The 511,351-nt window shown below is 43.4% G+C and overlaps 8 protein-coding genes across 14 annotated transcripts; 6 read left to right on the top strand and 2 right to left on the bottom strand.

Annotated features, from left to right (window-relative positions):
• Positions 1-27,252: 27,252 nt before the first annotated feature.
• TTC9 (tetratricopeptide repeat domain 9) lies at positions 27,253-54,817 on the bottom strand. Its single transcript, XM_052693669.1, has 3 exons — positions 54,460-54,817; positions 32,534-32,716; positions 27,253-28,398 (listed from the first exon to the last, which is right to left on the bottom strand). Exons 1-3 carry the CDS (start codon positions 54,815-54,817, stop codon positions 28,319-28,321), a joined length of 621 nt encoding a protein of 206 aa, XP_052549629.1. The 3' UTR covers positions 27,253-28,318.
• A 17,968-nt stretch (positions 54,818-72,785) lies between these two features.
• MED6 (mediator complex subunit 6) lies at positions 72,786-81,196 on the top strand. The gene is made up of 8 exons (XM_052693668.1): positions 72,786-72,919; positions 74,469-74,628; positions 75,702-75,793; positions 77,855-77,937; positions 78,625-78,733; positions 79,166-79,281; positions 80,050-80,077; positions 80,673-81,196. The coding sequence occupies exons 1-8, from the start codon at positions 72,898-72,900 to the stop codon at positions 80,801-80,803; spliced, it is 741 nt and encodes a 246-aa protein (XP_052549628.1). The 5' UTR covers positions 72,786-72,897; the 3' UTR covers positions 80,804-81,196.
• Positions 81,197-81,319: 123 nt separating this feature from the next.
• LOC128085791 (disintegrin and metalloproteinase domain-containing protein 21-like) lies at positions 81,320-87,997 on the top strand. 3 transcript variants are annotated; one of them, XM_052693657.1, is made up of 3 exons: positions 81,320-83,324; positions 84,540-84,819; positions 85,171-87,997. In XM_052693657.1, exon 3 carries the CDS (start codon positions 85,567-85,569, stop codon positions 87,757-87,759), a length of 2,193 nt encoding a protein of 730 aa, XP_052549617.1. In that variant the 5' UTR covers positions 81,320-83,324; positions 84,540-84,819; positions 85,171-85,566; the 3' UTR covers positions 87,760-87,997. The 3 variants fall into 3 exon arrangements, with proteins under 3 accessions (XP_052549617.1, XP_052549618.1, XP_052549616.1); XM_052693658.1 differs by having other exon boundaries at positions 85,298-87,997; XM_052693656.1 differs by having other exon boundaries at positions 84,540-87,997.
• A 732-nt stretch (positions 87,998-88,729) lies between these two features.
• Positions 88,730-96,915, top strand: SYNJ2BP (synaptojanin 2 binding protein). The gene is made up of 4 exons (XM_052693671.1): positions 88,730-88,946; positions 92,805-92,941; positions 94,439-94,534; positions 95,402-96,915. The coding sequence occupies exons 1-4, from the start codon at positions 88,880-88,882 to the stop codon at positions 95,540-95,542; spliced, it is 441 nt and encodes a 146-aa protein (XP_052549631.1). The 5' UTR covers positions 88,730-88,879; the 3' UTR covers positions 95,543-96,915.
• A 28,524-nt stretch (positions 96,916-125,439) lies between these two features.
• LOC128085797 (deubiquitinase DESI2-like) lies at positions 125,440-181,477 on the top strand. The gene is made up of 5 exons (XM_052693670.1): positions 125,440-125,871; positions 158,725-158,797; positions 160,028-160,121; positions 161,132-161,273; positions 177,842-181,477. The coding sequence occupies exons 1-5, from the start codon at positions 125,833-125,835 to the stop codon at positions 178,082-178,084; spliced, it is 591 nt and encodes a 196-aa protein (XP_052549630.1). The 5' UTR covers positions 125,440-125,832; the 3' UTR covers positions 178,085-181,477.
• Positions 181,478-182,541: 1,064 nt separating this feature from the next.
• Positions 182,542-219,592, top strand: LOC128085799 (cytochrome c oxidase assembly protein COX16 homolog, mitochondrial). Its single transcript, XM_052693672.1, has 4 exons — positions 182,542-182,708; positions 190,569-190,646; positions 206,851-206,913; positions 219,212-219,592. The coding sequence occupies exons 1-4, from the start codon at positions 182,649-182,651 to the stop codon at positions 219,326-219,328; spliced, it is 318 nt and encodes a 105-aa protein (XP_052549632.1). The 5' UTR covers positions 182,542-182,648; the 3' UTR covers positions 219,329-219,592.
• Positions 219,593-220,457: 865 nt separating this feature from the next.
• SLC8A3 (solute carrier family 8 member A3) lies at positions 220,458-346,760 on the top strand. 2 transcript variants are annotated; one of them, XM_052693653.1, is made up of 9 exons: positions 220,458-225,899; positions 246,686-246,896; positions 264,941-266,752; positions 330,547-330,650; positions 337,749-337,766; positions 344,270-344,394; positions 344,888-344,987; positions 345,644-345,919; positions 346,074-346,760. In XM_052693653.1, exons 3-9 carry the CDS (start codon positions 264,987-264,989, stop codon positions 346,448-346,450), a joined length of 2,766 nt encoding a protein of 921 aa, XP_052549613.1. In that variant the 5' UTR covers positions 220,458-225,899; positions 246,686-246,896; positions 264,941-264,986; the 3' UTR covers positions 346,451-346,760. The 2 variants fall into 2 exon arrangements, with proteins under 2 accessions (XP_052549613.1, XP_052549615.1); XM_052693655.1 differs by lacking the exon at positions 337,749-337,766.
• A 7,878-nt stretch (positions 346,761-354,638) lies between these two features.
• Positions 354,639-478,852, bottom strand: SMOC1 (SPARC related modular calcium binding 1). Of its 4 annotated transcripts, none has more exons than XM_052693662.1 (13): positions 478,716-478,852; positions 437,579-437,750; positions 431,125-431,237; positions 421,847-421,946; positions 419,627-419,674; positions 399,755-399,811; positions 395,336-395,416; positions 378,161-378,353; positions 377,198-377,280; positions 373,765-373,870; positions 364,259-364,506; positions 359,640-359,690; positions 354,639-358,025 (listed from the first exon to the last, which is right to left on the bottom strand). In XM_052693662.1, exons 1-13 carry the CDS (start codon positions 478,818-478,820, stop codon positions 358,009-358,011), a joined length of 1,374 nt encoding a protein of 457 aa, XP_052549622.1. In that variant the 5' UTR covers positions 478,821-478,852; the 3' UTR covers positions 354,639-358,008. The 4 variants fall into 4 exon arrangements, with proteins under 4 accessions (XP_052549622.1, XP_052549620.1, XP_052549621.1 ...); XM_052693660.1 differs by having other exon boundaries at positions 399,755-399,844; XM_052693661.1 differs by having other exon boundaries at positions 354,639-358,022; positions 364,259-364,509; positions 399,755-399,844.
• Between the last annotated feature and the right edge of the window lie 32,499 nt (positions 478,853-511,351).

Here is a 511,351-nt window from a genome sequence, read left to right on the forward strand (position 1 = left end):
TGGTGAGAGCACCAAGGAAAACACTTGTGTTTGGCTCTTTGACATTCAAATTCCTTATGGAAAAATAAAACCAGCTGTTCATTTCCAAAAATTAAGGTTATTCTTTTATTATGTAACTCTCCAAAATAAACAATTACAAGGCACAAAGTATATTTCCTGATGGTTTTTGACCTGTGGAAGAGCTAAATTTCCAATCTAAAAGGTGATTATTTCATACTGGTCACTGCTGCTTTTAAAGGTAAAAGTATGTTTTTTGAGAACTTTTTTTTTTTTTCTAAATAATCTCATTTACTCTTTAAGTGAGCCTATATGCACTCTTGTTTCCCTTGTATTTACTGTAGTTTTCCTAGTATTGTAGAATCCTTAGATGTTGCAAGGGACTCTGAAGGCCATCTAGTCCAAATCTCCTGCAGTGAACAGGGACATCCACAGCTAGATCAGGTTGCCTGGGGAATATATTTGATTCTAATGCAGCTCTTGTATCTGAGTGCTAATGGTGTGTGGATAGTCAACTGTAGCTCATTTTAAGAAACAATGACACATTTTTACTGTGTAACATAGTGGATTTTTCTGCTCAACTTGAAGTGGGCTACTGTTAGGTCTGTAGCTGATGGGGTCAGATAGATGTGTATCTAGCAAATGTGGACCTAGAACAGATCTGCAGGAGGAATGCCAAAGTTGCATTTGCTTAGAGAAGGATAATTGAAAGATAATAATGGTGGGGGAAAATGTCCCTCCACTATTCAGAAGTAATCCTCTAGGATCTTGACCGTGCTTGAATTTTAGCTTCCATACAGTGAGAGCTCATGGATTTTAATAAAAAATTTTTTTGACTGAAGCCCTGGCATAAGACCAAGACGTTTACGTTATTTACGTTATTTAGGAGTGATTGACACTGTCTCCTTGTCCTACCTTGATTGTTCCAGTTTAGCATTTTCTCAAGAACAGATGCTGAGTAAAACTATCCTTCTTGCCTTGAAGCAGGAGGAGAGAGGTGTGAGTCCGAGAAAGAAGAATCATTGCTATAGCTGTGTCCTAATGCATTTCCTTATCACTCGGCCAGCAGCAGAGGTTATAGTGGAGCAGGAAGACATACCAGTGTTTTTCCAAGCTTTATTGGTGAGAATGCTGCTAAAATAAGATTTTAGTATATAAACAAGCAAGTTTGGGAAGCCTTATATTTAACTACTTGTTATTAAGTTTCAAAACAAATGTGTCCTCTGATTATTATCTGGCATTGCTCAATTGCACACTTATTGAGTTTAACTACAGCTGGAGAAGAGCTGAACTCTTTCCTTGAGTTCTTGGGGATGCAGCTACTTTTGATTATTTTGGGGGGTAAAGTAATGTTTTCTCCTAGTCCCACTTTGCATTGCAAAACGAGTTGTCTCTCCTGACTAATTGTCCAGATATTTGTAGTAAGCTTCTATTTCTGCCTTGCATGCTTTGGTGAGTGGCTCTTAAAATGTCATCATGGTTAGCATTTGTGTCTGAATAGGGCAGCTAGTACCTCTGAGCTGATTTTTCACACTGCATCTCAAACAGATTTATTACATTAGTTCTGCCATTGCTCTATTTTCAAGGTTATCTTGGCAACCATAACATCCAGAAATCCTAGACTATATAAAAAGTAAAGCAGCAGAAAAAAAAAAAGAAAATATACCAATGCTTACCAATTGAACAGCTGAGTTGTGCCAGTGGTCTTTGCAGAGAGTAAAAAACATTCTTCTGCAGCGTAGGTCTCTGCGAGACAGCTGAATTCCAAGTGGAGAATGTACCTGTATCTGCTTAATGTCAACAGGCACCAGTGCCTCTCCTATTTGGCAGTTTTTATATTAAATCGTGTAAAGCCAAAAACATATAGTAGTAAAAGTTTATATGTAGGGTACTGTCTTGTAACTAGGAGGGGAAGAGGTCTCAATTCAAGAAAGCATACTTAAACATCACCGAAATCAATGGAATGTATCTATGGGGCTAAATGCACAAAACCTCAAGTCAGCAAAGCTGTTATGATCTGATCTGGGGGGTTGTCTTGTAGAGATTAATGGTGAAGGACCAGTCTCCATATTTTGTCAGAGGGAGTTCCTTCACAAGCCTTTGGGTAAATGCAGGCTCGATTTGCTCTGACTTACGTGGCCTTTCCATGCCTGCATTTTCCATCCTATTTGATTGCTAGTTCTTACCATAAACAGGGAAAGCTTTGAGAATATTTTCTGACACAGGAGAGATCAATAACTTCTGCACTAGCAGACTGCTGGCTTCAGAGGGGGCAGTAAATGGTGTGTGGAGGCTGTGTGTACAAATTTTGATTTAACCTGAAGTACTTTCTCAGGTTTTTTCATTTCAGAAATGCAGCCTTCCAGGTTAGTGTACAGATTTGACAAATGTGGAAGTGATCAGTGTCTACTGTTATTGTTAGGGTTCTTGGACTCTTGCTTGCCAGCTGTTGGCCCAGCACTTCATGCTGGTATATATGACTTCTTTGTCATAAATTCAGAACAAACTGGGAATATCGGAGATATTTTGCCTGACTTCAGTTGAGAGGCTTATATGGAGTGGGGAGGGGCAGTAGTGGTGGAAAAATCAGGGAAACTACCTGTGATTTTAACAGTATCTCTTCTGTGGCTTTGAAAGTCTGAATTTCACAGCCAGAGAATGTATTTCCTCCCTCTTTTTATAAGCTACATCTTTCTTTTGCCTTATTAATTGTGGATCTGTTCCTGCTTCTGTTTAAAGCCAGTTGCAAAAAACAGTGACCTGAATTTCCTAGGTACAGTGTTGTCAAATCTGAAGAACCAGGTGAGTAGTTGACTCCAGTATAAGATCGTATGCCCATGTCCATTTTTTTTTGAGGTATGGGATAGTTCCTGCTTGTGTTGAAATCCCTGTGTGAAAAGTGTTAGGTACTTTGTAAGGAGCTCCAATCTCTGCAGGACTGGGATTCATCTGATGACTGAAGTATTTCCAGTCCATTTTTGGAGACCTCTGTGTGTCTTCTGTTCATGATGTTCAAAAGTCTTTTACTATGGAAGTAGCACCTGAAGGTGTGTTTTTGCCCAAATAACCTGCAATGAAGCAGTTGCGTTAGCAAATGGTAACGTACCCCAGAGTTGAGTAAAATAACAGAGGCCACCAAGGTTATTCTTGTTTGTGTGATGAAATGTTGTCAAATGAAGTGATTTGTTGGAGCCTTCCTGTAACCTCTGTACAGCAGTAAGCTTAGGGGAAAATAAGATTGCATTATTTTTTAAAAAGCTTTATTTGTGACCTGGCTTTGTTGCCTCTGACCCTAACTTAAATAGTTAAATTATATTAATGTCCAGTTTGTTTCACTGTAGGTAACACATCAACTGAATACTCTTGTGCATAATCTACTGTATCTTTCCTCTGTTCTGTGTCAATGTATTACGTGTATTTGGATTACGGTTCTTTTTTATTGTATTAAATTATTTTATGTTATAGAACAATATTTAAGCAAAGCAAAGAGCTGATGAAAGTTGTTGGCGTTTTGGGATTTTTTTTCTCTTTGCTTTTTTTTTGGATGTACTGTAAATTGTAAACCAAGGATGCCAAGCAGGCTTGGTTCAATGGCTAAAATTATTGTATTACAGTGTAATGCTGATCTAGGCCTTGTCTCAACACTAGAGCACACAGACTTGAATAAAACTGTTATAAAAGTGATTGTCTTTAGGTCCTGAGTTCTTAGCTTTGTACTTTAGATAATTTGAACAGATGTTTAGAACAGCAGTATCATTGCCTTGCTCTGAGGAGCATGTATTTTCTTCCCAGTGCCACGACAGGTTTGGTTTTTTTTATTAGTCATCTTGGTGTTCTGATAACTGTTCCAGTCCTGGGCTTTTCTGGAGTTTTGAAATCTGTCCGAAATCCACAGTCTGATATCAGTCTTGGCATACAGTATCTGTGCTAACATCTAGCTCTGAACAGGGTATTTAATTGCTTTTATTAAGGTTAATATTTCTGTTCTGCTAGCTTAAGATTTTTGTGCTCTTTATTTAGCATCCTAGCCAGATGATGAGTCTGAATGCCTAGATCTGTAGCAAATGCAGTAACACGTTTTGTGCATGATGACATTTAGCAGATGGTTTAGATTCACTTCTGTTGCTATGCCTTTGTCCTTGCCACCTTATTAAGATACCATTGCTTGAACCAGTTTTCAAACTCTCTTTCACGTGCTGCCAGACTGAAAGATGACATGGTTTTGATTCCTGTGGGTTTGAGTCGTGGCTTATGACTTTGCTGTTGTCTGACATGATTACTTATGTAGGTCGCTCTGAAAGTAATGCCTACTATTTATTTCCATGGAAACTACAACAGATACAAAGAGCGTAATAACACAATTTGGTAGAGCAAATTCTCAGCTACAAAACAATGTTTTTCAACATAGTCAGCAGCAATGCATTTTTGCTAGCAGTGGACAAGAGCCTGCATGCCTCACTTGCATTAAAAAAAAAAATAATAATAAAAATCTGCACCATTGGAGATGACCACTGCCACCACTACTTAAATGCACCACCCACCACCTTACTGTGCTCGCATCCACTGCTTGGTCTCATTAAACATTCAGCAAATATGAATGAGTGTTAGTGGGTGTAATTTTTTCTGCAGGGAGGAATTCATTGACACACCTTTGTTTCATATGCCCTTCCATGTCAAACACCATTCTGTCAGACTGTCCCTCTGCTGCCAGCACAGCAACAAAATGTAATGGAATCTTGATGGAAGGTTCAGCCTTTACTGTCTCTGACATCATGGGCCAACATAATACAATAGGAGGCATTACTTTTGGAATTTTGTAATTTTTGTAACTTGTAATTTTAAAGAATAACTGTGTGCTACAAGTTTCATAATTTCCTTTGAGAAATGACTTTTCTCTAGTCACCTTCCCTCCAGATTTTGAATGCCTTGGGCTTAAACAATTTCTACCTTCTGTAATAGCTGCTATAATATGGTTCTATTCTAAAAAAATCTGATGTTCTAGCTGGATTTGTTCTCGTGTCACAACTGTGAGGTTACCATGACATTCAGGCTGACCTCATCAGGAACAAAAATCTGGATGCGTTATGGCAGATAAGTTTCTGCTTGTGAATACAGCTCCTGTAGAAAATGGCAGGATCACAACGCGCTACATGAGAATGTAAACCTAGAATTTTCTTAAGCAGAGGTATCTAACTACTATCAGCAAAAGAGGGTCCTAAATAAAAGTTGCCAGGATCTCTGTGGGCACAAAATAAACATCAGTGGGTGTTTTGGGATGAGTAACATTAGTTTTTATTTTCTTGATGTGTAGATAGGGATTGGTAATACAAATTCCAGAACAAATCTTTTAGCCTTTATGTATATGTATGTTATGTATGTGTGAGGGAGGAAATAATCACATATTACATTGTTACAATACTAGATGACAGGTACTGGAATAGTATGAAGAAGTGGTGCATTCAGAGCTCACCGCATACCTTGATACTACTTCTAGGAGCATTCTAAGACCAAGCAGATGAATGGGAGTGAGCCTAATCTTTCATATGTGATAGGAGTGAGCTTTCCTATGTGAGCTGCATATCGTATAAAGGTAGCATTGTTCTGCTGTTTTTAATTAACTTTTGACATGCTTGGCCATTGTTACACAGGGGAGAAGCTGTCCCACTAAAGTTAGTCTTAGCAAGAACCTAATGAATTGTTACCATGAAAAGTTTGCAGGTAGGTTGGTATCCAAACTTAAGGAGACTTCAGGCTTTAGAAAAAATGCTGAGTGAGCATGGTAATAAGAAACATCACTGTCTTAATAAGACTTATCCTCATGCTTGGACTTCTGGCTCTTTACTACTTAATGAGAAATCTTATTAAATGTCTTGTGACTTACCATTAAGGCCTTGTTAATTTAACAACAAATCCCAGTGTAGTGGGAAGAGTTTGGATCAACTGATATTGCTCTATCATAAAGTAGAGCAGAACTATGATTGTGCTATTTATATAGGCAAAGCCTACTTCACTGTAGCTCATAATTGTCTTGGTTTGTGTTGGTCTAGTTCTGTAGTTCATTGCTGTAATAAGATGCAACCAGAGCCAAGGAGGAGTATTAGGAGGAACAGGACCCAGGAGGCTTTCATGGCTGCTTGGGGATTCAGAACCTCAGCTTTTGCTGTGTGTGGAGAAAGAAGCCACTCCTGCACCTTCCATACACAGTGTTTCTACTACAGACAAATGAGACCCAAAACCATTAATGATTGGGTTTCTTCTCTTCAATGCAGTTTTCAGTCTTTGTTTTCCTTGAATCAGAATGCTTTCTCTGGAGCAGTTGGTCATAATGATGTTTGCCAACTAATTTCTTGCAGCCCTGATATTAGGACTACACTGTTCTTGCAGACCACTGTTCTAGTTCAGCCCGAAGTATTTTTTCTTTCACAAATTGCACGCAAGATGGGACAGCCACTTTTCTCCTTCATTTATGTACATCTTTGAGCAATGCAATTTCAGGCAATATCCCTCATTCTCCTCCTGTCTAGAGATATGGGTGAGGAGTCCAGTGTTGTCTTCTTAACTCTGAAATGTCCTCAAGTAACTTAGTTTTCAGCATTTTTCAACAGCCATTACAGCATCTGTTGTCTGCTGCTTGATCACAGATTCTTTCTCTTAAAACTAAAACGTGGAATTGATCTTAAAACAAAAAAAGAAGTGGCAGGCTCAAAACTGAAAGCAGTGTCTAGAAAACCTAGGAATTTGGTGTAATAGTTGCTACTTATGCAAAACTTTCCTGGCTTTATATCTATGTTGTCTTCAAGATGTAAGTGCCATTAATATCTATTCAGTATGAGAAGAGTTGAGGAGTTTCAGGACCAGAAGGAGGTGAGACAAGCTACCGTGACAGCCTTTGGGCACCAATAATATGTTGTGTGTCTTACCAATAGGAGTGTTAGAACAGCTTTTGCTTTGCCCAGCTCCCTCTGTGTGGCTGGAGTACTCTGCCTGGACCTGAGATCTCATCAGAAAAGCTGAGAAGTAACTCGGGCTGGCACTTGGGTCTGTGCAGAGGGCTGGCTGCCTGGTCACAGATGAATCAAATCTACGTGTTCCACTTGGTCTCCTTCCCTGTGTCAGTCTGACACTTGGTATCCCTTACAGATCATCTCTGTGCACAATCTCAGGTGTGTCCCTGCCTTTGGCTTTCAGTACAGCTTGGTGATGGTGCCACTAATTTGTCCTGCGCAAGGAAGAACAAGGGATTCATCTGCATCTCGGCATCACGCTGCTGTCACAGGTATGTGCATTAAGTATTGTTTTTTTCTTTTTTCTTTTTTTTCTTTTTTTTCTTTAGCAAAAAGGATAGGCAAAATACATTGATTTGAACATACAAGGTATGTAGGATTCATCAGCTGTGATAAAGCCTGGATTAATTTCACGCCAATGACACTAATTCTCTCTGAAAGTCACCATCCTGCTTGCATAGTTTTCTTCCTTTCTAGAAGAAAGGCTTTTGGTTAACATAATGCTGTTACATCTGGGAACAAGGCTTAAAATAACACCAACGTTCAGCTTGGCAGCCTCTGGCGACTGCACAGTGGATTCCCAGGAAAAAACTGTTTCCATGCTCAAACTGTATGGGAACATTCCTACCAGTGCAGAGATATTGTTAATCACATTGTCCTGCACCAGGCTGTTAAGGAGGTGGATTTTCCATAAAAAGACAACCCAGGTTATAGACAACAGGTATGTGCTGCGGTGATGATGGGTGATTCAGGCTGTGATGGACTGTGTCCTAAGAACTTGAAGAAAAAAAATTTCTACAATGACTGCTTCATTTTTTCACTTTAATGCTGGAGAAAATTTACCACATCCACATTTGAATGCTATGCTCTATCAGTGACAGACCAAAAATAAACGATAAATACATCATGTATTTTAATGCATGTATACTAGACGGCATGGAAAAGAAGCCTTGCTCAGACAGGTCCATGGCTTTAATTTGCTTCAGGCCATCTGATAACCAGCCACTGTGCTTAGGCACCAAGTGCGGCGTGGCTGGTTTGTGTGCTACACAGATGTGGTTTCAGCACATATCCCAGTCAGTCACACAGAAGCTGCCACCCCATGCAAGGGAAATTGTTAGTCTTACCTGGGCATTACAAGGGGTTTAGTGCACAGCTCTGCTCCCAGCCCTGCTGCACAACTGCTTACCCCTGTTGAGCTAGGTAAGTCCCATAGGCTTCTATTTTCCTCCCTGCAAAAAGCAAACAAAAAAAACCCACAAACCAAAACACAAGCCTACTGCTTCCTATCTAAAGATGCGTGAGGATAATGCAGAGTCATGTCCCCTTACTGGAAGGTGTGATGGTGGAGTTTAAGTATAGCACACTGCTTGCTCATTATTCTGGTAGGCTTCTTGCTCCTGAAGCACACCGCCTGGGCAGGACTAAAGACATCTATCCCACAGCTGACAGCACATTATCTCCAGGGCCATGCATTACCTCTGGACATCCACAGGAAGTGGATGTGAATACCACGTTGCATAACCTCCATGGAGCTTGTCTCAGAAGACCCTGAAAATGTGTTGGTTTTTTTTTTTTCCCCGTGTTATGTTTTTTGCTACATTCTTGTCCTAGTCCTTCATCTTTCAGAGTACTCAGCCTTCATTTAAAAATAGATTAAGAGTTTCATGTGCGATTATTAGCAATGCTAAGAAGCAGCTTCTGATGTGGCTCCCTTGGTGCTAACGCAGTGCACCTGAAGTAAGCAGGAGGACCAGTAGTAGCAGGGGTAAGAAGCACGGGCCCCATGGGCGCGTCTGACAGTCTGACAGTCCTTGTCACTCACTGTGGATGGCTGGTGGGACAGCAGAACTGTCCCCAGGTGCTGAGCGAGGCAGGGATTGCAGCGATCTGAGCAGTTCTGGGCTATATGTCATTGGGAGGGAGGTTGGAGGGGGGGGGGGGGGGGTTGTTCCTCAGCAGGGGAGCTGCTCGGGCTCATTAGATGTTCACTTAGCAGCTTACGGACAGATAAGGGCAGGAAGCAGGAGTGAGGCTTACATATGGCTGTGTCTTGATGGCTGTCACTGGTAAAGACTTGCTGATCGTTTTCCTGTCATCATCCTCATGCCTCTTTTAGCAGCTGAGAGGTAAAAGGGCTTCTGTATATTGGAAGGAAAAAAAAACAGAGCTTCCATCTGGGACCTGCAGCCTGCATAATGCTAGAGGTGGATGTCATAAAAGATCCTCAGAAGGAATTGACTCACCTGTAGCCTGTGTCACTGCGGTAGGTGGTCAGGAAAGGAGCATGTCCCCCTCTGTAGTGGAACTCAATACCTTGCTTTCCTCTCATCATCAGGCTGGCAACTTGTGCGGGAATTGCATTTCACTGAGGAGTTGGGGTTTTTACAGTAGACATTTGGCAACTTGCCACCACACAGCTCTTCTGCCTGCGAAGAGCTGCAAACTGCCAGTTTTGCCAGTGCCACTGAGTGTTAGGTTCTTCCTGTTCTTGCAGCCAGAGAAGCATTATGCATGGGTCAGGAGGGATCGGTCCCATCCTAGCCTTGTGACAGCACGCTATGAAGCCCTGCATCCCATCACTAGCTCTGGGAGCAGTGAGTTCTCATGTGTCCTGTGTGCATTTGCAGGATATCATTTGTTATCAGTCAGTTTTGCACCTTGTATAGCAGTGCATCTTCTTTTATTTCCTAGGTAGGAGAAGGAAGTGGTTAAAATGGCCATTTTAGAACAGAAGTTTTGTGATCACGGGGCATAGAAAGTGCAGGCCTACTTGTGTGTGTGTGTGTGTACATGTATACTTGCCCTTATTATCCTTGTCTCCAGGATCTTTGCAAACTCAATTTAGTATTCCAAGTAAGCCTCTTACATGGGTCATTCTACAATTCACAAACGAAGGCAGTAGGAAGTTAAAAACCTTTTTGAAGGTGCAAGCTTTAAACAAGGCTGAAAGAAGAGTGTTGGAGCACTGCCTCTTAATTCTCTTCTCTGACCACAGCTCTCTCATAGATCTTCCTCAAGTGTTCTTCTGCTTTAGGTATGCGTTAGTCTGCTCTCTTTCACGATTAGAGTTGTTTGCAAGGATAATAACATCAAAACAAAATGGCTGGGTATCTCTAGAGGCCTATAGGGAAGCGTATGATGCTCCAGTAAGAACAGTGCTACCAGGAAAGCGATGAATGCTACAACTAGGTACTGAGTAATATAGCGTAAAAATCTGCCATTTAATGATACATTAAGAAGAAAAATGATACAAAAGTTGAGGCTACTTTTCTTTTCTGATAAGTTTCCTAGGAAAATGTTGCATTCTACTCAGAGGTTTGGTCAAGTGTTTTGTTGTGACTTGCATGGACTTCAGCTAATAAAGCAGAGGCATCTTCTTCAGCATTTTATGTGGCTGTAATCAGAGCTGCATAAAGGTCACAGCTGGGTAATGCCAACATTTCAGGGTGAGAAAAATACTGATAGAAAATCTGTGAGCTGCAGGAAAGATAAAGGATCAATAATGTGAGGTTTGGTGAAACAAATACAGTATGGTTGAATGTTTTCACTCTGTACTATATTTATCTCTTGCAGAAGTTTGTCCCAGATACAGGACGTGGTCTGGAGTTATTCACAGGGATTTGAGGATGCAGTTTCTGTGAAATATGCCATCCTAAATAAAGCTGTATTGATTCAAAGGAAGTAGGGAAGTGGTGGTTGAGAAGCAGAACCTCAGGAAAGAATCTGAGCCGAGAAGTAGAGTTGCTTCTGGATTAACAAATAAAACCAACACAAAAGTGAAAAGAGCAAAATACCATTTTGTGGAGAAAGGAGCACCTGAGGAAGAAAATCCCATTCTGCTCTATAGCTCCTCACCCTTTAAAGCCCAACACAGCAGCAAGAGGAGGTGAATGATGAGGGAGGACTAAAGCCTTGGGCTGTAGCTGTAAATTAGTGTGTCTGCTGCTGTTGGAGCATGGGCAAGGGGACAGAAGTGCAGGGAACAGTGATTTGTCTTTGTGCCCTGGAACTTTGTACCCTGGAACTGCCCTTAGCCTGGAATCCTTAGCCTTAGCCACTGAGATCATCTAGTCTAACCATCATCCCATCACCACCATGCTCGCTAAACCACATCCTTCAGTACTACATCTGCACACTTCTTGAATGCCTCCAGGGCTGGTGACTCCACCTCTTCCCTCAGCAGCCTGTTCCAATTCTTCACTGCTCTATCAGAGAAGAAATTTTTCCTAATATCCAACCTTCCATACTCAGGCTTTTAGTTGTGCTAACTTCAGCAAAGGGCAGGGAAAGTAAAATAATTTCTCACCTCCCCTGGCAGGCAGATAGATGGTTGTTGTGCTGGGTAACATCCTTTTTGTAGCTGTGGATGGGAAAGGGAGAGGCAAGTAAAGAGCATGGCACAACTAAGGGGGAGAGGAGAAACAACTCATTTTGAATAGCAAGGGGAGTAAGAGATCCCATTTTCTATAGCATGCCCTTCTCTCCCTCTTTCCTTGCCTTCTCTTCCCTATATGCCTTCAGTAAAGATTTCTCTGAGGAGATAGATGATATTCTGGGTGTCACTCTGATAAAGAACCACAGGCTTATAGCAGAGAACAGCAAAATGCGCAAGTATGAGCACTTGAGCAATAGTGCCTGGAGTAAGAGTGAGGGCAGGGCGGGAGTGTCTAAGCAGCTGAGAACTGGCCAAGTAGAGAGTCCCTGCTCTGGGATGTGCACTGTTCACTGCAGCTTCCAGGAGGGATGTGCAGCCAGTGCCACAGCAGCAGCCTAGAGGCACTGTAGTATGCCTCTCACGCACATCAAAACATGATGAATTAAAAGCAAAACAAAATACCTCTTTCAAATAGTATTAGCAGTTTTAGTAGCACTAGCTTATTATAGAGTATAATTCCAAAAAGGCTCTTTACTTTTGCTGATTTTTTTTCTACACCTCTAGGGAATGTCTGTTTTCAGGCCGTAAGACTTCATTTATATTAAGTGTGATGACAAATGGGGGAAAAAAAAAAGACAGCAGAAATGAAGCATTTAACAGCTTTCTGGATCATACTTTGAGAGTTTACTTTCATAAATTGGTGGGCCTTCCTGCAGCTCAGTTGTGCAGTGCAAAGGCTGTACCCATGAAGATGGAGTCATCCACTCCTGTGAAGTCATCATAGAGTGGCATAGGTTGCAGGGACTTCAAAGATGATTCAGTTCCAACCCCAAAGTCAGTAGGGTTCAGAGTAAATGCTAGTAGCCAAAAATACCATTTTTTTTTTTTCAATTTTAACTGACTGTGGATGTAAGGCGGTGTAGCAGATGGGGAGGGAGTTACAAGCCTGGTAGGAAACTTCAGGCAGAGCATTTAAGAAGGGCTGTGGCACCATGAGCAAAATGTGAAAGAGGGACAAAAGCACTTCTGTGTGAACACAGGATGCTCTAAGGAGGAAGCTGCAATGCTTTGTGTCTTTATAGCTGTGGGCTGCAGCTTTTGGCAAGCACAGCTCCAGCATGATTGGACAAGCTCTCTTAATTGTAACAGAAGACAAGACAGTCTTTCAGCAGACATTCATTTATTGGGTGAAATAGGTGGCTGAGCATAAGATAAAATTGCTCTTCGCTTGGGACTTCTGCAGTCACAAAATGCATTTGCAGCAGCTGGATCCTCTTGTCTTTAAGCTTTCTGGATCTACATCAGACTCAGACGTACAGGCTTCTTAAAATCGGATGTGCTGGACTCTAATGTCAGACTGAAGTTATGTAACAGAATTTCAAGTGGTGTGGTGTAGTCAGTGGCAAGTGGTGTCCTTCAGGGGTCTGTACTGGAACCAATGCTCTTTAACATCTTCATCAGTGATGTTGACAGTGGGATTGAATGCATCCTCAGCATGTTTGCAGATGACTCCAAGCTGTGGGGTGCATTTGACCTGCCTGATGGATGGGATGGCATCTAAAGAAACCTAGACAGGCACGAGCAGTGGGCCCAGGAGAACCTCATGAGATTGAAAAAAGCCAAGGACAAGGTCTTGCACCTGGGTTGTGACAATCCCTGCTATCAGTACAAGCTGGAGAGTGTAAGGATAGAGCACAGCCCTCCCGAAAAGGACTTGGGAGTACTGGTGAATGGCAAGGTGGACATGAGCCAGTAATGTGCTCTCACAGCCCAGAAAGCCAACCATATCCTGGTTTGCATCCAAAAAAGTGTGTCCAGAAGGTAGAGAGGGATAATCTTGCCCTTCTGCTCTGTGCTTGTTGAGGCCTCACCTGTAGTACCATGTCCAGATAGGACTGATACAATTGATAGATTGTAGACCAGTTGGAGTGCATCCAGAGAAGGGCCACAGAAATTATCTGAGGGATGGAACGCCTCTCCTGTGAGGACAGGCTGAGAGAGTTGGGACAGTTCAGCCTGGAGAAGAGAAGGCCCTGGGGAGACCTGAAAGCAGCCTTTCAGTATCTAAAGGGGGGCTGTAATAAAGACTCCTTAGCAAGGTCTGTAGTGATAGAACAAGGGGAAATGCTTTCAAAATAAAAGGGGAGATTAGACTGGACATAAGGAAGATTTTTGCAGTAAGATTGGTGAGGCACTGGCATAGGATGCCCAGAGAGCTGGATGCCCTGTCCCTGGTGACATTCAAGGTCAGGCTGGATGGGGCTCTGAGCACTTCTGAACTTGCTGTGGGTTTCCCTGCTCGTTGCAGAGGAATTGGACTAGATGGCCTTTAACGGTCCCTTCCAACGCAAATGATTCTATGATTCTATGTAATATGCTACAGCAAAAGTAAACGATAAATAGCACTTTTCCAATGCTGTCACCTTCTTAATGGGATCAGTAAAGAAAGTGTTCCTTTTCTGCTAAATATGTCATCCTTCATTGACAGTTGGGTGAAATCCACCACTTGTACAGGGAGAGTTTGCACTGCTGTTGTCTGTCTTCCTTTCCTCACATATCAAGGACATCCCAAATCTCCAGGCCCAGGTGACATGCCATCTCATCACCTCTGCAGATCTGCGTGGACAACGACAAACTCATCTTGAGGTGAATGCAGGTCAGGATGATAAAAACAGTGGCACAGCTGATCAGGATAGATCAAAATCCAAGACAGCAAGCTGTCCACCAGCTTCTTGTGTTACACAGTGAGCAGTTTTAAGTCAGAAGTTCCCAGAAATGAGTAAATAGAAGAATACTGATGAGAAACCTTTCCAGTAACTGGAAATCCAGAGATTCCTGGATTGCCTTGGTTGTTGCTGGGATTCAGTAGTAGACACTGATGCAGAAGTTTAGAGTATAGTGTTTGCATGGCGTTGGACTGGCTGCTTAAGGTGTCTCCCACAAGTCAAACTAGAATGGATTATTTGTTAAGCCTATGGATGTGCACACCTACCGCAGAAGATACTCAGAATTTCTGAGATGTTAACAAAAACATTTTCACCGTAAAGTCACTGTGCTCAGCCTACAACGTTTTGCTTGCTCCTGCTGGAGCCAACTTGTACTGCCTCCCCAGTGCTCCAGACCTGTGCTATGCCAGCACAGCCTTGAAAGTGCCAGGTACAGAGTCAGCCATGTCCTGTGTGCTCCTCAAAGACAGAGCAGGGAATAATGGAGATGAAATTGTCTCAGCATTTCTTAAAAAGGCACTATGGGCCACGAGCACATTTTCTGTTGCTTCAGGTGTGACTGTAAAACTGCCATCAGGGGGGTTCCTTGTTTATTCTATCTCAGTGCTTTTTGCCAGTCAGATATGTTCAGCTTGCAAGTACACATCACTTGGTTTCTTAGGAGAAAGGCAACTCGGAAGGTGAAAACTTGTTCAATCGGCCTCTGACTGTAATCTGCAATAAAATTTCTAGTGTTCAAGCTTAGGTAACCAGATTATAGAGCTAAATCAGGATGCTGAAAAGCTAAGAGCAGGTTTGCTGCATTGCTGTCTAGCTCTGTTTATTGCTGCTGAGGCAGAATCTCATGGAGAGTTGTTTGGAATCTTTCCCTTTTAAAGGCGTATATGGCTGAGAGTATATGGATGGATTTTCATCCTGCAGAGGTGCCTGCTGAAGGCCTTTGCTTTCTCTGATATCTAATCCTTTCCTTTGGCAAAGTAAGTAATGAGACACTACTGCAAATCTGATTAAGCTCCCAGTCCCTTTTTAAATGACAAAAGATCAATACTATTACTAAATCCATTAAATGGTTTTTCACACTCCAGTTGTGCTTCCTCTATGATATATGAGAAAGAACAGAGGGATATTTTGGCTATTATAGAGAAAATGCATCATGGAGCCTCTTCTCGTGTTCCACTTTCTCTTTCTGGCTCTAAGCCATTCATACCTTCCAGGCCAGAATTCATAGGGATGCAGGAAGGACTTTTACATTTCCATCCCCCAAGTCAGGCTTGAATCCATTAGTGATATTTGGAAAGTCTGTCTTCCAGGTATTTTGAGGTGACTAGTGAGCTAAACTGGGTCTCAGTTTGTTTTAATTTTTGTTTTGATTTCTGTTTTCTGGTGGTACACTGATAATTTCCACAATCCTCACATGAGAATCAGGGTACCACAGCTCTGTATCCATACATGACTGTACAGTCATGCAGCAGTTTTTGAGGCCTTATATCCATTTCAAGGCTAGTGACCAACCATACATGAAGAACGTACATAGCATTAGGTACATAAATGGGTTTTCTTCCCAAGCCAAGGCAGAGGGAGACTTTTTGTGTGATGTGATGAAGAAGAAGCTTACAAGAAAAGCCAAAAGTACTTTGGGTGCCTTACAAAGTGCCCTGAAGGCTGGGGAATGCTGAATCCCCCTCTTTTACCTGAATTGGTGCCTCCAAGCCTGTGGTTGTAAGATATGGAGAAGAAAAGTGAAGGAGCCGAGTGTGTAACAATGTCCTGAAAGCAGTGAGGAGGGAGGGTGAGCCTGGAGCAGAAGCCGGAGAGTCTGGACTCGAGGTTTTGTCTCCATGCTGTGATTCACTCTGCCACTGTGGGCATTAGGTTTTGGACCTTAACTTCGTTCATCTGTAAAACAGAACTAGAAACCTACAAGAGCGTTGTAGTTTGTAACCGGTCTGTTATGTGCTTTGAGATCTCTGAAGTTAAAGGCAAAATGCTACAACAGTTCTGAACATGAGGTAGGCACCCCAGCGCGAGTTCATTCTTGGCTGCAGCACGCTGCTGCCAGCCAACCTGAGAGCTCCAGCTGCATCCCGTTCCCCAGAAGCACTTTGCAATTATGTGTCATTGTACGGCCTTTTTGTTCTACAACTCACTGGCTTTTCTCGCATCAAATGAATTATTCAGCAGCAGATTGTGTTCTTGTTTTTAACAACAGCAGCAACAATACTTCATGCTCAGAGAGTCCATTCAGAAGTGTGCTTGAAACATTACTTGCTAAATTCTTCCATAACCAGCGATGTGAGAAGGGGTTTGTTCAGTGCTTGGAAAAACGAGGCTCAGCACTGCTCTGTAATTGGGCCAGGCAATACGGGGAACAGATCTAGGAGAAGTCCAGCTTGTACTACTCTACGCAACATTTCTTCCCTTCTGAGCTGATTTTTAGCAATGTAGCCCCAAGCCAAATCCGCAACTGCTTAAATCAGCATTATTCTCTTAAACACCATGGGGAGATGCCGACATTTATCTGGATCTGGACCACATTTTCAGGCTAAATTCTCTCGGGTTTTCCACAGATTCCTGATATTTTTTAGATGCCTTTGGCTCACTGCTCCCATCAAGAGTGGTAAGTTGGAAGTATTTAATCTCTGGGCACATGCAAGACGCTGTACAACGAAATGAATGCTACATGCTTGTTCATGGCTGCTTCACCCACTCTTCAGAGGGACTCTCGCTTGAAGATCTCGCACAGCAGCATACATTGCTTTATAGCATTCCTGAAAGCCCTGAAAAGGCAGAGATTTACTTCTACAAGCAGTAATTTTGTTTCAGTAGTTAATGCTTTTAAACATGAACCCAGTCATGGAGTCTGCAATGATTAAGGGATTTGATGAGTGTTCTTCAGCACAGTTCAGTGTAACCAAGTGGCTGCAGATTTGAGTCTGGTCTTGTCATGGGTCTTCCAGTCAGATCCAGTTCAAGGCTGGCTTTTCCACTGGCTGAAGATATTCAGTGATGTTAGATAAAATCTTTGGGCTGCACTGCCTGTGATCCTTGCCTAGAAGCTCTCTGAAAGAAATGACTCTCTTTTGACTGTGGGATGATAGGAAAATAACTTACTGGGTATGAAGAAAAACATGATAGGTCTGAATTTTAGTGCCGTTGTTCTTAAATGCTCACATCTTGCTCAGGCATTATTAATCTTGCTTGCTGTGGATGATCTGAATGTGCTTGACTCTGTAGGGTGATCTAAAAGAACAGAAGGAGTTGCTTTTGAGTGATGTTCCCAACAGGCTGTGACTCTCAGCTGTAAAGTAGTGTTTTTCTTAAATGGTAAAGGACTGCAAAGCCCTGAAGATCTTGTTAGCAACACTACAAAAATGAAACACTTATACTGATTTCCCCCTGCCTCAAAGCTGGTGATTTATGTCTTAAAATTTGACTATGCATGTCCTTTCAAGACCAGAGAGATGCAGATCTGTTCATTGTGTGGGTAAAGAACCATGATTCCTCATTCCATGAAATGTAATTGTTTCTCAAACAGGATGCAACTCAGTAAGGAGTGTTGAATGAGAAATTAAAGCTGGAATGAGCAGAGCAGTCTGGGATGAGACTTGAATGTGAGTCAAAATTTTCTTGATACTGCAAGGAATGCAAAACTTGTTATTAGAATCAATAAGTAGACCTGTTGTACATAGGACATCTGAAATAATGTTTCCACTCCCTCTTGTGCTGGGAACCTAGAGGACTGTCCTGTTCCCAGCACTGCACTCAAATGCAGATGGAAACCACCTGGAAGTAATGCGAAGGTAAGCCAGGGGAACAGAGAGAGCCACTCAGCTGAAGAAATGTTGGTAAAAGCTGAAAGATCAGTTCTAGAGAAGAGGCTTTTGCAAAGATTAGAGATTTCTGCGAAGAGAAAGAATAAATTTGTCACGTCTGCTGTAAATTGATTGGTTGAAATCACTGCAAAGGAGACTTAGTTTAAGCTTTAATAAAAAGTCTCTTACCTTTCCATTTATGTAGGCTGTGGTATTCTGCTATAGGAGGCCTTTAAGAACAGGTTAGACAAACACCTCTTGGCAGCAGTTTAACTTAGTCTGACCTAATTGCCTTAAGGCAATGGGGTGATGTAGGTGCTCTCTTGAGGATCTTTTCCAGACCTATTTTCAGAGTTAGTATTGCTTCAGCTTTATGGTATGAGATGATATACCTTGACTTGCTCATCATTAGTAGAGCTCTGACATTCCTGAAGGGAATCTGTATTTACACTGGTGATGAGTGAGAGATTCCATCTTTTATTAGACAGCTCTCCTTTATTAACTAATTCCATCTAATGTTGGATCACAGAGATGTAAAAATCTCCTAGCTCCACATCAGTCTTTGAACAAATAACAGTTGGAGTAGAAAACTGCTGTCCCAGACCACTGCAAGGAAGAGAGATCTCTTAAGGACAGCATGTGTATTAGAAGATCTGTTTCTTGAGAAGAAAATTATTGTCAGAAATAAAACCTAGCTCATTTTATAATGAGAATCCTTGCTAACAGCACTGTAGGCCTCCTTATTTTTCTGTTGATTTGAATTCTGACTCTGTTTGCTATAAATTGGAGGATTATAGTCAAGCTGCACAGTTACCTGTAATCTGCAGATGCAGACCCTCTTACCATGTACAGCTTTTCCTTTTCTTCTCTCATATGGCAGTTATTTTCCAGAAGCCAATAAGGTGAAGTGGAGCTCGATTCGTGTGCCATAGTGGCCCAACATAACAAACAAAGACAACAAAGATAAACTGTTACTTTTATTCCTTGAGCAAATGGATACAATCTCTTACTCATTTTGCCTATTGAGATGATGGTAGACTTTGTGGAGTGGCTGTTAGCTCCTCCACATTGCCAAACTGATGCTGGGAGACTGACTTTAAGTTTGCTGAAGAGCAAATTAAACTCTACAGGTTGAGGTGAAAGTTTGGGGTGCTGCTGGGACATGTTGGTTTGGCTGTATCCAAGGCAGGTTTCTGTCTTTCTCAGCCCTTCCATCTTGTTGGGCTGGGGACAAGCATAGGGAGTCACTGACTAGGTAACTGTTTTTCTATACTTACACAAAAGCCCAGGCCTGTGTGACACATGAGCAGACAGCACTGCCTGACACAAATATTAAGAAATGATGAAGTGAGTCCTCCTGCATCACAATAGCTTAGAACAAGCCACAGCTTTTTACGGTTTGTTTGGTATGTTTGTAGCCCTTATTGCTTGGGTTTTAAGGAGCACCTAGGAACAGGAGCATACTCCCAGAATGATCGTGCAGCCTCAGCATCAAAGCACTGCGGGCTGAAAGAGGTGCAGCTAAGAGCCAGCAATGGGGATGTGCCAATCTGGGCCACACTGTCTCCTCCAGCCTGCAAAGCTGGTGTCAGGGTCCAGCCTCCTGATGACCCCATTTGTTCTGTTCAGGCACTGCCTATGCCTGCATTTTGGTGAGCATCCTGGTAGGGCAGCCAGATTTCACCAGAGATTTGAAGGGTCCTTTGAAACATTGTGCATATTGGCTTGTAGGGCTTATTTCAGGAACGGGCTTATGTGTCCATGCTCAGGGCTTGCCAGCAGGCAGCCAAGCCTCAGAGACAACCTACTGAAGTCAGCAAGCTGTTGCTTGGATCTAATTCAGTCCTAGCAAAATGCAGGAGAACAGCTCTGACTGAGGGAATATGCCATTTACATGTGGCCATTTTTATAAGCAGAAGTTTGTAGGAGGCAATATGAGACAGCTGGCTTTTATCTGATGCCAGAAGATTTGCTGTAGCCCAGCATTGCTCCTGTGTGAAGAGGAAGAATTCTGCAGAGCTCTGTCAGCCCTTGTCAGGGAAGTGCTGCCACAGTCTCTTCAGCCTGAGCCTGTTCTTGATGCACTAGGCTGCTTCTCTGTGTTGTCATCACTGACCAAGAATGCCCCTCGTAGTCAGGCTAGTTACAAACAACCCACTATTGTTTAAAGGAAGCAAAAATCCTTGTGTCCCCAACTGTAAATCCTCCAGCTGTCTTTGCTAACCAAAATCAAACGAGTGCTTTGTCCATCTGTTTCATTCTGGGTAATCTGAATATGTACTTTTCCTAGTGGTCAATGAGATATATTTTAATTTAGTATCACAAGCACAGCAGCAGTTTCTGTCTAGAAGGAGAGTTGAAGATGCTGCTGAAGGAGAGGGACAAGGGGAGACTGCATTTGAGTTTGAGTCACTGCTGAAACAGAAGCACTTACAGCTAAACAATTCCTCTAACAAATTGGAACAGCAGCCTGCTTATGGACAGTTTTGCAAAAGGATTGCAATCTGAAGTCATCAAGGAAGTCACACTCCCTGTGTGACTTAAAAAACACTATTTGTTTTGGGTCCCAAAACGAGTCTGTTACCAAAGCAAATAATGAAGGTGGGTTACCACTTCCAGACAACACAGATTTTAAAACAACAACCTTATGTGTGTCCCCCTGCCCCAGTACAATTTAAAAAACATTAAGGCAAGGCAAGTTGGTCTGTCTCTTGGTCTGCCATATGGAAAGCAATATAAAGGCAGAAGAAAAGGATCAGCATTTAGAGGTCTGGCAAATGGCCTCTGCTTGAGGCTTCCTACACGTGTCTTCAGGAGGATGTCTGTCTCATTTTTCTCCCTCTATCTTAAGCTGTGGTGGGATCTCATTACACAGATGCCCAAGTCTTACTTGCCATGGCTGGGAAGTCTTGCTACCTGCTCAATATTTCATTTTCCTACCATATTCTACTTCCCTATTTTCTCATTTTCTTCTGTTTTACTCCCTGTTGTGTCTTACATTTCAGAAATCCCTCCTCTACCCTGGAGTCAGAGCTCCTGCCAGCTCCTTCTTTCAGAGTGCAGGTTAGGGGTATCTGTGTCACTTTCTCCTCTGTTCCTTTTCCAAACTTCCTTTATAGATGCTGTCAATGAAACTCTTTTCTAGGTTCCTTAGTTCTTTACAGGTCTCTGCTTCTGTCTTTCTTCTCTCGCATCCAAGCAGGGTCTCAGGATCTTCTTTGACTGATTTGTTGTAAGACTTTTCATTCAACCTATTTTTCCCACTCACAGAAGCTCTCCTTTTCCTTTCCATTTCCATTACTGTGGGGAAATGTCAGTGTCTGGATATTAACTTCTTACAAAGACCCCCCACAGAAAAGGCTTTCAAAACCCAGAACTTTCTGCTCTTCAACACTTTACCATGCTAGCTTTTCAGCTCAAGATTTTTTCTGTTTCTCCAGTTACCTGAAAAATACTGCTTTTATTTTAAAAAGTAACCTTATGTGGCTGCAGCAACTGCTTGGCTTAGACTTCTCTGCAGTGTGGATTTTATTCTCCCCAGTAAGAAATCAAAAAAGCCTGGAATCGAAGGAGCTGAGATGGGGTGGGAGTCTCACTGGTGCAAAATGGGGAGAGTCTTCTCAAAGGCTTTAGGGTCTGTGGAGCTGCCACCCCTCATCAAGAGATGTCCTCTGTTCAGTGCTTGTAAGACAAGATGTTTAGGAGTTACAGAAGAGGCAAAGCCACATTTCTGGCTGTCACGCTGGTTCAGCTTGGACAGGGGAGACCTAACCAACACTAAGCATGGTGGGATGGGATGGATAGCCGCACAAGGTCTGGTCCAGCTCTGCCTGCACTGCTCTGCCCTCGAGACTGCAGCCTATGGCCACTTTGTGACCCTGCATGTGCACACTCATACACAAATAGACTGGGGAACGCCTTCAGAAATGATGGAAGAGATACAGTTGGTCAGATGACTTTGTCTTAAATCTAGCTTCAGTTACAAGCAACCAGGTTTTCTCCTTTTACTTTAAAAGTTTTTTGGGGGGGAGCAGAGTTCTTTATACGAAGCTTCTCTGCCATCTTCAGTGCTCAGAGCCTGCATGTTGGATGTCAGCATTTCACTGCAGTCAGCGCCAAGCCTTTACAGCACTGAACTAAGCTGAGTCTAATACAGAAAATGTACAGTTTCACATGAATCACAGTTTTGATTTGTCGATCTGACAATAGAGAAGAGAACATATGCTCAGATGCTTCTGTCAGCCCAGCTCTAAGGAGAAAACAGTGTAACAGAGCACAGTGGTGATTCACCACACTTCCTCTGAGCTTATCTGCCGTGGCTTTTGTATGCTGCGGTGGGCAACAGGGAGCTCTCATGAGGGCCATATGTGACAGGAGACTAAGCACAGGCAGTCAGGGGAGATCAGGTGGCACAATTCTTATGAGGATTATATTGGCTCCACAGCCCCAGCCAAGTTCACCTTCTCCTTCCTTAATTCTCTCCCCAGTTCCAGCTGGCTCTGCTGTGTATTATTTCCTCACCAGCAATGGGCTGTTGCCAGAGGCAGCTACCAGCTGGCAGAGGCTCACACGCCCCAGCAGACAAAAGGAGCGGAGGGGAGCCCTCTGGAAGGAGGAAAAAAGTTGTATAAGTTAGTTATTGTGGAGCCACAGCTATTTATAAAACTGGGCTGGCAATGAAGGAAGGAGAAAAGCTGTGGGTAGGGCCTGTGACGCCAGGCTGGCAAGGCAGCTTTGTTCTCCCCTGCTACAGCTGGATAGTGCAGCACATTGGCCTTGCAGCTACAGCTACAGCATTTTCCCCACCTAACATGACCAGTCATTCTGCCAAAATCTATCTGCTCTCAGGCTTGTACTATGATGTAGCTATGGTGAACAGGGAAGACTGGAGGCCAGAGGGCTGACAAGAGGTTGTGGAGAAAGCTGGAGGCGATGGTGCAGGCAGGAGGCTGTGGGGCAGGAGAACCAATGCCCGGCAGAGGTAGCCCAGGCACATGCTGCTCACTGCAGAGCAGAGGGGAATATTTGGAAGGGCAGTCTCCTGTTCCCCCTTTCTGTGAATAGGTCAACTTGTTAAACCCATTCCTACATCAGTCTATTGGAGTCCATTCAGTGTATTTGCTGCTATACAGTTTTGCTAGGAAAACTGAGAGAGGTGTATTGTGTTTCTTTCCATCCTGCCTTATTTCCTCTCCTCCCTCTTGTCCTCTTATCTGTCCTTGTAGCACAACAGATGTTTTCCATAGGATAATGAGTGAGCACGAAGCTGGGGTAACAAGACAGTTTCCTGGGCAGTACCAAATCTATTCATTTCCTGATTCTCCATCATAACTACTGCTGGAAGCAGTTGCTGTAGGCACAGCTTCCTAGGCTGAATGATTTTGAGCTGGCCCTTTGTTATGACAAAGGAAAATGTGTCTCTGGGAAACAAAAAGGAATCTTATCCTCTCCCTACCTCCCAGAGACCACTTACACCCCTTTCCACCTAACAGGCTGCTAACTGCTTCAAAGTCATAAGTTGACACAGGTTTCCTCTTATGTTCTTATCTAGTATCTATGAATTTACCTTCCCTAAGCTGTAGCTGAGGGAGGTGTCTTGTCTTTTCATCACCTACAGAGGCAGCAAGGAGGCTGCTGGTGTGGTAGCATAGCCTGCAGCAGTTAGCACCTGAAGATCCTATAAGAACTACTCAGAACAACCTCTGGAAATCTCATACCAGCTGCAGCAATACAAAGTCCTGTTAATTGTTTATGCAAATCCATGAATAGAATTAAGGAACCTGTTCATTAACTGCACCCTCCTAAGCGTCCCATCTGGGTGGCATACCACTGTGGTTCCTTATTTAAATAGCCCCTGTCCAAACCTCTCAACTGCTTTGCGGAGCATGAAGCTCAGGAGGAACACCAGTGTGCTTCAGGGTGCATAAGCAAAAGTGAGCAAACAAGCAGAGAAGAGGAGTATACATGTTCTGTGTGTATTTGGTGTGGTTTTCCCTTTGCCACACCAAATACCCTTCCATTTCTCCTTCCTCTAAAATAGAAAAGGCAGGGTACAATCAAGGGTTTGAACATAAAGGAAGGATAAAGAAAACAAGGCAGACCAAGCCCCTGAAGATCCCACATGAACCACACAAAGAACGCAGCTACTTGTTAGTCTGCTGGGCTGAATTCTAGGGAAAACATTCACACAGATGAAATTATTGGAAAGTGAAATGGAGATGCACTGCTAAAGGGGTTGCTCTGTGCTCAATGTCATCTTCAATTTCCGGGCTCCTGATTTTCCAGCAAGCACGAATAGCCAGATCTTTGCCTACCCATCAATTCTGAAAACTGATCATTCTTAAACAAAGACTTTTGTCCTGTCCATGTCACTTTTTCCAGCTGCAGGGATTGACATGTATTTGGAAAAAGTCTGCAGCCAGCATGTGTTTGTCATCTCCTCACACTTTCATAAATGATTGTGCTGGAGGAAGGAAGCCCGCCTCTCTGTTGCCCCCTCCAGCTGGAAAATCAAGTCTAATCTGTCTGTCCTTTTTCCTGTTGTGCATCTTGCCAATTAAAACTAAGTCTTGTTATTACCTTCAAATAGCATGGCTAAGCCTTTGGTCACTTTTTTCCTGCTTTAATTCTCATTCTGCCCATGAACCTGTATTTGGCTTCTAGTTTGCATCTCATAATTGGCTCAGCCCTCTCTCGTTTCAACCCCAGTTCTTGCTTGCTCTCAGCCTTCCTCCTGCTCTGCCAGATATCTGCCATGTCATTTTGTTCCGGCTGTTTTCATATGTGATGGGTGAATGGACTTCCAATTACACTGGAGACAATTTAACTGTGCTGGATACTTGGATGGGCCTGTGTTCATTCTTCTGTATACTGTACATTGAGGCCCTGCCTATACCACCCAGATGAACGTTGTTTGCTTATTTTGGCTTTCAAGATTTGTATTCTCACATTGCTGTTTGACTGCTCAGTATAAAAACACTACTGACCTGTAGTGGACACGAACAGCTCCAACAGAGATTGTCTTTTCATGGTGTAACCAATTGCTGAAAGCAGTGAGTGGGTAATGGGGGTGGGATTTGGATTTGCAGATATCTCAGCAGCTGGCAAGTACTGCTTGTTGTAAAAAAAAGTAACTATGGGCTCTGAAGATTTTGTTGGACACATGGAGCCCTCTGTTTTGGGGGCTTAATAGCAGCTTCTTCCCTTAACATCCAATTTTTATTTCACTCTTTCATTTCCTGATGAACAGCTCTTGGACAAAACCACAACTTTCTCCTTGGATATTCTTAAGTTCAGCAGTTGCCAGAAGCAACTTAGTATTTTATGGCCTTGCTCCTCTAGAGCTGAAGAACCTCTTAGTGTGCTGGAACTCCAATATGTCTTCTCTCTCTGCAGAAGACAAAGCCTCTTAGGAATTCTTCAAGGCTCTTCCCCACTCCCCTGACACATGCAGACATAGGTAGAGGTAGTGATGTATCTGCACATCTTTCCAGTTAGACTGTAAACTGTACTGGATTGTTTGATATCGCAAGGCAGAGCACGTGGCTGTGGGAAGAGCTGTGTGGCTTTGGGGGCATTGCTGCTCTCTTTCTTTCCTGTGTTCAGAACTTCCACATGGACTTCTGTGCATCTTGCTCCTGGGCTTTGTGTTACAGTAGAAACACAGATGCTACTTATCTGCGAAACAGTCTCCGGCTCTCTTTTCTCTCTGGTATTTTCCTTCTTTTAGCTTCTCGTGTGATGGAGGTACCCTGAGTGCCAAGGTATGTAAGAACAACTCTTTTCTGAAGAAAGTAACTTGTTAAGTAGTGTCTGGAGGCTCTTAGAGATCTTTTTCATATGCACATTCACAAACTTCCCACTTTCCCCCATAGTTCACCGTGCACCTGGAGAGAAAGATGTTGAGCACTAAGGGCTATGCTCCTTTTATACAGCTCTGGTAACGTTGGTTACTGGAAGCCGTTGCAAGGGCTAAAACTATTACTAGACAAAGTAACAGGGCCGTGGGCCTACATCTCCAATGAGTGGAAAATGGCTTTCCTTTTTTATTAAGGTCATGAGAGAGAAGCCTGCTTCTGCTTGCCTGCACTCTCCTGGGGCAGAGGCTGGTAGGTGGTGTCCTCTCCTTGCGCGTGGCCTACAGGGTGAATCCTTGTTTCAATTCTAGTAAAGGGCAACATGCAGCTGTGGTGTGAATTGTTAAGAGCAAAATGAAGTACAGGGAAGTCACCTCTATTTTCACTTGCTGTACATCATAATGTGTACAGGATATGGAGAACTGCATGCATCTTTTTATCTATTTCACACAGTACCATGTAAAACAGGCACCCAAGCACAGTTCTGCCTAAACTTCTTTTTCTAGTTAACAACAATTTACAGAATGCCTCTCATTTGTCCTCTGCCTTTAAACCCATGGTTGTCCTAGCAGCAGCTGCTTAGACATGGGTAGTGGTGGGCAGAGGCGCTTGCTATTTCTGGCAGAGATGTATGAGCCGTAGGCTATCTAAAGAGAGTGATGATGCTGTCCCAAGTACACAGCACTTTCCTTCACAGTTGCTGCACACAGCATTCCTGATTTTGGGAAGGAGCTGCTTTCCACCACCCACTTGAGAAACATGAACTTCTGGTGCCATCCAAAGTATTAAGTTTCACACAACTGACGTAGGTCCATCAGAGGCTTATATGTCATTCTAAGACAGTCTCTTCCTCACCCGCAGTGTGGGCTGGATGTATCCCTGATCTAAAGAACATAGCTTTGTTTTTTTCAGAGACAGTGGTACAGATTTGCCTTTTCCCTTGATGTTTCTCTAGTAACTCTTCCAAGTTTTGGCTGGAAAAAAACTGTCGCAAGATACTGCTGCTGGAATGTGAGATATAGCCCACTGTTTGCAAATACCACATCCAATGGGACCAGAGCACGCAGCACTCAACAAAACTTGGTGTGTTCAGATTTCTGCTTTCTGTGTTTCAGTTTGTACACTTCATCTAAATGCTGAGCGGGCTATCTTGGGGCACACACACTGCACTGACCACCACTGGATGAGACCACATGTTCACACTGTAGCTGGGAGTGATTCCCCATGGCCCAGTGTGGTGGGGCAGCCCCATTGGAGATGTGTGTGTGGCACTTACTGATCCCATTACTGGCAGTTCCAGGAAAGAACCCTTGAGTCAGGGAGCCTGAAATCACAGAAGTGATCAGACTGCCGCAGTAGGTCTGAAAGACCCTTTGGGCTGCTGAAATGGCTTCCAAAGCTGTTGGTCGTGCCCTGTTTGTTGGCACCATGTTCTGCTAAAAAAGAAAAAAAGAGGACACAGGAAGCACCAACACAAGGTGGGAGAGTCAAGACCTCAATCCAATGTACTAGTAACACTTAGCACTGTACATCACTATACTTACAAACATGAACTAGTAAATCCTCACAACACCCCTGCGAGGTAGGGAAGTATTATTATCCCCAGTGTACAGATGGGGAAACTGAGGCACAGAGAGGCTAAGTGACTTGCCCAAGACCACACAGCAAGGCATTGGCAGAGCTGGTACACGAATGGAGACGTCCCTGTCCCCCACCCTACACAAACCCCACCAGATGATGTTGCCTGTCTGGATACGGGAAACCCACAAGTCCCTTCTAAAAGGAATGCCTGGACTTGTTGCCTATTAATAATTTTTATTTGCCTTTAATGAATTATTTCACAGTTTTTCCCTCATACTGTACACCACACTTTGACAGTCTGTTCAGCCTTCTGTGGTACCCCACAACCTTCTCCTCTGGCACTGGGACAGCTTTGGGGGTATTGTAGGGTGCTCTGTGCTTTCATTAAGAGGATGTCTAGAAACAGTTTCACTGGAATTGGATTGGGAGCACGTGAGCTCTCAATGGAGACTGATAGCACACACTGGAGAAGCAGGCAGGGGGAGCTGATGGTAAAAAGGCATTTGCTGTCCCCTGTGAAATCACCAGTGGTCTCTTGGTTTCTTAGCTCTTCTAAGCTCCATCGATCACTTGAGTAGAAACTGTTTTTCTCCAGCTTGTCTGGTCAGGAAGGAGTTGTCTGGGGGTTGCTTCCCTACAGGTAGTAGCAGTCAGCTTGGGACCAGGGAGGTCCCCTCACGTGGCCTCCTCCAGGTGTGTGACACTGTCTTGGAACAAGGCTGGCTGTAGCCATTGTGCTCTCCTGCCATGGGGAAGGGGTATTACTGTGGTTGGCAATGGTAATTGCTGCAGCCATACCCAGCATCTGAGTCTCTTTTTTCAAAACCAAGATTGAATGAAGAGCAAGGGAGAGTGGGTGGATGAGGAGATGGGGATGAGGCAGAGCAAACAAGAAAATCCACCAAATGGGCTTCTGGGAAGGAAATGTTCCCCTTTGGGCACTTCAGCTGAAGCGGCTTCATTTTCACAAGGCTTCTTTCTCTCTCTGGGAACATCTGCTGAGCTTCATCTCTGTCAGCTGGATATATCGTATGACATTGGTATCTGCAGGGAAAGAGCACACACATACATGCAGAGAGGTTACAACTTCCTGTGAAAGACAAACACACCACACCTCTCATCTGTGGTGCAGCTCCTGTTCCTGGGCTCCGGCACTGCCTGCAGGAAGAGCTCCAGTGGGAAGGGGCTCTGAACCAAATCCTCAAACCAAACAGGCATAGAAACATTGTTTTGTCTGTGTAGAGAGCTGTGAGATCCCTGTGCAAGTGGTAAGTTATCTTTTTCCTTGCAGTATTTCGTTGCACAAGCACAGTGCATACAACACACAAGTTTTGCCATTCACTCAAGGCACAGGTTAATTTGCACAAACATGTCTCCAAAAACACTTCATGCTTCTGCAGCCAAGGTCACTCCTATCTCCAATCACATTGATTTACTATCACAAGAGCCTGGCATCCACATAGGAGCAAATGGTGTGTGACATCAGAAGCAAGCAAGCATAAAAAATAACTGCTTTCACTTATGTATTAATTTAAAAATGCTCTTTGCTCACAGCTATACTCAGAGGGCCAACCAGGGCCAGCTTTGTCCATTTTAAGTTATTGCAGCTTCAGAAATCAATCTGAAGCACAGTGCATCTGCTCTGCCCACAGTGAGAGAGCGATCTCATCTCTTCCTCATCCAAACAGCAACATGCCCCACACCAGCTGGGAAAGGAGAAGTGCTTGAGCTTCCAAAGAGATGAGCACATTACTGGTATTGTGCCAGTTGCTAGCAAGTGCAGGTATTGCACCCACTGAAGGAGTTGTGGGTGCAAAATTTCCTTTAAAATTGAGAGGCAGACCCCTCTATTGTGCCCCTCAGCTCAAGTGGAAGCCATGGGAGGTGGTTCAGTCCCTCTTTACACAGAGCTCTCCGCATGCTGCAGCAATGCTGTTGTGACTTTCCAAGCCACCTCTGGTGAGGTGGGGCTGTGGGCTAAGCCTTCTGCAGGCTTAGCAGCATCACCCAAGTCAGTTCAGGGGATAGAATTCAGTGATTTAGCTACCTGTCCTATTCAGGGAACCTTAGTGAAGCAAGGAGTTCTGCTGTCACTTGTGTTAGACAAGGAGCAGCAGCACTCCATACCAGCCTAATCAATTTTAAAGCAGCCTTTTAAAAAGAGCAGAATTAATTTCAGTTGCACAGCTTCCAGAAGTGGAGCAGTTCAGCTGAGGGGGTAGTCCTGAGTATTTGGCCTCCTTTTACTCTGCCTGCTCTTCCCTTCTAGCACCTGATAGCTTATCACAAAGGTAACCATCCTCTTTGTTGGGCTGCACAGAGGCCAGCACAGCTTCACTCACCCAGAAGATTGCAACAGGCATAGAGAGCCATGGGCAAAATAAGGTGCAGCTGACAGGGGGCAGGAGAAAGTCTAATTGCAAGATAGCTAAAAAAAAAATCTGCTGGCAGGTGGAGATGTGTTTTGTTTTTCCTTTGAGAGCTGTTGCTTTGCTAGAGAGGAGTAATGAGTAGCGCTTTGCTTGTGGGAAAAAATGGAGCCTTGTCTTTTCCTTTAAATAATACTGTGCTACTCTAGCTCCATATGCAGTCTTTCAAAACTAAAAGTTAATGAGCAGAGGGTTTTGGTGCTTCTCAGTGAGGAAGTACTGATGTGTAAGTAACAGGTAAGGGCAGTCTGGGACTGGTCAGGCCATGCTGAAAGATGGTGATGGAGGAGGAGTTTATCTCATGACTCTCAGGCTGTTCCTATGGCTTTTTTGCTTTGTTGCTTCTCCCTGTAGCTTTGGGGCTGGTCACGTGCCACCGGGGCAGGTGCTGTGGCCTAGACCTTTGCTCCCAGGATCGGAGTCCTGAGCATTAAAGCCAATTCCTGTATAGCATGGGAAGCTGGTCTGATGTACAGGCCCTCTGGCCAGAGCACTGTGTCTGGTGTTCTCAGGCCAACCCATGGTCCCTTTGCATTCCTGGCCAGTGGTCACCTTGATGGTGTGACCAGATGGAAGGGAAGAAGTTGAACACAGCTTGAAGATAAGGTGTATGCGAAGTCTGTTACATCAAAGTTCAGCTTTGTGATGTACAGTTTCTGGGCACCGGTTTATGGAAGGGTGTTCTGCACAGCTTAGCAGTGGCTTTCTTCTCTCTTTCCAAGCAGTTTCTTAGTAAGAATTGTTATACAGTAATCTTGTACTATTTCATTCTGCTTTTGTATGTTTTTCTTTTTGTTTGGAGGTAGCATAAGAAATCAGAACCAACCCAGCTCTCGCTATTGGTGGACAATAAACAGCTATAAGGGATCTACTATGCTGACAGACCTGTAAAACCATCTACTAATTCTTCTTTGCCATTTAAAATTGCCCCCACTGCAGAGACTGACTGTTATTTCTGCCAAAAACAGTCCTATTAGAGAGAGAAGGGGGAAAAAAAAAAAGGCAGAACATGACTGTAATGAGTCATGTGCTTTACCAGCAAGCTTGGTGAAACCTCAGACAAAAGAAATGATCACATTTTGCAGATGGAGACACTGAAAGTGGAGACTCTGATTTACTCCAGGTCACGTAGTAACACTTCTTGATAGCATCACCTGGTTCCTACTGCTGTAACAGCCACATCCATTCTTACTTAAAGAAGTATTCATTTCTTTCCCTCGAATACCCTGCAAGTTCTCAATAATCATAAATAAAACAGTGCAACAATGACCTCAGATAGTCTGACAGTAAAAGGGAAGAGTCTGATGCTGAAAGCCAGAACTGTTTTTTTGTATACGTTAAGGGTCTTTGGGGACAGTTTCTGTTATGCCTCTGCAGCAGGTAGTGGTATTTGAAGCTGTTGCTGTTGAATACATTAGTTTTTCATTCAGGAATGGATACCAAATAAATAGTATTCCTGAGAGGGGAAAAAAAAGAACAACAATACAGATTTTAAAAAGTGTTTCAGCTAGAAAGGCTTTTTCACATCTGAGCCTATCTTAACCTTGAGGTTCTGATAAACTTCTTATTTTCCTCTGTTTTTCTTTAAACAGGCTTCCCTATTTGCTGGTTCTGGCATGGGCTGAAAGCAGAAGGGCACACTGTAAATAGGCTAAACTGAGCTTTTAAGCACATTTGCTCAGCAGTGCGGGGTGCGCAGCTGTGCTGTCAGACTGCCCAGAGCCTGGGGCCAAGCACGGCAGATGGGACTGGGTGCCTGTACAGGAGGTGGAAGGGGAGTGGGATCCCAGTGCTCCTCCAGGACACTGTTGCTGCAGGAGCCCAGCAGGACCAGGACAATGCACGCAGTCAGCTCTGACTACCTCTGTTGCCTCCTCTAGCTCAAGGCACACCAGCACCACTGTACTCACTCCTATTCCACACCCAGCTTTCACTCTGTGCTCACAGGTGTGGGAGGGAGCTGCTGTCTGGGGTTTTCCTTCCACGTGGCTTCTGTTTGACTTTCTTGTGGTCCTTTAATTTTCCTCCAAGTCTTGCAAAATTTATTTCTTTTCACCAAAATGGTTTGAACAACTGTGTTTTTTATCTCAGTATCAGGTGGTCTTTGAAAAATAAAAGCACTATCTCTGCACTGTGGCCCTCTGCCTCCTTCTGATTTCAGGTAGGTAGACATACAGATGGCTGGGCTGACTAGCTTAGGCTGCTTGGGTATATAATCACTTTGCTTCCCAAATTAATTATTTTGGTTTCGGATGTGTGGATGACAGATACTTGAACAAATATGAGACTGATTTCACAGCACAAGTTGAAGCATCCCAATGAATGCTTTTAGAGTTAATGTCTGTCTGAGCAGAGAAAAATACTGCTCCTCTATAGAGGAGCTGGGAGGCATAGTTGTTGGGACTGCAAATAGTCTTCTGGTTTTGCTAAACTGAAAAAGTTTGTTCTCATATTCATAAAACGTTTTGGTTGGGATGAATTCTTCCCTATCCTGCTTCTGCACAAAGATGGCATTCCAGCAGCACTGGTACCTTCCAGCCTGTGCTGTAGCCTCTGCAGTAGCCCACAGCTAATGTCTTTAGACACTCAATGCAAACTTGCTGCCCAAGGGGAGAATCCTTGAAGTAAGGCTAAGGATAAAGTGAGTTGTGTCCATCCCTGTGGAAATCAATAAAATCAGATAGGGGCTTAGTCTTGTGAAAAGAAATGCAAAGGAACTCGATGTAAAGTCACTTTCCTCCTTCCCATACCTGTTGGCTGGCGGGATCTTGCCTCTTTCAAGTAGTAGAGTGCCTTGTTGTAGTCACCCAGGTGGTAAAATGCAACTCCCGACCGGTAGAGTGCCTTGAAGTTCTCGCCTTCTTTCTGCAGCACCTTCAGGCAGTACTCCTTGACACGCTCATAGTTCACCAGCTCGGCCTGGAGCAGGCAGGCTGCAGGGCAAGGGGAGAGAGCAAGAGAGAGCAGGAAGTGTTACTGCTGCATTTCTGCTCCTGCAATCTGCACAGGCAAAAAGAGTAGCCTAGGTGAGGGCAGTGACTCAGACTCGTGATTCAGAAAGGGTGCAGTCATACACATTGTTTGCCAAATCCAATTGTTCGCCATTTAAATACCAATGCTTCTATTTTTGCAATTTCAGACCGATTAAATTGTTTGTTCTGGGGTTTCAGGGGGAGAGCAAGAACATAAACGTCCCCCTGGAGCCAGAGCTCCACGTGATCTTGTGGTAGTGACTGACTTAGCCTGGAGTAGAATCATTTCTCATTTGAGGAATGGGGCTTGGAACAGTACAGAAAAGGAGGTCAAAAAATAATTATCTGACAAGAGGGAGAAAAAGGAACTAAATTAGATTAGGTATTGGTCTTAGCGGTTCAAGGATGCTGAATTTATAATGTATTGTCTTTTATGCAGGAGGTCTTATATAGTGTTTTTCTGTAGGAATCAATGAGGGGCCCTGCTCTGTTGGAGTGTGCTGTTAGTAAAGCTATACACCTGGAGCTATAATGCAGGGAAAAAATGTGCTAGGCTGCGTGCTTTTTGCTAAGTACTGCAACAGAGGTTCAGCACAAGAGGTCAGTTCTCCTGACTTCCTAAAGGAAAGGCAAACAATGGTGAGGAAACAGCCTGCTGAGAGCTCAGTGCTGAAGGGCAATTGCTGCAGAAATCTCAAGGAGCCGAGGAAAATCCCCACAGTGAGTTTCCCACAACTAGGGGGTGATCCCAGGGACATGCTTTACAGATGGCATGCTGATTGCCACTCTGGGCTTACTCTAGCGCTCACTCTGGGCTCAGCTTCTTTTGGCTTACTGGGCATTAAGATGGTCTCAGGGAACACCAATGAGAGCAGGACACACTGAAGCCACACATCTACAGGAAATGAAGAAAGTTATGTCCACAAGCTCTTCTGGTGCTATAACCCAAGGCAAGTTTGGGAATGACACAATCTGTGGAGGAAGAGAAGGGGAGGGAAGGCAGGATGCTGCTGCAAGGATCAGTTCAGAGGCTGGCAATGTCAAGTGCCAGGCCATGGGGAGAAATTTCCCCTAACAGGTGGTGTTACTCAGTGCCTCTCTGGCAAGGAGAGGCACCGCTCCTGGAAATCCAAGTCATCACTGTTCACAGTCACCAACAAACAGCCAGACTTCATTTTTTGCATAGTAACTGTGGCTGAAATAATTCAATGTTAGATCAGAAAAATGACACAGTTCTCCCTTCTGCTGCACCCCTTAAGTAAGCCCTGCACCTTCTCTGTAACTCACTTTATATTCCATGGACAGGAGAGTGCCTAGATGATTTCCAGAGATTCATTCCGGCCTTGATTAGTCTGAGCCTATCATCAGTTAATGTGGATGGAATGCACTCCTAACCCAAGTATACATTTGAGGTTTAAATAGCTTGAGGTTTAAATAGCTAACTGGAAATGATTATAAACAACCTTTTACCTGTAGAGAGTCTATGGTACAGATGCACTGAGCAAGAAGTGCTAAACTTGCCCCACTGCTGGTCTGTTTGGCCAAGTGGCACATTATTTACTAGTTAGATCTCTGACCCATTTGCTTTCGTGATGGACTTTCAATGTCCTTTAGAAGTTCCTGACACTGAAGTGCATAGGTATTACAAAAGCATCTGACTGCTTGCTAATGATTGCCAGTTTAAAAAAAAACAAACAAGCATACCTTTCTAAAAGCTTGGTAGCATTTCCTTATCTGGAATTTGTCCCTTCCTATTTGTCAAACATTGATTTTTCTCACTCTATTTCTAATGGAGCTTGAAATGACTGTGCTTTATTCTCCTTTATTTTTTTTGAAGCTATTAAAAAAAAAAAAAGACATTGTAAATTTACTGCTGGCTTCACAGCCCTGGAAACTGGATTGCTTTGTTTGTCTGCTGCCCAGTGGCATGAGCAGCAGTGGCAGCAGCTTTCTGCTCACTGCCAATCCAGTCTTTCACGTCCTGGGAAACTGCCTTGTAGAGCAACTAGATAGGGGATTTCAGTCTGTTTGTTTACTACTTGGTATTTCCAGCTATCATCATAGAAGTTACTCTGAAGATGACAGGCAGATGGACAATGCACATTAACTCAGTAATTCTGTATTGGACTTGCTGCATGGATTAGTTCAAAAGAAAACTACCCCAAATCCTGCTAATTGATAAGCTGAAATGTGCTTCCAGAGATCTAGCTGGGTTCTTTCTGTGGCTCGTGTTCACAGTAAAGATTCTGCAAGGCAGTGTTAGTAACTGTGCATATGGCTGGGAAAAGTCATTACCACATGGCTAGCAGGAGAGATGCGTGTTTATCGGAACAAAATGAGCAGATGGGTGTGCAGGAAACTGTTATGCTGGAGGAGATGGCCATTTGGAGCACCAACGTTGGAAGTGGCTGTTGTAAATGAACCTGGAGGGAGAACCTCACTTATAAATATTTAGAGGTGCGTGCTTTTAGCTCTTGTGCACTGAAATGACCTTAATGGATTGTGATTCAATGCAAATATTGAGTCTGTTAGTAGTTCGGCTTTCAAAAATGGAAGACACATGGCACCCTTGTATTCCTGCATAATTCAGTCAGGGGAAAATTGTTTTGAAAATGTCCTTTTCCTAAACAGACGTGCATTTCTGGCTAGAAGTGTTTGTTTACCACATAAAACACATCTTCACTCTCCTTCCCTGTTCTTAATAGGCCCCCCAGTGAATCCTTCTGAGGAACAGAGCTCACTTACAGACTGCATCAAGAAAGGTTTATCTGGCTCCTTCTGCTTTCTTGAAAGTGAACGGGCTTGGTCCCACACAGCACCGTCTCTGGTAGCAATTTGGCAATTAGAAAGGTGCCCTTCACGGGCAGATGCAAACCCCCAGGTGTAGTCACTCAGTTTCTGTGGGTCTCACCACTGTAAAGCAGCATCAGTTGAGCTCACAGCTCAGAAGTTAGGCTACTAGAAATTATGTTTCACTTCCCCTCTGTATGATTAGTTCATCATACTTGATATAATTCTCAATTTGGTACCTGATTTATCAAGTCAGCTTGATCAACAGTTAACTCCTAATTTCTAAAACTATGTGAACCTAAGGAGATTTAATAAAACCAGTTGCAGTGTGTTTTACTTTGGGCTGGTGCAATCCCATGTGTGTGTGCAGACTGGGAGCAGCCTTGTGGAGAAGGACTTAGGGATTCTGATAGATGAAAAGCTTGATGCAAGCCAGCAGTATGCACTTGCAGCCCAGAAGGCCAACAGTATTGTCAGATGCATCAAAAGAAGGGTTGTTTATAGGGTGAGGGAGGGAGTTGTCCCCCTCTGTTCTACCTTTTTGAGGCCCCAGCTGGAGTACTACGTCCAGGTGTGGGGACCCCAACACAAAAGAGATGCGCAGCTGTTGGAGTGAGTCCAGAGGAGGGCCACAAATATGGTCAAGGAGCACCTCTCCTACAAAGACAGGCTGAGGCAGTTGGAATTGTTCAGCCTGGAGAAGAAAAGGCTGCAGGGAGACCTCGTCATGATATTCCAGTACTTGAAGAGAATCACAGAATCCTAGAAGAGAGCTTGTAAGTGGGAGGGAGGCTGACCTGTACATTGACTGATAGTGACAGGACAAGGAGAAACTGTTTTAAACTAAAATAAGGGAGTTTTAGGATGAGATATTATGAGGAATTTTTTTTCCTCAGTGTGGTGAGGCACTGGAACAGGTTGCTCAGAGAAGCTGTGGTGCCCCATCCCTGAAGGTGTTCAAGGCCAGGTTGGATGGGAGCCTGGGCAGCCTGAGCTGGTGGGTGACAGCCCTGTCCATGGCAGGGGGTTCTTTAGCTTCAACTCCTAACCACTGACTTTTGTTATACCTTTGTCTGCTACACTGTACAGCTTGTGTTTTCTACTTGCATCAGTACACAGAAACTGATAAATTCACTCCATCTTCTCTTTGATAGCCTGCATAAAGAACAGTCTGGAGCTGCTTGCTAAAGCAAAACCAAACAAAGCTTTTCTCAGCTTATCACTGTTCTCTGAGCCTTCAAAGTGAAGTTCAAGTGAAAATGCTCCTGGTTAGCATGTCATCAGAGAAACCTCTTCTACTTGCAAACCTCTGCAGGTTATGCAGGTAGTTTTGTTTAACCCAAACTTCTGAGTTCTAATTTTGGCTGAGCCAAGAACTAGGTCTGCAAGTGAGATATATGGGTTTTAACGTGGAGATTTTGAACAACAATATGAAAAGCCTTGTGTACCTGGAAAGTTTTGCCAAAGGGTATATCCGCATGCCAGAACATTCCTCCAGCCAGTTTTATCCCAGTGGCCAAATTCCTGCTGCAATAAGGCTCAAGACCTATCCATGTTACAGAAAAGTAAGCCAAATGACTGTGCAGTGTTAGCGTATCCCTACCCTGTGGCATGCTCCTTCAGTTCAGTGCATTGTGTTACTCAAAACAGGAATTCCATTCACAGCTTTTCCAGGGAATGAAAATGATTTGGCCCTTCAGGAATGTCTCGGCTTTCATTTCATATTTCACAAAGTCCAGCCCTGTCTGCAGTTTGCTGGTACCACTGCCTTGGATTGATTGCTTCCATTGTAGATGAGAATCACCTACAACTTTGTTGCTCTTGTAGGTTTTTGTACTAAAATATTCCGTATGTAATGTCTGCTTTTGGGAAATGTCAGCCAAAACTGTTTAGGTATTTTTGAAAAGCAGATTAGGGTAACACATCTTATTTTTCCCTTGTTAAAGGTCTCTGGTGACTGTCTCTTTGGATTTGTCTCATGTCCTCTCATCATTTGGCTTTGCAATCTGAAATCTGGCAGATATCATTTGTGTCAAGCAGATGCCTTCTGTTATGCCTGGGGTATCATGGAGCTGGCCAACCAATAACTTTCTGAAAATAAAACCAAAAGAGTATGGCTTTATTGTACTCAGAGGTGCCTTAGATTTTGGTACCCAAATTTTTTAATATTTTGTCTACCTTGGACACAATCCAGTCTAGGAAAAAGTAGGGATTTGGCAACTTAGAGAGCAGGAAACATTATCAGTGAGCCAATAAGAGAAGAAAGAATTGCAGAAACTGGAAACTAAACAGAGATAAACTGTCTTACTTAGGACAAAGACAGAAAGACTGATGCTGGTGAGGCAAGGAGGCAGGGGCTGAGGGCTGTGAGGGGCCGGAGGAAAAACTGCTGGGGTGGAGAAAGGGGTGTACGGGTAGGTAAGTGAACTCTGCTGAGGAGGAAAAGGCTGGGCACAGAAATGGAGGTAAGTTTGGGACAAGGTGCTGAGGATATAAAGGCACAGGACAAGATAGCCTGGGTACCAGGAGCAGCATTAACATCGCTGCAATTCAGGCACAGGTGATTAGTCTCCCTGCATGACAGCACCTCCTCTAGCACACAAATTACGCACCTGTGCATTCTTGCTCTGAATCATCTTTTTCTGTTCTCTGTCCTCACTGAGGGAAACTATTCTGCAATGCCTGAACTCTGGCCTTTGCAAATATCCCCTGGAGACAAGAGCAGGTGTCCTATGGCAGAGCTAATAGTCAGTTCTGTGGATGAACCACTATCAGACACCCACACGAGAAATCTGAATCCAAATGACTTGTTTTCCTCTCCTTAGACTAAAAATCTAGGGAAACTGAGATCTGACTTCTGAAAAACAAACAAAACCAAACAAAAAAAAACACTGACAGTGTATTTCGTTCACTCTGGTGAGTGTACAATGAAGCAAGCAGGACAAATGACTACTCTACAACATTCACTGATTCAAAACAAACTAACAAAAAAACCAAACCAGCAAGTATCAATTGGGCTGGCTGCAGAGCAGAGAGAAGTAGCTAATTGACCCATTACTGCTCGAGCCTGACATGGACATTTCTTCTTTACTGCATTTATTCTTGATTTTACCACTGGAGTTTAACAGCCTAAGCGTGGATTATTACGTCTTAGCAAGTGCTAGGTATTGCAACCACTACAAACTCTATGTGTATTTCACAAACTCACAGTGTCGTTCCCAGCAAAATACTTTACTTTCTGACATGATCTCACCCTAAGTATAGCAGCCAACAGCTCACTTAAAATCTGTTTAAATCACAGAGAGATGGAACATATTCTTGTTCTATTTTAGAAAACAAGCGATTGATGCTTCAATATAACCACTTCAGGGTTGTGTTCTGACATATGATTAAGACCTTGATGTATCATTGAGCAGGTTTTGTCTTCCTATCGTGTAGAGAACTTGAATAGGGAAGACTATGAGAGTCTCATAGTACTTCCCTTACTTCAAAAGGCTCCGCATCTTGGCGATGCTCTTCCTCAGAAAAACATGACAGTGATAAGCCTTGGTTTGATTTGTGTTTAAGAAGAAAAAATATTGGAATATAACTAGAGAAAAAAAAAAAAAAGAACAGATTAAAAAAACAGATTAAAAAAAGAAACAAATATGTTTTGTAGCAGACAGCAATCTTCTAACTGTGCCACTGATGGATGTATCCATCTTTGTGTGTGGCAGTCTGTGTAACCATTGTTCATAGAAGTACATGGCTGTATCGTGTCCACTGGAGGAATTAAAGAGGATACTGTTACTAAATAACACTGAAAATTGCAGCCATGTGTTAGTAATTTATATTATAATTACATTCTAACATTGGGTAACGTCTTTCATAAGGTGATGTATTGTAAAGGGTTAAATGTAAAGGGTTATCTGAGATTGATGGTAACCTTGGAATTAAGCTACTGTAATTTCAGAGTGCAGCCCAATAAGATCTTGACTGATCTAGATTGCTGGACTATTTTGATCCAGACTTCTCTGAAATTTAAGTAAGTGATCTTGAAGGTGAAGCTGCACAAGCAACGTGGATGGCACAGCCCCAATCTCTAACCTGTGTAAAACTTCTGATCCTGACTGGCATGAAAGATGTATGATGTATGAAAGCTATGCTGAGAGAACAGAGCAGGCTGTTAGGCATCCATATTTGCACCAAGCCCGTGTGAGCTTTGCCATTCAAGAATGCAACCCAGTGTTCCTCCAAAGAGGATATTTAGCGGCATCTTTTTCAGAGAAATGTTGCATACAGTTTCACGACAGGGCTGAGATGCTAATTAGAATCCACAGTTTCCAGACAATCTCTTCCATTAAATATTTCTCTTTTCTCTATAGTCCAAGCTTGCAAACAAAGAGGATTTTCTGGCTTCTCACCAATAAGAAACTAATTATAGACAGCTTGATAATGTCTGGCAGTAATCTGATCAGCTGACTCCTAGTTCCTGAACACCCTTCATGGCGTGAGAAGGGAATACAAGAATGACAGTACAACTTTACAGCTTATGGTTCTCATTTATTCATCTCCAGGTACCACAAAGCCCTAAATATACCCGAATGTTTCTTCTTGTAGAGAAATGTGTGGATAATTAAAATCCAAACCGTATGACAGGCTGTTTCTCTCTGTAGGGAGGGATTCATGCTAAATGATCGACAAATGCTTGGAGAGCCCAAAGAGTCACCTCTTCCAAGCTGCCTTCCTCTTCTTAGCCTGACTCTCAACTCATAGACAGGTGACAATTGTTCCTTCCCTTTCTGCTTTCTTGACCATGCTTTCCTTTCAACACAGAGCCTGGTTTTCTTCAGTTCTCTGCTGCTCCGGAGTACTTCCTATCTCTTCCAGGAGAAGGACCAGTATAAGAGTATATCCAGAATAGAGACCTTTGTGACTAAAGAATGTTTCCACCATCATACACGCTAATAGGCATCTAGCAGCTCTCAAAGGAGCTGCTAAGTCTGGTGCATCAGGATTTTTGTGGCTAGCAGCCCACCCTAGGCCTCTGCCTACCGCCATCCCTTCTAAGGGCTTGGAAAGCACAGAGCTGACAACTAGGAGATAAGTAACAGCTAATGTGAGCTGTCAGAACAAATCAGTTTAATTTCAGTCTGCGATAGGGTGATCAATCTTGAAGATAAAGGAGAAACAGTGGATGTTACACATCTTGGCTTTTACACTAGTCAAATGGCAAATTCTAATGACATTTTCTTAAGCAAAGTGAAGGAGAGCCATCTAAATGAATACACTTAATTTTGTTACTGTTTTTGTTACATATATAAATGACAGACTGCAGAATGCCTTGTGAATTTTCAGATAACACCAAGATTTGAGAAGATGCTGGGGTGTATTGGAAGGCAGGGCTAGAAGTCCAAAGCCTCCCTACAGACTGGAGCAATGTCAGAATAAAAACAAGATACAATCTGGAAGGGGCTGGTGAAAGGTGATAAAATTAGGCAGAAAACAAAACACCCCACATTGGGATGGGGGAAAGCAACTGTTTGAAGGACAGTTCCGCAGAAACTGATCTGGGGGGTGACCCACATCACATCAGTCAACAAGGCAATACCATTAATGAAAAAAAATGCACACCAGCATGTGTAAGAAGTCTGCAAGAAAAATGAGTAACGTATTTAATTCTCTGTAACAGTCTTGCAAGAAAATGTGGATATGAACTGCGGTAGGACACCGGTAATAATAACTGGTACAGAAGAGACAGAGTACAAGACATAAAGAAGACAGTGAAGGAAAGCAGTCTTAGAATGTTCGCATGTATAAGAAGAAAAAAGCCCTGTCATGTGAAGCAGGTTGTAACCAGGATACAATCAGTTCTTCTTGTATTCAAGAAGAAGAGGGCTTACATTTTAGCAGGAAAGATTCTTTCTGGGAAGAATTTCCAATACTGAAAAGATAAACATTTTAATAGACTGCTCAGAGAAGTTGTGGAGGATCTTAGCTTTGGAAGTGTTTAAGAACAGTTTGTATAAAAGTTACCTGCAATATGCATTACCTGTACCCTTCCACCATGCTTGAGCATGGATTTCTGTCCAGTTCTGCAATCAGGTTACTGATTGTGCTGTCACACTTGGAGCACAAACTTGCTTCTCCCAATGGCCATCATGTAGCCCACTCATTCAGAAGGTTCTATGGAAGGAGGTTGCTGTGACACCTTCCAAGCTAGACTTTTGAATACATAAGCACTTCGTAACAGCAGGCATTAATGACTTCTGCCTTTGATGTGTTTTGGGTTAAAGTTCCTATATCTGACTTTTTGAATTTTCAAGAAAGCTTCAGAAATGTTCATTACTTCAAAATGATTCTTAGGTTACTTCTGAAATACTTCTGAAATTTGTGGTAATTTATGTGGGGGGTTTTTTTGTTTGTTTTTTGGGGTTTTTTTTGTCACAGATCCAGCAGTACAATACAGAAGTTCTCCTCCAAAGGGCCAAGCCTTTGGGAAGCAAAGGATTTCTGACAACTTTTCATCTGGTCCTCATAGCTTCTTTTTTTTGAAAAGAGTATTTTGACCTACCTGTTCCTGTAGTTACTAGTCCTTCAAATTAACACCACTGATTTCCTGAAAATTCCTAGCTGGTAGTAGTTAAAACTAGATGTCAAGCAAACAAGGAGTGTTTTCTGAAGCCAAAATCTATGCCCAGTTGTGAATCAGCAAATCCTTATTCAACCAAAACAGAGATCATCTTCATATCGCATCTTCTAATCTCCTTGCCTTTGATTTTCCCAGCCAGGAGATGTAGGAGCAAGATCCTAGAGGACCATTGGTGGGACAAGAACTTTCAGCTTTTGATGCCTAGACAAGAGCTTCAGTCAGCTTTTAACGCCTGGATCACTTTATTCTATGATCTCTGTAAGTACTTCTTTCTCCTGCAGCCACATGAGGAGAGATGGGAATCCCTTGTTTGTTTTTGCCAGGGCTGTTATTGTTGATCTGCCCAGCTAAATTGCCTGGAGGTTCCCTTCACTCTGACTTTATATTTATCTAGTAATCCTTGACCTGTCTCTGTTTTTTAGAATCAGGACTCATCTAGTCCGGTTTAGTCCAGTCAACATGACTTTAGATATGTCTGACCTTCAGTTCTGCTGTTCGAGTTGCTGTTTATTTCATCACTCCTTCCTTGTTTGTTTTTCCATGTATTTCACCTTGCATTGCTTTACTCTCTCCCTGCTGTGTGGTCTTTATATCCTTTCTTCCTTTGGCCTTCTGTTGATATTGCCACCCACTGGAGGAATCTGGTCTCTTGGGTGTTTTCACAAGGGAAAAGTAAACACGATTTTATCAGGTATCAGCAATATCAGACAATGACAACCATCTGATGAGTGCCTGCAGTTCAACAGCTGTCCGGCTCTAACATGTGCAATCAGATGTTTTACAACTGTTAAGAGTAAACTATAAGAACTACTACGTAATGAAATTAAGACCTTAGGAGAAAGATCTTCTGTCAAGCCCACTGAGGCAAGGAGGATATTTCTTTAAGTAGGGAGAATCTATGGAGGGACTGATAGATCTTGAGACACCTCTGCTGCAGGGCAAAGCTTCCATTGCTAGGTGTGGTTTGCTGAATAAACAGCTGACAGCAGGGGTGTGAAATGCAGCTGGTGCAGCTTGAAGGATCTCAAATGAGGTTGCTGACAATTGCACATGCCACAGCTGCCTCAGGCTCAGCTTACTGTGGCACAATTAATTTGGGCTGAGAGCTAATGTTCCATCCGTGCCATAGCAGGGCTGGGAGATGTGGCTGCACAACAACTGTGTGCTGTGCCCTGTGGTGCTGAGCCACAGCTTACCTTACCTCCCAGGACATGGAGAAACAGACAATTGCAGAATCTGCTAAGGAAGGGCTGGGAAGCAGGCTGTCTGAGGCCACTACCTTTTTGTCTCCAGACCATTTATGCAGGCCACTCTGGAAGTAATGACTCCTATTTATTTCCAAGGAAGCTACAACAAATACAGAGAGCACAATAACACTGTTTGTTAAAGTGAATTCTATGAAATAGAATATGCTATGAAACACTATTTTTCAACGTAGTCACTACTTTTACCTATGAATTTTTGCCACTGATGGACAAGAACCTGCATGCTGTGCTCATAAAAACTTCCATCACTGGAATGACCCACTGTTTTACAGCTGGTATGATGGCATCACAGCTAGGAAAATGTTTCTGTTCCCATGTGAGCATATGTGGGACCCACCTGGTGCAACCCTTGAGATATTCCAATGCTGTCAGCATCATTTCCAATGCATTGAAGCAGATATTCAGCTCTGTACACAGTTCGCTAACCATAATCTGCCAATTCATGTAGATGAGCTGATTGAGACACTCTATATTTCATGGTGTGACAGCTGTGAATGGCCATCCGGAACGTGTCTTATCTTTTGCTGTCACCACTTCTGAAATGCACCAGTGCTCACATTCACAGTTTGGTCTCCATAAATGTTCAGGAAGCATCAATGAATGTCAGTGGGTGCCATTTTTTCCACATGGAGGAACTCAATGACACACCTTTGCTTCATCCGCACTTCCATGTCAGTTGCTATTTTGTCAGACTGCCCCTCTGCTGCCATCTGTCACACGGCAACAACATGTCATGGAATACTGGAGGGAGGCTTCAACCTCTACTGCCATACCACCAACATCCACTTCTGACATCATAGGCCAACATAATAAAATAGAAGGCATTACTTCTGGAGCAGCCTTCATACAATTGATAGAGACGGAACATTTCTATTTTTTATTTTTAATTTTATCCCTCCTGAGCTCTCCCTAGCTGAGAAAACTTACTGGCAAGAAGGAGAGGTTGAAGGGAGAGGAACATTTCCTTCATTAAAATAATAACCCAATTACGTGTGTAGCCCAAAGCCTTTGCATTTTAGTGAGGTTCCGAAACAGAAAGCAGTCTTTATGGCCTCTGAGGGAGGGATGGAGAGAACAAGAACAGATACAATAAGAGGCAGAGGATGCCCAAGTCAGCTGTTTTCTAACTAAGTGAAGAGTGAGAGGTAAAAATCAAAGCTCTGAAAACTTTATTTTCCTTAAAATTGCACTGAACAAATATACAAAAAAAAGTGTTTGTGAGCACAGCTGGCTCTGTCAGGTCTGTGCCACCTGGCTGGGCTCTGCCTGCCAATGCAAGCTGAGGTTAAGCTTCACCTTTCTGTGTGGTTGGGCCTCTAGTGTCCTCATCTCCTCCTTGCCCTCTGTTTATACTGTATGTAAACGTACTACATTTGAGATAACTGCCACTCCATCAAAGCCAGCTAGGTGACAGGTTGGAAAGTTACTAAGGTCAACCACAGCAAACGTGCTTGCTTATGACTCATTTCCTTTGGAAATCAGGCTGAAAATGAATAAACTAAAGAGTAGAGTGATGATTCAGTGCATTATTTGCTTGAGAAAGCCAGGGTTTGAACTGTGCAGGAGCACTGGCTGGTGTTCTAATCAGATGTCTGCTCTTTAATATAAGTTGTAGCAAAGTGCTTCAGATAAAGATCCCAGATTGTTCCCAAACTTGTCATAATCCATGCCTGAGCAATGCACTGCTGGCAGTGAAAGAATGAGGTAGAGTGTGTCTGGTCAGAAGTGTATGCAGGGCAACTTCCACCCCAAGTAAGGGGCTTGTTTTCAGACACCACATCACTGTACTAAGCCAGGCCAGTAATCCACTTCTCTGTCCTGACCGTGTACCGTTTTGATTTTGCTAGGAGATATGAGGATATACTGAGAACTATATGATGGCTAACCAAGTTGATGTGGGTTCTGCTGACATGCATATAGGTCTGTTAATAGAGGTCACTAGTGGAATGCCTTTGTGCTTTTGTGGGAGTGCTCTGCTGACACTGTGAAGTCGGAAGGTATTGTAAAAAGGATGATGATTTCGTATAAAAAGACCCACGTGACCTGGTGGATGGTGTTAAGTTTATTTGGGATGGAGATTGGTAATACAAAACTTAAAATCATGCTGTTTGGACTTCAGGCAAGAATTTCTGCTTGAATCTGTGAGCTCATGAGGTGGAAACAGCTGAAGAGGAAAAGGATGTGAATATGCTCCCTGGTCACAGGATGACTGAGTCATTTACGTGACACGGACATAGAAAGGGAAATTAAAATCTCAGGAGTTTATTCACAAATCCAAACCATTTAGCACTGGTTGTCAAGCATGAAAATGTAATATTTGCTTTACAGTTTTTAGCCTATCTAATATAGCATCGCATGTTCTGATTAGTTCTGTGTCTAAGCCTTCTTTTCTAACCCTATTCGGTTCTTTAGCTCCACGATAACTTCTGGCACTGTGCTTCAAGTTAATCAGCCTTGAGTTTAAAAATTTATTCCGTATTCATCTATTAAATTAATTTACCCTCCACCCCACGAGCAAAAATTCTGATCTGCCACAGTCTGAGCCCTACCACAATAGACAGAGGTCATATTAAGGAAAGTGAGTGTATTTTCTTTGTGCTTCCAGTATAGGTGAGGATCTTACGCTGCTCTGGTTTCTTTGCAACACGAATGCACTACTGCATCTTGAGCAATTAATCACTGCAAATCATTCAAGAGGCCAGTAATCTGGGATTTGAGTTATGCTAGCATTAAAAAAATATGGTGACTGAAGAAGAAGTTGAGGCTTAACTCTGCACTGTGCTGTTTGATGAGAGAATCATCGCTAGAGGCATGGGATGGAGGATCTCATTTGTTCATCTGGAAATAAGAGGCCGAAAAAAAAAAAAGGAGCTGTGGCAGAGCAATAGGTATAGCTAGTGCTGACTTATGGCAATTATTCTACAATAAGAGACTCCCTTTTCTCACAGTTCTGCTTTTGCAAGATTAACTGATGGCCTCCCCAAGGAGTTCACTTTTGGGAGAGGCTACAGTTTTTGCAAGGAGTCCACCTATTACCTAAAAGAATGGAAGAAACACAGGTCTTCCTGTTGACTGCCTCCCTGGGAGCAGGAGGAGGAATGCTAATTTTCACAGCTTCTTCTCTGCAGTTTGCTGAAAGATTGTTCTGTATATCATGAAGATGTTTTTCCTGTCAGGGTGAATTAGTGGGTTAGATGGTGACTGTAGGGATAGCACAACACACTGGAGGTAGAAGTTGGTTAGTCACGCCAGCTCAGAAATAGCCAAAGGAAGTGCTAAGGGTCTAACATAAATTTTCAAGTCCAGACACCTCCTCTGTCTTGAATTTGCTTTCAGGAGTAAATTTCTTCTCCCACACACCGCACTGGGGAGTGTGCAGAACAAGGATATACAGGCACTTACTTTCTGCTCTCCCCTCCATCTGCTTCAGGTAGCAGCAAACAGTTCTGCTGCCTGGAGTAAAAAGCAAAGTCTTTCAATCTGGACCTAAGATAAATGTATCAAGCTGAGCTAAGCTAAGTCTATGCATGTCAAGCTGAACTTTACAGATATATGAGGCAGGTAGTAAATCTCCACCGCCGTGTGATCAGGTTCTACCAAGTGGGCCTTCATCCCTCTTACTTTACAGAGCAAAATGACTTCTGGCAAGGTAGATACCTCACTTGAGTTTCCTCAAGTAGGAAATGAGCCATTTAAACCCTGATGTGGCCAGGTCAGCGTAACACTAGGGGCATGAAGACTGACAGTTGTAATCAGGGCATTACAGGAGCTTCAGAATCAAAATCTGATGAAAACTAGTTTGGTGGCTCTTCGCTGGCTGCTCCTTTCCAGCAGCTCCTAGGAAACTAGATCGACGGCTTGATTAGCAGAGTTTTGCTGCTGCCACTCCAATATGAAAGGAGGTGCTGCTGCCGTTGATGCAGAACAATCTTCATGACAGCCCCCTAAACTGGCAGCAAGGAAACGCGACAGTGCTCCTGTTAAAGTAAGAAAGAGAATGCAGAGCAGTGGTGAGAAAAGTACTTGCTTTAGTAAGGCTGAGGTTTTACCTGTCAAAAATGGATGTACTGGAGAAGGTCTCACAGCAGAGATGGGATTTAAAGGGAGCCAGGAAAGGAGAAAAGGTCTGGCCTGAACTAATATACCACAGGTAAAATCAGCTTTGAGGAATCAAGTGCATCAAGATGCTGTGGGGCAGAATCTGTGAACACAAAGGGCAAGAGTCTCACTGGCAAGATGGGGACAGGGCCTGGAAAGGGACACAACTTTGTCTGTGGGATCAAAAAGTGTGTTGTAACCAGGAGGGCGAGCAGAAGGACACAAGTGGGAAGGGCACCGACTGCGTGAGCAGCCCCGACTCCGGAGCTGAGAAACGTGATGGGAGAACTGGGTACACGGGACAAAGCCAAGGAGAAGCAGATGGTGCTATCCAGTCTGTAAGCCTCAGGGTGATGGTGTGTCAAGAATTTCACAGTGAGGAGAATAGAGTGTATTTTGAAGTAAAGATCATGACATTAGCTGTTGCCTATGGATAATAACAGATGAGCTCTGGCACATCAAGCTATGACAGATAAAATCATCGCTCCCAGCTGTCCCTTCTGCCATGGGTTATTGTAGAGAGAAAACGTGACTGTGCCTAATTCCCTTCATGAATTGTCTCAGGATTATTTCCAGCATGGTCCTGATCTCAGAATGGTTATGCTGAGGTAGGACCTCTCTGCTCCAGCCCCACCTTCCAAAGCTGCCAAGCACAACACAGCTGCATGGGCAGGTGTACAGGAGCAGGGCCAGCCATATGCCTTCCTCCCTCCTCCCCACCTCATGTGAGCCTGCCCCAGCTGAAGCTACCTCCGGCAATTCCAGCGATGCTTCCAGAAACTGCACTGACTCCAATGTCTTTGTTAAAGAAAAAAGGAATAGAAATGCTCCACGCCACCACAAGAAGATTTACCTGCATTCATCTATCAATGTCTTATGTTTACTGTTTTCCATCCAAGATGCGGTACAGAAATGAACAAAAGGAGACAGATTCCAGAGCAGCCCTGTGACAAGTTCTTAGTTAATGATAGTTAATATCGACTCTTCTTCAAAACATTTTTAACCCTCAGTTTCAGTCACTGGTATGGTTATTGGAGTAAGCTGAAATCAAGATTAATAAACAGATATATATATTCTATAATATACAGATACATTTCTTCTATATCACAATTTCTCACCTGCAAAGTAAGAGAACATAGAAGAAAATAAATAGCCAATAAATTTTCTTAAAACCTTGTTATGTAGTTCCTCTTTCTTAAATTTTGTTTCCTCAGTTTCACACAGTTTTGCATGCTATTTTCTATACAATGGCACAGAGTCAGGAAGAAAGTGGGACCTGGCAACACTTAGACCTCCAATTTTATTTATACCCTTTTCTTTTGCTATTTCTTTCCTTAAAGCAGTCTCTTTTATTGGGTGTTAGAGCTCATCTTAAAATCCTAATATGAAATCTTCTGATGACCCTCCATACTTGGAGCATCAGTCATTCTGCTCACAGAACACCAATGGGGATGTGCTGCTGAACTGATAAGCATTTCTAGAAGAATGACTGAAGAAGCAAGTCTGGAGTTGTTAGAAATTTCTGGGTCTCAGCTCAACTGAACAGGAGGAAAAGAAGGATGCTCTACCTGCTGAACCATGGAAAGGTGGCCCAGCTCCCAGGAAAGAAGGTAACCATGGAGCTCACGGATGTATCTAGCAATAGTTTGGGAACCAGCTTTGGTTTTCACATGAGGCTTTATTGAATCACCTGAACCATCTCCAGAGCATCACTGATAGAAATGTGGCAAGGAGGAAGAGGCTGTGACTCACGGCAGCTCACCGTGGGACTCTTGAAGAAGGAAACTCCAGGACAGCATTTCAGAAGAGAATGGAGTAAAACTGGGAAGAGGTGCTACTACACACTTCACAGAAAGCATACCAACACACACCTCAAGGAGAAGAGCAATTGGTAGTCTTTAGATACACAAATTAACCACTGCTCTGTGTTCCAGAAAAAGCTCTGTGGTTCTTCGATGCCTCCTGCTTCACCTCCTGCGATGAGCTGCAATTAACCTTGGACCCGTCTCAGCTCACCAGAACTGCAGCTCCTCAGGGCAGTCTAGCATAGGGCTCTGTACTTTAACAACACCTTGCTTCAGGCAATCAGGTGATGAGATCAGATGAGATGGGACAAGGCAACTGGGCATCTGGTAGAAGCAGCTGCAAAAACACCTGCCACCACCACAGCCTCAAGTTTTGAAAAGGCTTGGGAAGAAGAGTGACGTATAGAGAGTAAAATGCGTCTCCTGACAGAGAGGTGCTGTCAGACATATTCAGATTTGAGAGTAGTTCCCATCCCTCAATCAATTCATCTCTCAATGAACACAAAACTCTTCCCTGAGCAGGGAGAATTTTGTTCTCCAAAATAAAAGGGAATAGGTAAATACAGAGGATTTGTACAGACTAATTCATGGCAGTGGCTTCAAATCTCACTTATTTAAATACATGTTGGGGCTTAGGCCTATCACTAAAATGCCTCACAGTCACTTGTATTCATTCTCTGCTTTGACTGCACCTATGTGGAACAAGGAATGTGCCAGGCCTGTACAACAGACGTTCCCATCGCTTTGGTTGGGCAGATGCATCTAAACTAAAAGTATCAGGAAACTCCCACCTCAGTGAAAATGCAACCACATCCTCTCACATTTGCTGTTCTCTCTTTTTCCTACTGCATGGCATCCTTACCAAGCGGTTGGGTTTTTTATTTTGTTTTGTTTTGTTGATGCAGCATGTAAAAAAACTTCACATCCAGCAATGTGCCCTGGTAGAGTCTGTACTTGTTAGCTGCTATATACTGGAGTGGGATTTTAGTAGAGGTTCCTTTTGAGGAGTCTTAGTGGGTGGTCAGCGTGGACAAGTTTTAGCATCTTTTCTCATACACAGTTCTATTTTCACTTGGATTAAGGCCTCTTGTCTCAGAGACTACACTCTGAAGGCCGTACTTGCTGTCCAGGCTGAGACCCAACCTGGATGGCTATGCTTTGTAATACTCTGCAGCTACGTGTGCTCTCTTGACTGGACTCCTGTACTAAAATAAGCGTACTTCAATGCAGATTTAATTGACATTCATGTAATTAACAAAGCCTTCCAGCACTCCCAAGAGGTCATCAATGCAGACGTATACACTGAGGTTCAAAGAATGAAAGTTTGGTGAAGCTAATACAACTGGTCAGCACAGAGAGGCGGAATGGAACGTTCACATCTCCCAGCATCACTCCTCGTCCTTCATTCTGTCTCTGGTTCTGCTTTTCCTGCCAAGATTAGCTCCAGTATTTCTGCATGCTTGGGAAAACCAACAAAGGTTTCCTTATCACACTGCAGAGTTCCCTCACAACAAAGCTTAAAACTATGCTTACTCTGTGCATTTTGCTGCTTTGGAAGAACAGGGACTTACACCTCTCTGCAGAGATCCTTTTGGGCAGATCCTCTGAAGCCTTCGGGCTGTAACGCTGGAATGAATTATTGCTGCATTTAATGGAGATAGTGGTTGCATTTGTAGCAGGTAGATGCTCTCTACCTACTTGTGGTTCAAAAGGCATTTTAGCTTCAACTACGCACAAGATGTTATATGAGTGGAAAGGAGACTGGGACATGAGTGGTATTTGGCCAGCTTGTTTTTCTGCAGGCATTGTTCCTACATTCATTTTTATTTTCAAAGAATACAAACCACTGACTTGGGAAAACTCGGTTGAATGCACCACCAGGACTGGATCATGGTTCCTGTTCTTTATTTTTCAAATGGGCTGAGAGAAGCAAAAAGAGGTCAACTGACTTCCTCAAGGTCAGAGACCATCACTGAGTCATAAAGAAATGACTGTTTGCCTCACAGCCCTGCATTCATTCTGCAAGGCTGTGCACTGTTAGTAGGATTTTTCTTTGCCTACCATAGTGATTTCTGGGAGCTCTGACCATGCTGCTGCCCTTCTATCTGGTAACATTTATCAGACAGACATAGGGCAAAATGAAGGGCTCTCAGCTGGGTTGTGCAAATGAGGGGTGAGTCTCTTTCAGGTGAAACTCCTGGGGCTAGCCATGTGGCCCAGCTCATAGCTTTGTGAAGGAAATGTGAGCAGTACTACTGATGGCTAGCAGTGAAAAGGCCAGCAATTTACATAAATCACAGGAATTTACAAACCAGCAGGTTTTGGAATCCTGTGTGATGGGCTTAAATAGCTTAGTTTTGGGGGTGTCACATAGCTTCGCAAGCAGAAACTTGAGAAAATACACCAAATATTTTGGGGCTTTGATTAAAGGCAAGAATGAGCTGCCCTGCCCTGCAATATGGGAACTGCCTGTTGAAGGTGCTCTACGTGAATCTGTGACTTCACATTCTGCAAAGCAATAAATGCACTGTCAACAGTTTACTGTTGGCCCACATAAAATACAAACCAACCCCGATTGTACTCTTTGTGGGCACAACCTTCACCCATCCAATTCTCCCAAATCCCCTCAGGGTGTGTATTTCTCAACCACTTACTTGGCTAAGTGGCTAAGTGCATTATAACCATAGCTAATGTGTTCTTCTGTCTGGCTCTAAGTAAGCAATTAGGTGTGCACATCTATATTTACCATGCAAAACATCCCTGACAGGTGAATGTGTGCTGGGCCGTGTGCAAACAACAGCGCAAAACCAAAGTGGGCTTCCTAACTGCTGAGCTTGGAGAGCGAGTGGAGGTGCTGAAGAAACTAGATAATAAGGACATTCAGATGACAGCTGCTAATGCTATCGGGTACAAATCAGAGCTAAGTGAAAAACTGCCTTCTCTAGAATTAACATGCATGGCTGTTATGCTCTCTGCACTATGCAATGCAGATTTATTTATTTTAAAAACAGCTCGAGGCACCCAGTCAGTGCTCAGAAGCAGAACGCCCTGCGTCTCCTCTCTTCCCCACATCCAATAACCCCAACTGCTGCTCCAACAGGCACTGGAGCTCACTGTGCAGCGGATCCGCTGGCTCCTGCTGCACCACTCCCTTACAGAATACAGCCCCGCTGCCGCACCTCGTGAGGTTTCTATTAGGAAGGTGTACAACTGTTATGACAGTTCTGGAGGAGCTCCCTCCCACCCCTCTCCTTCTCTTCAGACACTGATTCACAGATCCCCCTGCTAAGTGGGAGCTCAGGGGCTGTGCTGGGAGGAGCAGCACTGCATTTTGTTCAGCTGCACGCTCTCCTCTCCAACAAGAGCACTTCCTTCAGGCAGTGCAGCACACCCTGCTCAGCGTTTCCAGGACAAATTCTCCCTCTCTGCTCTCTGCTGTCCGTCTACCGAAAACAAATAATGCTGTGAGCAAAAGGGCACCTTGACCTGCTGCCATGTTACCCCAGGGAAAACACTGCCTGCACCTCCAGGGTTAACTGTTGTCATCTCTTCTTGTGTTCACACCAGTTAAATTTAGGTGAAATCTGTTCTAAATCTCGGCTAAAGATGGAGCAGGTTTCTCACGTCAGAATGCTACCACTGACAGAATCAAATACAATCAGCACTGAAAAAAATTCCCTGCAGAAACCAGAAACAGCAAATAAATGGACAACGACCATCCTGCAGGAGGACCCCGCAGGCACTGTGCACACCTCCAGCGAGCAGAACTTGTGCGTGCAGCAAAGTGCCGCTGGGGTAAGCCCAGCCCTTCTGCCGTGTCCCCGCTGTGCCTCGGCACTGACAGCAGGCAGAGGTGTTCCTGGGAGGACATCTGCAAACCCACAAACACTCCGTGCGGAATTGTTCGTAGTACGATGGGCTCTGGATAACTAACTCCACTCATCTCAACAAGCCCTGCCACATACAATGGGTTTTAATAAGCCGGTGAACAGAAATTCTGTGAGGCAAAATTACAGCTGTGCAATTACGCTATCACTCTGGAATCTCACCTGCCTCTCCCTCCTCGCGATTTCAACAGGCTTTTGAAGGAAGAATATCTGGAAATGTGATAAATGGGGGCTAAATTGTGCCCCACTGCTACATTCCAAAACGCACACTGAGCATAACAGATTGGCATGGATTAGACAGGAGAAGGTTCTGGCTTGATGTTTCAAACACGGTTTGCTTTATTCTGCCTCTTTTTTTAGCCCTGGACAACAGGAACCAAAGCTCGCCAAGTGTCTAGAAAGCCAGGAGCCAGGCGGCGGTGACAGCTGACACACCAGTGTCCTGATTTCGCCATTTTTTCCCCAAGGATATAAAGGGTAGTGAGTGACCCTTCATCCTTCTGAAAACAGCACAGCTTTATCAGTTTTGTCATTTTGCGCACCTCACCCAGGTTACAAACCTTCCCTACCCTCCATGTATGTAGCTACAAGTTTTTGTTTTAGGGATGCTTTCGGGCTTGGAAAGAAAGCATCCATGTGTTTCCTGGGAGCAGAAACGGGTGCAGCTCCTCAGCGGGGACTTCAGAACCAGAGCTCAAAGTGCGCCGATCCCTGGCCCTCCCCTCCATCTTCCCGCAGCACCTCTCCCGAGCAGATGGGAGGGATGAGCCCACGTCTGCTGGCCGCAGCTGCGACTGGCGCCTAGCGAAAAGCCAGCGCTATATTTGCTTTCAACTTTTATAGCTAAGGGGCCAGAAAACGCCTTTGGTACCCAGCGCTATTCGGAGCTACTGCAGCAGCACCCGATGCCTTCCCCTGCTTTGCCTCGGTCGCGGTGAGGGAGGCTCCCCGCCGTGCCGCCGCTTACAGGACCGGCTTTGCGCTGCGGCGGGGGGACCGGACCGGAGGACGCCCGCTGCTGCGGGGCAGCGGCGCACCGCCTCGGCTCGGTTCCGCGCTCCGGGCGCCACTCTCCCAGCGCCGGGGCCTGCGGCAGCCCGGGGAGGGCCGGGGGAGCCGTGAGCAGCGCCCAGCTGCCGAACTCGCGCTGAAAGCGCGGCGGGGCCGGGGCACGACGCGGAGGAAGGGACGCGCGGCCGGGGGTCCCGGTGCCCCGCTCCCCGCTGACCTGCCAGGCTGTTGTAGCAGTCGATCTCGATGGCCTCCACCGCCTGCCGCTGCTCCTCGCTCAGCCCGCCCGCGGCGGCGTTGGCAGGGCGCTGCCCGCCCGGCTCCTGGCTCAGCAGCAGCGCCTTGAGCTCCAGCAGGGCGCGGTGGTACTTGCCGATGGCCTCCCGGAATTTCTTGTCCTTGTAGCACTGCGCCCCTTCGCTCTTGAAATCCAGCGCCCGCCCGATCAGCTCGCCCGGCTCCGCGCCGCCCGCCGCCGCCGCCCGCGGCTGGCTGCCCCCCGCGGGGCCGTGCCCATCGCCCGCCCCGCGGCCGCCGGCGTTCAGCTTCCCCGCCGCCGGGCTCGCCCTCTCCATGGCCGCGGCGCAGCCGCCTCCCGCGCCGCCCTACGCGGGCGATGCCGCGGCGCCCGCCGCCGCCGCCGCGCCGCCGCCGCCCGTGCCCCCGCGCGGCTGCCCGGCTCCGCCGCTCGCTCCCATCCTCCGGCGGCCGCCGCTCCTCCTCCTCCTCTCCGCGCCCGCGGGGCGCCCGCCTCCGCCCGCCCCCACCTCCGGCCGCCCTCAGCGGGCGCCGCCGCCCCCCCCAGGAGAGTCCTGCGCGGCGTGGGGCCGCCCGACGACCCCGGATCCCTTCGCCTCTGCGCCCCTTCTCAGCCCGGGAGCCGCCTCGTCCTCCCGTCCCCTCCTCATCCTCATCCCCATCCCCACCGCTCTCGCCGTTCCCGTCCCGCCGCCCTTAGGGCGTGAGCCCTCACTTCTCTGGGGGCACCGGGCAGAAGGCGGCTGCGTCCTCTTCGTGAAGGCGCTGAAGTCTTGTCCGGGCGGCTTCCCAGCCCCCGGCACCCCCCCCCCCCCGGGGGGGCTTAAATTTTCCTGAATCGGATTTTACCCATTTTTTGACAAGTGGGTGGAGGCCCACCGATAAGCAGGACATTGCCAGGTTTGGGGGATCTGTGGGAGCGCTCCCCACACACACAGTGAGCGCATGGCCATCAGCACCAGGCACGTACGGCACAGGTGGGCTGAGCGCCGTGCAGCTCCGTGTCCTCTGGGTGCAGCGTGGCTCCAGGGTGCTTTGCTGGTCACACCTCATGCTGTAAAAGCTGAAGATGGTTGAAAACACGGAGAGGCGTTTTCATCACCCATGTAACCCTCCCACGTTGGAGGCGCAGGTGTAGGGCAGTGTGTTCAAGCTCTGCAACCACAAGGAAGCTTCAAAATGGAGGCAGGATTCTCGCAGTGAGATTCATGCAGCGTCGTGGCACAGCGCTGGTGGACAGGTCCGTGCTGGAGGTGGGTGCGGGTGTGCAGCCCGTGGCTGGGCGATTCCTGCTTAGCGGGCAGTGCTTTGGGCATGGCACTCTGGGGCGGCTGCCAGGCTTCTGGGCCTCACCACAGTCATGGCTTCAGCCGTGAGTGCAGACATCTCGGGGAGTGTCACAGAGAAAAGGGTAGCACCGTAGCTGTGGTAAAAGCATAATTTTGAAAATTAGAGCTGAGATACTCAGCCACGATTAGCTGATTTCATGCGCTCTGATTTCCAGGTGCCCTGGCAGACCTGTCTCCATAAAGCCTCACATCCTGCAAACAGATGCTCAGTGTTCTCGGGTACCCCGTGCCAATCACAAGATAAGAGAGACACTTGTACTCCAAGTGTGCATGGTCTGGAAGTTGGGAAGTCCAGTGAGGCAAGGAAGGCAGTAACAGAATAGAATTGATGTGTAGGATCTAAAAATCAAGGAAGGAATGTTCCTGCTGGACAATGCTTTGTCCTCCTGCTCGTCACATTGCTCAAGGTAAGTTCACAGAATTCCAGAGGTTTCATCTTACCGATATTGACTGCTGCTCAGGAGAATCAAAAGGACACTGTGAGTCACCTGTGACACTGCCGGGGGAAAGAGGGAATGTCACAGGCACTGCGTCCCTTGGGTCTGAGCGGTGCAGAAGTGGGGAGGGAGCAAGTTGTTAGCAGGGTGCAGCAACATGGCTGAGATCTGGGGTTGGTTTGCCTGAGCCCATGAACATGCACAGTCTCAGGGCTGTGAAACAGAGGGGACCTTGCCTTCTCTTCCTTCCTGTGCATTAGTCTTTAAGGAAATCTTTGAGATTTCTTCCTTCGTTAACTGCTCTTCAGCTAGTGGCTAAGGCAGGCTGTGCAAAGCTGAAGTTTCTCCTACATAAAAGTCTGGCAGTGCTCACTGCACTGTGGGTGCTGGTGGGGATTGAAGAGGTCACAGAATAACGGGAAGAACAAGTTCTCCTCTTGGTGTGGACTGTACTGGTGTGCTGTGCTGAGGCTTAGTCCTGAGTGCCGCTTCAGCACCCAGATGAGTTTTCCATCCTGTCATTCTTCCAGAAATGTCCAACCTGTCTTTCTGCCAGATTGCAGTGATTGTGAAGAGGGATGTCACAAGTGCATAAATCCCAAAATAGATGGTAGTAGCAGTGTTCGGTTGTTTGCTGTTTGTCGTCCAACTGGATCTCCCACGCAGATGACATAAAGCTGCAGTCAGGTTTGTGTAGGTCAGGCAGCAAAGGTCAGAGTAGCCCATCAGCTCTGTCCTCCTGAAGAGGAGCTGAGCAATGCACTGGTTGCACCAAGATGCTTGAGGAACATTGCAGCACCACACTGGTTGCTCTTGGGGATGATCAGCACCTCTATTGACACCCAGCTTGAAAACTTGACAGCACCAGAAAGAGCAGGTCTGTGTACCACATCAGTGCACCGTGCTGAGAGGTGAGGCATGCATTCAGATAAATGAAACAAGGCCGGTTCGTAGCCCTCAGCTGTGTGCCATGGAATGAGGTCACAGTGTTGGTCAGTGTCAGCTCCCGTGCCTGCTGGTGAGGTTTTGTCCGCAGCAGCACTTATCTGTCTTGTTGTGTGTTGGTTGGGGTGTGCTGATTGTCTGTCTGTGTGTCTGTCTGCTTGTCCCTAGGTGCAGCAGAGCTGGCAGGTGCCTGGGTGTGCCTGTCTCTCCTCCTCCACACATGGAGAATTTCCTCACGCATTCCAAATGTGTACGCTTACATTGCTTTATTATTGTTATTATTCTGCAGCAGCCACGTGCCTCATAGTGGTATTTTAGGATCTGTGACTCACTAAACCATAATTTCCTGCTCATAGCCTACCTGAAAAGAACTGTCTTGGTGGTGTCCCATTTGCAGGAGGGAGATGCGCTGCTGGGTGAAACCGTAAATATGGAGAAAGATGCTGGGCACAGAGCCATGAGATCCTCCGACCTTCTCCTGGCTGCAGTGGTTTGTCTCTGCCCAAGTGGTGATTAATTGACAGGCAGACATAGGGCAGATTCCTCACATTTCCGGACAGTGCTGTAAAGAACAGAGTGTGAGCTGAGCAGGCAGAGCACCTGTCTTTATGGCTGCACTGTTCTAGCTGGGTGTGAATTTGCTGTATCATTTCTGGTGTTGGTTAGATTTTTACCAATTACAACTTTTACAGCCACTATGAGGTCTTAAATCTGAATAGCAAAATCATAGAATGGAATCATAGAATCATTTGAGTTGGAAGGGACTCTTAAAGGCCATCTAGACTTTAGTGAACAGGACACTTCTTGTCCATGCACTGACTTTGACAGAACTGGTGGTGGTGGGAGAGTCATCCCACCAAGTCCTTATGGACAGCTGGAGAGGCAAACCAGAAGTCTTGCAACTCCCCAGATGAACCTAAACCAGGTTGTGATGAAAATGGTGCCGAGTCCCTGTGAATGGGAGAAGAGATTCCTGCCTGCCGCCATTCAGCTGGAAAGAGAATACCCATGCTGCCCTCAGCCTCCAGCACGCACAGCTGCTGCTGCTAAAGTCTGTCACCAGCTTAGTCAATCATCCATTATTTATTTCCAAATCATATGTAAAGCTCTGCACCACAGCCTTTAGTCTACTTATGGGGAAAAGAAGAGATGAAGCTTCTGAAAGACCTGGGAAAACAAAGGCAGAGAAGCCTCTGAAATTCTTTGCTTGGGAGATTGTCACATGTAGTTACATCTAAAAAAGAGAGGAAAGGGAAATAAAATCGTATGCAAGAAGGGGTTGCCACCTGGGTGCATATTCCTTTGATCTCTCCGTGTTGTTTGTTGCAGTTGATTTCTTTTAGCACTGGAGCTCCTTTGTTTACAAGTGTTCCTAAGATGCAAAGCGCTTCGCTCATGGCATCCCTCATGCATGTTTCCCTGCAGCCTGGGCCATCTGTGCGGCTGGTCACCAGTCCCTGCTGCCTGCCTGCTGGAGAGAGGCCTCCTGGCACCAAGGAAGAGCAGTCAACAGAGATGTTTGCAGGCAAACAAGAGCATCTTTGTGACAAGCCATTCGTTAGGCGTGTGGATGAGCAGCGTCTTTGTCACAGAAATATTTGCTAGTGAAAAACAGTAAGAGGTAGACGGTAAAACAGCTGCTCAGAGTGAGGATGAGTGTTCCAGACTGCTTTTGACGTACTGGATTCCTTCATTTTCATAAAGATGATGGCAGGGTGCTGCCTGAGAGCCTTGGCTCTGGAGGCCAGATCAAACCCATGTCATCATTCTGAGTGGTTTTCTTTGCGTTTTAATTGAGTTCTCTGATCCGTAGAACTGTTTGGTTGCTCCAGAAGGGAAGAGAATGTTGCCATGAAATTTGAGAAACCCTTTTAATCTCTTAGCATCTATGGTGACAGGCCACCTGCAGGCTGCAGTCACAGTCTGTTGGACCATCCCCGGAGCTCTGGGAGAGCTCCTGCACTGTGCTCAGACCGAACTGGAGGGCAGTGAGGTTTTCCTCGGTTGTGTGCAAAAAGAGTAGATTCGTGGAAAAAAAATACATCTTCCTTAGTAGGCAGGTACTGTGAATTACAAAGCAAAGCCTGTGTCTTTCGCCTCTCGTTTTTCCTTTACCTTATCTACCAGCATCCAAGACTGTCCTAGTTCCAAAGGTACATCTACACCATACAAAAGAGCACAGTGAGGGGTTTTTGAATTAGCAGTGACCTAGATCTGAGCTCAGAACAAAGGTTTCCTGAGACCCTATGGAAGGAAGCAGACACTCCCTCTGCTAGCCCAGCTGTTGCAGCCCTGGGAAGATGCAGGACCGCTCCATGTTATACCACAGCATCAAGGACTGTGTCTCTGTGCATCAGCCTCCTGGTGTCGCTAGCAGGGCACCTGCTCAGGCCCTTCCTGAAGGTGAAGTCTCGTTCCCAGACTGCTGAAGCACTGGGCTTACTTTGCACGTATGGCTGTAACTTTCATTCAGCTGCATTCTTCCACAATAACAGGTAGGCATGATCAAGTATGCATCCAACTACACCTAGGCTTAAAGAAACGTCCCTCTCAGCTCGATGGTTCAACCTTATCACTGTTTATGAGATTAAAAATGAAGAGTGGGATCAAATGGGGACATTCGTGCTTCTAATCGCTTACAGCTTACCCACCTTATAGCTGAACTGCAGGAGGAATGCTGTGAGCGCTCATTTCACAGAGCAAGCAGACCTGCCAGGAGAGCAGCTGCCTCTCTGAGACCCATCCCAGCAACATGTGAAGGAGTTAAGATCTCTCAACAAGCACAGGTGTCTGGAAAGTTTCTGGTTTGGCTAAGCCTTTGAAAACCAGGGCTTCTGTGAGTTGTCTCCGTGTGGCATCTAGTTTTATTGCTCTCTGTCAAGGTGGAGGTACAGTAGTTGGCCACTTTGTCGTGCCTGACTGTGAACAGAATGCTTTTCTCTGTACAGGACATCAGTGTACTGAGCACAGCTGGCCAGAGTGATGGCAGCAGGAAGGGCTGTGTGGTTTTCCTGCCCATTCTCACATGCCTCTGCAAATCGTGGTGGTGACCAGGCGGGCGGCCCCGAGGAAGCACAGGCTGACTCAGGGAGTGTGGTCAGTGATGCAGTAAATGCTGCTCTCTGCTAAGTGAGCACTTAGCCGCTCCACTGGTGCATCGGGAGGCCTGTTGGCTGTGCTATCTTTGGAAGAGGTGAGATGAAGGTGTTTCACTCTCCTGACCTTTAATGCTCTTGCGCAGTTGCTGACTTTGGAATGTCGGCTGCAGGTCTTGGGTCAAATTTCGGTGCAAATGCATTCCCATTCACTTTTCCAGTTGGATGTATTTAGTCTGCTTGCTATTCTCTCTGTCCGAACGTGCAGAGGGTGCTGCAGTACACAGCTGAGCAGATGGATCCTTTTGTCCCAGAGACAGATCCATGGCTGAGCACAGGGATTCTTATGTCTACAGAAGTGCTTGAGTGCAAGCTGCGGTGTAAACTGGAGATCTTGGCCGTTTTGCACATGGATGGCTGATCTGCTCACAAGAAAGCAGAAATAGGGAGATAGGCTCTAAAAAAAGGAATGCTTCTTGCTGTATCCCCAACATTCATCATCCTTTAGCAGCATGTGAGGTTTTCCTGAGGACACACAATCCCAGATTTGCTAGAAATAAATTTGTGAGCTCTGGTGAGCGCAAAGCCCCAGACAGCATGGTTGCAGGCTTACCATCTGTGCGTTACTCTAGGCCTGCAGTTCACATTGTGGGGTTCTCAGCTTTGTTCTTTTGTTGCAAAAATGGTTCTGTTCCCACCGAGGCAGCTTTTCAGGCTAGATCCATCTCCCAGGACGCTGCAGTGATGGAAGGTAGCCAGTACAGTGTGGTATCAGTATAATCCTGTGTGCAGTGCAGTGGTAGCTTAAATGAGCCTTAAGTGAAGAAACATAATTGATTCATCCTGCAGAGAGGAGAGAAGTTCTAGTAGCCTGGGTCCAGGCAATGCTTTCAGGCTCATTCAGAGGAGCCATGTGAGGCTGCAAATATGAGGTCCCAAGAGTAGAAATGTAGAGATTAGCACCATCACTGCTTAATCGAAGCTCACTGAGGATTTCACTGCTGAAAGTTAGCATTTATATGGTGACATATGCTACATGGTGAGCTACACTGCTTTGCATTGTGATACTGATTTTAAAGGTATTTATTTTCCTGTAAGCTGTTGAGCACAGTTGATATTAGCTGTATCACTGTGAGTAGAGTCTGAAGAGCAGCCTTTATGGCCCTGCTTGTCTGAGCCCAGCTGTCACTATAACGTCTTAGCCTGGAGCAGCAATGTCCTGGCAGCTCAGGAAAAGGCAGCTTTCTTTTGATGAGGAGATTTTGGCTGCTCTCTCGGCTTTTGAATTTTCTCTCATGTTTTGAGATTTGTCCTTGTTCCTGCCTGTCCTGTGCCTATTGGTCAGAATAAGCCAGGTAAAACAAGGTGGTTTCAATGCAGCAGTTCCAAATTTCTCAAGAAAAAGAGGACAGTTTTAAGCTACATTTGTGATCCTCTTTTCTTACTCTACACTCGCCTTGGAGGATCAGAGTATAAAAGTCATTACATAGTACAGCACATGCTGTCAGAGAGACGTGGGAAGTTTCTGCTATAAGTATCTCAAGCTGGAAATTCCTTTGTCTTGGACTGCAGCTATGAGCTTCCTGTCTTCATGCATCAATAACATCTACTCCTTCGTAATGTCATATGTAAAAATTCTACTATATACGACTCCTACTAAAACCAGAGATATAGTCCTGATGTATGTTGGAAGTGGAAGATGAAAGTAGATTTTTTCTCCAGTCCAACATTTATTTAAAATACTGCATGGTATCAAGACAAGCAGCAGTTAAATTCTAGTTAGGAAAAGGAGCAAATTTATTTTCTGCAAGAATTTTGAAAACAGAAAATCAATGGTGTCAAGAGTAGCAGATGCCCCAGAGAAGGAACTCTGAAATCAGAGGCAGTGAGAATAAGAAAGAACAAAAATAGTGTGGAAAAAGGAAAAGATGAAGGAAAGAGGTGTCTTGGATGAGGAAGTAAAAGGAAAATGCTACAGTAAAAACAGTACTTTTGCAGTTCAGGGAGGAAGCAATGGATGGCTGAAGATGGAGCTGGTGCAACTTCTTGAAAGCTGAACTGATGGCTGGAACCTGTGTGAAAAACATTTCTAAAGCAGGGCCACGGCAGCACAGGTGTGAGGAAGCAAACCTGAGTGGCAGTGACAGTGAAAAATCCTTGCTGAGTTGTAAAGAGGCAAAGTGTGTAAAAACTTTTGATCAAAGGTAGCATTTGGTAACCAGACAACTGTTCTCTGGAGATGCCAATTTAATGCTAAATTAATGAATTAAAAAAAAATAGCCCCAACCTTTTTTTGCAGTAATTCCTCTGGTAGGAATAGTGAGCAGGATTTTTGAGACCTGACTCACTGTGTTCTTCAGATAAATCTGCGAACTTAAATGAGCTGATTGTTTTCCAGTCTGTACCAGAGGTGGATTGTAGTCAGGAGTACAAAGGCACGGATCATCACATACTATTCCCAGATGAGTAGCCAAATGTGCCAAGATGGGCACAGTGGAGGTTGGAGGTGGTTAAGGAGAAAACCAGTTTTCTAAATGGGCACAAATAGTGTTAGAGTCTGAAAGAAACTTTGATTGCCTTTTTGGAAAAGCATGAATACATGCAAGCTGAAGTACAGAATACCTAATCTTATCTATTGCATTTGTTCTGCAGTAGCAGAATAACAAAAGCACAGTAATAGCAGTCCTTTAGTTCCACCACATCTGGTACTGAACCCATGCAGAGAATAGAGTAGTGTGCAGCTTGATTGTTCATTACTGTGGCTTCATCTGCTCCAGCTAAAGTCAGGAAGACGCAACTTCCATAAAGATGGACTTGCAAAATCCTTCTTGCATAAATTCAGAGGACTGTGCACATAACAGTGAAGTATGTGGCCATATGGGACAGATTTTCTTAGCGCTTGTCAGCAAATCTGCCAAGTCTGCAGCTTTCTAGGTTTTCATCGTGCTGAGGTCAGATGCAGGGTATGAGGAATTCATCTGAAACCAGAAGGTAAGCCAAGAACGGGCCTGACATCAAAATGTGACCTTGTCTTTTTCTCATTATTCCCATAATTTATATTAGCCAAATATATATTGACTGAACAGAGAGAAAATCAATACTTTTCCTCCAAAATGAAAATATCTACATTAATGAAGGTTATAAAGTTGTTCATACGACCTCCTTAATATTTATAATGCAGATTTGTAGGGCTGTTTTGGCAAATCAAAAGATCAAAAGGTAAACAGTGTCACAAAAAACCCCAACGAGCCGATGATAAGCAATGGGTGTTTTGGATTTGTCATTTTTCAGCACACAACTGGAACTTTGTTTGCAAGCAGTAGTATTGCTTAATGTACTCCATGTTCACAGTTTTGAAAGCCAGAATGAGCTATTGCACTCATCTGTTCTAATCTCCTCTGTAAAACAGATAATGTAATCTTAACTGGTGGTCTGTGATTACAGTTTCTTATTTTCATTTGAGCTCTGAAACTTATTTATGAAGACATTGGGTCCTGACTTAAAATCTTCCAGGGTTTTTGATGGTTTACTCCAGGGGCTGATTACCGTCATTATTTTGTCTTACCGAGTCTGTCTTCTTTCAGCTTCTGATCATCAGATCTTGATGTATTTTTTTCTTCTGTTAGATTGCACAGGCAGCTACTGTAACAAAAAAAAATCTTTTGTCTTGACAGCTATTTGTCGATTTATTGTGGTCTGTTCTTGGTGAAGCTGAATAGACCGAGTTACACTAATCCTTGGCTGAAAACAGAGGTTTTCTAAACTACTCATCAGTTCTATGGCTCTTTTCTGAACTCTTTCTTAAATACCTCAAAAATGCAGACACTGGAACTAAACTCTGTCGTCAGCTGTAATTTCTTTATTCCCCAGCTCTGCCCAATAAGCCTAGCTTCAAAATCAGGTGTTATACTCACTTTTTAAAACATAACCGAATCATTCATTTATTTCCTTCTACGCTTTCTAAAATTTCCATGGCATCTTGAGTTTTTCCAGGGCAACACATTTCTGTGGAGGTGAACTTCACTGACTAAATAGCAGATTATAGAAGGACAATATTAGAATGTCCTCCGTGTGAAGACTCTGTCATCTACTGTCATTTTTTGCATTTGGTAAACAAAACATTTCTTTTGTTTCACCAGACCTGGATAGTGCTGATTTTTGCATTCTGATTTTTTTCAAGTTAGAATTTCAGAAAGGACAAACACGAATGCCATGCCATATACACGTGGTAAATACGACTGATCTCAGCCCATCTCTCAGCCAATTTTGCCTGGTAAGATTTATTTTGTAACAAACCAAGCTACCTGGTATTGACCATGCCTCTGCTTCTCTGATTGCATCTGCTGTTGATGAACTCTTCACTCTGGTGGGATCAGGGTCAATCTAACTAGTCTGGAGTCACTTTGGTATTCATGTCAGCCCTTTTTAACAATAGGCAAAAGACTGTTTTTCAGCATCCAGACACTGGAAATTGTAGAAGGTCTCAAAAAAAAAGATCAATACTAGAAGCCCTGGTAGCTCTTAAGTCTACTCCTGTAATAATCTCTTTTGATACCCTGGAGAGTAATGAAATCAGACAGGAATCAACACAGGCTTATACCATAAAATACTTGTTAGGACTTGTCACTGTGGCAATGAGTCAAGATACTATTTTCAAAGGTATGACCTGGACATTTACACTCATTTTTGATTCTCAGACTGGTGCTGCCTACTGAAATGATCTGATTTCTACAGTTCCAACCATTTGTGTGTGTTTCAGCTACATGGTACCAAAGCTTTAAAATGAAAAGTCATTTCAGTGACTTCAGAGAGTTTCTGCAATATGTGGAAATATGTATTATTTAGGTGCATAGGATGCATAGGATGGGCAGAGTCTGTATGAGTAATAACTTCAGTGTGCAGATTTCATTTAATTCATAATCCACTGGTTTTCAATCAAGGACTGTTTGCATGTGAGAATCAGGCAAGAAAAGTCTCTTGTTGGGCCGCTGTCTCTCTTTTGGAAACTGTAGAATTATTTAAGTGTTGCCATCACAATTGAGAAACACCAGTACTGAAAATTGTAGAGCAGTTAGAAGAATAAACTATGCTTGACCTTATTAGTAGTATCACTTATTTTGTACTGTGAGGCTTTGGGGGTGGTGGGAATTGAGCCAGTCTGCTGGGAGCCGTGGGATATGGTGCAACTGTCTTCTGGTTGTTTACTTGCTAACTCATTTAATTAGTTTAGTTTCTTGACTATTTTTCTTTCTGCTTAAGTGCTGTTGTTGAAGGAACTCGTATATATGTGTGTATATATACATATACTGGGGAATGCAATCTAGGTTGGGTAACAGAGGCACAAGGTTGAAGCCCGGCCTCTTATCAACACCTCTATGGATCTCAACCAAATTAATTTCTCCTCCTCCCTCCCCTGAGTCACAGTTTTCCCAACAGACCCAACCCCTCTTACATATCCCGTAGCACCACCTACTGGGATGAGGATTCTCAGATGAATCCGGTACAGGACACTGGGAATACAGTCCAAAACCAATGTATAAAGCTACCTTATAAATGTGTAATGTGTTTTTAGCATTTTTCTAATGAGTGAGGGAATGAAGAGATGACAGGCATGGGTAAACTTGCCTCTATTTACCGTATGCATTAAGAGGGTTTAGAAGTTATGATGGATGCTGAAATGAGATATTTGAGCTGCATTAAGGATACAGAAATTGATACAATCACTTAGTGTTCTGCTCACATTACAAATGGGATCGTTATGACACACAGTCTTCTATAGATTGAAAGAGAGCAGGTCACTTCTATATCACAATAAGAATTTTATGAAATAGTTGACTTGTGTAGACTGGCTGAATAAGCTGCAATGTCTTTGCAGCTTCACAGATGATTTTAAATTGTATTTGGGAGATGATATTCTGATGTAGCCTTGGGCTAATAAATCCAGGGCTTATCTGCCCAACCAGCTGAGGTCTCAGGGTTACAGAAATAAGGAAGGCAGCTCCTGGAAAGGACTAGATTCTGCATGTCAGTGAGACAAAAGGCAAGCATTGAAATTGGTATGGGAGATGATATGGTTAGTATTTAGAAAACAAGTGCCCCCTGTAGTCACTTCCACTCCATCAGTGGTGAAAGGTAGTCAGGCTTCAGAAAAATAGTATTCACAAATGCAAAAGTCAATGTGTCCTGATTTGAGAGGCCTGTGATCTTTGGAGTGTAAAGCAAGAATTTACAGCATTTAATATATTCTGTAGATGGACTGAAAGAGATTTTAAAATATACTGATAAACCTGATAAGTAATGACTATGGAGGATAGGCAGACATATGAATTTTAACAAATAAGGATCATACAGACAGAGAAATGTGTGATGATTACAGCTCTCCATGTCCTCTTTTGTAAATGTTTTCAAAGACACAGGAGACATTTGATCTGCCATAAAAGCCACTGTGGATGGGAAAGTAGAAACCCACGAGCAATACAGAAAATCAGGCTACAGCTTCTGTATCCTTGATACTTGTCTGAGATACAGAAAGAAAAAAATGTTTTTTCTGCCCAGAATGAAATCCAAATTTCCTCTCAAATGCTAGTAAGTTATAAGCTATACAATGTTTCACTCTACTTACCTTCTCCTTTTAGGAAAGAATGATCATACTGAGCTGTACAGCTGGATAATGTGCATAGAAAAGATATTCCAGCCAACACAGAGCTTGAGTTTGAAGGACATTTCTTTCACCACAGCTCTGATAAGGGTATACAAAGAGAAGGCTACTCATTTAGCTGAACCTCCCTTAAATCCAAATCCTGTTCTAACTTGGAAACAGAAAAGTCATTTAACATGATTGAGAGATCTGAGAAACAGACGGACAAGAGTTAACAGTATATTATGGGGCTGGGTGAAGGCAGTAGAGATTGGTAAGGCTCATGATGAGTACAGAGCTCAGGCTGACTATGCTGGGAATAGGCTCCACTGTGCTGTTAGATGCAATGCCCGATACGTGAACAAGACACATTGCTACAAATCTGTTCTGCACTGGGGAAAGCTGTCCTGGAGAAACAGCCCTATTGATGGAGGTATTCATTGCCCTGCTTTACCTTCTGTTTCTTCAGATGACAGTCTACGCTTCATGGCACTGAATCAAGCTATGAAGGTCAGTCATGTGCTGTATTTCTGCTGGTAAATGTTAATTTTGGACAGATTTGTAGGACATTTAACAGGTCTGCATTCATCTCCTGATGTTCCTATTATCATTATTTATCACTGGATCATGATAGCTTTAGTGTCCCAGCAGAGCCCCAGTGTACTAAGCACTACAGGAACGCATGCCCAGCTTTGCTTTTTTGGCTTCACTCCAGTAGATCAGCTATATTTGTGCGTCTCCTGCTCTGTCATCCTGACTTTTTCTTCTTCAGCAAAGGAGATATTTAAAACACTGGAGAAAGAGGAGCAGAGGAGATGATCGCTTAAGATCTATTGCTTGTTAATCTGTAAACATTCCTGCTCCATTTTCCATTGCACTGACAGAAAAACACGACCAATTCTTTGCTAATGCACAGCTATCGCAGTGTATTGTCTAAGCTGCCACATCCCTACAGATTTTGCAGGGTGCAAAGCAGAGAGGTGCTCTGGTATTTTCGGTTATACAGATTAAGCTTTGGTATAAGAGAAGGTTTCTGTTTGCTGAATCTCTGTGCTGTGGTGAATCTCTGTGCAGTGAGCTTAGTTAATTAATTAAACCTACCCTTTCCTACTGAAGTCTTATGCCATGTACCCATTGACACACCACACTTGGCTGATGTGGTTGAGTGAATATTCCCCGATGAAAGTTTCTCTTATGTGCAGAGTATCATCTTGCCAAACAAGAGCACTTCCAGCATTGTATGTCATGAGGGCAGGGTCACACCTTCTGGCTCTGTGATGTGGCACAGCAAGACTAGCATTCTCTGATAGTGGAAAATGCAGCACCAATACCAAAGAGATTGACCTTGCCTCTTTGGGATACATTGAAGCCAAATATGAGATTATCTATATTTGAAAAGGAAAATTCACCACTTTTTTAAATGCAGCCAATGATGGAGGGTATGTTACTCCTGCAACAGAAGTGATGGATGCTCCTGAGAATGAGATTTCTCTGTAAATTGCATTCCAGAACTATTTGAACAGACTTCTTGTACACCCGTAGTTGTTCCAAGAGCCCACACAAAGCACAGATGTACCAGTAGTTCCCTATCCCACAGAGGACTTCATAACTCAGAGCTCACAGGGCAACAAAAGGAAGCCTACAGTGATGCTCTCTGCGGCAGCTTCTTTATGGAAAGGACTAGGAACCCACACCCTCTCAGACACATTCTAGTGACCAGGTAAATCTGCTCTCTGAAACTCTCAGCTGAGCAGCCAGAGGTGCTGTTTAGCTGTTAAGTTACAAGGCTCCAGTAAACTCCAACCCTATTCTGCCACCAGTATACTGACCTGGAAGTTTGCTCTGCAAAGCAGAATCCAGTTATCTGGCAAGGAAATCCTCTATAGTGCAGTATTACCTGAAAGAAGAGGAATATGTTGTTATAGCTCATACAATTCTTTTTTTTTTTTTTTTTTCCACAGGCCTAGCAAAAATATGAGTTTCCCGCCTTCCATTAGCTCAGCCGTTAGCATGAACTCATTCAGTCTGGGCCCAGGGATGAGCAGTCTCTGCCACGCTGAGATGCTGAGCTGAACATTTTTTTGTTTTCTCCAGGTCTTAGAATCAGTGTATGATGTAACCCCTGCTTCACGCCCTTGTGCTGTGCTGCCCAGCCCCACAGCAAACTCAGTGCCTTCCTGTGTGGGTCTGGAGATCTCATGCCAGGGATTTGGAGCCAAGTGGGCCTGAGGGGATGCAAGCAAGTAAAGTCAACTGCTCAACCTGTTCATCCAAACAGAAAAGATTGTTAGCAGTGGTTCTAGCCCTATGAAGTTCAAAAAACCCAACAACAAAGCCTGAGATCAATATTTGAGTGACTTGTCTGTCTTCAGTGTTGGGTAGTGTGAAAGCACAGGTGAAGAAGCAACACACCAGTCAGGACAGAAATAATGTTTTTTATTGCGACCTGCAGGGGGAAGCATGTAAAATTACAGGGAAGGAAGCACAGGTGTTAGGGTTACCAAGCAACCACAGTATTAAAAATAATGTGACAGGAAAGCAGGGAAAAAGGGATCCAACCAGAGAGCTGCCTGCCCAATTAGATGCCTGTGTCAGTGATGAAGTGAGCACATTAGGATTTCATGGCAGGTGAAGAAATCTGAGGTAGACAGAAGCTGAAGAGAAAAAAATGTATGTCACTAAATGGACAGAGCGGAGATGAGAATTATTATCGCTGGAATAAAACCCTCTTCTTAATTATTATAAAGCTTGGAGTTGTACAAGCAGAAAGATGATGAGAAGTTCCATTTGTGATCTGCCTCTGATATTTCTGGTTTGATTTTTCAGCTCTTTCAAAACAATGAAATTAAGCTTTTCTTTTGCACTTCCTGATCTGGTCAGCCTGCCCTGCTCTGCTTCCTCCCACTGGGCTGCACTGAACGCTGCCACTGTGCAGCACAGGGCTCGCTGCCAACCAAGCCCTGGTTTTGACAGAGAGTACAGTTAACCAGGAAAGCACATCCCGATTTTGTTCTTCACAGTGGAGACATTTGTTTTTCTCAAACCTTCTTTCAGATCAGCCAGATGCCTGGCTAAAGACATAAAAAGGATGATTTGGCCACATTTATAAATTTATAAAGCACTGCAAAACAATGGCATTCAAGGCCTACTGAAAGATATTCTGAAATTGCTATGTAGTGTGGTGCAGAGACTGTGGCTATTTCCAGCACGTGCAGTACAGAGGCTCCACGGGTGGGCGATTGCTTTGCCTTCCTTCCCCCCACTGCCCTTGGCTCAGTGGCTTTGAGCAGGGTCAGGATTCTGCTCCCGGGCTCGGATCTGCTTCGTGGAAATGGGGTATCAATGAAATACCAGCTGGCTGCAAAGCCAATGAATGGATCCAGTTGGAGGCTGAGCAGCAGTTACTTGATAGATCATCCTGCTTCTCTGTGGACACCTCTGTTTGTCTCCAAATGTGTGCATCTAAGAGGACGTAGGACAACTTCTGGATCATGCATGTGTCCCATTTGCTCCAAGGAGGTGATCCCACACCTGCAGATTGTACTTGTTGCCTTCTTCTCTAGTGAGCTTCAGTGCTGACAATGTCAATCCAATTATAAATGTCTGCAGAAACAAAAAGGCCAGCATCCTGACTTTCAGTGATGCATTAATAAGAGATCACGTGCCAGATGACATAGCTGGTGCTTCTTTGCTTGAGATCTCATTTCCTCTCCTGCCTGCAGTCGTAGCAGCTTTGTGGCATCCTGACATTTCTTCTTTATTAACTTCTTGATAGATAGCCTTTTGGGGTTTATTAGGAGATTAATAGTTTTCAAGAAGCTTTTAGGATATTACCAAGGTTTTATCTTTTTTTTTTTTTTCTTCTTTTTTTTTCCCCTGTACCTTTAAACATGTGACTCAGTAGAGCAATGTGAGATGCTCTGAGGATGCTGGAAGTAGTGCTCTTCTCAATAGGCTCAGGCTCCTGCTGCTTCCAGCAGTGAGCTGATAGCAACAAGGGGAACCCACTTCTGAAGAGGGCACCAGCTGCAGCCATCGTGGCAGCCACTTCAGTTAGATCTTCCCTGTGGCATTTTTCCAGTAGGAAAAAAAAAGATCACACAAGCCTGGCTTTTTTTTTTCTATAGTCAGTGCATGTGATTAGCAGCATTTATAAAAACTGTGCATAAAACAGTATCTCAGGAAGGAAAAGTACAGGCAGATGCACTGAACAAAAGGAGAAATTAACGACTTTGAAGTCAGCAGAAGTGCCTGATTAAGGATATGAAGAACAGAATTCTGCAATCTGTCCATTTTATAGGTTTCTAAAGCATCATTCCACAATGAATTTTGAGGCCTACAGAAAGCTATGGTATAAATGACTACATATGTGGTATAGCTAAAGATACCATTGAAATTTTCATTATTTTCCAGATGGAAACAAGGAAATCTCACCAGCAAAATGATAATACAAATTAAGGGACACGTATTCATAGTAGCCCAATTAAACCTCCCATTTAAAGATGTTGTGGATGTTGTGGTTTTAGCATTTTCCTTGCACTGCTTATAATTTTCTAGCACTACTTGGTTCTTACAAAAAGAAACATTTTCCCATTCCTATTTAATATAGAACTGGTAGCAACTCACTCATTTCATATGCAGTTCAAGCCCTGCAATTTTGTGTTAGGACAGGAACTTAAATTTCCCTTGCAATTCAGATGAAAGCTAGAGTTGCACAGAACAGTCAATGGGACTTGGAGCTTGTTACTGTTACAGTTCACTCATAGGTTGGCAGAATCCAAAGCTCTGTGATGATCTCCTTGTTCTGAAGACTCTGATATGTTTTGGAAACTACCCAGGGTATAATGACAAGTATACAGAGACAATGCTTTTTACCTGATGACATACAGCTACATTATTATTTCTGCCTTTGTGGTCTGTGGAGATGTGCACAAAGACTACCATTAGTAGACAGAGTCCTCTCAATTTAGTTCTGTTTATGTGAGACCATAAAGGGAGTCCTTGCTAACGTCCCCTCCGTACCCATAATGCGATCGGAGCCAATCCCACATCCACTGCGGATAAAGAAGATTGTAAATTAGGAGCAGTCTCTGTTATTCTGTGTGTCATACATACAGTGCCTAGCACAGAGGGTCATAGCAGGGCAATATTCCTCATTAGCTCTGATAGCAGAAATACATAAAATTAATTCCACTTGACATCAAAACACTAGGGCATGAAAAGGTACCTATTTTTATCCATGTGTTTTATGCATTTTTAAAACACACGAATGCTTTGTGAATAGGTCTGACTGTCCATTCCTGCAGGTGCCTTTCTCTGACACTGAAGGCAACTGGCATAAATTCCTCATTTTACCTGCAGAATTGATCAGATCCCCACCTGTAACCCACACCTCTGCTACAAAAGGCAGCGCAGCAGCACTGTTTAGGTCTCTGCTTCAGAGAAAGCTAAGGGAAAAAAAACCAGACTTTCATCCTGCAGTAAAGGTGAGAATGCTACCAAATGAACCGTTCTTCCCAGCAGTGCCTCAGCTGGTCTTGCCGTATAATTAGAGATATGGTATAAACCATCGTCTGCAGTGTGCACATATCGGAATTGAATGGGGAAAAGCATGTTCACACAGTACGATCTCAGTAACAAAAACAAGGGCTCAGAAATGACAGCGCTGGAAAATTAAGGTGAGCTTTGATTTTTGACGTTCCGTGCCATTAAAGACTGACAGCATTAAAGAGCCGCCCCTCAGCACAAAGCCCCTCCTAAGGCCCGAGCCCGGGCAGGCAGAGGCCCGGCCCTGCCGCTGGGGGGCGCTCTCCCGGACTGCCGGCGCTGCGCGGCGCCGTGCCGTCCCGCCGTGGCGGCGTTCGACTTCCGGCTGGCGTGCCGGCGCCGCTCTGCCCCACTTCCGGTGCTCGGCGGGCTGGCGGCGCCGGGACCATGGCGGCGGTGGACGTGCGAGGTGCGGGGCGGAGGGGCTGGGGCGGGAGCTGGGTCTGCAGGCGGGATGCTTGGGCGCGGGGCGGGCTCGGGCTGCGCTCCTCGGCTCTGTCTCCCCCCGGTTTATCGGTGATTGTGAATACCGTCAGTGTGTATATTTACAGAGCGGGCAGCGTTACCTTCTTAGCAGCTGCTCCGAGGAGCAGTTGATTAGGTGTGAGCTGTTGTTTCGGAATGTGTCTGTCCGACCCTGGGCATGCAGAGCTGTCACTGAACTACAATACAATGCAGCGGAGTGCTGAGTGTGCTTTCGGGAGGGGTATATTAGTGCATGGAAGTAGAAGAGTGATTCCTGTGAGAAGGGAATTTCAGCTCAGTGTTCAGAGACGTCTCATCACTTACGTGGTGCTGGTGGTGCTTTTTCAGGGCACCCCATGGATCTTCAGTGGTAGCGGATTTGTTGTCTGTAGAACCAATTGCTGCCGGTGGTTTCTTTGGTCAGACTGTAACTTTGGCTGTTCGAGTGCTTCACGAATGTAATTGTGCTACAGCACGGTAATAAAATGCCAAGGACGTACATTTAAATGTTCCCACATCTGGAGGGATGTACCTGGTGTGGAATGATTTGCATATAATAGAGCATATGTCATTTTTAAAAGCTCTTTTTGAGTGTATGTAATTGTGAACATTTGCATAGACGGATTTCTGTAAAACCCACTGAGGTATGCAGTAAGTAATTTGCCACAAGCAATTTGGCAAATTACTGTAGGATCTCTTGTTCGTGACAGCTGAGAAACACGTACCCAAAATAGCATCTTTCTTTCCATTTCTGGGGGGGTTTGTTTACTACAGATTTCACCTGTATCTTTGAAACACATTGGTATCAGCTGCTGTGATATCAGAGAGACTTACTGTAATAACAGCAACTTAGAAATGTTACCAGTGCTGCTGTTCTGTTTCACTCAGTAATTTATTCACTGGCTTTATCAGAAGAAAACTCTTTGCTTTAATTAATAGGGCTCTCTAACTTTTTGTCTTGTTTTCAGTCCTGTCGTTTAGGACTTCAAAACTATTTTTTGTCAGAAATAAACAGTTTAAAACATGACCAGGCTCAGATTTAGTGCAAGGTTAATAACTTCTTTTTTTTTTTTCAGCAATAGATTCTAACGTAGTAACATAAATTCAACTTGCCTGACTTCTGTGTTTTGAAAGGAACTATGCCTTTCATGTGCTCTCTACTCAGCTAGTACTCTTGTTCATAAAATAAGCCTTATATAATACTATTAATTAGGCTTATATGAGTATAATTAGGCTGTTATGCAATATCACGATTACTGACTCCCATCTTGAGCCGTTAAAGGTATACCAACAGCTAGGAGTCAAGGAAAGAAAAGCACCATAGTTAAGATGTATTTCTGCTGTGTACCTACGACAGAACTCTATAAAATGTGTTTATAATTAGAATTGGTTTGCACAGGACTGTGTTGCACCTGCTGTAATCATTAGCTGGTGGCAGCTTACTGTTGATGGTGGTTGTAGCCTTGGTACTCAACGTAGGTTTCTCTTCCCAGACAACCTCTTGGGAATTTCCTGGGTTGACAGTGCCTGGATTCCAATACTAAACAATGGCAGTGTGTTGGACTACTTCTCGGAGCGCAGTAACCCGTTCTATGACCGAACTTGTAATAATGAAGTTGTCAAAATGCAGCGGATGACCCTGGACCACTTGAAGTAAGTTGCAGTTCGCTTCCTATTAGTACACTGTGTCCCTCCATCTTTGATGACTGAATGTAAGCATGCTGGAAACCTTCTGCTTCTCTCTCCCGAGCTTTGTAGTCCCACCACTTGCCTGGGAGCCCAGCTTTCTTTCCCTTTTTTAATTTTTACTTTTTTATATTTAGTTGCTTTCTACTTCCTTCAACACTATCTCAAGGAGTGTTGATTCTGAAGCATTCTAGCTACATGCAGAGATTCTTGTAAATCACCTTTTAGATGTTTCTAATTAGAAAAGCTGCTGACTTTCGTCTTCCCAGCTCAACAGAAGCTCGGTGATGGTAATGGCTTTAAATGGTTTTTTTCCTACAGTCAGTAGGGTTTATGTTAGGGGATACTTTTGTGTTCGTAAGTAGTCCGTGATTCTAAATCACGCTGGCTGCATGCCATAATTAGTACATAACTCCTCTTAGGAGCTGGCTTTTTAGTGTGGAAGATGAAATTATGGGATGTTGTAAATAAACTGGTCACAGATGGTTGTGTAATGAGATGGCAGCATGTGCAGGTTAACTTTCTCTGCAGTTTCCCATCTGCTGCACTGAGCACAAGTGAGGTGTTAGAGGACTATTTGAAGACTCTACAGTATAATAAGGAATGTGCAAACTGAGCTGAGTGTTCATTGGTAAAGCCACTTGTGTTTGGATGTGGTTGTAGAGGGGCTTTCAAATGAGATATGCAGATAGTCACATCATACACTGATCCTTTTTCTGTGTTTAAATGGCATCTTTATGCTAATAGATTGTGTTGTTTCCCTTGCTGTTTGACCGCTAGTGTGTCCAGTTTAGATGTGCCAGATTGTTGCAGTGTCATTTGTATATGCAGGTATAGGTTACATGCAGGTACATGTGTGGGTTTTGACAGCTAGATCAGGAAGTGCTATGAAATTCTATGTTTTTATTTAGAAATAGCTTGAGAAATGATTATAGAAAGCTTGAGAACATTATTGCTATAGTGCTAGGCCCTTGATATCTCTTCACATCCCACAGATTCTGCTTTGAGAAAGATAATTATTCAGATTGTTTCTGTTTCAGCCAGATGGTTGGAGTGGAGTACATCCTCCTTCACGCTCAAGAGCCCATTCTCTTCATTATCCGAAAGCAGCAAAGGCAATCTCCAACACAAGGTGAGGCCATTTAGTTCTTGCCGCTGTTGAGAAGGCCGACCGGTTGATCTCTTTTCTGTATTCCTCATTTGCTTGAATACTTCTGACTCCCCTTTTCTGCCTTCATCCTAAATTTAGGTGGAAGGTTATGAGGCTTTGTATTGGATGTGTGGTGGGGGTATTTTGTCACTAGTGACCTCTGGTGAGCTCATAGCCGGGGCTGCCATCTCGTGGTGAAGTGTGATGAGTGCAGTGAGAAAGTACTGCCCTGCGGTGTATTCTGAAAGTGGTGGTAGCATTCATGCAATATCTTATATGTTTGGCTCTCTAGGACTTTTCATTTTAATTATTTAAATGTAAGGCTAATTATATCTTTGCTTGGAGCTGATGAGCTTGGTTTAATTACAGGTAATCATCTGAAGTGGCTAGTATGCAATTGGGAGTGAGCTGTGATTTCCATTGATTAGGGAGAGAGCTCGTTCATGGTTCTTTTTCTGTCATTTTTTAATTCTGTGCTGTTTCCACCTTCAGCTGTGGTTTGAGTAGACTGAGTAGCATCTTGTCAGTAAGGGAAGAAGACCTATCTGAAAAATGACCATGAGGTGATACAGATCTTATTTTCCTTGTTCTTTTCAGACCAGAGTACTGTGAAATCATTGAAATCATTAGATCTTTACAAGTTCTAAGTGAAATACCTTTGGATTTTCTTCCCTTTGCGTGCAACCTGATTCAACCTTTTTAACCTCGAATTTGTTGTGCATGTGTGATTAATTAAAAAAGAAAAAAAAAAAAAAAGCAATCACATTTCAGTAGTTTTATTCTGTATACATACAAAATATTTTAGGTTATTTCAGAATAAGCAGAAAAGGAGAGCATGATAATGCTAGTTACTTTTTAACTTTATGTTTACTAACTCAGACTCTGCACGTGCATTTTGCTGTTGCACAGGACTTTGACTTACCCAGCAATGCTTTTTATTTGCTTGGATCAGATATTGGCTCTTAATATTGTAGTTTTGTACTGAAAAAGAGCACATGTAATTCCACCTTTAATGGATTTTCCAGTTGTTTCTTGGTTAAAGGTTTCATGTCTAGCGTATCGAAATCTTGTGCTTAGACACCTTTTAAGTCAAGAGTAGAATTTGGCTTCCGCATTACTTGTGTTAAGCTGTGAGGCAGCAGTGCTGCTGTTCTGTCTTTTTGTGCTTCTAGGGAAATCTGAGAAGGAACTCCTCGTTCTTTTTACTGGCTGTGATGTGTCCCCAGTTGTCTTGGCCTGTTAATTTAGGCTGGTGTCCAAGCTTCATAAAATGCAAATACAGGAGGCATTGGGCCCTGTCAGTTAAAAGGTTGAGACAAAATGAGTTAAAGCAGATGGAGGAACCAGAGCAAATGAGTGCACAGACCAGAGTCTTGGGAATGTGAAGCTGACAGCATTGTTAGTTTCCAAACTGAAGCCCATTCCGTAGAATGTTATGGAGACAATTGTGATGTTTTTCTGCACTGCAGGCCGAACAAACAGGTATTTTCGATCAGTTATTAGAAGTTGTTCCCAAACCTGATTTAACAAATGGCTTTGGAAGGTGGTTTTTTTTTTTTTTTTTTTTTTTTTTTTTTCAGAATGTTATGAATTTAGGAAAGCGTGCTTTGTACATGCTCACTGCCATTGGGCTTGGGAAATTTGGCTAAGGTTGGAGAGAACAGACTACAGAAAAATGATCTTTTGATTACTGATAGCAGGAACAACTGATGGAACTACTTCCACTTGCAGTTCACTTGATTTCTCCTGCATAGCTCTGAAAATGCCAACTCTGCTAGGATCAGTTATTTGCTTGAAATAGAGAAAGACCTAAGTCTGATGCTTTCCTCTCTGTAAAGCAGACCTTGAGGCTTTTCCCCTTAGAGTACAAATAAAACACCTGTAAGGAAAGACATAAAAAGACACAGCTTGTTGATCAGAAGGATTGCAGTTTCTATTTTTACTACAGAAATTCAGCAGCAAATATGGAGTCTTTAGCCAGAACTTTAAATTGATCATGCCTATCTTTCTTTTTTTTTTTTTTTTTTCTTTTCCTCCCCACAGTTATTCCTTTGGCTGACTACTATATTATTGCTGGAGTGATTTATCAGGCACCCGACTTAGGGTCTGTCATTAACTCCAGAGTTGTAAGTGTTCTGAACATTTTATATATGTGTAAACAGTTTGTATCTGCTTTTATTTTCTGTAGTTCCTCAGGCTTTTCAAACTTTTTTTCACTGTAGTAGTATGCTATGTGTATGATAGCATGCACGGGCTTAATATAAATGCTACCAGTTACTATGGTCTGTGTTCCACATGGAAATGGAAGATCCTGGCAGAGTGCAGCATGGCCCAAGGAGTAGGATGCATACCTCAAGAATTAAGGGATCAGAATAACTGAAGGTTGACAACTGTCAGAACACGAGGTTCAAATAATCAAAAGAGAAATTAAGTGATAAATATATATGAAACAGTAATTAAACATTCAGCTTTGAAATGTTCATACTATGGTAATGTGGTATTTCTTTTAATGAAACTTCTCTTTTTAAATTAATATAGATTTCTCTTTAAATTGAACTCCTGAGTTTTTTGTTTCTACTGATCTTATAAACTGCTTTTATGCAAGCTTTTCCGCTGTCAATGTAGGAAAAGAAAATACCTTGGTTTTATGAGATCCTTTGCAAGAAATTACATTCTTAGTCCAAAACTAGCTGTCCCAGGTCTCTTTCATAGCATAAATGAATATAGAACGCTAATCTTAAAATCATTGCTTACAAAAACTTGTACTTTCTCCTTAAATTCTGAACACTGACTTATGTTACTTTGTTCTAAAGCTCACTGCTGTACATGGAATTCAGTCTGCTTTTGAAGAAGCTATGTCCTATTGTCGCTATCACCCATCAAAAGGCTATTGGTGGCATTTCAAAGACCAGGAAGAACGAGGTATGATTCTTAGTTGCTCCTTGCCTCTTGAGAGAAAGAGAAGATAGTATAGGCAGGGTGGGAGGTAAAAGCTTGAGGCAGCACACAGTGATGGTGTGGAGATGTTCTGTCTGAGGAGTAAGTTGGTGCTCTCTGCCAGTGGAAAGAATCTTGCTGATGGGGATAGACAGTGAGACATGGATAGGAAATAAAATGGTAAGCTATGTGTCAACACAATGGACCCAACTTCAACCTACTGGTGACCAAAGTACACTTTGTTTTGAGGTATACAATTATTCTTAACCTGTCTTCCACAAAAAAAACCCCAACAAGCCAAAGAGAAAATGGAGCTGAGGTTAAGAGGAGAGTTGCATTCCAACTTTGTGTACATCGGAAAGCTGCTGAGAGAACAAAACTTTTCATTAGCTTCCTCTTACATTTTTGTACTTGCAGAGAAAGCTAAGCCAAAAGCGAAGAAGAAAGAAGAACCAAGTTCTATTTTCCAAAGACATCGAGTAGATGCTTTGCTTCTAGACCTAAGACAAAAGTTTCCACCCAAATTTGTTCAGGTATGACAGTTATAAGCCACAGTATTATTGTAACTTAGTCAGAACTTAAGGCAGTCATAAACAGCTGAAACTCACAGTGGGAATCTTCTGTGCTTTCTACAATGATAATACAAGTAATAAGTTTGAAATGGAAAGCTTTGGTTTGAGTGTGGGAATCCCCTCAGTAATTGCAGGAGTTAAGACCTTGGCAAAATGATGAGGGCAAATTGCATTGCACCAGTTCCTTATCTATTTGTAGAGGATCTGTAAATGTCAGCTATCTGACTTTGCTGGTGCTTACAGTTTCCTGTTTTGTGAGCTGAATCAGATCACCACAACTATTGTGTTCTAGTTACCCCATTGTTCTGGGTGCTCATTAATTAGCGTGGAAATTCTCAGCATTCTGTGAGATTGTTGTGATTACCTCTGATAATCTGTAATAGTTCTTTGTACCATTGTGTCTTCTGGTTGAGAGTAATGAAAATAATTTCTACAGCAACTCAGGAAACTGCTCCTCAGATATTGAGAAGGACGGCTGAGCATTTTTTCACTTAGTCCTTTTCAGCTGTCTGAGGAAAGACTGAATGTTAAAAAAATTAAAGCTTGATGTTTAAAAGTTGGATTTTGCTTTAAGTGTATTTAGTGATCTGTTCAACAGCCTTCCCTTCTTCCTTCAACTCATGCGTGTAACAGCACTGCTTGGTGTGCATTCTTAAGTGAATAATAGTAGAAAGGGTCAAGAATTAAGACTTCATTTCCACTGATGTGTTGTTTTTTCCTCCCCCACAGCAAAAGCCTGGAGAAAAGCCCATTCCAGGTAAATCTCTAATATTATCACAAGATCTAAAAAAAATGTGATGTGTAGTAAAGTCTTCCTGTTGCCCTATGAGCTTCTCACTGTTGCCACTGAGGTGGTTAGGGATTCTGGCATTGTTGAATTGTGCAAATACAAGAGTACAGAAGATAGCAAGAAAGAAATAGGAAAAATGCGTATTCTGCTCCCTGTCTGGAAGATGTCTTGCCCTTTCCATCTGTAAAAGCTATGTTATCTGAATGTCCAAATGCAAGAAATAGTCTTTGAAAGCAGCAGACGGGGAAAAGGTAAAAGAGGAAAGGAATAATTTGGTCAGTCCAGCATCCTAGTGATTTTGGCAAGTTGCTCAGGAAAGCACGTGAAGGCCTTTACTTGATTTGAAGCAATTTCAAAACAGGAAAAGCATAAACTAGATCTTTTCATCCACTCCATTTTTTTTTTTTTAAAAAAAACTTGTATAGGCATGAATTTATTCCTTAGTTCTTAAACCTTTGAAACTGAATTTATCCTTTTGAAATCAATATTTTCTAAACACTCTGAAGAATATTTTGGGAATGAAAATAGGAGGTTTAACCCTGTTTTGCTGTTACTTCTTAAGTGGATCAAATAAAGAAGGAGCCAGAACCAGCCCCTGAAGCTGTCAAGACAGAGGAGAAAGAGACTGTAAAGAATGCTCAGCAGAGTGCTGCTGCTAAAGGACCACCTGAAAAACGGATGAGACTGCAGTGAAGGGTGAAGTGATGCATGTCTGGATTAGTCAGTGCCTGGAGAACAGCAGATTCCAACTCCCGTCCTTCATATTTACGCTCTTCAGCCGAGGCTGTGACATTTCAGGAATTCAAGTCCCTGTAACAGCTTTTTCTGTAGAAATCTGTTACGAAAATGTTAATGGCAGGATGTGAGCTGCCTTAAGTAAGGTGTTTTCAGTTTTCATCTTATTTTGAATATTGGCTTCTGGGAATGATTTTTACAGAGATGTATTTTGCAGCCTCCTGAAATCTACAAACCCTTGCATTCCTTGTGTCTTGGTTTGCTATGTAAACAAACAAAAAAACCCCTTTAATACAACAATAACAAACAATTCACCTTGTGTCTAAGTTAATAAAATCCTGATTGCTAGAATGCTTTTCTTCTTTATTAGCAATTAATACCATAGGTGCAAGCAGCAATTTTGTTTTGTTTGGATGTTGAGATATGTTATGGGCTATTTTGAGGAAGGCAGGTTTGCCTAAAGAGTTTAGGCTGTTTGCTGTAAATTGCCATGCCTTTAGTATGCTTGGGATACGCATCAGAAATTTGATAACTAAAGACTCAAATCCACATAATTAGGTGTCAAACTGTTCTCAGTCTGTAGGGGTTCTTGGATGTTTCTTTTACTTAATGGTTTAGCTTTTAATCTTTTATGATTAAAAAGTTAGTGTTGAGGGGGATTTCTTGTTGCATAAAGCAAGCTAGAATGTCCTAATGTTGCACTACTGGAGTGAAGCTGTTTATGTTTCTCCTTTCTTTCCTTGCTGTCTCCCAAGTATATCAGTTATACATCTCTTCCTCTGTGCTTCTAGCACCTTTTTGCTGCATTTTACCACCTTGATTAGTCATGTGCCTTTTAGACCTGAGGAGGTAGAGCAGTTGAACATTGCATAGAGCACTTTATTTAGCCATGCTGTTTACACAACTTTTTTTTTTTTTTTTGCCTTGCAGAAAAAGATAAGAAGCCACCCATTGCAAAGAAATGACCATTGGGTTGTTTTTTTGCTGTTGTCAAAGTAACGAAACAAAGTAGCTTGTTTTCTTTTCTCAACTGTTGTCATCTTTCTTGAGGTAAACTCTAGGATGTGACAAAAAGAGCTGTACGTAGGATATAGAACGTAGATAGGAAGGAAGACAAAGATACACTTAAATCTGAGGAAACGATAGATTTTGAAGTTGTAAGAGAAGCCTTCTTTTCTGATTTAGTAACTAATGAAGAGTTCTGATGGGACAGCTATTGAACAGTGGAAAGAATTTTTGCCCTTTAATCCAAAACTGTAAAAGCAAATACAGATAAACCAAGAGCTGTTTGCTGTTGATACATCAGTGTACTTAAGTGTGTATTACCTTCATTTTATATAATGTGGGTGGCATTTGAACTGCTATTTCTTGAAATGTTGATGGAAACAGGTAATAAGGTAGTGTGAACTATTAACTATAGAGAGAGCAGTTATTCTGGAATGCTTAAAACAAGCTGGAGCTAATTGTTTAACCTTGAATAATTACAAGGAAGCATGAATATCCTTAGAATAAAAGTTTTGCTTCTTTCTCCTATTAAAGAAATTCCTTTGAAAGGAAGGAGCTTGAGAAGTGCCAAAACCATCATCTTGCTCACCTGTATGGTAGAAAGGAGGCATGAGTGGTGAGGAGCCTCAAGATTCCCCACTGAATTTCTGATATTCAGATGAAGTTCTTGAAAAGGGGCTGTTAAGGCAGCTTAACTCTATGCAGTGATTCATATCACTAGAACCTATAAGCTACTTGGAAAAGCTTAGTTAAGAAAGATGACTAGATTGCACTGCAATGAAGATCTAGGGTTTTATTTCAGTTTGGGAGACTAATTAAATATTTGTGTATCAAAGAAAGATTTTAAATTACTAGCATAGGAAGGATACCATGTCTACTGTTGAAAGCATGTAAAAATGGTCAATGTGGATGCTAGTATAAGCACAAAATCTGTCATTAAGTGGGCTACCCCTACAGTACAGTGTGTTGTACAGCACAAATACTGGAACAATTTTGCCTAAGAAAAGAATTTGAAGATTGGCGATAACATGAGTAAGATGAAAAAAATCTCTTATGAAGCCATTGGTAAGACCAAGACTTTCCTGGGAAAGAAAAGAAAAATATTGGCCCTTTATAAAATTGAGTGCTGTGAAGCAAATACGATACCTTGTTCTGTCTTGCATTGTAAGAATACATGGACAAGTTAACGAAGCTGAATGGAGTTACATTTAAAATGAATCACTGCACTTCATGCTCAGAATTTGACCTGATTTAGAGATGAGAGTAAAACTTAGGGGGGCAGACTGTCCTTGTGTTTGCCTCTCTTAACAATGTTTTTGCTTTCTGCAGATGCATCTGGTTTTGGTCAGTGTCAGACTGAGGACATTAAAAAGGATCGTCTTCTGCTCTGATCCAGCTTGAGTTAATGCCAGCATATAAGCTATTGAAAGGATAGAAAATAGTTTCCACGCATGAAAATGTGAAGTAGAATGCAGTAAGCCTTTTTATTTTTTTATTTTTTATTTTTTTTCCCAAAGAAGAATGATCTCTTCTGCAAAAAATATCAAGAGCTGTAGGAAGCACAAATTATATTACAGAGCAATGGGAGATGTTATCGATGAATGTGTTGATTTCTTAGTAGCCATCTTTCAATGCTGAAGGCTTACTGCATGAGGGAGTGAGGAATTGGAATCTTGTCTGATCCTATTATTTGCTGACAAGATATTCTAAAACAACTTTACTGGTTAAATGAGCTTTGATATTTACTTGCTCAAGTGTAATTATATCAGTTATTACTGCTAAAATCAAAGTTGCTGCTAAAATGCTATCTTTTAGTCAGTTATGTTTCTTGGTGTATGAAAATCTGAGACTTTTTTCCCTCTGGTATTTATACGGTATCTCTTAGTCTGATCCTGAGCACTGAAGTCCAAAGTCCTTCAGAGGACATTCCGTATTTGTAAAGCTTATAGATGAAAGGGAAATAAGCAGTTCCAAAATGTTTACTGTCACTTCGTTTTGGAGGTATTTGGTTGTACAAAGGAAATACATTTTTCTTTACTTTTGCTCTTAGATAATAACTGTTCAGACTTTAAAAGGGTTTTTCTTAGTCCAGATCAGAGAGATGAAGGAATTGAAGATGACCTAAAAATCTAATAAAAACATTCTCCTGATAGCCTGAAGATGCACATGTCTGCATACATATCCGTATGAACAGATATGTATGTATGCATATGCACTGCAAAAATCTGGCCAGATTACAGGAAGAGAGGGAGCCTTGCTATCTCCCTTCACCATTTAAAGTTAACAGTATCTGAAATGTGTCACAAACACAGTCTTTTCTGCTCTTTACCAAGTAAGATGTGACCATGCGTTATGCTTACTCATTTCTCTTTGCCACCTGCACCCATACTTTGTATTTCGATAACCTTTCCCTAATTTAAAAAAAAAAAAAAAATTACATGGCATTTGAACAATCAGTGCATGTTTGCCTTGTTTTCTTGGAGAGATATGTAAATTTTGGATCAAGTGTTCTTTTAGTCCTGTATTCATATACAGGACAAACAAATGATCAGTTATTTGATGAATGTCCTTCTGCAGCATAATGTGGATTATGGATGGCTGGGCAGTAACAGGAGATCTTCCCAGTGAAATGAGGTATGACGTAGTACTATTCATCTCAACAATCAGAAATTTCATTTCTTTCTGTTAGGACAGTGGATTTCAACCTGTGGTCCTCAAGACTGCTGTGAGTTTGTGATGCGTTCATAAAGACTCACAGCAGGTAAGTGAGAAAAGCAAATCTCTTGCTAAGATTCAGTTTCATAAGAGCTTGTACCTCCATTGAAAATTTTAGTGGATGACTGCATGAAAAAAAAATTTTGAAAGCACTGCTGCATACAAAGAAGGCCAGTTGCAGCTGCCAAACAAATGTTTCTGCTGCTGAAGTAGCTATGGATTGATGCAAGCTTTCTTCTCTGCTCTTTTAGTCAGTCTTTTTTTTTTTTTCTTCCAACCTGTTCATTGTCATACAATGGGAATCCACCTCCCTCTCATTTATTCTTAATCAGAGTACAAAGTGCAGTGTTAGTCGGAACAAAGTGTCATCTCTCTTTATGAAATCTTGCTGCCAGAGGGCTTGCTTGAGATGTTCAACACAATGAGAAACGGTTTACATGTTCCACCCCCACCCAAATAACCTGCAGTGAGTTTAATACCTGACTGTATAGTGATACATATACTAAACGATAAGAAAATAGTTTGCCTGCTTATCTGCAGCAGTTTGAAATGTTAAGATTTGTTTTTCCGGTGGTCTAACTGTATGATCTGTTCACTCAACGCAGACGTGGATGACTAGGAGCATGAAACTTAGCTGGGGCCCCTCCTCACACAGAGTTCTTCTGTCTATGCAGGATAAATGAGGATTGTAGAAAGCTGTGAGTTTGCTTGTTTTGGAGTAATTCTGTTTAGTCTTCCGCAAGAGCCTACGCCTGTACTCATAGAGCAGGGGATGGCTGTCTTGAGGTGCCTTTGTGGCCGTCCAAGATATACCTCTAGGCAGTGGGGTGTCATTTCCTGATGGAGCAGGCAAAGGAGGCTGCCATGTTGCTGATCTTCCCTGGTACCTCCCAAGGGAGGGGCAGGCACTTAAGGTGCAGTTCTAGACCTGAAGGTGGCTCCTCCATTCCGAGCTCCGGCCCCTCACAAACAGAGCGTGGGGCAACGGCTGTGCAGTTACCATGGAGACGCTGCTGGTGCTGGTGGTGCTGCTGGGCCTGGTGGGGTGCTCCACTACCCCTGATGATGAGCCTGAGCCGCTTCGTGTCACCGGTGTGTGGGTGACAGTGCCACGACAGCTGAGCCCCCGGGCTGATACCAACCCCCTGACTGTCTCCTACTGGCTGGAGGTGCAGGGGAAGCCACAGGTTCTGCGCCTGCGGCCCAGGAAAGGCCTGGCCTCCCAGCCTTTCACTTTGGTCACCTATGGTGAGGATGGGGCACGTCGGGAGGAGCATGTCTACGTTCAGGACAATTGCTTCTATCAAGGTGAGGTGCAGGGAAGTCCCGGCTCCCTGGTGGCCCTCGGCACCTGCGGCAGGGGCCTCCGTGGAGTGCTTTGGATGGAAGGCAGTACCTATGAGATCGAGCCCATCCCTGATGATCCAGCCTTTCAGCACATGCTCTACCGCATGGAGGCAGACAGCGACCCTACGGGCCCCACGTGCGGGCTGACCCCCACAGAGCTGCAGTACCAAAAGACTGTGCTGCCCTGGCTTCAGGCTCCACGAACAGAGGAGAAGTACATGCTGAAGGACTGGTGGACACATACCAGGTATGTGAAGTTAGTAGTAGTTGTGGACAACGTGCGGTTTGTGAGGTCAGACAGGAATGAATCCAAAGTCTTGAGGCAAGTCCTCGAAGTTGTCAATATTGGAGATTCTCTGTATGACCAGCTTTCTGTTCAACTGTTCCTTGTGGGACTGGAGATTTGGACCAAAGGCAATCTTATAAACATTACTAACTCTGTAAACAAGGCACTTTCAGACTTTAACAAATGGCGAAAAACAGACCTATATCCACGGATGCGCCATGATGTTGCTCACTTATTTGCATTTCAGGGCTTTGGAAAAAGCCTGGGATTGGCATATCTGGGGTCCATATGTGACAGGCAGTGGTCATCAGCAGTCGATTCCTTCACCAACAGGAGGCTGTCCTCATTTATTGTCACATTTGTCCATGAGCTGGGCCATAATCTTGGGATGCGTCATGATGAACGGCACTGTAAATGCAGGCGGAAGAGGTGCATTATGTACGAAAGTGAATCTGACACCGACGCATTCAGTGACTGCAGTTACAAAGACTACTTTGACCTGCTTGGGAGTGGTGGTAGCTGCCTGCGTCAGTCACCAGCACTTGGCAGCTACTACACTCTGAAGCGTGAATACTGTGGGAATAAGATAGTAGAAAGCGGAGAGCAGTGCGACTGTGGTTCAAAATCAGACTGCAGAAACGATCCTTGTTGTCACCCTAACTGCACGTTGACTGAAGGTTCAGTTTGTGCTTCTGGAAAATGTTGCAAGGGCTGTCAGATCCTTCCAGCAGGAACACTCTGCAGAGCACGTACCGGTAACTGCGACCTGCCGGAGTACTGCAATGGGACCTCGCCTTGGTGCAACCCAGACCTGTATGTACAAGATGGAGCCCCTTGCGAAGATGGTGCCTATTGCTACAAAGGAAAATGTTCTTCCCACAGTAAACAATGCAAGCATCTTTTTGGCAAACAAGCCAGGCCCGCTCCTTTAGATTGCTTCAAAGAAGTGAATAGTCGAGGTGACCGTTTTGGAAATTGTGGTATTCGGAACGGTATTCATTTTACTAAGTGCAGCGTTGAGGATGCCTTATGTGGTAGGCTACAGTGTGAAAACATACCCAAGTTGCCCTCTTTGCAGAACCACATAACAGTCATCCAAACCCCTGCCAGAGGTAAAAAGTGTTGGGGTCTTGACTATCACATAGGGATGCCTGTAGCTGACTTGGGGGCTGTAGAAGATGGCACGACGTGTGGCAGCAACAAGATTTGTATTGACAGGACGTGTACCGATATTTCAGTGCTGAATTATGATTGTAACATAACAAAGTGCCATAACAGAGGAGTGTGTAACAATCTTAGGAACTGTCACTGCGAGTATGGTTGGGCTCCTCCATATTGTGAGCGGGAAGGATTTGGAGGAAGCATCGACAGCGGGCCCCCTCCATCCAAGCAGATTTTTCGGAGGTCAAGAATAGGAGTAGTTGGCCTTGTTTTTCCTGTTGTTCTCGGAGTTATTCTTGTCATATATTATAAAAAGGAAATAGGGGAATGGTTTATGAGGATAAGGCCTGATTTCACAGAAGGAGTTAGTGGTTGGTTCAAATACTGCAAATGCCAGTAGTTGCTATTTAACACCTACTGCTGAGACAAAATCTACTACCGTGCACTTCGCAAAGACCAACAAAGTTCTGGCTTTGGATGCTCCTAAGAAAATCTCCTGAGGAAGTCAGCAGAGCCCGCTGATACCTTATTGAAATAATTCAACACCTTCTGAGTTGTTATAATCCAATACAGCATTGTGAAACAGATTAAATGTTATCTCTGTTTATTTGAAGTTAATAAATGCAGGCAATAAGGTATGCTGCTCTCGGTTTGTACCTTGGGTTCTTAAAAATGAAGCGCTCAGTGAGCGGTGAGTACGCAGTGTCTGTACTGCTGGGTCCTCCAGAGAAGCGCTGTGGATTTTACTGCTGCAAGAACAAGCAATCTATGAGGCTGCACAAGTTCAGTGCACTTCTAAAATAGTTAGGGCTGTTCTGCAGCTCTCCCACCCTCACAACTCCTGTGCTCTTTGACAGATGCTTTATATCTGCCTACCTCGGTGCCTTTCTCTTGTTTTACTCTGTGATTGCTTTGGGGACTGTTAGCAAATATGCTGCCAAAGCTCTACAACATGTCGCACAGAAGCATTTCTTTTAATAAGATGTAAAACGTGTCATTTATGAGAAAGCATGAGGGATCTGGGAACACCGTTCAGTGCTTTATTATGTGCATTAAAGCAATGTCTAGAACTCTCCTCTAGCGCAGCAGAAAGAAGAAGCTGTATTTTAACAGTGAGAATGTTATTCTGAAGGAGGGGCATTTCTGTAGGAAAGGCTGTAAAACAATCCACTTGTCTGCTAGCTGAACAATCGTTGCTGTTGCTGATTGTCAGCAAACCGTTAACTGCCTTTTTTTAACGCTTTAACCGGACGCGGGCAGAGCTAACCGCCACCGCCAGCCCGCCCGCCCCGGGGCCGTCCAGCCGCGGCAGCTCGCGCGCCCTCAGCGAGCCCCACGGCGGGCGCGAGGCACTGCCGGCAGCGGGCCGCTCGCGGGCTGCGGCGGCCGCCGGGCCCGGCCCGTCCCTTCCCTTCCCGGGCGGACTACAACTCCCAGCGCTCCGCGGCGCGGCCCTGCGCCGGCGGCCGAGGAAACGAAAGCGGTTGCCTCGCCAGCCGACTTCACCTTCAGGCTGCAGCATGAACGGCAGCGTGGCGGGCGGCGGCGTTTCCGAGGAGGTGATCCGGCTCACCCGGGGACCCTCAGGTGAGGCCGGGGCGGCCGCGCTCCGCGTGGGGCCGCGCCGAGGCGGGGGGGGAGGGGAGGGAGAGCGGGCCGGCACCTCGGCCGCCCCTTCCGTGGATGGGGAGGGGGGGAAGGGGGACACGGCCCGGCGTCGGAGGTGCCGCCGAGGGGCGGGGGGGGGGAGCCTCGAGCCCTGCGGGAGCGGCGTCCGGCCGGGCAGCGCGGCGCCGGGGCTGTGCCGGCGGCGCCGTGCCGAGCACGTTGCTCCGGAAGGGGACTGCGAGCTGTGTGAGCGGGAGGCGACGCCGTCGGACTTGGTCTTCCGCGATAACAGAGCGGAGAAACGCCGTCGGCTTCTTGGCTGGAAGCGAGGCGGCTTTCAGGAGGTCTGCGCGGCTGCTCGTGCTGTCCAGTGAAGCGACAGGTGTGCTGCCCTGCAGCGCTGCTGGGCGCCCAGAACCAGGGGCGTTCCTACGGCTTGTGGGCTGCGGTACCTCGTAAAGGCAGCTCGCGGAGGCCGAAACGAAGCTCTGAGTTCGGCTGGGGTGGTGCTGAGCTTTCTGTGAGGGAAGGGGGATGGGGAAGGCTGGGAGGTGTTGTTTGGCTTTGCTTTTCCCTGTGTCGGTCCCGTGGCGGTGGCCAGGCCTTTAGACGCTTGCTGGCTCAGTTACAGCACTAAAGCAGCATTGTCAGTGGTGCAGAAAGTTAGGGGCAAACGCCCCGAACTGAAGCGAAATCCTGGATCTGAAGCGTCGCAAACTCTGGGGAACTTCTGAAGGCAGAGCTTTGATGTATGAGGCCTTTAATTAAAACAGGGGTGAATGAAACCAGCCCGGCTGCAGCACATGGCCATGGGCCAGCTTTGCCTTGTTGTGCCTCACCGTGAGCTGCAGCACTGACATCTTCACAGCTAGAGCCATTCTGACTGACCCTGGGGAGGTAGATGGCCTCCCCTGCTCATCCCGTGGTCATAACATAACAGATATTGTGGTTTCCCCCATCCTCCTGCCTCAGAGAACTTCTGGCAGACTGGTCTGAGCAATGGGGTTGGATACCTGCAGGCAGTTAGGATCATGGCAGACTCTTTGCAAGAGGAACTCCACTTCTGTGCTGCTTCTGGTCTCCTGGTAGTGATCTGCAGGATCAGACTTGGCCCCACCACGAGCAGGCACCCTGTGCCTTGTGGCTGTAGGAGGAGTGACTGCTCTGAGACCTGTGCAGCTGTGCTGGTGTGGTTGTGAGCCTCAACCAACAAAAACGAAGTTCTGTCTTGAAGTTCCTTCCATGCGTTTGGAAACATTTCACTTAAAATCTTGAGGAGCAGGAAAAGGGTGTTGAAGGACAGAGTTGAGAGGTCTTCACCATGGCTACTGGAATGTAGATCTGATTCCTGTGAGCAGCACCTGTGCAGTCAGTAGGATGAGCCGTCTGTTTTTTATGCAGCCCCTTGTGATCTTGTATCACTTGTCATTCATTTCTGTTGAAGCAACAAACCTGTGAAGCAGAGCGTAATCCTACAATCTCTCTAATCTGAGTTTTGAGCGTCTAGTTTTCTAGAATATAACTGATGATAAACATCTCTGGCAGAAGTTTCTGAGGGGCTGAACATATTTATAGAAGCAAAACTGTTTGTATAAGTCTCTTTCATATTTCCTTCTGATTTATTAAGCTGAAGGGAGGAGGAAAAGTCTGGTTTAATGAAAAACTAAATAACTTTGCAGATTCAATTTGTAGTTCGTATTCTTCAGTATCTAAAGATCCTATAAATCATGGGTTGTTTTTGAATATTGTTAGAGGGAATTTTTATGTTTTTAGGGGGTAAAGGAGGCATGGAAAGTTCAGAAGGTACACCCACGTCTTCTGTTAAAGCTTGATCATTGCATTTCTTGCCTCTTGTAGGTGAGGAGCTTAATGCCGCATGCTCTCTTCTTCCCCTTCCTCTCTTTCTCCTGGTTATACTCAGTCTCTTAATACATAAGCTGGAAGGAGGAGAACAGCAAAAAAGCTGAAGGGAAGGCAAAGAAGGTATTTTTAGCCAGGCTGGAAGTTTAAGTGCAGGGGAGAAAAAGCCCTGCAGTGAGTCCTGCGGGTCTTTAACTCAGTGACACGCATTGCTGCCTCACAGAACTCCTTTCTTTGTCTTCTCCCTGCTGATGCAAACAATGGCTTTAGGTTGTTTTGGTAACCATGGGTGAAAACTTGTAAAATATATTTTTGCTCATATTGTGTTGTTTTTTAAATATATATACACAGACATATCAAAACAGAGAGAGAATCATTATTCTCTGAAAGCTAGATTCCTTCTTTCTGTTTTTTTAGTAAACATTGATTAAAACTCATATTTTCTATAGTATTGATTTCCCTGAAGCTTCATGGCAAATCATTGTGGATGTTTTTACTTTTTTTTTTTTTAATTCCCATTGAAGAGTGTGCAGTTGTGCTCAAGTGCTCCTTGTAATAAATATTACTCCAGCTGAAAAGTCAGTGTTTCGTCACTCTATTGTTCCTCCCATCTTCTTCCTCATTTGTCTGAAGCTGCCAGGAATAGGAGGGAGCAAAACAAAACAGCACAGGTGTCAAGGTCACTGTTAATATTTCTCTGCTTCCTAGCTGTGGATGCACGCTTACGCCGTGACTCATGTCATGCAACCTTTGGTCCCTCGTGACTAATTAAAAATACTGTTTCCCAGCAGGCATGATGTGTTTTTTCCCTTTCACTTTCTACTCTGCTTCCCAGTATTTCAAGTCCCAACTTTGGGAGAACAAGAGAGAGAAAGGAAAAACAAACCAGCCTGGCTGAATGTGGAAAGAATTTGCCTTCAGCTGTCCTTGACAGTAGGGTTTGGATGACTGCGTTATATCAGAGAAATAAAGTGGTTTTTTGTTTGTTTATTTGTTTTGTTTTTTCCTCAATTCACTTTGATATACTGTATTTCTTTTTTTTTCCCCACAAGTCTCCTTTTAGGAATCTTACCCATCCCTTAACGTATTTTACTCTTGAAAGGGAAGCCCAGCTGCATGTGCAGTACAGAATGTGGTTTTCCAGATGCTGAATTCAGTTTGTTCTTCTGGATTTTGAGGAAACCAGAAGACGTAGTCTTTAATTGTGCTTGAATCCAGCTGTTGGGTCCAGCCAGTTTTCTGTATACAAGGCTTGTTTTAAAGAACCACACAAAACAAAAGTGTGGACATCAGTTCTACATAATGTATGTGTATTTCTTTTTGTTTTACTTTAATTCCTGGAACTTTTGTTTCCTGTCATGTTTTGAACTCCTGAAACAGAACAAAATGAATACATAAAATCTGAACAAGCTGTGTCTGACCTGCTGTGACTCTTGGAGGGAAAGGCTGCCAGTCCCAGCCCTGTAGGTGCAGATGGGAGCTGTTGAGCTGTCCTCAGGCTGGCAGCATGGCTCCTCGTGCCCATTTCCTCATCTGTAGACAGGGACTGGTGCTCCTTGCCTTCCCTGACTCTGACTCTCAACTCCTGAAACTTGTGAGGCGTGATTCCTTTTTGCTCCAAGGTTTTGCTGCAGCCTCCTGTGAAATGCAGAATGCTTCTGTTTCCTTTCATTCTGCGCTGAAGAGGTGAATTCCTGCTGAGGGCCGAGCTGACATCCTAGAAGTGAAGATGTGCTCTGCAGTATTTCTCAGCTGACGCTTTGCGGAATGAAGCACTCAGAGTCTCTCCTCTGCTTTGAAGAACTAATTGTCTTCTTTAGACAAAGATGGTTGGGAAGGACGGTACTGATCTGTGTGCTGTGAATTTCAGTGTGGTGGAGCTAACAGGCAGTGTGGGTGGGCACACTTCCCAACAGCAGCAAGAATGCCTGGAGCTTAGAGTGTTTTCTTACCAGCTTTCTCTCTGGCTTACCTTAGGGCTGGGCTTCAACATTGTTGGTGGTACAGATCAGCAGGTCATTTCTAATGACAGCAGCATCTATGTCAGCCGGATCAAAAAGGATGGGCCAGCTCACCTCGATGGCCGATTACAAGAAGGAGATAAAATTCTGGCGGTAAGCCCTTTCTTCTGTCCTGCGTGATCTTGAGGTACTGTGTTCAGTGATGGGATAGGACATGCAGGTTTGCCACCAGAGGAGGAAGGATGTGATGAATGCAGTTGATGCAGAGCTGTGGAGAAATCATTGTGGGGATGTGGGAGAGCCTGAGCACCAGGGAGATGAGTGCCTCTATGCGTGGGTCCATCTCTTCAGCCCTCCCGATTTGTTCTCAGAGATGCTTCTTGGTGCTGCATTTCTATTTCCTCTGTAACTTGCCTCCCTGACATTTTAGACTTCGTCATGCCTTCTGATGCTCACAGAGGATCATTGTTTACACACATATAAATAAAAGAATTGGTCTTCCACCTCTACATTTTTTTTCACTAGTATTCTGTGACTACCAATCCTTCTGCTCAGGAGGATTTTTAGGTCATAACGCTTCTAGTCCGTAGAACTCCACTGCAACTCATCAGGAGTAATACAGACTGTTCCTCCTTTCAGATGAATGCTTTAAAGTATCTGACTTTGAGTCCCCCCAGTTCTTGGAACTATTCTCAGTCATACAATACGCTTTCAAAAGCGATGAGTGAAGCTTCTCCTAGTGTGATATATGATCTTTGAGTGCTCTTTAGTTTTATTTTATACTTAATTATGTTCCATATGTGAACTTTTTAGTCTCTGTAAATGAATTGAATGCCTTGTACTAGTTAGAGCCTGTTACTGATCCAGAAACTGACATTAAATTAAACCACAGGATACCATCTGTTATTTTCTTGACAGTTTAATATTTTTGTACGTGTGTTTGGGGAGTCTGGGTGTCAAGAGGGAGAAGGAATTGGGTGTGATCTCAAGGGATGCAATTAGAGGTAATGGTGATGAAACAGCAAGGAAAAAATGGGTTGAGTATCATTATTTAGTGAATGAAATAAAACAGGCTATAAAACCTTCTGCTGTGAGAAATTATTTAGAGAATTCCTAGCATTTCAAAGGAGATGCCAACATGTGTGTCTTTTATTTTTTAACATCATTATGCTTTTAAATTTATGTTTTCATCAGTCTTCCAAAGAAAACATTTCAAAAACATACCAGTAGAGGATCCAATGTGGGAAGGATGCTCTCTTAACAGTAATAATAATTTTGCTGTCACTGCTCTTTTATTTTCATTAGCTATCACAGTTACACCTTTGATTTATTTTCAGTAAAGCTACAACATAAGAAGCTGCTATTGACACAGCTGTTGTCTTTTGGCCTGTTTTTTTTACTAGGCAGTATTTTTTTCAACACCTCAATTTTTTGTCTTGAAGTTTCTCATGTTATCTCCCAACCTTAAAATGCATTTGTAATATGAATGGATGAATATTGGTGTTGGTATCTGTTGTGTTTCATGCCCTCAGTGGCAGAATTATGTGGAAGAGGAAGATTTTTATCTCCTATCTCCTATCCGTACCCTTTAGCAGTTGGTTCTCCTTTTCTTTTCTTTTTTTTTTCTTTTTTTTTTTTTTTTTTTGCTAGATCAATGGCAGAGACTTGAAGAATTTGCGACACATGGATGCTGTGGAACTGTTCAAAAATGCAGGCTATGATGTGTCTCTGAAAATTCAGCACAGGGTATGTTTAACCTGCTTCCTAGGCTTGTTTCTGGCTCAATTTAGACTGGTTTCTCTGCTTGTTACTTCTCCCTTTTATGAAGCAGAAAAATGCAGTGTCCAGGTGCCCAGTGTAAGTTATGCATATAAAGAATTTGTCTGACCAGTGGCCTCCCTTAGTCAATGAGTGCTGTGTCCATGCCATGGATTACTTGTTTATCAGTGTATTAGTGAAGTGCTGAGGTGTGAGGAGTCCCTGGGTCTTTCTTTTTGCTGCACTATGCTGTGTTTTCTTGCAGATCTCCTTTCTCAGAGGCCAAGGTTTGCCTGTGAAGGCAGAATCTCAGGTTCTCCAGTTTGCTTTCAGAAGCCAAAATCTAACTGGAGACAAAACTTCCCTGTTTTAGAGTTCATGTTAGTGGTGAGGTGTGTGTGTACCCAGCACAAAGGAACGTTTGCTGCAGTACTGTAAATGTATTGGCACTGTTTTGGACATAAAAAGGGAGGAATCCTTAATCTGCTGCTGCCACTTGAATATCCCTGGCAAGCATTGAAGTTGATGAAGAAGATACTGGCCAGCTTGAAGCATGCTGATGGGAGGTGGTGGGATGAGACCCCTTTCCTACTCCCTTAATGAAGGAGTAAATATTCTGGAACTTTGTATCTGGCAGATGGGAAAAGCAGAAGAAACTACTGAAGGAAGAGGTGCCTGCTAATGTCTGGGTACTGTAGTAAAGCTCAGTCCACCTGAAGCTGTTCTAACCCTCCCGTGTGAGCTCAGGCAGCTGGGGAAGCCGTCTTGCATGTCCTTACAGAGCCAGCTGGTCCTGACACAGAAGCGCAGGCTGCAGTGTGCTCTCTGACACAAATGCTTTGTTCTTCCTTGTAGTTGAAGCCAGAAAATGGCCCAGCGGGTCATCGAGGTGGTGGAGACTCAGGTGGGCTTCCCCTAGCAGCCATTCTTGTTCCAGGCCTGGCACTCGCTGCAGCAGCAGTCTGGATCTTGTTGAGGTATCGACACCGGATGTGAAGAGTACACGCTTTGGAGATCACTGCGTATTTTACAGCTATGATGTAATTTAAAGATAGAGATTAACGATCTTATCTCAGACTGATGTCAAAGAGGATCATTGTCTACCGTAAAGTTGCTGCTGGTGTTCTTTATATATTGATTTATTGCAGAGTAAGCAGAAAGGAGCAGGGGAAAGGAGATGACTGTGTTCATGTATTTAGTGGGATGGCTGTTGTGTTGTCTTTAACTCATCTGAGAAGTTTTTAGCCATCTCCTTCCATTTGCACCATGAACTTTCAAACACACATCTATTCCATGTTTTAGGATGTGATTCTTTATAAAGAGGTTGGGAGGGTGGGTGGGACGGGTTTAAATCAAATACTCTTACTAGAGGCTTTGCTTCGTTCCCACTGAATTTCTCTTGGAACTAATGATCCATACCTGAACCATGAATAAAGAGAAATAATGCAGAGGCTATCTTATTTTTTTCTGTTGGCTTTTGTTCTTGTTGTTGTACTAAATAAATGCCTTAAGAAATATGTATGAAGTCTGATCTACAGTTTTACAGGTAAAATCCTCGGTATAACTGCTGATTTAACACTAATGTACAGAACTGGTGAGGTATTCTACCAGTTCTGGAAATACAGAAGACGGTCCACTGCTAGAGAAAGACTTTTGTTGTCAGAATACTGTCCATTTTTGAATCCAAGTTGTAAGAGGATGCTTTCCACAAATTGCTAGTGTAGCAGAGAGAGATGTGCGGACAATTGAAACACAAGAATAAGTAATGGCAAGAGATATGATCATGCTGAAGCTGCAGAAGTCTTTCAAGTAGTAATGAAGCAGTAGCACCTCCATCCTTCAAGCTGATTGAAATCTGCATCTTTTGGGTGAAAAGTTTCTGTTGTGAGTTTGTTGGTTTGTTTTTTTTTTTCTGTAAGGGGAATACTGCTTTTCTGTAGCAGCTAACTTGCTTTCTGCAGTCAGAAAATCTTACAGTGATTGAAAGAGGGAAAGCTGAGAGCAGTCTGGGATCGTCCTGGCTATGACTTGCTGTGAAGACTGATGTGATCCTCAGGCTCAGGAGATAGGGTGGTGAGTGTGAGACAGGGTAAGGTTTAGCAAATACAGCTGAGGGGCAGGTTCTTTCTCTGGAAAATATGTTACTGAGTTTACCTGCAGAGACTCATCTTCTCACTGTGATTGGAATAGTTTTAAATGCCCCAGCTGACCTGGACTCTGTAGAGTAAGACCTGTTTCTCTTGTCTCCAAGAAAGAATGTTTTTTTCTTGTTGTTATTTTTGTAAAAGAAAAGCACACTGCATGATCTGGTCTGTATGATAATCAAAGAAAAATCATATATGCAATATATATATTCAAACAAAGAAAAACTGGTGTCTCAGTGCTTTACTTTTCTCTCTTCTTCGTTATTTTAGCAGGACATTGACGATGCATTTGGAATTGTTGTGTGTTTGCACAAAGCTGTAGTCTTGCCATCCACAAGAAGTAAAAGCGGTGTGTTGTTATGCATGATGTTCCTCAATCACCACAGAGGTTCAGATCAGTCGGGCCGTGTGAAATCTTAGCCTGGCATGTAAACTGCTCTCGTGTAAAGAGAGGAGAAAGCAGGAGGAATTTTCCCTGTGTTCTTGGTGAACCTTATGAACAGACTTGATACATGGTAGTTTGATGGGCCGATGCATGCAGTTGGCCTGCGCACCAGCTATGTTGGACTGTGTGAGGGATGGATTTTTGCAGATGCAGCAAGAAGCATTGTGCCTGTGTGACCTGCTCTGAATGTTTGGCTGTGGTGTCCGTGTAGAGCCTGCATGTATTAAAGAGGGCAACTGCATCTTGATGCTGTTTATTCCAACTGTGAAAATAAAGGTGCAGAGAGCAAGAGAAAGTCTTGGAGACAAACTTTCTCTTAGCCCTGGAGTGAGTCTCATCTCTCTGTAAGACAGGAGTGTGGAGCAAGCTGAGGAAAATGAGGAGTTAAGGAGGAGGTTATTTGCTCTTTTACCATTGAAGTCAGCAGATAAAACACAGCCTTTTTTATTTTTATTGTTTTGTGCTCTTCAGGCATGATTGCCATCTGTTCTGCAGGCAGTTTATTAAATTATGTGGGGGGGCTTGGGGGCTTATCTCTTGTGCCCAAATAATTCACGTGGCTTACTGAGCAGCTGAAAGCCTTTTGGTGCATGCTATTCCTTTGAATTCCTTTTCCACAATTATTTGAATTATTTTAATACCGTGGCATTAACTTGGTGGCTTTTCCAGAAGTAGCCTTTTCCAGAATAGTGGCTTTTATTTAACCAATCTAACCCTCAGGACTAACTTTCTCTGCCTTCTTCAAAAATGTATGTGGGTACCACCAAACGATCCGCATTCCAATCCCTAACCACATCATGTCCCATTTATTGAAAAGAACACCTTAATCTCAAAACAGCCCTGTGAGCTGTGGCACGTATTTCTGTACCTCCGCATCTAGGCTGTACCACCTAAACTTTCTGTGCTTTCCACAGTTTCTTTCTCCTCTCAGTTCCTGTAGTCTTGAGTTTTGTCTCTATTCTGAACACTGTGTATAAAATTTTCTGTCATGACTGAAGAAATGAATTAAATGAAAAGAAAAAAGCTAATGATGAAAAGAAAAAAGCTAAAAATGCAAAAAATGAGAGAGAATGCTAAGGAGAACACTTAGAACAGCTGAAACTCTTCAATCCTTGTTTCTTTCTCATTTTCTTCAATTCCCTCCCTTACTGTGAACTTATTGACCTGCTGAGACGTGAGTTTTCATATACATAGCGTAAAGCTAATCCACTTAATTTAATTGGCTTCCTGTATATTCCAGGCATTTATGTCTCACCAGGTTTCCTGAACTATATACACTAGTGACGTATATTTGACTTAGGCATAACAGTGAGAAAGAGAAGCCAGGCTTGATTTGAAGATAGGAAGATGCGCTGCTTCTGGCACTTCTTAACTAAACAAACCGAAAGGGAGCATATGAGAGGAAAAGATATCTTACTTCAGTTTGCCTTCAGATTCCAGCAACTGGCTTGTTAGGTGTTATGAAAGAGCCCTCTAATAACTGATGTTTTTTTCCCTGTGAGAGGGCTTGTGTTTTGTAATTGTTTTACTTTTCACATATCACTTCTAAGAAATTAAGCCGATGGAATCCATTAGGATTTTCAGCCAACTTATAAGAACTGGTTTGTATGAAATAACTTTTACAAATCTCTTAGAAATGATAGACTCTTTTCCCCGTATTCTTTTGTTTTCTGAAGTGCAGTGCAGAACCTGTAGATCACAGTACAAATGCCATTGCCACATAGAGAAATTCACTTCTTTTCATTTTATATACCAGAAAAGCAGTGCTGTTTGATCATTGTGTGACACTAGAAATTTGTGTTAATTGCCATTTGAGTTTTGACTTCTAAATCCACCACTGTGCCCAGATGTGACCTACATGGTGTGAGTAAGAGTATCAGTATTTGTGTTTTGTTGAATTCATGCATATCTTATATGAATTGGTTGTGCTTAGTAACAGATATAGATTACAAGATATTTGTCTGTCTTGTCTGTGGTATAATTTGCTCAGCCCAATATCTGTAGTGATACTGATTTTTGTCTCCTGCCAGACCACTGGTGAAAATACTGAATGGAATTTGATACAGAGGCAGTGTCCCAACATGGTTATGATTTTATTTTTTTTTTAAATAACTGTTGGCATCTTCTAATTATTGGATTCTTTGTATATTTAACAGACACGTTTTGATGGTTGAGCACTGGCACAAGATACCCGGAGGCTGTGGAGTGTCTTTCTTGGAAGTATTCAAAAGCTGCCTGGACATGGCCTGGGCACCCCACTCTGGGTGCCCCTGCTGGAGCAGCGGTTGGGTCAGATGGACCCTGATATTCCTGCCAGCCCCAGTCACTCTTTGGCACCATATAGCATCCTTTTTCAATAAACCATGTATCAGCATGCTGCACAGTGCTAAGTAGATTCCATCCGAGTGGTTGTTAAACGTCATCAGCTTTCTTCCTGGAAGAAGAAGATACAAGGATAGTAGTATATTACCATTGTAATTTAATTAGGTGAGTTTATTAGTCTCACTCTCCTCCTCTTTCCCAACTTGTTGACATCGCTTTATGGGACTGTGTCCCACAGCTGTGGTCCCAAGAGAACATTTCTATGGAGAAGTCTGAAGGAGAGTCTTAGCTTTCCTTGTGACTAGCTTTAGGTAGACTGATGCTTCATCTGTGCTGCCTTCTCAAAATGCTTCCTTTTAAGAGCTCTGGCTGTTACCTTGCATGCAGCTGAGGGATACTCCATGCCATTCAAGCTTTCTCGAAAAAGGATCTGTGGGAGTGTGCACTGACTCAAATGAAGAGCAGTGCTGTGCGGACTTGAACCATGGCTTTCCTTGTCATTCTGGAGAGCTTTTGTTTTTGCTGCTGCACCTGTAACTGATTCTGGCAAATTTCACTATAGGCAGAGCTGTGTGTCTCTCATTTGACTGCTAAACCCAGCTTTCCAGGAATAGTGCTCTTATTAAGGGAGGCTAACTGTGCTAAGTATGCAGGATAATTACTCAAATTGCCTTGTGTTGATTGGCAGTTATTTGCCAAGCTTTTGTGCTTGTGTGCAACGTAAAACCTCTGTCAGTAGGCACTGTTTCTGCTTTCTCACTCACTGGGCATGTCTTCCAGCCAAGTATTGCTTTGGTAAGGTTCTCTTCCCTCTCATCCCTCTTCACTAACTCTCAGCAGCCTAACATTTGGGCCTGGCTTGCATTTTTTGCAATGACACAAAAGCAATTATTCTTAGAAAACTGCTGCTTTTGCCTTGTATCAGCAAATACTGATATTTGTTAATTCAGCGATGTCCCTTTAGGTGGTTAGAAGTTATGTCAGATTTTGACTTATGCACTGAACCAACTGTTGGACTTGCTGTTACTTAGTCCTTTTCTTTCCTTTTTGGAAACAGACATTGGCAGCTGTGTGACAGCCCTCTTTCTGACTGGTGCTCCTGGTGTAGGACATATGACTGGAACACCAAGTGTGAGCCTTTTCTCATCTGATGTGGCTGAGGCTGTTCAGTTTGACAGCCTCAAGCTCTGATCAGCTCCAAACTTAGCCCAGAGATGTCCTAGAATCAATGCTCTGAGTATCAGTATGTTAAGCAGGATGCTACACTCTTTATAGCAGTCTTGTCTGGCCTCCAGCCTGGGGCATGTCTTTGAAGACTCCCTGGTGCAGTCATGATAACTCAGAGCTCCACATCTGTCCATTGTGATGTGTCTGTGCCTCACCTTCCCAGTTTCCTGATCATGGGTGGTGGTGAGAGAAAAGAGGCTTCCAGCTGTTAGAGAGCATCAGTCCACATTACGTCTGTACCCGTCTCCTGCTATGAGTTGGATGGGAGGGATAAACAGATCTTGGCTGGAGATCACCAGCCAGATGACAGTGCATCCAGTACTTGGGAAAGTTCAGCTGAATGCAGGTCATGCTAACTAAGCCTGTCATGATTCCGCTGGATCATGATCTTCCCAAAGAAAACAAGCAAAAAGCAAGCTAGTTTTGCAGAGGCAGGCAGAGTTTTAGAAAGATAGCTGTACTTGTCTCTATATCAGTGGCTAGCAACATACTTGGAAAAAAAAGATTGGGAAAGGCTTTGAGCAGGCTGAGAAAAGAAGTGCTGGAGAAACCTGTTTGTTCTTATTCATAGCATTTGTGTAAGTATTCTTCTAAAGAAATGCAAGTGAGATTTAAAGGAAACAATGTCTGAACTCTGTTCAAGAACACTCCTTGGGGTGGGGGAATTTGGGCAACAGTCAGGACTGGTTGAGAGATGGTTTTCAAGGTATATTACTAACATCAGTTGAACATCAAGCTTCCAAGTTAATTTGGAAGTAGTCTACATTAGATGATGCAGTGGTTATTTTCCACTAGTTAGTGTAGGAGAACACTTTTTAAAATTATTATTTTTATATTTTTTAATTTAGAACAATTGAAATAGTGGCAGTCTGATACTAAAAGTTGTTAGCATGAGGATTCTTGGGTGCGGAACTGCAGTCTGAAAGAAATTGCTTGGTTAACAGGCAAAATATTTAGTAAGTGTTTCATTTAAGTACCTAGGCTATATACGAGTCCAAATACAACACCATGAAATGGAGGGTTCACAGTTACCCTTAAGGGTCTTTTGCATTCATTTCTTCTCAGCCTGCTTCAGTAAAGGTCTAAACGATTAATATGATAAAATAACAAAGGAACAGGGATAAAAGTTGTAATGCTTATGATTTCTTTCACTTCTTTTTTCTTTCTAAATAGCAAGCATAATACAGAATTTGAGTATATAGTTCAGAGATTTAATTGTGGAAGGTGAGTCGTAATCCATGATTATGTGGATATATTCCTGCTTTTATTGTGTAAATAACCAGAATGGTTTATAGTGAATGTAGAAAACAGGTCATGCAGCTGTGCTTACGCTTCACCTCAGGCTGTTGTGAGCTGATACACAAAAGGCACGCAGGTCACACACTATGTTGGTAAAGACAGTACCATAGGCGGAAAAGGGGAAGTATTACAGAGGGGCAGTATTCCCTACTGTTGGCTCTGCTGTGTTTGGGGAGCACGGACAGGGTGAGAAATGAGTAGAAATGCCAGAAGGCCCAAAAGTCTCACAGAAGCAGAGACTTCATCCAAGTCCCTGCAATGCTGTGGGGCTTCTGGGTCCCAACTGAGCTGTCACATTGCTTAATTGCAGTAAGAGTGCCACAGAACTCAGCTTGTCTGCCAGCCAGCCACTGAAAGAAAACAGTTCTGCAAAGAAATTTAAGTCGAGTGCTTTTTTCATGTGATATTTTTTTTCCCTAGCAATCATACCAGCTTTGCCAGTCCCATTTCATGTTCAAGTTCTCCTTGCTTGGCAAGCCTTAATTAACCTCTCCTTGAAGTGCTGCTGTGCCATGTTTTTGTTACTGAATTGCTTGTAGTGTATAAATACTTCTAAGAATCCTATATGGGGGATGTAAAAGTGCTGATCAGCTGAATAAGGGCACAGAGTTATGGCAGGAAGCTGAAAATAAAACAAATGCAGTCCAGCACAGGGGCTTCTGTGGCTGTGTTTTGTTTTTTGTTTTTGTTTAAAAAGCAATCAAAATTCTCCCCTCGGGGAAACCACTTACCACTTTTCTTTGGTACTGCTCTAAGTGCTAGCTTAAATGCTGGCATCAGAACACGTACCATTGTTCAAGGTGAATGCTGCAGTATGAAGATGTGGACTGGATTTGAAAGGCACCAAAGATACATGATGGCTGGAGAGAGAGAGAAAGGTGCTGAAACCATGAAGACTCAGCTGCTGTTGCACAGTTTGCTCGTGGCTCACTCAGTATCCTGTATCTTTCTATGCTGATTCTTTGCAAAGCAGGTCCTGCTTTCCCAACTTGCAGGTTTATTTTTTCCATAAAGTCAATGTGCCCTTGATTTTGAAGTGGTTAAAGTTAAAGGGATTTACTCTCAGCTACTTGATCTGACTGAAATTTGTTCTGACAGTAGTGATACTGAGCATTTTAGAGGTGAGATTGTAGGCTTCTCTTTAATAGGGGTAGCCATTTCTGATGCAGAGCTTAAAAATGAGATGCTTTGTCAAAAGAAAAAGAATAGTAGGTCTCTGTTTCTCCGTACCTGCCACATTTTCTTTTGGACTTGGAGTTAGTGGTGGGAGGAGGATGGCAGAGTTGTGTCCCCTCCTTGTCAAATGTAGATTTATTTAAGAAGCAACAAAGTGGAAACTGTTCTCCAAAGCTTTGCTTTGCTGTGGCCTTCTAGTGTTGGTTTTTTTTTTTTTCTTTTCAGTGCCTAAAATACATTTTTTTTCCTTTTTTTTTTTTTTAATTTAATTTTATTTTCTGGGTCTTTGGCAAAGCGGATGTCACATTTTTCCATTTAATTCTGAAAGTTTTTCTGCCTATCACCAGTTCCTCCATACACTGAAGAGATGTAAAAAATGTTTCATGTCTGAATTAGAAGCTTGAGGCTAAATACAGGCTGATGCATTTTCTCTGAATTTAACTTTGTTGTATTAACCAGTTAGACAACTTGAGAGAAAAGTGGTTTTTCTCTATGGAGAAGAGATCTCTGCTTGCCCTTGCTGGTAGGCAGAGAGGTCATTACCATCTGTGGGACGGGGATGGGTTAGCAGGGGAAAATCCTGGTGTGCCTCAAAGCTGTTGTCTTGAGACTCTGATTGAGAGAGGAATTGGAATTTCTTGACTTGCCTTTTAAAGGTATTCCATACTTCTCCCTTACGGATTAATTCTCAGGTATGGAGAACAGGAAGATGTTTTTGTGAAACCAGCATTAATGGTGTGTTTCTGTCACTTAAACATTGCCTTTGTGAATTCTTTCAGATATGAAGTATAGCCCATGTAGTTTTCATGAGGACACTTGATGTGCCTTCTTTATCTGAATCTGTTTATAAGTGTGTAGTACACTAGGACGGAAGAACTGATTTAATACTGTATACACACAGAAGTTATCCATCATTACAATCTCTGCCTGCTTGCTAAAGATCTATAATCAGTCAAAGTTAGTGATTCACTAGAAGTTCTTATTTTCTTGGTTCCCAATGTGGCAATATCAAATCATTTCCTGTTTATGAACAGTGACCAGTCCAAATATATTTTGATAGTTTTGTTTTGTTTTAATTAGCAAAGGTCAAAAATGTTCTTATGAGTTGGTATGCATGAATGCTAGGAAGATTGTGAAGCAAGGAAAAATGAGGAATTCATGCCAATGGAATGTTGTCACAGATGGTGAAAGAGATGAGTCAGACTGGGATGTGCTAATAGCTGTTAATGATGAAGGAACTCCTTCTCAAGCAGTTGTTAGTATGGTTTAAGCTTATCATTTGCAGACCTGTGTGTTCATCCACAGACTTTAACAACAGACTCTTCAAGAGCTCAGGGCTCATAGCCATAGCTCACAGTTGCTTGCACACATAGCTAATTGGAGAGGGTCTCCAGCAAGATGATTTATGCCAGAATTGGTGACTGGCTGCATTGTTTGTCCCTGGCTAAGAGAACATGTTGATTATTTAAATAGCCCAAAAGAGCAGGAAGAGGGTAGAAGAATGGAGAGCTTTAATGTTTTACCAGCACATCTTAGTTTTGCAATCCTGCTTATTGGGCACATTGAAAGTGTCCAATTGTACGTAGTAGGAGGAAACTCTGCCTGTCAGTGGAATAATCTCTATTGAAGAGAGGGGATGTTCTTAATTGTGCTTCTTTCAGGATAGTAATAATGAGCTTTGCCATTGGAGGAACAATATTGAACAAGGAACTAGGTCCAAATGTCATACAAATTCCAGTAAACATAGTTGGATCAAGTGTTTGTTCAGACTGATGACTTTGAAAAACTTATCTAAGTGGGCAGTGTCATAGCTGTCTAATCAATTGTTTGTAGACACCAGCTATATATGCTAAGGCTCTGGTCTTTATTCAACTCTGTGCTGCTGACTATCAAAGCTTCTGTTGAACCCCACCCTGCTCTTGCACTGACGGCACCTTCATGGAGGTAGCTTTGCCTCTGGTCAGCTGTTGAAGAAGGTACCTCACATACTCAATGGTAGCTCAGGGAAGGGAGCAGCTGTCCCACAGTGATGAACATCTATCCTCCAGACAAAGGACAGATGTTCACTGAAAGAGTCACCCATGTCAAGCAGGTGCTCTTTTGCCCGTTGGTAGCGCACACTCTGAAAACCAGCCTCGAAAATCTAGAGCTTTAGGTGTTTCCTGCAGCTAAATTCCTACTTTGAAGACAAGACAAACCATCGTAGTTGCCCCTTTTATAAAACTCTTCTTTTTTTATGACCTTAAAAGAGTAAATATTTGTCTGAAATGGAAACAAAGCATGACTACTAGGGGGATCTTTGAAAAGCTGCAGGAAGAATACTTTCAGCTTTGTAAATGGTTCTTTATTGTAACCCTTGCTATTATCAGCACAAAGCTGCTTTTTGTGCTCTGCAGGTTAACAGGGAAGTTTTGAACAGTTTCCTAACAGGAAGACCTAGTGACTGAGCTAAGTGATACTTTCTACTAGATGAGAGGCTTAGCAAAGGGAAAATGAAGCCATTAACTAGAAAACCTGCTAAATGATTTTTATATCTTAACCTTGCATGCAGTATGAGCTGAGTGTATTTTTAAGTCTCAATTATCACTTCTTGCTGTGCTTTTCAGTACTGAACTTAAAGTTGACTGGATGCTTAATAAAGAAGTGAACGGAATTACTGAGCTGTAGGAATTCATCTTGGGGTGAGATATATCAGCATAGAATTTGTTTTTCTACTCAGGGATGAATTCCTATTTTGAATCCTAAAAGCTACTTCTGATACTGCCAAAGAAAATGTGGTAGTCAAGGCTCTTGGATTAAATCATCTTATAAAGTAATATTGAAAGCCTGTGTGAGAAGTCAGCAATCATATGAGTGCACATCCATGCAAGTAATGGGAGCAGAGTGGCTGCTGCTCTGAGTTGCGTTAGAGATCTTTCAAATTCGAGGATGATTGTGGTTCTTGTCTGTGTCTGGGACCAGTACTGGCTATTTGTGATAGACTCCATGGGAGGTGCTAAGAAGATGCAAGGAGAATTATAGAACTGTGGGGTCATTAGCTTACATTGGGTTTCCTCTGATAATCCTATTCCTAAATACTGATGGTGTTTGTATACTGTTATAACCTGTATCCTTTAATTTAATCAGCTAGTAGAATTGTGAACAGACAGGTGGATCTCAGGAGTTAGCATGGATGCTTGCTAACACTTCTGCCTGTTTCATCTATTAATCAAATAAAAGGTCTCAGCTCCCTGTATAAAGTTTTCTTTTCTGTTAGTGGTATCATTTGAAACATTGCTATCATATCACTTGTCTTTTTTATCAGTTGACTAGCGTGTATTTTAAGCGGAGAAAAGTCTGAGTTTTGAAAGGTGATATATTGTGCTGTCAGCCTTCTGTTACTGAGGAGAATTATTTGTTTATTCTCATTTTTCTGCCCTCAATCACAGGCCAGAATGGTCAAATTGTGATTCCTTCAGCTTAAACAACAGTTATTTATTACTTCATTATGAGGAGCCTTCTAAAAAGTGGAAGTTGGTCACTAGTTCTTTGCGTTGTAATCCTGTAGGAATATCTTTGGAATTCTGCTTTCCAGCAGCTATTCAACTGATTTATTAAGAAGACGAGCAAGGTTTAACTTGCTCAGATTACTGTCTGAGCCTTTTAAAATTAAGAAAAACAAACATGTTTTCCAGTTCATTGAAAGAGAAGCTGGTCTTAATGAGGCTGCATGTTTTTCCTCTGTATCTCCTCGCTTAGAAGTTCAATGTACAGACCTCATCCTTTGATGCTTGCAGTCCATACCCCTTTGGATTGCTTATACTAATGATCTCAGTGGAAGAATGAGGAATCTTTAATGTTACCTTCCCATTTACAAAAAATATTCAAGGGTGGTTTTTTTTCCCTACTACTGCAGCAAGTAGTGACTGTGTTCTTTGTCTCTTTCAAGGAGTTGCCCCTTGATGGTCCCTTACTGCCCCAAATGTCCCTTACTGAATTGTTCTTTGGAGTTTTTTGCTTTCTTCTCTAACTGTGCTCGTTCCCATTTTATTTATCCTGACTCCTGTCACTCTTCTGCAACTGCATACATCCCACCTTCTAACAAAAGCAGTGTGCCTTATCTGCTTTTCTAGAGTCTCTGAGCAGAGACTTTTGGGGATGCAGAGGGCAGACAGTGATGTATTTTCATGTTTAGGGTAGAGGCCGCTAAACTTTTTCAGATAGCTGTCTTAAATAGTAAGTCCTAGTTTTTCTTTTAGTTTCAGTATGTATATGTAATACGTACATATGATGATAATAGGCTCGTACTTCTGCTGTTAAGCTTCAAGACATCTAAACTTCCTATGAGCTTCAGCATCTGAAGATACTTCCAGGCATATCAGTACCTGAAGATGTGTTATTGAATGCAGAAGTTGTTCTAAAGTGAGAGTTCTGGTCTACCATCTGCAGGGGAGCTCTAGGCAGGGACTTTTAGCTGCTCCACTCTTCAGTGAACTTCATTTTTTCTTCTTTTCTCATCACTCAAATTAATATGGGGGATCTGCATTGTTTACTGTTCTCTAGACATCTTCCTGTGGCTCTTCAGAACATAATAGTATGTTTTCTGCGCTCCTGTCCTCTAGAACAAAAGCTGACCTTAAGAGAGAATGTGATTTTTGGTTGAGTTATCAAAGAAAAGCTGCAATTTTTGCTGACGTTTTGCGGGTCAGAAGAGTGCTAATCCAAAAGATTCCCTGTGGAAGGCATTATGTTCCTTTTTAAGGGACTCTTCTGAGCAGCTGTCAGTGCTCAGTTTGTCCTGAACTCACTGATGGGGCTTTTGTGAATCTCCCAAGCTCTGGAATTGTATAGCAGTCAAAGCCAACCTTTTACAGATGGCCAAAATGATTCAAGAATTGGTAACATTTCTGTGAAAAAAGTGGAAGAGCCCCCAAAATAGCAGTTAGTGCTTTGCCTTTGTGAACAATTTCATAAAGCTATTACAACCCTGTAGTGTTAGTGAAATAATACATGCATCCCTTAGAGGTAATTACTTGTTTCTGTGCAGAACTGAGCAACTGAGGTTGTTTTAACAGCTCCTTTCCACTCCTGTATCTTGTTCAGAGTTGGAGATCTCTTAAGAATACTGGTGGATTTTTAGTGCAAAATGTACTCTCTTTTCCTTGTCTTTATCTTTCCCTCTTTCAAATATCAACAGTTATGGCAACAGGAAGGCTGGAAGCAAATAAGCAGCTGACAGTCTTCCTAATGGGCAGAAACACACGCTTGGAGTCTCTCCTGAATTCAGTGGCACAGTGGTAGAATCACAGCAGAATTGCTAGTAGTGACGTAGATTGTATTTTGAGCTCTCAGGGTAGCTGGATTTAATGAGGTGAGATACTACTCATGCAAAACCTTCTACCAGAACTGATCGGCACGATGTACACAAATGCAGAAAATATCGTCTAAGGTCTTAAAATGCCTTTCCTATTTATGTATTTATTTCTGTACCCATTACAAAATGAAGTTTTGTTTGACCTTCACTCTACTTATATTGTGCTTCAGTGCATTCTATCTTTATCTACTGAGTTTCCATAGCCCATGCTGTTTGTAGATACAGGACAAAAAAGGTGTTTTACAGTCAATCATCCAGGAAAGTAAAAAACAGTTGGTAACTTTAGCCCCAGATTTAGATAATGCAGAAAGGGTTTACCAGGTCTTGTGTGTCAAATTCGTTTTTTGTCTGTTTGAAAGGCACTTAATGGCTGAATATGTCCTTGGTATCTTTGAACAAGGGTTAATACTCCAAAATTCAGATCTCAGTCTATTCTTTCTCTTGAACTTCAAAGATATTTTATTGGAATTTCAATCTTGGCTTTATCTGCATATTGATTTGAGAGTAATATTGAATTGAAACACTCTCCAGACTTCAGGAAAGTTCAGATTTGAATTTCAAGAATGAGTTGGATTGAGAGGAAGAGAGAAGGAGAGCCTAATTACTATTAATGCTTTAATTAAGTGTAACAGAGCTGCTTGAACGTGAGAATCTGATTTTCTCTTTAGAATATTTTTATCTACTCAGAAATACCCATACTGGAAGTGTATCCTTCCCATAGTATCACACCTGCGTGAGAGCCATTTTATCCTGTCACTTTCAATGAAAGTTAAACCAGGAGTATTTGAAGTCTGTCACTTTTGGCTGACAACTACTTCATGTCCATTTTCATGCATTCAGCTTTGTGTGTATAAGCTTCCCCTGCAAGAGTACAGCTTAAATATATGGAATTCGGCATGCCTGTACTCTACATGGACTAACTGCAAGACCCATTTGACTGAAAACTATTCAAAATCAGTATTTAGATATGCAAAATATGAGCATGTGTGTTTGTATCTATGTTCAGTGACAGGAATCAGTGCAAGAGTACCCTCCAAACTGAAGCTGTAAGCAGCTTCAGCTACTGTCAGCAGTAGTGGGTAAGGCCAGCTCAGCATATGTCAAACTGTGTGGAGGTATGTGTCAACAAAACAGCTCTTCTACCACTTGCAGTCACTGTTCTTAGTGCTGGGGCATCCTGCAGTACTGCAGCTGCTGCTGTCTGCGTTGTGGTGTTCAGGCCTTCATTTTGCTCCCTGTTAGCTTCTCCTCATGGCTCTCTTATTCTTTCCCTGTGATGGAGTGGCCATGAAATGCCAGTCCTGCAGATGGCACCCAGTCCCCCTGGGTTTTGGTGCCCGCCCGTCTAGAAGCAGAGCAGAAGCAATCAGAGCCCTTACAGCATTCTGGGGTTCAAGAGCAGAGGAAGAGAGATTGGGGCTGTGAAATTTTATTGAAGGCTGTTTCTTCTGTGCTCAGAGCAAGTTGTCACAGTGCTCCAGCTTTTCAAAACACGAAAAAAAATTAATCTTTACAAGTTCATCCAAAAAGTGCAGTAATGCTTGCAGCCTCTGAGTTGAAGCTACAGGCTGTTCCTTGCAGGAAACCTGTTAATATTTTGGGGGATCAGAACGGGCACCAGCAAGGATCAGCTCTATGCAGCAGTGCATGTTGATGAACGCTTGTTGCTCAAGTGGGACTTGTTCTGTCTCACCACCCACGATCATGGTCACATCCAGCCTTTGCCACTTGTACACAAACAGCATGAGAGTTCTGCCAAGCTGACTGGGTACTGCTGGAGAAAACAACAAGAAATCCCAGTAGTAGGGAAAATAGGGGTATTCTCGCTTCTTCTGTGTAAAAGAGAATCTTCTCTGATAGGAGGCACTTGCAGTTCTCTTTTAAGATCGTTGTGTTTCAGTGGAATTTAGGCTTCAGCTACCAGAAATTTTAGCACTGGGAGGATGTTCTGATCACTCTGCACTGCAGCTCTTCACCCATTCTGGACTGGTGCATGGTCTCTTCCTTTTCTTTCCTAGACCTTGTGCTGCTCTCTGAGTGTGGTAAACAATTCCTCTTTCCCCTGTGCCACGATTCCTATAGGAAATTTTTGCTGTTTTTTATCAGTGAAACCCATCCTGTTCCATGTGTCTTTTGCATCTGCTCTTGCTTGCTGAAGTCAGAGTTGCTTCTATCTGTAGTTTCAATATATTAGAAAAATGATATTGCTTTTAAAGCAAGTAGTAGGATTTCTATAAAGAAAAATGCTTTTAGGGTCTAATTTATTTTATGAAAAAGTGTTTTATAAGCTGAATATAAAATAAACAAAAAAAAATCCTAAAAAAGTCTTAGACTGCTCAAAGCAAAACAAACTTGGCCCATTAAATAATGTGTTAATAATAAGCATCTATAAAATAGATAGTGGTTTCAATCTGATATGACATTTATTTGTCAGTCCTGTGCAGACAGCTGATGAATCATACATAGTTATGGCACTTGTGAACCATAGGTATCCTCATGACTGAAGGTAAATGTCAAAGATAGCATGTGTTAAAACAAGGTATCCTGCTTGGCAGGTATGGCTTATTCAGGACAGAGACTTCTGTTTCATACACATTCTCTTTACGTTGCTCAAGTGAGTGTATTGGTTCCTTGAGCACCATCCTACAGCTGTCTTATGTATTTGAATACCTCCTCCCCTTTAGCTAAATAACATTTTCTTTGGTAGTGGAGAATGAAGAGCGTATGATCAGTGAATTCTTTCTCTTTGGCTCTGTTGCGGTAAGCATCTGTCACCTGTGCAGATCAGAGGTGCAGCATGAGCTGGGTTAGGACTCTGCTGTGGCTGACATTGATATCCTACCTGAGTAGGACTAGGTTTCTTCTGTCAGTACTCAGAGCTCCATCCTGGCCTTTTTCTAGCAAACATGATATCAGACATTCAGACAGAGCAAAGGACATTTGATGAAAAGCTTTTGTCACCTGGCCTTCCAGGGCTTTTCTGAAAGCTTTCCTAGAGGACTTGGATCTGATAAAGTTTCCTAAAGAGTTTCCACATCTCCTGCTGGTCTCTTTTAGCTTCTCACTAATATCACCACAGAGCTTGTTCCTAGGATAAGTCAACGAACCCAGGTCCTCAACAAACTCTAAAGGTGGGCCCATGTGAACCTAATGAAGTTCAGCATAGCAAAGAGCAAGGTTTTGCACTTGGGTCTGAGTAATCCCAGATACTGAGAAAGTAACTTGAGAGTAGCCCTGTGGAGAAGGACCTGGGGGTCCTGGTGGGTGAAAAACTGAACATGAGCCAGCAGTGTGCTCTTGCAGCTCAGAAAGCAAATGGTATCTTGGACTCCATCAGAAGAGGGGTGGCCAGCAGGGACAGGGAGGGCTCTGCCCTCGTGAAGCCCCATTTGGAGTACTGTGTCCAGATCTGGGGCCCCCAATACAGGAACGATGTGGAACTGTAGGAGAAGGTCCAGAGGAGGGTCATGAAGATGGTCAGAGGGCTGGAGCACCTCCCCTGCAAAGACAGGCTGAGGTAGCTGGGCTTGTTCAGCCTGGAGAAGAGAAGACTGCTAGGAGACCTCATTGCAGCCTTCCAGTATTTAAAAGGGATTATAAACAGGAAGGGAGTCAAGTTTTTGCAAAGGTGGACAGTGATAGGACAAGGGGGAATTCTTTTAAGCTCAAGGAGGGGAAGTTTAGATTGGATGTCAGGGGGAAGTTCTTTACGGAGAGTGGTGAGGTGTGGTATTTTGTCTGTGTAAATGTCCTTGTGTGAAGGACACGTCAAGGAAAAGAGTGGAGCTTTGTATGGGAGCTGCTGAGCCACGGCCTGAACCACTGATTGAGCACCTGGGGAAAGGACCCGGTCAGCCCTGGGAGCACAGGTGAAGGCAATTCAGCTGTGACCAGAAGGGGTGAAGCCTGGCTGCACCTCTTAGTCCCCATTTAAGGGCTGACTGCCTGGGGAAGGATTTCTTTCTGGAGATCTCTCCTTTGTGGTTTGTTTTTTGTTTTGTTTTGTTTTGTTTTGTTTTGTTTTGTTTTTTTTCTTCCCCCCCCCCCCCCCCATGGGCCTGGATCTTTGGAGATAGGAGAGCAATCCTTTTTTCCTTCCCTCTGAACACCTTTCTATTGTGTTGGTCTCTCTGTCATTACATCTCTTGTGTCACCAATCTATCGTGTTGATCTCTCTGATTGTTACAAGCTTCAAGTTGTGACAGGAATCTGCACAAAGGTGTGTCCCCGGTAGTCTGGAGTGGATGGAAATGTCACTGTCTGTACTGTGTAAGACTGGTCTTCATGCATGCATGAAACATGTTTCTGTTGTGGATTCTTCAGTGCTTATGTGAATCATTGATCTGCTCTTCCATTGTAGTCCCAGGGGAAATGTTCTGCTCTTTTGCCAGTGGTGAGTAATGGAGCAGTTATAAGGAGTGATGGGAATGTAGATCTGATGAAGACCTTGTTGGAATGGGAGGTAGAGTTAATCCTGTGCTGGTGCACACCTTATGAATATCTAAAAGAGCCTCAGACGTGAATGACTTTTTAGTGCCAGCAGTGAGTTTCATAGCTGCAAAATTCTGACTGTTCTGAATTGTTATGTGTAGCTGAACTGATGCGAAAGATATTGTTGTCTGTCCCTCAGCTGCTGGGAGTAGGTTTTCAGGACTGAATAAGACAGGAGGTACCGCTAAACAGATTTTAAGAAATTTCCCTCAAATCAATATTTCCATGATCTAGCATCTGAATCTCTCTTTTCGTACTATTTTCAAGAGATAGGATTAGCAAAGGGATTTGCTTCGAAAGAGTCCAGCGGAGGGCCACAAAGATGGTGAAGGGCCTGGAGCATCTCTCTTATGAAGAAAGGCTGAGTGAACTGGGTCTGTTTAGCCTTGAGAAAAGAAGACTGAGAGGGGACCTGATCCAGGTCTATAAATATCTAAGGTGTGGGGGGCAGAATGGCGAGGCCGGACTCTTTTCAGTGGTGAGTGGAGACAGGACAAGGGGAAACGGCTGGAAACTGCAGCACAGGAAGTTCCGCACAAACATGCGCAAGAACTTCTTTACAGTGAGGTGACGGAGCACTGGAACAGGCTGCCCAGGGAGGTGGTGGAGTCTCCTTCTCTGGAGATGTTCAAGACCTGCCTGGACGCCTACCTGTGCGACCTGCTGTAGGGAACCTGCTTTGGCAGGGGGGTTGGACTCGATGATCTCTGGAGGTCCCTTCCAACCCCTACAATTCTGTGATTTCAAAAGCAGTGTAGTTCAAGATAATGGAAAACTCCTGACCTGAATCTGATTCCATTTGGGATCTCAGTAACAGCTGCAAATGAGGCCAAGCTGAATTCTATCAGCAGAGCAAAATCTCAAGAGCACCTTTGGAGTATGCCTGGAATACAAAACGCAGCTAACTCCCTTGCATTTATTAGCATGCCAGTTCTCTGAGAGGAGAGATAGGATGTGTATGTGTACGACTTGATGGCTAAGGTGAAATTGTGCTGCTTAAATCTGTAAGGATGAATTTGTGGAATCCTTGCTTGTTGATGAGATTGGGATGCTTTTAAGCTGGTAGAGGGGAAAGGTTGAGCACCTGCTGAGATTCCATTTTGTCAAGCAGTTTCTTTCTTGATAATGATGGGAGTTGTTCTGCTGTGCAGTGTTTTTAGTAAGAGCTATCTTTTTCATCTCAAAGGCTGTTTTGTTTTTTAATTCTTTGGGTGTTTTTTTTTTTTTTTTTCCTTTGGGAAATATTGATTTCCCATACAGTCTCAGTGGGGTTGACTGAAAGAAACAAATTCCTTTCTCCATTCTCTCTGAAGAGGCTTTTGGGGTGTGGAGTACGGGGATTTTTGCAGAAGTGAATAATGGAAAGAAAGATAATGCACATTATCTTTCTTTAAATAAAGCTCTAAATTCTCTAAATAAAGCTCTTGCCAAAAATTAGTTTATTTATATGTATGTGAATCTGTATGTACATATGAATATATGCACCTCCCCTGTATTTAATATTACATTTATATATGTGTAAGTATATCATGAAATTCTGAACTTCTTTGTGGAAAAATCACTATGCCAGTATTTTCAGTTTCATCAGATATCCCTTTTCAGGACCAGCTCTAATAACTCTTATTCCTTTATGGATGGTCAAAATGCACACCTGTGACTTTACTCTTCAGTTGACTTCAGGCTTTGTATTGGAACAAATGCTGTTCGTAGTCTAGCCCTTCTTTCCCTAATTCTTCAATCAAGTGTTAGGCTTATAACCTCTGCATTCTATGGTGCTAAAATTGGTAATGTTCTGCATCTTAGAAGGGCATCCAGGGCTTTACAGATGGTCATTCCAAACTAGACTGGAGAGGCAACGAGAATTTAAACCATGTGCTTTTCCATCCACACAGTTCAGCACAGCATGTCTTCCCATTGTACTTTTTTCCTGCCTGCTCGGGCTGTACCCTTGGTTTGCTCTATAAGATTTTGCTCTGTGTGACTTTATGTTACAGTAGAGCCTTTCATGGGTGAGTTCAGGTGGTTTGGTGCTGGGAAGAAGTGTCTTTACTTTCTCATCCAGCTAGCAACGTTTTTCCTTTGTGTAAATGTGTTAATTGTTAATTAACATGCATTAATTGTTTATTGTTTCCCACTAAAGGAGGTGTGTCCCAGCACTATCAGGCTGGTGTGTCTGCAAGCCCAAGCTCTTTGCTGGTAGTGCTAAGGCAGCATAGTTATCATCTGTCACTTCGGCACTTTCACAGCAAAGAGTTTGTAGTGGTGTGTTACTGCCTGCCAGGTTGTCATCTGTCTTATTTAGTGGTGAATAGCAAATGATACAGGACATACCACTTAGATCTATGTATTCCACTAGGCTTTATTTTCATGAGGAATACAGGCAGTGATGCTGTGGTGCAATAATTGAAGTTTTTAGCTATTGCAGAGGAAAGCTAGAAGCGGTTGCCATTTCCATCAATACTTTGACAAGTTTTGGTTTCTAGATCAGTAAGGATTGCCCATTCAACTCAGTCGAAATTCAAACAGTTAATGTCCTTTTTTTGTCACACCTAAAAATAAAAAGGAATTGTACCATTGACAGGATTGGTTCCCTGCCCTTCATCAAATAATAGATAACAAGAACTAAAAGGAGTTCTTAATGGAAATCAACAGAGATGTTAGGAACAGACTAGAAGCTAATCCTGATGTCTACTCTTTCTGAAAATCTGAGACTTAAGTGTGCCAGGACTCTGGTAGGATACTCTAAATGTGAAAGTCCAAACTCTTGGAATCGAAAAAGGTCAGTTTTCAGCTTTTGCCTCATTTTTCCCCTCCCATTCTCCTCTTGTTGTCAACATCTCTACAAATAATCTCCCTCTTATAGGTGTTACAGGGTCACAGAAGCAGTGGAGGTGTTCCTCTGTCCTTGCAGAGGAGCTGTTGAGAACTGTTCCATGCTAACATGAGCTCTCTGGCCAGGATTTCCTCTTGAATCCAGAGATGACTTTTATAGCAAGAGGAATCTAGGAAGAGAATGAATAAGACCATAGAAGAGAAGGCACAGAGGATATGTTCTTGGTCTGTTGTTGAGAAAAGCAGTGGTATTGGTTGGGGGTTGGAGGAGGCATATAGAAACTGTTTCTTCCTAAACTAGCAGGCACTTCTTACCCCAGGGCTGTTAGCAGACCCCATAGGAGACACATCAGCCACATTCTACTATGCCAGATCTGTCCAGGAGGAGGGCTTTACTTTTACTCATCATCTTTTTTCCTGTCACGGCACTGTGACTTTGCTCTGCCATTCCTTATGTCTGATGAGTGAGATTAGGAGTTAGAAAGGAGTGCTGAAATAGGAATTCACAGCTCCTTGGTAGGAGAAAGGGAGGGGAATGAAGGGGATTGAGACCGTTCTGATCCAGCAAATCCATGTCCATCTGAAGAACATCAGTGCACTCTGAGTGTAGCTGGAATCCTTGGGGTCCTAGCATAAAAGTGAAGATACTAAGGTTTTGCTATATGTAAAGTGCTGATGTCACTGCAATGGAAGTGCATTTGAAACTGGGGAAGCATATGTGGCATGCTCTAAGAACCACAGTGTTATCCTTCTGGAGAAGATAAAAGAATAGATGATTGCTTAATTAAAGTACATAATTTCTTTAGATCAGTTCTATTGCAGACAGAATCGTTCTATCCTCATATTATTGTATGGCATGCCATAATCTTAGATTCATGTGACAAAATGGAAATCATAAAGCTTAGAAAAGTTACACAATACAAATAGGCATGTCACATTTGAGAAGCTGAAGAGAGCAAAATCATCCATCTATTGTTTCCTTCCCGAATGCTGTCTTGTACTTCCCCTACCTCAGTTGGAATACCATTAAGGCTGCACATTTGCTTTTCAGTAAGGCCTAATTTTCCAAGAAATGATCACACAGTAGCTTTAATGCTAGGAAGTCCTGTCCTTCAAAATAACACCTCCACCCCAGTTCAGAGCAACAGTTCCTTGCGTTTGTTTTTACATGAGTTATTGTCATGGATGGTGGCTGTGATTACTGCTGTGCAAGGGTACAAGTAAGGGCAAAACAAGCACCATGTATTCTTCTTTCAAGACGCATGAAAAGATAAATGAAGCCTCTGTGTCAAGCAGTGCACTCTGAGTCGAGTCTGAGCAAGAGTAAAGCCTGATGTCTGGGAGTGTTTGGAAATGCAGATAAACCAGAGGAGAGTGGAGGGGGTGGTTGTTGGTGGGCTGTGTGTAGGCTACCCTGAAGAGCCAGGTGGAACGTGTTTGGAGTGACACAGAGAGCAAGGCACAGAGTCACAGAGTTCCTTGGGAAGAGTAAGCCTGCTATGGGCTTTGTGTTTGTTGGCAGAAATACGACTTTGCGTCCATTTCTGTGGGCCAGCAGAACTGCACCTGCAGAAGTCCTTTGCTGATATAATCATGTCTCCTAATAGGAACATAGATAGGCCTCTGATACTAGCAAACTGCTTAGCTGGAATGTGCAACAGGAAGAAGAAATATGCTATTTTATTTATCTATTTATTTTAGTTTAGTTTCAAGGCTTTTACCAGAAACAAGCTGATATTGCTGTCTTGGGTTGGTTATGGCTGTACTTGTGGATGAGTGTGCTTTAGTGTTCATGGCACTAACAGTTGGGAACAATCAAACTCTGGTATTTGTTTGAAGCAATGCTGCCATTTTTGCATACTGAATTTCTTCAAGCTCAGTTATGAGGACAATCAGTTGTTAGAACAAGTGAGCTATTTGTGCCTTGCAAAATTATATGCTTAGGCTTGTTGCTTTGAGTTTTTCAGTGATTCAGGGCTGGAGAAAACTATGTTAACATTGGAGCTTGTTGATAAGGATGCCAATTTCACTTCATTAATTCCTATATTATAGGAAGCTAGTCCATTAGCCTGCAGTGCCACCTAGCCTTCTCATCCTTTGGAGAGCAGAAAGTATGGTGTGACTATTTAAGAAGTTAAAAATAAATAGGAAAACATCTATGTAATGAACCTTTTCCTCCTTTGTTTAAAGATGTAATTCAGTCTCATCAGAAGATTTTCACCAGCATTCTGAAAATCATTATGCCAGTGTTGGGGAAAAAGCAGTGGAGAAATAGACAGTTTTTTTCAGAATGTTAGTTCTTTGCACAGTGCAAGTATTACTCATAACTTGTAAGGTCTGAGCTTGATGAGGAAGCAGCCAAGCTGGTGCGCGACTATTAAATATTTTAACAGTCTGATTCATCCCCAAGTGATTCAGAGAGTATTGATAGTTGCCCTGTCAGGAGTTACCTTCTCTGTGGTAAGTTGCAGTGATTAGTGACATACCACTAGAGCTCTGTTTAGTGTAGGGTCATGCTCCTGGAATTGGAAGAAAAGGTTGAGACATAAGTACAGAACCAGGTTGGGAGCAACAGCCCCCGCTCAGGTTGGATGCAGGAGGTTAATGAAAGATAAAAAAAACACATCTTTACACCTATGAGCTCTGTCAGCTTCTGGCACAGCTCTGTGCTTCCATCAGTCTCTCTATCCTGTGAGTTGACTCTTCTCCCTCACTGTTAAAAGGCAGAATTGTATTTTCCTCGCTCTTTTGGTGGTTAGGTTCACATTATTTACTTGCTCTTCAAGTGTTGATCTGACTTGCGTGTTGTTAGTAGGTGAGAGGAAAAATAAAATCATCATTTTGACCAGTACACTTCCAGGGCATCTGTGACAGCTTCTGCTTTTCTAAATAACAAATGCAGTTAATCTGAACTTTTGATTGTGTGGCTCTGTGGAAAAAAAATGCGCAGCTTTTTGCTTTGGCACCATTAGCCTGAATCACTATGCATTTAGAGCTGAAAGAGATTAGAACATCAGGTTCTTTGTGAAAGACAACAAATGGTGAGTAAAACTCTGGCCACACTAAAAATGTAAAGAATAGGCAAAAAATGGAAAATGTGCATTGCCACAGGCTGCTTTAGTGCTGGGGATTCTTTCAACTAGTTTGTGATTGCCAAGTAAAACCTCAAACCAAGCCCAATGAATATGGATAGGATGGGACATCATTACTGTGTTTCTGTGATATGGTTTTCAGCTTATATTATAGCAGTATTCAAAAGAATTGGTAGCCAGATTTGTCACATGTACCACAGCAGGCTGCTTCAGATTTGTGGGTGGGAGGAGTGAGAAACAAATCTATTTCGTTCCATCTCCAAATCCTGCTCTATTTTCCTCTGAATCTGTAAATCTTCCTTAGTATTTGATCTTATTAGATGTGAACAGTTTTGTTTGAGAAGGTACTGCAGTGGATTTGGGCTTGATTAAATAAAGAATCAGCTGAGCAGTGCATGCATATCTGATGGTTAGCCATGGCCTGTTTGTACAGATGATGTGCGAAAGCATATTAGAGTTCCCAGAGTGTATCTTTGCATTAAACAAAGCCCATTGCTGAGTCTTGTAGAATTGTAAAATGCTATCCATAGCAGCTTACAAGTTGCATTTTACTCTGCACACCTTTCAATATTTTTATGATTTCTTCACTTTTTATATTCAGGTGCTGATCAGACTGCAAAGAGAATAGATATAGAGAAGGGAACACTTAAATTCTGTGAGTAAGGTATGATGCTTACATGCATCTTTTTATTGGTATCCTATACCCTTGATAACTTTTCTGGAATGCAGCTATGATTTGACTGCAGAATATGATACTCAGCCAGACAGAAAAAGAGACCTAATACCCATGTATCTGATACCTGCACACTAATCAGTAGGTGGTTTGAAGGTGCTGGACCAGCCCAGCTTAGCATCTAGTGAGCATGAACATGTCTTGAGCCAGTTGACCAAGCGTGCCAGAAAGGGTATAAAATGCCATAATTTGAAGTTTTTGGGTGCTGTATTTGTTGGAGTGTGCTTTAAATCTACAGGAGTAAGAGTCCACTGCTCCTTGTAATGTTACTGCCAGGTTATTGTATGGAAAGCAGGCAGTGATCCCAGCAGGGTGTGGACTCTGCATTTAACTGGTTATGTGGAGATGGAGGGACTGGTGCACATCAGGCAAACCTGTTTGCTGGGTCTCTGCTCTGAAGTGAAGACCTCCCCCCCCCCTTCCCCTGGCCTGCCTAAAAGTCCTCTAGCCAGTGGAGTTTAGGGCGTACACAGCAGAGGGATAGATATAGTCCTAGTCCAGGAAAGAGACAGCTTACACACACTGAGGGCTAAGTTGCAGCTAGCTTTTTGGATCTTATCCTCATCTTCACAAGTATAGCATTGCACATCAGTTCAGTTATCCTTGATCCTGACTGTATGCACTGCAAGTTTTCTATTCAGCTAGATTTTGGTCACTTTGTTTCTGTGTACCTCTGTGATGGGGAGCTGGTGACATATCTTTTCCCTTGCTGTTTATCCCTGCCATCTCTTTAAATTATTGTACTGTCTTTTGGTGTGTTTGTATGGTATGTAATAACATGAGTCACTGCTCCACTGCACGCTGTTACTGTATCATGGTGTAAGTAAATAGTCTTAAGATGTGACTGGAAAGCTCTTTGAAACTAAACCTGTTTATCTCCTCGGGTATATAGAAAGTTACTGTTACTGATATTGCTCTTGTCTGCATGCAGTGGCTGATCTTGAGCTATGACTTAGTGCCATTAATTTGTTAATAACATTCGTAACTACTTGTCTAACCTTTACCATCAGAATGAACATGGATGTTCAGCATTTCCACCCTAGTTTCCCTCTTGTATATTGATTGCCTATCAGCTGACAATGTTGCTTCATGTAAACAGAGTCCAAACTGCCAGGGACCTGAGGGCACAAGTGGCCCCTAATGGCCTTGCCCGTTCTACACTGAGCCTCTCCCAGCCCTATCCATGGCCCAGCAGCCCCATTTCAATCCAGCCCAGGACTGTCAGCCTCTGCCCCAGCTATGCCTGCCTTGGTAGGATGTTGGACTCCAGCCGTGCCCTGCTGGGCTGGACCTGTGCATTGGTGTCTCAGCTTGACATTGGACCTTCATCCCTGTGAGCCTGCCTGACGTTTGGCTGAACGGGGCTGTCATCTCCAGGCCTGCCCTGTGCACCTTGTTCATGAACTATGGGATGGGGCCATGGATAATGAAGGTTCTGCCGTGCCAGTCATGTTACTGCATTCAACAATCCATCCCTGTAGGAGCAGCCAGCCTTCAGTGCTCCCTGACGAATAACCTAATATTTAAAAGTTGGGAATTGTTGCTGCAATGAGAAAGGAGACAAAATGCGAAACTGAATGGAGTTGAATGCAAATATTAATTTTGCTACCTTGAGCTACTGACACGTACCTAGCTTTCAGCTATGGCTCCCCACAGTCTTGCTAAATCTTTTAAATGCCTAATTTGACAATTTTTCTTCCCCTTTTTGGTACAATCTGAAGGTAACTGCTTCACCTATTGCATTAACACAGAGCAAAGCATAGGCCCTCTGGCATTGCTGGCATCCTCTGCTGATTTCATCTCTCTGTTTTTTTTCCATATCCCACACTCAATAACTAGAGTGGAATCAGTCATCTCAATGTTATGTGCTAAGTCTCAAGTGGAAGTGAGATAAAACTCCTTCAATCAAAATGCTTCTTGTGACGTTCCTGGAACAAAGCTGCAAAGCTCCAGCACCCACCCAAGAGGTGATTTGTTAATATAGATGGAGGTAGAGCAGCAACTCTCTTTATATCCTAGCATATCCTTCACAATCCTTAGGGATCTGATAAAATACCATCTACTTTCTAAAATACTATTTTTTACTTCCTTTAAAAAGGGTAGTCTTGGCTAATGCACACAGAAGAGGGTAAGAATGACAACTTGATGTGGGCAAAAGCACTGTATACAATCCAAAATAACCAGTTGTTAATATAATGGATAGCCAGGGATGGTGCACCTGATTTGGAGATAAAGCCACTATGTGTCTTGGTGTTTAAACTCGGCAGCCCAGCTGTGAAACATACTTGAAATCTCCACTGTCTACTGGGTTTCTAAGGAGCTTTGGAAAGTGTGTGAGAATGAATTAAGGAAAGCTGTTAATTTAAGCTGGAATTCCTGACTAGTAATGCAAGTAGACAGACCCTCAGGTGCCGCCATGAACTCTAATGCTTCCATTAATTCTTTCTTGCACTTCTGTTTTCCTTTTGTTCTTGTCCCCAGTGGAATATTGCAATGCTATTTAGACTGTCCAGCAGTGCCACTTTCCTGAATGGGAACGTGGAGGAGGTGGCTGAAGTGCTCTCAGTTATGACCTTGATACTATGTAATTACTGAAGCTAATACCTGCTTGGTGGTTTTCTTTTTCATGTTGGTTGGTAACATTACTGTCTACTTTTAACCCTTTCACTGTGCTTTTTTCTTAACCTAAGAATGTCTTATTACAGGCAGTGATTCTGGAAGGCACGCAGTTTTATGTTACAAGTAGTAAGTTTGTGAATAACCAAAATTGAACGTAAATGAACACCTTCTAAGTGGTTGCCAAGGATGTGGAGAAACTTGGGAAACTAGTCTTCTAAGAGGCTGTTTAAAAGTGAGCTTTAGACATAAATCTGGAGAAATGTTTGTTTTTGTGATGTCCTGAAAGTAGCCTTGGGATGCGCTTTGATCCTGAAGCTACTTTCAGGACACAGAAGAAACAAACAGCTTTGGGATCAAAACAGATCCCGAGTAAGGAGAATCTTTCTTTCCCTTTGTATTTGCAATTAATTTGAATGCTTTTTAATGCTTAGACTATGATGCCTGTTAGCAGTGTGACTGTCAGCAGCATTGTACTCACACCTCTGAAATAGAATAGTTTGGTTTCATGTGTGATATCAGCCTGAGCTTTTGGTGAAACATTTTAACACAGTCCAAAGCAAACCATGCCTTGTAAACAATTTACATGACTAAGTAGCTTATATGAATGTTAGGACACTTGTATTCAGGCCGATCCCTTCTATCAGGAGTTATAGTAAGTTTGCTACAATAGAATGAGGTAAAAAAGGGTCCCTCAAATACTGGACACTGTGTGGAACAGCTTCTTTCCATGAACACTAGAGAGCCTAGAGCAGGTACATTCATGATATTGCTCTTGCAGTTATATTTCAAGTTAGGTGGAGTGAGTCTTGGTCTTCTTGTGTGAGTGACATTTACTCTCTCTCCTATAGCAGAAGTCCTTTAAATAACAAAAGCACATTTAGACTGGTTTTGATCACCTGAATTTAAAATCAAGCTCTTAAACTTTTTTTTTTTTTTTCCTTCTTCTGTCTCTAAAATTGTAAGTGGGTTTCTGGTCTTTTTTTTTTTTTTTTTTTCCTCTATAGGTGATTATTTTAGAAATGTTTTTAGGATAGAGCATGTAAGATTGTGACTGTCTGTCACGTTCTGAACTACTGAATATTTATAGGTGTCTGTCACTGGAATATGGGCCTGGTTAAGTCTCTTCATTTATTTTTAGTGAACTTTGGGCACTGCAGACACTAGAGTTAATTTAGCAAGTAAGCAAGTGGGCAAATGTGGAAAGAGATTGTGTGCTGCTCATCTTTTCCAATTACATCAGCTATTCTCTCTCATATTTTTAAAACATCATTGCCAGAACAGCAGAGAGAGCCAAAAGTAACAATCTCAGGATATCTTTGACAGTTTAGCAGGAGCCCTGTGGGATTCAGTAGGAGGTTTGCTTTACAAGTGATGGCACAAGTGAAGGAGCTTAGCTCCTTTCAGTGGGAGCCTTTTATTGCTTAGCAGCCTTTAGAATGATGCCTGGGGTTCAGTCTGTCCTCTAAGCAATATCTGGACGTTGTGTTGTAAGGGAGTAGGAGGCACCCACTCCCACCTGCACAAACTGTTCCTGCAAGCCTCAGACTGCTACAACCAGATGGTTAAAGGTGCCTAAACAGGGTAACTGGGGGGTGATGGGTTGGAGAGCTGGGGTGCTAGCCCCAGCATCATGTGTTTGAAACTGCTTAGCCCACTCATGGAGTAACCAGCCTGGGTGAAATTGCTGTGCTGGAGTCCCTGCCACACTGCATGCTCAGACCAAGCTGTGGTATTCCCCTTTCAAAATACAAATGTATATGGTTAGACCTAGAACTACTTCGCCCTCCTTTGGCACCAGCTGGGGGATAATTTTCATGGCTGACTCTCTGGAGCTGGCAGTTAGCTATGCAGGATGCGAATGCACTCTCTTTTCAGGCTTGCCTGCCTCCAACACAAATCCTCTTGCAGACTGTGTAACAAGTCGTTTACAAAAATGCAGCTCTATGGTCTTTTCCTTCTGCTCCTGACAAAGAGAAGTGAGCCCTTCTCTCAGACGGGATGGTTCCCGTGTGACTCAAGACAGTGTCGGGATGGGCTGGGGCATGCTGGGCTTTGCTGATGTAACAGGCTCCCTGCAATTTTCATTCAGATCTGGTTGGCTGAGAGCTGGCAGAAAGCCTCAGATACGCCTCCAACGCAGATGAGGTCATCTCTGCTTTTTTTTTTTTTTTTTTCTTTTTTTCAAAGCTGCTCCAGAAAGTCTGCGGTGTCTGAACATTTAAGGTCATCATGCCAATTTGCACACCACCTTGTATCTCTGCATGCGGGAGCCCATTTCTCCATCTACTACACCCCTTCCCAGCACTATCACAGACCCCTCTCTCCCTTTAGAGGGAGAGGAGGAGCAAAGGGAAGATGAAATTACCGCAGTGGATTTTATAATTGACTCTTGCATCCTGATCAGAGGAAAGCATTTGCTGGAAAGATGTTGCAGGACTGCCCAGATCTAACACGAGTGTGAAGTAGCTCCAGGACAGAAGAAACTCCAGACCTTGCCACTAACAGAAGTGAAACTACTCGCCGTGCCCGGTCGCTTCATCCCTTCCCCGCCCTCCCACCGTGTGCCGCGCAGAGATGCATCCAGCCAGCAGAGGAAGGGGTAGGTCTCCCCGGCTGTCAGTCAGCAAGGGCTGCCCGGCCCGGGACGAGCTGATCCCGAAATAAGGACTCGCCCTGGCGGACAGCAGAGCGCTGGGAAGCGCCCGGAACCGCACCGTGCCGGGAAGCGTCGCCCGCTCGGCATCCTCTTCTCTCTGGAGCCGCTGATCCCACGCTACCTCCTTCAGAGAACTGCCTGTTAACTTCGGCGCCGAGGCCGGGTCTGCCCGCCCGGCTGCGGGCAGGATGGCGGCTATACCATCCCCACTCTGCCCTGGGGGCAGCCAGCCCCTTCCTCTTTTTCGTTCCACCGCCGAACCCCGCGCTGGAGCCACTGTGGTACCGTCGCTTCTCCGCATCCTGCCGGGGACGGAGAGCCCGCTCCGGAGCGTTTGAGCGCGGGCCGAGCCCCAGCACCGCGGACAGCTCCCAGCGGACCGGTGCGCCCGGCTCCGTGCCTCGCAGCCGCCGCTCGTTGCGTTCTACAGCCGCGTTGTAGCAGCGCGCTGTTCTGCCGAGGACGCCGAGGCCCCCCCCCCCCCCCAGTCACGGTGCTGCCCACGGCGGTAGAAGAAGGCTTATCTCCGGGCTCGGAGGCTGTCTTCTGTAGATTGGGATTTACGAGCCTGACTGCTGCTTGGTTACACAAGTCTATGGACTCCAAGGTGTGCTACTGAGTTAGAAAGAAATCTGGGATCTGTCACGCTGTGGAAGGGTAAAAGCAACCCTGTAGAGCCAGCAAAACAAGCCCAAACCTTCCTACCTCCCTACAACCAACTTTACCCCCCACCTGCTGACCGTAAGCATTTCTCCTCCTTTCATTCTCCTTCCTTTGGAGGCTGTAGGATGAGGCATTTCCCTCTGTCTGTCTCGGGGTAAAAGGATACCCTAGGGGCAGCAACACACATCTGGCAGGGATTGAAAGGTTTAAATCCAGCCTCCACGGCAATCAACAATGGCCAATGAACCAGTGATTCTGAATGTGTATGATATGGTGAGTACCAAACAGTTTTGATTATGGGGAGCAGTGGGGCTGGGTGGGAGCTTATGCTTGGAGGCAGACATTCTATGAAGAGGAGCCCAGCACAGTTCCTCAGGGAGGATGATATCCACCCTCCTTCAGCAATCTCTTCATCTAGGCATGTCATGTTCTGGCTGTCAGAGATGATGCTGACCATGGCATTTTTCTTTGCAACGTTTAGCATATTGTGCCAAACTACAAGTAAAACTGTACTGGATTTTCTGCAGAATTTTTCAGGAGCAGTAGTGGGTGAGGGGAGGACTTTTTAATTTCCAGTGTCCCAGTTAAGGAAGGACATATGATCACCTCTCTCTTTTTGCAGGAGCCACTTGTCATTTAATTGTGAGAGATCGTGCACTACCAGGCTGTGGAAAGAGGGTTGGGATGTCATCCAGGGATGAGAAACATCTGTGGAATTGTAGTAGGGATGTTGTTTCCAGGTTAATAGTAATCTGAATCAATCCCTTATGCATGAGATCATAGTTAATCATAGTCTCTGAAGGTTAATTGCAGCAGAAGGAGTAAAAAAAAAAAAAAAAAAGTCAGAACTGGTGAAGTTTCAGCATAGGGAGGAGCATAGGGACATGCTCCTTGGAAATATTTTTTGGAAGTTCATAGTGTAGCAAGTTGATTCTCTTGCTCTGTTCTTGTATAGATTGTAATTGGAAACTACCTGTGCTAAAAAATCAGAAAATCTAAATCCTATCCTTGGCACAAAGACCTAAAGAGAAGATGGCTTGGCTCAACCTGTTTTTCTCTCTGACTTAGCACAGGCTTAGGATAAGCATGTTCGGATAAGGAACATTTTGATAGTGATTTACTTCCTCCCTGCATTTGTTAGTGAGCTGAAAGACAATAAATACTTTTCCAGAGAGTAGCCACCAAAGAGCAAAGAGTAGGCTCTGGTAAATGCCAAGCATCTTTTTATTGCAAAAATTAAGTAGTCTTTTGTTGGCTAGAAAAGCTGAGTTATTTCCTCATGGAAGGAGGGTGTGGTAAGGACTGTTTGGGTAGGATTGTGTCTGTAAAAGACAGTCTGAAAAGCACAACTAGAATAACTTGAAGCTGCCTCTACCAGAGCTACTGTAGGCAAAATTGAGCAAGTTGGTGTAAAGTCTTTCCTTAAGACTTTGGTTTTGAATGCTTAATGGTCTATGATTCTATTCTACAGATGCTTGGCAGCTTAAACTGTGAACTTTCCTAAGCTGTTCTTCAAGCAAGGGCTGGTAACCCAAGCATCTGGTGGCAAGTTCTTGGTAATCAGAGGCCAATATTGCAAATGTCAAAGTGTTCCTAGCTAATAATTTGAAGAAGGTAAAGGGGTTGTGTTGCTCTTCTGTTTATGCACTATCTTCCATTTTTTTTTTACTTTGTTCTGCTGCAGGCTGTGGTCTAAAGTTTCTCAGCCACTATTGAGCTGTTCCAAACCAGTGATATTTTTCTACTGAGCTGAAAAAATGTGAATGCTGGACAAACTTTGTCTTTGCGTTTGTTTTTTAATGCCACTGACACTTAAGATGAAGCCCTTAGGAAGCTGGGGAAGAAGAAACTTGCTATTTATGGTCACTGTGTTCTGAGATGGAAACCCAGGCACAGTGAACTGAATTGAGATCATCGGTTTAATTCACAATGACTTTTACTTCCTGGTAAGCCACAAAAACCTTCATGTGTCAGTACTAACTCCATAGGGTTAAGCACAACTTAATACTCTGTACATAGGGACCATTCTATTTTCATGTTGCATCTGTTTGACTACCACTGAGTCACCTCCAGTTCAAATTCTGCATCATGATTATTGAGGCTACATGCTTTTCTATTGCTGCTATGATTTTAACACCATGGAGTTTGGAATGTAGCCATGCAAAATCTGCACTTTGTTACACTGTGGTGGGGAATTGCGGGGGAACTGGGAAATGAGCACATTTGTTTGAATGGCTGTTGGAAAACTAGTCTTGAAGAAAAAAAGACAGCTGGGGTAACAATTAACTGGATGTAAAGCTCCGCTTTCCTGACAAGCATCATGACCCCTGTATGGCATCTGGAAGCACTTACACTGCAGGAAAGCTTACCCTTAGGGCAGAAGTTCAATTATGGGCTTTGTGCAGCCATGAAATACTCACTCCGTGTAGTCTCATGTATTCAAAGATTATAGCCATTTATCCTTTTACCCATTGGATAGTACTAGGCTTGAGAGAGAGGGGGGAAAAAAAAAAAAAATCACAAAACCTTGCACTTAATAAGGTGCTTTGCAGAAATTACTGAAGCAGGTAAATCTATTTATTAGACTTGTTTTTTTTTCAGCATCGAAGAACTGAGCAAAAATCACTGGGTATCCCAAGTGTTCAGAATATCTATACCAAAAGCAATTTCTTAATCCCCCAGTGTCCAGGGTGATTATATCTTATTTACGTGTTGCTAAAGAACTTCTACACGCCTGTACATGCTTGCAAAAAGAGAGGAAGGGAGAGCTTTGCAGGAGTATTTTAAAGAGTATACAGGATGCTGAAGTCTAATTTAAGTGTGCGTGTGAATGCAGAATAATACAGATCAGGGGTTTGGTCATGGATAGATCTCTTTCCCAGTTAGAATCTATCTCTCACATGGACTTAACATAGGCCAGCAGCTGTTTGGAAACCTACCAGAAATAACTGGGTCTGTAAGATCTGTGGCAGTTTGCTCTGATCAGCCCCTTATCACTTTACCTTTGGAAGTATAAATCACCAATTTTCTCTTGATAACTTGCAGCTCCCTTCCCTCCAACTCCCCCTGATAAGCTATTTATTGTAGATTATCTTACTTGGATCACAGGACTGATTTCCTTCAACAAGAATCTCACCCTTTTTTTTTCTGTCTTACTTTGAAATAGTTGACTAAATCATTGTAATATTAATAAATGTCACTTCTTTAAATCAGACACAAGAATGACTGCAGATATTGCCTGGGTTTAAATCTTAAAGCAAACTAGCTAAACATGTTCAACAAAAAATAATCCATTTGGCAGAGATTCAAGCTGGGGGCTCTTGTGATGTTTTCAACTTACTGCACAGCACAGTCATGCTACCAAATTTGAAGAAAATGTATTTATATCACTGCTGTCCTTCTTTTATTGCAGGTATAGTTGTTCTGAATTTCCACTGTCTTTGCAGCTGATAACACACAAAGCTTTCTCTTTGATCTGCTGGCATTTTTGCTTATGCTTTATGCCAGTGAAAATGAGACCCTGAGCTGTTTTGCAGAGAAAAATGGGAGCCCTGGTCAATCGGCAGTGTTGATGTAGCAACTGTTTGGATGAGAAAGATGAGTCTTTTTCTCTTCCTTGTCCCACTTTTATCCCATTGACATTGCTTATCATTCTTAGGTAAATAGCATTCAGGTTATAGTAGGCACAGTAGCTCTGAGATTTCTTCTTGTGACTTCTGACTTTAGAGAAGTACCAAAAAATGTAATGATTTATAATGGCCTTCCCAAAGTCTTCCAGTCCTTTATATCCTATACATCATTTGCTACCTGAAGGGCTGATGGCTGTTAGCAAAGAGCAGCCCTGCAGAAGAGTAAATGGGGTTTCTCTTGCTTCACTGATCAATGGGTGACAGTGTTGTCGTTTTGATTTCTCTATCACACCACTGAATGGACGAGCTGAGTAGCCCTGACAGAAAGACCTCAGGATACCACTGGCCTTCTTGGCCAAAGTGCACATTTTCGGCTCACGGTCAGCCTGTTATCCATCAGGACACCTAGGTCCGTCTCTGCAGAGCTCCTTTCTGTCAGGTCAGTCCCTAACTGATGAATGCAGTTATTCCTTCCCAGGTGTAGAACTTCCTCTTGTTAAGCCTCACAAGGTTTCCCTCTGCCCAACTCTCCAGCCTGTCTGGCGTGTCAGCCAAACTTCCCAGCTTTGTAGTATCAGCAAACTTGCTGAGAGTGCAGTCTATCCCTTCATCCAGGTCACTGGTGAAGATGTTATGTAAGACTGGACCCAGTGTTCCCCCTTGAGAACATTGCTAGCTACAGGCCTCCAGCTAGATTGGCTGCTGATCACAACCCTCTGAGCTCTGCTAGTCAGATATCTCGCTGTCCTCTCATTTGTTCCACACTTCCTAAGTTTATCTATGAGGATGTTGTGGGAGACAGTGTCAATAGCCTTGCTGAAGTCGAGGAATTCTCCTTAGCCAAGGGAAAATTACATTCCGTTCACTGTGACAGTAGAGTAGGCTCTTAGTATTAGCTAAATGGACTGATATCCTATCTGCAAAGTGAGGGCTGAGGAAACACTGTGGAGGTACCAAAATAGCTCCTCACTCTGTGCGAATACAGGTGGATGAGCTGTGATGCTAGATAGTGACAGTACAGTTACTTGGGTACAAGTCCTAGCCTGTACTTCTTGTACCCTCTGTCCTATTGCCAGGGAGTGTGTGTGTCAAGGCAGAGGCTTTGCAAGTGGGTGCCTTCACTACAGAGAGAATGATGGGGGCAGAAGGTGGGGGGCTGACCTAGACTGTCCTTTCTCTGTTAGTGGTATTGCAACGTTTCAGTAGTAGGTAGTAGGTAGTACTCACCTAAGTAGGTAGTAATAGTCTATCATTCTCCTTGGAAGAAGTGAAGTAGTTCTAGCTGTACCACTGGGGAACATGGATCATGCTCTGTATAGCCAGTCAGCTTCTGATCTCCCAGCAGAAGCTGATCAGAAATTGATCGCAGCCTGTGAGCAGATCAGGTGAGGAGAAAAGCTTTGAAGAGGTTGCTTATTTCTGACTTTATAAATGCCTTTCAGCTTTCCTAGGGAGCAAGGCTTGGCAGGATGGTGCTGTATCAGGAAGAGGAAGCAGTTTGGCTCTCTTAATTCCAGGAGGGAGGTAGGGAGGGGATTCTCAGACAAGCAGCTTGTGGTGGGGAAGGCTGCATGTGGTGGTGTTCTACAGCAGACGCTGAGATAGCGTGAGAGTTGGATTTTGTATAATTTATGTGCTCTGAAAAGAGAGGACAGGCCAGTGATCTGTGAGGAAAGGCTTAAAGCTAGAGGGTCTGTATGGCCACTCTGCAAATGCAGAATGCTTTAGTGCTTTAAGCTACTTTCATATAGAACAGTATGAGAAAACAGGAGATGGGAGCTCCTTTGCTGCTTGTTCTTTGCAGCTGAAAAGCATTTTTCTTTAACATGTACTGCTTGCATCTGATTTGGAGGTAGTGACCTGTGTATATGATTAAAAACCAACGCAATCTTGCTATCCTAGCATTGCTTTTTGTTTTTCTGCACGAGTGTGTGAGACTCTGGCCACTACAGTTACCTGCTTTGGGATGAAAGGAATTAGAGGCTCCTTGTATTTCTAGCTTCAGTACACAAGGAGTCTTTGAATCTATTTTAAAAGCAGCAGCATGATTGCAAGCAGAACACTTCATTCTGTGGTGTGAATGTTTTAAGCACTGACTAGATCACAGAACATTTTATTATCTCTCTGTTTGGAGGAAAGACTAAGTCTCATTCCTCAGATAAATGTCAACACGTTTGTGATTACTGTAAGTAGAGGTCTGTGATGCTTTTTAGCTCACTTAGTCAGAAGGGAGAGAAATCCTCTTGTGGGTGGTGGCCCTGCTTCTTGCACTATTCGCTAGTTGTTTGTGAGCAGCTGTGTAGAGAAATACAGCCTCACCTGACTATTTCTAAGAAAACAAATAGAAAATGGATTTTTTTTCATCAAATAGCTTGATAGCTGTAGTGTTTCTTGATATGATGAGCTAAAGAGATGCTCTAAGTTAATACAGCAACTTGTGGTCTTGAAAGATGAAGTGATATAGAGTCAGTGGGATCTTTCCTTTCTCTTTCCTCTTTCATATATTGGCCAGTTAATTTATCAAACAGAACAGAATGCTAAATATTGCCTCTGGGAGATTTTAATTAAATTCTGGCAACTCCAAATATATTAAAAAAATTGTTCTGAAACAAAACCTCCACTTCTTAAAACACACTAAATGAAATGTTTTGACTCTTTTAAAAAATGTTTGCCAATCATCTCCAGCCAAAACTGTTTGCCAAATCTGAATTACTTCCATTCTCAGAAACACAATGTTCACTGGTTTGCCATATTCTTAGAAAAGCTTGGTAGGGGTACGATATCCTTATTTATTCTGTGACCACTCTCAAAGCTCATAGAAATTCCCTCTTCCACAAATAAGCTCTGGCTTAGGAAGCTCTGTGTTGTCTTATCTTCTTCACAGGCTTCTTATGGAGTAAGTTTAAAGGTAAATCTTTTAAATTTCTGAATGATGAAGGAAAAGTTATGGTCTTGGGATTTTATTGCTGACTTCATTTATACAGAGCCTTGATCTTCTGTCTTCAAATCATATCACATACAGCATGCTGTGTAGCAAGACAGAATGGTGAGATAACAGTTGTCTGGTGTCTAGCAGTAGGTTTCCCCACAGTGCTGTAATATGCCCTACATAAATGCTAAACTGTTTTTGTTTCTTCAAGTAATTGAACTTGCCACTAGCAGCATTGGGAGGGGAGGACCAGGTGCACCTCAGATGCTTGTTTTTCCTTTTCTTCCTGGGGCTTTCATTGGCCTTTTGTGCTAGCTCCTTTATGGGACTGGGTTTAGACTGTTGAACTGTGCTTGTGCTGCATAATAGGTCTTGGGTTCACAGTAAGTCAGGTGAATTATCCCCTGCAAAAATCTGTAATGGCAATAATCATACTGAGATACTTGTTGTTATGTGCCCAGCAAAATCTCTGGGAAGACTCTTGGTTAGAAACCAGAGACTGGATAGATCAACACTGTGGGTGAGGGAAGGCAGATAGTAGAGAGTTGCTCTAACTAGATGTGAGCAGAATCCTTAGCCCAAGGTGTGAGAGACTACTTCACCTCTCTTGGATGCAACATTTCCTGGTGCAAGTGTCTGGCTTCGTAAGTGCATAAATTTGGTGTTATGGCAAATCTGCTGGCAGTACATTCAAATCTTCAAATAAGTCAAAGCTCTAGCTGAGTAGCCTGGCAGTGTGTGCAGGTGGGGGGAAAAATAAGGCTTTGTTCTGCTTTTCTACCAGACTGCATCAATTCGATTAGAGTGATGACAGGCTGACCGCAGGCAGGCCAGGCACAGACTGGGATTTCTGCCTTGCTCTGCCTGAGCATGGGAAAAGGAGAAGGAAGGCAGTCCGATGGTGCAGATCACCGATGTAGTCAGTGCTTGATTCAAGCATGTGAGGAAAATGACGTGGAAGTAGACATCCATTCTCTCTTGCATCTTTGGAGAGAGGAAGTTAATTGGGAGATGAAAAGATGCAGCAGCTTACACACTGATCTGCAGCTGAGTTCAGCAGTTCAAGAAGAAGGACTCAATGCAACATCTTCTAAAGCAATTCAGAAGCTGCAGAGTAAGTGGCATGGCCTGAGTTAATAAGTCCAGTGATGAAGTGTGCCCATTTATGCATAATAAACAGGGTTTTGTTGTCTTAGCAACAGCCTGAAGATGCTATCTGAACAGCCTGTTTTGATGTTGTCAGGGTGACAGGCTGTCTGCCTGTCCATGTTGTTGCTGCGTTTCTCCAGCACTGCAGTCCTTAGGCTGACTCCAGCTACAGCATTCACCCCATCAGCAGCTCATTGAACCTGTCGCCCCATGAACTTACTTGAATTGGTTCAATGAGGATAACGTGAGAATTCTCACTTCTTTTAGTTCTATATGCACTAGGGAAAACTGCTGTACAACACTCTCTCCTTTACCTCAGCATTGCAAATATAAGAAACCTTGATGAGAACAGTGAGCTTAGGAAAGGGTAACACAGTATGAAAAATGCATGAGTTCTTCTGGAGCAAAACCTCACAGGTCCTCTTGTAAGGCTGGCTCTCATGACAGTGCTGTTAATGCAGATCCTGCAGGTTCCAGTCTGACTTAGTATCTCTAAAGTCATTTCAGGTGCCTGAAGAGGAAGGATTTGGCTTGCCTATGGGCAAGATTTCAGGTGTAAGGTCAGTTGTAACTTGGAGATACAAATTTTTTTTTTGCTGCTGCGATTTGTTCTTTAGGCTCATCTATGGGCAATGTCACAATCTGCTAACCTGTCTCTCTGAGCATGGCTCTGGGCCATTCTGAGAAAAATGATTGCTTGCTTTTGTGAAATTGTGAAAGCTGGTGACTATTGAATTTTCTCTGCTGCTTTTTGTGTTTTCACCAAACATTAAGGCAGGCTCCTGTTAGAACACAACACTTCTGGCAGCAAGGTTTAGCCTCTGGCTGTTTACACTGTCAAGTTGTTAATGTCCCTCAGATATATATATTTTTAATTTTTAAAGAAATCATAGTATTGTTAAAAGTTGATGGGTTGACAGTACTGGAGACTGTCATTCTTAACCAAAAAGACCTGCTCTGTCTGGTGCAAAGCAGACCTTTCTGCCTCGTGTGCTTCTTCTGTTTTGAGGTTTGAGGCACTCTGGTGCCAGGGCTCAGCTGGCCATCTAGCTTCCCGTTGGGACAGCCCCTGGGGATCAATTATACATGCAGAGGGGGCTTCTGCTGCAAAGAGCTGAGCACCAGTGACAGAAACAGAGCCACTAAGTTGGAACAGCTGTCAGATCTGTTTCGAAGGGTGGTGGTGGTGGGCAGCTAGATATATATTTGTGCATTAGTGAGATGGACTGAATCTATACGGGTGTTCTAAGACTCCAAGCCACTTTATTGACTTGGGTTGTGCTTATTTGATTCTTTATTTTGATTTCTCTTGCTCCTGTTGTTATGCCAAGATGATGTAGCTGAAACTGGGGAGGGGAGGCAGAAATCAATCAGTATGTTACATCTATATTTCTGCTGGGAACTAAGAAAAGCAAAACTCACAAGTCTGACTGTTTTCACAAAGTGACTCAAATTCTTTAGTGGGATGGAGGGAGGAAATTTGATGTCGTTCTGTGTAAACAATGGATGTTCTTGAGAGTGAATGGTCTAGAGGAGTGAAAACGTCCCATTGCTTCCGAGCTTTATCTGATAATCAGTGAGATTTCTCAGGGCAAAATATGAGGTTACGTCCTAAGAGTGGAAAATTCGTCTTAATCAGTAAATAATTTTTTCAGCGTTGAATATTAAGATGTATGAAAAAGCAGTGATAAGGGGAAGAGAAATGCTTTTGTCTGCGATTGATTTTTGTTAGGCAGGGATGCTTATTTACATAAGGGATTGCTGGATGCTAGAAAACGCTGAAAGCATTTCAGCCTGTTTAGTAAGTGCCTTCATCATGTGGGTCAACACATAGGTCATCTGCCGAGTGGATGCTGATGGGTTCACGTATCTGGGAGATGGAGGAACTGGCACCATGAAAGCTCTGTTGGTGACATGCTTTGTTTAAACTTCAGCCCTGGATCTGTTACTGTGCTTCACCTCTAGTCTTACTTAAATCAACAGCGAACTCCTCAATATCTTCTACTAGTGATTTATGCTGTATGTTAATGTAAGAAAAGGTTCCTAGGGTACTGATTGCTGCCTGGGGGTTAGAGTGCCTGAGGACCTCAACGGTGAGTTATAGGTGGCCTTTTCTATAGGTTAGCTTTCCCTAGGTGCATGATGCAGGAAACCTTGAGTATTTCTAGACATCTGTGCTTGGCCTACCTGTGTGTCCTACTTTTTTTGAGGCTACTTGAAGCAGATGACCTTATATTTGCTGTATATTCATCTTCTCCCAGCTCTGGATTTGCCTGATGAATGTTGGATATAGCAGAAAGAGAAGATCAAGAGGTTAAGCATGGGGGACTAGTGTGAGATGTCATTCTCTCTATCATTAATATATACTCTTGGTGGTTTGTAGGACCTCAGCACAATTCTAGTTGAATGAAATCTGGGCTGTAGGTTAGATGCTTTCTTAGCAAAACATTTACATGAAAAATGAAGGGCTCTGTCTACCTGCCTAAGCACAGGCATTGGGGGCCAGCTCAGGATATCAACCCGATGTCCGGTTTCCCCTCTATGAAGGTCCAGGTCTCTTCTCTCATGGATCCTGTTCCACAACTATCAACCTTGTAGACATGTTTGGAGTATTCTGAAGCATGATATGTTGAGAGGTTCTGACACAACTGTTAGATGTGTGCTGGGGGAGGATCAGTGGTATTTCTGCATTTGACCATTACCATCTAGCATGCTGATTCATCTAGAGTGACAGAGACCTGGTTAAAGTCCCTGAGGGAGTCAAACTGTCCCTTCATGCAGGTCTGCCACAGAAGCAGACAGCAGGATACTCAGGATCTGGTCATTCTGGGCCTGTTGTGTCAAAACACATAATATTTGTTTGAAATATTCCTTTAGTGAAGAGTGGATGATTCCAGTGGGAGCTAGCTGCTCCAGGAGGGCGTCTAGGCTGGAACCATGCTGTGGCATTATTCATACTTGTTCTCTGGTCTAGTGAATGTGTATTTTATATAAGAAGGGATCTTTCCTTTGCTTCATGTGAAAGGGAACTACTTTACCATGAAGTGCTGAGAAGTCTTGACTGCAGACACACCATGAGAGTATGGCCAAGTTGCTTCCTTCTGAATCCCTTCTACCAGGCTAAGGAGATTTGGAATTTGGTCCGTGTCCTCCTGAACTAGTGCTTGTACTCATTGTTACTGGGTACAAACAGAAAGCACTTGCTATTCCTTGTAAATAGAGGCCATCTGTACTCCTATTGCTTTGTTTCCTCTTAAGACATTTCCAGATAGAAGTCAGTCTTTGTTTGCCATGATTCCTTAGTTGACTATGCAACCTGAAAGATAATGCAGCCTCTCTTCTGAGTCTATCCTAGCATTAAGGATAGGCAGGCTAATGCATCATCTTAAACTACCCTGTGATGATGGCATTATTGAAAGGTGGGAAGGCAGTGTTGGGTGCTTTAGAATCTGCAGAGGCCGGAGCAAAAAGTGCATGTTCTGAGCTGAAATCCTCCCGCTGGCTTTGGCTGATCTGTCCACAGTTCTAGTGCTCATTGTTCTTGATTGCAGTGTCATTTGCTGTGCCTTTGTTCACTCTAATTTTTATGGCTGCTTGTTATCCAAGGCAGCTGGCTATCTTCTTTTTGGAGATGTTGGAATGTTGCATGGACCAACTCCACTTCCTGCTGCTGAAGCACTGTGCTTCATGGACTTGCTACTGTGTGGATACTGAGGTCAAATGTTTGAGGAATGGTTTGTACCAAACTAAAACAGAACAGAATAATTCTGGTGTGAGCCAAATAGAAACAGATCAAAGAGAGGCAAACTGAATCATTCCATTTCAAGCTCAAATCTTGGGACTAAAAGAAAAGTACTACAACATGTTATTTTTTTTCCTTAAGCTTCATAAGCAAAAGGTGGCTTCTCTAGAGCAAAAGCTTTCTGAAGGATAAACAAATGCAAACCATATGAACCCATGCAAATTTTGCTTCTTTTTCTGTCTGTGGACACTTCTGGCTCTTCCCTTGGGTAGTGTGCTGCTGGCAGGAGACAGAGGCCATGGTAGCCAGAGGACTTGACAGAGCCAGGCAAGCAGGCAGGATGCTCCTTGGTGGGAAAGGGAGGACAAAAAGTCATCTGTCCCACACCTTGTTAACTGGGTTAGTCCTTCCAGCCTTGCAGCACTTCTAAGTGATTTTTTTTTCTGTCCCTTGTGTCCAGGCACAGCTAATGAGAGGGGCCATTTCTTCTGGGTGTTGAATCAAAAGGCAAGAGAAAAGGAGGATGTGAGGGAGATGCTTGTACTTCAGTCCCTCACAGTATTTCTTCTTCAGTCTGATGGTAACCAATCAGAATTTGAACTTTTTAGCATCCTTTAAAATTCACCCTCTTTCTGAGAGGACAGTAAGGAGCAAGATACAAGTGGCAATAAAACTGACCTCTTCAAAATCCTTTACCACAGTGAAGTTATTCTAGGAAGCTAATGCATCCATCTGCGGCCTTAAGTGCTGTTTGCTACATGGCACGTTATTGAAATGCTCCAAGGATTCCCTTTGTAGCGTGTAATTACTTTGAGATATGCAGCTCAGTTCCTGTTGCAGCTGTTGTTTTGGATAATTTTGATACAGTTAAAGCTCTTGCTGGATCAAACAAATATGCAAATGGAAATTTTTAAAGTTTATGTGAAGAACAAATTAATATTCTCTAACATATCAGGTACTTAAAAATCCTGTACTTGGTGCATTTGAACTTGGATTTTACTTCTCACACTCACGGGACTTTGAAGCATGTTTCCAGCTGTCTGTTACCTCTCCAGAGGTCTCAGAGGTGTCTCATTAAAGCTGATGTTAAAGCCTATTAAATACATGAAGGTAGCTTCTAAGGATGCATCTCATTTAGCAGAGTTGTCACTAGGAATTGGCTGAGATCGTTCTGCTCTGATCCCCCAGTGACTGGCGTAGTGAAATTACCTTGAGAAGAGCAGAATAATACCTTCTGTGTGCTGGGAGATGAAAAGCAAAGTGTCTGGAAAAGGCTGCTGACTTACTAGGGGCGTGCCAACCTTGTCACCTTCTCTCCCTACCAGCTCCCCACCCTCCTCCTTGAAAGTGCAGCCTCAGCTTGCAGAGCTTGCAGATGGGAGGCATCTGTCCTTGAGCTCTGTGTCTCCAGACAGTTAATTATTAATCATCGCAATATCCCTTATGTCAAGCATCTGAACTGCTCACGAGGCATGGAGAACTGTTTTATCAGTCAAGTCAGTAAGGTTTCGGTGCCCTACTGCTCATTATTTGTGATATTGTTGTTCTCTCAAAGAGCTGAAGTACTTGAGGACAGACAAAAACACCCAGAAGTAATGGTAATCTCATCTGAGCCCCACATTTGATGACCTAGTATTCCTAGAAACATTCTGTATGTCCAGAAACAGGGGGCAATATGTGTAGGAACAGGGAAAACAGAACAGAAAGTTAAGCTTGCATCATGGATCCTGCAGTACTGGTGCTATACCACTGGGTGTGTTTGGAATGTAATGCTACTGCTGTGTAGGTATTGTTGTCCTTTATGAGTAAAAATCTCCCTTGAAAGGCACCTAAAAACATTTAGATCCTGTGGATTCAACTAGATACCTGTCTGTGAGATGCAGTTTACTACTGCTCGAGGAACAGTGGGACGTGAGCTTGTGTGAGGCACCTGCAGTTTGTGTTCAAGTAGTAGGCTAGGTAGGGGGGGCTTAACAGAGACAGACCAAAGGGCGGGCATGAAAGAAGTCACTCAGCTTGTGTCAACATGTAGGTTGTTTTTGAATGTTGGGAGTATTCAGATATGAGAACCTGACTTCCAAATCCTTCTAGCTGGAACTATCCTAGTAGGAAGGGAACAGTGCCAGCACTTTATTTCAGTTTTACTTGTGCTTACATACATTGACACGGATCTGGAAAGAAATCAAAATCCCAACTCCTTTTCATTTATCCACTGGACGGTTTTTATAAGGAGTAAATTTGTTTCCTTCCTCCTGTCTGCAGAAAAAGCGTTTTGAATAATGTCATAGTGCGAGGGTCACCCAAACAAAAAGAAAGATGCAGAGCAGTGTGGCACAGGATGCCTTTACTAAATACCTTGGAGTCTGCAGCTGTTGCTAGACACAGTGGTAGTTCTCACTAAACATCAGGCATCTGAGCTCTTTTCAAAAGTGTTCTGGGTAATCTGAAATCTCTCAATAGCAAGAGCATTTTTCTAATAAGTTGCTTGAGCTGACAAGCAAAAGCAATGTTATGCCTTCCTGCCTCCATTTAAAACCTTACTGTGTGAATTCTTAGGTATGCAAGTGAATGAACCATTAAAACAGGATCATGCATGTGACTTAGCGTGCTCTTTTCTTCCACTGTGGTACAATTAATGCTAAGCTTTGCTAGGGCTTCCAATTCTCTTCCACCCTTCTGTCTTTCCCAGGATGCCTTTATGCAGAGTGAAATAAGCGATGGTGAATCTCACAGGATGCTTTTTTTTCTCAGTGAATCAATGATGGATTGTCACTGATCAGCATAGCTAAGGTTGACTTTACTCATATTTCATTCTATCCTAAGATATCATAATTGCAGACAAACTTGAATTTGTGTGTAATAATAGAAGGGGAGAGATGTTCTTTTTCTTTCTTCAGTTCAAACATAACATCATGTTCAATGACACCACTGTGTTTTTGTGAAAAGTACAAGTGCTTTGAACATGTGGGAATCAAAACCTCTAAATAGATTGTGTAATGCTGCCAACGAAGCATGTCCTTGGACCCTAGCCGAGAACAGACAAACCTTCATTTTGACTAAAGCACTGGATTTTTGAGAAAGACCAAAACTATAGTCCTAGTTTCATCACACTCAACACCCTCTCCCCCCCATCATATTCACAGCAAGGTGCTTAAATCTCTTTGCTTTGGTTTGCCTCACCTGTGGGAAGGGAAAGAGTGCTCCTGTTGGGGTGGGTAGAGATGACTGTGGGATGCCAAAGGAGTTAAACGCAAACAGCTGCTTGGAATCTGAGATGTAACTGCTTGGCCTGGGTTGGAGGAAGGGCAACCAGCAGCAGGGTTTCTGGGAGGTGAACTGGGGGCCTGCTGATGGGATCTGCCTGACCCATGCCCATGGTGAGTGGGCTTCCAGCCCAGCTCTTGCCATCTCACTGGCTGCCTCTGACTTCTATGTGCATGGGATGATCTCCCCTGTTCTTGCCCCCTACCTGGGGATGTTTTTTAATCGATCAGCCCATGCACCTGCTCCTGGCCTTTGCTTTTACTGGCCTTTGATTGCATAGGGCAGATGAAGTGTTTAGAGGCAGCTGCTGTTTCTGTCATTAGCGCCCAGGCTTCCTAGGAGAATGCTGCTGGCTTTGTGACAGGCTGAAATCTGAATCAGAGGGAGAGTTTTGCTTTAGCATGTACAGAAGGAATGGGAGAGCAAAGTAAGGAGGAGGGGAAGATGTCATTCAATTTGTTATTCATTTAATTATGCTAGGAAAGCACAGGCAATCTGAAATGATGGTGTGCAAATTGCAGATGTGCATGTTGCAACACACTGGTATTGTTGCAGATGTGCAGTGAGTGAGTAAGAAAATAATGTAGAGCAGAGGTCCATGTACACTGCCTTGCTAGGATACATTAGTTCCCTGTGAGCAGTTCTGTGCTCTCGGGTTGCTGCCGATACTTTCCAGTTTAAAGCAGTTTTCAGTATCTGCGTTGTGCTGCTGTTGCAGGTGCTGTAGTAGGAGGGTGCCCAGGAGATCTGTGTAGTCTTTTCAGCCCTGGCATATGGTCCTTTCTGTCTTCTCTACTGTACTTCCCAGTGCTTCCCTGGAGAAGGAAAAAGCTGTTATCCTCATCCCACAACTGAGGAGCTAGCATGCAGAGAGAATGGCTTGTCTAATGCTTTGGTGTCTCGCTGTTGTGCTGTCTCTTGGGATTTGATTCAGCGTTATGTCTGTGAGACTGTTCTTCCTTTTGTCCAGCTTTGGCTGCTGAAAGTACTCTGATTTCTTTTTAAGGATTATGACGAACGTCTCCGTGCTAAGCATTTTATTGAAGCTTCCCAGTTTACCTGTGCTTTCCTTTGAGGGATTTCAGATAGTTTCCAGCAGTGGAGAGGATAGTGGGTCAGAAGCACTCTTCCACAGCTCATTTTTCTTAAAATGAAACCGCAGGCTCTGTATTGCTATCGTGATTCCAATTTGAAAGAAAACTCCTAGGACTTCATGTTGTACTGTTGACACCAACAGGATCAAAGATGGTTCTTTCCACACCAATTAACTTACAGAACAGCTCTGGTAATATAATTCAAGAGGTTTTTCTGAGAAGATGTCACTTAATATACAGGGGTAGATGAGCCAGAGCTAGAAGAATTAATGCCCTACTTATTTCCCATGACCCTGTATAAGCCTTGGACTGAAATAGAAAGAGATGAGGAGAAACAGTCAGTCCTAGTTTTGCCCAATGGCTAGGCAACAGGATTTGCATGTATGTTAATCTACCCAAACTCATCTTCTGCTTTAGAAGCAAAAAAATTGCTTTTGGTCAGCCTGAAGTCATTGTGCTGGCCAGTTTATACAGATTATCTTTTAATTTGATGGCTACTAGATTTGAAAGTGGTTTTGTGTTTCATCTGAGACTTGTCAAAATAGAAAGCAACCTAGGATTTGGGGGATTGGGATACAGTGGCATTACACACTGGGGTTACTGGAGATGGTGTGTTTAAATACTGCATGCACATCTATGCTCTGTGGATGGCTTGACAGACTGTAGGCTTTAGGAAAGAACTAGTCTAGCAAAGAAGGGGAGAGAGCATCTGTCAGTAAATAGGTGGATAAAGATGCTCTGTGCTGCTTTTAAGAAGCACCAATCATCTTTATAACTTTGACAGGTGGCACAGGGGCAGGGAGGGGAGGAAGAGATTCAGTGAATCGTGTGGGTGGTGGAGAAATTAATCCTAATGAAATGGAAGAGCAAATCCACAGTGAGCAGAAAGCTTTGGATTTCTGCCTTGCTGGATATGGATAAATGCAAGAGAATCCCTTTTGCATGCAAGAGCTAATTGGGCAATTACCATGTAATCTCAAAACCATTGCTTAAACTGTATCCCAACTATCAGAGAGACTCTCTTCCAGCAGTTCTCTGAATCCTCAGATAGGAGTTTGAAATAGGTCTCCACTGTATCTTTCTCTCTCTTCTGGGAAATAAAATTTTGTTCCTTTTTAAAATTACTGTTATAATATGAGAACTCACTTTCAAGAGGTTTGCTTTTCTTTTTTTTTTTTTTTTTTTTTTTTTATGTTTTCATTATTCTTTACGCAGAAGAGAACACACGAACACATGAATGGCCAAACTGGCTCGGGACAAGGGTTCATCTACTCCAAGACTGTTGTTCTTCCCATTGCTGGAGACAGAGCAGAACAAGCATATAACATTTCTGGCTAACTCAGAGTTTATGACCCACGGCTCTTTCTTCCTTTTGGTTCTCTTGAGCAGATGCATAAACCCTCCTTTACAAGGAAGTTGGCAGGTCTGCTCTCTATTGTGAAAAGCCCCCCTACCAACTACCCTGCACTGAAATGTCTGCCACTGGCTTCTTTTGATGGATCTTGTAGCTGACAGTGACTCGTCAGTTTCTATCTCTGTTTTTCATGCCACCTGCAGAATCCTATTCTATTCCTTTGTCTCTTGACTAGCTATATGAAGAATGTCATAACATTTTTTTTAGAAATGGCAGTTAGCCATGTCAGTAAGATCACTGCTTTCTTGATATTCACTGACTTTTCCAAAGAATATCGCAAAGTGGATTTCATGGAGCTCTCCTTACAGAAATTATGTCGACCCTTACTCAAACAATCATTTGTATTGATCTGTTAATTATATCCTTTATTATAGCTTCTGTTAGTTCATCTGAACTAGATGTCCAGTTCACAGATGTGTTGTTCACTGGTTCTCAACCTGTCCTCAGTTTAAAGATTGGTACTACAGTTGCTGTCTTCTAGTGTTTGATTCCAAAGACGCTTTACACAAGAGAGGGTGCCCACGATAATTACTAGTGTCCTTGTTTTACTCTTCTGTCTTCATAGTTCCTCTGAAACCTTTGCACGTGCGTTGTTCTGTCCCTGGAATTCTTCAGGGCTGATTTTTGTCTGTTCATATTGTATACTCATCTGTGTCAACCTTAAACAAAGCCTCTTCTGGTTTCCTCACTCTTCCTACTCTTTCTGCAAAAAATAAAAGTGGGAGGTTCAGGCAGGGGAATATCACAGTTTTATTTTAGTGGAAACAAGAAAGCTCTGATGCAAAGATTTTATTTAGTTTCTTTGCAATAAGTATGTCAGTTTTAAGCTCTCTGTTTTACAGCTTTGCTATTGCTTGGCCCTGCAGGCTTTTCTGATGTGTCGAAGGAAGGATTGATGGAATAGCTAAATGTTACTGGAGAGGCTATCCTTACCTTCTTCAGGTCTGTCTAAAAGCTGTAAGTGACAATGTCTTTATTTGCTGTTAAAAGACCCCCAAACTGAGGCAATTTGAGTGAGGCAATTTGGATCAGTAAAAGAGCTCTGCATATTTAGAAGTTTTCTAACCCCCTAATGTATGAGTTCATGTTATCTAAATATTTTGCGTGGCTGGATTTGAACTGAAACTTCAGTGTTATGATGGTGAATGATTCTATGCTCCAAAGAACTTGTCTGAAGTCTCCTCTGAGCAACGGTATTAAAGATCAATACTGAATTAAAACTTTAAAACTCAGTACTGATTCCTGTTTACTTCAGACATCTTCCCAATGCTTGCTTATGATGTGAAGCATGTTGTTTTCCATCTCACCTTTCTGTTGAATGTAGTTGGTATTCTTTTTCTCTGAGGGAGAATTTCTTCTTTAGAATTGGCACCAACACAGTGATTCAGCATTGAACTGGTCTTGCTCTTGTCCGTTATCTTTGACCATCTCATCTGACAAATGTAGAGTCTGTGCCTTGCTAACACTGAGTTGGAAAGGAAAGCCAAGAAGATACCTGCAAACACAACTGCTCAAACCCCACTGGCATTAGTGTTGGAGTGAGATAACAACCAGGGCTACAAGACACAGATGACTGCACTTTTTTTTTTTTTTTTTTTTTTTTTTTGCTAAGAGACAAAGATGCATTGGTGGCCTGTATTTATACATCTAGCACTGTTTTCATGCTTGGTTACTTGGAAGTTACTGCTGTTGAAGGATAGAAAACCAAGCTGTGTACTTATTCTTATGGCTCACAGTGTACAAATATACCTTTGAGGATATTGCAAGCTGGGAGAAAGTTGAGAAAAGTGCTTTGTGTGTATTTTCATTGCTGAAAGATGCTGGCCTCTAAGCAGGCTAACCATTGACACAGCACAAGCATTTCTAGAGATTCAGCAGCACTCCTGTGCAAGTGACTGCACTGTGGAGGAGGTATGGTTAGGAGAAAATTGTTTCCTTAAGGAGACTTGCCACGGACAATTATATAGTGCTGCACCTTTGGTGCAATACTGAATGTGATTCTAGATTTTATTACTAAAATGTATGTGAGAGGAGGTTGATTGTCAGTCTAGCTGTGGCTGACTTTGAACTCTGGGCGTGTTTTCTTACTGTTAGCTGCTGTTCTCTAATCCTTTACTTTTCTGGTGCAATTCTATGTGTGTTTGTACACGTGAACAAATACATACCATTTCTTGTGCAAGTTTTAACTATATTCTTCACTTGGATGAGTCAACACTCTCCTGCTGACTGCTGGTATCTGCCTTCGCCTGCTGTTAATAAATTATTTGACAGTAACTATGAGACCCAGCTATGAGCTGGATTTTCACTGTATTTCATGAAGACACTGTAGAAAGTGGAACAAGAAAGTTCTTGCTCCAAAGAGATCACAAGCTACTTTTTAACTAGATTTGATAGGATGCATGCAAACGGGGATTGGTTTATTAGCTTGAGTAGGCTTAACTGTTTGAAAGAAGAAAACTTCCACAGATTCAAACATTCCTTTGGTTGTAGTGTCCAGTCAGTTACACCTTTGTTCCCTCTCTGAAGTTTTATATGGATTACTTTTTTAAAATTTTTTGGATCTTTTTCACTGGCAGAGAAGCTGAGGAATATTCCGAAGTATGAAGGGGAAAAAACAGTAAAAGGAATTATATAAATGATACCAAGCTTACATTTCATAGCGCAAAAAAAGGTTTACCATAAGATGAAATACAGTATCTGGGTTGCTGATCTTATTTGTTTGACAAATATGTTTACCTCTTATATGCATTTATCTAACTCGGGAGAAGGCAGATAAATGGAGTGGGAACTGAATGGTCTCAAATCTATCCACTCGTCACTTCAGTGACTTTCATTCCTTCAGTGTCCAGATATTTCCTTCTTATATAGGATTAAAAATCTTCATTTTTCTTTTGGTCTCCAAGATAACTAACTTACAGATTTAGTGAAAGAAATGAGATCCACATCTGCTGCACAATCTCCTTCATCTTTTGTGAGAGTTGTGTCCATATCTCGGTGGGATCCTGTTGCGTGGAGTTCTGCTTGTGTTCTCCTGCCTTACTGTCTGAACATTGCATAGAGCCAGTGGATTGCTTTAGAAAGAGTGGTAATTTCTCAGGTCTCTGCCTGTCAGGGCCGCATTTTTGAGCATTCACAGAACTTGTCTATTGAGTTTAGTGACCTATTATTGCATGGGTTTTTATTTTCAGTACTAATCAAAATGGGAGTGTTCTGCTTCACTCCTAGAAATGAGTTAGTTTGCTTTTGAGAGCTATGGATCCTTGCCAGCTGAGACAGAGTAACGCCTTGGTTTTTCTGTCATAGGTATCTGAGCATCTAGACGGTTCTCGAAAGAAGTAAATCATAGGGAGAGTTTAATCTGAGAGCAGATGTCTTTGATACTAGAAGATGTTGTGAGCTAGATGAGGCATTTACAGTGTTTACCCTGTTCTCCTGTGTTGGCCTGGCCACACTTCAGATTAGCTGTCTACTCTGCATGCAGGAAAATTTTTTGGCAGACCTCTGTGGAATCTGACAGATGGTACCATTTGCCTGCTGTGGTACAGATATTCAATCATTTCCCTTTTAACTAAAATAAATAGAAGCCAAAATGCCATTGTAGTATCTAATGGACTTTGATAGAGAAATAAAACTGGGAGAGTGAGGTGGGATATTACTGGTGAAATTTATTACATAAGGTAAACTATTCTCCTTGATCTTCCTGATCTGTTTCCTTATCCTGCCTTTCCCCATCAATCCTTGATCTCACTATTTGTTTTTCAGATGTACAGGTATTATGAGATGCATGTCCATGGAAAAACCAGCCTGCTGGATCGCATGGTCGTTTCAGGTTTTCTTCTAGGCATATGCACAGTGGACTAGCATAGAAGTTATGTTTTAGCATTAGTCTAAAGTTTTTACCATACCCAGTAGATGGAATTACTTAAAGCAGCCTGAGTGATATTTCAGCACTGGTCTCACAAATGCTGTGGTTTTTGGAGGGAAGAGTGAAGACAGGTTTAGTGTTTTCCATAGAAGCTGCACATGTGGCGTGGTTGTGCCTGTCCCTGTGGTGGGGGTGTGACTCTTGTGAGAAACAATCACAGAGGCTGTCCCACTGGAGAGCCATGCAGATGGCCATGTTTCAACCTGAAATTACATGATTTTCACCCAAAACAGTGTCTTCATAGTAATAAATGCTGAATATTTGTTGCTAAGCTCTGGAACTATTTGCCATTCCCATCTTTTGATAATGGATCACCATTAAATGGCATTAGAGCCATACATCCAGTGCTGCTTATTAAATAAAGACAGTGGGAATCCTTGAAGAAAAATAAATCCCCTGTAGCCCTCAAGCAAACCAGAGTACAGCATATTGCATGACAGTCATTAAGAAACTCCCACAGCTTTTTAATTTTTTCCCAACCATCATGTCATGCTGCATGTATTAATCACTCTCTTGCATCTTCATATGGGGGATAAAGTATCCTCAAAGCTGTTCGTCAGCATCCAAAGCTGAGTGTCACCATTTAGAAATGATTACTCAGACTTCCTACAGTATTAGTGGCTAGTGTTGTTTTCAGTCATTCTAAATAGTGCTAAAATTACCCAGTGTGGAAGCCATTTGGTCATGAGTTATAGAGGAGTCACTATCTGCACTTCTGTGCTTGCTGTTTTGCTGTCAGTTTTGTGCTTTGTAGTAGACAGGTACTCCAAAAACCAGTGTGACATTAGACTAGATTACATGGCAACCCATTTTTTTAGACAGTGACCTTCATAAGGAAATGTTCTTTGCTCTGCTCTTGTATAGTCCTCTTCAAAGCAGTGGGAACTGGCCTTTTGGGGAAGGTGTATTTGAATTCCCATGGCACAGCGACGTTTCATCACTGCTATGGCTGAGTTCCTTGGCTTCCGCTTTGTCCCTTAAATTTTAATATAGAAGCATCACTGCATTGCACTTCTTCAGTAATTGTGATGCAGACAGAAGACTTTATGATTATGGAACAAATGTACCCATATCCTTTCTCTCGTAGGAAAAGACAATGCAGAGAGATGAGGCACAGTTTAGAACTGGCACAGTATTTGAAGAGTTTTATCCAAGACAGGACAAAGCAGCATAGGAAAAAAGGACAAGGCTTGCTGAGGAAGGCTGTGTTTCCCTGTATTTTCCTAAGCTAAGCTGGTTAGAAACACTGCCAGCTAGGCATGGCCCCTGGAACCTCTCCAGGAAAAATCTCAGCTTGCACAGTTAAAGGGTTTCCCCCATGCATGCTGGAGAACACATTCCCTTCTTAGAAGCTTAGAGATAAATATTGATTTTTGCATTAGCAAATTAATGTTAATGGCACCCGGCCAATTTCTATCATGGGCGTAGTGAGATATTTTGAAAGTGTTCCACCAAAGCCAGCAGGGATTATGGCTTCCTTGGGTGCAAGCACCCCACACCCCTGTCTTCTGACAGCTGCTGCTGACTCAAGGGCACAATTGCTGCTGGCAAGTGGGTGAGAAGGTCAGAATGAGAATTTACAGGTCTGTATGGCATGTAAACACTGAACTTGATTTATGGCCTTACACAGCACTTGTATGGGCAGGAGATCTAGAGAATGTATTGTTGGTTTTGTTTTTTGTTTTGTTTTGTTTGTTTTTAATGGTTACTTTATTGCCCAAGGGGATCGATGTTCACCAGCAGTAGGTGTAACTCCTGGCTGTAAGGTGCTGCTGTTGCCATTAGGAACTCAAAGGTGAAGTCTATGTCCACGGACTTACAGCAGAATATGAATCTCATGTCCTTTTTTGACATTCTATCTATGGGATTGTCCATACAGTCTTTCGGTGTTTTGTGTATGGATGTATGAACGCACTTTGGTCTCCTATTTGAAGCTAAGATAGTTTTCTTTTGGACAATAATTTTCTTTACTTTAAAGTTGATGTACATTTTCTTATTAACGCCTTACTGCTGAAGAAGTCAGTGTTTGTCTAACAAATCCTAGCCTGCCAGCCAGCAGATTCCTTTGAAGTTGTCCGCTGCCTCCTTTGAGATTCTGCAAAACAGGTAGAAAGTAGTATGCTGTTCTGTTTTTTATGAAAGGAATGGAACAAAAGGTCTGCTTATTTCACTGCCTGAGGTGTTCCTGGCTCTTTGGTGACATTATGAAGAGACTTCGTGTCCCTTTGTGATGGCTGTAATTTACAAGGACCTTGTTACCTCAACCTTCTCTGAGTAGTTATCCATATAAGAACTTAGCAGAAGTCAGAAGTTGCTTTAACTACTTTCTTAGTGTAAAGAGAGCAGATGTCGCTGCTTTTTGTATCTAGGAGATACATGTTGTCCTTGGTGAAATTATTAATGGAGTAAGCTATAATGCAGAAATGATGGTAGTCTTGTAAATAAGCAAGGCTGTTGATATGAAATGAAGATTAAGTATATTTGGATGATTTGGCTGTCTAGGTAAGTGTCAGAATAACTGAAAGAATCATCGTTTGTGCAGAAGGGCTCCAAGAGGCTCTGATGGCTGTACCCATGAACTGGATCCTGCTGAACAGTAGTTCATTCTTGAATTACTAACGGATGGAGAGTGTATAAGAAAAGAAGATTCAAGAAAATCTGCCCTACTTGGTCAGACATGGGCAGTTGGCGTTCCAACACAACTATATGTGTTCTGGCTAGGCAGAAGCAGCCTTAGGGAGAACAAGACAGAGCAGAAGAATCAGTGTTATATGAATACTTAGCCACTAAAGGAGAGAAATTCAGGTACCTGAGTAGGGTGAGAGCCTCTGGCAGAGAATCCTTAACTGCCTGTTTATATGGTGGCATGGATCTCTTTCTCTCCTGATGGGCCTGTTTACGTGCACATACATCACATTGGTGGAGAAGCTATAGTTAATGATTATGGTGTTCATCTTGGATGTGACAGGCTGAAGTTCAAATTCCTGCTACAAATCTGCCAGAGCAGAGAGAATCACTGTGCATTTGAGCACCTCAGAGCCAAGCTGCAGATGTCTGACAATTAGCTGCTCTATGGAGAGCTCAGGGTGCGTGTTCCCTATGGCCTGGTTTTCCCAACAAAGGCAAATATTTGGTTCTAAGCAAACTTGATACATAGACTGGAAACCACATTTTCAAAGGATACACTAAATGTCACTTTTCCTTCTGTACTACTGCCTGTCAAGACAGGACTAGCTTCTGGACAGAGGTGGTGAAGAACCACAGAGTTGGGCAGCCTCTTGAGTGTGCCAGCTCTTGAGGAAAGCTGTTGAATGGAAAGGTGAAGCACAGAGCCCTGAGGCCATGCTGCTGGCTCTAGTTTGGCCATGACTTGCCTAATAATTCTACAGTCTGCACTCACACTTCAGAGGCCCTGTGGTAAACTGGACTGTAGGTTATTAATCTCCCTGTGGTTTTGCATGAGTCAGCTAATATGGTCTTTGGGAAACCTGCTTCCTGACATGCCCAATGGACTGCGCTGAGGGCTTCCAATGCACATGGGTACACAGGATCCAAAATATGCTCAGCTGAGAATGTTAATAGCTTCCTAGATACTACCAGTGTAAAATGTTTCAGGCCATTCAATACTTCGCCATGCACAGGTACACTAACACTTTCTTGATATAGTTTTCAGTCATATAAATCTTTCCTTGTGCTTTCTTACTGCCAGAAAACTCAATAGTTAGCTTAAGTCTCGCTTCATTTTAAACTGTGTACGATACTCCTACTTGAATTCTTTTGTACCATTCTTCAAAAGTCTTCTTGCATAATTCATGTCAAATGTTTGCAAATTTCTCATATGTAGTCATTGCCTTGCCAAGCTATTAACTCTTTTGTATTAATTCTCTTAAGTCAGTCTGTGATCACTTAGCTGTTCTTTCTGAAAACTTCTCAATTTGTCATTGTGAATGCATCTCAGGGAAAGGTACTGGCACTTAGCTGAGTTCATAGCATACACAAGTTCTCCAGGTGTATTTCTTGCCTTTTTCCTTCTTCTAACCTCACTTTCTTTTGTCCAAGTGGAAAATGACTAATATGTGTGAGTCATACAGCAACTAATTCAGTCCTGCAACATGAGAATAATTCTACTGCATGTGAACAAATACTTTGTACAACTTACCTACATCGTCTGACTTTTTCAAGAGAGTTCAATTCCCTTTATGCTGTGAACTTGGTTTGTATGCAGACAGCAAATGAGGTACATCTGTGAAGCAGAGGATTCACTGTGCATAAGAGCTTTATCAGAAAATATGTTAAAAAATATGGCTGCCCTAAGACTGAGAATGGACCTAATTCCAACCGTATAGACTGTATCACTTGAAGCAGTGACTTTACTGACACTCAGTGGTATACTGCAAGAGGGGCAGAGTTTTAAGGCTAACCCAGGAGTTAAAACACTTCAGTATAATCCTACAAATGGACACATCTTTTTCCTTCTAGCTTCATATTCTTGAGATTGATTGTACAGGGATTTTCTCAGAACTAAGGAGATGGAGCATGTGAAGTGGTGTGCAATAGCAGGGAAAGCCTTTCTGCAAGGGTTATTGAGTTTACCCATCTCTAGCAACAACCTTTCAGTGCTTCCATCAGATGCTTGCAAACCCACCCTGGCCTCCTTCAGGTGTACTCAAAACTGAGGTTAAGGGAAGCAGGTAGAGGTTGGGAAAAGGGCATATTGCTTCTCATATGGCACAAATAATTTACTACAAACATTGTGTTATGAACACAGATGCCCATACTGAGCTATTGGTGTCATGACTGCTGTGACAAACCCTTGATCTTGTGAGTTGACTCCTGCTAGCTTCTGTGTGAACCTGCAAGTAGCAGAAGACGCAGAGATGTTCATTCTGCAGGGACAGAAAACAGTTGCTTGATCTAGCCAGCTAGCTGATCTCTCCCTCCACTGGAAAGGCAGGTCCCCGATCAAGTTCCAAAACACTGGTTGGATGAATGTTCAGTATGTCCAGCAGGAGTTGGCTGCAATGAATGCAGATTTTGCCAGATTGGCCAGAGCAGCAGGTTACAATTGTGTGCAACTTGAGGGAAAGGTTACCCAGGGGTGAGCTTTCTCCCTGGTATGGCTGCAGGAAAGAAGCTCTGTTCAGGATGATGCATGCCATCAGTGCAATAGGTTGGAAAGTGGAGTGGCAACGGAGAAAGTCAATGATTGTAAGAGTCGTCAAGTGATGTTACTATGCTGAGCCAGGACTATGCCTGCCCTTTTGTAGGATGAAGTAGTAAGTGAAAACACTGAAGCTAATTTTTTTTTCATAATTTTAAGTGTGTAACGTTCAGAATATACCCAGAAGTTAACAGCTGAAATGCATGTTATTTCCTTTCTGCTGCATGATTAATGTTATTCTGTCCTGCTGTTCTTCCAGTAAAATCACATTATGTCACAACATTGAAGCATAAGTAGATTTCCAACTCTCCCTCAGCAGCAACATCAGTTTTTAATCCACATGTGGAATTCAGAAGCCACAGAAATAAGCCCTTTATGTTTCATGATTGCTAAGATTTTAGCACTGGTTCATCCATCGGGCAATTCAGAAATGTATCATGATGTCTGAAAAACCACAGCAAGCTTCAAAGAAATTCCTCCTGAAGAAACAGCTAAAGAATGTATTTAAACTAGCTTGAGAGGAAGAGAATCCTGAGCAGAGCCTGGCTGAAAAATATAAGAGCTGCTTATGACAGTTGGCTCTCACAGTCCTGTAGGTGTCTAGCCTGTCTTACCTCCCCAGAGTGCAGGTGATTCTGTGCTGGCAAAAGGCCACTCTGATGTGTTGTGTTGCTTTGTCTCTTCTCTTAGCTTAGCATTTTATGGGGTTGTAGGAGGAATACATTTAGCATCATAAACTGTAAATTCAGGCTGTAATTGTCTGGAAGATTCCCTGTTTACTAAGATGTATTACCAAGAAGAGTGAGAAACTGCCCTCAACAGAAGCTGAGAAGGGCCAGGCTAGGAAGTTTAAAGCCCTCTCAACCAAAATGCACTGAAGCGGTCAGCTGCACAAAGAGGTGCCTTGCGTCTTTCTTTCTGTGGTGTGACCCTGCTCCCGAGTTCTTCCAAAAAGTCTTAATGTCCAAATCTGAAGTGGAGTCTTCTCATGTATGGCCTTCCATCTAAGTGCCACATCAAGCTCTCCGATTGCACTGAGGCTGCAGCCTTCTCTGCACTCGGTTGCTCTCCAGGAAACCCTGGAGTTTCCCAGGCTTTGATCAGTTCTGCCGCTGGTTGTTCACAAAGGTGCCAGTGACTGCTCTCTATGAATTGTTTTTCTTGAGACTTGCCTGCTGTTACCTATCACAACTGGAGACTGATCTGTGGGTTTGGTTTGTAAGAGAACTGCTTACTGCAGTATTGTGTTTCTTTAACATTGTCTGGCATTTAAGTGAAGTTAGCATACCTGAGTAAAACAGAGGCTTTTGGCTAATAGGATTTAGAGCGATCTGATAGCTGATGCAGCACGAGACTTGCAGACTGATCCCTTTTGCCAGCAACAAAGAGAGCACGGCATAGAAGGTGATCTTCCAACTGAGAAGAGTCATATTCTGTGAGTTCTACAGGGTGAGCACCTATCCAGACAGCTTTTCCTAGGTATAAACTACCAAAGACAGGCCTCTGCCATCACTCTTCTTCTCAATATCGTGTTAAGCTTCTTTTTCAGTTGCTGTTCTGCGTGCATGCATTTAAATCCTTTTATGCTTAATCTGTATTCACCGTGTATTAGGGAAATAGCATTTTAGATTTGGTTAATATAAAAACCTTGACCCTCTGGGGAAATGAGTGTAAAAGAGACACAGGTCACACTGAAATGAGCTTGGGTCTCATCCAATTGCCAAAGAAAACTTACAACAGCCATGCTATATAATTGTCATTCCACATGATGATGATGATGATGATGATTTTTTATTACTAGAGCTCTGGGCCAGAAGGAATGAACAGCAGAAGGATGTGGACATATTAGCAGAGCTGTGTGCATGCTTGGGGCTGTGGGACGCAAGTGAATACTGCCATAATATGACTAAAATGCCTTGACAAAGATTACAGGAAGCCTGCTGTATATAGTTGAGATAATGCTTCCTTCACTACTGCAACCATTATTCAGAGAATATTCTGTGAGCTGTTTTAGGCTCTTTCCTTCCACCTCTGCAGGCCCAACATTATAGATTTTGGTTTGGTTTGGTTTGTAGAAAAATTCACAGGGGGAAACTGAAACTCTTTTGAAGTTGCTGAGCATTTGTATCTGGCCTTAGAGGGCTCAGATTTCACTCAAGGATTTCCTGAAATGATGTTCTCTAGTTTCTTCTGTAGCTTTGTTGTTTGTGCTCTCATCTCTCAGATCTGGATCAATACATGTCAGAAAATAGTGCCAAGGTACCACTTTATTGCTCTCTGGCAGGTCTCCTGCATCAATCAGATGTTCTGTTTAATACTGGCTTTTGGCTTAAACAGCACAGATGAATTTTTCTGGTGTTTGATATATGACTGACCAGTACATTTATGACCATTCACACTTTGTTGCATGTTTTCCTGAAGTTGCCTAGGTAAGGTAATGGCAGGACCAAGCACTACAATACCAGGAAAAGGCTGCATGGTGTATCTAATAAATGCAGAGGAAAGAAGAAATGCTTCTTGTTGGTCAGACTCCTTTCATGGAGCATACCAATAACAGCTAGAGCCCTGGGTGTCCTGCAGTGGGATCTGACAAGCCAAGGCTCTCTACTGCAGTGAGCCAGCTGCCCTGCCCTATGGACAGTCTTGTCTCTAGTCTCAAGGGAGCTAGTTAGGTTGGACTGCTTGGTACAGGAATGCTGGGAAGAATCTGATGATTCCACAGAAAATAATGGTCTGAAATAGGGCAGATAAAGAAAAAACTTGTGATAAAAACTTTGATGTTATAGTATGGCATCAACCGAAGATTGAATTGAAATATAGATGGATCTCTCTTTCTGGAAACCTATGTTTTCAGTAGCAGTTCTTAAAAACTCATGCTCTGGAAAGTCAAAGGGTGGCATTATCTGCAAGTGCTGCACTATCTGCTTCTTTGTATCAAACTAACAGAGGCATAATGAAGCTCTTTAGTTTCTTATCTACAAATATGAGATATGGTTTCCCGTCCCAATAAGACTTTCACTTCTATTTCCGAGGAGTAAAGATGAGTAAAATAGATAACATAACAACTGACTCAGAGCGTCTCCTGAATCTAAGCTGTCTCACCAGACGTTTAGAACACTGAAGCAAACTGACCATGAAATCAGGGATGGCTTGAATTAAAACTGGAAAATTCCAAATTCTACATCATCAGGGACCTGCATTATAAGATCTTAACTGATACACTGCAAAATGCAAATGGGAAGAGGTTCCTCTCTGGTCTGAATTTGATTCCTGGGCTGTCTCCTGCTTTTCTGAAGCAGCTGCAGTCTGTTTTGCCTTCACCCTTGCCTCTCTTCCCTTCTGAGCTGTTGTTTGTCTTGGTTTGTGATGGAAACAAGACAGAATGGTCTAAGTCCTTCTGTATAGGCTTTACAGCGTGATTTTGCAGGCAGCATGCAATGCAGATATGAATCACAAGTCCCTCTAAGATCTTGCTGAATTCAATCCCCCAGCTCTTTCATCTGGCTCAGAACAGGCTGCAGATTTTTTTTATTTTTTTTTTTAATCTAAGCAGTAGCCAATTTACTCAAGAGATGAGTATTTGCTGACTGTTGCTGCTATTCATATGCTCAGAACTGCAAAGCCTTTGGAAAACGAGGCTGGCTCGTGCTTATGTCTACAAACTGGATTTCAAATCTGGCTTGGATTCTTTTTTCCAGCTCTGCAAGTGACTGACATGTTCACTTCAGCGTAGTTTCCTCCTGAGACAAGCCGTGGGCTGTGCCCCAGTGCCAGGCAGTGGTTGCTGCATGTTCAGTCGTACACTGAAGGCACATTCTGCAGTACCCTGGAGATAGGGGTAAGCTGAGGACAGCAGCAATGATTCAGAGCTGCTTTGCATTTTGGTCTTGATAATAGTTGACTGCAAATAAAAATCTTCAGTATTATCTAAGATGCAAATCAGATCACACTTCAATAACACCCCTGTGTTATTAAGGTTATTTGAAAGAAAACACTAAAAAGTGTTTTTGCTTGGTTGAAATTTAAGTATGGCTGAGGTTGTCAGAGTTCTGTCCATAATTGTTCAATAAAAGGTTTCATACTAAAGAACACATCATTTAAATACAGAAAAGTCTGTGTTATGGCTGTAATCCTTCAGCACCTGGCATAGCAGGTGCTATGAGCATACTTCTGTTTCTCTCCCTTCCCCTTTGGTGGAGCCTCCTCACTAGCTGTCCTGCTGTCTGCAGCCTGTCTCAGCTCCCTTGGTTGGGCAGGGGTTGTTCTGGGGCTATGGCTATGCTGGGAACAAGAATGGTGCAGGCAGGTGGAGGACAGGATGGGCTTGTGTCATGGCAGTGCTCTGCTTATTTGAGGCGGTTGTATTTAGTGCATTATTTTTCTTCTTTGTTTGCTTATTTGTTTGGATGCAACATGGACTTTAACAAGGAAGAAGGGAAAACTGTATTTGAAAGTGGATTTCAATTTAAATTCTTTGAAATACAGAAGCCAGATGCAGCATGGCCTCTGCGGATAGCCTGACTAGCTAATATGCAAGAACATTTCTGATTTGAAAAGATCTTATTAGTTACTCCTGTAAGCAAAGCAGCTGGTGCGACCCAGGTATGTTGCACTTGTATTATTGCTGTGAGCCAATAGCTCAGCCTGGGGGAGAAGGTAACCTACTTACCTTACCCTCTGGAAGCAGTTACTGTGGGACTGCAGAAATTAGTATTTCTGTGACTCTTACTGATGCTATCTGAGAGCCTGAGGTATTAACCCACGGGACTGGGAGATGAAAGAACTGAACTGAGGACATGCCCTCACTGCCCATGTGAGATGGTCTTGGGCTCCTTAGCAGTTGTGGCTGGTATCATATGGATTCTTCCCATATGCATCTCCTTCCACCATAGGAGCAGGGGTATCCCTCCTGCAGTGGGCAGGGAGACAGAGGTCTGTGGAGAAAGGCAGCAGAAAACAAGGGGGCATCCATCCCCAAACACCGGTGCGCTGCTCGAGAAGAGGATGTGCTGCTCATGTCTCATCTCAGCTGGCGGATATTGAGGGCTGCTTGGTCTAGCTCTGGTTTAGTGCTCTGGTGTGTCCAGACCAGAGAGTTTGCATAATTCAGTGATGAGTTAAATAGAGGTTCTACAAAAATTGAAGAGAGCAGTGGGAAGGGGTCTAGGTTGGGTCAGGTATCCTGCACTAATAAATGATCTATGATACCAAAACTCAAAGAACAAGAAGTATTACAGGGCTTGCTGGAAGGAAAGGAAGCTGCTGTACTGCCAGAAGCAAGAATTTTGGGGAGCACAGTGTAAGGTATCAATACTGACCAACCCCACATCAAGTCAGGCTGGGGGCAGCACTTTTCACATCAAAGCTACTGTGTTCTTCCAGAGTAGCAATGGTCATGCAGAAAGCATTTCCAGGTGATTTACAGAGTTACTGCATTCAAGGCAGTCATCAAAAATACATAAGAAAGCAGAGTGCAGGAGGTAGATGGAGTGTGCCAAACCTCTGGCTGCCTGCGAGCAGAGGGTTCTGTTCATTATGTGGAACTCCATGTCACCAGGCACCAGAGATGCTGCAGATCATTGTGGCTTCTCCAGAAGCTGTTACCTGACCCATAAGAGAATTTTCACTTAATGAACCTATCTCGTCATCATACAGAGAGACAAGTGAACGCCGCTCTCTTCCCTTGCAGTGCTTGATTACAATAGGAATTGCATTGCTGAGATTTACTAGAGATGCGTTTTCACTGCATGCTAACTGTAAGTGAACTGTAAATACACCAGGCGCTGGCAATTTCCACTCATTGCCTGAAAATATCATTTCTGCAGCAGCACAGCTCTGCAGCTAACCTAATAAATACTTGTGCTGAGCAGGGCTCGTTATCTCCAGTGCAGCACTGCCCTGGCATAGCTGCACAGCTCCCCACTCCAAACAAGCCCCAGCTAAGCTAATTCTGGATGTCTGCACTGTCCTTCACGGTGTGGTGGAAACAGGCCCTGAGCAGTGCTGGCAGAGGAGTGGTGCATGCGTGCTGTGGTGCTCCTCTGCTCTATACTTAATGAGGAAGAGCTGGACTCCAAAGCAGCAGTTGCTTAACAGCTCCTCTTGAAAATTTGTCTCGGAGTTGGGTAATGTTGTGGTTGCCTCACTCCTGATTTTGGAGCAGCCAGACTTCAGTCTCTTCTGAAACAGCTTAATAACGTGATGTGCCTCTGAGCAAAATGTTGACTGGTATGTTCAGAACTCCTTTTTTCCTAAAAAGCAATTACTGATGATGTAGGTAACTACTAAATGGTGCTCCTCTGACACACAAGAGAAATGGATTTGTCTCCAAAATCTGGTTGCCCAAATAAACCTGCCTAAAACTTGCAGAAGATGTTGGGAAGTGAAGTAAAATAGCGTGCAGAAAATATCTGGGAATGCTTTAACTCAAGCTCTTCAAGATCTGGAAGATAAAGAGAAGTGAATCTGAAAAAATAGAGAAAGATATTTAAATGAGGAGAAAGATGAATGTCCATGTCCTGTCAGAGCCAGGTTTATGAAGGTTCAGGTCTGTTTGTATCTTAATATAGGAAAATGCTTTATATGGCAAGGACTAGATGAGCCTGTTTTGGAGAAGTAATCCCAGTCAGCTGTGCTGACAAGGTGCCCACTGCTGTCACTCTATAAAGAGTCACAATTTGTCTCACAAAAATTACAAAAATATTTCTTGTCCTTAAGAGAAGTTGCCTTGAGGAAAGGAGATGGAGGGATGCGTTAGGGCAAGGCTGCATGTTTCTTTCCTGCTAATAATTCCAAATGTGACTTTTTTTCTTACTGTAGTACTGGATAAATGAATACACCTCCACCTTGGGCATTGGTGTCTTCCATTCTGGCATTGAGATCTACGGCAGAGGTATGAAGTATTTCCTTTTCATTATCTTCAGTACATGGGGAAAAAAAACCAGCGTGGCTGGTCTGATCTGGAAAAAAATCCAAAATTTATAGTTTTTGGCAAGAATGTTTTGAGCAGTGAAAAACTCGACCAGTTCTGTTTTAATTTGTTGGGTAGTCCAGCTAGAACTTCTGCAGTTCTGCCATGAACCAAGTAGCCCTTCTGATCTTTAGTGTGTAATTGCAGACTCTATAGCTTGTGCAGGCATGTAGCAGAATAGCAGGAAGGACCAGCAGTGTAGGAAAGTCTGGGGTGGGGGAAGAGAGATGGATCAGTAGCTGTATTGAAACCAATATAAGGAAAGTTTGTGCTAATTCTGTGTCAGAGTAAACCAGCTTTGTGTTAGTTTTATCAGCGTCTATGGTCTGTAAGTTTTGAAATAACCAAGTGGTTTGAAGCTGAGTAGAGCATCCAAGGGATGTGGTCAAGGTGTCTGTGAGAAGAGATGCAGCAAAGTGAAGCTAAAGGACAGGACAGCATCACGGACTTTCCGTTTCCCCCTTCAAACAGCGTTAAATGGGACTGACTGAAATTATCTTACTCATGGTATTTTTAGCTAGTGCCATGTAGCAGATAAAATGCCGGGGGTGCTGTGCTCTGTCTCAAGCACAGTAGCTTTCATAGGCCATGTGAGATGGCCCATATAACATGGAGGGGCCTCCAGGCTCAACCCACATGCTAAGGCAGCAGAATGTAATTAGCTTGGGTTTTTTTTCCAGCAAAGAATTCCTCATAGCTGCCTGCAAATCCCTCTGGAAGAAGAGGACAGATTTCTTTCTACCTAGGAAAGGCTTCTCCCAGCTCAGTATCACTGCTGACAGCCTCTCATAGTATTTCCAGATGCCTCTGCCACTCAACTTTGTACTGACAGGAAGCCATGTGGACAGGCACAAAGAGGTGGACCCAGCGATCTTTTCTGGCACTGAGAAGTAGATTAGCAGTGCTAGGTACTAATTAGCAGTGCAACCAGCAGTATTAGCACTGATGGAACCTGTTCTGGATCTGAGGCTTTGAGGGTATCCTCAGGCTGCTAGGTAACTGGGCAGAGAAAATGTCTTTCAGAGGCTGACTGAAGCTGATTTTGGCAATGGCCCAGCTGCTGGTGCTGATGCTGAGCTTTAAAGACTGCTGCCATCCTGACACAGAGTTCATTCGATTACTCACAGTCTGTCTGTTTTCTTTCCTTGTCAGAGTTTGCCTATGGAGGGCATCCCTACCCTTTCAGTGGGATTTTCGAGATCACACCTGGCAGTGTGGTAGAGCTTGGCGAGACCTTTAAATTCAAGTAAGGGCCCTTTTCTACATTTTCTTTCCCTGCTAGTAGCTGTCTCTGTAGGGAGAGCAGGGAGTCCTTTCCCCCTTCTCTCTCATTAGCACTCTCACTGCCTCCTTTACACAAACCTTGTTCAAATGGAGCTCTGCAGGGGTTCTTGATGGCTGATAAAACTTACACCAAATGAGGAGTGGTGCTGAAGTGTGTTTAGAAGGGTTTAAAAGTATAGTTATAAATCAGTGTAGTTCTCTCTTCCCATTTTCTTTGCTTTCCGTGCTCCTGGTTTTACCTATCAGCAAGAATGGAAATAACTGTGTGATACAGAGCCAGTGCATGGGGAAATAAAAAACTACTCTTTTTATGAGCATCACCTTGTTATGAATATTGCAGAAGTCATCTCTTGTGTTTATACTTACGCTGTCACAAAAGACAGGCCAGCTTACTAGAGGAGTCTGAGAGGATACTTCATTAAGGGGTTGTTCAAGGTGCTCAGGCTTTGGGGCTGTGGTTCAAGGAACTGCCCTCAGAAGATGGGACTTGACTTTCACAGGCTATGGGTTTACACTGGTGGTGCTGCAGACTTTAGAAGAACAAGCACTATTGAGTGAATACTGAGAGAAGCAATATGTTCCCACATAAAGCTCTGTCTGCTCCTTTGTGGCCCATACCATGGAAAACGTCTCTATGACGGGAAAACTGTCTCCACTGTCCTACTGTGATTTTCTACTGAGCAGCTATGGATTTAGGGGGAAACAAGCAGACCCCAAGAACTGAGATGTCCCTGGTGGTGAGCAGAAGGCTCTGGGGACTGCTTCTGTGCTGTAATCTGCTTTACGGATAAACTTGAGGATATTAGCATGCCATTTTTTAAAGTAAGAATCTGTCTGATAGCCCCAGATATGCATGTTGATGACTTACACCTGGCCTTCTTGCCATTGCCTTATCGTTTCCTTTTTCCTGGTGACATATCACTCTCTTCATTCAAGCTTTCCATGTTTCCTGTTGTGCTTTGCTTTTACTAGAGAATCCATCGCACTAGGCACCACAGACTTCACAGAAGAGGATGTGGATAAAATTATGGAAGAGCTGGGCAAAGAATACAAAGGCAACGCATACCACCTGATGCACAAGAACTGTAATCATTTCTCTGCTGCTTTGGCTGAGGTGGGCACAGCTGTTTTCTTTCTCTCTCTTTTTTGTTTTTTGCTGTTTCAGATCTGTAGTAGTGCTTACAGAAGGGGAAACAGAACCAGACCATCCTGCCAAGTCAGAGCCAAGAGTCAAATCTCTTGTCTCAGCCCTTAATGTTTTTGACAGCCTGTTGATGTTCAAAAAGAAAGGGTTAGGAGGTAGAGATGCAGCAGGTTTATTACTGGTTTGGTTTAAACTTCCTGTAAGACTTGGACTTCCTGCATCGAAGCTCATTGAATAGGCTGCAGAGCAGAAATTGCAAAGACAAACCTGGCCAGCACTCAAACTTCTAACATTTTAATAGCAAGAGCATAAACAACCCTCCGTGATCTGAAAATGAATAAACATGGCTTAAGTGTTCTGCTAACAAAATATTGCAGTATTCAAGAAGCGAGTGTTCTATTTTTTCTTTAGCGTGCACTATTTAGAATGATTTTTTTTTTAAGTATTGACTTTTTTCTCATACTTCTTTGATGATTATACATTTCCACTTTGCCAAAAATACTGAATTGTAGGAGAGCTGTTATTTCTGCTCAGAGAGAACTGAAGCATGGAAAAGTGCAAATTTATCCTGAATTTCTGTTAATTTGGGATATTCCATTTTTCAATTGACCAAGATCCTACAATTCTGAGGGAAAGTTGCATTTCCTCCATTCCCCGCTGAGATGTTCAAAGTTGATGTTTCATTAAGGCTTCAGCACTTGTGTAAATCTGAATTCCGGATCTTGACCTGTGCCAGAAAAGAAATAAGAAACAGAAAGTGCAATTGACCTTCTATCTAAAACCAAGACCATGTTTCTGTGTTTTCTGCAGGAATTGTATGGCAAATACAAGGATAGAAACATTTTTAATGAGTTCAACTACTTTAACTGCAAAACTTTCACTTCATTTTCTGGTGTCCCCATCCTCAGTCACTGCAAATCTTTCACCCTTCCTCATTATACAGAACAAGAGTCCAATAGTTTCTTTTGCTACAAGTGACCATTTCCAAACAAGGCCCACCATGGATCCTAAGTGAGATGAGTCTGTAAAAGAAAAAAAGCCACCACCATCAACAACAAAACATGCATGATTTTTTTTTTGTTTTGTTTTGAAGAAAACCTCTAATGAATCTGAGAACCAGCAATTAATTTGTGAGGGACTTGCATACACTCTTAGGAAAACTAGTTCTTAATTGATTTCACCTTTGCTAATTATTGGAAGGGAAAATGACATGAGCCCATTCAGTAAATGCTGTCATGTTAAAATAAGCAAGGAGAAAATGTCTCGGTACAGAATGAGTTTCAAGCAGTAGAGTGTCTGAACTACTGTTTTGGAATCAAATCATTAAATTACCACAGAAAGCTTACAGATTATTAAAACAAAATGCAAACTTAAATATTTTGAAGGAAACCTAACAGAAAGCTGTACGATTATTAGTGAAAGCTAAAGAAAGCTTTACTTGCAGCAGTGAAATAAGGCCATTGCTTATTATATACTTTGACATGTAAAAACTCTGTCTCATGTCCAAGCCATAAGCTCAAAGCCCTTTTGCCTTGATTCTGCTGGAACACATCAGCAAACTTTTTACTGCCCTTTCCTTACCCAACCTTTGAAATGTAAGTCAAACAAGACAGAGGTTAATAGAAAACTAATAGTATATTTTAAGTTTAAGATTTGTAGTAAAGGTGAAGTAAACCTTCAGTGAACACCTTATCAGGAATGGAATGTAGGGTTAGGTTGTCCTACATTCACTTTCTTAACAGATTAAGCAGACCCATATGCATGGACTTGTTGCTGCTCCTTAACACACCCGGATAATAAAATAAAAGCCTAAATAGCTACTTCTGACACTTCTGCTCTCATCCTCTTCATTACTCATATGGGTAAATCAAGGTGGGAAATCCATCTAAAATATTAACAGCATGATCTAACCACCACAGAACTCAAAAGGTCAATTTAATAAATCCTTCAGAGCCAAGCAGGATTATTTTGCTGCTCTTCACATAAGATTGTGCTCATTACCCTTGTCTAAACTATTAAAAATGCAAAAATAGAGGAGGTATACTTCAGGTCGAGGAGTAGGAGGCCCTGGATGGTCTCTAGCGTCAAGATAAAGAAAAAGGGGCCTAAAAATCTTAAATAGCCAGTGGTAAGACAATAAGAAGTCAAAGCCATTCAATGTGTCTCAGTCAGCAAAACTAGAACTACATGTGACTACCTTATGACAGATGTCTCCATCCTTTTTTGTAAGTGCACTAATTTGACAATTACTCTGTTTTAGAGCTAGGTGTGAGAGAAGTAGCATAGCTTAGTTTGGGACAGTTCTGACCACATGGTTGAAGACTGCTTGAAATCTGATGAGGCAGAACCTCTCTAACTAAAAGCAAGTTTCTATTCTCATTTCTCAACAGATGAATGCTAGCTTTACTTTGCAGCCTTAGTGCTTTCTTTTGTTTTTGTAGTACCATTAAAAAAAACTGCACAACAAAACAAAAAACCAACCAGCTACATGTAGAGTTCCAAGGCAGAACCTTCAGCTGGTAAAGGTGAGCAGAATGCATTAACTGCGCGACACGTGGCTCTCAAGACTATGGAAATATGTCATCACAAAATGTAGAAAAGAGAACTGAGATCTGTGCTCTAAACCAATGCTGAGACTAGTCTTGGTGTTCGTATTGTCCTTTCATGCTCTCCTTCTGTGCAGGAGTAATAATAATACTAATTAGCATTTATTTATGCACAGTTACATTAAGCGGCAGTTAAAAGCAGAAAATGGGAACAAGTATTCAGAGAATTAAAAGAAAGGCTTTGTTTGGCAGAATAAATGTGCCTTGGGCATAAGCAGTGTGGTGAGTTCAGGAGAAGATTGTTCTGAGCCTCCTGCCTAATGCCAGGCAAGTCACATCCTTGCTTTGTGCATGAGTATCCTATCTTGTATGCTGGATTACTTCCTTCCTTTGAAAAGAACTTTGAAATCTTTTGATGAAAGCTGCCTTATCTGCCATGGTGAATTAGCTGGCTTGTGGCTTGTACTGCTCTGTATCAGCAAGCGAAGTGGGAGCTGGGACTCGATAGCTGTGTGGTGATCACAGAGTTAGAGAATTGCTCAGGTTGGAAAAGATCATAAAGATAATTGAGTCCAATCACGACTTCACTGTACTACCCTACGTCTAGCAACCCTCTGCTAAATCATGTCCCTGAGCACCACATCCAAATGGTTTTTAAACACCTCCAGGGATGGTGTCTCAACCACCTCCCTGAGCAGCCTATTCCAGTGCTTAACAACCCTTTTTGTAAAGAAGTGGTTTTTGATATTTAACCTAATCCTGATGTGTGAGTTAATGAGTTCACACAGATATATCCGGCAGGCCTTAGGACTTGGCTGTATGGCTATGTACTTGATGGCCATGTTTGGTCTTCCTGATGTCCTCACTTGGCTGTGGACTTGCTAATTAGTATCCATACAGACCTTGCCCTGGTGGCTGGTCTGCAGACTGGGAGGATCCCATCTGGTTACCTGGACTGAAGGAGCTGCAGCTGAAGCCTTGATTCTGCAGAAAAGATGGAAGGGAAGGCATAATGCTGCATTTTCTGGCAGCTTTCATGGAGAGTGAATAACTGAACATGTATGACCAGGGTTCTTCTCCTGTGGATTTTTTGAGAAACGCTTAATCATTAGGGAATTTTAGGGTATTTGAGAAATAAAGAACTGCCTGATAGATGTAAATCTCTGCCTATTAAGTGCTGCAGACTGTCTTCAGTTCTGAATGAAGTTCTGCTGTAATGCAGTGCAGAACTTCTTAGTGAGCAGCAGGCAGTCATGTAGGAGAAACTAGAAGCACTTCCTGAGCGCATGCCCCACTTCAATTTCAGGCACCTGACACACCATCACTGGATACCATTTTGTGGTTTTCCTTCATCCTCACAATCTGTCAGCGAGGGAAGGTGAGGGAGCTCGATCTAATTAGTGAAAGTCTAGTTAGTGTTGTCTCAGCCACTCTGACTGCTATATGGTCTTGTGGTACCTGTTTTTATAAAACCACTTAAGCAAATTAGTTGTGGGTTACAGTAAAGAGGTTCATCAAACTGGGATTAGGAATTTGTGTACAAGGAACTGGTTCATTTCAAGCTGCTTGTGTTGACAGTGACCAAAATCAAATAGTATCAGCATCATGCTATCTGAGAAACTCATCAGGAGGACGGGCAATCCTGGGGGGCTTATGCCTGCAGTTTCTTCAGAGGAAAATCACTTGTACCACCAGTATCAGAGCCCAAGATTCCTGCATTGTTCTGAGCTTCCATGCCTTGCTGTCTGTTGGTGTTGCAGGTGCTTCAGGGAGGGGATGCTGCAGGCACGCAGCAAAGATTTTAGCATGCTGATAATGTTGTGTATGTGGATTAAGTCAGGACGACTTCAATATTGGGTAAAGTCCTTCTGTTTGATCATCTGCTGGTAAGTCACTGTGTTTCTGACAATCCCAACTGTACATGCAAATGGCCCTCCAAGGAACAGCAAAATATTTATATTCTTTATGAGTTGCCCTGCCTGACGAAAGAGGTTATTAAAACTCTCACAGATGGAAAAAAAAAAAAAAAAAAAAAGACTACTAAATATTAGAAAAACCCTTTAAAATAAAAAAGACAAAAATAATTAGATCTTTCCATAACACGATTTATTGAATTTCCTGGTTTTCAGAACAAGGACATGATATAGCAAAAGGATAGAAGTTGTAAATTGCTGTAAAGCAAACATAAAGGAAGAAGAAGGCCTGTCAGCCTGATCTCAGTACCAGGGAAGGTTATGGAGCAAATCATCTTGGATGAGATTGCACAGCATGTACGCAGTGTCCAGGGGATCAGGCCCAGCCAGCACGGGTTCGTGAAAGGCCGGTCGTGCTTGACCAACCTCATCTCTTTCTACGACTGGGTGACTAGTCTGATAGATGAGGGGAAGGGCTGTTGATGTAGTCTTCCTAGACTTCAGCAAAGCCTTTGACACAGTCCCTCACAGGCTTCTTCTGGGGAAACTGGCTGCCTATGGTCTGAACAGATATACCCTTCTTTGGGTAAGGAACAGGCTACAAGGCCGTGCCCAGCGGGTCGTGGTTGAATGGAGTGAAGTCCAGCTGGCGACCCGTTTCAAGTGGTGTCCCCCGGGGGTTGGTACTGGGGCCCATCTTGTTTAATATCTTTATTGATGACCTGGATGAGGGCATTGAGTGCACCCTCAGCAAGTTTGCAGATGATACCAAGCTGGGAGGTGGTGTGGATCTGCCTGAGGGAAGGGCGGCCCTTCAGAGGGATTTAGACAGGCTGAACCGCTGGGCTGAGGTGAATGGGATGAGGTTCAACAAGGCCAAGTGTCGAGTTCTGCACTTTGGGCACAACAACCCAGCAGCGTTATAGGCTTGGGGATGAGTGGCTGGATGAGTGTGAAGAAGAGAAGGACCTGGGGGTGTTGGTTGATGCTTGGCTGAACATGAGCCGACAGTGTGCTCAGGTGGCCAAGAGGGCCAACGGCATCCTGGCCTGCATTGGAAATGGTGTGGCCAGCAGGAGCAGGGAGGTGATCATCCCCCTCTACTCAGCACTGGTGAGGCCACACCTCGAGTACTATGTTCAGTTTTGGGCTCCTCACTACAGGAAAGATGTTGAGGTCCTGGGGCGTGTCCAGAGAAGGGCAACGAAACTGGTGAGGGGTCTGGAGCACAAACCTTATGAGGAGCGGCTGAGGGAGCTGGGATTGTTCAGTCTGGAGAAGAGGAGGCTCAGGGGAGACCTCATTGCACTCTACAACTTCCTGAAGGGAGGTTGTGGTGAAGAGGGATTTGGCCTCTTCTCCCAGGCAATGAGCAGGACACAGGGCAATGGCCGCAAGTTGTATCAGAGGAGGTTCAGGTTGGACATAAGGAAGAACTTCTCTCAGAGAGTGGTCAGGCACTGGAATGGCTGCCCAGCAAGGTGGTGGAGTCGCCGTCCCTGGCAGTGTTCAAGAGGCGTCTGGATGACGTGCTGTGTGATATGGTTTAGTGCTAGTGGTGGCAATGGTGATGAGGAGACGGTTGGACTGGATGATCTTATAGGTCGTTTCCAACCTTGTGATTCTATGATGCTATGATTCTAAGAATACATCTGTCCTTTCAGCAAAAAGCCAGTTAAAGTAATTGCTGGCTGTAAGCTCCACTGCAAGAATCCACAGGTCTGAGGTCCTAGCCATACCACTGCTGTGCAGAAGCACTTGTCATTGCATCTTGGGGAAACAAGGAAGTTCACTATGAACAGTGTGCTTGGGGTGCTGAGAAAGAGGTGCAATTATGCCATCACCAAGCCTATTCTTTGAGTATATATAAGGGTAGATGCACACAGATATAGGGAACTGTGAAACTGCTGTCAGAGAGCTCTTTTCAGTGCAAGAACATGGTTCGTGATTACTCTGCAACTCTTCAGTACAATTTAGACTTGTGGAAGGCAAATGCATCGGTGGCACAGCTTATACCTCCAGACACGTGTAGAAAGGTTGACTGCCAGTAGGCAAACTGGGGGCAGGTAAGCACAAGCCCTATTCATTAGTAGGCACATGGTGAGTGCACAGTGCCTGAGGACAGCTGCCTGAGAACACAGCAGTAACTGAAAGACCAGAGAGGGGATGAGTGCTTTCTCCTTCCAGGTTCTTTAGTCTGGTGATATTCCTCAGTACTGAGTAAGGACATTGTGTCGCTGCAAGTTAAAAGATTCTGAAAAAGCTCCTACTGCTTAACCCATTCACAAACAGGATGACTCATTTCACTTCCCACCAGCAATTTCCCGTGCTTCTGAAGCTTCCTGTCTTAGATAAGCTATGGAGCTCTGTTCTTACCAGTGACAACAGTTGGTACAGCCTGTCTCAGAAAAGGGCAAACCAACATGGGAAGGGAGAAAAACACTTTTGAATCAGTACCAGAACTGGCAGATAAGTGGAATGACTCAAGGAAATCTCTCCTCCTCCCTTCATCAATGTTATTACTGCCAAGAAACTGGAACAGTTGCTATTTAAATAAATTGTTTAGCACCTTGCAATAGGCCACATGGCAAAAAATTATCAGAGAAGCGAGGCTTTTGTGAGGAGCAGGGAAAATAACCCCTTTTATTTCCCAGGAGCCAATGGTGGGACAGCAATAAAGTCTGTGAGTCTTCTGAGCTCTTTTGGCAAGATCTGAAGTTGATGCTTATCAAAAGAAATGAATTGAAAGACACTGATTTGATTGACCTTAAAGATTGTTGATGTTGAAAAACTTTGCCTGAGGGCAGCAGAGACAGAAAGTTTTATTCTTTTATCATGTCTTCTCTCACTCTTCTTGAAAGAGGAATAATTTCTTGTGATTTATATGTATGCAGAACAAATCAAAACACTGTATTCTGTAGCAGATTCCTGGCCTGAAATTATTTATCTGTCTTGCAAATGCTCTAAAGGTTTTGTTTTGTTTGTTTTGTTTTGTTTTGTTTTTTGAAACAAACAAAAACTTAGGAGAAAGTTGGGTCTATTAGTAGGACCAGTTTGGATTTCTAGGAGCATTTTCAGAGAATCATAAACATGGGATAAATTTGGCTCAGAAATACTTGAATGAGCTGGTATGAATTCCACTGGAGTCAACATATTCAGAATTTGGCTGCAATTAGAGCTGGTGAAGCAGAGTTAAACATCTGAGAGTGGTCAGGCTTTGGCACAGGCTGCCCACATAAGTGGTGGAGATGCTGTCCTTGCAAGGTGTTCAAGAAATATGTAGATGTGATACTAGGGACTGTAGTTTAGTGGGGAACATCAGGGGTAGGTGGTTGGACTAGATGGTCTTAGAAGTCTTTCCCAATCTTAATGATTCTATGATTTCATGATCTCTATTTGCTTCTTAAATTATGACCCAGAGAAAGGTATTAAAACTGACCAGAACCAACACTGAAGTTAGTATGCAAGGCTAACTTCTATATGTGATCATCCTTCAGAAGGCTTTTTAGGGTCAGACTGATATCTCTTTATCCACCTTCCTCTTGTACTCGCTGATCCTTTTCACCCCTTTACTCCTTTAAATACCAATGAATCTATTTTGTTATTGAGCAGTATTTCGTCATCCATAGAAGACACATTCCAGGAGGAGAAGAGAGAGGCCTGAATCAGAATCAGTGTATTTGTGGTTTTAGAAGTCAGAATCTTACTGACGCAGCACTGTGAAGTTCCCCTGGGAGTTAAATAGCACCCTCCCTCCTGAAGTCAGCAGGAATCTCAATTCAGTTGGCAAGAATGTTCTCCAAATGATGACGCTCTGAAGGTTAACTGATGGAGTATGCATGGTGAATCCTGCAAGTGAGGATTCATGCAGGCATCTGGCCTCCTACTGTTGGTTGCTGACACTACAGTATGAGTCTTAAATCTCCATGTCAGGTTGGATGGATGTGCTTGGTAAAGCCATATAAACAGAATCTCCCTGTGGAGGCTGTGGAGTTGTACTGAAGGGACAAGTGATGGTGGCCAGCACATACTCCTTTCTCTCTGTCTGTCACTTGTCCTTTTTCAGCTAAGGCAGAACCAACAGCATATAACAAACTTGCATCAGAATCATGCTTCCCTTAAAGTAGTTTGACTTCCTAGAGATTTGCTGAGAAAGGCAAGTTTGCTGAGTCAAGGACCAAATGAGGGCAACTTGTTAGTCACAATGCATAATTCAACCCCAAAGCTTTCCAGGTCCATCCCCAGACACACGTGAGCTCTTGTAACGTTATTAAAACTAGAAAGCTTTCCTCAGCCGTAAGCCCAGAGAGAAGGATTAAAGATCAGAGAAGGGAACTTCAGGAGGCCTGTGTGTCACAGTCAAAAGCAAGAGAAGTTTTTATAAACCATTCTGCAGCAGGTCCTAAGGAGACAAGTAATATCCATTTATTTTCCTTAGTCAACAGTTGCTAAAAAGTCATCTCTGTTGTGAGGAGGAGATGTGTGTTTTGTTGTGCAAAAGCATACATGCTAGTCTGTTATTGGCAGAGGACAGAGCACTGCAGACAGGCAGGAAAGGGGGACAGAAATGAATAACAAACTGTAAGCAACCACAGGGTATAAAAAACATGAGTAAGCCTTGGTTTCCAGGCACCTGAGCCAGTCCTCACACAAGCTGATGAAAGACGTGCTTTATTTTAGTAGCCTCATAGCTAGTTCCATAAGGAACAGGATGCGTCTTGTTTTCTGTTTTTAAAATACCACATGCATCTAGAAGAATGTTACTAATAACGACATCCTGCACTCATAAATTATCCTCATGATTTCAGATGGATGTCATTTTTCTCTCAATACTGCCTGTAAATATGCATGATTTTGACTCTATGCTGTTAGTGAACTGCTGCACTGCATTCCAGCTGTGCTACTGCATTCTGTAGTGACAAAGTGAGATTTATAAGGGTAGTTTGTGTATCAGTTGAAATTTATGAAGTATTTGGGGAGTCCTTGGAATGAAGGCTACAATAAAAGTCCATCATTTTCCATCATTAGCCTTTCTAGTCTTGCTATCTTGAATGAGTGCTCTATCCCAGTGAAAGTGGTTAACAGAATAAATCCGAACATGCACATTCCAGGTCTCTTGGTAATTCCTTTTCCTCCATCTACCTACTTGTGCGGGGGAATAGTATGGCAAATAATTTGAAACAGAAATCAAACTCTCAAAATGTCAAGTTCCGAGGACATCATTTCAATTTTTTGGAAATGGTCTGATTGTGCTCCATGAGCCTCTGCAGTAGTTTCAGGTTTTCTCTTTAAAGTGATCTATCTAGCCAAAAATATTAAGTGTGAAGATATTGTAAGAGTGAGTTTGGAGAGAAAAATGGAAAAAAAACCAACAAGCCACCACTGCCACCAACAAAGAAAACCAACACAGCAAAACATTTTAAGGTCCCTGGAACTGGTATAAATGTGGATATTTTGTACCATCTATTTTACCTTGTTGTTTTATTTTTGCAGCTGTCTTTCCAAACCAAAAGCTCTGTGGCCTTTCTGTTATAATTAAGCATAACAGCTTGGAGCTAAGTTAATTCATACCCTCTGGGGAGTTCATCTCATCATGGAGCCTTTGAGCGTGACTGTGTGTAAGAATGCTAAGAATACGTCTCCTTTCCACAAACAAAGATGGCAAGGAAAAACCATGTCCTTTTTGCCAGTGCCTGAAGTGTAAATGAAGTGTCTGAGTATGTTGATAGCTTTTGAAACTGGAAGCTTTTGCTTAGGAGTCCTGCCAATGCTGCCAGACAAAGTCTTCCACTGTTCCTATGGCTTCCAGTATTCTCTGTACTCATTGCATCGCCATCCTCAGTAACCTGCTGCTGTGCAGTGTTAAGAAAGAAGGCTTCAGACTGAGATGGAAACGTAGGATTTTCCTGGTTACCTATTCAAGAAAAAGGCTGCTGTTAATGTCCATTAATCCATGGATGTGGATTGGCCTGGACATGTTCAACTCACACTTTGTGTGTGTGTGCACATATATATTTATGTATGTTATAACATATGGATGATCATGCTGGGCAACAGCTGTTCTCAGCCACTGGTCTTGAAACAGCACCTCCTTGAGTACCAGTAAAACCCTTTGCATTCTGTAAGACATGTCAAGGGTAATACTGTACAGTAGCTCAATGGATATGTGCCCTGTGTGGATGCTTCCTCATTTTCAGCAAGGCTGCTAAAGTGGAAGTGGCGGTGCGTGACTTAGCAGATGTTCAGTGCTGAACTCTCAGAGGCTCAGCCTGATGATAGGAATTGAAAGAATTAGCATGCATTGTTTGAAGAATGTAATGTTACCTCTGGGCATCTTGATTTTCACAGATTGGGGCACTACGTGGTTACTTTTGGGAGGGCTCACTTAAAAAATAAGTTCTTGACTTATGCCAGGGGTGTCCAATGTTTTGGCTTGCAGGAATTGTCTTGACACGCATATCAAATTTATAATATAGTTAATGTATCTAAGTAACAAGACTTATTCTTAGTATATTTTTTATTTAAATATAAAACACAGGGAGAAACAAAAACATAAAATTAGTGGGATATGTGACCTTGTATTTCTGAAAATAATTCATCAGTGTCTGGTTCCTTGGCACTGGTTGCAAATGTTAGTGAGTTCTCGAGGTGCTTGTCAGAAATTTTTGATGAAATATTACTTTTCCTGTGATTCATCCTTGAAAACAGTGGTTTTACAAATGTATGTACTGCCAAAAAGCGATGACGTATAAAGTGTGATTGTGAAGCACGGGATATTTTTGTCTTTTAAGACAGGTCTTACGAAAATCTAGTAAAAAGACATAATCACATTTTTCTTTGAGTTGAACGTCTGGTTGCAACTTCATATGTTCCATTTGCAAATGTGTAGTTAATGTATTTATGTCAAAAGGAAATGGAGTTGTGAATATGAACAAAAAGATGATTTTTTTTTTTGGAAATCTGAAACCTATTCTCAAATTCGTTTATCAAAACTGAAAAGAAGGCTGCATATTTTATGCTAGTGTTTAGCCAACATATAAAAGTGCATGAAATTATTTGCCATATCTTAAGCTTGCCATAAATTTCATTTTGAACTGTTATGATTTGAAACACAGCACAGATAAGTTGATTCTCACCTTATGCTTAACTCTTCTAAATGAGTGTTCAAATCCACCAAGAATGCTGTATCTATGAGCCATTTTTCATCTTCAATTTCTGGCACAAAGTTTCCTTTTGGTTCCATAAATGAATTGATTTCATTTTGCAAATCATAAAATCTTTCTAGCATTTTATCCTGACTTAGCCACCTTCCTTAAGAAAAGTAAATGATGTCTCCATAATCAGCATCCATTCTTTTAAGGAATTCCTGGAACTGGCAATGATTCAATCCCGTGGACTTTATGAAATTCATAGCTTTGATGACAATTGGCTTGATGTTACCATTTTTAAAGCTTTTGCACATAAATTTTCTTGATGTCTGATGCAGTGATATTTAATCAAAATGAGTTGCCAGTGGTAATTGTGTCATCTTCTATTAATTTCATAAGTTACTCTTTTTTACCAATCATCGTTTGGGCAGCATCAATAGCTTGTCAACAATGAGTTGTTGACAAGAGCTAACAAAAATTGCTTTAACGTAACTTTTACTGCTTCATACACATCATGATATTTAGTTGTGTCTTCTAACAGCACCGAAGAAGCTATTTCTTCAGTGATTCATTATCAATACCTCTGATGAAAATGAAAACTTGAGCCGTATCTGTGGCATCAGTGCTTTCATCTATTGCTAAGTCATAAAAATTGAAATTGGCACTCTCCAGATTTCCTTTGACAGAAGTTCCTACTTCTTCTGTGCACCTGGCTACAGTCTGGTGAGACTGATTTTAGAAAAATCTGGTTTTTATCAGGACACATTACATCTATCACACTTTCCAAATATTGCTTAATAAACTCATCATCAGTAAATGGTTTTGATTTTTATTTTTTTTTTGCAATCAGATTTGCTACCACATAACTAGCATTTACAACTGAGTCTATTTGTGTTAACTTTTTAAAAAAGATTATGTGGAGATGACAGACTTTAGTTCCACTGTTTTGTCTTTACAAAGCATTCCTTGATATGCATCGAATTTGGCAGCGTGTTTTTGCAGATAATGTCCTTTCAAATTGTAATCTTTGAAAGCTGACACAGTTTCCTTACAAATTAAGCATAGTGCCGTATTATTTGTCTCGACACTGCACTGTTCTCAACAAGCAGCACAAGCATGTGCCAGGTGTAACACACGTGGAATTTGATGCAACTCAGTGTCCGTGATGGGTACAAGAAACAGTCAGCACTGCACTGCACCCTCCCCTTCCTCTGGTTCCAGTAACAGTGCCAGTCACACACCAGTGCTTTGATTGTTGCCGAGTGATGGGTGCACACCGGGACACAGCTGCCGCCATGACGGGGCAGGGCAGAGGTTGGCCGCACTGCGAGATGTGCCAGGCCGCACGCGGCCTGTGGGCCGTGGCTTCGGCATGCCTGAATTATTCTTCTGCTCATGGCCTGAACTGCCCCAGGTGCATCATCCAGCACAGCACAGAGCCTATTGCATCCAAGCATTTTGTCTTAGGATCTACAGCTACTCAGTCCTTCAGCCTCTTTTGAAAGGAGCTCCTTTTGTGAGACTACCTCAGAGTATGTCTGGCATATGCCAACAGACACAGAGTGCTTAGAGTGTAGCTCGGAGCATCACTCTCGTTTGAAAGAGGAGAAAGAGGAGGAAAACAGCTCACTGATAGCACTGTCCTCTGCAAGGCAGAAGACTCAGCCTTGTCCATTGATGGATGGCATTTAAATCTGAGTTTTACAGCTGTTTCCCTGCTCAAACTAAAGCATACAGGAACTTTAAGATCTTGCTGAGAAATTAACCCTAGCTCTTAGGGTTTTTAATGGAGGGAAGAGTCATGGGTTGCAGTTCTTACTCCCAGAGCTCTTTATACATTTTAACCAGCGACTCATTAGTGCAAAATGGCAGGCTTAAGATGCTGAGAGGCTCGCCTTAGGTTCTAAATGAGCTGCCCTTTGGTGAGCTGAAATCCTGGTGTGGATTCGACAGCTGAGCAGCAGTCGCACCCAACCTGTCAGGACCAGCTTCTCTGTCAGATTTGGCATCAGCCCCAAATGTCTGAACTGCTGTTACCGTTCGACTCTGCAGATGCCAGCTGGGTCACTCACGGCTCTAATGCAGTCCTCACATCAACTACAGCTCTGGGAGGCATGTGTGACTGTCACAAGATGCCACGCAGTGGAAGCTGCGCGTACATGCAGCCTGCACAGGGGCTTCTGCCTGAAGTGGGGACTGGTCTCAGGAAGCAAGCAGGAGCTTATCCCCTTCAAAAGACAGAAACCCACCTGTTTGTCAGGCAAGAAAAAAAAAAAACCTCTAAAATTCCAAACTCCAAGAACCTTTAACAAAGATGAGAGTTCTGGTTGGGGAAACAATGGACAGTAACAGAGTTCTGTGAGTTCACTGCTCCAGTGTTTGGTTTTCAGTTGAGAACTGCCTTGAAGAGCCTCAGTAAGCACATTTTCTGTGGACTCATATCCAATTGGAAAACATTTCCTTTTGCTTTTGTTGTTTTATTTAAGCTCAGTTGGCTTAATCCCACTGCAGTCGGGTTTATTTGATGTTTCTCCATTAGCTAAGTACTGCTGGGTGCTGTAGCACAGTACGTTTTATGGCAAGGAGTTGAAAACAGAGGAGCAGGTTGTAGTGTTAGTGGCATTTCCTTGCAGTTGCTTTTTTGCTCCCGTTGAGCAGTGTGTTTTGCTGGGCAACTGTAGGCTTCTCTAACAAGAGAGAAGCACAACTGATGAAAGGGAAACCACTTTGACTTCATCAATATCCTTCAGCTCCCCAGCCTGCCCTTTTCTGCTTGATGGCTTGCTGTCCACACATCTCTCTGTCCTCAGAGAGGCTTCTCTTAGCCTCACAGATTCATTCTTGGTGAAGAAGCTCCCATAAACAAACGGCAAACATCTCAGCATCGCTTCCACATTGGGAAGGGCTATTTCAGTTGCTATGGGATCTGCTTAGAAAAGAAAACCATATCTTAAAATCACATTTCCATTCCAGGCAGTCTAACCTTGTGCCGTTCCTTTGCTTTTTAGCTTCTGGTAATTTTCTGAAGAAATCAGAATCATGCTCAGTTTTTGTTTTCCTATTGATATTTGGGGGCATGTTGTTAGTAAGACTTATGGCTTCTTGAGAACTAAATTCACGAGTGCATATGTCCCAAGGAGCCTGAACTGAGTCACTTTCTACGCAGGCAGTACGTAGCTTAAGTTCTTGGGGAAGAAAAATAGAAATGCTACTAAATCTAGAAGCAATTCTGCATTTGTTGGCTTTGTCTCAAGTTCAGTGTTTCAGTGTAAGATATTGAATACAGTTTTAAAAAATAAGGAATATTCTTGTGAAAGCAAGAGATGTCTGGTGAGAAAATTGAATACATCAGCCAATTTTCTATTAATGAGTCTTAAATGCAGGTAGAAGGAGCTAGTTTTTATTGATTCAAGCAGTAGTTCTAGCAATGGAAACCAAGGATCTGGATGGGAGAACTGCTACTGAAGGAATTAGCCACAGGTTAAAAATGTTGGAAATACAGATTCATATGTTTGTATCTAAGGTTAAGTAGAATGCAGCACTGTTAAGAATTGAAGTAGAAGTTACATTTGAGTTATAATTTACAGGATATTTGGTAAAGAATGGAAATCTATGCTTGTAAGTGATCTTAGCAGCTGAATGATTCTGCTCATTCTCTGATACCTAACAATAATGTCTTTGGTTTCACACATGGATTTTTAAACCATGTATGTCAAAATAAACTGAGTTCCATAGTGGAATTAGCATGGTCATGGGTTGACTGCCTGCTCCACACCTTGTTGGGAATTCCACGCTGTTGGAGTTAGCTAATTTAGTTGTACTCAAGGGGACTGCTGGACTGATGCAGAGATTGTTCTGGCCAGATCACAGTACGCATCAAGGACCAGATGGTCATCAGTCCTTAGAACTACAAAGCAGGCTGGCCTGTCCTCCAGCAACTGCTCTAGTGCTGCTCCCTAACAGATCTCTTAGAATCTCTAAGCAAGCTCTGCATTTCCGTTGTCAATAATAGATATCTCACCAGATAAGCTCTTTAGTGGACTAGAGACAAACACCTTTTGCAGTAATGAGTATTAAATTAAGTGTAGTTTTAGATAGGAAGAGAGTGGCAGAAAGAGCAAAGTAATGTAGCATTGGCAGAAGGAGCAGCATGGGAACCTTGGAACCATTAATCTACATAAAGTGGGATTAGTGGGGTGGAATTTCCTCCCAGTCTGTCCTGTAAACTGTACTGGAAGGAGAATTCAGGTATTATGACCATTGTACCTGCCACAGACTTTAGGCTCTGGAATGCTGTTGTGGGACTGGCTGCACTGGCAGTAAATTTACCACAGACAGCTCCTTGAGGCTGATTAGCTCCTGGTGCCTCTTCTGTGTCTGCTAAGAGAAAACAATTGTGAGAGTTATGTTTGTTCCTCTTTTCCCCACTTTCAGGAAATACCACACAGAGAAATTAAAGGGTAATTTGACAATAGGAAAAAGAGTAGATACCATGGCTTGACTGACTTGGTGTGTCAGCATGAGGATGAAAAGTGAGCAGAAAGAACAACTTCTTAGATGTCTCCAATCTGCCTCATTGGGCTCAGCTTCTTGACTCCTCAAGGTCTGCCCAGTAACAGCCTAAATCTTTTTGCAAAAATTTTGAGCCGAAGATGTTGAGGGCCATGAGCTGTTTTCCCCAGTCACCGCTCTGATGCTGATAAGGGCTATGGCTGGCAGAGCTCTGTGAGCATGTTGAGAAGTCACTGTGTGCAGTCATTTGCATTTAGAGCTGTTTTTAGCTGTAGAAGATGCTCCCTGCATTCAAACAGCTCTCATCAGAGCAACGGGGAATTCACCCTGCTGAGATGATGGTGCAGATGGAAATAATATTGCCACTACAGATGCCTTTTGGTACTATTAACTGTGTTCTTTTCTTGTTTGCTCCACAGATCCTGTGTGGGAAGGAGATCCCCCGCTGGGTGAACCGCCTGGCCTACTTCAGCTCCTGCATCCCTTTCCTCCAGAGCTGCCTCCCCAAGGAGTGGCTGACCCCAGCAGCCCTGCAGAGCCACATCAGCCTTGGCTTGCACAAGGAGGAGCATGGGGACACAACAGACGAGGAGTCTCCCTCCACCTCTGCCACTCCCTCAGCCTCAGGCACCTCACGAACCTGTAGACATACCAGGGTCTGAGCTGTGCCCACTATGGCCTCTAGTAACATTCTCCTCTTTCTTGTGCTGTTTCTTCCTCAGTCACCCTTTCGCACACCATGGTTTCTCCCCTCTTATCTCTTTTTTCATCTGACAAAGCAGGGGAGGGAAGACCCCTACTACTGAGGAGGAGAAGCTTCAGACCCTATTCAAAAGGCTGCTACTACAGTTACTTGGCAAAATGATTGTGAACTCCAACACTGAGCTGAGGAATGTGGCAACTCTGCTGGATTCTCCTCCCAGGATCCCCATGCTCCTTGATCCATGGAGAATGCTGCTCTCTCAGACATGAGAGCTCATGTAGGAGCAGGGAGCACCATACTGTGATGTCCCTCCACTAGGACAGTTTTGTCTTTTTATCTCTTCCCCCACCCACTTGATCCCAGCAGCCTCCTCTGTATTTTGGCTTGGATTGCCACATGGCGAATTTCCTGCTTGCACCCAGTGAGGCAGGCAGAGCCAGAACTCAACCTTCTCATCTCTTAGACCAGCAACAAGCTCCACTCAGCCACATCCCTTTTGTAATTATCAGGTTTCTAATTCATGTGAAGGAATTGAAAGGTGCTGATGTTCTTACAACTACCAGTTTTCATTATTCAAATTTAAGAGCTCGACTGACTGCCCTGCTCTTGAAAATAATAACAAAGAGAACCCAGAAAATGAATGTGTTACTATGGCTTTTCTTCGGGATTAAAAAAAAAAAGCTACTGCTTAGAGGCAGCTACTAAGTAGGTGCAGAGATGACTGTTGTCCATGTTGGTGCTTTTTGGCACAAACCCCTCTCAGATCCCCTACTTCTAGGCAGTGTTCCTGGTTACCTTTTTTTTTCCCCAGGCTGGCAAACGTACCTGACATTTGCTGGCTGTTTTTGAGGGAAATGGCCCTCTGGAGCAGTAAGATAAGGGGAAGAAATCTACTGGGAAGATCAGTACTTCTTTCAGCTTTTTCTTCTGCACCCATAAACATAAAACATGTCTCCTGAGCCACCCTTCCCCAGACCATTGCAGAGCCAACCCAAGAAGGTAAAAAATAAGTGATGAACCTGTTTCCTCCTCCTCCCTTTCTGGAGGTGGAGGGGGAAACCTAGGGCCACATCAAGAAAGCATGGGTGACCCTTCCCATGCATGGGCCACCATGGTGCCTTCTGTTGTGTGCACTATTTCACTGGCATGAAAAATGGGCAGAGCTGGCTTGTTGGTCTCTCCAGGCAGGTTCTTTATATGAATCTGGGTGTTTCTGTTCATTCTGATGGCTGACAAGAAAGCTGAGGAGGGAGAAAAGGAGAGGTATACCAACCCTTCTACTCAATTACCTCACCAAGGTTTCAGAAGATGCAGGAGAGCATCAAAGGGAAACCCAAGCCTCTCTCCCCCTTCTAGCTCCTCTTGACCACACAAAGGAGAATAAAAAAGAACAGGTCTGGTGATGACAGGAGGTTGCAACTTTAGAAACGCTGTTCTTAACAGCTGCTATCAAGTCAGGACTTTCCCCTCCATCCAGAAAGAACTGTAAGTCCTTCAGAGATGTTGTTTCCTTTTACTCTTGAAGAAAGACCAAGAGCATGGTAAATCCAACCAGCTGTTTCTTTAGCTCAGGTATATAGAAGTGCATGCTCTCAGTGCTGAAGGTCTTGGCTATGATGCACATCATGTCTGCACAGACAGTGCTTCATGTTTTGTTACATGTGCATACCTCCAGTGAAAAAGGAGAAAAATGTGTGTTTGGACAATGAGCATTTTACAACGCACCTTCCATTTTCATCTTCTGAACAAATTGCTGCAAGTTCTGTACTGAACTAAAGTTATACTCCTTATAAACCTTGGCTACTCACAGTCAGTACTGCATTGTGAGCAGTTCTACAGCTCCTGATATCCAATCCAGCACCAGTCTTGATTACCCTGGCTTGTTCCAGGATGTTTAATAAGATTTCCATCCTGTTTTCCATTCTGCTGCCCAGAAACATTACACAATGTACTGTTGTGTGCTCTTTTCACCTGCAGTCATGGTCACTGTAGCCTAAACCAGCAATGCAAGTTCCATTCGTCTGAAGTTCCCAGGGTGCCTGCCAATAGCCAGCAGCACAGTACGTGCAGTGAATTTTAAAATCACTTTGTAGGTCCTTCTCTGGAGGTGAGTAAGAAAAGGCTTTCCCAGAGCTTTTGCATAGACCAGGGATTCCTGATCTGACAAAAGCCAGCCTACCAGCACCCTCAGGTTACTATTCTGCACCTGAGCTCCAGATAGAACATCATTATACATTTAGGAGAGAACTACGGCTCCAGTGGCACATTTCACAAGTAAAACCTTCACAGTATTCCAGAAGATAAAATATCTAACTGGCTGTGTTGTAACAGACAAGAAAGCTGCACTCAGCCTTCTTGGGGATGTGGATAAGTGCTTGTAGTATTGGGAGTAACACTTGGGGTGAACTGTTGTTGTCATAAAAACTAGATGTTTATCTACTTTTATGTTTGTCAGTCTTTTATGTAGGGGTCATAACAAGGAGGCATGCAACCTCTGTTGTAAGTCAAAATGAGAATATATTCCACTCTTCAAAAAGGTTTCTCCTCACTCCTCTCTGTTCAAGGTGATTGAACAATGACAAGAACAAAGGGACACTGTGGAAATAAAATATATATTGATAATAGCTTTATCTCTGTAATTTAACAGCATTTTAGATTATTAAAAGTGAAAACATTTTTAAAGTCTAATTTACTGCTTATCTCTGGCACAGCATGTTTGATTTAAGCAAATCTTATCCTTCTGAACATAAAATTATTGTTATTATCATGTAATTATATAGCATTTGCATTTAGTTTCATATTTGCTTTCTCTTACTCTTCTGGATTGTAACATCATAGGAAAATTTCAGATACCAGTAGTTATCAGTGGAAACAAAAGAACAGCTTATAACTCTTGACCAGAGCACTCAGTGAAACCAACACAACCCTTTAACCCAAGACTTGTTGGGCCCTTTTAGAATTTGGAACATGAGGGTGCTGACTCTGCACGTGGGCATCAGCAGCTGTGGATTATTTCTCTAACAGAGAGCTAATAGCAACAGGTGAGAAAGTAACACCAAAGGCGATGTTAGCATAATGCTGGTGTTACATGTCAAACTGTTTCTAAGGAAAGTTAAAGTGAGAGGAATGAGGTAAGCAATAACCTCTCTTCTCAGCACTTCTATGTCTGTAATGGCAGCTGTCGTGGTTTTGGGAGATTCATCCCACCCTCAGTACAGCACAGAGATGGGCACAGGACTGTTCTCTTCTCTTAGCTCCCATATGAAAGTTGGCATTTCTGGAATTCAGGTATTTGACTGAATGGTAGAACTCATTCATTTGCTACCTGGAATAAATAACGAATGGTTCTAAATCTTGGAGGAGTTTATCTGTGCAGCCAGCTTTGTTTTGAAAGGATATACAAGTTTCTGGGGTGCAATGTGATTAGGATAAGGGATAACAATGTGGGAAAACTGACAGTGTTCTGGTGGCTGTCACTTCCTTAGGAAACAAAATGAAAGATGTAGCTAATGACCAGACTTTGGGGACTGCCTTAATCAATGAGCTTTGACAAAAAGGTCAAAATCATGAAGGAAACCCTCTGGAAGGATGTCTGTTCCTCTACAGAAGCTACTGGGGGCTACAGGTGTACCTTGCCAGCACTGAGCTGACTGTCTTTTGTTGTAAGTGAAAATTCAGCTGGCAACGCAGCAGTTATCCACCAAGTGAATATTAACAAAGCCTACATGCTGCCCTGGGGAGGGCAGATGCCGTGTGTTTCTTTGCAGCAGTGATCTCAGTGCTTTATCGTCCCTGAATGGCACTGATTCCTGCTGCTCTGGTCCTGCCCTGCTGGGGTGTCCCAGCTGTAGAAGCTCCTGATCCCTCAGTGCCTCTTGCTTTCTCTAAATGTCCCTGATCTCAGTTTAGACACAAAGTCTTTTCACAGAATCACAGAATGGCCTGGGTTGAAAAGGGCCACAATGATCATGTGGTTTCAACCCCCCTGCTACATGCATGGTTGCCAACCAGCAGACCAGGCTGCCCAGAGCCACATCCAGCCTGGCCTTGAATGCCTGCAGGGATGGAGCATCCACAACCTCCTTGGGCAACCTGTTCCACTGCGTAATAATTTCTTGCTTTCTCATTCCTGTGGCTTCAAAGCTGTCTCTCATGAAGGCAAAGTCCCTGTTCTTTTCCCTGTATGCATTCAGAGAGCACTAACTGTATGTCAGGGCAGGTGAGGATCGCTGCAGTTTTGCGGAGGACACTTTGATCTCACCACGACAGCCACACCGCAGCAACTCTGCTTTGCTGGAATACGGAGCGAACCGCCACTCGTGAGCGTGATGCCTTAATATAACGACGCAGTACATTTATACGACGCTAGGCAACAGCTGGCCTGCCCTACGAGCCGGCCTCAGCGGCGTGCCGGCCTCGCGGAGCGCAGCGGAACGCCGTGTGTGGGCTGCGCCGGCGGAGGGAGCGGTGTGGCGGGCGGCCCGGCGCCGGAAGCGGCAGCAGCGGGCGGACGGTGGAGCCTCATGGAGCGGCTCCGCAAGCTGTGGCGGGGCCGCACGATGACCTTCGGCGTGCCGCTGCTGGTGAGCGGGGCGGTCAGAGAGAGGGTTAAGGCACGGGAGGTGCGGCGGGGCGGGGAAAGGCGCTGTGCGGATACGTTATGGATGCCGTGGCCGCAGCTTTCCGGTAACGAACGAGTCCGATTCGGTGGGGCGGCGCAGCTGGGGGCGTGATGAGGCGTTGCGGGAAGCACGGCGCGGATGTGCTGTTCTCTTGTGGGGTCGAAAAAGTGCCATAAAGCTTGCGAGCGACCGGTCTTCTAAAAGGACAAGGGGCCTTGGCGGGTCCTGCAAGGTGCACGCAGGTCATAATACTGTGGGGAAAAAGGGAAACGTCGTTCTGAGAGACAGAAAGATGCAGGGTGAAGAGATGGACTCCTCCGAGCCCTCAGCGGGGCGAGTTTAGCAGCTCCTGTAAACTCGGGAAGGCCCGGCACGTAAAAGATGCAGCAGGCGTTGTGCTGCTGGGGTTACTGCAGGCACCCGGTCAGCTTGTCCTGAGAAGTTCTGCACGGCTGTTGATACGTTGTGGGTGGCGATGCTTTTGTGGCTTGTGAAAGAAGCGCTGAAGTCCACACACGTCGGATCGGCTGCTGAGGGAGAAGGGACTCTTCCTTAGGATGGGAAGTTCGTGGTACTCTTTAGGAAGGGATTAAAGAAGCAGCTGCCAGCACGGCTGTGGGTCCCAGACCATGGCAGCCCTTCAGCATTTCTGATGCTTTTGCACGATTTCTCCTCAGTCTATAGCAGAAGTTTTGGGGTGACTGTTTTTTTTGTTGTTGTTGTCTTTTTTTTTTTTTTTTAATTAATTAATTTGTTTTTGACTTTGCACTCCAGAATTTCATTCCCCTTTCTTTACTTCAGAGATTCTTCCTCTGGAGTCAGTGTTAAGCAGAGGAACACTCTGCTTTCTTTCTTTCTGGGGTTTCACGTCTCCCCTGCCTTAAAATTATTGTCCCCTGTGAATGTCATCATGCTGCTGCCCAAAGACTACCTAACGAGGAAGGAAAAGGACAATTCATGTGGCTCATGGCAGCTCCCCAGCTGAACATTGAACTCTGAAAGCACCTCAGGAGCTGAACACAGTTTTGCTAAAAGATCAACTGCAGCACCAGTGGCACTGAATGTGTGTCCAGAACTGCAAAAGTGTGCCTTTGTGACCTTCAAGTTCTGCTGAATTTGGTGATAATACTGACATACAAGGTCCTGTTAGAAGCTTGCGTGCTGTACATTTTTTCACTAGACAGAAGTTTATTCTTCAGTAATACCGGACCTCATCAGCGCTATATTTTTTTTATTGTAATTATTATTATTGAAATGAATCTCATGTCTTGCCTCCTTGCACTGCACTTGAATAAAAAGCCTCTGTAGCACTCTTTAAAAATACTCCAAGGTTAAAGAGATGGTAACTCAGTGGTAGGTTAGGCTCTTGCTACGAGCATACATGCACAAATATATATTAAAAATATTTCTTCCTTTTTAGTGTAAATTATCTTCTTGATCCTTTTATTTCCCCTGTGTTCATTTGGGAGTTGTTAGAATATTTTTGTCTGAAAGGGATTTTCTTGGCTGATCCTTAAAACCTTAAACTGACAACAGTTTTGCCAGGAAGATGTGTCAGTTGCAGTGTTTGGGCACACTTTTTCCAGCTTGTGTGCTGCTGGCCAGGCAGCCTGAGGGCTGAAGTGGAGGTGGTGACAGCTGTGTTGGTGCCAGGCTGACTGCATGATGTAGCTCTGAAGTTCACTGTTAGGGTGGAGGGCTGTGCTGTGGTGGCTTAAGTGTCTTTGCCAGCTGCATTGGCATCTCTTTCCTATCATAATGTAAAATGTCTCCTTATCACATGAAGCCTACCATACACAAGCATTTTCAGGGTACTTGGTTTTATTCCAGGAGAGCTTCATCACTACTTTAAAAAACATGGTAAAAATCATTAAATTGCATGCTCAGGACACTTTCCAAATCTTGTGTTTGTAATTCAGCCTTTGGCTGATTCCAAACGAGGGTCTTTCATATCCTGTAAGTTGCAGAAGCCACATGCAGCTGTGGTTCCAGTTCTCCTGTCAGCTTATCAATATGAATTTCTCAGTGTCTTCACAGGCAGGACGCGCAGTCTGTGCTCGTTTGGGGATTTCTGTTTTACACCTGTTTAAGCATATTGCTCTATACATGTGCTATTTCAGATTTCAAGCTTGTAGAGCATTGCAAAATCCTTCATATCTGTAGATGAGGATTTCCACATCTTTCCTTTTCTTTTGCTTTCTTCTTTTTTCCCTCGTCATGTAATGACTGCGTGTTCACAAGTGCTTTCCTTGTAGGTCTCTTCCTCTCTCTGGATCTTCAGTGTTTCAACTACTGTGTGCAGTGTTGCCAAAAGAGAAGATGAGGGCAGCCTAGAACTGTGAAAGATCTTTTTTTTCTATGAATAAATGTTTTCCTAAAATGTATTTCCACCAGTGTCCATGTGCACAGACTGTCCTACATTGCCATCTACATTGCTGCCTTGAGCAGTGCAGGTTGTCTTTGATAGACACTTCATCCCAGGCATCAGAGGAGCAAGACAGCATTGGGTAATGCTGTGACCATGTGTTCATCTCCCAGGAGACCCACAGAGAAGCCCAGCAGTGTCTCAGGCCACGCAATGAACCGCTGGCTTCCCAGCCTTATCGACCTGCTCCAAAAACCCACATTCCCACCCATCAGGATATGAATTTCTGTCTGTGGATGAGTTTCTTTCACTGCTGAATTCCAGCTCAACTGGAAGCTGTGGCTCTTGCTCTCTCTGTAAAAACTGTTATTAAATTCACTTTTGATAGTGTATGAAAAAGGATTGCTGCAATTAACATTTTTTTTTTTACTTCTAGATATGTCAGTGCTATTGTTAACATTGTTGGCATCACTCAAGGTGGTGGTGGGGGAATGCAGGCTTGGGGAATTGGCAGGATTTTCATTAACATCCATTACTTGTGGAGTTTTACAATGAGATGTGACATATGCAAAACTGTCAGCTCATCTGTTTCTGAGCTCACCTTTGGATCAGTGCCTTCAACTTTTCTTTTTGATTCTTAATATTTGAGGAGTATCTTCCAGATAAGTATTAGACAAACAAGTAGGTGCTCCGTTCTACTTTTTGAACCCGTGAGTGCCCAGACTGGTAATTTCAAGAAGGAATCCAAATCTTGGCTTTTAGGAGCTTCTGGAGAAAGAGAAGGTGGTACCCAGCAGCTGCAGCTTAGCCACTATGGCAAACCTGGTTTTCAGACAGCTGCAGCTGCTGAGTGAAGTTCCTGGGTCATCTGAGCAGCCCAAGCCATCAATGTGTGTAATGCAAAGTGACAGGGCTGTGGCTGAAAATGCCCTTTTTTGCTAATTGCTCACACTGAGGAACATATGGCTTGCTGTCTCTTCTGCATTGTTCTTAGGTTGGTTTCTACTTAATGTGTTTGCCATGCTTTCCAACCTGTTATGAAATGGACATTTTAATAAACAAATGTGTTTGGTTTTTTTCTTCCTAAGACACAGAATAGTAGCATTGCAAGTGACAGGCTGAGAGAGTTGGGGCTATACAGCTTGGAAAAGAGAATGCTCCAGGGAGACCTGAGAGCAGCCTTTCAGTATCCAAAGGGGGGCTGTAAGAAATAAGGGGTCAGACTCTTTAGCAGGGACTGCTGTGGTAATATTAGGGGAAACAGTTTCAAACTAAAAGAGGGAGATTTAGATTGGATATGAGGAAGAAGTTTATTGCAGTAAAGGTGGTGAAGCATTGGCACAGGTTGTCCGGAGAGGCAGTGGATGCCCCATCCCTGGAGACTCAAGGTCAGGCTGGATGGGCTCTGAGCAGCCTGATTTCACTGTGGGTGTCCCTGTTCATTGCAGGGGAGTTGGGCTGGATGGCCTTTAAGGAGCCCTTCCAAATCATACGACTGTAAGTCTAAGTGTGTGGACTGTTTTGGTGTACTGTGGCCTGTAGCCACTCGTATTTGCAACTGTCAGACTGACTGCTTTGAACATACTCTACCTTGAGCTGGTTAAGGCAGTGCTTGTCCAAGTGCAGTACTCTGCCTGGAGTTCCAGGTTGCGTAGCACTGCACAGGGCTGCGTTACCAGCTGGTTGTGACTGCCTCTGCTGTGTGCCAGGTGCTGCCCCAGGTGAGGATGCAGCCATCTATTGGCGTGTTTAATCTGTTTCTGGATGTGGTGCAGTTTGTAAGCTCTAATGTACGCAGTAAGTCGGAGCGCTCCCTTACTTGATTGTGCTCTTGAATCAAATTAAGAGATTTGTATTTTTGTTTTTCCCCTGATCTGGGCTGAGAGTGGTTGCGGACAAGAAGAAAGGCAGACCTGGTTCTGCTCCCACTGGGAGCAGGGTGAAATCTCAGTCAGTTTCAGAGAGGATTCTGCTCCGGTTCTCTCTCAGCAGCCTGCGCAGCACTGGCAAGCAACTCCTTTGAGTGGGAGCTGGCAGAGGAGGGCGCTTGAGGCTCGGCTGATTTTCTTGGCAGTGCAAAATGCTGCTTTATTTAGGAAACAAATGGGAGACTTCAGTCCCCTGGACTGCCAAATTGCTGTCTTTCACCAGCCCTACACTGCATACATGACAGTTCTTTAGAAAGGAAACCCCAAAACCCTTTTGACTGTGATCACTGCAAACTAAAATAAAAATCATTCATAGCTGCTCTAGTTTTGAAGCTCACAATGAGTAGTTGGAGGGTTTTGCAGCAGCAGTCCTGAAGAAGAGGCTGAAAATTATCACATTCCTTCACCAGCAATATTTATCATAACATTTTCCTGCTTTCTTTACACCGTAATATGGGTTGCCAGCACTAATTAGTGTGGTTTCATGTAGGGCTCTGCAACAAATGTAATGTACCTTCGTGATCTGCCTGTCACAGTCACTGCTGTAACAGGGATGAGTCTCTCTAGCAACAGGGATGCTTATAACACCACCAATCGCTGCTGCTGGAGAAATTGTTTCCTGTTATTGTTTTAGCCCAAGAGACTGAAAATGGCTCCAAAAAAGTAGGGATCTGCTCTTAACTATATTCTTGTGCTGTTATGAGTCCTCAGTGAACATCGTCTCGCTGTGGTTGGTGACAAACACAAGTGTTATCCATCCTAACACACAGTTCAAATGATCAGCCTGATGCCATCTATAACTAATTGCATAACATACTTCCCAACGCAGAAGTGAACAAATAGATTTTTAAAAAGAATTAAAGAGAGTTCTATGTCATTTTTTTACATAAGACATTTATTGAGGCTGCTGAGTGTATGTGACAGATGGTGCTCTTATGTCACATCCTATCTTTCATTTTGTTTTGCAACACGCAAGTCTTCCATGCATGCATAATTGCATTACAACGTTGTAGGGTTGTTTTTGTTGTTTTTTTTTTTTTTTGTGTACTCACTGAAACATAAAGAAATGATCCAGCACGAGTTCTTTGATGGGAGGTTGAGCTCACTCTGCTGCTGAGCTGCTCACCCTAACGGGTGCTGAGTGCTGCTTCACCAGTGTGTTTCCTGGTTTTACATCCTAAGCTAAACTTTGGGAGGAAAGGAGAAAGCACAGCATTTCATCACTCTGCTGAATGCATTCAAGTAATTAAGCAGGTTGTGTTCACTCCATAATAAAGTTTGTGCTCAGTATCTGAAGCATGTAAAACTAACGGTTCTGTTGCAGAATGCCGTTATATCTCAACTTTCCGACTTGGGTAATCTTCAGTTGCTCATGCATTTACATTTTATGATTTAAGCATATGATTATTAGATCAGGATGGAGGAAAATGTACTTAATTTTCTTTTTGTTTGGAGTTGCCTTCCCAGTTTTCACTTTAAGTGGAGCGTCAAGTTGCATCTGACCTCATGAAAATGTTGCCAACCTGATTGTTCTATTTATATGGTATCCTGAATAGCTTCTGCTAGGATTTCCCCTGCGTCTCTTTTGTCTGGGCCTGTCTGGCATTTGTTGGAACATACTGGACTTTGCTTTGCCCTTGACTTACACTGAGCAATTTAATTCGTTGTAATGCTTTTTTATCTTGCAAGGAACGTAGAGATTATCTCCATTTTATAAATTGAAAAACTAGAAACGTGAGTGAGAGTTACGGAGTATGCAAAGCCAACAAGCTAAGAACATTGCTGAAATTTGTAATGTCTTACCCCACTTCTGATTATTTTGCCTGCTAAATCTAGATCTATCATTGTTTGTATGTCTGTACTGTTCCCTTTAAATACAATTATATGAACAAGGTGAGGACATCTTCCCTCATAGTACAAAAGAGAACAGCAATACTTAAGCCAAGGCCAGTACTTCACTCAACACATTGTCTGTCTCCAGGTACTTTGTTACCTTTAATGCTATTACAGTTGCACAAACTCATTGATACCTTCCTGTACTGTCATTGCTTCTTTTACTGACTTTTGAATGCAGTTAAATATATATATAATTAACTTAAGAGCTGCTGTGGCATAGAATCATAGAATCACCAAGGTTGGAGAAGATCTGGAGGAAGAGAAACTGACCATCACAGTACTGGAAGTGTAAGGCATTCGTATTGATAATGACTCTAAGCAATGTGTCCAGCTTACCAGGCTGGCTGTTCTGCTTATGCTGTATGAAAAGCAAAAGGAAACTGAAATGCAAGTTTTTTGCCCCAGGAGCAGCATAAAGATGTTGTGAATAAGGTTACAGTTTCAGGCCAAAACTTGTCTTAAGGAAGAGAAGTGTGTGTGTATCAACTTCTTTATCATGTGTATAGCTGCAAACATGAAATTAATGTATAATAGATGGCTGCTGTCAAACAAGTGAAACAGTGTGGTGAGGCCAAATGAGAGCAGCACATGATTTATTTCATGCAGCAGCTGTCTGCCTCACTTCCACTAGCTACTTTACAGAGTTTTAGATGATCTAAGCTAAAAAAGCCCCCAAACATTTGCTTTATAGTTGAACGTGCCTTTGTTCATATTACATCTCATAACAATATACTTCATGCAATTTTGTTGTCAGACAGGCTAATTTTGAAGTGATGCTGCAAGGATTTCTGCTTTCTCCCTCGCTGAACCTGCTATACACCAGTGCATCTGCTTTGGCTCCACCACAGCCACTCTGACATCACAACCATAAAGCGCTGTTTGTAACTATAAACTTGACTGTAGTACTGCTGATTTCTTTCTTTAGGACATGACATTTGTTAAATTAACACATAAGATGTTAATTAACATAATTCTCATTAGAACTTAAAGAATATCAGCTAATGGATTTTTTTTTTGCTGAGATGTCAACCATATTAAGATTCATTTACTGTCTGTTCCTTGAGACTTTCAGCATATGGTGTGAAGATAGCATATCATCAGCTGACATACCAGATACGGCTGAATAAATCTTAAATAATTTTCAGGCTCTTTTAAACTATTTTGAATGCTTTTATTTTCTGTTTCCTGTTACTTGTTCTTACCAGAATATTCATACATAAAGAAAGCATTATTTTTTCCTTGATATTAATACTTCCTTTTCTGTTGTATGTATAGATGAATCAGTATCTATCCAGAAGAACAGCATTAATGCCTTGAGCTACAAATACGGGGCTGTCCCATTTGTGGTAGGCCTCTCAAAGGATTTTCTTACCAACCTTTTGAAGCTGTAGCTCTGTGATATATCCAGCTGCCAGACCACAAAACTTTGCTCTCTGTGTTTCTGTGTCAGTATGTGGAGTGTTCTTCACAACATCTAAATGTTTAGTTGTTGTACCGAGGGACGTGGTTCAGCAGGAAATATTGGTGATGGTTGGACTGGATGATCTTGGAGATCTTTTCCAATCTTGGTGGTTCTATGATTCTTTTTTCTGTGACGGTCCTAACACACGCTTTCATTGTGTTGTTTTTCAGCTCTACATTGTTGGGGGATCTTTTGGACTCCGTGAGTTTGCTCAGATAAGATATGATGTCCACAAACTACATGGCAAGGTACTTCAAGTGGTTTTCTCTTCATTTCATTTTGCAAATGTGCTGACTCATAAAAGATAGTTTGCCCGGACAAGCAAAATATTAGTATTAGGAGATATTATTTTATGCTCTTAGGCAGCAAGCAGTATAGATAATAGAGGCTGAGATAATAGCAAGTCTTTTTGCTAGCTGTGGAAAGTGATTAACAAATAGTTTGGTTCCTACTGTTGTTTGTAAGTGGCAATTCTGATTCTGGAGAAAGGAAGTGTAGCACATCAGGAAGGAGGTTATTAGAAAGATTTTGTACCTAATTTAGACTAAACAACTTTATATTTTAAAAGGTGCACAAGAGAAAGTTGCTGCCCACTGGATGAGGCTGTGCATGGCCCGGTTCAGCCTGGGCTCACATGCCTGCAGGGCTGGGGTACTTTGTGAGCCTGCCATTGTGATGCAGAGGGTCACTGTGGTCCCAGCGCTGCTGACTTGCAGAAGGTGTGAAGCTTTTTAAAGATGGTAGAGTGCTTCATATAAAAAGTGTTTATGTGAGACTCCAGACGCTGTGCATAAGATGTTCACTACAGAACTTGTGACATAAGTTGGAGCAGGCTTGCGGTGGCTTTCTACTGTCAAATCTTTCAGATCCTCACCTGTTCAGGGTGTGGAGACCCTCATGTTTCGCCTTAGACAATTGTTGTGGGCTGTCTGAATTACTTCAGTTGTTCTTCATTGCTCTCTGCACTGCATACCTGGCTATGGCACATGAAGCACCATGCAGCCTGCTGCTGCTCAGACTCTTACGTGACATACCCCATAAGATGGGAGAAGAATCTTAGTGCTCTGGCTGATTACTTTTTCCAGTCCTAGGCTTTCAGAACCAGCTGTAGCATTTAAGTTTTCCTCCAATCCGGTGGGGATCACAGGAGGGGGGAGAAGATGTCTGTTGTTCCTGTCAGTTTCTTAGTCAGATCTGTACTCAGTAGGTTACATTTGACCTCCATTAATTGAACAGTGACCGCAGCCTAGGGTAAAAAGGCAGTCATGGTTATGCTTATTCAGACGTATGATGTTCTGTGTCTCAGCATTTGTAACCAAGGAAAGCATCACTGAATTAGACAGCAGTATATGGAAGCTCTGAGGGGAAGCTACTGCACCTTGGAGTTCTCTGAAAAGCTAAAAGAGGACATCTGGATTCTGCTCCAGCCTGTATTACTTAAGGTTGCAGCATCTCTTTTGTTTCTTTTCATGATTTTATTTTTGAATAGATGAAATTTAAATAAAGAACAGTATAGATTAGCTGCAATCTAGCAACACCAACTTTAGGCTGGTAGTTACAGTGAGACAAATGAAAGTAATGCGTTCCATTAGTTTCTGTTTCTATGTCCATGAAAACAGAGTTAAGAACCATTCTAATTCAGCAACTATGAGAGCATAAGTGATTAGAATGCAGTCTTCTCTCTCTTTATTGGTTGAAATACTTCACATGTAACTTAGGTAAAGAACAGTAATCTGTGTAATTTAAAAATGCTATTAAAAATCCAATGATCATAAGATCTTCACTGGTTGAGACATCTTTCTGTTAATGTTTTTCTTATGTAACACACAGAAGTCCTTAGCAGAAAAAGGAAGAGTGCACCTCTTGGGGAGCTGGACAGTTGTATGCAAATTGATGTAGACAATACCAGAAATGGAATCTTTTTTTGTTGCTCCTTTGGAATAAAAACCTTAAATAACACTTTTTCTATATGGAGCTCAGTAGGCTTTCTCATCATTTAAATTAATGAAGCTTCATAGCCTTGCTGTCAAACATGGCAGGTTTATTATCTCCATGTTACTGCTGAAAAAATGGAGGTTGTGGACAGTTAAGCAACCCATCTGGATATAGGGTAGGCTTTGTAATGCCTGAGTGCCTGTCTTTTCTGGTTGTATATTAAGGTTGTGCAAATTATGTTGTACCTCTTATTGTCAGCATGGCTGCTGAACTTATGTGTCTGCTAATTCTGCTGCTAGATAGACAGGACTTAGATGGCTCAGCTGATGTGTGGTGTTAGGATTGGAACAAAAACAGAGCTGCAGAAGGAGAGGAACTAGCAGCAAGAACAGATATTCTGTCCTTTTAGAATAGCATCTTTGGATATCAGGGCATTGTTCACGTCTATCTCTTTCAAAAGAAGTAAATCTCATTGGGTACACCTTGATTATACTTGGGATACCAAGACCAGCTATATTCTGCAAGCATGCTGAGCAGACTGCATTTAAATAAACTTGTGCCGAGATGCTTATTGATGTAAATGCCTCTTATGCTAGACAGAATCAAGGATTTCTCCATCATCTGTTGTTGCCAAAATAGCCATTAATGCAGATTAGGCAACTGTTTCTTTTCTGGGAAGAGTTTATGCAAATTGCAGTTGGACATGGAAAACCAGATATGCTTATGGGAAAACCACCTTGAATTAGTGGAGAAGCAATGGGTGGGATTGTGTAGGCATGTTTCCAAGCACCTTTATTCTCAAATGGAAAACTAAGCTCTGTCTTTGTCGTACTTTAATGTTGCACATGTAGTTGAACAGAGACACCTTTAAAACAGAAAATGTGACTTCTGTTTAATGTACAAAAAATGTTTAAAGTACATAACATTTTTTTGAATTTATATTTATTTACTGTGTGCCCACTTTTGCCATTCAAGGCATGGTTAGAGACGTGCTAATTCAGATCTTATTTTGGATATGAGTCTTGGACAGAAGTAACAGACCAGCAATCTGTACTGTTGGCTAATATTTAATGTGAAGGGCTGAAGAGCAGCAATGCATCAACTTCCTGGGGAAGTCCAGGCTGACAGCAAATCCTTAGCAAACCCTTCTGACTAATAAAACAGAGTTTTTAAGCTCCAATACAGCTTTATTGGGGAGGTGTTACTGGGAGGCAGGTTCTCAGTGTGAGGAGATCGCACCAAACAAGTTCCTTCAGGGTACGTGCAGCACAAGCACTTACGGGTAACCTGGAATCTTGAGGTCAGGAAGCAAAACATCAATTGATTATGAAGTCTGCAAATAGTTCCTAAGATGCGTTGTGCAAGAGTGCATCGTTGTACTGACCTCTTCAGTGGTTATAAGATATAACATTATTATAAGATCATAAGATGTAAGATCCCGGTTCACTCCTCTTTTTCTTTTGTCTTAAGCAAAGACAGCGCACCCCAGAAGTAGAATTCTAAGAGATCACCTTAGTAATGTTTTACTGAGATATAAATGACTGCAGAAGGCAGTTACTGAATGTTAGCGAGTCTCACTTTCTCTGTGAAAGGAAGGTAATTAAAGCTGCTCTACTTTACATAGGCAATAGGCAAGTTAATTAAGTCAAATAGAATTATTTAAATTCAAATGAGTATTTAAAAAAACATTTCCTCAGTTGAGATGCATTAATTCAAGTGTTTTGGGTTGGGGTGAAATAGTGCAGGTGGAAACAGGAGCAGAGAAACATCCTGTTGCCATTAAGGCCTTGTATCAGGTAGGTATGCAACTGGCAATTGCCTCAGGAAGGTCCAGGAAATCAGCCCAGCATGTACTGGTTGCTGGGAGTAGATAGTCAACAAGGGGTATCTGCCTATTAGAATGCTTTTGTGTTGCAGTCTGAAACATTCCTCTGCACTGAAAGTTGTTGGAAAGCACTGATCGTGACAACTGCAGCAGCTCGATATTCATACAAGGCTGCAATACCTACCCAAAAAGGGTAGTGCATCTGCAAGTGAGTGGACAAGGCTGTGTTGCTGGCTGGCATTACACAAACCAGCTCAGGTGTGCATACAGGAATGGCAGGTGGAGCCATGATCCGAATTACTGCTACTAAAACTGCCTGTTGGCTATTGCTTCTGTTTGATGGAGCTGTGCTTGAAATCATTTACAACTCAGTATTCCCTAAGTACAGAAGTCTGACTAAAACGTGACTGACTTCACCATTGTAAAGGAGTAATCTGACCAGGTGAGGTCACTGCAATTGGACTGAATGGGAGAAGCACAAGGTTTGTTCTAACAATAACTGATGGGCATGACTCTGTGGCTGCCAGCCCCGGCCATTCCATACACTCAGTTGTCTTCTATTTTCTGCAGACTTTCTGCTTGATTTTGTTCCAGATGCGTATAGACTCATCCTCTGGACTTCTAGATGTGCCAGCAGCTCCTTCCAATGTAAAGGTCAAATTAAATTAACACTGTTAGTACTTAAAATAGTCAAAATTGGATTATTTGTACAATTAGAGTTATGTAAGTGAAATCAAAACATTCAGTATCTGCTCAGCTAAATCTAAATGTATGCTTGTGATGCTGTGCATTGTCTGGGATTCACCTTGCTCATGTTTCCACTGTCTTGAATGCAGAGCTTAGTTTGGGAGCTATCCAGGCAGCCCAGTGTAGATGGTTTGAGCCAGGAATGCCTCCTTAATATGCTTCTTTCCTTATTCAAATAAATGCTTGAGAATGATGTTCTTGTTTGACTGTAGGAAAAAGCAGAGAGATTAAGCTCAAAACTTTATTGCTACCACATTTCAGTGAGATGCACCATCCTTAGCCCAGCAGTATATTCAGTTTGACAGGTAAATAGTGGGTGAGATAAACATTTGTGTAATTTCAGGTGCGGAAGCCTCAGATCCTATTTTAAACACATATCTTACTGCCTCTAGAAATACCCATCTCTATTCAGTTGACTGTAGCAGAAGCCTAAACAGTGTTCATGCCTGCCCTTAAAGTTCTTTCCCTGGAGCCTTGTGCCTTCCTTCAGAAGGAACTCTTACTTGATCCAGTGGTGGTCTTTGAAGTATAATGGGATTATGGAGAGTTGCCTTTTCTGCTCCCATGATGTCATAGGAGGTAGCATTAAAAAGAACCTGTTGGATGCAAGTGTGAACAAAACTGAATCAAAACCTTTTTAATTAATGTTTTGTGGATTGTTCTGGATGGGGAAGGTGTCTTTTCTAAGTTTGTCAGCAAGGAATCATGGAATCATTTTAGGGTCTGTCACTGGACTTGGTGGAGTAACTAAGTCTTCTCAGCAAGCTTTTGGCTAACTTTTATTTACTTAGAAATGCACCTTTATGTATTTGATTGGTTTCAGTAAGCTAATGACACAAGCACAGTGTGGCAAGGGATCGAGGCTGATGATTTTGTATTTATTTTTACTTAAGCAGATCAGGTTGGCCTGAGTCAGGCACCTAACAAGGACAAACTTTGACTAATTTCCTTGTGTAAGTTGATTTAAGTGATTTTCAAAGACTGAATTCACTGATCTTGGTCCTATGTCCTCCAAAAATTAAGAAAATAATACGCTGAAACCTTTGATGCTTTAGAGGCTCTCATATGCATAGACTTAGGATTGCTTGTAGGGAAAAAAAACTCTTTGTCAGTCATTTCTCATTATGTAATGGAGCACTTTTTGCTAAATTAAAGCAAACCTTGCTTTCAAGCATGGCCTGCTTAGTGGAGGGTTTTAGAATTGGATGTTAAGTGAAGCAGCCTGGCTCCTGTTGGCAGGGGGATTTGAAGCTTGTTATATCTTTTGACTGTGGTTCAGAATCGTCCAAGGCAGTAATTTCTGCCCTGCAATATGGCACAGAAATGAAAGGTAGCAGAGCTGCACTGTGGTGGTACCAGATGTTCAGACATCAGTTTTCTGTTGTTTCAGTTCAGTCCAGAGGGACTGTATGGAAATAAGCTGTCTATCTATGCTATTCTTGGAAATCTTTGAGGTTCAGCTGCTAGCGCTGTATTTGTGTACTCTGCATCGATTTAAGGAGAAATTAATCAATTTTGCTTGAGCTCAGATTACTTTCCCACTTCATCTATAAACAGTGTTTACTGAATTTGCTATGCCCGACGGATAGGTGAATTTTCATTTTTCAGACATCCTTTCCGTTTAGCGTTTTAACCTCTCAAAAGCCAAATATGTATCCAGTCCTGGGTTCGATAAGATTTTTGTCTCTCCATCCAGAGGCTGATGCTGTGTGCATGCTTTCAGATGGTTTTCAATCACCTGCACCCCCTGCTTATTGCCACCACTGACAGCTAAAAACACTGTGGGACAGTCTGGAGGTGACATATGGCCCATACCTGCCTTTTCACATAATCCCTATCAAGTTGAAGAAAAATGAGACTCTGATGAAGGGAGCCTGTGCTAGTAGTACCGGGACACTTATGAACACCAAAAGACTTCTGCTAGTAACCTAAACTATATATAGGCTATCAGAAACACAGTATGGTTGTTGAAAGCTGCAACAGTCTCATTAAATTGGGATATGGTGATAGTAATATTATTTGGTAATACACATTTTTTCCTACCATCCATGCTATGCTATGTCTTTTTGAAAGGATACCTTAATGAGCTTTGCTGAATGAGAAGTGGCTTGTCTTAAAGAGGCAGAAAGGTGATGTGTTTTTAGTACAGATTGGAAATAACTGATTTAAAGATTCGTGGGCTTAGTATCTGACTAGATCAGAAGCTGTGATTCCTCTATTCTGTGGCTGCCTAGATGTTTATCACTGCTGGCCTGAAGGCCCTTCGTGTGCTTAATATTCTGCTTTAGGCCAAGCTCTCTGGTGCTAGAGATTTTATGGTGTTGCATAGCTTGTCATTTATTGAGTATATAGAAAACCTTTTAGGCTTGGTTAAATATATCCCTCGATCTATATTAAGTGAGATGCGATCTCCCTTAGGTGAGCTGATGAGTACAACCTCCAAGGCTTCGTACAGAATGACTGTAGAAGTAGAGATGCTTTCTGGTACCTTCTGGTTTGGTCAGCACGCCCTTATCCAGAGTGTGGAAGGGAATTTAAAGGCACATTTTATTTGTCTGGGAAACTCCTCGGTCTTTCCTGTTGTTGCTCTGTAGTTACTGTTGCTTTAAGTGCTGCCCAGTGTGAATTCCCCTCCTAGGCATTTTAACCACCTTGCATTTTGATTTTATTTTTTTTTAATTTTTTATTTCAGAAGTCTAATTCAGGCTGTGGATTTTGCTGCACAACCAGGTGCCAGCTGCCTGTAAATCTCCTTCTGAATCTTGAGATTTGCGTGCCAGCAGAGTGGCTGCTGCTATGTTGCCTGTTCTGAACAAGTAAATGTCAGATGGCCTGGTGTGTTGTTCCAGTTTTCTTGTATGTGGATGCACTTAGAAGATTGCCATAGTGTGAATACTTCATGTGAGGGCTCTTGTGTTTCTGTCCAGGAAAACGAGGACACAATTTCTGTCCTACCTGGCATATCTTACTTGGGAGTTCTCAGTAAAGGCTGCTTGCTGCGTATGTTCTGGGTGGTTGCACACAAGGTAACTCTATTTGGATGGCTGACAGTCCCAGTGCATATATATTCAGCAGGATTTCCAATCATCTAGCAACTGCGTCAGAGCTACTGCGTGACTGTGCTGCCCAGCATCTGGAAATTCCAGGCAAGTGGCCAAATCTTTCTTTTCTTTTTTTTTTTTTCCGGTTTGGATTGAATTTCTGGGTGAAAAAAAAGGGCTGCGTCTAGGGAAAGCTGGACATCTGGCAGATTTATCTCAGATTATTGAGCTTCTCTGCGACAAAGTATGAAATAGAATGCAAGTATTCCGGGTTCCTCATTTTGAAACAGAAGTCATTTTTCCATTTCATAATTCTTTATGGTCTTTCTTTTCTCTTGTCAAGATTAGATTCAGATGAAGAGAAGACTGTTAAGTGGAGAAACTCATTATAGTGCCATTGCAAGTGGAACTAATTTTGGTATATAAAGAGTTGATAAATTTCAGAATTTTACATTTTATACAGCGCTAAGTATTCTATTGTTTGTTGTTTGTTTTTTTTAAATCCTGTCACATTGACACGATTAATTACTGGTATTTTTAGCCATGCAATTGGAGGGATTGCAAGTGTGTAATTCAGATTCAGGTAGTTTTTGGCTCAAACATAACATCCAGCTGTTTTCCCCTCACCTCCCACAAGCACCAGGAGAGCCTTGCAGTCTCCTCATGAGGCCCTGGCAGTGGAATCAGCAGACTGAAACTCAAGTGGAAGGGCTGAGGTCCCAGTCCCCAGATCAGGATTTTCTGTTGCTCTTGACTTGTAGATCTTTACAGTTGTTACCAAGAAGGCATTGAAAACTCTTTACACCTGCAGATGCTCCCATTTTAAGTGTGGTCTCTAAGATCTTCCTTATCCTTTGTGTTTTGAGGCTGGAAAAACTCAACTCACTTGATTCTGTTGCTAGCTACTTCTGTGTGGCTGAAACAGCAGAACCCAAACTCGTACGTGGAATACAGTTGCTAATGAGAAAACACACGATCTGTATCTCTCCAAGTATCTGTTACTACACAACACGTTTATAGATTTGCTTGTGTTTAGATGGGTGATATATTTTCCATGGAGTCTGCACTGAGCCTCCTGTGTGTTGTGTCAGGCAGTGCTTAATGCCTTTTTTTTATGACATACAAAAATGAGAACAGGAGTGAGTGCTGAAATGAATGTTGTAGCTGGTATAACATGGCGTCTTGCCTCTCTGGAGTTGCAGGATGACAGAAGGTCTTTGAGTTTGCATGTAGTCCTAGTGCAGGCAAAATGGCAGCCATGGGGTCAGGAAGTTCACAGGCTCTCTTTAAAGCCCATCCACTTCTGAACCCTTAAAGAATATACATGTTCTTACACAGCCTTCCGTGTTCTGTGAGGAATGGGAGCAGGAGACTCTCATTTAGGTATTCCCAAAGGAACTTTTCTTTCTTCACTGATACAGGATGTAGAAATGCAAGCTTTGCAATACTGCGTAGAGAGAGAACTTGCCCTATTATTATCTACAGTGCATGAATTAAAATCCTTCTCATTCATAATTCCCGTTGAATTTATTATAGTTGTTTTTTTTTCATGTGGGATGCTTAGCCCTTTAAAGTACAATAGTAGCCAGAGGGCTTAGGGACTGCTTTCTGCACAGCTGTTGTTGAGTCCCATAGTATTTTTTTAGTTCTGGAAGCATTACATGGTCCATTTATGTTTTTCTCTGCTATAAATAGATACGTCACATTTGAAACAATACAGTAAGTAACAAGATCCAATTATTCGGAATATCTAATGGCAAATTGGAACTGCAAATTTTCATCTCGCATAATGGAAAACCAGTAACTTCATTAGTCATGTTTAATTTTAATCACTCCACATCTCATCATTATGGCTTCCTCTAATATACCCATCAGAACATCTGAGCCTTCAGCAGGTAAACATGTCCTTTATTTAAAAATAGTGGCAAAATATCTTTCAAAAGAAAAGAGTGCACGACATACAAATTCTAGGCATTTTATACGTACATTTGGAAGGCAGTAAGCTTTGTGCAAGTATAAGTATAGGATTTTTCTTTTTCTGTAAAACTTCACTAGATGTCAGTATGGAAAGTATTTTTACTGTAGGGTGGAAAGCTGTTATAAAAGCAGTAATTCCTTTAGAAAATGGATATTTAGGATGGTGGTTGTTAGAAAAACCTACATTTTTTTCAGTACGTAATTTGTTGCAGAGATGGAGGTTGGAGAGAACAAAAGCCATTGCATGAAGTTCACATTGAATTCTGAAAGTTGTTCCTGTTAAAATACCCATTAAAAAATGCCAACGTTGTTACAGTACTTACAGAAAGTTTTCAGACTTGTAGCCAAAATCAATTGTTGAGGTTAAAACCCAGCAAAATATTTTTCTTTTGTTTTATATTGAGAAATATTTGGACTCAGAAGAAGACTTCAGTGTATGTTTTCTTCCTGGTGTAGGTGATGGGTTGTTCGTTGCACTAGAAAAGCTTAGCGGTCTTTTCTAACCTTAGTGATTCACTGACAAACAGCGTGGTGCCAGGCTAACCAACATGGCAGAAAATACATTCCAAGCTGCACGTGTCAGATTATTAACAGCCGAAGCATTATAAGGAATTCTGGGAGGTTTGTTGAGGTGTTAGAAAGTGCTTGAAGGTAAGTTAAGGTGTGATGAAACTCGTGTTAAATATGGTAAAATCTTTTAGTAGATTTTATGAATTTTTCATAAATTATACCCACTTTGAGGAGAAGAAAAGGAGTTACAAAGGCTTTTGTAACATTTCCTTTTTCTGGACTGATACCTTAAGGGCATTTAGTTTGTATTGTGTACTTCATACTGTTTAAGTGGCTGTAGCAGGACGGGTATTGCATACTAAAGAGGCTTCACAAAGGCACCTTGAGAAACATTCTTTATATTTCTGAAGCAGATATCTTGCTCCTCTTGCTGTTTTGCCTGTTAATGCTTTGTGGTGGCTGACTCAGCAAATTCTCCAAGCACATTCTTCCAGCTTAAGAGACCAATGGTCCACATTTCAGCCCAGAGGACTGAACGTGCTGCTGCCTTACTTTTCACCCCTTCCTGTAGCGACAGATTAAAGCATTAAATCCTCTGTCAGTAAAAGCAGGCTGAGCCATTTCTGTCTTTCTTGCATAGTTCACTCTGAGGCCTTGAACATATTTTTCCAATTCACCTGGAAGCTCTTACACTTTTGTTTCTTGTTTGGAAGAAACTAAAAAGGAGATTGGGGGGAAACTGCACCCAATTCTTGGCAAGTTCCTCCCTTTGTGCTCTTGGGCTACAGGGGAACCAGGATATAGTAAAGCTTGGGGGTGCCACCCTTGAGACCCAAACTGGAAAGTTCTGCCCTGCAGAGGTGGTTGGGTCTGCGCTTAGGGCCGATGCATCCTGATGTACACAGCAAGATTTGGGTTTTCTTGCAGGGACCTTTCAGAAACATGAAGGGTTTTGCTGTTTCTTCCAGAGTTTTGTACCAGAAAGAGCAGTTTTTGTGCTGAATTTTACTGTGAAATGAAATTTATGGTGGCATATTCAAAGCCAAGGTCTAAGGTGCTAATTTATGTTTTATATATCAAATAAATGTGCACCTGCAAATCAAGCAGGATATGAAGGCATACCATTCATTGATTAAATGCTTGAGTACCTTTTTTTTCCCCTCAGAAATCAGAGCTAGAAAACTTTGTTAGCTGTGATGATTTTATATGAAAAAATCTAGATGTGCTTAAGTACTTGCTAATGAAAGGCTTGGTTTGGTCTCCATATTAACTTTGAACATAATAGCTTGCATTGTCCTTACATTATTATGTGAAAATACGTGGTCCAGAGTTTGAGATTGTAGGTGTTTTCTGTTTGTTTATTTGTTTTAATCCATCTGGAAGCAAGCAGAAGATTTAGATTTTGAGAGATTACTGGCACATCATGTACCAAAACTGTGGGAACTGCTTCTGTAATAAGATTTAATATTGCTCCTTTGGAAATGTCTGCATTGATTTCTGTCAGAGGCAGGATTAAATATATATAGTTCTTGTTTGTCTATCTGTGTTCTATGCAGATCTTATGAAAGAGTCAAAGGATGTGAGCCTGAGTGTTGGATTTGTTCTCAGTATCGCCTCAATATGCAGAAGTATTCCTGTCCAAGCTTGAGCAATAGCCTCACATACATGTTTTCTGTGTATTAAAAATTCGGAATAAAGTAATTAAAGGCTGCTGGGAATGCAGGCACATGTAATGTCATGTTTTCCCTTGCCCTTTGCTCTTGCTGATGCTCTGACCTTCGTTCTCTTACTGCCTTCAGCAGAATGACATTTAGCTGTAGATTGCAGGCACTACCCCGGTCCTGGGATGTGTCGTCTCATGTCCACAGCTGCCCAGGCTGCTTAAAAGCCACAGGTTGGAATATTTGTGACACAGACTTTTGTAACAACTTACTGGAGTCTTTCCTCAAGGAAAATTTAAGTTGCTCTGCTTAGGACTGCTGATTTTCCATCTAGAGGAGTTGACATGATCTGTGGATTTGAAGATAGTATTCTATGGGACAGCCTGAACTGGTGGTTTTTGTTTTATACTAGGTTTCAAAACTGGGTGTGGAGAACAAACTGCAGGATTTCATGCAAGCAGTCAATTTTGTGGGCTGTGTTGTGGATGCTGCAGGAGAATTGTGGCCCATCTGTTTATGCTGGTGTGAGCAGATGGGGGAGAAAAAAAAAAGCTTAATTCATGTTCATTAAATCCTATCCATCGCCCTTCCCGTTTCTAAAGTAAAAGCTGAAATCTTTCAGTGGGATATTATTTTGTGGAGAACTGGGTAAGAAAGAGTACCCATGTTTTAGTAAAAATAACCAACTAGTTTTAGGGTAGACAAGTTCTGTCTTCTCGAAATGTTTGCTGGAGGGAAAGTTTTCTGAGGCTGGAGTGCAAATATTTGGTCAGGCCCTGGCCACCAGCGTATGGCTGATGTGAGAGGGGCCTGTTGAGGCACAGGGCTCTCCTCATGGCATGGCTGTCCTTTGGCAGCATTGCTGTGTAGCATGAGGGAGCCCACAGTTTTAGAAGATGTTCTGTACTCACAGCTTGGCTTGCCCTAAAACCCCAGCCTACAAATAGTGAGAAGGTATGGGTAAATAAAGGATAACTATTGTGAAGGTGGGCTGTCTGAATTACACACATTTGTGCATTTGTTCTGGGTGACAGGATGCTGCCTTGAAAATCAGAACGTGGATCAATTCATTGCTGTCTGAGGACTGAATGGAGGATGACACTGCTCAACTGCTTTAATGCACTGACAGGGGGTAGTGGTGGTGTTCTTTGGGCTCCTTGCTGACAGAGCCATCCTTTGGGTATCTCTGAGGTAAAATAAGCGATGTTCACAGCTCTCGGTCACTGTATTTATTATTTGCTTCTAAACCAAAATGAGCTGTGGTCACTGAGGACCAGCACAGAGCTGTTAGCTAGAGAATTTTTAGTAGTTCTTAGGTTTATAACCATGCCAGGAATATTTGTGTCGCAAATAAAAAATACCCTTTACCCAAGAGAACACAGGGGCTGGCAGCTTCTCACAGCACACTGCAGAAGGCCCCAACCTGGTAGGGGTCGTGGGCTTGAGGTGTTCCTGCCCGCCTTGAGGAGATGCTCCAGCTCTGCACCCAGAGCCAGGCTTGGAGCTAATTTGAACTGAAAGACTGGAACGTTAGCCTTAACATGAGAAGTGAGCCGTCTTCTAAAAGGATTTTAGAGACTTACAGCTTCAAATAGCTGCCTACTAAGATTTCTAGGCTGCCTGAAGTTTTTTTTTTGCTGCCTGAAGTTTTTTGTTTTGTTTTGTTTTTAAGTCTTTCTCTTTGATAATCTTGAAAACCTTTGGAAGTTTAGTAAGGGTAAATTTGAAGGTACGGGAGCTTGTGAGACAAGACAAAATTATAGTTCGATAACTTTGCACTTACAGTTTGTGTTGAGATTTGTCTGTATACCTACCCTTGTGTTTCCAAGAGATTTAACGCAAAATGAACTTGTATAGAACAACATACTTTGAGAAGGTTTCACTCACGTTGCTATGAGCTCTACGCGGAAATAGTAAGGGGTGAACCTATTTTGGGGAATGGTATCTTTAGTACAGATGTCCAAGCCTTGCTGGTGGCTTCTCATGAAAGCTGTCCAGATACTTTTATTGTGCCTTTCAGTAGCTTTTCAGCAATAATTTCAGAATGCGCAGTAATTAAAAGAACAACATGCATCTCTGAATTCCATTTTTAGTGACAGAGCTTGGATTTAAATAGATCTTAAAGGAGTATCAGAGATTTGGCCTGACAGGCAATAGGCTGGTGCAAATGGATGTTGTCTTCTGTTCCTGACTGCCTCCTAAATGATGGTGCCAAGGTTACTGCCAGTGCCAGGCTGTGAGGGCATTTAGGCTTTGCCCTTTCCCATCAGCTTTATCAATGGGGATTTGTATTCACAGCATAGCTGATGATTCATTTCAACACGTGGCTGAATACTTGTAGCTCTTTCAGCAGCACGTGTGTTGGCATGGCAATCAAAATGAAGCAAGATGTGCTTGTTCTTGGCTCTTGAGGAAGGTGTGTGATGTGTGGCACTTCTCTGGTTCTACCCACACTGTGAGTGTTCCTGGTATAATCTGAGATTGTGGTTCTTATTGATGTTAATCTGCCTTTTCAGAATGGCAATAGGACCATTACGTTTCCTTTTTTTCTTACTGTACTGTCAGAAGGATTATGTAGCATGGTACAAGTGCTGGGAAAGCAGAGCTTCAGAGCACACTTTCCTTCAACTACCCTGTTAGTTCTAAAAATTATTTGTGACCTTATGTTCAGATTTGGCAACTGCAAAATGGGGCTTTGCAGCCAAGGCCTTAGAGCACGTGTGACTCGACTTCTGAGCAGAGTCAAGTTTGTTTCAATTATACATTATACGTAAGTATGTAGGGAAAGGTAAAGATTGAAGGAAATACATTTTTGCTACCTGATATTTTTGTCCAACTACAAGCAAAATACCATGTTCTGCAGATTGGATTTGAGTCTTTTGTCAACTTGTCAAGTAAATATTAAGCCCTTTCCAAGATGTTTGCATCATTTGCCCTCAAGATAGGGTTTAATTGCTATTTTTTTCAGTAAATTAATTTGTTGAATAAAATTTGTGCTTCTAAAGAAGTAGATTTTCTTTGTTTCTTGTTTATGGGATAGTGGTGTTTTTTTTCTGAGAAATTTAAACCATGCTCTTTCACTTTTGCATTTTTGTCAGTATTACAAAGATAATGTGGAACAGTTACAAGTTCTGGGATGTCTGGGATGTATCTGCTTTAGCCAGTCTTCTTGCTTCACAGAGGGAAGAATAAATATGGAAGTAAGTGTGAGGACAGAAGGACCTTCACTGCTCGTTTCCCTTCACCTTGTAGGAGTTAAGTTATGGCTGCAGCTAATTAAGTAAAGATGCTGCTCCAACCGTGTTATCTCAGGTGTCTTATTAACTGAAGGGAGAATGTAGGAGGAAATGAAACTCCCTCCTTCTTGCTTCTTCACCTGCTGGAGCATTTATTTCCCCTTGTCCATATGTGTGCTGTGAGAACGCTAAGCGTAACAAATGGTGTTTGCATTTAGTTCTGAACGCACTGAGGTCCGCGATCGCTCTCATCTCAGCAAACACGAGCTCTGCAGCCTGCCTGGCCGCCCAGCAAGGTCCCACTCTGTGCCTGTGATGGATGGGTTTGCTGCTCTAATGAGGCATGGCTGTTGTTGGAGGTCACAGTCACAGAAAGGGAGAGGCAATCTGTCTGCAGTGAAAAGCAGTTCTGTGCAGGCCTTGAATACCAAGGCACAGACATAGCATCTCATTTTTTATTCGGTGTAGGAGACCAATATAGGGCGGAATCTGAAGGTAGAAGCCAGGCAAGTTGTCTACCTTGTATTCTCTCCTTTCTAGACTCATTTTAGACTTTCAAAGCCAACGATGATAAGGATAACTGAGCACTTTTCAATCAGATCAAGAAGTAGCAAATTAAGAGTAACAATTTATGTTGATTGAGTTGTTCATAGTTGAAATAGTGAACCATAGCTGTAGAACTGAACACATTTCCAGTCCCCTCACACATCTATTGGTTTAACAGCATTTGTATTTAAGGTCTAAAAATGAGAACGATTTGTCGTGGTAGATTTGATAGTCTAACTGATTAGCCTAAAGACTGTGTTTGAGTACTGCACATTTGGCTGATTTCTGTTTGAGGAGAAAGAAGACGAAACGCTTTCTCTAAGGATGAAGAATGTTTCTGCTCTCAGGCCTTTTAAGAAAGGCTTAGGAAAGGGAGGGATGAACACATCTCCCTCTGGGCTCAACTGCATGAAATTTATCCACTGTTGTTCACTCATATTTCTGTTCTTGGGTTTGTTCTTTGACTAACTGTAGGTTGGCAGTAATTGCCAACATTGTTGGTATAGAATCAAAGCTATGAAAGAGCAATGTGTTCTCCAGAAAGTTGGAAATTTGATTTATGTGTAGACTTTGTAAAGCAGAGTGTGTTGTATGCCTGTTCACTGAACACACCATTCAGGAGTAAAATATGTAACATGAAAGCAGTTTTTTCTTTGTTGGTTTTCTTTTGTTTGTTTAAGGCTTTATTTACTTCAAAACTGTTGATCTGAACAGTTTCAGGTGGAAGTATCTAATGTTGTGCAAGTATGGGTCTAATTACAGATGTGCTTCTGGTTTGATATGAAAGTTTATTGACTTGTCTCTTTTCAGCCCAGTTCATCATACTACTGTCTAAACAAACAGCATATATTTGTAGGAAAGGAGGGATTTCATGTACTGATCTATTTGAGGTCTAAATTTCTATTTAAAAAAAAAATCTTAAAAGCAAACTTTATTTATATTTATATATAAATATATATATATTTGTTTTACAGGTTGATCCTGCTTTGAAGGAAAAATTGAAGCAGAACAATGTGACGTTGGAATCTGAATATAAGGTAAAATAAATCTGTTGCTTGGGGCTCATAACTTTGGCTCCTCTTTATTACCCTAGCTGCTGGTGGGGTGGGTCTGTCCCTATCTAAAATTAGATCAGCCATCTGCCTTGGACTCACTGATGTTCAATAAAAATAAGGTTTTATGTAAAGGAAGATTTTTGAACATGCAGTGCTTCTTTCTGAAAACAGCTTTACTTTGATGTCCAGGTGCCAACAAATAAATTTGACTATGTGTGTGGTTTACCTGGTCTATAAAAGTAGAGCTGATGCTGGGCTTAGATGTTATGATTATGTGTATATGTCAACACTTCTGCTACATAAGTTTTGATGCTCTTTAGCCTGAACAGTGTACTTGATGTGCTGCCTCTTACCATTTTCTCGCTTTTTAAACTTCTGTATAGCTTTCAAACAATCGTGATTACTTTCTCACTATTTCAGGAAATTTTATAGAGAAATATTTCTTTCTTTCCTCCACAGTACATTTTCTACAAATATTACTGAGCTTCAAAATAGCTATTTTGTCCAGTTTAATATTTAGAGTTTCATAAATCTTCAGGTCTGCAGAAAGCCTTGTTAGGAGAACTGGAAAAAGGCTCCTTGTATCCAGAAGCAAAGCATAAAGCTAATTCAGATAATTTTGATGTTTTAAAATTGCAGATCAGATGTCTAGTTAACACTTTGTCTATCGCCGTGGTCTTCCCGGTGATTATGGCATTCAACATTCCTGTCACAAGCCCTTCAAGAGCTTGATTGCACCCATAGCTCTGACACTTAAGAGTCCAAATGGTGGTACGTGGTCTTGCTAATAAAACCTTTCTATTACATTACTCTTCTGTGACTCATCTGTGAAAGAACTCTCAACCTTTTGCACTTCTACCTATGCAATTTTGCAGAACATCTGCCTACTTGCTAGACTTATGACAATGTTTTACCATTACTGAAAATAATTTGGAGCTGTGTTCTATAACAAACTGTGTTCTTTGGTGTGGGAAATAAAAAGTTTTGATCTTTAAGTAATGTGGAAAGCTCAAGTGGAAACTCAACACATACAAATCCAGTCAGTTCTGAATGCCTCTGCAATTACTCTGCATCTCGTTTTCCATAGAATATAAGTGTGTCCACTCTGATTCATTTATATGGAAGAACCACGAGCAATAAAAAGAACCGCATCTCTATTTTACTTGCTGCCTAACCACAAAATCAACTGATCTGTATTCAGATATGCTTAGATTTCTTTCCAACAAGATAAGTAAATAGTTGAAGGGTAATATTTAAATGGCCATAATTGCATCAGCTTTATGGAGAAATCAATGGTAATAGGATGTGGCCCGCATAACAACGTATTACAAGCCTACTCAGGTAATGAGGTTCCTTCCTGATGGACAGAAGTGACAGAAGCAATCTTACTTTTTCTTAATCTAAACTGCTGAGTGTTCTCATGCTGAAAGTTTTCCAAAGCAGTGCTTGGGTTCTAGGGAGGGCAGGCCAGTATAGGAAAACAAATGGATGTGAATTTCCACATAATTAGAAGAGATCCAGATCATTGTTTTGGTCTCCAGTCTCAATGTGTGCTTTACTGCAGGCAGGAGGCATACTCATTCTTTGCTTCAGTGAAGCTGGCGGAACCACCAGCAGTTCGGCAGTCAAGCGTGTACTTCACGGCCTCTCTGTCACTATTTGACAGTTTTAATCAATACTTACTGCCTCTCTATTCTGATGGACAAAATCTGACCAATCACTGAGTTACCGCTGACATTTAGGAGAGCACTTTTCTGTGGACCCCATGTGGTCCAGCTCTTAAGAACATCTAATTCTATATTTAGGTCACATTGGAGGATTACACTGGTGGCTGTTTCTAAATTTGGTGTGATAAAAGATCAAGGGCAGTTTCAAAAAAAAGTTGCTGTTTTAATATGTGAAGCCTTATTTTATGATATTATTAGCATTATATCTGCAGCTGTTACTGAGGGGACCAAGCCAGCTCTTCTGAAGCATGATTGCTTGATGCATGCAAATGTCCTTTGCTCTCCCTTCACAATGACTTTTAAAGTTGTCTTCTTGCCCTTACAAAAGTCTACATTTTGAATATGTACTGGATTCTTTTATAATGTAATAATTTCTGCTTAAGGATGTACCTTTATTGGGTTATTACAGACGACAACAACAGTTCTCCTATTTCATGCCTGTTGAAGTCTGCACTTTTTCTTCAGTGTGATGTGGTGGTGATGAGAAAAGAAGTAATCACAGATACAATCAACATACAGCAAGAAAATTAACAAAGATGTTTTTATCATCTTGTTTATTAACTACTACTCCCTCAAACTAAACAAACTTTACCATTTATTCATATAGGAATGTTTTTGGAAAGTGTGCTGATTTGAGCAAGATTGTATTTGCATCTGAATTATGTACGGCATTTCTGGTATCTCAGATCTGTTAGTAATGCCATTCATTACGAGGTTGTACCTCATAGGAACAAGCTACCTTTGCGTGTGTTCTCTGTTGTTTAGGCATTCCTCTCACACACTTCTGTGTCCTCATCCAGCCAATTAGTCCTTGCTGCTCCCTTTTGCCTAATAAATCACAGCTCTGTCCACTAGTGTCACTGGTACTAATGGAAATGTAGTTCTGCTGCTGAGCTGTGCCTTGTAGAACACACTGTAAAAAATGTCAAGTTCTTGACCTGTGACAAAAGTCTAGAGTATTGTATTTGAAAGTGCAAAAAGACTAAACAAACTAAACAAACCCCCTGGAAGAAAGGGGTGAAGAACTGATTATGGTGATGAGTAACAAACTTTTTGTGGATACCTAACAATCAGAATATATTCCTTGTCATTGTTTAAATGTGATGCCAAAATTGCATTCCTTATTTTGACATTTTGTTTCTGTACTTTTGTGAAAATAGTGATGTAGTAGACAGTAAAAAAAAAATGATCCTGCTTCAAGTCAGTCACATCGGACCCTGAAATAAAGAATTGTTGTTTAGGGTTTTTCAAGCAAAAAACCCAACAGCCAATAACAACCTTAAGAAGAACATATTAATAACCTACAGAATTATAATTTTATGATGGAAAAATCAGTTGAGTTTAAACCAGATATGTTTTTAACCAGCAGGAACTGAGGTACAGTTAAATAATGTAAAATTATTGCTGTGAAAATAGTAAATGAGAAGGTAGAGAAGATTGATAAAAGGACATCACAGAGTTTTCTTTTAAGTAAGTTGACAGGTTGACATATCTAGGCAATACTGAGTTCTTTTTTCAGTGATCTGGAAAGAACTGTAAAATCATTACTGATGTACAAGTGACACCAAAGTATTGAAGTAGTCAAAGTGTGGCCAGGAAGGTGCTGGGACATCTTCAGCGTTACTTGGTAAGCGGGGCCCATCAAATGAGCGAAGTACTTGTTAAAAAAGCCTCCCTTATCTGTTAAAAAAATGGAAATGCAGGTCAGAGTGGACTGTGTGATGAAATGCAGCAACTCTGGAAAAGATTTAGGAGTCAGTGAATGAATAATTCAGATTGATCTTCTATAGTGGTGCTGTGGCATAAAGAGCTAATTCAGACTTTATAAATATAAACTGGAATGGCAGATAGTAGGAAGAGATGACTTTTACTTCTGAGTGTGTTATTGATGAAGCTCATACTCAAGTGCAATATCCGCTTCTGATGTCCACATTTTGAACAGGACTTTAGTAATCAAATAGGTTGCAGAAAAGGCTGGATGTGTGCACTTAGGGCTTGAGAAAATGCCTCAAGTAAAGATTTGAATACTTTTGAAAGTGCGTAAAGGAACGCTGGTTGTATATAAATACCTTCACTAGAGGAAAGTGCCAGCTATTGACGAGTTCTCTGGTGCAACAAAGATAGTAACAAAGGCCATTATTAACAGATAGGAACATCATTTGAACATAACAGGAAAAAAAAAAAAAGTCTGGCTTACAGAACATTAAATTGCAAAATTTTAAAGTTTTCCTTCAACTGGTTGTGAACTGTTGGACTTGGCACAGGATAAGTGAGTAGAGTACAGTGCTGTGTGATTGTCTAGAGAATACTACTCCTGATTTAATGTATCTGAGTGGTTTGCAGATTTTGTTCCTCATAATTTGATAGATCAAATAAAGGTCAGTATAAGCTCTGAATGGACATCTCACTGTTTGTCTTGAGAATTATAGCAGAGGTATTGCAATGGCAGTGCTGAAATGTTTATCCAGGACAGTTAAAAAATCAAAATCAGAGGTATGGTGGGGTGGTTTGGGACTATAACCTGTGTATTTACTGTCTTAAGAGTATTCAGTAGATACATTAGAGGTACGGATGGGAGGACTGTACTGGAAGATAATTCAGCAGAGGCTGAAATCTGCAAGCATCTTGTTGGTTCCCTGGTTGATACCAGAGGATTACTGACTTTGTTGTTATTGTTTGAAAATTAATGGATTGGCCTGTTTGATTGATTTACTTCAGTGTCTGTGAGCTAAATGCTAGTGGCTATGTATCTTGAGCTGTTTAAGAGATGTTAAAAATATCAGGGAAGAAAATCCACGCTGGTTTATGACACCAAGTGAGATGAGATGTTGTTCCTTCTTCCTTTAAGCCCTTCCCATCTTTTCTTTGTCAGAGTGTTGTTAAGCAAAGTTGCTCCAGACAGTCATGGGTTCTGCCTGTCTTCCAGGTTGTACATTGGACAAGCACTGGATGAAGCTGTTTGCATTTCAGTTACTCCAGTGTAAACTGAACTGGGGACTCTTTTCACTGTAAGTCCTCATCACTTCTGGTTTTGTAGAGTAGGACAAAGTGCTGTTAGCTTGCCATAGAGACTGCCGTGGACAAGACAAGGGAAAGATTTTGGTTAAAAATACCTTGCACTCGGAGTTTTATTCTGAGTGTGTATGCAATCCATACCCAAGCAGTTTTCTCCTCCTTCTTGCACTCTCAAAGCTCTAGTGCCTCAAAATGTGATTAAAAGAAACTGAACAAACAACAACAATCAGATAAAGGTGGAATTTAGTGGTGGGTGGAATAGGGTCTTAGGAAGAGGTGCTGTGAGAAAGCTTTCATTCAGAAAGAGACACATACCTCCTGAGGAAAGCTCACAGGACATCACTTCCCCCTGGCCTTATTTCTGGAATTCATCTTTGCAAACAGTCCTCTAATTTTTTTTTTCTACTCATTTTTATAGCATCTCTTTGCATGGGATTCTCAGTAGGTATGAACTGTTTCTTTATGTGTATTGCATCTGCATGTTTCTTAGCCCCGTAAGATGATGATGATTTCTCATAGGTAAAAACCAAAGTAAGGCAGCTAACAGTGCAGTCTGGCAGCAAACTGGACTGCAGTGTACACATATGTTGTACAAATAATCTCTTCTCCTTTTTCCAAAATAGACATCTTTGTAACTGCCTGCATCCTTGTGTGGCTTTTTAACCCAGAAGAACAGAGCAGCTCTCATCATGTTAGGGCCAACTCTGTGTGTTCTCTGTCAACAAAAGTTTGTGTTTTTTTTTTTTTTTTTTAAAGAGTAGGGAAAGTGACATCCACACAGCACAACTGAATTTGTTCATTTATGGTCCTAGGGGAAGCAGCTATCTCCCAGGCAGCGCTGGGAGTGTTCTTCTGAGGAGCTGACTATGTAGAAATGTAAAGCACATCTGTCATTAGTGGGCCTCCAGTGCGGAATTGCTAGATCTTTGGTATGAAGTAACTCTAAAGCAGCTTTTAATACAGTGTATGGGAATTTAGCCATGCCATTGAGGCTTTATACATTCCTTGCATTTACTGCCTCTGAAGTGGATGCAGCAAAGCAGGTAGTGTTTATGGAATGGACAAAAAGAGAAAAGGGAAAGCAAAACTAACATGAAGTGGCCAGTAAAAAGCCACTTTGCCAGGTCACTGAGATAAGAGCTTCCTTAGAAACTATCTGGAATCTGGAAGTCAAAGAATACTGTGACTGCCAGATGATGCCCATGTAGGCACTCGAGCTGTTTGAAAGACTTCAGAAGGTTGCTAGTACAGTTCTCACATGCTTTTTCCTTCCTTTTCAAATTACTGTAGACCATCTTTATGTAGCACTTAAATGGTACAAACATACTGTGCATTGCAAGTTACTGACAAAGAGTGGGATGCTGTATGTCTTAAGAGACGTATTGATCAAGCAGGAGAATGAGATGGTGCTGGAGACTGATCATGGATACTGGCAGTTTTTAATGGAATAATCAGGTTCTTAATAACTGAGTGGTCACATTCCCTGTTTAACCCCAGGCACTGTGATGTGTCTGGTTAGAGTTGAGTTTTGTTCATTGAGCAGTTACAAGGCTGAATGAAATGCTGTTAATGTTTTGATCTGCGGTGCTCCGTCCTCTCATGGCATCTTCCCAGCAGGTCACTGAGGCAGGCAGCATTCACTGTGCCATCTTACAGCTCAAAAATGAAAGTGGAGGAGGTTTAAACCTGAAACATACTCCAACCAAAGTAATACCCCAGAATTTACCTCCTAAAACTTCCTCTTTATTCTTGGAAAAATTCAGATAAGTGCTTCAGTCATTCTCAGGTACAACATTTTGAGGGCCCATTGGTACAGACAGATTGAATGGTGTATTTTCAAGCTACTTGTTTACTATGCCGTCAGCAGTATTGCTGAGAAGTATCTTTACTGACCTTGGCAGTACAGAGGGGCACCAGCACCCATATCAGTGTCCTCATCAAACATCTGCCCAATAACACAAATCAAAAGTTGCCATTGATGTCATTAGAAAAACTATTTTTGACTGGAAGGACTGAAGTTGCTCTGCTAACAGCTGACCAAAGCCATAGTTTTTCAAAGAGAAAAGCATTCTGCTTAAGCATATAAATTGACAAGCGAGTTCTGGAAGAGAGATGTATTGAAAATCAGCAGGAAGGTATAGAAGAGAAAGGAAGTTGTAAAGAACAGCATCTCTGTGTGCTGCCTGAGCTGGCTGAGGCCAGGATAGGGGCGGTGCTGTGTGTGACACAGGTTGAAATCAGGAGCTTGGAGAGCTACACTATTTAATGCAGTTGGCTGCTGATTTGAAAGAGGGTGTTACTTTGAGGCAGTCATGTAAAGGCTTCGATTGAAGTTTAATTTGACATTATTGTTGTATAGTTATTCTAGTTGTTTCTTTTCTTATTTCCACACACTGGTGTTAGTTTCGCAGTTTCACAGCACCTGATCATTTCTTCTGCTGGTGGTCTCTTAGCCCTTTCCCTCTGATATTCATTACAGCTTTTTTTTCTCTCACATAAGAAGCCTGTAAAAGCCTAGTTTTCATATCTCTTCAGAGGGAAAAACACCAGGTGTGACTTGTAAGTCCAGTGTATTTCGATCCTTGTACAATGCTTTTCGGTTTAGATGTTCAAGAGGTTTTGTGTTGTTTTTTTTTTTGTAATTGTTAGACAGATACATTTTGCCAAACTTTAGATACACATAGTGAAAAAATAGTTCACACTTGAAAGTGTATTTATAATCCAAGTAAGATACGTGAAAGAAACCTTCTCTGTGTTGCCAGCTTAAAAATTCAGCAGGCGTTTGACAGGGACAAGCTGTGGAAATGCATCTGCTCTACCTCCTAGCCACAGACCTAGAGGGTTCAGAAGTGATTTGTTGCTCTTACTACACTTCTGCACTGCAAAAGATCTTGGATCTCCTTCAGCCAAGCTCAGCTTTCAATAGTTGAAAGAGAGCTTGCACACATCCCAAGTGTCTGTCCCTCTTTTAGAGGGCTCTGCTGCAGAAACCAGGACAGTCCTTTGCAGAGTTCATTATGATGCAAAGTTGGCAAGATAAGACACTTAACATCCAGAAATTTCTCACTGCTGTCAGCTTGGCTACGTCTCCCGAAGTGTAAATTCATAAAATAAACCTCAGTAAGCAGCTTTTTACTTCCAAGCACAAGTTAACCATAGCTTAATAAGACTTCCATATACCAGGGAAGTAGAATCCATGCTAAGTGTACTTCATTACTTAATTCAGTGTGGAATTTGCTGAATTTTGGACGTTTGATTTTGCAGGTGTAATAAAGAACTTGGGCTGTTCTTTATACGTTGACTATTTCAGAGTTTCAATTTTGATGAAGGAAGAAACAATGAAGCAAATGACCCACGCAGCTTGAATTCTCTTGACTTCATCCATACCGCTCTGTAAATTCTTTGAACCCAGAAGTCCATCGTGTGTGCTGTGTGAGTGTGATGCATACATAGCAAGTTATTTCGTGAGATTTAGTGTGACTTCCAAGATTTTCATATTAAGAGTAAAGGGGGAAGTCATGGCAAAGTTGTGTAACCATATAGTTCTAACCAACTACCTTAATTGTTTGTTTTATTAAGTAATTTGTATCGCTGTAGCATCTTCACACGAGATTATGAGTGCACTCTGCAAACGTTAAACTTGATGATACCTCTGAGACGAAGGCAAGCATTTCTCATTCTTCAGATTGGGAAAAAAATGTAATAGACAATTTGGCATTGCAAATAGATGGCATCTATGATACAAATCCTTTACAACATTGCCAACTAAAGATATTTCTGTTCACTCTCAATCCTACGATTCCTTCTGCCATGCCAGTTGGAGTGTTTGCGTAGTCTTATGCTTAAATAGAGTTAATTTCTAAACAGTATATCCCAGTGTAGTTCAGTTTTTCTGATTTGGGGCACAGCCCCACAGTGCTGAATTGTCCAAACTAAGGGGAAAATAACCTATGTAGAAAGAGCCTCTTAACCAAGCTCGTGCTAAGTTAATTGTTTGTGCTGTAGGTGAATAGCATTGGGTCCTACCGAAGGTAGCAACAAGAACTCTGTTGGTTTCATCTGTGTGGATTTTGCCAGTCTTCAGCAAAGCTAAAAAGATAATTAAACCTGTGGAGACTTAAATGCAAAAACTTCACATTTCTTCCCTTACTGAGCAAAAAATATTCTGGCCATAGCATTCAATTTCCTAATACACTTACGTATAACTAATACAAAAACTAAACATTCTCTAGTTGGAAAAAAAGAAAGGTACCTCTTTTTAATCTTAGGGATGCTAAATATAGATAATTAAATCACAGATAATTAAATATAAAATTTTGTTGCATCCTAAGCAAAGTGAGTGAAACCAAAATTTTATTATGAAAATGAGATGTCAGAGACATGGCTCTGGGAAAAATGCTGTGGAAAAAATGATAATAAAACCCGAGAAATGTGATGATAAACTTGAGGCTTTCAGTCCCTCTGGAGGAAATATAGTGTAAACCTTAACTCTGCACGTCTGCATCTCTGTGTCAGAATGGAGCTCTTCAGTCTATCTTTCATGGACTTCAAGCTGTTTTGACAGTCTAGCAAGAACAGCCAAGTTTAATGCATTTCTTTCATTGCTTCTCAGCCATAGTATGTTCTTCCCTGGCTAAGCTTTTATCTGCAAATGGGGTTGCTTACTATAATAATGGGAAATAATTGTCTCTTTGAGTTAGAGTTATTTCTTTCTGTGGCACTCGTCACAGAACTTATTGCAATGCGCTATGCAATAAACGGGATTTCATATGTAGGAAGCAGACTACAGCCAAACGTTTATTGCAAGTGGCAACTCTGAATTAAGTCCATCATTGCAGCAAGGCTCTACACGTATTTTTGCCAATTTGGGTTTGTTGTGGCCTGACAACGATCCTGCAGGAGTAGAACTCAAACTCTTAAAAAAATTATTTTACTGTAAGGTTTACAGAGGATTATGGCTTTTACTTACTAACCAACCAGCCAGATATTTGAACCAGCTCACAGGTGAAGGCTTCTTTCTGTCCTCTGCAGTGCACTGGTGCCATGTGGGCTGTTTAACAAAAGTTTTAGAAGTCAGCTGTGTTGCAAAGAGTTGAATGTTCTTTTTTGTTCACTATGCCTGCCTGCATAACTGCATTTTTTCTTGGATTTACAGCTTCTGTCAGTCCTGTACTTTTAAGAGGCAGTTTAGCTGATTTAGGAAGTGAATCAGTAGATTTAATGGACTACACTGATCTTACTTTAAACAGCTAATTTTCATTATCCCTGGGGCTATTTGAGATGAGCAGGGAAAGTGGGGCTGGTCTGATCTGATTACATTTCATTGTAGTCTCCAATGATTGACTATTTAGTACATTTGACTGGGAAAAAAAGCTTTTCACTTTTAAAACTGCCAGACTGTATGGATTCAGTAAAAGCTGGAGATGGCTTACCATCTTTATGGTGAAATCAGGTGGGCACAGTACAGGGGTCTAAAAATAAAAAAAAATGAAACCAGTCCAGTCAGGTTCGCTTCATTTGGAAAGAAACCCTGCCATCATGCCTGTATTCTAACAGTGTGATGCGGCTTGGGTAGTCTGAAGAAGCTTTGTAGAGGGAAAGAAGTTACCTTTTATGTAAATATAAAGAAAATAAATAAGAAAAATGTTTCTTTCTGCATTCAGTAGACTTTTTAATTCTTTGTGTTTTAATTGACAAAAAAAAGAACTGTACATACATCTCATCTGCGCTGTAGTTTGAGGCAATTGCATTTACTGCAGAGAGCTGTGGTAGCTTTATTCTGTCACTAGATCACAGTGTGTTTTCCAGCTGCTTCTACTCTTTCCATTGGAAGATTTTATAAACTCTTTGAAAAGCCATTGTGAATTTCCAGGGCAGATTAATACAAACTTTTGGTAAGGTTCTCCAGTATGCATCTCTCTCTTGATACACTTACATAGTGTATCTTCAGGTTTTACAAGCTTTGTGGTATATATTTTAAGTGCTGTTTCTTGTTTGGACTTTGGGAGCTGAGCACCCTTGGTAATAGTTTAGAACTTCACAGCTGTGTGGTACCTCTGTGCTTAATAAAATCAGCAGGCCTGCCATATGCTAAAGCACAAGGCTATGAATCAGGTGTTAAAGTCTGAATTTGCAGAGTGGATAGTTGCTGATGCATGGCATGATGCGTCCCTTCCCTGAGCACCCTCCTTCTCCCTCTTCCTAGGTCAGCACGGATCCCTTCCAGCTGAAATCAAATAGCAGCTAGTTATAAGATGTATAAATAGTGAGGGCCATGCTTCAGAAAGACCCATGCCAGCTCCACTGTATGAGAAACTCAGCTGCTTCTACCTTGGGAAAGTCTGCTGTGTCTGTGTTCTCGTAGATCTTCTGTTGAGCGCTGCCTAATTTCTTTTGATATCTGACAAAACTTATTGCAAATTGTAGAAGTGGCAGAAAACTTTTATATAACACGAACTCATAGTAGCAGGTCTGTTATAGCTGTTGAATTGTTTTGCAGTTATTTTTAAAGTCCCTTAGTATTTGCATGCAAATTAAAGCAAATTAAACTACAAGCTCAAATTAAACTACATTGCTCCAAAAGCGTTGCCTCCTATTTATTTCAGTGCAAACTACAGCAAGTAAAAAGAGCACAGTAGCACTATTTGATAGAGCAAGCTGTCATCTACAGAGCATTGGGTGGGGTTTGGCTCTGGGTCTGCACCTGCTAGGTACTTCTGCATCTCTCCCAGACTGTGGAGGTGAGTTCCAACAGCAGCAGCTTCCTCAACAGCAGCACTTGATGGGTGAAGCTAGAGGGGCTCCTCTTTCTCCTTTTTGCTCTACCCTCAGGCTAGATAAAGACTGTGGTGAGTACCTCATCTGAGTGGGGATAATAGGAACAGGTAAGGAGATCATTTAAAATCTAACTAGTTTTTAAGTATATGCTAACAGCCTGGCCAATAAGCACATCCTGTGTACGACTTCGTGAGAGGCCTGTGTCTATTGGGTACCATACAAAGCTAGGCAGCAGAAAGCGTCGTGCACTTCTCTCCACTTAAAACTGCACGGATTTGAGGGAATTGCACTGTTACTGTCTCTCATAGTGCTGGATGATTCCTCTTTTCCAGCAAGATTTGTATCTGTGCTGACAGAATACTTGAGGTCAGCACTAAAAGTGATGCAGCTATACCAACGCTTATCGTTCCCAACTCAGGCAGACTTGCACATGAGGAACTGATCTGGAAAACAAGGTGAGCGAAGAAAGAATGAATACAGAAATGCTTTCAGTCATGTTCAGATGCTGTAGGTCTTCTTATTCTACCTTTCCTTATCTGTTGATAAGCAGTGGCAGTAATGCCACCTTAATCATTTATTAGCTATATGAATACTTCCAAATTATTTCTCTTTGTTGTTGAACAACTTTTGGAGGGTGGATGACAGTTCTTCACCCCGATGGTGATGCTGTGTCTTGCACAGATAGAAAACAGTTCAAATTAATGCATATTTTAAATCATAATGCTTTCAAGGTGACACTTCTGTTTGATGTTTATCTGCAGAAATTGGAAAAATCTGACTTGGATAACTGGGAGAACATCAGAGGACCCCAGCTGTGGGAAGATTCCAGGACTGTTCAGAAGCAACGGCGAGAGGCTGCCCGTCTCAAGACAGAGTGATTGAGCAAGCCTGCTTTGCTGCCTATGGAACCAAGTCTCAGGCTGGACTACCTTATGTTCTAAACCAGCATCAGGAACAGATTTGGGATGGAGGAATTGTCCTGAGCAATTCAAGCCAATATGTATATAACTGAATGCGAGATCAAACCAAAAAGCACTATGTTGTATGAAGCTCTTTGTTTGCTTCTGTTTGCACAGAATTCCACAGGCTGTATATGAGAGTTCTCAATTAAAAAACAAAACAAAACAAAACAAAAAACCTGATTTTGGGAATATCACAGTTTTTCTTTTTCATTGTTTTTTGACAACCACAGTTCAAAAGAGAGGTTCTTCAGCAAGAGTTCACATTTCAAGAGTCATTTCTCAGTGCCACAGTGAAAACAACAGTGCTGTCATCTTGATCTGTGTGACCAGATAAGTGCTGCTTTGGAGAGCCCCTGCATGACTTCAAGCTCTTAAGCTTGGCAGGGACTCCACAGGCATATGAACTGTTCGGAAACAGTGAGCTTGTTTTTGGCTAAATAATGTTCTTGTGTTTCATTTTCAGGAACTTGTCTGTACAGGAGCATGTGCAGAGTGTCAGCTGGTAATTGGTCAAGTAGCATTTATTTAGCTGTGGGCTGATTTTTTTATTAGTTTAACTATCAGTGTCTGCATGCAGGCAAGACCTTTGTGTTGGAGCTTCTCAGCTTAAGTTACCAAGATGTGTGCAGTTTTCATGTGAGCAAGCATTGCAGCAGCATCTTCCTGAAGTACTGTGTAGTGGTAAAGGGCATCTTATGTGTATGATTACATGCATATTTGTGCACATGCTCAAAAATGCTTACCTTTTGATGAATTATTCTGAAACATCTTTTTGTCTTTGCTGTTTATTTGCTATTAGAGGAGGATATGCTTCTTCAGAGGAATAGAGCACTAGAGCACAAATTAACTGTAGATTCTGGATTCAGAGTATTCAGTGATGCCTATAGATAAAACCTTGGGAACTCACAAACGTGTGGTTATTCTCTCTGCAGGGGATTTGTGAAATGCAGTCGAAATGTCCCTTTGGACACTTTATTTAGGGGTAGCTTCCTTGTGCTCATGTAAATCTTCTCTCAGCATGTAGTTTTTTCAGTCTCTTGTGATAAGGTCCAGTCTTTCAGGAAGAGAAATCTACCTTGATTTTTGAAGAGTTTGAGGAGCAAGTCATAAAGCAGTAAGTAAAATGACTTCGCCATGTTTTCTGCAGGTTTTCTCCTGACAGAGCTGTGAAGACCATCAGAATGTGTATCTCGTTTGGAACAAGGCTGGAGCTGTGTGTTTGTGCGTTTCCCTGTGCAGAACCATATGTACCTTTGCTTCTAAGTAAATGTGCTAGCAAATAACCATGAGAGGACCAAGAGGAGCAGTACAAGACAAGGCAAATGTATATGCTATAAGGAAATTATTATAAAATTATTATAAAAACCAAGAATATGTGGACATTAAGCTTTGCTATAACTGAGAAGAAGGAACATTTCATTGTTTCTACATTCTTTTTTACCTGGAAGTTAATACGATGTTCTCGGGCAAAGAAGATATAAAATAAGCACAAATAAGGAGCGACTCAAACTGCCTAGCTTGCTAAGCATCTTTTCAGCTCCTAAATTCAAATTCTGGTGCAGCTCCACTGGCAGCAGCAAGATTGATTGCTCAGAGTGCAGTAAGTGCAGTGACAGCCTTCCCTGAGCTAGAGCTCCTACTAACACTAGCACCATGGCAGCTGCTAAGGTGCTAGCTGGGCCACTGGAATTGCTTCCTTACGTTGCATGGCATAGACCCATCTTAAGTGGATTCTTCAGATTCATTATGTCTGTTCCAGAGGAAGTGTCTTCCTTTCCCAGCCTTGACTGAAGTTACCTTTATTTTGCAGATGGTGAGGAATCAATAGCTTCCAGTTTTGCACACATTAGGTATGATACCTCCCCTGAAATAAGCATGTGGCTTTCTAAGAACAGCACATAGGAAAAGTTACCTCTTCCCTCATGGGAAGAAGAAAAGATATTTCTCTTTGATGAAGCCCTTATGTATATCACGTTCCTTCGTGGCCAAATCACACACTGAAAATAACCCATGTATTTTTAGGAAATTGATACGAGGGGTATTTTGGGATCAGTAATCTTATTTTAACATTTCTGGAATGTGGTTGCAGTTAATTCTGTGGAGAACACTTTTAATGTTGTGATGTAGGACCCAGTTTTGGCTTTTGATATTTCTTTGTGGGTTGCAGTGTTCCCCTACTTCACTTTCACAGGTGTTGTATTTCTTGTAATTTCCAAGGGCATATTTGTAACTGCCTTTGAGATGACATTTCTGGAAAGTGATGGACTTATCTTAGCACAGAAATGACATGCAGTTGGAAAACATTTTAACTTGCCCCTTCTCTTCAAGGTATGCATGAAGCGATAGTCCCAGTTGGACTGAATATTTAGTGATCTTCCACTTGAAAAATCCCATTTATTCCCCCCACCCCCTTTTATTTGTTTTTGAATTAAAACAACAAAAACAAAACAAAACAAAAAAACCAGCAGTGACATTTGGCAGCTTCAGAAGCTGTCCTTTTCATAAAATGGGTAGAGCTGCCTCAGGATTTTTGCCTTATTGCCATGCATTTGGACGACAGCCTCATGTTTTATGCTGTGCTTTTCTCGGCAACAGAATTGGAAATAATACTTATGAAAGTACCAGACTGAGAGACACTATTAAAGTCTCTTAAGTTGTCACACATCCTGAAATAGAAGACACTCCAGAAATAAGGAGAATTGTAGTTCATAACACAGAGAGGCAAACATTTGTTGGTTTGGGATTCATGCTTATTTTGATTGGTTTTTTTTTGTTTGTTTTTGTTTTGTTTTGTTTTAATTATCCTTCTGAAAGCCACTTCTGATCATCTCTAGCGTACCTGGGAACAGCCCTACCAAGTTCCTGATCTGTCAATCTAAGCATCCAGCACCTGTTGCTGAGAGTCCAGAGTTGATGAATTACAGCTGTCTCCAGGATCAGGAGAGCTTTAGCAGAGGTGGTCCCTAGAGGTCCTTTCTAAGGCCCTGTGAATCTGTGAGCTCAGTGTAGCACCAATGAGTGTCCAGCTGGATGGTTGCCAGCTGTTAGCACTGTTTCAGCAGTGGGGACGGCAGTGAAAAAGAAAAGTTCTGTTCTGGGCAGCCATGCGCAGCTGTGATATCACAAAATGAAGAGCATCTCAATCAGCTCATGGGCAAATGGTGGTGACTGTGTTGAAAAACAACGTTTTGTAGCTGAGAATTTGCTCTATCAAATAGTGTTACTGTGTTCTTTGTAACTGTTGTGGTTTGCGTGGAAACAAATAGAAGGCATTACTTTTTGAGGGACCTAATGAGAGATGAGTGGTGGAACTTTTAAAGCAGACTACAGAATGCTTTGTCTTAGATACACCCCATCAGCAGGTGGGGAGCAGTCCTGACAAACAGGATCAGTAACACTGATCGGTGTTGGCAGGAACACGTGCACAGTGCTGAGCACTCGCATCAGGAGAAACCCATTTCTGCACAGAGAAGCAGTAACCTGGGGTGGTTTAAAGGTGAGCGTTCTGTGGAAGTTTTACAGTTAACTGCGTGTACACTGTGTACTGTGTTTATAAGTGAAACTTAAAGCAGTATGTTTCACCTTCTGAAATCCTTGTAATTCTCGATGATCTTGGATTTGCTTTAAGTTGCTCTGTTTGAACTTCCAGCACAAGCCCAGGAGAAGCTGCATGTTGATTTCCAGCATTTTCTATGGGCTTTTCTTTCTGTAAGAAAGAGGAAAGCCTAAGTATTACCCTTCAATTCAAGCGATGTTTCTTATGGGAACTGGAGAAAAATAAGGAAAAAAAGTGTTGGTCTAAAGTCTTAGAGAAAGCAGAAATGACCTGAATATGAGCACAGAATTTTCCATAATTTTCTGTTTTTGGAAAGACTGCTTTTTCCTCAGTGTTTTCAGTGGAAAGTTTCTTTTCATCCTTCATTGGAGTAAGGTTCTCAGTAAACATCCCCTGTATTTTAGCCTAGCTAACTACAAATTTATATTCAATGTAAGGTCATTGCTGACTGTTGGGCCTTCTTTTCCTATGAGGACTTGCAGCCAGACGCATCCAAAGTCTGGACATAGAAACAAGAACTCCATACAGATGCTTTTCTTAAACTCTTCCTTACCCCAGGAGAACCAAAGCAGTCTTTCCTACCGCTGGAATCAGACCGACTGTATTTTCATGCTGAACATGTGCAGTTAAAGTCCTCCTTAGCACAGACAGGTAATTAAAGTTTCATCCGCACCATCTCCTGCTTGGGAGGTGTGCTAAAATTAAATTCAACCAAAGGAGCAGCTGTTAGTGCTGCAGAAAGGCCATGTAAAATACATTCATACATTACAAATGTGAAAAGTAGAATGTGTCGTGGTCACAGGTCATTTGAGGGAAAAAATAAACAAACTAGCAATAAGGCAGCACTGTGTTTTACGCGTCTCTGCGGGAGAAATTTATGTGCTTTCACCCAGCATGCTTGGGGTCAGGCTTCATGTGCTTTAATTGATGGACAAATAGTGTATTTAATTTAACATTTAGCCATCTGTCAAGGTGGCAGATGAAATCCTTGGCGTTGATACTGACTCTACTGTGCATGTTCTGCGTGAAATCCTTTCCGTTATCAGTCTTGGGGAGCCCCAGTGGCTCCCAGGAGTCTTGCTTAATCCCAGGAATAATCAGAGAGAAACCCATCAGTCTGTTCCTCTAGATGCATTCTCTTTTTTTCCTCCTTTCTTCCAGTGTTCTTGGTAAAAAGTAACAGCTCAGGTTCTGTGCTGCTTATTTCTAATGGAGCTGATCGCAAAATGTCCTCTGCTTTTTTTAGTGTTCACTGTCTATTGAGAGTTGAAGAATAGTGGTTTCTAAATTAATTTGAAGATGTCCTGTAAAATGTAAGCTCTGAAACACAGCCCCATTATTGTATCCCCTTAAGTATGGCACCCTGCATACACTGGGTCTCTTTTTATCTTTAGATACACAATGCTTTGCTCTCTGTTTTATGTACAAAGGAAATTAAATGTATTTTTTTCTATAAAAGATGAGATCTTCATCCATCACCAGCTGTCAGCTCCTAATAATGTTGCCCAGAGAAGTGTTATCTGTGATTTAGTGGCTTTAGTGGACTATCTTTTGTTGAATAGAGGATGGCAGAATAAAATTTCAGCTTAATATAGCTCTTTTCATACTCCCTCTGAATAACAGAGGAAAGGAGGAGAGAAAGAGCAAATAATCTTGGCTTCCCAGCTCAAGTTTCTTCTGTTTTACAGTACATAGGGCAGAAAAGGAAAGAAAATAAAAAGAAACTAAGAAAAAATAATTTAAGAAGTGGAAAGAAGAAAAGCTTAGGGACAAAAATAGAATTAGAAAACAGAGTGTTTCTGACTGATCCCTCTGGATAGAGGAAAAAGGAAAATAATTTCTGTCTCAGGAAGAACTTCTGGGCTTAAAAATGCTCTTGTCTCAAGTCAGAATGAAAAGTCAGGTATTGTGTTTTGAAAGGCGGTGGTTTTATAAGTGATTTTGAGTAAACAGTGATGTTTTATTTTGCTTTTTGTGTTTTCCTGTTCTTGATTCTTTTTTCTCAGGGAGCTTAACTTCAGTAATGGAAAGCCACTGGTCTTAAAAGCATATTTTTCGCTCAAAAGAACATCAACACAGAACGTTTCAGCAATTTCCAAAACTTTTTCCCCCCCAGAAAATATTCTCAGTAAGAGTGATGTAACAACAGAGGTTCCTCTCAATGAACAAGTTACTAAATGTTAATCAACCGGATAGATTATTTTTCTCTGATACATTTTTGAACCAACTGCTGTAGTCCATTCCTCAGTTAATTGGTGAATCTGTGTCTTTCATGCTCACTGTATGTGTGTAGCTGCACACGCTGTGGCAATGCACAGGAGTGTTATCCCCACACTGCACAGGGTAAGCTGCATGCTTGCAGTTGACAGGGGTTTTGAAGACCTTATCTCTACTGTCTCCAATGTTCTGCTCTCCTGGCTGATGATACTGTGGCTTTTACGTCAGCTGAGATGTTGTGTCTGAAAACAAGTCCTTCTGTCTTCCTCCTTTCACTAAAACTGCAACCTAAATTTATTTCTGTTCATTTTGTCTTAAATTATGTCATTTTGTATTAAGTATTTCAAGCAGAATTCACATATGCTGTAATATAATAAGAAGAAATCCAGCATTTTTCATAGTCTCAAAAGGGCACTACGCGTGTGTAAAAGATAGGTGTATGTTTTCCATCATTTTAAATGACTTGTTAGAGGGGAACTGTTAGGTCAGGGCTTGAGCTGGTGATTAAGCACCTGGTGAAGGAGTGTGTGGTTGGCCCAGGGAGCGCAGGCACATTGCTTGCACCTGTGCTTTGCACATGGGCAAAAGGAGTGGACTCAGGTGGGAGCTGCCCTGCGCTCATATAAAGGCCAGCCACTGAAGGAAGAGCACGTCTTGTACCTAGGCTGCTACCTGAGGAGTGCTGTATTGCTAGAGAGCCCCTTCACCAGTTGGGTGAGTTCCAGTCTCCTTTTTGTTTATGTTTATTGGCCTACCCAGAAGTACTTTACCTGGTATCGCCAAGAACCTGTCAGAAGCAGTTCTGCTTCTTCATAAACAGAATACCTGTCTAGCAATGAAGTGATTTTCAAGCGTGGAAAGACTCCAGTCTGCTCGTGTTTGTATGTTTGATGTAACTATATTCCATCCAATCTGGGGTCAAGTCTTACTGCTATTTGGCTATCCACCCCACTGCAAATGCTTTTTGCCATGCAAATGTGTATTCTTGGTGCAAAAGTCTGAAATTGCACACTTGTTATAAAGTCCTTTTGGTCTCTGTGCTCCCTGTGAAGTGCAAACATGCTTATTGGTTGTGCTGAACTAATAACAAAATCATGAACTCGGGGCCCTGTGAATGGGACTACGGGCTCCGAATGAAGTTTGAAAATCAGAGCATGCTGACATTACTTTAAATTTCTTCTTTGAAAAGCTCTGAGCTTCTTGACAACTCAGCCTCCTTTAGGAGCAAAAGTTTTGCTTAGAACATCCTCCAGCTAGACTACAAGTTGCATAGGCGGTAAGGTCAGTGGATCTATCTCCACCAAGTCAGCAGGGAACAATAAAAAGATATTTTCTGCCATTAAAGATAACCTTGTGTACTGCAAAAGCAAGAAGAGTGTGTCAGCAAACTGTCCCTGTGAGAATAGTTTATTGATGCTGCTTGAGGTTTCTTGTAACATGCAAAACAGCGTTATTAGGACAGTAGAAAACTGGGTACAGACCTTTCAGGATTATGTAATAAGAGCAGATCAAATACCATCTGCCTAACTTGAGAAGTTCTGACTTCTGTTCCAAGGAGGCTTGCCCTGGCTCTCCTTTGGCAGAGTGCGCAGAGGCAGCTGCTGATCGCTTTTGTCCTCATCCCATCGCCACTTCTTGCCCTTTTGGCTGAGATCACATGCAGTCCCAGGCCAAGTCCTGACATGTCCTTGGCGTGTCTCTGGGAACTTGCAGCAGTCCAGGCTCAGTGACTTACTGGCTCTTTTCCATCTCTAACTACTGTCATTCCTGCTCCATAGGAGACCTGACTTAGATTTAGAAGTCAAATTTTTAATTGTTATTATTTTTTTAAGAAGTCAACGCTTCAGGTAAGTCTCCTCCTGAGGACTTTGTGTTCGTCCATTGGTGAGGTTCTGGGACCAGGCGAAAAATCAAAACAAAACAAAAAAACCATCTCACCCAAGAAGCCCTTACAATGCTGTGATGATAATACAGTGGTAATACTCCCATATTTTTCAAGTTTTGGTAGTTCCTGAACTTCTGAAATCCGAACTGAAGCACCCACAGGGGACACTGTAATCACCAGCCAGGCTCAGTGTATGAAGAACTCACCCAGTCCAGGCTTTTGTACACAGATCTATTAATTTGCAATTAAAAAAGAGGCAGGCAGAACAAAGTGAAGGTTTTGATGGCCCTGATATTAAAAAACAAACAACCTTTCCCCCCCCCCCCCCCCCCTCCTTCCCCCCAAAAAACTTGCATGCTTGGATTTTGTTGGGACATTGGGTGTTTCTATGTCTGCCCACCAGAGCTATGACGCATGCTGGGTACTGTGGTTGGAGGTGGTGCCTCTGTCAAGGTCTGGGGAATCACCCAGATAATGCATCCCTTCCTTCCTGATTTTTTTTCATCCTGATGTGGCTTCAGGAGCCTGATCTTCATAAGAGGAGATTTTGGGAGAGATCTGTGCAACTTTTTCTGCTGAATTTGCTCAGAGCAGTCCCTGCTTTGCTTTCTGCAGGGGATCTAGCTTAGGGATTATATGGAATGTGTTATATGGTTGCATCAGCATAATTGCAATATGCAAGGGTTTTTATTTTTACCAAGTAATCCCTCAGTCACTTATGGAACAGGAAAATCATACGTATTATCTCTGGAAGAAACCATAAAATGATATGGTGACCATCTTGTTACTAAAAAAAGGAAAGGTGGGGATAAGTAATAAACCACATACCCTGGGCATGCAGTCTCTGTCTCCCTTCAAAGAGTCCTGTGCAGACCTGAAAGGAGTGGGCTGTCCTTGTGGGGAGCACAGCCTCCTCTTGGCGTGTAGCAGTGAGCCTGGCTCACATGTGAGTGTGTCATTGTGTGCATCTTTTAAAATGAACGAATCATTAGTTTCTGTAATGAACCAGTCATTCAGAAGGCAGTCTTCCATTTTTTTTTTTTTTTTTTTGAGAGGTAACTCGTGTTTCTGGGTTTACAGAGCAGCTTGCTTCCGTGTTCCCAAGGGAATAACTCATTATCCTTTAGTACAAATTTCATACTCAAACGATCCCTGATCAGTAACTAGAACATAAAGTGCGTGTGCTATTTTTGTACGGAAAGATATCCTGTGTTTAACTTTGTAATGAAGTTGCTCCGTGAGATGTGCGCGCTGCTGCAGAGCATCCAGAGATTTTAAGTAAATACTTGATTTTAAATAAATAAAAAACTTATGGACCCCAAAACAAGTGCTGGAATGCTTCAACCATCGATTTCTCCTATTAAATTTTGAAATTGATTACTTTGAGACGCTCACTGACAGAAGTACCTTTCAGTCACGTAGCTCTTCTGTGAACAAATTAGAGGCGTAAGGGGCATTTTTTTCTGAAAGAACGTTGAAAAAGTCTCAGTACCTGAATTTTGTGATGCTGACAACGATCCTAAGTAGAAGTGATTGCATTTTCTTAATCTTCCTAAGTCATAAATCTTTTGCATAGTATTTTGCTTGAAGTAAAATTCTGTCTAGCGTTTGAGGACTTGTTCCAGGCTAATGTGCTCTGGTTTTATACAAAAACAACCATGTTGCTGGCTTTCTTTCCCTTTTGATCCACTGTTGTTGAGATCTATTGCCTGCCATTTATAGCATTTCCAACCTGTAATTAAAGCTTCTATTTTGGATACCTAACACACAAGCAGGAATTACTGTAACTTAGTATTTAGGTATGTCTTTCAAACCTCAGCAGAGAAAGAAAATGTTTCAAATGTGAGGTAAAAGCATTTGGAGCAACGAAAATTTATAGTGATCTAATTTTATGAATAAGCTGTAATTTTATTAACTATTTTCCCATCATTTTGAGCAGCTTGCTTGCATAAAGTCTGTCTTATCCATGGGCTGAATGTGGTGTTCGTTCTTGTTTTGTAGATTTACAAGTGCATTGAACGTTTGGAGCAAGACAAACTGAGGATTTTTATAATCACCTTCTTGTTATCTAAGGTCTTCTGTATTTAAGTGCTATTCTGTCTGGTTTCTGAGGCCCTCTCCCCCGGGCAGCTGGCAGGGCTTTTCTGGCATGTATGCACTGAGTGGCTCATGTTCTGAGGGAGCATCAGGCTGCTGCATGTGATGGAGCCCTACTCTATGTCTGCTATAACCTTGGTCTTTTGGCAAGGAAAAGGCTGTACTGGCCTCAAAGAGTAGTTGAAATGGCCACGTTTGAACTGTACAAGCCTGGAGCTCTTTCTGTGCAGAAGGGCATGGTTAATGTTGGAGGGTGGAAGAGGGAATGGTATCCTTTCCCTTTGGCTGGGCAAAAGGGCTGGTAGTCATCCAAAGAGCTAGGCTGGGCTGTGTGAGCCTTGGTACGTTGTGTTGTATAAAGGAGGGACATAATGAAAAGAAATGAATGCTCTTGGCCCCCAGAACACCTTTCAGGTTAAATCACTGTTTGATTGCTAACACGAAAGCTGGAAATTCTGTTCTACCGGAGGCGGGGAGGTGGGGGAGAGAACGAAGGCCCATGTGTATTTTTAGCATTCCTTGTAATCATGTCACCTTTGGAAATGAAGGCATCAGTGTATTAGAGCGGAGGAAGTGGGGAGAGGACGTGTTCTACCAGGAGAAATGTCATGCCCAGAGTGGATTGACTTGAGTTGCACGCGAGCTGTGCACAGTGATATCGCATCTCCCTCTCCCCCCAGATTCTCAGCTGCATTCAGCTTACTTCCTCATGCATCTCTGCGTTTCTTTCCAGGTGACTGTGCGCTCCAGATAATATCCAACCAGAATACATCTGGCACAGGCAGAGTGCTCTGGGATCACAGAATTATAGAATGGCTTGGGTTGGAAGGAGCCTTAAAGCCTATCCTGTTCCAAGCCCCTGCTATGGGCAGGGCTGCCACCTGCCAGCTCAGACGACCCAGGGCCCCATACAACCTGACCTTGTACACATCCAGGGATGTTCCCCCAGAGTGATTCCCTGTCCTGCCCAAAGAGTAAGGCAGCCCCAGCAATGTGACACCATGTAGCTCAATGGAAGCTACTTAGAAATACCTATGTCTTTTAACTTTTTCCGTAAGGAGAAATCAGATCTAGCACAAGGAAGAGAGGAGGGAATCTGTTCAACAACTGATGTTTATTTGCTGTTCACCTCTGAAATGCCAATGAGCATTTGTGCTGTCTAGGTTGAACTGACTGTTGACCTTGGAGAAATCACTGACTGCTGCTCTTGAAAGAAATTGTTTCCTACTTCCTAAGAAGTATAAAAGAGGTACAGAAGGTCTGTCATGGTCTCCCTCTGTTTATCATGGATAAATCACATCATACAAATAGAAAAAAAGGGGGGTAATTGCTTTTTCTTCCCACCCTTTATTCTTACCGCTTTCCCAGCTGGCAAGGGGTAAAAATTAGTTCTCTGCACTTATGCAATGCCCAGAGAAATGATCCTTTGCACCAGATAAATTCCTTGGTGGTGTTAGCAAGCAGCTCGAGCCATTAGATGTCCCTTTTAGCTGATAGTAGAAAGGAGATCACTGCAATCACTGGCAATAGCTGTGATCTTTCCTAGGTGTAGAGATGCAGAAAATGTGATGTGCTAAGTCCCATGTTCTAGTGATGTGCTCTGGGAAGGCTGGGGGGAGATGCCTTCCAGCCTGAGCTGTTAGTCTGTTAGTGGAGGAAGATGCCCAGCTGCCCAAGTTGGATCCGTGCCTCTGGCTCAGCTCTGGCAGGGTGTGTTGGCATCTGCAGTAAGAAACGAAGGAGCACCTTGCACAACTCTTTCAGTGCATTGGGATGTTTTCATCCTGGAAGATAACAAAGTAGGAGGAAACAGTTGCTTAAGGAAGGTTGATCTGCTGCCTTCACCTTGGCTGGAGTGGCCTTCCTCGAGTGGGTATGAAATTAGTTCTGGAAGGATTTTAAAAGGTTTTATTGTTGGGAGCATCTTCCATGTGTCCAAGAGCAGCTGACAGCCCTTACCTCTTTCTCATTCTTCCCTTGAGCATTATATTCAATCCGTTCTCCATTGTATTGGCACCAGCTGAAGTGTGATGTTTCTCCAGCTTGCCAAGTCTTCAGTCAAATGTATACGCTACCTCCAGCTGCATGACAGCCACCCGTAAAATTAGTTAAGTCACATTGATTTCTCCTGCCTCCTCTTTTCTTTCTCTGTGGATGAGCTGATGATCCGAAGGACTTTGGAGAACCCAAAGACCTGAGGTATGCGTGATGAAAAGTGAAATAAATGGCACTGTTTCCTGTTTTTCTCTGAGCAGCAAAAGGTATCTTTAATAGATCTTTGTTTTTCCACACAACAAACCCATCAAAAGGCTGAGCACAGGTCTTCCCCCACTTCTTTGTTCATCTTACCTGGCTGTTAGTGACGACAACTTGTATTTGCACAGCACTCATCAAAGGATCTCCAGATAGACAGCCACCTTTAGAATCTATTTTTAACCTCCTTTTATAGATACTGAAACTAGGAAGCAGGCAGGTTTGTGCTATGCGCTCCTTCCAGCACAGCTGTGCAGCGGGGTGAGAGGAGGTGAGCTGGCTGCTGGAGCTGTGCGGGCAGATGGAGAGGGGCAGGGCTCCTTGGGGGCTCTTGGGCTGCCTGGTGCAGTGTGTAGTTAGGGCCAGGCAGCCCCCAGACACAACAGGCTACATCTCTCTCCCATCAACTCCTCTTACAGCAAAAGTAGTTGTTCTCTGGGCGACTTGGGATTGTCACACAAGCGTGGAGTGAGGCTTTGTAGTCTGGTGGTGTGCAGAGTGATGTGGTGGCTGGAGCGTGACCTCTCAGATGCCCAGGGAGCCTTGCAGCACTCAGGGAGTAGCCCCAGGCACACATAAGCACTTGCTTTAGGGAATCACCCATAATTTAAAGTGGAATTACATGCTTAACTTACTAAATTACTCTAGGCTTCACTTAAGTATGTAATTAGAAATTATGTACTAAAAGATAACAGTTTGTAGGGCCTGCTTGCTGTCCTGCTTCCATTTCTCCAACTATTGCTTGGGCTCTTGCGTAGTTCTGCCTAGGTCGTGTACCCAGCCTTGGGATCAGAAAGTAACAGGGACAGGATGGGAGTCCATAGGGTGCAAAAATCTAGGAACATTGCAGTGGTATAAATAGAACTGGAGGAGCTCTACAGGCACAAATCCGAAATGTCCTCCAAACCCAGACCATTCTTTAAGAGATTTTTCCCTCCAAGGGTGGGTTTGGAAGGAGCCAGCCACATCTACACTCAGCCCAGCTGTTGGTGGGGCTGTTTCCCAGCATCACTGTCCTGCCAAGAATGGTTTGATGTTTAGCAAGCTCAGCTGTGCAGAGTGAAGTCTTTGCATATCTCCCCTTCTAGTGGTTCTAGTGGTTTCTCCAAATTGCTATCAGCATCCCAGAGGGACAGCACTGGGAATGCAAGCTGCCACTCCCTTGTGGTAAACCAGTATTGAAGGCTACAAACAAAGGGCTGATAGCTGCTGAAGCCACAGCCTTGTGCTGGAGACACCCATCTGCAGAACTGAAATAGGCAGATATGCATGGAGATGTACAGAGGAGGAATGGGTCTGGACTGATCATATCAGCAAACAATGTCCTCATCTATCAGCTAGCTCCTCGGTGTTGGTGCCTCCCAGAGAACACTTCTGTAAGGAAGATGTTCCTAGCTCCTCTTGTGTCGTAAGGCAGTACTTGGCCAAGGTATGAGAGCATGCCAGGTGGAAGGTGTGTTGCCTCGTCATACGAGAGAGTGCTGTCTGACTAACGGATTGGGATTGCCCGCTGTGGCCTCCACTTGTTGTTGCCTCTTGTGCCTTTAACATTATGTCTACGTTAACCGTATTTGTAAGGATGGGGAATGCAGGTTGAGAAGCTAAGAACTTTCAGTATTTGTATGATTTTAAATACAAGAGACAGGTTTATCCTTTACTTCTAATGACTCATGCTTCTTCTTCAGTGCCAATTTGCCAGAGCTCAGAGAAGGCACGTTCACATTTTCGTTTGCCTGCTCTCTTTTATAGGTCTGTTTGCAGTGCACCTTTTCCCCTCTGACTGGTGCCTGTGGTGCCCACACCTGCACCTCTGGGCTCAGCAAGGTGTCACCGCAGATGAGATGTACTGGGAAAACAGAACCCATTCATGGACCTGCTCCCATGTACAGATCTTTCTCTACTTACTTTGCAGAGGTGGCCAGGCAGTGGGTTTGAGAGTTCAGGGTGATACCTGTCTCACTGAAATGAGATGAACCTTTGTTTGGTTTCTGGAAAAAGCTCTAGTCATGTATCCTGATACAACCAGAACAAACAACAAACTTGCTGGTCAAGTTGTTCAAATCCTTTTACCTCATTACTCCATTCCTAAACTTCAAAAGGCATCTTTGGGCAAAGAGTTTTCCTTTGGTTCATCAGTATGAAGCTAAAAGCTGTAGTGAAATTTAGGAAGCAGATCTTGTTCCTCTTGAGCCTGTGCTATGTGAGTACCCTCAGTGGAGCAAGAAGAGATAGTGTCTGGCATGTGAGCTGTGTTAATGAAGCACAGGGGATTGTTCAAGGTTCTTTTGGTCTGAAGTCAGCATCATCACGAAATTTTGAAAGAGGGCTGTGCCTCCTCCAGGCTGTCTGCATGCACAAACCACACTGTATGCTCATGGAGTGTAATCCTGCCCCAGGCCAAAGAGTCCTGCTTGAAGTAAAGCAGATCAATTAAAAATATTAAGTATTATTTTAAAAATCTGAAGTTGCAAAAAGGTAGCTGTGTTCTAGAACGTTGTTCCCATCTTGGGCTGTTTCCACCACTCAACTTTGGGAACCTAACTTCACCCTGTCCTTAGCTCCTGCCAAGCTTTGCTGGCCTGTGTGAGTACTTTCAGGCCTCAAATCCCACTGAGCCCCCAGGAGCTCTCCCGAGCCAAGTCCCACTGATGGTTGTTTTCCTTCATCTGTAAAAGCTTACTTCCCAGTGCTATTTGGATTTTTCCTTCTTCACCTCTGGTCCTAAAGCAGTTTGTTTGTTACAGCTAATTACATCTCTGTGGTGCTTCTCAGTCTGTTTCATTTCAGTGGAGAATGGTGTGGTTTGTATTGTTTTTGGCAAGATCTTCTTTGATCCTTGGGGAAGATGAACTGCATCATAACTGGTGCACACTCTCTGCTTTCTGGGGCTTTGTTCCTCCCACCTTATTATCTACCTAGCAAAACTTGATCTGATTTTAATTTAATTTACTGGTGTCACCTACAGTATGTCTAGTATTTAAGTAGAACCCAAGCACTTGTTCCAAGTACTTTACGAGCAGGTTCTTGTGCTGCACTATACCAACATGGAAGGTTCCTGGCCCACAAAATGAGAGCTGCATTCAGTTTTCTACGACTAAGCTGCCTCTCAGAGCAAGCTGCTCTATAAATACAGCTTCTGCTATTCAAACAGAGGATAGCTTGCCCACACTGAGTAATTCCCACTCCCAAGGCGCCAGTGACAAACTTTGTGTCACTTCAATGCTATTGTTCAATTCATCCTGTGTGTTCAATTCATTTTTCCACAGCTTTTAGCAGCTCTAAAGTGTGAGCACAGCTTCATCCCCATTTCCTTCCTCTACAACTGTAATAAAGCAGGGAGAGGCAGAGCAGTGCATGTGTCTGAGGGAGCAGCAGCTCTTTCCAAATTCATGCCCATCATATGGCTGTTCAGCAGCTGAACCCTCCGCTGTAGCTCTTCTTCCTCCCTCTCCCCCCACCCTTTTTCTCTTTTTTTTTTTGTCATGGTGCCTCCTCATCTCTGATCTGATAGCAGATATCTCCTTTCATGTCCCTACATCAAGGCTGCCGTTCTGGCCTCCCATCCCATTTGCTTCTCTTTTTAATGCTGTGCCAGGAATATTAATGGCAGGCAGTGCTGCCCTAAGGCCTCTGGAGTAACCCCGTGCTTTGCTGGCTGGCTCTGTCCCATCCCCATGTGGGAGCACCTATTTATTGATCTGGGGGATGCGGAGGGATAGCCCGACATCTTTCACAGCTGGCTCTGCTGTGTGCCGCTCTGCATGCCTCCTGCTGCCCCCTAGTGAGAAGTGTGCTGGCCCAGGCCTGGGCCAGTGGGACCAGAAGGGAAACGAAGGGGGGCCGTGGTGGAAAAACCTTTGGTGTGTGCAGACACGGGTGTGTTTCCAAAGCCTAGCAATGCAGGACATGCTGCTGACCGCATGCCTCCTGCTCCAGGCTGTTCTGACTACTGCTTTGCCGCCCCTAATTCTGCTCGCAGTTGTAAGATCAATCCTCAGTCTACGCATGCTGCAAAGTAGAGAAAATCATGAGCAGGCTGATAGAGAGACTGCTAAGATATAAAGGAAAGGGAGGAGGATGGGAGAAGGAGCAAGTTACTTGTCAAGTTGTTGTAATTAGGGATTTTCTTCCCATTTATCTTGGGGTAGCTCTATGCAAGTCAGTTGGGCTGCTCGATGTGAACCTAACTGAATTTTGTTGCTGCATTAGTATAAATCTCCCACTGCAGAACATAGGGAGGGGCTCCTCCTCGTTCATGTCTTTGTTACCCAGGAGGGGTCCATCCAGCCTGACTGACGCCCTGCAATATCTGGCTGATACACAAGTTAATAAGGCAAGGGAGGATCTGGTCACTCTGCATTACTGACAGCCCCCCTGGGCAGCCAGAGCATTGCACGGTGTGACAGCTCCTGCTTGCTCTGGCTTAGCTGGGGATGAGTCACCTTGAGTGTCTGAGTTCTTGAAAAATTCTGGAAAAAACAGGGCAGTTAAATGTCAGCCAATGGGGAAAATGTTCAGCTGGGGTAAGTTAAAGCAGCTCCACGGCTATCAGAGGCACTTGTCACCAGACACCCACTGTGAGACCTAGCTGGTTTTGCAGGCAGGTTTCATCGTGTGCACTCACCTGCAGCAAATTTGCTGGGGAAGGCTGATGATGAGATGGTCAAGGGTTTGTAAAGAAACCTGAAGTACTGATACTCTTTTCTGTCTGAGACTCAAAATTTGCCTTATTGCTGAGGCCAAATAAGCAAAGAAAAGCTCAGTCATCTCCTGGTTCTCAGGAATTTTGGTACAGAAGCAGCTGAGAAAGTGTCTCCATTTTTGCCTGATCTACAGCTGTTTCCAGCTCCTGAGCTGTCTCTTTAGTCACTTTGAAAACTGATAGGAATTATTGATCATATTTACCTTCTGTATGTCTTGACTGATTTGCTCTTTGGAAACCAGAGTCTTGAGATGTGGAGGAAAAGTAATGCTTGTCCCCTGGGCTGGAATAAAAAAAGTGCTTTTCCATACCTGCAATCTATAAGGAGGCTTTTTTCCATGAGTATGCTGAAATACTGAGTCCTTGGCAGGTAGGGAACTGTGACCCGTTTTTCTACTCTGCAGAGATGGTCCTCCAGCAGGAATCTCTTCTGAAGTCCCACTCGTGTGCATTTCTCCAACTTCCCTGAATGCACAGTTCTGGGGATCAGCGGGTCTCACTCAGGAAGAACACAGACATCAGCATATCCACCTCTGCCTGGCAACTTGCCAAGGTCCTGGTCCTAACTGAGGTGTTAGGGACAGACCTGACTCTTCATTTCCAGTCAGTGTTGTGCAGGCTTTTGTCAGAGCTGTCTGTGCTGCAGCTCTCATTTCAGGTCTTAGAAGCGTGCCTGATGCTCAGTTCTAAGAGCGCTGAGTTCCAGGGAGGATGTGGTTGACTCCATCACCCCAGGAGCAGTGAGAGTTGCCTTTTACATGAGCTGTGCTTGACTGTGAGGTAAGCTTCAGATAGCCTATAGGGAAGAAAAATAAATCTTAATTCTGGACACTTCTTGACTTACTTCCCTGCCATGTTTCCCTCCCTGCTACTATCTCTGTCTACAAGAGCATGAGTTTAGCAAAGGAAAATTCCTGTGTGACTGTTAATAGTTAAATGCAGTTTTGTTTATTGAATGCTTTTGAAAACATAAAGAACAGCTAAGTGCGCAGGCTGTTGCATCCAAATGATTTACTGCTTTGCCTTTTATAGCTCTTGATTACATCAGGTTGCTACATCAATATCTTGTCTATTACATTGCTGCCTGATGGGCCAGTCAGACAAGTGATATTATTGCTGGGTGAATTTTTCAGCTAGGGAGGCATTTCAAGGGGCTGTAGTGCAGATCTCCAAAAGTGGGAGTGCAGTTTAGACTCATGCAGGGGCAGATGCTTGTCCAGTCCATAGATGTAAAATAAATTAATTGTTTTCATGAAATATCCTGGGTATTTTGCTTAGCATTTGGCTGTACTTGGGCAAAACTCATTGTATCTGACTGATCTGGGCTGTACTCTAGTGGTACAAAGACAAGTGAGGGCTGCAAACAAGAGTCGGGACTCTGAAATCTCTGAGACATGGAGCTGTGTGTACTCAGCTCAGGATGAGATACCAGAAGCAATGCATTTCTCCATGTGGGGTTCACAAACTTCATTCCTTCCAAATATCAGCAGGGTAGAATCCAGTGCATAGTGCCCTATGCTCCATTGGAGTTTGGTTTTCCCCTCAAGTCTCATGGTTCTTATGGATGAGCGGCCTCCTGCCTAGCAGATTGAGTGTGCAGGGTAATTTTGCTTGAAGACCTAGCAGAGCCCACAACAGGAATGGATTCCTCATGTCCTTACAGCAGAGCTTCATCTTGTATCTGAACACAAAGGAGTCTTCACTCTATCTTAGCAAAGGTAACTGTCTTGCTACAGTCTCCTTTGCTTCTCCATTCCCCTTCAGCTGACCAACCAGCCTTTCCTGCAGACTGCAGAAGGTGTCAGAGTAAAGGGAAGCAAAGTTGTTGCTCACTGTGTTAACTCCATGATGGCACAAAGCAACTAGAGGTGGAGGATGGGAGGGAGGAAATGCTGCAATTCCCTTTGAGAGATCTTTCCTCTCAGTAGAGAGAGGCTGAGTTAAAAAAACAACTATAAAGCAATTCACTGATTTGTTGGTGAAAGTGACGATAGGTGTAAGCTTAAGCCCTGGACAACAACAGATTAGGATATGCAGGTAGGAGAGGAGAGGGTGCCTGTTAAAAATAGTTCTCATCAACAGTTCAATTTCCTACTGTAGCCAGAGCTTGTGCCGAACTTGTGTATGTCTCTAGATCAGATACACTTCACAATCCTGCTCTTTGGCTGCACGGTAAGACACGACGAGTGATGGCAGGAAATTGAACACACAACTGCGTGTCTGTGGCTGCAGGGAATGTGATGGCATTAGCAGTCTGACCAAGCAGTCCTTTCTGGTGACTCCAGAAACTCACTAAAATGCAGTATGGAGCCTCAGATCCAATTTCCTTTCTCCTTTATCGTGGATGTACACGTCAGTCAGAGCGGTTGCCTGTCATTATCAGATGATCCATCACATTAAAGCAAGGGGAAAAAAAAAAAAAACCACACCAAAACTAATGCTTCACGGCCTTGGAGTTACTTTTCCTTTCATCTTAGCCCATAACACTTTGGTTTAGTTTTGTATTTTAACTACAGGGTTTGTCTCTATCCAAGTTCTCTGACCTGCTCAGCCCAGCTTGGCAGCTGCTGGTGGAAACCAAGCAGTGTGTACATCTGCACGTGCCCATGCTGCTAGCTCCATCCCGTGCCACGGAAGCTGGAGAATTCTTGCTGCCCAAGTAATCCACTTTACACCTCTTTAAATGAATAATAAACAAGCAGAGTGTAGAGGCAGAGTGGCCAATGACCTTGTATGTCTGGCAGGTGAAGGAGGAGGTCCATACCAGGAGGTCCCTGGGCACTTTGCCCTCTTCTCTTCGGGAGGCTGAGCCATTAGTATTGGGACTGCAACCAGCTCCAGTTTAGTTCGAGGTCAGGACCAAGTCGATGCCCTGTTTGTTGTGATCTTGTCTTTTAGCAGAATTCGTCAACTCAGCTGTTGTCATTAAAGGTCTGCTGATAGACTCTGCAGAGGATTGGTAGCTATGATGCTCTGGACAGAGTCCATATTCAGAGTTAGGCTTTATCTCATCATCTGCTCTACTTTGCTAAAGTGATGGGAAGCTCTACCTTCCACCTGTGTGCTGTAGCAATGTTGGACTAATCAGGACTTTGTTATGCTCACCTCTCTAAAAGCATGTAGCAAGGCAGAGGACCAGAGCTGCTGGGTGTGGATAGGTGTGAGGAGGGATTGACCTCAAGTTCTGTACCAGCTAAAGAAGGTCATCCATAGCTCAGCAGTGTGCATTTTCTGAACGAGTCCTACAAGATGTGGAGATCCTTGTCTTGGCCAAAGCCAGTGCAGTGCTCAGACAGCTGTAGCTGATGGGAGCAAGTGTTTGGATGGAGGCCTGGCTCAGAGCCTGCCCTCACCACTCTGAGAGTTGCAGGAGCCTTTTCCAGGCAGCAGAGCCCTGGAAGAAGTGCACGTGGCTTATTTATTCACTATCTGCTGTTGGGAAATCTGTGAAGGTAACTTCCCATGCTCAGCATCTCAGCACCCTAAGGGATTTCTGTAGCAAGAACTGGAGCTTGTCTGCGCATTTTCATCAAAGAGAAGAGGTGACCTGGTTTGCAATGTTTTGTATCGCTGGTTTCCCCAGCAGTATGTGGGGTAAGGTAGAACGAGAGGGAATCTGCAGCTGCATTGAAGAGAGGAATATTTTGTCTCCACCTTCTGTGATGAAAATCACAGTCATAAAATTAATCGGTAATTTCATACTTCCTGATACACTATGAAGATGATTAGACACAGCAGCAGCTGGGAGAAGTGATGGGACTCATTGAGGCTTTGCTCTTTCTAATAATATCTTTTTTTTTTTTTTTTTTTTCCCTTCTTTGAACATGCGTTCCTTAAGCCCATGCTGGCAATGGTCTTAAGGTCTCAGCACATCCACCAAAGAAGTCCAACAAGGGAGCTGCAGTTGCAGCTCTATCTCATGAGGGCAGTAAACCATGAAATCACTGATGAAGAAGTGAGGACAAAAACATGTTTTTGTAGAGGATGGATGGAGTATGTTCCCAGGTTTCTGTATTTCCAAAGGCATCATGAAATGAGGTTCCCTTCATGGCTATACTGTATGCTTTTTCCCCTGCGTGCCTGGGTGATTAAAGCCAATAATGCATGTGGAGGGGAAGGCCATTTCCTTTACCTTTCCTGGGATCCCATGTGGGTGTGGCAGTGAACCCACCAGGTTTCTGAGTGCAGCATTCTGGAGACGTGTTGAGCTAAAGGGAACTGCAGAGGGGATGGTGCCCCACCAGCCAGAGGAGGAAACAGGACCCTTGGTCTTTTGCCTAGTCCCCACATGGCAGCACTTTGCCTGTGTCCCATGGAACCACCTCTATTTTCCTTCTCAGTAACAAGCATGTTGATTAAGTAAGGGCTCAACCCATTGCTGGATGCTATTAGAACAAGCAACAGGGTGTCAGTAGGGACAGCAGCTGGAGAGGGATTACAAAGGGGTTTGTGGCAGGTCCAAACTGAGGGCCTTGCTGCTCCTGTGCTGTGAGCAATGTAATGGTAAGCAGGCAGGCTGTTTCTCTTGTCTAGTAAATACTAAACTTGATAATGAGCCACATAATAAGCCACGTAATGGGTGTTCTGAGCCACACGTTGATCCTCCAGAGGGCATTGCGGCCAAGTGTCAAGCAATTAGCCCTTGCAGCTGCCTTGAGAGATGAGAAATACCTTGCTGCAGGTCTCTTCTGGCACTGGGCACAGATTGTTGTGGGGAAGCGGAGCTGCTCTAGACCTGCAGCATAAAAGATGCACTGACTGAGATCAGGGCTGAAGCTTTCCCCACAGCATGGCGTGAGGTGATGTGTGGGAAAAGGCACGGCTGAGTGTCTGGGCAGAAACTGAGCCTGAGTAAATCAACTCTTTAAGGGTCATCCAGTGTTGTAGTCAGGGTCACCCACTTCATCCAGAACCAGGACATGTGTCAGAAGCATGGCCCAGCCCTGTTGTAAGACCTCTCTCCTCAGCATTGAGGGGGGAGCAGGGAGGGCATCATGGGCTCAGCTAGGCCAGGAGCATTCATCCGCTTGTGTTACCTGGGGAAAGGCCACACGTATCCTGGAGCAATGCACCTCTCCAAGGCCTCCCCATGCAAGGCTTTCACTCCTTTAATTAAACTATTAACTTGCAAGAACGGCTGATGTTAATTTACATTAAAGGTTCTTTTTCCCTGGTGTTTTACAAACAGGGATCAGAGTCTCCTGGAGGGAAGCATGGCTTCCTTCTAACTGCTCAAGGGGAAGAGACAATCTGGTGCTCCTCGTTTTGTCCCAGATTTTTAAAAGAAGAGACACGATTGCATAGGAGACATTTTTAGTATGTCTCAGCTGTTTTGCTAAAAAAATTATTACATTCACCTTAAGGGAATAGTAAAATCTTATTCTATCTTTATTCAGCATTTATTGTTATCCCCACTGGATTGTACTATCGTAGTCTGTGTTGTGCGATCTGGTAGCATCCCCTGAGGTCCAGGGCCTTCAGCTCCAGCATCTCGCACCTCAAAGATCATCAAGCTATGATATGAAGCCTTGGATGCAGTCCCTAGGTTAAGGCAACCCTCACCCTTGAGCCTAATATCTATTCCATTACCTGTGTTCTACCTCCATAGAATATAACCCGACCATTTTTCATTAGCAAAAGCAGTTAGTAAGTGCACTGTCTCCAAAATTGTGAAGGAAGAGGTGAAGGAGAAGAATCTGAGAGAGGCCGTGCACAGCACATAGCTGAAGAACCAGGGGCTGCTCTATGGTGTCTCTGAGTCCTCCTCACCACAAACAGCTGGCTTAGTTTTAGAACTGTGGATTTTTCTTTTCTTGCTAGCCAGCATGCAGGAAGCAGAAGAAATCTTGGTTCAAATATTTAACAGGGAAACCAGAGTGGAAGAAGTGCCACTGATTTTGTCTCTCTTGGGTTTTGAAATCAACGAAGTATGAGCTTTTCCTATTTACTTTTGGAATCTGAAATGATTTTGGGATACAGCTAAAAAAATAATTGACAAGTTTGGGAGCCGACTCCTCTTCTAGAGCTCTGTGAGGCATCTATGAGAATCATCAGAATGTGCTGGTGTGCTTGCAGGCCTCTGTGATTATATCAGCTCCTGTCATCTGTCATGCCCAGCTTCATCTGATGTGAGGTTTCTTGTTCCTTGGTGAGAGTGTGAAGACAAGCAGGTCCAAACCACTTCAATAATCAGAGCCTTGTGTATTTCTTCTCTATCTGAGAAAAGGGGTGTATTTCCAGCAGTATGGGTGCTGGTTGCTCATTATTAGTCACTGCAGTTGGAAGGGGCCTCTGGATTTGCTTGTGCTTGTTAGGCATGGTCTCTGATGTTGTAAGCAAGAACATTGGTCCTTCTTGGAAAAGTCTTATGCTATTGAAAACCCTCCAAAATATAAACACTAGTTTATAATAGGATTGGTATTGTGCTATTTCTGTAAGATGCCTACAAAGAAGGAAAGTCTCAGAGCTGTTCAATCTCTGAACACCAGCCCCAGTTAGCAGTTAAAATGCTGGAGAAAAACCCTGTTGAGTGAATGCCTTTTTACTGCCTGGGTTGTACTATCTTGCTAGATCTGGTTCGAGAGTGTTCTTCCTGAGCAGGTACATTCTACTGCAGATATCCACTCACTGACACTAACACGGAGAATTTTAGAATCAACATGTGTCCTGGATTCCACCATAATCAAAGCCCAGCTTTGAGGTCTACCCTTACTCTCCTTACTTGTCATCAAATTTATCAGCAGTAAAGATGCTCTGGACACACAGTGATTAGCTACTATATGTACTTTTTTCCTTTTTTTTTAATTTATTTTTGACTTTGTTGTTGTTGTACACAATGTCTGAAGGATTAGGTTTGTATCTCGGCACAGGCTGAGATACATTTGTAGTATCAGTAGCCTACAGTTGGGCTTGTCCCTGTGCTGTACTCAGATGCTGTTGTAAAGACAGTCATACAGAAGTACTCATCCTAAGATGGACTTAGAACTTCCCAGAAGGTTTAGTTTGGGGTCAGTTCTAAGTACTGATGGGAAGATCTTATCAATTCCTACGTGTTAAAGTCACGTCTGCAAATCAGAGATCAAATTTGTTTCACTCCTTCCTGTCCAGCACACAAATGCTAAACAAAGAACAAGCAATGTTTCATCCTTTTCTTGTGCACCTGTTGCAGACAGTGATTCGCTAAGTCCTGTGTAGAAACTGCCCTCTGCTCATGGGAAGTACTATGAAGGCCCATGGGCTGTCACAGATATCCCATGGCTTGTCTGATGGGATCTTGTTTGCTGGTAAGGATGTGTTCATGAAGCCCAGCTTGGCTTTCAGAGCTCCAGTCATGTTTGCAAAGTAGGCTTTTTTTGTGAAGAGAAAATAAAGCACAAAGCTTCACGTTAAGCATTTCCTCTGTAATCACAGCCTTGGAGCTGCCTCTAATGTAGTGATTCCTTTCCTCTTTTCCCCTAGAAAGTATTTTTTTCTCAGATCTGGAACTTCATTTCAAGGCTCCGGAGATGCATCATACCAATAAATGTCATAATGTGACATTATTCCATTGCTTCTGACATTAACCTGAGCAGGCACCTGATGAAAGCTGATGAAGTAGGAAAAGCAAAGCTATGAAAAAATAACATGACACAACCCAGATGCACCACGATCAAATCTCAGATGAGAAAAGGGAGCTGTGCTAGGTCCTTGGATATAAACTGTGGGTCAGGAGCAGTCGGTGGAACAGCACGAGTAGATGTAGATTATTTTGTGTCTGTCCTTGGCTCAGTAGACCACTAGCTGAAAGATCAGAGGAGAGCAGCAAGATGGTGGGAGCCATTTCCCTGCATTTGCTCAGCTAGGAATTTTCCGAGAAGCCTGCACTTGTGATTTCTGCTGTAAAATAGTAAAAATATGGCCCTATCAGTCTAAATTTTGGATAGAAACTGTGTGGAATCCTTACCTGTGCATGTTAAGTGCATACTTAGAGAGTGAAGGAGTAGACATAGATCCTTTCTGATTCAATTAACGTGCTCCCAGAGTTTCTTCCACAATGTATATGACACTGGCAGATTTTTTGGGTTGTACTGCTCCCTGGCAGAGCAAGTTGATGCCTGCTCCACAGGTTGCCTGTACCAGCTGTGCTGCTTTCAGGTGTGCTCCACAGGCAGTGTCTCTGTTACCAGCATGGCTGTCAGCAGAAGACTGAAGCCATAGGATGTTGGAACTCTACCCTTAGGTAAGCAAGGCAAAGAAAAGAGAATGAAGTCTATTTTTCTTGTTCTGACCCAAATCTCAAGAGCTCGAGAGGCCTTTTTGATTGACAGGAGATCTTGCCTCTCAGGTTTCAGATGATCTTGGAGGAGTCTGGAGGGGAACAGTTTTTGCTTTACATGTTTACATATACTTTATAATTATGTGAGTATTTGGTAGTCTTTTGGTAGTTTTGGTTTAGGTTAGGTAACACTCAAAACATCACGTGATTTTGGTATTCATTAAAACTGAGATCCAGGTTTGCTTAGTAGGTCAGTAGCAAGCAGTCTGGTAGTTTGAAATTTCTTTGATTTGCTAAAGGTAACATGAACAAGAGAGATTTATCATTATTAGTGTTAACAAATGAAGCGTTTGTATGCTTTCACTCCTAGTTAGTACTTTGCAAACATACCTCCAATACCAAGGAGACAAAAACTTTCACATTTCCTGTTGTTATGAACATTTTCTACCTGAACTGAGCAACACAAGACCAGGTCCATATGGAACAAGAGGAAAGAGGGAGATGCCCAAGAGTGTCTCTTAAATGCGTTAGGTGTGATTTTATGTATTGGGCTGAGGAACTGATGTGAAATGAAATGGCTGCATCCAATAGAGTTCTGTCTGTCTGAAGTTCCTGTCAGCTGCCATCCTGTGCACTGCATGAGGGTGTGCACCCACTAATGTGCCATTTGTACCCCCCCCCCCCTCCTCTTTGATGCCTCTTGCACTTGCTTGGGGTCACCTGATGATGAGTCCTGTGTCAGAGAGTTCCCCCCATGCCAGCAGGGCCACCTCACTAAGCGTTGGAGAGCACTGAGAGACTGATGCTCTTAGGCTGGCATCCCCAGCTTGGGCATGTTGGCCTGGCTAAAGCTAAGCTTGTTCTCTGACTGGTGTGTCCCCATGTCCCCCACCTGGCCTGTCTTTTTTGGGTTTTTGGGAGACAAAAGGAGAAGCAGGTGGGGCTTATGGTGATGCAGAGCTGAGGCTGGACCCTGTGGGCTGTTCTCTGCTGCTGCCTCATGCTCATTCACCACACCTGGCAGTGATTGAGTCCTCCTCCAGCTGCTCCCCTGCTTCTAATTAACAACAGCAGGTTCCAGACCATAACTAACTGCTCCTGCAGGTTTCTGGACCCTTCCATCCTATTGTGGTGGGGTCAGGGCTCAATCACCAGGATGGAGCAGCTGGTGTTCAGGGACGCTGTGACCTGCTGGCTCGTCTCTGAGGGATGGAATCGCCCATCCCTGGTATGCAGCTGTGCTAGGAAACGTTGCCTTACAGCACCTTTTGTGGTTCATTACATTAGTGAAAAGTCACAGCAGCATGTATAACGGCTGGAAACTTGTGTCTGTGGTAGCAACAGGCAAAAATAGAGAGGATGGCAACAGAAGACAAACCTGTGTGCAGAGGTCACTGTGTGTGTTGTGCGAGACAGAGCTGCAGTCCTGCTCCATGGTCATGGAAACCAGCCCCTGGCCATCTCCTGCCCAAGTCAAATAGCAACTTTGGAGGCAATGTGTATTTTTGCCTTGGGATGACTTGCTGTCTCACAAGTTGCTATTTGACTTTGGTTGAAAAAAATGATCGGGTACTTTCTGCAAGCACAAACCAAAGCTTGTGGCTTCGGGTAGTTACCAGGACTGAGGCTGCCTGTGTAATTACATTGCCTATATTTAATCTGTGGCAGATCCCTTAAATTTCAGATGTGCAATCAATAGCTTTTGCTGTGAGGCTTTGCCACTGTGTGCATCCCCTCCCCTGCTTGAGATGCACAAAGTCAAGTCAGTACACTTGGAGGGTGAGTGCACGTTCCCATCCATCCATAAACCACAGAGAGCATAAAGGTCTGTGTGCGTGCATTACATGCAAGACAGCTGCTCTGCCCCTGTTTTGTGGAGGGTTTGCTCTGATTTCATTGTGGCTCCCTTCAAACAATCCGAAAATCACCCCTCCACCCCCCAGGTTCAGGAGCATAAATATGCACGGCTTGTAATTCTGTTGCAGCTCTCGCTCCCAGCTGATAGGGTGACGTGGAGTTCGGAGGCTCGCAGATTGGCTTTTTGATTTGGCTTCTTGCTGCAGTTGTGCAAACCCCGGCGTCTCGCGGCAATCGGGCTGAGCGCCGCTCTGCTGCGCGGTGCGGAGAGCCTGGACGCGCTGGGGAAGCCCGGCACGTTCATTGCCATCTGGGGTACAGCCCATTTTCTTCCCTCCCTCGTCGACCCCCGTCCATCTCCATCCTCCTCCCCCTTCCCTCGCCGTGCCTGAAGCTGAAGACCGAGGCTGGTGGATTTACCGACGTTTCCCGTCCCCCCACCCCTTTTCCAGATGCACCTCCCCGCTCACCCTGACAGCTGCACAAGAGAGCCCAGGTTCTGTAGCGAGCACGGCAACTTGGACTGACATGCGGAGGAGCAGCCCCGCACACACGCACGGCGGTGGTACCCACGAGATGCAGTGAGCTCCGTTAGGAACCGGAAGGATTTATCCCAGTGGAGCCCCCCCACCTCCCAAAAACTCAGGAAAGCCGCCAGCAGGGGTAAGTAAGCGATGCTCCCCGGGGAAGGGAGGCTGGCGGCCGAGCGCCCTGCCGCCGAGGGGTCCGTGCGGACGCCGGGGTGGGGGCTCGGGGACCCTCTGCGGGCTCCGGCCGAGGGGGGAGCGGCGGCGCCGTGTGTACGGGGTGCGGGAGCGCCGTGCCCGCGGCAGCCGCTGCAGCCTTCGTGCCGGGGGGGCCGGGGAGCGGCGGGGCACGGCGGGAGCCTCGGCCGGGATCCTTCCCGGGGGTGTCGCGGCACGGCCCGCAGGGATGCCGGCAGCCGGGTGGGGGGGCTCTGCCTGGAGCTGCGCCTCTCATGCAGTGCTATAAATTTATTTCCTTTGGATTTTTTTGTACTCGTTTTCATTCCCCCCCCCCTCCCCCCCCCCTTCTTTATTGTTGTTGTTATTATTATTTCTGCCGGGGTGGGGTACTGGGCCATCCTTGCCGCACACCGGGAGCACCAGGGCTGCCGTCCCGGGCAGCTGTCGCGCTCTGTCCGCCGGTGCCGCTTGTTTACCCCCGGTGTCAAATATAGCTGCTGCGCCAGGCGCTGCCCTAAATAGGGCACGGGGCCGCCTGCGGGGCTCCCGCAGCCCCCGGCTCGCACATGCACGCAAACTGGCCTGGATGGTGGGTGATTTCTTGCTCTTTCTCCTGCCCAGCCTCTCTTTAAGCTTTATTGTTCTTACCTGTGTCTGAAGTATTGCCCTAAGTGGGAAATGAAACCATTGCAAGTGGTTTTGGTTTTAATTATATTACAATGTTAGAATATAGCCATTTTCCTCCTCTCTCAAGTGGAAATGTAGAGAAGTAGTTGGTTTTCTTGGCTTCTTCGTGCATTCTTGAGCTCATCTGGGGGATTTCACCTGAGAAATATACTTCAAATCCAGGGGGAGACACTGGAAAAATGTGTGTGCCCTATATGCATCCGCCTCTCTATATGCATGTATGCATATTAATTTCTCACGTTACTTCATATAGCAAAAGGGTGATTTTTACTTGAGTTGTTGCCTATCTCTGGAGAAAACAGAGCTGGAGGATGGAAATCCCAGCTGGCAGCCCCATCCTGCCCACAGTGCTCACCCGCTCTCCCTGGTAGCGTGGCAGAAGCTGCTGGGACACATGAGCCTTGAAAGTACTCTGCTTTAGTGCAGCAGGGAGAGCCATTGCTCCCACATGGGCAGACATTCCTAGGGAGTCCCTGGTGCTGCTCCATCCACTGCTGTTGCAAGCAGCTGTGTGCCCTGATGGTGGTTTAGCTAGGAAAGTGATTTGCATTTGGTGCTTCTGTGGTCAGCTGGAACGAGACTTGTTTCCTGAGCGGGAGTAGTGATACTGTAAAGAAGCACGTCCTGCTGTTGCCAAGGGCTGACTGGGGCAGAGCAGAGGAATGTGGGGGTCCTTGGTTCTGCTGCTGGTGCTCAGTGTGATGGCGGCCACCTGAGCCATCCTCCTGCTGTGAACAGAGGGGTGCAATGCCAGCTGGGGTGGGGGCAGAAGGAATGGACATGCATAGCCCTAGGTTATAGGTGCAGTTGAGCTGCCTGTTTTTTTCCCCAAGCCAAGTACTACTTCTATTTTGATAAACCAGTGGTTCAAGAATGTGGAAGGTATGATATTGTGATATTCCCGCTGCGAAGTCCTGTGTGGGCATAGTAGAAGTCCAGGTGAGCTCCCAGCCTCTGTGACAAGACTCTGGCATGCTGCTGGGCATAGGGTGTCCTGTCCCGCCCCATTTCCCCCACCCCTTTCCCCAGAGCTTGTTTGTACAAAGTAGCTAATGGTATTTTCCAGCCTATATTGGTGAGGAAGAGTTTGTTACAGCTAGCAGATGACAGAATGTGAAAGGGGAGGCAGATGTGGAGCCATCTCACAGCACACGTCCCTTGCAGAGAAGTTGCTCCTATCTCAGTAAACCACTGCCAGAGCGGCCAGCTGTGGGATTCCAGCAGGGATTCCAGGTGTGGTAGCCAGATGGGGACAGTCCTTCTCATCATCAGATCAGTGCAGGAGTAGCTCTGTACTCTGTATAGGGCTGCAGAGGGCATTGCTGAAGCCTGTGCTGACCTAATGCTGCATTACACCTGACCCAACGCTTCCCTTGGTCTCAAAGGGTTCCTTCTGCTATAGTATCATCCATCCTTAGGGATGGGGAGAGCCATAACTGAGTGTGTCAGCATTTTCTGATAGAGACCAAGTTAAGATGTATTCTCTCCACAATATCTTGAAGTACTGTACAGATAAATGGCCTGTCTGTCAGGGTTTTGTTTGCTTGTTTTAAACAAACAGCATCCCTCTCCTCCCCTATGCTTCCCCAATGACCAAACAGTGTTGACAAATAGTTCCTTGTTCTTTGTTGTTGCTGTCTGTTTCTGATGCCTTTCATGTGCTTCAACAGTTAAAAAGATGGCTTTGGTTGTCTGCCAGGTACCTTTTTTTTTTTTTTTTTTTAAATCAGGCAGTAATATCTAATTCTGTATTAAAAAAAAAAAAAAAATCAAACAAGGAAATTAGATTACACAGACAAAAAGTATCTTGATATGGAAAAGGAATGTCTGTCGCCAGGAAATTGATGGCTGTGACACCCTGTCTGCCATCACCCACCGTGCTTAGGTGTTGTGGCGCAGATTAGCACTATTGTTCATTTAGTGTTTGATAACAGTAACTCCTAGAGGCATCAGCCCAGTTGGGAACCCACATTTCTGTGTGCTATACAGATGTCTAATAACAGCTAGGCTCTGTCCTGAGGAGCTCTGCGCACTAAGAAACACACAAGATCCCAAGCTGCTCTTGGTGTACAACTAAAGCGCTCTGTGCAGCTGAGTTTGTGGTCTGACGTTTGTTGAGGTCGGTGACACGGGGTTTGCAGAAGTAGGTGAGCTTGTTGTCCCTAAGTACATCCAGGATGGAGTCTGGGAATCACCATGAGCCTGCAGCAGGGTGAAGGGGCTGCTGCGGAAGAGGCGAGGCATAGGTGGGAGCTGGCTTCCCTCCTTCCCCTCTGTTTTCTTTGCCTTAATGCTTGAAACTGGAAGCTCTGGGTGGTGATCAACGCATGTATGCACAAAGCTGAGCATGATGACCTCCCAAACTCAGGATTTTGCAGAAATAACAAGGCATCAAGCAGCAGTGATATGTCAGGCTAGGCTGAAAGTACCATCACCTCCACCCCCATCTTCCAGTGATGCAGTGAAGAGATCCAGGTAATGTTGCCCTGTGATACAGCATCATAGTGTAATTAGTTCATCCATAAGAAGTATTTATAAACAGGTGACCATTGCGGCCCTGGACTCCTTTGAATCTCAATTTTCTGGCAATTCTGTCTCTAAATCCGCTTGCTGGAGCCTTTGATCACACAGCTGAGCTGTCACTGATGTCCCTGACAGTTGACATCATGGCAGAGAGGGGAGCTTAGGGCTCTTAACATTTCCTTTATGATAGCTTGTTTTCTAACTAAACACTCCAACGAGGATTTTCCATCATAATAAAGCAGTGCTCTTTTCCAGAGCACCCAGATTTAGGAAGAAGCCTCTGTTTCCATTCAGCGTTTCCTTTCACTAGCAGATTATTTCAGAGCTGCAAAGCTGGACTTGCTCTATTTGCTTCTTTCTCATACTCTGCTGTCTTTTTACCTAAGCCTCCTAACTCAGGACAGCAGCAGAGACAGCCAGGTCAAGAGCAATCAGAAATACTAAATATCCTGTGCTGCTGGGCATGTTTTGCAACCAGGGACGTGTCAAAGAGCTTTAGAAACTATAGCATACAAGACCGCATTGCCGCTGCTTTCATCATCACCTCCTCCTAGCCTGGTACTTGGAGGCTGTCTCAAAGTAAACAGCAGCAGTATCCAGCAGCAAAGCAGAAGAGGGTTTTAATCGGAAGAGATGGTAGCGGTGCAGGATGCGTGTATGAGTGGGAACTTCTTAGATCTCACAGGTGTGGTTGTGTTGAAGGTGACATGTGCAGGAGTGAACGTGGGCATCTGGTGCTGATGATGCCGAGTGCCAGCGTGTTTGTATGCTGATGCCACTGGTGGAAGCCAGTTTACTTCCCAGGGCCACATCAGGGGCAACACCAAGGCTAGCATGTGTCCACATCTTGTTCTGCTGTCTGGATGTGCCCTGGCTCCCCTTTGCGGGAGAAGTGATAGCAGGGAATCTGTTGCCAGGTTCTAGGCAGGCTGTGAAACCTACCCCTGGGCTCTGGGTGCCTTCTGCCACAGCTCCCCATGCGCACAGGGGTTGCCCAAGTGGTGATGTTCTATGTGGAGAAGCTATTGTCCTTCCCTCTCTGCAGTTTGCTATCAGGCCCCATTTGTTTGAGGGGCCCTAAGGCCTAGGTGTCTTGGTTTTCCACCTTGATGTGTCTGTTCCTAGATGAGAAGTAATATTTTATTCTGAGGTAAAAGTTTACCTCCATCATCTTTCATGATTTTGATTGAGTTTATGTGGTGACCCTTGGATGTGCATGTTGTCTGAAAAAGATATATGTGGAAGACCTTTATGTAGCAGGACAAGCCTGATAAGTGGTCCAGCAGATGCTGAAGGGGGAGACCTGTCCCTGCCTGTACAGCTGATGCCCCTGCTGTTAGTCATTTTTATCTTGATTTCTACAGCCTTCCCATCTGCTTGTTCCTGCTCCTGTTCCATCCCCTACAGGCAACGGGCACAGCAGTGTGTGAGCAGTTGTTGCGTTCAGCTTCCTTTAGTGCCCGATCAGTTCCTGGTCATTATTCATGGCTTAGCTGTGCAGACTGTTAGGCCAACAAAAAGGCAAGAAGTAGTGCAGATAGGAGCAGGTGACTGGACATGGAAAATGTTCAGCTTGGCTTAAGAAGCCCTGCTTCCACCTGTAAAGCTGCTGTCTGTATTGCCTGAAGCAGTAAAGGCTTGGAGTGGGTTCAGCCTTGAAGTCTACTGTTGATGAGATGGATAGTCCTGAATGCAAATCAGTTGCACAGAACCTAAGAGTGATGGGATCTGCAAAGTACTTGATAAGCTATTAGGAGACACAGGGAAAAAAAAAAAGAAGATAAAGGAATTTTTAATGTAAAATCTTCCCAAGAACACGTACAGCGGTTGATCTAGATTGAAAAATAACATCAAATACAAGGAGTGCAGGCCAAGCTATTTCTCAGATGCAACATGCCAAATGGACCTCTTCAAGAAGAGAATAAAATAATAACTTCCCCTCTGCTCTCAATTCTTTCAAGTCCCTTGAAAGCTTTGCACTAGTGCTCAGCACTTCATCAGCAATGATCTCACCACGTTGAAGCTTCCATACTGTATTCCCTGGCAGTACAAATGTGAGCAGCACCGCTTGTTTTATTAGGTTTGCACCCACAAAATCCACTTGTGAGGGAGGACTTGCCCCTCCTCCTCATGAGGCATCAATGGGCTGATTGCCTGCTGCCCTGTGCTCATGGAACGTGCCGCGATTGATTAGACAGCATGGCCTGAGGTCCACGGGGGAGCTGCCTGCCACACAGATAACTGAGGGCCCTGGTTTGTGGACCCAAAGACCGGAGTGAGAGGGAGGTCCCAGTGTTGCTGTCTTGAAGGTACAATGCAAGCTGGATCTCTCTGTGTAAACTTTTCATTTGTGTAGGATCCCGATGAGGCATAATGGCATGCTGCTGCATATCCCAGACAGGAATGGGCCTTTCAGAATGTACAGTATAAGAGGGAAGCATAGGGAATGCATTTGGTGTTAGATGTGATGGAGAATTCTCCTGCCTGAGCACCCTAAAAAAGGGTGCAGGAGAAGTTGCCTTCACTTAAATTACCACCTGCCCTGACTATTCAAGCATCATTTTTTTGCTTCTGTTTTAACCTTACAGAGTAGTTTCAGGTTCACTTCTTCTAGTAAATGTTTCCTCTTCCCTAACTTCAATAATCTATCTCCTCAAACCTGGCCTGACAGATGTTTCCCCTGCAGTGACCCTGCGCACACAGCGCACTTCATGAAACCTTGGCTTCCATGGGGAAATGCAGCACCAGCAGTGATCCTGCTGCTGTCCCAGCTAAAAATAAGCCTGTCCCTTCTGGCAGTGTTGGGGTTTGCTTTTTAGTAGGTAGGCAGTTTTACCCATTGGCTGCAATGTGCTCTTATACCATGCAGAAGGCACAGCTTCACCTTCAGAGCATGACAGAGCTGCCTCCCTTTTGGGGAATCACTCCAGGAAACTGAAGGTGAGAAGATACTCAGCTGCACTTGATGCACTTCTGTCAGCCAAATGGCTGCCAGCGCTTGTTGCTTGCCTAGATCTTCTCCTTGCTACCTCAATACACCCCAGTGAGTCACAGCCACCTCTCTTTCCCTCAGCTCTGGCCCTTTCCCTCTGCTTTTCCTACTTAAGTATATGGAATTATTCATTATACTCCAGTCGTTGTCCCAGCTCACAGAATCAAAAGTGGTTTGGGTTGGAAGGGACCTTAAAGGCCAACTTGCTATAGGCATGGACGCTTTTGCACTAGATCAGAGTGCCTGGCCTTTAACTCCTCCAGGGATGGGGCATACACATCACACAACAACTCCATGCCTTCCCCAGGCTTCTAACAGTATCCCTCACACATCCGATCCTTCATTTATGCTATGTGTAGCCTTCTGTCTGTTTCATGGGCCCATAGGGACTTGGCTTTTGGGTTGAAGAGAGCATCTGGGCCAGTTAGGGCACAGGCACTCGGTTAAGAAGGGCCTTCCCAGTTTGTGCTGCATGTGTACATTACGAAGTTTTATGAAAACTCGTAAGCAAGCAGTTGAAATATGTTCTGGAGCAGGAGGGTTGCATCCCACCTGGTGAACCTATGGATATTTTGAGTATTTACATGCATATCTAGTTTTCCTTTGAGCCTTCCAGTACTTCTCTATTTATTTGTGAATTCCACAGATTGCACAAGTGCTCATCATAATAAGTATCCAGTGCTTGCTATGTAAAACACCACTGAGTCTGGGAGCTCTCTGGTGGTACCCTGCGGCTTCTTTTGGCCTGGTTCACTGTCCTTCTAGCCAATGCTCATTTTCCAAGAGATAGTGAGGAAGAGGCATGGGTACAATAACAGCTGAGAATGTGGTTGGTCATGCAGGACTCTGGGAACTTACTCTACTTATTGATGCTGAGATCCTGAAGAGGTGGCATGATTGTAATTTTCACATACCTACATGGGAGTCAATGCTTTTGTGTTGATCTTTCATTTGAAGGGATAAAGGGAGGACAACTCCTGCAACTGGAAGCTGCAACTTGATGTTCTTAAATTGAGACTAGGATTATGCCTCATAACGCTGGATGTGATGAAGCAGTGGAACAGTTTAACAAATGCTGCCAATCTTGTAGTGCTGAAGTTGAAATGGGCTGCTTCTTGCTTGGCTGGGTGCTGAGTATTTATAGGTTCAGAGGAAGGGGCATGAAATATCGCTGTGCACCTGTGTGGACAGTGGAGAATGAAGACAACAGGCAGAGGATGGATTACTGATGAGTGGGGATCCTGTTGGGATACAGGGCTCAAATTCATTGGAAAACTATATTTATTCATTGTCTGCTCATTTTGCTCCCTCAGCAAAATAGATTCATTGGCTTTGGCTTTAAGAGTGACTGTCTTTTATTTTCTGGAGAGGCTGTCATCAGTGACTACAGGGACAGCTGGGTTCAGGATGCTGCTGGGGAAGTATGATGAGCAGGAGAGGCCTTCTGGCCCGAGGGGCCAGGGGATGGGCTGAGTGTGGAATAATGCGAAAATGCAAGCTGCTAATTTTTGCCTTAGCTGTTGCTCAAGCCAGTTCTCCACACATACTCCCAATAAGTGAGGTACCCTGCCGTTTTCTTGCCTAAACCTTGTCTTAGGAGAGATTTGGACTTCAAAGCAAATAGAGCACATCTCTATTCTAATCTTCTCTCTACAGAAATGGATGGAAGGGTAGTATCAATAAAAAAGGCTGTGCTCCTTGGTGGCAAGGCTGAGGCTGACCTCTCTGCCCCAGTGACTTAAATGGCCTATGCAGCGGGAGGCTGTGTGTGCTGAACATGCTGTTCAAGCACTAGCAAGTAACTAGCACTAGTGACTGTGTCATTACACTTTCAGGATGAGGTGCTTCAGGAAGTTGATCCAAAGTGATTCTGAACACGTGTTGGAGAAGAGACCTTTGCTGAGACTTGGGACTGTGGAAAGAGGCTTTTCTCCTTCCCTTCTCTCCTTTCAGTGCCTTTGGCTGATGTGGTCATCACTCATGACTCAGCTGCTCCTATTGGCAGGACTAACTGTAGCAAACCTGGTCCAGTACAGAGGGAAGGCAGGAACCAGGGGGTTGATGAGAAGAGTGTTTGGTATGGTGAAAGCAGGAAGGTCCCTCCAACTGCTGGGTGTGATGTGAGTGAGTTACAGAGAGGAAGTAGATTAAGCTTTCCTGTTGGGGGATTATACTGTATGCAGTGATGCCAGAGCTCCTCTGGCAACTGTTCTTGGATTCATGGGAACTATGCTGAGTTGTACCAAAGAAGAGCTGGCCCAAGGACCTCTTTCTCGTCTGTCTTACCAGCCTTCATCTAATTGCTGGTAATCATCTAATCATCAGGTTGACAGGAATAGAAAGGCAGTGCTCATCACACAAAAGTGAGGTGACTTTGCACAAAATGGAGACCATTGGGAAGGAAGCTAGCCAAAGTAGTGCTCTGAATACATGCAAGTGGTACTTCTCCCACTTTGGAGAAGAACCACACTACAACTGTCATGTACTGTGCTAGGAAATTCTTCTGATAGACACTGTCATGCATCCAAGTTACTACGTGTTCCTCGTTAATATCTCAGTTGAGACTTGAGTGCTGGGTATTAGGGTCTTGTCACTACCAGTATGTTTGACATGGTGAGGGGGGGATTGTCCGTGTCAGACAAGGTGCTTTGTTTTATGCCCCCATCATGACATCTATATTTTATCACCTTTATGACAGCATACATGCAGGAAATCTTGAGATTTTTGGAATCTTCTGGAAGAATCAAGCTACATACATGGCTTAGCTGTATACCTTTCAAATGTGAGACCTGCCCAATGCTCTTGTCAGGAACCAAATGAAAAAAAAAAATTCATGAATTTCTTTGGAGAAAAGAGCAGTGGCCTCTTGTAGTAATCTGTTTGGGTTTCTGTGGAAATGTGAAATCACATCTAGATGGCAAGTGGAAAATTCATTAATTCATGAGGTCAAGGTGTCCAAATAGGTTTAAAGAGATGCTCCATTAGACTTATAACTACCCTGTAAAATCTGGTCTCTTAGGATTCCCTCAGGAAATTTCTGAGGGGTGGCATGCTGCGCTCCTGTTTGGGGCAAAGGAGGAAGGTAGTTCTGTTGCAAAAGTAGAAGGGGAAAAGCAGATATTTAGGGTGACCAGCTCTAGGCTGCAATTCAGTTGTCTACCCTTGACAGAACAGAGTGGGGCAGACAGCCAGGCAGGGCAGACCAGCAGATAAAATGCAGACCAAAAGGTGAATAAACCTGTGCAGTAATGCCATAGCAAAGAACAAATCTCTGTGCTATGGAGATCAGAATGGCATGTGGGTTTGTACAGCCCGTAAGGAAAAACATTGGAGGGTGAGGGGGAAAGACATGAAGGTGGGGCAGCAGATAGCTTGGAGACTGCTGCCACTTACTGTAATTGCTGTAACAGCTCAGCTTCCACTGTTTGTTGTCCATGTGATCTCTGCAATTACCATATGGTAAATATGACTTGAGTCTCTAGCAAATAATAGAGCTAATATTAAGAGAGAATCTGTAAACAGCTAGTGCATAAATGAACAAAGAGCAGTAAACAGGCTGGACTTGAAAAGAATGAATTAATCATGCTAGATGTGAGGTTATGGGTGTTGGTTTTTGTTGTTTTTTTTTTTTGTTAAGCAGATGCAGAATTAACAGCTGAAAAAAAAAAATACTGAAGGATTAAGATGTCTAAATTGTCAATAAAATATACGTGTCAGTAAAAGCTGAGAGTGCTGTATGAAATCTTACTTAAGAACTGAATTCAAATGGATGAATTTACAGGTTTTGGCACCTTCCGAGTGAAGTGGGAGGTATTTTAAGGATAACCCGTATCAGTGTATTTTTCACGTCCCCTGCTGCGATCAGATCTGCAGAGGCAGTGAGTGTTACAGTGCATTTCACTCCTCTCAGCTGGAGACCTGACTTTTGGGTTGAAACTCTGGAAATGTCACTGCCCTCCTTTGTGTGGCAGTCAGCACAGCAGTCCTCATGCAAGCACCGGGTGTGCAGAAAGAGATGGCGAGACCCTCAAAGGGGTGGACAAGGAAGGCAGCTTGTATGTATCGCTCTAGATTTAAGCTTCATAACAGTCCAGCTTCTCTTGAAAACCTGTTGTTTTGGAAACCAGCAGATGATCTGCTGCTGGCTTTGGTGGGAGCAGGCACTCCCAGATATTAGGCTGCTGCTGACCATCTCAAAGGAACCAGGAGCAGAGCAAGATGTATATGAAAGGGCTGCCTGAGCTAATTTATAAAGATTAAAATAAATTTGTGTGCTGTGGCCAAAGAATAACTGTGGAGGAGAACAGCTATTTACAAGTATTTGAAGCATGTAAATCTCAGGCAGGGAGGAGAGTGGTTGAGAGTGCTCCAAGGACGTGATAATGAGAACTAGCGGCATAAATTTCCTTAATTTCATCCTAAATGTAAGGAAGACGTCTAAAACCTCTGAGATAAATTACATTGTGGCACAGTGTCTTTGGGGAGCTGTGGAAGTGCCATCACTTGGGTAATTTAAAACTGGGCTGGACAAAGTGCTGGGAAATAGCGTTCACAAGGGGAACAATGCAGCAGTGGCCCCAAAGGAGCAGGCCAGACAACTCTTCTGGTTCTAATTTGACTAATGCTGTGAAGTCTGTAGTAATTGGGCTATGCAGGAGCCTTTCCCATCTACATCGTTTCTGTGCCTGTTGCATAGAGGATTGTAGAAGTCTTCAGTTTAACGTGACAAACACTGAGCTTCTCATTCTGCTCTGCTTTGGTGAAGATGGTTTCTGAAGCATGGCCTTCTCTCCCTCCCAGCTCCTCGTTGGCTTCTGCCCCTTCTCCCACCACCCTGCTTACACTGCTTCTGCCTCCATTCACTTTTTAACGAATGTTTTCTTCCTCTCTGAGCCAGCAGCTGAGTCCCTTCTGAAAAGAACTGTGGAAGACTCAAAATTTCTTTTGTGGAAGACTTATAATTTCTTTTGTGTGTAATTGGAAATTTTGGTTAAAATGTACTTTTGTCTGTGTTCAGACCAAAAATCAGAAGTACTCATTTTTCCCTTTCTTTAGGGGAGGCATTGAGGAAGGAGGTAGGCCATATTAGAAGGGTTGGAGTGGTGCATGGACGAGCACCAATCTGGCTGCCCAGTGCCAGCCCCCAGGTTTCTTCCCTGCTGCTCAGCGCTACAAACCCAGCATATCACCCGGCTTGCTCTGTATGCCTCAAATGAGTGTTTTCTGCCAGAAAACTTCTTCAGATGTATTTTTCTTAACTAGTTCTGCATCTAAAGAGTGAAATATGACCGTAACAGTTTTTCCCCTTCTTCATTACAAGTTAGCACACCTCTGTGTACAAATAACTACTGGCTCCACAGCACAACTGTGCAGTTGACAACAAATCCTAAGGTCTTTAATTGTAGCTACTGCAGACCTATCACCAGAATGCTAAACAAATGTCACAAGTTGCCACTGTCATCCTTCCTGTAGGCTGCTGTGAGCCACCAGGTGATAAGTTACACTCCAATGGTGGTGCCTGAACCAGCAGTATAATATGTCCACGGAGCAGGAGCACTAAATAACATGCCATGCTGCCACAGGCACTACATAAAATGTCTTTTACTGATGAGAAGTTTTCCTCACACCTCTAGAATCATTTTTTTTTTTTCCCCCTTCACCTTCCCCAAATGGTCTTTGCTGCTCTTTGTAACCCAGCAAGACGGAGCAGTGAAAACTGCCTTCCAACCTGTGGCTCTGAAGAAAGCTGTGCTAGCCCTTGCCATGAATAAGGGCTGGGTCAGCAGTGTGACCCAGTGAAGGGCTTCCTTCAGTGCCTCCTCACGTGCTATTGCACAGACTGTAACCCACAGCTGGGTGAGTGGCTGCCTGCCTGGCGGTGCTTGGGTGCCTGGCTCCCGGAGCTCGGAGCTTTGCAGTGCGTGTCTCAGCATAGCAAGGCAGCTGTAATTTTTCAGCTGGGGTGAGAGTGAGGAAGTAAAATGCCCGGCCAGTCAAGTGCAGAGTGTGCAGTATAGGAAAGGGACAATTAAGTATGGGCATCTTTATGGGCTGGCTATTTATGGCACTGCTTCTCTAGGAGCATCACGGATACTAAAATACAGAAGAAACATCATAGAGCAGTTCCGTAGGGTGAGTTGAGCATTTGGAGATTGCTCTAGCTGTCCATGGACTTGTGATTCATTTAGGCCATCCTCTGAGAACAGCTAACGTAACTGGATCCTGTCACTGCCGCATTTCTGTAGGGAAATATTAGGCGTCAGTTGTGTCAATTAACGTCCCTTTGGAATGGAAGAACACTCAAATTAGTAGAGGCTCCAGCTTGTCGGTATTAAAGACTTGCTACAGCGTCTAGATTTTTTTACAGTAGCTATGTGCATGATCTTGAGAGGAGAAAAAGGGCTTGGACATGTATCGAGGGGTTATTCTGTGGGCGGCTAATTCCAGTTTCAGGCATGTTTCCTGTGGAACACAAAGCAACAAGCAGCTACAGCTCCCTGCCATGACTATTCTATAGAGCCAAACTCTGGAGATACGTCATGGCGTAAGCATAATTTATCATGCTTTTTCCCTTATAAAATACAGGTGGTGCAGTAGTAGGAAGCTGAGCTACCTGCAGCTGTACAGTATCCAATGTTTGCTGTGTTCCTGTCAGATAGATGCATGCCATCAGTGTGCTTACTTAAGGCCTCACGTGTGTTTGGAAATTTGCATTTGTCTGACACAGTGGATCTAATTACGCTGCTCTGGCTTTTGGATTGCGGATAAATCTTAATTTACACTTTGGGTCCTATTGTAGTGATGAGCAAAGGACTAGATGGTACTTGAATAATGATGACTGAAAAATATACTGTGTTTTGTATTAAATACTTTTTATGGTTTTATTTTGGTGAACGAAGGAATGTGAATCAGGAACAATACTTATGTGAAAAATTCGTGTTCTTTGGCAGAAAGACTATAATTTCCTTTTTTGCTGATGCTTATTAAAATCTTATGCTCAGTCAAAAAGCTTTTACGTGCTTTGGACTGAGGAACGTGAGAAAAATTTTGATTTTTCTGCTCATCTGTGTTATTAACATGAACCTCATTTCTGTCTCCTCCAACTTGGGAGCAGGACTGTAAGATTAGATGGATAGCAGTACCGCATCCGCTCTGCTCTGGGGCAGATGTTTGTCAAGCAGACAAAGCCCTTGATCCTGAGATGTCTGTGTCTGGACCTAGAGCATCGCCCACGCCTGAGTGGGGCTCAACCAGCACTCCTATCTGATCTGTACCATTTCCTGTCTAGGCTGGAGCCAGGGGGAGAAAGGATGTGTGGCCCCAGATGTGCTCCGTGTGCCTCATATTTGGGGGTGGGAGGGAGGTGCCAGGCAACCTAATATTATTTGCAGGTCAATTTCAAAAGTTCTAGTTTTTATGATAGTTCAGGGAGAGTCTAACTAAATTAGAAATGAGTAGGAACTTAAAGCTTTGCCTTTGATTTTGTATTTACTGAGCGGTAATCTTGGGACTGTGCTGTATGGAGGGTTACTCCCTGTTATCTTGCCTCTTGATTTGATTTCTCTTCATGAATGTTTCCTTTTGAAAATATTTTTGTCTAAAGAGTCGTGTGAGAAGATGTATGCTTAATGGTGAAGTGCAGGGGATCAATCAATACAGCCTTCCCAGCTCCCTGCCTTGCCTTGCCATAGGTCTGCAGCAGAAAAACCACCTGTCTTCTGAAACCTAGCTCTTATAAAAGATGTAAGGAGCTTGACAGTTATCCAAAGTCATTTTCAATTGCAAGCTTAACAGTGACAAGCATGGTCCATGCTTCCTTCTGGACTGTCTCCAGAAGTATTTCAAGAACTGATCTTTTTATTTATGGGTTTTATTTATGGATTTACAGATCACACAGCCGTTGTTAACTCTTGTGGAGGGAGTTTCCCCCACTGTAATAACTATTACACATCTTCCCACAGCCTTCTTATTGAACACTAACTCCTCGTCCTCTCCACTTTTTGTCTCTCTTGGCACCAACAGGATGCTTTCAGAACTTATCCTATCAGATAGGGAACAATTCATTCAGAACCACTGCCCTTATTTGCGTGTATTCAGTGCATTAATAATAGCAGGACTGAGATCTGTGGAAGAAAATGATGTCTGATGGCAAAGAGATAGCAGAAATCAGCAGAATCATGATCTCAGTGGTATAAAGCCAAAGATCAGCTGATGCCAACTGACTTTTCACTGCTGCTGATGCAGCCTCCTGTTTGCAACCTCCAGGGGCTGGCCCATAGTGCAGCTGGAATTTCATCTCTGCACCAGATGTGGATGGGCTTTGTTGGGCTGGAGCTGAAGGAGTGACACCGTGCCACCTCCTGGGTGGCAAGCAGTGTCTCTGGAGTGTGCTGCCAGCCCACCCCAAGGCTCCATCCTCAGAGGGAGTGGCTCTCATTGCAGCTAGCCCTGCTAAGATCAGTGCTGTTGCAGGGTCAGAGATAGGGAGAGCTGTGTCTTCCTTCTGGGAAGGCTACAGCTATACAAGTCCATGGCTGTGGTTTTGTAGGAGGTACACGTGGGGCAGACTTGCATCTTGTGTAAGCAGCCTTGCTGACCTAGAGCTACAAAGCGAGTTTTGAATCTTCCATCCTCTGACCGCTGAATGGTAAAATTGTTTCCTCAATATTTTATTAACAGCTGTTTTAAAATTTAATAGTTTTATTCTGCACTTTTGCACCAGTTCCCAAGTGTGGAGAGGAGGAGTAAGAATGCTTTCCTGTGCTTTTCAAATGGGTTAGTTTAACCCTGTTTGTGTTAATGAATGCATATTAAGGTCTTATTAGGCAGTTTGTCCATGGGCAAAGTTTCTGTTGATCTCACTGGGGAGCTTCGTCTGCATCAAAGAATTGCAAGATCAGGTTGTAATTTCAGAAAATGATTGTGACCTCCACTTAATGTTACAGTGTTTGTTTGTCAAGGCAAGTGAAAAGCAATGGAAAGACATGCTCCCAAATCCTGTGATTTTATTTTACAACCAATAGCCTGAGTTTGGATGTCCAAAAGGATGTCCACAGAGGCTGCCCTGACAGAAGTCGTTTTTGAAATAATAATAATTTGAGGAATAATCATAGAATTAGGCTATGCTTAAGATCAAATATAAAATTAAAGGACTAGGAAGCTCCTGAAGTGACTAGTGTGACTGGTGACAGGAACCATCCCAGCATTATGTGGGGTTGGCAGACAGTATCAATGACACAAGGTGGCTGTACCACCTCATGGTGGTGGCAGCAATTAGTTTCAGTTTAGTCATTGTACTATTCCTAGACAGGGCTCTGAATTTATGCAATAATTAAACTATTAAGTCATTTTTGAAACCAAATTTAGGTGCTTGAGTCACGTAGATGGTTCTGAAATGACTCCTGTCTTTCTGTCAGCCGTTCCTACATGGCTGATCCTGGAGGACACTGCGCCTAGTGGCTGCTGTTCAGTTAATGAGACGCTGGAAGAGTCAAGAGGCTGGTGGATATGTGCCAGCAATTGCAGCACAGAAAGGGATGAGCTGATGTGCCTGGGGTGTAACAGAGCCGTACCTTGAGCCAGAGACACCTGGAACTTGTCATCTTGATGGGGATGTGCATGCATCTTCCTTGCAGCTTAGGGATGGGCTTGTTGCTCATTGTTTCTCTGTCTGTTTCTAAGGGATTCCTCTCGGTCTGGTAAAATACCCTGTGGAGAGGGAGGAAAAACAAAATGGGAGATGGGAGTGTCAAACTGAACCCAAGTTGCACATGCTGACTGAGTAGCTCAGTCTACCCTGCAAGAAGGATGGTGATGAGATAGAGGGGCTGGGGCTGCACCCCCCACCCCAGGCTGTGGTTTCCCCAAACTGTGGGGTCTGGACTGGGATGAAAAGGAAGATAAGTAGGCATTTGAAAGAGAAGATAAGTAGACTAATGTGAGAGAACCTGTCTCTTCTGGATTAGTCCAGGTAACATGAAGAAGTGTATTATTTTTTCATATCAAGGGTGTCAGATATGGATTTGTGATCCTGATACTGCATAATCAATTCTTTCCCCTCTGCTGTGCTCTGTCAGGGATGGTTTCGCTCATTTGCAGTTCTTGTTTACACTTTCCTTCCTGTTTTGCTTGTCTTCATAGATTTTTATCTGAAAGTTGAAAAATTTTTGTTGATGCTGGGAAGATTTTGGGAAGATGTGAGTGATACAATGTGACGATAAAAGAGCCATTTGAGATGCATTTCTTAAGGTTGATAACGTTAAAATGTTGCCTGGAATCCATACAGTGCAAAGGAGAGGCAGGACCTCAGCAAGGACTCAGGGGCCAGTTAATCCCTTTGAACTCTCTCCATCCCAAGGTCAGGCATTTGCTCTAAACTGACTGTTTGGACACCCTTCTAGAGCATGGAGAGAGACGGTAAAGGACGAAATCCTTTCTAGAGATGTGCATCTTAAATAGTTCTTTTGGATTAGATCATCCCCTGGAAGTAGCTGTCTTTTTCCTCTAACAACAAAGAGAGCCTAGGCGACTTAATTTAATTTACTGTCCAAGATTTAGATAGTTACAGTAGGGGAAATGAATCCCCATCCTACTGATTTAGCAGTACAAACCTCAATGAATGTTAGTGGGAGTTAAGGCTCTTGAACCTTCCAAGTGCTTTAGATAATGCTGTTATTAAGTTTGATGTTTCCTGTGAGATACTTGGCTGTGGCTGGACTCACAAATGTGATTTTTCAGCTAAGCCTGAGACCAAGTTCTTCCTGGCGTAAAGGGAATACAGTAGTGTGTGAATGGCTGAAATTCTGCTTGCAACTGATGCAAGTCCTACAGTGATGCAGTCCATAAGACACACTACTGTGCAGTGATTCACCAAATCTACATTAGACACCATTTGGCTTCTTTGTTTCTACCTGGTGTTTCAGGTTAGATATTACTTTCATTTTAGAAGATATTTGAAAATGCATTAATTTCTTAGGGACACAGAAGGAATCTTTGTAGGCACAATTTACTGTATCTTAAGTCTCTTTCTAATAACAGTCTTTCTGTAGGTTTTCTTGCCCTTTCACAAGTGGGATTACTGATGTAAAATGTGACCCTCCAGATCACAGTGGCAAAGTTAGTGAAAAATGGCCTTCAGAGCCTTTGCCAAGCACAGTAGTCTTCTGCCCTATTTTCCTGCTGACATCTTTACCTCCTGATGTGGGGGCCCTGTGCTTCAGAAGCTTAGGGGAGCCCTGGAACCATTCTGAATATTCTGCAGCTTATCAGGAGGTACTGGCCAGGGGGATGTTTGGCCAATAAAGTACTCCATCACTTAATTATGTCCTGCAAATGGACTTAATTTGGAGATTGCTCACTGGCCTTAAATTATGTTCCTTTCGTTCCAGTGATTCCTTGACTTGTCTTATCCCCTTGAAGATGAGACAGGGTTGCCTTCAGATTAGGTTTCTTGTGTTGAGCTTAAACACAGCATTCCGGGGAACATGGTGGCATCATTAGGAGAGTGACAGCTGAGCTAGCAGTATTCCTATGGCATATGCTGCAGGTCAATTGTGGGCTGTTGCATAGTTTTCCTCTCAGCTAGTTTTCTAGCAATTCATCCTCATCTGCTGGGCATGTAAATGCTGAGGTTTGTTATAGTCCCTGCTAAATGTCTTCTTCAAAGTGACAGAGAGAGACAACCTTTGCATCTCTACCAGTACTCTTCCATGGTGAGATACTGAAGTGCATTTGGATAAATGTTACATCTTCCTTTTCTCTCACGCTTCCCTCCCCCCTCTCTGTTTTGTTTGTTTCAGGTTCTCGGCCCTTTTGGATCTACACAGTGGAAGTTGCATCTTGTGTATGGCGTGGTTAAGCTTGCAGCCTCTCACCTCGGCCTTCCTCCATTTTGGGCTGGTTACTTTTGTGCTGTTTTTGCATGGTTTGCAGGTGGATGCTGGCCTGACGGGAGACTCAACCAGTTCAGTACAAAACAGCTCGTGTTCAGGATCTTTTGACTGCAAGGAAGGTGTTATCCTGCCAATATGGTACCCAGAAAACCCATCCCTTGGGGACAAAATTGCCCGTGTTATTGTATACTTTGTAGCACTGATCTACATGTTCCTTGGAGTCTCCATCATTGCAGATCGATTCATGGCATCTATAGAGGTCATTACATCACAAGAAAAAGAAATCACGATTAAGAAACCCAATGGAGAGACCACAACAACAACCATTCGGATTTGGAATGAAACTGTTTCCAACTTGACCCTCATGGCTCTGGGCTCCTCTGCTCCTGAGATCCTTCTGTCTCTGATAGAAGTGTGTGGGCATGGATTCATAGCTGGAGACCTGGGGCCATCTACAATTGTTGGCAGTGCTGCCTTCAATATGTTTATCATCATTGCCATCTGTGTCTACGTGATCCCTGATGGGGAAACCAGAAAGATAAAACACCTGAGAGTTTTCTTTGTCACAGCTGCATGGAGCATCTTTGCTTACATCTGGTTGTACATGATCCTTGCTGTCTTCTCTCCAGGTGTGGTTCAGGTCTGGGAAGGTCTGCTCACACTTTTCTTCTTTCCGCTTTGTGTTCTTCTGGCTTGGATAGCAGATAGACGCCTGCTTTTCTATAAGTATATGCACAAAAAGTACCGTACTGACAAGCACAGGGGCATCATCATAGAATCAGAAGGTGATCACCCTAAGGGAATTGAGATGGATGGCAAGATGATGAACTCCCATTTTCTGGATGGAAACTTAGTGACTGTGGAGGGGAAAGAGGTAGATGAATCTCGCAAAGAGATGATCCGGATCCTTAAGGATCTGAAGCAAAAACACCCGGAAAAGGATTTGGACCAGCTGGTAGAAATGGCTAACTACTATGCCTTGTCACATCAGCAGAAGAGCAGAGCCTTTTATCGCATTCAGGCTACCAGAATGATGACAGGGGCTGGCAATATTCTGAAGAAGCATGCAGCTGAGCAAGCCAAGAAGAGCACCAGCTTGCATGAGGTGCGGCCGGATGAACCTGAGGAATTCATCTCCAAAATTTATTTTGACCCATGTTCCTATCAGTGTCTTGAGAACTGTGGTGCCGTTCTCCTGACTGTGGTTCGGAAAGGAGGGGATGTGTCCAAGACCATCTATGTAGACTACAAAACCGAGGATGGCTCTGCCAATGCTGGTGCTGACTATGAGTTCACAGAGGGGACTGTTGTCTTGAAATCAGGGGAGACCCAGAAGGACTTTGCAGTGGGAATTATTGATGATGACATCTTTGAGGAGGATGAACATTTCTTTGTGCGGCTCAGTAACCTCCGTGTGGTGGACAGTGAAGAACCTCCAGAGCTCGGTAACTCCCCATACCCAAAGGCCATACTGGCTTCTCCTTGTGTGGCCACAGTGACTATCTTGGATGATGACCATGCTGGCATCTTCACGTTTGAGTGTGATGTTATACATGTCAGCGAGAGCATTGGTGTGATGGAAGTCAAAGTTCTAAGGACATCAGGTGCTCGGGGTACAGTCATAGTGCCATTTAGGACAGTAGAAGGGACAGCAAAAGGAGGTGGAGAAGACTTTGAAGACACTTACGGGGAGTTGGAGTTCAAGAATGATGAAACTGTGTAAGTACCCTATTCATTCTTGATCCTCAGTCTAGTTTTGGTGTTTAACCTCACACTTTGCCCCCATTACAGGTGAATGCTGACAAGGGACAGGCTCCTTTCTTCAGCTTTTCTTCAATTTCCCTACTTACCTCTTTCAGGCAAGAACCGACAGCAGGATGTAAGATCTCAAAGTCTTTTGTCCCTTCCCTCTTGGGAATAACAAAGTGAGGCTTAGAAATACTGCAGGGGACAGGGGGAAAATATTTCATTTTATGAGGTCCTATACTCATGCTATGGGTTAATGGTGAGTTGAGGTAGAGGAAAGGGGGAAGCTTTTAACTGGCTGGGCAAATATGGGAAGGCCTCCTTTTGGAAAAAAAAAAAAAAAGTAAAAAAAGAGGGTAGAAAAAATTCTTGATATCCCCACATGAATATTTTACAACAGTTATTCCCACGCAGTCAAGAGCTACTCAGTAGATATGGGACTTTATTCTCAAATGAACAACACATCATACCTGCATCCTTAAGCTTCCTGTGCAACTTGCAGGTCTATGTGGCAGCTAATTCAAAGCATAGCCATAGCTGCAAGCCGTTCTGCTGGACTTGTGCAACTCTTACAGTATTTATGTCCCCTTGGTCTACCTGTATTCCCTATGTCACCTTCTCTATGATCTCCCTATATTTGTTTTTTTTTTGCTACCTGTGGTTTTTCTCCTCGTAAAATACCATGGCAATTGGCAGTAATGGACTAAAGTACTGCACTCACAGCCTGTCCATGTGGCTCTATGACCCAGTGTTTTCATACAGAGTTAAGAAAGGAAGCAAAATAGTCTGCACCAGTCCTGTTAATTCAGCTCTTTTATTGCGTACAAAGTAGCTGATACGAAGCTAGGAAGTAATAAAGACCAGAGAGGCGATAATGGCTAATTGCTTTAAGTACCTGCTGTTAACATTAGTGGGGAATGAGAAAAATACCTTAGCTGAGCTGGGAGAGGGAGGGGGTGTGAACCTGGTGCTAAAACTCCCTAGTGTTAAGTGCCTAGGTTGCTCTTGTTAACGCCTAATCACTTGAGCCATCAAAAGAATTGTACAGACTTGCAACTGGCATCAGAGAAAGGAAATCTTTGTACCCAGTCTCCCTGTACAGTATCCGAAAGGATGTTAATGTGTATTAAATGCCGTGGAATAGGGATGCCCTAATTCAAAAGCACCTTCTGCCTTAGCCTGCTAAACCACTTAATCCAGCTAATGTACATTAATGTCCTCATGCTTGATTGTAAGCACATGTTCTTCCCTATTAAAAGAACAGAAGTTCCTGGTTGGCTGAATTCAACCACAAGCAGATAAGGGGAGGGATCATCTGTGAATCTGGCCTTTTCTCGGAGATGGGCCAGGCAAGTTACTCTCCTAAATTGTCCCTCAAGCTAATTTCTCCAGGGAAAGCAAGGAAGAATATTGACTGCGTGGATGCAGTCTTCTGTGAGACTTCTATCTACAGTGTAATATGTACTACCACGCTTCATCCAGATCTTGAAGAAGAAGGGCTTTAAGAGCCATCAGTGAGAGGCTAATATATTTGGGGTACCAGAGAATAAGCCCAAGTGCTCCATTTGCCTTCCTGCTGATAGAAAACTTCTGTTTGTCTTAGAAAAGTCAGAGCATACTCACATAGTTGCTCCCTTGCATTAAAACAAATTACATTCGGCAGGACCACGTACATTCCTGTAGAACAGACTACTGATGAGGAAGGTAGTCCAGAAAACAGATGTGCTCTGGGTGCTTAATTTGTAGCCCAGAGAAGATGCCCCGGAGCACAGGTTGGACCTTTGTGTGGTCAAAACAATGTCCCTACCTAATACACAATGCGTCTTTCACTTCTGTGTCAGAAGGCTGCTGGGAACAGTTTCCAATCCACAGGGGATATGGGGCTAATGGAGAGAAATTTATTTTGAAGTTATATTAGTTTTAACTTCTATGTGGTTGGAGACCCTACCCACAGAGTGGGGGTTGAAACTAGGTGATCAATATGGTCCCTTTCAACCCAGGCCATTCTATGATTCTGTAATTAAATCAAACTAATAAACAAGGAGATGAGTCTTGTCAGCCTAACCATGTAGGCCAGCAAGCTGCCATTATTCATTGTCAGGTTTCATTTTAACTGTTTAGGTCTTCTGGGAATGGAGTTTTGGACTGGAAACACGGGAGGGTAGTTTTGATAATCACCCTTTGGACTTAAGCTCAATGAACACAAGTCAGGTGCTGTACGTTGCCAGTTCTTTGTTGCTGTGCAGGCAGCTACAATACTACTTCTCCAGCAAATGCTATCTAGTTTGGGTCATCCCTAGTTCAGAAGGACAGGTGCATTGGGTGTTTGGGGAAATTTTGCAGGTTCAGAGGATGAAGTTCAAGTGTCTGGTGACTGCATTGTGCAGTACAAGGCTGTATGAAAACACTGGGTCACCAAACAGCTGGAGTTCTGCCTGGCTGGATGCTTTAAAGCCTGCCTCTTAAATGTCTTGCCACTGAGGGGAATCTACCACGAGGTGTCCCTATGTGCTGAAGGGGAAACTGGGGGTCCACAAAACCCTGGGTAAGAGAGAAGAAATAGAAGGGAAACAGTGCTCAGTGCGCAGTGCTAAGGATGCGTAGCCTGAAGGCAACAAAAGATTTTGTGCTTCCCACTTCAGCCTGCTGGTCAGACCCTTACTTAGGAAAGGTGAAACTTGAACCTTCCTCATGGAAGTCACAAAAGCTTTTTGGCTCAAGAAGGAAGCATGTGAATTGGAGCCTCATGCAAACATCTAAGATAGTGTTGAGTTTTACTGTGGCTATGCATGTATGCTACTGCCAAAAAGAAATGCTCATCGGCATATGCCAGAAGAGGGCAAAAGCTGTAGTTTATACTTAGCTCATTCTCTGATGGGAAATAAGAACCCTCAGATTGTATTCTGCAGTAGCAGGCTATCTGTAAGTAGATTTTAGGTCAGCCTCCTTAAGTGTAGCAATGCCTAAATTAATCTGAGGGACACTGGATTACACAGCATCTTTGAGATCAAACTTTTGGAGGATCACCGCTTACCAAATCCGGAGGGCAAGTGGTGGCTACAGTGAGCGCTCTCCCTTAAAATGAAGTGGAGAAGGGGTCTTCCCTGAAGTCTGTCAGGTGAAGTTAACTATTACTGGACTTGTCCTTAAGAGGCTTTCCCTGAGGTATGTGGGACTGAAAGAAGTTGATTAGCTGTATAAATTACAGATAAGAGGGAAATGGATCCTGCCGCCGGCTCTTGCTTTCTGCCTCTGTGATTCTTTCTAGATTAACAAGGTCAAAGTTTCCTTACTTACTTTTGGGTGGGAGCACAGAGAAACTGTGCTGAGATGAGGAGATTCAGAACAATGCCATCATTACTGAAACATGCAGTGTGTGTGTATGAATGCGTATGGATGTTGGATAGCTATAAATCAAACCATAAGGTCTTGAATTCTGTCATCTGGCAAGAGGAGAATTGATCAAGTTTCAAATGCTTGATTCTGCTGCTGCTGCTTTTTCATTACACTTGTGATTTCTGAATTCGTGTTCCAGTGAGGCTCAGATATGACCTAATCAGCTGGAGGACACTCTTAGTTTACTTTTTGACTAAAAAGAGGAAGCAAGCCCAAAACTTAGATTTTTTTTACAAGGTGGTCAAACATTTTTTCTATTAAATAATATTGTGTGGAAGCAAGTTGGGTTCTTGGATGTGTGAAAATGTAGAAAGGTGATTGACCATGCTGCTTTATCATGTCCAAGCAATACAGAAATCAAAGATTAAGAGCCAGCAGCAAAAAGTGAATTGGACTTTAAAGGATTTTCTTTCTGTATAATAAAGGGAACTCCAAGCAAGTAAGGAAAGAAAATTAAAGTTAAGTTTTATTGCTTTGAATTGGTTCCTCTGTTTAAAACTGTTTAAATTCATGTGAAAAATTATCTATGTCTTGCTTTAGAAATTTTCAGAAAATGCACAAGTTACCAGGAGCTGATATGCCAGCTGGAAGGCAAATTCTGCCATGGCCATGTCATTTGCTGCAGTTAAGGTTTAGGCCAAAAGATCTTCTTTGTTGCTTGCCCATGTTACTGGTTGCTTAATTATGTGTAGGATTTGTAGTCTAGAGGAAGTGTAGCCATCAGCCCTGAGGCAGTTTTCTCTGAGTGTTGCCTGTGGCTCAAGTTGTGCAGGAGATACTGTGGTTGAATTGGTATTAAATGTCTTGTGAAGTCAATCTGCAAAGTTGGCATGGCCGGTCTTTGGTACAGTCATTTATGTGTCATTTATGTATTAGGCACAACTCACATTAATAAAAGGCAGATAGTGCTAGAGATAAATGCACTTAGGACATCCTGATAGCCAGTGAAATGTTGTTTGATTTTGGCCTTTATGATTTGGAGATGAAGTTGTGAGTTTATACATATCCTTTCCTTGCCTTCTTCCTCCCAGTAAGCCTTGGGCCGCCTCTGAGTGCATTCTCAGCTTGGTGGTCCTCCAGAGCTCTCCCAGAGCAGAAGGCAATGGAAAACCACATGCACTTCCTCCTATTTGGAGGCATTTGCTAGCAGGGGCGTTCATGGGGTGTGTTTGTGTTTATATACATGAGAGCCAGAGCTGTGCTAGAGACGGACCTGTTTCAGGTTGTACTGTGTCCTAGGAATGGTGGCTAATAACTGCCCCAAGCAGCCACCATGTGCTGCTGCTGCCTTCTGTTCTCCATGCTGTGCCACCATGTTTGGTGGGAAGGTCAGTAGTCACTCCTTTGCCTCCTTTCCCTCTCCTGTCCAGCCATGCTTGGACTCAGGGCTACCTAGGCCATCACCTCTTGCTCGTAGCCCTGATGTGGTGGATGTTAGCTTCCCCCCATGGATCTGGTGGAGATAATAGTAGGGAAAGGTGAATAGCAGTTTTCTGTGTGAAGGATGTCATACTGAGGTTGGGTGCAATTAATTATCCTTCCTTCTTTCCTGCCCCTTGGTGCTTGAAGAAACTGTCAACTTAATTTGTTAATCTGATCACCTACGCAGTCATGGTTGTGGCATTTTGAGGAGAATGCTATTAACAACACTTAGCTCTTTTGCATGGTGCTTCCTCAGTAGATGTAAAGGCATTTTGCAGAGGAGATCAAGGGTTGTTATTTCCATTTTGTAGCTGGGGGAACAAAGCAGAGAAAGTCATTTCTCTTCCCTCTGGATTATCCAACAAAGGCAGAGGCAGGAATAAAACTGATTCCCTGAACTGCTGGCCTATGCTCTATGCAGAGAAGGGCCTGCGTACACTAAGCTTGTAATTTCGTGTCACTGAAAACCACAGTGAATTTATGCAAATTCACTGACCTCTCCCCAGCTATCAGGAAGCAGACTGGTACAGTCCATCTTCCCCCCAGGCTGTCAACAGTAACTGCAATTTTGGGTGCTCATTTTCCTAAATTGAATTTTGTATATGGTATGGAGGTGTATGGGAATCTGAAGCCCTTGGTTTATCTGTGTCAGCTGTAGTGACTCAAATTAATGACCTAGGTCATGATGAAATGATTGTGATAATCTAGTCTGAACTCTTGTCCAGCAGCTCTCGTGTACTCAGTGCTGCTCCTAATACTCTGGACTTGAAGTAGGACAGCTCTCAACAAATTAAGACAGCAGTGGGAATTTAGGAAATGAGAATTTGCTGTATGAATCTGATAGTTCCCTTCTCTAAGGACACTGTTCCTTCCCATTTCAACTCTCTTGAGATTTATCTTCTAATGAATCCTCCAGACTCTTCTTCAGTCTGTTTCCATCAGAGGATGAGCTCCTTCTGGCTTTCTCTTCCTACATTTTCACAGAAATTGGAAGTTCTTGATTCCTATTTTAATCCAGATTAATGAAAAGCAGTGACAGCTGTCTTTGAGAAGAGATAATGGTCTTGCAAGAAACAGTCAGAGGAGAAGCTCCAAAGTCGCACTGTGGCCTCATTTAATGACTTCCTGAAAGGGAAAGAGAAGGGCAACTTTGTTTCTTGTGGCTAGTTATCTCACCTGTACATCTGAACTTTTACTTGCTACAGGCAACATGTTCCTTGTCCACCCCACTTTGGTCACTTATACTGACAGTGTTGCATATGGTCCCAGTAAAGAAACAAATGAACAAACAAAACAAAACCCCAAGCAAACAAAAAAACCCCCAAACTACTCTAGTGGCTTCCCCCTTATGTTGCTGGTAGTGAAAGGCTATTGTATTTGTTTCTTGCAGTGAAATTATTATGTTAGAGTTTCTAAAAGTAGTGGCTTCTGATCTAACTGAAGTCATTTACACACGTACCTGCTGTGAGCATCTGCATTAGTCCTGTCATGAGGTCTAAGTGGTGTGACCTGCAGGGATTAGTGTAAGGTGTCAAGGGACTGCTCCTGGAGTGTTTGTGAAGTCATTCTGCAGAAATGTGAGACAGTGACACCATTCTGGGAAGAAGAGAAACCCTGAGCTGACCTTTCCCTTCCCAGATAGCCTTGTTGGCAGGTGTCGAATGGACATGCCATCCATTCATGAAGAAGGACAAATGCCATGCTGTCTCAGGGTCTGTGACTTCTTGCCTATCAAAGGAGCCATTTGTATGGATTAATGTAACAGTGTTAAACAAGGGGGTCTGGGACCTCAGCTAAAAGAGAAGCATGGACTAGGGAGTGGCTTTTCCAAGTTGGTGGATGCTCCAGACAAGTCCCTGTGAGCCTGATGGGTTCCTAAGGTAAGAGGCCCTGAGAGGGGCAGCTCTGAGGTATCAGGGAGAGTAGTGATGTTCAGAGATTAGAGCAAACACAGGGAAATTCATTGTGCCAAACAACACAGCCAAATTCTGGATTTAAAAACAATCCAAGCAGAACTGATCCAAGATGAAAACAAGCTTACTGTGTGTTGAGTTTTGCCTCCTCCTGAGTCATGCAGTTCTGCAGAAATCACCTTTGAATGAGTGGCCAATAGATATGCATTTTACATGTGGGATTGCAGAGCACAAATCACATTTTTTTGCCCACTTACAAAAAGGAGGATAAGGCACAGTTTGAGTAGTGCTGCCTCAGGGCTGAGAGCAGATGCTGGGGCAAGGCTTGGCAGACTTTACATCGCTCAGTACAGGTATGGGTTTTTTGTGTGTTTTTTGTTTGTTTTGTTTTAAATCTACAGTGGGAGCGTTAATTACAGCATCACTTCAACGCCTCTCTAACTTTTAACAGTTAGATCAGAGTGTGAACAAAGTTTCCAAGTAAAATATGGGCTTATCCTTTTCTATAGGAGATAAGGAGGCAGAATTTAGAGTATCCTTGACAAGTGGTCCTTCAACACATTTCTGTTGTGTCTGAATAGAAGCAGCTGGCCCTGTCCATGGAGGTTTTCAAGGCCAGATTGGACGGGGCCCTGAGCAGCCTGGTCTAGTATTAAATGTGGAGGTTGATGGCCCTACATGTGGCAGGGGGGTTGGAGATTCATGATCCCTGAGGCTCCTTCCAACCCTGGCCATTCTGTGATTCTGTGAAAGAGGGGGCAGCTTTTTCAAATAAAAGGGAACTTGTCTGTTGCTAGCAACATGGCTTGTTTCTTATTTACCTCATGTCAGAATAAACTATGTTGGTAACAGAACTTGCTGCTCTAGCTGTTGTGAGCACTGTGAACCAAGTTCACCCTCTGTTTAGCTTCAGTGAAAACAGCAGATTTAAAGCTGGGAGGAATCTGGACTGGTACGTGCTTACAGCTGTCCTGGCAGATGGACCGCTGACAGATGAGGCTCTCAGGCCTATGCCTGGATGCCAGCTTTTAGTGCTGCTAGCTTTTCACCTGGAGCCAGCTCTGCTGCTGAGCAGGCACTGGTGCTCCCAGCGTGGGGCCTTTTGAGTGGACTGTGCTGCACACCAGCTAACTGGGAGCGATGACTGTCCTTTCCACATGCTAGCTACTCCCAAGTGGTGGTGTTGAGCTCTTCTGGTTATTCAAGGAGCCTGGGGCTTGGTGCTGCATCTCACATGAATAAGAGCCATTGCTCTGATCTCCTGGTTTTTCTGTTAGGCTGTGGAAGATTTCCTCTAGCTCTTAGAGTTTAGTGGGGTTTTTTTGCTTGTTTGTTTATTTTTGTCTCTTTATTGTTCTTCTCACCAAACAGAGCTTCCAGGGGTGGCTGCCTTTGCAGCTCTGGTGTGTTGAGCGTGTCCAAGTGGTTTGCCTACTGCTGTACCTCTTTAGTGCTCCATGTAAAGGTGTGTTGTTAAAGTGAAAAGTATGAGGAATTACCTTTTGTGCCTCTGTGTTTCTTTCCATGAGATAAGCAAGGCAACCAGTCGTACCTTCGTAAAAGCTACCACCTGAGCACCGTGCTGCTCAGCTTTTATCCTAACGCAATAAAGCCATCAATATTTAATGCAGAAATTCTGCTCCTGTTATCTTTGCTGTTTCTGTCTTCCCTCCTGAGTTAGTCTCTCCTTTATTTCATCTGCTTGATCGTGTTGGCTTCGTGCTTCTATCTCTTCTTTAGTAAAGATAACTGGCCTACAGCGCTGGTGAGGAAGAATATACCAGGAGCAGTGTACTGACTCTGCAGGAGTAAATAAGCACACAGCTGCCTGCATCTAAGATATCAGAAGTACTTCTTGAAGATGCCCAAAGTATTTTTGGGTTGACTGTGGTTACTTTTGATAGCTCGTAGTACTTTTTCTGTAGTGTGGTTGTGGAGGGAAAATGTGTGAGCAGGTTTTCACAGATGTGTCCTATTAGCTGACACCACCAGAGGTGGGCAGAGCTCTGAATAATGCAGAAATGCAGCAAATGGACTACATATGAGCAGTAACTGCCTGTCTGGCAGCCAGGCTTGTAGGGCTGGATGGGCTGGATGCTGCAGAGCAGGGCTACATGCAGGATGGTGCAGCACGTCAGATTCCCGCCTGCTGCTTGGCACCATGGCAGCATCAGCAGCTGCATGCCTTATCTCGGCACTGACTCTGGTGCCTTTCCTGCAGGGACGTCTTCATTTTCTATAATTAGCAAGTCCTTGGCATAACTATCTTCCTTGCTCTTTTTGCGGCCTGACAAGTGGAGCGGTGCTAGACACAGGAGTGAGCACAGTCTGTTGGAGTCAAAGCTGGTGACAGCTTCAGTAGGTCATTCCATCTTGTGGTGGGCAGCTGGTGCTGGCTTTCCCTTGAGGTGATGGAAAAAATAATAGGCTCAGGGGCCTGATTATCCCATCCTTTGTATGGTACAGAGCAGCAAAAAAAGGCATTGCAGATGTGACATCTCTGCTGGCTGTCAGTAAGATGTAGGCAGAGGTCTTGGAGTAGAAGAGAAGCAGTTTCCCTGATGCGCAGCACCCAGAGGAGAGGTTGGGGGATGACCCTGTTCCAGGGCTGCACCACTGCTTCTGAGTCACTGTGACAGTTGCTTGCAGCTCCTTGTGTTGTCGGACAGGCAGACAGGTAGGCTGTGTGTCCAATAGTCTCTGCTGTCTTTGAGGACTCCTTCTCGTGGGGTCCTCAGCTTTCCTAAAGATGCTGAGACCTCCCTTGTACGTCTACCCTGGCATTGATGCCTTGTGCAGCACTGTATCTGCTGAGCCTTGTGCTGGGAGTTGACCCAGAAAGGGTCACTACCCATCCTGGAAATGGGCCATGACTGCCCTCAATGGGGTATTTCTCCCTTGGGATGCAGGGCAGGGAGTTTGATGTAGTGGCAAGTCTGCAGAATTGTCCCAAGGAAAAAAATACATAGCAACAATAAAACTTTTGCTAAAGACACCTCCCTTCCAATTTTGTTTGGGGAGGGAGAAGGTTTGTAAGTGAATTGCTGCATGGTATAGCAGCCCACTCCCTGGAGGGTGCATCTAATGGAATTAAAGGGTATCTTTATCTTGTTCTGGGCAGTGAGAGCTTCCTCGAACCACTGCCCAGAATACTTGTGAGACACCCTATAATTCAATTAGAAGTACCCTCCAGGAAACATATAATTATATCATATCTATGAAACGTAATGACAGCCCCCTCGTATCACATGGTGAGCAACTCTCTGCTGCTGCCCAGAACCTTTCACCGGTAAGGAACTAATCTGCTTAGCGCAGATTGAGCTCGCTGGTCTGCAGAGCTCACCCGTCTGCCGCTTAAGGGAATCCCTGCCAGCGGAATAAACCTGTTAGCAGCACGCCTGCTCCACCACCCTGTATCCTCCTTCTACCCTCCAGCTGGGTCTGCTGTCCTCTGCCTTGCTGTCTGCTCTGACCAGCTTGCTCTCTGAAGTTTGCTGGGGAATCTGACGGATGGGGAAGTTTCCCTTAACCTCTTCTTTTTGCCCTTTGTTGAGCAGTAACAGCCTGTGATAGCAAGTATGCTGAAGGAATTCAGCTGCAGAACAGGCAAGGTGGCCTACCTTCCTGCCCCAGCATGTGAATTTTGATAGGGGTTGGTATGCTTTGGGTAAAAGACTAGTTATTATTCATAATTACAAACTCACCTGGCCCTTTCCAGCATTTGAGATAGTTTAAGGCCGGAATTGAGGAACACCAAACATGACAAACATAGAGGGGATTTCCATGGGATACTGCAAGTTCAATTTACTTACGCTAGCTTAAATCGGTCTGCAGAAAACTAGAGAGGGACGGTGAGGAGGGGCCACGGAGTGACTTTGTGTAGCCTAAAGAAAAATCACATGGTGGAATTTCCTGTTGGAAAGTCCTCTGGGAAACAGCACCAGCTGCCTTCCAGGTGCCTCATGATCAAGAGACACCCCTAGTCTATTCAGGTCTGGTGGATGTATTGTATCAGGTCTACTGGCAAGGTTGTATTGCTCCAGCCCTCTGTGGTTCAGCTGCTCCAGGCGGCTCTCACAGGTTTGCCCACTCACGCAATTAATTAGTTCTGTCTACCTGCCATGAGATTGTACTTGCTGTCAATCCCAAAGTGTCTTTTTGCTCTCGAATGCTGGAGCCTGTGAGTAAGCTGGACACTCTGGAATATGAGATAAAAGCAGTGAAGAGGGTAGAGAAGGCACTGTTGGGAAGTGATGAAGGAAGTGAGTGACATTTGCTTCTGTTTGAGGCAGAAGAACTTTGTGCTGACCTTGAAGGGATCTGATCCAAATCTCAGTATGTGTCCTTGCCTGGTGTTTTGTGGGTGCGTCATCAACTGTGGAGCAGAGGTGTGTTTAACCGGAGTTTTTCTCTCCTTGGGGATAATTATACAGGTAATCATTGACCAGCAGGGCCGCTGTGGGGATATGTTCAGGGTTTGAGAAGCTTAGGGGTAGATTGCTGAGTACTCTGGAAAAGGGCAGATGGAGAATAAGGTGGTCAGAATGGTAAAGGTAACGAATTGGGGTCACTTGCGCATAGCCTTGCTCTTCTCTCCAAATGTGGGACTAGGGTTCAGTTTCTTGTCGAGGGGCCAGTACTTCAGTTTGAACTTCTCAGTCAGTGGGGATGTCTTGGATGTGGATTCTGATTGGTCTCTGAGCTCCCTGCCATTAATTGGTTAGAGATGAAACTTCCAGCCTGTTGAGGCAAGCTAAGAAAGGAATGGCTATTTTCTGCTTCCTTCTTTTTCCTGCTGCTTTCTCTGCTCAGACCCCCAAAAACTATTGCATCTTGGAGCCTACTTTCTCCCACTGCCTATTCCTTATGAACACTTCAGATCACACTGGGAAGCCATCTGCTCTTTTTCAGGCATCAATGCCTTTAACTTAGCATAGTGCAGACTGAAGAAAGAAGCAGTTTTCCTGCCAGTGCACATCTTCTCCTCCCCTCTTGGCATCCAAGTGCCTATAATGATGGTCCCTAGTTCTGAAGGTTGCTACAAAGTGAGATATAGCACAGAAGGAAAACTTGAACCATTATGTAGCCCCTGATGGCTCTCAAGCACCATATCTTTGTTTAGAACTGGAGTGGGAGGTAGGCAAGCCGTTATGGTAGGACCTTCGCTGCCTGTTAGGGGTTATGTTTTCACTAAAGCTCTGGAGTAACTCTCACTGCTGACCTGCATTTGCATAAAGAAACTGTGAAACAACACTGGTTATGCTTAACTTACATAGAATTGTTTCAGTTGGAAGAGACCCTTAGTGGCCATCTAGCCCAATTCCCTTGCAGTGAACAGGGACACCCACAGCTAGTTCAGGGTGCTCAAAGCCCAGTCTGGCCTGACCTTGAGTGTGTCCAGGGGTGCGGCATCCACCAGCTCTCTGGACAGTCAGAGAAACAGTGCCTCACCACCCGTATTGTAAAAATCTTCATTATATCCAATCTATATCTCCCCTCTTTTTGTTTGAAACCATTTCCCCTTGTCCTATCACAATAGACTCTGCTAAAGAGTCTGTTCCCTTCTTTCTTACAGCCCCATTTAGATACTGAAAGGCCGCTTTCAGGTCTCCCTGGAGCCTTCTTTTCTCCAGGCTGTATGGCCCCAGCTCTCTCAGCCTGTCCTTGTAGATGAGGGGCTTCCATCCCTTGGAGCATTTTTATGGCCCTCCTCTGGATGCACTCCAACAGGACTTTGTCTCTCTCATGTGGGGGACTCCACAGCTGGAGTCCAGATTTGGCCTCACCAAAACAGAGGAGCAGATCACCTCCCTTGATGTGCCCAGGCAGCCTTGAGACTGGCAGCACTGGATGCAGTGCCTGGCCTGTGACGAGTCACGCGTTGCTCTGAAGACATGCAGTGACTGCCAGAAGGGTGTTCAGGGAGCAGTGGTCACATGGCGCTCAGCGCAGGTGGGGCTGTCAGTAGGGATGTTGGTAGCCCTCACGTCATGCTGTGCCCCACTGGCCTGGGCTGCGACAACGTGCTGCAGGCTATCTTCCCTGAGGAGACCGCTGGGAGCTGAATGTCAGCTGCTGCTGGAGGGCTGCTGTGGGGCTTACTGGAGCCCTGCCATTTATAGTACCTAACCCTGTAGCAGCTGCAGAAATATTTATTTGTCTGGTGTGTTTGCAGCCACTGGGCACACTGATCTCTTTGTCTCACACACACGCACCACATATGTTGTGTCCAAGGTGAGGGGAGATAGGGCTGCTGTCGTCTTTGCTTGTGCTGCCTATCCAGAGAGCACTAGGATCCTTAAAAACTTGATCAGTCTAAGCATCCTTGTGCAAGAAGCCCAGGTGGGGCTCAGGGAGCCATCAGCGGTTGCAGGGTGCAGGCTGGGGGCCATCTGGCTGCCAGCAGCTCTGCATGCAGGAACTGTGCTGCAGGGAAGCTTCTCGCTTCAGGCAGCTCCAACCAAATCAGGATTGAAGTGGTGTATTGACTTATAAGCAGTGTGTAATTAACCATCAATCAGTGAACTCTATAAGGAGGATCAATATCAGCAATGCAGTGGATAAACCACAATAGTAGGCACCTACGCATTGCTGTTGTTCAACTGTGGATTACTTAACAGCCTTCTATAAACGATCTCTTCATGGTGGTCTTACCTCAATGGTTGTTTTGCCCAGGATGGGCTCTGTATACCCCCACCAGACCTGCTAGTCTCCTTGGACATGAGTCAGCATCCTCAGTATTAGCACTGTACATCTGCACTGCTGACCTGGGATCCCTATAAAAAGAGAAGCACCTGCATCCCTCTTGGGGGGCGTGGGGAGCAGGAAGGGCCCCAGGGAAGATCTCCTGGGCTGCCTGCCTTCTGCCCTGCTTCTGGGGAGAGAGAGATCTGTATTGAGCTGGAATTTTCCAGCAGAAGTCCATTTTGTGCCTTTTTTTTCTTTTCTGCATCTGGAACAGGTGAGATGTTAAGCATCTCAGCTGTTGGTTGCTAGACATATAGCAGAGTTCCCTGGAAGAGCACAGCCAGCACTGTAGCATATAATGTTTGGCAAAAAGGTGGAAAAAGCAGAATTATATTGGAGTAGTAGTTTGTGGGTTTTTCTTTTTTCTTTTTTTTCTTTTTTTTTTTTCAATGCTAATGGTAAAAATGATATCTTTTTGAGATCTCAAATACTGTGTATTTCATGCAGAGTAACAAAACAGCCAGCCTGGATGTCTTTCAACCCTAATGCCTGGTTGAATTTCTTCTTCTTTTTTCTGTTAGTGTTCAATTTTAAATAGAGTAGTCCTCTGAGGGCCTGAGCTGAAGCCTGTTACATGTGATAGAAAGGCTCCTGCCTTTGTAGCGGGTAGAGGGATTGCATTAACCATGTCACTGCTGGCATTTGCTGTTCTCTTGACAAGGACAGTGTTCACCCAGCACAGAACATTTTGATGTCATTTTGATGTGATGGGATGGAAGAACAGAAGCCATGCAGTCATGGCAGCTTATATAAAGCACCCCTGCTCGGGCAACCATGTGCCATGAGGGCACATCAGTAAATAGACTTGAAACTGGGACAATTTTAACCAAGATCTGCCAAGACAGGAGTGCATGCAAGCATTGAAAATATTTAAGTCCTATGCTGGGTGGAAGAGCTTTCTTTTTCATAGCTGAGAGGGTATGGAAATTTCACAGGCCCAGAGGATGAGCAAGTGAAATTATCCTTGGGAACTCCAATTTTTCTGGTGGCATTTCTTAGTGAAAAAAAGGAATAAAAAGGCAGTTTAAACACCTTCAGCTGCATATTTTTGTTTCTTCCAGTAACTTGAAAGTACAAAAAGTGATAAGAAGATGCAGTAACCAGTAATAGCTGCAATGAGGGGCTTTTCCTGCAATTGTCCCTACTTCCCCTGGGTTTCAGTGAGAGTAGGAAATTTGTGTCTCTTCCATACGCTTTCTTTACCTCTGTGAGCATTAGGAAGTTTCCTCTGAAGTCTGTTGCGTCAGTCGTTGGGAGGGTTAAATCTCCATGATCAGGGTAGGAAATGTGACATAGGAGATTAGATCTAGAATCCCATTTTGCTGCTGCACTGATGACAGGATCTTATCAGCCTGCCACTCTTATTTGATTACTAACACTGCTTCTGCAGAAACTGAAAGGGAGAGATGGGAAGTGGCTATTGATTGGCAATCAATAGGATCTGAGGTACTTTCATCAACCCCAGAAGACAGCACATTCACCTGCTAATTGCAGCCTGAAAATCCCAGAGGGGATGCTCTGGGCGCTGGTATTGGCATGGCTGCTTGTCATGCTATCAGACCTACGCCGAAGAGATCAGTCTTGAAATTAGTGCTTTTGGCACTGGCCCCATGAGCTGTGCCATTCTGTGACAGCCACCCACACTCCAGCCTAAGGTTAGCTGCATTGACTGAATTCATCTAACGTACTCTGGGAGGAGGAAGAACAACTCAGTATTGTATGGTGGGGCAGACTGTGCTTACTGTTTGAATACTGATTCTTCATTAAACAATAGAGGCTTGTGCAGTTGGGAATAGGAGCAAGCGTCTGTGATCTTGAAAGAAGCTGGATGGAAATTTATTTTTTTCGCTTTTTTTTTTTTCTTATGTATAGTTCTCTATTATCTTTCATCTCCTCTCCTTCTCCTTCATTTCTTGATTCACTTGTGATTTCATCTCCAAGTGCATCTTTGCTTCATATGCTTTAAAGTACCTTGGAGAAAGGAGCCAGGATTGGCAAGCAATGCAAATACAAGGAAAGCTGAGGGGTGCCATACATAATGTCAGCATCACCTTCACAATGGGAATATTAAGAGGTTGCAAAGGACAGTCTCTTCTATAGTCCCCTGCATTTAGCATGCTGTTGTAGAAACAGGCTCAGGTACAGATGGCCCCTAAGCGACTAGTGACTGGAAGCTGGGTGCCAGTGGAGACCCTCTGCCCTTTCTTGAACTAGTGGTGATGCTGGGTAGGACCAAGATCCCTCCTGCTATGCCTGGTTATCCTTGCAGAGCTGATATGCTGTGGCCTAGTACAGGGCCATCAATGGCAAAGTGGGACATTACTGGGCCCAGCTAAATGGTCTTTGATGCTCAGTACATATCAGCGTGACAGACATTTGATGGTTTTTAGCAGCAGGCAGGGAATGTAGCTTTGTTCTGCACTAGTAGTTGCTGAACTGTGTTCAGCAATGGGATTGGCATGAAATGGAGACTTTGGACACAACTGAGTTTCTAATGTGGATGTTCATGAATGCTATGTGTTCCAACCAAACCTGCTCTTCTTCTACTTATTCCTTTTTACTGTTAGGATTCCCCCACACTTGTGCAGACTGTTTGAAGCAGGAACTGGGATAGGATGCTTAATGTAGTTGAGAGCCCTTCTGAAATACTAAGGTGGGGTGTGATCATCTCTAAGGTTGATCCTCTGACCCACAGATTACTGGCTGGAGCTGCCTGGGGCAAATGTGATGTTTTTGCACTAAATCCAGTCCTGGGATGGAGAGCCTTCTTTCTTGTGTTCTCCATTTAAGCTCATGAGAGGCTATTTTAAAAAAATCTCATTAAGCGAATGCTCCATTTGCATGATTAAGTCCTAGAAGTCAATAATGCCAAGCAGAACATTAATTTTGCCTCCAGTGTGTATAGTTATAAAGTGATATTTAATTACACAATTACAAACTGTTTATCTGATAATCAAATGTACTCTTAGTGTCTTCCACACACAGAGCTTCATATGTGAAACATCTTGTCATATTTTTGCAGTCTGTTGTACTTCCACCAATTTAATTACCCTGATCCTGCCGCATGACCTGTGCTTAATTCTCTCTTAATTTTTACTGAGCCACTGGCGTTCATTAGAAGATATTCTCTTTGCATTGATTGAGTTATGCTGGTGTAAACCAGGCAAAATAAGATAAGAACCTTGTCCTTATGCAGGGGTTGCCGGCCTCCCTCAGTTTGTGAGCCCTTCGAAATATTCTAGAGGGATACATAAGCCCCTTTGAAAAAGCTTCACTTAGTTTGCTTTATGGTGTGTAATGATCTTGTTTTTTTTGCAGTAGCCTTTCATGAATCCCTTAGGAGCAGCCTGCAGTCTGCCATCAAAACGGCAGGCTGAAAGCCACCACTCTAGACTTTTTAGGCTAAACGTTCCTTTCCAAGTCAGTGAGTGTGTGCTGTACCATTCACTGTCCATTAGCACTCCATTTTAGAGGATGAAGTGTTTAACTTCAGAGCTATTCTAGCTGCAAAACTTAGGTGGCCTAAATATGCCTGCAGTGTTTCTCTCTTATTATGCACTATTATATTTAATTTCTAGTAGGTTGCATAACAGCAGTCTACTACACTCTTCTCTCATGAATGACTCCAAGAAGTTCTGTCTGTAATATCTGAAGCAATTCTTTCTACTGAGAGGTATTGTACCTTGGGAAATACATATAGCTTTGTAGTATTGAAATAACAAGTTGTGGTTGTGTTGGTAGTATCCGTACCACGTGTGAAGAGAGAACTGAGGGTAAGCATCTCTGTTGTGCCATGGAACAAAATTAATTGCCATCATCATGTTCTCCGTGACATTGCCATTCAATTTTATCTATGTAGTACATGTGCCAGAGCACTAAGCTAAAGTGCAGATTCAAGCACTGCTTTCCTTACCAGTATCAAGTCATGCTTTTTAGGTTTGGTTTGTTGTTTTTTTTTTAGTTCACTTCATACAAATATATTTGTATTGTTTTACTCTTGCCATCAAGGAATATGTACCTTTTTTTAGTGCATAGAAGATTCTGAGTTGGAAGGTATTGAAAAGGACCATGAAGTTCAACTTACTTACAGCACCATCCAAAATGGTGCCCTATGTCTCAGTGTTGTTCAAATGCTTCTTGAACTCTGTGCTGCTCTTCAGGAAGCTCATGGTGGCTTTAGGCTTCTGCAACCACAGTGGGAGAAGTCTGTGGTCATTGTTACAGCATAGTCTTTTTAATTGAGGTAAAGATATGCCTGGAAGCTGTGGAAAACTTGGAACAAAACTGGAGGGCAGTGCTGCTGGTGTTTAGGTTTGTGGCCATGCACTGAGCATACACAGGCTGCTCTCTCTCAAAACCAGGCCGGGCCACTTGTATTTTTATTGACTAAGGGATTGTCTGCAGACATTAGTTAAAGTCTGTTAAATCCTTGTGTGGCTGATCTCATTCCCTTGGCCTTATGCTAGCCTAATTGCCTTTGCAGGAAGATTAAGCTGAACTGAACTGAGGTCGTGTTCCTTCAGAGTGAGAGCGTTCACATGGGGTTTTCTCACGCCTGAACTCCACACTCCTAATTAACGCAGCTAGTCTTTCAGGAGCATCCCCAGGCAGGTGAATGCTTCCCAGTATTGTTGGGCTGCAGCTTCCTTATGTGACATCTGGAGCATGTGCTCTTCTTCGTGCTGAATCTGGAAGACAAGGGGAGCAGAAGTAATCTAAAAGTCCTCAAAGAAACAGCAACTGGTCCTGAGGCTTTATCCTGGGGCACCTGCAAACACCTCTGAGATTTGGCATCAGTGGAAGTGACTGGCCATGTGAACTATGGGGGACCAGAGCAAGTGCACTTAGAGTTAGTTCATCCTGATGTGGGTCTGTCTTGTTGTGATGAGCAGCTGCTAGAGCAGCGTGCACCTTCACTGGCAAAAACAGAAATCCCTCCCTTTTGTTATGTCTTCATTTGCTGTAACTGAGTAAGCTGGTTGTTAGATTGTGTTTTATACTGTGGTTTTGGTACATACTTTCTGTTAGGATTTTTTTTCCCAACAGTGATAGAATTGTGCTTCTTTTCCAGTTTTGGCCATATACGATGAACTAGGATTTGTACCCATAGAATGAACTGTTACAGTTCTCAGCAAAGTAGCACATGTAGTGGGGAGAAGCTGCCTTCCTCTCCCAGGCCTGCCTCTGATTTGCTGTACAGACATGGGGAATTCACATCACTGCTCCTCTCACAATGATGGTAATGTAGCAGTTATTACACTTTATAATCCTACATTGCTGTGGAGGGTTTCTTGCCCTTGATCTGGCCCCAGAATTCATGTTCCTACTCAAGATGGAGTATCTTGAGTGTTGTGGGCCGCACAAGGGCTGAGCATCTTAGCCTTCTAGGGACCAAGTAGATTTTTCAAATACATTCATTGAGCTACACCTGAATAAAATGACCTGCTGCATTACACTTCTGGGTCTAATGTATTTATTTGTATATTAGAAGCATAGAAGAACATTTGCTTTCAGATGGAAGGAAAGGTCTTTTAAATTTTACTTCCAGAGCACTGCCAGCTTAACAATCTCTGTCCTCTATTTTTTAAAAACATTTGAATCACCATGTGGACTTGGTGGCTTTGGGAGAACGATCAGCATAATGTTAGCTACATGGCAGGGAAAGCTACAATGTGCAATACACAGCACCATGGAGGATGTGGCATGTACAGGACTTTTCCCTTTCTCCACCAGCTTCACAGCCTTAGTGTTATCCAAGGCCTGGTTTCTCTGTGAATCACCTCTGCTCACTTAGCCTGTGTGGGTAAGCTGCTCTGTCTTCCAGAAACAAGACAGTCAAAGGAAAATAGACTGGGCTGCCTTTTGGTTTGTGTAGTAGTGCCAGACTTCACTGTGTAATTATAGGACCTTTATTATGGGGGAAAGCAGAAAATGCCTTGCCTGACTCTCATATCCTTGGCTGAGCTTGCAGAGGTGGTAGTTAAAATAAAAAAAGGGATCTTTTGACTTGAAAACTGAGCCTCTTCCATATGGAGGGAAACAAAAGAACAGAAAAGCAACAAAAGCCACCATCACCAATAAAACAACTGAAAAACAAATGACAGAGTTCTTCTAGTGCTAACTACACTGTGGGGAGCTAAATATGTCTTCTTCAAACACTAAAAGCATCTAATTAACAAAGCCAGGCAGTCACTAAGGACACCACCAACCATCTCCAAGCAAGACGTGCATCTCACTGGCATTGCTTGCAAGGTCACCCTTTTCTATTTTCCCTGCTCCCCACCCCCAAAACTGACATAGCAGGGAGCATCTGCCATCCATTTCCCACTGCCAAGCAATGACAGGAAAGGTGCGCTGAGAAGATGAGAAGCATGACTGATGGCAGCAAAGCCTTGCTGAATTATTGCCTCTTGTGTGGGGAGCAGAGATTTGCTTTTGGGATGCTGGACTGTAATTCATCTATCTCTTTCTTTTAAAGGTGAACTGAAGAGCTTTGCACGTGGAAGAGAATTAACCATTTTTTTTTTCAGAGGGCAAGACAGTGTTTGTAAGCTTTAAGCTCGGATTCATTTACTTATTGAAAACGAGGACTGGAAATCGCTTTCTTCTTTATTTCTTCCCTTCCAAAGCCATTGATTTTTGTTAGTTGCTTTTGTCTGGTCAACAGCAGCCACTGACACTGTAGGTGTCAGAAGGAGTTGCTAGTGTTGTTCTGCCCTAATACCATGTGTTCGCTCCTACTCTCGAGATGTAGCCACCCTGCTGCTGTCACATCTCGCTTGAGAGACATTTGAGAGTCTAGTGGGCATGGTGGTGATGGATCAGCTGTTGGACTAGGTAATTTTAGTGGTGTTTTCCAACCTTAATGATTCTATGATTCGTTGAGATGGGATAGGGGTTGGTCTTCACAGCCCCAACTTGTGTAGATCTTTAGATCTGTTTTATCTGGAAACATTATGGAGGTACTGGAATGTTACGTGCATACAGAAAATCTGTTTCTGTGTTATCACAAAATGAATATATATCTATCCATAGCAAGATTTGGGGTAAATAGTAGCATTTTTATTGAAATCTAGGCTTGTGTTAAGAGTAATTCTAGGGTAACTGTTTAACATAAGGGAACATCTAATGTCAGCATGAAAAATCCCAAGCGGCGACAGAGTTCTTTGAGTATCTCAGCCCCAGTGTGATGCCCATAGTCACCCCAACAGCTCTGGAGACTGCAGGGCAGGGATCCGCCTTGGATTCAGTCTTGAGCCCTAGAAGGGAGCCCTTTAGGCACCCTAGATAGAGGGGAGAGCATGAAATCCTGGCATAGATAAGGAATTAGGCAGCAAGTGAGAAGCATCTTTTAAAAACAAAGGCTGCATTTGAAAAGCAGCTTCCTGGTGGTCATAGTGGAGTTTGGTGTTAACCTCCCTTGGAGAATGCTCAGAGCAGTCAGTCGCACCATGGTTTACTTTGGGTTTTAAATTTCTGTTTGACAGGAAGATAATTTTTGCTCTAAGACAGACTGTGGTGCCTCCTGGCTGCTTATAGGGAAGCTAGCTCCATACGGAGGGAATGGCAGTGCTGATTCCATTTCTGAATTCTGATTGGGTCTTCTGTGGTTTGTTCTAGGGCTTGTGGGTCATGGTGACCATTGGTACATTGCTCACCGTAGGAGACGACTGCAGGGAGAATAAGCGGAGTATAAAGCAGACTGTGAGGAAGCAGATATGAGTAGCCGGAAGTTGTGCTTATGCACATCAGCATTGCTTGATTGGCTTTACTGGGCCTTGTGGCCCCCAGCCACATTGAGGGAGCCTAACTTGGAATCTGTGCTATAGCAGCACCTCTGCACTTTAGCAGCATCTTTTAGTGTCCTTACTGACCTAACACTCTGTTTTGTAGATGAAACTCTAAGGCAAGGTATCAGTTTTATGAGGTTAAGCCATGATGCCCTGCAGAGGAGAGAATGGGACTGAAACTTCCAGGGGCTTTTCTCAGCTACAAACCCTTCTCTCCATTTTCAAGCATTAGGAGGAGGGAGGAAAGGTTTCTCTCTCTTCTTAGGTGAAAAAACTGCAGTGTCTTTATACTATATGTGCCATTTGTCCAGGGAGAAGGTTGGTAAGTGAACACAAGGGGCTCACCTGAGTACTGCTGGTGGTAGGGAGTGTGGAATTTCAGTGTCTGGGTGAGTTTTGGAGTGATTTCTGCTTGTAAACAGTGCTGCATAAATTCCAGCGCAAGAGGAATAGTGTGGACCTGCAAGTGCTTTGTGAAGGATGGAAAGAAACCACAAATTCTGTGGAGTGCCAGCCCTCAGGCAGGGAGATCTAATCTCATGTTCTTTTTCTGAACATAGTCTCTGGATCACAGGGACTGGTGTTCAGCTCTGCTGAACCCAAGCAAAAGGCTCCCACAGAGAATTTGCAAGTTACCTATGCTTGCAGAGCACACTTATGTGGTGGCATGGGGACTGTTCATGCTCTCTCCAAGCTGTCCTTAGCAGAGCAGGCAGTGAAGTGAAGTGTCTAGGCAGGAGTGAGGGAACTGTAGTTTATTGGCTATTGCCCTGACCTGAGGGAGGTGTGGAGATGTGGGTCAGGTGGTAGAAGTGCTCAGGCACTGCTGTGTCTTCACTCCTTGTCTCGAGCATCTTGTTACCCAGGTGCCCTTCCACTCGAGTGTTTTACAAACTCAGAGCCCAGTGCTCCCTCTGTTTGACTTTTCTGTCCTGTGTTGTGTGAGCGTGGGCTGACATTTCCCCTTCCAGGGAATGCATTGCTCACTGCCATTTGGGGTGATCTGTCCCAGAGAACAGTGTCCCCTTACGTCTGCCTGCGCTTTATTGAAGTACAGCCTGGCTCCAAGGCTCCCCCAGATCTTTCTGTCTCTTTTCTTTTTATTGCAGTAATAAATCTCCCAGGATCTCTCTAGCTGGAAGGGTGGGAGGGATGGAGAGAGGAGATTTCCCGTCTAGTGCATTGCAGGCTTTTATTGACTGTCAGAAGCAGCAGTAAATCTGCAGCAGGAGGTGTGCCCGGCATTGGTGAGCAGAGCATCGCCAGCAGCTGAGGCTGGATAGGAGATGTGAGGGAGCTGTAATGGCTCTGTCCTGTGGCTGCAGTCAATCTTGAGGGTGGGACTACCATAAAGACTTCTACCTCTGCTTTGCTTGACCTGCTTGCTGGTTCATGCTACTTGTGAGGTCCTTTGCAAATTTCTCTGTACAATCCATATTCTCCAGGGCTTTCCAACTGCAGATCACTCTGGGATTTGCCAGCCTAGTGTTCAGGTCTGTCTCTGTTTTGCTTGCCCCTGCAGAACTGATGTGTTTCAAGACACAGCTGGGTATATATCTTCAGTGCAGCTGAGCCAGATGGGTCATCTGCTTCTCCAGGGCTAGGATTAGTGTGTCTTTGATGGAAGAAAAGCCAACCCTGACACGTTCTGGCCAGCATCAATGCAATGTGTGGATGCCTGGCTTCTGGGATGCAGATAGCTGTGTTGCTATAGCCAATATTCTTCATGTCTAATCCCCAAATCCAAACTATCTTTGTGTTTAAGCTTACTCATTTTTGCCTGCTACAAATTTCTTAGCTGTGTTTCTCACCAGCAATGTGTGTGGCAGAGGGGCTGATGGGTGGGTGGCACATTCCCTGCACAGCACAGCAGGGTCACCCAAGAGCCCTGCTCTGCATCTGGGGCAGCACAGGCTGCAGCTGTCAGAAGAGCTGGGGCTCTGGGGCGGCCATGAAATCACAGCTCTAGTCCTGCTCTGGAGGGGGGAATTAAATGCCAGAATTGATAGCCTGCAGCACTCATACAATCTCTGTCACTGGAGGATTTAAACAATGGATTGGATGACTGTCAGGAATGGCAAAGGTAAAATAAAAATCACAGACAAAATAAATAAGCTCTGAGCATATGCATCAACAGTCCTTCCCAGCAGGTTTCAGAGGGAGCACATTGTATGGTTTTGTAGTAAGTAAGTACTTAATACTCACCAAAACACTGGAAATACTATTTGAAATACTTACAAATAGCTTTTTCCACAAAAGCTGTTAAGCAGTTAATCTAGTAGGGTTCTTTTTGCTTATCTGCCCCATTCATCATATTTAAATGCAGGGCTGCAGTGTAACACTTGCACTTCTTAACTTCAGCATGCACACGCATAGCTACATCCTCCTCTGATTTTAATTTCAGAGAAGCTTTCTCAGACTCCTCAGTAAGAGTTGTGACACAGGATGTATGTCACCTGGATTCCTCTAGCTTGGGAAGAATGACAATGCCTCTTTTGTGTTTTCCTCAGCGCAGCACAACTGTGTCAACAAGCTCAAGTGCAGGGATCCTTACAGCTGTCAGCATCCTGCTGTTATAGGAAGGCTAGGGTGTTGTCCTCAGATGCTGGTAATTCACAAAACCTCTAGCCTGCAGTCCAGGTCAGACAGAGGTCTGTCTCTTTCTTGGATCTCTGAATGATGTCACTTTTCCCCTCCGTTATTCCAGCAACCTAGATATGAGTTTCCATTTCTTCCCTGCTCTGTTTTAAAGGGAGAGCAAATGTCGGCTCAGCATGTGGCCTCTTCAGTATTGACAACCAATTTTTCCCCTGTTATTCAAATGAGTAGTGAAAGCAAAATGTTGCTCTGGCAAAGGGGCTCTCTATCACTTAAGCTGGGATACCCAGCTTTTATAACTTGTGGCATGAAAGATATTGATGTGGCTTGTCTCTCATCTTTCTGGCTCTAACTACTCTCAATAGCCACCTTAAGGAACCCTTCAGGACATGGTTCTGCAGCCATAATGAATCATCCTTGTCGTCTGGCTCCCCAACCTTGAACACGAGAGACAAACATGGAGGTCTGCGTCCCGTCTCTTGTTTCTTCTGCCGCATAGACAAATCCTCGACCAGGAAGCCTCTTTGCAGCCTCCACACCCAGAGGGGACATTTCTGCATCTCTTGTGAAGTTTAGATACTTACACGAATTCAGCTAGAAGCAGGAGTATCTTTTCACATTAGATTTCAGCACACTGACTGTGTTCTTGGCCACGATCTGGCAGTTTGTTGGCAAGAAAAAGTGAAAAGAAGTAGGGGGGAATATGTAAAAAAAAGTCAGATTTTTAACAATATTCTAAAACTGGTGATGCTACAAAAATGGCCATGGATCTCAGCTCTGTGAAAACAATTCTCGCATCCTTAATTCATAGCCCTTCTCATGTGAACACTGGGGCCAAATGGTTTGGCAGGGGAGGTGATTGAAAGCGTTTATACTACAGCACACATTACGTAGTTCTCTACAGTTCTGAGGTCAAGTCGGGTAAGCAAAGGGTTTTTCTTCTCCTAACTAGCCTGCTCTCAAATTAGCCTTGCTGCTCATCCTCTGTTGGCTCTGATGTTTATGGAGGAGAATACCACTGCTCTGCTGTGGTAGCTGACCATCAACAGTCCCCATTATTGCCTGCTTTTACTTGGAAGAGATTTCTCTTTTTCCTGGCACCGGCCTGCCTTCCAACAGCTGCAGCCAATGCAGTGTGCTGTGTTACAGGAGCGGGCAGACAGGCAAGGTGATGGGTAAGCTCAGTTTATGGAGTGTGGTAAGGATGGCCAACATCTACAACTCTCAAGAGGATGATATATCTGGAAAGGAGAATCCTCCTTTTGCTGTCCCAAGATAAGCACAATGACTCTTGCTTGTACAGCTAAGAAACCTGGGCGTAACATGATCTAAAAAATGCTCTATGCAACGTCATCTCAGCCTAAGGCAGAGCCACTTGCATCCATGTCATTTCTGACAGATATTTTCCCAGCCTATTCTTATAGGTCTCTTGGTGCCGAGATATCTACAATATCCCTAGGCAATGTCATGTAGGCCTTCACTGTCCTGACCCCCTAAAAAGATGATCCTAATTCTTAAAATAAATTGACCTTGGTCCAAATCTAGCCTCATATCTGAGGACGTGGAAAATACGTTTTCCCCACATCTCTTTTTCTCTCTTTCTTTCTAGATAGACCTTTTGCATCCTCAAATGCTATGCCTGACAGTTGCACTTTCCATCCTATATTCTCTTAGTCTCTAGGGTAATCCCAGTTTCTTTAACCTTTCCTTGAGTAAACCAGCTGTCCAGTTGTTCTCTCTGCTCTTCTGTGAACTCTTTTCATTTGCTACATGCAGAAGCCTGAGCTGGACTCCATACTCCAGCTGGGGTCTTTTCAGTATAAGGTGGTATGAAAAACTGCATTGGTCCCAGGACAGCTGGTCTAGGTCCTGTCAGCCCACATTGGTCCAGGCACTGGAGAAGAACATTCTTTCCAACCCTTATTTCTGCCTCTTTTCCTAGTCAATTAAAAGTAGGTCTTGTCTATCTCTGCAGTAATCAGCACAGTCAGCAAAACTTTCCGTTCGAATCTAAAGGCATGCTCTCTGTGTCTGTTTTTCTGCTCTCATGGCTTCCTCTCAGCTTTGTGCTGCTGTAAGTCCTCTGTGTCCTCTCTTCTGGCGTCATGACGCTCTGCAGGATATGTGCTTTCATGCCAGGGTGCACTGGTGTTGTGCATGTCTAAAGACCATTCATATCCCACGTCCTGCCTGAGACCATATATTATACTTTGTATGCACTTTGTAGTATGCACTCTACTTGAATTCAGCCTGAATTGAGCTGCCATGACTCACTGCTAGGCTGGGCAAGGGACATTTTGAACAACTCCCCAGAAATCCTATGAGGAAAGCCGCAGGAGTTGAGTCTTTTCTCCTTTGGCCACCTAGCAAGGTGCTGGGCTGGCTGTTTCTTGAAGGAGTCTCTACTGGTGCTAGGTCTGGCTCTGGTATTATGCAATATGGATGAGCAGATGGCTGAAGAGACTGGAAAGAGAGTAAGGACTGTTAGGAGAGGAGCTGGGAAGAAGAGGTTTTCTTTCTCAAAACAAATGTGTTAGATCTGTGTTAGATCTACCTGTGGTATGAAGATAACTGGAGGAAAGAGAATGTTGAAAAGGGATGGGGAGGAGAGGTAAGGTGGTTACTGTCAGATAATGGCACCAGGATAGCAAAGTAGTGTGAATGGGACTGCAGCAGTGCAAGCTGGAGCTGCTGTGAGCTTCTCCAGTGCACAAGGTCTTTGCTTCTATTTGCAAACAATATTTGTATGAATTAAATTTTCGTGGAATAAAAATAGAATCAGCAGTTGTACAAATAAAGATGGAAGGATTCCACAGGTTTCAAGATATGAACTGCATGCTGCTCAAGGCCAGGAGGAAGTGAAGACCATTTGAGACCTCTGATGCAGATAGGCACTCTGCAGACGCCATTCCAAAAGCAGCTGGAGGCCTTGACTGCCTAGATGTAGAGGTGGGGCAACAAGCTGTCTTCTTGATGTGGCCAATGTCCATTACACTGTTGTGGGATGCAGGGTGAGGACAGGGTCAGTCCCCCACTTTCTCGGAATTAAATCCTTGCTGGCTTTTCCTCTTGGAAATGCAGTTCAACTGAGAGTGATGACAGCTGATGAAGAGGTAGACTGCCTATAGTGCCTTCTCTCTCTGCCCTTTTGAAGATCTCAGGGGGGACTTCAAGGAGATGTTACTTTAACAATATCTGAGATCTGAGATCTCAAAATTGTTTCCACTTTCTGAGACATAGGAAAGCATACAAAGCATCATTGTGATATATACAGGGCTGCTTCCATGAATATCTTCTAAAATGTCACTCTTAAAGATTGGTTTAATGTTTGCCTTACACAGCAGTTTAAGAATTACTTATTTTTACCAACATGTCTTTGTTATGCTCAGCATGTCTATAGCCTCTTTGAAGCTTGCTCTTTTTCCTGGGATGTCACAGTTGTTTATTGTATATGAGATGGACCCTACGCTGGCCATCAGCTATCGTCTGCCTCCGTAATGGTTGTGAGTAGGAGCCAGCAACTTAAAGATGAAAAATTCCCAAGTCTGCAGTCAACTCTCTGTATTACCCAGGTCCTGGAAGTTCTGAACACATTCCATTAGCCCTAGTTTTTGTGGTGAGTTCTTATGTGGTGAATGCCTGAAGTCTGATGGAAATGATAAGCCTTCTTGTATGGCAGCAGTGATGGCACTGCCTTTGGGTCCAGGACAGACCGTGCATTTCTGAGGTTTGGATGCACCCACTCAAACTGTTGTTCTGTGTGAAAGAGAGACACAGATGCTACTGAAACAGTTTGTTCGTACCTAGCTGAGCCCTGAGGATGCTTTTTCTCCCTTGGGAAATCAGTCTTGGCCCACAAAAGTTTTGTGGCACCATTCAAGTGTACGCATTGCTCCTAGCTGCTGCTGCAAACCTGAGAGCTTCCCAGCCTCCTGGAGGTGTGTTAATCACAGCACAGATACATGCATGATACTTAGGCCACCAACACTGTGGAGAATGCAGTGGGAAAAGGATTTCAGTCACTGGCAAGTAGCTGCACAGCTAGACACAGCCTTTTTAGTTTTAATCTTCTATGTAACTTGAAATGGAACCTTTCATTCCCCTCTGAAATATCTTCACTGGCCATTGAGCTCCTTCCCCTCTCCACATCCATTGCATTTTTGTGTAGAGCAGTTTTTGTACTGAGACATCTCCTGTGCCTGCTTTCCTCAATGGACACTGATGTGACACGCAGAGCTGAGCTGTCAGAGCTCTGGGGTGTTTTTTTTCTTCTCCCTGTGATGAGCTGCGACACTCAGCTTCCCAGCTCCACAGGCCACTTCTCGACGCTTTTGTTAACATCACATTGTGAATGCAGCAGGAGGCCAGGAGCAATGCACGGTGGCTAGAGGTTTGCCCAGGGCAGTGGGCATTGTGCACCATCGCATTTTTCAGCTAGGTAGCATTGCAGAATATTCTTGTTCCCTTTTGCTCTTTCTTCTCCACTTCTGGAATTTTTTCCTGTTATTCTACATCATCCCAGCCATTTTCTTTTCCCTCTGCTCTTCTTCTGTCTGGCTCAGGAGAGCATTTTGTGGGTGGATCGTGGGCTCTTTGGGGCAGATTTACATCCCTTGGTGATGCAAATGAGGCACCGCATTACTGGCGAACAGCATAAATGAAATTATCCCAGCAGGCTTATTTCCATGGAACAGAATAACACTGGAAATGATAAAGGAGCCAAAGAGATATGAGTGGAGCTTCTCTGTTAAATCTTGTTCAACAAATGCTCACCTGTGCCCCACGTGAGGGCCCGCTGTGTCCTCAGCAGTTATACTAAAGGGGTGTTAGTGTGGCTTTGGCCATGTGTGGATTTTGCTCCACATTAAAGATGGAGCAGTTTATGCTCTGTATGTACAGTTCTGCAGACTACCCCCAGACTCCTTTGTGGAACGGCAGCTGTGCACTGGCATGGTTGGTCCAGAAGGCAAAACATGTAATCTCATAGGGGAGACATTGCTGGAGGTGAGGTGAGGTCTGGAAGGGAGATCTTGAGCCTCTTGGTCCCAGTGATCCCAGTCATGCATCATTTGGAGCTGCAGTGAGCAAGAGGCAGCATCGTGTTTTGCACTCATTAGAAGTCCAGCATCTGCGTTTTGCTTTCCTTGGGCTGCAGGCATGATCAGAAGGTGCTGGTGGTACCCTGGTTGGTGGGAGGCATGGGAAGAGTGGTCCTTAGGAACATACTGGCTTCAGCAGAGCAGGAGGGAGAGAGAGATGTGAAACCAGCGGTGGGAACAGGTGGAGGAGCAGGCTGTGGTGCCAGCTCCCCTGTGCTGTCTTGGCCCGATTCCAGAGAAAACAGATCTCCTTTTTTTTTTTTTTTAATTATTATTTTTTTGCTTGAATAAAAGGCCGATTCCTACATTTTCCAAAACTCTCCAGATGCAGTAATATTGAACATGCATTGCAAAATATCAGTTCTTATCTACCACATGCCCAAGCAGGAAATCCTCAGAGAGATTACCCTGATCTCACAAACAGTGGAGCATGGAATAGAATAACTTTAAACATTAATGCAAATTTAACCTTAACTGTGTCTTTGTTGCTGGTGGGAGGTGCTGCTGCGACACTGCCAACAAGTTGAAATCTTCTCAGACTTCCTAGTCCTATAAAACAGAGATGGAAAGGACAAAGCAGATGCTTTGTGCTGCTTTTGTGCAGACTGGTGGGAGATCTGTAGCCATGAGGCAGCCAGCCTGTGCTGGTGATTCTTTGAATAGTATGACAGATTTGGGGGGGAAAGAAAACAACAAAGGAAAACCCACCTTGTAGTGGTTGCTGCTTTTTTTCCACATTAAAGGAAAAAAATAGCTATAGACATTCCAGAGGGAAGATTTTAATTTGTTGGAACAGCATTTGAGGGTTTTCTTCAGGTCTAGGTTTCCGGAGCAGGTAAAATCCTCTGCTGGCAAACACGCTCTGCATAAATGCAGAGCTGGATTCACTTTCCACAGTGGCAGTGCTAACAGTGAACGTACACAGATATTAGCGTGCTTGGAGATCTCCAAAGACACTTGGCCTTACAGTGCTGCAATTATGTTGAAAATATTGCTGAATCTGGAAAAAAGTCATCTCTAAATTAGATTTGTTGCTGCAGCCCCACTGCCAGCTATGGGACTTGTGCTGTGTCTGCAGAAGAGAAAGCTAACTTTGGCTTTAGCCTCAGTGCACCTTGGACTGTGATCTGTGATCACTCTGAGACTTTCTCGTGGGTGTTTGTTGATAAAACAGGACTGCAGTGCTGTGGCCAGGTGTTGGGAATGGCCAGCCTTTCTGCTCAGCACCAATGTGTGCTGGTGGAGATCACTGCTGTTTTTTCAGGGCCATTCCAGGGCTGGGCCATTAGAGCTCTGCGCAGGTTTTCCGAGTAGCAGAGCAGGGACATGCTCAGTTCTTGGCTGAAGAGCATTGGCAGATCTGCATGTCAAAGTGCACAAGACCCTACCTATGCTGTTGTAACAACAAATCATAGCCTTTGTGTATCCATACGAATTTCATGAGACTTAGAAATATTTTCCCCCCATGTACTCTAACTGTTCTAGAAATCCAACCAGGTATGCAGTTATGTGAAAGTATTATGCAATGAGTGCTACAGAAAAGCACAGCATGCTCTGTTTTGCAGCAGTTGAGAGGCTTTTCCAAAGCACTTAGCAGCAGAGCTGGTACAGTCATGCCCACAGCCATGGATGTATGATTTCTACATCTCTTCTGGATGCAACAACCTCAGTTGGCCACTGTGAATATGCCTTATGATCCTTTTTGTCCCAGTTTAAAGAATTTTATGGATTTGCTGATAGTGTTGGTTGAAATATAGCCAAACCCGTATTTATTGGGATATTTCCTCAGCAGTATCAAAATGTCTGCTACCTTTGTGTCTTGCCTTTGTGGGTAAAAGACAGTGAAAAAAAAAGCCCCTACCTCCCTTGAGCTTTGGATGAGCGTGTATATGCATGTTTTTATGGACTCTTTTTTCCTGTGCTGTTTATCTCTAAGGTTTAATTCAACTGATGGGCTTTAAGCAGCAGATCTGTAGATTGCGCATTGTAAACTCGAAAGTGGCAATACCATTCTATGATTCAGTACAGCCTTTGGGAATGAGACCCTATCCTTGCTGTTGTGAAAGATGAAGGCAGAGCTGAGTGTGGTACGTGCAGAGCACTGAGAGCTGTCTTTCAACATGAGACACTTCAGATTGTTCAGTGAAAGAAGTGAAAAGCCAAAGGAAAACAGAAGGTGACTGCAAGGGGCTTCTTTTCTGTGTTCAACCAAACTGACCCTGGGGTTTTTAAGCTTGAGGCTCTTAGAGATACTGGGAAAATAACTCCTCTTCCCTCAACATGGTTATCGTGGTTTGGGGATGAGTGCTGATGACCCTGTTCTGCTTTGACAGGGATGAATCATGTCTGTGCACATGTCATGCTGCAAGAAACGGGAAAGGAAGGAAAGGTCCCCTCATTGATGGTCATAATTCCTCCTTTCCCTTCAAAAACAAGCAAGGAACCTGCTGCAGGTCCCCTTTGTTTGGACACTTCATCCTGAGTAAAAGAAACACAGTGCAATGCCTCTTCAAAGGACATTGTGTCTCCCATTATTCATGAATTGCAAGGGTTAAGGAGATTAGCTGTTTCAGTGGATTAGTAAGGGGCTGTGGATCTGTTCATCTCAGTGTAGCTAGCTGTCTTGTGAGTGGATGTGTAGAGAATCTAAAAATAATTCAATTATTTGCGCAAAATATCTGTCAGGCTGGTTTCCCTCAGGCAGATGTTCACTCCCGTGGCATTGCTCTCACAGCACAAGGTCCCACCCAAGGAGAGATGGGAACTTCTGATGGATGTAGAGCATCAGGATACCAACTCCCCACTCCTCCTTCCCCCATGCACTGTTTCCAGGGGCGGGTTTCTCTTTTCCCAAGACCTTGGCTGCCCAACTACTGTCTGTCCCCTGATGTTGGTGGCTGGAGGTGGGTGTGGAGCCTGGCCAAGGCCTCCAATGGCAGTCCCTCCTGTGGGGCCTGGTGCTGGCCCCGCACCAGCAGGGCTCCCAGGGGGACGAAGCGGGTGGGTTGGTAAAGAACCCTGTTTATACGTTGCTGTGTCTCTGCTTGCTGCTGGGGTCATTTGTCTTTGGAAATAACTGTGCCCAGACACCCAGTATTAGTCTTCTCCACCGCCAGTGCAATAAAAATCAGTGGCCCTGGGCAGCGTGAAATGAACTTTAGAAGCCTTGGCTGTACATTCTCCACCTGTTTCAATATATGAAAAATAATAAAATTTTTATAGAACCCTAAAGCATCTCTGAGGTATGGGAGAGCACTTCAGCATTCTGTGCTGGCGTTACTTCTGCCCACTCACAGCTGCTTGAGCTGGAGGTCCCCAGGGTAGCTGCTCAGGGTTAAAGTCACTCCACGCCAAGGGGAAGGGAGCAGCACATAGGGAAAGGGCTGGAAAAGCAGGAGCTTGGATTCTTTCCCATTTTTTTCACTGAGCGCACTGGCAGGTCACTTACCTCACTGTGTCTCACTTCTGCTGTTTGTAAAATGGGAACACGTTTCACCTCACAGAGCTGTTGCAAAGCTTAATTAAGATTTGCAAAGTGCTTTGGTGCTGTATAAATGCCAGTCACTTTAATTAATAAAATGAAACGGCTGTGCACTCTTGGCTTCTTTGTTTACCTGCAGCTAGCAGGATGATGTTCAGTAGGGCTGATATTCCACACAGCTGTGTTTTATAAATGTCCTATTTTCCTGAAAGCATCTTGAGATGCTTTACTGATCTGCTCCAAACTGGACATGGACTTGCAAACCAGGAATGGGCCAAACCTGTCTTACAACTCTTATGAGGAGTGGCTAAAGAAACTGGGATTGTTTAGTCTGGAGAAGAGGAGGCTCAGGGGAGACCTCATCGTCCTCTACAGTGACCTGAAAGGAGGTTGTAGAGAGGTGGGGGTCAGCCTCTTCTCTCAGGTAACAGCAATAGAATGAGAGGTAATGGCCTTAAGTTGCACCAGGGAGGGATTCAGGTCGGATGTTAGGAAAAGCAACTTCTCCAAAAGAGTGATTGGGCAGTGGAACGGGCTGCCCAGGGAGGTAGTGGAGTCACCATTTCTGGAGGTGTTCAATAAATGTGTAGATGTGGCACTGAGATACGATTGGCAGGCAAGGTGGGGATGGGCTGACAGTGAAGCTAGATGACCTTAGTAGTCTTTTCCAACCTTAATGATTCTACAGTTCTAAGTCACAAGGACTGTCTGTGGTGTTGGTCAGGACTCCCTCATGCAGAGGGACCCAGCTGAGGCTCTGCTGAGGGTAACTCCCAGCTTGCTCCTTCATAGCAGGCCTCAGTGGAGCACAGGGAGCTGCGTAGTCCCACGCCCTGAGCTGCAGGATGTGAAAACAACAGAAGCATCCATGGAAATGGCTTTTCTTTCTCTTTTGATAGTTTTCCCTGACTATATTCAAGGGAGGATTTTAGCAGCCATGTCATCTGCGTCTTTATAAAAAAAGCTCATTTCACATTCATGAGAGCTAAAAACATCCAGGAGGGAGAAGCCAACAAAAGGATTGTGGAGGGATTCTTGTTGCAGTTTTCCAGATGCTGCATGCTCCAGAGAGCACTCTCAGCTCTGTCCCTCGCTGCCAGGTCCAGGCCTCAGCAGTCCTTGTGCCCAGTGCTGTGCGAGCCAGAGGTGCTTCACGATGCAGTGACCCAATGTCACATGGTGATCCAACGTGAGCAACCCAACAGCTCTGCATTTCCAGCTGTTCCGTTCCCACATCTGAGCATCTATAGTCTGTAATAAAGAATCAAAGAATAAGATCAGTGTTCTCTTGAGTTTTCAGTATGTTGGACTCTACATCTAGAGAATGCACCTTGGCAGTCTCTGTGATGCTCTGTTGTCCAGGAGACTGAGGACAGGTCATTCGAGTGGAGCCCTCTTCTCCCAGTGCCTCTCTGCTTCTCAGGCACGAGATGATCATCAGGACAGAGGACACACTTTAGTCCTCTCTTCCTCACAGTGCAAGACTTTTTTGTCGCTTTCAAATTAGAAGATTCTGTGCAGGAGGAGACATGGTCTGATTATATGCGATCTTTTTAAAAGCTCCCAAATGAACAACAGCAGGAGGGAGGAAGAATCTGTAAGAGTACATCCTTCCTTCACCAGTGCATGACCCTACAGCCAAAGGCACTGCAGGTTGGCACAGCAGCACGTCTTCCTATGGAGGAGACCACTTGGGCAGGCAGGAAATCCTGTGCCTTCCGCTGAGGATGGTGTTTCAGCACGTAGGTAGCAGTGTTGGTACACTCTTCTAGCTGTATAGCTGTGTGTATCCCCACACCTATCATTTGTAGTATAGAGAAGCACTACCTGTTATCTGGGAGTCAGCACCACAGGGCAGAGTGGGCGTATGTATAAATGACTGCTTTTTTGAGCTGCCAAAGGTGCGTACGTGCAGCACGTTGGGGTGCTGGTACTTGAATACCACGTGTAGCTCTCTTTTCCCACTCAACCCTCTAGGCAGGACCATAGGAGTTTGCTGGTGATTTCTCAGCACTTACCTCTGTGCTGGACTATAACTAACCTTTGGTGTCTGATTATCATTCTGTGGTACATGCTTTTAAGCAGAAATCCATATCATCTTTCTACCTTGCAGAATGTGAGTAACTCAAAGCATGCAGAATGTGAATAACTCAAAGCACAGGCAACACTGAAGGATCAGGCTGCTCACGGGCTCTCGTATTGCTTCTTACTCATCCCGGTGTGACTCTGATATTATATCACAGCTTAATGTGTTGTCCAGAATGTAATGTGTTAGCATAGTAGCAAATACCAGAGAGAGTCACAGGATCATATTAAGCTCCCTGCCTCTGACAGATTTGATTTCAGGAGTGAATTTACAGCAGAGGATGGAAATTTACAATCTAATTGCTAGCCCAGTATGAATTTCCAAATATAATTGGGTCTTTAAAGAGTGATAGTGCTGGGATCAGGAATATGTTACTTTTTGTTTTATTTAGCCATTTCCACTAAAAGTGATCATGATGTGCTGTTATTTTAATTTAAAAGGGCAATTAGCAGTCACATCTGGCACAGTTAGCCCTTAAACAGCTTGCTGCTTTTATCAAGTGTAGATGCCAATGTTAGATAAGTTTTGTAGCTTCTTCATACATCAAGGAACAATTTGTTCATTAAATGTGTTGTTTCATTAAACATATATGTACACCAAGGGTCTAGTGTCTCTACCATGGTTTGCACTAGCTTAAGGCTATCAAATTTTAACCCTATTAGATGAAACCACTACGATTTCTTGTATGGACAGAAATAAAGAACAGAGCACTTGTTTGGCTGTCTGTGAGCATCACTTTATAACCAAGAAGTAGCACCTGTGATTCTGGTGAATGTTTCCTTGTGTCTATGTTACGAGACTCTCCAGTGCATAGTAAGAAAGAATATGCTTTTCTGGTGACATGTCCATCAGTGAGAAGGTGATGGCTGGTATTGGACACTGGCTGCCAGCCTGTGAAACCACAGGAGCCTGTCTGGGGGTTTAACTTATTTTAGAGGCATCCAGACCTTACAGAGGAAGTCGAGAGAGTTGGGCAAAAAGCCACACCACCATCAGTGATGAGGCAGAGTGCAGCCTGCATTCTCTCAGAAATTTCCGTTTTTTGCCATGAAGTGCCAGCATCCTCATTAGAGGACCAGTGGTGTGTAATGGCTCAGCTGTGATGGAAATGCAGAAGAAGCCTTATTATTGCAAGACAAGCTGGTACCATGCAATGAAAATAAAGAGGTACTGGGTTTGGTACTTACTGGGTAGTGCTGCTTGTGCTGAAAAGAGCCGCTAGCTATGGCTAAAGTCACAGCCGTCGTAAAGGCATGGGACGTGATTCTGGCTGTAGAACTGACAGTGAGTCCTGAGGGTGACTTCAAGGATTTGATTAAAAGTGTAGCTGGAATTTTGAGTGTTTAAATGCGTTCAGTCCTTTTCAGAGAGTCTGAGACTGGAACTCCGCTTCAAGAGCCCTGGCATTGCTGGTGTGATGCTGGACATGACACACACACTGTGAAAACAGCACTAGTCTGCTTGGTCTTTTTATCATCCAGAAGTGGAAATGCAAAGAGCAGGGAAAAGTTACAAAGCTAAAGAAGCTCCTTTGAAATCTCATGGGTGGGGTTCAGTTCAGATGCTCGCAACAAAAGCTCCGAGAGAATTTCTTTCTTTTTTACTCTCCAGAGCATTAGCTGGGAAACTAGAATGAAGAAAAAAAGAAAAAAGGAAAAACAAACAAAAAATAATACAAACCACCCCGAAACCATTCACTCACTGTGGCTGGCTTCAGCTTTTCAGCAATACTGTGTGACCATTCCTGGTGAGAGCAAGAGGAAGGGAAGCTCACTTCCTCTCTGCATGTGCTCTGACCCAAAATGAGCAGCATGCCTGGTGTGCTGGCTGCATAAGAAGACCTGGCTCCTTGTGGGGCCCTTCTTTGTCAAAGGTGGGGTGCCCTGTTGTACTTGCAAAGTCGAGAGCAGCACAGCCCTGGGAATGGGAGTATTTCCATGATGCAGAAGTTGCTGGGATGCTGACTCACTGTGCATGCCAGAGGCACTGCTCTGCAATCCCGAGCATGGAGGGGGAGGGAAAACAAGCCACTGCGAAGATTGGTGGAGAGATAAGGTCACCTACTGCCTCCAGCCACCAAATCAAAAGAGCTGGGACTTTCAGTGCATAGTTTCCCCACATGGAGAAGAAAGCAGCAAAAATCTTTCTGCATTACCCACAGAGAGATCGTGGATTTAGCAACCCTGGCTTCATTCTGATGCATGCTTTTTAACTACATATATCAGGAAAGAGATCAATGAATTACTTGATGTTTAGCCAGCCTGTCTTGATATGCTGAGTGTTGTACTGAGCAAGATTAGCCCACCATAGTCTGTGCTCAGGCATATGCAAGGTGTGTGGCACAGCATCCTGGCGCATCTCTGCTTTGTTAGGCATTGGTGTCCTCCTTTCCAGTAAGAACCACCTTCAGCTCTAATCCCATGCTCAGAATCAATAACACTTTGTTGTGATACTTGTTAATTCTCCCCAGGCTGGAGCCATAAATGCCAAGGCACTGGGACATCTCTGCCAGGCACAGCCAGTGCAGGGCACTGGAATGACTTCCCACAGGAGCAAGAGACATCTGCAGACATCACGCCTCCCTCTCTAAATACAAGGTACCTCTTCGCAGCTTGCTGTGCCTAACGTACCCTCACAGCAGCCAGTACCTTGGAAAAGGAAAAATACTAAACCCTACTGAGGCCAAACTGTGCTGCACACAGAGCCTGCCTTCTGTGTGCAAAGCCTGCGGGGAGAATGAGTGATAACAAAGCACACGTGACAAGCATTAGTCACGTTGCTTAATGAACAGCTAGAAGGCACTCGGAGACTGCGGACTCGGGGTAGATGAAGGCTGTTCATGTGGATTTTCAGGCCCTGAAGTTAAAGAAACACAGAAGATCTTGTTCTTACAAGATTTCAGGGTAGGTTTTTCTATCAGGGAGTTGCATCTATTCAAGATAACCATGTAAGGGAGATACTCAAAGGAAGCTGAAAATGTAGGGGCTTTGTGAATTCTTCTTTTGCCTTTGAAAATCATCCACCAGGATGGTAACAAGGGATTTCTCCGAGTGAATCCTGTTGACATTTTAACTTGCCCATTGTCTTCCTCTCTTCTTCCAGCCTCAGTTGTTGACCTCATTCCCTCCCTGAGGCAATTACAATACTAGAGCTAATTATTTTTTAAAAATATATACCAAACATCATAGGAAAAGCAGGTGGTAAACATCTTTCCAGTGTGGTGGGCACAGATGTTTGGTTAGACCACCCTGCCCAACATGGTGTTTGTTGCAGCTTACTTATTTTCCTTACAGACCCTTCTGTAGATCAGTTGCAGTGCTCTTTGTGTGGTTTGTGGTGCTCTGCCTGGCATTTTTCATGGCTCCCTTTAAAAAAATCAGTCATCAAAAGGAACTGTGGGAGAGCCCAGTGCCTGGCACAGACAGACAGGCTTAAGTTCTTTGTCAGCCCAGTGGCAAAAATAGTCTCAGGGAACTCTGTGAGGCTTGCACGGGAGAAGAAAGAGCAGGGCAGGTCACTGCTTGAAAAGTGACAGATGCTTTGCTGTTGTGACAGCAGCCCTTCTGCTGACCACACAGGAATACTCTGCAGGCCACTGGTGCCCCACAGACCGTGGTCTAAGAACTGCTGTCTGCCATATGGGTTTTTAATTACTTACCCCTTGTGTTCTTTCAATCACTGAAATATTTAGCATCTTCTTGCCACTCTGTGTTGGCTGTTCTAGTTCAAGATCCCAGGAGTGAATGGTTTGACTTTTCTCTCAGTGATTTTCAGACTTCATAATGAGTAGGTCATATTTTCCTTTCAGAACAAAGGGACAGGAAGTCATTTTCCTTAATCTGGTGGTGAAAGTCCAGCCGGTTGTTTAATCTGTCTCAGAGCAGGGGTCACCAATCCTCTTTCCCCTGTGGACATGTCATTGAATCAGGTGAGTGGGGGGAAGGCTTTCACTGTGTTTATCCAGAGAGGCACAGCAAGAACATTTAAGACAGAAGGAGATATGTACCAATGTGCTGATTAAATGCATGCAGGTCAGTGAAGCGAAGTTCTCAGCCTGAAATATTACTGCTATAATCAGCTTGAACCTTGTAGGCTGTTGCATGAGTCCCCGGCACATCACATCAGCTCATGCACACTGACTGTATCAGTATTCTCACAGTCTTCTCATCACATGCTGCCATCACTATTTTTTGTGCTCTTTAGGGAATGGTTATTCCTTTGTAGAGTAGCACATCATGATGCTCATTTCTAGAGTGTTTGACATCTTAGCATCCAGCTTATTCACGAGTTTCACAGAATCATAGAATTACAGAATAGTCTGAGTTGGAAGGAACCTTAAACATCATCTAGTTCCAACCCCTCTGCCATGGGAAGGAGCACCTGCTAGACGAGGTTGCAGCCCCATCCAAGCAGGTCTTGAGTACCTTAAGTATCCGCAACTTCTCTGGGCAGCTTGTGCCAGTACCTCATCACCCTCTGAGTAAAGAATTTATTCCTAAATTATAATCTAAACCCCTCTTTTAGTTTAAAGCTATAATCCCTTGTCCTGTCATTATACTCTCATAAAGAATCCCTCTCCAGCTTTTTTGCAGGCTTCCTTTTGGTACTGGTAGGAGTGGCTGAGGTTGGCAGTGACCTCTGAAGCCATCTGGTTCAGCCCCTGCTCGAACCAGGCCACTCAGAGTTCTCAGTACTGTGTCCAGGTGGTTTCTGAATACAGACATTGACAAGATCCCCTGAGTCTTCTCCAGGCTGAACTATCTCAGCAGCCTCCTTATACAGCCTGGGACACCACTAGCCATTTGCTAAGATCACATGTTGAGTATGTCTGAGCTCCCTTGCTTTGTTTTTCTCCAAGTCAGCTCAGCCCTTTTCCTAGGAATCCATGAATGTATCCACTCTCCACATAGCCAAGTGCCCCCTGAGCTTTTTCTCTTCCCTTACTTTTTCCTTTTCTCTTTTATTACTGTCCATTAAAAAAGTCAGACCTAGCCTGCAATCATGACACTCTGTATTTGGAAACATGACAGAGCTCCACGAAGGAAGAATTTTATACCCAGCTAGGAAATGAAAATACCAATTTGAAAAACACCCACTGGGAGTTCAAGAACAGCCTGATGTGGAGAGGCTAAAGAACAGCACTTCTACCGCTTTCTTGAAGGCTATTTTTCACCCTATAGCCCAGGGGGAAGTGAATGGGGCTTCCTTAACTAACTGGTGCCAGCTGGGAGGGATAAAGTGCTGTTGGCCCCAGGTGTCTCTTTCACTGATCTCTAGTGAGCAGCCTAGAGGAGCTACAGCCACAGCACTTGCCCAAAGGTAAGAAACCTGTGGTTGTTAAGAGCAAACACGAGCTGTGTCTGCACAGCATCTTTGGGGGGCAGTTAGGGTGTCAAAAAGATAAACCTTCTATTTTACTTTTCTAGTTCTGGATGTCTGTGTTGTGACAATAGCTTGTAAAAGGAGACATGAAATGATTTTGTTGTGGCTTGGAAAGCAATGCAGTCCATGATTTTTTACTCCGATTTGCAGGTAGCTTGTAGCCTGTGAGGGGCTCTGTGCTGCCCTGGCCATATTGGCAGCCACTTCCCATCTAGCTGCTGACAACCAGCAGGGTAGCTCAGCATTACCCATTGTGCTACAGATGCAGCCCCCAGCATGCAAACCTGAGAAAATCCTATCCGTATGTAAATCTCAGTGCATATGTTTATTTGTGTCAAGAGCTAAATTAAATAGAAATGGATGGCTTGCCAGGACTATAAAAATGTCAGGCCTTCAGAAGAGCCACATCTCTGCAAGAGCATTTGAAATACTGCATATATATTGGAGGAGATTAGAGCCAAATGAGAAGATACCAGACAGAGCAATAAACTGAGCTTTGCAGCCTGTTGTTTTCAGGGCTGATGAGAAAAGGGACTGCAGGTTCACCTTGCAACAAGCAAGTTAATTGTGAGGACTGTAGCAGGCTACTCAAGTATGCAGGAACGGGCACAACTTCACTATGCCAATGTGAGATTTGAGCTAAGTGGACGGGGGTGTGTTCTGTGAGTTTGTGGTCAGCTTCTTCAGAAATCAACCTCGAAGTGAGGGGTGGATTTCTGATATGGAGAGAAATAACCATGGCTCACTAGTAGTAAAGTGGGAGACAGAGCAAGCTTTCAAGAACATATTCTTCCAGGCTTCAAGCTAATAATCTTCCCTTTGAAGGTTTACAAGGTGCCCCTTTAACCTGAGCTGTTAAAAAACAAAACCCAAAAGAACAAAAGCAAACTTTCCCCTTGCCTCCTGACCTCAAGGTTTAGCAGGCTGCCATCAGCAAATGTGACAAGAACCAGGTATTTGCCTAGGCTAAATCCTGTTTCCCATGCAGCCTGTAGATTTTCTGCTGTTGCTGTTTTAGTCTTTGTCTGATATTTCTTCCTCTTCCATCACAGAGGAATTTTTCATTTCTTTGCACAAAGCAATACTTAACAGGCATTTTCTGCCTAAGTATGGCATCATTTTGGGTAATAAGGCGAGATTCAGTTTAGACATCTGCTCTTAGCTACCTTATGCAGAATGTAGGATTTTATCCAAGACATGCACTGCAAATCTGTCACCTCTGGTACCTCTGGCAGGCTGCTCTCCAGAGATGATCAAGACTCAGATTAGGGAATCACTTACGCGTGAGATGCAGGCCAGAGGTGCTTGTTAAGCGTTCTTTAACAGAAGCGTTGTCTCTATTTCATTCTCTAAAATCCAGAGTATTAACAAATAAGTAAAAGTGAAGTGTAATGATTTTATTATCCTTCTTTTCTCTCCTGTTGCCTGACCCGAATGTAACAACAGCCTGTTAGGAGGGTGTAATCTACTACAGACTTCTCTTTGCAGCCAGCATGCCAGATTGTGTGTGCCTATTCATAAGATAACAAAACCCCTTCACTCTATTTTTGGGTGTAGTTTTATTTTAAGAGCTCTTCTAAAGCAAGCCAAATACAAGGCAAAGCTTTGACTCTTCCTCTCCCACATGCTGTGGTATTTCTTAAGAGCAGGGAAGTAGTAGAGATGTATCTGTAAGTGGTTCAAAACCATAGCACATTCTCCAGGTTTGTGTGCTGTAGTGTCTTGTTCTTTGTGAGTAGGTTTGAAGATGCTCATGTTATATACTTACAGCTCCATCTTACAGATGGACCTGGCTACACTGGGTTTCTTTACAGCAGACAATGTGTCTCTGCTCAGAGGTTTTTATTCCTTTCTGCTGGAGTGATACAGTCATGGGGAGCTATGAACCTATGTGCTTTGCAGGGTGGGAGTTTGACCAGCTAAATCTCTTGACTCTCCATTTGGAGACATCAGACCTTCGCAGCATTCAGATACAACCTTTTCCATCCCTTAGCTATCATCTACAGGAATCCTTGTGTAGGGGAGGGTCTTCTCCCCACTTGAAAGCTGGTGGCCAGGAGCTGTGCAGTGCCCAAACTGACGGGTGCTGTGGATGGGGACATCAACTGCTGCCTGAACTCCTTCTTGGGCCTTTGTCTCCAATAGCAGATGTGTGAAAGTGTGCAAGGGATTAGGACATGAAGGGGTTCTGTAAGAGACCATATTGCTAGAAATGGCTGTGGCTGTTCTAATCACAGCTTTTATGCTCTGCCAGCAAGACTCATAATTTGTAACAAGCAGAGGTCTCTGGGTCTGTAGCTAGGTTTTCTTGACAGATCTGCTGATTGCTGGTTTGTGAGAGCTGGGGATGCAGTAGGGGTGCTGAAAAGACTCAGGAGCTAAGCCAGCCCCAGCCTTTGCTTGGTTATGTGCCATGTGTCCCTGCTGTGGTGTCACACTGTGGATACCCTCCTGGCAACAGAAAAAGAAGGTCCACGGCAGTTGAGCTTTCCCCTCTTGGCAGTTTTATCACCCTTGCAGCCAACTCCCCATCTGCCTCAGTGCTGTTGGTCCTGCGCTGGTTCTTCTAGGGAGCCAGGGAGCTTGCATAGAAATTGAGGGGAATGAGACTGGTGTTTAGAAGCCTTCCCAGCTGAGAGCATCCCTAAGGAAAAATCCTGGAAAGGGAGAGAACATGAAGTGGGCAGGTTGTCTGAGGCCAGGTGTCTGATCTGCTTGGTGAGGTGGAAACCTGCCAGAATTATGTGCCTCACTGTGAAGCGTGAAAACAACCCACATGCAAAGCCTGTGAGAGTAGCTTTGGGGCTAAAAAAGGCCTTACTGCATTTTTACACATGCATACAGTATATATAGTAAAGCAAGATTTCCAATCTGTCTGGAAATGAGTGCTCAGCAGTGTGGCTGAAGGAGGGCAGGCAGAGGGGTGATGCTTTGGGGTACATGGTGCTGGTCAACCTGTTCTAGGTGTCCCTGCTGGAGCTGGAAACTGGATCAGTTGGCCTCCAGAGTCGCTTCCAAACTCAGCCATTCTGTGACTGAGTGCTCTGTGGCATCTTCCCCATGCTCCAGGATATGGCCTTTGGCTCTGCAGTGGAGCCTGCTCTGACAGCTTACATGCTTTCAGTTCCTAAGTGTAATCTGCAGTTTATAAACTCGCTATGTTATTTTCCTTGGTAGACCTAAATGAGCTATTGCTCTTTCAAAGAGAACTGGGGCACCAGTGTATTTGCTGGAAGGAACTAGTGCCTACCTGGTGGAACTCCAGCTGGTGTTGTTGAGAACTGAACAGGCATTCAAGAGTATTCTTGAGAGTTTGGCCTCTTACTATTATGCTCCATATTTTCTTTCTTTCTAGTTTTTTTTTCTCAATATTTTTTTGTCTTACCATTTCCAGGTTGTATGATACTGTATAGCTATTTGGGTGATTGGAGGTAAACTGTCTCTCTGTATCGGTAACTGGAACGTTACTGCTTTTGGTCTTGTTGCAGCAGATGTTTCAGGCTGCATCTCATCTGAGTTGTCTAAAGTCAGAGTGGTAGAAAGCTGAAGGATTTCTAGAAGCCGATGAGGATGCTGACTTGATTGCTTTCTTACTTTTAAGTAAGAAGTTAATTAGCTATTTATGTTGCTGTAAACTGTGATGGCCTAAGGATATGAGAGTGGCAAAGTCTCTGGGGAGAGAAAATGTGAGCCCAGCTGATTGGTGTGAGTTCCCAGGAAAAGGCAGTTTGAGTAATGCAAATGTTTTTACAGGCTTGAAAAGAAATCCCAGTTTTCAAACTGAGTACATCTTGGGCACAAATCCCTTATGCTCAGAACTCATACAGAAATATTAGTTGAGCTAGTAAAGCCTATTACCTCTCCTTAAAAACCTTGCTTCTGTTTATTTACACATTTCAAGCATTCTCTCTTCCATAATATTGAAGCATCTTGAAACGTTAATGCATTTGTGTCAGATGTACTTCAGGGGTAAAGTAGTGTTTTTTCCCATTTTACAAGTGGGGCAAAGAAGTGGCTTTCTTGGAGCCACTTCTTTGGGAGGATGTCGTTAGAGGCAGAACAAGGAGCACATGGGGGCATCTCCTTAAGCCTTCATCTAAGTGAAGGTGTGCTCACAGACTGACCTGCCCATTTCCCCCATTTAGAGCTGAGGTCCAGCAGCCCAGGTACCTCCTCTGGTCAAGGAGGCTTCCGTAGTGCCTCTCTTGCATCTTCAGCCCCCTTCCCAGAGAAGGGCATACAGAGCATGGCCAGCGTTCTGTGTGGGCAATGGTATTTCATGTCCCTAAAATTCCAGAATGGTTTCAGCATCTTAATTTGCACCACTGGTTTTTGTGCCGCGTGTTGTTTAATATGTACCATGTTTCATCCTAGCATAAGGCACTTTCCATGGGGTGGAGAGATGACTTTCTACTATAGCTTGTGAAATACTTCATGTTGTATTTCAGTAGGTTTGTAACAGGACACAAACTTGTTTTAGCAGGAAAGGTGTCACGGGTGGGAACTAACATACAAAATCAGCTTGTGCAGGAGTAGATGCCTCCAGATGATGGCTTCTCGCATCAGTTGGAGTGCATCTTTATGCTGGGCAAGTTTCTCTGAATTGGAGGGCGTCCGAACTGAATCACAAATAAAAACGGTGTTTTTGTTTTTAACGTTCAGAAATATGGGCTTTCTGCCACGCTAGAGGAGCCTACCTGGGGCGCTTTTTGGGGAGTGCTTGATTTTGGCTGGGATTTTCAATAACAAGCTGCGATTAATTCTGAGAACCTTGTTTTTTGTTTCCAGTGCCAAATACTTAGATCTGGAGGGAGATTGGGTATTCCCTTTTCCCATGCCTCAGTTTCTCATCTAGAAAGTGCAAATGTTAATATTTACCTTTTATTTTCTTTTGATTTGCTGCAGTTTATTTTTTCGTCCTTTGATATGAAGTAGTGTTTGAGTACAAGGTGGTATATCACTCTATAAATGAAATAAGCAGAAAATCTCCAAAGACATCTGTATCATGGAGGAGTGCTGTATGTTTCTAATGGAAGCAGGGGCTTTGATTTGTGACCTGATGATCGTTTTCAAGCAATGAGTAGCAATGAATTGTCTGGGAAGAGGCTAGCTATTTCTGAAGTTCTTTCCATGTTTTGCAGAAATAATCTATGGATCCCTAAACACCCGTCAGGCAAGAGACAGCCCCTGCTGATGTAATGCACAGAGCTGTGCACATCAAAGTGGGATTTTAGCCAGCACGTATCCATACCCTCATACGCAATGTAGGAGGATCAGTATGGAGAACAAGAGGCAATACTCAGTTTTATTCTTATTCGAAAGCCAGGCTTACAACGTTTTTTATCCCAGATTTTCATCAGCTGTGATGGTTGTTTTTGGGGGGTTTTGTTTTTTTGTCATTATTGGTTTTTGCTTTGTGTTCCTTTTCCTCCCCTGCACTGGCACAGAAGACATCATCCATGAAATGCTAACCAATGCCACTTCCCTCGTGACCTTAGTTGTCCTCAGGGCTCTGGCTCGGCCAGTCTCAGTGCTGTGTTTTATGAGCTATGGCAGGAGCCAGACTTTACCGAAAAGGATTTTTGTAGCATTGGTAGGCTGAAATGGGCTCTCTGATTTATCCCTATTTTAATATTTCTGCCTGTGGGTGATTGAGTTTAATTAAGGCCGACTAGTAAATATTTATCCTCATGCCAGAAATAGATGCAGGTTTGTCTGTTAAAAATACTACACAGCCTGCCTCCTTGGCTGCAGCTAACTGAACTGAACACTCAAAAATGTTATTAATAACGGCAAGGAAAAAAACCTGAAGCCTGACTGCCGCAAGCTTTCCCCATGCAGCCGAGGAGCATCGTGTCCCCCCCTCCCTAGCAGCCCCTCCATGAAGCTTGTTGCCATGGAAGCCTCATTAAATTTGCATCTTGCCAGGCCTGGGCTGCAGGGGCTGCAGCTGTATTTTTAGCCAGTGGTGGTTGTGTATAATGGGATGGCTCCTCAGAGCCTGGCCAGCAGGTAGCTGATGTGCCTTCCAGCCTGCCTTGGTGCTCACCTGGTGGGAGCAGCACTCTGCTTGGAGCCACTGCCAGCCAAAAGATGTGTCTCTGCCGAGGGGTTGGGCAGCCTCTGCAGAGCCTTTTGCAGTCTCTGTTGCTGATAGAGCTGAGTGTGGGGCAGATGCAATGCCCAGGGCTGTTTCATGGCCAAGTACGCCTTTTGGGCCATGGCATGGTTCTGCATAGTGCTGGCAGCTTCCAGTGATGGGGTCTGGTTAGATTAGGCTGCACATATCAAATCTCGCTTGACTTGAGCTAAACCTTAGTGCCTTGGGGGGAGCAGGAAGAAACTCATCTGAGCTCAGCTGAAGAACAGTACTACACTTCTAGCTGTGAATATTTTGGGAAGTAGAATGTAGCTAAAAGGAGGAAACAGCTAGGTGGTACCATAGATGCTCAGTGCTAACATAGTCCTGCCCACATCAGTTTCAGAAACTGAATTTGACCCTATATCCCTACTTGCGGAACTGTAGTCTGCACTTACTACACAAAAGAATTCAACAAATTCCCTCTCAGTCATTCCAAATTGGATTTGTTGGCACTGGAAGGAAAAGGAGGGGGGAAAAAAGGGTTTTGGTATCTGTCAGTACTGTGAGGATTTCTTGGCTCGAAACATGGACCCCTTTCTCTCAGCACTGAATCTCAGCAATGCTAAATGCTCCATAAAACAGATTTTATCCTGAATTACACCTGGGCAATCTTTCAGTCTTTGGCGGGATTCACAGATGGCCAGGAGAGCCTTGTTTAGCCTGGAAAGCAGCTCTCATTTGTGCCGAGGCATGAGAAGGGAAGAGTTCTTCACCTCGGTCTTCACTGGTGGCCAGGATTCTAGTCTTTTTCACGTCCCTGAGCCCTGCATCCCCAAACCTCTATGTGGGGACCAAGGAGGTAAATCCCTCCCCACTGTAAGGGCAGAGCAAGTCCGAGAGTGCCTCCTTAGACTGAATGAATACAAGTCTATGGGGCCAGATGGCGTGCATCCCAGGGTCCTGAAGGAGCTGGCTGAGGTGGTTGCTGAGCCGCTCTCCATCATATTTGAGAAGTCGTGGCTGTCAGGTGAGGTCCCGGATGACTGGAGGAAGGGTCACGTCACTCCCATATACAAGAAGGGGAGCAGGGAGGACCCGGGGAACTACAGGCCGGTGAGTCTCACCTCCGTGCCTGGGAAGATCATGGAACAGATCCTCCTAGACAACATGCTTGATCACATAAAGAATGAGCATGTGATCCGAGACAGCCAGCACGGCTTCACCAAAGGAAGGTCATGCCTAACTAATCTTGTGGCCTGCTATGATGGAGTGACGGCATTGGTGGACGAAGGGAAGGCGACCGATGTCATTTACCTGGACCTGAGCAAGGCCTTTGACATGGTCCCCCACCACATCCTCATCTCCAAATTGGAGGGAAGTGGATTTGATGGGTGGACGACCCGATGGATAAGCAATTGGTTGAAAGGCCGCAGACAGAGGGTGGTGGTCAATGGCTCTATGTCCAGGCGGAGGCCGGTAACAAGTGGTGTCCCCCAAGGGTCTGTCTTGAGACTGGTGCTCTTCAACATCTTTATTAATGACATCTATGAGGGAATTGAGTGCACCCTCAGCAAGTTTGCTGACAACACCAAGCTGAGTGGTGCGGTTGATACGGTGGAAGGAAGGGATGCCATTCAGAGGGACCTCGACAGGCTGGAAAGCTGGGCTCGGGTGAACCTAATGAGGTTCAACAGGGCAAAGTGCAAGGTTTTGCATTTGGGCCGGAAGAACCCCAGGCACCCGTACAGGCTGGGAGGAGTGGTCCTTGAGAGCAGCTCGGCAGAGAAGGACCTGGGGGTCCTGATGGATGAGAGACTGAACATGAGCCAGCAGTGCGCTCTGGCAGCTCGAAAGGCAAATGGGATCGTGGGCTCCATCAGGAGAGGGGTGGTCAGCAGGGACAGGGAGATGATTGTCCCTCTCTACTCGGCTCTTGTGAGGCCCCATCTGGAGTACTGCGTCCAGGTGTGGAGCCCTCAGTACAAGAAAGACATAGAGATTTTGGAAAGGGTCCAGAGGAGGGCGACTAAGATGATCAGGGGGCTGGAGCACCTCCCCTATGAGGACAGGCTGAGGGAGTTGGGCTTGTTCAGCCTGAAGAAGAGAAGGCTGTGGGGTGACCTCATTGCAGCCTATCAATACCTGAAGGGAACCTACACCCAGGAGGGGAGTAAACTCTTCAAAAGGGCTGACAACAGCAGGACTAGAGGAAATGGATCCAAGTTGAGGGAGGGAAGATTTAGGTTGGATGTTAGGGGGAAGTTCTTTACAAGGAGAGTGGTTAGGCCCTGGAACGGGCTGCCCAGGGAGATTGTGGATGCCCCGTCCTTGGACGTGTTCAAGGCCAGGTTGGACGGGGTCCTGGGCAACCTGATCTGAATGTGTATGTTTGGTGGCCCTGCTAGGCAGGGGGGTTGGAACTACATGATCCTTGAGGTCCCTTCCAACCCGGGTGATTCTGTGATTGTAAACCAATAACTTGTCTCTAATAAAAGTCATCTCTATGAGAATTTGATCTGGAGCAGTTGGGCTAAAAATTAAAGCAGAGACCAACGCTGCTGTCCTTCACAGTCACCCTCTGTCAGGGCAGAGTTGTGTTTGATGCTCCCAGGGCTGATGGAGGCTGCTACTATCATTGCTTTTTAAAGAGGTGGCAATGCCATTAGGAGTGGAGGCTTTTTTCCTTTTTTCATGCAGATGCAGATTTCCAAACTTCTGCTTCTGTGGGAGGCATCAATTGGCAACTAAACATATTAAAAAAAAAAAAAAAAAAAAAAGGAGATTATTTCTAATTTGCAGAAAATGGGATATGCCCTGGATCTCTCTGAGCCTGACACAGCCAGCTTTTGCAGCTGCAGGCTGATTCTGCTGTAGGCTGTCTCTAAGGCCTCAGTAGGGAGTTATTTTCAAGGCCAGCTCTGCAGACCCTGCTCAACATTAGGGCCATGAAAAAGCCAGAGCCTGTGGCTGGCAGGGCCGAGAGGTTCTGCTCTACCACTGCTGTGCATCCAGGAAGCACAACTCTCCTTCAACCCTATGTCAGATTAGGGCAAGATACATCTTGCCCAGACAGCCTCATTTCTCCTGCTCCTGATCACGACTTCGAGTCTTGCACAACCTGAGTGGAATGGGAGTATGCTGCTCAAGCTGCTTCAGAAAGCCCTCAGTATCCCCTTCCAGCTCTTGCTTTGCTTCCGTTTCTGAATTAAAGCACCTGAGGCAGTGAGTTCCCACCAAGGAAAGGCAAGGACCCAGAGCACCCACAGCACTTCTCCTCCTGTGTGCCAGTGGCACACAGAGGCTGCAGCAAACAGGCCAGAGGATGGATGTAGGCTGCAGGCGCAAGATCCTGCCCTGCTCTGAGGAGGCACGCCCATCACAGGGCTCTCTCCAGTGTGTTATTCTGGCTGTTCCAGCCGACTGTTGTGTATAGAGCCAAGCACTTTTGATACCTTCTCTGCTTCAGTTCTGCTTCTGGAGGGCAGAGATAAATGCAGCTGAACCATGCAAAGCCATGGGAGAACCTCAGCCTAACAGAGCATGTGTTCAGATCTGGTCTATGGCTGATCAGGATCAGCTGCTCGGGGGCCTTGAGCATTTAGAATTGATTTTTCAGCATACATTTTACTATAGCACATCTTGAGTTGACAGAGGAAGCAGAGAGGAAGTGTGATAGCAGAGAGCTGGGAGAGTCAGAAACATAGTGAGCAGCTGATAAACACTAACAGACACCCAGGTTCTCAGACAGACCAAGCAGAAGGCTTCCACTCCTGACAACCTTCCCAACATACAGCAGCATCCTGGTTAGGAGCGCTGGCAGTGCAGGGCATGTGTGAATGAGCTAGAAGAGAGCAGGGGCTGAGGATGGTGCAGGCACCAGCGGCATTGCTGCCTGAATGAGTTCTCTCTGGAAAGGGAGCTGGCTGGTACCTTCTGTCTGATGGAGAAAACATCAAAATCAACTCAGAAAACATCAAATGCACCTTTTTGTTTGTCTTCAGGAGCTCTTTATATTGGGGTTTTAAGTCCTAAAAAGTCTCCTAGGTCCCACAGCGGGAAAGGCACTTCACAGAATGGGTAGTATGGTTAACTTGTGGTTGGACTTGATGGTCTTTAAGGTCTTTTCCAACCTGTGTAATTCTATGATCCTATCAGGGATTTATATTTTTAAGATGAGAGGGCTTGGAAGGCAAATGCTAATTAGGCAACATTGGAGGCACAAGGGATTCCTTGTTAGAGGTCTGTGAGAGGTTTTGTCCTTCAGAGCTCCAGCCAAAGGCAGTTGTGCCACGTCACTAAACCAGTGGGGGTGTGTTTGCTGATGCTGAAGTGAAGGGTGCTGTGCTCATCACTGAGCTGGGTGGAACACCAGAGTTGGGGGAATTGTTATTGTTTCATTATTAGGTTATGATTCTGCTCAGGCTGTGAGAAGTATGGGACATCAGCTTGCAAACCTCAAATTCAGTGGAAGCTTGATGGAATGTACAACAAAGTGGATGAAGAGTGTGGCTGGGGCTGTAGTGTGAACAGGAGGCTCCTGCCTGTCAGCCAGGGACCCCAGGAGGAATTCAAGCTGTCTCTGATGTGGGTTGGTCAGATAGATGAGTTTGAGAAAAGTGCTTCCCATAAAACAAGATCCATATTTGAAGGCTGAGATGAGATGAAGTTTTATGGTGGAAATTACAGCAGTAAAGTGGTTGATGGTTGATTAAATGTGGGCTGTGGTCAGTTAGGTTTGGCGTGAAGTGCTTGTTCCCTTGCACTGCTGAATGGGGCTGTCCTGTGAGTGGACTGGCTGAGGGGAGGCAGGGAGGCTGGCATCCCAACTCTGGGAGTGAAAGCAGAGTCATCTGCAAAATATGGCAAAGCTGGAAGGGTGTCACAGAATCATAGAATGGCTTGAGTTGAAAAGGACCGGAATGATCAGTAGTTTCAACCCCTCTGCTACGTGTCCTTCTGAAACACTCTTGCTCACTGCAGAGACAACTGATGATGTTATTTTTGGATGAGGAATGGTCTTTTTATGGTCTAAAGCTTTGGGTTCTGGAGACACAAGCTTGTGGCTACAAGCCCAACAGAACTGGCCTCCTTCTAGGAACCTGTGTTAGCTCCTGGGAGCTACTAAGTCACCCCATTTTTAGTTTGTTTTTCCAGTGTATTTTTAACTAGGTAAGAAATGAAATGGGAAAACAACCCCAAAGAATGAAATGGTGTAACTGGGTATCCTCTACTCTATATTCATTGCCATAGAAGAGAAAAAAGGAAACAGTGAGCCTGGCCAAATGCACATTGCCTTGGATAAATATACACTATATTGGCTCTGTGTAAATGTTTGGATGTTTAACTGTGATGTTGCTGTGGAAATTCGACGTGATGTCCCTTATCTTGGTCGCAAGAAGCCTGTGACCAGAGCCAAAGCATCCAGGATCCGGCTCCAGTTCCTTTTGTTCATATATAATAATTCTATCTGCAGCATGCAGAGCAGGCTCATTGCAGGCTGGCAGCTGAACAATGTTGTTTGCAGCTCATTAATTTCATACAGATTGCTGCCTTGCTGCTCTGTTGAATGTAGAGCAACTCAAATGTCTGGGCTGAGCGCTGCCCTGCTGGGTTGAAAGCATTGTGTGCGTGGGAAGGGAGGGGAAGGAGGGCCATACAAGGCTCGTGTCCGCAGGTTTCCCTGTAGCAGCAGCAGCAGCTTGTACAGGGATGGAAGGGAGGAGACTTTCTCTTCCCAAGTTCCAGAGCGCAGTCACCTGGTCTCTTCCCAGCTTGGGACTGTGTACCTTCATGATGTTTTCTCCAGTGTCATCTTTGAGGAAGGGCTGTGCTTGCTGACACACAGGTTTTGTCAGCTATACATCACACCTGATATTTATGTGTCTCTATGACCCATAAATCCAGTCAGTTTTTGCTTTGCTCCTCACTGATTTTGATGTGCTTTGAGCACTGAAAGCTGGAGATGCTATTAGGTGCTGAGGATCTAGAAGGTATGAGAGCTGAGATATGCCAGCTCCCATGTGAGGAACTGAGGGTCTATTCTGACCTTTATTGGAAAGCAAAAATTTCGTTGTAAATGCAGTATGTGTAGGTCAGGGAGTCTTGGAAACATTCCTTCCCGTGGAGAGGAGTCCTTGTCCTCTTGTGCTGGGGAGGATCTCCTTACAGCTGCACATTTGGTCTGTGCTGCAACTGTTGCCAGCAAGGGGCATGTGGATGTGTCAAGGTGGGAGACCAAAGGCTGTAATTCCTGTTAGCAGTGGCCACCTTTTCTGCTGCTATAGTTGGCCACCTGTGGTGGTGGGATCAGCAAGCTCAGATCTTCATGGTCACCAGCCTCCCTTGTTCTACTGAGTGGCTTGTCCCTCGTGTTCCCACTCTGCCAGGGAGCTTTGACCAGCTCCGTCCCCAGCTGGGGCTTCCTGTCTGCCTCCTCAGTTGGAGGCAAAGCCATCCCAAGTATGCCAGCAGCTGGCCAAGACCATCAGCAGCTTTTGAGGGGATTACGGTGGCCATCTTCTTTTTCTTCCTTCCTTTTCCTCTTCTCTTCTTTGAAATTTATGCATACATGACAGTTGGAACCCAAGTCCTTGGCATTGTCTCCTTTGAGTCAAGGCATGCTGGGGCTGACCCACTGCTGCCAGCCTAGCCATCAGAAATAGATGCTGCGGCATTTTCACATGGCTCTGCTCTCTGTTCTTCAGTTCCTGAGTAGGATCATGTTACGTGGTGGTGTTCCTTCATCAGAGCTTTATAAATCAGTTTTCCTGCCTCTCATTCCCACCTGAGCCCCTGGTACAGAATCAATATGAGCTTGTACTGCATTATGAGAGTAGTAGGGCTCAAGTGGAGCTTGCAGAGAACTAGCTTTGGCTCTTAGACGGCAGCAGCTAGCGGGTGAGCTGGGATGCCACATGGCATTACAAGCTTGTTTTGGACACCCCATAGCTGAAAGTTTTTGCATATCTGTTGATAGTTCAAAGAATTGAATTCTGAAAGGAGATTAAAGAAGTTCCTCAGAGCTCAGCTGGGCAGCAGCCAGCAGTGGGTGGCATGCAGCCCTCTGAGCTGTGCCCAGATAGGAGGACATGGCTGGTTATCCTAAGGAGGTGCAGAGTAGATTTCCTGGGGATGTGTGTGGCTGTCAGTGCCCAGAGGGTCCCTTCAAACCTGCCACAGCAGCACAGAGCAATGCAGGGCAATGCCAGGAGACTCTTTCAGCTAGCAGGTTTCAGTGACTTTTGCCCTTCAGGGAATTTCAAGCCTCCCCATGCTGGTGGTACGTTTGAACCTGGCACTTCTCATTCCAACTTCCTTTCCCCCTTCATCCCCACCTTCCCATCCTTGCCAGCATCTCCATGGTAACCCTGTTGCTGAAGAATAGAGAAGAAGTCTAAATATAGCTTCCAAATCTCCATGCCTTCAGCTGAAAGACTAAAACCAGGGGGGCTGCTCGAAGCCCTGGACTGCTGATATATCAGACAGTAAAGGGCATTTGCAGGTGGGAAAGCACTTTGGTAGGACAGGGTCCTTCCAGCTGAATTGTTTGTGACAAACTTGAGGTACTTTGAGGTGACCAGCCTGCCTTCTGCTGCCCAATGCACCTCTGCTCCTGCACAACATCAGCTTTTGGAGCTGTTCTAAAGAGCACAGCAGAATCTTGGTACTTCATTTGGCTGTCAGTACCCATGAGGGGTTTGACATCACAGTCTTTTGTTGCAATGTATCAGAAGAGCTGGAAGCAGAGAAATTCAAAATAATCTGATAAGGAGTGAATTTTCTCCTTCTTTCTCCACCATCTAATTTTTTCTAAAATCCTCCCAGAGTTGTGTCTGAGGCTTTGTTCTTCATAAAGAACAAAATCGTAAAGAATTTCTTTCTAAGAGAAAAAGGGCACAGCATCATCATAGAAAAGCTGCTCAAGCAGCCCAAGTTAATGGGGGAAGAAACATTTATGCCCAGGGTCCTGGCACTGCTCTGCAGCCACAGCGGGATGATGCCCACCAGAACAGTCTGGTTCTATGGACTGCCGAGCTGCATTACTGCTTGTGCAAGACAAGTGCTTATTGTACAGACCTCAGCACATAGCTCCATAGGCTGCTGAGGCTGTCTGCTCTCTGCTGCCCTGAAGCACCAAGTCTCAGGGTCAGCAGGAAGAAGCTGTCCTGCAGCTGGCCAGGTGAGGCCTGTGTGTGTGCACAGCACTTCAGTAGGCAGTGCTAGCAGTCTGGAAGGGGATGCACAAAGCAGCCAAGAGTGTGTTTGGTTTTGTGTGTGTGCTTTGTTGGGTGGGATTTTTATTTATTTATTTATTTATTTTTTTAAGAGAATTTAAAAACTATATAGCTGAGCCTTCAAAATGCTAAATGTAAAAATAGCTTTATTAAACCAAATAAAGAGAAAATATCCGTGGAGTTGGGCTGTTATGTTTGCGTAACCAAATTTAACTCAGCTGATCAGCAGTGTGTAGGGGAGTTTAACAAACCATGCTACCATGTTCTTCTCATTTTTGCAGTAATTCTTAAAAACAAATTGTGGCATTTCCTTGAGGAACTCCTCTGTACTGGAGAATTTTATCATGCTTGTACAAAGTGAAATGTAGAACACTTTGGAAATCTGCTTATCTGGCAGAGCTGGCTGCGCTAAGAAGGCTCCCAGGGTGTTTTGCTGTGCCTGCCCAGCGTGCCTTCTGCTCTTCCAAGGCTTCAGAGCTGAGCTTGAAATGTCTGCCATTTAATTGCTCCAGCACTGATCCCTGTGCTGACATGAGTAGATGTGCTGTAGCTCTTGAGTTGTCCTGAATACCATACCAGGTACTTAAGGATTTGTTTGCAAGGAATGACTGTGTTTAATGGGCTCACCTGCCTGTGACTTAGCAGTTCTGATTTCTTATTGCTTGCATAGTTGTTTGCACCCATGTAAAGTAGCTGTGAAACAGTTATGTGGATTTGGCTGCACTTTCTATCTCTTTGCATGGAGCAGGTCCATAGGAGGGCCATGAAGATGATCTTAGGGCTGGATCACCTCTCCTATGAAGAAAGGATGAGGGACTTGGCTTGTTTAGGTTGAAGAAGAGAAGGATCTGATGAGGTATCATCATGGCCTTCCAGTACTTGAAGGGAGCTTACAAGCAGTCAGGAAGCTGGCTTTATGCAGTCTGATAGTGATAGGACAAGGGGGAATGACTTTAAACTGAGAGAGTGGTGAGTTAGGTTAGATGTTAGGAAAAAAATCTTTACTCAGAGTGTGGTATGGTACTGGCATAGCTGCTCAGAGATGCTGTGGATGCCCCCTTCCTGGAGACATTCAAGGGCAGGTTGGATGGAACCTTGGGCAGCCTGAGTTGGTGGGTAGCAGCCTTGCTCATGACAGGGAGTTGGAACTGGATGATCTTTATGGTTCTCTCCAATGTAAGCCATTCTGTGATTGCATGGCAGTGGAAAGTGAGGGCTATGCTGCTGTGGCGGGAAATGAATGCAGGCTGAGAGGTGAAGCTGACCACAAAGTGCCCACCAGCTTTTCCATTCAGGATGCAGGAAAGATAACAGATATCTTGTACTTATCTTTGACTTTATTTTACCAGGTATTGCTATACATCTTTCACTGGTAGCACTTTGGACTTTTCTAGTGCAAGTAAAGATTTTAAAAAAGAGGCTTTAGTCTTGGCTATGTCCCTTTAATTATCATGTGTCAGCTACTAAGGCATTTCCAATAGTCCTAATTGAAACATGAGCCAATTTACTAATGAGCCAAGACTACAGGAGGAATACACAAAGGGAAATCACCTTTCTGTGTCAATATTTCCTCTTTTATCCTTCAGAGACATGGTGCAATGTGAGCGAACTTTACACCACATCAGCCAGATGGATGGGGCTCCTGGACAGTCCCCAGTACAGTGCCAGTAGGACAGACAAGGGAAGGCACACAGAGTTTGGTCTGAGCAGCCTGATCTCCATTTCAGGCTATGGCCACTTCTTGCATAACATTTTCTTCACTGGAAGTTTCCTCCTCCCTGCGATCTGCCTTGGTGTAAGATGGTGTTCCTGGCCTTGGTCCTTGCAACAGTGGCCATGTGCTGCTCGTGTCAGGGAGGCCTTGTCTAGGGCAGGGGAGCAGCAAGCTATAGGTTGCCTGCACAGGTCCCAGCTCTAAGCTGTGGGAAGCTTCTCAGCAGCTTCTGTGCTGGCTTCTTTCTCTATCCTTGTGAAAGGAAGGACAGCAAAGACATTGGTGCTGTATAAGGAGCAATCCCTGAAGTCTCTCCCTCTGCCTTCCTCTGTCAAGGAGGTTTGCACCTTGTGAGTCAGGGTAGACATTAGGAGGAAGGCTACAGGGATGAAATATGATGGAAGAATGTACAGAATATTGCCTGTATTGTGAAGTTTTCAGAAACCAGCTGGACAACCACTGACCTGTCAGGAATGGCTTGGTGGGCCTGGCGCTGCCTGAAGGCAGTGATGATTGCAGTTGCTTCCAGTTCTGTTTTCTGGGACACTTTTGTCTAATGGCACAGAGGGACTCATGTGAGGGAGTGCCCTAGAGAAAGGCACAGCTCCGCTCAAATGAGAACCAAGGCAGAATATGTTCATACTGATACATACCACTTCTACCACTGCTCAAAGCTCTCTTGCTTCCTTCCTTCACCCTCCCTTAGCTTGCATCGCTGTAACATCTTCCAAGTGAAGAACTCAAATGTTCTGCAAATTGCAACTGTCCACTATCAAATCTCTGTGAGAAATAAGAATCACAGCCATCGCATGGATATGGAAACTGAAGCACAGACATATCAAGTGATTTGGATAGCCTCAGGATTGCCTGGAGAAATAACAGGTCATATAATGATTAGCACTGCAGATAACCCTGTTGTAACGATAACTAGTTATCATTGGTTATCCCACAGGCTAACTTGAAGACAAAAGAAAAAAAAAAGCCATTTTAGAGGACTTCTGTCTATGATGCTTTACAGCAGACTGGTCTGGTTGTGAAACAGTCCGAGCTGTTCCCTGTGTGCTTGTCCCACATGGTGGGACGACTCCTGTACAGCTGCTTTTCCAAGGTCTTCATGAATGACACAGCCAGTTCCTGGAAATTGGCCCACAGTGGCTCATCTCCAGTTTCTGCACTAGCACCGATTCTTCTGTAACTCTTACATCAGCAACTTATACATCAACGATCTGCCTGAAACTCTATCCTGGCAGTTCATCTATCCTGTGGACATCTGCTTAGATAATTGGTACCAAGGTCAACTCTGACCTTAGAGGCAACTTCATTTCTGACCTGGCTGCTAGAGGAAACTGAGGCCACCCCTAGTGGATGCAGCTGTGTGCTTCTAAACCTGCTCCCCCCTCCATAATTATTCTGGGAGCCAAAACATCTCCTTTCATGGGCATAGGCTGAAGACCAAAGTGCATCCTGTCTGTCTTGGTCTTAACACTGGATAGTTGCCTAAATTACTATGATTTCCAATTGACAGTAAGATCACTTGTTTCCTTTGTGACCTTGAATTGAACCTGCTTTGGGATTGAACACTATTCCCTCTCAAAAACCTCCTGTCTTATGTAAGTGACAGCGTAATTCTTTGCTTCAAAATGGTTCAGCTTGTCCCAGCTGGATTACTCAGTGTGCAGCTCTGTGACCATGTGCATCATATCAGGGTTTCTCTTGCTGTCTTTTTCACCTTCCCTGCCAGCACCGTGTCACATTGCTCTGTTAAATATGTGCCTCCCAATGAGCTGGGCAAAGACAGCTCCCCACTATACCTAGCCTTATTTAATCCTCTCTTGTTTGCCTCACATTCTGACATCTTACTTAGTCAGCATTTCTGCCACAGAACTTCTCAATGAGATCTTCTGGCAGAGAGAATAGGTCCTACCCGTAGTTCTGGGTTGAAAAGCCATCCTGGGGCCAGCAGGTGCTGAGATCTGGGCAAGTCAGACAGTAGTGCTAAAACTTTGAAACTCATGCTCCTACCTGCGCCCACAGCAAATCAGGTGAGAGTCTGGGTGTATCATGGTGCATTCAGGATGTCATGGCTTGATCCAAAATGTGTGCTCCAATGATTCCCATTAATGAGTTACTAAAGATTTCCTGGTTCTTCTCACTGTCCTAGGGACGTTTACCTTGCTGTCCTGGCTGCGTTCCATCCTGGCTAACAGCATCCCACCGGGGACTGTAAATTCTGCCCTTGCACAACCCTGCCTGTTTCAATGGTATACTGTATGTGACATTTCCTGACTTACGCTGTTTTTCGAGCTGAGCCTTATTTCACATTCCAAAGTCATGCAGACACATCCTCTTAACCTCCTCTGCAATAATTCCTGCAAATGAGAGTCTCCACACAGAGAGATACTCAATATTTTCTAGCACATTAATCAAATAACCATCCAGTTGTTGCCTTATGTGTTAGAAGTGGACGTGTTGTCAAATAAAATGATTTTATAGATTATCCTCTGTACTTCCCAGACGGGGAATTTAGCAACATCATGCGCTCAAAGTCCTTTAGGAGAAGATCGATGTCTATTCATTTCATCTTCTGTTGCTTACTCAGGGAAATCTTGTTCTTAATGTTGCTCCCCAGGAGGGGAGCTTTCCCATCTCCAACTTTTGAAAACGATGATTGTTTTTAAATGCATGTTTAAAGGAGAGCCCGGACTGGCACCATGAGGGCTCTTGGTGGCCGGAGAGCATGGTTCAGTGCTCTTGGAGATGGTACCTGCCAGGCCCTGTCTGACCTATAGGCAGACATGCAGGAGGATGCTACCTGTGCTTGTCCAAACTAAAAGAATTGCTCAGTCCTCTGAAAGCATCACAGAGGACTGAGTGAGAGTGCTTTCACATATTTAGCCATCTAGGGGCTGGGATTGAGCTGTGCTGTAGCTTGGTGCTGGTACTGGAGCTTTAGGCTTTGCAGAATGATTTCTTGCTGCTAGTTCCTGGAGGCATTTAATGAAGGTGGTTGACTGCTAGGACAGGCTTTTGGATGTTGTTCTGTTGTTATCTGCTTTAGAGCTGTTTGAGGTGTGCCTTGGCCATGATGCAGCTGTCAGAAAGGGGAAAGATAGCAAATATCCTCCTTTCCCATTGCAGAGCCATCAGAGTGAGGTGCAAAAGTTGCAAAGCTGAGTGAAATATGGTGCAGATCTCATCAGGGAGAGGAATTGGAATACTCTCAGTAGCCAGAGTTGTCACAGAGCTTGGGAATCCTTAACTGCCCTCCATCAGTGGTGACGTTTCTGCAGTGAGAGTCACTGGCCCAGTGATCTGCTGAGAAAAGAGCACTTCTCCACAAGGAAGCAAGCGTGGCCCGGCACCTTGCAGGCTGCACAGGAAACAACCTGGCTCAGGAGCAGGCAGTGTCTGTACCATCCACCCACATGTGGTATCAGGGTTCCAAGCCACAGAAGTGTCCCTAGCACGCACCCACACCCCTGGGCTCCTGTGCTGGGTCCTGGAGTTTTCAGTGCCATAGTCTTGCTGTGCAGATCAGGTGTACTGCTACCCTGGGACACCTTCTCCTGTGGGCCTCAGGTTGGCTGGGGGCTGCAGTGTTTTCCCTGTGCTCGTGTTTGGCTCCTTCACCTTCATTTTAGAGAAATGAATGAGATGAAGCTGATGGAGGTAACCGTGGCCAGATGGAGCTTGTGGACAGGGAGCATACAAGTGTTCCACCACCAAGCTAGAACACATGGTATGTCCCCAGCTCTCAGACAGCCCTTGAATTGGTTGCCAAATCAACACCATTTTTTGGAAAACCATGAGTGCAGAGATGATCCAGTTTGCCTCTGAGCTGATATAGGAGTTCAGATGATTAGTGCTTATATAGAGGTCTTGCTAGATATTGAGGAGTTTCTGCCTTTGAGTTGGACAGGACAAAGCTTGAGCATCTGTTTCTCTTCACACAGAAGAGAAAATCTGAATGTTTTTCTTGTTTCCTTTGGCCTTCCCTAGTACAGCTAAGGTGTTCTAGCAAAGGTATAGGTTGTTTGGGTTTTTTTTTCTAATTTCTTTTCCTTCCTGAACTTTCCCTTGTGACAAGCTCATTTTCAACCAAGCCTGAGCGATGCTATCATTGCTCAAACCTCAGTAATTTCCATGAGAACCAACCATCATCAGGTAATTTCCATGAGAACCAACCATCATCAGGCAGGAGATGCTGTCACAAATGAGATTTTTTTCTTGTACAGATTTTCTCCTCTGAACAGCCCTTACTTTGGATCATGGTTGTACTTCACTGCCTTGCAGGTGGAAAAGGGACTGGGAGAGGACTGGACTTTGAAAAATACAGTACTTATGTCCTGAGTTAATTATGCCTGTGGCATGCAAGGGAGGTAAAGCTGTTTGTGCAGTCAGACTGAACATGAGTTGGTGTTCTTTTGCTCCTGCGGGATGGAGAGCTAGGGCAAGGCAGGCTGGAAAGAGGGCAGCAGGTACTGACTGGAAATTGGTAGCAAGCAGGCATCAGTATGTATGAACCCAGAGGAAGGAGGGGAAAAAAAAAGAAGAGGGTGAGTTATAGGTAGTGGCCCTCTACTTGATTTTATTTTTGAGTAATTATGTGTGGTCCTAGCTTTCTGTGTCTCTGCAAAGCAAGGAAGCTCAAGGAGACAGCCATATGACAAGTGGAATTCTTGTAGGGAGACGTTGCATGGCTGACAGAGGAAAGCATGCGATGTCTCAACCCCAGGAGACTTCTTTTTGCAGAGTCAGCACTTTACCATGCATCCTTTCTATGGTCCTCACTGTGTTTTATTTCTCATTCTTGGATTTTAATAAAAAACAAATAAACAAAAAACATTTTAAAAGATCGCTATAAGGAATTCTCTTCACTTAAGGAATTCGCATCACGTAAGTGATGTGATAAGGACTTCTTAGCATACCATATAGAGCTCTGGTTAACAAAATGGGCACACAATGAGTCATTATTCCTTAAGTCCACAGCTTTGTGTGTGCATTGTGCAGGCAGGTAGATTGTGGGAAGTCAGGATTTCCACACACAGCACAACCGTAGAGATATCTGCCATGCACACTTTCTCATTAAATAAGCATTTCTCCTCTGCTCTGCTATGTGCATGTACTACTGATGAAACGGGACAGTCACCTCATTTTAAAAAAAAAAAAAAAAAAAGGTAAAAGAAAGTTACTGTGTGAAACTCAAATTATGTATACGCTTAATAAGCATAATTACATAAAGCTTTAGAATGACTTTAATTCTGGAGATAAGTTTTGTTGCAGTTACTAGGTAATATGGGGCTCTTGGAGTGGAAAGCAGTAAGCAATAATAATTATGAATGGGATTTTAAGAAGCAACCCTTATTCAGGAAGTGCTGGCTGCTTTTGAAAATCCCACCTTCTGTTTTGTAGCATGAGAGCAAGAAAGAGATCAGAGCTATGAATCAGATGTGTATTTAATTCAGCAAATTGAAAAAGCTTTGCAAAGTACCAGGGGCCCAGACAACATCTGGTTCAAAGGCAATATTCCATCAACCTCTCCAAAGAAAACACAATGAAATCATTGTGATGAAGTCTTAGCAAAGCACCGATATTAACAACAGACCTCTCATTTAAAATCCTACATACTTGGGACTGGATTAGAGGAGTTTGAAGGGGTCTAGAGAAGAGAAAATAGGCTTGCTGGCATTAGTGCAGCATATTGGTAGAGCAAGCACTAGCAAAAATAAAGCTGACTTAGCTTAGAAGAATTAGAGGTGAAAGTTTTTTGTTGGTTTTTTTTTTGCATATTCATACACTGATGGATATAGCAGGGGTTGTTCGAACTCTTCCCTCTATCTAATATGCCATCATCTGAAAGACATCTCAAAGCAAGAGCCAAGCACAAGGATTGAAAGCTCTCATCAGAGCACAGAAGCTGTTGCGATGTAGATGAGTCAAACTGGAGAGAGACTGGATAGCTTTGTGGTTGTTAGTGTTAGCAGTAGGAATGCAAGCTGCAGCAATGGAAGGCAATCAACCTGCCCATTTTCCACTGTGAAATGGTGATTTTCAGGGGGATGCTGGCAGAAGTGTGGGTTGCAGCATCCCCAGGATTCAGGAGTGGATTGCTTAGTCTCTGAAGCACTATGGGACCAAAGACGCCACTTGTGTTTAATATCTCTGCTTAAGGGAGCAAGGCTGTAGGGCCGTGGTCCTTTTCGTAATCAGGCACAGAGAATGGTACTTTCTGTCTTATCTGTGAGCACGTGAGCAGAAGCAGCAGCTCAGCTTGGGGGAACTGAGGCATGCTGTCATTTGAAGCCTGGGGCTATTTCTCCAGGTTCTTCAGTTGCCAGTACTGCTGTTCTTATCCTTGCCATCCACAGCCAAGACCAGTTATGCATGAAAGGCAGCAAGAGCCAAGCTAGTGGTGTGCGTGTGCTTTGGTGTGTGTGTGTGCAGCAGCAGTGGTGTGGGTGAAGTGTGCTCCTCTCCTGCATGGTGCAGCCCAGCCCTGGCTCCTGAGTCAGAGCTGTTTGGGTCTCTCTTCATTCTGCACAGCATGCCCTGCCCTTGGGCCTGCTTGTTAAACGGAAATTGGTCAGTGTTGCTGGCAGCAGTGGGCTTTAGCCCCCTCCAGAGCCACATTGAACTCATTCTAGTGGGTGAGAAAACTTTGACTCTCTAATGTTTCTGTTCAGCTCCCAGCCTTACTTCACTTTGCTCCTCTGTTCCCTTCTTCCCTTTATGATGCTTACTATTATTTTTCCATCCACAGCAAAACAATTCACATCAAAGTAATTGATGATGAGGAGTATGAAAAAAACAAGAGTTTCTTCATTGAGCTGATGAGCCCCCGCATGGTGGATATGAGTTTACAGAAAGGTGTAGTACTGGCCCTCCAGACTAACGTTAACGTTCTTCTTTCTTCTTCTCTCTTCTCCTTCCTCCACTTTTCCTCCTCTTCCTCTGACTTCTCTTTGTTTCCAACTGCTCTGTCCTAAACACTGCTGTGCACGCACTGTGTCACATGGTATCCATGGATTGGGGGAAACGGGGGCGGTAGGGGAGCCTGGGGCAGACATCGTAGGAGAGAAAGAAAGAAGAATGGTCCTCAGTGGGTATATTTTTCAGTGAATGTTTCCATTGATGAGAAGGGTCAAGGCAAATTCTGTAGTGCTAGGGGAAGATGCTCACTAGAAACATGGAGCATATCTGGAGCTCATCACCCAGCTGTGCTCCAAGAGCTGTGTCCCTTAGTCACAGAAAAAGCTGGGGGAGGAGGAAGGCAGCATTAGGGAGGAGAAGCAATGAGATGTGCTGCTTTGAAACTGTGGATTAGGAACGCTAGCCTGCTGCAGCTAGCAGTGCTGTAACCCCACAGAGGAACATGGCTGTGAGTATGCGGCTCTTTTTTCTCAAGCTCTGAGCCAACAGTCCCTGTGTTAATTGTGAAAGTAGCAGAAACAATCAATCTTCCAGCTAAAATGCAATTGGTACCCCAGATATCAACTCCTGTTGATAACCAGGCAGCTGATACCCTTTCCAATTACCATGTGACACCGAAAAATGTGCTGCAGAAGTCGCCTCCCACTAACCATCAGCAAGGTCCGACCCCACCTTTCCCCTCCCTCCTCACCTCCCCGCCAGCCCGGTCTCCCCCTAACACCCTCCTGCTCCCCAAGGAGCTGCAACCGACGCGCCATGTCCAAGAGGCCGGCCAAGGCGCGCTGCCCTGCGGGAAGGGGCCGCACGCCAGGAGCCTGCGCTGCTGCCGTCGCCGCGTCACCTGCGGCCTACCAACCCGCTGTACACGGTTGTCTCTCTTGTTGTCCCTACAGGAAGACCGTAAGGGTTAAGATAGTAGATGAGGAGGAATACGAAAGGCAGGAGAATTTCTTCATTGCCCTTGGTGAGCCGAAATGGATGGAACGAGGAATATCAGGTGTGAGATCCTTTATGAAAAAAACTCAAAACAAATAGAATCAAGTCTCCAAACCCCAAACCCAGAAAATATAACCCTCTCTCTCTCCTCCTTCCCCCCCTTCCTTTTCTCCTCCTCATGTGGATGGATGGACTTTGACTCTCTGCCCTTCCGTATCCTCGCGCTCACACTGTCCCAGCATCACCTCTCCTTTTAGCGCCCAGCTTACTTCTGATCCTCCTTTTGTGCAATGCTTGAGCCTCAGAGACTGTACTATTTTGACGGGATTTCTTTGTCTTGGTCTGTTTTTGTTCTGAGCACACCTCTGCTGTTCTCCCCTCTCCTGCTCCTTTGCCAGGACCTTGGGGAATGTGAGAGACAAGGGACGGGCATAGTGCATGGCTGCCTCTTCGGCTCGTCCCGTACACCCCCCTGTCCTTTCCTCTGTTGTTGCCTGCCAGTGGCATTGCCTTGGTGCTCTTGGGTCCCTATGAGACGTGGTGAAAAGCCCACAGAAGAGGGAAGGTATGAGGTATCCTGTTCTGTGTTTATTTTGCAAAATGGTTCTCCGTGTCTTTAATCTGAAAAGCACCTTACTGTGTCTCAGACAACCCCAGCCTGTTATGCACAGAGTGTAGAGCTCTGTTAATGTCCAATGTGAGCATTGGTACAGTGAAACCTGGGATCTCCTAGCAGATCAGGATTGTAGTTGGTATAAACTCGGAGTTTCTGTCATGCCTTGCCTGCATGTATCTTTGTCCTTGTATATGTGTTTGACTTTTCTCATTGAATAAGTCTTGCCATTGGCGTCACCAGCTTAGGGGTGGCCTGGGAGAGCCGATCTTTAAATAGAGAAGCACTTTACATGCTTTTGTAAAGGAATCCTAACTCACCTTTTAGAGTCTGAAGTGAAATAAAACCAGATGTGCATGCCTGTGGGCTTCTGATCCCTTGTACTGCTGCTGGTGATAGAAACATCTGGCAATTTCCAGTGCATCACACAGCTTTCCCTTGTTGAAACATTTCCATCTTTCTTATCTCATAAGTACAGGAACTATCCCCTAGTCAGTCTGAGCTCTCCTGCATGGTTCTCCAGGACATTAGGATAGACACAGCTTGCATTAGCATGACAATGGCACATAGTGTCTGTGGATTTGTAAAATGTAAACCCCCAAACCATTAGTAGTTTAGTGCCATTAGACCATCCCATGCCTCCCCTGGGTGGTGACCGACTTGAGGTTTCTCTGCATGCTGAACTCAGCCCTTTAGGTTTCACCAAACTCCAGCTTTAGTGAGCATTCACTCTTAATCAGAAGCAGTGATAAGCCTGCCATATCCCATGGAGGTATGTTCACTCCCCTCCACTGTAAATATGTGGGCATGGCTTCTGCCTAGAAGTTGCCTGGCTTCAGCTTGTAGCCACTAGTTATTTTTCTGCTTTTCTCCATCAGATTTAAGAACTACGTAGTGTTCTGCATCTTCTGGGTAGGTACTCACTATATCTATATTACACTTAAATTTCTTCTTGGAAGGAGATTCAGTCTTTGAATCTAAGACTGCAAAAATGTCTTCTTGCGCTCTTAGAAGACCTCCAGGGTCTTCTCTCCACACATGCCCCTTTCTGTCTATGGGGCTCATGCCTCTGTGTCACTGGGCACATGAGGGAAAGCACTGCTTCTGACTCCCTCCTGCACATGCAGGAGCATCTCAGTGAAGCTCCTGCTCAGTTGTTTGCCCTCTATGAACCCAGGATCCTTTTCTAAAGCAATGAGATACAGATTCTAGCTAGGGTAGGGCTGGCTTTTGTTAAATCCTGTGTTTCTGTTTCCTGCCTAGGCTACCATCCTCATTGTTAGCAGGACAGTGATGCTAGTTTGCTGTACTGTGCATGTCTCATTTACACTAGCATCGGTGATAGTCAGTGGGATTGCCAGATCTGTCACAGGCAGAGAGATCTGTCGGATTACTTGTTCACCACACAGCCTGCACAAGGCAGCCACTTCCACCTGAGGTGAAGGTGCAGCCTCAGCTGGACTCTGCCTGTCAGAAGGAAGTGCTGGACCATGAAGAGAAGGAGGCATGGAGCCCTGGTTGGCCTCAGTAGAGAAAAGTCAGAGCAAGAGCTGTGTGTTTATAAAATCTAGAAGACAGATTAAAGCACATCTGTAAATATTCCTGGCACAAGGTGGCACAGTCGCTACACTGATTCTAGGGCACTTGGAAGGATTCTACGCTCTGCAGAGCTGCACAACACAGCCTCTCTGGTGAGCTTATCTGGAGTCTGAGATGATAGAATGAGGAGCTCAGCAGCACTGGGAGGGACAGCCAGCCACTGTCATCACCAGCAGCGTCATGGATGGCTCCCAGTGGAGAAGGCTGTGCAGAGCGTGGATTCTCAGCACTCATGAAGTCATGTGCCCGTATTGCTGTACTGCATCACGCATGCTTCTACCTTGAAGGATGCCCAAAGCAAGGTCGCGGCAGCCTCTTCTGTGCAAAGAGGCCTGTACAAAGCTGGAAGGATGCAACTACAGGCTGGGAAAAAAGTCTCCACACACTGCCATGTAGCTGGGACTTGGTTTCAATGCAGTGATGGATGGGACCCACAAGACAAGGGCAAAGTGTGGCTCCTGGCTCTTCTGGGAGATTCAGGCTAGTTGCTTTTGGTGAAGTCTCTCTGGGTTTCAGCTACTCACGCTTCTTTCTACCACTGCAAAAGACGTGGCTTTTTTGACTGTGTGGCCTCATTTTGTTATTACTCCTCACTTGGCTCTGCCTCACTGTGCCTGCGCCTAGAGTGCTGTAGAAGCGTTTCCTGTTTTCAGACTGCCCTTCATGGTGTCTTCAAAACAACTCTTCTGGCCCCCTTGGGAACAGGATTGTGTTGCATGGCTCGGCTGGCTGCCAGCCATGCTGGGAAGCAGCCTGCCGCCCAGCTGTGCTGAGGCAGCTTCTCCATCCCTGTAGTGCCTGCAGGAGGGCTGTGTCATGTGAGTACCACACCTGCTCTGAGCCTGCGGACATGCTGCTGTTAAACTGTGCCGTAAGAGTTGCTGACCGCATACTCCATTCCGTGCTCTTCTTTCTATATAGATGTTGTGTGTGCAGTACCAAACCCTGTCTGGCAGCCCATTTCTTCTTTTTCATCAGTTGCTTTCTGCAGCTACAATTTCTCAAAGACTTTCTGGTCATCCAAAAAGTGCGAGTTGGTGTTAGCAGCTTTTTTATTGATGTACTCAAATAATTCAGAGATCAGAAAGATCCCTTTCCTGCCACCTTTCTGGCTATATTTTTCTCAGCACCTTTTGAAAGTGTTCCTTCTGTGAAATGAGTTCTTTGCTTTATGACAAGATGCAGTATTTTGGTTTCACTGTTACTCCCATGGCAGCTCTGGTATGGTGTTACTGCTCAGGTCAGAGATAAGTTTTTACTACTGCCAGCCCTGCAGGATGTTAGAGAAATCCAGCCTGTTTTTACTTTCCTCACACATCAGCTTTCACGGTTTGTCCATAGCCCTGGATTGTGGGAGCAAAACTTGCTTTGCTTTTCCTGGAAGTAATCAGTCTTTCACCTAAATTGTGGTTAACCTTAGGGTTGATAAAGCCCAAATGGCTGCTTTGGAAGATTTCAGTTGATAACGGATAATGGTGAAAATAACTTCTGGAAAATTGTTTCATGAGGGTGATTGGGAATCTGCTCATGAGAATCCAACTAGCGGTACAGTGGCAGAAAATTCAACCCCAGAGATGGAGTGCTGATTCTACAGCATTATACTCTGCAAAAGGGACCAACATCCTTCATGCAAGATTTTGCTTCAGAAACCACAATGTGACTACGAGATATGCCTTCACTGGAAGTGGGAGCACAGGTGGTTTGTGAGCACTGTTAAATAAGTAGCTGGCTTGGGAAGATTTTGTCTGAAATCCCCTTCAGCCTTTCCAGCACAGCGTGATGTGGTGTGGATGGATGTCCTGAGACATCTCTGTCACCTCCCTGCACAGGAAAGCTTCATTGCTAAGAGGGCAGATGTGGCTGGAACTCAGAGTGAGGATTAAACTGCAAAGAAAGATGGATTCCTAGATTGGATAGATCCAAACAAGTTATCTGTTTCCAAATGTTGATGATGGCACAACTGGGTATAAAGGTCTGTGCTGGACAGATAAGCCACATCGATATGGGAGGATTTGTGTGGCAGCTTTCTGTGGTATGGGCAGGTTCTGAAAAACTCCTTCTTCCATTAGCTGCTAATGGGAATATCAAATAAATGTTAGATTGCTTCTGCCTTTTTCCCCAAAGGTTTAATAATTTGTTGCAGTTCTGTGATTAAGCTGACTGCTGCTGATTATCTTGATGGACAGAATGGATCATGGTCTGTTTCTTGGTGTTTCTGCCATTAACTTCAATAATAACAGGATTGAGGCTAAAGCTTCAGAATCTCTGCCTTGTTTATCTAATGAAAAATACGCTTTCATAGCTCTTCACAGTCCTTTAGGAAAGCAGTTCACTCACTTCAGTGCAAGCTAGAGCCGGAGCCCATTGGCAGTGCAGTGAGCCCTGCTTTGGGCTAGTGGGCAGGTAGTTTGTAGCGTGGTGTTTCCTTTGTATGCCCCAAGGATCCAGGCTGTGCTCTTTATCAGTGACATCAACAGTGGAACCGAGTGCATCCTCAGCAAGTTTGCAGAGCTGTTTACACTAAGGGTGGTGAGGCACAGGCACAGATCGCCCAGAGATGCGGTGGATGCCCCATCCTGGGAGATGCTCAAGGTCAGGTTGGATGGGGCCCTGAGCACCGTGACCTAGCTGTGGGTGTCCCTGTTCATTGTAGGGGAGTTGGACTAAATGGCCTTTAAGGGCCCCTTCTAACTCAAATGATTCTATGATGGTTTGTATTCACCTTTTCTCTTGTGCTGTAGATGGGGCTCCCCTCCAAATCCTCAGCCTACCTCATTTCCATTTGCTTTGCAAGCAACATGCATTTAACCACCTATGTGGATCCTTTTAGCTATGTAGCAGCTTTTTGGAATTGTTAGGTACATTGATTAGAGAAGATTTATGTAAATGACCAATAAGGCCAGAATAAAGCATGCAATGTGGTGAACCCTTTCTGTGATGTAGAAAGAGCACAAGAAGGTATTTTATTGTTCAGAAAACATCTGAGCTTGTGTGGTTTTATTTGTACAGCACTCCCTGTGCTTGTTCCTTTCGGTATGTGCCGCTATACTCTTTCCTGTGGAAATCAAGGCTTTGAGTCTCCTGAGAGTCCAGGGGAAGGCAGCATTAGTGCCCATGGCCTTGTCTGCAGGCGCAGGTATTTGTCTGCACACCTGCTGTGCATGGTTTAGGCAAGGGATTTTCAAGACTACTCATCTGGATTTGGCTGCTGAGCTAATTTTAGCAGCTGCCTGTAAGGAGATGCTTGCCAGGCCTCTGAGGCTACCTGATATGCCGACAGCAGTGCTGAGATGATCTGGCTTGGGCTTGGGGTGGGACAGAAGAGCAGGGGTGGAGGAGAAGAGGTGCGGGGAGAGGCCTGCAGGAGCAGCACAGTGGTTGTGGGAAGCTGGTATAGGTACAGCATCCACAGACAGACTGTCAGTAAGCTGTACAGGTCAGGACTGAGGGCACATTAGCTGATGCATGTGCGGGAAGGAAGCTTTAGTCTGTGAAATCATTTTCTTGCTTGCATGCACAACGTTCACTCAGAAATATACAGATAAAATAATCCTTTGGCTTTCTGCTTGCTGTATTCTTAATGTTTCATTCATAGCTTTATAGGCTTCTTCAAATATTCATGTATCATATCATAAGTGAAAGGGAGAAAAATACTTCTCTTGCAGGCTCAAAAGCAAATGGGAAAAAAATAAACTCAAATCCCAGAATGCTAGGATAACATTTTTAAAAAACATGAGGAACCAATGATTTTTATTATTATTTTTTTAATAAGCATGGTAGCTCAGGGGCCCAGTAATACTTCATTATATTAAATTTGAACAGTGAGCCGACCCATTGTACTAATACTTGTAATTGCAAAAGGAAAATTAAATTTTCTCCCATTGTCTGAAGGACCAGTAGACCGTGGAAGAGGAAGGAGGCCATAGTATGGAGCTAGGACAGAGCTACGAAGTCTCAGGGGCGATGACCAGGGCCGTTGATGGTGCCGAACAGTGGGACTGGTGTTGTATGGTCAGTGCCTCTTTGCAGCCTTCAGGGCAGGGTTTCTGATGGCACGCAGGTGAGCCAGGACACAGCAACGCTCCCCCGGCTATGCAACCTTAGATAAATTGCTTAGGAAATCACTTTCAAACAAGCATAGATAAAATTAGGTACCTCTGTGCAAAGGTGCCTGCTTCTCTGAGGCCTGAGCTGGCAAGCCTGGGTAAATTAGTACTTTTGGACTCCTGCCCATTTCTGAGTTCGCAAAATGTTCCCTTTAGCCTCTCTTTGCTGGTTTCACCATCTGTCAAATGGGGATGTTAATACTGACTCAGTTTTTGTACAGAGTTTTAAGCTTCTGAGACTCAAAGTGCGTGATAATAAGTGTTAGTAATTACAGTACCGTCATAGCATGCAACCGAGTCTCTGGAGACAGCTTGCTGCTTGAAGGACAAGCAAAAGTCATAGCTAAGGCACAGTGCTCACTACTTTTGGAGACGATTTGGTATATTTTGCTGTGTGATCTCTCTTACAGGCTTCACTATGGTTACTCTGAAAGCTGGGCCTAGACTGTGGCTTTATAGGGGGACCCCCATTGTATCCAGACCTCCCCTGGCGAGGCCCTCGCTGAGCTGCAGCTTGGGTCATGCCAGGCCCTGATGGCAAGCGTGGCTGTCTCCTGCTCCTTTCCCTTCCCTTCCCCACCTGCATCCCATTCCTCTGCCTTTGCTTGGGGGGTGATTTTTGGGAGCCCTGATGCGGTGCTCACCAGCATCACTTCCATGTTGCTGCCATGTCCCTAGCCTCTGCCTGGCATGTAGCCCTAAGCAGCTCACACATCGCATTGGGCCATGGCCATTGCTCACTGAACGTTGTCTTCTGCTAAACAGCTTCTCCTGCGACATTAACTTTCTCCCTGTTTTCTTCTTTCTCTCTGTCTGTCTCTTGTTGTTTCTCTCCCCACAGCTCTGCTGCTCACCCAAGGTAAGACTGCTTCTTCTCCTTTCCTCATCCTGCTCTGCCTGTTTTTGTCCTCTTTAGTCAGCCCTCTCTGTCTGTATTTGCTGCGTGCAGGAGCGAGGTACCACCCCAGCTCCAAGTGCTCCCGTCCAGCAGGGGCTGGGTCAGAATTGTGCATTAAGACCATAAAATGACTGATGCCTGAGAGCCTTCCTCCCCATTCCAGAAATTTCCCTGCAGTTTCAGCAAATGGCCCAGCCAGGGCCTGCAGCTTTGACCCCAACTCTTCTTCCTGAGGCAGCTCCAGGGGTTTTGCTCCTCATGCATCGGGTTTTCCTGCAATCACAAAACCCCTTGGCCAGAGCAGGCACGTGAGATGTCCCCACTGCTATGCCGGGGGCCACTCAGTGCCAGCAGCACAGCTGAGATGTGATGGGCTCTTGCTCCTCACCTCCCCGTAGCAGCATTTACCTTTATTAGTAATTTCATTGCCTGAAATCCCCATTATGCTGGTCTATCTCAATCACACATAGTGGTGATTTATGTCTCCTGTATTTTCTCAGTCCTTCAATCCCAGGTATGATTACAGTTCAATTTGCACTAAAGAAACATTTATCAAAAGCTCAAAGCCAGGTGAGCAGGGTGCAGGGAAAAGCTGGCAGCTTGGCATGCCAAGTTGAAAACCAACAGCCTTGTGTGCAGCAGTAGAAGCTGCGAGTCCTGCAGTGGCTGCAGTAATGTGAGGGCTGTTTGCAGGCTTCAGAACCCCCAAGAAGAGCTCTGTGCTCCTTTGGCTCACCATGGACCGTGGGTTTTAGTAGGCTTTGTTGCAGGTGAAATCAAAGAGCTGATTGCATTTATTCATAACACCCAAGCTATGCTGCAAACTGACAGTATCTCTGCCATGAAAGCTTCTGTCTCTGCAGTTTTTAGGAGGATGCCAAATGTGCTGTGCAGGGATGGCCTGAGCCTTCAGGAGATGGGGCTAATTAGGAAATTGCTAGTGGCAGGCAGAAATCCCCAGCTCCCCAAGTATCAGCTTGGGGTGTTTGTGGAAAACTCCTCTGAGTAGTTTGGATGGCTTCCTTTGTTACTCTTTCAACTCCAGGATGACTAGGAATAAGTTGAGCACAGCCTCCTTCCCAGTAATTTCATTGCTTTAATTCAGTAGCTGCCTAATTTGATCAGAAACTCGGGAACCAAATAATCTGTGTTAAAATAATATAACTTTCTCCCTCTGTTGCAATCCAGCTTGATTGCTTTTGGCAGCTGTTAGTGGATACTGTGGTCACTAGCTCTAAGAAGCTGATCTCCAGGTGAGGTTTGTGGGGCACAGCCTCCTGCTGTCCCCTGTGCTGGGATGCCCCATGCCCTTGGGGCACACAGTGAGTACTTGGCTGTGTTCTGGTCTGGCAACACTCGCTCCTGGAGTATATTGCTGGAATGTCACTCAGCAGCCATCATGGCTAATAAGGAGAGAAGTGATGTTCTCATTTAGTCCATGTCATGTTAGATTTAGGTTACACAGAAGTGCAGGAATCTTTGTAAAAACAGCTTTGTTGAGAGTTCTGGGGGAGTCTTCCAGTCCTCTCCCTCACAGACCATCTCCCATGTTCCCCTTCCCTTGCATGGCACAGCCCCTGCTTGCCATCTTTTTGCAGAAGTTCCCTGCATGCATGAAGAAGAACCTGCATGCAACACAGATGGGGAGATGAGCCCAAGCGAGAACACATTTTGTGTCCAGGTGGCCTTTAGTTGGAGAATATTGGAGAGCCTGAGTGTGCCAACCCCTGCAGACCTATTCCTGGGAAAACAGGGCTGTGAGTTTCACACGAGGCAGCACTGCTGGGCTGGGAAAGCCTTTGGCTCAGGTTCTGCTGTGCTATTTGCGTTCACCAAACTCCAAGGCAGACTTCTGAGCTTTTCTTGGGCTTAGGATGTTTGGATTCTTAGCTGTATGAGGAATTACCAAACTTTAGCTACTTATCTACCCTCACTTCCACATATTCATCCAGATCAAAGAAATAGTAGTTCTAAAAATGTTTTTTTGTGCATTGAAATTCATGGGCCCGCTTTCTGCATGTGTGCTGCATGGCTGCTGCCCGCTTTGTGGTGGGAAGGCTGAGGAGCAGGGCCACCAGCAAGGGCCTGAGAGCAGGGCAGCAGGGAACTCGTAGAATCATAGAAGAGCCCAAGTTGGATCCTTGGGTCCCCGTAAGGAGTATTAAGTCCAACTATAAAGTCTGTGCGTTGGCTGTGTTAGCGCTCCTCTCATGGATGCATAGTTTCCCAGTTAGCATTAAGGACACTGGAGCGTGTATGTTGGATGCATCACGCCTCAAAAATAGCTTTCAGAGCTAAGTAAGCAGATTCCTCCCATTTTAGACAGTGGCACAGGCTGTGCGTGCATGTGTGTGTGCATGTGTTTCTTTAAAGGGCATATCAATATGCCAGCCTCCACTGCCAGTGCATCTCTTAGCCAGCAGCCTTCCCAAGTTGTGACTGATAGATTGACAGTCCTCTGGAGAGAAGAGCTCATTCACACGCTGTGTTTATTTTGTGTAGCTAGGATTATATTTTATTGAGCCGCAACAAAAATCCCACTTTAATTGTTGCTTTAATTTCTTCCTAGCAGCACAGTCCCCAGAAGGGGTGACCTTCATGCAGATCTGTGCCCACTCTAGAAATGGATGGATATGAGATAGCTGGAGGGGTGTGAAATGGCCTTCGTAGCAGTCTTTCATGAATGCATTGCTAGTTTTAATCCAATTTATTCACAAAGTGACAGGGAATGGAGACTGGCCCATGGCTGTTTGGTAGTCTTGCAGCATTTCCTAGGTGATAGGCATCTACCTCTCCAGCAGTGTTGCTGGGCCTTGCCATTGCTTGTTTCAGCGCAAAGCTGGCAGTGGACTTTATCTAACTGATTTACAATGTACCCAGACAATGTCCAATTCCCACTTGTTCCCAGTGCTCTGAAGGGATTTGAGAAAGCGAGCATTCAGGTGCAGTGCATGCTGTAGGAATGCTGCTCTGCTTTCCCCTTGATGTAGCAATAGGCTTCCAGGGTGGCAAAAAGGATGTACAGCAGCCACAGGCTGACAAAGAGCAACGTCGTGGCCAGTTTGCAACCCCGGGGACCGCCCAGCTCTCCCCCGAGGTGGGGCCGCCGGCGGTAGAGGAGAACGCTGATGCAGATGAAGGCGAAGATGGTGAAGAGGGTGACAGAGAAGGCCAGGGTACCGGCTGACACCTGGAACTCCTGCCCCTGTGAAAAAAACAGAAAAAAACAGAAGGAGCTGCCACCCAGCCTTTGCTCTTGCAGACTGGCAGGTCTCCCTTGCCTGTAACAGCCCACGAGCAACCTGGCATGAGGAGCTGATGATGAGTACCTGGTGCATAAGACTCAGCTTGTGTAGCCTGAGCAGTCTGCACACCTCCTGTAGCCCAGATGGGCTGTTATCCCTTGGTGGTCACAGACCTACATCCCAGTGCAAACAGGGTTTTGGGGACGGCTCTGTCCCCACCTTCCTCTTCCTGGGGAGGAGGTGACAGCTGTCCTGGAGGCCCTGGTGAGCTCCTGTTCTTGCCAGGCATATCCAGACCTTATCAGGCTTAATTGGGGTTGACAGCTGAGAGTCCAGGGTGCAATCCGCATTGAGGAGTAGGTGCAGATGCTGATACAAACAGAAATCAGGCTAGTTAATAATTAAGCTACAGTTTGACAGTGTTCACCTTGTCAGGTTTGACCTTCCAAATTAAAAAGTCTGTCTCTCTCATCCAGCTCAGCTTCTGGGCCTCTGCTCATAGGGCTCCACTCAGCATCCAATGGGAACAAACAGAATCGGCAAGCTCAGTTCGGTTTGTGTCTTAAGTTAGGATGAAAGACTTAGGTTTAACATTTTCAAATTCACCTCTGAAATTTGTTAGGTTTCTGTACTTTGCGTAACAGGTTCTCTTTCCTGTTGCATATTTGGAAATATTCCAGATGTATTTCTGCTTTTTGCAGCCCTGGGGCATGTCCAGAGAAGGGCAGCAAAGCTGGTGAGGGGTCTGGAGAATAGACCTTATGAGGAGCAGCTGAAGGAGCTGTGAATCTTCAGTCTGGAGAAGAGGAGGCTCAGGGGAAACTATATCGCACACCACAATGAACTGAAGGGAGGCTGTAGAGGGCTGGGGGTCAGCCTCTTCTCTTGTGTAGTGATAGAACCAAAGGGAATGGCCTCAAGTTGTGCCATTCAGTTGGATGTTAGGAAATATTTTTTCTCCAAAAGAGTGGTCAGGCGCTGGAATGGGCTGCCCAGGGAGGTGGTGGAATCACCAACCCTGGAGATGTTCGAGAAATGTTTAGATGTTGTGCTGAGAGATGTAGTTTAGTGGGAAATATTGGTGACAGGGAGACGGTTGGACTGGATGATCTTGCAGATCTTTTCCAACCTTGATGATTCTATGATACACGAGTCGTGCGGGAATCATCTCCTTTTGCAGCTGAAGTAAGCTTCCTCTGTGAATGTTTCTGTGAGATACCCTATCAGGCATGCTACATGTCAGTTGACACCTACTTGCAGCTCATATCTGAGGGTTTTAGCACGGGAGTGGTATTCAACAACCTGCCTGCAGTGGACACCCTTGACATGGCTTCTTGGGTGACCACATTTCTTCCTCAGTGCTACAGTTCACTGTATTCACTACAGAGGAGCTGTGTGGGGGCAGCTGGACCTCCCTTACTCAGGTCTCGGGACATGCTGTCAGCAGGCTGCAGCTCTCCAGCTCTGGCCATCACCTGGCAAGGCCTTGGTCATGAAGGTGCCACTTCTGCTGACATTTCACAGTACTGCACATTCCACAGACACCTGCCAGCAGTCAGAGGACCTGGGCACAGCGTTCTGTGTAGCCCTGGATTGGCCCGCTCCTCAGAGTGCTGCTGTAGCTCTCGCACTGCCCTGCCTGGCATAGGCACATCAAACAGCATGAGCAAGGAGGCAGGGGTTGAGATAAGTCTGTGTTGGATGCTGCTTCCCGCAGGGAGGAGAGCATGTTCTGTGGTGCGTGCATTTAGGGACCTGTCTGAAGATGGCTAAGATTTGCATGAGACTCTGTTGTCTTGCCATATCAGAAGCTTTTGTCAAATCAGTTAAAACAGGGACTGAGATGTTTGTGTGTTGGTTTTTTTTTTTTTTGTTGATTTTTTTTTTAGCACTTCTCCTGTCATTGTTAAGCTGGGGAAATTTAATCCAAGATTCCCAGCCTTCTGGGAAGACACTTGCTTTCTTTCTCTGCTGCATGACAGGAGCTGGTAGGCAACAGCCTGGTGCTGCTAGCTGCAGCCCATGTCTGCTCTGATGGTATTACTTTCCAGGGAAGGTCGTAGTGAGCCAGATTGCAGCAAATCTGGGTTGTGCGGCCCTGCTGGGATGGCTAGCTGTTGTGCTTCATCCTCAGCTCCCTGCTGTGGGTACACACCAGCACCATCTGCTATGCTGGGCCCCTGAAGAGCTGTGGGTGCTTCCTCCTGTGAGCTTTTAATTGTGGGGGGGTGAGCCACACTTGGAACAACAACTGATGTGTAAGCACCCGAATCTTTGATGTTAGATACAGCTTGTCATCCTCATACACTTCTGGATAGAGGCAGAGACTAGATTTTCTAGGTCTCTGTCTTGGAGAAAGAGATTAAGGCTGCACAAACTCCTTGTTCGTGTGAATATAAGTAGCTTGAATCTTGCCTCCAAATGTAGCATACAACATAAGGTTTCTCAAAGTATCCCCTCTGGAGCCACTTGGCCTTTGCCTGCCATCATCCTCTATCCTTCCACCACCCTGAGTAGCTCCAGCTGCTCTGCTCTTCTGTTTCTGTCAGTACTTGTAAACTTCTGGGGATTCCAAATCCACAGGACATGTGTTGGAGTTAGGCAGTGATGGTTTTGATGTACTTCATTGATTTCGAGTGATGGATGTGGTTGTTTGTGCTTCTGTGATGGGCTATAGGAATACCACTTGACGTAGGAGTTCTCGTACATCTTATAAACCCTGCAGTCTCACAAGGCTTACAGTCTCTGCAGTCTAGCAGGGCTGACAAAGGGAAGGCAGAGTTTACAATTGGATTCCACTGGGAGTTTATCACTTCTGTGCAGTTTTGGTGAGGAGTAAGAGATCTGCTGGAGTCCAAGTGGGATTGGTCACATCTGAGGCATTACCTGGGGTGTCTGTAAACTCAACAGGAAGCCTTGGTAATACCTGACCCACTACTTGGCCAGAATGGGATGCTGTTCCTTTGTGGTACCTCCCCAGATTCTGCTGAGCTCCCACAACTCAGCATTTATCATCCAAGAGCACCAATGCAGGCTGAAGAATTTTTTTTCTTTTTAGAGACAGCCATGCTTTATATGCTCTCAGTGACTGATAGGCAAAAATCTTGGTCCTTTGTTCCCATGGCCCAGCACTCCACCCCTGCCCCAGGTCTCTGTGTTACTGCAGGGAGCTGCAAGGGAGCTGCTGCCTGCAGCTCAGTGTTGGTCTTGCTTTTGCAGAAGTGGCTGAAAGGAAGCTGACAGTTGAAGAAGAGGAAGCCAAGAGGATTGCAGAGATGGGCAAACCAATACTTGGCGAACACCCCAAACTAGAAGTCATCATTGAGGAGTCATATGAGTTCAAGGTCAGTGGTTGTCCCAGGAGTCCTCCAGGTGGGGGAAGCTGTGTGGCAGTGAAGAGCTGCCATGGAAAGCAGGGTTGAGGAGGCCAGGTATGGCTGCGTTTACAGGGGGAGGAAAAAGAGTGTGTGATACAATAGAGGGCAGGGAAAGACTGAATAAATGCCAGGAGATGTAGCTGCTGGTAGGCAGAGGTTAAGAGAGAAAGACAGGGGAGTCCTGTTAGAAGCAGATGCCACCATGCCAGAAAAGCAAACTGTGCAAGGCAGGATTGACAGAAAGGAGCTGAGCTTTGTAGAAAGGAGTACCAAAAAAGCAAACTCTGGTGAAGTACAGCTCATGATGTACTGGGCTGGGAGTTACCAGTGGGTTCAGCATGGAGCTTCTGATAGGAGCATTTCTGTGGCACCACCACAGTTTGACAAGGGGCAGAAGGGAAGGTCAGCTTTGCCTGCTAGCAAAGGGTCTAACTGCTGTGCATCTTTATTCCCACAACAGAGCACTGTGGACAAGCTCATTAAGAAGACAAACCTAGCTTTGGTTGTAGGGACACATTCCTGGAGGGACCAGTTTTTGGAGGCCATCACCGTCAGTGCAGGTGAGAGGGAGATCAGCAACCCCATACCAGCATCCCCTGGGCATGTGCAGCCAGGGATGAGATGTGTCTGGGCTTATGAGGCAGATTCTTCCAATCTCTGAGTTAATCTTTCCCCTCCAAGAGGTCACTTATACCCTCACACAGGTGTGACACTTCTTGCTGGGAAGGGTCCATCAGCCCATGATTTGGAGCAGGTGGACCAAGAGAGCCCTCTAGTTTCCCTCAGTGGCACTCATTTCTATAACTTTCTGCTGTGTGATTTCATGGTGTCTCTCAGCAGTGATTTCCACAGGGTAACTAGGTACTCTATGATGGTCCGTGGCTGGGGATGAGAACAGGACAGCCCCTGAAAGTGTTGCTCAATGTCTCACAGCCACACAGGGTGGATGTGTGCTCCTGAGGTGTCCTAGGAGTCCTTCCATCTTGCTGAGCCCCACCACTGCCACTGAGGGCTCCGGCAGCTGCTAAGTCCCACCAGCTCATTCCCATGGTGGTGGCTGGCACCAATGCGGTACGCCTCCATGCTGCTTTGTGTGGGGAGGGAGGCAGCCCCCCAGTCTTGCACCCAGTGGCCAGGCTGGAGAAGTGCAGCAGAAGGTGGGTGGCCTTGAGGATGCTCAATCGTATGAGCTGGACCTCTTATTCCATGTTTGCAGCAGGTGACGAAGATGAGGATGAGTCTGGTGAAGAGCGCCTGCCATCCTGCTTCGACTACGTGATGCACTTCCTGACCGTCTTCTGGAAGGTGCTGTTTGCCTGCGTGCCCCCCACCGAGTACTGCAATGGCTGGGCCTGCTTCGTTGTCTCCATCCTCATCATTGGCATGCTCACAGCTGTCATCGGTGACCTCGCCTCCCACTTCGGCTGCACCATCGGCCTCAAGGACTCGGTGACCGCCGTTGTGTTTGTAGCCTTCGGCACCTCCGTACCAGGTGGGGAGGCTATGGGGAGGGGATGGGGGGTCCGGAGGAGATAGGGTTCTATGTCCCAGCTGTCTGGTAGCACACCTGAGCCTCCCTCATCCCCCAGCATGAAGGGTTGCCCGTTTCTCCTGCTGGACCCTGATGATCCCTCCTTCCCCCGCAGACACATTTGCCAGCAAAGCTGCAGCCATCCAGGACGTGTACGCCGATGCCTCAATCAGCAATGTCACAGGCAGCAACGCCGTCAACGTCTTCCTGGGCATTGGGCTGGCATGGTCGGTGGCAGCGATCTACTGGGCGTCACAGGGGCAGGAGTTCCAGGTGTCAGCGGGTACCCTGGCCTTCTCTGTCACCCTCTTCACCATCTTCGCCTTCATCTGCATCAGCGTTCTCCTCTACCGCCGGCGGCCCCACCTCGGGGGAGAGCTGGGCGGTCCCCGGGGTTGCAAACTGGCCACGACGTTGCTCTTTGTCAGCCTGTGGCTGCTGTACATCCTTTTTGCCACCCTGGAAGCCTATTGCTACATCAAGGGGTTTTAGGCGGCAGAGAGACGGTGCCGCCGAGGGAGGGACCCCCTCCTCCATTACCTCACCGGACACCGGCCCTGGATGAGTGGTTTCACCAGGATGGACGGCTGTCAGCTCGCCGCCCTGACAGGTGCCAGGATGGGCAGATCCATCACGGGACGATAAAGAAATCCACGAAAACCACCCCAAAAAATGATGCAAAAGAAAAGAAAGCAACAATGGCAAGCATTTAAAGGGACAAAATGAAGTAAACCCAGCCACTGACTCCAATCGATGTGACTAAGAAGTCTCAGCCATCTCCCAAGGCCACCTCTCCCACAGGTTCGTTTCCTCTTCTCCAGAGCACCCCTCCGCTGTAAGGAGATGCTTTCTTGTTTTTACTCTTTATGAATTGCAGAAGTCTGATAGGAAATTTTTTTTTTTTTTTTTTTTTTTTTTTTTGCCTATTGCTTTGTAGTTTGGGGGGGAGTGCACATGGCTTGATTTTTTTTATTATTATTATTATTTTATTTTTTTATTTTTAGTACATAGACAGAAAAATGTTAGAAGTTTAAAATCTAAAGCTTCAAGCTGCCATCAGTGCTGGAATCGAAGGTGTACTTTTTGAAGCCACAACAGACTCTGACACTGTCAAAGAACTTTTTCAATCTCACAAGTTTCCTCCCCCGCCTCCATCCATTACTTTCTTTTTTAAGAGCATCACAGGACTGATATATTTTTAATACAGACACACACATACATACACACAGCACACCAGTTCAGTGATGAAGGCTGAAGCATGTAGCATCTCAATCACCTGCCTGGGCTAAGAAAAAAAAAAAAAAAAAAGGAGGAAAAAAAAAAAAACCAAAACAACCAACCTTCTAATATAATATGTATAATGTATATTTTGACTATGGCATTTCTCTTTGTGTAATTAACTTTGAGCTTGTAGTACTGCAGGAAGAGAAAATGATGTTAATGGGCGAGAGGTAGTGAAATGAACAGCAGTACAGTCACAGCCGGCTGAGGGGTCCGTGAGATTGCATAGGCTGCTCAAGATAGGGGCCTGGCACAGCCCTGTCCTGTAGGCCTCAGTGGATGTGGGAGTGAATCCCAGATTGAGGTTAGGTCTAAACACGCAGGTTGGTGAACAGGAATGGGGTCCTTGTCCCACCCATCACCCCCCTCACGCTCCATGGAAAGGACCAGGCTTCAAACTGCTGTCCACCTGCAGTCCTGTGCAACCCCAGCACACCCCCTGAGAGCAGACAGGCAGACAGGCACACCCTTTTCATCTCAAGTGCTTTTCTTTTTCAGGAAAAAAAAAAACAAAAGCAAGAGTATGAATTACATGAATTACATCAACGGCTGCAAATCAAAATGTTGGGTTGGTAATAAAATTAAATAAAACTTATACCTATATCTATATAAACAGTTCTATCTATAAACACGTTTCTTAACTGAGAGACCTGGAAGACGTTAAAAACCTTGCTTTTTTAAAAGTGTTTCCAAGAGGAAGATAATTTCTTCTATCAAGAAACAGGTGCTGTACAGAAAAATCCGTGACTTCGCTAGCATCAGCCAAACCCAGGCAGTCAGCACAGCACAGACTGAGGGGCTGCCAGCATACTGGAGTGCTTCCTGCTGCCCTTGGAGATGGTGGCTGCAGGTGAGGGCAAAGCAGTAGGAATTAGGCTGTCATGGATGGAACACGCGTATCATTATAGCAGGTAAAAAGATGAGTGGGACATTGGTCTTTAAAACACAGAGGAAATATTTATTTTCGTACAAAAGGTTTATTGAATATCTCGCTGTATAAATGTGTGTAAGCATGAGGCAAAGAAGGATCCATCTTGCAGGAGCTTTGCAGGTGAAGTGCCCTTCATGGAGGCTAAAGGGAAGACAGTCTACTGCCTCTTCTCCTCCCTCTGTGGTGGCTTTTAGGGGAGGGCACAAGAAAGAGGGGGATCCTGCCAAGTGAGTTGGTCTCTCTGGTATCTGGCCATGCCACCACCCACCGAGCAGCTCCTGCCGGCATTGGGCACCACTTCTGCTGCCATCCAGGCTGGGACCCCATAGCACAGATGTGTGACTGGTGAGGAAAAATGAAAGAAGTCCCGACAAGTGATCTCTGGATGTGTGTGTAGGGGTGTTTAAGGTGCAACGGGATTATGTTATCATTGCAGTTTTTAATTTGGACATGTCAAGTCTGTTGTTATTTTAACCATATCAGTTCCCCCGTTCCTGGCTAAAACTCGGGCGTGGGGAGCTCACTGTTATGCAGTGCTGTTATTCTGTTGCTTGTGCTGTATCGGTCATGTGCTTTTCATCTGCAGCTTTCTTAGGCTCACTCTGTGGGAGGGGGTGCAGGGGGATGAGCATCTGTGACTGCCAATTGCATGGTGACTTTGGTGCCCTCGATGCACTGCGGAGACCTGTGCCAAGCTGACAACTTCAGTGGAGTGTTTATTTTATTTTTCCTTTTTTACTTCATTAAAAAATATGCAAGCTGAAAAAAAAAAAAAAAAAAAAAAAAAAAAAAAGCAAATGTGGTGCCTTGGGGATTTGTTTTTGCTGAGGCTTTTATGTTTTATTTTTGGTTTGTGTGCTTGCATCTGGGCAGGTGTGTGGACACCATCGCTCACCCTGCCTGTTTCACTCTCTGCCAGCATCAGGTTTTGCTGGGAGGATCCAGCAGCAGCTTTACCTTTGAAGCTTTGCAGAGGGGAACTTTTGCTGCTCTGTTTTCCTTGCTTCTGCAAAAAAGGCAAAGCCATTGCCTTTAGTGTCAGTGACTGGGTTTGGGGCACAGGGTGCTGGAACCCCCAGCCTGCCTGGCTCACTGTCACCACTGCACAGAGGCAGGCCAGCACTCAGAGGATTAGGTCCGGAACCTAAGGATGCTACCCCAGGGAAAGTTGGGCTGAATGGGAGGAGACTGCAGGCATTGGGAATCAGCTGCAGTACACAGTTAAGAACTGAGTGGCTATTAAAGCTGTTGAGCAAAGTTTTTAAACCAGGGAGGAGAGCATTTGCAGCTCTTAGCTCAGAGTTTCTTACCTTTTTGGTAGTTACTGTTGTGTTAGCGTCATCAGAACTTTTCTGGACAAGCACAAATTAAAGACAAAAATATTCTGTGATTTACGTTTTCTCTGATCTCACAGCTGTGGCTGCTGGACTCATTTATAAGCCACTTGTCCCTGGTACCAGAGGACTTCTCCACTCTCCATCTTAAAGCAGCAACAATGCCTCAACCCACAGCATCATCTGCAAGGAGAAGCCACCATCAATCTGCATGTGCCACCACCATGGGCTTCAGTCGCCTTGGCCCATTGCTGTGGTAGGATGACGCCAACTCACATGCCTTCCCCAGCAGAGCACTTGGCTCTGGGAAAGCATTTGTAAGGCTGCTGTAGTACCTCTAGGTGGTGAGATATAGAATAATAAAGGTTAAAAAAACCCACTGAAGTCATCAAGTCCAACCGTTGGCCCATCCCCACCATGGCCACTAACCATGTCCCTCAGTGCTACATGTACACATTTCTTGAACGCCCCCAAGGACACTGACTCTACCACCTCCCTGGACAGACCATCCTCAGTCACTTTTTGAACGTGTGGTGTTGCACAGCTACAGGTAATCCTCGTATCATTCACCTGATATTGCTTTGGGGTTGGGCATGGCAATATTTCCGGGTTTATTCAGCTGGGGAATTGTCATGGCCATGACCTTGGTGTACGAACAAGCCCACAGGAAAGGGAGCAGCAGTTGCTCAGCCCTGGCCACAAGCTGAAAAGCACTGTCACCAAGAATAACCTCTGGAATATTGTATGGAAAAAAATGTTTTTAATGACTGTTGTCATAACATGTGAGTGTGTGCCAGAGGCAGCCTGCTTGTTAATAGTGTTATTTGTGACTTGCCTCCACAGGGGGGTGGGGACGAACGTCCTCTCGGTATTTAAGTGAGCTATTTACAATATAATGTCTAGATAATTAAAACCATGAGTAAATGACTCACCGATATTAACGCCCTGAGGAGTTTTACCCAAAACACACACCCCTCTGCCTCCCCTTCCCTGGGAGGCCATGCTTTGCCTCAAGTGGTGGCTGGATTGGATTAGTTTTCCTCAGGAAAACCAAGATGTGCCTCCAAGAAAAGATGGCTTGAGCTTAGACACAGAACCAGCACGTATGACATGATGCTGATGAGCTCATCACCTATAACTAAGGATGCACCGATGTCTCACAGTGCCATTGTTAATGCCACTTACATGGTGAGCTGAGTGCTGTAGCTAAAGGAAAAATCATTACCTACCCACCTCATCATTGCTGAGGGTATACTCAGAGACTGGCCCAATTTAAACAATGCAATAAAAAAATAACACAGGTCTAGAAAGTTAAATTGAGTCTGACATTTAGGTAAATTAAAGAACTAAACCCTTTAAGCAAGATTGTATTCTTTTAGAGTGTGAATTTATAATTCATATAATATAATTGTGAAGTTATAAATAAATTCTTGGGATGACCTCTCTGGTGTCTCAGGAAATAGGCTTCATTACAGGAACACTGGTTGTGTTTTCTGAAAACGACATGCATACAACTTGGGTGCACAGAAAAGATGTAGGAAAGAAACTCAACATTAAAGCTGAAAAGGGGCCTTCTTCTCTCAAGGACACCTCAGTAGGGCATGCTGTAGAGACTACTCCCATGGTTGTTCAATAAGCTTTTAAAAATGTAGCAAAAGAGGGTGTATAACCTCCTTTCCTTCAAAAGCATTTTGCATAGAAAATAACAGCAAAACTAAATGGTTTTCTTTTGCCCTGATGACTTTTTCCTTCTTGTTTTATTCACAGTGGCACGGAAAACCACTGATTACCATCACTCATAGGAGTATGCTGGATGTTAAAAAGACCTTCAGGTTCTCCCCTTTCTCCTCTCTCAGCTTCTAAGCAGTATTTGCTACTGGATTACATTTTGTTTGTACATTCTCCTCAGTATTCCCATGGCAGGTCATTGCATAGTCCTTTGCTGGAGCTCATCCTGCTGACTTGGATGGTTTCTCCAATTTATCAAGCTTTCTGGTTCTACCCTTCCTAAGTGCTCACTGCCCCACGCAGTTGGATGCCACCAGGACATTGTATAGCAAAGCAGATTCCTAAAGCTGCTGATGAAAATACTGAATAGACCTGGACCCTGGACAGACACTCAAAAGACTTGCCCAGAAAGCTCTCTGACTTTGACACTGAGCTCTATGTATTGTGAGTCTAGGTTGCATTTCCTCAGCTTGCTTATGAGAACATCTTCTGGGACAGTGCCAGAAGCCTTCCCAAAGTCAAGATATATCACATCTCACACCAACCCCAAAGCAATGAGGCCAGTTATCCTGTCAAAGAGTGAAATTACATTGGTTTGATACAATTTGTCCTGAACAAAACATCAACAAGTCCATTCCAGCCATTTTCCACACACTTATACATGTGTTAGGTGATTAAGGGAGTAACTGTTCAGCACCTCACTCTTAGAAGTTTTCACACAGAGACACCATTAAAATATCAGGTCTGTAACTCCCTGATTTGATTCATCTCTAGTTAGGTGACCTTGTCTTGCCATCCATAAGTCCTCTGGGAGCTCACATGTATTCTACAATGCTCCAAAACCCATCCCATGTGAGTCAGAAGCACTTGGGCCAGTACTCTGAATTTTTCACAGTGAGCTTCACCTGATCCTGCTGCCATTCTCCTTAATGATCCAAGTATCACTTACCTTGCTCTTTCTCCTCATCAGGGGGGTTGGTGTGGTGTTATGCTCTTTTCTCCTTAATAAAATTAATTCTGCTAACAATAGGGTCACATTATTATTTTTTTTTTTTAAACAAAGTGAATAAAATAAGCTTTAAAAATTCTGCTTTCTTTAAGTGAGTGTTTCACATCAGCTTTCATGCTATAACAGAATTTACCTTCTCCCTCCACCTCTTTTAGATCACGTGCTACTTAAAGGTATTTTTAGGCTTCAGCCCTTCTGATCTTACTCCAGCCTTCTCGTGCCATTGCTGTATTCAGAGCCTTAGGTAAATGCTCTTGCTTTAGGTTCTGTGTTTTTTCTTTTCAAGCTTCAGGATGCTAAAGCCTTTCACAAGTGAAGGCCTTGGTTTCTATGTTCCCTCAATTTCCTGTACAGCAAGATAGTTTCTTATTAGGACTTTGACACCAGCCCTTATATCAGTTCTCAGATCTCTTTTATCCTTTCGGACAGCTATTCAGAGATCCTGCCCCCACGAGTTTCCTGAATTCATTGATATTTGCTATTCTGTCTTTTTGAAGTTGAAGTACTTTAACTCATTTTACGAAGGGCTGGTATTTGGCAGCATTTCAAGCAGAAAAAGCCTGTAACAAACACCTGACCACTTCAAAAAAATCATAACAGGTCAAGAGATGCAATAATTTGCATTCATATTGGACTACAGGAGCCCAGATCCAACTTTAGCCACCTCCATGCAGCTTTATCTGTTACAACTGCCAGTTAACAGTGAGAACATCCAAGTCACTTCAGAAATAGCTGCATTTCTTCAGTCAAATATTGTGTCAGTCTTTTCTGGTGTAGAGAAGTCAGAAGGCATCACTTGAGTAGTCCCAGCCAAAATCATGTGATAACATTGGCACTACATGCAATGCAAAGCCAGAGTGCTACTCTGCAGTGGGACAACGGACATTCAGTCACTGCAGTTTTTATTGCCTAAAGCACAACTCTGAGATGCTACAGAACTCATTTCAGCAAACCAAGGATGAAGGTCACACACACAGCTGAGTCCTTCATCCACGTATCAGTAATTCATGCATCCTCACAGCTAAGTATACAGTGAGGCTGTAGTCCTTCTACCTAGGCTGAGAGCCACAGACCTCCAGTCCAGACCCAGTGTGGTGAAAGAACAACACAACATGGATTAAACACTCACTCTTGCTTTTACAGGAGGTGGGGATGTAGTTTGCATTGCAGCATGCAGCTGGTGCTGTTTTCCAAACGAAAGCTAGACATCTCCTGGTGTGCACAGGCAAGGCACTTCTAAAAAGCAAAAACAGCTGTTAAAATTGCTAAGCAGGGCAGCCCACAGATAGAGAATAGGAAAAAGCATCATTACTTGTGGCCCTGTCAGCCTCAGGCTTTCTAGCAAACACTCCTTAAAAAATACTTGCTTGTCGTACTCCTAGTTTCTGAGGCGCTGTTTTTGAAAACCCAGGCATTCTCCAAGTCAAGCAGCACCACTTATGCAGACCCTGCTGTCTGATTTAACAGCAGCTTTGGAGAGCTGCCAAGTTATTTTGCCCAAAATGGCTTGTAAGGGCTGGCTGCTAGAAGTCAGGAGGTTGGCCTTCTGCATAGGGATTTTGTTACTTATGTCAAAGATAAGGGGAAAGGGGAGGAAGAAAAGACTTCTGCTGGAGGCAGAGGCAGAAACAATCTCTCTGTCATTCTTCTGACTTGCTTACAGAATCACTGCAAGGCCAGAGAAGGATGAAGGCTCCTCAGAGTGCCATAAAGAATGGCCAAAGAATTACTTAGTTAAAAAAAAAAAGAAGAAAAAAAAGGCCTTTCCTACTTTTAATTCTTTAAGTCTTGTAGGACTCCAGAGATGACATCTACTGCTTCTTCTTGAGCCCTCAAATTTGTCACCTTGGTAATACAACAAAATCAGCTTAGGTTGCCAGTTTAGTCCAGAAAGTCCATATTGGCTTCACTCCTCTCTTTTTCAAGTTTGCAATACTTTCATCATTTAACTTGCATCTGAGGACAACAGCTTTAACAGTTCTTCCTCATTCAGTGATGTACAAAGTCTCCAACATGAGAACTGATCAGAAGATCAAGTGAGACTCAATGGCTGTCTTCTGTCCCTGGTTTAGGAGAGGGTGCTTTGAGATCACATTCTGCTGTAGCTGCCACCTTTGGAGGTCACCTCTGCTCTGCCACTGAATCTTCAGTCTTTTGAAGTAGATTGAGCAGAATCTGTCATTAAACCCCAGAGGACAGCACACAGGTGCATGTTTTAGTTCATCCTGGAGGCTTACACACAAGAAAGAAGCATCCTCAGATCCAATCAATGGCTGAGACCCGATTGTGGGAGAAGGAAAGTCTTCTTTCCTCATTTGGCAATATAATTGAAAAAACATCATGTGAAAGAAAGATGAGCTCTGAAAATCAATATTCAACAAGAAACAACCAAAAGACTTTAGAGCAAAAGTTATCTATTTTATTACAAAACTAAAATCAAACAGATGCCTTTCAGTCTAACAAACAATGCCATAGGCAGAAATGTGCTGGGGCAGGATAAGTTCAATACAAACTTAGGCCATGGAAAGCAGTGCCTTCATAGGAGTGAATCCCACCATAATGCAACTCCCTTCAAGACACTACATCCTTGGAGGATTAGCAAAAAAGGATATGGTTTTGCTTCAGGCAGAAGAGCAGATGATTTGCTCTGTAGACCCCTGGTCCTCCTCTGTCATGAGTGTTTTCACCTGTCATTTAAAGTAGAGCTGGAGAGGCCCAGGAGGACTTGTAGGATGAGGAGAGATACCCACGGTCTGCTTCCAGGCACAACTGTGACACACCCTCTGCCCCAGCTTCAGTAGGATGCTACTGATGCAAGGCAAAGCAGAACATGCTGGTCACTGCCAGATAAGGACATTTGGCCTGGCAGCCCGGGGACTGGCAAGAAAAACAACAAGGGATGAGGGGAGCTGAAGCATTGCTCTGTTCTGATGACTGTTTGGACACTCAATGGGTGGATTATATGAGTCAGGACCAGTACAGCCTTCTGTGAGCTTCCAACACACAAATCCTGAACAAGTAATCTAACCTGTGCCCAGACTTTATGCAGTCATAGTGGTTGGGTCATGCATGTCAATGTACAAATGCTGCCATAAGCTGCTCTGAGGCCTGTGCAAATCCGAAGTTGTGATGCTGGGAGTTGGACTCCTCCCATGAAACTATAGAAACATAATGCTTGGACGACCCCCATCCATCCATTAAGTCAGCACTAATATAGCAACACGAATATCCACCAATACCAAAGCCAACCTTGTTTGATCTCCTCAAACAACTGACTCAATTTTAATTGCAAACTACATGTGAGCGCAGGCCTTTTAGAAAGATGCAAAGAGGAGAAAAAGGTCTGCAGAAGGATATTGTGACAGGCAGCAGTGCTGGCTGTCTACTGACATTCCCAGCATTTCCAGATGAAAAGATGCAATGATTTCTAGCAGCTCTGCACACCCCTGCAATTCTGTGGGGCACTGCCTGTCCCAGTGGCTGGATGACAGAGCTCCTGTTGAGATCCAACTGTCTGGATTTGCTGGATGTAAGTATGCAATTAAAAAAAAAAAACAAGAAAAAAGAAACAAACAAGAAAACCCCCAGCAGACAGAGCTTTCACTTTCTAAGGCTAGCATATAAAGACAAGGAAAAGTGTTTTTTTTTATACAGTTGGGTTCGTTCTTTGCTCCTACAATAGGAATAACAAGAGATAGGAACATTTCTAACTATACACTAAACCAAATCATTCCAACACACAAAAGATGAGTGCTGGGCATTTTAAAAAGAGAAGATGCAATTGAGAAGTTGGCAGCTTGTAGTCCAGAAAAACACATACATTGTATGTGAGGAACCATAAAGGATATAGCTGCAGGATCTGCTCTTGCTAAAGAGAGCTTTTCTATACATTACAGTGGTGTAATGTACACTTCAGAGACTACCAGAGGTGTTTTCAACCATATAAAACGCTTCAATCAGCTCCTATTTACTTCTCAGGGAAGAGTTGTCATTGCTACTATATGGCTATTTCAAAAATGCTTGTTATTTTTTCTAATTTTCTATTTTGGCAACAAGGCACTAGCTTACTGCATCAGGACACTCTTGCTGTGATGTGTCTGCCATCAGGTGACATGCCACAGAGTGGCTGTGTTGTAACATTTATACAAAAGCAGCAAAGCCTCAGGGGACAAGTTCACCTTCTGCAGTATCACAACACTTTTACAAACAATTGTTGGTGTGATCTCATATCAGCATGGCACAAAGTCGTTTCTTACTACTGGTTCCAGATCCAAAAATGAGTGGCACAAGGATTGCCAAATCTGAAATGGGAAGTTGCTCAGAATTCCTCTAGGAATAGGCAAGTGCCGCTGGAGGTTGAAAATGAGCAAAGCAAATCACAGCACGGCGTGTCCCATCACACTCTGTCCAAACCCAGGATAGCTGATCTGCTGACTTTACAGCTGCATCTGACTGAAGTTAAGCAGGCAACAAGTTTGGAAAAACTGCAGGTGGTTGAAACAGCTCTTGTGGCCTCCAGGAGCACCAAGCTCTACAAGCCTTTGCTGTTACTGAGCACAAAAGCACGGGAGATACTGATACCAATGAATCAGGTGAAGTAGGTAATCGAAGCTAGACAGGCTGTCCCCTGTGCAGGAGAGGAGCCACCAAAGACAAGATCAGTCATTGCACGCAATCCTTTACCAGCAAGCATGGCCCAAGCTGCAGAGTTGAAGCATAAGTAAAAGCAGACTCTTGGGAACCAGCAGAACGTCTCCTTCTGCACTGACAAATTTGTTCTTTGCTCTCCAGCAAAGCAACAGGCAGTCTGATGCTGCTTTTAGATGGTTCCTCAGTATTTTTATTGCTTGCATCATATAGATGAACATTGTGTCAGAGAAGAAGATGCGTGACATCACTCCGCTGATTCTACTAGTGTCTATGGTTTCCATGCCCTTCCAGTAGCATTAGATTCTCAGGACATGGCACATCTTTGCTAAGCATGTCTTCTGAGCCTGAATAGCAATGCATTTGCAATTCATTTCTAACCATTTTGCAACAGGTGCAGAAACTATTTCTACATTTCCTTAATACAACCTTTTCCTACCCCTACTCCAAGTAGCTTTGCAGTGCCCAACTGCTGAGGAGAAATCCTTGCTCTCTCAGAAGTCCTGATGCCTGTGACTTGAACAGAGCTGCACAGTAATCAAAGAGGAGGTTCTCAAGAAGCATTTAGTATGTGGGGCACTGTTTGCTCAGGTCATGCTGATATGCTTACTCCTTCGTGCGTGGGGACAGTAAGAGATCAGTTTGCAACTGAATGATGGATCAGTTGGCAGAAATGAATGCATTACTGTAATCCATTAAATGCAAAGTGTCCCTCTAACCCTAACAGCCTTCAGAAGCAAAGGGAGGAACAGAACAGTGACTCCAACCCCTGTACAAGACAACTGTACAATTTACATACATATTTATATACAGTATATAAAATTCTCTTTCTTCGAGTCCCAGTGAACTCAATTTTAAGTCATCAGTAGCTGTTCCAATTTTAAAAAGTCATGATCCTGTTTCCCCCTGCTCTCCAAAGTATTAGATAATGGCATTGAAAAGAAATTAAAAACAAACCCAAACCAATTATTAGAAAGTGCAAACGTTCTGGGTGCCACTTCTGCTACGTTGGATGTTTCTGATGCTGTATGCTTGCTCTTAAGAAGCAAGGTGTCCATCTGTCGCTGTATCTTTCCTTCCTTTGGGTTGGCTCCTGCCTTCCCTTCTTCTTCTGTTGCTGCTACACCAAGCGGCCTACTGAAATGGGTGGGGTGGGCAAAGAAAGAGGAACAAAACAGAAGCAGAGAAAGTGAGTAAAGAAGGCAAATTAAAACCAAAATGTCTTCCAAACGAAGTAAGATACAGTATACAGCTTCTGCTGCAAACACGGCCCTGTAAAGCTGAGATCTCAAGTAAGCTGTGAGGCTGAAAACAACACGGGGCTAATGAGACAGCCTTGCTGAAAAAGTGTTGACTGAGTCACACACAGCCCTAGGGATTGATATATTTTTAAACGTAAACCACCACTTCCCTCTCCCTCCCTCCTCTTGGAAATCGGCAGGCAGACTGGGCAAAATGCTGGCCTCTCCCTCTGCTGCTCTGCCTGTGATGGCTGATGCAGAACCCCACTGCTGCATGGCTGCCCTGTCATCAGCAGCCCCAGAGCCAGCTGCTTCCATCCCTCAGCAGGCAAGCAGAAGGCAGACATTCAAGATCTCTCTCAGTCACTGTGACTGCAAAACACAGCAGTTTCCCTTCAAGACCTGCCTGCATCACACCCTCTGAAGTCTTAACAGGCTGATGAATCTGCCCTGCCGAGCTCCAGCTGTCCCAGGGGATGGTGCAAGCGTGCTACTCAGTGAGTCAGGTGGACGTGCACACTCCCATGCCCCTCTCTTCAAAAAGCATTTTTTAAGTCCCTCATCAAAGGTTCTCCAAGAATTTACAGGATTAGAACAAGCGCTCGCTGAGGATTAATTACAGGGAAAACATGGCAAAGAGAAGGCAGCAGTATGGATCTGATTTTCAAAAGGAGGAAAGTTAATAGACAGGCCTCACTGGAACCAGTGTCAATCAACATACCCTCTGAAGTGGGGGCAAATATTGTTAAATGCAAAATTACTCCGGGCTGTCATAACTGAACCTCATTACGCAACTTTGCAAAAGGCTCTCACAGTGCTCAGTGAATAACAACAGCAGACTGACCTCAGTGTCTAGATGATCTGTCCTACACTAAAGACTATGAGTGACTAGGAAAAAGCTTGAAGCCACAGGACGTGATTTTTGCAACACCTCTTCTCAGTTTTAGTGGCAACAAAACTCAAATATATGCTCAGAACTGAAGACACACCAGGAAACATCACTGTTTCTCACAAGACAAACTGAGACACACCCAAGGAAACCATGAGGCAGCAGGTCTGAAAAGAAAGCAAACAAAAGTTGTTCTTCGCACCCGATGAAAGGGTGCAATTCACTGCCACAAAGTACAGAGGAGAGCAGACATTAACTGGGACACAGAAGAATATCCATGGGAACATGGCCGTGAAGCAATTAAACATAAATGCAACTAATCACTTAAATTGTTGCTCGCCAAAAAGAGGAAGAGTAAAGCAAGAAGAGTATTCTTGCTCTATCCTATTCCAATTCCTTAGCTACATGCTGTCTGCCATAGCTGAAGACATGGTACTGGACTTTGAGCTGATGCTGTAGACCAGCATGTTATAATCTTCACACCTCTTAGGAACAACCCTGGCTTCTAGTTATTTATGGATTGCTATTTGTGAACACAGAAGAGCAGGGAGCACAAATTTTGGGACACATGGGTATCACAGACAAAAGAAAAAGTAACAAATATTTTGACAAGATACTCACTGAAAGGGTTAAGGCCTTGTCTTTTTCCACTGGGGAAACTGCTCAGGCTACCTGTAAAATCCAAGAACCATGTTAAATGCAATAAATGTCACAGCATGACCAAGGAGCATCCCCATCATCTGCTGGCAGCAGGCAGACTCCAGGGAGATCTTCCTTTCTGGATGTGCAAGTCCTGCCTCTGGAAGACTCATGTGCAAGAGTCAGACCTACAAGCTTGATGCTAATCACCTGATGTTCTAGTACCCAAACATCAGGAGAACTGGAGGTTTGGTGTGGGCAAAAAGCAACTATTACAAGGTTAAAATAAAGTCTGGAAGGAAGAAAAGGAAAGGAAAGATGCAAGTAGTGAACATGAAGTTTCCCAAAACAGTCTTTGCTATGAAATGAAAGATCTGAACTCATATCTGGCAGAAGGGCAGGAACAGACTGCACAGCAATGACTGTCACAAGATAAAGGCACAGGCACCCCACACCAGATGGAGCTAACAGCAAGCACTTTTGCCTCTACAATAAACCAGTTCCCACCACCTGCTGGGTACTGACAACATAGGGACTATAGGAGCTGAGCACTTCCAAAAGTATGTTTCAGTCCCTGCTGGCTGCTAAGTAGGGATTTCAGGCAAGGGCCTTGTTAGAAGGGGGACCTCCTGCTTGTTGCCACCCCCAGTTCAGGTCAGGATGAAATCTTTGATGTGTGTGTGCAGCTGACTTAAGGTGCAAAGTAAGGCATGATTTAACTTGCACCAGTAATACAGGAACTCACACCTAAAGAACATTTTGCTGCGAGAAAGAAGATGAGCAGAAATGTAGCAACAAGGTGGGAGAGCAAGGAAACTGCAGGAAGACAGATGCTGCACCCTGACAAGGAAAAAGGAGGAGGAGAAAGGCGGCAGTTGCATTTGAAATGGATCACAAAGCAAAATATTTTAGCTTTAAAAAACGTTAATAAGAGGAACTGCATAAACACAGCGAGTGATTTCAAGGTCCCTGAATGCCAGCCTCGTCTCAGCCATCTGCCCTGGCAAGATCAGAGAGACCGCCGTTAGCTTATTCCTATGCCTGCACATAAAAAGCAGGGCTCCGTAGCCAAGAGGCAGATTCTTCCAGAGCTAATTGGGACTCACCGAGGGGCCTGGCAATAAAAGCACAGTCCGCTTATGAACCGCTGCATCCTCGGGCGGCTGTTCCCCTAGAGGGTGCTGCTCAGCCGCACACAGCTCCGCTCCGTCAGCGCCCTTTGCCCTCAGCCTACCTGCAGCTACGGCTGCACTGCCAAGGGTCTGCACTCAGCCCCTCGAGTAGTGAAGCTAGGACTAGTGTGCATTGCTGTGACTGAAACTGCAGGGTGATATCCCCTCAGTCACTAAATTTCATAATTCAAAGTATTTGCTCAGGTATACTATTCTGGGTAATAAATCTAGCTACAGTATATTTGGCCAGATGTCTTCCAAAAAGAAAAAGCTCAAGGAAACCCCAGCAGTTTTTTATAGGTAGAAGTAATTCCTCTGATTCACTGAGCAAACCTATCACTTCTGATGGGGAAGAAACATGCTTTCAGGAATCCTATCTCATGTCAAGACAATACAAGTGTTCCAACTGGTACTTATCCTCAGGATTAAAGGAGACAAACTATAGCATCTCAACTGAACCCCAAAGGAGAATATCTGATCAAAGCAAACAAAACCAAGCAGTGAATCAGCAGAGCTTGTTCACATCTCAATCTACATCTAATTTCAATTAAATATACTCTGAATTTCTGTTCAATTAACTCAGTCACTACCTAAAAGCATTCAGCAAATAGTACCTTACAGTTTCCTCATAGCCTCTCAGACTGTCATCAGCTTCCTATTGTCATCAATTCAGAGGCCTTTCTGAGATGACCACTCCCTGCTACCTGTTCCCACACAACTGCTTGCCTAAGTAATAGAGTTTTTCACTCCCAGTAGTCTCCCAAGCGCAAAGAATATCAGTCACTTCTGCAGGTACTGATTAGAAGGGTCTCAAACATCACTAATTAATCAGCCATTTAGATTGTCTATTATTTTTCCTTCTTTCTTTAGTAGCAGCATCCACATAATGGGTGACCACAAAGATCAAGAACCTACTGAGGAGGGGAGGACAGATATAACTCCGCATCTCAGACAGATTTGATCCTAACTGGAAAGAGCTCAAATTCATGCTTGTCATTATGAACATTGCAGATGAATCCTCCCACATAAAGCTTCCTTTTATCCATGAGACATGTAACATTACTGATTTGTCTATGCCCTGTCCTCCCACCAAGGAACATTATTCCCATGTTTGGATGGAACGGATTCCAAAAAAAAAAAAAAAAAAAGAAAAAAAAAAACCCCAACCAAAACACTAACAAAAATGCAGAAGCCTTAACACTTGTTTTTCTTACCATTTCAGATTGTACAAAATTTGTATTTAAGGTTTATTTTCAAAATCAGTGCAAGTGTTCAATTTGCTTAACAGGAGGCACACTCACCTGGAATGATGACCCACCTCATTCTAGTCCTTATGCTGCGGGATTCCAACCACAATTTGGAATATTTGAGGCAAGTTCACTAGTAAAGAGGTATATCAAGGGGAAGAATGACTTTCCTTGCCTTCCTCAAGCCCTTTCTCATCCAAATCCAGATCAGAAAAAGCTTCCTAACAAAGATTTTGTTGAAACAAGCATTTCCATTAAAAGTTTTAGATTCATTTGATTGGCAGCTTACAACAGAAACTTCCCAACCAGTGTTTGGTTTGGACCAACAGTGACCTCAGCCACAGCAAATGTGCAGAGACCATGGTATAGAGTAAGAACTACAGAGAAGGAATACATGGACTAGCTGGCTGATTGCATGAACTCATGCTTTGAGATACGATGACATGTAAAAAAGGGCATTACTGGCTGTTTCTTAGAGGTTCTTGTAAATAGAAGGCAGAGCAAACATTATCTACTGCCTCACAAATTCGTTACTCCTTTAGGAAAGTCCATCACAAACTTGCATATTGTGTACTCCAAGTAGTCTCATTTGTTTTTTCCTACATGCTGGTGGGCTGCTCCCTGCACTGGCTCCCTCTACTGCTTGTTAGCCCTCAGCATTCTGTAGCCATCCCTAGGTCCTTTCCTAAGAGTTCTCCTTCCACATAACTTACCACTTTAACTTTGATCCTCAAGACCTATCAAACCTTTAGTAGGCATGTGGAGGTATGTGACAAAACAAGGTTGGAGCTCTTTTTGCACACAATCTTGTCCTCATATAATGGGACAACCAGGAAAGGTCAGACTGTGTTCTCAACATTTGGGGAATCAGGGACTCACGGCCACATATCTCCCTTGCTGCTTGCTTTCCCCTTCACTTGAGCTCAAAAATTCTCTTTTTCTTCTTTCTCTCCTTTTTTCTCCCCCTTCCATAAAAATTCTGAACAGTCAGTGGGCCAAGGCAGCAGATTCCAGAGAGTCTTATTCCAGGCCAAATAGCAATAAAACTCATTTGGCATATTCATCTAGTGGGAAGGTAATAAAATTAAGGAACAGGGCTGCTATTTTGGTATGTAATTTCTCAGTAAAGTACAAATGACTAAGAAAAAAACTTCCACTGAGCTAGGAAATCTTGAAATTTCTCACAGTTGACAAATAATGCAATGGTCTTACTATGATAATCAAGATATACGCAAAAAAAATACCCAGAAAAAGAAAACTTCTCAACACTCAATGGTACTCATTCCCTTCTCATGCATGCTAAACCTGAAGAAAGCACTAAGGAAAAGCTAGGACTGGAAAAAGAAAGCTAGCCATCCTTCCCAACAAGCATGACAGTTATAACAACAGCTGTCTACACAACCAAAACACCTGCACAGGAAATTCATCCCTTGGAATCTCCTTGTTTACCTTCTCCTGCCAAGCAAATCTGCCCATAGTCAAGAATGACTGATAATTATTGAGTATGGGTTGAAAGGTTTCAATTCATAGAATCTCCAGAAATATCATTTTGGTCCAGGTTTCAATAGAAGGTGAGGTGAAAATGAAAGGGGAATAAAAGGAAGGGAGGTGGGCCGATTGCTCAGCCACTAAACAGGAAGAACAGCTATTCCTATGCCCTAATTCTCCCCCAATGTTAAAATGTAATTTAACTCTGAAAAAGTCCAACAGTACAGTCCTGCACTTTCCTTCTGAGTTGTTCTCTCTGCGTCATCCCCTCTCCTGCATGCCGGATTTAGCAATGAAAATAAATATTATTTCTGTTAGTCAACAGGGCCTCCGGAGAAGGACTGGGTTTGTGCTGCCTCATACATCATCCAACCTACATGGTTGAGGCAACAGAATATTGTTAGCAGTGTATTACTCAGAGAGGTCCTGAACTGAACTGCAGTTTCTAAGGACTTCTACAGTACAAGCAGGGTTCTGAGCAAGGCTCATCTTTTTGCCCTGTATCCATTTAGTTCTTAGCACAAAGGTCTGTGATAAGGACTTTAAGACAGAGCCATAAAGATAATGAACTACAGCTGCGTGGCAGAATATTAATCACTCATTTTCTCATGCAAAACGCGGCATTTTTTAATTACCTGGGATAAAACCGATTCCTGAGTTTATTCTCACAGAATGGAGAAAGAAAGCCACTTACTTCCTTCCTTGCTGACTCCCAGGCACCCCTTCAGCTCCTGAAGTGAGATAGACTTGTCCTTGTTGAGGTCACAGTAGTCAGTGAAACGTCGGGCACATTTCTTGGGCTTGGCTTTCTTCTTCACATAACGCTTGAAAGGCTTCAGCTCTCGCTTGTTGATGTCATTGCTGCTGTTGTTGTCCAGCTGGCTGAAGTACCAATGTACCACTCGCTCCTCCAGCGTGTGGCTGGGGTCTGGCTCAGAGAACCTGCTGGGGAGAAAGCAGAGGCCCCCAGCAAGTGGGCGCTCTTACCAACGCTGTCATGTGCGTGGAAGAGCCACATAGCGTGACTTGTGTAAAGCAGGACAAATACACAAATCTTACAGTCTTCTCCTTTTAGCTGAGATCTTTAGAGAGAGAGAGAGGAACTTTATCTAGAAATGCCTTTTAGCACTAACAAGTGGTGACAAGGGATTCTGGGAGTCTGATACCCTCAGCTCTGTCTCTCCTCACACCAGTTGCTGTAACTGCCTAATCCTAAAGGATTCCCCTCTGGAGGACAAAAAGCAGTCTTCATGCTCCTTTTTACTCTTGAGCTACCAGTGTGAGAGCTGTGCATGCCAGCTGCCATGGTAGTTTCTGTGATAGCAGCATCTAGGCTTCGGAAAGGGAACAAATTTATTTAATGCAAGACGCATTCATTATTTGAAAATGTCCTTGGCAAGACGAAACATTCTTGCTGTATCTATTTATATGATCTGAACACCCGTGCTGTATTTGCTGCATATTTAATGCTCTTCACGTGGTTGATTTATACGCAAGAATTCCACAGCAGACAAGCACCACAAATCCATTAAAAACAATACTATGGAACTGGTAACTTCAGAGTGCTCCATTTCTTACTCATTCTCATCTTACAACTTTGACATTATTTGGCTCACATTTCCTTTCTGTGGACAACAACAAAAAATATCAGAGAGGAGGACAGGAGGAGAAACAGCCTCAGCTGAAGACATGTGAATAGAGAACATTGCCTTTCAATCTCAGGTCCTTACTGAAGAGGCAGTAGGTCATACTGTTTATATGGTATGAGGTGCTCTCCCAGCAGTAGGAAAGGGGTTATTCCTCGTGATACAAAGAATCAGGGAAGAAATCCTTTCTAGAGAAGACTTTTTTTTTCTTCTTCTTCTCTTTTTTAAATTCACTAAGGTAGCCTGTTCTTTCTCCAAATGATGAATGTATCATTAAAAAAATTAAAATGATGCTGAGACTTGAGCCTTTTTCCTCCCAAGCATAAAGCTTTTTAGGGCACGGAAATTAGTGGACAGGCAGTCAGACATGCTACACTGGCACTGGTTACTCTGACTTATTCCAGGAGACACGTCCAGCTGCTGCCTAATTCCTTCCCCAGCGATGAGAGAAGGACAGTTGTGTGCTGCAGGCAGCCAGGTTCTGGTGTGAGTTTTGGGCACTCAAGCTAGGGAAATATGAACCCAGGTTCAGTTTTACTAAGGTGTATCTTATAAAATGCATTTTAAGACCATCATCAACCTTAATTAAGAAACTGGTGGGTTGTATATTTAAATGGCCACTGAAAAATTCTTTTTTTGGGAATTAGAAGGGTAAAAACCCTTTTGACCTTCTCATATGACCCCTTCTGCCTCTACAATGCAGCTACAAAGCCTGAAAAAGAAAATCACAACCTACAGTCATGGCACATCAGTAATGTGAAACGTAGTCGCTATCTGGGAACATCTGCACCCCTGCACCCTCCAAAGTAAATTCACACACTGGAAAGAGGTAAATAACCTACACAACATATTTCACAAGGTTTTACTTGAGAATGTCTCCTCATCATTTAATTCTTAGCTGAGAAGCATCCTGGCATTCAGTCACAGTGTCTGGTCAATGTACAGTGGGATAAACACTGCGTGGGAGGAAGAGGTTGGGCATAAATTTGATTTAGTTTTAGGAGCCAAAACACAAGGCAAACCCCTGGAGCTACCTATGGACAAGTAGAAACTGCAAAAATCTCCCCAGGAAGCTAAGGGAGTGCCTGGATTTTTTAGAGCCCTGAAACTCAACATGAAGAACAGGATGACAGGAGAGAATAAAAACACATCCTGTGGCTTGTTTTTATGACATTTATAAACACAGCCATTGGCCTCTCTCCCTTTTGGAAGTGAGCTGGCTATCATTTGAAGGCTTGAATGTTTCCAACAGCCACAGGGAAGAACCAGAAGTTCTGTATTGCAAGAGAGAAGCTTCTGCTTTTGCTGAGATAGAGGAATACAACCCCAATTTTTGCATGTGAGATTCCCTTGGTCCACACCTTGGCCTGCCCTTGGCTCTGACCTTTGCTTTCTGAAAACCCAGATCTCAAGCCGCAGAAATGGAGAAAAGGGAAAGAGCACCTCTAGCACTGACAGTAAGCACTGCCAGAAAGACAGGAGCACTAGCTTCTCTCTACCTGCTGAAGAGACACTCCAAAGCAGGATTTAAAAGGGTCTTTTTTTTTTCTTTTTTCAGAAACACATCAATGAGGAGCTCTCCTAGTTACTAGAAGAGGCAACATGGCTTTCTCCAGCACTTCCAAAAAGAAAACCAAGGCAATCCACAGGCTAATACAAATACATTGACTCATGAGGTGATGATGTATCAGTCTTAGCCACTACAAACAAGCTGAGCATTTATACTGAAAACAGCAGCACGCTAATGGAACTAAAGGGAATTAGTTTAACTTCTGTGACTGTATGAGGAAGGAAGATAGAGCCATTACTAAGTTTTTACCACTTCCTGCTGGCTGGCCTAAAAGTACTGCAGTTCCTGAGCTGGTTGCTTGCCCTTTCTGATGATAATCCAGAATCCCAGAACAGGGAGGACTTTGAATATCCACATCATCTCAGTGCAGCCATACCTTCCCTGTGCATCGTGCAATTACATGATAGACTGAGAATGCTGAGGTTACAACATTCATCTAAATATCTTGACTTTCAAGACTGTCCATGCAAGACACTTACTTTCCATCTATGAAACATGAGTCGAAGCAACTTCACAGCATTGCTAAACCACTTAGTTTTGATGATGTGCCATGACAACAGCCATACATGCTGGGTCAGCTGAAATGTATCTGAGGTCTCTAACTGTTCTGCCAGTGCAGAGTTTGAAGTAGTGTTCTTGGGGAATTTTATTCTATTGCCTCTCCTTTGCTGTTGCAAGAGAAGTGCATCAGTCCTCAGATGCAAAGTTAATTTGCTGAGCTGCTTCTCCACTGCACATTTTCAACTTACAATAAGACATCTCTTACACCAACATCAGTCACATGAAAAATCCACTGAACCTGTCTCTTGCTGCAGTATGGTAACAATTTCTCAGGCTTCTCGTGCAGACTACATAAAAGCCAGCAAGTTTAGCTCCACTATGCAGCATAAGTCTACCAAGAGCCCAACAGAGAAGAGAAGAATAGTTTTGTCTAAGTAATCTTTTGCTCCTCTTCATGTATAATGTGCTGTCAGTTCCCTCATGGGAAGCTCTTTACTTATCTCTTCACTGGCTAATGTCTGAAAACACCTGGGTTAATGCTCCATTACTTTTAACAAGGCTATTTTTCCAGCCAAGACACACTTCCAGGGAACATCATCATATCATCTGGTCTAACTGGGCTATGGAGAGAAAGCAAAGAGTTTATGAATAAATATGGACACGTGCTTCTTGCAGCTGCACTAAATTCTGGAGCAGAGAGGGAAGAATATGCCAAAATACCACCTAGACAGCTTGAACACACTCTTTGCAAGCAGCCTATAACGCCTTCCAGCCCTAGCAAGAAAGAAGGAATTAACTGCACAGGAAAGAAGAGGAGGTATCTATCTTAAAATACAGGAGAGCAAGGTCAGACAGTGCACACATACCGAAACATGTACAGTGTGCAATCACATTCTCCTCCACTGGGCTGTACTCTCAAAGGGTAATAGGCTCAACTACATTTTACTGAGTAAAACAAAGTCCCTTCCTTTCAAAGTCAATCCTTTGCTTCCTGCACACTTGCAGCCCCACTGCATCCCACTGCACAGACTCTCTATACTACTGCAGTGACAGAAAATCTGCAAACACAAAATATTTCTCTGGGAGAAAGCAAGGTTGCAAGCTCTGAAGTACCCAGCAGATGATCACCAGTTTGAAGGTTTTTCCAAAATCTATTACTTTCTGACACAAACTTTAATTGGCAACAATAGCAGCTGAGGCAGGAGGAGGGAAGGGGATTAAGACCAGGTTAACATCCCTAACTCCAGACTGAAAATGGGGGCTATAAACCAGTGGGAGCTAATTCCAGGATGGAAGTGCACTGATGAACAAGAAACTACCAGCAGAAGCAACAGAGCAGAAAAAAAGCCCAGCTTCCACTCCCACTCGCTTGTAGTCAGGTTATCTACAGTATTTAAACCTGCAAGTTTGTAAGTCTCAACGTTATTTTGCAAGCATTTAAGCCTTGCTTGGTGCTGTTGCTGAATGAAGGAGGGATACAAAGAAATATCAGGACTGACCTTGCCAGTCAATGCCCAGGAGAGCACTAATGATGCCCACCAAGGTGCCCAGGGGAAGTGATGATGGAAAGCGGCAACAGTTTTAACAGACCAAGTAAAATTCATGATTCTTCTTGCCTGCTCTGCTTCCACTTAGTCTCCTTTTGTCATTCCTTGAGGTTGTCTATTGTAAAGCTAAAAGCACTAACTGTGGAACATGGCTCGAATCAAAGAGGATTACTCTAATGAAATTGTAAAAAGGATTGTGTATTTGTTTTCTTATTCTCCCTTTCCCATAGGGAAAGAGTCAAGAAGCTAACAAAAAAAAAAAAAAAAAAAAAAAAGGCTGTGTTCAGACTAAACAAAAGGTTACTGCGCAGTCCAAATTCATTACAAGGAATGCATAATTCCTCTACAGCTAAAACTGAAGCTATCTTCTCATTACAGACCCAGTTTCTTTCTCTCCTCCCTCCGGCTAAGTTGTGTATGAAACATTATTCTGAACACAACTTTTCTGAAGACTGAGGGATAAATCATTTAGGAGGTTTAAAAATCAACTCCCTTCATTCCTCATTGACTTTTTAAAAGATCCTCCTATTACACGATCTCTTTCATATCTTTAATTAGGCTAGAATTTCCATAGAAGCATGAAGAGAGTTCAGTATCCAACTTCAATTGAATTGCAATAGGAGCTGGGCATTAACTTCCCCATACTGTTTGAAAGTGTCAATCTTTATTAAAACATGGCTCAACTTCAGAACACCCTGGAGATGTGCTGAGCTTTACTTGCCTGCTTCCAACTGCTCAACTACAGCATGAAAGGGAACCTTGGGGGCAATTTTCTGAAGTACCTTTTAGGGCTATTACATGGGAAATAATTGGCAGCTTACAATGAAGGCACACAACTGCTGAGTTACATGATAAGGATAGCTGTCAGAAGCTGCTCTTTTAACCCAAAACTCCACAGGGCATTCATATTTTTCCTGATGGTGTAACAACCTACAGTGAGAACATGTTGGCAATTAAAATTTATTCCCAAATTGGCAAAGACTAAAGATAGTTTCTTAGATTGGGTAGAGAGAAGCTGGGATCTCCTTTGACCTATTCTAGTTTAGGCCCCCATGTGATAGGAATATGTCTGACTTACAAAATAGAATACAATGTACTAAAGTGAACTCGTTTGTTTGTTTTGTTTTGTTTTAACAAAAAATGCTGCTTCTATTATATAGGATTTATGTAGGATACACAACACTGTTTAATAAACCTATTTCCTACAAGAGTTCCCTTAATTAATTTGAAAACATACAGTAACAAGATGTGCCTCGGAGTTTATGTAATAAACTTAAGAATGAATTTTACCAGAGATTTTCTGTTTCAAAAGTTTAAATGAAGTCTATTTGGCTATTTTGCTGTAATACAAACCAGGGCCATGACGAAGGGAAGTTCTCTTCTCATTTACATTATTGTAAAGCAAGAGTAACTCAATTAAAATCAATAGCTTTGAACTTGCTTAAACGAGACAAGACCTATAAGGGATTACAAGGCTGTTTTAAGCATGCCCAATTAAAAAAAAAAAAAAAAAAAAAAAGTCTTATCAGGTTTTACTTACATTGCCTGAAGCAACAAACAAGTTGTACTGCATCACTTTGCTGCTACTAGATGCTTTGAGTGTGTCAAGTGTAAAGCAAGCAGATCAGCACAGCCTTATGTAGACTTTAAATGCAGATCTCCAGCATTTTTTCTCCTTACATTTTTCCTTTCCCTCCGAAGAAAAATTAATAACACATTCATTGCAAAGCCATAGAGAACTTTGCAGCATACATAGGAAAAGTCTTGAAGACACTCAGCAAATGCAGGCAGTTTTCACTCCACATATTCAGGCTCAGGCTGAAAGCTGCAAAGTCAGCTAATCCAACCTCCTGTACATCACACGCACAGACTGTGAATCAATTTACTTTTAAGACCAGAACTTCGATTTGACTAAAGTATTTCTGAAAGGTATCAAGCCCAAAAAGAAAGCCTTACAGAGTGGGCATCCATCACCACCCTCATTAGTTCATTCTGCCTTACAAACACCTTTGCTTTAAAGAAATGTTGATCACAAGTTGGTTTATATTCAGCTGATCATGTTCTTCCCTGTTAGACTAAAGAGCCTGCAGAGTTTGTGTCCCTATGGACTCACTCAGATTATAAGTAACCATCTTTCAATCCTTTTTTCTTTCTTCTAATATCCCATGGAAGCCTGAACTCCTTAAGACTCTCACTCTTAGGTCTTTTTCAGCCCTTAAAAACTTTGGCGAGGCTCTTCTCTGTGTTGTTCCCTGTTTTAATGTTTGATACCACAGGTGTACATTGTGTGACAGTTCTATCTCCCTGCTGTCACAGAGAAATGGAAATAACTCCTCTTCGCTAAAACTGCCTCTTGTTGATAAATACTCGCTTTTTGCCACAGTCCCACACTGAAATCTTGTATCCACAGCTCAATCCATTTCAGTAACTTTCTGTTTTGGGTACTGCTCCCTTTCTGCCCCTGCTCTGGAAGCAAGGCCTTACATCCAGTCCACATACACCCAGAATGCTCACACTTTAGAACTCACTGGACAATACATGGGGCCAAATGACGAGGGGAAAACAGTTTGCGTGTATCGAGTTTGCCTGTCCTCTGTGACTTCTAAGCTTACAATAAACTATCTTCATTATTGGCTTCATTTGTTCAGCCTCTAAAAGGGTCCAAAAATGGTAAACACTTCAAAGAAAGAGGTAGGTTACAGAGGAAGCCAGTGTGTGTTTAAGTGCAGCACTTCCCTTCCACTGTTATCATAAAGACTGAGAAGAGCCTGCAATACGAAAAACTTGCCTCACAAACGTAAGTGTCTCTGCTGACATTAAGCTAAACCAGATCTCGAGCTTTTCTTTCCAATATCACCTTCTCAACAAACCTGGGTGAAGGAGGTACAGGATAAGCACTGTTGTAAATTAAGTATAATGTCAGTTGTTAAGGCTGGAAAAGAGTTCATTAGCCCCACAAATAAAATATTCATGAAAATAGAGCTTTCACTTCTAATGCCAGAGTGAAGTCAGGTCACCCAGCAGAATTTCAGATGTTCCTGAAGAGAGGACTCTAGGCATTTTCCCCTCTGGGAAACTTGGAAAGCAGAACTCATTGCACAGAGACTGCTTCCTGGCTTCTCAGCTCTGCAAACTCATACCAAATGAAAGCTGTACTGATTGAATTGCTAAATTCCTTGAAATTGTTTTTTGCTTTTTTTCTTTTCTTTTCCAAAATAAATGGTTCCATAGTGGCACATGGATGGAAAACCTTGATGTAGGCTCTTTGGGGTATGCACTTACCCTAACTGATCCATGCAGAAGTTTATGCCAGAGCAATTTCCTGAATTTAATCACAGCTGTGAGCAGGCAGAATATTTGGGTGGCAGCAGCCTTTCACCTTACAAAGGACAGACTGCTAAAAGATTTTTTTTTTCCCCTTTCAACTGGGCTGCTGACACTGCAGCTGAAAATAAATCAATGTGGCGACTGTGAAGAGCCGGGCAGTGAAAAATTCTGCCAGAAAGGCTTCTGTTCAAAGCTGAGAAATACACAAAACTTGGGGACCGTTAGGAAGAAAGCCTGCTGGGTTTATGGAAGAGCAGTGGGGACATATATATCTCTGGTCTCTACAATATTGGTTTATATTAAGCTTTAATTTAAGAGTGATGATTACACTGGCTGGGTTTCGGCTTCTGTGCCAAAGATGCCAAATAAATATCAAATACTCTCCAGGGCTTCCTGCCACCCCCACCCACAGCATTTGAACCATGCAAATTACACAGAATTGACACTGGAATGCTTATGGCTGGGAGAGAACAACGTATTTCCCATCCTTGGGGCATTTTTCATCCTGTTTATATGAGTACAGACATGCTAGGCATATACTGCTAATTCAGAGGGTTACAGACTATCCCATGCGCAGGCATTCAGCAACCAGCCTCATCTGCAAGGTCCAAACACAAAGTTAAAAACATATGGACTCACAAGCAATCCATCCAGCAACCAAGAGGCACAAAGGTGCCACCCAGGAAGTTTTTGTCTTTAGAATTTAAAGATGGTATTGCTTCCTCATGCATTTTGAAAGAGGGAAGCAGGGTATCAACATTACATGCTGGAAGCAACATGCACAAAGGTACCTCCATCTCTACATCTGCATTAATGCGAGCACATTATTTGCTGTGGCATCCCTGCCTGGTAGGCTAGCACTGTCCCCTTTTATAGTCAGAACCATAGAAGCCTTGCCTAGTCATGGCCACACAGTAATTTTTTAAAACTCAACAAAGTCCATCCCCAGTGGCCTGTTCTGCCTGGCGCTTTGCAGCACCGCAGCTGCTGCACTAAGGAGATTTCCTATCATCAAACAGGAGGGGGAGACAAGATCTCAGCTTTTCCCCAGCTCCCCAGAAAAGCACACTTCTGCCCACCTCTTTCAACAGGCCTGACCTACTGCTCCTTCCAAGAGGGATGAGGAGGCAGCTGGTCAGAGGGGAGGGTCATGAAAAACAGCTTCTCTCCTCATCCGCAGGCTGGCTTCAGCCCCACAGCAAAACCACAGCACTTGTGCTGCCAAGAATTCCGTTCACATTCTTCACTCCCTGTGGTAGCCACTAGGCCACACGGTCTCCTTCAATCCATTTGCATTTTATTAGGTCTTTTCATAGACAGGGGACAAAAGAACAAGACACTTCCTCCCACTGAGCTCTCATTTCACACTTCAAATGGGCTATACTAACCTTTATGGTGGAACAGCTGCCAGGGAGGAGGGGTGGGAGCAGGCATGCCAGACTACAATGACAAGACAGAGCAGCCTCTGATGGTACAGCACTAGCTCCTCTCCCAGCAATCCAGATGAATGGGAATCAGCTCAGAGCACCACTCTTCCTCCCACCCCCACCTCACAGGCATCCAGAGCAATCACCTTGGTGGGTTCAGCTCAAGTGCTTTCCAGACTCACCTCCCACCTCCAGTAGGTGCTGCTGAGTTAATAGCCTGTACCATGTCCGTAGTGAGAGCATCGAGTAAGCTGGTGATAAATTCAACTTTCTTCCCATCTGGGCAACCTGCAAAAAGAAAAGAGGGGGTTTAATGCAAGAACACACAAGACTGAACTCCCAGCCCAATGCAGCAAGGACCAGTCAGAACCTCCTTTGTTTGTAACATTGTAGACATCATTGCAGGAAAGGCAGAAGAATTCCTCAGTGGGTTCCTCTGCATGGCAATTTGTCCTGCAGCTTTGTCCAGCACACACACAGTCACCAACAATATCTGGCAGGAAGATCATGTGGTTGGTTTTACAGCCTCTCCTCCCAGTTCCCTACCAGCATAACCACAGGGATGTGCTGGAAGTGCCTGGCAGACAGAGTTCCCATGGTAACACTTGTACAGGAGTTTAAAAAATAATTCGTTACCTCCCGGGTCATCTTCCTCCAAAAATACGGCTGTTCTGAGGCTCTAGCTGACAGCTTAAAGCTTCTTAAAGCAAGGGCCAAAGTGAGCGCTGCTGTTCTTACCTCCCTCTCCAGGCACAGAGTACTGCCTGCCAGGAGCTACCACAATAGTTCAGTTCTTTGCCTGTCCAGACTGCACTGGAAATATGTCTGACCAAGTGATTACATGGCAAGAGCCTCCAGTCACTGCTGATTTGGGCAGGAATTGGACGAAATGGACTGTAGACAAGCTTGGTAACTATTTCCATGACTTAGTCCTGAGACCATTCAGTTACTCACCACTATAACTACGGAACGATGGAGTCTCTGTCAGTCTTAGAACTGAATCTCTGCCTCCTTACCTTTATGAGGCAAACTATGCAGCCACTGTCCAAAACCTACCACCTACCATTCCACTGTTTTCTACATGACACTGAAACCATCACCACCTTCCTTACTCTTCCCCAAAACCTCTGTTCACTACCAATTATCCATGTAGAAGAGCAGTACCAGAAAACAGTATTGCCTCAGTAGCAAGTAGCAGTGTCAACACTTTCTGCTTCTCCTAGTCAAGCAGAGAAGCATGTGTACCCCAAACATAGCAGCAGAAACCTAATGTAATCTCTCGACAACTGAAAGCAGCTTGCAAATTGATCTGACAAAACTCCCTCCTTTGCAGCATTACTGGCTCTGTTTTCTGCAATAGCCAACCAACAGTCCCTAGCCTGTCTCTATATTACGCATATTACACACACACACACCCCTCAGCACTTGTTTGGCACACGGTCCAGAAAATGTCAGCATTGTAATGGGTAAGCTGCTATGGCAGTCAGAGGAGACCACTCACTTAAAGGAGCTTTTTGTTGCAGTAATGAGAAGGTTGAAAAACCATTTGCTAGAAGTCATCTCCCTGGGGCCTCAGCATCTCACCGTCTGCAGGAATTAGCAGCTTGCCATTTGCTATGTGCAAGCAACACGTTCCTTCCTTCTTTCTTCTGGCTCTCGTGGGAGCAGCATGACACAGTTTGTGAAGAGGGTATGCGTAGGTATACACAGATTCATACTCTTGTCTCTCCCAGCTTGGCCTGTGCAGGATCACACAGAAGAAGGATGCTACTGCCTGAAGCACTGAAGGTCTGGAGGATAGGCAAGACTCAAGAAAAGGGGTAAGTAATGGACCTTCATTGGAGAGGTGAAGGCAAATGGAAAGATGTATCAAATGAAAGTAGAGATTTTTCTAAAAGCTCAGTTCCAGTAAGAAAGATAAAAGGTAAGAGAAAACATCTTTTCTCATTCCCTGTAGTTCTGACTCACCAGTGAATTTTTATATACAAGAGTAGCTAATCAAACAAACCTCAAGTCTGCATCAAAAGACCATGGAGCAGACAAATTAGGATATGTGACTCCCCTGCTCCATCTCCTGCTCTCTTCATAGACAAGGGTATTTCTAGCAACAGGAACCATCACAGATAGGAACCACACATCCAAACAGAGCTGAAAGTTCACTAAGGTACAAAGAAGTGGCCTGAGCTGAGAGGAGAACTCTCCTGGAGTCTGATGCTACAGAGCATCCTACATACATCCTCTTGGGCCTCATGTAGTTCCCATCCCCTCATCTACTTGAAGCTGTAGTGCAGAAGAAGGAAGAAGAAACCATTCTGTCTTCCTGAGAGATCAGAAAGAAACTCTAAGGAGTCCAAAGGCAAAGGGTTTTCTCTAAGTTCTGCAGAGACAGAGAATAAATGCAAGAAGAAGAAAAAGCAAAGGGAAAATAGCAGGGAGAAGAAAGGAAGTCAGGTTGTTCTGTTTTACAATGATTTCCCAAGGAAATGAGCCTTAATGCAATCATTTAGCTGATTCACTAAATGGGGTGATCTCTCACCCATCAAAGTAATACTTGAACCAATTGGCCAATTTCATTCAAATGTAAGAGGAAGGCAGATAAGAAATTTTTACATGTCTTGTAAAAATGAGCAGCTGCGTAGTAGAGAGCTGTGCTGGGGGCAGAGCTGCTAAGAACAGAGCTATGGAGCCCAAGGTCAGGAGCTGGCAGGAGAATCAAGAGATGCAAAAGGCAAATCTCATTTTCTTTGCTAACTTGTTCACAGAAAACTCACTTCATTTTAGCCCTAGGAAGGGCCAGAAAAAAGTGAAGCAGATTCATTGCTACCAGCTTTTTTTGTGGAGTTTCTGGTCTCTACTTCTCCCTCACTGTAGAAAGGACTGGCTGTAGCTTCTGGTTTTGGGAGTCTTTCCCCTCTCAGAAGAGCAATGGCTGATCTCTCAGTGAAGGCCCTTCCCTCTGCACCTTACAAAGGCAGAGGGAAGTTAAAAACAGAGCATGTGTGTATAATATTTTTAACAGTTGCTCAGACACCTATTCCCAGCATCTCTTCCTAGCAGTAACAAAGCAAACAAATAGGAAATTATGGCTTGTCATGTTGTTAAGAGGGGAAAGGAACAGAAAACAACCAGCAATGGGAGATAAAGTGGCTCTCAGGTAGAAAGTGAGGAATCCAGTCCAGCCAAGTAAGCAGCATGAGATAAGTGACCTTAGTGCACCAGGAATACAGTCCTGAAGTGCCAGGGAGCCAGTTGATCCACTGACAATTATCATCATTGCTCATCAGACCATCAAGCTACTAAAAAGCCCTGCTATATGGGAAGGATCCTGTCCTGGCCAAGCTTTGAAGAAAGGTTTTGAAGCTGAGCCCATTCTTCAGCCAGGGTACATGCAGGCACCCAGTTGTTTTTTTTTTCCCAGCAATTCTATCTCAGCCATGTTTCCAAAGAAAGGCAGACAGGCAATGAAGCAGCCTCCCAGGCTCTTCCAGTTACCCAAAATAACAAAATAAAACCCTCGGTAAAATAAGCATAGTTGAGGAAAATCCCCTCAACAACACTGTAGGCCTCTTGAGAGTCCCAAGGTGAGATAAGCAAAGATGGGCTCTCTTTACCAACCTGGAAGTTCTCTGTCCTTGAATGGATCATCAATCTCTGTACTCTTCGATCTGGCATCACTTTCACATACTGGAGTCTCATAGCTGGAAAAGAATAGAAGATGCTAAACTATGTGATATGGCTTCAGTGTCATCAGATAGTTGCTAAGGGGTCATCTTATCTGCTCACAACAGGGGAAAAAATAAACCTGCAGCAGAAACACTATTCTCAGTCATGTGTCTGCTTATGGACAGCCAGCAGCAGCAGTAGCAAGTAGAGAGAGGAGTGGGAACATGCTGTGAAACCCAGGAGCAGCTTAAACCCACAGACAGCAAAAGGCCCTCTTCCAACTCTTGTGGGTGCAGATTGAGCTTTTTTTCAAAACTGCCCATGTTCTGCAGGATCACTGTGCTGTGCAGAGTTTTAAATTCCTGACCCTACTGGACTGTTTTTGTAGCTTTCCAGAACCACAATTTGTTTCCGGTTCCCAAATGATAAAATATTCCAAAGGTAATTTTAAGATCCAAGGCAGCTGAAACGCTAAATTTACCTTTTGCTTAACATCTATCAATGTGAAACTGGGAAATGCTCTAAGTCTGTTCTGGCCAGAATCTAAGTGGCTGCAGGATGAAAACATAAAGCAGAGGATAACTCAACACAGACACTTCTGTTTCTACCCCTCATAACACGGGCCTGTATTTTGAGCAAAGGACTGGTGCCTGCTACCACCAGAAAGCTGCATGCCAGAAAAAAAAAAAAAAAAAAAAAAAAGGCAGTTTTATATAATAGTTCTTTGAGAGAAAAGCAGTTGGTGTGTATCAACTCCTACAGAGGACACTCAATATGGTACATCACATCGCTAGCTCTAGGGAAGGTAGCTCAGAGCACGCTGCCCAAGAAGTACTAACTTATCTGGTACAGCAATACTATTTTTCATGGCTCATCTGCCCCAGGCAGGGATGCCACCAGGCTTACAGCTCTTACCGAGTGGAAGTACCGGGCAGGGGGCGTCCAGTGTCCACCAGGACGCACCAGCAGTACCCGGTGGACTGATGACATTGCACTGGTTTGTAGAGCCCTCCTGGAGCGCACTCGGGGATGACGATGCCCTCACGAGGGTTCTGCCTGGCCTCCTCCAGGGCACTCTGTCTTTCCTGGTCGCAGGAGTGAACTTTCTCTGGAAGACAGGAAGGAGATGGAGGTGTATAGTGAAAAAAGGCCAAATAAAGATCACCTTCCTCAGCTCAGCAGGTCAGGAGTATCCTCCACAGCAGACCTTAGTGTGCTTTCTGCCCAATAAACACCAGTATGCCTACACCGTAGATAATGAGAGATTTCAGGGCTGAGAACTTCATACAATCAGAGACTATGTTACAAGATTATGGATTCTAGAGGCTGTTTGATGCATGTCCAGCAAACCAGGAAGAGCAAGAAATTGCAGCCCCTGGGTGAGGTTTTTGCAGGTGATATTTTTGCATACTTGGAGGTCCTCACTTATGACTCATGGCTTTCAGTTACACAAAGGTGCCAATAGCCAAGCTCTGCTCTCACCACCTATTTATCCAAAATGCAGTGCATTCTTCTGTCTCATTTAGCACCCTTGAAGGCTGTTAAATGACATAGGGCTGCATGTGTCCAAGAGAAGAAGGAAGTTATATTTTAACATCACTTTATCAAGTACATGGGATAATATTTCACAGAACATTACAATCTGTTCATCTCAGCAGCCAGAAGCTCTCAATAAGAAATCTGCAAACATTCTGGTCTTTTAAGGAGAAGGAAAAGAACTTCACCTTTGGAAAGGAGGGAAGATATCAGAGAGAGGAAAAAAACATGCATATAGGAGAAAGAAGTCAATGCTTATGACCACAAGATTAAAACACATGAAATCTAGGGTAAAAAAAGAAAAGGGCAAAGGACAAAGGGCAAAGGGAAAAGAAGAAGAAGAAGAAAAAGAAGAAGAAAAAGAAGAAGAAAAAGAAGAAAAAGAAAAAGAAAAAGAAGAAAAAGACAACCGCTGACTTTAATCATTAAGAGAGTGATGAAAGCCAGAAGTGGTAACAGTTCTATCCTTCCCTAGCTTTCTTCTTCTCTTCTGGTTTATTCTGGTTTTTGTTGTTGTTTGTTTTTTGTTTGTTTGTTTTTAATTTGAAATAAGCCAACGCCAGGAGCTATCTCCTGCTCTCAATACACAAAATGCTTCAGCACTGCCAGGCAGTGATGCCAGGGGTTCATTCCAAACCTGCAGTTGTTCCTCTGCATTTCCTAAGCATCCTACCCCAGGACAGGCTGAGCACAGACCCAGCAACACTCACTGTCTCCCTGTATTTTGCCTGCCTGTCTGCACTCCCTCGGCTTCATCTTATATCTTGGCCACAAACACCAGGACAGGCAGCAGGTGTCACACACAAATGGCAGCAGTTCTGCACAGCACCGCCTGAGCGCACCGTGATCTGGGTACCAGACTGAATTGCAGCAGCTAACACAAGGAGTCTCAAAGACCCAGAGTGGTCTCCCTCTCTCCTCAGTTTGTCAGGAATATAAAGGGCACCTCAGCTCTGTCACACACAAATCCGTACAACCTGAAACACAGACTAAAAACTTCTAAGTGTTGGCAAGTCTGACTCAAGCAGAGAGAAACTTGATCAGGAAGGAGCAGGAGGGGGATAAAGTCAACAAATACTGAAAGGGAGCTCAAGCCTCAGCTGATATTTAAGCTGACTTCATTTTGCTGACAGATTTCACATCTGAAAAAAAGGCCCCGTGACTGTTCCCAAGCTGTGCCTGGACAGAGAACGCATTGAGCAGAGGGCTGCAGGCTCCCCAGCAAAGCACTCAGAGCACAGGGCCCCGCGTCTGCAGGCTGCCTGACAGCAATTTGCACCTCGGTTTGCTGCTGAGGAGGAGTGTTCATTCTGACTGTCATCATTTTGTGTAATAAGCAGAACAAAACAAAAACACCTCCTACTGAATAGATCCAGATTCCAGGAATTCTTCTATCTAAATCCCAAAACTTCTTGAGAGCACGCACTGAAACTAACATCTCTCAAGCCCTTTGAGTCTTGCACAACTAGCGCTAAAAATGGTTCTGGATAAAAATATCAACGTTTTGTGTGTATGTGTGGGGACAAAATGTGTCACTTTTATTGAAATGAATAAAGAAAAAGGAAAGAAAGAAGTCTCTTTTAATAAGTTAGTACCTTATACTATATATGTATTTCCAGTGAGCTATATTTCCAGTAAACTACACAGAGAATAAATGCACGAACTTGAACACACCATGTTTGTACTATGCCATAAAAATAGCAAGAATTTGTCTGTGCGTATTAAAATAAATGTGTGGGAATGGAAGCCAAGGCATTATCTTCCAGAACACAGAAATAACTGTCAAGCACTCCCTTTTGAAAGGTGTTCAAAGGCTAAATGCAATGCATCTTGCTGGTATTCTTCAGCTGACATCAAACTGATATAACAATGCAAAACCCATCACTGTCATCAGTTTCCAGTGGTCCATTGCTAGCAATCATACCATCACAGCTGAAGTAGCAGAGAGATCAGATTTTTCTCTTTGCTAGCACACATACAGAACTAATCACTACTTAGAAAGTTTCATCTATTCCACCGCACCCTGAAGAACACAAAACAGCCATGCTGTGGCAAACCAAGGGCCCAACTTGTCACTATCTCATCTACAACACTAGCCAAAAGCAGACACTTAAGAGGGTAACAGAGAAACAGGACAAGCATATAGTTATTTCTCGCATATACTCCTCCAGTCTCAACCACTCATGCATCGGAAACTTGCAGAGAGGGACTTTGCTTTTAGAAAGTAGCTATAATTTCTTGCTTCTATGAGTTTGCCACATCCCTCCTCATAAACTTTTACTGACTATGACACCCCGCAGCTCGTTTTTGGCTCAACTGCATATTGTGTGTGGAACACAGCACATACTTTGGTCTGATTTAAACCTGGCTCCAACCAGTTTTGTTTGCCGACCCTGGCTCTTCTGAAGGATGAGACAGTGAACAACCAGTTGCAGTCTCTCCCTCCCTGCCTCTCACTGCTTTATGGATTCCTGCTTCATCTCTTTTACATGCTGAAGAGTCCCAGCTGACCTAGTTGCTCCTTCTCTGAACTTTTTCCAGATCTACTCTATCTTCCCTAAGCCAGAGGGGATCAAAACAGCAAATACAGTGACATTAAACGGTGGATCTGACAGCAGCCTTGTGGAAAGTTCCTTTGGTGCCATATGTCTAACAGGCAGAAGACAGAATTAACTAGCACTAGCCCCTGGAGAGGCCCTTTCCTCCAAGCTATCACTCTAACAGCACTTAATTCCCTTAAAAACAAACACGAGTATTAATAGCAAGGGTATATTCCAACAGCCAGCAAAATCAGCTGGGAAATCCATACCATCAACTTCCTCAGCATGGGACCTGGCATGAACCACACACATTGTCACCCTAAAGACAGCCTCACTGGTAATAAAGGAACCATCAAATGCTACCCTGGCTCCACACACTGAAGTCAGCCCATTCCAGTCAGACTGCTTACTGGAAACTTTGTTGTTTCCAAGGCCAAGTTTATGGAGGATAAGGAAGGCCTACGGCCAAGCCAGGTTTAATGCCAGGTATGAAATTAAAATGCCACCTCACTAAGCAGCATATCTTTGTTGCACGTGCAGGGTACTAATGCCCTGTTTGAGTTAATGATTGTAGACACAGAAAGATACAGAGAAAAGGCTTTCTTTCCGTCCCTACCTTAAACAGAGAGAGGAACATTTAAGACAGCAAGTCAGTATGAGACAAACAGCCTTCCCAGGACCAACAACAACATTACTTCTTTTTTTTTTTTTTTTTTAAGGCACTGTCACATTCCCTTTTTTCCTTCCGCCCCTGCTCTGACTTACGACAGCCATCAGTCATCAGCATTCACCAGCTTGCTCATGCTGGGCTACAAAACCTTTGAGTGACATAAATCCACCTTACAACAAATCCAATGACAGTGAAATAAAGATAGGGAATACATACATGCACGAAAGAGAGAATCACAAAAGAGAGAAATAACCATTTTACTTTAACTGTTCAGCTCTAAAATGCTAATTTGCTGCTGCTTCTTACTCTTGGCTTCTTCTAACACTCCTTGAAACACGAATAAAAGTAGCGTTTCTGAAGCCACAAGCTACTGCAGGAAAGCAAAGGTTGGACATCTGTAGTCTCAGTTATTTACACATCGTTTTCTCCCAGTAATGGCATTCAGAGAAATACATGGTCAGATTCATAAAAAGGTCTCTGAGGCCTGGTCCCTTAAGTAGACACATTCAAGAATATATCTAGTGTCTGCACAATAAAAATAAAAACGATGGATGAGGTAAGGGACTCATCTGTCTGTCTAATAAACAAGATGCTTATTAAAGGGATGGGGTGCTTGTTTACCTTACAGAGTTAGAAGGGAGGGTGTCTAGCAGTACTGAACCAAAGGCTTGCTTGACAGCTTGACTTGAGTGCTTGACAGCTCTCATGCTCAGCCTGCAGGGCTGGCTGCAGCTGAAGCACTGCTCTGAGTCCAGGCAGCTCCCAGCTGCCCGAGCTCATTGCTGGCAGAGACCAAACTCTGATCCCAGGGCTGCAAGACACTGGAGACGGTTAGGATGAGACACAAGGAAGATTCACCACTCAACCACAGTTATTTTTTTAATATTGATCATCTGTACTCAATGTATTATTATTAAAAATAAAAATAAAAATAGAGAGAGAGAGAGAGAGAGAGAGAGAGAGAGTAGCTGTGACACTGGAACCAACTACCTTGGAGAGATCCCTACATCATCCTCAAGAGACAGGAGTCCTCCTTCCAACTGAGACAAAATAGAGGGTGTAATCTCCCTCCGTGCTTCTCTCCACCCCTAACGAATGTCTGTGAATAATCTAACTCAGAGCTCCTGGCTACTCCACAAACAGGGCAGACCTACATCCCTTTTCCTGTCTCTCTTCTTTTGACCAGAAAATCCATCTGGACCAGAGAAACTTTTCCCATGGAGTTCCCACAAAAAGCTTCAGTTTTCATGAAGGAGCATTCATCAGAAGGGGAGGAAATGGTCTTTTACTGAAAGATTCTTGACCGGCCCCTATTGTTAACACTGCAGTAGAGACCTGACTTCAAAATACGGCTTCAAAAAAATCACACACATATCTCTCCCAAATTTCTTTTGTTCAACTTTGAGTCCCTCCCGCATCAGGAACTAGTGCAGTACAGAATAAAAGGCAGCACTAGGGATATCTAGTGCCAAGTTCCTATTCACATCCTGTACCAATCCAAAAGCAAGGACTAAGTGTCTTTTTGCCTCTGTTCTCCTCCTGGTGAAAGAAAGCATTTGCCAGTCTCTCAGGGAAGCTTAATTCAAATGGGGTTGATTTTTGTTTTGGATTAGCTGCTTGTTGCATTGCTCTGGTGGAGAAGAGGAACCTTGAATGGTTTATTTTAGCATATCCTCTGTACCAGCATTAAAGTGCATTCATGTTGCATAAGCGAGCTGTAATGTAAACAGGGCTTGAGGCCACTCTAGGACAGGTGCCTCAGCCCAAATATGGAGCATACAGAAGCCACAGGCAGAAAGCACATTCTCACTCCTAAGGGAAAGTTCAGCACATGTTATAAGAGCAGCCCAAATCAGCATCCCTTCCACTTTGGAGGGGAAAGAGAATTGGAAAAGCCTTTGGTACTCACATTCACAAAGGCTGGCAGAACTTCCTTAGTAAGGCAATGAAAAAGCACCAGCTGCCTATCCCCAGAGCAGGGATATGGGTGGAGGAAGAGAAACAACCCCTTCTGTGTTTACTAGGAGCACAATGCCAGCTGAACAAACATGGCTCACGGGGACAGCATAAATCTCTCCTCACCTCTGTTAGTCATCAGTACTGCTACCCACTCCACCCTGTTCTGTCTGGGATTGTGGTCTTTTCAGAGTATTCTGGCTAATGTAAAAGTAAAGAAAAAAAACAATCCTTGCAGGTGCTCCCATACTGCACCAGTTTAGCAGTCCTTGCTTTACCCTGGGACTCACTCACATTCATTTCTCAAGGCATAAACTACAGAAGAAACAGAGGTTATTACTTGTTCCAGTGCTGAACAAGTACAATGAGAAGCTTCAACAGGTGGCTTATAATTTTACAAATGCATTGTTCCAAGTGGCTCGTTAAACTTTAGCTATTCAGGAACACATCCCACCCATGCCATTTTCATTCTGCTCACAGCACTAAAGCTGCCCTGCACTTTGCAATGCAATGTGGTGAGAAATTTATTCATATCTACCTCAAGCTTGAAATGATGAGGAAGAGCTGAAGGAGCGAAGCCTGTCTCATGGATCAGAGTGAACCTGATGAAGGTAGAAGCTGCCTTTAAATGGACAACGTGCAGAATTTGTGGGCATTACATACAGCCCAGGTAGGAAGGGAGCCTGCTCCAGAGTTTCCTAACCACACAGAATTAAAGCTCAATGCATGGCAGATGAAAGCTACCTGTCCCAGCAACCCTTAACTCTCTTTAAGACAGGGTTTGGAATCTTACCACCATCCTGTCTGGCAAGCAGGCAGTCTCATAGTCCTAGCTCCAGGACTAGGCACACTAGCAGAAGCATGGAAGAAGGAGGACAGTACTATTTTTTTTATGGCTATAGTACATTGTCCTGGCAAAAAAAAAAAAAAAGTTATATCATTTGTGTGACCATAAACAATGCATTAAACAGAGCTCTGATTAAATCCTAGTTCATTAGAGCATATTATCAGTTGTGTCATTCTCGTAAGCAAACAGGGAAATGGGCACTACATACAGTCACTGTGAGACTGTTGCCCAGTGCTGCATGTTAACAAAAATGTGCTCCAGTAGAATGAAGCTCTCTGTGAAACATTTTTTCTGTACTGAAAGGGATCATCAGATGTGTCTTGCATCAATTCTTGTAAGTGATCAGTTTGGCTTGTGGAACACAGCATCCGTTTTGCAGATGAAAATTCAGGAAAAAATTCGAAGTCATCTTGACAAATGGTTCGCAATCAGTACGACCACAACTTATAAATATAAAGCATAACAACCCACAGAGAAAAATCCAATGCACGGAAAAAAAATTACTGACAAGATAACACCTGGAAAAATATCATCAGGAGTTTAGATAGACCACAAAAAAAAAGAAAAAAAAAAGTCTTCAACTTTGTGATGCTGCAAACGACACAATTAGTTGTGGGATGTAGTGACAGGGACCTCATATATGAGAAACAGGCACTGATGACTTATGAGCCCTTAAATCAGCACAGTGTCCAGCTCTGGGCAGTGCCCTTAGAGAGAGAGGTATGCCATTTGGCAAGAGTGCAGGAGAGAGCAAAGGGAACAGGCAGAGGTCTAGGAAACTTGATCTATGAGAAAATGCTGAAAGAATTCCATTTGTTTAGTCTAGGGATGACATTCAGTCTTCTGAGACTTAAAAGCTGTTATATTTTAAAAAAGAGATGGTCATAGATCATTTTTTTTCTTCCCCATGGGTATTTCAAATAGCAAACAGTGTACTTAGAGAAGTGATATAAAAACACCCCAGCAATTTGCGCATTGGAAGAGCCAGAGGAATTGCTGTCCCCGTTTCGGGCACAGGTTGTACATTACAGCTGCAGTTAGCTGGATAGGACCCTGAGCTGAACTGAGGAGGAACAAACCTCCTGTTTTTTTTCTGCTGTCCTCTTGTGGGCTGATAAGCTGCAGCAGATCCTATATAATTGAGGCATCCTCCTTGCAAACACAGCCTGAAGCCTTCAAGAGATTTGAGCTGGTTTAAGTTTCCAGCCTTTGGGATCTGATCTTCCTAATACATCTGTCTGCCACGTACAGCATGACAGCTGTAGCCGTGCAGTACCTTCATGACAACAGCTTCCAGCATGAGCAGAGAAAGTTTAGCACCAAAATGGAGCATTGTTTGGTTCTTTACATCAGGACAGCTCCTTAGTAGTAGAAATACTTTCAACCTCAGATGCTACTTCTGTGACTTTGTGAGGAAGCTACCCAGAGTCCATGGCTTTCCTCTTGCAACTGCTCTTTTTTATTTCACATCACTTCTAAGCGCTGCAAGCTTGTGGTATACCTAACTTTGAGATAAGCCACCTGTCTTTTTTTTCCCTACTCTCCTTTCTTGCTACACTCTTTCCATGCTGAGAAACGCTTTTCAATAAAATGAGAAGCCATAGGTGTTTCCACTGGAGCCTTAACATTACTGGGAAACTATTTTTCACTTCCACACCTGTTTTTAATAGTACTTGGAACAACTACCAGAGCAATTCCTGGAGAGTTTGCCTACCCCTGATGGCTCGTCTATACACAGCATTTTTACAGTATTGTAAGTGTATAATTAATTATAGGACACCAAACAGAAAGCTTTTGAAAACTGTCACAGGCAGGTAAGAAATATTTCGGATTGGGCTACCTAATTAGAGTACCATTCCTCTTTTATGCTACTGATAGACAGTAGGAGAGGGGAGAGAAAGATTGCAGTGTGATGAGACTCTTCATGTAATGACACAACAGCTTCCTCCAGCAGCATTTGGCACTTGACTAAGAGGCAAAGGGAACTGCCTCCAACAGGAGCACTAGCACTCACTGCTGGACACCTGTCTCAAGCCAGGCAAAATGGTCAGGGTTTAGAAACTCAATGACAATAGTGTACAGAACTCAGATATTTGACAAAGAAACAACGCCCACCACATCTGTGTCAGCAGACAGCTCCTTTCCACAGTCCGGTTTGAAAGGCAAGGGAAAGACTACAGGGTGATACTATCTCTGAAGTCAGTATTTTTCCCAGAAGGATTTTGCTGACATTACATAGCCTTACACCATGCAATCTGAGGGTCCCAACTGCAGAGAGACCTACTGCAGCTTTGTGCTATCAGAGCTTGTTCAGTGAGAACAAGAGAAGGCAGGAAAATGACAATGTCAGCAGGATCATGTTTCCCTGCATTACAATCAATGAAACAAGACAAACGCCCTTCCATTCACGTGCCAACTTACATCTTCCTCTCTCATGTGCTCCAAGAGATTGAAGGCTGCTTTGAATTTTAAACACACAGTTCCATCTCTTCCTTGGCTGTGAGGGTGGGTTCTGTGCACATCCCTCTTTCCTAACTGTTCACAGACAACCCTTGGGATATTCTACCAGGAGACCTTTCCTACTATTTACATGCCTTTCAAAAGCCTGAAAACATACAGCTAAGACACCTCTGAGTTGTACCACAAAATGTACTCACTGATCTCCATTGACCACCTTATTATGATGGCCTGGAAAAATGAAAAAACGTGAGGATCACAAAGAGGAAAGGAACATAAGGATAACAGCTTTTATTCATTGTCTCCATACAGAAATACACACAGCACTCTTAGAACACAACTCATGTTCTGAACACAACAGTTCTGTTAACATGAGGCTGGTGAAAGAGAACACAGCTGGCATTTACCTCAAATGTTCTACACTGCTCCTCTACAAGGATGGTCCTGCAGGACCTTGCACATTTTCCATCTTCCCTTGGTCTACTCACTCCATCTCTAAGCTCCATTGAATTCTAGAATATCTTTTCCATCCTAAAATGACAACAAAAGAAGGAAGCTTTCACAGGACAGATAGGGCTTTCCAATGGTTCTGATCTTTCATAGCTCTTTTAGGTGATACCCACAGCTTCCTTGTACAATGTTGGGGCCAGCAGACACATTGGAGTGTACCACTGAACTAATTTTTCATTCAGTTGGCTTCTTGCAAACCAGGTGGGTCCTCAATTTCATAATTGCCAAACCTTAGCAGAGCTTTTGGTTTTGGGAGAGGCCTAGTAAATCTACGCTTTTCAAAAGGGAATGTAGGAGCTCAGGACCAACCGTTATTACCACTTCTCCTTATCTATGGCTCTTCAGAAATGCTATAATCTTTCCCTTGAAGTTGACAGGAACATTCCAAGAAAGGCAAGAAGGTATGTCAGTGTCAATACATGTAATCTATCAGCAGGCATCACTGTATGCTCAAATGGATGCCTGAAGTGCAGATCCAAGCACAACTCTGTGTTAGTATATACAGTGAAGAACTTGCCTCAGTAAATGAATGTAATTCCTTTAGTATGAATCAGCTCCCACTAAAAAGCAAAACAAACTCTATAAAGTTGACCTCTCCTCTCTCCATTTGTCACTATAGGTTTCGACAGTGCCTGGTGCTGCAATCTATTTCCTTTCCTTTTCCCCTCCAAATTTTTATTAATTTAACCTAAAATGCATTTGTTGGGGATTTGGTTTTTTTTTTTTTTTTTTCTGCTTTTTTATTTCATTTTATTTTACATTGGCTTCTTACATCTTTGACACCTACTGCCCCCCCTCCTACTGCTCCCTATCCACTCTCCTTAACTGGCAGCTGTAGCAGTCATGACTCCATGTCTAGAGCAATTTGTTTTCTTTCTTTGGGGGATATGGAGGGGGGTGTGACTGAATTCTTTGGGAATGATTTATCACACAGCACTCAGGGGGAGCTCCATTTATTTGTCTAGCTGCATATGGTTTAACACCTATGGTTGCATGCTGCTTATTATACAATGTTATTTTTCCCACTTGTATACTTTGCACCTTTTCATAGAGCAGATTAACTGGTCCCCAGTGGCATGTTATTTATGACTTTGTTTGCTGGCTGTCTGGAAAGGGTCCTGGTCCTGCTTTCCCCTACCTACTTCCTTCTTCACCACACCTGTCCCATTGAGATTGTGGAAGAATCACACTTGGGTATGACGAATCAGACCTCCTCAGGACTTCCAAGAGGGAGAAAAAGACAAGGATCCCCCACGTAGCCATAAAGAGCAGTGGTTGAACCACAGATGAAGCAAGAAGGAAAGGAGGGATAGAGCAAGGGAAAAACAATACTGCGCATTATGTCTTCCAAGGAAGCACTAACTCAGCAGAGAAGAGCACAGCAATTTGCAGTGCAAACTGAAAGGAATTAGTAAGTTTTTGTGTAATAATCAATATCAGCTTCTCCTATCTTGCTTAATTTACAGAAACTAAATTAAAATGAATTCCTAAACAAAACCAACCACCCTCCAGACCACTAACAAACAAAACCCTCATTAAAAGGAAGGAGGGGAAGAGAGGAACACCATCAAGGTTTGAAGATAAGTATTTCTGACAGGTGGGACAGTAAAATGACAGATGTTAGCCCAACTCAGAGGAGGACTATAATGGGAAGCACCAATTCAAGATGCAGGAGGAGCTTGCAAACAGTAGAAAACACAACATCTTTCAGGCTCATGATTCCTTTTCATGAACTCTTGTTCTAGACATCATGTCTGACAGCTATGGGAAAGTTCAAAAGACAGTGCTCCTAGGTGTTAAGCCCAGAGCAGAGGCAGGTACCAAAAAACATTCAGCAAGAAGGGCTGCGGTCCACGTGAGGATGCCATGTCCCCACACCAAAATGCTCCGGTTCCAATGTTACTGTAACGTTTTATTCAGATGTCACTAGATTATATTTGTGCCAATCCACCTCCCTTTCTCAATCTGTTTTCTGTTCAAATGAGATCACCTTTTGATTCCTCCATTTGCTAGCCTGACACTAAGCAGTCACAGACTGTGGAGAAGAGCCTGCAGTCCTGTGATAGACATTCAGATAGTAACATTAACACAATGGCAGGGAGAGAGGCTGGAACTAAACACAACCAGTTTAGCAGAAGCAGAAAGTAGCAGAAAAGTAGCAGGAGGAGAAACAGAAGCCCACAGTTTCACATATCTTTAAATAATGAGGTGGGGAGTGCAGTGTGCCAAGACAGGACAGCTAAGGAATGTGGCTGAGAAGACAGAAAGGGATAAGCACAGGTGAGAAACTGCCCCCTTTGAAACAGTGCTTTGTTTTTCAGGAGTCTCATCTGAATCCATCTCCAGCTCCCTGGTCTCTGTGCTGCTCCAAGTTTCCAAGGCACAAGGAAATTTGTTTCAACTCCAAATAACAATACATTCAATAGGAACAGGTACAGTCTCTCCTCATTCTGGAAAATAATATAGGAGTTTTCAAGCTCCTTGAACTTAGTCCTCACTACTAAAAATAAAAAGCCTACTAACAAATCAAACAAATTTTTGCCTACTTTTTGGTGTATTCCACCAAAACTGCCATTTTCTTTCTTAAGGGCAAATCAGTAGACCCTGCCTTGATAGATGCTGGTTGGCCTCATGCGACAATCTGACATGGGAGGAATTGCATCAGTTCTCAAAGTAGGTGGCTTAAAAGCAGACTCCTTGTTAACGTACCTAGCAAGATCCCATGTGCCTAGCAAGGAAACATGAGTATACTTCTGCGAGCAACCACTACCCCTGATCATTAGGAAAGTCATGTAGGAAAATGGTATCACTTCTTAGATGAGTACTGGAAGGAGCTTCGGTGGGGTTTTCTCACTTTTTGTTTTCCTCTCCTGTAAGTGGGGGGAAAAAAATGAGATAAAGCAGACAAACAACAGAACCTGAGTCCTGATAATACACCTAATTTAACCACATTCCACCTCACTGTGCAAAGTTTTGGAGATGAACTACATTGTCACGCCCCACCTGAAAGTACACAGGCTTCCTTTGGGGTGGCTGGCATATTCGCTGCTTCATCTTGCAGGAGTATGTACAGTCATACATCTTGCAAGCTATTTCTCTCTTTGATAAACTCTGAAGTTTGGACACCACGTGAATTGGAAAAAAAAAGGAAGGTAAATACCACCACTCTTGTTTTCAAAGCTCTTTTACACTTACAACCCTGTCTTCTAAGAGCTTCAAACAGCAGAAAGCTCACATAAGATGCTTGCATGATGCCTGAGTACCAGAGCTGAATAGAACAGGTCATGTGGAGTTGGCTCCCATTCAACAAGCAAGATTTTGAAATAAACAGCTACTATTATTTTTTTTTTTAAACTAGGCACACACAAACCTGTCTTCAGCTGCTAACCTTAATGTATTACTCATTCTTCCTCTTCAATAACGTCATGTTCAAAACCCCTGTGACTACAGAATATTTACTTGAGGCTGCTACTGCAGCTTTCTCTAGAGCTGTTTATTTTTCCATGCATGAGCTCATTACATCACTCTGTGGTTTTCTTAAAGGTTGTCAGAGTAAGCTGGATATAGGCTGGAATCTCTTGCTAATCAAAACCAAATCACTAAGTAGCACAAATGAATTTGGAGATAACCCAACTTTGGAAATGAGGAACAACCATGGATTCTTCAGTGGAGATGGGGTGCTCCCAAACAGGCTACCATCAGATTCATCTACTTGGAAGCTAGATTAACTATCAAGTGCTTCCCTGGAGTAAAAACTATTAAAAAAAAAATCATTTGGATTGTTCCAGGCTGGAGTTTATTGAGAGGAGGAGTACAAGTTTGAAACTTAAGAAGTAGTATGAAAAGGTAATCCTACCCATCCTGGTTGGGGAATGGCCAATGCAAAGATCCCATCTGTATCTCTTCCTGTCCTGGCAGCATTAAATATAAATGACACATTACAAAGGCAAATGCTAAATAATAGGCTTAGTTTGGGGGTTGTGTGTGTGTGTGTGTGTGTGTGTGTGTGTGTGCGCATGGGTGCACACACTTGGAAAAGGTGGAAATCAATTCAAACCAAACAAACATCAAAATATTTTTGTCATCCTGCCACAGCAAACAAAATATTGTGTTGATTTAGACGTTCTCTTTACCTTAAAAAATTAAAAAAAAAAATTAAAAAAATGCATTATGGGTTTTTAAGATTCACAAAAAAAAGCAAAAGGCTTAATTAGTAAATGTACAAACAGTTTTTCTCCTACTTAACAGTCTAGATGTTACAGCATGTTCACATTTTTATTCCTGCCTTTGGCTGAGAGTATTTCAACCTGCATCTCACCCCACTAAGAAAGAGATCTAGTCATCATTCGGAAGGTGGACTGGGATAAAAGCATTAGCAATCCCTCTTAACAATGTTCTGTCTAACACAGAAAAATTCACTGGCAAAACATCTGGAGACATATGGTATCTCAGTCAAGTACTCTGATCTCTAGCTTAATTAATATTTACGCATATTACACAAAATGTAAATGCTCCAAAACAAAGGCTGTTTCTGGAGAACCTCTCCTTCTCATCCACACTAAATGGAAAGCAGAACACTTGGATTTCAAATACAGCTCGTGTGAGATACAGACTGTACATGTAATATACGTATTTTCTTTTAGAAGGAAGCAGAGGAGTCGCTAATTCTGCAATGCTCAACAATCTGCTGGCTGGTTCATCCTGAAGGGATGCAGGAAATTCCAACTCAGACTGCTTTCACTTCTGCTATCTCAGTAACAAGAAAGTCCTATCCACCTCTACTACCAAGATGAATACAACAAATTCTGCAAATCTTCCCAACTTCCTCACTTCCATCAGGTACACAGCCACACAGATGTTAATAGATACAAGGCCGAGACACAGTACAAGGACCAAAGCCTTGCTAGGAGGTGCTATTAACAACAATGTTGGGAGTACTGCTGCTCTGCTCCCTTTTCTTTGGGACAGCTGAAGTATTGAAGAAAATGTTTCCATCTCCTCAGCCTTTTCTTCCTTGCTCCTCCTTTTCTTCCCTTATACATACCCAGAAACACACCACAGACTCTAGCTAAAGGCAGCTGAAAATATCGCTAAAATGGATGGTTAGGCAAGTGATTTACTCAAAGGTTTATTCTAGAAGCCTTCACTGAAACACAGAATTAACCAGAAAGAGAATGACAGCAAATTATAGAGACTACTTATCTCAATACAGCAATTCTTACATTCTCCTCTCAGTCAGTATAGTCATGGCACTAGCTTTCCAAGATGTTCAATGGTAGTGCTGATCAGAAATCAGAAGTGTGTCGAGCATTTATATTTCAAGCTGCTAAAGAACAAAAGCAGTTAAAAACATCCCCTAATTTTGCATGGCCATTCCGTAACAGCTAACCATCTTCGTCCAAGAGAAATTTGAAGATATTAGAAAAAATATTCTAAATAATAATACCTCTTACTGGCCCTTTGCTATTTGATCCCACCAATCCTATATTGTCTTTTAGCATACAGGACAATGGCCAAGAATGAAAGGTACCAGAGGGAAGACTAGGTTAATTGGCTGAAAGAAAGACTAAAATACCTCACAGCTCTTATCAGCTACTCCGTAGTCCCATTTTGATGAGGCAGCATTTCTTGATATCAGTAACTCATTGTAAGAAACAGAGATGACTGCATGGCCTGGTGTGGAAACTTGGGTCTAAAACTGGCAGCTCAGACTCTTAATGAGATCCTACAGCAAATGAGTGCCTGTTAGGGCCATAAGAAAGGCTGAGTCAGATGAACCACACATCTCCTTTTAGCATGCTGCAGAAACCACCTGTTATGGAAATCTTGAATTTTCCAGAAGACCATTTATTTTTGATTTGTAGCTTGTACCCACAATGATCTTGCTTGAATACCAGAAATGACATCATTACTAATTGGAAAAAAAAATTTGGAAAATGGGTAAGTTCACAAAATGAACTCGTTCACAAACAGAACTCCAGCTTACATGAGACAGCTTCCTCAGGAAACACTTGAACAACATAAAAAGTAGCCTACTTTGACTCTGCCACGCCAAAGGGTGGGAGACAGGCTCTTGAGTAAAAGATGCTCCCACTCTTGGGTCAGTTTGTAACCTACCAGAACCCGTATCTGGGAAATCTTATTTTCATCACAGCTACCGGTTTGCTGCATAACAAGGAAAGCTGATCCTCAAGATAGGTAGGACCCATTACACAGGATTTTTATATTAAGTTTTTACCTTCAATTACATTGTGAATAGAATGGTTGTGCAGGTAGCTGACAAAACACAAGCTGCTTTTACTCTCCAGTGAAAAACATCCCTAGAGAAGACCGTAAATTCTACTACATCATCTGAAGCTTTTGGATGGTAAGTTCCTACACAGACTACCCTACTGCAAAGACAGGAGGTGAGGCACAGAAGACTTTCTAAAACTGGGGTCTGGGGCAACACTGGGTCTCTTCCTGAAAAGAGCTCTTCTCCATGCTGCAGCAAGACAACCATGGTCTGGTCTTGCTTTCACTCTGCAATGGAGAACAGGGAGGGTAAAGGAATTATAGAGGGCCATGAACTCTCCTGGCTAATTCGGAAATACCGTGTGACCAGCTACTTCAAGTCAGCATAGTTTAACTGTTCTGGAGACTAAAATTATTTGAATAATTGTTCTAGTAAGACATCGCTTTGTAGAATACATGCAATAGCAATAGCTCCCACTGAAACCCCAGAGCAAACTCATGGCTTCTTAAGCCAATTTTCTTCTTCATGTACCTTTCATCTTCTCACATTCTTCCACATTAGTTAAAACATATCAGACAGAAACCATACTTACTCTCACTCTCCTACTTAATTCTCCTTCGAGTTTCTTGTGATTTCAGTTACTTCACACAGTTACATGCTCATTTCCAATCTCAAGTTTTACAGTTTAGCTTCGTATCTTGCTGTTTTCCTCTTTCTCCATCCCACTCATACTTTTTTTTTTTTTTTTTTTTTTTTTTTGCTTGGATCTTCTCTCATCCTCTCTACTGCCCATAAAAATCCAACAATTTATTACGCCCAGACATAGGTAACTTACTTTCTCCTATGAAATAATGCAACAATTTTTCTAGTAAAAAATACCCCCTGCAGAGAAGAATCTCGAAGTTGCAAGACGACCCTCAATGGTATTTTCTCATCTGCCTAGATCAAATCCATAGCACAGATCTCAAAGACAAACACCAATTTGCAAGTCCATGAGAAACTGCTGAACAGCAAGTAAAACAAAAGTTGAAAACTGGCTGGGATAAATTTTCAGATGAAGAAATTAGAGGTTCCCTAGATTCTGGCAAGGGAAACAAACACCCCTTGTGGCACATCTACAGTGGCCTTCTGGACACAAAAAATGCATGCTGTCTGAAATTATTTCATAGCCTGCCCTTCAAGTCCTGCAATGCAGATTCAGTCATATAGGTTACAATGAAAAAAGAATGAAACAAGGAAAGAACATAAGAAATGGCAGTCTAGTTTAAAAAAAATAATAATAATAAAGAAAAATAAAAAGAAAAATTAAAAAAAAAAAAAGTTTAAGATTGAGCATTACCTGAATTCCTTATACTGGAGCTGTTCAGTTTGGAATCTTTGATGACTAAGTGCTTAATCCACAGGGTGGGTGCTGTGATTTCTGAAAGAGAAAAAATAACTGCCTTAAAGAAACTGCAGCAACTGGTGAGTACACATGGTCATTATCTGTGAGGACAACATGTTTGCTACACTCATGACTTAAATGATGCATTGTCTCTGTAGACATCAGCTAACCCCCTCGTGAAGCTTCCCACCACATAAAAGCCAGTATTTGTAAATATGCCACAAGGTTATCTCATTATCTTCACCTTCCAAAGAGTGCCTCACTACTGGGAAAACATTATTGTCTCCTTCCAGCTCCCATTTCTTAGCCAAATTCTCAAGTCTATAGCCTTTCTCTTCAATACTTAGTTAAGTTGTGTCTATGTCATATACTGTTTTCCACCGAAGTGTATATGAAATCCAAATAAAAAAAAACCTCGACCCAGACTTTAAAAAGTCAGATTTTAATGGTTTTAACAGTTCAAGCATAATTGACCACAGTTTTGTCAGATCCCTAAAACAAGCAACAACAAAACACAAATAGAAAAAAAAAAAAAAAAAAGAGAAAAAAATTTTTTTTTGAAAGGCTTCAAGGGAAATTTGTTAAAGAAATAAGCTCTGGTTTTTAAAAAGTCTTCTAATGAACTACAACCAAGATACCAAAACAAATTTGTGATAAAAGTGCTTAAGAGTTCCTCCTCTGCAGTGTCACAATCAATTTCAGAGCACAGCAGAACCTGCCTTAATCAACACCTTATGGAAATGACAAAACAACAGTATACAGCAAAGCAGTACTTGGTACCATAGAGTTCCTAAACTGACATTTTCAGCATCCAACATTTTCCAGTTTCCACAAGAGCATGCTTTACACACTAGATCCTGGAGTTTGTCTTAAGAAGTTCCTCTAAGAAGTTTTTACAAGAGCTTTCCTGCTGTTTTTGACATTTACATGGATCTGCTCAGCAAGGGAGAAACTGGCTGACAACAGGAGAAACTGATTACACATTAAAAGTGCACAAAGGAAAAATGAAATTTTGCCCTGCCTATATGTTTTCAGTTACACTGGACTGTAAATATTATTGTAATCATGCTAAGGGCATTTTTTTATAAGACGATACAGGTTGAACATTGATAGATATCCCAGCAGTAGCAGAATTTTGCTTAACAAAGACTGCCTTATCTGCAAGTTTCAATATACTGTTGTATTATCAGTTGTTACGTGCTCCTATAAAATACATATACCCACATATTTTTGGATTTTATATTTTTTGATAGCCACATCAAATAAAACATTGGACGAAGGGGTAGGAAAGGCAGAAGGGCAAAGTCACAAAAGGCCATAAAGCAAAGTGCTGGATCCAAACTCCCAAATTTGTGATGAAAGTTAGCTCTGGCTCTGCACTACATCTACGTCTACAGATGAAAAGGAAGGGATAACTGAATTTAAGGGATGACAAAAAATGGGTCAGGGCCTATAGAGACACAGTAATGTATATATTTAAGTGAGGCTGACAGCTGCAGGAAAAGGAATCACTAGTAAAGAGAAAAAGGAAAAGTAAGCAAACCCTTTGGGATCTATGATAAAAATGTATGTTCAATCCAGTTAACCCGGATAGTTTTTGGGCTACAGAGAAGCAATCTAGATTAATTACTCCTCTGAACAACAGATCTGTGGAAAGAGTAGATTCCTATTGTGTTAAGAGGTAAAATTTCTGAAAAGATAAGGTACTCAAAAAGGCTATTCTTTAGGAAATGAATATAATTTGCATGTTAAAAATAAAGCAAGGTTGGATGTAAAGAAAATTGGGCCTATGAGTACTAGAGGAATTTTAAAATTGTTGTATGGGTTGGTTTTTTTCTTAATTATTTTATTTATAACTAAAGCAAGGGCCACTAAAACATTTTTTTGTAGAGAAGTATTTTGCCCTAAGAGGATAATCACTATAAAATCATTGAGATCTGTACAGTAATGCAGTTAAAAAAATTTCTGAAGAGATGGCTGCTTTATTATTGAAATCTTGGACAGAAAAGTTTAAGTCATCTGATCTGCACTGTTTGTAGCTCCGGCACCGCTCTCTTACACCCTTTGGAATAAGGGTAGGGAGTGAGTGGGGAACTTACTTTGTCAAAAACTTGAATACCCATAATCCTCTAAGGTAGGTGAAAGCATAAAAAAGGTAAGTCTTCATCTAAGAGATGCTGAACTCCAATAGGTAGTACAAGTTTCAGGAGCAGCTGAGCATATTTAATGCCTTTTGAAATAAGTCATTCTCCAGTTGCTTGAGGTAGGCATTAAAAAACAGAACATGGAAAGAAATTCACATTTTTATTGTCCATTCATCTTTTGTTAACAGGTCTACTCTGGTTGCCTGACACTGAATAAAGTTCAGAAACCCAAAAGATATTTCAACCCCAAATACACAGGAATTGAAGAAGATTTGGACACTAACTCCTTTGAACATCTACACAGAGTCCAGACCTGGTAGGTGAATGTTCTAAGCTTTTCTGTCATCTGACGCTTGCATCTGACACCAAGTACACGTCGTTCCTCATAAGAGCTACCTAAGATACCGGGTGACAAATCTGGTGCAGCACTGTGATGTGGTTGCTCAGAGCGAAAAGCCTGTTCAGCAAATCATGCTGAGATCTCCAGTTCACCTTCTGCTCAAGACAGGATCATCTATGGGATCAGACCACGCTGCTCAGAGCTTTATCAAACTGGCTTGGAACGGAAGGGCAGATCACACTGTCTCTCTGGGAGACCTGCTCCACTGCTAAAAGTTTTTCCATATATTCAGTCTGAATACGTTTTTTCGGTTTTTGACTCCCATCTTCTTATCATGCATTACTGTGCAGAGCCTGCCTCTGTCTTTTAGTTAGCCTTCTTGTAGGTACTGAAAGGCTCCTATAAGGTCAGCCTCAAGCCTTCTATTCTGTAGCATTCTAACACTCTTCCTGATTTAAGAAATCAATGCAAAAGTTTTGGATTGAAAATACTTTTCATAAAAGATAGCACAAAGTGTTTTCAGATGTTGCCTGTCACCGTAAGGACCAGAAAAGGTCTGCACACTGCAATATTTCTCAATAACTTTGCCCAGTTCTATTTAAAATGACCAAAATATAGAGTTGCTTCTAGAAGGATTTTCTGAACAGGCTGTTTTAACCAGCTTAGCTCACTCCTGCGTTTTACAAGTGCATTCTCTCCTTTGAATACCTATGGCACTCCCTCACGGGAAAATTTAAAGACCAAAAGCATGCTGTGATTGCAGACAGCAATTTAATAGAACATCAACTTGCTGCCAGAAGGAACTTTCCTTTGATATAAACAAGAGACAGTTAACTAGGCTTTACTCTCCACTGTTTATTTGAGAATGCTTTTTGTCGCAAAGACTTTGTTTTGTTTCATAAAGCTCATAAGAAGATTCTTACATACATATGATTTCTAGAAATGACAGGACTACAGTACCTTGGTATTAAATAAGCTTGTTCCAGCAACATCACACATCCCATTCCTACCTTCCATTTGCTCAAGAAGGTAGCAAGTATCACTCTTGCTCACTCTTGCTCAGAAGTTTCCAATTCTGCCTTTAATCCAGTTTAAAATCCAGTAAACAGGTCACATAATGGCCTAGACTTGAGCCTCAACTGCTAATAGGCCCATTAATTACCCAAGGACCAGTACCTCTGTTGGTAAATATTTGTTTGTACATTTAAAAAGCTTGATGACAGCCATTTTATCTTTGTTTCAAGGCTTCCAATGGACTGAAGTCCGATATTTTGAGACAATATAATTACAAAACTAGCCTATTTGAGAAAGAAGCTGCCTTGGTGGTCTATGAATTAAGAAGACCCAGGACACTGACTTCATTTGCTCAGATAGTATGCAAATCAATGAAAGTAATTACTAAAAAAAGGAATCTCTCAGCAATTTTCTTCCAAATCAGTGTGCAAAAGCTGTGGTTTAGCACTGTCCTCCCTGTAGTTATGCTGTAATGCACGGCAGAGGTTACAAAACTTGCAGCATCAAGAGGGTGAAGAGAGCAAGGGGAAAGGACAACCTAAAGGAAGTTCCCATTTCTGACTCAATAGACATTTTTTAGCCATGACACCTTTTCCTCCAAGGTTATCCCAGGAATTTGTTCAACTACTGTTATTGTTGGATTCCAGGGGGGAAAAAAAGGATGTAAAAGGATTAGGGAGAATGCCTGAGGTCCCAAGAGCACTGTGAAATTTGGATAACTTATGAGATTCACTGGCTTTTCTGCTTTGCAGGATAAACAAATTGTTCAAGTCATAAACCCTAGGGAAAAGAACAAGGGAAGTATCTTTTTTCACTGTTTTTTGTTGTTGTTGTTTCGTTATGTTTTTCTTTTTCTTAAAGAAAAGATGTTCTTACCTTCTCCATCAAAAATGGGCTGGGTTTCCATGGTAGGCGTTGGCTTCGACCCATCATCTGAATTGAGAGTTAAAAAGAACCGAAAAGAAACTACCATTATTGAGGTAAATACTATCTACTCTCCAGTACTGTTGAATGTTTGGGATTTGTACATGGCCCGGCCAAGTCCAGAAGAGAGAGAAGACAGAAAGAACAAAACAAAATCTGAGTTTATGCTATCAGCAGTAACATTTTACATAGCAAGCATGCACAGACTACCCTTAGAAGCCTCCCTCCCCTCCCTAGCCCTCCACAACCACCAGTACGAATCACCTAGTAGTTCTATTTGCTGCAGTGACCAGGCAATCCATTATGGTTTAAGTGGCTACATCTCACATAAGTCATTCCTTGTGACAGCAGAGGACTAGGGATTGCTGCCCTGTTGTGCCTTTCTCATTATTCTATTTGTTCAAAAGAAAAACTATTCTTCTGATACTTACCTGTGCAGAACCAGGCACCAGTTTTCATTGCAGAGCTGTTAGAAAGGGATGGTCAATAGCAAATCTCGTTTTCTTACAGTATCAAGGTGTTCTCTAATAGCAATGCTGTGGCAGTGCCTTCTAATTGAAAAACTGTGGAGAAAACTTCTGTGCAAGAATGCTCCATGTCTTCTGACCACAGGTCTTTCATAATTAAAATCTTCAACCAACATAGATTCCATAGGAAACATAAGTCACAAAATGTAGAGACAGACTACAGGAAAAAGTGTTCAGCTTACACTCAGTTTGGTCCAATAAGACTGACTATCCATTACATCAACAGAAACAGCTTGAATTCATTGGATGCTCATAGGGATCTGAATTTCAAAACCCAGCCTGGATCATTATTACACAGCCCTTGAACAATGGAGAGCACCAAGTGAACATTCCCACAACCAAATGTTTTGGCTAAGCAGGCACAAACTGTATAGGAAAGTGTTTTGTTACACTGCAAGATCAAAATATAGAATATTGTCCAGATATAAACTAAGAAGAAGGTAATCAGTCTAGAATTGCTTTTGGTGGAGGTTTTTTATGTTTATTTTTCTTTCTTTCTTTCTTTCTTTCTTTTTTTCTTTCAGAAAACAGTGGCTTTAAAAAAAAAACACAATTTGTAACAACCATTTTCTCATGTATTGTGGACAAAGATGACACTAGGCATCAGGAAAGTGGGCAACAATCTACAGCACAAATCATTTGGGAAGAGGAGACCACGCCAGAGAAGACAAGTTACCACCACCTTTAAGGTTGTATCAGATGCACAGGACAGAAGTCATCTGAGGGAAAGGCATACAGGACAACTCCTGTAGCAAGAACTGCTCTCTGGCTTCCCTGCATTGGTTGTGATTACACCAAAGAATCAAAAGACCACAGAAGGGAAGGGGATGGGCCAAGATGGAAAACAGGATGGCCTGTAGATCATTTTTCAATCAAAATCGGCATCTGCAGTTTTATAAAGGGAGTAGAAGATTGAAAACATCTTCCTCACAGCATTAACTTTATGTATTTCTACATAAAGCCATCTAATTCACAGAAAGCAAAAGTGTGCTGGTAATTCCATTTCAGCCTTTGAGATCTACTAAAGAAATGAACAAAAGAAAATCTTTAAGAAAACCTTTAAGTAATTTTCCCTCTCAGTTTTTGGGTTTTTTTTTTTTTGTTTGTTTTTGTTTTTTGGTGTGGTTTTTTTTTTTTTTTTGTTTTTTTTTTCCCCCCTATGCTTGCAGTTAAGCATTAAAACAATTTGGGAGAGAAAATACTTACCATTTTTCAGTTAACTCCTGTTTTGATTCTCCCTGTTATTGGGTATTACCAGTAACATAGACAAGCAGTAATTTTGATTCAATGTTTAAGCAAGTGATCTCTTGGAATAACTCCCTGATTTTTTATTAAGTTACAAAAAAGAACATCTTGCCTTTTAAAGGAATCTTCGGATAAAAGTACATAGCTGATCTTCACTTCTTTTTTTTTTTTTTGCCAGAATAGGCTGCTCGGCTCACACAAGGTGCCTCAGAAGCCACAGTGATTGCTTTTTATGTATTTAGGGTAACACTTAATGATGTAATGAAGAAGTAAACAATATGTTATCATGGAATCACAGAATGGCTTGGGTTGAAAGACACCTTAATGATCATCCAGCTTGCCCAGGGCCCATTCAACCTGGCCTTGAATACCTTCAGGGATGGGCATGCACAGCTTCCCTGGGCAGTAGTGCCAGGGCCTCATTGCCCTCTGAGTAAATAATTTCCTAATAATATCTGACCTAAATCTACCCTCTTTTAGTTTAAAGTCATTATCCCTTGTCCCATCACACAATAGGCTTTACCTACTCAACCTAAAACTACAAAAGATACTCATAAAGCAACTGAAAGGCAAATAATTCATAAGTTACGTAAAATAAGAAGAGGCCTGGCATAAAGAAATTACCAGTATGATAATAAGTTAATTCCTATTGTTTGCATGAATGCTTCTGCAGCAAATAAGGAGCCAACAATGGAAAAAAAATTAGATGTGGATCTGAGCCACAGCACTTTTTATCCAAACCCTTATGTGAACTTTGGCAGAACTCAGGATGCTTCAGGTTCAGGGGATTTCTTTATGGCTCATCTTTCTGTCTTTACCTGTGTGTGCGTGAAATTGGGAAACTCAGAGAATAAGAATTCTGCACTTTTTTTTTTTTTTTTTTTTTTTTAACAAAGACATCCATTAAGCTATTAAAGGGTATTAAACATTGACAGAACAAATGCAGAAAACAGACAAAAATACCAAACTAACCTTTGAGCTGTGTTGGTTTTTTGCTTGTTTGGTTTGTTTTTAATGATCATCTCACTACACTTTAGGAAAAACATGACCATTTCCTCACTCAGTTACCAAGGCCAAGTTGCCACTAAAACTATTATTGAAGCAGCACCCAGAACATTGTTAAACATTTTGCAAATAGAGGGAAGCAAAATTATTCCCCTGTTCAAGTACACAGTTCTTTCATCAAACACACAAGAAAGAAGTGCAATAGACAAGAGCTCTGTAATTACATCCACCATATTTCAAAAATCAAAAGCTGGGGATATTTCTGATTTTTTTTTTCCAAAGGTCATGAAATAGCCACATTAAAAACAAACAAACAAACAAAAAAACCAACATATGCACTTTATTAAAAATATCCTGCTCAATTTTCAGCTGGCAGCTTGTTAACTCTGAGACTACCAGGCCTATTTCTTAAAGTGGGCAACTCTCAGTAAGTCTCTGTTAAAAACTGGTTTATGACAAAAATTTTCACTGCCATTCCCTTTGGGCAGAAGAACAACCCTAACACTTGTCCACTCTCATATGATTACACATCCCTCTTAATACACCATTCATAAACCTAAACATCTGTTCCACTGGCCTATTTGCTCCTGGTAAACACGAAACAAGTTCTATTTCGCATACCTAGAACTTTGAACAAATAGCTTGTACTACTCAGACAAGCATTTCAAAAGGGAATAGAAAAGCCAATCTATTTTAGAGACCTAGAATCTCTTGTGATATTACGAGATGTACAGTACATGGTTACTTTGGAGCCAAAGGTCAGGAATTATGTTCATCAGGTGTGACCTATTCCTTTCTTCAGAAAACACTCAAATTCCACACTTCTAATAAAATGATGTGGACCTACAATAGTTGCCTATGCAGAGCTTGTCAAAAATAGGGGAGATCAATGAGGTCAAGTGAGTGCTTCCTAATCTCCCTAGATGGCAGTGCTTCCAGATAAGGAACAAGGTACGACAGAATCAAAGATAAAATCAGATGCAGAGTATTAAACAACATTTTTTTTTAAATAAAATTACATGTAGAATATTCTCAGAGCCCTGATGAAGAGTATCCTTTTCTTCCACATTTTACAACCCAGTACAAAAATCCACTTTTGTTTTCCAGACAATCACTGCCTACAGACAGCATTATTCAACAGAACACCTCTTATGGGACAGGATATGAAAGCCACAGAACTCCTTTCCCAGCAAGCCTCCATATTCCAAGTTTTTGCAATCTGCAAAAACTGAAAATTTGACTCAATTGGTACCAAACTAAAAATGGTGTTTTTACCTTATCTCTGTCTAGAGCAAAACAGACAGGTCCAATATCCTTTTCCAAGTCACTTTCACGTTAAGATACCATGGCCATAAGGCAGAAGATCACTTGCACTACCATAAGACAGAAGTTCACGAGCTTACAACCAGCTTACTTTGTGTTAACTCAACAATAACTCAAGCCAGTGACAACTACCTGCATGTCCAGATACACTGCTAGTGGGCAGGAACTCCTAATGGTGTCAGATTCTTCTCTCTTTTACCCTTGTTCTTGTTGAATATCTAGCAAGCATCCATATCTAGAATTACTGCAGTGTATGCTGGGGCTGAGAGATGAGGGGACTCAGTTCAAGTACCAGATGACTGTTAAAGTGACCCTTATACTCTGAACTACGGACACTGAGAACATGAGCAACTTAAGTTATGGCAGGAGAAAAGTAAACTCCCTGACATAGGAAGAGCATAAACTACTATGGAAAAATGAGAAGTAACTACCCACTGCTCCAGTTCACTGCTTTTGCCAGAAGCATCACCTAATGGAAGCTGGACAAAGGGGAAAAGACAACTGAATAATTCTTCTATATCACATCCCCTACCCAGGAAAATACTCATTGTAAAAGTCACCTGTATACTTGCATCACCATGCTAATGGATTAAAATCTGTTCTCTTTCTAAGCAATCTCACATCTTTAGTAGATCACCTCTTTTACCCTCACTGGCATCCATGAGACACTCTGCTCACTTAACTCATTTTAAAGAGTGCTAGCGTGTTTATAGGGTCAATTGTCCCCTCGTACAAAATCTAGTCTTTTCATAGGTCTACAGCTTGAACAGCGAAGGTAGTAAGAGTATGGCAACTTTAAATGCTCTGTGCTAGGAGGGGGCAAGCCCGTTTTCAGTCTCCAGTGATTTCTCCACAGATCACAACCCATTCTGATGTGCCATTGCAGAACATAGCTGAAGCCAAATAGGCAACTTAGAGCACAACAGAAACTGTGTTTAGACTGTACAGGAGTTCTGTACAAAAATACATGTCCCTTCCAGTATTAATCTGGTAGAGCAAGTTGTTGCCTTAATGATAGCCCTTTCCTACACCAAGTGAAGCAGTTTCAGCAATTTGTAATTAATCTGATAGCCAACACAACTTTTATGCACAGACAGATTTTGCCAATATAAATGCATAAAGTTAACATTCGTGCCAAAAAATGTGAAATTCTTACAATCCAGCCAAATCAAGATAATTTCTTGCCAAGTAGCTCAAACAGAAATGCAGCAGAGCAGAGAGACCTCCCTGACAAGTTTTCACACCCTTTCCACTTCTATGCATGTAGATTCCACAGCTGTTAGGAAAAAAAAAACAACTTTCAAAACCAGATTAGTGAAAGTGAGTTCTCACTCTTCACTGTCTTCATTTTAAGAAGGGAGCAACAGTATGTTCAGTTCAAGTGTAACAACCCACAGATGCTTGGAGACAGAACGTGAAAAAGTTTTGCTTGTTTTTAAAGGTGAAAATATACCCAACAGAAAGGCCTTAAGGAGCTCTAACTACACAGGCTGATTAGCACAGTCACTGCAGTGATTTTTCCCTCCCTATATCAGCAATTATGTTTGCTGTACCAATGCAGGCTGCTCCTGCACTGCGCACTGCAGGCAGCACCCAGCCAGGACTAGGAGCCTTCCAGGGCGCCTTCTGGAAGCCATTAGTTCCCCCCCCCACCCCCTCCTCACATCTCCCTTGCAGGTGCGTCAACATGAAAAAAGCCACTCAGGCCCCAAGGACTTTGTGGTCCAATGCATTTGTGGTCGGTGCATTTGTATGGCAGTACCATTCTTTGCACTGCCTGTCCCACGCACAGACAGCTGGAAGCAACTCTGACCCCCATGACACAATTCAAAGCCTCCTCTGTTTGGCTTTTTGATTCCTGATTGACACATTCACTGCCAGGCGAGATAAATGCTGCTGAGAGGACAATGTTCATCTGCTCCGACTATTCTTGTGAAGGACTTTTTTAGAATAATAAACAAAAAACATCGGTGCACTTAAGTGTCTGAATAGAGCTGGAGATAGACAGAGAGCAACTGGAGTGCTTTACAGAGGCTGGCAAGTCGATTGAAGAGTTAATTGTCTGGGTGTACAATGAGTTTATTCTGACTGCAAACAAAGAGCTCTCTCTTCCTGCTCCTGGTCCTTCAAAAGAAAACGTGTCAAAAAGGTCTGCAGCAGCACCCTGTGTGAACAGTGCTGCTCTGGTCTCTGGGATTCTGTGCTTTAAAACTGCAGAATCCTGAGATTCAGATAGTATCTCTGTAAAATGTCGTGTTATTATTTACTGCCTGACTTCTCAAGCTACTCCTATAGTAATTAGCCAAAATAAACCTGCCCTCTTCTTATTCTTTACAGCTTTCAGCAATCAGCTCCCTTTGAAAAATAAAGGCACAGCGAAAAACTACCTTTCAGACCCAATGCTGGGGACACTTTCCCCAGGATGAGATCCAGTTTGATATTATTTGAATTGCTCCATTTAATACGACTCCAATTTAACAAAGCAAGTTGCCCTATGTCTTATACTTGGGAAGATACAGAACCCCAATCCACATCTGGACCTGCATTTCAGAGCTTGCACTATAATAGGTCAAATCAACACAATGTCCAAACACACCCCCTGCCTCTGGGAAAGTTCAGATCCAGATTCAGATTTGAACTCTGCAGGTTGAACCAAGCCCTATGGTAATTACCACTTAAATACCTGACTCATATAAGTTATGCAAACCTTTCTGGTGAGGAAAAAAAGTATCTTTCTATTACTGCTGCACAGAGAACAATGCAGAAATGAAAACTAAGCCCTTATACTTTACTATTTTGATGACAGAGCTTCTACAGATTTTAGTGCCAGTGTGGAGAAAGGCATAAATGTTGTTCTAGGAAAAAGCAGCATCCATAAAAGCTTAGATAATTAAGCTTTCTGGTGATGTTAAGTTTGCTACAGTACTTGTAGAAAGTTGTTATTTTAACCAGTTACAGAAATGTAGCATTTCAAAACATGTTTTTCCCCAGGTATATGGGCACGCTACCAAGAAAAAGACAAAGCGAGAACTTGAAAATAATTACAGCTAGTATTCAGAGTACTTATCTAATTCAAACTAGAGTCTCACACCTTGCTCCCCCCTTTCCCAAACAAAGGTTCCAACTATAATGCTATTAACTTGGCAGTAAAGCAAGGAGCTTCAAGTTTGTGTGATCTCCATTTTATTCTAACTTGTCAGTAATAAATGAACTTTGAAGCCAGAGAAATAAGATTTCTTGTTTTCACTTTTAGAACAATTTTACTTTTAACAAACAATTTTAGAACATAAAAATAGTGCAACATGCAAGCTGTGAGTCCATCCTCACCAGTCACCTGAGCACAGTCAAACAATGCTAATTTTATTACCTGCTGAGGAATGAAGCCCCAGCTCAGTTTCCAGACTCTGCTTCTGTCATCTGGGAAGTTTTCAGACAAACTGCCTGTTGTAGCAGACTGAGATTTCGCAGCTTCTAGCAACATTCTTAACAGATAAAGGTAAGAGAACCTGCAACCACCACTGAGCATGGCTGCTCTTCTTTTACAGCAGCATTAATTTCAGTGGTGTAAGCTTAAGTACAACATTTAGGAAAGCTATCACATTACTTTCAAATCAAAAGAAGTCACGAAGGGTACAGAAAGAGGCTCCCTATGGAAGCAAAGAAGAGTTTTCATTCTGCTATGCACCCATCTATCCTTCGAAAGTCTGAAGTTATCTCCCTACTGATACCCATATCTAAGAAAAAATGGAGGAAGAGCTAAAAGACCCAAGGGAACTAGATAGTTTATGGAACTGGTCATCATGCACAGCAATAAAAAATGTCCATTACCGAAAATTGTGACTACCCGAAGAGTTGTGGCCTTTTTCCTAATGGACAATGACAGCTTGCAGTGAGAACCAACTGATGGCCTTCACCGATCATAAAAAAGCCTTCCTGTGACAAGTGCAATACACAGCCATAAATCCAGCACTTCCCTTCCTCCTCTCCCACTACCCCAGTGGAATATTTTTCCTGGAGAAAAAGATCAAGGTAATGAAGAGGAGAGAAAGGACTAACTTCAGGGAGATAAATGATTGAAAGTAAGGAGAACTGCTATAATAAACAGTGAATAAAGGAGAACTAGTCCTTGCATCGATGTAACAAAAATTTAACCCAAGCACACATCAATATAGGTTATGACAAAATTATTTGGGAAAGCTCATGTCAATCTGCAGAGGGGATGTTAGGTATTCTTGTCCCAAAAAGGAATACTGCCCATAGTAACAAAGAGAGAAAAGGAATTAAGTCAGGAAGAGGCAGCATGGTACGTGTCCAGTCCAGGCAGTCCTGGAACAAAACTTCTCAAGTACAGTGGAGACAGAACACAGAAACAGAGAAGAGTGGTATTTATAAGGGTTGGGCAAATGACAATCCCCCTTCAGCAAGAGTTGGAGCAGGCACTTTATGCTATGAATGTGCTTTTCTTCCCAGAGCAGAAACACCTCCATAGTGACAGCATTACCTGAGTGGCAAAACCAAGGCACGTACAACAGACAGCTTCCTCTAAATACACACATAAATGAGATTGAAGAAGTGGAACAACAAGAAAGAGTCTTTTTCATAGCTTCCCATTTGGTGGAAGCATACATTTTCATCTCACTCCTTAAGTAACAGTAGCATGATATATACTGCAAGATTTTAAACCCCGGTTTCTCATGTTTGAATCATTTTCCATTTGGATCCTTCTGCCTTGAGAGCATTTGAAATAAAACAGGGAATATAAAATTTCTGCACAAACAATTATTTCATTCCAGAATACCATGTCTCATAACAAGATTTTAGCACTTGACACTGCCTCAAACTTGGACAGAAGTATGCAGAAAGCTCTACAGCAGCGTTACCAGCTGCCTGAGCACAGTTAGACAAAAGCAGCAACAGCCATACAACTTTTGTTTAGTCTCTGATTTAATTCCACCTAAAATATATATTAGACATCTACTTTGAGAACCCTCAGCTTTGATGCAAAGTAGCCTCTATTCACCACCACACCCCTCCCCCTCCCCAAACCTATCCCCTTGGCTACCTCTCTCAAAAGGCTGCTCAGAGTCCATAACCAACTCCCTCCTTGTTGCTTCCAGACTCTGTAAGAGGGCAGGCAGTTGCAGCTGTGGAAAAGGGAGCAAGTGTCTAAAAAGCAGGCAAGGATATTGTGATTTTAATCTTAGATTGCTTCACTGAAAGAGGAAAGAAGTAACGACCGTTGTGAAAGCTTCTTATGAGTAATTATCAGATTCCTCAGTTTGGGAATGTTTTAGTAGCTACCTGAAATATATGTTGGCCTGGGGCAAGGGGCACGAAGAGCGTGATTAGAATCTCAGTCTCTTTTTGCTCTTTCCACAACTTCACACACACACTCCCTTTTCTCCTCTCCTTCCAGCTCTAGTCTCTTCAACACAAAGGCTCCATAAATTCCCCTACATCTTCAAGGAATATAGCCTGCAAGCGGGGGATGGAGACGGCACAGCAAATTTCCCAGATCAATGGCCATTTGAAATTCAGACATATGGCTGAAGCCCTACAGCTGCATGTGTTAATTACCACACGTGTCCCCTGTAAAGCAGTCTGTTAAACACAAAAAGAAAACAGAAGAAAAAAAAAGCCTTCCAAGGGATTAAGCAAATAGTCTAAATTTTTGACCCTGCTCCCCCAGACACATGGCCATGTATAAGAACACAAGCTCCCTTCCTTTCTCCCTACACCTGCATGCTGAGGAAGCCCAAGACCCCTTGCATCTCTAGCCATGTGCACTGAACCTATCACAAAGTGTACGTTTACCCTTCCCGCTCCCCCTCTCCCTCCCTCCCGAGCCTCTTCTCTCGCCAGCCCCTCTCCCTTTCTCCTTTGGAGGACTAATTCCTGGCTGACAACCAGACCTAGTCTTGGGCTTACAATACGCCTTTTCATTTCCTCACTGCAAAGAGAATGGATACCTCGCTGCTACGTGTGTATTGCATATGCACAAATGAGGGAAAGCAAGAAAAAAACTTGTATTTTTCACCATTTCTTTTTGCAGTTTTGTTTTTATCTGAGATGATTTAAATAGAATGCAGATGTTTAAGTGAGCGAGTACAACTCTACTCTCGGAAATCAGTGCCCCAGCTAGTTCATCCCAGGATGTGCATTTAGTCTGAGGGAGCTTTTATGTTTGATTATGAAAATGAAAGAATTGTTCTTCTATGTGAGAGAAGGGACGGGGAAGAATGCAGGGAGGCAAATGAGCAGAGTAATTGAATTGTGCCAAAAGGCTTCCAAAGAATCCAACAAGCTTGAGAAGGAAATCAGTATATATGGAAAAATGCGTGGTTCAACAAAAATGAAACAGGGCACAAGTGGCATCTTATCCTCAAACTTAAAATATTTGTACCTTAAGGGAAGGAAGATCATTACACAAAGTAACAAGAACAGGACTGAGCTTAAGGAACCACCATCAACTAAAGGTGTTTTTGTGAGTAGTTGAACAGTCATGATGAAATCTGTCAGGTCCGTATACTTGAGAATTGTCTTGCTGCAACACCTAAAGGTCTCATCAGAATCTGAGCACATTAACATTTAATAAAAGACACAGATGCAGCCCAAAGAAACTCAGTCTGCTAGTAAAACTCCTCCCATCCCTTCCTTTTATCAAAGCATTTTTTCAATATATCTCCCTTGCTGTCAGCGTTAAACAAAATTCCAGATAAGTGCATGTAGGGAAACTATTATTCCAGCTATGTTTTTATTCCCAGGGGTACCATCTCAGGAACTTGAACAAAGACCATGGTTGCCTGTCCAGCCTCCCCATCCCTTATTTACAAGCATACGTGCTCTGCCTCTATTCAAGTTTCCCTGTAATAATTTTGTAGCTTCTCTCCCATATAGAGCAACGTTCATAGAGGTTATTGGATAAAGGACCTGAAAGGAAAGCATTTCTAGTCAGTTCAACTGAACCACTGTACCCACGATTTGGAATACATTTCCTGTTGCGTTACTCTGATTTAAGGAAAAAAGGTAATATTTAAACATTTAGATGTCTAGATTCTTCCACGGGATACAAATATTCAAACAAAGTAGGGTCACATTACGCTAGTGCAAGAATAAAGTTTCTAGCTTAATTTATCTGCACAATCCATAAATTTCTCCAGCTTATCCTCAGGTTTATTTTTAAGAACAAATAACTGCAGAAGACAGGAAGTCTAGCACTATTAATTTCAAAGTTATAATGATGCTGTTTTGTTATAATGTTATAAAGTTATAATGATGCAGGATCTTGAGAAATATATGGCATAACAACTACGACATTTTGGCATGTTGATCCAGATGCTCAAAGAGCTTATGAAGAATTTATTCTTTTAACAACTCCTAAAAAAAAGAAAAGGTGTTGAGACCACATAGCTACAAAGTACTTAAACAACAAAAACAGTCCACAGTTTCTAGAACTACTCCTTTTCTCTGCAAGCCGTAATTGGTCAGACACCAGGAATCTCTGTATAGCACATAAACAGTTAATAATACCTTAACAGATGTTGCTTAATCAATTGTTAGCCTGCTTATTAGATCTACTCACCAGGCTGCTCAATACCACGACTTAATCATTTAAAAACCTTTACAGCTGTCCTTAAGACATTACAGACCTGAGTAGCCTGTAGATTGCTATAATAACACTTGTAAACTACAATTTTATTAAGTCATATTATATAGACTAACCTACAGATTAGAACTGTTGCTTTATAGATGAAAGCAGAATTCTTACATTATATCAAACAAAATATATGTTTTAAAAAAATTTGCCTTCTGCCAATGAAACTTTCTCCAGACTCAAATTTGATACATATGTTCAGAGGCCTCAGAAAATGTCATGATAAAAAACAATTTCAGAGACATCAGCAGTGTGGGCACCCAAATGGTTTGGTTTTAAATTCTACTGTTTCTGTAACAATTTTGAAGTTGAATAGTTTTAGTTTCTAGTTTTCTAGTTTTTAACATTTTAGTTTTTAACATTTCAAAAATCTGTTTCATTTATGAGATAAATCTAGGTACTGCTTAGAACATTTGTCCGTTCTGCAAAATTGATCCACTATGGGTGGTGGTGTGAAATTCCATGCTCCTTTCCTTTCCTCAAAAAAAAAATGGATCAGGATTCTCTGGTAAAAGCTAGATTCTATCTTACAAAATCAGTACTATTGGCAAATTGCAATCTGCTATACATGTGAAATCCACTTGCTTATTACAGTTACAGGTAATTGACATTTAACATGCAAATGTGCATATTGTATACAATACAGGGACAGTCGTAAGTACTAAACTGAATTCTGAATACCTGCAAACAGACAAACCTACCGATTAAAAGTAATGATATTTACAGAACTATTTTGTATAATGAAGAAGCAAACTTCAATTCTCACCCTAAGTTTGCTTGGAAATACAAACACAAGCTAATCACCGCCTTATGTGATACAGACTCCATCCACAGAATTGTTAATCTGTGGTTCACCAAGGCCTTCTCAGGCCTTTTCCAGCATTATTGTTACATTTATTTCTCCCAGCTCTTCCACAGCCACCAGAGTTCTCACCCGGGTTCCTGAAAAGCAGCACACACATTCCTGTTTCTTCCTGCCCCCTGTTCAATTTTAATAAGGTAGACTGAGAAACTACTTCTACGTCTACAGGTCATCAGCTATCACTGCATGGTGGGACAAATCAAGCTTTTACACTTACAGAGAGCTTCACACAGCACAATGCACAGCAAATCTAATACTTTCAGGAGTAGATGGCTTACATATGCATATCTTTACTACACGGAAACACACTGTGCAATTCCTGCATGTAGGTGTATATTCTACCCAGAAAAGAAAGAACAATGTCAATCCTTGCTTAGGAATACTTCAGAAACAAACAGTTCAGAGAACATTTTTTTTTGCCTGGAAATTCTCCCTCATCCATGCTTAAAAATTAGGATATTATTTATCTTAAAATAAATAACACAAGGGATCCAGAATCGTCTTAGTAGCACTGAGGACTTAGCACCTGCCAATGTTCTGCAAGAAATTGATAACACGATGACCACCAGTTAGAACCATCACTTCTCACTGCCCTAGTAAATCTGTATTTCCCTCATCTCAGTGATGGAGGCCATGCTACACTTCTGTCTTTCCCAGAGCTACCACAAGCTGACCAAGACATCACAAAACATCTTTTCACTACTTGTCAGATCAGAGGGATGGGAATAATGGAGTGCTTGAAACCTGGTTTGTATAATAGTACAGCTCTGACCCAGGTTTGATCAGTACCTTATTGAATCCAGAAAAATAAAGAAGATAGAGTGTAAAGTCTCAAATTTGGGTCATGTCTCACCTTGATGGCCTTGTCTACTAAGTGGGATGTTTTTGTCAAGATATCATCTGTCTGTTCATACTTCTGAGACATGCTAATCCTCAGAGGCAGCACTCCCCTCCCACAAGCAGGCAGCAGATGAATTGGTGCCAGCTGCACCTGACTTCCTACCACCAGCAGATAAAGCTTCAAGGTCTCCAGGTACAAATGTTTGCATTTATTTACATTAACATAAGCCATCCTCTGCTCAGGTTTGCCTGAGGAGAGCATTCGCCCTTTACCGTTCAGTCTAATTACTGATGCAAACTAATGGTTCATTATTGATTCAAATTGCTACTACTAGTTGCACAACTCATCCATTAGCATTCTCTGGAAGTTAAGACTCTTGGAAATCAGTAGGAAGAGAGCCACAGAGTGGGCTCACTTACCCACAGCTGTAGCTGAGGTTCTCTCTGCAACTGAGCCTGCCTCTGACCATTTCGTAAGGAGGAACCCAATTCTACATTTTTAATTGACAGGAATTTTAAGTTGTTCATCTTAGGCTCCTCAAATTGCTTCAGTGTTTTCTTGTAGAAAAACACACTGTCTGCAAACTGATTGGGCAGAGTTTTCACAACTCCAAATGTAAGTGAAAGCACTGAATTCAATGCCTGCATGTAAGACAGTAAGTGTAAAACTTCTCAAACCAGATTTTACCTCTTGTGGGGCCCATCAGAGCTCACATTCCACTAACATCACCACATGTGCCACAGGCTCAGGGAATTGCAGATGCTGTTATCAGCTTTGGCAATAGGGAAATAAAGCTAGTCAAAACAAGCTTGGAACTTCATAGACTGCAAGAGACTTCATGAAAGAAAAAGAGAGTTCATACCACTCAACACTCTTCATAACAACAGACACTGATATTTCAGCCAGACCGTATTTACCTGCACTTGATTCATCTTTTAATCCCTGATTATAGAACCACACTTCCTTTCCAATTTCCTTCATTCAGTTGATATAAAATAGTATCAAGATCTCTCACACGGTGTCTAGAATAGTTACAATCACTAACAAACAACTATCCTCACCTAAATGTTCATTTCACTCCTTTTGAGACCCTCTCTCCACTATTAATTTACTCAGTTTCCAGTTTTATTCCAGAAGACTGCATGAGTTTATGGAAATAAAAATTTACAGGATTGCTTTTTTATATCCCTCCACCTCGTGATCAGCCTGCTTTTTAGAGCCTGCTTGGTGACTGAAAGGCACTACTCCTAGTTGCAATATGCCAAGTCTGCATCATTGAGTTCTAAAGCCTCAACATTCCACAGATAAAGAAAATAATTTTTCTATGTTTGCTTGTTTTGTTTCAAACGTGTGGCATAGCTTCCCTTTGGCTGGAAAGAAACAAGCTGCATTCTTTAGGCGGTGAAGAAATCCAGTTATGTTGGCTCCCAGTATGCTTGTCACTGCATCTTCATATTTTAAGAAGTTCCCAGTGGGAGAGAGAAGAGGAGATCCAGCACTCTAGGGGACAGTGTGCATCTTCCAAATCTCTCAGGCTTTCAAACTAAGTAGCAGCTGGAGTGAATTAGTGCAAGAAGCTCCTTATAAGAAAGGGCGCAAGCAGGAATAAGTAACAGACAGCAATCAGCAGGTTCTGGATATCCTAATTCTACCAAGAAACACTGCACTAATCTGACAAAAATCCTGGGCACTTTTTCCACCTGCCTGAAAGAGCAGCATGTGTCAGACTAGATGGGCTTCCTCATCCCCTAGGCATGGAAATTCCTCCCTCTTTTTCACTTCATGGTTGCTCAGTCTACCTTGAGAGAGAACAGACCACTTCAGAACAGTATTGAGTACCTTAACTTGGTACCTGAAGTCATTTGCTCAGTGACTCACCACTCTCTCACAGCACAGAGACCAGGATAAGAACCTACTTCCACCAGGATGCTGGCTGTGAGAGCAGAGCCAGCGGAAAGGGTTGCTTGGCAGCTGGAGGGTCAGGATAGCAGGGCACACAGAGCTGGGCACTGCTGGACCAAGCACTGCTTACAACCCTTACAACCTGTCTTGATAAGGACATGGACTGAAGTATTTCGAAAACATCCCCCTTGGTACAGAACAGCTGTGCACCATGTGGAAAAAAAAAAAAGTGCACCATGCAAGGAAGTAAAGAAGCAAAGAGTTTTAGCCTACTCCAAAGGGCAGTGAATGACAGGGGAGGGACAAAGACCTTATCAAGATTCAGTTCATCTCTCTGATGAACTGCAACTTGGGAGAAACATTTGCCACTGAGCACGAGGCCTCAGAGATGAAAGGGATGAGAGGTCATAGAGGGTCAGACCAGTGCTGCCACAACACCACAGCTGAAGCCAGTAAACATTTTTTTTTTCCTCCCCAAAGAGAAGCAAACAGAATCCCAAATGGAATGAATTTGATCAAATAGATAATGCCAGCTGTTTTTGAGGAGTGTCTGCTGGCACAGACACAGGCAATATAGAATAGGCAAAATCAAGCCAACAAGGTACATCTTAGCTGCAGTGCAGATCTAGCCCAGAATTACTTTAAGAATAGGAATTGAATAATAGAAGGTTCAAGTGATCTTGCATCAGCAAAAAGGCCTACAGTTTACACCAGGTAAGTTTGGGCACCTCTTTCACTGTTCTTCCCCTCCCCCACTATTGCCAGCCTTCTCCCTTACCCCACTCTCCCCCCCCAGAAAACCCCACCGCATCATCCTGAGTGCAAAATGCCACTCTCTTACCAAGTGCAGACCTTTCATTTTGTCTGTTTCAGAGTCACAGTACTAATAACTTGCTGGGCATTTTTTAGTGAATTCCACAGATGCAGAAAGGTTCTGTCTCTATTTCCAAGGAAATAGTCACACTGAACATTGCAAGTGTGCATGGAAATAGTATTAACACCACACTGCAAAATGCTGCTTCAAAACACAGCAAGGAACGCGCTGCTCATTGTCCTGCAAACTCCACACGTGCTCATTGTAAACATTAGCTTGCTATCAGCTAGATTTTTTGAAACTGCCCACAAAGGACACACACATCCTTCAGTACTATCAGCCACATTGCAGCATTCTTGCTGCAGCCATGTTTCTTCACACCTAACATAATCAAGGATAAGAGGGACCAACCTTATTTATAAAACTTTCAAGCAAACTGAATTCAGCACAGGAGAAATGGTGGTAAATGTCTGAATTGCAAGTCCTGGAGAGCCTGGGCTTCCACACTACCATATAAGAACATGTCATCACTTCCCCAGGCCCAGCTCTTCTCTGCCTTCCAACAACAGAGCATTTCACAGACATGAAACAAATCAATACTGGCTATTTTAAAGTTTTAAGTTTGGTGCCAGCTTGATTTGATTTAAATTACCTTACAGGGCAAATTGCATGGGTAACTGGTATTACATCATACAAAAAAAGCAGCAATGAAAACATGGACAACTAGAGCATGGGATTTAAAAATACAGCAGATGTTTTGTCAGCACTGTTGCCTGTTCTCTCAGACTGGATGGGGCCCTGGGCAGCCTGGTCTAGTATTAAATGGGGAGGTTGGTGGCCCTGCATATGGCAGGGGGGTTGGAGATTCATGATCCTTGAGGTCCCTTCCAACCCAGGCCATTCTGTGATTCTCTGAAGAAAGTTCCCAAGAGCCACTTCTGGAACTACATGTCAAGCCAATGACCATAAAGCCATTTCATTTTATCAGCAGTGAAACAGCCTGCAAACAGGAAGGATGTATTACTTCACATCATCTCATGCCTCCATCATGCCTATTGACCTCTAGAAACTAGGCCAAAGCACTTGGAGAAAGAGACGTATTACTGATAGCTACCCCCTTTCCCCTTCCAACATTATTTTCTTCCTCCTACATGACAGCTAACACACTTGTAAAGTCCCCCCTTTCACTTGTCACCTAATAGCCTAAGCATATCCACCTGTACTGTTTCCCAGGCAGAGCAGCCTCCATCCCAATAACTATTTTGCCCTAAAGCCTTGAAAGGTACCAACATCATACAAAGTTTATTAGCTCCATATTTCACATTCCTGTATGAATAGGACAAAGGAAATCAACTTTGAGAGTCTTAGCTATTCCCTTTCCTCCCGAGAGAGCCCATTCTGTGAGAATTTTGATCCAGAAACCCTGAACTGGAGGTATAGAGAGGAGTCCGCTGTGCAGTGAGGAAATTCCAAAATCAAATTCTATTGAGAATGGCCTAAACAGATGACAGAAGTTCCTAAAATGTGCCTCTACAAGACAGATATTATCACTGATCCAGTTTCTGCCAGACTCCTCCTCATTCTGCCCTTTCTGTATTCTTGCAAAGGGAAGACTTTACAGAAAGACTCTAAATACTCAGCTAGAAGGGCCACCAGCCTTTAAAGAAGCCAGACCTCCAGTGAACAGTATGCTTCAGGGAAGCCAGGCTGCCTGTTCTCATTTCAGGTTTCGTTACCACAAATCCCATTTTGGATCATGACAACATCAGTCAAGAAATGCTGATGAAAAAGTCAAATTCACTTTTAGACTAGGCATTTTTCACTAGTCAAAAGGGTACTGCAAACTCCCTCAAATTTTAAACCAAATTATTTCAGCTTCTGAAGGCTTTCTCAATTTCAGAAGATCTATACAGACCACGTAATAATCGCTCACAAGGATTTTATCTAATATGGAGGAGAAAGGCTTATATGGAAGCTTCCAACAGATGAACACATTCAAAACTAGAGAGGATGTAAAGTTTACATGATTGCTTGAAGCATGCTGACCCAAAGGGAAATGTTTTCCTTTTCTTGACAGCTACTGAATGCATAGGATATTTCTCCATCCACGTGATCACACTTCACGTTCCCAAAATAGGATGCCACAGGCAGCACACAGAACAGCCAATTTATGTTACAAATTTTAGATTAATTCCTTCCATTTACAGTTCTTCTGTACATTCCAGCCAAAAAAGTTCAGATGTTTTTCCCTTTGCTTCTGTTTCTTACGAAATTCTGTGTCAACTGCTTCTAATTCTAAAAGAGCAAACCAGGACTATTCAGGTAGAAAGCCTGCAAACAATACCACTCTAAAATAACACAAGAGCGACTTGCTTGTACTTCAGGCCAGACTAGCAATAGTTGTATTAATAGAATGATCACAATATGTTCAGGTGGCAATTACACAGGCCATGAGGTTTAATAGATAATTACAGGTTTACAGAGACATCCTTATCTGAAGTAAGAAGAATGCTTTAGCCTTCAAGTCTTACATTAATAGTTTTTCTTGCCTCTTTCTTTTCCTTACCTTTTTCTGAGCTCCCATAAACAACAAATAGACTGGAGAGCAGATATATTCAAAATGCATCATTGCTCTGAGCATAACAATTCCTATGAAGTGACAGTCCCAGCACAGAAATGTGTTTCAGATTAAAATCAGGCACCAAGGTAGGCATTTTCTTGCATTTTTAAGTCTCAGGGGCAATTGATTTAGAGTTAGTAGTAACAACCTTGCTTCATATATCTAAACAGGAACTACTCCCAGGAAACTGTCTTCATTCTCACCAGTAGGAGGGAGATTGCACTCAACACACTTTTTCTACTATAAGGGGAAGGTAAAAAGTTGACTATGAGTAGGGGGGTTAAGGAGAAAACGGATTGAAAAACAGCTAAAGGACATCTAAAGACAAACTTGATTGCTCATCGTGTATGCTCTAGCGGCCATTCATCCCATGACTATATCAGTGAATATAAATTGGAGGACACAGGGAAGGCCTACTAATACACAAATGAGAGGAACAGTGACACATCCAGCGCCCCACCAGAAGAGGTGAGGACTGAAGAAAGCCGTGAAAGGAAAGGTGGCCAATTCTTAATGCACAAAAGAGTAAAGTTTACAAGAGCAGATGAGTTTTAACATAGGTCTGCTCCAATAGGCCAGAAGGTTTTATGCAGATCAGTTTAAAAAAACAAAACAAAACAAAACAAACCCCACAACCAACCCATACACCTTTACAAGTACATATAAGGTCACAATCATGACTGCAAGTGTTTCCCTAATCTCTAGGGATTTTACTGAGAAAGACTTGTAGCCAACATCAAGGCAAACAAACAAAGGCTATCCTATACTGCTGTCTCTTTGGGAAGCTCTGCTTTCATTTACCATTTCTCAGCTGATACAAATACAGAGAAGAGTGAACAGTTTTTCATCCATACAGTAATGCACAAACAAACTGTCATCTTATTTCTCCTACTGTAGGGGGAGGTCTAAAAGCACGTAAGCCTCTCACACATAGAGCTTTGAAACCCAGGTTCTAAGTTATCTCAACAGACTTGGCTGGGGAACTATTTGCTATTACAAAACAATTTGCTGAGGCACAGGACTCCACTCACCTTTCCTCCCTGAGTTACCCTGGCTTGACGGTTTATCAGTTACAGAACCTAAAGTGGAAAAAAAAAAAGAAAAGAAACATTTTTAGATGCTGAAGGATCACACAGAACATGTAATATTACCTGAAAACAGTCAATTTCTCAATCTAAAAAAACATCTGTTTTACTTGCCAACAGCTTGGTTTACAATTCAGAGATCCTGTGGTTTCAACCAACTGAGACAGCATAAGGAAGTTTTATGCATTAACGTTGTGAAATTAGGATGTGGGTAAACAAGAGATCTTTAGTATTTGGATCCAGTGATTTGAAAGAGTTAACACAGCAGTGCACTAGTAAGAAACCTGGAATAAATCCAAGGACAAGAAGGAAAGATCAATAACAGTCACTTCTTTGGTTTGCAAACATCAAGAAGAACAAATCACAAACAGTTGGGGAGAGCACGCAGGGGATACAAGGGGCAGTATTCTAAAGGAAAGGGATTAAGAGGGACAACTTCCAGAAAACTGATTTCAGCCAAGCCCTGAACATCCACAGCCATCTGAAAAGAGACATTAGATAAGGTACAGCAGGTACTTGAATAGGAAACATCCTGTTTACTTAAATATACAATTAAAATTTCACATAATATATATGATTCTGCACTTGTTTCTACAGTTTTAGTGCTTCAGCGTGAATTTTTCACTAAAACTTCAGCAGAAAAGTGCAAAAATCCACAGCAAGCATTTCTTTTTTTGACAAACAGTTTTAGGAAACTGATTCTTCTATGCACCATTACCAAACAGTTCCAGTGACTACTGTCCCTTCAGGAAACATAGATCTGAAGTCGGTTTCAAGGAGGCAACTTTGACAGCACTGAGAGTCCAGTCAAGCCCTAAACTTTATTGCCTAAGCACTTGAACTTGCAGACCAGTTTAACACAGGTCTACTGTCAAATTACAAGAAGGAATCAGGTACACAATACTAGTAGCCATAGGCTAACTTATAGTGTCCTATAAAACACAGTGACTCTAGATTACTGGTAATGCAATTTTACAAACAGCTCAAGAATAAGTGAACAGATGAATAAAACATATTCTAAAACATGCTCTTCCAGATCTGGAATGGTGGACAAAAGCCAAATTCCCCTATAGATCTTACTTTCTTTCCATGTACATGTGAAACACCAAGCATCCCCTCAAGCTACAATACTTGACCCACTGGTCCACAGATATCTCCACACTCATTTTGAATACTCACGCAAGTCACTGTGTATGCTTATTACCACAACTCATCCTACAGTCAAGAAGATGCTGGAGAAGGTGAGAAGGATTAAAAAGAAAGGTTTGACTGCTACCATGCTCCCACCTAATGGGCAAACTCTGCAAGGTGTGAGAGCAGAAATGCATCAAATACCTGCAAAGTACGAACTGTCCAGCATGAAGCAAAAGGCAACAGTCCCTACATGGGATTACTTAACATGTTAGACAAGCCTATGCCTACTTTCTTTTCTTTTGTAGGGCAATGGGTCATCATTCTAGTGTCATTTCTAAATTCTCCCAAACTGCAGAAACCAGCTTCCCATCTCCCCCTGTGCCTGGTATTTGCAATGGCCACTGCAGCTCTGTTCACAGCCCGTAAAGCTAAAATCTAAACCAGGAATTTGTGCATATGAAAATATGAAGCCCTCCTCCAGCTCCACTCCTTTTGAGCTGTGGCTTGCAGTACTGAATTGTGGGGAGAAACAAAATTTTAGTTTGCTTTAAGTACAGAAAACAATGATTTGCGAATTCTGAGTGCATTTCTGCCAACCTCTGAAAGCAACATGACTCCATAATCCAACTCAGTGCAACCTAAGAGCCATTTCTTTTAAGTACAGCTTATGGAATAGGAGTTATCCCATTTGCCATTGGGGACCCCTGTTTTTGGTGTACATAGTAATACTGCAGCTTGTGCCTCAGCAACCACAAGCTTTGCTTCCACTCTGTTACCTTAGAGACTTTTCTCAGTGAGCCTTTTAAGAGCGTTAAGTACCTTTGGTGCCAGGTGGAAATGCCACAGCCCAAGCTTCCTTGAGGGTTCCAAATGCCAGCAAGCAAACAGGGAGATATAAGCAACAATTGCAGTTATAAATGGGGTAAACTGGCTGAGTCACCTGAAAAGACTAAGCACTCTGAACAGGACATGCCCACCCCATGCCCCTTCAGTTATCAAAAAAGGTATTTGTTGAAGCCACTCCCACAGTACCTGAACATACAGGAGTTTTGTTCTGTACAGAAGAGCCGCTAATAGGCTTGCCATCAGGTGTCACACACCAGCAGTATCCAGTGTAGGTATGGCACTGCACCTGTTTGATAAAGCAAAGAGCAGGCATTTCATTTCTCACTCTCTCACCCACCACTGCTGTTACAAATCACATCTCAGTAGAAGACCCAGCCCTGAAGCATCACAAGGAGAGACTTCAGAGCAAGAAAGTCACGTAGAAGAGTATTGTTTGGTGGACACGTTTTTTTTGACCAAGACTTTCTCCTCCCACCTCCCTCCCCAAAGAAGGGCTATTTTTTCTACTCCTTTAGCTGCAATTCAGGAGGTAACAGAAGTTACAGAAACTCAGCTGAGAACACTTCACTTTGGGTATGCAGCAATCATGTCTCAGCTCATCCCACCCTTTGCTAAATGTTGTTTACTATTCACTATTAAATAATCTCTCCTTGGAGTCCCATTGCATCCCAGCTGGAATGAGGAAAGGCCACCTCAGACCATTTCCACAGCCACCGCTTGAGAGAAGCGCTCTGTGGGAGTTGTGAGAGCATTCTGTTCAGTAAACACAGCTAGAAAAACACAACATTTCACTTAATACATTAACAAACTTTCTCCAGACAGATTTGAGCTCGCTCTTGTTACTATGTCAACTCAAGCAGCAGGAGCAAGATGCTTGCTCTTTGACTATTGACAAGAATTTCAGAACATTTGATGAGGGATGCATGAGCCAAAAGATGCACAGCACAAGATTCAGTTACCTCATGTTTAAAAAGCTGTATCTGAACTTAACATTTAGAATTCCCTAGCTCTTTCCATCACTGTGGAAGGACACCAGAATATCTAGCTCATATGCGAGAAAAGAAATCCTGACCTAGCCTGAGGTGCAGTCTTAGTGATGTCTATGCAGATATTATTCCTGTGGCACTGTAATTTCATCCAGCTAAACAAATCTCATTACATCTTTTGCCTCATCTTTCACAGAGCGATTAGCATTTAGAAAAAAATTGAGGATGCCATTTGATTTCTCTTGAGACAAAAGTAAATGATCATCATACAGGCATCTGTGTGTAAATACTATCAGTTTTCAAAATGTTTCCTAGTAAACACGCTTTCAGTTGTGGCCAAATCTGTGCATCAGTAATATCAGCATCCTGGAATGGTATAACAGTTCTTACACTTCTACAAGCCCTAGAGATGGCTCTATCATAGAGTTCTGATAAAGCCATGAAATTTAATCCCTTCAGAAACCTTTTAATTTTATTTTTAAGCTGTTTTCTGTCCATTCTCTGCCTTCTCCAAGGAAGTTCACTGAAGTTGATTTCCCTTTTCAGTACTCTCTCCAGAGAACAGAAGAACGATAAGGCATTTGCACCATTCCCTTCATTAGGGATCCTTCAGAACCAGAGTAGTTATTCCCCCTCTTGCTGACAGCTGGCTCTGATTCCCTAAGGTAGCGGAGTTTGTTCAGAGACTTAACGATGGTCTTTTTAAGAGGCTTTGAGTATCACATAAAACATGATCTAAGAGCAATTATGCCACAGTACCACGTGTTTATCTTGGATTTTACTAAAGCACAAAGCAATCATTTTGCCTCAAGCAAATTCACATTTAGCAGCCAAAATCAACAATACTCTCATGTACCCACATTACTAAATCCACTCTTCCTGCTATCTGCACACTTTCTTTTTTATTCTCTCAAAATAACACAAAATTGATTGCAAATTATTTAAAAGCATTATAAATATATTTAATATACTCAGAATAGAAATGCTTGGATTTCCGTATTTAATGTTTATCTTTGCTGATCCTATGCATATTATTGCATTCCCAACTGCATAAGATTCTGGCTCTACATCTGAGACCTAATAGTAAAAAAGAGCAAGATCATTACACTTTATACTATAGAAGTGTCTGCATTTTGGATCAGTTTTTCAGAACTAGACATCCCAACTCAAGTGTTTTCAAACAAAAGTACAATGAACATTGTTGGGTTTTTTAATTTCTATTAAAACTTCTATTTCTCTTCTTTAATTTCTATTTTTTTCTTCTTTAACATGAAAACGTGAGAGTATCATTTCTTCTGGAACTCCTAATATAGCTAGCATATTTTTTTAAATTCAAGTGAATTGAAAGTCCTTTAGTCAAACCTTCAGAAAATAAGAGTTGATGGCAGGGAAGTCCAAAAGGTGTACTGACAGATATAGGACAGACACTGCAACTGAGAGTATGGTATGCACTTTATTCCACTGGAAAGTTAGCTATTGCATACCAATTTATGCAATTCAAGGATATTACAGTGATACAAGCAAAGAAATGTTGTGAATAACTAAAATGAAACCTGGTCTCTGTACTGGTATGAGATAGCACCTTTCCATAAGAAATAAGAATAATAAAAAAATAATCTCAAACTGACAGCTTTCACACCAGCCACGTATTTCACTGTGGCACAAAATAACTTCCCTACAACGATCAGAAGGAGCAATGAAAACTCATCCTGTGTCTTTTCATTACTAAAGACAGGACAAGTATGAAAAACATGCTCCATAAATCTCAAAAATCTACCTCAGTTGGCTTTCCTGAATGTCTTCATGAAGAGATGTTGCCTTTCATAATGATACCTGGAAGGGTCTCAGCGCATTAAGATGTTATAAGAATATTGGCCTTACAGACTAGAGAGTTTACAGCTTAAAGGTGTGAAAACAAACAACAAAACTGGAATAGTCTTCATCAATTACACAGCACTGCTGGTAGATTTGAAAAATGTAAAGGCAATAAGCTGATCCAGCTTCCTAAGCATCGTGTGTAGACAAAATAAGACATTGTAAAGCATTAATTGTTCCAGAGTTCCTAACAGCAAGGAACTTTGGAGATTCAGTTGTGTTTTGTTTTGTTTTGCATTTTTTTCAATGAGTTTCCAATGATCTTAGGCTAGAGTTGTGTTTCACATTAAAATTTTCTATCTGAAATTCATCCTCAATCTAATCTTACTCCTACAGTAACAAGATTTTTAAATACTTATTCAGAAGAGTAGAAATGTCATAGGTTTACTGCACAAATCTCATCTTTGGTTACTGAATTTCTCATTTGGGTTATATCAAAAGTGAGTCTGATTCCTCTTTTTTTTTTCCCCTCTTATTAATCTTCTAAAGCTGACTATGCTGTGACACATAAAAAAGACATTATCATTTCTACAAACAAAATAACTAACCAAGCTCCAGAATGCTCAGTGCTGCAGGAAAGGCTAATTACAGACAGCTAGACATCTCCAGCTGCCATACACCTGTCCAACAGCTAAACATTTAAAGTTACATAAGAGGGAGCCAGAGAAATAAAATCTGCAAATCAGAGGTCTTCCAGATTTCCCACTAACAGCTACACTTTCTAAATAAATAAATAAATGAAAATAAAAAGTAACAATTGAACTGCAGTTTAAAGCCCTGTGAGCATCGGCATCCCTGAATATGCAGGTCAACACCTTTTTCACATTGCTGGGGTGAGAGATATGCCACCTTAGCTGTGCCTCAGCGAAACAATAAAAAGCTCGAGATAAAAGCCCAACAAAAATTGCTCTGCTGCCAATTAAGAGTGTGGCAGCAGCTTCTTATTCCCCTGTGCCATCACAGTGTGTGAAATTAAACAGCAGCTACCACTCTAGCCACTAGCTTCATGAATGAACACTTGCCTTCATCCTGTTCATTACAATATGAAAGCTTCAAAACTACGGTCACTGCAGACACTTCTGCCTCTTAATTCATGAGGGAAAAAGCCACCAGTGTTTGGGTTTCTTCAGTACCTCAGCAGCAATGCCAGAATCAGACTGCCAAGCAGTCTTCAACTTCTTAACAAGCAAGCCACATTCTCCCTTTTCACCTTTGTCAAAAGGCTGAGTCAAGGGGATGGTTAGAATCATAGAATCACTAGGGTTGGAAAAGACCTAAAAGATCATCCAGTCCAACCATTCACCTATTCCCAATAGCTCCTACTAAACCATGTCCCTCAACACAACATCCAGCCTTTCCGTGAACCCAGGGTTGGTGACTCCATCACCTCCCTTGGCAGTCCATTTCTCTTTTTCCCATCTCTGCTCTGGTTTAAATACTTCACAGGACTTCCTAGACCTGGACTGTGTTCTTTTTTCTTCCAGGCTGTCAGCTGACTACTGTCAGAAGCCTGCCTTTCTTTTACTGACAGCTTTAGGGAGCAACCAGCCTACAACTTAAGTTTGAGCTTCTTTGGGATTTCAGTCCCTTAAACTGTTCTCATCACTTTTTCTGTTCCCTGCTCGCACTTACCTCTTCCCAAATGACATTGTGCAGACACATTCCCATATTCCCACCACGGCTTTCTGCAGCACCTTTTCTTACATCCTTGCACTGGTTCAGGAAACATTTGTTTCATGGCAATTTCACTTTTAATATGATTAGGGAAAAGTGATTTGTGGCAAAGCATGTCAGCCATGTTCAAGAGTACTGCCAGCAGACACACTCTGCACAGATACCACTTTAAGCAGGAGAGCAATCCCCAGCTGAAGTCGCATTAATCCTTTCGGAAGTCACTTCAGAAAAGTGACTCTTAACATTAAGGATGAATGATCTTATACTGTCACTTTCCATGAGGTTTCCTACTCGTGTTTTAAAAACCTTTTCCTTTACTCTCTAGACTGGTTGTTCCTTGAAGAAATGCCATAAATATACATATTTATATCTCAGCTGCTCACAGGCAGACTTGAAAGGAAAAAAACAAAGCTAAACAGTGGAAGGAGGTGGCAAAACAGCAAGACATCACAAAAAGCCACACAAGACTATATCCTCAGAGTAAGGTTAAGATTATTCATGTTCATATTCATTTGTCTGAAACAGATTCTGTTTAAAACCTCAGCAACCTTTTCTAAAAAAAAAAAAAAAAAAAAAAAAAAAAACTGCTTGGGGGAAAACTATGAAGAATGCAAGTCTCTCTCAACCCATGGCAACAAGCCCAATGGCACTAGGCAGCAAAAGAAAGTGCGCAGATTACCCAATAGAGCCTGTTGTTTATGAAGAACAGATCACAGCAGGTTAAGTGCAGCATGGAAAGGGAATGGCATTTATGCAAAACACAGCATAACAACAAAAAGGAGAGAGCCAGTCTTGGGAACTGAAACTGGTTTTAGCCATGTCCAATTCTGCACAACAGTACATGACCTCAGTTCTGTACAATTAATCAAATTACTCCTATCAAACAAGCATCCTTATGTTCTGAACAACTCAAATTTTATCTGTCTGCTTATATTACTATTGATTAATCACTAAGAGCTTTTGTTATATAAGTAATATTCCTCACATAGTGACTGGAACATGGAGAAATAGCCTTACTGCGTTTTCCAGAATAATTCACCAGGTCTGTCCCTATATACAGTCATTCTGTTGTGCCTTCAATGCCACCACCTCTTCCACACCGAAGATCCACATTACATTTTTAGATGTACAAACAGTACTAAAAGGGAGGCTTGATAAGGTCTTGGCAGTACATGGACTCCTAGAATAAGGGAAGTAATGGACATGGTGCATAGGTACAATTATAAAAATAAGGAATTAACAGGTGGCTGTTCCCCTTCTTGCAGTACACAAAATTCATTATAAGCAGCTCTGACTAGGAGCGTTGGACATCCATCAATATAACTGGTGGCAATATTTCTTTTCAGTCTAGATTTTGCAGGCTATGAAAGGAGTCTATAGGAGCAAACGTAAGACACACAGGGCAGCTTCAAAGTGTTTAAACATAAACTAAAGCAAAGTTTTTGCCCTCCTCCCTTCTATCACTGTTACTACATCCAACTGTTTGGTCTTTGAGCCATTTCTTCTGCAGGAGAGCAGGAGGAACTAAGACAAGCAGGTCCCCCTTGCCAGCTGCTCCCTATGCAGCACACACCGCAGGGGGCAGAACACCAGACCGGCTATGCCCTGGTTCCTGAGTCTAAGGACTCCTCCAAAGTGTGGTAGATCCAGCCCCCAAACTCAGTCAGCTTTGTTCTGCTTGAAATTCAAGGAGCTAGAAAATGTAGACTTGAGCTGCCTCAAAAAGCCTCACTTAGCACTGTTTTCTGTGTTCACTCATAGTGCAACATGTGATAGCAATTTGGTTTCTAATCAAGAGGATGATGATGAAACAAAGTCAACAGCTCAATCTGGTAAAGATCAAGTAGGTTCTGTGAACATACTGTTAGCACTACCAAAAGCAGTTTCCAAACCTGCACTGCTTCTGTCCCATGAAATTCTTGTGGGAGCAAGAATTTCCACTCAATAATGAAACAAAAACAGACAGTTTGAAGTCTGATGGCAAGGACAGCAATGTTGGCCTGAACATCTACATGCTATGTACACATCTACAAGGAAGAGGCTCAGCTCAACATCTGTGAGTCAAGCAAGACATCTGATATTCTACGTATACACATGCATATTTTACCCCCTCTCATCAAAATTTTTCTTTCACCTTAAGTATGTCTGCAATAAAAGTTACACGACAGTGATAAAATTGCTGAAAAATCTTCCCCAAGCAACTCCAAGTACAGGGTATACGCTGAAATGTGTGTAACTGGTTAGATTCTTACTGGGACAGGGATCCAAAGCTGAAGATCTTAGTGGATATTCCTCCTAAAACATCACTAACTATGTTGTAAGCTTCCCAGATGAGATTCTGGAGTTTGGATGGAGATGCTCAGAGGGTACTGAACCAGAATAAACTAATAACATCACAGATCTGACTTTTGCACAGCCCCAGGCACTTGAAGAACCAGCCTACACAGCTCTTCTGCAGAGCAGAACCTGGGGGTGCCAATTTTCTGCTAAAGAGATGCAGTGTCCAAGCAACCTCCAACAGACCAGATCTATTTGTGAGCAGCTGGAAGCAAAACCGTTTACGCTGTTTACTAAAATTCTACTTTTTAATCATGCTTTTAAAATCAAGTTAAATTAATTTGAACCAGAAGCTAAAATGTTTGGCTCAAATGCAGATTGAAACCAGTTAGCTTCCTCAGCCATTGTTTTTCATTCACATCTTCGGCAGGGACAACAACCTTAAATGTTGCAATACAACCCATGAAGCTTGCTCCTGAGGTATGTGGAACACAGGGCGTTAAGATCCAAGGAATGATATGAATTTCAGTTAATGCCAATTGCAAAAGGATCATGGGCTTTCCTCCACATGCCAGGTAAAACAAAAGAATTTTCATGTTCACAGTAGATAGAACTAAATAAAGGAAGAATGTGAAACATCACTTGGCCATCAGATCAGAATACATATTTTTTTCTAAGCAGTTTCATGCTGCTGCTCCACTGAGAACATTGGCAAACCACACTGGCCAGGGAATGTGCAGAAAAGAGGCCCAATAACTGCTCCACAGTCCAGATGCCAGCACCCATCTACCAGCTAAGCCTGTCTGAAATAAAGCTTTATCAACTTTGCCCTCATTCTAGCTTATAAAGAATCACCTGCATCCCCTACTCTAATCTCCAAGAGGCTGATGGACAGCTGACAAACACTACAAGTCAGCTTTCCTTACTCCTTTCTTCTTGAACTACGAAGTTCAACACGCAACAATCAGTTGGCTGCTCTGCTAGGTTTTTATAAGTATTCCATTCCAGTGCCAACATAACATGAGCAACTCTGCACAAAATCCAATTTCAACAATTGGTTGAGACTGCAGTCAGATTTTAAGAAACCGCGGCCGTATCTCTTGCTCCCAGCTTCCAAAGATGCTCCATGCTGCACATCAATATGATGCTGCTCCAAAGAAGTATGCAGAGTTGGCACGATGGAGAAAACTTTCCCCACTTCACCATGAAAAAAAAGAACACAACAACAAAACAAAAACACTCCCACGCAACAGATAATGGGAGGGTAAGGCCAAGGGGGAATACAGACTTTTCATGGGTTATCACAAGAAAATCTTTCCTCTCCTTTTTCCTTAGGCATTGCAAAGTGTTTGAACTAGCCCCAAAGCCTTCTGAGATTCTCATCTTTTTGAAGCCAATATTGATTTTACTTTGGATTTTTTAAAAACCTTCCAAAGACTTTGCAAACAACAACTACCAAATCCTCAGATTTTTCAGAGACACAAGATATCTAGAACAGTGCTAGACATAGGGAAGCCAAGACAAAATGTTGCATGATTTACCCAAGCTCACAAAGCCACCAAGGATGCAGAATTTAGGTTTATGAGATCTGCCACGGTGAGCACATGTCTTACATTTCCTATCTGCCAGGGAACAGCACACAAACCATTTTTAACATCCAGTTCTGTCAGCACTAGAACTCTACTCAAAATGCCAATGGTAACAGCCAAATAATGTTGCACATTTCTACCCTGCGTTGGCAGTGTCCCATCACTGGAAGTGTTCAAGGCAAGGTCGGATGGAGCTGTGAGCAACCTGATCAAAGGGGCTTTGAGCAACCTGATCAAAGTGAAAGGTGTCTAGGTGATTCTTCAGATCCATTCCAACACAAACTGTTTTATGATTAGCAGACCACTCTTCCTCTCCAAATTTCCTTCAAGAGTACTTTCTTTTCGCCACAACTATTCCAATTTCTTTGGGAGCCTGCAGGACCTCTCCCAGTTGAATTGTTTGTGAAAGATTTTCAGTGATCACGATTGACTACTGATTTTGCACAGATATTAAAGGTCAACAAACAATGAGCCTCTCCTGCTAGCCCTGCTTGGGATAACTGCTTCTCAAGAGAAGCAACATTATGAAACAGTCTACTAACCCAGCACACCACTGAGTTCCAGCAAGTAACCACTTAAGAATCAAAACCCTAAACAATTCTCATTACTTCCTTTCTAGATCCTCAAGCCACAACAGGGCAAAGAATAAGAAGAAAGAGTATGTCAACAACAAGTGCCACACAGAGAGAAGAAGCTGAGTAGACCACTCTTATGCTGAGATAGATGAAGCACAGGTAAAAGCAGAGTGAGCTTGGTTCACCCTGTACTATCTGAGTTAAAATGCACTTTTCAGCACATCTTAAGAGAAAACTTGGTCTCCCCAGCAACTTCCAGCTTAGATGATTTGCTTCTGTGCTACAATGGAGGTAAATGATATCACATATGCATGTGTCTTAAGGTACAAACAGTGACCAATCAAAATTTCCTATTGGTTAAAGTCCTCAGCTTTCAGCACCTTCACCTTAGTAATCAGGCTGTGTACCCACATTGCCATTCTCACTTGGCTCACATCCTAGCAGTAAATCCTTTGTAGTCACTAAGAGGAAGGCAGTAAAAACTTTACCTGTGTGAATGATCCATCCTCATTGCATTCTGGGATGAAAACTGCTTCCTGGGGCTTCTTTGCCTGTTCCAGTGCTTGAGCTCTCTCTAACCGACACTTGCTTTGGCCAGCATCTACAAGAAGAGAAGCAAACCCCTTAGATTGCAAATAACCCATTTGGATTCTTCATAGCTACCAGGTGCACATTACAGCTGAGAGGAAGAAGAAAAAAAAAAAAAAGACATCAACAACCATTATCTGCACATTAAAAAAGCAGCAATGGAGTTAGCAGTATTGACTCCCAAATACAAATCTATAGCGTCAAACTTTGAAACAATTAATGAAGAACTGCCTAATTCCTCTTGGCAGCAGCATTTACGGTCATCTACATTAAAGGCTTCTTCCATGCATAATATTTACATAGTGAAAGGTCCTTCTGGAGGAAGTTGTGTTTGTTCAATTGTTAACAGCCTGTAACTGAGCATAAGCCAAATAATTTAAGCTGAGAAGTGAACAATGTGAAAGCAGGGATGGCCCCAGCAAAGATTCTCAGAGCAATTCTAGATGCCAAAATAACCAGTTAACCAGCTAAGCTTTCACCTTCATGTCATTCAGACAAAGTAGATGCCTGTGGTTTACTGAAACCCATCTTCTACCTCTAGTCCCATAGCTTATAGCTAGGTATGCATTACACCACCTCATACCACCTAATCTGCCAGCAAGAAGAAATGTTACTCTGTGAGCTGAGCTTGAAGGGGTTAAAAATTCAGTTCTGCATTTATTTCAGCTGACAGCTGCATGTAACATGACCTTAAACCCTTCCAGCTCTAGTGCACCTTTACAGAATGTAGGCCCAGATAAGACTGACTGATGGGTCAAAAAGGAGATTGATCCTATATAGATACAGATTGACTCTGTGTTTACATTCAAAAGCACAATGTTTAACAGTACTGCTTTCAGACTGTAAAGGAGGAAAACAGCAAACATCTGCTTCTATGGGACTGACAGGGACCAGCACCTCCTTTCTTTTCACAGGAATCCACAGACTGAAAGATTTTAAGTGTAAAAAAAGTGTTCAAGATAAGAACTTCATACAACTGATGACTCAAGAGACTAAGATTCAGGTTTGCTAATATTATCTATGCAATTTCATTTTAAATGTTTCACATTAACACACTCCCCAGTAAGTATTTAAAAAGTCTTATGAAATTATGGAAATCAGCCCCTTCCTGTTTGGAAAAAAAAAGAAAAAAGAAAAAAAAAAACGATCAATATTTGCAGCAAAGTATTCAGCACAGATATCTGTAGCTTAAGTGTTGGGTTACAGAGCAAGAAGGCCTGCATCAGTTCTGCCATTGACCAACAACCAGAGACCCCACCTCCCTATGACCTTGTATCCCCACTGACCCTATGTAACTCCCATGTTTACACTGTAATTTGTTTGCCAGTGGTTTGCACAACGCCCTCAGCAAGTGGGTCTTTGATCTCAGGTGGACCTAAGATGAACTCATAAAAAGACTAAGATTATTACAGAGTTTAAAGACTGTCTTAAATTTACACTGAATTTTGAGAAGCATTAGTAGGTTTTATTTTGTTTGTTTGCTGGTTAAGTTAGCCTTGATATAACATGAAGGCTGGAATTTCAATTTTTGGATGCAAAAGTGACCAGACAGTCAGACTCTGTTTGCATACCTCCATTGGAGGACAGGTTTGCAAGCTACGTGCTAGTTACTTCTGCTGGAGAAGAAGCACTGGCAATGCTATTAACTGGAATATCTAACCGTCACCTGCAGATTTCCTGTTCAAGCCCAGGAGTCTGATCTAGCTTGGCATGACATAGGACATTATTACAAAAAAGAAATGTAAAGCATTTCCACATAGCATCCACATCAGTGCTTGTGCACTTAACCCTCACGCACAGCAGTACCTACATAACTGAAACTACATGCTTCACCATGATGGTAGGAACAAACTTTTCATGGTACCCTTCTAGCATGAAGATGCTTGGAGTCCAGGTAGAGAACTGTCATCTCCAATCCCCTTTCAATTTGCCTAATGCACACAAAACCAAGCTCTCAACAGAAGGAAAAGATGGTATAAACATGGTACAATGAAGTGTCTCTATCTTTTCTAGCAACTGTAACAGGTCTTTACATAGCTAACTCTCCTGTCATGCAGTTGATCACATTGTGTAGCACACCACCACTACAACAAAGAGTTTAAGAGCTCATCACTGTTGCATCATCCTCTTTCACAATTCAACCTTTTGCTCAAGAGGCATCATTTCAGAAATTGTTGCTGAAGAAGCACAGGGAAGATGGCAAATATTTTTCCTCTTCACAAACACTCGGCAGTAATTATTTCTCCCCTCCTCCCTCATTGATTTCCAAGGGTGGTGCCAGACCTTTTACAGTCTTGACTTGGAACAATCATCTCTGCTGCACAGGCGGGAGAGGTGTGTGTATGCTGCTATCTTTTTTGTCTGTTTCGCAGACTGATCCAGTAAGAATAGTGCCTTTAATATCAACATTTACCCATTTGTTTTTAAAAATGACTGTCAATCCTCACTCCACAGGCTGGTATTTTTATAATGTTTGCAACAACACGTGATTTCAGTGGGATTACTTCACCTTGCTATTTTTGCTTTATTAATTATAAAACATAAAATATTACATAAGTGCCAAGCATTAAAAAGTAGATGCCAAATGGCTCACCCCGAATATAAGATGTACTTTTTCTTCTCTTTTCTTACAAATGTTCTCAGAATTATCAAACACCAAGCTTACAAAACAGAATGTCTTTACTGCATTCCAGTTTTACATCTCAGACTAAAGAAGACCTTCTCCCCTTCCATAAGTAAGGTGGGAAAAGCAAAACAAAACAGGATGACCTTTCAAAAAAGCCAAGCTGTTTAATAATTTTGTTTTAAATGCCTTCAAGCTTAAGACAGTTTCACTGCAGCTCCGAAAGCTGCCTTTTAAAGAAAATTCATTCTCAGGCTGATAGCTGGCAACCAGGAGACTGAACTACACGTGATGTTTCTGACATCTGGGGCCTAATCCACAGACTACAGGTGCACATAATTTTGGATTTTGCAATGAAGTTGGCTAGTTACCATGGCTGATCTTATCCATGAACAGTTTATTCAAACAAGACCACCATGTCCCTCATAATATACACAATGCACTCCTGAATAAGTCCCAAAAATTCCAGCACTCTCACTTCAACAGGTAGAGGCAGTTTTGATACAACACAGCATCATGGCATGAAGACTAAAGGTCCTAATAATACAAAGCAAAACATCTTTGGGCATCTACAGAAAGCTAGCAGCAAATCTATACTATGTAACCACAAAAATCTAAAAACTATTTAGATTTGTTTTTACCAAAAGCCCAAAGGGCAAAAATCGATCCAAACAGCAACTATTAATAGTTGCATTAGGTAACCATCTCACATACAAGCCAGACCCCCATCAGACACAAGACAGTCCAGCTATTCCGAAATCAGCAGATTCATATCCGTTTTCTCCAGCCAATGATTCGTGTCCTTACATGAAATAGGCAAAAAGGGGAGCTGAGCCAACTACAAAAATGTGCTCATCTTCTCACACAATGTCAATCGTTCTCCACACTCCCCACTGTTTTCCATTTCATTTCTAAAGTCCTGCAGTCTCCAACACGTTTCCTTCCACGCTGGCATACTTTGCTGCATCCTTGATACCCAGACACCACTGCTGTTCCCTACCTTATTTAGAGCAGATCTAAAAACATGCCAAAATTTGAAAAAGGATTGCAAATATCAGATTTTGAGAAAGAGGGATTTATTTTTTTCCACCCTTCAATAGGAATAAGAAAGTTCAAAGATGAAATACACTGATCTAGTAAATGGACAGAAAAAAAGAAGGAAAATTTTTCCCTCCCAGTGAGAACAGTAGGTAGAAGAACAAGGACTTTTCAAGCAACATATCACTAGCCACAATGAGATCTCCCTTTCCAGCACTCTAGCCAAAGATGCATTCACCAAGATCTCCCAGGAATATAGGCTGAAGACTTCTGTTACAATTCCCATCAGTAACTTGCAGATTCTTCCTACCCTGTGACTTATGATTGCAGAACTAGTTCTGTACCATCACTTTTCAAAACTAAACACTATAAATCCAAAAGGAAACCTTCTGAATACACCCCAACTCCTTTTTTAATTAAATAGGGCAAATAAGTTCCTACAAATTGCTGGTTAACACTGAACTTAGGTGCTTAAGACACAGATATCCAATATACCTAAAAAAAAAATTCACTGAACAATCTTGAGAGCTTGCCAAGACTCATTTAACTAGTATTTGTCCACCATTCCTGTAGAATTTTGTTATTTAACATAAGATGTTACCAGGCCAGCTGACCAAATATCTGGGTACACGTGCTTTGCTGTGTATTTTACACATAGCACATCTGGAATGATTCTCTGAAATCTCATCAACAAGGCTCCATTTGTCATGGATGCCACAGGTTGATCTTTTTAAGCTACTCTTTTAATCCTTCAGAACTGGTGTGTCCATAAGGGCTGGGAAGGAGTTAGGATAATTTAGTACTGGATGAATTTCAGTGAATAAAAGTTAGAGTTCCTGAAGGAATGACAAGATTTCACCCTTAAAGGCTTCTTGAGAGAAAAGAAAGCAAAGCTGATTCCAAAAGGTTCTGCTCTGTTCTCACTATGGAAACCATTCTGCTTGCCTTAGCACAGTACAGTTCAAGTTATCAGGATATGAAGTTGGAAACCTAAGGTAATCTGGGGCCCAGGACAATGTACTTCCTCTTTTCCTTATTTTATTTACCAGATTTCCACTTCCTCCTTGGAGAAGGAGGCACAAGTTAAGACTGCTAATTTCACAAGAATATAGTCTTGGATATGGTGTCTACCAGAATTTCCTCCAGGATCCCTTCTAGTTCTACAGGAGTTCCTCTGTAGAATACCTTCGTCACGCAGGAGGAACAAAGGCTGTTCAGCATGAACACAGTGCTCCACTCCAAGTGGTAGAATGTGCTCAAGAATTACTGGTGCTATTCTCTTACTGAGAATACAAGATACAGACCTGTATGTAGTTAAGCACACCTGTTTTGCAGCTGTCTGCATTCACAAGAACAATGATCTCTATGCACAAGCAGAGGCCATAGCCCCACCGTGACTGGAAGAATAAAGTACTTTTCTATAGCAGCACCAGCAAAGTTAAATATAATAGTTAAAGGATTATTTGTACTTCCCAGAGATTCACTGAAATGTTAGACAGTGGGCTAAAAGCAAGACTTGCTGTTGTCAAACGTTATCATGTTATTAGGTGGCTGTGCAGTGAAACAGGATAATGGGAAAAGGGAAAGGAGAATACAAGCAGTTTCAGCTAAACATTTCAGCTATCTGAGCGTACAAAAAGGAAAAGTATACTTCACCTGTGCTTAAGAGAACAAATTTAGTTATTTCCCTGGGAGGCCTTGCAATCATGATAGACTGTACAGTTTTGCAATCAGCATTTTCATCATTTCCAGAAACAGAAGTTTTTGCACATAGCTGTACCACACTACAGATCTTATGTTTTAAATGACTGAATGGTGCCAGTTTATGTGCCAGTTTCAGTGTGGAATTGGGGTTTTCTTTTCTCTTTATTTAAGCCACTCTGCCGTAGGAGAGAAGCTGCCATAAAACAACCCAGCAGCGCTAAGAAAAATCATAGAAGTAAGCCTTTTTCAACCATTTATCTTTCCACGGGGATTCTAATGAGTTTCTCCTGTCACTTTAACCAACTGCTAAAAACATCTGTGCCATCTGCCCCCTGAGTCAATTGTGCTCTCAGAAAACGCACTCGATTTTTCACTTCACTGCAGAAGTAAACCATTTGTGTGACAAGACACCAACATTCCTGAAATAAAAAGTAGCAGCTTTATGCTACGCACTAAAAATGCTGAATTGAGAGAAAGACAATATCCTCACTTCTAAGTAAAGGTGCAATGGCAGAAGACACGCAAAGACTTGCATGCATTCTGTCTTCTTATTTAGCTCAGTACAGAAATAGTGAAAAGGTCCTTTTTCAGGCTTGCACATTATCTAATGTGCATACACATTCTTCCTCACTTCACACTCCTATCTCTCAAAGGTATCCCTGTTTCTTTCTGGTGCAGTAGCAAGGAAAATCTCTTCTTGGAGGATCTGGTTTTGCATTTCCACAAGTCAGCTCATGTTACTCCATGGACACACATTTGGGGCCTTCTTCTCGGGTGCCTCTGGCTCCTTTGACCTCTTTCATTCATAATTCCACTAGTTCTTACCTGTGTCACCTACATTCCAGTTTCAGATTCCCATGCCCTTGTTGATGCATTATTTCAATCAGTTTACAATCAGTGCATGGTAACATACTCAAGCAAGCAGTCTGTCAGTGGGCAGGACTGCCATTCTGCCATTCCCCCCCCCAAAGGGGTTGAAATTCACCTACCTTTGCACCGGCCACGATGTGTCACACTCAGGCTTGACTCCCGGCACTTGGCTCGCTGGTAGTCACACATGGACTCGTATGTTCTGCCATCGGAGGCACAGAGTGGTTTGGACTGGGACCTGGAGCAATGCAGGTTACACTGAGGGTCTCTGTCACGGTCGCTTATTAAAAACTGAAGAGAATGAGAAAAAAAAAAGGAGAGAGAGTGGGAGGAAAAAATTAGTTTTGTTTAGCTTCCCAAAACACAGCACAGCACACTTTGTTTTTCTGACAATAGCAATACAGTCTATAATGCAGTTTAAGCCGCCTACCAAAGCTGATTTGCCTGAAGGGAACTTAAAATGAAACACATACATTTTTTTTATTTTTAAGGGTCTTTGCCATTCCATTTTCTTTAGTAGAAGGGAAATATTACTCATTCTGCCTCACCTCTGAAAACACAAGACGTGCAAAGCCAAACACAACCCACACGGGAAGGGCAATACTGAGTCACATCAGCCCAGCTTGCCCAGTGCCCTGACACAAACAGCATCTGGTACGAGACAACTTTAGTTAGAGGTGCAAGAAACCCATCACCAAAGATGGAGGAACCCAAACAACCTATCAAGATTGGCCCCTGTAGGTGAACCATGGATGTGGCCAGCTTTATATCACCAGTTCATTTGTTCATTAATTAAAGCATTACTTATATCATTGGCAGATACCGCCTGAAGCGGCACAGACCTGCACACTCACAAGGCCACATTTTGCTGCTTCCCCATGTCACCAGCTAACAATCTAACTGCAAACTACATGAAAAACTACTTCCCATAGAAGATTTGAATTTGCCATCTTTCTGAATGTCTCTTCTTTCTGAGCATGTAATGCAGATGCAGCTTATTTTTCTACATGCATGTGGCACTCCTTTCTCATCAGTCTCTCAGCACTGAAATCCCAGCATCCCAAGTGCTCACCCTAATGTTCTCCACACCACATCACTGCTGTTCCCCTTCTCTGAAGTCATCCTAATTTCTGCCTTATATTTTGGAGACAGCGAAAGCCACAATGCACATAAGGACAAGCCCTCCCCTTCCACCAGCTTGTTCCCTGAAAAGCCCAACAACTGGTGATGGGTTACCATTATACCCCCAGCTGCACTCCAACCAGCCTGCAGCAAAACCAGATTTCTTTCCCAAGTTCATGCTGTCTTCCCAAAGACTCTGATTATTATTTGTTTTTCCATCATCAGTGGCCTAGAGTTTCATCAGGACAGTAGCAGCCCTTTTCACTGCCTTGTTTAGTGGTTAAATAGTCAAATCCCCACTTCTTTCCAAACCCAACTATCTGCTCACAGCAGACTTTAAATGAGCGCCATGAGGATTAAGCAAGGAAAACGGATGGGAAGTTAAGCCTGTCTTGCACTTCCCCTTCCTAAGCTCCATCTCTAAAGCCTCTCTCAAGCCCGAGGGAACCAGAGCTGCTCTCTGACACACCATGATCCCAGCACGCTGTCAAACCACTTAAGAGCTCTGCAGTTTGGAGCTGGCTGGCAAGTGGGCACTGACTGACACCATGCTTGCATGCACAAAGCCACACTCTCCAAGTGTGTTGATAGCTGGATGCCTTACAGGGAAGTGTGAGTCACTGCCATAATCACCTTGGTGTTACAGTTGCCTACAAAGCTGTCTGCTCCATGCTTTGAGGTTAAAGCTGCTGAAAAAACATTGCCTGAAGCCTAGTTTGGGATGGTTTTTAACCACTCCAGCAATGTGCATCTCAGAAATTTGTTTTTTGACATTTAAAAAAAATTTCTTTGCTCTCATTCTCCCTCTCAATTAAGCAAGATGAAAAACAATTGAGAAATTGAATATTTTCATATGAAAACATATTAGCCCTATACTGGTGGGTCTTTTGAAGACTCATGCGTTACTAAGAACCCTATTAAAATCTGACAGCTGGGAAAAGTAAGCAAGGTCTGCACTTGTTTTAACTTGGGTGGGGCAAACTTTTTTTTTTCCAATTCTCATCTGTCAGATTTGCCAAAATTTGTAACAGCAGAGTTTTTTAAATGTTTTTGTTCCCTTTCTGCAACGCTTTCTATAACCTGGCAACACCTGTTCCAAATGGGAAATTGGAAAATTTAAACCTGAAGGCAATTTTAAATGGTTTATAGAGACCTGGACTAGACTATAAAAACACTGTAAAACCGGACCAGATTTTTGCCCAGTTCTTGTCTACCAGAAGTTAGCTTGAAATTACTCTAGTAATTTCATGCCATGTTTTCTGTAGCTCCTGAGGTGCAAAGATCCCCAGTGTCTCTAAACATACATCAACAGGCAGCAGACTGGTGATGCTGAAGAGTCCTCCCAGTGTGTAATGTCAGAGACTGTGACAGACTTGCAAAGCTTTTCAGCTGTCTATGTAAACAGACTTTAAAAGCAGAAGAGCCTGACAGCACAGCTCAGTACACATGCTGTGGTTAAGCATTCAGTAAAACACAGAAGCCACTCTGCTTCAGAAGGATAGGCATATTTGTCATTTATCATGACTGAGGGCTTGAGCTATCAGCATGAAGTCACTTTTGCAAACTCCTTTCACCAAAAACTGAGTTCCATGTACCAGAGCTATCCAGAGGAGCACCAAAAAACAGAACATAATTTTCCACCATCAAATCATATCGCAAACATATTGAAAACTCACCTAAGCATCCTGCTGCCTGCACCACAATACTTGCCAGAGGGCCTTATGGGATAGGACTGCTTCTGCTCCCAGAGAGGGCATGGATAAGGAACACAATGCCCCTCTCAGGCAGCCAATACAAATGAGCTGAACCTAGGGCTATGGAACAGCTTTCCATGTGTGCCTCCTCACAGAGGGATGAGAAGGAACAGCTTGACATTGATTAATTACGAGGGCCTGAGGAAACATGCAGAGTGCCCCAATGCAGTCTCTATGAAGTCCTTGCCTACCCAAATGAAGCCAAGAACCACCTAAAAAAATATATATATCAAAGCCTTTTTAGCATTTGTAATTTGGATTACAGCAGGGAGCCCACACAACATGTTAGGTGCTTTCCAGGCACTGAAGATGCCACACCTGCCTTGCCAAAAAAGTTTATGGTTTATGTAGCTGCACAAGATGGTGCTTGTTTTGTTCAACTAGATTTTAATAGCAAAGTTTGCATTAACTTCCAGAAGGATCCAGGATTGTGCCTGTCTGATCAGGGTCCACGTGAACAGCTAGAACTGCCAGCAAGGCTGCATCCCCCCGCAGGCATTGCTAAAGGCTCAAACCCACCTCTGTCAGGACACCTGCTCCACCATGGCTCTAAGCCTTCATCTCTGCTTGGCAGCTTTCAGATAACAAAATGGCAGCTCTTTATCCACCATTTCTAGAGGTGGTCATGTAACACAAGCAATCACCAACACAGTCCATCCACGGATACTTAAGGTAACAGTTATCTTGAGTGCTCATCCCCCCCCAGCACAGGCGGGATATTTTCTTTCTAGCATTTTGCCTCTCCAAGAATGCTCCTTTGTTAGCAGCCTCAGCAATGTACAGCAGAAAAACGCTTGGATGAATGCTGAAACGTGTGTGCCCACTTGGGACAGCGAACAAATGGGAGAGCACTCAAATCTATCACTGTCACAGCTAGGACTACAATTCACAAGTTCCTTGTTTCCAGTCCTTCCTCCCCGCTGAGTGAGCAGGACGCAGCTCCCAGAGAGCCCTTGGCTGCAACAGGAGGCACCACTGGGACAGGGAAGGCCATGAGCAAGGCAGACATGCTGCCCACAAGGCCTGGCCACCAACCCCACCGGCATCACTATAGCACCCCCACAAATCTCTGTTCCCTTCAGAGAGGAGATTATGTATCAGACTTTTCACACAGACTGTCCTATAACTCTTGAATCTAGAATCAAAGTCCTAACAGCCTCGGGGCTCCCACACAAGCAGGCTTTGCAAACAACGGGATGTTCAGCACATGTGGAGGTATACTGGGTGCTCTACACGTGCACAGGCACACCATGTAAGCAGTTCTGCAGCCAAGGAAAAAGCAACCCTGCAAAAAAATGTGCAGCACTAGCCATTCCAAAGCCTCACCCAGAAAGAATAGGGAAATCGTTATCTTAGCTCTGAGATTTCTCGAAGCCTCTTCTCGATACCTGTGTTCTCATTTCCTTCAGATCAGATGACATGCAAAACAAATGGGACTGGAAAGGGTGTTACTGGGCTTATCAGTCCTTTTCTCTCCTCCCCTTCCCTCCAAGGGAGAAGAACTATTAGAAGCAGAAACGAAAACAAAACAAACAGCAATAACAAAAGGCACAAAAACTAGCTGGTAGAATCTATTTTCTAGGAAAATGTTGTAATTGATCATATTTAAATGGTATTTGTTAAACACAGACTCTATAATAAAATTAGCATAAGTAACATTAGAACGAGGCAACAATACATTTTCACAGTATTTGCTTACTTTAAAGGATCCTGCCCTGTTCCAACACCAATCAGTTTGAGACCCTGCTCTAAAGAGTTCACTGCAGTTCTCAGAGCATCATTTCATGTCAAATGCTGTATCTGAATAAGGACATAAACCTCCTCCTTTAGCAAATACATTTACACAGGTGCTTGCAGAAACCACTTCCCAAACTACTTTCTGCTTCTTCAGACTTGAAAAGAAAAAGGAAAGATAAGAGGTCAAAATAAAGTTAACTTTGCCAACAAAGCATATCTGTTCTTTTTCTCCACACCTCAACACCACTGCTGACAAACAACAAACACTGATTAAAGGGTTTTTAATGCTTGTGAAGGAAAGCAGACTCCCTGCAGCTGCACAGCAGCTGGGAACACTTGTGTTATTTAGCCGAGAAAGGTCTGACCCCACAAGTGAAAATGAGCTTGGTGGTCACTCATTCTATTCACCATCTGGGTACATTATAAGCACAAACAGAACAGCACAGCCCTTTGTGATAGGGATGGCAAGAAATGGCCACGGCGCAAAGCGCTTTAGCAAAGTTTCAAGGAAAAGAAGGAGCAAGGGACACAAGTGACAGGAACATGAGAAACTGGAAGTCTATTAAAAAACAAATCTAAAAGAAAAGTGTCCACTGCAGATCAAACCAGAGGTGCCTCAGCTGGTTAGCAGCTTTATTTCACAGCAGTAGTGCAGGCTGCTGCCTAAATTAATGAGGAGTAAAGAGATAGAGGAAACAGAATACGCAATGCCCTATTCCAGTTTCGGCAGACTTCAACTTTAAAGACCCTCTAGAATATACCCTTGGAAAAAGCGATCAATCTAGGTGTGCAGTCACCCATTTGTCTAAGCACTCAGACTGGCCTGTCTTAAGTACAAATGAGCCAGTCCTTCCCAGGGAGAATTCCCCAGGAAAACCATACCATTTTATACATTAGAAGAGACTATAAACTTCTGGACACTTCTGTTGTTGTTGGAAAGCATCATTTCAACATTTCCTAGTTTTAACCTTACAGATTTATGCCTTGGTTTCAAGCTCCAAACTGGTGCAACCAACCATACAGGAGGAAGAACTGGAGCCAAGTCCCTGTTTTAATCATGGCTAGACTTTAAGCCCCATGGCAGGCTGCCTATAGGGCCCAAGAACTTCAACTCCAGCCACAAGTTTGGGATCTTAGCCAGGTTTCCTGCCATGGAACCTAGCAGCCCTCGAAGGTGTCGATGACCCTGCTCTAAGCCAGAGAATCAAAACGTTTGGCTTCTAGAAACATAGAAAGAAAATCTGAAAGCTTTTAAAACTCTGGCAGGGATGGGACCATCATGGTTTGCAGTATCCCTCACGTGCATGTAGATGTCAGCCATCCAGAGCCACCACAGCTCCCAGTAGCTAAGTAGGGGCTTCAGCCTCAGATCTTATCTAGCAGATAGAAAAAAAAAGCAAGAACTTTCAAAGGCAGCTTCCTGCAAAAACAGCTGTGTATTGTGGTGGGAAGAAGGATTAACTGATTTTAATAATCCCTTTTTGGAAATACGTACTTCATTTTCAACCAGGCAGATAAGTTTTTAAACCCAAGTTTCTCAATGATCTATATATCAATAAGTTCAGACTCTGAATGGGTACTTTCTGCCTCCTTACAGTTTCATACCCCAACTTCAAGCATTCCCAACAAATTTTAAAATGGCCCTGCTCCATTCTCAGACAGGGAGGACTTAAGAGAAGGACACTGCAGCACTTTTATTCCTTGAATCATCCCACCTGCAAAGAGTTCTAGCCTAAGTTAAAGCACCACTTATGTTTCAACCCCGGGCCCCCAGCTGTGCAAACAAGAATGGGTTCAAAGCACACAGCCTGCATGCTTGAGGATGGTGAATGCTGGGCAAACATATGTGATCAAACCACAAAGCAGACAAACTCTGTGTATGTATTTGTAGGAGTTCAATTAAAGACAGTTTTTTTCCCTTTACAGGCTGGAAATCTTGTTTTTGCAGTCATTCACCCTCTCCCTCAATTTTTATTCTGTGCAAGCCCCCACAAGGAAGGAGAGAGCTCAAGCATCATGCTTCATCTGCTAGAAGACTTCTAGCTATGGAAATAATACTTTGGTCTGGGGAGTCGGCTTGTGAAGAAAATATGTTGCAGAAGCTGTACTGAGCTTGTAGAAGATGAAGAACTAGAGCCAAGGAAATTGTCTAAGGGCTCACCTACAACAAATAGCTGAGTAGAAAAGCCTCAAAATTTGACCAGTCCCAGAAACGCTCTACTGAGCTTTTTGTTTGTTGGGTTGTTGTTTTGCAGGGGGTGGCTGTGTACGTTTTTCTTGTTTCTGTTGTTTGGTTGGTTTTGTCTTCAGAAATTAAACAAGAAAAAGCCATTACAGCATGAGAGTAAATTTTTAAAGCAGTCTCTTTTACTATCAAGGTGCAAGGTTATGCAGTAAGTAGAATCGTTTAACTAAAGTTCATTTGTGGGAAGGAAAATGCCACATACTAAGACATAAAGAACTTCATTTAAGCTTTTTAAATAATCCTTTCCTCTTCCACAGAATTTTTTCAAAAGGAGATACAGGTATGTGTATAAAAGTCTCTTCAGTTTGATAAATATCGAGCTTGTTGCAGCATATTAGATCAGTAGTTGGATCACAGATCAGTACGCTGATCAACTGGAAGAAAACAAATCTCTAGAACATAACACTTGAACAGAAGTTTTTATTTTATAATTCTAACATGATTTCTAAACCTTTCTAGTTTGGCAATATTAAAGTAGAATCTGATTTAATTCCTTTGAAATAACATTACTTCAGCTTCTGTCAAAGCTCACGCTCATAGTCAGATTATTCTTGTAGCCAAGATGACACACAAGCCTAGAACAAATTTGAGATTAAATTTAATTTGTCAAACACATTGACAAGAGGAGGTATGTTTAACTTGGACTAGCTTCTTCTCATTAGCTGTGCTACTATATATAACATTGAACCAGATAGAAAATCCAGATGTTTGCATAGTCAAGCAATGAATTTCTTGTCCCAAAGGAAACAATGGCAAATCTTCCATTGACTTAAAGGTGGAATGTTGTCTGTAATAAATTGCATTGTTTAATAATCTGTATTACTGTCTGGTTTAGGAGTCGTCTTCTGCATAACTCAAAAACAAAAGCAGACTTCAAAACATCATACTGTACAACTTTCGCCAAGTTAGCCTCCTTTTAGGAGCCATATCCCCTACTTTAGTTTGTCATGATAGCTGAGGCTGTTCTTTTCCCCAGCAAGTACAGCAGGATTATAACTGTGCTGTCACTAGAAAGTGAAAAGTTAACTATTCTACTGTAATAGTGTATAGAATCTCAAGTCTCAGGAAAGCAGCAGAATAGAAGTTGTATAGTTAAATAGAGGGCAGTTTCTCAAGTAAGACTTTTGTGGAAAGCATTCCCTATCCTTACACAGGAAAGTTTTTGTGCCTTAAACCACTGAATAGGCTCCCCATGATCTGGAGCAAATTCTCTTGCCTCTGGACTCTCCTGAATCAAGTAGGAGACTCAAGTACATGCTTTCTCACCCTTCACCATACAACAAACTTCACGTCAGCTTCAGACTTTGCAGAGTTCTGATGATTAAACTTCCCACGTAGGTGCAGAAAGTAGCTATGAAGGAATAATTTCCTGAGCTCATTTTCTGCGTTGTACTCCCTCCAGTAGAAATGGCTACAGTTAGCCCTAGGAATCCCCTTTTTGCCTTCTGAAAGAGCTGGGAGTACTGCGGACAGAATAAGCAAGCTGAGAAAGACAGAAATTCACCTAATGAGATCCAGCTGTATATTCCATAGTACTCCTCCTCTCTGTCTATATTTACTTCCTTCCCAATAATTCCATTAGAATCTTTGTGGGACCTATTACTGCTCAAGAACAAGTGTGAGACCCTTTTCATGAACTTGTTTCAAAAATACTAATGGAAGTTTTCCCAATATTACTTTTCACTACATTGTACTGAACAGTGCAACTCTTCTTCCTTGTTCCAAACTTGTTTCAAAGAGTAGAGGATTCTTCATTTCAAATAAGTTTCTTACACACATCTGTTCTGTACTGTAAGGATGCACAGTAACTGCAAGCATGTCTGATTATAACCAAGTTTTTTTGAAGCACTCTCAAATGAATGATCTATGTGAAGTAAACACAGTCCAAGTTTCCATTAGTAGCCTGCCAGCTACAAATGACTTCTCCTTCAATCCAAAAGTCCTTACAATTTGTCTGCATCACCTGATATCAAGTCATTCAAATCCTTCTCCTAAGCAGTCTCATACTAAACAAAAAGTACTTTTTCCCTTTCCTTCCTCAGTGTTATTGCTATACAAGCAGGGCACCTGTTCTAAATTGAGTTTCTCTATCAGCTGATAAGCTTTCTAAATATCCCAAATTGGCAAAACAAGAAAAATAGCCACTATCTAGTCTTTACCACTGCCAATCTCATTTCAGTGATTAGCCATATGCATTACATATTATAACTGTAAACAAGACAGGTGTATATAGAGAACTACAATTCCTCAAAGTGCTGTACTCTGCTAGCAGATCATCACATGAGAAAAAGTGAGGCTTAACCAGTTTTACAGGCACAGCTTGATAGCCATATCTTTAGAGTTGAGGAAAATGAAAACAGAATTATACAAGGGTACTGTAAGAAATACAGTTTTGTTCTTGTAGATTTTCCAGGATTGAAAATGCCACCCATTAAAACTCCACAGCCCTACATGTTTCAGTTCTTCTTAAATCAGTTCTCCTATAACACTGAAAGAGGCATTCAAATTGAAGTTGGCATCCAGCCTCCATTATAGTTGTTACTGCTGCCAACAGCAGAATCAAGACACAGATATTAGAAATAGCTGAGCTCATTAGTTCAAAACCCAGCGAGGGCTGGCTGCCCATCAGTAGAGGTACACTAACTGAATGCCAGATCTGGCATTCCATTGCATGGGAGGGATATTGAAAAAGAAGGTACCGTGAACATTAAAGATTATACTTTTGTTATCTACATGTACATTCATGTTATCCAAAAGCCATGATGAACCAAACTCAGGGGAAGGTGGCTGTACCAAGAGGCTCGCCACATTCCGTTTGACTTCCATTTGACTTTATACGCACTATCATCAACACTCCAGGATCAATGCTTCTGAAGCTCTCTTACCTGTCTCCTTCCACAGAAGATCTACTTCTGCATCTGGGTTCTCACCCCAACAGTTACACAGAGTAATACAGGAGGTCACCTTTATTTACTCCAGTTCTCCTCTAAAGTATCAAAATCAGTGAAACTGAAGAAAAGAAAGAGGAACTTCGCCTTCTTAATTACAGAATATCATGTTTTCTTATTAAATACAGAGCAGCTCATTTTGTCAGCGCTATGAAAGTAATATTTTTCTCAGATTTATGACCAGCCTTGTTCCAGAGTTCTCAAAGAGATTTTCTCCTAGTATCTTAAAGGCTGTCTCATTCCCCGACTTTCAGTCTATGGATTAAGAAGCAATAGTAAAGATACATTCTCAGTAAAAGTACTAACTGTTTGGTGAATAGCTATGATATCCTCTTTGCTCCTCCTATGAAGCACTGCAGTAGTTACATCCACAGTCTAATCACACAAGCAACTATTTGGCTTTCAGATTGTCAATGTGTGAGCTGCAGAAAGGTGCTTTCAGAGACTCAGCTTTACAAATCAAATGATAACATTTAAGTACATACCATTCAGCAATCTCAACTCTTGCTTGAGCAGATCAGCATAGAGTCCTCAGAATAGCCCTCCAATAAGGTGCTTTTGTCATTGTAAGGCTCCTGCCTTTCACCTTTTAACACTTACTGCTCCAAATGCCAAATCTATCTCAGTGAATTCTACACTGACATAAACGGATGCATTCATCAAAGGCAAGGTTTAAATTCACAATAAAATAGTCCTGTTTAGCAAGAAAAGAAATATGCCAGCCAGGAATTTAAAGCAAGAGGTAAAGAATCAGGAAAGGGTGTATGAAACATAACTGAAACTCCTGTAAAAAGTCAGAAAAAAGAAAAAAAAAATATTTCCCCAAACTCTTTAAGGGAAAGAGTCATTGTTTTGTTTCTTCATTCTGCATCTCTGTTTGCATTGTATTTTACAGTGTTTACAACATTTCTCATCTTTCCTCCTACATTTAAACCAAATGCTTCCTTCAGTTGTATAGGGGGCAATCACCAGCAGAGTTTAGCCCTCTGCTCTGTATGAATAATGGTGGAAAATGCTTCCTTGGACTGTCAGTCAAAACTTCTTGGCACACCACAGGCAGTAGCAGAGAAGCTTTCCCCATTGCTGAAGCCTTTCTGGACCACAAATGGAAGAACTTGTTGTGAGTGGAAGGCACAGGGCACAAACTTCAATTTTGCCAGTATGAAGATTTAATTATTTGTTCTCACCTCAAAAATATTACTTAATATGACCATCTAAATATACAATAAACTTTCCACAACAGAGCAAGATGTACTAGCTGCTTCAGGAGTTGAATAAGCTAGAGACAGTTCTAAGATAGAACGCTTATGCTAGGCAAAAAACAAAGGATCCTCATTAGCTTTAATTCCATCATCTGCTGTCAGCAACAGACAACGTTCAGGAATGTGTTAGTGTACACAATGAGTAAATATTTTTTTTTAATTTCTGCAGACAGGATTCCTTTACAGTTACACATCTCTCTCATCAGAGTTGCAGCAGTAACTTAGATGCTGATCAGAAACTTGAAGAAATTAAAAACAAATCAAACATTAGTATAGCTATTGTACTGCTGCTTACTACACACCAGGCAATGCCATTTCAAACTGGCAAATTGTTAGCATGCAAGCTTTTCTATCCTATTCAAGTATACAGTTTATATACCTTTTGAAAGCTTGGGAGTAAGATGCCAGTGACCAGATGGGATTCACCCAAGAGTGCTGAGAAAGCTGGCAGAGATGATTGTCAAGCCACTTTCTACCATCTATCAATGTTTCTGCTGAACTGGGGAGGTCCCAGAGGGTCAAAGGCTTGCCAACATAACTCCCTTCTACAGAAAGTTTGTATGGAGGATCTGAGGAACTACAGGCCTGTCAGCCTGACCTCAATACCAGGAAAGGTTATGCAGCAGATTATCTTAAGGGAAATCAGATGCTATGAACAGGACAACCAAGGGGTCGGGCCCAGCCAATGTGGGTTCATGAAAGTTAGGTCCTACTTGACCAAGCTGATCTCTCTCTATGATTGAGTTACCTGCCTGCTGGATGATGCAAAGACTGTTGATGGAGCCTACATAGACTCCAGCAAAACCTTTGACACTGTCTCCCACAATTTCCTCCAGGAGAAGCTTGCAGCCCAACGCTTAGACAGGTACACCCTTTGCTAGGTAAAAAAAACTGTCTGGATAAGCTGGATCCAGTGAGTGGTGGTGAATGGAATTCTAACCAGCTGGCAACTGGTCATGAGTGGTATTCCCCAGGGGTCAGTAATGGGGCCTGTCCTGTTTAATAACTTCATTGATGACCGGGATGGTAGAACTGAGTTTACCCTCACTAAGTTTGCAGCATGGAAGTAAGAAGGCCCTACAGAGCAATCTGGACAGACTGGATCGCTGAAGTGAGGCCAGTGGGGTGAAGTTCAACAAGACCAAGTGCTGGATCCTATCCTGCACTTCAGCCTCATCAACCCCAGGCAACACTACAGGCTTGGGGCAGAATGGCTGAAAGATTGTGTGGAAGAAATGGACTTAGGAGCATTGGTTGACACTCAGTTAAACACCAGCCAGAGTGCCTCCAGGTAGCCAAGGTTAATGATATCCTGGCCTGTATCAGAAACAGTGTTACCATCTGAAACAAAGAAGTGATCCTCCTCCTGTACACAGCTCTGGTGAGGCCACACCTCAAGTACCCTGCTCAGTTCAGGGACCCTCACTACAAGAAAGACACTGAGGCCCCATAGCATGTCCAAAGAAAGGCAATGAAGCTGGTGAGGGCTCTGCAGCACAAGTCTTATGAGGAGTAGCTGAGGGAACTGGGACTGCAGTTTGGAGAAGAGGAAGCTCAGCAGAAACCTTATAGCAGAAACCTACAGCTATCTGAATGAAGGCTGTGGCAAGGTGGAGGTCAGCCTCTTATCCCAGGTAACAGTGATAGGGCTAGAGAGAACAGCCCTCAGTTGTGCCAGGGGAGGTTCAGGTTGGCTATTAGAAATAAAATTCTTCTCTGAAAGAGTGGTCAGGCGCTTGCATGGGCTGCCAAGGGAGGTGGTTGAGTCACCGTCCATGGAGGTGTTCAAGAAATGCTAAGATGTTGTACTGAGGGACAGTGGGGAAATACTGGTGGTAGGTGAACAGAAGTACTAGATGATCTTGGAGATCTTTTCCAACCTTGGCGATTCTATGATACTGAGCTATTAAGAAATGCTTCCATTTCATTAGCTTGACACTCTGTTCACATAGGTTAAGAACATTTCCAGTACTGAAGTGACAAATGTGGTTTGTAAAATGTTCCAAACAGCAGCCCTCTCAAAGACATCTACAAGAGTCATCGCTAACCTTAGAGCATTGCAGTTCTAAGACTCCTGAGTTGTTAATATATGGAAGAGAAAGCAAGGATAGAGATGTCTTTGAAAGCAGAAGCATTTACAGGTGTCTTTATGCTGCACTAGGTCATTGTTATGAGCTTCCACAGTAAGATATAACATTCCTTTTCCATGATATTGCATCCCTTTCCCTCACCCCACTATGTTATACAAATACTTAATCCCCACATCCAAGCAGAACGACATTAGAGAATGACTGATCTTCATACAGGCTGTTCACTCTCTCAATTTGACAGCTTTTTTACATTTTTGTACTATGGAATTGTTTATTTTAGTATCTGTTTGCTTTCAGCTTAGAGGAAAGGTTGATTCCAGAGACACTGAACTATTTTTCACACTTAGGTGGGGAGCTGCAGAATGCTTATGAAGATTCCTTTTTGTTAGTGACAGACTTAATTTCCTCGCTTTCTGCAGAACTAAGTTTTAGAGCATTTCAAGTTGACTCTTAAATACAAGGGCTGTACTAAGATCCTCAGAGTCAAAAGCTGTCCAGGCTAGTGGCATACCTTCAAACAAGAGCTCTTCCATCCAGAGTGTCAATTTCTTATAGAAGTAGCCATGTCTAGTCCAAATTCACATGGAACTCCTAAGGTTAACTTTCCTCCAATCAATTGCACCACTCACTGGGGTTCTGGAAGTGCTCAGTTAACTTTGTGCTAATGATTTGTGCCTCCAATGGAAGTTTAAAAAAAAAAAAAAAAAAAAAAGCAAACACACACAAAAAAACCCCCACTACTAATGTACATATTGGTCTATTTCTGCTGCCTGCTTCCCTGAAGGGAGTAGGGTATCAGTCTTAATATAAGCAAATATGAAACCTTTGCATAATAAATCCTTGACACACATAATTGGCAAGATCGCTGCACTCTCTCATCTTCCTTTTCAGGGCATGTTATTGAGAAAGCTATGGCAAAACAGCCGTGGCTTTATCTGGATTCCTCAGATTTTCTGGATCTCTTTCAGTCTGGTCTAAGACCTGGCCTCAGTACAAACACATACACAGGCTCACTGGTTGGACTTCTCAAAGTGGACAAAGACCAAAGTTACATTTTTAGTTGACAGACTTAAAGCAGCATGTGACACCAGCTGCTGCATACACTTTTTTCTTGTGACTTCTTTGAACTATGAAGAGTAATTAGTGATCCTGTCACCACCACACCTGGAAGAGCACCGGGAGTTTCCTCCACATAAGGGAGAACAGATTTCTTTCTTCACACCTCCTAGAACATATGAAGCTGGTGGGTTTGATCTCACTTGAAGGAGTTTGCTTTTCTGATCCCAAAGATTAAGGTCATTCTTCTCATTTGGAGAGTATGCCCCACCTTGCCAATAGCCTGGACTGTGCCCTATACAAAGATGAACCCAGAAAGAACAAAGTGGCACCAGTAGAAATATTTAGAAGCAGCAGGTCTGGCTTTGTCTCTGAATATCATAAAAGAAGGGCAGGGTACTTACTGCTCAGCTCAGGTGGTACTGCACTGCTTGAGAGTGTAGCAGGCAAACTAGTACATTAGCAGGGAACAAGGGAGATGAAGTATTTCTCTTCCCTTCTTCTGTCTGCCTATAGCCACCCATCTATCAATTACAGGATGAGTTCTTTCTCATCTAAATGAGTAAGACACTAGAAAATCATGCTCCCTCACCCTGCTCAAAAGTAAGCCTCAGGAGAGCTCTAGGCACTACAGCTATTAAGTACTGCAGATGCTAGCTGAGAGAGACAAAAACCTAGTCTGTGATTGTAGTCATCCACACCCACAAAACAGCTTTGTGATATTTAAATAGCCTCAAGTCAGGTGGCAGTAGCATCCAGGCAATTAGCTTTCTGGGGATTTCTGGCTGAGGAGTAGCCTGTTGTGGTGGAAGTTCAGGGAGGGAGGAAAGTGAAAAACAGACAAAAGCTACATATTTTCCTCTCCCCTCAGCTCAGCAACCTTTCCAGGATGAACTGTTTGTGAAGACAGCTGCTGTCTGAGGAAACATGTTGAGTCACATATACCTCTTACAAGTTTTTTGGTCCAATATCAGGAGGAGATAATTGGAGGAAGAAATCAAGTTTTGAAATGAATCCAGCAAGATTTAGCCATACAAACAGGAAGGAAAGAATTAGCAAAACTCACTTTTATATTGCTTGATAGGACTCCAAGCAAATTCTAGATCAGTTTAGTTCAACTGAGACCTGTCTCTTAAAACGTCTGTTTTAAGAAATTGAATGGTTACATAAAAATTGGTTTTTGGTGCACAAGAAATAATTGCATACTTGGCCTAGCTATAAGATTTTACTGACCCTTGAAGACTGAAATATGGTATAGATATTAGCATGACTGAAACAGCCTGCTCATTAATGTCCATCCTGACTTGCAAGTAGCACATTTCTGTACTCAAGCCTTGTATCCAGATCTCCTAGGTTCTCACTCCTGGCCTTTGCTCCTCCTCAGATTCAACCTTCTAGATTCAGACAAGTCCTACACACTTAAATCAGCTTTCTTCCAGTACCTTCTCAGAAAATACTGAAATCTTTGGGAAAACATTAAAGCAGAAAAGAGCCATGTCTGCTCCTCCCCTCAAAGAATGCAAGCTCTTGTGCACAGAATGACCAATCCCATAACTGCCTTTGAAAGATTTTTTCATTAGCAGTTATACTTACATTTTAGAGATATAAATATCATTACCAGCTTACCAGCTCATGCACCAAGCATCTTCTTACCAGGTTTAATTGCATACCGACCTGCTGGTTCATTCCCATCCCTCTTTATTGTTCCAGCTTCTCCTCTCTGATTCACAACTTAAGCAGCTTCCTAGATCTTCCCTCTCATCTCAGTGCCACTTAGAAACCCATACTACTTCATTAGCCAGTTTTTCATTCAGAATGCAAATAGGAAGAGGAAATTATTACCCAAATTCTCAAAAGCTTTAATTGTACTCAGTAATCCTTTTCTATCACTTGAATTTCAATCCCCAATCTTCTTTTACCAGTTACAGTTCAATTACTTGAGCTGTATATTTTAGCCAGCATTTTGTTTTGTTTTCACAAGACTCTGAATCTAGGCTGTAGAGAGGTAAGTCATAAGTAAGCCAGTCCAAATGTTGTCCAGTTTTTGAACCATCATACTGGAAGAAAAATTGTGGGCCCATAAAACAGATTTGGTTTTCATTATATTTCTGTGACAGGACAAAGTCTGAGTAGCTTTGTCTCCTTTCCCTAATAAGCCTCTGGGTATCACCTAGTGTTGGCCACTTGACATGGTAGCAGCAGCTTAGTTTCATGCAAAGATTTCTTAGAAGCACCACAAAATACAGTTACATTTGAGTATCAGGACAGTGACAAGAAAGCATTAGCATTGCCTGAAAAAAAAAAAGAAAAAAAAAAAATTAAGCAAATTATCCTTAAGAAAATACAAAATGTTTGAAAACAACAGCAAGTTGTCCTGTAGAGAATTCACTTCTGGATTCAGCTACTTTTCTTATTCAAAACCTGCTAAGAGTAAAGGTATGTTATAGCTCACACAGGACTAGAACTTCTTGCAGTTCCCAAGCCTGGCTGTGAAGCCTCTGCCAAGCAGCTTTCTTCTTCCCTCTCCCCCCACCACTGGAATTTCCTCATTTCTCAACGGAGCCCAACACAAACTTCTTAGAAAAGTTTGCAGGGTAATTTAGTCATCATTAATCCCTAGGTAAAAGGGAGGGAAAGTTTCAATAGGTAAAGCCAGAGCCAGATTTTGAACACCTGTGAGCAAGGTTTAAGGGAGGGAAGCTCTAAAGTTTGCACGCAAAGAGGCTGACAGAAATCTTTGGCTCCAGCAGGCAAATTCATATACCTTGCTCATTTAATCATTCTCCATGTCTGTGCCCAGAATTTGATTCTGTCAGAATATGAAGACTGCCTCAGAGCAGAGATCTTCAACTGAGCTCTTTTCTTAAAAGAGAGTCACTTAATGTGCTCTAAATTGGGTGAATACCAGGTTTGCAAGCAACAGATGGTCTTCTACACAGAAATTTTTACAAGAAATCCTCAAACAAGACCTGAGTATATCATTAACCATAGAAAGAAGTTTCTTCAGAACTACCCAAAATGTAAGTATGAGTCCATAAAAATCTGCTTCTGAATGAATTCCTAAAGATCAGGAAACAAAGCTGGAGAGATGCTTAGCGATGCAACTAGTCACCCTGAATCACAGGTTATCAAGGACTAATGACAATGGCCCTAAAACATTTTTTTACTCAAATTTGTCCTCTCAACTGAGCAGCTCTGAATGCATGTAATGCTTCAGATGGTTAAATACTTTATTAAAAAACAAAACAGAACCAAAAAACAAACAAAAAAAACCATTCAACTTGAAGTGATACCGGCCCAGAAACAGAAACATAGTACTCCTGCATAAACTCAGTATAAGCAGTATGAATTTAGGGAGATGTCAATTTGTTTGAAAGACATTGTATTAATGTGGCCTTCAAATGATAATTTACTTATGGGGCCTGAACATTCTGCAAAATTATGACACTCTGATTCAATATTTCTATCCAGAAAGGATAGAAATATAGAAAGGATCAAATACTTACAGCAAATCAAAGCAACAGCAATGTTGTTCCTCCTCCAGAATACCACTCTACAAAAATAAGGTTCTAAAAGACCGCTTTTAAGCTCAACAATCAGAAGGTTGCTTGCTATAGGAAAATACAAAAGTCAGTAGTTAGTCTTTGCAGCATTTTACAGTTGGACCATATTGTTCAAGAGGTAGTAATTCACGCAGATTCATTAGGTGCATAGTAGATATGTATCAATAACAAACAAAACACACACCAAAAAGTGTTAATAGTTAATCCTGTTTTCCCCTCCATCTTTTTTCCTACATAAGCAGAAGTGTATTTTAACAGGATAAGCAGTTTAAGATAAACATTGCTTTCACATAAAGTTCTTCCCATGCAACACTAAGCAGCTTAGACACGAAGGTACCATTACTGGCTTGGGACAGCTCTACTGCTGCTGTCAGTTCCATGGGACAGCTTCCCAACTAGATGATCCACACTGAACTGCTCACCTTCATCTCATCTTGTTAGCCAGTGCACCCCAATAAAAGAGGGCCAACACGCACAGTAACAGCTATCCAAGGCTGTTGTACCAAGATGAATTAATGCAAGCAATGCATGGATAGAGGCCTACCTAACAGCTACACTTCAGTCTTCCTGTGACTTCTAACCAGTGTCTTGTCCCCAGGTATCTTACTCCATTTCCCATTTATAATTATTCCCCCAGCACAATTGTATTTTCTGATAAAGTCTGCAACTCTCAGGCTTACACCAGTTCTCCTCCTCCTCATAAGACAATCAGCAGTACTGAACAGCACTGAACATTGCTCTTCCCACTCACACAGCCTCGTTTCACCAAGTGGAATACAGCATGCATAAACACAAGAAATCTGTCACAGCACAAATACTCTAAGTATTTGCACTGCAGAAGTATCACAAAAAACCTGTTTGAAGTCACCTAACAAACAATTTATCATGGGCTTCTACAATATATCTTCTTTAGACCTACTGAGCTGCACATTCGCATTACCTTTTAACTATGTCATTGTGCACAAAGGATACTGTTTACCCATAGAGAAAAAGCTTTCAATTTTTGTAGAGTCAGGTATTACAGAACAAAACCAGTAGTCAAGAAATCATAGATATTTGCACAGGAAACAATCCCCTTAAGAAGTTGCATAGAAGCAAGGAAATTTAACAAGGAGCTTAGTCTGTGGCTAAGAGGGGCTTACTATTATGCTCACTATCAGAAGAACTGTGCTCCGAGCTCTAGACTTTTTACCCTATGCACTGAACCGTTTGCACCAGGTTTGAGTGCTGAATGAATGTGTCCTAGCCTGAGAAAACTGAGGATCTCAAGTCCGCCAACCTCTTCAGCTTGCCAAATTTGTCTTCTCTTTCTTAGGCAACATGTATCTGCTTTTCTTGAGAAAGATAGGTAGGTTATTTAGCCTCATTGAAAATATAACAAGAACACCAGAGAAACCCTGCAGAACCTGACTATCTTGAGTTGATTTACAGCGATAAATGGCAATAACTTAGTATTCTAGCCTCAGAAGCTAAGTGTCCACAAGCAGTTTCAACTCTGCATACCACCCTGTAGAAACTGAGCATTTTAGGAAGAAGTATCATACCTGCAAAGAAAACTTGCTATGAAAACCAAGCATCAGGAAAGACACTGATAAAGACTTAAAGGACAGCACACAGAGTGGCAAAGAAAAGCATATAACATCCATTGAAAGCCTAGTACAAAAGTCACAGAATATTTAACTGTGAACATCTTTCCTAAGACTATGAATTTTCCTAATAATGCCCATCAAAATGTTTTAATTACTCTCATCTCTAGCCAACTCCAAATATAGTTTATCAGTAATGATCTCTATCTTTTTGAGTCTTTCAGTCTGAGTACCCTGTCTATGATCTTCTCTAAGATTTAGTTCTTGCACTTCACAATAAAGAGGAAATAATGCCAAAAATAAGTGTTTTTCCTTCTGAGATATTTTACAGGCAGTGAGGACAGCACATCTAATGCTGAGGCAGCTCATAAATAGCATCTACAATGCACCTCTTATCTCCCTAATTCCAGAAGAACCATTACATGGCAAGCACGTTCTTCTGCAACAAACCAATACAGCAATCAGTGTGGATTCTCTTTCAGACACTTATTGCCTATGACTACACAGCCCAGAATAACTGAGGATTATAGAAAGCAGCAAGAGACAACTGCCATCTACAGCATTGCTAAGACAACTTTTGTCAGGACTCTTTGGCAGATAGTTTTCAGCACTGGCTGCATTTTGCTGGAAACTGAACAATCTTTTGATGCTTTGCACTGTGGCCCTGAATGCAGAAGCATAGCATTAAGGGGACGGGCAACTTCTACTGCTGTATTAGCGGTCTGTCACCACATCAGAGCACATTCACATTCTTAAATTTAAGAGACGACATATCAGACTTAATAATAAGCTACTCTTGAGTAGCTTATTCCAGGTTTTACTGAATTCTGGGGTTGATATTGAAGAAGTTTCTTTGCTGTTCCTAACATGATGTTGACAACCCAGATATTCTCTACTCTTGTTTGAATTTTAAGGCAAAGATTCTCCTGGGTGATGTGCGATGCTTGAGCAATATAATTTGGGATCCCATTTAAAAACAAGGATGGCCAGGATCTCATCAAATGCAACAGGATACATACTTCACTGCCTCTTATGAAATGAAGACTTATTAAAAATATCAGTTTAAAACATCACCTGTTCTCCTGGCCCAGTCTGAAAACGTCCCTCATTAACTGGAAATTGCAGCAGCCATTGCCAAACAGCTGTTTAATGGGGATATATCATAAGCATGCTGTGCAGCTTCAGAGGTTTTGCACTTCTAAGACTTCTTTTATCTGTGGATGACAGCATATTTACTAAGAAAAAGGCTCCACCACACCCGTGTACAAAAGGCATTATCCCACTTTCGGTGAAACTTCAGAGATGGCAACTCAGTCAAGTTTACAAAAGAAACCAGTAAAAAAAAAGCCAGGACAAGCTGCCACAATTCTCCAAGCACCTGGTGCATGGAAAGCTACTCTCACCCAGCTTCTGGTCACGCTGATAGTACTCACCAAAAGCACAGCTAAGACATGGGTATAATAATGCTCCACTGCAGAGAAAGGCATTTAGTTAACTCATATCTCAGAACTCTTACCTCTTGGCAACTACAACTGTGAAGGAAGTACAAGCTTCACTTGCAAACAGTGTTTTTAACTACAGTGAAACACTTGCTGAGGCCACCTAATATGGGGGGAATGAACAACACTAGAGAGCAGTGAATGAAGCGGTGATACTATTTTGACCCAACTGCTGCAGTGAATGCCATTCAGGAGGGAAGTGTCAAGCAACGACCTGTCGCTGCTTTTACACTACTTCAGCAAGTATTACACTGGAGACAAGATACTACGCTAGCATTGCCAGAGATCTTTCATCTGCCAAGGAAAGACTAAGAAGAAACACACAAAAGGTGGCAGAAAAGCTAGGGCTCAGTGAATACACAGTATTCTTACCATAGTCTTGTCAGCTCATTTGGACTTTTAGAAAAGTTGCACATATACTAACTTCGGGTTGCGAGTCAAGTGGAATTTGGGACTCAGACCCACCCAGCTGTAGGAGTAACAAACACAGTTTCTTACAAAACAAAAAAAAAAGTTATAACTTTATTAGCAGCTTGCCATAAGACATTAACTTTCAGTAGGAAGGGAGCAGGTTATTCTTTTTTAGCTCTCAAAGTCCTGCTTCCCCTCCAACAGCTGGTGCATTCTCCTCAAAGAAAAGAGGTCAAAACAGTAGAAATTCAACACTAACCTGATGCTCCAAGTTTGACAGAGAGACTTAGATAGTCCATATAACACTCCAGAGCTTTCCATTACATTTGACATGTTTACCCATTGTTTGAAAGACCTGAAAAACCTCTTATGTTACCTGATCACATCCTGTGACAAGTTGAAGATACTTGACATTCCTCCCCCTCCATTTCCCCACTTTTGGGGCAAGTTGAGTGTAAACATGGCCCCAACTCAACTACAGCAGTGCCAAGTACCATTTGGGAACTCAGAGGGTAGCACAGCACAGGACTTCTAGGCACTATCCTTCCCCATCACCCTAGAAGCCTGCAAGATCTGAAGCCTTGGGACAGGAAATGAAGAACAAGTTTATTTTCAGTGTTATTCCAGTACTGCCACTTCCTCTCAGATGAAAATCTAGAAATGTAAGAGCAGTTCCTCTGTAAAAGAAAAAAGGTCACTCGTCTGCCTAACTAGGAGCTGGAAAAGCATAAGGCATTACAAAACAGAGACCCCCTTTCAAACTCAATTTAGGTGCAGACAAGAAAGGAGCCAGGAAAAGCAACCCATGTGACAAACAATTCTCACTAAGATTCACAGCTTGACAGATTATTCCTGAAAGATTCCTGTCCTGCAAATTTGGTGGACAATATACTAGTTGTTGACAATGACTTTTACTATACTTATATTGCTAACATAATTTGCTTTCATGGAGAAATGCTCACCTTCTGATTAATTGAGTGAAAAAAATATCAGATCTTAAGTGTGCAACCCTTGTGGGACATCAACAGACTTTGATAGATGCATCCAAAACAGCTGGCTCAAAGCAACTACAGAAGTTGCATGGCAGCTTTAGCAACTGTTTCGTCATCTCAGTCTTGCTCCTTTGTATCTAGCATGGGAGCATCCAAGGTCAATATCAAACAGGTTCACAGGATAAACTTAGCAACACAGCTGCAATCAAGCATAGTAAAAATGATAAAATCAGAAGCTGAAGAGTCCGATTCAATACTTTATCACCAGAGTACAGACCTGTTAAAACAACAGTTGAGAGCCTTAAAGGATTTCCTCACCTGACAAATCACAGTTCTATTTCTAGACCTGTGCAGAAGCCTGATGTCTCTTCAGTTTTACATATTTCTTATTTAAACAGTTCCACACTATGGAAAACAAAGTAGTTGTTTAGATCTGCTAAACTCCTCAGACATCTAGCTGGGTCTGTGCAGAAGCATTACACAGGAAACTAACTTCATGTTTTACAATTGACAAATACAAAATGGCAGTAGGCACAACAGAGAGAAGAGATACCACCCTCAGTTTGCTCAGAAGCTTTATTCTGTTCCTACTGAAGTAAATTAATCACTGGACTCTCTGAAAGACAGGATCAGACAAGTATTTTGGCAGCTATATATCCATTGTATTAGTGTAGGAAAAGGTATCCTTAAAACATCTTTGCCAAGCCTCCTGTTTACCTCACTGAAGTGTTACTCAAGATCCTAAGCCTAGCGATATGAAATCCTTCAGTTCTTGGGATAAGGCCTTAACATGCTTGGGGAAAAGCACTTCAAAGAACACTATAAAAAGATTGCATTTTAGTCGCGTTTTGGCCACGCTGAATCTATTTGGGAGTTCTCCAGCTTAAAACACCTCAGCAGCTTATGAGAACAGAGATCCTCTAGTCTACAAGCACACTTAGATGAGAGTAAGTCTTCAGAAGCTACATGCATAACCCAATCATTGCTCATTCACATACAGTTTACTGACCTACCACTTCCACTGCTTTTATTAGCTGTTTCCAAATGTAATTGCTCAATTTCCAGTTCAAAGTACTTCAGATTAAGCACACAAGAAAGCCATCTCTGAGACACCTTATCAGTGTGCTGCACACCAATGCACAACTTCAAATGGCACAAGTGGTCAATTAATTATATCATTGGTCAGGCAGAATATCCAAGTGGAATTAAAGTATCTAATTAATGTTCCCCAACAACATGCTGAATGAAAATTGAACTGTTACAACGTTATTAGAAGCCACAGTAAATTTAAAGATCAAGTTTAAAAGAAAGAGTCTTGCAAGCAGTTCCTAATCTTGAAAGCTCCTTGAGGCATACTGCAGTTTTAATCCTTGGTAGTAAGCAAGTTCATACAGCCAATTATCCCACCAAACACCTTTTTGCCTTCTATGCCACACAAACATTGAATTCACCAGGTTTTACTCCTTGAAAGTAAGAAGACAAGCATGATAGCATGCAAGCATCAGCATTCAAAGCTGAGCTGTTTCTTCAGGGGACCAAACTGTCTCTTAAGACCTCACATCAGTACTCGATTTACCAATATAAATAACCAAAAGCCCCAGCAGTCTACCACTGCTCTTGTACTGTAGATAAAACAGTATGCATATCCTCAAACCATCAGGTTTTGTTTCATGCTGCTGAGGCAGTTCTGCACTATGCAATTCTGAATATCTGTCTTTGCTAACTCCCCATTTGAGAATTTGATTCTTTTCTAAAAACTCTGGCTCTTGCAGAAGAAAACCCTGAATCTCTTCTGCAGCATGTTTCCCAGAGAAGATTTATTCCCAACCTAAAAGGGCAAAAGTATCTCCAGATCTCACTTATGGAATGATGAGCATTCTGCAATATTTAAATAATTCAGGTTTGAAAGTATTTCCTGGGTGTTTCCCATTGTTCCTTTCCATAGAGGTGCAGCGCAGTTGTGCCACCAGCATGCACACCTTCACTCACCTCTTCCAGCTGCATGAGACGCAAGCGGTTGGTGTTGCTGATAACCAGAGAGCCATTCCTTGCACAGTTAAAGCCACTAGAGGGCATTGATATTTGCTCTGAAAATAGGATTCATTGTGAGAGAGAGGCCTAGCCCTACGCTTTCAAGAGAAGTCAGAGTTTGGTACTGCCTTTCTCTTCCCAAAGTCCTTATCTACTGCTGCACAGATGCCTTAATGAAAGACTTCAGCCTTTAGTTCACATCAACAATTTCAAAGAAGGACAGAAAACACGTTAAATCATATCTTCCCATTCCATCACACCACTGAATAAACTGGTCAAGTCTGCTTTTTTTTTTTCTTTTTTTTTTTTTTTTTTTTTTTGGGGGGGGGGGGGGGGTGCCAATGGTGGGGGAGGGGGAAGGCAGGCAGGATTTCGGAGCATTCTCTGCCCCACCTGCAGACAGAACACTATCTTTTCTTCTAGACTATGCTCAATGTTGCTAAATATTCCAGACCTACTTTCCTCATTTCCATCAAGTGTCCCGTTCACAGTTGCAGCGTGAATGCCTTAACATACTGTGTTTACGTACAACCATGACAGATTTTCACTTTCTCATGCTGCAAAACTAAACAAGGAGAACTGAAGGCCAACTGACACTCCTGAATTCAAATACAACAGGCAACAGACAAAGGCAAGAAAGCCCTGCACTAAGCTGAATCTGCTCACTGTTCTATTTCAAGCAACTACTTACTTATTTGACAAAGGAGAATAAAAAGCAGTTGACAAGAACCTTGCATAGGTTGATCATGGAACTTGAAAGTAAAGAGAATGTATATCTCAAAAGTCCAAATTCATTTGTGTGCCCTAGCTAGGCTAGATCTAATCCATCATACATACCTGAGGACTCTGTTTCCTTCCCTTATTCAGACAGAGGTTCTTGTTGGGATACACATAGAACTAAACCCATCCACCAAAACATCTTTAAAATTCAGTTTCCGGTGCATTACAGACAACTCTGCCAGGGTCTGAGAAATCACCTTCCCCAACATGCTACATCCGCTTCAAAGTGAGAGAGCAACATGATAAAGTATGCTAATTTAGAGCATTTTCTACAGTTGCTTCCAAAGGTGGGCATCCTTGCTCAGTTCAACAACATTTGTAAACAAGTCAGATCTAATCCCCACCACTATACCAGACACAAAAGGAAAGCCGACCAACAAGTGGCAGGATAAAATTATTTATAATGGCAAGGCTGGGACATACAAGGCACATCAGATCTCTTTCAGATATCTACAGCTTTCCCTTTTAGCAGATAAGTTGTTGTAATTCCAGTTTCAGTTATATCTACATTATGAAAGCTCTTTCAGTACAGCAAAGTGCTCCTCTGTTAAATGAAGAGATTTGCCTTCAGCTAACTCTAGCACAGACACCCTTAACTACTCTCACACTGAGCTAGTCTTCCTCGTTTCACATTAGCAAATAAGTGATCTACTCTGAGACACACACCATATACAATGGGAAATTAATCCTACCTACCCAGCAAATTCCCATGCAGATCCTTCAAGCCTATCCAGTATATACAGGTTGCCCAGAGAAGCTGCGGATAATCCCATCCTTGGAGGTGTTCAAAGCCAGGTTGGACAGGGCTCCAGGCAGCCTGATCTAGTGGGTGGTTGGAGGGCCAGGGCAGGCGGCTGGAACTAGATGATCTTTAAGGTCCTTTCCAATCTAAGCCATTTTGTGATATGATTATATTATATGATTCCCAACAGAAGTCAAGCAGTTCTATTGTTGGTGATGGTAAGAGATAATTAACCAACCTTGGGCAGCAGGTAAGACGACGGGTTTCTAAAGCAGGAGATGTATGTACAGCCACTATGAGTGCCCAGTATCCAAAATATAAGTTGCATGGAACAGATTTATTTTTTTTTAATTGCTGTATCGTTAGAAGCAGTTTCAAAAGCTAGCCTTACCTAATTCATGCATGAATGAAACAACTCAAGTACTTCCATGTGTTCTAATTTCCTGATAACTAGAAATGCTGAGTCAGGAGCAGAAAAGGGCTGCTTTGCATCACCCATGCCAACAGCCAGCAGAAGCTGGCTATCAGGATCTACTGTATAAGGGGAGGTTCCTATCACCTAAAAGCCATTCAGTTCTGAAGATAAGTCAATGACTCCACCAAGAGGCTTGAGCTGTCCAGACTGCCCCCATTAGCTATCCTTCACTGATACTTGACTGCCAAGGCAGATGACTAAATCCAGCTCCAGCCACACGACTAGCAGGCAAAAATTTCAGTGCCAGCTCTGCCACAGAAGCACGTGTCTGCATGGAGCCCAGCTGTAGCTTGCAGCAGGAATGAGAAACCAGTTCAACCCATATAGTAGGAAACCAAAGAATGTGCTCGGACAAGAGCTTTACAACCTAAACCAACAGTATGGATTCAGAATAAATCATTGCTTATAGGTGGAAAAAGTAGACTGAAAACAGGCAGCCATTATAGCTCTAAGTACCCAGCTCAGCTCGTTGCCAGTTGTCCTCAAAAGCCAACAATCTTAACTCAAGCTGTAACAGACCATTATTTTTCATAATTGTTTTATTTTTCACTCAAAACTTGTACTTTCCACTGAACCCTGCCAAAAGGCAGCCAGCAACATAAGACGGGAAGTAAAATTTTATTGCTGCTTTAAAGTGTAAGGTCAGTAAGTGCTTGTGAATTACTGCAGTGGCATACCCTTCATTAGGCTTTAGGAGATGATTTGATGAAGGCCTACACCCTCAGATTAAGATGACAGAGAAGTCAACAGATTCTAGAAACTTTTAAAGGTTTGTTTCTATTCTGTTTGGAGTCTGCTTGTGACTGGAATTACTGACTTCAAAACAAAAATGTTTTACTCTCAAGTAACTTATAAGTGCCAAAGTAAGTCCAGTGCTGGTCTCTGACATACAGGATATTTAACTGAATAACCCAAGCTTTTGGGCAGAGGCTATGATCTAAATATCAAATCTGTTCAATTATTTCAGATTCCTTCCCACCATGGAGCAGTAGCAGCATTGCTTGTGAAGTTTCAGCATCTGCAACTTGAGCTTTTGAGATAAAATTAGACTAGCGTTAATTTATGAGTTTTATCATGATCCTCTGCCCCACTGAATAGCAGTGACATAACTAGCCAGGCTTTCTGAAGGTGAGGGCCAAACATGCCTAAAGAAGGGAAAGCATAGGGCCACATCCAAGCATGCAGAACACCAGAATTTACACAAAGTCTCTTTTAAGCTGCCCGAGTTATAATACCTGGCGCTTCCTTTTCAGAATTATTCAGTACCAAGACCAGTAATAGCACTCCTTCTTCACAACTGTGTGCTCTCTTTCTCTTTTAAAATAAGGGAACAAGAAGTCAATGCTGTGATTTGACTCAGTGATTTGACTGTAACTGGTTACGTGATGTTCCATCTTTATCACAGCCCCTGATCTTTTTCATCTTTTTTCTCCCGCAGCCAGGTTGAGGGAGGGTGAGAGAGCAGCTGGGTGGGCAATTGGCCAAGGTCAACCCACTCCCAGCAAGGAGGAAAATAGAAACTTTTCCACATTGCAGATTCCAGGCACCATCCTCACACTTCAGTTAAGAACAGCCCATACCATTTGGTCCTGCCAATAGCTTAATACCACCTTGCTTGTTGTTAGATGTGACCAAAATGTAAGTGACACAAGAAACACAGGGATAGTTTGAAACCTACATAAGAAGTTGGCATAAATGAATAATCCAGTAAAACAAACAAGAGGGAGAATGAGGAAATTAAGTGAATCAAATTATTAGTTACATTTAAGTTTGATCTAGCCATAATGACTGACACCAAGTCATTGGTTCTGAGCTTTGCCTTATATTCAAGGGAACTGTTGACATTTTGAAGTGATAAAGAAGCATCTGCCTTTTGTTTTCTAGCTAACAGCTTGTATTGCAATTATCACAGTGGATTCCAAGCTTCATCTAAGACAGACACTCATCAATTACTTATGCAGCGCTCTAACAACTTCTTTAGAAGCCTGTAATGTTTGTTGAATCACTGTCATTTGAGTTTTGAAAGTGGAAAGACTTTCTAATCTTCCTCAATTTCTACCAACACTTCTCCCAAAGGGAGAATCACACTCACAGGGAAACTTCCTGCAGTGCTTACTATCTGAAAGAAGTGTATTCAAACTGCTGAGCAGCCTCTGCATAAACCACTAGATTTGAGATGTTTCCCTATAAAAGATTCCCAAGGGCCAGCTGTACATTTTAGCCACAATGAACTGAGGACAAGATCACAATGCGTATCATCAACTTCCACCCCAGGAAAAACTAATACAGGCATGTCCCTCCCAGAAGTAGTTGGAAGCTTCCTGATACTTCAGGGATCTGAGCTCCAAGCCAAGGGATCAAGAGTAACAAAAAGCCAAACATCAGCTAGACAAAGCTTTCAAACAGTTAGTACCCTAACACTGCAACTACTTTGTCAGCAAAAATAAGGGCAGAGCTGGGTCATGAAGAAGAAAGTACTCTGTACTCTGAGAAAAAATCCATCCTAAATCTGTCTCCTGGCTATTTTAAGAGGTTTCCTCTGTTAAGAATCATTGATGCCCTCGGTACAGGGCATTAATTGAGCAAGCTGCAGTATCAGCATTTTTAAGTGCTGTCTTCAGTTAGTATCTCACTGTTGAATCCAGTGGTGACTTCATTCAGATGCTTTCTGTAAACAGTGCCTACCACTGGTGTCAATCACTTCACAAAAAAACCAATGTCGAGTGAGACTTCTATCTTCACATCAGCACCTGCTAGTGGCTTTTGTTTCACTAGCCAGTTCCACAGCAATTTTAGATAAGAATGGTTCTAACCATCTGAACACTGGCATGAGATTTAACAAGATTCTGTCTTCTTACTTGATCCTAATTGCTTGCCTTAGGAAATACATGGATATGCATGAACAGTAGTTTGCCATCTACTAAGAGCTGAAGCACTTGGCTTAGTTTGTTTGTGGTAATCCCTAGGCTTGCTTTCTAATAAATACTAACCAAAAAGTCAAGCCAAAGATAACGCCCTACTTTGTCCTCTTAATCTGAGGTGACTTCATCATGTCTAACATCTGCCTTCTGGCACTTCCTGAATAAGTGCTTGTATTCCCCGTGGCTTCACAGAAGTGCAAGACAAGGAAACAGAAGTTGAAGTCCTCTTTAGTTTTTGCTCTGACATGCTGCAATTCTCCACTGCACTGAAGAGCTGATTACTCCTCTAAAACTGAGAAATGTTTATCAAAACTGAGCAAATGGAAAGAAAGCACACCAGTTGGAAAATATATGTGCAGTTTTACTTAGTGTGCTTGCCCCAGTGATTTCCAAGGGAAACAAGAAGTGAAGCCTCACCTTTGACAGAGCAACATCTCCAGGTAGAGTTCAGCAAGAACTACCAAGCTGAGAACTGTCTTCCCACAGCCCTTGCCATGCCTGAATCAAGGCACACAGTGAACATTTTTGAAACAGTTTTGGAGCAGTTTGACAAGAGTATGGATGAGAAGCAAGCTAGTCAGAAGGCTTATACTGACACTAACAACGAGCAAGTTTAACTGAGAAGTAGTTATGGTTAAGTCTCCTTGCTTCAAGTCAAGATGTGGACTTTTTCTGAACTTGAAAAGCAATAATTATGAGGTAAGATTGCATAGAGCACTTGAGAACGTATTAAGTCTTGCAAGAAGACCAATTACCCTGATACAGCACCTACTGGTTGGTTTTTTTTTGGTATATGGAGAAAGATATGCCTTTGAAACTCATGTTCTCATTCTGTAGCAAAGAACTGCTGATAACTAACTTAGGATTTCTATTCGAGACTATCCTTCATTCAACAGCAAAAGCGTTTGTGGTTTTTAATTTTTCAAGCAAAATCAAATCTTTCTAAGGTGCATGGGATTTTCCTACTGAACTCTTCCCCACCTGGTCTGAGGCTCCTGGGGGAAGTCCCTGGGTTATGTGAAGCAATCGTGGAAGCTTTTTATTTTTAGTTTGTTTTTATGCCAGCACAACTTGGAGCCCTTTAGGTAAATTCTTAAAAGTTCCAGCAAACTTACGAAAAAAATAGTTTATTTCTGACACCAACTATTCAAGCTAGATCAGCATCTCAAATCTTCCAACTCAAAATGTACTTCTTACAGAACTGGGTCAATTCTAGAGATAGGAAGGGATACTAGGAAGGGATCATTCCAGAGATGCTCCAGGTCAAGAGCAGCAGTTCCCACTCAGTTCCAAATTCAGCATAAAAAACATAAATACAATCAACAGATTTATTTTTTTTTAAACTTGCAGAGTTTTTCCTGAATTTAACTCTACAGATAAAACTCAGCTTGAAAGTTGAGACTGATTTTTCCTAATTGCTTTCATGCCAAAACAACAGGATAGCTTCATCTTTCTGGGATAAGAGCTAACAACTACATGGTAGCTGTACAAACTGATGTGTTACAGACCAGATGAGTTACAGGACTTCATCCTACAGTTGCCTTACGTTTAGAAATCTGCAAATAGTTCACCACAGCACAATGATGAGCAGCAGTTTCAATAATACTGCCAAAATGCTTCAGGTAGTATCTTTGTAAAGAAATGCTCACCTTCCTTCTGTTTGTTCCCATTCCATTTAGTTTGGAACTCCTTCAGCTATCTACAGTTAGCAATAAAAATCCTGAAATTGAGACAGTACTCAGTTCTCACTGAGACAAAGACAAGAAAAGCAGCAGCAGCCAGGTTTCTACATTCATTGTTTCCTACTCCCCATCTTGTTCACCCTTAAGAGGCACACATACTATTGATACCATGCACAAAACATTTAACTTGACACTATCAGATTCCTTAAAAATAACCCAGATTTTTTGGGTGTACATAACCGATAGATTATAGGTTAATAGAACAGTAAAGATCAAGAAAATTCCCACAATTAGGTTTCAACAACTCTCAAAGTTTTAAAAAAGGGACCGTTCAAGTCTAGCAAGATAGTTTTCCCTGACAGCATATTTGTCACCTCAGGACAACAGAAAGGACAAAACCTAGCAGCTATGGAAAATCTAAGTCTTCTAAGATGCCATAGCCAGCAAAAGCTTCAAACAGCTTTGGGATGAACCAGTCTGCTTCAATGTAAAAACGTACTCACTGCAAAGAGAATGCTTAGGTCTTTGGAAGTCCCTGAAGATGATTATCTGAAACAAATTTGGGCTAATGTACTTCCCCATGGGAATAGGGGAATAACTTCACCAACTTTGCCAACCCCAGCAGTGTAGGTTTATGACCACTTTGTAAATGCCTGAAAAAACTGCAGCTACTATCCCTTCCACAGTTCAAGCTTAAATTATGAAGAGCAAAGTAAACGCAAGAGACAGAGCATCCTGCCTCAAAACAGCAGACCATTACTGAAGGCTGCAGAGGATAGCTTTAACTTTCAAGCCCACATCCAAGAATATGATTTCCAGTCTTAAAAACATTGGCTGTATTTGTGCAATAATAAAGATGGGAAGACAGCTCACAGATAGCAGCAAGGCAGTGGGATGCTGGCAGTCTCCTTAATAAATTCTTCCAATGTTTACCCCTTAATCACAGAAAGGATGAGCCCATTGTTAGGTAGCCCACTCATGATATTTTAAATGTTCAGATTGGCAGTGTCCACTTTGTCACCACTTCAGATTTCACTATTTCACTAACAATCAGAGGGCTGGAGCACCTCTCCTATGAGGAAAGGTTGAGGGAACTGGGTTTGTTTAGCTTGGAGAAGAGAAGGTCTGGGGAGACCTCACTGTGGCCTTCCAGTAGTTGAAGGGAACATATAAACAGGAGGGGGAACAGCTATTTACGAGGGTGGATAGTGATAGGACAAGAGGGAATGGTTTTAAACTGAGACAAGGGATATTTAGGTTAGATATCAGGAGGAAGTTTTTCACACAGAGGGTGCTGACACACTGGAACGGGTCGCCCAAGGAGGTTGTGGATGCCCCATTCCTGGAGGCATTCAAGGCCAGGCTGGATGTGGCTCTGGGCAGCCTGGTCTAGTTGTTGGCAACCCTGCACATAGCAGGAAAGTTGAAATTAGATGATCATTGTGGTACTTTTCAACCCATGTCATTCTATGATAATAAAGCTGCAGGATAGAATCTCTAGAATAACGTTAGGCTATTAGGTACAACAGCCAGGGTCACCACACTCTTTCAGTCATAAACCCATGGACTTGTACACATGCATTTATGATATCCTATCTTACAGCAACAGCTTTCAGAAGTTAAAGCACTAGCAGGATGGTTTTCTGCATATGACAACTTCCAAGCACATTTCAGATGCACTGCATCTAAATGAGATGATAGCAAAACCATGGAGAAACCAACTGGCTACAGTTTATTACAGCAGCAGCAACAGATGGCAGCAATGCTGCAATACTATCTTACGCCAGATCCCTATATCTCTAGAATTGTGTAGCAAAAAAAAAAAAAAAAAGCAGCCACCAAAAAACCCCACATTGACCGTGTTCCCCTTAGATATCAGTCTTCATGGACTTTGATGCATTTTACTTTCTCTGAGACACACAGACATTAAATCTGCCTTTCCTTTACAAGTTCAGAGCAGATTATCCTCTAGTACTCTAGACACAAATTTTAGAAAGCTACTTTTGCACACAGCTTATTCAATTCTGCAATACCTGCCCACTCACTCGTAAGAGCAGAGCAATAAACAAAGGCAAAATTTCAGACAAGAGCCACCATTACCGCCATTCTGGATGGTAGCTAGACTCAAATCAGAAGTAGCTTGGCTCAGACACCCTTTTACCTGGCCAATATCCACAAACCCCAACTCACTTAATATCCACCACGTGGAAATCACGCCTAGGGGCTTCTGGCTTTTTAGTTCTCAGTTTGTACCTCATTACACCAAGTATTTATTTAAGCCTAAGTGTAGACTACATGTAAATCAGCTTCAAAGAAATGGGAAGGGAAACAGTTTGATATACAAACTAGAGTAGGCTCTTTAATCCTTGCTACACAAGGGAGCCTGGGCTGCAAAAAAAGATTATCATCCTATCTGTCCATGACAAGAAACCGGTACACAGATAAACAAGATCTAAAGATAGTGTACATCTGAACAGCTTTTCTAATCATATGTCCCTGTTGTACATTAAAGGATATCACTACCTTTACCAGGTGTTCTCACTTGAACATGCTTTCTTATCTACTTGATTCTTACTTCACTTCCCGCCATGCAAGACACAACCACACCTGCAGCTTAAGGAACAGACTTAAGTCCACTCAGTTTCACAGTTGCTGTAAAACACCACATTAAGACTGCAGTGGATGGTTCTAATTTGTTGGAGTATCAAAATCTGAGGCACTAAATTTCAAACTGAAGCATCAGACAATATCACACTTCATGCTCTCTGTATAACTGAGGACAAATACTCCTTAACCCAGTATTCTGGAACTCCAGAAAAGTACAACAGCAAGCACTGTGAAATACCCCATAGCAAGCGGAAGTGCAGAGATCAGCTGTTGGACTTCCTTCATCAAAAGAAAGGCTATGGCTTCCTCTAGCAATTTAAGTGATTGATCTCAGTCACAGAGCAGGGAAGAGAACAGGGACGGATAACATTTTCTTCATTCCTTCTAGTCTGTGACCCAGCTAATGGTAACTGGTGTCTGGTAGCCAAGAGAAACTCTGAAACCAAATCTGCCCACTAAGATTTTGGAACCTCTCTTCCCTGTTTGAGGGATCAGCACTTCCCTCTGGATTTGATTCCAACTATCATTAAATAGACTACTGGCCAAGAACAACCTCAGGAAAGCAAGTTCTTTCATCTGTCCTACCTCCCCATCTTCCTTATTCCTATCTGCCTTCCTCTTCCATTTCCTATGATTCTTTCACTCATCCATAAGACAGCCCTCCCTTTTAGCATGTCACACACACAAAGTTTGACGCATGCAGATTGCTTCTTTCTCCCAAGTCAATACCAAGGTGTTTCAGAAAAAAATAACCCAGTTTACAAAACAATGGCACAAGGTCTGGGTTTGTACTAAAGTCATGAACAGCATAGTACTCTATTGCACTTATGCAGTACTGTTCTCCTGGACACTCATGGCAGAGCAAGTTATCTGTCAACTCTTACCAGCTCCTGCATGGAAAGAACACCACTTGCATAGAAGAATCCACCAACAGCACTAGTAGGTTGCTACTTGACAAAGCCCAGTCAACCTTTAATGGTATATTCCTATAATAACTAGTCTTATTTCCCCATCTCTGGCCAAAGATTATTCAACTTGAAGTCCAAGCTTGCCCTCATTTGACACCTCCTCCACTGCACAGTTTTATGCTTCTCTAGATGAGAGCACCTGTCAGAAGGTTAACAAAGGCATCTGGCTCAGATGTCAATGCAATGCAAAAATGCACAAACCCGGCAGACAAGCATGTGCTCTGAAATAGGCTACAGCTGGGAGGTTACCACAGAAGAGACTGACAGTGTGGACAGCTTTAGGCTTATAGAGACTTCTACACCCCTGCCCTGGAGACAGAAGCACCACTGCCTCAGAGGAGCTGCCATGGAAAACATCACATTGAAGCCTGTTCCTCCTAGCTGGCCTTGCCAATCTTGATATTCACACTGTCTTGGAAAGGTCACACACACTAGAGCAAATCCTTTCACATGCTATAGCTGGTTTCCTCCATCATCTCTCCTCACTCGATAGGGATCCACTTTCAGTGTGTAAGCCTCTTGATCAGATAGCACAGGTCTCCCTAAGAGTAACTTGTGTAGGGGAGCACAACAGCCATTGTTCATTGCCTTCACTGCAGAACAGACTGCATTCATGAGTGGGCAGGCGCTCTATGCAAGGCAATGTTTTCCTTAGACAAGCAGACAATTCTTCTCGAATGCCCAAGAATATAGCATGCACCATCTACAGCGTTAATATAGAAGACCAAGTTGTATCAGGAGCCTACTGCAATAAATAAAGCACAATCCCTGACAGGAGCCATTAGCCCAGTTTCAAGGCAGGGCCTGGTCCTGAGGGAGCTGGGTTGGCTGGTCTCAGACTGAAGAGCCGCCCAATGCCCACACGAAGCGATGTACAAAGGACTCCTTTGTACAGTGGGGTGGTTATTTCCACCACTTGGAGTGGAGGCTTTACTCTGGTGTGACTAGCTACTCCTCCCTACGGTTTCTCTCCTATAGCTACAAAGTCTCCCAGGAAAGAAGGCAGAGCAGATTATCACACAGCCACCACCAGAAGGGCCTAAGAGCCAGAGTGCCCTGCCAGCACACACAAGCCCAGAAACCATCGCATTCAGATGGCTTCACACGAAAACTGCTCAACAGTAACTGTTAGCAAGAGTCTGTCAGAAGAGGGAGACAGCTCCATACACAGCCAGCACACCTCAGTAATCTGTGTGCAACAAACATTTCACACAGACACCACATGCTACCCAGAAAGCTCCAGCACAGAGCAAATCCCTTACAGCAGTGGCAGCCTTGTGCTGTTTGGGCAAGAACCTAACAAGTGGAAAACTTCTTACAAAGAAGCGTAGCAAATTAAAACTCTATCAATTCTGTGATAGTAGTTAAGCTTGTAATCTAACAAAAAAAAAAAAAAAAAAAAAGGAAGCTTCACAGTTCAAGCTGCAAGTTACACCTTTCGCTTCTCTGCTTGAGCTAAATTTACCTCAGAGCAAAGCAGCAAGCTGTCCACCGCACACATGAAGCACGCGGTGAGCTCCACTGCACTGCACCATCCCTGGACACTGTTACCAGAGTCTTCATGGAATCCACCCATGGATCTCTGAAAGGGAAGCTCTTAGGCTGTCACACAAGTGTGACAGTCAGTGCAGCAGCTCTCAGATGTGCAGGATTAGCTTTAGTTTCACCTGTACTGCCTCAGCATTCAGCCTTTAATGTCAGCTAGAAGTTTATTGTGCAACACGTAAGTACATTGTTGGATATGTCAGTCTCAGAAGAACTGAGGATTCAGCAGCCAAGTAAGAGACAAATGAGTTTTTGTTTGGGGTTTTTTCCCAACAAAGTGATGTCGCAATTAGTTTAAGATGGCAGGATAAGAACATCTAAGATATTTAAACAGCAGTATTAGTATTTCAGCACTACTGTACCACTGAAATGAAGTTTACAGTCATCTTACCAATTGCTTCAGGCCATCTAGAAATAAAAGAAGCCAAGACAACATCTGTTCTGCACTGATGGTTGCAAAGATTATCTTAGCACATGACTTGTGTTAGAAACTTGAAAACTAGCCCAAGAGGCTATCACTATAGACGTGCCACAGCTGCAGAGCTTGCTGCCACCACCAGCAGAAGTACGCAAGCAGTTTCTTTTTTGCATAAAATCTGCTGCTGGCCAGAAATCCTTCATTAGGAGCAGAAGTAATTAACATGAGTGAAATATTCTTGAAGCCAACTCAGAAGCTCAAGCAGTTTAAACACACTAAAACTATACAGAACAAGTTGTATCCTATAACTCTTTCTTGCTTAGAACAGGACCCACTGTTCTAATAGAGATGTACTGTAATTTTTAATACTTCTCCACACAAGAATGAATCCTGTTTCTCAGCACAGCTGCATAATTTATTAAAAAAGCAAGTCAGATCAGCTTCTTTGATACTTTGCAAGGGATTTGGCTGCTTAACATAAAAAGTCGAAGTATGAACAAGGAAAGGGAGCAAAATCATTATTACAGTTTTATATATAATTACAGCTTCTACTTAGGCAAGAACAACTATCACTGAGACAGAACAGAATTAACTCCAACCAAAATCTATGAATAACAAACCTGTCCTGTTAGGCGATGCTTTTCTAGGCACTTGCCTTGAGTACTTATTCCTTCACTGAAATATTTCCTCTGTTACTCATCAGTTTAGATTGTTGCAGCACAATGATCCAAGCTCAAAACAAGCACCAAAATTCAGTTACTGAAAGCCCATTCTAAGTATCACTCTTTTAGATATCCTTTACACACAACCCTTTGTCTTGTATTTTTTGTTTTACATCTTCCTCCAAATTTCTTCCTACCCTGAAGAAAACACACTATCCCTAATTTCAGTAGAGCACGCATAGGACACCTGCTTTGCAGAGCCCTACCAGCAGTGTTGCTGTAAGGACACAACCAAACAGTTTCCTCAGCACGACTTGCCAGGCTGCTTAGCCTCCAGGGGAAATGGCAGCATTGCAAGAGCCTTTGAAGCTTTTTTTTTTTTTTTTTTTTTTTTTTTTTTTTAACTAAGGTGCTCCTGTGAGGTTCTAATTAGTAACCAGATGTAGAAGGGAGTTCACACTGCTTCAGTTTAGGCTTTGAAACATGCAGGTACCTTCAGAGTTTCACTATTTACTGTCTTCCCTTTACAGCATCACCACAATGAAAGTTCCCCTTATTTCAAGCCAGCATCATTTTATCATGGAGGGATATAGAATTTCCATGCATAAAGCTAGGAAGAAATTTATAGCTACTGCTTCTCCTTCGCATTTCTTAGTTCTCTTCAATCACTTATGAAGTACAGTTCCTCCATTTTCCACAAGTTCGAGGCTGTTCCTAGCTTCTGAATGCTGCAGTTACGTTCTGTTTCTCCTGCAAGCACCCACCATTTTCCTATTCTAGTACTTGTTATCACTGTCGCTAATAGCTCTGCTACAAATGGAGCAAGTTCGCAATGGTCAGGAGTCAGACACAAAAAGCTGGGAGCCTACAGGAAACACAGCTCTATCTTTCTGAACTAGAAAGCCAAAGGTCACAATTCATTGTCCAGATAGGAAAAATAGAGCTTAGTGGCACGATCTATTTAATATGCCATGAGAGAGTGCTACCCAAATTCATCACACGGTAGGAGATGAAAGAGCCAGCACAGTCAAGCTCCCTATATTTCCAAGCCAAGCTGTGGGGTCAAGGAGAAGAAATGACAAATCTTGGCTTGACACACAATTTCACATCTCATGCCAACAGAGAGAAAGAAGCATGCAGGAAGGGAATGTGAATAGAAAGTAAAGCCTCATTATCTTTTTTCCACAAGGCAACATTCTTCAGACACAAATACACACACATGCACAACAAGAGTAGAAGTGATCAAGCAATTGCCTAACAGAGCAGACACTTTCCTAGAGCCTATCAAGTAAGGAAGAAAATCACAATAGCCTTGGACTTCCAAGTTATTTCTAGAGCATCCAAGACATTCAACTTCCTATGGGGATTTACGTGGGACAATTACTAATTGCCAGCACAGCAGATGTACAAAAGCTAGATGTTCCCTACAGGTCACTGATGCTTTCCAAGCCTAAACTGATTCACATCCATAGTCAGCTTTAATTTCAGAGGAAACACCAGGCTTTGAACAACATCTTCTGAGAGCCAGAGGTACCTCAGCAGGCCAGTGCCTGTATCAGCTACTCTTGTATCTTTGTCTCCCTCCAAACAGTGATCTCACTTCACCTGAAAGTTTGCTCCTGCACTGGCACAAAAAACACACATCTGTCTGTTTCTCTATGCTACCCTTAACTTTTCACCATTTTCAGCCTGCAAAAGAGGAGGCTGAGGGGAACCCTCATGATGGCCTACAGCTTCTCACAAGGGCAGCGCTGATCTCCACTCTCTGAAAGAATGACATGGAGTTGTGTCAGAGAAGAGTCAGGTAGGTACTACAGAAAAGTTCTTTACCGGAGTTGCGGGCATGTGACAGGCTCCCCAGAGCAGTAGGCATGGCTCTAAGCTACTGGAGCTCAAGGAGCTCTTAGGCAACACTCTCAGACATAGAGTTTGAATTCCAGGTGGTGCTGCATGGAGCCAGGAGTTGGACTCAGGGACCCTCGTGCATCCCCTTCCAACACAGGACATTCTGTGAGCAGGTCATACTTCTTTACTTACACATTCAGTGACACTGCTGGTCGCCCAGGTTAGCAAAACACTGCTGTAGTAAAGGGGAAATGCAAGGAGAAAGATCAAGAACTTGTGTCAAGTATCACTGCTGCTCACTTAAAAAGAGAAGAGTTGGATTACATGAGCAGTTCCCTTTTTTTGCATCAAATCTTTTGCTGGCCAGTACTTTCCCTGCTGTTTACCTTTAAGAGCATTTGAGTTTGCATGCACTGTAGTTTTAGTGCTACTGTGCAAAAAAAGAAAAGGCATGAACATGTAAATATCGCTTATAGCACTTGAACGCCTCCAGGATTAGATGCCAGGACTGGAACGCTGACCCCAGTTGCCAGGGAGGGTTCCTGAGGGGACTACAGTCCTAATTGCAAGTCCTTACGAGAAATTGTGATGTAACTCTTGGTAGTCATCATAAAATTAAAATAATAATAATAAAAATTCAGAACTTTCTGATGCGCACAGGAATCTATAGTAGAGCACCTTTACACTGGGTAACACTTTCACTGGCAATGTCTAATCACAAGAAGATATTAAGCCCAGGGATCTATCAACATGGTTGCAAATGAGCGTGCCAAATTGCATGCTTGTAAGCAGATCACTTGGCAAAATGAAAAGAGGCTTCACACACAGAGCATCCTGGAAGTCCAGAGCTTTGCACTACAGAGCTCTGAAGTTAAAACTTAAAGGCAGCTCTTACTGCAGAACCACAGACAGTGGTGCGCACTTCAGCCAATCTCTTTCCCCTCAGTCACAAAGGAGGGAAGAGCAAAGTCAGTCCCATCATTTCAAGCAACAAGTAAATCAGAAGACTTTTGTATTTGGAGCCATATTAAGGGAGCTGAAGTAGCTCCCATGCCAAAGATGACACAGCACATAGAGTACATGGAGCAATTAAACTGTCTTGTAAAGCACCATATGTAAAAGTAGCCTATATGGAAACCATTTGATAGACAGGTTCACTGCACAAGCATGCACTGCCAATTGGATTTTCTATTTTGTTCTTTGTTTTAGTTGCTCCTCATTAAAGCATTCAGATACCGGCGCTGGTTTAGGGCCCTAGTCACTCTTTCCTATCACCTCAAAGCTCCTTAAATGTGGCTCTGCTCCAGCCTCAAGGTTTAGGTTTGCTATCAGGTTAATAGAGATACATGCACGAGCACCCCAGTGGTTCCCCATCCTTCAAAACAGGTCCCTGAGGAATTACGGCACACACTAAATCTAATCTGCCACTTCCTAACAGCTGCTGTTACACATCTGGCCATAAAAGAGGCTATAGTTGAACACCAGGACAGCACAGCAGCCAGCACGCTTTCTGCAGTCCTGAGAAGCACGTAACTGCCCTCATGGTCAAACAGCAGCTCTAACAAACTAGAGTACTGTGCTCAAATCCCTTATTGTTATATTCTGAGTAGGGATTCCAAAGCCTTCTGATCTTGCTTAACCATGGTAAAAGTTAATTAAGTACTGCATTTCATAACACTTCAAACTGATGGGTCAAGAATGCACACACGGCCAGTGCATCCAACACGCCTGCAGAGAGATCGAGTTTTTCCACTTACCCAGAACTATGTCCTTATTGCAGCCTTGGCTGAAGAACAGCTACTGGTGTGCAGCTCTAACGGAGAGCTCTCCCGCTACCCCAGCGCGGTGCTGCGGTGGTAGCGTACTGGGAGGACCATATTTAGAAAAGATGCTGGGTTTCTCCCCCAGAGCAGTGTAATTGTACGCTAAGTGAAATTAACAGCCCCAGCAAGAGACAGACATTGTCAGATTAAAAAAAAAACAGAGCTAGACTCCTACAGGGAGCAGTCTGGGCCGAAGGCATCTAGCTTTATTGCTGGGATTCATTTAATCCCTTCTTGGGAACGTAATGAAAAAGTCCCGAAGCTACGCACTTACGGGAGTGCTAACCGCGGGACGGGCAGCATAAAGCTCGGCCCGCTCACGCCTCCCTCCCTCCCTCCCGCACCCAGCGGACAGCCGCACCGACGGCCGCAACCGCGCTGGTACCCAACCGAGCGCGGAGGCCCCCGGGGCTGCGCGCTCGACATGGGACCCGCCGCGGGGCTCCACCTGCGGCGCCGCCGGTGTCGGTGGGAGCGGGGCGGCTCACTTACCCTGGGCCCCGCGGCCCGGTGGCCGCCACCCTGGGGCAGATGCGCCAGCAGCAGCGCCAGCAGGAACGGGCGAGCCCCCGCGCCGCGCCAGGCCCGGGGCGGCATCGTCCCTCGGGGCGGGCGACGGAGGTGCGGCGGCGGCGCGGCGGAGCTCGGCGGCCACCGCAGGCTGCTCTCCCGGGCGGCCGCCCCTGGGCCCAGCGGCGGCGCGTCCGTGGGCGGCGGGCGGTACCCCGGGTCGGCTCTGCCCCTCCCGGCGCGGCAGGTTACCCGCCTCGGCCATGGGGATGCCCGTTATAAAGCCGCGGCGGGGCGGGGCCGGCCGGCACGGAGCGGGGAGCGCGCCCATGGCAGCGCAGCCGCCGCGGGCCGGAGCCAATGGCGGGGCGCCGGGGCTCCGCGCTCCGCCCTGCTGCCGGGCGCGAGGCGGGCGGTGCAGGTTGGCCCCGGGCGGCGCGGAGCTGGAGCCGGGGGCGGCACCTGAGGCTCAGCGCCGCAGCCGGGGCAGCCCCGCGCTGGCACCGACAGCGGAGGAGCGGCTGGTCTCTCTTCCGCTCACCGGCCGCTGCCCCCCCGTCAGCTTAAGGCTGTCAGGGAATCACAGAATCGCAGGGACCTCTGGAGGTCACCAATCCAACCCTGCATGCTAAAGCCGGTCCCCTACAGCAGGTCGCGCAGGAAAGTGCCCAGGCGAATTTCGAATATTTCCAGAGGAGGACACCACAACCTCTCTGGGCAGCCTGATCCCGTGCTCTAAACCTTCACAGTAAAATTGTTTTTACTCGTGTTCATACTGTGCTTCAGTTTGTGCCCATTACCCCTTGTCCTGTCCACCAAAAAGAACCCAGCCCCATCCTCTTGACTTCTGCCCAACTGTAAGCATTGATAAGATCCCCTCCCTCTCAGCCTTGTCTTCTCCCAGCTGAGCAGTCCCAGCTCTCAGCATTTCCTTGTAAGGGAGATGCTCCAAGCCTCTCACCATCTTTATGACCCACTGCTGGACTTTGTGAAAGTTCCCTCTCTTTCTCATATTGGGGAGCCCAGAACTGCACACAGCACTCCAGGTGCGGCCTCACCAGGTCAGAGAAGAGAACTTTTCTGTTAGGGTTCAGGGTATGACTCACCCACAGACACAGGCAATCTGCCCCTGAAGAGTCTCACTGCTTTCCCAAGCACTACAACACCAGATCACACTCACCATTGCTCCGCATTGCTTAGGACCACCTATAGGCCTTATGCAGAAGGTGATGTGATCCAGCTCTCAGTTACACACCTTATACCTAGAAAACTATCCTGTGGTCAGTTCTGGTGTCTCTCAAGACACCAAGGCCCTTCAGGCTGCATGTGGGACTCAGTGTGTCCCTGCCCTCAATGGGAAGCATGGGTGCTGCATCACATAACATCACATAGGTGCAGCCCTGGGCAGGACCATGGAAAATGGAGCTGCATCTGTGGGCAAGATCTGGGTAAAAAATAAGAGTTGCCTGAAGAGGATGAATCCTGCCCTCAATGCAAGTCTGATGGATCAGCTGATGAGAGAAGCAGTGCTGTGGCAGTGCAACGGAATCTGGCTGTACTTGGAGACATGCGATGGAAACTGGCTGTATTTAGAGACCCTGGGCAGTGGTGGAGGACAGTGCCAAGCCCCTGTCCATCTGTCAGCTGAGAGACAGATATTCCTCAGGAATCCCTGCATTTGCATCCAGTCCTTCATTTTTAAAGGACAAGCGTGGGTTTGGTTGCAGGCATTTCATGTATTAATGTACATGAGAGGCCATTGCAGTGCACATAGCACTGATAATAGCTTTTGGTGGGACGGTGTCCTCCTGCTCTTTTGGAAACACGAGACATGTAGTTTCTTCATACAACATATTTAGTTTTCCTTACTCAATGGCCATACCAGAGCCAATACTTACACTTGTAAAAATTCCCTAGAGTGTATCCGCTAGGTATGGGGAGGGGCTGCTACGCCCACACCAAGAACCTCGTTATACAGTAGAAGTCATATAATTCTGGCATCTTATCAGAGCAAAGCAGAGTGTTTAGCTATAGCGGTTGCTTTAATCTTTCCTTTTTTTTTTTTTTTTTTTTTTTTTTTAAATATGTATTTTAAAACGTCAGTACGCAACATTTTGTCACTAGCCTAGGCAGGATAAGTCGTTTGTTACTCACACAGATCTCTGCCAGTATTCATTATTCTTGGCTTGCTGATCTCTCTGGAGCTGCAAACACAGCGCCCCACACAAGCCTACTGGTGTACCTTAGTCCTAGCCCTCACCACTCTTTGCTCTCCCGGTCCAAAACTTTGCCAACTCTGCTTCAGCATAGCCTGCGGTATCCTCTGATTTTCCATTTCAAAGTCTCTCTGATGCACACCTGAAATTCTGCCATTCCACATGACATGAGCAGAGACTTTGAGGGGAAGAGGTGGAGGAGAGCTGGGAAATCTGAGTGTCCTCATGGACAAGTTATACCACTGCACACCTGGCACCTGTGGAAAGAGGCAGAATCTAGCATAGTTTTGTTGAGGTGGGGATCCAACCATAGCATGAAGTACTGCATCACCTCAGAGTTGAGTCTTGGTTAAATTCCACTCCAAATAACAATATCTCACTTGCCTGCAACCCCCCTCTCCAATTTGTAGGGAGTTTTATTTGCATCTGATCTACTTGTGATGCCCTCATGTATTCTTTACTACTCGCACTTTAAATCTGGCTGTATTTCTTCAGTGTATTTTCCACAGATATACTCATGGACACCAGGACTTCTCTGCTAAATAAATGTTCATTATCTTAATGAAAATAAATGATAGTTCTCCTGATTTCTAATAGAGAGTACCAGCCATACCAGACACCTAAGTTTCAGTGCCTGCATGGCCTTGACAACAGCCATGTCAAACAGCTAGTAGGAGTTGCAGTGAAGGCCAGAAATCCCCAGTAACTGAATGCTTTGACGACTTTGTGGCCCAAGCTGTATATAACCATGAAGCATGCATCAGCCTTGACAAATATTCCCATAACCAGCTGTTTCTCTATAGCGACACATATTTTCTCTGTGAAGAGTAACCGCATTAGTGCAAAAACTAGAGCTGAAGGGACTCCACAGCCTGGCTACACAACCATTAAATGTCACTCAGCGGTACTGAACCCAACAGCCATCCAGGAGGACGTTCAGCCACGTGTTAGAGGCACCAGCAGAGAAAGTAACTTACTTTGTTCAGTGGTGAATCACATTAACTGCTGGAAATTAAGCTCTTCAGCTAACCTGGTATATGGTAGGATGTGCCTGTCATCAGTGGCATGGCAGAGATGCCATGCTGATGAGCCAAGAGGAGGCTATTGTTGAGGCACCCAGTGCCTCTTGTGCTTGGACTTCTCCCTGCCATCAACCTAAGGCTGCAGTGCCAAGCACTGTGCTGGCACAGTGCCACCTCAGTCATGGGTGTCTCACCAGCAAAGAACTTGCCTAGGGTGATTAACTGAAAACTACAAAGAGAGAGGGGCACACAATGAGTAGTTGTTCTTCATGTCTTCATGGCAACCAAGGGCCAGACCCAACATTTAGATGCTGCTGAGCCAGATGTGAGCCCAACTGTAACGAATTCAGCTACGTGGTGCTGCAGGAGGTAGCACTGAGACCGGCACCGTTGGGGCTTGTTGCGTGCAGCAGGTACAGCCTACAGCTTGCACTGCTGAAGATTTACCCCAGCATGTGCCCATATGTGTTGGTGATTAATATCTTGTTGCCATAGCGCACGCATATCTCATGCACTGCCGCAAACCCGTCGCACAAGATGTATATATTGGTGGTCTTGACAACTGTTCAGGGAGAAACGTTTGATTGCCACGACTATTTGCCTTTGCTTCTACATGTCTTGTCCTCGGATGAGATTCAGAAGATTGCTGTCCTATTTTGAGCAATACTGGCACCACAACAGAGCTGTCATGGGATCTGCCTGCCACAGCTTCCATCAAAGAATATATCCTCTCCTGCAGATACTTAGCAGAAATGATTGCTCACATTTTCAATAAAGAATGCATATGAACTAACCACATTTAAGGAGTCAAATTAATGCTAATGTTTCTACCCTAAGTCTACAGATGCTACAATCACTTCTACAGCAGGCCTCAATTTAGCTCCTTTTTGTCAAAAAGAAGTAAAGAGGAATATGAGGGATTTGCCACAAGTCTGATTTGCTGTTAGTTGTAACAATGCAGAATTTAGAGCTATATTTTTGTACATTATTTCTATCAAATAATATGAGTAATAATATTTCAAGAATTGTCCATTCTTGCCAGGGCAGGATTGCTGAGACCCACAGCAGCAAAAAATCCTTTTCTTTTACACTGAACCTCTGCAAATCTCCGTAAAGGCAGCCTAGAGTAAAGACTGAAGAGCCACATTTGAGCACATCCATGAGCCAACGTAGGTTGGAATAGAAGCCACAGGATGGCAGTCTGTGCAGTCAGCCTAAAATTAGGTAGGTTATCGTTTCCCCAACTATCTCGATACAGGTTGAATATTGGGATAGTGGGAGAGAGAGAATACAACCTTCAGGTATAAGAGTCTGGAAATTTAAGGAAAAAAAAGAATTACTGGATTTGGAAGTACTCAAGTTCCAGCACATGGCAGTGTTGCAGTACTATCCCACTGTTAGCATGGCTGCTAACAGCACTACCCCTTGTAGAAGCACACTGCTTCTAACATGACTTGGGGTGGACTTGCTGGATTATATCAACAACAAGAGTCTCAACTTCTCCTGAAAGCTAATTATCTGCATGTCTGATTGTAACAGAAACCCTGACAGTAAGCATTCTGTTGGGCTCTTCATCCTTGAAACTCTTGGCAGAATATCTGCCAATATTACTCACTAATATATGAACAAAGAGCTTTGCTAAAAATATGACAAGATAGCAAGTATTTTTCCATGAAATTCATCTAGAGTCCACTACTTTATTCGTTATACTTTACATAGCAATTCTGTGTGGATCTTGTCTCTGGAAAGTATATCAAATTGCAAGAGTCCTGGTTGGAATTCTTTGATTTGCAAGCAAACAGCTAATAGTTTTCCTGGTCACTCCCTGTCACTGCCAAGCCTTCCCCTCTCACCAGTTCCCGTCTGTCAGCTCACACTCCCCAGCCATACCTTCACACCCTTTTGCTATTCCACCATCAGAACAGGTTGCTGACTATACACCAGCCTTATTATGCAATGAATAAATAAATAAATAGGAATGCAACTAAGTGCAAGATGCAGTGAGGCCCATTTGAGCTACAGTAGTATTTTTCACAGTCCTGAAGCACATGCCTATTTTAAGGATGGAAACCCCACAGTGACCAGACTGCTATTAGTACATAACTTGCCAAGTACTTGAAAATAGGGATGTTCTTTTTTAGCCATTTTACTCCTACTGAAGTTTTGCAAATTCTAGGATATAAAGTTGAGAATCCATGCGAGGCCAGTGCAGCAATTTTAAAACATTGATATTTATGTGGCACTGGAAAATTAAACGAATCTTCCAGTAATCTATCCCCAGATTTCTAATGTTCACTGCATACTTATTTGAATTTTGTGAAGTAAATTAATATCACTTCAGGCTCCAAAAGGAATGCCAATCGACCATATCTTTAACCTTTATAATCTTTAAAAGTACTCAGGAACTTGCCAATTTTTTTTATTATTATTTTTTTATTTTGAGTCAGCTATGAGATTGAAGTTGGGTTGGACTCCATATGGAGTCCAGAAGTAAGGAGCTCTGTTCCAACCTCATTTATCAATCTTATCAAGGCAAGGATTCTTTCTGCTCATCCTGTCTACCTGGGTGGGATAGACAGAAAGTGGGTGGGGAAAGAAATACCTCAGCACTGAAATTTTGAGGACTGGGTACTCTGGGCTGCAACTGCCAAGGAGAGCGAGTGGTGAATCTTTCCTGTGTGAGATCTAGCTGTCCACATGGTGTGGGCTCACCATTTAAAGTGTAAAAGAAGTGGGAAGGGACCATGTCAGGGCACAAGGAAGGCAGGGTCTCTTGCCTGACCTTCACTCCATGCGATCCCCCAGTGGAGCAAACAGAAGGAAAAAGAGGAGGAAGCAGCTGAGGATCAGGCCCTGTGAGTACAGCGAGTCATGATATTAGGATGATTTTTTTTTTTTTTTTTTTTTTTTTTTTTTTTGTCACTTGGGCACAGTTATTTGTCTCATTAAAGAGATGCTTAGACAAACAGATTCAGGTATTTTGTGTCACAGCATTATACCTACTCATCTACCCTCCTCCATCAACAATTCTTATCATCAGTAAACTCAAAATCAGAAGTGTGTCTTAGATGGCATGAAAGCATCCCAGAAACATATTCCAGCAGAGAAGCCTTGGCTTCATGTTAGACGTTCTTTTTCTTCTGAACTGGGGAGCGAAGTGGGTGACAAAACAGCAGGATATAAGCCTAAGAAGCCTTGATCCTACAGTTTTTCCATCAGGGCCAAGAGTAACACTTGTTATCAGACAGGCAAAGTTTGTTTTTTCTTTCCAACCAGTTTTTTAGCAGATTTAAGCTTCACACTGACACCAGCAAAACTGCACTTAAATCACAGCCTTGAGAACCAGCAACATGTATCCAAAGCTGAGCAGAGTTCAAACCTCAGCCCTGAGCTGATACAGAGTCTTTTCTGTTTTAAATTGCCCACCCACTCACTATTCCCAGCTGCCGAGCCACATAACATTCAAAGACCACACACAAGGTGCAAGAGCAACAGGGGCCTGTTGAAAATTAAAGCGCAGCAGCTTAGTTGAGAGGATAGGCTTAAGCATTGCTGCCTAGAAAATGGGGACAAGAAATGAAGACGGAAGGGCAGAGGGAGACCATGGGAGATCCATACAGAAAGTGATGAGAATCCATACTAAAGTATGTTTTACTGAAATTTTCTACTCTCAGCTCACTAATAAGGGAGGGACAGAGCTTCTCACACGAGCACAGGCGAGAAGCAGCTCAGAAAAAGAGGTGATGCTTTCCAGAGGCTAGAGATGATGCTAAGACCCCAGGGTTTGCTCTCAGCCTGACTGCTGGCTTGTTGAAAGGACCTGGAGCCAGTCAAGAAGCCTCTCAATGCCTCATTTCCCCCTCCTGACCTAGTGTCAAGATCTGTAAGAGCCTCATGTGTATGTTGTGCAAAGTGATTGCCAGAGATTAGCAGTACAGCTATCTCCCACGGCCCTTGACAGACAGTAAAACCACCAAAGACCTCTTCTTACACTTCTCTTCAGTGATGCTGCTGGATGAACCTTGCTCTGAAAAGCACTCACGTGGACGCTACCTACCAGTTCCACTCATTCCTTCTCATCACATTGTGAGAGCACGTTACTTTTGAAAATTAGCTTTGTGATCCTGCTTTGATGACATTAAGACAGAAAAGGGCCAGCATCACCGCATGTTCTGTTGTAGCACCTCCACATCTGGAGAAGAGCTGGCCCTTGGACTGAAACCCACAGGGTCTGAGAGAAACTGGGAAAAGTCAATCATACCCTCCAAGTATCTGCTCAGATGGCAATCTTTGCCATGATTTTGCACAGAAAGAGACTGTTCACTTCCAAGAGAACATTTTTAAGTTTTGTCCCATTGCTTCTATACATAACGAACGTGTGTTTGTGTGTTTATACATCAAGATTTTGAGCTTAGTTGCTAACCAAAGCAAAATACTTCAAGGCTGAGTCAAGCTGTACTATAAATGTGGGCTATTCTGCCCATCACTAAATGAAACTGCTTCACCGCTGAGACAAGGCAATGTTGTAACAGCGCGCAGCCGCTCGGAACAAGAAACAACGAAGGTGGTTTCTAACAGAAAGTACTCAGGCTGTTTGAAAAGGCAGACTGCCAGGGCTCTACGGGTATCATCCTACTCCCAGTACTCAGCTGGGACAGCGGTTCAGGGGAGATGAAAGGAGGAAAGATGAAACATAGCACGCCGTGAACTTTCTTACTGCAATTCTGATCGCTGCTAGCAAAAGCAAGTGAGCCAAGGAGGCACTGGAAGGAAAGACTTACTTGAGTAGCCCACACCAAACACTGGGACGCTGTGGGTTGAACCCAGAGCTACACAGTGCAGTCAGCATCTGGGCCTGCCACGATCTCAACTACAGCTGCAGATAGAGAAGTGCTCACGGCATTTTCAAGCTCTTGCATTCTCAGATTTGGGCTTCAGAACACATTCCACAACAAACAGAGGAAAAGATGCTGATACTGAAGTTGCAGTAACTAATTTTGCTCTTAATTTTGCTATATACTAAAAAAAAAAAAAAAAAAAAAAAAAAATACAGGCATACATGTGTACCACTTCTTCCTCCTGACCCTTGTCAGAAACTCAGTGCAGGAAAAAAACCTTCCAGCAATCGCCTGCAACCAGCATTTTGAAATATCCTACTGTGATACATATCAACCTTTTGCTTTTGATTGATAGACTTTGCAGGGGAAACACGGCAGAACAGATGTGTGTGCATGGGTATCATCAAATGAATTTTAACGCTCTTTCTCCCCCCTCTCCCACCCACACGCTTATAAAGTTATTCTGGAAGACATGAGAATCCTAAATTATGGGGGAGGGGAGACTGGGGATTAAGGGACATCTGAAGAAAGTAGTATAAAATTGCACTGAAAGCAAAAATCCTCCCACCATAACCTACCCTTGTCCACCCCTGTGTCAACAAATATGCAACCAATTAATGTAATTGCAGAGTTATTTATGGTGCACAGGAAAGTGTAGTCAGGGACCCTGAGAAACAAGGTTGCAGGGATAGAACGCCTGGGCTTCCCCCCCACCCCCCTTCTTTGCAGATGTTTAAGTTGACTTGTGGTATCCATGTGTCTCATAACCAAGAGCCTGTCTACTTTGCAGGTGTTGCTTGCTCCATGGGGGTGGGTAAAGCGGATGAAAGGAGACCTGGAAAAGAGTTGGGGTCTTCTGATTTCAAACTGTGACCCAAATATATGAGTTGTTTTTAGATATTCTCCGCCTTCACAGCCTACAAAAGCCACATACTTAATCCCTTCAGATGACCCTCCGACAGCACCAACAACATTTGAACACAACAGGGAAAAAAAATTCTTAACTCCATGATTTGATTGTTCCGGGTGACAGTTTTGTTACTGTTCAGTGCCCTGCACAAGAGAGGTTTTAATTAGAGCTATTGAGTGGTTTGAATTGGCACAATTAGGGTCAGCATTAATGATTGCTGCATGTGTTCTTTTGAACAGTAAGGGCTTTTTTTTGCCCACAGACAGGAGGGGGTAGCAGCTAATGAACTAGGAGAGTGCAAATTATCTCTGCAAAGCTGGGGCAAGTGTAATGCACACTGGGGATGGAGCAGAGCAGGAGGAGAGAGCTTAGTTTGTGGAGCTGATGCAAAAACCTCCCAGCACAGCTGCTTGCTATTCAATTCCTTGGGTACCGAGGCTGCAGGGAACACTGACAGAGATGTGTTCCTTGCATTGCTAGGGAGCCAAAACACATGCAGTGTTTTCTTACTGTGTAATATAAATATAGTTATAAAAGGAGGTGGGAGAAATGCTTCAGCCTGTTGAAACAAGGCTCACGCAAAACGTCACTCCCTTGAGTAGGCTTTACCTACTACCCATTCACTTCAATAGGATTACTGGATCAGTTGAAAGGAATACAGCCACATAAGACATATATTTGTGTACAAGCACTCCTCCCATGTATGTGTAGAAACGCTTCCCAAATTCTCAGACATTCCCTAGCTGCACTGAGGATGGATGCAAGAGTCACTCATGTATGACAGCTCTGCCAAAGGCTGCCCCCACAGCACCTGCAACTAGACTTAATGAGAGGACTTCCCGGGGCAGATCAGTGGCCAGCCAAGGGCTATAATTTGCCTGTGAGATAACCTGGGCCACTTGGCTCACAAGAATATACAGAAAAGCTCCTGGGCTGTAGAGGAACACACTACCATGCCACTCCAGCAGAGTCAGGAGCCTTCTTCTCCCTCAGCAGCAAGTTGGAGAAAGGGCAGGAAGGCGACAGTGACACCAGCCTTATAGGGTGAGGATTGGCCAGCTGCACAGAACCTCACTGCTCTCCACCATGAGCAGCAAGACAGCCATTCTCTGCTTAGAAGTGCAACACATCTCCTTTAACTAAGGGAGGGTGGCTTTCAAATGACTGGATGAGTCCTGATGTTCCTTCCACCTGGCCTCCAGAACAGAGGCTCCTACCAGTGGTGCCCTGTAGACCTACTTGGACCTGGTAATACCACTGCAGCCAGATGCCAGCATTGGTCTCTTTTTGTCTTTGGCTCCTGAATACCTGTGTAAGTCAGCAGGTCCTCTATAGAACATAATCTCTGTTTGCCTGCAGTAGTGATCTCTCCTGAACAAAGATGGAGATGCATTGTCAGGCATCATGAATCAGAAAAGAAGTTGCTTCTTTCTTTAATAAGCTGAGCTAGCTGGCAGAGCGGAACAGGAGTAGCACATACGTACATACTGTCAGAGGACTGGCTCCCATACATTTTTCACAAAACAGTTTAAGCCAAATTTTCTGCAGCCATCCCAGAACCTGGCCACCAACAACCAACCACCCAAGTTTTTGAGGCCAAGCATTTGTGCCAAGCAAGGCTGCACACCCCACTGGTACCTGCGTTTGCAAAGCAGGCAAAGCTTTTTGCTCCACTGGCATGGTGAAGCTTGGTAAAACCCTGGGCGTGCAATCTCAGTTGGGAACTAGCCAAATACTTCACTGCTCATCTGTGTGAAAGGAGACAAAGGTGCTCAAAATATGGAGGGGATAGGGCTCTTTGGTGTGGTTAAGCAGAGCAGAAGTTACTGTGTATTTCTGTTTGTAGGTGTTTCAAGGTGTTTCAGTGCCTCCCTCACTGAAATAATATGCTTCTATTTAAAAAAAGGTTTCTCAGCTTTTTTTTTTTTTTAAATGTAAATTATATTATTTAATTCTTTGCTTATATTCTGTAGTCCTGATAGAGCATAAAGATTAACCAGTCTTGCTTTGCAACCCATTTGCAGCCAATAATTGGATAAAGTTACAGCTCTGACAGCTGGGAGATGGCCTCACTTCATTCTCGATGGCAGAAAACTCTGACCTAAAGTAGACACCCTCACCTCAGGTGTGAGTTACCTACTCATTTGTCACATCTGTGGCTTTACACGTTCTTTATTACACCTTCTCTCTGGGGTGCTAACACCCAAGAGCCAAGAAGGCTCAGTCTGTGGAGGCCCTGCCTTCTCCCTTGCAAGACACAGGTGCTCCAGCCTCCAGGACATTACGTGCTCAGCTGCATCAGACAAAGGTCTGCTGTTGCTAGCAGGAACCAGGGTGCAGAGGAAGATGCAGGAGGGTGAGAGCAAAGCTGTGGGCACTGCTGAATCAAAGCCTGCTGGGGCACAGCCCCCTCAGCATCCAGCAGCACAGCAGCAGGTGGCCTCGTCTCATCTGACAGCCTTGAGTAGAGAAGATACCTCCTGGACTGACTGGAAGGAGTCAGCTCCACTGAGGCTCAGCAGAAAAGCAGAGCTGGAGAGCCAAGGGAAAAGCAGAGACACAAGGAATGTCTCACCAGGGCTCAGCCCCTTTGCAACTGACTGCTTTCACCTCCACTCCCTGAAGTCCATCTCATAAGTACTTTGACTGTTCCCACGTCCAGCGCTTTGGTTTGGGCAGACATCCAGCTCTGCTTAGCAGATCCAAAATGACAACTCACACATTTTTGGAGGTGTGAAAGAAACAACCAAGCTGAACTATTCCTCCACCCTCAGGGTACTAGAGGTGATACCATAGACTTGCCAAGGAACAAGCAAGGACATCCACAAACATTTCACGACCACCTTCTTTGTTATTAAACTTCTATGGGTTTTCACATTAGCTGGAAAGCAAAACATACAACTGCTTAGAAATGACCCCCACCTTAACTTTCTTTCTGCATGTCCTCAAAAAGTTGGGCCCCCAGAGATGTTTCAGTGAAGGCTTGTATTTACATAGTCAAATAAGTGTACTAATAGTCTTCCTATGGCTTACCTACAAGCAAATCACACTGCAGCTTGGAGGACTGCAGATGGTAAAAGCACCACAGGCAAAGCATCCAGGCCCTAGCCTGATACTAAGCAACCCAAGGAGGCCATGGGAGATCACAGGATATGACACACGGACAGTTGAGTGTGAGAGGTGATTCCCTGAGAAGCTGTGAAAAGCTTCAGCCAGCCCTCATGGTGCTGTCTGAGTTTCTTAAGTGGTTAAGGGGAACATATATGAGAAACTACTGAACCACACAGATAGCTGGATAGCCTCAAGGGCATCCTGGAAAACAGGATTTCTCCAGGCCAGTGGGCCTGGTACCTATACTAGTAACAGCAGATACGGCTGAGATAACCTAGCTAGCAGCATCAAAAACCCAAAAGTCAGGTGAACACCTGGACTGACAGACAGGCTAGGCATCCCAGCACCACTGAGTTAGTATCTATTCCAGGCCTGGCATCATTAGCAACTGCCTCATAACAGGTGGCATTCTATTCTTCTGTTTTTTCAGTTCAGTTAATACAGATAAATTCCTGAGACAGAAGAGCACCTTCCAGCTCAGGCTCTACACCCAATAAAAGTGTCTTCCAGGAAGATAAATTACACCAAGAAATCAGAACTGCCCGGTGCAGGCATGGGTCAGGAGAAGCAGGATACCCAATGAGCCTCCCTGAAAAGCGGCGCTTAGCAGTTCTGAAAGCACTCCCAGAAGAAGCTGTAAACGCAGACTTCAAAAACACATCAAGAGAAGCAAGTTACTCAGTATTTACATAATCTGAGCTCTGGCTGAAGGTTTGATACAGTTTTAGTTTTTCTGGAATTTGTCAACACATCTCTAACTTAAAGGAAGATATTTTGACTTGAAGCTCCACAGTATTTCATTCATTGTCACTCACATCACCCATAAACCAGCAAATTGAGCATTTTATAACCTCTCCCCATTGGTTTTTGCCATACCACCACATTGCTGTGCTGCAGCCAGACCAGTGCAACTCGCAAGCAGACCAGCTAAACTAGAGAGATTAATGACCCCCTGGGGACAAAGCTGCAAGACAGCTCTCCTTTGCCTGAATATTGAGCAAGGAATTCCCTCTCACAGCCTTTATACCATATCCCCACTTGTGCTTCCCCTCACATGTCCAGAATCTGTCTGAGACCTGGACCTTGCCTAGAGAAGCCATCAGCCCTGAGCTCTTTCCTAGCAGAGATTGCTCTGTCATTTTGGAGCTCCCATCCCAGTCCTCTGCTGAAACCTCTTCTGAATGTAACTTGTCCTCCAGCCTTGCTACAAAGAAAATAAGTTACTTAAGAGTTTAAGAGCACTTTGGAGAACTCCAGCGTTACAATGACACTGGCAGGGAGCTGTAGGAAGGGCCTGACGGCATGACTCAGGCACCACATGGGTCTGCCATGAGTTAAACTTGAAAAAGTTAAGCTTGAAAAAGGCCAGCTTCTGTCTTAAAAAAGCAGCAAGAAAAATAGCAATATGAACTACATGATAGCTTAGGAATATCAATTCTGATGTACACTGCTCAGATTTTTCTAAGTAAATCCATCACTCAATCCACACTCACAAGCTGATATGCAAGAGTTTTTGCAGTTGGGAAGGGCTTTCCACCTGCTCCACAAATTTGCAGAAGTCACAGTACTCAGCAGCCCAGCTCCTTCATCTGCACCCCAGCCCAGTTCTGCTCACTGAGGCACATCCCAGAGTCCCAACATGCACTGATTTCTCAGCAAGCCTCAGAATACTTGTACTTATTGGAGATCTTATAAGAAAGAGGGATTTGTCACTAAGGCAGTGTACTTCATATGCAATATCAGTGTAGAAATGTGTTTTAAATTTGTTCAATGAGGATTCTGTAAAACAGCACAAGCAGCCACAAGCCAAGCACAGGCACGACTGCACAGAGCTCAGGTGCTGAGAAAGAGCAGTACTACAAATGCAACATCCTTTCCTTAAAACTGAAAGTATCTTAAAATTCATCTGAGGCAACAATCAACTCTTCTGAAAAGATTTCACATTCACCTTAGCAAGAAGAGACACTAAAGAATTACCTTGAAAGAACTAACATACACAATTCACAGGAAGAAATACCTTTCAGCATCAGCTCTCCTGAGTGTTTCTAACCCCTGAGAGGTGGGAGAGTCTGAGTAGCACTCAGTAGCACTGAGCACCACATCCGAGAAGAGATATCGGTCAAGCAGGTTGTAATGTGAAGTCTACCTCTCCTCCCACATTAAGTGCTGTCCTTCCTTTTATATCACTCTCTTAAGTGGAAAAAAAATGCTAACCTCAACTGCTCTCTGCACTTAGATCTCACATTTGGATGCAGAGGGCTGGGCTGGAGCAGGAAACATAATTTAAGAATGCCTAGCCTCATGCTTAGTAAATTGGGCCCATTATGCAACCCCCTGTCTGTATGTATCACCTTACATATAGAGTACATACTGATGAAGAGAGACCTTTGCATGCTGAATAACATCCATATGTTACCCAGGAGATATTTCCTGTTCCTGGTGCTGCTGCGTCATTAATTTTCCTGCTTGTTTTGATGTTCATCTCTTGAGAGAAAGCATCTAGAACTATAAAAGCCCCAGCCAAGAAAGAGTCGGTAATATAAACATCATCAATATTTATGATGGACACCAGAGAAAATTATTCCACGATGCAATGCCTTGTTTCCCACCTAGCTCGGTTAGGGCTAGGATGCCTCAAAGTGCTCTTTCTGCTGCAACTCCCGACCAGCCTCCCCCAAGCACCTCGCAGCACCGAGGATTTTCTGTTCCTTTAACAGTCCCCCAGCCCGCCAGACTTCCTCCTTTCATAGCCCCCGGGCACTCCCCCCTCTCTCCCCCAGGGCTAGTTAATATGTGCCAAATCCTGACACCCTGAATGGTTTCCCAACGCTGACACTAATCACGTTTTCAGGAGCAGGTCAGCAGTGAAGGAGCTGAAATTCGTGTGAAAAAGTCCCCGGGATGGCCCCGGTGCCTCACACCTGCGTGCCCTATTCATCTGCACTGTTTACACATTGTCATCCACAATTAATTCTTTCCAGGGACGCTCCACCGCCTGCCCTCCCGTTGCACAGGACCCCATTTGGAGCTGTTGTGTCTGTTAAATTGAGCATAGGGTGCTGTGATTAAATTAAGTTTTGTGGTGCTCTCTCTCTCCCTCCCCTTCTCTTTTCCCTCTGCTAATAACGATGCCTGATGGACGATTGCTGGCACTGGGATAAGAGGTAATTACAGGCTCTGTAAGTAGGGGAAGAAAAGTTTATATCTGGAAATGTGAATGGGGACATCTTTGCTGGCAAGCCAACATTGCCCTTGGTGTGAGGTGGGAACCTCAGCCCCGTGCAGCATCTACAGCACTAGGGGGGCATGGGGCTAAGGCTGGCCATAGGCAGAGTGAAACTCACATTAGAGAGCCTCTATGCCTTGGTCCAAAAGAGAGTTTTCTTCAGCAAGTGCCATTTGCACTGCTGCAGTACAGGAGTGCTTGGCCCATAAAGCTCTGTTTGTGCATCTGTATGGCATGCATAGGCAAAATTGCTCTTCTCTCAAGTTACCATACCCCAACGCACCAGGAGAAATTCCTTGAGTTAAGGGCTGCCAAGTCATGTCCCCACAACAACACAATTCTGCATCATGAGGCAAAACACAGAATGGGAAAAACTCATAGGAGGTAAGGAGGAGGAAAATATGAGAAAACAGGAATTCAACTAGCTTTATCAGTGTGCAAGTTTGTAAAATACCGATGAGGCAGCAGCATTTTTGCTAAATGTTTTGCTTGTGTGTGAAGTGGACAACTGTTTTTTATTACTGGGATGTCTGCAAAATCAAAGAGCCATTTCTGCTCAGAACAGAAAAGTGCAGAAACTCTGTGAGCAAGCTGAGCCGGGTGGATTTGGCTTCACGCCTTACCTCAGCCACTCACAGGACTTACTGCCACACTTCTGCTGCAGCCCTCTGGCACAGCACCCTTAGTGTCACTACAGCAAGAGGAGCAGATCTTGGGCCCTTCCAGCTAGCTATGGACCAGCTAAAAAGCAGCCTCTGTTTGCTGTTGCAATGCTAGCTCACATCAGACAAAAAAATAGCTAACAATCAACTTAGGTTCTGAAGCCTCTATACAAAAGACACATTAAATTTCAAGAATTCATTGACTGCAAACACAGTTTATACAGCTTGGAAAATGGCAGCCTTCCTCACTTTCATGCAATGCAAGAAAATTGTCCCTGCAAGAGAAAGTCTTCATGGCAGTAATTTGAAGACCAGCCTCCTCATAAACACTGCTGTAAAACATTGTTGTATGCCCATACAAAACATGCTAGAAAGCACATGCTACATCCCCCTCTAGTGCTGAACCACTACAGAGTAACAACCCAGCACTGCTGCTGCTCAGTTTATCTGGAGCATAGACTTTTCTGCAGCAATTTGTAATTAAGCCCCATAAATGAACCACAAAGGTGGCTGCCACATGTGAAGGCAGTCTTACTGGATGACTGCTCTGCAGCAGATGGATTCACAGGGACTGTGGAGCCTGAGATTCCTTGAAATCAATGGGGTTTTAATAACTTCTGAACACTCACGTGAACCCAGGACATGTCTATTTGGTTTTCCAACTCTCCTTATTCATTCTGTACTCCCACTGGAAAACCAAGCCTTACTTATCACACCTGAACAACGCACATCCCAAGCGTCCAAGACACTTTGGGCAGAGCATTACTGGGGGTAGCAGTCCTTCCACAAACACCAGCTGTACTTGTCACTCCCCCAGCCAACCGCCCTCACTGCAGTCATGATCCTACAGACCTTACAAAGGGAAGAAGCCCACCACCTTCCCACGAAGCAGCCCCTCAGATGGGGAAGACAAGCTTTCAATGGCTGCCTATACCCTATTGCCTCAGCCCATCCCAGTATGTGCACTTACCAGGACAGTCAGGCTCCACACCAAGGTCACATCAGCTGTATGGGTCTCCGAAGCTCCTAGCAGCTCACACCAAAAGCATTTAGGCCTCCAGCCCTATTTCCCAAGCACGCAAGCCAGTACACTGGCCACCCCTGACTCTTCAGGTCTTTATGAAGCAGAGCTGCTCTGGGGGTCTGCACTCACCTCACACCCCGCTTTGAACCAGCCTCAGCTCGTTAGCAGATGAGGGAGGAGGTGGGGTAGGGCCAACCGTCAGGACACAGGTGGGTGAAATGTGCCAAAGTGCAGAACAGCTGAGCACAGGTCTTTGTAATGGAGGCACCTGAGCAACCCTACCTACGAAAATGTGAAGAGAAGGCTGAAATTTAAATTGTTTTCCTGAAGTAAAGCTACAAAAACTCTTGATAACATAATTATGACAAGTCCTGGAAGCTGCCTACCTCCCTTTTCTCCCACTGAAACCAGCAAGAGTGGAGGACATTCAGCGAATTATACCACTCTCCCAGTTCATAAACAATTTACATAAGGACGCATAGATCTGAAGTGCTATATAAATACATACTAATCAATCATTAAATAATTAAGATAATTCCCTCTTTCTTCTCTGGCACTCCCAAGATGACAGACATCCCCCTATAGCAACGGAGTGGCCGTGGCAATGCACACTTGGTGAGGCAATGCTAGTGAGGACCTTTGCTCTCCAGCCCTCCAAAAGTCACACAGGGCAAGCGGAAGGGGGCTGTGAGAGGTGACATGCAGGAAGGAGGCTTTCAATTTTAATGGAGATTCTTACGATGACAGTCTATGCAAATAGGTACATGAAAGAGGAGAGGAAACAGACTGGGGGAAGGGGGAGAGAAATGAACCCTGGTTCGGATTTCAAAGCAAGGCAGGAATAATTTTTGTAGCTAAGAATAGTTGCAATGCACCTTGTTCCCCTTGGTCTCTGCCCTGCAAAATCCTTACGTTCAGGGTCTGAAATTACAGCTGGGGGGAGGGAGGCCAGTGTTCACAGTCCAGGAAACACCACTGCCCAGGCCCCGGCTCCATCACCTTTATGGCTCCTTTGTGTCACCAAAGCCAGTTCCAAACAAAGGACTGGGCCCTCTGCTTTGCAGGGCTCCTGCAGTTGTTTTGCAAATGAGATTGCTTGATTGGTGAGCAAAATCAGAGATCTTTTGAAGATGTTGCCCAGGAAAAGGGGAGGAGGGTTTCAGCCATCCCCCACAGCAAGCAGTAGGATCCTGCCTGATTGAGAACAAACTGAAGCAGTTTTTAGGTAAAATTCTTCAGAAATCCCAATGAGACCCTTCATCTGTTTCCAGAAAAGAGTGGGATCTGCCATCATTCTCAGAGAAACCTCTCTTCTTATTTCAGCCCTCTCATCCTTACTCCCCTTTGGGGCCAGCCAGGACAGAGCCCCACTCACTGGGCTCTTCTGCCTTCCCCAGATGCCTGCTTTGGGCTCTGCTCAGCCACACAGCAGGACGCAAAGTGCGAGGGACCAGCCTGCAGCCCTGGGGAGCTGACTGATGGAGGCCTTGTCGACACCTAGGCAGGCACTCGCTGGGAGACTTCCTTCTTTTTTAATCAGAAAACAGTTTCTGCAAAACAAAAAAGTGCCTGTGGGAAGATGGGGATGCTACGGAAAAGATCTGTGTTTTGTTGGAGGTGAACTGAAACTGAGTGCTTTGATTAAACTGCCCCCAAAATTTTTCATTTCAGTTGAGTTCAACTTCAAAATGAACTTTCCCAAAAAGGCCTCTGTTCCTTCCTGTATATGGGGCCTTGCAGCTGAGCTGCATTTACTGAGAACAACATGGATGTTGCCCAAGCCTTATGGGAGCTGGGCAGAGCTCCCAGGGAGCACAGCCCAGAGGAGAGAATGGGACCCAAACCCAAGGAAATGCACTGCCTACTTTAATGTTAAGCAGACTTACAACGAAACGTTTCATGTCAGTTCAACAAATTGAAACAAAACATTCCTACCTCAGAAACGTCAAAATGCTTCACTTTGATCCAAAAAAATGTCAAAACAGAGCATGTAGACATTTCCGAACATGACTGTTTTAATTCCAGGAAGCAATTTTTTTCTAAGTTTTTTTGCTCCAGTTTGTTCTGTTCTGGAGAACAGAAGCAGAAATTCACAATTTCACATATTCTCCTTAGAATCACTTCTCACAGGGAGGAACAACATTGCCTATACACATGCACACATGAGCACCCTCACTTGCATACCCACACCAGGTACACCTGTTGCCTGCCCCCTTTCCAGACTGCTTTCACCACCCATATAGATGTGCCATGGCCAGAGGATGCCCTTCAGCCACAGGAGATCTCAAGCATCTGGTTGCACCCAGCGCAAGCATGCTATGCTGTCACAGACAAGCAGTGGCTGTTCACTGAGCAGCTTAAGAATAGAGTGCTTAGGATGTCATCCCCACTGTTGCTGCAGAGCTCATACACAAACCAGTCCTCTTCTCTCAGCTAGGGCAGGTACGAATTTTGGTCTAATCTGTTTCAGACATAAAGTAGAGTGCCAATGAGAACTGTTTGAATAATCCCTTCTTTTGGGGAGCAACTTTATAAGAGTGACCATGAAAAAAGAGGGAGCTGGGTGGGAATCTGACAAACCACTGCAAAGCGTTTTGACCGGTGACCTTAGTTGGTATTGCTGAGGATTACAGATCCCCAATGCAGTTAATAGCACAGTAGTATGAAGAAAGGCAGTCAAATCCTAATTGTGTACTGTACGCCCAAGAAGGATCCACAGGTCCCTTTTCACCTCAACACGTATAATCCTAGCACTGCACCTAGTAACATTTGACTACCTATCTAGCCATAACTTATGGAATTATAGAATCTGTAGAGTTGGAAGGGAACTTTGAAGGTCATCTAGCCCAACTCTCCTGCAATGAACAGGGGGATTTATTTCAGATTGCTCAAAACTCCAGTCAGCCTGGCCTTGAATGTCTGTAAGGATGGAATATCCACAGCCCATGAGTAACCTGTTCCTCACCTCCCTTGGCCTTCTGGTCACACTTCTTTTGATGCAATCCAGGATACAGTTGACCTGAGCTACAAGTGCACATTGCTAACTCACATTGAGTCTTTCATCAACTGACACCCCCAAATACTTCTCCTCAGGGCTAATCTTATAGCATTATTGCCTTCCAGCTGAAGGCTGCTAAGTGTGGCTCTATGTGGTACATACTCCTTAGAGAAAGCGTTCCTCTTTTGCAACAGCCAAATCTTCCCCATCAAAATCTTTTAGTTGTTCTGTGCTTATCCATACACCTGAGATAAACCACTTTTCCCCAACAGCCATCCTAAATCTGAGTGTTTATTTTGCATAGTCCCTCAGTGCTGATTCCTACTTCATTACACATTCCCAAACAGGACCCCTTGATGCCGAGTCCCAACTTGTATCTACAGGGCAAGGTGTCTGCATGTGGGTACACCACACTCTTTTGCCTCAGTGGGAGAGTTTACACGGCCAAACTTCAGACACAGGTTTCAGCCCATTGGCCCAGCCTGGCCAAGACTTCCCTGGTGTACTCCACACTCCTCTGCTGTCAGACTCCGGGTATCAATCCCTAAGTTTCCCTACTACAACCTGGTCTTTGCCAGGTACACTTCTGTACATCCCCGCATTTTCCTCACTAAGATAAAGAAGCTTCTTTTACATACTTCCTAGTAAGCATTTCTGCAAAACAACAATTCTCACCAGTCCCAGACATAAACAGTTGCAGTGCTAGGACACGTATTTCTCTCATTTTTCATAAATAACACTTAACTCATTCTGCTTATTCCAAATTCTGTCTGAATTTTTCAAATTCATTTGCCCTCAAAATGCATAGATACAAACTGCAGGAACAACTCATGTTGCATCTGCAGCTGAAAAAACTCTCTTGGGCTCCACTTATTCCCTGCGGATTGGCAATGGATCAGCACTTGCAGGCTCTCTCAGAGGTCTGGATCTTACGCAAAATCCATCTTCACACTGAGTCCTCGCAGTGTCTTCACATGCTTCCTGTAACAGCCTAAAAGAACATCCAGAAGGGCTGTGAGATGAGAGTGGATGTAAGATGGGCCAGCTTCCAGGTGATGATCATTCCTACCTCCTAGTAACAGTCTGCAGCAGCCTTGCCAGTTGCTGTTGTACGTCCCTAAATATAGGAAGGTTTTAGGCTTTGAAATGTGATGGAGATGATTAAGGGTTCTTCCTTTTAGGGATAAAAGTGCAGCAACATTTCATGGAAGCAGTATATCACCTTTGAGATCACAGCATGCATTGTTTTAAAAATAAAGAACCACCACAGAAACAGAGGAAATCAGCATGCATTTATATCAGTTATGCTCCAAAATTCTCCTGAGTGAAGCTTCAGATGTGCTCTGCTGCAATCACCCCCCTTGAAGATTATTTCAAGGCTGTACTAATATGTGGATCGTGAGTGTGTGACTGTTACCATGGGCACATATCTGATCAAATGGATGCTAATTATGTCTATTACCCAATTTGGCACTTGGAGAGTGCTTCAGTGATTATTCTTCTGCTTGTCTGACAAATAACATGATTATTCAGTAAGCTGCATATGTTTTAATGGTGCATTTTTGTTCTTTGATAGGAAGCTGTCTAACTAACCGAAAGTGCTTTTCACTTGCAAAGGCATAGCTAATATTAGCAACTGGACTCTATTCATTATGCTTAATAACCTAATAAGTATATTTAAGAGACTGCTATGCTCAGTTACCTTCAGAAAGCACTTTATCATTAGTCTCTAAAAGCAAAATGATCTCTTCTTTACAAGGATGAGAGCACTTATAAAACTTCAGTTGAAGATCATAGATTCCAAATACAACTCATTTTAAAAATAGATTTAAACATTGATAACTGCCTTTAGCTTTAAGATTGAAAACAGAGTATTTACGTAAGTCTTGGATTTATAAGAAAAGCAAGGAATTTTTCAAAAATATGTCAGAAAAAAGCTGGTGATGCTGATGTCCACTGCCTTTTGCCAAACTTATGCCCTTCACAGCATGAGAAAAAAAGATGTAAAAAATTGGCATTTCTCCTGCACTACCACAATTCTCCTTGGCAGAAACAGAAAACAAGGATTTTCCTGTCAAAGGAAGGATGTTGCCAGCAGGACAGTGGGTTAGGTAGTGACGGAGGCTGCAGAGCCTAGCCATGCTTTGTATCATCCGAGACAAGATGGGAGCCTGTCAGACCTGTGTCAATGAGAGTCTAGCTTCTAGGGACACGAGATGCAAACAGCATTTCACTTCTCTATCTTTCTGACAACTCTTTACTCACGTAATTTTCTCTTTAGTGTATTTGGGAAGTGGACAGAAGAAGGCTCCCCCCCCGGAGTTCTCCCCTAGCACATTTTACTTTCCATCCCCACTCTACCTGAACAGCCATGAGGAGAAGGCCATGCAGCACCCAGGTTCTAGCAGCCTCTTCTGTGCACAGGAAGGACAACACAGAGAGAAAGGGAGCTTGTAAATCAGTGGATGACCAGAAGGACCACCATCTTGTGTCTTTCTTCCCACGATAACTGGAGTGTGCAAGAGACAAATGTGCGAAGAGTGCAGCTCAGATGGCAGGTGTGGGAATGAAGCAAATTACAAAGGGACTGGCATAACTGAATAGAAAAAACACAGACCGTGAGGGTTCTAGTTAAAACTAACAATAGGAGAGTGCAGTCTCCCAGAGATGATGGCGAGTGAATAAGGTCATGGCAAGAAGGAGGAATTCCCCATGTGATGCCCAGAGAAGAGATTACCAATACAGCCATATGTTATGGCAGGTTGGCTTCGGGTAGATTATTTTGAAAACCCTAAGAAAACCCATTGGTGAATGTCTCTCTGATCAGCTGCTGAGTTCAGTGAGGACCTTCTGCCCTTGCCCCTTCAATGTGGATGAGTGAAAGGGGTGAACAGCCCTCAGCCCATGCCACTTGTTCACAGGCATCAGCATGGTATCTATCCCCAAACACCAGAGAAGTGATCTGCAAGAGCAAGACTGACTTAGGGTGGGTGGGGGATTGAGAGGTGATGGTCCTGCTCCTTGAATGAGAGTATGATTAGAGTTTGCATGCCTGCCGCTGTAATCCTTATCTCAGATGTTATTTGCATATAACGGAATAATTAGTAATGAAGTAGAAGCTGGAATATTGGTTTATGCGATAGAGTGAAACTGTGTCATTTGATATTCTCCATGCTGGTTGCCACTCAATTCAGCCCATAATCTCTTCGCTAATAAATCCTTAGGTTCACAGCTTTAGTTGCTCTGTGCCACCAGGCACTATGAGGCTAAACAAGGCCTCCCCCTATCTCCCAGCCCCTACATCATTAATTTAATTAAACTGTTCTGTGGTACCCAGGTGTCAAAAGACACCTGGTCAGTCTCATTTCTAACCAACTGTGGGTGCAAGGATGGCAGCACCAGTGGGGCAGCCTGGCCTGCTCCCCAGACACAGCAGGGAGCTGCCTGCTAATCAGTGTTCCCCAGCTTGGCATGCTGACCTGTGGCTATCCGTGTTCCCCTGTATTTGTCATTTTCCACCAGCCTCCATTTTCCTCCCAGGTCTCTTTGGTGTACCAATTAATCCAGAGGGTTTTCATTTACTCAAGCCGTCCAAACCAGCACTATGCTAATACCCCACACAATCACTGCCAACAGCTCATAATACATTTTAACTGCTCCTTGGCCTTTGATGTGTTAGCCTTCTGGGCAACATTATCATTACCCTTTATATATCTCTGTAGGTGAACCCAGCACTGTACAGCAGCTTTCATATGCTAACTGTGGGCCAGGGTTTGTCAGTGCCTGCAATAAAATGTGTTGTCATAGGAATTATGTGAGAACTGTGCTCTCTTTGCCGGTAAAGCCCAAAACAAGCTGCTGACCCATAATAAACAACAACACCATCCTGGGAGATCTTCTTTTCAAAGGGGATGAGCAAAGACAGTAAGGAGTGGAACAGGCCAGCAGAAGCCTTTACCTGGAGAGCAGTGCTGATAAGAAACCTCAGTGGTGGTGAGGACTTCTGGTGGGGTCTGAGCGTGGGCACCATGTCAGGGAAAGCAGGTAGTGATCCCAGCACATGTGAATGCGTTGTAAATAAAAACACCTCTTTAGCTGAAGCACCAGATACAACTAAATTCAGGAAAATACAAGGGGCAATTTGTAGGGAGCCCGGGGCATGCATTCTTCACAACTTTGAAGCCATTTACGGTTTTGAGGGCTCTCTTAATGGAAATAGTTACAATTGCATTTTTCAGGGAACATAAATCAGCATGGGTGGCGTCAGGCTGACAATTTGGAAAGGCGCTCAGCCCAATTTGGAAACTGTGAACACATCCAAAGGTCTGAAAGCTTCGTCTGAGTTCACACAGGTTAGCCAAGGTTGGCTTACAACGTCCACAAGACTCACAGGTGCTTACAGTGGGTGGGTGGAAAAACAAGCTCCCTAAAATAAGCTATTTCTGTGGAAAACGATGGGTAACTGATGTTAACATGGGCGTGCACGGTGGAAGTAAAGTAATTTCTGAGGAGAGCTGTCAAAGTTAACATGATAAAGTCGAAGCCTGGTACTGCATCCCTTACCCCAGCCAAGCCACAGCACCCAAACTATCCCAATGACTCTGTCCACAGCTCCCCAGGCCTATGGCCATGCTACAGCTACACAGAAAAGCTCCATTCACTGTTGCCCTCCCCTGTCCTGCAAACAGTCCTTTGTGGCAGTGTCTCCTGTCCTCCTCCATTTCCTCAGGGGGTATCATCTCACTAATAAGATGCTGTCCACCTTCATCCCCATTTCCAGTGGGAGAAGTGACTGCCATTGGGGTCACTAGCAGCCCTCACACACAGGGAGGGTTTCAACGTTCCTAGTGCCAAGCCTAGTTTCAAGTAGTGCAGCAGGCCTGAACAACAGGCCACCACATTGAGGCAGCCAGAGCCCAGTGCATGCCCAGCACCACAGCAAAAAGCACTGGGGGGGGACAGCACTCAAGTACAAAGGGAACAGGCCCTGAGAGTTCACTGTGAAGAGCCGCTGACACGCACAGCTAGCACTGAGGAACGCAAACTGTGCTTTCTAAAAATATAGGAGCACAGTGCCCAAGGGACAGCGGCTCAGTGCAGAAGGCTGGCTCCTCCACCACATCCCTGTGGGGCTCTAAAGGGGCACCCACCCTTCCCATGCCACCCAGAGCAGCCTCGTGCAGTAGGCTAGGAGATGCTCATAATCACAGATGCTGCAGAAGGCCACAGGCTGCCGCCATGCTGCATTAGTGAGCTCAAGGCTGTAGGAGCCCCTTCTTTCACAAGCCCTCAAGGGAGGCTGCAGCCCTCCAGCAGATTCTGCAGGAGGAGATGGCTCTCCCAGCTGAGATTCGGGTTTGCAGACATGAAGCATGTAGCCAGACACACCTGCATTGGGTATGCAGACTATCATCTGCCACAGGGACAAAGATAGCCTTTGCCTGTCCTTTGCCCCCAGAGAGGGCAGGTGGGGAGAACTCCCCAGCCACCCATGCTGAACAAGAGAGTGAACCCCACCACCACCTCTGAGCCCTCAAGAGATGCTTGGCAACAAGTCCTTCCTGCTATCGCTCTCCTTGGGTCAACTGGAAAAGGCTGGCTGGCCCACACACGTACCCAGGGCTCCACAGGACTCAGCATCATGCCCTGTAGAGGTGCAGTCCCACCCCACACAGGGAAGTGCAGACACAGAAAGCACCCAGTTTACAAACACAGAAACGGTTAAAATAACGGATAAATAAAACTTGCAGTACAAAAGCATGTACATTTCTGGGCAAAGAAAATCATCCTTTCCAGCACTGCCAACCCCACATACTCTAAAATTGTGTGTCAGGCTCCAGAGAATCACAGCTTTAAAAAAAAAATCACAAGGGTTTTTGTTCTGGTTTTTAAAGAAAATTATAAATGTTTGAGCTTTTCCTAATTGCACTCTGGTTTCTTGAACTTTATGATCATATTTTTTTTTCAAAACCTTTTTTCAAATCCCTGAAGGCTACAAACTTTTACATTTTTATTATAAAATAAAGTTGAGAACCTCACCTAATGCCCAGAGCTTTGGGGCAAACAGCAAAGATCAAAAGGCTTACATTAAAATTAGAAGAATAGGAAATAGTGGAAATCTCAAGAATGAAAGACCTGCAGTGTACATGCCTCTTGCCATTTTTCTCTATTGTTGCACAAAAGAGCTTTCAGAAAATATTTCACTGTTTCAAAAAAACATCCTATTGCTTAAGTGCTTTTTTACCAACTTTAAGGGAAGGTCTTCAGCTTTTGAGAGCAACATTGTTTGCAGTCAGCAGGCACAGAAAAGTTAACAGAGGCTGCTGCTCCAGGCTATCAGGGACAGAGAAGCATGAACATCTCAAGAGCACGTTGTCTGTTCTGCATTGCTATTCAGGGAGTGGGGAAGGTTCAGAACCATTATCCAAGATCAAATCCAACCCAATCTTCAGTCTTCTGCATGATCTATTCTGGCTTTGCCAAAGAGAAATTTACTGCCAAAAATAGGGCAGGTGGATACCATCCAACTTTGTTTCCTCACTTCCTCTCACTGAAGACCTGTCATATGCCTTTCCAGGGATACCTGGACTACAGCTTAGATAAACTGTGATAAGTGTATCAGTCTGTAAAGGATCCACCGATCCTCCAAGATCAAAGGGCAGCCTGAGTGTGGCCCTCACTAGCAAGCCCCTTGAAAGAGTAGCAACCTGATTATGGATTGCTGTCTGTGAAAGAATGTGATACTCTCTTGTGCACTGGTCTTGTTAACTTCATTTACGGTAACACTTCCTGAAACATCCCCTTGTTGAGATAATGGCTTCCTTTGTTTGCTGCCAGAATGAACAAATGGAAATAAAAACATGCTGCTAATGATTGTGTCCTACTGTAATTAAAGCAAGACAAAAGCATTGCAATGCTGGGTTTGGCTCACAATTGCCTGGGTGCTTGGACAAGACCTAGCACAGGAGGTGTCCGCAAGAGCAGCAGCAACCAAAAGACAACAGTGCCTAATTCAGCCAGGGAACTCAACTCCATGTGGCTTTGGCCAGCCAAAACCTCAGCAAAACATCCAGGAAGACAAGGAATGCATTTGGAGAATCAGAATACTCCTCTCCTCAGGCTCCAGCATTTAATCTGGATATTTATTACTAGGAGCAAGAAGAAACTTCCTCACTGAGCTGGTTACTCCACAACTGTTGGGGATTCACCTCCCTCAGTTTCCACACATGGTGGCCAGAGACAGGACAGAAGATGGATGTGCCTGACTCCTTTAACACAGTCAAGACAAGGAATGAGGCTCTCCTTTCCTTCTGAGCAGATAAACAGGCACAAACCAGGCACAGATCAAGCTGCTTCTGAGCTCACCAAGAGGAAAGCTGCAACAGGGCTGGCAGCCAAGGCACACAGCTTTGCTGGCATGCAGACCAGAAGCCAGTAACTCAGACTACCCCACAGTGCTTGTGGGCCTTAAGAGCTGCAAAAGGTGAAGACAGATGGGGAAAGTACACAAACAAGGTTTTCAACGTCCACTCGAACTCTTTGTGGTCCATTGACATCAATAAGAAAGGACATCTCAGTTTGTCAGGAGGCAACAGGACTTCAGCATGCCAGTGCCCTGAGCTTTCCTCACATCGAAGGGCACATCTTGACCTCATCACACTGGGCTTCCAGTCTTCTCAGTATGGTATCAAGGCATGGTGAAGCCCAATACCACATCTCCCTTCAGAATCTTCATTCTCACCACTGCCAGGAAGCAAACATGCCTTCAGCACCTACCTGTAGAGGTGGAATAAGGGCAGAAAGTTGCTTTGCAATAGCCCATGGCACAGGGGAGTAAGGAAGTAGATCCGACTCTCTCCTCACAAGCAGGCAGCAAAACCCACTGCACGTCCTGCCTTCTTGATCAAAGAAGTTTAAGACAAAGTGAACAATGTAAGTGGGAGAAAAAGAAACACTTCTCCAAAATCTAAACTGAAGAGGAAAATAACCATGTCACTGAACTTTAAAAGCCTGCCCTGTAAACTAACATACCCCCCGCTTTGCTTTCTCACTAAAGACTCTACTTCTTCCCTGTGCTAATGGTCAATGATACCACATGCCCTCCCAGTGGCTTAATGCTGTTTCTCTGCTGTATATTTGATTAGGATTCTTTAGCATCATCAAGCTTCCAAACCTAAGGAAACTTTTCTGTAGCTAAGCAGCGTTATGCTTTATTAAGATCCAATTGCCTCAGGTCCTTTCTCCATCCCACACAGGAGACAGCGAGAAAGCAGGGAGCAAGATCTAGGCTGACCCAGGTCATCTACAAGTCTACAGCAACCTGAAAAAATCCAGCTGCAAGATGGGGGTTGGATATTAGGGAAAACTTCTCAGAAAAAGTAACGAAGCAGTGACATAGGCTGCCCAGAGGTGTGGTGGAGTCACTGTCCCTGGAGGTATTCAAGAGGAAAGTAGATGTGGCACTGAGGAACATGGCTTAACAGTCACGTTGGCAGTGAGTCAACGGTTGGACTTGGAGATCTTAGAGGACTGTTCCAACCTTAATGATTCCATGACCTGCTCAGTGACCTTCTCAGCCCTAAGCCGTATAAGTAAGTGCAACATGGATGCCAATAGCACTGACTCATGGGAAAATCTCTGCAAAGTAAGCTTAGACATACCCTTCTTGAAGCACTTACTGTGCCTGTGGAAGAGAGAAAAGACTGATCTTCTAATACATGCAATCTACAGCTTTGCTGAGAAGACTGCAAGAGTAAGAAAGAACAGAGACATTATCTTCAGGCACCGCAGTCAGTGACGCAAGGATGCCAAAGCAGCAGACAAGAAGCAAGAAAAGATGCAAGCTCCACAGCAGCAGCACCACTTTCACCCTTAGTAACTCAGTAACTCTGAAGTATTAACATGGTCCTACAAGGTCAGGTACACACTTTGACACAACTCTGCTTTGGACTGCACTACTTATATATCAAATCAGAAAAGCTAATTTAAAAAGATTTTTTTCAATATGCCTACTTTAAGTCCATTCCAATTTCAGCCCAACCATCAGAAGTGGACACAGCAGAAGTGTCGCAGATACTGAGGACATCAAAAGAGGGTTAAGGAGCCAGAGGTTATAGGGTCAGCATGCTGAAAAATGATTTGCCCAGATCTGTTCACAGGGGAAGATTAAAGTTCTCAAATGGCTTCGCTGATGGCTGGAGCACTATGTCAGCAGCTTGAGGATGAGCTCCATGTAGCATGACCTAGGCTTTGCTAACATGACATTCCACTGACGCCTGCAAAGGCACTGATGACAGCAACAGGCTCTCCTACTACCTGGGCAGTTTAAACCTATGGAGTTAGCATCTGAGCACAGAGCCTGCCCCAAAGAAATTTTAAAAGCAAGCTTGGATACAAATGATGCACACTAACCTCGGGTTAAGACAAAATCATCCTTCAAAGGTGAAATGCATCTACAACTGGGAACTGGGGAACCTTCTGTCCCCCACACCAGCCCCCAAGCTCATATCAAAATGGCTTGTTACCTGACCTACAGAAAACACAGCATTTTCTGAAAACTCATAGTCCAGCATATGTCTGAAGAACAGCAGACAATGCTTTCTTCTCCCACAAAACTAAGAGCAATAATCAAAACTATACAGATCAGATTCAGACTTAAGGAAGGTCCCGATGGTCGACCAACAGCTTTTTACCAGACTGAAAGAAATTTAAGCTGTCAAATATTTATGAAGATGTCTTTTGCATCTGGTCCCTAAGGAAAAGAAACAGTCAAGACTGTTCAAACTAGCGGGTCAAACTAGGCCCACTAATTACATAGTTAACAAGCAACTACAATAGACAAATAATATCTCCTTTCCCATGGGGAAAACAAAACTTCATGGAAACAAACAGGCTTTCTACAGTCTGTGCAATTCCCTCCCACCCTTTGACTTGCCTTTGAAGTGAGCCTGCTCCAATGCTACCCTTTCTGCAGGCAGTAGCAGCAAGCCATGACATCCATGCACAGCCAGGCTTGCAGGTTTCAGAGGAACAATTTCTCTGGAACTCTCTACACCCTTGAGGCACAAGCAATGGCCACCTGGCCACCAAGTTAGTTTTTAAAATTACTCCCTTAAAATGGAGAAGGGGTGTTTTTCACTGCCAAACAACTGAAGCACACGCTCATACTGACAGTGCTGAGTGCTCTGTGGGTCCCCACTAGACATGAGGCCATTAGGAACATTGTGGAAGGGTGTGCTTTCCCCTCTGTTGGCTGCTTAAAATAAGTGTCACCAACCCAGACAGATGCTGGCGCTGCATCTCAGCAGGCACTAATTTAGCCCATACGCAGTGTTCTTACATCATTTGTTCTGGGCAGAGCTTAATTGCAAAATTAATTATTTTCCTATCAAACAATTGTGTAAGAGAGAGGTCATAGGATTTTTTATTTTTTTCTTTTTTTTTTTTTTAAGCCTGATGGATGCTAAATGGAATTTAAATATATATAAATAACTTTGTCTCTTGTTGTTGACAAGAGAAGTGCTGCAGTGGCAGACAGCCAGCAAATGTCCAGCACTGGGACACAGGGCATAGCCAACAGGAAGGCCATACTGCTGGCCACTGCAGGGCATGGGGAACTGGGCTGTTCATTGCAGGATGCCAGCACAAGAGAGGCCAGTCAGTGTCACACATGGCAGACCCCAGCAGTGCAAGAGACCTCCAGAAAGCGCTGCTGGCCAGTGGGCCAGGTGTCCTCCCAGCCCTGTTCACTGCCAACACATCCATGGATCGGGCATGGACACAAGACAGCACAGAGGAGAGGGGAAAACATCCCTCACCATGGCATCAGGTTACAGCTTCCTCAGATAATGGCAACTTGTGCCTAGTTCTCAGTGGCCCTGCTTAAACATTGGTTTGGCCAGATCACAGCTACAGGCCTCATCACACATAAGCCTCTGTGATCCTGCAAGTGATTTCTATCTCAAGGTGAGGCCATTCAATTTGTCCTCATCTTTTGCCATCTATCAGAGCAGAATCAGACAGACTTAAATACCACCCTAAACACACAATTTTCTTTGCACTGAGCCAGACTAAACCACAGGCAGCAACTGCTGGTCATTCAGCTCAGAACCCACCTCTTGCACATTCATGAACAAGCCTGGGGAAAAACAACATTTGAGCAGATCAAAAGGCTGAGAAGGAAGCATAAAAGCAGATCATGTTCTGCTTTAATTATGGTGGAGACCACTAGAGAAAAAAATTAAAGCTCATCTTGTTTTTAAAGAGCGAAATGTATCTGGAATTTAATGCTTAACCAGGTGGGCTGTATCACCCAAATTACAGAAATGAACTGTGACCTTAGGGAGACACAGGTGGAACAAATCAAGGCAAGGAGTGATTTCACCTGCAGAAACCCTCCTTCTCCAATCCTGACAGGCACAATTGTAGGGTAACCCTCCCTTGGGACAGGCTGCTCCAACCCTTTCACCTTGCTGTTGGCACTGATCCACCTCTAGCAATCTCTGAGCAACAGGACAATGCTGAGCAGGATGAAAAAAAAAACCAGTGGGACTATATGAACACTAGAACTGGTTTTGGTGCTAGGGTGGAGCCATCTGCATCCAAATCTTACAGGAAAAGTAGCTAAGCACATAACTGTGCAGCAGGAAAACCTTAGCAGAGCGAAGCATGAGACACCACGGTCACACTTCAAGCTGTGGGCCAACATAGTGTGAAATCTGGCACAAATCAAAACACCACCATTTTTATCAGGTACATCAGCTGAAGTACAGCCTTTGGGCAACGGCTGGGCTGAGTCCAAGTTATGCTAAGTTCTGTAAAACCATAGAAGAAATGACAGCCCCAGCTGCAAATTAGAAAAGCACAGCTTGGCTCCCCACCCCTGAAAGATGCGCACAATCCATTTCCTATTTTTTAAGCAAATTGATGAAGTTGCATTACAAAAATCACAAAGCAGTGATGCCTTTACTGTCTTCTCCATTAAAATGGACAACATAGTTCACTTTAAACTCCAGCAAGGGGCCTGTTAACTTCTATGTTTTAGTTTTAGATATTACCTTTGGTGCCTCAGGCTCGTTAAGCATCCTGTGAAGCCCAGCATATTTTGAATTTAGGAGTATGTGACACGATAATAATAAAAAGATCTGAGAGACGGATCAGATGAGGCTCGGCTCTTTTGAGGCCTTTCATCCTGAGAGCGATCTGGCTCTGGGCATGCAACCACTGCCCTCATGTGGTGCGAGCTGGGCAGGACCCGCCAGAGTGAAGTCATTGCACCCCGTGTTCCACCTCTCTCCTCATCTCTCATCTCTCCCTTGGTTCCGGGGGTGCTTCCTGGGAATCAATTCTGACTACTGGGAACCAGCAGGGGCATTTGAAGAGCAAACAAGTAGCAGGCGTGATTGGATTTTTTTTGGTTTTTTGTTTTGTTTTGATTACAGGAGTAGTCAAAGAATTCTTCTACAGTTCCGCAAAGAAGAAGAAAAGGTGAAAGCATTTCAATGCTGTCATTTTAAAAGGCTGAGCAGGCAGGGAAAGGTCTGGGTGCCACTAGGCAATGGCACTTCATAACCACTGAGCTACTTGACTTGACTTCTGACAGCATTCAGAGG

This window comes from Tympanuchus pallidicinctus, unplaced genomic scaffold, assembly GCF_026119805.1.
Source record: "Tympanuchus pallidicinctus isolate F22 unplaced genomic scaffold, pur_lepc_1.0 scaffold3, whole genome shotgun sequence".
Taxonomy (NCBI): domain Eukaryota; kingdom Metazoa; phylum Chordata; class Aves; order Galliformes; family Phasianidae; genus Tympanuchus; species Tympanuchus pallidicinctus.

Bases quoted from the DNA above. Each gene is read 5' to 3' on its own strand.
- TTC9 (XM_052693669.1), bottom strand. From the start codon at position 54,817: ATGGAGAGGGCGAGCCCGGCGGCGGGGAAGCTGAACGCCGGCGGCCGC. The intron at 32,717-54,459 runs GTCAGCGGGGAG...CTTGCCCTGCAG, and splicing joins CTGCTACAACAGCCTGGCAG to CCTGCCTGCTCCAGGCCGAG. The intron at 28,399-32,533 runs GTATGGGAAGGA...CTTTCCCTGCAG, and splicing joins AAGATCCCGCCAGCCAACAG to ATACCAATGTCATACGATAT.
- LOC128085799 (XM_052693672.1), top strand. From the start codon at position 182,649: ATGGAGCGGCTCCGCAAGCTGTGGCGGGGCCGCACGATGACCTTCGGC. The intron at 182,709-190,568 runs GTGAGCGGGGCG...GTTGTTTTTCAG, and splicing joins CCTTCGGCGTGCCGCTGCTG to CTCTACATTGTTGGGGGATC. The intron at 206,914-219,211 runs GTAAAATAAATC...GTTTATCTGCAG, and splicing joins CGTTGGAATCTGAATATAAG to AAATTGGAAAAATCTGACTT.
- SYNJ2BP (XM_052693671.1), top strand. From the start codon at position 88,880: ATGAACGGCAGCGTGGCGGGCGGCGGCGTTTCCGAGGAGGTGATCCGG. The intron at 88,947-92,804 runs GTGAGGCCGGGG...GGCTTACCTTAG, and splicing joins GCTCACCCGGGGACCCTCAG to GGCTGGGCTTCAACATTGTT. The intron at 94,535-95,401 runs GTATGTTTAACC...TCTTCCTTGTAG, and splicing joins CTCTGAAAATTCAGCACAGG to TTGAAGCCAGAAAATGGCCC.
- LOC128085791 (XM_052693656.1), top strand. From the start codon at position 85,567: ATGGAGACGCTGCTGGTGCTGGTGGTGCTGCTGGGCCTGGTGGGGTGC.
- SMOC1 (XM_052693659.1), bottom strand. From the start codon at position 478,820: ATGCCGCCCCGGGCCTGGCGCGGCGCGGGGGCTCGCCCGTTCCTGCTG. The intron at 373,871-377,197 runs GTTGGTAAAGAG...TTCTTTTTGCAG, and splicing joins CAAGGACAGAGAACTTCCAG to GTTGCCCAGATGGGAAGAAA. The intron at 364,510-373,764 runs GTGAGTCTGGAA...CTTTCTCCCCAG, and splicing joins GCACCTACTGGAGGTGGGAG to CAGGTTCTCTGAGCCAGACC.
- LOC128085797 (XM_052693670.1), top strand. From the start codon at position 125,833: ATGGCCAATGAACCAGTGATTCTGAATGTGTATGATATG. The intron at 125,872-158,724 runs GTGAGTACCAAA...TTCTTACTGTAG, and splicing joins TTCTGAATGTGTATGATATG to TACTGGATAAATGAATACAC. The intron at 161,274-177,841 runs GTGGGCACAGCT...TTTGCTCCACAG, and splicing joins TCTCTGCTGCTTTGGCTGAG to ATCCTGTGTGGGAAGGAGAT.
- MED6 (XM_052693668.1), top strand. From the start codon at position 72,898: ATGGCGGCGGTGGACGTGCGAG. The intron at 77,938-78,624 runs GTAAGTGTTCTG...TTTGTTCTAAAG, and splicing joins CTGTCATTAACTCCAGAGTT to CTCACTGCTGTACATGGAAT. The intron at 79,282-80,049 runs GTATGACAGTTA...CCTCCCCCACAG, and splicing joins TTCCACCCAAATTTGTTCAG to CAAAAGCCTGGAGAAAAGCC.
- SLC8A3 (XM_052693653.1), top strand. From the start codon at position 264,987: ATGGCGTGGTTAAGCTTGCAGCCTCTCACCTCGGCCTTCCTCCATTTT. The intron at 266,753-330,546 runs GTAAGTACCCTA...TTGTCCCTACAG, and splicing joins TTCAAGAATGATGAAACTGT to GAAGACCGTAAGGGTTAAGA. The intron at 344,395-344,887 runs GTCAGTGGTTGT...TTCCCACAACAG, and splicing joins AGGAGTCATATGAGTTCAAG to AGCACTGTGGACAAGCTCAT.